The sequence below is a fragment of the Loxodonta africana genome, chromosome 8 (genome assembly GCF_030014295.1).
Source record: "Loxodonta africana isolate mLoxAfr1 chromosome 8, mLoxAfr1.hap2, whole genome shotgun sequence".
Classification (NCBI taxonomy): Eukaryota; Metazoa; Chordata; class Mammalia; order Proboscidea; family Elephantidae; genus Loxodonta; species Loxodonta africana.
In genome coordinates this window covers 4,751,926-5,328,641 of record NC_087349.1, presented here as the reverse complement: position 1 = coordinate 5,328,641, position 576,716 = coordinate 4,751,926, and the positions used below count along the sequence as shown (strand labels likewise).

At 43.5% G+C, this 576,716-nt stretch overlaps 10 protein-coding genes and 1 pseudogene across 23 annotated transcripts; 8 read left to right on the top strand and 3 right to left on the bottom strand.

The window, feature by feature from the left end:
* Positions 1-7,194: 7,194 nt before the first annotated feature.
* On the bottom strand, positions 7,195-8,590 carry LOC100660049 (olfactory receptor 2A14-like). The gene has a single exon (XM_003420566.2). The coding sequence runs from the start codon at positions 8,422-8,424 to the stop codon at positions 7,492-7,494; it is 933 nt and encodes a 310-aa protein (XP_003420614.1). The 5' UTR covers positions 8,425-8,590; the 3' UTR covers positions 7,195-7,491.
* An 8,995-nt stretch (positions 8,591-17,585) lies between these two features.
* LOC100659763 (olfactory receptor 2A2) lies at positions 17,586-19,467 on the top strand. Its single transcript, XM_064290352.1, is given in 3 exon segments — positions 17,586-18,033; positions 18,036-18,425; positions 18,786-19,467. Coding segments are annotated over 3 exon segments (1,014 nt in total). The 5' UTR covers positions 17,586-17,642; the 3' UTR covers positions 19,019-19,467.
* Positions 19,468-35,625: 16,158 nt separating this feature from the next.
* LOC100659477 (olfactory receptor 2A7) lies at positions 35,626-36,700 on the top strand. Its single transcript, XM_003420565.3, has one exon. It carries the CDS (start codon positions 35,768-35,770, stop codon positions 36,698-36,700), a length of 933 nt encoding a protein of 310 aa, XP_003420613.1. The 5' UTR covers positions 35,626-35,767.
* An 11,103-nt stretch (positions 36,701-47,803) lies between these two features.
* Positions 47,804-48,858, top strand: LOC100659196 (olfactory receptor 2A1/2A42-like). Its single transcript, XM_003420564.3, has one exon. The coding sequence runs from the start codon at positions 47,917-47,919 to the stop codon at positions 48,856-48,858; it is 942 nt and encodes a 313-aa protein (XP_003420612.1). The 5' UTR covers positions 47,804-47,916.
* Positions 48,859-80,966: 32,108 nt separating this feature from the next.
* LOC100658906 (olfactory receptor 2A1/2A42-like) lies at positions 80,967-82,294 on the top strand. Its single transcript, XM_003420563.3, has one exon. The coding sequence runs from the start codon at positions 81,305-81,307 to the stop codon at positions 82,292-82,294; it is 990 nt and encodes a 329-aa protein (XP_003420611.3). The 5' UTR covers positions 80,967-81,304.
* An 18,297-nt stretch (positions 82,295-100,591) lies between these two features.
* On the top strand, positions 100,592-101,728 carry LOC100658624 (olfactory receptor 2A1/2A42-like; annotated as a pseudogene).
* A 10,123-nt stretch (positions 101,729-111,851) lies between these two features.
* LOC100658344 (olfactory receptor 2A1/2A42-like) lies at positions 111,852-112,802 on the top strand. Its single transcript, XM_003420562.3, has one exon. The coding sequence runs from the start codon at positions 111,861-111,863 to the stop codon at positions 112,800-112,802; it is 942 nt and encodes a 313-aa protein (XP_003420610.2). The 5' UTR covers positions 111,852-111,860.
* Positions 112,803-129,012: 16,210 nt separating this feature from the next.
* Positions 129,013-129,954, top strand: LOC100658058 (olfactory receptor 2A1/2A42-like). The gene has a single exon (XM_003420561.3). It carries the CDS (start codon positions 129,013-129,015, stop codon positions 129,952-129,954), a length of 942 nt encoding a protein of 313 aa, XP_003420609.1.
* A 37,193-nt stretch (positions 129,955-167,147) lies between these two features.
* Positions 167,148-201,563, top strand: ARHGEF5 (Rho guanine nucleotide exchange factor 5). Its single transcript, XM_023539576.2, has 14 exons — positions 167,148-169,717; positions 170,157-170,214; positions 170,590-170,654; positions 170,998-171,251; positions 174,326-174,486; positions 175,283-175,435; positions 175,863-175,992; positions 176,501-176,575; positions 177,410-177,499; positions 178,522-178,679; positions 179,482-179,643; positions 198,423-198,493; positions 200,346-200,450; positions 200,680-201,563. The coding sequence occupies exons 1-14, from the start codon at positions 167,209-167,211 to the stop codon at positions 200,835-200,837; spliced, it is 4,149 nt and encodes a 1,382-aa protein (XP_023395344.2). The 5' UTR covers positions 167,148-167,208; the 3' UTR covers positions 200,838-201,563.
* Positions 201,564-214,384: 12,821 nt separating this feature from the next.
* Positions 214,385-250,943, bottom strand: NOBOX (NOBOX oogenesis homeobox). The gene is made up of 13 exons (XM_064290351.1): positions 250,819-250,943; positions 250,409-250,606; positions 249,990-250,141; positions 219,817-220,190; positions 219,485-219,548; positions 218,852-218,974; positions 217,436-217,972; positions 216,956-217,101; positions 216,618-216,784; positions 216,309-216,397; positions 215,922-216,153; positions 215,323-215,627; positions 214,385-214,692 (listed from the first exon to the last, which is right to left on the bottom strand). The coding sequence occupies exons 1-13, from the start codon at positions 250,941-250,943 to the stop codon at positions 214,385-214,387; spliced, it is 2,820 nt and encodes a 939-aa protein (XP_064146421.1).
* A 234-nt stretch (positions 250,944-251,177) lies between these two features.
* Positions 251,178-574,077, bottom strand: TPK1 (thiamin pyrophosphokinase 1). Of its 14 annotated transcripts, none has more exons than XM_064289603.1 (11): positions 573,956-574,077; positions 573,305-573,363; positions 560,686-560,740; positions 534,912-535,067; positions 521,500-521,571; positions 465,086-465,155; positions 445,460-445,532; positions 424,067-424,162; positions 411,134-411,280; positions 357,403-357,514; positions 260,490-263,469 (listed from the first exon to the last, which is right to left on the bottom strand). In XM_064289603.1, exons 4-11 carry the CDS (start codon positions 535,054-535,056, stop codon positions 263,351-263,353), a joined length of 834 nt encoding a protein of 277 aa, XP_064145673.1. In that variant the 5' UTR covers positions 535,057-535,067; positions 560,686-560,740; positions 573,305-573,363; positions 573,956-574,077; the 3' UTR covers positions 260,490-263,350. The 14 variants fall into 14 exon arrangements, 13 of the variants coding, with proteins under 13 accessions (XP_064145667.1, XP_064145668.1, XP_023395343.1 ...); XM_064289599.1 differs by lacking the exon at positions 573,956-574,077 and adding an exon at positions 539,557-539,672 and having other exon boundaries at positions 260,493-263,469; positions 573,305-573,418; XR_010322561.1 differs by lacking the exons at positions 260,490-263,469; positions 573,305-573,363; positions 573,956-574,077 and adding exons at positions 342,625-346,679; positions 347,576-347,665; positions 562,287-573,295.
* Between the last annotated feature and the right edge of the window lie 2,639 nt (positions 574,078-576,716).

Sequence of the window (576,716 nt, the reverse complement as noted above, 5' to 3'; positions counted from 1 at the left end):
CCCAGGAAGGTGATTTCTGCTTCCACCCTGTCCTATTTCACCTACCTGTGCTGAGAAATATACCCAGCACAAATAAATCCCTTCTACCTAAGGAGAAGTTAGCACTGGATTTGTTTCACAGGAATCTACTTGACCTGGAATAAGCCCTACAGAGGTGAGACAAGTACCTCCAGGATGGGCATAGAATCTGGCTCCCTTTAGAAGTCTCAGAGGACGAAATCCCAGATTACGGGAGCATTGACTGCGCTTGGTACAGGTTCTTCAAGGAACCCCCAGGAGCAGAGGTTTTATTTTAGAATCAGTGGAATAAACACATTCTTGAGTTTCTACAGAGAATTCCAATTCCCTAAGGATCACGAAACATTAGACCTGTCTACCTTCTCCCTGAGGGGGTATGAAAAAGATCCCTGAATCCTCTCTCTGGAGGAGAGAGAGGGTTGTGTCTGATTGTCCTTTTGGGGAAAACTCCAGGGATTGGGCTGGGCAGATATTAGTGTCGCACCAAACTTACCCAGGTTTCCAAATATCTCTAGAGACGAAAACCTAAGAGAGATTTAACAGTGTCCAAACCATTTAAATTATTACATTTTTATGAATTCATACTTCTCTACAACCCTCATAAGGGTATATGAGAGGCTGTGACTCTTAGGTGGCTGAGGCGGGTTCCCAGGGGACCTGTTATGACAACCCTGAAAAGGAACAAAGTCAAAATAAGCCACTATCTGCTGTGATGGATGCAAATGAGGAAGGGCTGTAATAGATGTAGGCCATAATTACTGGGCCTTAGTATGTTTCAGAAAATATGCTGACTACTTGAACTGTATAGTTTAACCCCATCATTGTTCTAACTTTACAGATGTGGAGACTAAAGTTAAAATACACTAAGTCAGTGGTTCTTTGTGGTCCAGGGACCTCTGGGAACCCCTGAGACCAATTCAAATGTTCAATGAGGTCAAAACTATGTTCATGATAGTGTTAAGACACCCTTTTCACTGTCTTTCCCTTACAAGTGTACAGCGGCATTTTCCAGAGACTACATAACATGTAATACTACAACATACATTTGCAGAAGATGTAAAAACACAGCTGTTTTCTCTTCAGCCGAACATTAAATTATATTGCAAAAAATGTGAAGTAACATAACTTTCACTATGTTTTTTTGTTTTGCTATTTTTTAGAATAGTTTTTTTTTTTTTTTGTAAAAATGTGTTATGTATATTAACTTATGATGGGATTTGTCTTTAAAATGAATAAAAATAAATAATAAATTCTCAGTTTTAATTTCTAATATGGTAAATACAAACAATATAATATTCTTGTGTCCGCATTATTATTATTATTTTTATTGCAGTGAGAATGTTGTTTTCATTGCTGTTAGGTGCCATTGAGTCGGTTCCAACTCACAGAAAACCTATGTACAACAGAAGAAAACACTACCCAGTCCTGTGCCATCCTCACAATCATTGTTATGCTTGACCCCATTGTTGCAGCTACTGTGTCAATCCTTCTCAGTAAGGGTCTTCCTCTTTTTCACTGACCCTCTACCAAACGTAATGTCCTTCTCCTGGGACTGATCCCTCATGATAACACATCCAAAGGATGTGATCCGTAGTAGTCTCGCCATCCTTGCTTCTAAGGAGCATTCTGGTCGTACTTCTGCCAAGACAGATTTGTTCATTCTTTTGGTAGTCCTTGGTGTATTCAATACTTTTCACCAACACCACATTTCAAAGGCATCAATTCTTCTGTGATTTTCCTTATTCATAGTCTACCTTTCACTTGCATATGAGCTGGCTGAAAACACCATGGCTTGGGTCAGGCACATCTTAGTCTTTAAAGTGATATCTTTGTTTTTCAACACTTTAAAGGGGTCTTTTGCAGCAGATTTTCCCAGTGCAGTGCATCTTTTTATTTCTTGACTGTTGCTTCCATGGGTGTTGATTGTGGATCCAAGTAAAATGAAATCCTTGTCAACTTCAATCCTTTCTCTGTTTATCAAGGTGCTGTTTATCAGTCAGTTTTGGGGATTTTTGTTTTCTTTATGTTGAGGTGTAATCCATACTGAAGGCTATGGCCTTTTATCTTTATCAGTAAGTGCTTCATGTCCTCTTAGCTTTCAGCAAGCAACTTTGTGTCATCTGCATATCACCAGTTGCTAACGAATCTGCCTTTGGTCCTGATGCTCCGTTCTCCTTCATATAGTCCAGCTTCTCAGATTATTTTCTCAGCATACAGATTGAGTAAGTATGGTGAAACGATACAACCCTGACTCAGTCATTTTCTGTTTTAAACCACTCAGTATCCCCTTGTTCTGTTCAAACGACCGGCTCTTAATCTATGTACAAGTTCCTCAAGTGCTCTGAAATTCTCATTTTTTGTGATGTTATCCATAATTTGTTACTATCCAAACAGTCAAATGCCTTTGCATAGTCAATAAAACACAAGTAAACATCCATCTGACATCAGCTATGATATCCCTGGTCCCATATCTTCTTCTGAATCTGGCTTAAATTTCTGACAGTTCTCTGTTGATGTACTGCTGCAGCTGCTTTTGAATGATTTTCAGCAAAATTTTACTTGTGTGTGATATTAATGATATTGTTCCATAATTTCCACATTCGGTTGTATAGCCTTTCTTGGGAATAGGCATAAATATGGATCTCTTCCATTCAGTTGACCAGGTAGCTATATTCCAAATTTCTTGGCATAGACAAATGAGCACTTCTAGTGCTGCATCAGCTTGTTGAAACATCTCAACTGGTATTCTATCAATTCCTGGAGCCTTGTTTTTCTCCAATGCCTTCAGTGCAGCTTGGACCTCTTCCTTCAGTACCATCGATTCCTGATCATATGCTACCTCCTAAAATGATTGAACATCGACCAATTCTTTTTGGATGAGTGACTGTATGTATTCCTTCCATTGTCTTTTGATACTTCCTGCATTGTTTAATATTTTCCCCCAAAGAATCCTTCAATATTGCAACTCGAGACTTGAATTTTTTCTTCAATTTTTTAGCTTGAGAAGTGCTGAGTGTGTTCTTGCCTTTTGTTTTTCTATCTCCAGGTCTTTGTATACATCATTATAATACAAACTGACAGATGCATGGAGTGAAAATATACACACCAAAATATTCACCAATACAACTACTTCCACATTTACAACTCAAAAACATTGATTAGGGAAACCCTGGAGGCGTAGTGGTTCAGAGCTACAGTTGCTTACCAAAAGATTGGCAGTTTGAATCCACCAGGCACTCTGTGGAAACTCTATGGGGCAGTTCTACTCTATCCTATAGGGTCGCTATGAGTTGGAATCGACTCGATGGCAATGGGTTTGTTTTCTTGTTTGGAACATTGATTACCGTTTTCTTGTTGTGTCACCATTCTTACTACCCTTTTTTCAAATTATTGCATCACCATAACATAAACTCAGTCCCTCCCAAACAAAAACTCCCCCTTTCCCTCTCCCTTCTATCCCTGGAAACCTTTAATAATCTTTTTTTCTATATATTTGCTTATTATATACATATATATATGAGATTATACATTAGTTGTCCTTTAGTGACTGCCATATTTTGCTCAGCATAGTGGTTTCTAGGTTCATCCATGTTGTGGCACGCATCAGGACTTTATTTCTCTTTATGGCTGCATAATATTCCATTGTATGTATAGACCACATTTGTTTATCCATTCATCAGTTAATGGACATTTCAGTTGTTTCCAATTTTTGGCTATAATGAAAAATTCAACAGTGAACATTGGTGTCCAGGTTTCTGTTCAAGTTACTGCTTTCACTTCTGATGGGTATATACCTAGGATTGGGATTGCTGGGTCATACGATGGTTCTATGTTCAACTTTTTAGGAACCGCCAAACTACTTTCTCCAGTCGCTGCATCATTTTATATTCCCAACAGCAATGGATGAAAGTTCCAGTTTTTCCACAATCTCACCAACACCTGTTGTTTTCCATTTTTTTGTTTGTTTGTTCATTTGCTTTGTATTGTTTTGTTTTATCATTGCCATTCTAACGGGGGTGGATGATCACTCACTGTGACTATAATTTGAATCTCCCTACTTGTCATGTGCTCCTTGGCCATTCAGGTATTTTCTTTGGTGAACTGTCTTTCAAATTCTTTGCCCATTTTTTGATTGGATTGTTTGTCTTTTTTGTTGTTATATTGTACAACTTTTATACATATTTTAGATATTATTCCTTTACTGGGTATATGATTCCCCAAAATTTTCTGCTAATCTGTAGGTTGTCTTTTCACTTTGATAATAAAGTCCTTCAATATACAAAGGAGTTTAATTTTTATGCATCCCCGTTTATCTATTTTATCTTTTGTTGCTCAAGCTTTTGTTGTCATACCTGATAATTTATCAGTAAATGGTAGGTCCCACAGCTTTGCCCCTATATTTTCTTCTAAGAATTGTACAGTTTTATTTTTCACTTTTAGGTCATTGATTCATTTTGAATTGATTTTGTGTATGATGTGAGACATGGATAATTTTTAAGAGTTCAAAGTAGTCTTGAATCCAAAAATTTAGAGAACAGTTGAGTTAAATAAATCACCACCAGTAAGGCAGAACCAGTGCCAGAAACAAATGATGACTATCTGAGAGCAAAAGTGTATTTGTTTTCTGTTGCTGCTGCAATAAATTAACACAAACTCTAAGTGGCCTAGCACAGCACATGTCTATTGTCTCTCTGGAACCTTTAGGTCCATCCTTAGAATTCTGCCCACCACTTAAAGTGGCTTTTTTTAAACCGTTGAGTTGGGTTTTCATTTTTAAGATCTTATACTTCTTGCCTTGGGAAGATGCCATCTTGTTACTGCTGTCTTCTTTATCAGCCACAGACTCTTTCATAACTCCCACCCATAATAACCATAGCTCTGAATCCAAACTCAGAGGGAACAGTTTCCATTTCTGTCTCTGACTCTAAGTAGTAAGATTAGAATTTTTTAAATTTCTTTTAATTTCAAATCTATATGGTTTTAGTCTCACTTTGGACATGCTATCAGGATGAACTAATCCCTGGAGAAAGCCATCATGCTTGGTAAGATAGAGGGTCAGCAAAAATGAGGAAGACCCTGTGGGATTGTCACCTCATAGGCCAATGTGACCAAATTTCTGAAAAACATTACCATATCAAAGAAATAATAACTAACTGGATTGCAGTTAGCCTAATGAAAACATATATACTTGAACAGATGGAGTAAGATTTTTAAATAAGCATAATAAATAGACTAAAAGAGTGAAAGAAATAGAATATGACAAACACGAAACTATAAAAAAGGAGATAAGTGGAAATATTAGGTCAAATATAACATATAAATCTTAAAATGCGGATCACAAAAATTTCATAATTAAAGTGAACGGAGAAAATTAAGGCAATGAAATAGCCAAGGTAAGAAGATTAAATAAAGCGACTTTCTCAAAAGGAAGAAAGAGAAGATACAACATAGAAAACACAAAGTAAAACATGAAAGGTATTGACTGCAGAAGTAGAAGTGTCAATGTCTAAATAATACAAAACCTAGGAAGAGAAAGGAAAGCTTTAAACATGATAAATAACAGTTACAGAAGAAATCATATTGAAAATGAAAAACAACATAGGCTGAATATAAGAAGAAAGTTTTAGTATTGATGAGATAAATGTCCAATTTAAGAATTTGTAAAAGAACAAAAGAATAAACCCTAAGAAAAGAGGATGTAATAAAAATGATAGTGAAACAATAAAATAGATATCAAAGAAACATTAGAGAAGTATGACAATGGTAAGCAGAATATCTTAGAAATTTGCTTTGAAATTTGAAGATATTGACTATTTTATTACCCATGGTTGCAACATCCCATTGACAAGCAAAAATTATAAAATTGAAATATGTGACTTTTTTTTTTGCTTTTATAGATTAGGGATTTATCATATCATGAACTTGGAGCTTACAATTAAAATTAATTTTTCATTTTCAAATTTCTTTATTCTCATTCCTTTTTAATATATGTATTGAGCAAGACAAGTGGTAGCTGGAAATGTCCCTATCATCTTATGAGAAGATGTCAAAAATATATTTCAAATAAAATGTTGTAGGGAAATTTACCAGTGGAATATTTTTCTACCAGGGAACTGGTAGAAATGGAGAGGGAATTACTGTACAAAGTATGAAGTCTATAAATGAGCATGTTCATTTTAAAATTGGCTCAGAAGAACCAGAAAGGTAGAGAAAAACAATAACACACGTTATAATATACCAGACAATCCAGACCGACTTAAAATATGAGATTGTTGAAAGTAAAATAACTTCTGAATTGCAGAGCAATTTTCATCTTTAAAATTCTCCTGAGCTATCTGTCTACATAGCTCCTTTCTTTATACGGCACAGATTCATCTATTATGAGAACACCAACTCATCTCGATATTTAGGTAGTGAGAATGGCTCCTTGGAGATTTATTCTCTTCTATCAGATGGTAGTCAAGAACTGCATTTTCTGTGAGTGCAGGCTAGGTAGAGAGTTTCTCTTTGAATAGATAATTAAAGCTAAGACTATTTCAACTAAAGATATAAAGTGCTTCTAAGGAAGCAGCTGCAAAATTTTAAAAAATACAAGTAAAAACTAAGATCCTGATAAATACCATGTTAATGAAATTAATATGTAACAAGATGTCTCTGTGCTTTTTTCTACTGGATAGGTGATGGTTCAACTCAGAATCTTAGTTGCTATTATTCCCAGGTCTCAGGTTCAAACTAGTGGCGGACAGTATAAGGGGCCTTCTCTGAGTTCCTGATTATGATGAAGCAGCCATGGATATTTATAGTCTATAGGCTATTAAGACATGATCTAGTTTAGGAGTTGTCATTTTGTTGTACATAGGTTGGCTATGAGTTGGAACCGACTTGATGGCACCTAACAACAACAAGGAAGGAAAAGCTCACTCTGGCGTGGCCCCCAAATGCCCTCCAAATCTCTCCCTTTAAACAGATCTAGTCACGTGGTATGGGCTCTGGGGACCACCAAGAGAGGGTCTCTAACTTGGCTTCAGCTGGAACTGGACTAGCTTCCAGGAATAGAAAAAGAATCAGCAAACTACTACCTATGGGCCCAATCTGGCCAGCTCACTTTTTTTTTGTAAATGAAGTTTTATTGGAACACAGCTACGCTCATTCATTTACATATTGTCTATGGCTGCTGTCATCAGAGTGTAGTTGTTACAACAGAGGCCATATGGCCTGCAGAGCCTTGAGTGTTTACCATAAAATATTTCAGATATTATGTATATTGCTTTTTGTTTCTTCTCTAATAAACAGTGCCAATCTCAATGTCATGAAGGTGTTATTTATTTTCCTGGAAACACTACAGTTTCAGTTTTTATGTTTAGGTCTATAATATTGCATTTTAAGTTGGCATTTACTCCAGCATATGGTAACTAATTCCAACTTTCACGTCCCTTGAGAAAATGCCCCCACCATGTGGCTCTGTGATATCGCTCACATTCTCCTCTCCTTGCACAGTGCTCTCCACAAGGCACTCTTCACCTCTGTGTTCCTCAGGCTGTAGATTAGGGGGTTCAGCATGGGGTTGAAAAGGCTGTAAAACAGGGAAAGGACCTTCTGCTGCTCCTCAGGGTGACTGGATTTGGGGACCATGTACATGACGATGGCACTGCCGAAGAAGAGCCCCACCACACAGATGTGGGAGGAGCAGGTGGAGAAGGCCTTTCTTTGTCCCTCCCCAGACTGGATCCTCAGGATGGCAAAGAGGATGCGGATGTAGGAGACCAACACCAGGCAGAAGGGCCCTACCAGGATAAAAACACAGGCTGCAAAAATGACCAGTTGATTGAGCCAGGTGTCTGCACAGGCCAGCCTCAGGACAGACAGGATTTCACAGAAGAAGTGGTTGATCTCATGAGGCCCACAGAAGGGCAGCCTCAGGATGAGAACCACATGGACCAGGGCCAGGAGGAAGCTATATGCCCAGGTAGCAACAGACAGGGTGATGCAGACCCTCCAGTTTATGAAGACAGTGTAATGAAGGGGATGGCAGATGGCCACATATCTATCATAGGACATCACTACCAAAATTAGGCACTCAGTATGAGCAAGAGCCAGACACAAAAATGTCTGCATTATGCAAGGGACAAAGAAGACGGTTCTTTTCTTGCTCAGAAGGTTTACCAGCATCTTGGGGACATTGTTGGAGGCGTAGGACATGTCAACAACGGCCAGGTGTGAGAGGAAGAAATACATGGGGGTGTGAAGTCTGGAGTCCAGACAGATGAGCCCCAGGATGGCCCCGTTCCCCAGCAGGGTGAAGGTGTAGAACAGGAAGAAAAGCCCAAAAAGGAAATATTCCAGTGCTGGGTCCACCTGGAATCCCAGCAGGGTGACCTCTGAGATCCTCGACTGGTTGCCTCCCATGCTCTTGTGGCCAAAACTGATGGAGCCACTTCCACAACAGGAAGGTCAGAGCTGAAGACCAATCAAAGATGCACAATATTTACTGAGTGTTGGAAACAGCATTCAGAAATGAATCGTTCTGGGTGGATTTTCTATATTTTATTCTTAGATATGTTGTTAAGCTAATTCAGTGTGCCAATAAAAAATGAGAAATATCACCCTTGTTCAATGAAATAATAGGGATAATATACATGTTATTATGGTGCTTCCATAATACTCCTACACCACGTATGTGTAAGTCACTCACAACATGAGTTTAGACTTAAGATACAGAAAGAGCCATGATTGTGTAGTGGTTAAGTGTTGTGTCTGCTATCCAAAAGGTTGGCAGTTTGACTCCACTGAAAGCTCCTTGGGAACCCTGTGAGGCAGTTCTACTCTGTCCTGTAGAGTTTCTATGAGTCAGAATTGCCAGAGAGTTTTTTTTTATTTTTATTTTAAGATATGGAAGTTTGGTATAAACAACCTCTCTAAATTAGCCATGCATGAGCATGTTGTGGTAAAAGAAACCGTTAACATATAGTTAAATTTCTGTAAATTGGCCTCTAGCCATAAGTAAGTCAAAAACAACCTCTCCAATCTCTAATGTTGAGTGTAATGTTGAAGAGAAGATGCAACATACAGATAATCTTTAATGGTGATAAAAAGAGGGAACACAGTCGTCTTTGTTAGACGTGACATCACATAGACCTTAGCCGTGATTCCAGATAAGAAAATCACATGTAAACCCTGGACTTCAGGTCCCTGAGTAAGAGAACATATCTTTCTAGACTCTAGATTCTCATGCTCTCTGAAGACTGAGACCCTGCCAGACTGAGACTTTGCCTAGCACATTCAACTTCAAATACCTAAAAGGGACCTCTGCCAAGCACGAGCCGTGGTTCAAGCCTTCCTCCTGAGATCTCTTGCTAAAGGTTCATGGCTGAAGCCTAAAGACTTAGACTCTAACCATTAAATTAACCTTTTGTTGTCCTGATTCTCCGGAAACCGTGGTGGCTTAGTGGTTAAGTGCTATGGCTGCTAACCAAAGGGTTGGCAGTTTGGATCTGCCAGGTGCTCCTTGGAAACTCTATGGGGCAGTTCTTCTCTGTCTTATAGGGTCACCATGAGTTGGAATTGACTCAGCAGCTCTCGGTTTGGTTTTTGGTTTTGCCCTGATTCTCCAGACTTAAATGAATGTCTTGTGATCTTACCTGCATGCCTTGCCATGACTACCTTGTGATAAATTAAAGGAATCTATTTTTTTTATTCATAATAAACTTAAGTCTATCTTTACTTATTTTACACAAAATCCCACGGATATGTGTGTGTGTGTGTGTGTGTGTATGGATACCTGAGTGGTGCAAATGGTTAGTACACGCAGCTGCTGACTTAAAGTTTGGGAGTTTGAGGCCACTCAGAGGAACCTTGGAAGAAAGGCCTGGTGATACTTCTGAAAAATCAGCGTTGAAAACCCTGTGAAGCAAAGTTCTATTCTAACACACATGGGGCCATTATGAGTTGGAGTCAATTAGACAGCAATATGTATTTTATAGATATATATGTGTGTGTGTGTATAATATTTATTATATAATAAAATATGTTGTAATATAACATAACAGGACATATTATATTCTATATATAATAGAATAACATACACACACACACATTATTCTGGAGAATTCAAGCATCCTGGCTTCTGTTTCGAGACACAGTCATGGTTATTAATGTAGGTAGAGGAAAGACGATGCCCACAAAACCCTCACACTAGCGGGTGGTTTCCTTTCCTATGCCTTCTTGCCTCCTTGGCCCAAGACATGGTATGATTGGAGCCTCTGTTCCTATGGCTTGCTCACTTATTCACTCAAGAGGTTGAATGACTGTGGCCTCTGTTCCTATGGCCTGCATACTTATTCACTCGGATTTTCTCATTCTTTTCTACCACTTCATTCATATTTGAAATCCCTTCTAAATAACTTCACTGTTTGCAGTTTCTTTAAAGCTTTCCAGCCCTCTCTTCTCAGCAGCTAATACTCCTAGAAGCATCTTCTGGTACCCTCTTTTCCATCTTTAGTGTCTATGGTTTATTTTAAGAGTTTTATTTACCTCTTAGTCGGCACCTGACCCTGAAACTGGGCATCAGGTGAAAGAATTCTTTGGCTACAAACGATGAGCACATGTGTACATATTATCTTAAATAGAGCTAAACTTGATGACGTTTCTGCAGCCTTGTAAAGTGTGAAACTTAAAAGAGGTAAACCAATGTATGTTAGCAGCGATTACACTCAGACAGTTGTATTGTAATGGTATTTTATTCGGCTCTTGTCTTTTCTCCCTTTTATACCTTAATATGAAGACAAATCTCAGGACTTATCTTACATTCTGCTATGACAGACTCTTCTGTCATCACCATGTCTTTCCAGCTTTGGCAACTCCCTTTGCCATCAGATCCCCTGGGAACCTTCCTCCTCATCACCTGTTGCCAATGTAACATCCTGTCGCTGCTCTGACAGATTCTGAGCAGGTCACTGGGAGGGAGATGAGTTGGCCCAATAGTTGGTTAGTCTTTTCTAGGTCTCTCTTCCAGGGAAAACTGGGTCCTTCCCCCAGCAGATGGGGACTGAGGACCATGAAAGGCAAGATGGCAAGATCCCTGACACTGCAGAACCTGGTGCTGTCCCTGTCCACTTTCCTTTCAGTTTCTCAGAAACAACTTGAGAGCTAGCTTTACTTTTAAGTCAGGTTAATGGTTCAGATCCAACAGAACGTTTTAAAAATATAATTTCCATGCTTTCTTCCTCTTAAAAATTTAGAACTTCAAAACTAATAACTTTAAACTGCTGTATATATTTGTGTGCACACGTGCGCACACACACACATATGTGTAAAAACAAAAAAACCTGCTGCTGTTGAGTCAATTCTGACCCATAGCAACCCTATAGGGCAGAGCAGAGCTGTTGCACAGGATTTCTAAGGAGCCGCTGGTGGATTCTAACTGCTGACTTTTTGGTTAGCGGTTGTAGCTCTTAACCATTACACTACCAGGGTTTTCTCATAATCCCACGGTTTTTTACAATTTCTCATTTTTGGAAAACTTTGGTTACCACTTATTTTTAGTAGGATTGAGATAAATGTTCTTTCAAACTGAACTTTTTTCCTTAATTAACGATTCTTTCTTCAGGATATATTCTAAAAGTCAAATTGCAAATTGCAGATTCTTAAGAGAGAGACATATCAAGGCTCCTGATATCTAATGCCAGCTTCCCTCCTGCTAATGTGAACCAACTTCAGTCCCCACCAGCAGTGTGGGAGAATCAGGCCTCTCTTCGCGAGGCTATGATACTAAGTATTGTCAGTGATAACCTCTACTTATGTGATATATGGGCAGTCAACCCCAACAGAGACTGGGAGGACTGTCCCTTCACAGGGGTCAGTCAGTGCAGAGTCCATGGGAAGGTAGGACCTGCTGAGTTCTGGGACAGGAAGACAGTGTACATCAACTGAGGTGAGCAAGAGGCTGGAAATGCTCATTGTAACCTTGTTTATGGTAGTAAAGACTGGGAATTAACAAAAAACTCCAATTCATCATTGGGTTCAATAAATTTTGCTACTTCCAAAACACAGACTACCATCCACCCTTAAAAAGGATAACCTAGATCTATATTTCCATGTAAAATAAATATATGTGTGGGTATGACTACATTTATATTTTAAAATATAAACACATTTATACATGTATGCCTTTTGTGTCTCTTTATATACAAATCAGAAAATTATGTGAGGTAAATATGAAACTTCTTACACTGTTTATCTCTAGAGAGTGTAAGCTTTAACTTCCAAAATATTAGCCATTGAAAAGCCTATGGGACACAGTTCTACTCTGACAGATATCGTTGGGGGGAGGGGCATGAGTCAAAATCTCCTTGATAACAACTCATTTTTTGTTTTTGTTTTTAGAGTAGAAGTGGACCTTAAATCAGGTTGAAAAGTACTGTGCCATCCACCAAAGTGTGAACGAGAGCACAAGCAAAGCCCCAAAGTTGCACAGGTTGAGGAAGTAAAGTTTGTCATTGAGAGAAGCACATTTCACTGCCCTTTTCATTTCCTTATCAGTAAAGTAGCTTCTGGGGAGCTCAAGTTAAAAGCCAAAAGAATGACAAAAAAAAAAAAAAAGTGTCTTGAAAAACAGAATCAGGACTGGTAGGGAATTTAGCCTCATCTAGCCTTGGTGGTGCAGTGGTTAAGAGATTGGCTGCTAAACAAAGGGTCAGCAGTTCGAATCCACCAGCCACTCCTTGGAAACACTATGGTGCAGTTCTTCTCTGTCTTATATGGTAGCTATGAGTCAGAATGAACTCGCTGGCAATGGGTTTGGTTTTGTTTCAGTACAGGACTGCCAGAAGAATGAACAGGTCTGTCCTGGAAGAAGTACAGCCAGAATGCTCCTTAGAAGGAAGGATGCCCAGAAGAATGAACAGGTCTGTCCTGGGAGAAGTACAGCCAGAATGCTCCTTAGAAGGAAGGATGGCCAGAAGCCGTCTCACATACTATGGACATGTTATCAGGAGGGACCAGTCCCTGGAGAAGGACATTATGCTTGGTAAAGTGGAGGGTCAGTGAAAAAGAAGACCCTCAACAATATTGACACGGCGTCTGCAACAATGGGCTCAAGCATAGCAATTGTGACGATGGGATGGCGCAGGACCCAGCAGTGGTTCATTTTGTTGTACACAGAGTTGCTATGAGTCAGAATTGACTTGCTTACACCTAACAACAACAGTGCAAGAGTGAGGAGACCTGGCGGTGCAGTGGTTAAGCACCCAGCTGCTAACCAAAAGGTTGGTGGCTCAAACCCAACAGCCACTTTATGGGAGAAATGTAAAGGAAACCCTATGGGGCAGTTCTACTCTGTCCTGCAGGGCCGCTATGAGTCGAAGCTGACTTGATGGCAATGGGTTTAGTTTTTGGTGAGCTTAGAATTCTCAGTGCTCCAGGTCATTTCATATACTTTTTAGGGTGTTCTTAAAAAAGCTTGGTCAGTCATCATAAAGAGCAAGGAACAAGAGTGATGATGGAAAACACATTAATGACTTCAGAAGAAGTCTCTTCTGTCTGCCTCTGGAGCTCATCGAGCCGCAGGAAACGAGAGGTTGAACTTATTCCGGAGTCAGTCTCTGCAGAGACTTAAGAGACTCCGGGAGGGAAGAAGGAAGTGGTGGGCAGAGACCCCAGGTGGGGAACGGGGCGAGAGCCTAAGAGGGAGGCACCGAGCTGAGGGCCACCTATAGCAAGAAGGCTGGCTGGACCTGACGTGGGGTCCTGGCAGGCAGCACGGGAATGTCCCTGGGGTCTCCCTATGTGAGTTGTAGGACTGTGTCTTACCACACATAGGCTGGTGACACATGGCAGGTACTTGGGTATTTCAGGAACCAAGAAGGCAGGTCACTAGCTCCCTTTTACCACAGGACTAGAATTCCTTGACTCATCAAAGAGAAGCTCACAATTAAAATAATCTGAGATTAGAGGATTATATGTGAACTTTTTTTTAAAATAAATCTCTTAAACGAGTAGCCTTGAATGACCTATTCCTAAAGGGTAGAAATAAACAAGTTTGGCAAATAGAATCTGTAGTGAAACAATCACTTCACCAAATGTGAACTACGTCCAGGCCACATTAACTGTGTGTGACACTCGATGCCAATCATATCTGTGCCAGTTTCATAGCAAAGGTCGTGAGGAGGCAGCTCTATTGCAGTGGCTGTGACAGACAATAATTGTTGACCAGCTGAGTTGTGAGACTAAGGAAGGTAAGAAATCAGTACACTAACTATGGGCATAGTTGGCATTTGGATTTCACTGTTCAAGGATTCTTTTTTTTCCTCTACGAAAGCCAGGGGCAGAGACAAGAGAGAGGCAGAGACCTGCAGAGGAAGAATTTCTGAAAGTGTCATCTCCAGTTACACCCTAAGAAAGATCTCAGTGGACAGGATGAGGGGAAGAGCTGCATGGATCCACGTCTCTGTCCACGCAGAGTTGATGGAATTAGCCATGCCTGAAGAGGACCTGCCAGGAACCCTGGTGAGGAAGGCCTGACCCCTGAACGGGAACAGAAGTGATGTGATTAGCAGTGTTGGCCAGACCACCATCTGATCTTGATTCTGAAAGGTGGACTACGTGATGTGGTTAGGCTACAGGGTGTCCATGTTCCTGGGGGAAAATGAAGAATTTAAGGGCATCAAATCTACGGTGTACTCTCAAAATCGAAGCCTCATTTTTGTCATCTGTAAAATGGTCTAAATGGCTGATGTGAAGGATAAATACCATTAAATTCATACATATCCAGAGTTCAGTGAATGCTAGTTATTACGAGTAGTATTAAGGAAGACCACGACATTGAGGGAGAATCTAAATCCCTGGAATAAGAAATTCAACAAAGCCATTATAGTATTGCAAATATTTTCAGGACCATCTCACTTTTCTTTTTGCTTACCAGTGGCGGCCACACCATGGGTAATGACTCTGAGATTTCCCAGGGCCCTGGCTGTGACCACAGGCCCAGGGTCAGAAGCTGATAGTTCAGGAAGGGCCTTTTGTTGCTGGTCCTGGAGCTAGTGATGGCTGTCCCTCCCTCTCTCCCATGTCCCACCTGCTATCACCATCTCTGGCAATGAGCTACTTTTACTTACAGTGGTATAGTCTCTGGTCTTTTCTTCAAACATAACCTTGGGCTTAGAATGGACCTCACCAGGAAGAAGAGAGAACCTGTAGACTGGGGTTGATTCTCATTCCTAAGTGGCCTCACTGGAATGAAGCCCAGATACAGAACACTAACTGAACTTTATGATAAATTTGATTTGTCTTCCTAGAGGAAGGGTGTTTTCAATCATCATGTGAATCCAGCCCACTCTCCAGGGACACAAATGATGATTCAGAGGGGCCATGAGGGCTTACATCCACTCACTTTCTCCCTAGAGGGAATGGAACAATATGCTACCGTCCTATCAACAGGTGAACCAATGAAAGCATTTCCACGTTTATTCTCTGTTCTTTCAGTAGTCCCATGAGGTGTGTTTGCCTGTGCTGGTTTGGGAATGGGTGCAGCCAGAATTTCTGTAAATGAGGCAAGACCCTGCAAGAGAAAACAAAACAACAACAACAAAAAAATCAAGGTCATGTCATAAGTTAATTTCTCCAGATATTTGAATTTACTTTATCAATTCTAAAATTGTTCCCCTGGCCAATTCCTCATGTTCGACTCTAGAGGGAAGGTTAAGATTTCTTGATCTCTCAGAGTTAGAGCCCCACAGACTCTGTTAATGGGTCCTCTAAGGAAGGTCATTTTCTCCCAAAACAGAAAATGTTATTGGAAAATAATCATCCCAAGTTTCTCAATGATAAGTATTTTTTGATTTAGCAGTTCTGATAGGCCTCCTCTTCTTTTTAAATGTATTTTGTCAGCTTGTCCTCCATCTCAGGCATCTCCAGATTTTCTAGCTGCAGCTTTTACTTCCTCACCCTTGTTTGGTGCCAATACAGAAAATGAGCATAGTTCTTCCTCTCGCTCTTGGTCTTTTTTTTCACCCTCTATATCGTAATGTTTGATGACTGTAAAGTTCTTCTTCTTCTTCGTTTTCTGTATCTGCACTTAATCTAGTTCTTCATAGAGTCTTGGTTCTTCAAATGTGGTTTGAGAAGCACTTCAAGGTAGCAATAACATATTTAAGCTACTTTAAAGCATAGAAAATTATATATTTAAAATGAAGCAAATTAGAGTTATTTCTCTTTTAAAAGAATCTGTATGGCCACTAGAGCCTCACTCCACTTACATCCTTGCTCTGCAAAACGTTCTCTGCTTCACTCAGGTGCTAGCCCCTGCAGTTCTTACTCTTGAAATTCTTATTTCTAGTTTCAATTTCATTTTAACCTCGTTTTTCCCATTTGACTCCCAACATAGTACCAATCCTTCACAACACCCCTGGACCCTCTTCGATTTTCCTAACCGGCAATTGTAGCTCCCTTCTCTGACAGACTAAAACATTTACTATTACCATGCTTATAGCTGTGCCTAAGTAATGTTTTACTATAGGTTTATGACAAAAAATATAATATGTGAACTTGGACTAGCAGGGCTGGTGAGAGAACACTGTAAATTAGAAGAAGAATTATGTAAATGTTAAATTTCCTGCTTGTGACAACTATACTGTGGTTTGTCGTTGTTGTTAAGTGCCTTCGAATCCATTTCGATTCATAGCAATCCTATGTACAACAGAACAAAACACTGCCCAGCCTTGTGCCATCCACTGTGTCAATTCACCTTGTTGAGAGTCTTCCTCTTTTTTGATGATGCTCTACTTTACCAAGCATGATGTGGTTAGGCTAGAGAATATCCATGTTCCTGGGGGAAAATGAAGAATTTAAGGGTAAACAGGCATCAGGTCTACAGCTTACTCTCAAATGGTTCAGCAAATATGTATATATAAAGAAAATTAAACAAAAATCAAATATATTTTTAAAGGAAAGCATTTTCTGAATCTTGGTGACGGTGTATGGGAATGCTTTGCAAGGTTTTGATACTTTTCTGTAAGTTTGAATTAATTTTAAAATAAAATATTAAAAACAAAAGGGTAAGCAAATCTTGTGGGACAATCTTTTAGTAGGACAAGCATGCAACCTCACTCTTAAGGTAAATTACTACAATTTTCATTGATTCTGTAGCTATGACCTTTCTCTCACAATTCTGTCCTGTATGTTGTTATTGTTGTTGGTGCCATTGAGTCAGTTCTGACTCATAGCGACCCCATGCACAACAGAACAAAACACTGCCCGATCCTGCACCAACCTCAAATCATTGTTATGCTTTAACCCACTGTTGAAGCCGCTTGTCAATCCATCACTTTGAGAGTCTTGCTCTTCTTTGCTGACCGTCTACTTTACCAAGCATGATGTCCTTCTCCAGGGACTGATTTCTCCTGAAAATGTGTCCAAAGTATGTGAAACAAGTCTTGCCATCCTCACTTCCAAGGAACATTCTGGCTGTACTTCCTCCAAGACACATGTGTTCATTCTTTTGGCAGTCCATGGTATAGTCAATATTCTTCTCCAACACAATAATTCATATAGAGGTTATTAAGGAATGGGGGAAGGGCAACAAAACATGGGTCACATCATTTATCTTGTCGGGACTCCAGCTCCATACAGAGATGGAAGTGTTCCTCTTCTGGATTGTCTCCTTGTTTTATGCCTTCAGTCTACTGAGGAATAGGATGATCTTGGGGCTCTTCCGTCTGGACCCCAGACTGCACAACTCCATGTACTTCTTCCTCGCACACTTGGCTGTCATTGACAAGGCCTTTGCTTCCAACAATATCCCCAAGATGCTGGCAAACCCAGGTGAACATGAAAAAACTATTTCCTTTGTCTCATGCATCATGCAGAAGTTTTTGTTTTTTGTTTTTGCTGCTACGGAATGACTTGGTGATGATGTCCTATGATAGTATGTGGCTATCTGCCATGCCCTTCATTCAACTGTCATCATGAGCTAGAGAGTGTGCACTGTCCTGGCCATCACTTCCTGGACATGTGGGTTTATCGTGGCCTCGTAAATGTGATTATTTTCCTAAGACTGCCTTTCTGTGGGGCCCAGGAAGTGAACCGTCTCTTCTGTGAAGTGTTATCTGTCCTCAAGCTGGCCTGTGCTGATACCTGAATCGATGAAGTCATCAACTTTGCTGCCTGCATATTTGTCTTTGTTGGGCCCCTATGCTTGGTGGTAGTCTTCTATACACACATCCTCTGGGCCTTCCCGAGGATCCAGTCCAGGGAGGGCCTCAGAAAAGCTTTCTTCACCTGCTTGTCGCACATTTACATGGGAGGGCTCTTCGTTGGCATAGCCATGGTGGTTTGTTTGGTCCCAGACAGCAGTCAACTACAGGAGCAGCAGAAAATCCTCTCCATATTATGGTCTTGTTACCGCAGTTTCACGAGTTAGAGCCACCTGCCGCAAATAGCCAATTCTTGAGACAGGGTGAGGTGGGTAGCAAGAGCTTTATTAGATATACCGGTATATGGAGACAGAGGGGAATGATCTCCTCCTAAAGTCGTCTGTCTCCCCGTACTACCGATCAGTTCAGGTTTTTAAGGGAAAAGGGGCCATAAGTTTTAGGGACTTGCAGACTGTGTGCTCTCTTTTTTCTGCTCAGTTTTGGTGGTAGTATCTCAAACATGTTGATCTTGTCCTGCCATTATCCCATCAGCTCAGGAGGTAGCTGGCGCTATCCTTCGTCTTAGATCAATATCACTTGTTTTCCACAGTCTTAGAGGAAACATTGGTTAACACTTAACCGTTTGGGGAGCTAACATCAGGATCTTACTTGGAGGCTGGGATGGGCTGGGGGAGGGAAAGGAGAGAAAGAAGAAAGAAGAAGGAAAAAAAATTGGCTCAGGTACTGTTCAAGATATGGCTGAGCAGCCTGTTTGTCTCTTCAACTTAGTGCTGAATCCCTACATCTACAGCCTGAGCGGTGCCCAGAGGAAGGGTGCCTTCTACAGAGCACTGGGGAAGAAGAGTGCCATGTGACTGAGGGTAGAGTTTTAGTGGAGGGAAATGTGGTTGGCTGACGTAATAGAACTCAACACAAATTCACAACAGGAAGTTTATTATAAGAATGGGAATAGTTCCAATCTTGTTCCTGAACATGGGACAAAATTCTGCAGATAAAAAATATCCTCTTAGTTTGAGAAGCCATGACAGAATATGGGTCAGATCAATGATGGGAATATTTAATCTCTTTTTAAAGTGTTGAAAAAAATATTTTTTAAATCATAAATAGGGTTGTTTGGAGAAAAATTTTTGTTTTAATGTCAGAAAGTTACATTTATATGTTATTCTGGCTGATCGAGCTGGACATATGTGACTCCTTACCATCTCGAGGTAGCAAAACTTGACACAGTGGCTGCAACAATGAGCACAAGTATAGCAACAATTGTGAGGATGGCACAGGACCCGGAAGTGTTTCCTTCTGTTGTGCTTAGGGTCACTACGAGTCAGAATCGACTCAACGACACCTAACAACAACAACAACATAGTTCACATTAGGGTACAATAAAAAAAAAAATTTTTTTATAATTATATGGATTTTGACAAATGCATGATGTCATGTATCTGCCATCACAGTATCATACAAAATAAATTCACCACCTTAAAAATGTACTGCGCTCCACATATTTATTCCCCTTCCCCCACCTTCTCACTCCCTGGCCAGTACTGCTATTCTTAATGCCTCTATAGTCTTACCTTTTTGAACATCATATAATTAAAATCGTACACTATATAGTCTTTTCAGTCTGGTTCCTTTCACTTAGAAATATGGATTTAAGCTTTGTCCATGACTTTCTGTGGTGTGATAGCTCATTTCTTATTATCACTGAATAATACTCCATGGTATGGACGTACCACAGTTTGTTTATCCATTCACCTGTTGAAGAACATCTTGGTTGCTTCCAAGTTTTGGCAATTATGAATAATGCTGCTACAAAAATTCATTTCTGGGTTTCATGTGGACATAAGTTTTTAACTCATTTGGGTAAATAGCTAGGACAGCAACTGCTAGATTACATGGTAAGAATACTTTTAGCCTTTCAAAGCTCTGCCCTATTGTTTTGCCATGTGGCTGTATCATTTTTGCATTCTCACCAGCAGTGAATGAGAGTTCCTGCTGCTCCACAACCTCACCAGCATTTGATGTTGTCAGTCTTTTGGATTTTAACCATTTTTTTTAATAGGTGTGTAGTAGTATCTCAGCATTGTTTTAATTTACCCTTCCCAATTGACATATGATGTCAGGTATCGTTTCATATGCCTTTTTTCAATCATCTGTATGTCTTCCTTGGTTAGGAGTCTGGAGAAATATCTTTTGCTCATTTTGTAACTGGGTTTTTAGTTTTCTGATTGTTGAGTATTAAGAGTTTTTGTATATTTTGGATATAAATCCTTTATTAGATAAATGCTTTGGCTTGACTTTTCATTCTCTTAACAATGTCTTTTGCAGAGTAGAAGTTTTAAATTTTAATAAGGTCCAGCTTTCAACGTTCTTCTTTCATAGAATAGTTTTGATGTTGCATCTAAAAAACAATCAACAAACACAAGGTCACATAGATTTTCACCTATGCTATCATTTATAAATTTTATAGTTTGCATTTCACATTTAGGTTATAACCCATTTTGAGTCAATTTTTGTGAAATGTGGAAGGCTTCCATCTAGATTATTATTATAATTATTCTTGCATGTGGGTGTCCAGTTGTTTCAACGCCATTTGTTGAAAAGACTATCCTTCCCCCATTGCTTTGCCTTTGCTCCTTCGTTAAGTATCAGTTGACCATATTTGTGTGAGCCTATTTCTGGGCTCCCTATTCCACTGGTTTATTCATGTTTTTTGATTGTTTGTTTTTTTGCTTTTTACCAATACCATGCTATCTTCATCAGCAGCACTTTTAGTGCCATATTTCTACATCTGAACAATCTAGGAGGCACAGCCTCTCATATATCTTCCTGGGGATTGTAGAGAAATACAATTTCATAAAAATGTAATATTTTAAATGTTTGGATACTGTAGTTTGTGACATCTTTCCAAGGCTTATACCCTTGAGATATTTGCAAATCTGGGTGGATACAGCGTGAGGCCAATATTTGGTCTGTTCATTCCCTAGAAATTTCCTCCAAAGACAATTAGGCACTATTTTTGGACTTCTGCAGAGAGAAAATTCAGAGATTCTTTTTTTCCCTTAGGGAGAAGGTAGGTAGACTTGATGTCTCATCGCTCTTCTGGGAATTTGAGTTCCTAATAGACACTCAGATGAATCTAAAATAAAACCTTTACACTGGAGGCTTAATTAGGACTTTGTCTTCTGTGCAATACTATCAGCAACTGGAATAAATGCTCCTGAATCTATAATTTATTCTTCCAAAGGCTGTGCGAGTATCTTAGAGATGTAAGTCATATGTATAGGGTTTATTCTAGCACAAAGTAGATTCTTGAGAGAAAATCCAGCACCGACACCTTCTTATGTAGAAGAGATTCATTTTCAATGGGAAGTGGTCTTCAACACATGTAATTTATCAGCTTGTCAGCAGAAATTACCATGCCTACATGCAGAGGAATGAAATCCTGGGTGATATTCTCTCCTGACTCAAAGTATATGTTGCAGGTAGATGGAGCAGACACCTACATGTCCTTACCCCCAACCCTAGGAACTTTATACTGCTATGCTATGGCACTGGTCCTCTGACTTCCTCAGCATCTCTCTCATCATCATTCCTCCATTAGGTAGAGTGATAATGGTCCAAGTTAGCACGACTTTACCAATTGATAGGGATTTACAAGAATGAGAGTCTTTATATTCAGGCATTGCCTCCAGGTAAGGATCTGATACAACCAAAAGAATAAAAGTACTGTATATATTGTTGTTGTTGTTGTTAGGTTCTGACTCACAGTGACCCTGTGTCCAACAGAATGAAACACTAATCAGTCCTGCACCATCCTTACAATTGTTGTTACGCTTGAGCCCATTGTTGTAGCCACTGCGTCAAGTCATTTCATTGAAAATCTTCTTTTTTTTGCTGACCTTCTACCAAGAATGACATCCTTATCCAGGGACTGGTCCCTCCTGATAATATGTCCAAAGTATGTGACACAAAGTGTGGCCGTTCTTGCCTCTGAGGAGCATTCTGGTTGTAATTTTTCCAAGACAGATTTGTTCATTCTTTAGACAGTCCACAGTATATTCAATATCCTTTGCCAATTAAAGGATATTGTGATTAAAAGGCATCAATTCCTCTTTGGTCTTCCTTATTTATCGTCCAGCTTTTGCATGCATATGAGGCCATTGAAAACACCATGGCTTGAGTCCGGGTCACCTTAGTCTTTAAGGTGACATCTTTGCTTTTCAGCACTTTGAAGAGGTTTTTTCAGCAGATTTGCCCAATGCAATGCATCTTTTGATTTCTTGACTGCTGCTTCCATGGGTGTTGATGGTGGATTCAAGCAAAATGAAATCCTTGAAAACTTTTGTTTTTTTTTTTTTCCATTTATTATAATGTCGTTTATTGATCTAGTTATTAGGATTTTTGTTTTCTTTATGTTGAGGTGTAATCCATAATGAAAGCTATAGTCTTTGATCTTCATCAGTAAGTGCCTCAAGTCTTCTTCACTTTCAGCAAGCAAGGTTGTGTCATCTACATAAAGTTGTTAATGAGTTTTATTCCAATCCTGTTGCCCCATTCTTCGTATAGTCCAGCTTTTTGGATTATTTGCACAGGATACAAATTGAATAAATGTAGCGAAAGGATACAACTCTGACACACACCTTTTCTGACTTTAAACTATGCAGTATCACCTTGTTCTATTCAAATGACTGACTGTTGGTCTATGTACAGGTTCCTTATGAGCACAATTAAGTGTTCTAGAATTCTCACTCTTTGCAATGCTATCCATAATTTGTTATGATCTACACAGTCACATGCCTTTACATTGTCAATAAAACAGAGGCAAACATCTTTCTGGTATTCTTTGCTTTCAGCCAGGATCCATCTGACATCAGCAATGATATCCTTTGCTCTATGTCCTCTTCTGAATTCAGTTTGAATTTCTGACAGTTTCCTCTTGATGTACTTACTGCTGCGGCCACTTTTGAATGATCTTCAGCAAAATTTTACTAGCGTGTGATATTAATAGTATTTTTTGATAATTTCCGCTTTTGGTTGTATCACCTTTCTTTGGAATAGGCAAAAATATGGATCATTTCCAGTCAGTTGGCCAGGTAGCTGTCTTTCAAATTTCCTGGAATAGACAAGTGAGCACTTCTAGCTTTGCATCTGTTTGTTGAAACATCTCAAATGGTATTCCATCAATTCCTGGGGCCTTATTTTTCACCAATGCCTTCAGCTAAAGCTCTAGAAATTCCATGTCTTAGGAGAGAGGCTATGCTCTGTGAGTAAGGGCTGTGCTCTAGGAGTAAAGAAAAAAAATTAAATAGGTTTATTCTCAAATACCTAAAAGCAAGCCTTGAGAGAAGCAAGGTGAATTTCAAGTAATTAAATTTCCCCCTAAAAATAAATTAGCCTCTTAATTCTCATGGGTTTCTATTGCATATTAACCATAATGTTCAGCATAAAATATTTAAAAAAAAATACTAAACATGCAAAGAAACAGAAAAAACTATGACAATCAAGAAACATATCAGTGATTAGAAACAAACTGGTAAGTCATCCAGATCTTGACACTGACAGACAAGGACTTAAAAATAACCGTGATCAATATTAAGGAAATAAAGGGTGAAATGGCTAAAAAGATGGAGTATTTCAACAAGAAATAAGAATCTGTATAAAATAAAAAATCAAGTGAGCATTTAAATCTGATATAATGCACTATTGGGTGTATTTCACAATAGTAAAATACCCCTGAACTCAGGGTTACAAAATAATTCAAAAACAAATCAACATAAATTATCTAAACTAAAGCACAGAGAAAATAAGAATTGAAAGAACTCAAGAGAGAAAAACGGAGATGTAGGATATGGTCAAAAGGTCTAAAATATATGTAATTGGAGTCCCATAAGGAAAAAAAAAGAATAATGGGACAGAATAAATATTTGATAAAATAATGGCCAGGGACTTCCCAAATATAATAAACAATATTAATACAGATTTTAAAAGCTCAGCAAAACCCAAACAGGATAAATATAAAACACACATACACACGCATTGGAAATATCTTAGTCATACTGCTAAAAACCAGAGATAGTAAAAAAATATTACATTCAGAAACAAAAAAAAAGATGTATTACTTTCAAAGGAACGGTAATTCTAACCACTTTCCAAAAACCTTGGAATTCAAAAGAGAATGGAATAACTTCTTCAAAGTGTTGAAAGAAAGAACTGTCAACATAGAATTCTATACTCGACAAAAACATCCTTCAAAAATGAAGGTACAAAACATTTGTTCTGAGAAAAACACAATGTGCTTGTTCCAAAAGAATTCACTGCCCGAAGATCTACACTAAAAAAATCTGAAGGACATTCTTTTGGCTGAAGAATAAGGTTCCATTTGGAAGAACAAAAGTGCACGAAGAAATGAACATCTATGAAAAGGATAAAAATAGGGCAAATGTAGAGTAAAATAATATGTAAATCATAGAAAAAATAGTTAAGAAAAAAGGAACAATGAGCAGCTGGACAAATAAAAAATAATGAGGAATATGATGGGTACTGGGTTTTCATGATAAATTTGATTCAATCACTCCAACAATTACATTAAATGTAAATGGTCTATAAAGTTCCAAAACAAAAATTGTCAAATTGTACTTTATAAAAAGAAATGCAACTGTATGCTACATACAAAGAAAAAAAAACCCTGTTGCCATCAAGTCAGTTCCAACTTATAGCAACTCTATAGAACAGAGTAGAACTGCCCCATAGAGTTTCCAAGGAGCACCTGGTAGATTATGAACTGTTGACATCTTGGCTAGCAGACATAGCTCTTAACCACTACACACCAGGGTTTCCAAAGAAAGCACACTTTAAAAATAGAGACAGATACACACACTCACACGCACACAATGACTAAAAGAAAGCTGGTATGGCTAAATTAATACCAAAATAAATGTTAAATAAAAAAGTGCAATGCAAGATAAAGAGGGGTATTTAAATCATAAGGAAGGTCAATACAAAAAGTAGATAAAACAATCCTAAATTGGCATGCACCCAATATATAGTTATGAAGTATGTAAAGCATAAATTTGCAAAACTGAAAAGAGTATACAAATCCATGCTTTTGATTTGAGGTTTTTCGTATAACTCAGTAATTGATAGAATGAGTAGATAAGGAATAAAAAATAATAAAAATGTAGAAGAGATCAACAATTTAATTAACCATGCTGATCTGGCATATAAGGAAAACTACACTCAGTAATTGCAGAATACATAGTATTTTTCAAGTGCACCAAAGATATCCACCAAGTAAAATGTTATTGTAGGCCAAAAAGTCAGTCTCAATGAATTTTAAAAGATGGAAATCATTGCACATACATTCTCACAGCACTGTGGAATTAAATTAGAACTCAATAACAGAAAAAATAACTAGATTATATCCACAAGTTTAAAGTTACACATAAAAATAACTAATCAATTATAGAAAATATTACAAGTGACAAGGTAGAATAAAGCTTGGATGAAATAAACATATTAATTGAAAAACACAATTTAATAAACTGACACAAAAATTAAAAAATTTAAATAGTCCTTTATTATTATAAACATAGAAGACATAATTTAAGCTTTCCTACAGTCAAAATGTCAGGATCAGAAGGCTTAATTGGTGAATTCCTCTAAACATGTACTAAATAAATTCTAGTCAACCTCACATGAACTTTTTTGGAGAATAGAGCTTCCCAACTAATTTTTGAGGCCAACATCATCTTGACACCAAATCTGACAAAAATATTACAGGAGAGGAAAATTACAGATTTACATCTCTCGTGAAAATGCAAACATTCTAAACAAAAAGTAGCAAATAGAGCCTAATGACACATAAAAAGGGTAATATGTCACACCCAAGTATAATTTATTCCGTGAATGCAGTATTGGTTTAACATTCAAAAATCAATAACTGCGTTTAGTACATTAACAAAAAGGAAGAATGTATGTTTGCTTAGACAGCTGCAAAATAGGCATCTGATAAAATCTAATTCCCCATTCATGATTTAAAAAAAAAAAAAGACAAAAAAATTCTCTTCAAGTTTGCAAACTAGGAGTAGAGAAGACTTTCTTAGGAAAAGTATATTTACCAAAAAAAAAAACAGAGTTAATGGCATATTCAATGGTGAATTATTGAACATTACCCCCCTTGAACCAGGAGCATAACACAGGTAACCACTAAGATCATTTCTGTTCATATTTGTATAGACATCCTTGCTATTATAAATACAAGAAAAAAATTAGAAGTATAAAGGTTGGAAAGGAAGAAGCAAAACTGTCTATTCAAGGATATGATTGCATATGTGGAAAATACAAAATAATCTACAAATTATTATTACCAATAAGTGAATTTAACAATGTTGTTGGATACAAAGTAAATATACACAATTATGTTTTTATATACAAACAACAAAAATAAAATACAATTTTATATAAATATCAAGCCTCAACAATCAGCCCTAGGATAATGGCAGCTGCTTAATTTTGAATTCCTTCAAAAAAAAAAAAAACCCTCCCCAAACTATGAGATTAGTATGGAACATATACATAAACCACAACTTTAATACTACTAGAAGCCAGAGAATGTCAGAAACTTGAAATTGCCCAAAGATAGAAAAATATACACCAAATTCCTCTCTTATAATGTCACTATGAGTCGAAATTGACTCTATGGCAAAGGGTTTGATTTTCTGTTAAAGCTCTCACTGCCACTTACAAGCCTGTTGGCGTGGAAAGTAGGAAGAGGAGTCTATAGAAGCAAAGTGTAAGAGAGAAGAGGAAATCAGAGATGTTAAACAAACAGACAAAATCTCTACTCAGGAAGAGAAAGTTAATACTAAATTATGAAATAATGAAAACACAGGTCAGAGGATTGATAGTTCGCAGCACCAGCTACAGGGAAAAAACATGAATATAAGTGAGAATAAAGGTGGCAAATTCAGGAAACCTATGTTTCTGGGTGACGACATAGAGAAAAGGAGGTGTCCCTCAGAGACAAGGCAGTGAAAATCTGTAATTAACGTTCTTTCATATATGAAATGTTGTTGTTGTTAGGTGCCGTCTAGTCAGTTCCAACTCACAACGACCCTATGCACAACAGAACGAAACACTACCTGGTCCTGAGCCATCCTTACAATCATTGTTATGCTTGAGCTCATTGTTGCAGCCACTGTGCCAATCCACCTCATTGAGGGTCTTCCTCTTTTCCGCTGACCCTGTACTCTGCCCAGCATGATATCCTTCTCCAGGGACAAATCCCTCCTGACAACATGTCCAAAGTATGTAAGACGCAGTCTCGCCATCCTTGCTTCTAAGGGGCATTCTGGTTGTACTTCTTCTGAGACAGATCTGTTCGTTCTATTGGCGGTCCATTGTATATTCAATAGTCTTCACCAACACCACAATTCAAAGGCGTCAATTCTTCTTCTGTCTTCCTTATTCATTGTCCAGCTTTCACATGCATATGATGCGATTGAAAACACCATGGCTTGGGTCAGGCGCACCTTAGTCTTCAGGGTGACATCTTTGCTCTTCAACACTTTGAAGAGGTCCTTTGCAGCAGGTTTGCCCAATGCAATGCGTCTTTTGATTTCTTGGCTGCTGCTTCCATGGCTGTTGATTGTGGATCCAAGTAAAATGAAATCCTTGACAACTTCAATCTTTTCTCCATTTATCATCATTTTGCTCATTGGTCCAGTTGTGAGGATTTTTGTTTTCTTTGTGTTGAGGTGCAATCCATACTGAAGGCTGTGGTCTCGGATCTTCTTTAGTAAGTGCTTCAAGTTTTCTTCACTTTCAGCAAGCAAGGTTGTGTCATCTGCATAATGCAGGTTGTTAATGAGTCTTCCTCCAATCCTGATGCCCCATTCTTCTTCATATAGTCCAGCTTCTCGGATTATTTGTTCAGCATACAAATTAAATGGATATGGTGAAAGAATACTACCCTGACTAACACCTTTCCTGACTATAAACCAATCAGTATCCCCTTGTTCTGTCTGAACAACTGCCTCTTGATCTATGTAAAGGTTCCTCAGGAGCACAATTAAGTGTTCCGGAATTCCCATTCTTCGCAGTGTTATCCATAGTTTGTTATGATCCACACAGTCGAATGCCTTTGCGTAGTAAATAAAACACAGATAAACACCCTTCTGGTATTCTCTGCTTTCAGCCAGGATACATCTGACATCAGCAATGATATCCCTGGTTCCATGCCCTCTTCTGAAACCAGCCTGAATTTCTGGCAGTTCCCTGTCGACATACTGCTGCAGCCATTTTTGGATGATTTTTGCTTGTGTGTGATATTAACGATATTTTTCTATAATTTCCACATTTGGTTGGATCACTTTCTTGGGAATAGGCATAAATATGGCTCTCTTCCAGTCAGTTGGCCAGGAAGCTGTCTTCCACATTTCTTGGCATAGACAAGTGAGCACCTCCAGCACCGCATCTGTTTGTTGAAACATCTCAATTGATATTCCATCAATTCCTGAAGCCTTGTTTTTCGCCAATGCCTTCAGAGCAGCTGGGACTTTTTCCTTCAGTACCATCAGTTCCTCACCGCATGCCACCTCTTGAAATGGTTAAATATCAACTAATTCTTCTTGGTATAATGGCTCTGTGTATTCTTTCCATCTTCTTTTGATGCTTCCTGGGTCATTTAGTATTTTCCCCAGAGAACCCTTCGCTATTGCAACTTGAGGCTCGAATTTTTTCTTCAGTTCTTTCAGCTTGAGAAATGCTGAGTGTGTTCTTCCCTTTTGGTTTTCCATCTCCAACTCTTTGCACATGTCGTTATAATACTTTGTCTTTTCGAGAGGCCCTTTGAAATCTTCTGTTCAGTTCTTTTACTTCATCAATTCTTCCTTTTGCTTTAGCTGCTCAACGCTCAAGAGCAAGTTTCAGAGTCTCCTCTGACATTCATCTTGGTCTTTTCTTTCTTTCCTGTCATTTCAATGACCTCTTGCTTTCTTCATGAATAATACCCTTGATGTCAGTCCACAACTCGCCTGGTCTGTGGTCACTAGTGTTCAATGGGTTGAATATATTCTTCAGATGGTCTCTAAATTCAGGTAGGATATACTCAAGGTCATATTTTGACTCTCATGGACTTGCTCTGATTTTCTTCAGTTTCAGCTTGAACTTGCATATGAGCAATTGATGGTCTGTTCCACAGTCAGCCCCTGGCCTTGTTCTGACTGATGATATTGAGCTTTTCCATCGTCTCTTTCCACAGATGTAGTCAATTTGATTTCTGTGTTGCCATTTAAGTTGGTGAAAGGAGGTATTTGCAGTGAAGATGTCGTTGGTCTTGCAAAATTCTATCATTCAATCTCTGGCATTGTTTCTATCACCAAGGCCATATTTTCCAACTATTGATCCTTCTTTGTTTCTAACTTTTGCCTTCCAGTCACCAGTAATTATCAGTGCATCTTGACTGCATGTTCGATCAATTTCAGACTGCAGCAGCTGATAAAAATCTTCTATTTCTTCATCTTTGGCCCTAGTGGTTGGTGCATAAATTTGAATAATAGTCTTATTAACTGGTCTTCCTTATAGGCATATGGGTAGTATCCTATCACTGACAGCGTTGTACTTCAGGATAGATCTCGAATCATTCTTTTTGACTATGAATGCAACACCAATCTTCTTCAAGTCGTCATTCCCTGCATAGTAGACTATAGGATTATCTGATTCAAAATGGCCAATAGCAATCCATTTCAGCTCACTAATGCCTAGGATATTGATGTTTATGCATTTCATTTCATTTTTGACGATTTCCAATTTTCCCAGATTCATACTTCATACATTCCAGGTTCTGATTATTAATAGATGTTTGCAGCTGTTTCTTCTTATTTTGAGTTGTGCCACATCAGCGAATGAAGGTCCCAAAAGCTTTACTCCATCCACGTCATTAAGGTCGACTCTACTTTGAGGAGGCAGCTCTTCCCTGGTCATCTTTGAGTGCCTTCCAACCTGGGGGGCTCATCTTCCAGCACTATACGAGACAATGTTCCACTGCTATTCATAAGGTTTGCACTGGCTAATGCTTTTCAGAAGTTGACTGCTGGGTTCTTCTTCCTAGTCTGTCTTAGTCTGGAAACTCAGCTGAAACCTGTCCTCCATGGGTGACCCTGCTGGTATCTGAATACTGGTGGCATATAGCTTCCAGCATCACAGCAACACGCAAGGCCCCACAGTACAACAAACTGACAGACACGTGGGGGATATATGAAATACTGCTATAAAATAGGCCAACTCACTTCCCCACATTCCCTGTCAACATGATTGATAATCAACTATTAAGGAAACTGCATTTTACTGACAGGAAAATGCAACTTATGCTTTTTTTTTCCTAATAACTTTATCGAGATATAATTCACGTAAATAAAATTCACCTACTTAAAATGTATTATTTAATGGTTTTCAGTATATTCACCAGCTTGTGTGTCCATCACCACGATCAGTTTTAAAACATTTTCATTACCTCATGAAGAAACTTGGCACCCTTTGGCAGTAACACGTCGTTCCCTCCATCCCCAGTCCTAGGAAAGCTCAACAACATGGTGGTTAGTTCCCTGGTGGTTATTTTCTTTTTGCATCATATATTCTAGATGCGGAACTTAAGAGGCTGGCAACACAGAAATGCCAATGGAAGCCAAAAAAAAAAAAAGTCTGCTCTCCCAAGGAACCACGAAAGGTGCAGCCTAGCAAGACATAAAACTTTTAGACAATAAGCATTTTACTCCAAGGAAACATCACAGAAAAAAATAAATACGATCCCAGTCCCATTTACGCAGTAGTGCTGAAAGGGAGTCTAGATTCTTCAACACTCATGAGATGGTAAGGAGGCACCCAACACCACCCAAGATAATGTCAGAGGAAGTCAAGGAGCCAGGACATCCTTCCCTGCTATCTGATAAGGAGGCCTGATCCCCCACAAGGTGAATGGAGATGGGGGGTGGGGGTGCAGGGAACCTGATCTCCTACCCCAACAAGCAATTGAAAGAGTAGCTCCTTCCCCTCCTTACTGGTGTGATGTTGAAGAAGCCTGTTGGAGTCACGCCTTTCACCATCACACAGGGGCAACAAGACCACTTCCACTTTAGTGTTTACAGAGACCACACGGAGAGCCAGAACTCCCACCACCACTCAACAAATACTAGAATTCCCTTCCTCATCTTTGGTGTTAATACAAGTCAAATGGGGATCCTGGATACTATCTCCACTTGGTAATAATGAGGTAGCAGCCCTTCCACTTCCCTTGCCAGTCATGTCAGAGAAAGCTAGCTAAAAGAGAAGATTTAAATAAGATACAGAATTATGTCAAGTCCAAGGTTCTATTAAAAAAAAAAAAAATCACTCATCATACCAATAACCAGGAAGATCTCAAACCAAATGAGAAAAAACAATAGACGCCAACACCAATATGGCAGAGATATTAGAATTATCTGACAGATACTTCAAAGAACAACTGTGAACACTCTCGAAACAATGAAAAAATAGGAAGTCTCAGCAAAGAGAAATTCCCAGCAAAGAAATAGAAGATGTAAAGAAGAATGAAATGGCAATTTTAGAACTTAAAAAATACAACTTGAAAAGAACTGAGCCTCAAAAACCTGTGAGACTATAAGAAAGAGCTAACACTGATATCAGTGGGGTACTGGAAGGGGAGGAGAGAGGAGTTGGAGCTGAAAAAGTACTCAAGGAAATAATGGTTGAAATTCCAAAATCTGGTAAGAGACATAGCCCTACAGGTACAAAACTCACAGTGAACCCCAAGCAAGACAAAGCCAAAGAAATCCACGCCACAATATATCATAATTAAACTTCTGAAAACTAAATACAAAGAAAAATCTTGGAAACATCCAGAGAAAAAATTATACCTTACCAAGGAAGGAAAACAATTCTAATGACAGTGGATTTTCCGTTCAAAACTATGTATGCCAGAAGAAAGTGACGCAACAGTTTTCAAGTGCTGAAAGAAAAGAAACGTCAACTGTTGTGGGGAAAGAACATCACAAAGTTTAGTAAAGCAAAACGAAAGTTTTATTCAGCATATATTCAAAAAAGCAAAAGTGGGAAAATGGACAAGCATGCTGCTGGAGTCCTGTCTGCCCAAGTCCAGAGGATACTACAGAATAGACAAAAGTGGGAAAATGGACACGCAGGATGCTAGAGCTATGTCTGCCCAAGTCCAAGGAATGTTACAAGACCGTCAGTATATATTAATGTTACAAAGGGGCGAAACCATTGCAAGCTTCATCTTTTCACAGATTGGCTAGAAACTGTGATCTTACACTGTGAATTGTCCTTTTTAACAATCATTGGTATAGGTTTCAGTAAGGACAGTCAGGAGGGTCTTCACTGGTCCAATAAATTTTCTATTCACAAAATGCAGATAGAAAAAGATAAGAGTGGAAACTCTTTTGTGTTCTGTTTGATTGGCTAATGTGAAAGATTCCCTAAAAGATATTTACCAAGATTATCCTAGCTATTGTCTTTATACCTCAGGGCCCAGTTGATGTGTCCTTGTGAGTCCTTGTGAGTTCTTAAGAGCCCTTGTGAGCCCAGCTCCAGCTGGGTCACATTCTCTATGCCCAAGGACAGAGAATAATGATTCCAATATTATTTTCTAAATCGCAGCGTATAATCGTGTATATGGCAAATACATCCTTCAGAATTGAAGGAGAAATCAAGGCTTTCTCAGATAAAGAAACCTAAGAGAATTTGTCTCCAGCAGATGTGTCTTAAAAAAGTGGCTTCACAGCAAACAAGTGACAATGGGCAGATAGCCAAGGGATCCCCTAGTCCCAACATGTACTCTACCACTCAGAACTTGCAGGTCTGACATAATGGTTGGAATGTCCACTTAAACACACAGAGTTAAGGTACTAGATGGTTGATAACACCGTGCAGGATTGGAACGCTTCCCTCCAAGTAAATACCTTAGTAGTAAAATGTATCTACCCTGATAGGTAGAATACATGGATCCATCCCCATCCATACCAAGGGTTGAAAGGGCCAGAATCTGTCCTCTGCTTCCCAGAGCTTCATTTCCCTGGCGGAAGGACACCGAAATTATCAGAACCAGTCCCAGGGGATGTCTAAAATGAATGCCCACACTATCCATTGCACTGCCGAACAATAAGCAGGTATGCGTATGTGCACCTCCCAAGGTCCTCCAGAATGTTTGGGGACTGTAACAATGAAAATATTTATGAAACTATCACTAATTGGTGTGTTTGGACAGCTGCAATATTCATGTGGTCCCGGGGTTTTATTTTTATATGTGTATCATTTCAGTAAGGGGGACATTCCTAACTAAACTGTCCTTGCCTTAAACAATAAAATATCTTTTTCTCTGACTCCCTCAGAAACAGAAATAGACAGGAACCACCACCCTTCTGCCCTCTCAGGAGAACAATGGTGGTTGGGCTCTTCACATCTCTCCGAGGAGCACGCTGGTGCAGGTGAGACCTGTTATCTCCTGCTCTGCACAGAGACCTCAGGACAATTGGGAAGGCACCCTGTGGAGATAATGAGTTCATAAAACCCTCCCTTCTCAAAGGAGAGTGAAGAGCAAGGCCTTTCCTTGGTAGTACTAGGATGAGCAACAGGCTTTCAGTACGTTAGGAAATTCAGCCACACTGTGGAAATGTTTGGCTCTTCTGCATGAAGCTTCATCGCAGTCCTCATGCAACAATCACCTCTAGCCCCCAGGTTTCCAGTCAAATCTATTTTACCATCATCGATTTTATTGCTTCTGAGTTTTTACTGTCATAGCTCCTGTCATGCTAAGGTACAGTTTTACTCTCTTTTAATGCTCAAAATCTGCTCTTTGATCATTTTAGCTAGAGATAGAAGGATGACTTAGTACAATTTCTCAGTGAGTCCAGAAACCCCTCTGAAGCGTTCCTCCCAGATGTCACCCAGCTGTTACCCATCTGCAGAAATGGTGCCCAGAGCTGTGCGTCTCAGAGTGTCCCTCAAGCTGTGTCAAAACCCAACAAAGTTATTGACCCTGTTTCTCTCTGTTTAGTGATCCTGCTTCGCCATTTTAAATAAATGACACGGTGCAAACCCATTCATTCACTTAAATAATCATCTAAATATTCATTGTGAAAAACTAGGTAAGAAAAAAATGAGATTTGAGGCTGAAAATAAGTCTTTAAACATGAACAAGAAGAGCTTTTGTGAGCTATCTGTTGTGGCAGCGAGGATAAACGCAGGAATGGAAAATTTAGATGGCAGGTCAGAGGTGAACGCCAACGGTATTGAAAGAGTGCTCTCTGATCCTAACCTTAGAGTCTGTTATGGATTGAACTGTGTCCCCCCAATATGTGTGTTGTGAATCCTAACCTTTATGCCTGTGGTTATAATTCCATTTGAGAACAAGTTGTCTGTGTTATGTTAACGAGACAGGATTAGGGTAGGGTGAGTCTTCAGTCAATCCCTTTGAGATATAAAAAAGATTAAATAAGCAAGCTAGTGAGCAGAGATGGGGTAAGATAGATGTCAAGACACATAGACAGCTCCAAGAAACCAGGAAGCAGAAGCAGAAGAGACAAGGACCTTCCTTCAGAGTCAACAAATAGAGAAAGCCTACCCCTAGAGTCAGGGCCCTGAATTTGGACTTCTAGTCTCCTAAACTGTGAGGAAATTAATTTCTGTTTGTTAAAGCCACCTACCTGTGGTATTTCTGTTACAGCAGCATTAGATAACTAAGACAGTATCTGTCCATCATGACACTTTCCAGTTGAGATTGCCCTTCCTGCAGGGTTAAATTATTTGCAGGTATATGAGTTAGGCTTCATTTTTGTTTGTTTGTTTTTATTTTTTTATCCGAGAATAACTCTGATTAACATAAGGGAATAAAAGCAAAATTTATTTGAAGGATGTGGAATAACTCATGGAATCAAAGAAAAGCTACCATGGAACAAAACATCTAATTTGAAAATTTAGTCTTTGAAGAGAACATTAACATCATGGAATATTACGAAGATGTAAAGAGAAAAATGAAGTTCTGATGTGTGCCGCAACACGAATGAACCTTGAAAATATGATGAGCAAATTAATTCAGTCACAAAGGGCAAATACTGTACGGGCTCGCTTTAATGAAACAAGCAAATTTATAGAAACCAAGAATTATTAATGGTTACCAGGAGTCAGAGGGAGGGAATGAGGGAGGTTTTGGGGGGAGGAGGGAGAGCATTGAGTTTATGTTAATGGCGGTGGAATATTTTGGAAAAAGGTATTGACAACAGTGGCAAACATGAAAAATGTAATCAGTGTCATTGAATTGTAAATGTGGAAATTATTGTATTGAAAAAATATGTATGTATATAATATGTGTGTGTATTCACGTGTTTGTATACACACACGTATATTTTAGTTACTTTTAAAGTTACTGAATCAAGTCCTCATTTATGAAAAAATACATCACACTCACTGCAGGTGTTTCTGAATATCTCCCTGCATCACAAAACAAACAAACAAAATATCAAAGAAGTTAACATAAGTTAGTTTTTAAGCACTTAAACCTTGAAAATTAACTCAATTTCCTCTCTCATAGGGATATGGGAGACAATATGACAACTGTCACAGAGTTCATTCTCCTGGGGTTTCCCCTTGGCCTGAGGGTTCAGATGCTCCTATTTGGGCTTTTCTCCCTGTTCTACGCCTTCACCCTGCTGGGAAACGGGGCCATCCTGGGGCTCATCTCACTGGACCCCAGACTGCACACCCCCATGTACTTCTTCCTCTCCCACCTGGCCATCGTCGACATAGCCTACGCCTGCAACACGGTACCTCAGATGCTGGTGAACCTCCTGAGTCCCACCTCACCCATCTCTTTTGCTGGCTGCGTCACACAGACCTTCCTCTTTTTGACTTTCGCTCACACGGAATGTTTTCTCCTGGTGGTGATGTCCTATGATCGCTATGTGGCCATCTGCCACCCCCTCCGGTACTCTGCCATCATGAGCTGGAGGCCCTCCCTTACTCTGGCAGTGACTTCCTGGATTTTAGGAGCACTCCTTGCCCTGGTGCATCTAGTGTTGCTTCTGCCACTGCCCTTCTGTGGACCCCAGAGAGTTAATCACTTTTTCTGTGAAATCATAGCTGTTCTCAAACTTGCCTGTGCAGACACCCACATTAACAAGATCACGGTCTTGGCTGGGGCAGCGTCTGTGCTGGTGGGACCCTTCTCCTCCGTTGTCATATCCTACATTCATATTCTATGTGCCATCCTAAAGATCCAGTCTGGGGAGGGGCGCCAGAAAGCCTTCTCCACCTGCTCTTCCCACCTCTGTGTGGTTGGACTCTTTTATGGCACAGCCATTATCATGTATGTTGGACCCAGATATGGGAATCCCAAGGAGCAGAAGAAATACCTCCTCCTGTTCCACAGTCTTTTCAATCCCATGCTCAACCCCCTGATCTACAGCCTGAGGAACAAAGAAGTGAAGAATGCCTTGAAGAAGGTGCTAGGCAAAGAAAGAGCTTCATGAAAAAACAATAGCAGTACAGTTGAAAGTGACCTATGGAGCTATTATCTTCAGAGGTTCCAAACCCAATCCAGTGTCAGAATTACCTGAGACACTCATTAAAACTAGAGATATCTCTGGCCCCACCAGTGGAACATTGATTCAGTAGATGTGGAATTAATTCTAGAAATCTGTTTTCAAGTACTAAAACAAACAAACAAACAAAAACCAAACCAAGTGCCATCGAGTTGATTCCCACTCATAACAACCCTATAGGACAGAGCAGAACTGCCCCATGGAGTTTCCAAGGAGTGCCTGGCGGATTTGAACTGCTGACCCTTTGGTTAGCAGCCACAGCACTTAACCACTATGCCACCAGGGTTTCCTTTCAAGTACTGTCAATAGCAAATTGTGGTACAGCCGGTCTATGGACCAGGAATTGGGAACCATGGATCTGACACACACCCTTTATAATATTCTTTTCAAGCTATGTCAAATCTCATATCACCCAAAATGTTTTCTTTGAAACACTAGTCCCTCAAGCAACCCTTTTTTAAAAAATAAGTTCCGTGGCCAAATAAGTTAGGGAATTAGCACATACCAGATGCCACACTTTGGGGCTCACAATTCATACTAGCATGATGAAGGCTGTGAAAAGTTCTTTGGAAAAGAAGAATTCCATTCAAATTTTTAAGCCAGTGTTTCCCAAACTTTTTTGACCCTTTTTTTTTTTTTTTTAACACTTAATGAATGGTTTCTAGGGAGAGGAGATTTTGACCTTAACTGACTCTGCGAGCCTTTTGGAGGAAGTGGCTCTGAACACAATATCCCGGATCAGCCTGTGAGAGTCTGTGCTCCGTGTGGGCACAGAGAGTGAAAGTCGACATCTATGCTCCTGAATATTCAATCAATACTCAATACTGGATTATCTGGAGGTGATGGGTCCAATTCTCTCCTTCATCGTCATTCCTGGCTTCATCCAACATCACGATTTTCTAAATTTGAGACAAAAAATATGATTCTGAGCACGTTTATCTCTGTTTGCCCCTGCATGAAATCAACCTAATTTTTCTGTATTGGACTTTTAAAACTGAGTTTCTCACAGAAATCTGGAAAGATTTGCAAAACTCGTCTCCTACACGATGTGTGATCTTTAAAACTGTGCCTAAATCGTTGTGTTTAGAACAGAGAGATGATATGGGAGAAGTTCTGTAAGAGAATGTTCACAGGAAAAGAATCATGACGAATATGAGGGATGGAAAAGGAATAAAAGAATGCCCAAGGGGGGTTAAGGGGGAAACAAGGTGGGAAAATGCATGATTTACTATTCATCGTTTATTCATTCAATGTCCAAATCTCAAAATGATAGCTTCACAAAGAGGAATTTCCTGACACTCTCTCTCTATAGAACACTATGTGCCTGACCATAATCTCAAAAGAAAAAAAGTTAAGTGAGGTATTTACGTAATTGCAAAGATTTCCTCCTGATGAAAGAACATAAATATTCTGACCAAGTTATTTTGTGGCTAAATGCACAGGCAAGGTTTTATTTTTTGGTATTTTTCTTCTGCTTAGAAGAAAATAATACTGGTGTTTGTTTTGTTTTGTTTTTAAAGTGGTTAAAGCAAACCAATATACTTTACAAGTTTTACCTTTGAAATGTTGTTTTGGTATCATCAGGTATCTATTACTTGAAATGCAATAAAACCTGAAGATAAGTAAAGGCCTTAAGCAGTTATAGGAATGTTTTGATTGTAAATTAAACCCTAGAGTAAATTGAAGGAAAAAGTTCTGTTCAAGCCTTGGTTAAGGAGTTAAACACCGCTGCACAGTTTTGATTTTGGGGGCTTAGAAGAAACTACCCAATTGCACTAAAGTGTTTTATATTACTGAACAAATACCACCATCCCTATAAAGGGATAAGCGCTCTTTTTTATTGGGTTAATGTTTAATTCTTAATAAAGGCTGATACTTAATTCGGTCAGTAAATCCGTACTAACCTCTTCAATTTATCATTTCTGTGGAAATCCTGGCTGATCAGACTATGAAATCATAATCTGAGTATCGACGTTTACCTGATGCGGTGCTCCTTTATCAAGTCTGTAAAACTGGTTGCCCTCCAGTCTGACTCATAACGAGTCTATAGGAAAGGGTAAAACTGCCCCGTGGTGTTTCCAAGGCTGTAAATCTTTACAGAAGCAGACTGCCACATCTTTCTCAGGTGGAACAGCTGGTGGGTTCGAACCGTCAACCTTTTGGTTAGTAGTTTTAATAGTACAGAACTCAACCACTTGAGCCACCGTAAACCCGTTGCAGTGGAGTTGATTCCGACTCATAGTGACCATAAAGAACAGAGTAGAACTGCCCCATAGGGTTGCTACCAGGGCTCTCAGGAGTCTATAACCCAATCAACCCATTGCCATAGAGTTGATTCCTACCCATAGCGACCCTATAGGAGCACCTGGTGGATTAGAACTGTCGACCTTTTGGTTAGCAGCCATAGTTTTTAACCACTATGCCACCAGGGTTTCCCAGGAGTCTATAAACCAAAAAGCCTGCTGCCGTCGAGTCGATTCTGACTCATAGAGACCCTATAGGACTGAGTAGAAGTGCCCCATACAGCTTCCAAGAAGCGTCTGGCTGATTCGAGCTGCCGACCTCAGGAGTCTATAGGTGTTAGGAAATAACTGGACGGTTTTCAGTGCTCTATGGATCTCTTATTGTAAGCAAAGTTCTCTGTGCATCGGTGATGTGGGAAGTCCAGAGGGGAGAATGACAAAGAAACCCCTAACATCGGCATATGAGACCTCATAAAATACTAAGAACCACTGATATAAACATAAAAGTTTTTCTTTTTTTAGGCTGGGCATTGCAAAAGTGGTCCCATAAACTTGGTAAAAGAGGAACAAAGAAAAGTCCAAAACAGCAGACCACCAACCCCTTTTGATGAGATCTTTAGGGGCATCAGGACAGCTCATCAGCTCCGTAGGTCCAGAAAGTAACTTCTGTTCACCAGAATTGACCTGGGTGGAGAGAACTGACTGAGCCTCACAGAACTCACAAGATGATCATGGTTAACCCAGATTCCAATTTCAGTCTTTATAACAGAGAGAAAAGAGAACATTTACCGTTATCTAAGCTGCTCCAAGACTCTATAAAAAAAATTGAGGAATGAATAAAAAATAAGAACATGGCTCAAGGACCCCAAAATCAGAGGAAATGGAGTTGAATAATGCTGAAGACTATTTCTTCAAGACTAGAAAAATCCTTCCAAATAGGTCACAACTCCAGCACTCATAACACAGGTGTCTTATCCTGTGAAGTTTCAATGTCTTGGGCTGTGCTGCATAAAAAAGCTCTAACCAAGTCTGCCTTTTTATTTCCCCATTTTTCAAAATTCCAAGTGAAGCATTGACCTTTTAACACATGTCGTTGTTGTTAGGTGCCCTCAAGTCAGTTCCGACTCATAGCAACCGTATAGGACAGAGTAGAACTGTCCCATAGTGTTTCCCAGGAGCGGCTGGTGGATTTGAACTGCTGACCTTTTGGTTAGCAGCCAAGCTCTTAACCACTACTCCACCAGGGCTCAATATTGATCCAATTAACAATGTTTGCAATTGTTATTTTCCATCAGTGAACATGCCTGTGGTGACTTTCTGAAGAAACATTCACTCTTGACTTGGATATTTGTTTCATTGTTAAAAGCCAACATTTTGCAAACCAATTCTGAGAGTGATTTTGTTTGGGAGGTATTTAAATTTATCCTTATGTTAAACTTTACTTACTCTCCTTTCAAATGGAAATCTTGCCCAAACTCTGGTGGAATTTACTGTAACAATAAGAGTTATAAATGCAAGTTGAAATAAGATCAGAGATTACAGAAAATGTTCAATACTGGCAGAAAATGTAAATATTTGAGAATATATTTATTGCAATTAAAAACTGCCTGTGTTGTTCTGTTATTTTTTAAATATATGTATACCCTGTATACATTTATATTTTATTTTGACCTCTTTTAGAAGCTCTCTACAAGTTAAAAGATATGTCAGTTTAATATATAGTAGAAAACAATCTTGAGGTGATGCATTTTTCTAAATTTGTTTGCCATCATAAAATTTTATATTTAATTTCTGATTGTCTTAGTTCATTTTTTTGTGTGTGTGTGTGTACCCTAAAGTGACTATTGATAATTTATGGTCATATAGTGTTGAATATAGAAAACAATGCCCTAAAACTATTGTTGTCATAGCATTTCAATTGGCTGCTAATTTTTTCTCTTCTATGTCTGTTTCCTGATTTCCTCCTTTTCTGCAGATCGGCCAGATCATAAAAAGAAAGGAAAGAAGGAAGGTTTCTGTGTTGATCAGGAGCGGTTTTTTTGTCACTAAATGTGAGTTTCTTCCCACAGTGGATGTGTGTGTCCTCAAAACTGGACAAATGGTCCCAGATTCCCCCAGAATTATGCCTGTGAAAGAAAAAAATAATAAAAGACATCTTACTTTGATTTTAAGCGGTTTTTTACCCATGAAATGAAAAATTAACCATAAAAAGCCTGACCCAAACTGCAAATTATTGACTTGTTTCTTACACCAGAAACTGCTCTACAGCATTGTAAATTTGTCTTTTCCAGCCAGAAAAGGATAGTCAAAACCATTATTTTATGATTTGATGAAAAAGACTGTGGGCTTCCTTAATTTCAATTTCAATAGGTCTCACAGTAACCATTAGGTAAAAGGGCAAAATTTTAGGACCTATTTTTTAATGCTAACTTACTAACCATTAAGTACATGGTCACCATGGAAAATTGCATTCTTTAAGAAAAAAGTATCTAAGCTTCTGGAAAATCTCCAGTCCTCGGGAGTGCTTCTTCTTCAATTTCTTCATGTAAGAAGACCACATGAGCTCTTCCAATTTGCAAATAGTTTAATAAATTATAAAACAACCAAATATTGTATTATTGTTTTGAGCTACTTCAAAGTTTTTTTTTTTTAACCATTGTAACTAGTCAACTTTGAGCCACTTGTTTCTAGAAACAAAATGATCTCCCTACGCAAGTATAGAATTACTACTCAGATTAAAATTTATGTTACAATTTCTTTGAGTTTTGGTTATTTTGTAACACACCACAACCTCAGCAGGTCAGGGATCATGCTGTAAAGAACAAATTAGTTTGTTACTTACACGACTGATTGACTTAAGATTTCTAATAATATTTTTACTCTCCTATGTTTTTTTTTTATGTCTAGTACAGAAATGCAGAGGAATATAAACAAATATGGGAGAATCTTAGGCAGAGAAATTCCTTCTCTTCTCAGAAGATGCAGGAACCTCCTAGAGGAAACCTTGGAGAGGGTCATCTCTCATCCTTTCCTTGAGGGTCTGAACTCAGAGTCTCCCCACTTTAAAACAGAGAGGTTGGAGGACACATCCAGGACAGACCTACATGGGTGGTTTGTGACCTATGCACCCTTTCTCCGGGCAGATCCTACTGAGCTCCACGGAGACACTCTATGGATGACCCTCTTTGCACCTTGCTCCCTAATGCTCCACACAGCATTTACAGACTTCCAAACTATTACTTGGAACTGGGTGATTTTAGGGGTCCTGGGCTCTAACTTGCTTTCTCCCCAACTCTGCTGCTGCCTCAGGGACCCTGGTCACACTGGGGAGTAGCTGAGATTCTGCATGGATGGGGGGGCATGCTCATTGTTCACAAGGGCTGGTCCCTGGCAGATGCCCAGAACCACCGAGATTTGGGGACAGGTTGTGAGGAGCTCATGACAGCCATGATGCCGAGTATTTGGGAAATGTGATAGATGATGCTGCCTTGGGGTGAGTTCTGGGGCTGTCTCCAATTCCTGACTGTGCATCCTGCAGGGACAAGGACAGATGACAAAGCTTCTTCCCTATTCTCAGTGGAAAGGGGCATGCCTGTGTCTCATGACACCCCTCTATGTCCCAAGGAACCAAGTTCAGCCCATCAGAGAATAAAATCTCTTTTGCTGAAGATGCTGACACATTTTCCATCTGGAACAGAAGCAGGGCTCTGCACCTCCTACAGAAACTTCCAGAGAGAACAGGATCCCCGTCTCAGCCTGTAGGTACTTCCAATAAAGGGCTAACCAGTTTTTCACTTTGATGCGACCATAAATGCCTTAGACATGTAGTGTCTGGTCTTGTTGACTGTCACTGTGCTACCTTCATTATTTAAGCATTGGAAAGGAAAATCAATGCTGTGTTAGTACTAAACATATATGCTCGTCATTAGCATCCTATATGATTGGTTCCAGGGAAAAGTGGTGCAAAATTAGATGTATATTTTACAGACAAATTACTAGAATCTGCATTTTGTTTTCATTGATGGAGAAACATCCATGTGACAGAGATTTGTTTGGGAAAGAAGACACTGAAAAGAAGAAATAAAGAAGTTCTATATTATGATTTACATTAGATACATGGAATAATTTTCCTAGCCAAAAGAAATAATAGTAGGGTATATTACGGAGCAATCCTACATCAGGAAAACTAACAGATGGTGGTGATTTATGAATCCTGGACTTAATTCCTGTCAGCACACCCACAAGGGTCTGTTCTCTCACGCCAAGTCCCTGAGAGCAGGTTTCCTGCAGTGGGTGTGAAGCAGAGTGGATACTCAATCTGTCTCCTGTGCCTCTGTCATTAAGCACAGGTTTAAGGGCAGTGTCAGACACCTATGTTCCCATACTCCATAAAGTTGTGCAAATGTGAGTTGCTCTGTAGCCCAGAGGAAAGTGTTTGAGGTGGAGATGGAAAAAGTACACGAAAGTGAGTGAAGTGTTACCTCAAGGTGGGAGAAGGGTGAGATGGTGAATAATACCTTTCATTTTCATGTAGTATTTCTATGTTTATTGTGTGCCCTTTTACTACCACTGCTGTCTCTCCTGCTCTTTTCAAGGTAAAATCTCCACAAAGGTCAGAACAGTCAACCTGCTTCCCTACCTGCTTCTGCTGTGCCTGACCACAGGAAGGACTCCATAGAGGAGATCAGTGATGATCGGCCTGCAAGTGAAGAGCCTGTGATTACACGAGACTGGCACCCAGCTCTTGTCCGTGGTCCACAGGAGTTCCTACACCCAGAACATCACTGATCTTTCAATCCTCACCCCGTAAGTCAACTTTGCCAAATCTGGGTTTACAACTGTGGAGGCAGGAAGATGGACTCGTTTTTAGTTCTCTCTTGTGACTTGCAAGCAAGCCGCCCTACTCTTCAGTTGATTTATGGATGTCATAGTAGGTGACCATTTTAGGAATCCTGCTTTACTCATGCCCACTATTTTAGAAAAGAACTAGTCAGCTCATTAAACTTTTACATTTTCTTTTTAAAATATGGATGCCAAAAAAAACCAAAAACGGGTTCCATTAAGTTCTGAAGCTTTGTTTGCAGATGAAGACATGATTTCCTTCTTATTTATGTTAGAGCTTTATAGATGTCTGATTATATCTTCACCAGATAACATTTTCCCATTTTATAAATTCTGAAATTGTGCATATATAATAAATATAAGTTAATATGTGTGGCTATACCTAAAATTTACCTTTGGAACTGGGCTATGCTTCAAGCTACCCTCTTTAACTCTCCTATCTCCTTAGAAAATATAATCTGTTTAGTTTTTATTTGGTAGTTTTAAACATTACACATGTCATTTAAGTATAAAATGAGGAAAAAAAAAAGCAAAACAGAGAAATATATCCAAAATTTTAAATGCCTTGTTTTAATATAGATTATTGGGGTATGATTCTTCTTAATTGCTAAACTTTTCTTTCCTTTGGGAGGAATGGGCTGAACTTGACATAATTGCAGTATATTTTAAAAGAAATAGTATCTAATATAAGCATATCAATATTTAGGTGTTTGTTCATTTATTTACATTTATTCACTGTCAGCCAACAGATGTTATTAACTCGCAGGGATAGAAAAATGAACAAGCCTATTCCACTGCAGTAGAAGAAATTAAGTTTGAAACAAATAGGGCAACTGTGCTAAAGTTCTCTGATCTTTTTCATTTGCCTATCAGTTTAGTACTAAAAAAAAAAAAAAGGTTGCCCTGTGTTTCTTTTTTTATGTTTTCATCTTGAGCATTACAGAGGGAAACAGAGGAGAATTGAGAAAAGAGGTTTTATAAGTGGGTGGATTCAAATGCATCTTTCACAGTCAAATATTTTCCTATGCTTTATGTGTATAAAAAAAATCAGAAGATTTGTTGGGTGTGGACATTTGTAATATGTATTAACCTGAAAATCAAATAAACCTTGTTGTGTGTGAGAAATTTTGAACATATTGCTTAGATTGCATTTTGCCCAAGTAATGTGAGAGTTCATTGGTAATGCTCTTAGGAAAACAGACATCCCACCTGTGGCTGTCAAGGGTGGTCTGATGTTTTTCCTGAGTCTTACTTCAATGAGGATGCCTCTGTCCAGGGTCTGATCTCCACTTCTTAGATTCAGCTTTAGAACTGTGTATGGCGCCATCCACAATCACGGTAGCATAATGTAATGCTTATTTGTTATTTACAATTCAAAATGCAACTGAAAAACGGGCCAAGAACTTTGCTGATCAGCACATTCCCTTGCAGAAATATCTGCACAAAAATGAACTATTGGCTAATGGTATACTGAGCCCCGATGGTCCAGTGGTTAGGAGCTTGACTACTAATCAAAAAGTCACGGTTCAAATTCACCAGTCACTCCTTGGAAACCCTGTGGGGCAATTCTGCTTTGACCTATAGGGTCGCTACAAGTCAGAATTGACTCAACAGCAACAGGTTTGTTGGTTGGTTGGTTAGTTGGTTGGTTGGTTGGTTGGTTGGTTGGTTGGTTGGTTGGTTGGTTGGTTGGTTGGTTGTAGGTTGGTTGGTTGGTTGGTTGGTTGGTTGGTTGGTTGGTTGGTTGGTTGGTTGGTTTAATGTTATATTGGAGCATGAAATCAGAGCAACGGGAGCTCATCAGAGATCTCACATAGCTAAAGTTATAAATTACTGATCACATAAGCCATCCATCTTGACTGTAGATATAGAACTGCCCAAGGCTCCCCCTACCGCTGGACATCCTTAAAGATGTGCTGAGAAACGCTGTCCCTCTGATCTGGTGTCTACAGTCCACACAGCCACCATCCTTCTCTTTTCCTTTCCTCTCCAGACAGCCCCCCATGCAACTCACCACATCCAGTTCACTGAATCACATGCCCTTGCCCTCTCTCTGCACCAAAGCACTTTGAGTGGAGTTTTGAGGTCTCACCACATTCTCAAGGTACGATTTTCCTGATTTTGTCTTGCTTTCCTCTTCCAGATAACTATTTAATCAGTTGCATGTTGCGGCCACAAGTTTATCTCTAGAATTCATCCTGTCTCTTACATCCAAGTTCCCCGAGGAACATCTTGACATCTGTGTTGATACTGATGACCGTTGAGCCAGGACTGGTCAAAGTCAGTACCTTTCCTTGAGTTAGTATCGGAGAAGCAGCTAAGCCTCAGGTCTATTGCCTTCACAGTGGTCCTGCCAAGTGTCTGCACTAGAAAACATTTTGAACTTCAACAGAACTTACTGAGAAAGCTGTGACCAAAGATCCAAGGTCGCAAAGTCTGATTCATTAATTTGACCTGTCACAAATTCATAGCCTAAATATCTGATCACAAATTCGTTGACACTGCCGTTTGTTAAGTGACAAAGAAACTTTTCAGTTTGTCAGTTATTTCTTTCTATTAGCTACTTATTGAGTATATGGAAATTCTTATTTCCATATACTGAAGTCTTCTGGTGTTTTTTTGCTTAAATAGCAATTTCTTGTGTTTGAGTTTTCAGGTATAATGCATTTTACAAATAACAAGGACTGAATTAACAGAAAGTTGAGTTTATTTCCTTCTTATTTTTATTCCAGATGATAGCATTTCTTATTCTCCCAATTCATGGATTTTTCAGTCCTGAGAACAAATAGAAAAGAGGATTATACAGGTAGTACAAGGGCAATTATGCCTGCAATTGTTTTCACGTGTGTCCATACCAAAACCAAAACCAAACCTGTTGCCATCGAGTCGATTCCAACTCACAGTGACCCTATTGGACACAGTAGAACTGCCCATAGGGTTCCCAAGGAGTGGCTGGTAGATTCAAACTGCTGACTGTTTGGTTAGCAGTCTGAGCTATTAACCATTGCACTACCAGGACTCCTACGTGTCCATATGCAACCACATATCTACCTCGCAAATCCATGGGAGCATATGGGAACATAAGCACAGGTACACTGGGCACACTGGGACCCAGCTTGTAACACTGAGATGCAAGATGAAACAACTTGCTTTAACAATATAGGTTGCATTCAAAAAATTATTAGGGTAAATTAATAACTCTGTAAATCACAGTTGGCCAGTTGTCAAATTGCAGTGTTGGTATATATATGTGTGTGTATAAACAGATAGAGATAGAGATAGAAATGACAGAGATATATCATACTCACTGCTTCCTTCCTACTCCCTAACCAAAAACACTGTCATAAAAGTTGCTGACTCATGATTTGTTTCTTGTGATGTCATGTAAGACATGACTTGATATTCTCTAGTTAAGATGTAGATACTGAAATTGACTCAATCATGAGTTCTACTGAAGTCAAAGTGTTTTCCCTTCTGAGACTATTTTCATTTTTAAAGTACTTTCATTACTGTTTATTTATAAAAAATCAAACCCATTGAGGTCAAGTTGATGCCAACTCGTAGCCCCCTTATAGGACAGAGTAGAACTGCCCCATAGAGTTTTCAAAGAGTGCCTGGTGGATTTGAATTGCTGAGTTTTTGGTTAGCAGCCATAGCACTTAACCACTACCACTAGGGTTTCTGTTTATAGTAACCATAAACCTTTTTTACTGATTTGGACACATGTGGCTGAGAGGCAATCCATAGTTCTTGGTTATTTTCTTTGTACTCTGGTTTTTTTTTTTTTTTTTTTCTGTCTATCACAGCGTCAATGGCTCTAGGCACCGAATTACTCATGACATAAATCGGTTCTGTAAAACTGATGTGAGATTAAGAATTTAAACAAACTGAACCTTAATTTTAATTGAAAAAAAAAACTGTCTTCTTTATAACTGAATGAATTCTTAAAGAGTTTACTAATAATTTTTTCATGCATTAAAAATTCATGAGGTAATAAATAAAGGGGATGTTTTAAATAATTGTGTCACAGAGCTATCCAGTTGTCTCTCTCATGGGAAGATGGGGGGAAATCAGACGTCAGTCACAGAGTTCATCCTACTAGGATTTTGTCTTGGCCCGAGAATGCAGCTGCTCCTCTTTAGGATCTTCTCCTTGTTCTACACCTTCACCCTTCTGGGGAATGGGACCATCCTGGGGCTCATCTTTCTGGACCCCAGACTGCACACCCCCATGTACTTCTTCCTCTCCCACCTGGCCGTTGTCGACATAGCCTACACCTGCAACACGGTACCTCAGATGCTGGTGAACCTCCTGAGTCCCACCACACCCATCTCCTTTGCTGGCTGCATCACACAGACCTTCTTCTTTTTGACTTTCGCTTTGACAGAATGTCTTCTCCTGGTGGTGATGTCCTACGATCGCTACGTGGCCATCTGTCACCCTCTCCGGTACTCTGCCATCATGAGCTGGAAGCTCTGCATCACCCTGGCAGTCACTTCCTGGTCATGTGGTTCCTTCCTGGCTGTGGTCCATGTGAGTCTCATCCTGAGATTGCCCTTCTGTGGACCTCATGAAATAAACCACTTCTTCTGTGAAATTCTGTCTGTCCTCAAGCTGGCATGTGCTGACACCTGGCTCAATCAAGTGGTCATCTTTGTTGCCTCTATTTTCACTTTAGTGGGGCCACTCTGCCTGGTGCTGGTCTCCTACACCTGTATCCTCTTTGCCATCCTGAAGATCCAGTCCAGGAAGGGACGCAGAAAGGCCTTCTCCACCTGTTCCTCCCATCTCTTTGTGGTTGGGCTCTTCTTCGGCAGTGCCATTGTCATGTACATGGCCCCCAAATCCCGCCACCCTGAGGAGCAGCAGAAGGTCCTTTTCCTGTTCTATAGCATTTTCAACCCTATGCTAAATCCCCTGATCTACAGCCTGAGGAATGCAGAGATGAAGAGTGCCTTGTGGAGAGCGCTGTGCAAGGAGAGTCACTTCCGATTCAGGTGACCCCTGAGACACCAGCCCAAGTAGGTCTCTAGTCTTGGTGCCAGAAAAGCTCACTACTGTCTTCTTATGTGCACCCTGCTGACCCAAGAGCAAACCTTCCCTCTGGCTTTGCAGGAATATATTTAGCTTTCTTGCATTCATTGATCTTCTATTAGGTATGATTTTATCAGATACATTTTTTTTCTTTTATTGCTCATCGAGTTGAGGATCTATGAGATTAAAAATTATTTTAATTCACATTTCTGTGCCCTGAAAGTTGAATACAGCCTCTCTACTGCCCCAATCTGGCTATGCAGACTCACTTACAACAGACATTACAGGATTTGGTAGAAAAAAAATGCTGCAGCCAAGGGACATGATCCTCATACACAATGGCATCGTGTCCCTTTTCCCACAATTGTACTTGCCCTGTTAAAGGATAACTTGGGGATACTTAGTTGTGTTGCATGCTGTTGAGAAATTTTGTACAAAAGTTACTGACTCACTTCAGGGCGTCAGTCAGTAGGTTGAGTGAAGGAGCAAAGTAAAAACAAGACATACAGCAGAGATGAAAAGAAAAAATTCCCATATGGTGTTTACAAATTTTTGGGTCAACTGGTTAGATGACAGCAAAGGGGCCATACTGGACATTCTCTCCTTGAGTAGGCCGATCATGGGTATCACAAAGAAAAAAAATTTCGATTGTTTATGGATTCTCCAGAAAATTGAGTGTTGATATATATATATAAACTGAACCAAACCCATTGCTATTGAGTCAATTCCAACTCATAGAGACCACATATATATGTATATATATTTTTTATATAAATATAGTTTGCATAATACATATAAAAAAGTTAACATAATAAATATAATTTTCATAATACAATAATTTGCGTAATGCATATTGTCTTCATAATGCATAAGTTTGCATAATATATTCAAATACATCAATTTATATTATATATCAACTATATTTTATTATATATAAAATATTTTTTTTATAAAATACAGTTGATATATAGTATACATGAAACGATGCATTGCATTGGGCGAATCTGCTGCAAAAGACCTCTTTAAAGTGTTAAAAAGCAAAGATGTCACCTTGAAGACTAAGGTGCACCTGGCCCAAACCATGGTGTTTTCAATCGCCTCGTGCACGGGAAAGCTGGGCAATGAATAAGGAAGACCAAAGAAGAATTGATGCCTTTAAATTACGGTGTTGGTGAAGAATATTGAATATACCATGGACTGACAAAAGAATGAACAAATCTGTCTTGGAAGAAATACAGCCACTATGCTCCTTAGAAGAAAGGATGATGAGACTACGTCTCACATACTTTGGACATGTTGTCAGGAGGGATCAGTCCCTGGAGAAGGACATCATGCTTGTTAAAGTAGAGGGTCAGCAAAAAAAAGGAAGACCCTCAACGAGTTGGATTGACTCAGTGGCTGCAACAACACACTCAATCATAAAAACGATTGTGAGGATGGTGTAGGATCAGGCAGTGTTTCATTCTATTGTGCGTAGGGTCACTATGAGTCAGAACAAACTGGGCAGCACCTAACAACAACAACATATAGCATAAAGCATAGATATTATTATTATATAATATATATACTAAACCAGTTGGTATTGAGTTGGTTCTGGCTCCTGGCGATCCCATGTGTTTCAAAGTAGAACTGTCTTCCATAAGGTTTCCAATGGCCAATTTTTTGGAAGGAGATCAGCAGGCCTTTCTACTGAGGCTAGCTAGCTAGGTTCTGGGTCTGGGTCTTAGATGAATTAAATTGCCAATGTCAATGAGAATAGGTCAACTCTATAAAAAGTTTTCATCAGTACTTCCACCTGGGTCGGACCAGATGTGCATCATTTCCTCATTAAAAAAAAAAAAATTTTTTTTTTTTAATCATTTCCTCATTAGAATTTATTAACTCTTAAATAGGAAATTTTACCAAATAGTGTAAGTCCCTAACTGGCTATTCAGTGTTGGTGGTGAATTGATTTTTTCTGATTAAATCCACTTCACAAATTCAGTGGTTCCAGGTGAATCCCCACACATCCAGGTGTCCACCCAGGGTGTTACCTATAAAGTCCGTTTTCTAACCTGCCCTGCAGTAAACACGACCACTTGCTACCAGAGCCATTTTCAGCTTCACAATAAGACTAGACAAAAGACTTATTCATAGGAATGAATGTGTGCCTTTCATTTGGGGGTTAAGAAGTACTCGACCCAACTCTTTACATTGTCATAGAGGGAGAACCCTAGGAAGAGTTTACACAATGCGAAAACAAAATGGGTTGTTTTTTTTTTAATAATTTTTATTGTGCTTTAAGTGAAAGTTTACAAATCAAGTCAGTCTCTCACACAAAAATCCATATACACCTTGCCACACACTCCCCATTACTTTCCCCCTAATGAGACAGCCCACTCTCTCCCTCCACTTTCTCTTTTCCTGTCCTTTTCACCAGCTTCTAACCCCCTCCACCCTCTCATCTCCCCTCCAGGCAGGAGATGCCAACATAATCTCAAGTGTCCATCTGATCCAAGAAGCTCACTCCTCACCAGCATCCCTCTCCAACCCACTGTCCACTCCAATCCATGTCTGAAGAGTTGACTTTAGGAATGGTTCCTGTCCTGGGCCAACAGAAGGTCTGGGGGCCATGACCACTGGGGTCCTTCCAGTCTCAGTCAGACCATTTAGTCTGGTCTTATGAGAATTTGGGGTCTGCATCCCACTGTTCTCCTTCTCCCTCAGGGGTTCTCTGTTGTGTTCCCTCTCAGGGCAGTCATTGGTGATAGCCGGGCACCATCTAGTTCTTCTGGTCTCAGGGTGATACAGTCTCTGGTTCATGTGGCCCTTTCTGTCTCTTGGGCTTGTAATCACCTTGTGTCCTTGGTGTTCTTCATTCTCCTTTGATCCAGGTGGGTTGAGACCAACTGATGCATCTTAGATGGCCGCTTGCTAACGTTTAAGACCCCAGACACCACTCTTCAAAGTGGGATGCAGAATGTTTTCTTAATAGATTTTATTATGCCAATTGACTTAGATGTCCCCTGAAACCATGGTCCCCTGACCCCTGCCCCTGCTACGCTGGCCTTCGAAGTATTCAGTTTATTCAGGAAACTTCTTTGCTTTTGGTTTAGTCCAATTGTGCTGACCTCCCCTGTATTGTGTGCTGTCTTTCCCTTCACCTAAAGTAGTTCTTATCCACTAATTAGTGAATTCCCCTCTCCCACCCTCCCTCCCTCCCCCATCTCGTAATCACAAAAGAATGTTTTCTTCTCAGTTTAAACTATTTCTCAAGTTCTTATAATAGTGGTCTTAGACAATATGTGTCCTTTTGCAACTGACTAATTTCACTCAGCATAATGCCTTCCAGGTTCCTCCATGTTATGAAATGTTTCACAGATTCCTCACTGTTCTCTATCGACGCATAGTATTCCATTGTGTGAATATACCATAATTTATTTATCCATTCATCTGTTGATGGGCACCTTGGTTGCTTCCATCTTTTTGCTATTGTAAACAGTGCTGCAATAAACATGGGTGTGCATATATCTGTTCGTGTAAAGGCTCTTATTTCTCTAGGATATATTCCAAGGTGTGGGATTGCTGGATCATATGGTAGTTCTATTTCTAACTTTTTAAGGACGTGCCAAATCGATTTCCAAAGTGTTTGTACCATTTGAGATTCCCACCAGCAGTGTAGAAGTGTTCCAATCTCTCCACAGCCTCTCCAACATTTATTATTTTGTGGTTTTTGGATTAATGCCAGCCTTGTTGGAGTGAGATGAAATTTCATTGTAGTTTTGATCTGCATTTCTCTAATGGCTAATGATGGTGAACATTTCCTCATATATCTGTTAGCTACCTGAATGTCTTCTTTAGTGAAATGTCTAATCATACCTTTTGCCCATGTTCTAATTGGGTTATTTGTCCTTTTGCAGTTGAGTTTTTGCAGTATCATGTAGATTTTAGAGATCAGGCGCTGATCAGAAATGTCATAGCTAAAAACTCTTTCCCAGTCTGTAGGTAGTCTTTTTACTCTTTTGGTGAAGTCTTTGGATGAGCATAAGTGTTTGATTTTTAGGAGCTCCCAGTTATCTAGTTTTTCTTCTATGTTCTTTATGATGTTTTCTATACTGTTTATGCCATGTATTAGGGCTCCTAACTTTGTCCCTATTTTTTTCCATGATCTTTATCATTTTAGATTTCATATTTAGGTCTTTAATCCATTTTGAGTTAGTTTTTATGCATGGAGTGAGGTATGGGTCTTGTTTCATTTTTTTGCAGATGGATATCCAGTTATGCCAGCACCATTTGTTACAAAGACTGTCTTTTCCCCATTTAACTCTTCTGGGACCTTTGTCAAATATCAACTGCTCACATGTGGATGGATTTATGTCTGGATTCTCAATTCTGTTCCAGTGGTTCATGTATCAGTTGTTCTACCAGTACCAGGCTGTTTTGACTACTGTGCCGGTATAATAGGTTCTAAAGTCAGGTAAAGTAAGGCCTCCCACTTTGTTCTTTTTCAGTATGCCTTATTTATCCAGGGCCTCTTTCCCTTCCATAAGAAATTGGTGATTTGTTTCTCCGTCTCATTAAAGAATGTCCTTGGCATTTGGATCGGAATTGCGTTAAATGTATAGATCGCTTTTGGTAGAATAGACATTTTTATAATGTTAAGTCTTCCTATCTGTGAGCAAGGTATGTTCTTCTACTTATGTAAGTCTCTTTTGGTTTCTTGCAGAAGTGTACTGTAGTTTTCTTTGTATAAGTCCTTTACATCTCTGGTAAGATTTTATCTTCTTGGGGGCTACTGTAAATGGCATTGATTTGGAGATTTCCTCTTCCATGTTCTTTTTGTTGGTGTAGAGGAATCCTACTGATTTTTATATGTTTATCTTGTATCCCAATACTCTGCTGAACTCTTCTATTAGTTTCAGTAGTTTTCTGGAGGATTCTTCAGGGTTTTTTGTGTATAAGATCATGTCATCTGCAAATAGAGATACTTTGACTTCTTCCTTGCCAATCTGGATGCCCTTTATTTCTTTATCTATCCTAATTGCTCTGGGTAGAACTTCCAGCACAATGTTGAATAAGAGTGATGATAAAGGGCATCCTTGTCTGGTTCCCGATCTCAGTAGGAATGTTTTCAGGCTCTCTCCATTTAGGGTGATGTTAGCTCTTGGCTTTGTATAAATGCCCTTTATTCTGTTGAGGAATTTTCCTTCTATTCCCATTTTGCTGAGAGTTTTTATCATGAATGAGTGTTGAACTTTGTCAAATGCCTTTTCTGCATCAATTGATAAAATCACGTGATTCTTGTCTTGTTTTATTTATGTGGTGGATTACATTAATTGTTTTCCAATGTTGAACCATCCCTGCATACCTGGTATGAATCCCATTTGGTCATGGTGAATTATTCTTTTGATATGTTGTTGAATTTTATTGGGTAAAATTTTGTTGATGATTTTTGCATCTACATTCATGAGGGATAAAATTTTCTTTTCTTGTGGTGTCTTTACCTGGTTTTGGTATCAGGGATATGGTGGCTTCATAGAATGAGTTTGTGAGTATCCCGTCCTTTTCTATGCTCTAAAGTACCTTTAGTAGAAGTGGTGTTAACTCTTCTCTGAAAGTTTGGTAGAACTCTGCAGTGAAGCCGTCCAGACCAGGGCTTTTTTATGTTGGGAGTTTTTTGATTACCTTTTCAATCTCTTCTTTTGTTATGTGTCTATTTAGTTGTTCTACCTCTGTTTGTGTTAGTTTAGGTAGGTAGTGTGTTTTTAGGAATTCATCCTTTTCTTCTAGGTTTTCAAATTTGTTTGAGTATAGTTTTTCATAGTAATCTGATATGACTCTTTTAATTTCAGTTGGTTCTGTTGTAATATTGCCCATCTCATTTCTTATTCGGATTATTTGCTTCCTCTCCTGTTTTTCTTTTGTCAGTTTGGCCAATGGTTTATAAATTTTGTTGAGTTTTTCAAAAAACCAGCTTTGGTCTTGTTAATTCTTTCAATTGTTTTTCTGTTTTCTATTTCATTTAGTTCAGCTCTAATTTTTGTTATTTGTTTTCTTCTGGTGCCTGTGGGTTTCTTTTGTTGCTCTCTTTCTATTTGTTCAAGTTGTAGGGATAGTTCTTTGATTTTGGCCCTTTCTTCTTTTTGGACGTGTGCATTTATTGATATAAATTGGCCCCTGAGCACCGCTTTTGCTGTGTCCCAATGGTTCTGATAGGAAGTGTTTTCGTTCTCATTGGATTCTCTGAATTTCTTTATTCTGTCCTTAATGTCTCCTATAACCCAGTCTTTTCTGAGCAGGTTATTGTTCAGTTTCCAAGTGTTTGATTTCTTTTCCCTACTTTTCCTGTTATTGATTTCCACTTTTATGGCCTTATTGTCAGAGAAGATTCTTTGTGATATTTCAGTGTTTGGATTCTTCTAAGGCTTGCTTTATGACCTAATATGTGGTCTATTCTAGAGAATTTTCCGCGTGCACTAGAGAGGAAAGTGTAGTTGGTTGCTGTTGGGTGGAGTGTCCTGTATATGTGTATAAGGTCAAGTTGGTTGATTGTGGCACTTAGATCTTCCGTGTCTTTATTGAGCTTCCTTCTGGATGTCCTGTGCTTCACCGAAAGTGGTGTGTTCAAGTCTCCTACTATTATCGTGGAGCTGTCTATCTCACTTTTCAATGCTGATAGAGTTTGTTTTATGTATCTTGCAGCCCTGTCACTGGGTGCATAAATATTTAATATGGTTATATCTTCTTGGTGTATTGTCCCTTTAATCATTATATAGCGTCCTTCCTTATCCTTTCCGATGGATTTAACTTTAAAGTCTATTTTGTCAGAAATTAATATTGCCACTCCTGCTCTTTTTTGATTATTGTTTGCTTGATATATTTTTTTCCATCCTTTGAGTTTTAGTTTGTGTCTCTTGTAGGCAGCATATAGACGGATCTTGTTTTTTAATCCATTCTGCCACTCTCTGTGTCTTTATTGGTGCATTTAGTCCATTTACATTCAGGGTAATTATGGGTAGGTATGAATTTAGTGCTGTCACTTTCATGTCTTTTTTTGCGTTTTGACAACTTCTTATTCCTACTTGATTTTAAGTGCTGAGTAGATTTTCTTTATATATTGTCCTTTCCTCATATTTGTTGCTATTGATCTTGTTTCTGCTGAGTCTGTATTTTTCCCTTGTATTTTATTTTGATGAGTAGGATAGTTTGTCTCCTTTGTGGTTACCTTATTATTTATCCCTATTTTTCTAAATTTATAACTAACTTTTATTTCTTTGTATCACCGTATCTTCCTCTCCATATGGAAGGTGTATGATTACATTTCTTAGTCCCTCTTTATTATTTTAATGTTGTCTTCTTTTATATAATAACATTGCCGTTACCCTGTGTTGGGTTTTTCTTTTAATCTTGCTTTTTTTTTTTTTGGATTTCCCTGTCTGGGTTGACTTCTGGTTGCTCTGCCCAGTGTTCTAGTCTTGGGTCAATACCTGATATTATTGATTTTCTAACCAAAGAACTCCCTTTAGTATTTCTTGTAGTTTTGATTTGGTTTTTATGAATGCCCTCAATTTGTGTTTTTCTGGAAATGTCTTAATTTCACCTTCATATTCAAGAGACAGTTTTGATGGATATATGATTCTTGGCAGGCAATTTTTTTCCTTCAATTTTTTAAATACGTCATCCCATTGCCTTCTTGTCTGCATGGTTTCTGCCAAGTAGTCCAAGCTTGTTCTTATTGGCTCTCCGTTGTAAGTGACTTTTCTTTTATCCCTCGCTGCTCTTATAATTGTCTCTTTATCTTTGGTTTTGGCAAGCTTGATTATAATACATCTTGGTGACTTTCTTTTAAGATCTACCTTATGTGGACTTCGATGAGCATCTTGGATAGATATTTTCTCATCTTTCACAATAGCAGGGAAGTTTTCTGCCAGCAAATCCTCAGCAATTTTCTCTGTATTTTCAGTTATCCCTCCCTGTTCTGTTACTCCAATCACTCGTAGGTTATTTCTCTTGATAGAGTCCCACATGATTCTTAAAGTTTCTTCATTTTTTTAAATTCTTTTATCTGATTTTTCCTCACATATGTAAGTGCCAAGTGATTTCTCTTCGAGTTCAGAAATTCTAGCTTCTACTTGCTCAATTCTGCTCCTCTGACTTTCTACTGAGTTGTCTAATTCTCTAATTTTATTGTTAATCTTCTGAATTTCTGATTGCTGTCTGTCTATGGATTTTTCCAGCTTATTAAACTTTTCATTATGTTCCTGAATAATCTTTCTGAGTTCTTCAGTTGCTTTATCTGTGTGTTCCTTGGCTTGTTCTGTGTATTGCCTCATTTTCTTCCTGATGTCTTGAAGTGTTCTGAATATTAAACTTTTGTATTCTGCATCTGGTAATTCTAAGAATGCACTTTCATCTAAAAGATCCCTGGATTCTTTGTTTTGAGAACCTGTTGAGGTGATCATGGCCTGTTTTTTTTTTATGTGACTTGATATTGACTGTTGTCTCCAAGCCATCTATAAGTTATTGTATTAGTTTATGCTTGCTTACTGTATCATAGCTGCTTGCTTTGTTTTGTTTTGGTATATCCCTATGGGTTGCTTGAGTGAGCTAGCTTGATTATTTTCACCTTTGGAGCTCTGGTGTCCTGTCCCCAGCTGGCTAGAGCTGTTATCAGGTATATCAGTCTAGGAGTCCATTCAGTTTTCTTGTATGAATTCAGCTCAGGTTTCCAGTTAGCTGATATCAAGTGTGTGGTACAGGCTCTGTCGTACGGTCTTAGAGGGGCAGGGGTGATTGGTGTATTTACTGGTATCTGATTGCAGCAGGGGGTCATGCTCTGAACAAGGCAGGGGGCTGAGTACTGACCCCCAAGTGTCTCTGAGGAAAACACGTCTCTGTTCCCTACAGCATGCTGGTGGGTGGGCTCTGCAGAGGGACCATTGGCACCCAAAGTTTTTGTTGTAAGGACTGGGAGGTACCAGTTATCCCTGGACCCCTGTCGCGGGTGGCTGGGTGACCAATTGGAGCCAGCAGTCCTTAGGTCCCTGTTGTGGGTAGGTGAGGACCTTGTTTAATATGCAAAGCAATGTCAAACATCAAACACCCACCTCTCCACCGCACCACTGAAATGGTTGGAGTTTGCCAACAAGGGCCTATTTTCCCAAAATTGGCCCACACAGGTCCATGCAGAGGGGAAAGGTGCTCAAGGTCCACAGATGGTTTATGCCTGGACAGGAGTCACTTCTGTTCTGAGCTCCCCCAATTAATGGAGCTAGCAAATTATTTTTCCCCCCAGTTGGAAAATTTTTCCTTCCCCCAAGGCCGGGAGGACTGCTCCAGGTGCTCACCAGGGTCTATCTCAGGCCTAGGGATTCAGCCACTGAAGCCGGCTTGGGGGTGGGGTGGGTGTGGTAAAATATAGGCAAGTACTTAGCTTTTGCCGGGAGCGCCCTTCTCCTCAGGTTCCGGAGGTATGAGCGGGCTGTGTGGCTGCTGCTTCTCCCTGAGGAAACTGCATGCTCCTCAGGCCCTGGAGGTGTGAGTGGGCTGTGTGACTGGCTGATTCTCCCTGAGGAAACTGCGGCCGAACTCTAGGACCAGCGCCGCCACCGCTGCTGCTCCGGGAATGGTGCCTGAGGGCTCCCTGTGATTCAGGTCCGGTAATTCCTCTTCGCTTCTGAACAGTCTCTTCCTTTCCCGCCCCTCAGTCTGTTGTATAAGCTTGCCTTTGATGCTCAGGGCTCCCAACTTGTCACAAATATACTCGTTTCACTTGTTTTTTTGGGGTCATTGTTGTAAAGAGGGCTCGACGGAGGCATCTGTCTATTCCGCCATCTTGGCTCCTCCCAACAAAACGGGTTTTATAATAGTAGCTAGCATTTTATCAGTCACTTCCTCGGTGCCATACGATGCACATTGCTTGTCACATTGCACAGATCTCCTCATACAGCCATCAGAGGAAATCCATAAAAACCCATTGCCACCAAGTTGATTCCAACTCACAGTGACCCTATAGGACAGAGTAGAACTAAATGCCCCATAGGGTTTCCTAGAATGTCTGATGGATTCGAACTGCTGAAATCTATGAAGAAGGTTCAATTATCATTCCATTTTATATATGCACATACCAGGAAGTACCAAACTCCAGACACTTTCCTGGACAACCTTGCTCCTCAGCACTCTATATTTCGCAGACTCATAACAGTGCAGTATACCAATATCGTTATTATTGAATAAAGACAAGGCTAAGCTATTCCTCAGCTTTAGCACAGCCTAATGTGTGCCACAGTGAGCTGACCTGTGCCCTGAGAAGCCGGGAGGACCAGACATCATTTATGGGAGGCTGGTTGTGCTAGATAGCAAGTCTTACAGGCAGAGTCACAAAGGAACAGTGGATCTTTTAGAGGAACACAGAAAGCAGAGAAAGTGAGAATAGAGCCTGTTCTCATTGACATTTTGATTTAGTTTAGCTAACACCCAGGAATTACTCTGAAGACTAAGGTGCACCTGACCCAAGCCCCTGGTCTTTTCAATTGCCTCATATGCATGCAAAAGCAGGACAATAAAAAAAGGAAGACAGAAGAATTGATGCATTCAAACAGTGGCGTTAGTAAATAACATTGCATGTATGGTGAACTGCCAGAAGAAGGAACAAATCAGCCTTAGAAGAAATAAACCCAGAATGCTCCTTAGAACCAAAGATGGTGAGGCTTTGACTCACTTACGTTGAACGTGTCATCACCAAAGACCGGTTGCTAAAAAAGGATATCATGTCTGGTAAAGCAGAGGGCTGACAAAAACAAGGGAAACCCTTCAGGAGATGGATTGACACGATAGCCACAACAACAGATTCAAGCATAAAAAAAAAAGATCATGAGAATGGCACGAGACAGGACAATGTCTTATCCTGTTATACATAAGGTCATAAGGTCATCACAAGTCGGAGGCGATTCAGCAGCAACTAACAAACCTAACAAATCCCAGAGCCTAGAATCCTTAGCCTGTCTGTCTTTCCATCTCACTTTTTCTCTCCCCCTTCCTCCATCCTTCCCTCTCTCTCTAACTGACTGTGGGCCAGAGAGGTTGAGTAACTTGCCCTGTGGCCCCCAGCTAATGAGTGTACAGTCCAGGACGGAACTAGGACGCTCCCACTCCCATCCTGTGGTCATAACCACCGTGTGACAGCCCTCCTTAGGGCATATCTTTGGGCAAAGAGCACAGACCTCATGGCTGACACAAAACAAAGACTATGTCCAAGAGATAGGCATGAGCTTTAGACAGAACAGGACTTACATCTGCTAGAGAACGCAACCTGGCTCTCAAATGGTGTGTGAAAAAAGTGGAAAAGGGAGCAAGAAAGGGTTGTGGCTCCAGGGATTCAGGAGTGAGGAGGTCTCTCAGGTGAGTTGGCCAGTGAAACAAAACAGTAAAAGATTGACAAGGCTGTTGTCCGTGGTGCCTCCTCAGCTGGGGAGATTCAGAATGGATGTTTTCTAGTATTTTATCTATAAAGAGACCTTTCCCAAGGCAAAGGTGCTCAGGTTTCATTTTTGGTTTTCAAAAGTTTCAGTCTTTCATTTGGTATTTACACAACAATGCTCAGCTAGAAATCAAGTTTTACATATAAGACAGTGAGCTCCAGGAGGGAAGAGCCTGGGGTCTGTCCATCATTTTACTGCCAAATTTGCTTAGCACATAGACAGCACTCAACAAGCACCGCTTGGGCTAATTCATGAACGCCTTGCATTTGACTACTTAGAATGTTCAATGTTAAACAACCTTCTGATTTCTGCTTTTTAAAAATCTTTTTTTTTTTTATCTACAGTACATGAGGGTAGAAATAATTGTGTCTAAAATGTATTTAGTGCTTACTGTGTAGCAGATACGATGCTAAATTTTTTAGATGTAATCTTCACATCAAAGCTGTAAAGTAAGTACAAATAATATCCTCATCTATAGAAGGGAAATTGAGGCATAGAGAATTAATTAATGTCAAAAAAAAATCAAGTGGGAGAATCAAAATTCAAGGCCTGGCAGTTTAACTTAACTGTGAACCATTCTTTTGAAATGGGCTTATTGATGCTTACATGCACAATGGCTAGAACGGGTCTATTTCATAGCAGTCACTCAATAAATATTGACTAAATAAATAAACAAATGATCATTTAGCCCTAACTCCTATCCAAATGTATGTAACCCCATAAAATATATAACTGTAATACGGTTAACCATTATTCAATCATGTTAGACATCTTATTGCTCATCAGTCACTTTTTATCCAGATTTTCTCAATTTTTGCAAAAGTTTCTTATGGGGGGGATATTGATAATTAATTGTGTACAATTGGCCAGTGATCACAGATGAATTACAAATATATTAGTGCTTAATATAAAAAAAATGATGGGAGAGATATTGATTTCTGCCATGTAGAGCAGAGGTTATGGGCCTTTAAAAAGGACGTGCTTATTGCTAAGCCCAGTGTCTGTGGTCTTCCAGGATGGGCTGTGCTAGCAGAGTGGCTGTGGCGAGGATGTAAACCCTCCTATCTCTTGTAAGAAAACCAAAAAAACCTAACCCGTTGCCACCGAGTCGATTCCGACTCATAGCGACCATATAGGACAGAGTAGAACTGCCCTACAGAGTTTCCAAGGAGCACCTGGTAGATTCAAACTGCCAATGTTCTTGGTTAGCAGCTGTAGCACTTAACCACTACACTACCAGGGTTTCCTCTCTTGAAAGAGGGTGGAGATATTCAGTGCTGTAACTCCTGAAAATGGTAGGATGGGGCTCTGTGGGTGGGAGCCAGTTCATCTATGCCTGAAATGGCCCTTCAGTGCCCCTGGCATGTGGAGTGGGCACTGCCAGGCATGAATCTGGAAGACTGCTGTTTACTCTGGTAGTGTTGACAAATGTTTCTCAGATGTTCATGTACACACTATTATATATATAAAATAATATTAATATATATGTATAATAATATTAATAGCTTGCATTCATTGAGTACAGATTGACAAAAAATGATTTGCACTGTATACTGTTGGGGAGTATGTGGGGGAAGCACACACTCACACAATGTGGACAGAAGTATACATGGGCATAAATTTTGGATGAGAGAAATATTGGAAATAGCTACTTAACACTTAAAATGTGCATGCTAATTCTAAGAATCTATTCTACAGAAATATATGTATCTGCACAAAGAATTGTATACAATGATTTTACCTTGAGGTACATTTTTTTTACATTAAAAATAGTTAAAAATAATCTAATGTGTATTAATTTTGGAATCACTTTTGTTGTTAGTTGCTGTCATGTCAATTCTGACTCATGGATAAATTATAATACAGTCATTAAAAATAACAAACACGAGCTACAATGGACTGCATTGGGAAATGCTCATCAAATGCAGTTAAGTAAAGAAAGCAAAGGCGTTTGACTGTGGGAATCATAACAATTTATGGATAACATTGCAAAGAATAGGACTTGCAGAACACTTCATTGTGCTCATGCAGAATCTGTACATAGACCAAGGAGCAGTTAGAACAGAACAAGGGTATACTGAGTGATTTCAAATAGAAAAGGCATGTGTTAGGATTGTATCTTTTCACCATACTTAAAATCTGTGGAAACCCTGGTGGCATAGTGATTAAGAGCTACAGCTGCTAACCAAAAGGTGGGCAGCTCGAATCCACCAGGTGCTTCTTGAAAACCATATGGGGCAGTTCTTCCCTGTCCTATAGAGATGCTATGAGTCAGAATTGACTTGACAGCAATGGGTTTGGTTTTGGTTTTTATTCAATCTGTATGCTGAGCAAATAACCCCAGAAGCTGGACTATATGGAGAAGAGTGGGGCATCAGGATTGGAGGAAGATTCAGTAACAGCCTTCATGCGATATGCAGATGACACAACCTTGCTTGTTGAAAGCGAAGAGGATTTGAAACACTTACTGATGAAGATCAAAAACTACAGCCTTTTACACCTCAACATAAAGAAAACAAATATCTTCACAACTGGACTAATAAGCAACATCTTGATAAATGGAGAAAATATTGAAGTAGTCAAGGATTTCATTTTACTTGGATAGGCAATCAATGCCCATGGAAGCAGCAGTCAAGAAATCAGACAATGCATTGCATTGGCCAAATCTGCTGCAAAAGACCTCTTTAAAGTGTTAAAAAGCAAAGATGTCATTGTTTGACTAACCCAAGCATGGTGTTTCAATCACTTCATACGGATGTGAAAGTTGTACAATGCATAAGGAAGACCCAAGAAGAATTGATGCCTTGGAATTACGGTGTTGGCTAAGAATATTAAATATACCTTGGACTCCCAGAAGAATGAACAAATCTGTCTTAGAAGAAGTACAGTCAGAATGTTCATTAGAAGCAAGGATGGTATCTTAGTTATCTAGTGCAACTATAACAGAAATACAATCAAATGGCTTTAACAAGCAGATATAAATTTGAATTCAGGGTGCCAGCTGCAGGGGAAGGCTTTCTCTCTCTGTTGGCTCTGGGGGAAGGTCCTTGTCATCAATCTTCCCCTGATCAAGGAGGTTTTCAGCTCAGGGATTACCGGTCTAAAGGACACGCACTCATGGCTCCTGTTGCTTGGAGGTAATGAGGTCCTCTCGTCTTTCTGCACTTTTCTGTCTTTTGTATCTCCAAAGAGATTGACTTAAGACACAGCCTAATCTTTTAAATTGAGTCCTGCCTCATTAAAATAACGACCTCTAATCCTGGCTCATTAACATCATAGAAGTAGGATTTACAACAACACATAGAAAAATCACATCAGATTACAAAATGGTGGATAATTACACAAAACTGGGAATCATGGCCTAGCCAAGTTGACACATATTTTGGGGAACACAATTCAACCCTTGACAGATGGCGGGACTTCATCTCATATACTCTGGGCAAGTTATCAGGAAGTGCCAGTCCCTGGAGAAGGACATCATGCTCATCATGCTCAGTAAAGCAGAGAGTCAGTGAAAATGAGGAAGACCCTCAACAAGATGGATTGACACAGTGTCGCAACAATTGGCTCAAGTATAATAATGATTGTGAGGATGGCACAGGACCAGGCAGCATTTTGTTCTGTTGTACATAGGGTTGCTATGAGTCGGAACCGAGTCAACAACACCTAACGACAACAATATATGCTTGGGAAAGCTAGGTAATGAGTAAGGGAGACCTAAGATTTGACACACTTGAATCATGGTATTGGCAAAGAGTACTGAATACACTATAGACTGCTAGAAGAACAAGCAAATCTGTCTTGGAAAACATACAGCCAGAATGGTCCTTAGAAGCAGTGATGGCAAGACTTTGTCTCATGTACTTTGGACATGTTATCAGTAGGGACCAGTCTCTGGAGGAGGATATCATGCTTGGTAAAGTAGAAAAAACAAACAAACAAACAAAAACCCATGGCCATCAAGTCAATTACAACTTGTAGAGACCCTAAAGGACAGAGCAGAACTGTCCCATACGGTTTCCAAGGAGTACCTGGTGGATTCCAACTGCTGACCTTTGGGTTAGCAGCTGTAGCACTTTACCACTACACCACCAGGGTTTCCTGGTAAAGTAGAGGGTCAGTATAAAAGAGGAAGCCCTTCGTGAGACAGAGTGACACAGCATGGCTGCAACAATGGGCTCAAACAGCAATGATTGTGAGGATGAAGCGGGACCGGTAGCATTTAGTCCTCTTGTACACAGGGTTGCTATGAGTGGGAAACGACTAGATGGCACCTAACAACAACAACAAAGAAAGCAAGTCTCATTTTACAATATTATCTCCTCTGTGTAGAGAAAACCCCAAGCTTTACGTGAGTTTTTACATGTATATGTGTGTATGAGGGTGTGCATGTATGCACACGTGCGTTCACATGTGTTTGTATGTAATTCTATGTGGAAATGATCTGCAATGATACAAGCTGAATGATTCACAGAATCGCCTTTAGGAAGAGGAACAAACTATGAGAAGTAAATACTTTTGCATTTGAAAATCCTACAGTGAGTGGTGACCAAAAGATTAATTTTTTTTTTTTTACGGAATTTCTGGTCCCTTCGATTCTCCAATATGTATCACCACATGCTGCTCACATATCTTAGTAAAAACCGAAATTAAAGTAAGCCACTTAACCCCCTGCCGCCGAGTCAATTCTAACTTATAGTGACCTTATAGGACAGAATAGAACTGCCCCATAGGGTTTCCAAAGCTGTAAATCTTTACAGAAGCGGATTACCACATCCTCCAAAGGAGCAGCTGGTGGGTTCAAACTGCCGACCTTTTGGTTAGCAGCCGGACACTTTAACCACTCCACCACCAGGGCTACTAAAACTAAAATTTAGAATTAAATTAAGCAATTATTAAAATCAGTTTAGAATTTTGTTGGACTGTGTGAAATTGTACTGGTGATTCTTTCTCTGCAAATATCATTTCGCATCTTTTTATATTAATATTCAATAATTGAATGAGAACCCCAAAACACACAAAATAAACCCTGATTCATCAGACTCTAAGACATTGCAAGACATAAAAAAAAAAAGCCAATGTATTGTGCCATAAATGGATGGTTTTAGCAATGTGAACTGGCCTTGGGGGCCAACAATATTTTAGTTTTAGAACCACTGGCACTTTTTTGTCCTTCTTATCTGCATAACAATGTTAAATAAAATATTAGTGACGCTAAAAAAAAAAAAAAAAAAAAAACAGTAACAGACAAACCTCAAACGACAGTAATTTAACAAAACAAAAGTTTACATTTTTGCCCAAGTAAAGTCGTGCACAGGTGTAGGTGTGGAGGGGCAACATTCTACCTGGAGATTCAGAGACCCAGGGTCTTTCCATCTCCTGGCTCAACTGCCCCAGGCCTTAGAAGACTTCACTGTCAGCCAGTAACGGGAAGAGGATGGGGGAGGAGGGGCGTCCACTTCTTATCCACTGCAGCCCTAGACACAGCAGCACCGTCCCTTCTGTTCCTGCTCCTTTGTGAGAACAGGACCCACCTGAATGTAGGAGGACTGGGTACGCAGGTCCCAGAGGCCACGATGCACGAGGAAGAACGTCTTTATGGAGCCGTGTCTCAGTGAGGGAAACACCAACAGCTGAACAAATAAGTCTAAAATGAACCCTAACAAAAGCTGCCCCTTCCATTCCCTGCTAATATAGATCCCAGGAGAGCTAAAAAATAACTAATAATTACTCAAGAAATACAATCGAGTAGATTCCCCAATTGAATTTCTGCCATGTTGTCCTGAAGATACATTCACCCACGTCTTGGGTGTTCCTCCCATTGTTATTAGCTGCTCTTTTACAAAATATCTCTTCATTTACATTTACATTGAGGTGGATAAATCCATCCACTTTAAGTTGATTGTTATCTGTGAATACCTTGTTCTAGCTTTAAAAGTAACTAAAGGTTGATGAAATCAAACGCCCAGTGCTAGCAGGTTGTTACAGATTGAATTGTGTCCCCCCAAAATACGTATCAACTTGGCTGGTCTATGAGTCCTAGTACTGTGTGATTGTCCCCCATTTTGTCATCTGATGTAATTGCCACAGGTGTTGTAAATCCTAGCTCTACGATCTTAAAGAGGCAGGATCAGAGGCAGTTATGTTAAGGGGGCAGGACTCAATCTATAAAATTAAATTGTATCTCGAGTCAGTTTCTTTTGAGATATAAAAGAGAGAAGCAAGCAAAGAGACAAGGGGACCTCATATCACAAATAAAGTACTGCCAGGAGCAGAGCATGTTCTTTGGACCCGAAAGGGTCCCTGTGCCAGAGAAGCTGCTAGACCAGGGGAAGATTGATGATAAGTACCTTTCCCCAGAATCAACAGAGAAAGAAAGCCTTCCCCTAGAGCTGGTACCCAGTTTTCTAGCCTCTTAAACTGTGAGAGAATAAACTTCCGTGTGTTAAAGCCATCCACTTGTGGCATTTCTGTTACAGCAGCACTAGGTGACTAAGACAAAGGTAATGTCAATGTCTTTATTTCGGTTAACACTCCATGTGCTGTCTATGTGCTGAGGTCTTTGTATTATTTATGTGTCATTTTATTGCCTTCATAAACACTGTCATGATTAAAATTATTGCAGTTTAATTTAAATAGAATATAAATAATTTTGAGTTATAGATATTGATGTTTATGTTCTTAAAGGGTTTTCCCAGTTTTTAATTTGTGTGGCCTTCCCAAATGTTATACTTAATTATTGATTACCTATCTTTGTTCAACTGACTGGAAGAGATTCATATTTATGCTTATTCCCAAGAAAGGTGATCCCACTAAGTGTGGACATTATCGAATAATACCATTACTATCACACAGAAGTGCAATTTTGCTGAAGATCATTCAAAAGAGGCTGCAGGAAAGTGCTATAAATTCAAGCTGGATTCAGAAGAGGACGTGGAACCAGGAATATCATTGCTGATGTCAGATGGATCCTGGCTGAAAGTAGAGAATGCCAGAAAGATGTTTACCTGTGTTGTATTGACTATGCAAAGGCATTCGATTGTGGGGTCATAACAAATAGTGGATAACATTACAAAGAATGGGAATTCCAGAACACTTAATTGTGCTCATGAGGAACCTGTACATAGATCAAGAGGCAGTCATTCAAACAGAACAAGGAGATACTGCATGGTTTAAATTCAGGAAGGGTGTGCATCAGGGTTGTATCCTTTCACTATATCTACCCTATCTGTATGCTGAGCAAATAATCCAAGAAGCTGGACTATAAGAAGAACGAGGCATCAGGATCGGAGGAAGACTTATTAACAACCTGTGTTATGCAGATAACACAACCCTGTTTCCTGAAAGTGAAAAGGACCTGAAGCACTTACTGATGAAGATCAAAGACCACAGCCTTCAGTATGGATTGTGCCTCAACATAAAACAAAAATCCTCACAAATGAACCAACAAGCAGCATCATGATAAACAGGAAAGACTGAAGTTGTCAAGGATTTCATTTCGCTTAGAACTACAATCAATACCCATGGAAGCAGCAGTCAAGAAATCAAAAGATGCATTGCATTGGACAAATCTGCTGCAAAAGAACTCTTTAAAGTTTTGAAAAGTAAAGTTGTCACCTTGAAGACTAAGGTGCACCTTACCCAAGCCATGGTGTTTTCAGTTGCCTCATATGCAGGCAGAAGCTGGATGATAAATAAGGAAGGCTGAAGAAGAACTGACGTCTTTGAATTGTGGTGTTGTCAAACAATATTGAATATACCATGGATTGCCAAAAGAACAAACAAATCTGTCTTGGAAGAAGTACAACCAGAATGTTCCTCGGAAGCAAGAATAGCGAGACTACCTCTCACATACTTTGGACACATTGTCAGGAGAAGGGCATCATGATTCGTAAAGTAGAGGGTCAGCAAAAAAGATGAAGACCCTCAAGGAGATGAACTGACACAGTGGCTGCAACAGTGGGTTCAAGCTTAACAACGATCGTGAAGATGGCGCAGGACCGGGCAGCGTTCCGTTTTTTTTCACACAGGGTTGCTATAAGTTGGAACCGACTTGTGGGCACCTAACAAGAAAGAAAACATCTTTGTTCTGGTTTTTCTCTAATTTACATCCTAAATGTCTGTTTATAACCAGTGCTCCTAAGGTGTCGATTACAGAAGTGTTTTCTCTACAAGCATTCTTAAGCAGGTTTTCAGTTTGCTGCTTGCTTGTGGCAGACAATTTTCTGATTGACACAGCTGATAGACAATGTAAATATTTGCGAGTACGTTCAAGTAAGATCTTACTGTTCTGTGTTTTATTTTCCTTTGTGTGCATTTGTATTTTGTAAATGCTTATGTTTCATTCTGACCACTGTCGAAGCTGTCTACAAGTTAGAAACTGTCAGCTTAATAACAACTACGTAATTTTGAGGGGATGCCTTTTCCTAAGTTTTAACACATTTGACATCATAAACTTTTAATTTCTGATTGTCTTAGTTCAATCTTTCTATACTCACATGGAAAAATGATGTTTATATAGTGTTGAATGTAGAACACCATGTCCTAAAACTAACATTTTTACAGGAATTTTTCTTCTAGGTCAGTTTCCTGACTTCACATTTTCTGCCCTTTGCCTGAAACGTGAAAAGAGAAATAAAGAAGAAAAGGCCCTAATATTCATGGACTGCCTTCTATGCAGAAGATCTCGTGTGATAGAGCCTGTTTCCTCCCACAGTGGATATGAGTGTTCTCAAACTTGGACAACCTGTCCCAGACCCTCAGCTGTACCTAATGACCCCAGAGGTCGGGGGGGTGGTCACAGTGTAGAGAAAGCATTAGTTTGTCACTTGCACAAGTGCCTGATAGGGGATTCCTGGCTCTCCGATAGATTTTAAAGAAAGAAATATAAATAAACCTGAGAGCATCTGCGGCAGCAAATCTCCCCCTCTTGCGTGAGGCAGAAACATACCAAGGGAAGCTGCCTTGGAGAAGGGCCTCCTTCCCTTCCCTGAGAGCACAGACTCTGAACCCAGCACCCTCTCTCACCAGAGCAGAGATTGGAGAGCATTTCCTACTAGACCTGCCTTGGTGGTGTGTGCCCTAGAGCTCCCTCCTTGCAGCCAGGTCCTAATGAGCCCCATGGGATCCCTCTGCCCTCTCTGGACCCTCACTCTGCACCCTGCTTGCTAATGCCCCACTGGGCATCTCCAGACCTCTGAGTTGCTATTGGAGTCAGCTAATTTGGGGGCCCTGGGATCTAACTCATTTTTCCCCCAACTCTGCAGCAACCCCAGGGACCCTGGTCACACTGGGTAGAAGCTGAGTTTCCCTGGGCAGTGGGGAGTATGCCCCTTATCCACAGGGACTGCTCCCTGACAGATGCTCTGACCACTGGTATTGGGGACAGCTCACACTGGGACTCATGACACCCATGATGCAAGCACTTGGGGACTGTGACAGGTGATGCTGCCTCAGGGTGAACTCTGAGGTGCTGCCTGCTTCCTGATGTGCATCCTGCAGGATGAGGGCAGAAGAGGAGGCCTCACCTCTCTGCCCAGTGGAGGGGGGCTCACCAGGTGTCTCATGACCACGTTTATCCCCTAAAGAAGCAAGGAGACCCCATCAGAGAATAAACTCTCCTCTGCCGACGATGCTGATTGATGCTTTTTCATCAGGAACAGTAGCGGGGCACTGCAGCTCCCATGGAAGCTTCCAGAGAGAGTAGGACCCTGTCCCAGCCTGCAGGTGCTTCCAAATAGGTGCTAACCAGGTTCCAGCTTTGACGCAATCTTAGATGCTTTCCAGACATACTGTAGCACCTGGCGTTGTGTCGACTGTCACTCTGGGACCACCATTCTTTATTTAAGCATTGGAAAGGAAAGTAAATACTCTCTATTAATGCTAAATGTATACGTTCATCACTGGGCTCCTATATGAGCAGTTTCAGGGAAAGTGATACAAAATTAGATGCACGTTTTATGGAGAAAATATGTAACAGTGTTTGGAATCTGAATTTTATTTAAATTGGTACAGAAAGAGTCATGTGATAGAGATTTGTTTGGGAAAGATAATACCGAAAAAAAAAGAAATAAGTTCTATATTATGATTTACATTACCCCCCCAGTACCCAGTGCCGTCGAGTCAATTCTGACTCATAGCGACCCTATAGGACAGAGTAGAACTGCCCCATAGAGTTTCCAAGGAGTACCTGGCGTATTCGAACTGCCGACCCTTTGGTTAGCATCCATAGCACTTAACCACTACGCCACCAGGGTTTCCTATGATTTACATTAGATATATGGAATAATTTTCCTAGCCAAAAGAAATAACAGTAGGGTATATTACGGAGCAATCCTACATCAGGAAAACTAACAGATGGTGGTGATTTATGAATCCTGGACTTAATTCCTGTCAGCACACCCACAAGGGTCTGTTCTCTCACGCCAAGTCCCTGAGAGCAGATTTCCTGCAGTGGGTGTGAAGCAGAGTGGATACTCAGTCTGTCTCCTGTGCCTCTGTCGTTAAGCACAGGTTTAAGGGCAGTGTCAGACACTATGTTCTCACACTCCATAAGGTTGTGTAAATGTGAGTTGCTCTGCAGCCCAGAGGAAAGTGTTTGAGGTGGGGATGGAAAGAGTACACGAAAGTGAGTGAAGTGTTACCTCAAGGTGGGAGAAGGGTGAGATGGTGAATAATACCTTTCATTTTCATGTAGGATTTCCATGTTTAGTGTGTACCTTTTTACTTGTCCCTGCTGTATCTCCTGCTCTTTCCCAATAAAGTCTCCACAAAGGTCAGAGCAGTCAACCTGCTTCCTTACCTGCTTCTGCTGTGCCTGACCACAGGAAGGACTCCATAGAGGAGATCAGTGATGATCGGCCTGTAAGCGGAGCACGTGTGATTGCACGAGACTGCCACTCAGCTCTTGTCCGTGGTCCACAGGAGTTCCTACACCCAGAACATCACTCACCTTTCAACCCTCACCCCGTAAGTCAACTTTGCCAAGTCTGGGCTTACAACTGTGGAGGCAGGAAGATGGACTCATTTTCAGTCCTGCCCTTCTGGTGAGTTATGGATGTCACAATAGCCGATCATTTTATTAGAAATTCTCCTTTACCCATGCCCACTATTTTAGAAAAGTACTTGCCAGTTCATCAAACTTTGACATTTCCTTTGAAATACAAGTTGCATCAAGCCCTGAAGCTTTGTTAGTATATGAAGAGATGATTTCCTTCTTACACTTTAGAGCTGCCTGATTATCTGTTAACCGGATACCAATATGCCGTTCTTTAAATTCTGAAATTGTACATCTATGTCGTTGTTGTGTGTCAATTCTGACCCATAGTGATTAAAAAAAAGAAAAAGCCAAACCCGTTGCCATCAAGTTGATTCCGACTTACAGCGACCTTATAGGACAGAGCAGAACTGCCCCACAAGGTTTCCAAGGAGCGGCTGGGTGGATACGAACTGCAGACCTTCTGGTTAGCAGACAAAAGCTTTAACCATTGCACCACATGACCATGTCTGGAAGTTACAATTGGAACTGGGCTATATTTTAAGCTATCTCCTTCACCTCTCATTACCCCCTAGGAAATGGAACCTGTTTGAGTTTTGTGTGTTTTTAACTAACATTAGATATGTCATTTAACTATCAAATAAAATTAGGGAAAAATAAAGAACACAGAGAAGCATATCCAAAATTCAATTCTTCATAAACGCTTTGAAAATTCTTTAGTTGTTCTTATCAAATTTTAATGTTTTAAAAAAGATCATCGGGGTAAAATTTTTCTGTGCTGCTAGACTTCTGTTTTGGAGGAATGGGGTGAAGTAACATAATTATATTTTAAAAGAAATCATATTAAATATAAGAAAATCAACATTTAGGTGTTTGCTTTTTTATTTATGTTTATTCATTTGTTTGTCAGCCAACAAACGTTTATTAACAGCCAGTGGTAGAAAAATGAAAACAAAAAAAATTTTTTAAAGAATCTACAAAAAAATAGGTTGTACAGCCATAGAAGAAATCAAGTATGAAACAAATTGGAGACTGTGCTAAAGGTACCTTAACGTTCTCTGACCTTCTGCATCTCTTCCTCTTTAGCTTTAAAAACCCATGTTTCGCACCGTTCTTTTTCCCTTTATGTTTTAATCTTGAGCATTACAGAAGGAAACACAGGAGATTAGAAAAAGAGGTTTTATAAGTGGGTGGATTTAAATGTATTTTTCACAGTCAAATATTTTCCCATACATTATGTGTTTAAAAAATAAATTTATAGTGGACCACAATTACCGCAACCTCCGCCAGACTAAGACCAGAAGGACTAGATGATGCCTGGTTACCACCACCGACTGCTCTGGCAGGGATCACAATAGAGGGTCCTGGAGAGAGTGGGAGAAAAATGTAGAACAAAATTCAAATTCACACACACACACAAAAAAAAATCAGGCTCGTTGGCCTGACAGAGACTGGAGAAACCCCAACAGTATGGCCCCCAGGCACACTTTTAACTCAGTACTGAAGTCACTTCTGAAGTTCACCGTTCAGCCAAAGATTAGACAGGTCACGAACTCAGCTGCTAACCAAGATTGACAGTTCAAATCCACCAGCCACTCCTTGGAAATGCTATGAGGTGATTCTACTCTGTCCTATTGAGTCACTACTTGTTGGAATTGACAGAAACAGGTTTGATTTTTTTTTTAAATAGCACCAGCAATAACACACATGAGGGATGTGCTTCATAGTTCAACCATGTATAGGAGACTAATGGGGACACCAGCCCATAAACAAAGACAAGAAGGCAGGAAGGGACAGGAAAAATGGGTGAATGGAAACAGGGAACATGGGATGGAGAACTGCAGAGTGTTGACACATCTCAGGGTTGTAAACCAATGCCACAAGATAATTTGTGTATTAACTGTTTAATGAGAAACTAATTTTCTCTGTTGTTGTATTGCCAAGTGTTGGTTTGTTCTCATTTTCCAAAGTAAAGTATTTCACATATACACACACACAGCATCTATGTGAATGTATGTGTGTGTATATGAGTGTGTGTATAAACAGAGATATAGATGAAGATAGAGACAGAGACAGAAATGATAGAGATGGAGGTATATTATATCCACTGTTTCCTTCCTACTCCCTAGCCAAAAACATTGTCATAAAACGTTTTGCTTCTTGTGATGTCATGTAAGGCATGACGTGACATTCTCTAGTACAGATTTAGACACTATGATTGACTCAATCATGTTTTCTACTGAAGTCAGAGTGTTTTCCATTCTGAGACTATTCTCATTTTGAAAGTTCTTCCATTATTGATTCTTTTTACTCTCCAAAAAATTCTCTTACTGATTTGGACATATGCAGCTGAGACACCATCCATACTTCGTGATTATTTTCTTTGAACTCAGATTTGATATTTCTTTTTCTGTCCATCACAGTGTCGATGGCCTTTGGCACCAATTTCCTCATGACACAACTCCCTTCTGTAAAATGGGTGTGAGATTAAGAATTTAGACAAACTGACTCTTCATTTAAAATTTTTAAAAAATAAGCACGTTTTCATTTATTTCTTTATAATCTAAGAAGATCTTAAAGACATTTACTAAATAATTTTTATGCATTAAAAACTCATGTGAAAGAAGATGGCGGACTAGGCAGACGCTACCTCGGATCCCTCTTACAACAAAGACACGGAAAAATAAGTGAATCGATCACATACATAACAATCTACGAACCCTGAACAACAAACACAGATTTAGAGACAGAGAACGAACTAATACGGGGAAGCAGCGATTGTTTCCAGAGCCTGGAGCCAGCGTACCAGTCAGGTACGGCACAAGCACAGAGACCTGCTCCACCCCCCTGAACTAACCCCGGGAGGGGGACCAGCCGGTTCCACGGGCGGCGTGGGACGCAGCCGGTAGGAGAAATCCCCGGGAGGCAGTGACTGATCTTGGAGCAGAAAGAGCAGCATCCGAGCCGGGGAACCGTCCCGCAGGGATTTGGACTGGACGCAGGTACGGCATAAACACGGAGAGTTGCTCCACCCCCCTGAACTAACCCCGGGAAGGGGACCAGCCGGGTTGCGCGGGTGGAGTGGGATGCAGCCGGTAGGAGAAGTCCCTGGGAGGCAGCGACTGGTATTGGAGCGGGGAGAACAGTGTCCCAGCCAGGACACTCGGTCATGGCACAACCACGGGGACCTGCTCCACCCATCTGAACTAACCCCGGGAGGAGGCCCAACTGGTTCTCGGGAGCGGCACGGCCACACGGCTGGAGGGACGAGAAGTCCCCGGGAGGCAGCGACTGATTTTGGAGTCGAGAGTGCACCGTCCCAGTAGGGGAGCCTTGACGCTGGGCGTGGGGCTGGAAGCGGAGGATCTGACCGTGACTCCAGCGGGCCAGACCCCCCGGGGGCAATCTCCACACAGCCAGCACACATAGGCGACGCGCCCTGCGGGAATCTCAGATATAATAGTCATTCCAAGCAAGACAAGCAACTCTGGCTATATTCTGAGGTGCTACTCTCTTATCTCTCTGTTCCCTCCCCCACCCTCCCCAGGCGGCTTCATTAACATCTGAATAGCCTGAGCCAGAGGGAGAACTCTGATAGGGATCTGACTGCATTTTTTTTTAGCGGATTTTCTGGAAAAACTAGTTTCTCAGTGATGGCTCGGAGACAACAATCCATATCAAACCACTTAAAGAAGCAGACCATGACAGCTTCTCCAACTCCCCAAACAAAAGAATCAAAATCTTTCCCAAATGAAGATAAAATCTTGGAATTATCAGATACAGAATATAAAAAACTAATTTACAGAATGCTTAATGATATCACAAATGAAATTAGGATAACTGCAGAAAAAGCCAAGGAACACACCGATAAAACTGTTGAAGAACTCAAAAAGATTATTCAAGAACATACTGGAAAAATTAATAAGTTGCAAGAATCCATAGAGAGACAACATGTAGAAATCCAAAAGATTAACAATAAAATTACAGAATCAGACAACGCACTAGGAAGTCAGAGGAGCAGACTCGAGCAATTAGAATGCAGACTGGGACATCTGGAGGACCAGGGAATCGACACCAACATAGCTGAAAAAAAATCAGATAAAAGAATTTAAAAAAATGAAGAAACCCTAAGAATTATGTGGGACTCTATCAAGTAGGATAACCTGCGGGTGATTGGAGTCCCAGAACAGGGAGGGGGGACAGAAAACACAGAGAAAATAGTTGAAGAACTCCTGACAGAAAACTTCCCTGACATCATGAAAGATGAAAGGATATCTATCCAAGATGCTCATCGAACCCCATTTAAGATTGATACAAAAAGAAAAACACCAAGACATATTATCATCAAACTCACCAAAACCAAAGATAAACAGAAAATTTTAAAAGCAGCCAGGGAGACAAGAAAGGTTTCCTTCAAGGGAGAATCAATAAGAATATGTTCTGACTACTCAGCAGAAACCATGCAGGCAAGAAGGGAATGGGACGACATATACAGAACACTGAAGGAGAAAAACTGCCAGCCAAGGATCATATATCCAGCAAAACTCTCTCTGAAATATGAAGGTGAAATTAAGATATTTACAGACAAACACAAGTTTAGAGAATTTGCAAAAACCAAACCAAAGCTACAAGAAATACTAAAGGATATTGTTTGGTTAGAGAACAAATAATATCAGATATCAGCACAACACAACATGACAAAACAGAACGTCCTGATATCAACTCAAATAGGGAAATCACAAAAACAAACAAATTAAGATTAATTAAAAAAAAATACACATAACAGGGAATCATGGAAGTCAATAGGTAAAAGATCACAATAATCAAAAAGAGGGACTAAATACAGGAGGCATTGAACTGCCATATGGAGAGTGATACAAGGCGATATAGAACAATACAAGTTAGGTTTTTACTTAGAAAAATAGGGGTAAATAATAAGGTAACCACAAAAAGGTATAACAACTCTATAACTCAAGATAAAAACCAAGAAAAACGTAACGACTCAACTAACATAAAGTCAAGCACTATGAAAATGAGGATCTCACAATTTACTAAGAAAAATGCCTCAGCACAAAAAAGTATGTGGAAAAATGAAATTGTCAACAACACACATAAAAAGGCATCAAAATGACAGCACTAAAAACTTATTTATCTATAATTACCCTGAATGTAAATGGACTAAATGCACCAATAAAGAGACAGAGAGTCACAGACTGGATAAAGAAACACGATCCATCTATATGCTGCCTACAAGAGACACACCTTAGACTTAGAGACACAAACAAACTAAAACTCAAAGGATGGAAAAAAGTATATCAAGCAAACAATAAGCAAAAAAGAAGAGGAGTAGCAATATTAATTTCTGACAAAATAGACTTTAGACTTAAATCCACCACAAAGGATAAAGAAGGACACTATATAATGATAAAAGGGACAATTGATCAGGAAGACATAACCATATTAAATATTTATGCACCCAATGACAGGGCTGCAACATACATAAATCAAATTTTAACAGAATTGAAAAGCGAGATAGATACCTCCACAATTATAGTAGGAGACTTCAACACACCACTTTCGGAGAAGGACAGGACATCCAGTAAGAAGCTCAACAGAGACACGGAAGATCTAATTACAACAATCAACCAACTTGACCTCATTGACTTATACAGAACTCTCCACCCAACTGCTGCAAAATATACTTTTTTTTCTAGCGCACATGGAACATTCTCTAGAATAGACCACATATTAGGTCATAAAACAAATCTTTGCAGAGTCCAAAACATCGAAATATTACAAAACATCTTCTCAGACCACAAGGCAATAAAACTAGAGATCAATAACAGAAAAACTAGGGAAAAGAAATCAAATACTTGGAAAATGAACAACACCCTCCTGAAAAAAGACTGGGTTATAGAAGACATCAAGGAGGGAATAAGGAAATTCTTAGAAAGCAACGAGAATGAAAATACTTCCTATCAAAACCTCTGGGACACAGCAAAAGCAGTGCTCAGAGGCCAATTTATATCAATAAATGCACACATACAAACAGAAGAAAGAGCCAAAAGCAGAGAACTGTCCCTACAACTTGAACAAATAGAAAGTGAGCAACAAAAGAATCCATCAGGCACCAGAAGAAAACAAATAATAAAAATTAGAGCTGAACTAAATGAATTAGAGAACAGAAAAACAATTGAAAGAATTAACAAAACCAAAAGCTGGTTCTTTGAAAAAATTAACAAAATTGATAAACCATTGGCTAGACTGACTAAAGAAATACAGGAAAGGAAACAAATAACCCGAATAAGAAATGAGAAGGACCACATCACAACAGAACCAAATGAAATTAAAAGAATCATTTCAGATTATTATGAAAAATTATACTCTAACAAATTTGAAAACCTAGAAGAAATGGATGAATTCCTGGAAAAACACTACCTACCTAAACTAACACATTCAGAAGTAGAACAACTAAATAGACCCATAACAAAAAAAGAGATTGAAACGGTAATCCAAAAACTCCCAACAAAAAAAAGCCCTGGCCCGGACGGCTTCACTGCAGAGTTCTACCAAACTTTCAGAGAAGAGTTAACACCACTACTACTAAAGGTATTCCAAAGCATAGAAAATGACGGAATACTACCCAACTCATTCTATGAAGCCACCATCTCCCTGATACCAAAACCAGGTAAAGACATTACAAAAAAAGAAAATTATAGACCTATATCCCTCATGAACATTGATGCAAAAATCCTCAACAAAATTCTAGCCAATAGAATTCAACAACACATCAAAAAAATAATTCACCCTGATCAAGTGGGATTTATACCAGGTATGCAAGGCTGGTTTAATATCAGAAAAACCATTAATGTAATCCATCACATAAATAAAACAAAAGACAAAAACCACATGATCTTATCAATTGATGCAGAAAAGGCATTTGACAAAGTCCAACACCCATTCATGATAAAAACTCTTACCAAAATAGGAATTGAAGGAAAATTCCTCAACATAATAAAGGGCATCTATGCAAAGCCAACAGCCAATATCACTCTAAATGGAGAGAACCTGAAAGCATTTCCCTTGAGAACGGGAACCAGACAAGGATGCCCTTTATCACCACTCTTATTCAACATCGTGTTGGAAGTCTTAGCCAGGGCAATCAGGCTAGACAAAGAAATAAAAGGTATCCGGATTGGCAAGGAAGAAGTAAAGTTATCACTATTTGCAGATGACATGATTATATACACAGAAAACCCTAAGGAATCCTCCAGAAAACTACTGAAACTAATAGAAGAGTTTGGCAGAGTCTCAGGTTATAAAATAAACATACAAAAATCACTTGGATTCCTCTACATCAACAAAAAGAACACCGAAGAGGAAATAACCAAATCAATACCATTCACAGTAGCCCCCAAGAAGATAAGATACTTAGGAATAAATCTTACCAAGGATGTAAAAACCTATACAAAGAAAACTACAAAACTCTACTACAAGAAATTCAAAAGGACATACTTAAGTGGAAAAACATACCCTGCTCATGGATAGGAAGACTTAACATAGTAAAAATGTCTATTCTACCAAAAGCCATCTATACATTTAACGCACTTCCGATCCAAATTCCAATGTCATATTTTAAGGGGATAGAGAAACAAATCACCAATTTCATATGGAAGGGAAAGAAGCCCCGGATAAGCAAAGCACTACTGAAAAAGAAGAAGAAAGTGGGAGGCCTCACCTTACCTGACTTCAGAACCTATTACACAGCCACAGTAGTCAAAACAGCCTGGTATTGGTACAACAACAGACACATAGACCAATGGAACAGAATTGAGAACCCAGACATAGATCCATCCACGTATGAGCAGCTGATATTTGACAAAGGACCAGTGTCAATTAACTGGGGAAAAGATAGCCTTTTTAACAAATGGTGCTGGCATAACTGGATATCCCTTTGCAAAAAAATGAAACAGGACCCATACCTCACACCATGCACAAAAACTAACTCCAAGTGGATCAAAGACCTAAACATAAAGACTAAAACGATAAAGATCATGGAAGAAAAAATTGGGACAACCCTAGGAGCCCTAATACAAGGCATAAACAGAATACAAAACATTACCAAAAATGATGAAGAGAAACCAGATAACTGGGAGCTCCTAAAAATCAGACACCTATGCTCATCTAAAGACTTCTCCAAAAGAGTAAAAAGACTGGGAAAGAATTTTCAGCTATGACATCTCCGACCAGCGCCTGATCTCTAAAATCTACATGATTCTGTCAAAACTCAACCACAAAAAGACAAACAACCCAATCAAGAAGTGGGCAAAGGATACGAACACACATTTCACTAAAGAAGATATTCAGGCAGCCAACAGATACATGAGAAAATGCTCTCGATCATTAGCCATTAGAGAAATGCAAATTAAAACTACGATGAGATTCCATCTCACACCAGCAAGGCTGGCATTAATCCAAAAAACACAAAATAATAAATGTTGGAGAGGCTGCGGAGAGATTGGAACTCTCATACACTGCCGGTGGGAATGTAAAATGGTACAACCACTTTGGAAATCCATCTGGCGTTATCTTAAACAGTTAGAAATAGAACTACCATACAACCCAGAAATCCCACTCCTCGGAATATACCCTAAAGATACAAGAGCCTTCATACAAACAGATACATGCACACCCATGTTTATTGCAGCTCTGTTTACAATAGCAAAAAGTTGGAAGCAACCAAAGTGTCCATCAACGGATGAATGGGTAAATAAATTGTGGTATATTCACACAATGGAATACTACGCATCGATAAAGAACAGTGACGAATCTCTGAAACATTTCATAACATGGAGGAACCTGGAAGGCATTATGCTGAGCGAAATTAGTCAGAGGCAAAAGGACAAATATTGTATAAGACCACTATTATAAGATCTTGAGAAATAGTAAACCTGAGAAGAACACATACTTTTGTGGTTACGAGGGGGGGAGGGAGGGAGGGTGGGAGAGGGTTTTTTATTGATTAATCAGTAGATAAGAACTGCTTTAGGTGAAGGGAAAGACAACACTCAATACATGGAAGGTCAGCTCAATTGGACTGGACCAAAAGCAAAGAAGTTTCCGGGATAAAATGAATGCTTCAAAGGTCAGCGGAGCAAGTGCGGGGGTCTGGGGAACATGGTTTGCGGGGACTTCTAAGTCAATTGGCAAAATAATTCTATTATGAAATCATTCTGCATCCCACTTTGAAATGTGGCATCTGGGGTCTTAAATGCTAACAAGCGGCCATCTAAGATGCAGCAATTGGTCTCAACCCACCTGGAGCAAAGGAAAATGAAGAACACCAAGGCCACACGACAACTAAGAGCCCAAGAGACAGAAAGGGCCACATGAACCAGAGACCTACATCATCCTGAGACCAGAAGAACTAGCTGGTGCCCAGCCACAATCGATGACTGCCCTGACAGGGAGCACAGCAGAGGACCCCTGAGGGAGCAGGAGATCAGTGGGATGCAGACCCCAAATTCTCATAAAAAGACCAAACTTAATGGTCTGACTGAGACTGGAGGAATCCTGGCGGCCATGCTCTCCAGACCTTCAGTTGACACAGGACAGGAACCATCCCCGAAGACAACTCATCAGAAATGAAAGGGACTGGTCAGCGGGTGGGAGAGAGACGCTGATGAAGAGTGAGCTAATTATATCAGGTGGACACTTGAGATTGTGTTGGCAACTCTTGTCTGGAGGGGGGATGGGAGGATAGAGAGAGAGGGAAGCTGGCAAAATTGTCAAGAAAGGAGAGACTGAAAGGGCTGACTCAAGAGGGGGAGAGCAAGTGGGAGTAGGGAGTGAGATGTATGTAAACTTATATGTGACAGACTGATTGGATTTGTAAATGTTCACTTGAAGCTTAATAAAAGTTATTAAAAAAAAATTCATGTGAAAATAAGTAAAAGAGATGTTTTTAAATAATTGTGTCACAGAGCTATTTGGTTGTCTCTTTCACAGGGAAATGGGGGAAAACCAGACTTCAGTCACAGAGTTCATCCTACTAGGATTTCGTCTTGGCCCAATGATGCAGCTGCTCCAATTTGGGATCTTCTCCATGTTCTACGCCTTCACCCTTCTGGGGAACGGGGCCATCCTAGGGCTCATCTCACTGAACCTCAGACTGCACACCCCCATGTACTTCTTCCTCTCCCACCTGGCCATCGTCGACATAGCCTATGCCTGCAACACGGTGCCCCAGATGCTGGTGAACCTCCTGAGTCCCACCATGCCCATCTCCTTCGCTGGCTGCCTTACACAGACCTTCCTCTTTAAGGCTTTCGCTCACACAGAGTGTCTTCTCTTGGTGGTGATGTCCTATGATCGCTATGTGGCCATCTGCCACCCCCTCCGGTACTCTGCCATCATGAGCTGGAGGCTCTGCATCACCCTGGCTGTCACTTCCTGGGCATATGGCTCCCTCCTGGCCCTGGTCCATGTGGTCCTCCTTCTGCGACTGCCCTTTTGTGGACCTCATGAGATCAACCAATTATTCTGTGAAATCCTATCTGTCCTGAGGCTGGCCTGTGGGGACACCAGGCTCAGCCTCATGGTCATCTTTGCAGACTGTGTGTTTGTCTTAGTGGGGGCTCTCTGCCTGGTGCTGGTCTTCTACACCTGTATCCTCTTTGCCATCCTAAGGATTCAATCTAGGGAGGGACGAAAAAAGGCCTTCTTCACCTTCTCCTCACACCTCTGTGTGGTTGGGCTCTTCTTCGGCAGTGCTATTGTCACATATATGGCTCCCAAATCCAGCCACCCTGAGGAGAAGCAGAAGGTCCTTTTCCTGTTCTACAGCATTTTCAACCCAATGCTGAACCCCCTGCTCTATAGCCTGAGGAACACAGAGGTGAAGTGTGCCTTGCAGAGAGCCCTGTGCAAGGAGAGTCATTCTCAATGAAGGTATCCCCTGAGTCACTAGCCCACGTGGATCCCAAGTCTTGAAGCTGATGACTGCATAAATAAGGACAAGTTCCCATCTCTCTCTTGTCTGTGTCTTAATGGCCCAGAGCTGGCCCAAACTCTTCCTTTGCAGAAAAATTTTAGTTTTCTTGCATTCATTGACTTTCTATCAGATATTATTTTATCGAATATAATTTTTTCTTTAATGGCTCATTGAGCTGACTGTAACATTTAAAGTTATTTTAATTCACATTTCTGGGTCCTGAATGTTGAATACGGTCTCTCTACCTCCCTAATCTGGCTATGCTAACTCATTCACCACAGATGTTACAGGGTTTGGTAGAAAAAAAAAACAATGCTGCAGCCAAGGGGAGTGATCCTCACAGGCAGTAGCATCTTGGCCATTCTCCCACAATTGCACTTGACCTGTTAAAGGATAACTCAGGGATATTTAGTTGTGTTGCATGTTGTTGAGAAATTTTTTATGAAAATTATTGACTCATATGAGGGAGTTAACCAGTAAACTGAGTAAAAGAACAAAGTTAAAACAGGATATATAGGAGAGAGGAGAAAAGCATAATTGCAGATGATGTTTACAAATTTAGAAATCAACTGGTTAGGTGAGGGCAAAGGGGCCAAACTGGGGCATCTGTCCTTGAGTAAGCTGATCGTGGTTGATCAAAGAAAACCATATGGGTTGTTTATGGATTCTCCAGAAAACTGAGTGTTGAGATGTGAAATACAGAGAGAGAGAGACCATGGCTATACAGTGTTTACCAGGTTCTTTTCATCAACGCTTCCACCTTGGTCAAACCAGGTGTGCATCATTTCCCTCATTAGAATGTATTGACCCTTAAATAGGAAATTCTACCGAATAGTGCATGTCCCTATATAGCTATTAATGTTGATGGTGAATTGACTCTTGCTGATTAAATCTAGTTCACAAATTCAGTGATCGGGCTAAGTCCCCACATATTTAGGTGGCTACCCAGAGTGTTACCTATAAAGTCCATTTTATACCCTACCCTGTGATGAACATGGCCACTTGCTGCCAAAAAAATTCTCAGCTTCTCAATAAAACTGGACAAAGTACTTATTCATGGGAATGAATGTGTGCCCTTCACTTGGGGGTTAAGAAGTACTCAGCCTAACTCTGCACACTTTTGTAGGGGAAGGACTCCAGGCAGAGTTTCCTCAACGTAAAAACAAAATAGGTTTTTATAATAACAGCTAGCATTTTATCAATCACTTCCTTGGTCCCATATACCACACATGACTAGTCAAGTTACCTGGATTTCCTCATTTAACCATGAGAAGAAATCCATGAAAAAGGTCCAATTATCACTCCATTTTACATGTGCACATAACAGAAAGTACCCAACTCCAGATTTTTTCCTGGACAACCTGGCTCCTCAGCTCTCTATATTTGGCAGGCTCATAACAGTGTAGTATATTAATACCGTTGTTATTGAATAAAGACAAGGCTAAGCTATTCCTCAGCTTCAGCACAGCCTAATGTGTGTCACAGTGAGCTGACCTGTGCCCTGAGAAGCCGGGAGGACCAGACATCATTTATGGGAGGCTGGTCGTGCTGGGCGGCAAATCCTCTAGGCAGAGTTGCAAAAGGGCAGTGGATCTTCAGAGGAACATAAAAAGCAGAGAGAGTGAGAACAGAGGGTGTGCTCATTAACATTTTGATTTAGTTCACCTGAGGCCCAGGTAGCACTTTGAAGATTAAGGTGCACCTGACCCAAGCCTTGGTCTTTTCAATTGCCTCATATGCATGCAAAAGCTGAACAAAGAAAAAAGAAGATAGAAGCAGAAGTATACCTCTGTATGTGGTGCTGGCAAAGAATATTGAATAAACCATGGGCTGCCACAGAAAGAACATACACTCATTGAAGAAATATAACCAGAACGCTCCTTAGGAGCAAGGATGGCAAAATTTTACACTTTCTTGATCTGATTATTTTCTCCTTAATTTTTTTTTTTAATATCATGTATTTCCCTTAATGGAACCATGCGGAGTCATGGAGTGTTTTTGAATTTTTAGTTGGTAAAACGGATTTTGAGAAATGTTATGTAGGAATACATGGCTACCACAAAACAATTGGGGTTCTTGGGCACAGTGATTAGTGGGCACCTGTGTTTCCCAATGGCCCTTGGTTGCTGGATGTACTGTGTGGCACATTCCATTAGGTAACATGGGAAACCTCTGTTTTTCCAAATATTATGACACAAAAAACAAACAAAAATGCCCACCGGATATTATGACACACACACACACACACACACAAACCGTGCCCACCAGAGCTCCCCAACTATGACACAGGAAACCGTAAACATGCTTACAAGGTTTATCTAGGGGAACAAAAGCAAAAAAATCAAAATTTTTGCCAGTCGCACTTCTTAGACGTACTGTCTCAAATTTAAGGCTCATTACCAAAGCTATTTGCCTTCAGTGAACATTAATTTTGCCTTCACCATTACACACATCCCCACTGGAGGGCAGCAAATACTTTTAGCAGGAAAAGTACACTAGAAAGAAATCTGAGAGCCATAAAAGGCGGACGGGCAGCTGCATATCCCACAGACCAAGAAAGAGTTAACTCACATCGAACATGTCATCATCATATATCAACTTCCGGAAAAGGGCATCCGCTTGGTAAATTAGAGGGCCAACACAAACGAGGGAAGCCCTCCATGAGATGACTGACACAATAGTCACATAAGTGGACTCAAATAATGATCACGAAGGTGGTAAACTTTTCCTTTTAAAAGGATAACACTTTCTTTCAAACTTGAAATTGTTTTGTTCTGATGTATGTAAGGCTCCCAAAAGTCGGAGATGACTCGACAGCGACTAACAACAACAACAAAACCCAGAACCAAGGTGCCCTAGTCTGCCTGTCTGTCTTTCTGTCTCACGTTCCATCTCTCCTTTCTTCCCTTGTTACCTCTCTCTCTAACTGACTGTGGGCCAGTGACAATTTTAAGCACTTTAGGTATACTATCTCATTTAATTCTCATAGCAACCCTTTGAGTCTGAAAACAGTCATGGTCGCACTTTGTATATAGGAAGGCACAGTGAGATGCAGTAACGTGCCCTGTGTCCCACAGCTCGTGAGTTTCCAGTCCAGGATGGAACTAGGACACTCCCATTCCTGACCCTCTGGTCATAATCACCATGTGACAGCCCTCTTTAGAGCATATCTGTGGGTAAAGAGCAGAGAAATCACGAGGTTGACATAAAACAAAGACTGCGTCCAAGGGACGGGCATGGGCTTTAGACAGAACAGGACTTACATCTGCTAAAGAATGCAGCCTGGCTCTGAACTGGTGTGTGAAAAAAGTAGGGGAGGGAGCAAGCACCCCATGTACTACAGAACGAAATACTGCCCGATGCTGTACCACCCTCACAGTCATTGTTATGCTCGGGCCAGTTGTTGCAGCCACTGTGTCAATCCATCTTATTGAGGGTCTTCTTATCCTTCACTGCCTCTCTACTTTAATAAGCATGACTGGTCCCTCTTGATAACATGTTCAAAGTACGTGAGACGTAGTCTCACCATTCTTGCTTCTAAAGAGCATTCTAGTTGTACTTCCAAGATGGATTTGTTCCTTCTTTTGGCAGTCCATGGTATAGTCAATATTCTTCCTCAGCACAATTCAAAGACATCAATTCTTCTTCAGTCTTCCTTACTCATTGTCCAGATTTCACAAGCATATGAAGTGATTGAAAGTACCATGGCACCTTAGTCTTCAAGGTGGCATCTTTGCTTTTCAGCACTTTAAAGAGGTCTTTTGCAGCAGATTTACCCAACGCAATATGTCTTTTGATTTCTTGACTGCTGCTTCCATGGGTGTTGATTGTGGGTCCAAGTAAAATGAAATCCTTGACAACTTCAATCTTTTCTCCGTTTATCATGATGTTGCTTGTTGGTTCAGTTGAGAGGATTTTTGTTTTCTTTATGTAGAGGTGTAATCCATACTGAAGGCTATGCTTTTTGATCTTCATCAGTAAGTACTTCAAGTCCTCTTCACTTTCAGCGAGCAAGGTTGTGTTATCTGCATAATGTGGGTTGTTAATGAGTCTTCCTCCAATCCTGACACCCTGTTCTTCTTCATATAGTCCAGCTTCTTGGGTTATTTGTTCAGCATACAGATTGAATAGGTATGATGAAAGACTACAACTGTGACACATACCTTTCCTGGCTTCAAAACATGCAGTATCCCCTTGTTCTGTTTAAACAACTGCCTCTTAATCTGTGTACAGGTTCCTCATGAGCACAATTAAGTGTTCTGGAATTCCCAAAACCTAACCCATTGCCATTGAGTCAATCCTGACTTATAGTCACCCAATGAATATTCACTAAATAACACAAATGATCATTTAGCCCTAACTCCTATCCAAAGATATGTAACTCCAAACAACATATAACTGAAATATTCTATCAGGTTAGCCATTATTCTATCATCTTAGCTATTTTATTGTCCATCAGCCACTTTTATTTACAAATTTATTCAGTTCTTGCAAGAGTGTCTTATGGGGAGATATTGATAATTAATGACATACAATAAGCCAACGATCACAGATGAATTACAAATATCTTAGTGTTTAATATAAAAAAAATGAGGGGATATATATTGATTTCTCCCATGTAGAGCAGACATTATGGGCCTTTCAAAAAGATGTGTTTGTTACTAAGCCCAATGTCTGTGGTCTTCCAGGATGAGCTGTGCTAGCAAAGTGGCCATGGGTGAGCATGAACCCTCCTATCTCTTGCAAGAGTGAGGAGATATTAGGTGTCATAACTCCTAAAAAAGATAGGATGGGGCTCTGTGGGTGGGAGCCAGTTCACCTGCAACTGGTATGGCCCCGCAGTGTCCCTGGCATTTGGAGTGGAGACTGCCAACCATCGACTTGAAGGACTGCTATTTACTCCTTGCTAGGTAGTGTTGACAGGTGCTCTTTAGATGTTCATGTGGACACTGACCATCTCAGGGTATTGAAAAATACAAATTCTGATTCAGCAGGTTTGGAAATATCTGTTCAACATTTAAAAGTGCTTGCTAATTCTAAATATCTACTCCACAGAAATATTTGCATACGGATCTTCACAAAGATATACGTACAATGATTTTAAACTGAAGTACATTGTAAATTAAAAAAAAAGTTTTAGACTTTAATGCTGAGGTCTTTGTATAATTTTTGTCATTTTACTGCCTTAAATAGTAAACATTGTCAAGATCAAAATTATTATGGTTTAATTTTAACAGAATACAGATAATTTTGAGTTATAGATATTGATGATTATATTCTTAAAGATTTTCCCAGTTTTTAATTGGCATGATGTTCCCAAAAGTTATACTTAATTATAGGTTACCTACCTTGTTTTCATTGTTGTTAGGTGCCCTAGAGTCGATTCTGATTCATAGCGACCCTACACACAACACAAGGAAACACTGCCTGGTCCTTTGCCATCTTCACAATCATCTTTATGCTTGAGCCCATTGTTGCTGCCACTGTGTCAGTCCATTTCATTGAAGGTCTTCCTCTTTTTCGCTGACCCTCTACTTTAACAAGCATGACTGATCCCTCCTGATAACGTGTCCAAATTATGTGAGACGTAGTCTCGCTGTCCTTGCTTCTAAGGAGCTTTCTGGTTGTACTTCTTCCAAGACAGATTTGTTCATTCTTTTGGCAGTCCATGGTATATTCAATGTTCTTCAACACCACAATTCAAAGGCATCAATTCTTCTTCAGTCTTCCTTATTCATTGTCCAGCTTTCACATGCATATGGGGCAATTGAAAACACCATGGCTTGGGTCAGGCACACCTTAGTCCTCAAGGTGACATTTTTGTTTTTCAACCCTTTAAAGAGGTCTTTTTTTAGTAGATTTGCCCAGTGCAATGCATCTTTTGATTTCTTGACTGCTGCTTCCATGGGTGTTGATTATGGATCCAAGTAAAATGAAATCCTCGACAATCTCAATCTTTTCTCCATTTATCATGATGTTGCTTGTTGGTTCAGTTGTGAGGATTTTTGTTTTCTTTATGTTGAGGTGTAATCCTTACTGAAGGCTGTGGTCTTTGATTTTCATCAGTAAGTGCTTCAACTCCCCTTCACTTTCAGCAAAGAAGGTTGTATCATCTGCGTAATGCAAGTCGTAATGAGTCTTCCTCCAGTCTTGATGCCCCATTCTTCTTCATAAAGTCTAGCTTCTCAAATTATTTCCTCAGCATACAGATTGAATAGGTATGGTGAAGGGATATAACCCTGACGCACACCTTTCCTATCTTTGTTCTAGTTCTTCCAATTTACATCCTAAATGTCTGCTTATAACCTATTTTCCTAAAATGTTGATTACATAACTGTATTCTCTACAACCATTCTTTACGCAGGTTTTCAGTTTGCTGCTTGCTCGTGACACTTGATTTCCTGATTTCCACAACCTGGTAGATAATGTAAATATTTGAGAGTATTTTCAAGTAAGATTTTACTGGTTTGTTTGTGTTATTGTCTGTCGTATAAATTTGTGTTTTGTAAATGCTCACGTTTCATTCTTACCATTGTAGAAGCTATCCACGAGTTAGAACGTTTCACCTTGATAACAACTACACACTTTTGAGGTGGTTCATTTTCCTAAGGTTAAGTTTGTTGGACATATGTCCAGGCATGGATAAGGAACTTGAAATTTGCCTCCAAAATTGGAGGGTACCGAGAAAGTGAAGAAAGAGGTGATAAACTCCAGGGTGGCAGCAAAGAAGTTTATTAGGGAGACTTACATATGGGATGAGTCCTAGGTGGCAGCAGGACCAAAACAGATCTCCGTGCCCTGTACTGGGAGGGCACAGGTTTTATCGTGGTGCTGGATAAGAGTGGCTCTCTGCCAGGGTCCTATATAAGAATGCAAACTGTTGGGAACTGGTGGACCACATGAGGGTGCTTCATCTTTGGCCTCATAAAGCTTGTTTCACCTTCAGTCCACCCCCTGATACAGGGTCTTACAATCTGCCATGACCCGCCCTTTATGTTGTAGTATGAGAGACTCCATTTCCTCCCTGCCAGGAACAGATATAGAAGTGGGGTTGGCCAGATGCCATATGGTGCCAACACATGTGCAAGAGACAAAGTTATTGTGTGCCCAGAACAGAGGGAAGGCATCTCTGGTAAGGAGAAGGAACTGGGAGAGAGAAGGCTACCCAGTTCTCAGATTCCTTATCAGAGAATGCTCTGGGTCCAAAGCCTTTACTTAGGCAGTATGGATAGGAGGCGAGGAGGCAGACCATTCCCTCAGCAGTCTACCCCCAACTCGCATTAAGGTCCCAGAAAAATACGTGAAGCAGTACTAAGTCTTGGTAGGCCCCTCACCCATTTTGGACATTGAGGTGCATGTCTGTGGTTTGGTGCTTAACTCTGGTGGATGCCATATCTGTGCATCGTTTGAGGCAGCATTTAATGAGGGTTCCTGGTAGGACTGGCCCCAGCAGATTGACCAGGCCTGCTTAGAGAAAGATTCCAAATGGCCACCCCAGCTGTGGCTTAATCCAAGCCAAATGAGTAGATCAACGGATGGAATTTGCCCAATCTCGTGAATATATACCCACAGTCTAAATTCAATTTATGTAAAAATAGCATATTTCTTCTTAACATGGCACATTATATGAACAGTACACATTTCAATATAAGTAATACAAAAGTGCCCGTTCTCAGCACAATTGAACAAGGTATTACCGTTGCCAGACCAGGTTAAGTCAGACTTGGTGTAGTCAGTCAATGTACATTGGACCACCTGGTCATATTTTGCAAGTTCTCCAAGTCTAGTGTAACAACACACACAGTCTTAAAATTACCTCTCTCAGGGTCAAATCATTCAGTCCTGTGCTGTTTACACTTTTAACACACAGAGAGAAATTTACTTTTAAATTTGGAGCACTTTCAACAGGCAGCTTCCATACTTCAAAAGATGTTTTCTATGACTAGTGGAGTCAACCGTATTCATTTACCACATGGTCTCCTCAGTTCAACAGGTTACATATTTGATTGGTCCACGAGGTGTCCTCTTTGTTGACAGATCAGCAGGAACCATGCAGGGAGATGACTCATCATCTGGGTTTAAATGTTTCAGAGCCAACAGTTGGTCTGATTGGTAGCTCTAGCAAAAGCCTATATCATAGGGGCCTGTGAATGAGGGGCCTGTCCATCATTGTGAGATAATCTGGGAAGAAAAAAAGACATTTACTATCCTCCCCCCATCCCCACCTCCCATGGGATTTGAGGTGAGGGTTGCCCAGGTATAGCCACCCAGGTTGTTTGTCCTAGTCTGGAGACAGTGACCTCTGCAGGAACCCAGATCTTCGGTCAGGAACAGTCGTATACAAAAGAAACACATTTTATAGAATAGACAGTTTGATCAAAAAGATGACACAAATAAGAAATGCCCTTGCTTCATTGAGACTCCAGACTGCTTGCCTAGGATATATAGTTCAGGCTGGAGTTCTCTTGTCCCCTCCCATTAGTCATTTAAGCCTATCCACTGAGGTGCTTTATTGCCCCTATGGCTTGGGGATGACATATGGCGTGAAGATTTTATTCAAGATCAAGTGGATTCCTCAGTATAGGATAAAAGGTTCCGATATAACTTACCTGCCAAGAATGCCCTGGCCTGTTGGCTCGAGAATCTGTCCTGGGCAGGTTTTAGCCTTGAACAATATCTCATAGGCAGGTCAGTTTTTCTATGCTATTTGCCATTTTCTGATGACAGTGGCAGTCCATGCAGGTAGGTCCAGTCTAGGACGGTGTGTGAATGCCCATGGCCTGCCCTCTCTTAAATCCAGGAGGTGGTCGGTTGAACAACTCTGCTCTGGAGCAGAAGATGCCTCATCCTCTGCAGCCAGTTGGCAACAGCACTCTGATTGTTGGCCGTTTTCCCCTCTCACGTAGGGCCTTTCTGGTGAACATCCGCACAAGAACAAAAGCTTAGCAGGAGCAGAACTGATTTTTTTTTTTTTTTGCCCAGGTGTCTCATTCCCATAGGGACTTGCTTTATATGTCAGTCTGAGGGTTGTCCGTGGCCAGATCAAATTAGCTATAGCCCATGTCACATTTTCTGTGTACCTCGCCGCCCCCCCCCCCATAATGGACTTAACTGCAGCAATTCATATCAGGGCTTGGAGGCAAAAGTTTACAGAAGTGTACATTAATACATCAACGTTACCAATACATATCATAGGGGTTTGTAGGGGCTCTGAAAGGACTTATCCATAGTCAGGTTTGGTCAAGGGTCTTAATGATGGTGATCTCAGACCCAAAAATTTTCCTCATTTTGGTGCTAGGTGCTATAGAGATGATAGTCACCTGTACAATTCTATCTGAAAACCCAAGACATACGATTCTTTTCATTTCCTCATTGAACTTTAATTGTAATATAAGGCCTTCGATCCTCCCTAGTGACAGGGGGTCCTAGGCTTAATCCTCATTTTAAATTATTTCTGAAAGTCCGAAGACCTGGGCAAAGTTGGCAGAGACCTCAATCATTTGTGGAGCCATGCCTCCATCATACCAAGTGCAAGCATGGGTTCAGCCCAGTTACCTGGTAATATGGAGGCAAGTCCTCCTATTTTAGTATTCTTTTTATTATTGCACCTGTGACTACCTTGCTGCTCAATTATATTGGTGGGGTCAGTTATCAAAGAACTCCAGAGAAGGCCTGTAAGGTCTCTACAAGGTCACTCAACACAAGATATCTTGAAGGGCTTTTTACTCCTCTCTTTTTCTGTTTCTTAACTCTTGCTTTGCACTTATAGTTAAGAGGGTGTTCTCAACACCAGGGACCTGCTTAGCCCCCAAACTATCTTTGGTCCCATTGTTGGAGGGCTTTGAGCAATGGCTGTGGGGTTGTTCCCCTAGGCCTTCAGTCCTCCATCTTTACAAACCTGCAGGCGAGGATTTCCAGTTGCTCATCCTGTTCTCCTGGCCACACACACCTGTCACACATGTCTTTTCAACTGCAAATCTTTCTGCAAAGCTCTTACGCCCACTTCAGTAGGTAGCTGGGTTTCCACACTTATGAAGGTATACATCTGGCTACAAATAGGATATGCTGCTTTTTTCTGGGGCATTCCTGTACTCTGATTTCCCTCACAGAGAAGGATATGGGTCAGACATCCCCACTTGGATGTCATTGGCTAACCCAGGATTTCCCCCACATAAAAGCATGTGGACAAGACCTCCCCACATGAAGGTCACTGACCAATACGGGATTTCCCCCATGGAAGCGCATCCAGGCCACAACTCTCCACATGGAGGTCCCTGGCCACCCTAGGTTTTCCCTCACAGAGGCCTCACTCCCAATTGCCATTGCCTTGGTCTCCTGGCTGGCTTACCAATTGTCTAGGCATGGATCAGTAACTTGAAATTTGCCCCCAAAATTGGAGTGTGCCAAGAGACCAAAGAACAAGGTGGGCAACTCCAGGGTGGCAGAAAGAAGTTCATAAGGGAAACTGACATACAAGGTGAGTCCTGTGCAGCAGCAGTACCTAAGCAGATCTCCAAGTTCTGCAGTGGAAGGGCAGAGGTTTTATAGTGGTGGTGGACAACAATGGCTCCATGCCAGGGGCTTACATAACAATGCAAACAGTAGTGAACTGGTGGACTGCATGAGGGCACTCATGTTCAGCCTGGCAGAGTTTGTTTCCCCTTCAATGTCACAAAATATTATATTTAATTTTTGATTAAGTTCAACTTTTCCATTCTTACATTCTAAAGTGTTGTTTATATAATGTTAAATGTAGAAAGCCATATCCTAAAACTAATATTTTTACAATATTTTTTCTTCAAGATCGGTTTCCTGATTTCCACATTTTCTACACTTCGCCTGAAAAATGGAAAGAGAAATGAAAAAGAAAATGCCCTCGTATTTATGCATTGTCTTCTATGTATAAGATTTCATACGATTGGGAGCAGTGATGTTTGTCCCGAAACGTGTGTTTCCTCCCAAACTGGATGTATGTGTTCTTGAAACTGTACAAACCATTCCAGTTTTCCCCAGGTGTATGCCATAACCCCAGCAAGTCAGGGGTCACAATGTAGAGAAACATTAGTTTTTCACTTGCATGATTGCCTGATAGGTGATTCCTGACTGCTATGCATAATAGAAGACAGAAACATAAATATATACCAAAGCATCTTAGGCAGAAAATCTTTCCCCCACCCAGGAGAGGCAGAAATATTCCAGAGGAAGATACCTTGGGAAGGGAATTCCTCCTTGCCTCCCCTGAGAGCACATACTCTGAATGAGTACTCTCTCTCATCAGAGGAGAGATTGAAGAGCATCTCCAGCGAGACCTGCCTTGGTGGTTAGTTCCCTTGAGCCCCCTCCTTCCAGCCAGGTTCTAATGAGCCCCATGGGATCCCTCAGCCCTCTTGGGACCCTCACTCTGAGCCCTGCCCACTAATGCTCCACTGGGCATCCCCAGTTCTCTGAGTTGTTCTTGAAGTCAGCTGATTTGGGGGTCCTGGGCCTCGACTAACTTTCTCCCCATCTCTGCAGAAGCCCCAGGGACCCTGGTCACACAGGGGAGAAGTTGAGTTTCCATGGGAAGTGGGGAGCATGCTCCTTGTCCATAGGGGCTGCTCCCTGACAGATGCCCTGAACCACTGAGATTTGGGGACGGGCCACATTGGGACTCATGACACCAATGGTGTGCTGAGTACTTGGGGACTGTGACAGGTGATGTTGCTTAGGGTGAACTCTGTGGTGCTGCCTGCTTCCTGAATGTATGCCCTGCAAGATGAGGACAGAACAGAAGGCCTCATCCCTCTGTCCAGTGAAGGGGGGCACACCACGCATCTCATGACCACCCTTTATCTCCTAAAGAAGCAGGGTGAGCCCATCAGAGAATAAACTCTCCTCTGCTGACGATGCTGACACTTTTCCATGAGGAAAAGAAGGAGGGTGCTGCAGCTACCATGGAAGCTTCCAGAGAGAGTAGGACTCTGTCGAAGCCTGCAAGTTCTTCCAAAAAGGCGCTAACCAGGTTTCAGCTTTGATGCAATCTTAAATGCCTTTAGATATGCTGTAGCACATGCCCTTGTGTCGACTGTCACTCCGGGACCACGACTCTTTATTTAAGCATCGGAAAGGAAAGTAAGTACTCTGTGTTAATGCTAAATGTATATGCTCATCATCGGTATCGTATATGAACCATTCCAAGGAAAGTGGTAAAAAAATCAGATGTACATTTTATGGGCAAAATACATAAGTGTTTAGAATTTGAATTTTATTCTACTGGCGGAGAAAAGCCATGTGATTGAGGTTTGTGTTGAGGAAGATGATACTGAAAAAATTAAATAAAGAAGATCTATATTATGAGTTTACATTAGATATACGGAATAATTTTCCTAGCCAAAAGAAATAACAGTAGGGTATATTACGGAGCAATCCTACATCAGGAAAACTAACAGATGGTGGTGATTTATGAATCCTGGACTTAATTCCTGTCAGCACACCCACAAGGGTCTGTTCTCTCACGCCAAGTCCCTGAGAGCAGGTTTCCTGCAGTGGGTGTGAAGCAGAGTGGATACTCAGTCTCCTATGCCTCTGTCGTTAAGCACAGGTTTAAGGGCAGTGTCAGACACCTATGTTCTCACACTCCATAAAGTTGTGTAAATATGAGTTGCTCTGTAGCCCAGAGGAAAATGTTTGAGGTGGGGATGGAAAGAGTACACAAAAGTGAGTGAAGTGTTACCTCAAATTGGAGGAGGGTAAGATGGTAAAGAATACCTTACAATTTCTTGTAGGATTTCTGTGTTTAATGTGTACCTTTTCACTTATCCTTGCTCTCTCTCCTGCTGTTTCCCAATAAAGTCTCCACAAAGGTCAGAACAGTCAACCTGCTTCCCTACCTGCTTCTCATGCCTGACCACAGAAGGCACTCCATGGAGGTGATCAGTGATGATCAGCCTACAAGCGGAGAGCCTGTGATTACGTGAGACCAGCACTCAGCTCTTGTCCACAGTTCTCAGGGGTTCCTACATCCAGAACATCACTTGCCTTTCAACCTTCACCCTGTAAGTTAACTTTGCCAAACCTGGGTTTATAACTGTGCGTGCAGGAAGATGGACTCATTTTCAGCCCTACCCTTCAGTTGAGGTATGGTTGTCATAATAGGTGACCATTTTATTAGAAATTCTGTTTTACCTATGTGCACTATTTTAGAAAAGAACTTAACAGCTCTTCAACTTTTACATTCACTTTTTGAAAAAACTATCAAATTCCTGAAGCTTTGTTAATATATGAAGAGATGATTTCCTTCTTAGGTATCTACTTTGGAAGTTCAGAGTTGCCTGATTATATACTAACCAGATAACAATATGTCATTCTTTTAATTCTGAAATTGTACATCTATGTCATTGTTGTTGTGTGCCTTCAGTTAATTCTGACTCATAGTGATAAATGTAAATTAACATGCATGAGCGTGCCTGGAAGTTACATTTGGAACTAGGCTATATTTCTAGCTATCCCCTTCGCCTCTCATCATCCCCTGGGAAATGGAACCTGTCTGAGTTTCATTTGGTTGTTTTTAACTATAATCAGATATGTAATTTAAGTATCAATTAAAATGAGGGGGAAATGAGGAAAAAAGAGAAGTATATCCAAAATTCAGTTGTTTAAATGCTTTGAAAATTCTTCATTTGTTCCTACCGAATTTTAAATGTCCTATTTTAATACAAATCATCAGGGGTGAAATTCTTTGGTATTGCTATACTTTTATTTTGTTTGGGAGAAATGGACTGAACTTGACATAAATATATTCTAAAAGAAATCATATTGAATATAAGGAAATCAACACTTAAGTCATTGCACATTTATTTATATTCACTGATTTATTTGTTATCCAACAACTATTTATTAGCTTACAGGGATACAAAAATGAACAAGCCCATTCCACTACCGTAGAAGAAATCTAGTTTGAAACAAACAGGGCTACTGTGCTAGAGAAATCTTAATGTTCTCTGACCTTTTGTGTCTGACTTTCAGTTTAGCTTTAAAAACCCATGTTTTGCACTGTGTGTATGTGTTTTTCTTTGTGTTTTCATCTTGAATATTACAGACGGAAACAAAGAGAATTAGAAAAAGAGGTTTTATAAGTAGGTGGATTTAAATGCATCCTTCACAGTCAAATGTTTTCCCAAGCTTTTTGTGTTTAAAATATAAATTTTGAAAGTTTGTGGGGTGCAGATATTTGTCACAGTAACCTGAAAATCAACTAAGCCTTGGTCATGCGTATGGAACTTTAAATATGTTTCTTAGATTGCGTTTTCTCCAGATGATTTAACAATTTATCAGTAATGTTCATAAGAAAACAGGTATCCTATCTGTAAGGGCTATTAGGGGTTCCAGTTTTATTCCTGAGTCTCACTTCAATGAAAATGCCTCGCTCTGGGGTCAGATCTTTGCTTTGTAGATCCAGCTTTGGGAACTGTGTTCAGGAATGGCATCATGCCATCTACAACCTCAACAGGACAGAAGGTAAGCCGAAGTGTCTGTTTATTTACTATTTAAAATGCATCTGCAAAATGGGCCAAGAACTTTGCTGATAAGCACTTTCCATTACAGAAATATCTGCACAGAAAGATAAACTATTGCCTAATGGTATATATTGCAGCTCTGGAAGAACTCAGTCATCTATGCCAAGAAATCTGGAAGACAGCTACCTGGTCAACAGACTAGAAGAGATCTATATTTATGCCTATTCCCAGAAAGGTGATACCACCGATTACAGAAATTATCAAACAATATCATTAATATCACACACAAGTAAATTTTGCTGAAGATCATTCAAAAGGGGCTGCAGCAGTATACCGACAGGGAACTGCCAGAAATTCAAGCCAGATTAAGAAGAGGACTCAGAACCAGGGATATCATTGCCGATGTCAGATGGATCCTGGCCTAAAGCAGAGAATACCAGAAAGATGTTTATCTGACTTTTATTGACTATGTTAAGACATTCAACTGTGTGGATCATAATAAAGTATGGACAACATTGTGAAGAATGGGAATTCCAGAACACTTAATTGTGCTCATGAGGATCCTGTAGATAGATCAAGAGGTAGTTATTAAAACAAAACAAGAGGATACTGATTGGTTTAAAGTCAGGAAAGGTGTGCGTCAGGGTTGTATTCTTTCATCATACCTATTCAATTTGTATACTGAGCAAATAATCCAAGAAGCTGGACTCTACGAGGAAGAACAGGGCATCAGGATTGGTGGAAGACTTATTAACAACCTGTGTTATGCAGATGACACAACCTTGCTTGCTAAAAGTGAAGATGACTTGAAGCGCTTACTGATGAAGATCAAAGACCACAGCCTTTAGTATGGATTACACCCTAACATAAAGAAAACAAAAATCCTCACAACTGGACCAATAAGCAACATCATGATAAATAGAGAAAAGATTGGAGTTGTCAAGGATTTCACTTTACTTGGATCCACAATCAACACCTGTAGAAGCAGCTGTCAAGAAATTCCATTGGGCATATCTGCTGCAAAAGACCTCTTTAAAGCGTTGAAAAGCAAAGATGTTACCTTAAGACTACGGTGCACCTGACCTAAGCTATGGTGTTTTCAATCACCTTCTATGAATGAAAGCTGGACCATGATAAAGAAGACTGAAGAAGAATGATGTCTTGAATTGTGGCATTGGTGAAGAATATTGAATATACCATGGGCTGCCAGAAGAACGAACAAATCTGTCTTGGAAGAATTACAAGCAGAATGTTCCTGAGAAGCAAGGATGGCAAGACTATGTCTCATATACCTTGGTCATGTCGTCAGGCAGGATCAGTCCTTGGTAAAGTAAGGGGTCAGAGAAAAAGAGGAAAACCCTCATTGAGATGGATTGACACAGTGACTGCAACAATGGGCTTAAGCATAACAACAATTGTAAGGATGGTGCAGGACCAGGCAGTGTTTCGTTCTGTTATACATAAGGTCACTTTGAGTCAGAACCGACTCGATGGCACCTAACAATGACAACAATGGTATATTGCGGAGCAAGAGTTAAGAGCAGGAGGAGTTAATCAAAGATCTCACATGGCTAAGGCTATTGATCACTGATTGCCTAAGTCATCTACGTAGACTATAGACATAGAACTTCCTGGTGGTTAGGGAAAACTGACCAGTCTTCCACTTGCCCGAACATCTTTAAAGATGCACTGAAAAATGCTGTCATTCTGGTCTGTTGTTTACACTCCACATGGACACTGTCCTTCCTTTTCCGAGGTCATTCTCCAGACAGGTTCCCCACGCAACTGACAATAATGGGTTCACTGAATCGCAGTTGCACGCTTAGCCCACTCTCTGCACCAAAGCACCTCGAGTGGGGTTTGGGGGCTCCTCACAATCTCCAGTTACATGTTCCCTGATAGTATGCTGCTCCCCCCCCCCCATAGCTATTTCATAGTTCCATGTTGCTTTCACAAGTTTATTTCTAGAATGCACCTTGTCTCTTATGTTCAAGTTCCTAGGGGAATATTAACTTGACATCTCCATTGACCACTACACCAGGGACTGGCTCAGATCTGCACCTTTCCTTGCATCAGTCCTGGAGAAGATCCCAAGCTTCAGTTCTTTTGTGCTTGCAATGGCACTGACAAGTGTCTGCACTGGAAAATATGCTGGATTTCAACATTGTTCATTGAGGAAGCCATGACCGAAGCTCAAAGGTCACAAAGCCAGGTTTATCAATTTAGCATAAATCATAGACTAAGCATCTGATTGCCAATTCATTGATGCTACCATTTGTCAAGTGACAAAGAAACTGACTTATCAATTTATCAATTATTTGTTTCTGTTATCCACTTCTAAAAAAAAAAAAGTTTTCACTTTTAAAGTATTTCATAATTCTTCTGGCTGAGGTTGTCCACTGTTTTGGATTTCAGGTACAGTGCATGTTACAAATATCAAGGGTTGAATTAACACCAGTATGGGTTTATTCATATTTTCATTCCAGGCTATGGCCTTTTTTATTTTCTTGATTCATAAATTTTCCAGCCTTGAGACAAAATAGGAAAGAGGGCTATACAGGTAGTAAAAGTAGTAAAAGTAGAATTATATGTGCAGTTGTTTTCATATACATGTCCATAGGCACCCACCGTATCTATTATGGAAATTCTGGGGAATATACAGGAACACAAACACATTTCCACCATGCACACAGGCACCCAGCTTGTAACACCAAGATGCAAGATCAAATACAATTGCTCTAAAGAACATGGGTTGCATTATTAAAAATTATTTGGGTATATTAATAGTTTGTGATTGCTCAGTTGCCTAGCTGCCACATTGTCAAATGCTGGTTTGTTGCCATTTCCCAAAGAAAAGATATATATTTCACATACACACACACACACACACACACGGCATATATGTGTGAATGTAAGTGTGTATATATGTGTGTGTATAAACAAATAGAGAAGTTAGAAACAGAAATGAGACAGATAGAGATATATCCTATCTACTGCTTCCTTCGTATGCCCTAACCAAAAACACTGTCATAGAGGTTGCTGATTCATAATTTGCTCCCAGTAGTGTCAAGTTGGCTGCTAACCAAAAGGTCAGAAGTTCAAACCCTCCAGCCGTTCTTCAGGAGAAAGATGTGGCAGTTTGCTTCGGTAAAGATTTACGACACGGAAAACCCTATTGGCAGTTCTATAGGGTCCTATAGGGTCACTATGTATCAGACTCAACTCAACAGCAGTGGGCTTGGTATTTGGTTTAGAGTCATGTAAGGCATGAGATGAGTTTCTTTAGTTAGATCTAGATATTGATTCATGATTTCTACTGAAGTTAATTTTTTTCTTTTCTAAGGCTATTCTCATTTTTAAATTTCTTCCATTACTGATTATTTTTATTCTCCAAAAAATTCTCTTACTGATTTGAACACATGCAGCTGAAAGACCATTCATACTTCGTGATTATTTTCTTTGTACTCTGATGGAATTTTTTTTTTCTGTCCATGACAGTGTCAATGGCCCTAGGCACCAAATTATGCATGACACAAGTCGCTTCTGTAAAACCAATGCCAAATTAAGAATTTAGACAACAGGTCCTTAATTTCTATTTTTTTTAATAAGTAAGTCTTCATTGATTTATTTATAATTGAATGAGCTCTTAAAAGGGTTTACTAATACTTTTTCATGCATTAAAAATTCGTGGCGCAGTAAATAAAGGTTTTTAAATAATTGTGTCACAGAGCTATCTGGTTGTCTCTTTCACAGGGAAATGGGGGAAAACCAGACTTCAGTCACAGAGTTCATTCTACTAGGATTTCGTCTTGGCCCAATGAAGCAGCTGCTCCTTTTTGGGATCTTCTCCGTGTTCTACACCTTCACCTTCTGGGGAACGGGGCCATCCTAGGGCTCATCTTACTGAACCCCAGACTGGACACCCCCATGTATTTCTTCCTCTCCCACCTGGCCGTAGTTGACATGTCCTATGCTTGCAACACGGTGCCCCAGATGCTGGTGAACCTCCTGAGTCCCACCACACCTATATCCTTTGCTGGTTGCATCACACAGACCTTCCTCTTTATGACTTTCGGTCACACGGAATGTCTTCTCTTGGTGGCGATGTCCTATGATCGCTATGTGGCCATCTGTCACCCCCTCCGGTACTCTGCCATCATGAGCCAGAGGTTCTGCATCACCCTGGCTGTCACTTCCTGGGCATGTGGCTCCCTCCTGGCCCTGGTCCATGTGGTCCTCCTCTTGAGACTGCCCTTCTGTGGGCCTCAGGATATCAACCACTTCTTCTGTGAAATCCTGTCTATCCTGAGACTGGCCTGTGCAGATACATCACTCAACCACGTGGTCATATTTGCAGCCTGTGTGTTTATCTTAGTGGGGCCCTTCTGCCTGGTGCTGGTCTCCTACACCCACATTCTCTTTGCCATTCTGAAGATTAAGTCAGGGGGTGGACGAAGAAAGGCCTTCTCTACCTGCTCCTCCCACCTCGGTGTGGTTGGGCTCTTCTTTGGCAGTGCCATTGTCACATATATGACCCCCAAATCCAGCCACCCTGAGGAGCAGCAGAAGGTCCTTTTCCTGTTTTATAGCGTTTTCAACCCAATGCTGAACCCGCTGATCTATAGCCTGAGGAGCACAGAGGTGAAGGGTGCCTTGCAGAGAGCACTGTGCAAGGGGAGTCAGACCCGATTGGGGTGACCCTTGAGTCACCAGTATAAGTAGGTTCCAAGTCTTGGCGCTGATGACTGCCTAAATCAGGACAAGGTCACTCTCTCTTCATGTCTGTGTCATAATTGCCCAGAGCAAGCTCAATTGCTTCCTTTGCAGGAAAATTTTAGCTTTCTTGCATTCATTGACTTTCTATCAGATATGATTTTATCGATTTTTTTTTCTTAGATTGCTTATTGAGTTCAGCATCTTAAAATTAAAAATTATTTTAATTCACATTTCTGTGTCCTAAAAGTTGAATTCTCTCTCTCTACATCCCTAATCTGGCTATGCAAACTCTCATCACAGATGTCACAGGATTTGGGAGAAAAGAATACGCTGCAGTCAAAGGAAGTGATCCTCACACCCAATGGCATTATGTCCCTTTTCCCATATTTGCATCTGCCCTGTTAAAGGATAACTCAGAGATATTTAGTTGTGTTGCATGTTGTTGAAGGAGCCCTGGTGGTACAGTGGTTAAAGCAGTCAGCTGTAGCCAGAAATTTGGCGGTTTGAACCCATCACCTGCTCCGCGAAAGAAAGATGTGGCAATCTGCTTCTGTACAGATTTATAGGCTTGGGAATCATATGGGGAAATTCTATTCTGTAAGATTGTTATGAATCAGAATCGACTCAATGGCAATGGGTTTGGGATTTATAGGCATGCTGTTGTGGTATGTGGCAGTTCTACTCTGTCCTATAGGGTCGCTATGAGTCGGAATCGACGCAACAGCACTGGGCTTGGTTTTTTTATTGTCGTTGTTGAGATATTTTGTATGAAAATTATTGGCTCATATAAGGGAGTTAACCAGTAAACTGCGTGAAAAAAGTTAAAAGAGGATACATAGGCGAGGGGAGAAAAATAAAATTGCAGATGGTATTTACAAATTTGGAGATCAACTGGTTAGGTGATGGCAAAGGGGCCAAACTGGGTATTCCATCATTTAGTAGGCTTATCAGGGGTATCAAAGAAAACAATTTGGGTTGTTTATGGAGTCCCCTGAAAACTGAATGGTGAGCTGTGAAATACACACACATACAGAGACCATTTCTATATAATGTTTTCCAAGGTCTTTCCATCGGCACTTCCACCTTGGTCACCCCAGTTGTGCATTATTTCCCTCGGGATAATTTCTTGACTGTTAAACAAGAAATTTAAGCAGAGTATAAGTCAGTAACTGGCTATTCAGTGTTAGTGGTGGACTGACATTCTCTGATTAAATCTGGGTCACAAATTCAGTGGTCAGAGGTGAGTCCCCTTACACTTAGGTGGTCACCCAGTGTGTTACCTATAAAGTCTGTTTTCTAACCTACTCTGCGATGAACATGTATACTTGCTGCCAGAGCCTTTCTCAGCTTCACAATATGACGGGACAAAAGACTGATTCATAGGAATGAATATGTAACCTTCACTTGGGGGTTAAGAAATACTCAACCCAACTCTTCATACTTTTATAGGTGGAGAACCCCAGGCAGAATTTACTCAATGTAAAAACAGAATGGATTTTTATAATCATACCTACTATTTTATCAGTCATTTCCTCGGTGCCATACACTACATTACATGGATCTCATTTAACCACCAAAAGAAATCCCTAAAAAAAGTCCAATTACCACTCCATTTTATATATGCACATACCAGTAAGTACCAAATTCCAGACTTTTCCTGGACAATTTGGCTCCTCAGCTCTCTAAATTTGTCAGACTCATAACAGTGTAGTAGATCAATATCAGTGTTATTGAATAAAGAAATGGCTAAGCTATTCCTAGAAGCAAGGATGGTGAGACTACATCTCACATATTTCAAACATGTTATGAGAATGGATCTGTCCCTGAAGAAGGACATCGTGCTTGGTAAAGTAGAGGGCCAGTGAAAAGAGGAAGGCCCTCAACAAGATGGATTGACAGTGGCTGCAACAATGGGCTGAAGCATAACAACAATTATAAGGATGGCACAGGATGGGGCAGTGGTTTGTTCTGTTGTACATAGGGTCGCTATGAGTCAGAACCAACTCTATGGCACCTAAGAACAACCAACTGTTCCTCAGCTGCTACACAGCCGAATATATGTCACAGTGAACTGGCCTGTGCTCTAAGAAACTAGTAGGCCCAGATGTCATTTATGGGAGGCAGGTTGTGCTGAAAGGTAGAGTCACAAAGGAGTAAAGGATCTTTACAGGAACTCAGAAAGCAGGGGAAGTGAGACCAGAGACTGTTCTCATTGACATTTTGATTTAGTTCAGCTGAGACCCAGGTATCACTTTGAAGACGAAGATGAACCTGACCCAAGACCTGGTCTTTTCAATCGCCACATATGCATGCAAAAACTGGATGATGCAAAAAGAAAATAGAAGGATTGATGAATTTGAACTGTCATGCTGTCAAAGAATATTGAATAAACCTGGACCACCACAAGAATGAACAAACCTGTCCTAGAATAAATACAACCAGAATACTCCTTATAAGCAAGGATCTCAAGGCTTTGCTGCTTCTTGGTTCAATTATTTTTTTCCATTAATTTTTTTTTTGATACTATGTATTTTCATTAATAGGAGCATGCTGAGTCATAGAGTGAGTTTAAATCTTTGGTTGGCAAAATGGATTTTGAGAAATATTATGTGGGAATGCATGGTTACCACAAAACATTTGGAGTTCTTGGTCACCATGTTTTGTAGACTCTACCCATATGTCAGTTGGTTGCACTGTGAGGGCTTGCATGTTGCTGTCATGCTGGAAGCTATGCCACTGGTACTCATATACCATCAAGGTCACACATGGCGGACAAGTTTCAGATGAGACTCCAGACTAACACAGACTATGAAGAAGGACCTGGCAGTCTACTTCTGAAAAAAGATAGCCAGTGAAAACCTTATGAATAGCAGTGGAACATTATTTGATGTAGTGCTAGAAGATGAGCCCCTCAATTTGAAAAGCACTCATAAGAAGACTAGGGAAGAGCTGCCTCCTCAGAGTCGACCTTAATGACATGGATGGAGCCGAGCTTTTGGAACCTTTATTTGCTGATGTGGCAAATATCCATTAATAATCATAACATGGAATGTATGAAGTGTGAATCTAGGAAAATTGGAAATCATCAAAAAATGAAATGGAACACATAAACATCAACATCCTAGGCATTAGTGAGATGAAATGGGTTGGTATTGGCCATTTTGAATTGGACAGTCATATGGTCTACTGTGTCTGGAATGACAACTTGAAGAGGAATGGTGTTGCATTCATCCTCAAAAAGAACATTTCAAGATCTATCCTGAAGAATAATGCTGTCAGTGATAGGATAATAGCTATACGCCTGCAAGGAAGGCCAGTTAATACGACTATTATGCAGATTTACACACCAACTGCTAAGGCCAAAAATGAAGAATTTGAAGATTTTTACCAACTTCTGCAGTCTGAAATTGATCAAACATGCCATCAGGATGCACTCGTAATTACTAGCGATTGGAATGCAAAAGTTGGAAACACAGAAGAAAGGTCGGTAGTTGAAAACATGGCCTTGATGATAGACACCATGACAGAGATCGAATGATAGAATTTTTCAAGACCTATGACTTCTTCATGGCAAATAGGTTTTTTCAACTACATTGTGACTGTACACTTGGACCTCACTGGATGGAATACACAGGAATCAAATTGACTACAACAGTGGAAAGAGACGAAGGAAAAGCTTAATATCATCAATCAGAATAAGGCCAGGGGCCAACTGCGGAACAGACGATCAATTGCGCATATGCAAGTTCAAGTTTAAACTGAAGAAAATTAGAAAAAGTCTACAAGTGCTAAAGTACAGCCGTTAGTATATCCCACCTGAATTTAGAGACCGTCTCAAGAATAGATTTGACACGTTGAACACGAATGACCGAAGACCAGAGGAGTTGTGGAATGACATCAAAGATATCACACACGAAGAAAGCAAGAGGAAGTTACAAAGGTAGAAAAGAAAAAAGAGACCAAAATGGATATCAGAAGAAACTCTGAAACTTGCTTTTGGGCATACAGTAGCTAAAGCAAGTGGAAGAAATCATGAAGTAAAAGAGTTGAACAGAAAATTTCAAAGGCTGGCTCCAGAAGACAAACAAAAAAAAAAGTATTATAGTGACATGTGCAAAGAACTAGAATTGGAAAGCCAAAAGGGAAGAACATGTTTGACATTTCTCAAGCTGAAAGAACTGAAGAAAACATTCAAGCCCCGAGTGGCGATATGGAAGGGTTCTATGGGGCACTTCTACTCTATCCTATAGGGTCGCTATGAGTCAGAACTGACTCAACAGCAATGTTTTTGTTCTGTTTATTATGGGCAATATAGTGAACAACGCAGAAAGCATCAAAAGAACATGGACGGAATACACAGAGTCATTGTGTCAAAAACAATAGGGCGATGTTTAATCATTTCAGGAGGCAGCATATAATCAAGAACCCATGGTACTGAAGGAAGCAGTCCAAGCTGCACTGAAGATATTGGCAAGAAAACCAGGCTTCAGGAATTGATGGAATACCAATTGAGATATTTCAACAAACAGATACAGTGCTGAAAGCATTCACTTGTCTATGCCAAGAAATTTGGAGGAGAGCTACCTGGCCAACCGACTGGAAGAAATCCATATTTATGCCTATTCCAAAGAAAAGTGATCCAACAGAATGCAGAAATTATCAAACAATATCATTAAAATCACAGGCAAGCAAAACTTTGCGAAAGATCGTTCAAAAGCAGTTGCCGCAGTACATCAACAGAGAAGTGCCAGAAATTCAAGCCAGATCCAAGAGAGGATGTGGAATAAGGGATATCATTGCTGATGTCAGGTGGATCCTGGATGAAAGCAGAGAATACCAGAAAGATGTTTATCTGAGTTTTATTTACTATGCATGGTATTCAACTGTGTGGATAATAACAAATTATGGATAACATTGCAAAGAATAGGAATTCCAGAAGACTTAATTGTGCTCTTCAGGAACCTGTGCATAGATCAAGATGCAGTCTTTTGAACAGAAAAAAAGGGATACTGCATGGTTTAAAGTCAGGAAAGATGAGTGTCAGGGTTATATACTTTCACCACACTTATTCAATCTGTATGCTGAGCAAATAATCTGAGAAGCTGGACTATATGAAAAAGAAAATGGCATCAGGATTGGAGGAAGACTAACAACCTCTGTTATGCAGATGACACAACTTTGCTTGCAGAAAGCAAAGAGCACTTGAAGTCCTTACTGATGAGATCGAAGACTACAGCCTTCAATATGGATTGCACCTCAACATAAAGAAAACAAAAATCCTCACAAGTGAACCAATAAACAACAGCATGATAAATGGGGAAAAGACAGATATACTTGTATTTTCTTTTGGAGGAATGAACTGAACTTAACATAGTTATGATATATTTTAAAAGAAATCATATCTAATACAAGGAAATCAATATTTAGGTATTTGCTCATTTATTTATATTTATTCATGTGTTTGTCAGCCAACAAATGTTTATTAGCTGCCAGGGATACAAAAAAAAGAACACCAAAAACACCAAACGAACCTAAAATTGTCAAAGATTTCATTTTACTTGAATCTACAATCAACACCCACGGAAGCAGCAGTCAAGAAATCAAAAGACACATTGCATTAGGCAAATCTGCTGAAAAAGACCTTTTTAAGGTGTTAAAAAGCAAAGATATCTCTTTAAGGACTGAGGTGCGCCTGACTCCAGCCATGGTGTTTTCAGTGGCTTCATATGCATGTGAAAGTTGGATAACAAATAAGGAAGACCGAAGAATTGTTGCCTTTGAATAGTGGTGTTGTCAAAGAATATTGACTATACCATGGACTGCCAAAAAAACTAACAGATCTGTCTTGCAAGAAGTATAGCCAGAATGCTCCTTAAGAGCAAGGATGATGAGACTATGTGATGGTTAAGGCTGTGTGTCAACTTGGGCCATGATTCTCAGTGTTTATATGCGATCACTCTCATGACAGAATCTATTGTGAATAGCTAATTGGTTGAAAAGGAGTTTCCTTGGGGAGTGTGACCTGCATCCAAATATAAGCAGGTGTTCTGGTTTTTTGCTCACTCTGAATCCTGCAGCCACCTCCTGTTCGTTTGACCTCCCGTTCTTGGGACTTGAGCTATAAGCTTGCCTGCTAGTCTTGGGATTTGTTAACCTCACAGCCTTCGAGCAACAGCCCTGCTCTCCAACCTACCGATCTTGGGTTCGCCAGCCCCTGTGGCTACATGAATCAGAAGCCTCTATTTTGATCCATGAACTTGGGATGTTCCAGCCTCTACAATCACGTGAACTGTTTCCTTGATAGAAATCTATTGTATATATTTACATGCTTTACTGGTTTTGCTTCTCTGGAGAACCCAGCCTAGGCTTTTTTGATATATGAAAAGGTGATCTCCTTCTTAGATATGTACTTTGGAACTTCAGAGTTGCCTGATTATATATCAACCAGATAAGAATACGCCATTTTTTTTAATTCTGAAATTATACGTATATGTTTTTGTTGTTGTCATTGTGTACCTTCGGTTGATTCTGATTCATACTGATAAATACATATAAATTAATATGCGTGAGCATGCCTGAAATTTACATTTGGAACTGGACTGTATTTTAGACTATCCCCTTCACCTCTTATCTCCTCCTAGGAAATGGAACCTGTTCCATTTGATTGTTTTTAACTAACATTTTAACTAACATTTAACTATCATTTAAGTATCAAGTAAAATGAGGAAAAAAAAGTATATCCAAAATTCAATTATTTAAATGCTTTGAAAATTCTTCAGGTGTTATTATCAAATTTTAAATGTCCTGCTTTAATACCGATCATCGGGGGTAAAATTCTCCAGCACAGATATACTTGTATTTTCTTTTGGAGGAATGAACTGAACTTAACATAGTTATGATATATTTTAAAAGAAATCATATCTAATACAAGGAAATCAATATTTAGGTATTTGCTCATTTATTTATATTTATTCATGTGTTTGTCAGCCAACAAATGTTTATTAGCTGCCAGGGATACAAAAAAGAACACCAAAAACACCAAACAAACCTAAAAAAAAGTAGGTTCCACTGCCGTAGAAGAAATCAAGCTTGAAAAAACTGGGCAGCTGTGCTAAAGGGATCTTAATGTGCTCTGACCTTTTTCATCTATATTTCACTTTAGCTTTAAAACCCATGTTTGGCACTGTGTTTCTTTTTTATTTTCGTCTTGAATATTACAGAGGAAACAAGAAGAGTTAGAAAAAGGTTTTATAAGTGGGTGGATTTAAATGGCATCTTTCACAGTCAAATATTTTCCCATACTTTATGTGTTTATAAAAAATAAATTCAGAATGTTTGTGGGGTGCAGACATTTGTAATAGCAACCCAAAAATCGAGTAAGCCTTGGTCATGACTGAGGAAGTTTTAACATATTGCTAAGATTGCATTTTGTCCAGATAACTTGACAATATATGAGTAATGCTCATAAGAAAACAGGCATCGCATCTGCAATGGCCATCAAGGGTTCTGGTGTTCCTCTCGAGTCTCACTTCAGTGATGACACCTCACTCCAGGATCAGATCTTCACTTTTTAGGTCCAGCTTTGGGAACAGTGTTCAGGAATGGCATCATGTCATCTACAAGTTCAACAGGACAGGAAATAAGCCAGAGCGCTTTATTCATTTATTTAAAGTTTAAAATGCAACTGCAAATTGGGCTAAGAACTTTGCTGATGAACACTTTCCCTTGCAGATATATCTGCACAAAATAACAAACTATCGCCTAATGGTATATTAGTGAGCATGAGATCAGAGCAAGGCGGACTAATCAGAGATCTCGCATGGCTAGGGTTATTGATCACCAATCACCCAAGCCATCCAATCTAGACTGCAGACATAAAACATCAGGGTGCTTAGGACTCCGGACCAACTGCTCAGGCTCCCCCTTCCCTGGATGTCCTTCAAGATACATTGACAAATGCCATTCCTCTGGTCTGGCATCTACACTTCAAATGGCCATTGTCCTTTGCTTTACAAAGTCTTTCTCCAGACAGGTTCCCCAAGCAACTAACTATATCTGGTTCACTGAATCACAGTCACTTGCCTAGCCCTCTCTGCACAAAAACACCTTGAGTGGAGTTTGGGGGCTCCCCACACTCCCCAGTTACATGTTCCCAGATATTGTCTTGCTTTCTGCCTTCAGATTGCTATTCTTATAGTTGCATATTGCTTTCACAGGTTTATTTCTAGAATGCATCTTATATTCAAATGCCCTGGGGAGTACTAACTTGACATCACCGTTGACCACTAAACCAGGGACTGACCCAAATTGGCACCTTTCTCTGCATTAATCCTGGAGAAGATTTCCAGCTTCAGTTTTGTCCTTGAAATGGCACTGACAAATGTCTGCACTAGAAAATATGCTGAATTTTAACATTGTTCGTTGAGAAAGCCATGAACCCAGCTCCCAGTTAACAAACCCCAATTCATTAATTTAGCATAATTCATACACTAAGCATCTGACAGCCAATTTGTTGATGCTACCATTTGTCAAGTGACAAAACACCTGACTTATCAATTTGTGTATTGTTTCTATTAGCCGCTTCTAAAGTATATCACGATTCTTGTGGATTTCAAGTACGTTGTTATGGTTAGGTGCCATTCAGTCTGTTGTGACTCATAATGACCCTGTGTACAAAAGAATAAAACATTTGCTGTTTCTGAGCCATCCTCACAATTGTTGCTATGCTTGAGACCATTGTTTCAGTCACTGTGTCAATCCGTCTCATTGAGGGTCTTCCTGTTTTTCTCTGACCCTCTTCTCTACAAAGCATGATTCCTTCTCCAGGGACTGGTCCCTCCTGATAACATGTCCAAAGTACATGAGACAAAGTCTCATCATCCTTCCTTCCAAGGAACGCTCTTGTTGTACTTCTTCCAAGACAGATTTGTTTGTTCTTCTGGCAGTCCACGGTATAGTCAATATTCTTCATGAACACAGGAATTCAAATGCAACAATTTTTCTTCAGTCTTCCTTACTCATTGTCCAGTGGTCGAATGTATATGAGGCCATTAAAAATAGCACGGTTTGGGTCTGGAGCACCTTAGTCCTCAAAGTGACATCTTTGCTTTTCAACACTTTAAAGAGGTCTTCTGCAACAGATTTGTCCAATGCAATGTCATTTTATTTCTTGACAGCTGATTCCATGATCCTTGATTGTGAATTCAAATAAAATGAAATGCTTGACAACTTCAATCTTTTCTCTGTTTATCATGATATTGCTTATTGGTCCAGTTGTGAGGATTTTTATGTTCTTTATGTTGAGGTATAATCCATATTGAAGGCTGTAGTCTTTGATCTTCATCAATAAGTGCTTCTAGTTCTCTTTACTTTCAGCAAGCAAGACTGTGTCATCTGCATAATCTCCGGAGGTTGTTAGTGAGTCTTCCTCCAATCCTGATGCCACATTCTTCTTCATATAGTCCAACTTCTCGGATGATTTGCTCAGCATACAAATATCAAGGGTTGAATGAATAGCAGGGTGGGTTTATTTTCTTCATATTTTCATTCCAGGCTATGGTCTTTCTTATTTCTTGATTCATATGCACACACATACATACACACATATATGTTGTACCTATGTGTCTCTGAAATATACATATTTACCTTGGAAAATAGTAACAAAACATTTGGCAATTAGATGAAGTTTGAGACAGAGATAAAAATGATAGAGATGGAGATATAGCATATCCACTGCTTCCTTCCTACTGCCTAACTAAAAACATTGATTTAAATGTTGATGATTCATGATTTGCTCCTTGTGATCCCATGGAAGGTATGACATGAGATTCTCTAGTTAAGATTTAGATACTGAGATTGACTCAATCATAATTTCTACTGAAGCCAAATTGTTCTCCTTTCTGAGACTGTTCTCATTTTTAAAGTTCTTCCATTATGGATTATTTTTATGCTCCAAAAAATTCTCTTACTGATTTGGACATATGCAGCTGGGGGTCCATCCATAGTTCACAATTATTTGTACTCTGTTTTGATTTTTTTTTTCCGTCACAATGTCAATGGCTTTAGGCACCAATTTACTCAACCAATTTACAACTCCCTTCTGTAAAATTGATGTGGGATTAAGAATTTAGACAAACTGACTCTTCATTTAAAATTTTTAAAAAAATAGGTAATTCTTCATTTGTTTATGATCTAATGAGATATTAAAAACATTTACTAATAATTTTTCACACATTAAAAATTCACATAAAATAAAGGTGTTCTTAAATAATTGTGTTATAGAGCTATCTGATTGTGTCTTTCACAGGGAAATGGGGGAAAGCCAGACTTCAGTCACAGAGTTCATTCTACTAGGATTTCGTCTCGGCCCAATGATGCAGCTGCTCCTATTTGGGATCTTCTTCCTATTCTACACCTTAACCCCGCTGGGGAACAGGGCCATCCTGGGGCTCATCTATCTGGATTCCAGACTGCACACCCCCATGTACTTCTTCCTCTCCCACCCGGCCATAGTCAACATGTCCTGTGCCTGCAACACGGTGCCTCAGATGCTGGTGAACCTCCTGAGTCCTATCACACCCATCTCCTTCGCTGGCTGCCTCACACAGACCTTCGTCTTTATGACTTTTGCTCACAAGGAATGTCTTCTTTTGGTGGCGATGTCCTATGATCACTATGTGGCCATCTGCCACCCCCTCCGGTACTCTGCCATCATGAGCTGGAGGCTCTGCATCACCCTGGCCATCCCTTCCTGGGCATGTGGCTCCCTCCTGGCCCTGGTCCATGTGATCCTCATCCTAAGGCTGCCGTTCTGTGGGCCTCAGGAGATCAACCACTTCTTTTGTGAAATCCTGTCTGTCCTGAGGCTGGCATGTGTGGACACCGGGTTCAACCAAGTGGTCATCTTTGCATCCTGTGTGTTTATCCTAGTGGGGCCTCTCTGCATGGTTCTGGTATCCTACACCTACATTCTCTTTGCCATCCTGAGGATCCAGTCCGGGGAGGGACCCACAAAAGTCTTCACCACCTGCTCCTCCCACCTCTGTGTGGTTGGGCTCTTCTTTGGCTGTGCCATTGTCATGTACATGGCCCCCAAATCCAGCAACCCTGAGGAGCAGCAAAAGATCCTTTTCCTGTTCTACGGCCTTTTCAACCCTATGCTGAACCCCCTGATCTACAGCCTGAGGAATGCAGAGGTGAAGAGTGCCTTGCGGAGAGCGCTGTGCAAAGAGAGTCATTCCCAATCAGGGTGACCCCTGAGTCACCAGCACAAACAGGTCCCAAGTCTTGCTGCTGATGGCTGCCTAAATCGAGACAAGTTCACTACTCTCTTCTTGTCTGTGTCTTAATGGCCCCAAAGCAAGCCCAATCTCTTCCTTTGCAGGAAAATTTTAGCTTTCTTGCATTCATTGACTTTTTATAACATATGAATTTGTTGAATATAATTTTTTTCTTTAATTGTTCATTGAATTGAGTATCTACAAAATTAAAGGTTATTTTAATTCACATTTCTGGACCCTAAAAGTTAAAGTCTCTCTATCTTCCTAATCTGCAATTTTGCTCCCCACAGATGTCACAGGACTGGGTAGAAAAAAAAAAAATCTGCAACCAAGGGAAGTGATCCACACACCCAATGGCATCCTGTCCATTTCCCACAATTGCACTTGTCTTTCTAAAGAATAACTCAGGGATATTTAGTTGTATTACATGCTGTTGAAGGATACCTGGTGGTACAGTGATTAAAGCAGTTAGCTGCTAACTGTAAGGTCAGTGGTTCTAGCCCACCAGCTGTTCCACAAGAGAAAGTTATGGTAGTCAGTTTCTGCACAGATTTACAGCCTTAAAAACCCTACCGGGAAACTCTATCCTATTTGCTATGAGTTGGAATCAACTAGATGGCAATGGTTTTGGGTTTGGTAGGCATGCTGTTGAAAAATTTTGTATGAAAATTATTGGCTCATACAAAGGAGTTAACCAGTAAACTTAGTGATAGAACAAAGTTAAAACAGGATCTGTAGGCCAAAAAAAAAAAAAAAAAAACCCATTGCCATCAAGTCAACTCCGACTCATAGCGATCCTATAGGGTGGAATAGAACTGCACCATAGTGCTTCCAAGGAGCGGCTGGTGGATTCCAATTGCCGACCTTCTGGTTTGCAGCCGTAGCTCCTTGTAGTTCTTATATAGGAGAGAGGAGAAAAATACAACTGTAGATGATGTTGACAAATTTGGAAATCAACTGGTTAGGTGATGGCAAGGGGCCAAACTGGGCATTCTCTCCTTGAGTAGGTTCGTCATGGGTATCAAACAAAACCATTTGAGTTGTTAAGGATTCTGTAGAAAACTGAGTGTTGAGCTATAAGATACACACACATACGCATGCACACACACAGAGAGACCATGTCTACGCAATGTTTTCCAGGGTCTTTTGATCAACACTTCCACCTTGGTCACACCAGATGTGCACCATTTCCCTCATTAGAATTTATTGACCCTTAAATAAGAAATTTTACCAAGCAGTATATGTCCCTACCTGGCTATTCAGTGTTGGTAATGAATTGACTTTTTCTGATTAAATCCAGGTCACAAATTCAGTATTTGGGGTGAGTCCCCACATATTCAAGTGGATACCCACAGTGTTACCTATATGTCCATTTTATACCCTGCCCTGCAGTGACCATGCCCTCTTGCTGCCATAGCCATTCGCAGCTTTACAGTAAGAGTGGACAGAAGACTTATTCATAGGAATGAATGTGTGCCCTTCACTTGTGGGTTTAGAAGTATTCAAACCAACTGCACACATTATTGTAGGGGGAGAACCCCAGGCAGAGTTAACTCAAAGGAAAAAACAAAATGGGTTTTTATAATAATAATAGCTAGCATTGTATCAATCACTTCCTCAGTGCCATACACCACACGTGACTAGTCATGTCACTAGGATCTCCTCACTTAGCCATCAGAAGAAATCCATGAAGAAGGTCCAATTATACCAGAAAGTACCAGACTTTGTCCTGGACAATCTTGCTCCTCAGGTCTCTATACTGGGCAGACTCATAACAGTGTTATTGAATAAAGCAAGGCTAAGCTATTCCTTGGCTTCTGCCCAGCCTAATGCGTGCCACAGTGAGCTGGCCTGTGCCCTGAAAGTCCTGGAGGAGCAGACCTCATTTATGGGAGGCTGATTTTGCTGGACAGTGAATCCTACAGGTAGAATCACAAAGGAGCAACGTATCTTTAGAGGAGCACAGAAGGCAGAGGTGAGAATAGAGGCTGTTCTTATTGAGATTGGTGATTTAGTTTAGCTAACACCCAGATATCACTTTGAAGACTAAGGTGTGCCCGAGTAAAGCCCTGGTCTTTTTAATCACCTCATAGGCATGCAAAAGCTGAACAATGAAAAAGGAAGACAAGATTTGATGCACTCGGACTGTGGTGCTGGCAAAAAATATTGAATATACCATGGAATACCACAAGAATGAACCAATTTGTCCTAGAAGAAACACCGCCAAATGCTCCTTAGAAGCGAGGATGTTGAGACTTTGAGTCACTTACACTGAATATGTCATCAGTAAAGATCAATTGCTAGAAAAGGATATCTGCCTGTTAGAGGGCCAACACAAATGAGGAAAACCCTCCATGAGATAATTAACACGGTAGCCACAACAATGGACTCAAACAAACAATGATCATAAAGGTGGTGAACTTCCACTGTTAAAGGGTAACAGTTCTTGCAGACTTGCAATCCTTTTGTTCTGTTGTACCTAATGGAGATGACATGACAGCAACTAACAAAACCCAGAACCAAGACACCTTAGTCTGCCTCACTTTCTCTCTCTCCATTCTTCCTTAGCTACCTCTCTCTCTAACTGATTGTGGGCCAGTCACTTTTCTAAGTACTTTATGTATACTATCTCATTTAATCCTCATAACAGCTCTTTGAGTCTTAAGGCAATCAAGATCCCCATTTTACATATATGGAAACTAAGGCACAGAGAGTTTGAGTAACTTGCCCTGTGGCCCAGTTAATGAGTGCCCAGTCCAGAATGGAACTAAGGCACTGTCATTGCCTACCCTGTGGTCATAACCACCGAGTAACAGCCCTCCTTAGAGCATATCTGTGGGTAAAGAGCAGAGAAATCACGAGGTTGACACAAAACAAAAACTACGTCCAAGGAAGAACAGGACTTAAATCTGCTAGAGAACACAACCTGGCTCTGAATGGGTATGTGAAAAAAGTAGGTGAGGGAACAAGAAACAGTTGCAGCTCCAGGGGTCCAGGATTGAGGAGGACTCTGAGGTGAGCTGGCCAGTGAGACAGAAAACAGTGAAGGAAAGATTGACATGGCTGTTGTCCTTGATACCTCCTCAGTTGGGAAGACTCAGAATGAATGTTTTCTAGTATTTTATCTATAAAGAGACCTTTCCCAAGTCAAAGGAGCTCAGGTTTCAATTTTGGTTTTCAAAAATGTACAGTCCTTCAGGTGATATTTACAGAACATTGCTCAGGTAGAAATCAAGTTTTACGTATAAGATGGTGAGCTCCAGGAGGGCAAGACCTAGAGACTGTCCATCATTTTATTGCCAACCTTGCTTAGCATGTAGTCAGCACTCCACAAGCTCTGCTTGGGCTAATTCATGGACTCCTAACTATCAGTTAACTACTTAGAATGTTCAATGTTAAACTATCTTCTGACTTCTAATTTTTAAAAATCCTATCATCTGCAGGTCATAGGAGGGCAGCAAATAATTGTATCTAGAATTTATTTAAGGAGCCCTGGTGGCCCAGTGGTTAAAACAATCTTTTGTTGTTAGATTGTTAGGTGCCATCGAGCTGGTTCTGACTCATAGCAACCCTATGTACAAGGGAGCAAAACACTGCCTGGTCCTGCGCCATCCTCACAATCACTGTCACACTTGAGTCCATTGTTGCAGCCACTGTGCCAATCCATCTCGTTGAGGGTCTTCCTCTTTTTCGATGACCCTCTACTTTACCAAGCATGACATCCTTCTCCAGGAACTGATCCCTCCTGATAACATGTCCAAAATATGTGAGACGAAGTCTCTCCATCCTTGTTTCTAAGGAGCATTCTGGCTGTACTTCTTCCAAAACGGATTTATGAGTTCTTCTGGCAGTTCATGGTCTATTCAGTATTCTTTGCCAGCACCATTATTCAAAAGCATCAATTCTTCTCTGGTCTTCCTTATTCATTGTCCAGCTTTCACATGCATATGAGATGTTGAAAACACCTTGGCTTGGGTCAGGCATACCTTAGTCTTCAAGGTGACATCTTTGCATTTTAATACTTTAAAGAAGTCTTTTGCAGCAGATGTACTGCTGACCAAAAGGTCGGTGGTTTGAAGCCACCAGCAGCGCCACAGGAGAAATATGTGGCAGTCTGCTGCCATACAGATTTACAGCCTTGGAAACCCTATGGGGCTGCTATGAGTTGGAATCAACTCAACCGCAGGGAGATTGGTTTGGCTTAGCAGATACTATGCTAAATTCTTTAGATGTAATCTTCATATCAAAGCTGTGAAGTACTAATAATATTCTCATTTACAGAAGTGAATTTGAGGCTTAAAGAATTAATTCACTTAATGCCAAAAAATCTCAAGTGGGAAATCAGAATTCAAGTTCTCCCGATCTAACTTAACTGTAAACCATTCTTTTGAAATGGACTTATCGATATTTAAATCCTCAATGGCTAGAACAGGTCTACTTCATAGTAGACACTCAATAAATGTTGACTAAATAAATAAACAAATAATCATTTAGCCCAAACTCCTATCCAAAAATATGTAACTCCACGTAACACATAACCGTAATATGGTTAGCCATTGCTATGTCATGTTAGACACCCGATTGTCCATCAGTCACTTTTTTTCCCCCAGATTGCTCAATTATTGCAAAAGTTTTTTATAGGGAGAATTTGATAATTAATTACATACAATTAACCAGTGATCACAGAGGAATTACAAATATATCAGTGGCTAATATAAAAATATGAGGGCGATGTATATTGATTTCTATCATATAAAACAGAGGCTATGGGCCTTTCCAAAGGATGTGCTCATTGCCAAGCCCAGTGTCTGTGGTCTTCCAAGATGGGATGTGCTAGCGCAGTGGCCACAGGGAGGGCATGAACCCTTCTACCCCTTGCAAAAGATATTCAGTGCCTTAATTCCTGAAAATGGTAAGATGGGGATCTGTGGGTGGGAGCCAGTTCACCTACACCTGAAATAGCCCTTCAGTGTCCCTGGCATGTGGAGTGGGCACTGCCAAGGACAGACCCGGAGGACTGCTGTTTACTCTTTGCTCAGTAGTGTTGACAGGAGCTTCTCAGATGTTCACGTACACACTAATCACCTGAGGGTCTTGAAAAATACAGATTCTGATTGTCTGAATGGATGGTCCGGGGGCTTTTTATTTCTAACAGGGGCCCAGGTCTTATTGATACTGCTGATTTACTGACCTCACTTATACTATTAATGATATCGGGAACATTTTTTAATTATGGTTCTTAGGGAAGGGGGGAAGGAGAGGAAAGTTCGAATTCAATCTCTTGGGACTTCGTGGCTGTGATGATTTCACAGCCTGAGGGAAAGGGACCACACTCTTTGCCTTCTTCATTAACTTTGAGTAGAGCTCTGGTTCAATTTTATTGGTTTCATTTATTTAATTTTTACTTGTTTCTCTGCTTGTTTGTTCATTTTCAATTTTTGAAAACACATTGGGTCAAGAGAAGAGATGGATCATTGGGCACCATCTAGTTTAGTCCTCAGCATGCTGGCTCAAAGTCAGCACATCTGGGTTCCTGTCCTAATTCTCTTAACTCACAGTGTGACCTTGCAAAAGCCACCTAGCTCCTCTGGACATTGGTTCTCCATCTGTAAAATGAAATGTTGGACTAGAGATCTGTAAGCATCCTCTGGTTCTCCATTTCTATGCCTCTCTGCTAGTCTCCAGAGTCCCTGGGTGACACAAACTTTCAACACATTTGGCTGTTAACTGAAACATTGGCAGTTTGACTCCAACCAGAGGTGCCTCAAAATAAATTGCTGGCAATTTACTTATGGAAGCTCAGCCACTGAAAACCCTATGGATCACATTTTTACTCTGACACACAGGGTTGGAATCAGTTCCACGACAATTGGTTTTTCTACCAGGTTTCTAGTATCTGGAGTTTTTTATTTTCCATAGGAAACAAAAATAAAATGGATTTTTGGGGAAATAATTGAATATTGTTAACTCTTGCACATAGTCAGAATTCAAAAGTAACCACCAAATTAATGGATGACTGAATTTGCTACTGATCTAGGAATTATGAACATCTTGGAGAAAAAGAGATAAGAAGGTGTACATGAAATGTCCCATTAACCCACTGCCACTGAGTGAATTCCAACTCATAGCGACACTATAGGACAGAGTAGAACTTCCCCAATAGGGTTTCTAAGGCTACAAATCTTTACAGAAGCAGACTGCCACATCTTTCTCCTGGGGAGCCACTGGTGGGTTTGAACCACTGACCTTTCAGTTAGCAGCTGTAAAAATGGTATGGGGTGATGTCTGGCCTCCTCTAACTTCATGAGGGGGAAAGGAATCAAGGTCAACAGCCCAAGGCTGATTCCTCTGAGGCGAATGTCAGACATACCTCCTCTCACTGCCATCTTTACCAATTCTGACACAAACCGTCCCTCCCACGGCACTCTCTACATCTCTGTCGGGTTCAATAGTTCATTTGCAATGGCCACACAGAACTCACAGACAATACCCATGATTATGGGGTTTATTAGGGAAGTAACAGTTACAGTTCAGATTGAGGAATGCTCAGGATACAATTGTTCCATCAGGACAGCCTCTTTTCAGCCATGCTCGCAGGCACACCTCTCTCTGGCCCCTCAGCCTCCGCCTTGCTTGGACAAGTGTTACAAAGCTCTTTTAGCTCAACCAATAAGTGCCTAGAGGCACCCTACTCTGCCAGTAAACCTCCACCTGAAGGCACTCAGCTCTTGCTCATGGGTCAGCAAACCTAGCTCCACCAAGTGCCTGAAGACACTTCTCCAGCAAGCCTCCTGCCTAATGACTCAACTTTCTCATTCCATGGGCTGCAAAGGCCACTGCAACAACTCCTGACTGTCTCTCCTGCTGCCATTTCTCTGCCACTGCTTCTTGCCATCTTCAGTGTTACAGCTCTCTCTCTCTCTCCCTCTTTTCTCTGTCTCTCTCAGTCTTGTGGTTCCAGGAGCTTCTCAGCACAGGGATCCTGGGTCCAAAGGACATTCCATTCTTGGCCTTTCTTCCTTGGTGATGGTGAGATTCTCTCTCTCACCTCTGGGATGACTCACCCTAAGCTTAGTGGGATGGCAAAACCGACCAATCCCTTTGGTGGGGCTACCTTATTTGCACAGTCCCGCCCAATCATTGGGTAGGAGTTACAAGACCATGGCAAGAAAGACCACAAGAAACTGATCCATTGCACCACCGCACCAAGTGCCTTAAACACTGTGCCATCATGACTCCTCGTGAAATGTCCACCATGAGGAAAAAAAAAAAAAAGAGTTTCACTCCTGCTTAGAAAAGATTAACTTTCATTGACAAAGAGTCTCACATCTCTAAGTAGGTCCTAGCATTGCATAGTGGTAAATAATAATATTAATAGCTGTTATTTATTGAGTACAGATTGACAAAAACAGATAGGCAGTATTTAGTGTTGGTGAGTATGTGGGTAAAAGCTTACACTCAGTATGGATAGGGTATAAGTTGGCACAAATTCTGGATGAGTAAGAATTTGGAAATAACTACTAATCACTTAGAATGGGGATGCTAATTTTAAGAATCTATTCAGGGCCCCAGAGTCCTCCCATCTCCTGATGCTGCTGTTCCCCCAGGGTCTTGGAAGACTTCACTGTCAGCCAGTAATGGGAAGATGATGGGGGTGGAAGTGCAGCCACTTCTTATCCACTGCAGCCCTAGACACAGCAGCACAGTCCCTTCTGCTCACGCTCCTTTGTAAGAACAGGACCCACCTGAATGTAGGAGGACTGGGCATGCAGTCCTGCTGGGGCAGATCCCAGAGACCACAATGCATGAGGAAGAGGAACGTTTTTATGGAGCCTTGTCTCAGGGAGGAAAACACCAACAGCTGAAACAAATAAACCTAAAATGAGCCCTAACAAAATCTGCCCCTTCCAGTCCCTGTTTATCAGGATTCCAGGGGAACCACTGCTCTTTTGAGTAATAATTACTCAAGAAATACAATTGAGTAGATTCTCCACCAATTGAATTTCTGCCATGTTATCCTGAAGACACTCACCCACATTGGGCATTTCTCCCATTGTTATTAGCTGCACTTTACAAAAGTATCTCTTAAGGTAATTTACACTGAGAAGTGGATAAATTCATCTACTTTATGCTGCATTTTACCTGTGTTACTCTTAAATGACCTCTATGGACAAATCCTAGGAGTGCTTTGCTCTAGCCGTAAAAGTAATTAATGTGTGGTGAAGTCAAATACCCAGTGCTAGCAGGTAATGTCAACATCTTCATTTCAATTAACACTCACTGTGTTGTCTGTGTGCAGAGGTCTTTGTATTATTTATGAGTCATTTTACTGCCTTAAGTAGTAAACACTGTCAAGATCAAAGTTATTACAGTTTAATTTTAATAGAATATAGATAATTTTGAGTTACAGATACTGGTGATCATGCTTTAAAGGGTTTTCCCAATTTTTAATTTGTGTGACCTTCCCAAATGCTACACTTAATTATTGATTACCTATCTTAGTTGCAGTTTTTCCAATTTACCTCCTAAATGTCTGTTTATAACCAATGTTCCTGAAGTGTTTATTATTAAAAAAAAAAAGTATTCTCTAAAAGTATTTTTTCCACAGGTTTTCAGTTTGCTGCTTGCTCATGACAGACAATTTCTTATTTCTTGAGGTTGGAAGAAAATGTCCATATTTGAGAGTATGCTCAATTCAAGTCAGGTTTTACAGTTCTCTGTGCGTCATTTTCCATTGTATACATGTGTACTTTGTAAATACTTATTCTTACCATTGTGGAAGCTGTCCACAAGCAGTGTCAGTTTGTTAAAAACTACATAATTTTGAGGTGATGCATTTTCTGAAACTTTAGTTTGACATTATAACATTTTATGTTTAATTTTTGATTGTCTTAGTTCAACCTTTCCATTCTTACGTCATTAGCTGACTTCTATAATTGATGTTTAATATATAGTGTTGAACGTAGAAAGCCATGTCCTAAACCTAATATTTTCACAAGGTTTTGTCTTTTAGGTCAGTTTCTGCAGTTCACTTGAAACATGGAAAGAGAAATGAAGGAAAGGTCCTAATATTTGTGGATTGGCCTCTATGCACAAGATTTCATATGATCAGTTGCAGTGATTTATGTCTCTAAATGTGTGTTTCCTCTCACTGTGGTTGTGTGTGTTCTCAAAACTGGACAACCGTATCCCAGGTCCCCAGGTGTATGCCATGACCCCAGCAGGCCAGGGGTCACCACCTAGAGAACACGTTAGCTTGACACTTGCACAGTTGCCTGATAAAAGATTCCTGACTCTGTTATGTGTAGTATAGAAAAGAAACAAAAATAAATACGAGAGCATCTGAGCTAGCAAATCCTGCCCCCTCCTGGGAGAGGGAACCTTCTAGGGGAAGCTGCTTCTCCTCCCCTCCGCTGGGGGCACAGGCTCTGAATCTAACACTTCCTACCACCAGAGTAGAGACCAGAGAATTTCTAACTAGACCTGCTTGAGGACTTTGTGCCCTAAGCACCCTCCCTCCAGGTAGGTTCTAATGAGCCACATGGGGACCTCTGGGCCCTCTCTGTCCCCCATCCTCACCCTGCTCCCTAACTCTGTGCATCATCTCCAGGCCTCTGAGTCATTCTTGGAGTCAGCTGACTTGGGGGCCCTGGGTTCTAACTCGCTTTCTCCCCATCTCTGCAGCCGCCCCAGGGACCCTGGTCACACTGGGGAGAAGCTGAGTTTCCATGGGGGTTGGGGAGTGCATTCCTTGTCCATGGGGGCTGCTCCCTGACAGATGCGTTGAACCGCTAGGAATTTAGGGACAGGCTGCGCTGGGACACATGACATCCATAATGCCGCATATTTGGAGAGGTGATGCTGCCTCAGGGTGAACTCTGTGACTGTCCCCGCTTCCTGACAGTGCATCCTCCAGCGACAAGGACAGAAGCAGAGGCTTCATCTCTCCTCCCATTGGAGGGGGGACACACCTGCATCTCATGACACTCCTCCAAGCTCCAACAAACCAGGGTGAGCCCATCAGAGAATAAAGCCTTTGCCAAGGATGCTGACAGATTCTTCATCAGGAACAGAAACGGGTGCTGTGGCTCCCACAGAAGCTTCCAGAGAGCAGGACCCCTGTCCCAGCCTGGAGACGCTTCCAAACACCACCTCCTAACCAGGTTCCCACTTTGATGCAACCTTAAATGCCTCCTAGACACACGGTAGCACCTGGCCTCATGTTGCCCGTCACTCCTTGACCGCCACTCTATGTAGCTGTAGAAAGGGAATTTACTTACTTCTCTCTGAATATGTGCGGATTGTTATTCTGCTGTGGGATGGTTTGAGGGAAGGCTAGGGCTAAATTAGCTGGACATATTATTCACAAATATTCTAAGTATGTATAGAATTGGGATTTTTAAAATAAATATAGTGAAGAAGTAGCTGCGTGAAGGCGACGAACTTGTGAAAGTTGGCATTGGTAAAAATATAAGAAATTTCCATGTGATTAAAAAAAAAGGGGTTTAGGTAAATATACGGAATGATTTTCTTATGCGAAAGAAGGCTGTACTGGACTGTATTATGAAGTGACCTTACATTTCAGGAAAGCTGACATATGTTCAGTCCTTGTGTTTATGCCTTGTCAACAAAACCAAACCACAATCTACGCAGCCCACACTGTCCTTCACTTCTCTCTATTGCCTGCGACACGGAGGACAGTAGCAGCACACCGAGGTGCTCAATGAATACGTTTAAGTATTAGACTTCCCCAAACCTGAAGTGTGTGTGTGAGTCAGTGAGAGTATAAGAATGTGTGTGTGTGTCTGTGTATGCGTGCGTGTCTGTGTGTGAGTGTGGTTGAAGCAGCGAGGGGGGGAGTGCAGAAAGGGAAGTAGTTGCTTGTAAAGGATAATCTTCAGAGTTGTACAGACTTGTCACAGTTTTGAGCTCTCTGTCACCCCTATTACCTCCTTACTGACAGCAGCACACTTCCCCCCAAAAGATGACAAAAGGTCAATAGCCAAAACCTACCTTATTAAACCCTTTAACAGCCCATTGTCCACAAAATCACCTTGTTGGCTTTGTTATAATCAAAGCTTTGCGATCTGCTGTCAGAGGATAGAGGCCAATAGGGCAAGATGCGCCGGGCAGATCTTCACAATAACCTCATGAAACACTTATCACAATTTTCCTGCTACAAAGGAGAAAACTGAGGCTTGGAGAGGTGGAGAAATACACTCAACGTTATTCAACTAGTAACAGCTGGTATCACCTCTAAGGGTTACCTATCTCTGTAATTGTCTGTGGTCGTTTTTTCTTTGCCTGACAATCTGGCTCAAGGCAGAATGTAAGGAGCTCAGGAATGGTTTTTCGGATTTACTCAAACTGATAAACAGTCAGTAAATATTCATTGAACACCTGCCAAGCTGCAGACATTATCACGGTCAAGTACGTGATCCTTTTATCATTGACTGCATAAAAAGATTTCTTCAATCTAAGGGCTTATTTTAAGCACAATTTCTGATTAACTCAATTCTGAAGCACAACTAAAAAGCCCTTATTGGCCACCAAGGTGTCGATGGAGGTTATTTCCATTTCCCAGATAAGTGGGTTGGCAGAATAATACTGCCCCCATGCATTATGAGGTAGGATTTTCCAAGCCTGCTTTTAAGACAGCTAACCTGAATGCAGACTTCCTATGCGATCAAAGTCCTCTAAGAAACAGCTCAGATATTGGAACTATTGACAAGTCTCTGGAATACTATGGGGACACGTATGGGAGAGGTAGGAAAAAGAGATTTTGAGAGTGGGATTGTAGAAGAGACATAAGAAAAATGGGGAATGGGGAGAGAATATTGGCAAAAGGGGAGCCAGGAAAGGAAAAATAGGTGAGGATGGAGATAAAGATACAGTGAGCTACAGAAACAGGGACTTGGGGGACATGCCATCCAGCAAGAAGGAGGTCTAGTGAGGTTATTAGTTGTAACTGAAACATTTCTTACTATTTGGGAAGAACCATCCATCCACCCAGTACTTCAGTGGAACCATGAATTTAAAAATAGCTCTCACTTCAGGAATGCTACGGTGACTCACACCTGGTACTCTAGAGATGAGTTTGTCAGCTCATCAGATCTTAACGTTCCTTTTTGAAATGTAGGCCCCATCTAGTACGGACAGGTCTGTTCATATATGAAGAAATTACTTCCCTCTTGATATTTACTTTGAAACCATAGAGATGCCGGGTAATTCATTAGTCACCAAACGAGCTGCCAACTTTTGAACTGTGAACTTGTATGTACATACAAAATACACCACTTAAAGCTTCCAAAAATGCCCGACAGTTACATGGGAACTGGGATGTATTTAATATTTTTTTAAGTATTTCTTTTCACTTCTCCCTGCCCTTTGGAAAATGGAATCCATTTGAGTTCATTGAGATGCTTTTACCACACATAGTTGTTGTTGGTAGGTGCTATCAAGTCAGTTCTGACTCATAGCAACCCTACAGGACAGAGCAAAACTGTCCCTTCCATAGGGTTTCCAAAAAGCAAATGGTGGATTCGAACTGGGAACTTTTGGTTAGCAGCCAAGCTCTTAACCACTGTGCCACCAGGGCTCCACTATATGTAAGAGTGAAATAAAATTGTTGGGGTTGGGGGGTGGCTAGGGATGAGGGAAAAAGAAAATAGAAGTGTTTTTCTAGTGTTCGATGTCTGGAGATTCTTCAGTCATTTTTATCCAACTTCAGAAAGGCCATTCTTTATTTGCTGTGGGAGGAATGTCCTTAAATGGGTACAATTATAGCAGGCAAGATTTAACTAATCCAGAAATTACAGGTCCTGTCCAAGATGTTAAAAAAAAAATCTATATTTAGGCATTCATCCATTCATTTATACTTTCATTCATTCACTCGTTCACTCAGCAAACACTCCAAAGTTCGAGAGCTACAAAGTGAGCATTCCTAGTCCTTGTTCATAAGGAGCATGTTAGCATTAAACTTGGACCCTGACAGAATCTTAGTATCTCAGTCCTCCTTCTCTCATCTCTGGGTTTAGCGATCGAAGAGATTCTTACAGTGTAAGCACTGTTTCTCTTTCCTTTATGTCATTATTTTGGAAGATACAGAAGAAAATCAAGGAGGACTAACTAAAGAGATTAAGAGACTATTAAGATGTAGATTGCAATTCATTTTCCCAGCCAGATATTTTTATGTGCTTTGTACATTTTCCAAATAAATTTAGAAGGTTGCCCTAACAGAAATTATTCATAAAAACCTGAAAATAAAATAGTCTCTGGTCATGTGTTGTTGTTGTTTTTAGGTGCCATTGAGTCAGTTCCAACTCATAGAAACCCTGTGCACAACCGAACAAAACACTGCTCAGACCTGCGCCATCCTCACAATTGTTGCGATGCTTGAACGTATTGTTGCAGTCATTGTGTCAATGCATCTCATTGAGGGTCTTCCTCTTTTTCGATGACCCTCTACCGTACCAAGCATGATATCTTTCTCCAAGGACTGAGTCCTGACAACATGTTCAAAGTATGTGAGACTTAGTCTCGCCATCCTTGCTTCTAAGGAGCATTCTGGTTGTACTTCTAAGACAGATCTGTTCATTCTTTTGTCAGTTCATGGCATATTCAATGCTCTTCACCAACACAATTCAAAAGTGACAATTCTTCTTCAGTCTTCCTTATTCATTGTCCAGCTTTTGCATGCATATGAGGCGATTGAAAACACCATGGCTTGGGTCAGGCACACCTTAGTACTGAAGGTGACATCCTTGCATTTCAAAACTTTAAAGAGATCTTTTGCAGCTGATTTGCCCAATGCAATACATCTTTTGATTTCTTGACTGCTGCTTCCATGGGTGTTGATTGTGGACTCAAGTAAAATGAAATCCTTGGCAACTTCAAACTCCTCTCCGTTTATCATGATGTTGCTTGTTGGTCCAGTTGTGAGGATTTTTGTTTTCTTTATGTTGAGGTGTAATTCATACGGAAGGCTGTGGTCTTTCATCTTCATCAGTAAGTGCTTCAAGTCCTCTTCACTTTCAGCAAGCAAGACTGTGTCACCTGCATAATGCAGGTTGTTAATGAGTCTTCCTCCAATCTTGATGCCCCGTTCTTCTTCACATAGTGCAGCTTCTCGGGTTATTTGCTCAGCATACAGATTGAATAGGTATGGTGAAAGGATACAACCCTGACACACATCTTTTCTGACTTTAAACCCTGCAGTATCCCCTTGTTCTGTTCAAACAACTGACTCTTGATCCATGTACAGATTCCTCAAGAGCACAATTAAGTGTTCCAGAATTCCAATTCTCCACAATGTTATCCATAATTTGTTATGGTCCACACAGTTGAATGCCTCTGCATAGTCAATAAAACACACGTAAACATCTTTCTGGTATCCTCTGGCTTTCAGTCAGGATCCATCCGACATCAGCAATGTTATCCCTGGTTCCACATTCTCTTCTAAAACCGGCTTGAATTTCTGGCAGTTCCCTGTCAATATACTGCTGCAGCCGCTTTTGAATGATCTTCAGTAAAATTTTGCTTGCATGTGATATTAATGATATTGTTTAATAATTTGGTTGTTTTTAACTAACATTTAACTGTTATTCGGAGATGGATTGACACAGTGGCTGCAACAATGGGCTCAAGCATAATGACGATTGTAAGGATGGTGCAGGACCGGACAGTGTTTTGTTCTGTGGTACATAGGATGGTTATGAGTTGGAACCAACTCGATGGCACCTAACAACAACAACAGCACGGACTGCCAGAAGAATGAACAAATCTATCTTGGAAGAAGTACAGCCAGAATGCTCCTCAGAAGCAAGGATGATGAGACTTCTCATGTACTTTGGGCATGTCATCAGGAGGGACCAGTCTCTGGAGAAGGACATCATACTTGGTAAAGCAGAGGGTCAGCAAAAAAAAAAAAAAAAAAATACCCTTGACGAGACGGATTGACATGGTGGCTGCAACAATGGGCTCAAACGTAGCAAGGATTATGAGGATCCTTGCTATGGCACAGAATCGGACAGTGCTTCGTTATGTTGTACATAGGATCGCTGAGTCAGAACCAGTTTGAAGGCACCTAAGAACAACAACACAGCATTACTGTCACTTGTTGTTACTCTAGGGGTATTCAACGGGAATATCCTTCAAGGTTCAATTTACTGCTCAGAAAAGCTTCCTTTAGTTGCACTTCAATGAGATTGCCTGGTACCCACCTTGTAGATTCAGCTTTCAAAATTTGGTTCAGTATACACATTTCTCAGGAGCCAAACTCAGAATGGTCAAGACCTTTGCTGACCAGCACACTCTTTGTCAAAATACAAGAATTCAAATGAATTCTAAATGGTTGATTGGTGAGCACAGGATTTGAGCAAAGAGGGTAACTGGAGATCTTATTGGCTAGGGTTATTGATCACTGATCACCTAAGCCATCTGGGTTGTAGATTCAGACCTACACACTTGTGCCATCAGGCCAGGCTCCCCTCATCCTGGGACTGGCTCAAGATGGGCTGAAAACACTCCCCCTCATGGGTTCTGAGTCACAGTCACATCTTTCTGCCTCTTTGAGATGACATAGAGGCATCTTGAATGATGTTTTGGGTGCACTCAAGACTCTCTCAACGAGCCAGTTTTCAATGGCTGATTTTTCGGACTATTGGAGCCCACCGGAGCCCATTCATTAATTCCTTCTTAGCAATCTAACCAATTGCATCGTCATACAAGTTGCTTTTTCTCATTTTGTGCCTCTCATTGTAAGCTGCTCTATAGGTAAAAGGTGGATTTCAGAAGCGGAAGGTAACTCTGTTCATATTTCTATCAAAAAAATTGGAATTTACATTTCTTTTCTAGGACTACTCTTGTTCTCATACCTGGAGTTCTTTCATTCCTGATTCTTCCCATTATGCCCCAGGAATTCTCTTAGTTATTTCAACACATTCAACTTTGAGACAATCCCTGTCGTTATTTTATCTCCTCTTTTGGGTTAACCGTCTTTCTTCCCATCACGAGTGATACATCCTCCTCTGAAAAGCTGGGTGTCAGATCAAGCGATTAACTTAGTGCATAATAGATCATCAATGTTAAAAGTTTACCCACTAAATATGACTAAATTCACAAAATAGAGGCTAAAATAGTTTTTTTTTTTTTTTAGACAGTTCTGTTGTCTCTTTCCAGAGAAATGGGGGAAAACCAGACATCTGTCACAGAGTTCATTCTCCTGGGGTTTCCTCTTGGCCTGAGGGTTCAGCTGCTCCTCTTTGGGCTCTTCTCCCTGTTCTACACCTTTACCTTGCTGGTGAATGGGGCCATCCTTGGGGTCATTTCTCTGGACCCCAGATGGCACACTCCCATGTACTTCTTCCTCTCCCACCTGGCCATCGTCGACATAGCCTATGCCTGCAACACGGTGCCCCAGATGCTGGTGAACCTCCTGAGTCCCACCATGCCCATTTCCTTTCCTGGTTGCCTCACACAGACCTTCCTCTTTTTGACTTTCGCTCACACAGAATGTCTTCTCTTGGTGGTGATGTCCTATGATCGCTATGTGGCCATCTGCCACCCCCTCCGGTACTCTGCCATCCTGAGCTGGAGGCTCTGCATCACCCTGGCCATCACTTCCTGGGCATGTGGCTCCCTCGTGGTCCTGGTCCATGTGAGCCTCATCCTGAGATTGCCCTTCTGTGGGCCTCATGAGATCAACCACTTCTTCTGTGAACTCCTCTCTGTCCTCAGGCTAGCCTGTGCAGACACTTGGCTCAACCAAGTGGTCATCTTAGCTGCTTCTCTGTTAGTTTTAGTGGGACCCTTCTGCCTTGTGCTGGTCTCCTACACCCACATTTTTTTTGCTGTCCTGAAGATCCAGTCCAGGGAGGGCCGCAGAAAGGCCTTCTCCACCTGCTTCTCCCACCTCTGTGTGGTCGGGCTCTTCTTTGGCAGTGCTTTAGTCATATATATGACTCCCAAATCCAGCCACCCTGAGGAGCAGCAGAAGGTCCTTTTCCTGTTTCACAGCATTTTCAACCCAATGCTGAACCCCCTGATCTACAGCCTGAGGGGCACAGAGCTGAAGAGTGCCCTGCGGAGAGCACTGTGCAAGGAGAGTCATTGCCAACTGGGGTGACCCTGAGTCATCAGCCCACGTAGGTCCTGGAGTGTTGGGGGCTAAAGACTGCCCATGTTCACTGATCTCTTTCTGTCCAAGACTCAATGATCCAAGAGACACTGTAAGATAGTTCCTTTCCTCCCAAAGCAGAGTTTAGGTTTTGCTGTATTTGTTACATTTAATTTTAGTTTTTTTTTTAATTTAGTTACTAAAGGAGTTGAGAATGTTTGAATAAAAAAAAAAAAAATTCATTTCACGCACTGCTATGGGTCCCAGACGTTTAGAACAGCCCCTCTACCTCTGACTTAGGCACGCTCAGTAATAGCAGAACAGCAGGCATTGTCAGATGTGGCTGCCTCAGCAGCAGTTTGAAAAGCACATTAGGGGTGCTGAGCTTCTGTTAAGTATGATGGGAAAATCTGGAAACGGATAGTGGTGATGGCTGAACAGCATGATAAACATAACTAATGCCACTGACTCGTACATGTGAAGAACATTGACAAGGCAAATGAATTGTTACATATGTATTTACCAAATTAAAAAACAATAACAAATAAAAATATTAAAAAAGAAAAAACCACTGCAACCACAGGCAGAGAGCCCAGCACCCACTTTCACCCATTTTCAGCCCCCTTTTGGGTGTCTCCCCCAAAACTGTACTTCCTCTTACAAGCTGTAAGTATACCTAAATGCCTACTTCAGCTAGGGAGCTAATTGACTTTTACTGAGGAAATCCTGTGATCTGCCTGACCTACAATTGCTATGGTCGGAGAGTGAGACCCCACACATTCTGCCGCCTCCCAGGGACTCACTTCCCAGTCTGCCCTGGGCTTGCGATACCCTTATTTTAGGCCCTTCTCGCCTTCTCCACAAGATTTGCCATGATTCTCTGACTATACACGTGCTCTTCACTGGTGGTGCAGTGGCTGAGGTGCTTGATGGCTAACTGAAAGATCAGTGGTTCAAAACCACCAGCAGCAACAAGGGAGGAAGATGTGGCAGTCTGCTTCCATGCAGATTACAGCCTTGGAAACCCTATGGGGTTGCTATGAGTCAGAATCAACTCAACGGCAGCGGGTTTGGGCTTTTTTTGTTGTTGTTTTTGCCTTCACTTGGGGGAAGTTGCAAGTGCCACAACCCAGCTTTTGGGTATGGATGGAAAGCCAAGGCAGTGGGAACGGAATGGGAAAGATGGGCTTTAATAAGAATAAGTACTTTACTAAGTAGGTACTCAGTGTGACAGGCACTGTATAGAAATCCCCTCACTTACCATAACCCATCCCCCGACCATTACCACCTATTTTATAGATGCAAAGATCAAGTAAGTGGCAAATGCTACACTCATACCCAAACCACCTGGCTCCAAGCCTTTTCTACTTATGTAGACCACACAATGTAGTACATTATTATTAATGGTACCACATCATCAGTAAGGTTGAGTCCCCAGTCGTGTAAGCAGTTAATGCATTCAGCTGCCAATGGAAAGGTTGGAGGCTCGAGTCCACCCAGAAGTGCCTCAGAAGAGAGGCTTAGTGATCTACTTTCAAAAAATCAGCCACTAAAAACCCTAAGGAGTACAGTTCTACTCTGACACACATGGGGTCACCATGAGTCGGATCAACTCAACGGCAAGAGGCTTATCCAAAGTAAGACGTGTTAGGTGACTGTGGGTTTCTTTTTGGTCTAATATGCACCCATGATGAGACCAGGAGAGCCAGAGATTATCTACGGAAGGCTTCTTGTGGGGCAGAATCACGAAGGAGCTTCAAACGTTTAAAGGAACAGATACAAGAGGGTGGGAACAGAGGCTATTCTCATGGAGATTGGAGGTTTGGTTCAGAAGAACTGACCTGGGAGGTAAGACCCAAAACCAACACACCCTAGCTTTACACAGACCACTCACATGCTCGTGTGCACACACCCCACAGACTTACTGAGTGCTTACTGGGGGTGAGAAACCTTTCTAAGCACCTTATAAGCATCACCTCTTCTAATCCTCATTGCAGCCCTATGAGGTAGAGACCATAATTAACCACTTTATAGATGAAAAAACAGAGGCACAGAGAGATTAAGTCACTTACCCAATGTCTCACAGCTAATAAGTACCTAGAAATTTAGGCAAGTTGTTGACCCCATAATCATAACCACTGTATAAAAATCAAAGACATTATGAAGAAGGAGGAGGAAAAGAAGGAAGAGAGAAGAAGAGAAACTTACAACCCCAGCCAAAGGCTGGCCATTGGACTCCAGATAGAAAAAAAATGACTTACATTTGTTCAAATGAAAAAAAAGCGAGTTGACTTCATACCGCTGGACCTGTGATTCTAGAAGGTCAGGAGGATGCTGGTGTCCATGGGAAGCCATGTTAGGGTTGCCTTTAAAAACTTGGCAAGAAGGTGGGGACAATTACAGGCAGTGGCTGCTGAAAGGGCAGGGATGGGACCTGTGGGGCAACCATGCCTTGCCACCTGAAATGGCACCAGCAGCATCATTGGCATGTGGGCTGGGTCAGACTGTTGCTCTGAGTGTGGCCTTTCATTGTTAAGTAGGCATGGCTGGGAGTAGATGAAACAAGAGTCAGAATGTCACCCCACAAGCTTCGTGGCTAGGATCATCTCCCATCCAGCAGGAGGTGTCTCATTCTGCTTGCTTCTTGTCCAACTCTGAATAGTATTGGTCCATTTCGATCTGCTTCTTTTTTTCACCCTGTATTTTTCTTTGGTTGTTGGTGTTATGTTGTTTTGTTTTAATATTTTATTGTATTTTTGGTGAAAATATATACAGCAAAATCTGCTCCCATTCAACTATTTCTACACGGAATTCCAATGACATTGGTTACATTCTTCACATTGTGTCACATTCTCATTATTTCTGTTCTAGTTGTTTTACTCCCATTAACTTAGTCTCACAGTCCCCCACACTTCTTATTTGTGCTTTAGAGTAATTGTTGACCATTTGGTCTCAGGTAATTTTTTAAAATAGCATAGCACTCAAGGGTGACATTCTTTACTTTTTAAGCTAACCTGCTATTTAGCTAAAAGGTGACTTCAGGGGACAGTTTCACTTCAAGGTTTAAAGAGTATCTCAGGGTAATAGTCTCAGGGGTTCCTCTATTTTCAAAGTTTGAAACCACGCTGAGTCAAAAGAAGAAGCGGATTCTTGAGCACAGAGTGATTCCGCCAGGATGTCTGGTTCTCATCCAATTCTACAAAGAACTTGCTGTGTGACCTCAGAGAAGTTACTTAACCTCTCTGAGTTTCAGTTTGCTCTCCTACAACAGGAAAAGTTGGACTGGACAATCTTTAAGCTTCCTTCTTGTTTTCTGACTCTTTGTCTCTCTGCGGTTCCCTCACATTTCGTTGGAATTTGGATTTTCACTTTTCCAAAGGAAGGCAGAGCAAGCTCCAGACGTAAATAATGAAATAGCCTCTTCTGAAGATGACTGAATCTCTTGGGCCTTAAACCTAGAAGGAATCAGACCGACTGCTCAATTAATAAGTGAGTAGACCGTTTTAGTACTCTAGGACATGGGAGTTGCATTAGATCAGCTGAAATACAAGGTGAAATGTCTGCCCTAAGAAGAAGGACTTTTATTGACCCAGTTGGAAAATGTTCAATAAGAGTAACTATCACTGGGAAAAGTCCTAGGACTCAGAACAAAAATTTGCATCTATAAATCTGTGCCTGTATTGCCCACATTGTAAATAATAATTTTAATAGCTAGCAATTATTGAATCTATCATCAGGCATTGTGCCAAGAGGTATGTGCGTTATCACCTTGCTCAACCCTCGCAATAATTCTGTAAGGTTAGCACTATTACACTCATTTTATGAAAGAGGAGATGGAGGCACAGAGATGGTAAGAAACTTTTCTGTGGTAACACAGCAAGAATGTGGCACACGCTGGACTCTAGCCTAGATCTACCCGACTCCAAAGACCATGCCCACAACCACTAAGCTATGCCACTCCTCTATAGCCTGGACTTGTGGGATCTTTCTCTGTCTGTAGTAAGTAAGGCTCAAGGAAATCTGCCTGAATATTCCGAAAACCTGTGTAAAGAAAGGGAAAAAAATATAGCTAACATAGTTTTCAACATAGGTAGCAAGTAAAAGATCATACTCCATCGGCAAGACCTAGAACACAGCCATACCGAAGTGTGGAAGGAGCTGGGAAATGTCATCATCGCAGGAAGGAAGGAGCACACAGACTGGTGAGCTGTGTGTGGGCGAAGGCAGCACCAGCTCTCATCTGAGCTGCCATGGAGCCAGATCTCAGTGGCTGGATCAAAGCAGGTGTTCCGGGGCAGCTGGCGTCTGTCCATCACGTGGCGGCTCGGGACCCAGGGACCCTACACCCGTGGGTCTGCTACCTTCTCCACATGGCTCCCAAGCTGTCATGGGGGTGGGCAGGCGAGAAAACACGGAGGCTGAATGGGCCTGGTCTAAAAGTGGACTGAGCTCTCCTGCACACATCCCTTTGGCTAGAACCTAGTCACATGGCCATGCAAACTGCAAGGAAGCCTGGGAAGAGGGCCTCTGTGTGTACCAGGGGAGTCTCTGGGTAGTGCAAACAGTGAACCCTGCTGACCAGAAGGTTGGAGATTGGAGTCTACCCAGAGGTGCCTCAGAAGAAAGGCCTGCTGATATTCTTCTGAAAACCCAGCCATCGAAAACCCCGCAGAGCACAACTTTGACACACACAGGCTCGCCATGGGTGTGTACCAGGAAGAAGAGGGCATGGTTTGGTAAGTATCAGCAGTATTGAAGACAAGGTTAGAGGTTCTAAGTTTCTAACTCTCCGGCTCCTTGGGACAATAATAAAACTCTGGAGCAGGGCTGGTACCCAGAGGTAAAATGGGGAGACTTGTGCCCCCTCCACAAATTCTCACCAGCACCCGCCTTGAGATAGACAATGGATTTTTCTCAATTTTATTTTAAAATCAACCCAAACACAGCTTTAAGACAAATGCCCGTGTCCCATTTCAGTACAGAAATCCCGACATTGTTGCTGCTCCCCAGAACACCTCCTGATGGACGTAGACGATGCCAGCCCTGAATCATGAAGTCTCAGCCGAGGGGAAGGTCCTGTGAACCTCGGTTCAAGCACGCCCTGAACAGCTTTGCCCTTGCTCTGTTTCCTAGTCTATAAAAGGGTGATGAAGATTCCACTCTACATAGTCCAAGGAATGTTGTCAGCTTCACAAAGGTAATGTACATGTCAGCACTTTGTAAACTGGAAACAACAACTACCAAAGAAAAGAAACTAAAACCTACTGCCATCGAGTCGCTTCCGACTCATAGCAACCCCGTAGGACAGAGTAGAACGGTCCCATAGAGTTTCCGAGGAGCACCTGGGGAGTCTGAACTGCTGACCTCTCGGGTAGCAGCTGTAGCACTTAACCACTAAGCCACCGGGGTTTCCAGCTACTGAAGAGTTATTCTTAATCCTACAGAGTGGAGAGTGATCAGTTATCTCCCCGGCCTTTTCCCTGTTCTCCTGTTCTGCCTTCTCTGTGTGTTATTTATCTGGCTTCTTGTAAAAGAGCTGCTGTTGGCTGCCATCGAGTTGGTTCTCACTCACAGCGACCCCGTGTGACAGGGGAGAACTGCCCCAGAGGATCTTCCTGGCTGTAATCTTTACAGGTACAGATAACTAGGACTTTCGCCTGTGGAACAGCTGGGCGGGTTTGAACCACCAAGCTTTCAGTTAGCAGCCAAGCACTCAACCGCTGCACCACCAGGGATCCTTGTAAAAGAGCTAGAGTCCTTGAAATGTGTGCTCTTTAATACTCACTGCAGCTCAGCTCTGAGAAGATAGCAAGGAGGAGACAAAGAAAAACGTCTGAAAAAAACTTCTCAGCGAAGAGTAACGCTGGGGAAGAGGGTGGATGTGGGGCAGCCAGTTTGGACAGGCGCAGAACCCTTTCTTCCCAGGAAGTAGGCTGTGATAGGGGCTAGCACAGCTGATATGTTGAAAGGGTGGGGAGGACGAAAAGGCTGAGTTCCCAGCTATCCAAGACGCAATTCCCAAGGCATTGGCATTGACCTGGTGAAGGAAGTGATCACTGAAGTGGACAAAGAGTGAAGAGGCTGAGGGGCTGACCACTCTAGGTTGCAAAGGGGCCCCAGCACTCCTTGCCTAGTCTCCATCCTCCCCCGCAGGACCAAAGTGTGTGCCTGCAAACGGTGGGTGTTGTCTGTGGGCTGTAGCAACGCTTCTAAGAGAGTAATATGACCTCAAGGGCTACTTGCCCTATTTTGGAGCCCACACTTACCTAGGATGGCACACAAAGGCTTATAATTATCCTCCCTCTCCTGCCCTAGGAAGCCTGGAATTTCTTCAGCAAGACATTCTTTCATTTCACAACCACAGATACATGTAAGATGCAGATGTGCACATAATAAGACAATGCTGCGAGTAGCGGGTGTTGGGAGAAGGCTGGTAGGAGTTCGGAGTCCAAGATACCTGAGGAGGGTGGAGAGGGAGGCAGGCTTGGGCTCTCCCGCCAGTTCCGCCTACTTGGATCCTCACCTTTTCTGGACCTGTGGCCACACCAGGTATTTAACTACCATCTCAGTCTCTGGAACCTGCCTAGGAGGCTTGAGGAAACAGCAAAAACAAAACAAAACAAAACAAATATGCACAAGCCATGCAATCAGCAAAACAAAACTAAACGCACGTACACAGATTCCACCACAAGGAGACGGATGAAGGAATGAGTGGAGCATCACACAGTGAAATGTCACGCAATTACACAAACAGATAAGCAAGCAAACAACAACAACAAAGCAATATGGACATTCTCCATATCTTATATGGAGCCCTTGGGTGGTGAAAATGGTTAACACACTTAGCTGCTAACCCAAAGGTTGGAGGTTTGAGTCTACCCAGAAGTGCCTCAGAAGAAAAGCCTGGTGATCTCCTTCCAAAAAATCAGTCACTGAGAATGTACTGGATCACAGTTCTACTCTGACACACGTGGGATCGCCGTGAGCCAGAATCGACTCAGTGGCAGCTGGTTTCTACACCTTATACAGAAAAATCTCCAAGATACATTGATAACAGCAAGTGCAAGGTGGAGAAGTTGATAATGCATATTTGTATGTGCTGATGTATGGATGGAAACCCTCGTGGCGTAGTGGTTAAGTGCTACGGCTGCAAACCAAAGGGTCAGCAGTTCGAATCCGCCAGGTGCTCCTTGGAAACTCTATGGGGCAGTTCTACTCTGTCCTATAGGGTCGCCGTGAGTTGGTATCGACTCGACGGCACTGGGTTTGGTTTTTTTTTTTTTAAGGTATGCACAAAATAATTCTGGAAGGATGTGTAAGAAACAGAGAGGCTGGAGCCTGGGAAGATGGAGGCGGGCAGGGGCATCTCTCTGGGGCAGCTTCTTTATGAAAATGAGGTCAGGGCCTAGTGAAGCTCAGACTCTGCCAGCTACATGGCAAATCCACCACTGGCCAAAGGCAAGGGAAGGAAGACCTCAGGGTATACTTTTGAAAACCATTTGAATGTTGAACCCTGTGAATATTTTATCTATTCAAGAAAAATTACATTAAAAAAAATCAATACACTTGCCAAAGTAGCTTTGCTTCTCCAGGAACTGACTGGGTAGTTAGTTAGGCCTTGTGGAAAAAAAAAAAAAAATTGAGTTCACAGAAGCAAATTCGTAGTAAGACAAGTGTAAAAACTGCAACTATAACTACTCTGGAATGTCACTTTTCACCTATCCGATTGGCAAAGGTAAAAGAGTCTTAAAAGCATACAGTATGGGCCAGCATGGCTGTGGTCTGGCACGACCTCTATGAAGAACTGGCCAATGTCCCTGTAATTGCAAATGCCCGTAGTGTGCGACCCAGAAATCCAACTTCCGGGAACATGTAGGCACCAATGTCACGGTGATTCGTAGCAGCACTGTCTGCAATGTCGAAGTATTGGAGGTAATCTCTACAGGAGACTAGGTAAATAAATCATGTAACGTCCATCCAATAGAATATTGCACAGCTGAAAAATATACAAGGAGGTCCTTAATGTACTGATGTGGAACAACCCTGAATCCTTACTTTTACGTGAAAAGAGCAAGTTTCAGAATATTTTGTATGGGAGCTGCCATTAATGTAACATGCTTCCCACGGGCACAGCATAGTTTTGGAACATTACCTGAGAGACTGTATGCACTGTCTCCGGGGAAGACAACCAGATAGCTGGGCAACATGTATGAGAGGAAAAATGTACACTTTGGTACTTTTTAATTTTGAAACATGTCAATGGGTGACGTTTTCCAAATATGATTTTTGGGCAAACTTAAAACAGATAAAGAAAACAATTTTGCAAAGTTCATGTTGCCCTTAAATTAAAAAAACAAAACAAAACAAAACAAAAACCTGAGACTACTCAGGGGGCAGCCTACTGCAGTCCTAACCTTCTCAGAGAGGTCAGTTCCATATTCCAAATAGGGTAAGCCAGGGTTCGGGACAGGCTGAGGAGATTGGGCACTTTTCCCCGCCACTGGAGGGTGGAGGAAACCCTGGTGGCCTAGTGGTTAAGCGCTATGGCTACTAACCAAAAGGTGGACAGTTTGAATCCACCAGGCACTCCTTGGAAACTCTACAGGGCACTTCTACTCTGCCCTATATGGTCGCTAAGAGTCCGAATCCACTTGATGGCCGTGGGTTTGGTTTGATTTTTTTTGGAGAGTGGAGTACTCACACTTAAAGGCCTTATTTGTTATTCAATGATTCAATTAATTTATCATTCTTTTTTTCTCTTTTTTTCAAAATTTTTATTGTGCTTTAAGTGAAAGTTTACAAATCAAGGCAGTTTCTCATACAAAAATTTATACACACCTTGCTATATACTCCCAGTCTCTCGTCCATAATGAGACAGCACACTCCTTCTCTCCACCCTATATTTCCATGTCTATTCAGCCAGCTTCCTTCCCCCTCAGCCTTCTCATCTCCCCTCCAGACAGGAGCTGCCCGTATACTCGCAGGTGTCTACTTGAGCCAAGAAGCTCACTCCTCACTGGTGTTATTTTCTATCTTATATTCTAGTCCAACCCCTGTCTGAAGAGTTGGCTTTGGGAATGGTTCCTGTCTTGGGCTAACAGAAGGTCTGGGGACCATGACCTCCAGGGTCCTTCTAGTCTCAGTCAGACCATTAAGTCTGGCCTTTTAATGAGAATTTGAGGTCTGCATCCCACTACTCTCCTGCTCCTTCAGGGGTTTTCTGACAAGGAAGTCAGGGCAGTCCTCGGTTGTAGCTGGGTACCATCTACTTCTGGTCTCAGGCTGATGTAGTCTCTGATTTATGTGGCCCTTTCTGGCTCTTGGGCTCATAATTACCTTGTGCCTTTGGTGTTCTCCATTCTCCTTTGCTCTGGGTGGGTTGAGACCAATTGTTGCATCTTAAATGGCAGCTTACTGGCGTTTAAGACCCCAGACATCACTCTCCAAAGTGGGATGCAGAACGTTTTCTTAATAAAATTTATGATGCCAATTAACCTAGATGTCCCCTGAAACCATGGTCCCCAAACCCATGTACTTGCTACTCTGGCCTTAGAAGCATTGGGTTTATTGAGAAGACGTCTTTGCTTTTGGTTTAGTCCAATTGTGCTGACCTTTCCTTTATTGTCTTCCCCTTCACCTAAAACAGTTCTTGTCTCCTACCTAATTAGTGGATACCCCTCTCTCTCCCTCCCTCCCCACTCTTGTAATCATCAAAGAATATTTTCTTCTCTGATTACACTATTTCTTGAGTTTTTATAGTAGTGGTCTCATACAAAATTTGTCCTTTTGCAACTGACTAATTTCACTCAGCATAATGCCTTCCAGATTCCTCCATGTTATGAAATGTTTCACGGATTCATCATTCTTCTTTATCGATGTATAGTATTCCATTATGTGAATGTACCATAATTTATTTACCCATTCTCTCTTGATGGGCACCTTTGTTGCTTCCATCTTTTTGCTATTGTGAACAGTGCTGCAATGAACATGGGTGTGCATGTATCTGTTTGTGTGATGGCTCTTAATTCTCTAGGATATATTCCAAGACGTGGGATTGTGGATCGTAGTTCTTTCTATTTCTAGTTTTAAGGAAGAGCCAAATTGATTTCCAAAGTGGTTGTACCATTTTACACTCCCACCAGTGTTTTGGATTAATGCCAGGCTTGTCAGAGTGAGATGGAATCTCACTGTACTTTTGATTTGCATTTCTCTAATGGCTAATGATCGTGAGCATTTCCTCATGCATCTGTTAACTACCTGAATGTCTTTTTTACTGAAGTGCCTATTCATATCCTTTGCCCGTTTTTTTAAATTGGGTTATTTATCTTTTTGTTGTTGAGTTTTTGCAGTGTCATGTATATTTAGAGATCAGGCACTGATCAGAAATGTCATAGCTAAAAACTTTTTGCCGATCTGTAGGTAATCTTTTTACTCTTTTGGTGAAGTCTTTGGATGAGCATGTTGTTGTTGTTAGGTGCTGTCAAGTCGGTTCCGACTCATAGTGACCCTATGCACAACAGAACGAAACACTGCCCAGTCCTGTGCCATCCTTACAATCATTGTTATGCTTGAGCTCATTGTTGCAGCCACTGTGTCAATCCACCTCGTTGAGGGTCTTCCTCTTTTCCGCTGACCCTGTACCCTCCCAAGCATGGTGTCCTTCTCCAGGGACTCATCCCTCCTGATAACATGTCCAAAGTATGTAAGACGCAGTCTCGCCATCCTTGCTTCTAAGGAGCATTCTGGCCACACTTCTTCCAAGACAGATTGTTCATTCTTTTGGCAGTCCATGGTATATTCAATATTCTTCGCCAACACCACAATTCAAAGGCGTCATCTCTTCTTCAGTCTTCCTTATTCATCGTCCAGCTTTCACATGCATATGATGCAATTGAAAATACCATGGCTTGGGTTAGGCGCACCTTCGTCTTCAGGGTGACATCTTTGCTCTTCAACACTTTGAAGAGGTCCTTTGCAGCAGATTTGCCCAAGGCAATGTGTTTTTTGATTTCTTGACTGCTGCTTCCATGGCTGTTGATTGTGGACCCAAGTAAAATGAAATCCTTGACAACTTCAATCTTTTCTCCGTTTATGATGACGTTGCTCATTGGTCCAGTTGTGAGGATTTTTTCTTTATGTTCAGGTGTAATCCATACTGAAGGCTGTGGTCTTTGATCTTCATTAGTAAGTGCTTCAAGTCCTCTTCACTTTCAGCAAGCAAGGTTGTGTCATCTGCATAACAGAGGTTGTTAGTGAGTCTCCCTCCAATCCTGATGCCCCATTCTTCTTCATATAGTCCAGTTTCTTGGATTATTTGTTAAGCATACAGATTAAATAGGTATGCTGAAAGAATACAACCCTGACGCACACCTTTCCTGACTTTAAACCAATCAGTATCCCCTTGTTCTGTCTGAACAACTGCCTCTTGATCTATGTAAAGGTTCCTCATGAGCACAATTAAGTGTTCTGGAATTCCCATTCTTCACAATGTTATCCATAGTTTGGTATGATCCACACAGTCGAACGCCTTTCCATAGTCAATAAAACACAGCTTAACATCCTTCTGGTATTCTCTGCTTTCAGCCAGGATCCATCTGACATCAGCAATGATATCCCTGGTTCCATGTCCTCTTCTGAAACCGGCCTGAATTTCTGGCAGTTCTTTGTCAATATACTGCTGCAGGCATTTTTGAACGATCTTCAGCAAAATTTTGCTTGCGTGTGATATTAATGATATCGTTCTATAATTTCCACATTTGGTTGGATCACCTTTCTTGGGAATAGGCATAAATATGGATCTCTTCCAGTCAGTTGGCCAGGAAGATGTTTTCCATATTTCTTGACATAGACGAGTGAGCACCTCCAGCGCTGCATCTGTTTGTTGAAACATCTCAACTGATATTCCAGCAATTCCTGGAGCCTTGTTTTTCTCCAGTGCCTTCAGAGGAGCTTGGACTTCTTGCTTCAGTACCATCGGTTCCTGATCATATGCCACCTCTTGAAATGGTTGAATATCAACTCATTCTTTTTGGTATAATGACTCCGTGTATTCTTTCCATCTTCTTTTGATGCTTCCTGCTTCATTCAATATTTTTCCCATGGAATCCTCCACTATTGCAACTCGAGCCTTGAATTTTTTCTTCAGTTCTTTCAGCTTGAGAAACTCCAAGGGTGTTCTTCCATTTTGGTTTTCCGTCTCCATCTCTTTGCACATGTCATTATAATACTTTACTTTGTCTTCTCGAGAGACCTTTTGAAATCTTCTGTTCAGTTCTTTTACTTCATCAATTCTTCCTTTTGCTTTAGCTGCTTGATGCTCAAGAGCAAGTTTCAGAGTCCCCTCTGACAGCCATCTTGGTCTTTTCTTTCTTTCCTGTCTTTTCAGTGACCTCTTGCTTTCTTCATGGATGATGTCCTTGATGTCATTCCACAACTCGTCTGGTCTTTGGTCACTAGTGTTCAATGTGTCAAATCTATTCTTGAGATGGTCTCTAAATTCAGGTGGGGTATACTCAAGGTCATATTTTGACTCTTGTGGGCTTGTTCTGATTTTCTTCAGTTTCAGCTTTAACTTGCATATGAGCAATTGATGGTCTGTTCCACAGTCGGCCCCTGGCTTTGTTCTGACTGATGAGATTGAGCTTTTCCATCGTCTCTTTCCACAGATGTAGTCAATTTGATTTCTGTTTGTTCCATCTGGCGAGGTCCATGTGTATAGTCGCCATTTATGTTGGTGAAAGAAGGTATTTGCGATGAAAAAGTTGTTGGTCTTGCAAAATTCTATCATTGGTTCTCCGGCATTGTTTCTATCACCAAGGCCATATTTTCCAATTACTGATCCTTCTTCTTTGTTTCCAACTTTTGCCTTCCAATCGCCAGTAATTATCAATGCATCTTGATTGCATGTTCGATCAATTTCAGACTGTAGCAGCTGATAAAAATCTTCTATTTCTTCATATTTGACCCTAGTGGTTGGTGCGTAAATTTGAATAATAGTCATATTAACTGGTCTTCCTTGTACGCGTATGGATATTATCCTATCACTGACAGCACTGTACTTCAGGATAGATCTTGAAACGTTCTTTTTCACGATGAATGCAACATCATTCCTCTTCAAGTTGTCATTCCCAGCATAGTAGACTATATGATTGTCTGATTCAAAATGGCCAATACCAGTCCCTTTCAGCTCATTAATGCCTAGGATATCGATGTTTATGCATTCCATTTCATTTTTGATGATTTTTAATTTTCCTAGATTCATACTTCATACATTCCAGGTTCTGGTTATTAATGGATGTTTGCAGCTGTTTCTTCTTGTTTTGAGTTGTGCCACATCAGCAAATGTAGGTCCCGGAAGCTTTACTCCACCCACATCATTAAGGTCGACTCTATTTTGAGGAGGCAGCTCTTCCTCAGTCATCTTTTGAGTGCCTTCCAACCTGGGGGACTCATCTTCCAGCACTATATTAGACAACGTTCCGCTGCTATTCATAAGATTTTCACTGGCTAATGCTTTTCAGAAGTAGACTGCCGGGTCCTTCTTCCTAGTCTGTCTTAGTCTGGAAGCTCAGCTGAAACCTGTTCTCCACGGGTGACCCTGCTGGTGTGTGAGTACTGGTGGCATAGCTTCCAGCATCACAGCAGCACACAAGCCCCCACATTACGACAAAGTAACAGACACGTGGGGGTTGGATGAGCATAGGTGTTTGATTTTTAGGAGCTCCCAGTTATCTAGTTTCTCTTCTGCATTGTTAGTAATGTTTTGTATGCTGTTTATGCCATGTATTAGGGCTCCTAACATTGTGCCTATTTTTTCTTCCATGATCTTTATCATTTTAGATTTTACGTTTAGGTCTTTTACCATTTTGAGTTTGTTTTGTGCATGGTGTAAGGTATGGGTCTTGTTTTATTTTTTTGCACATGGATATCCAGCTATGTCAGGACCGTTTGTTAAACAGACTATCTTTTCCCCATTTAACTGACTTTGGGCCTTTGGCAAATATCAGCTGCTCATATTTTTTTTTTTTTTCATATGTGGATGGATTTATGTCTGCATTTTCAATTCTGTTCCATTGGTCTATGTAACTGTTGTTGTACCAGTACCAGGCTGTTTTGACTACTGTGGTGGTATAGTAGGTTCTAAAAGCGGATAGTGTGAGACCTCCCACTTTGCCTTTTTTTTTCAGTAATGGTTTACTTATCTGGGGCATCTTTCCCTTCCATATGAAGTTGGTGATTTATTTCTCCGTCTCATTAAAAAAATGCCTTTAGAATTTGGATCAGAACTGCATTGAATCTACAGATCGCTTTTGGTAGAATAGATATTTTTACAACATTGAATCTTTTATCCATAAGCAAGGTATGGTTTTCCACTTATGTAGTTCTCTTTTGGTTTCTTGCAGTAGTACCTTGCAGTTTTCTTTGTATAGGTCTTTTAAGTCTCTGTTAAGATCTGTTCCTAAGTATTTTATCTTCTTGGGAGTACTGTAAATGGTACTGATTTGCTGATTTCCTCTTCAATGTTCTTTTTGTTGGTATAGAGGAATCCAACTGATTTTTGTATATTTATCTTGTATCATGATACTCTGCTGAACTCTTCTACTACTTTCAGTAGTTTTCTTGAGGATTCTTTAGCGTTATCTGTGTATAAGATCATGTTATCTGCAAATAGAGATACTCTTACTTCTTCCTTACCAATCTGGATGCCCTTTATTTCTTTATCTAGCCTAATTGCTATGGCAGTAGATTTGCCCAATGCAATGCATCTTTTGATTTCTTGACTGCTGCTTCCGTGGCGAGACTGCATCTTACATACTTTGGACATGTTGTCAGGAGGGATCAGTCCCTGGAGGAGGACATCATGCTTGGCAGAGTACAGGGTCAGCGGAAAAGAGGAAGACTCTCAACAAGGTGGATTGACACAGTGGCTGCAACAATGAGCTCAAGCATAACAACGAGTGTAAGGATGGCGCAGGACCGGTCACTATGAGTCAGAACTGACTCGAGGGCACCTAACAACAACAACAATTGCTCTGGCTAGGACCTCCAGCACAATGTTGATAAGAGTGGTGATAATGGGCATCCTTGCCTGATTCTGGTTTTCAAGGGGAATGCTTTCAGAATCTCTCCATTTAGGATGATGTTGCCTGTTGGCTTTCTATAAATGCCCTTTATTATGCTGAGGAATCTTCCTTCTATTCCAATTTACTGAGAGTTTTTATTATGAATGGGTGTCGAACTTTGTCAAATGCCTTTTCTGCATCAATTGACAAGATCACGTGGTTTTTATCTTTGGTTTTATTTATATAATGGGTTACATTAATTGTTTTCCTAACGTTGAACCCTCCCTGCATACCTGGTATGAATCCCGCTTGGTTATGGTGAATTTTTTTTTTTCTTTTCTTTTTTGATATGTTGTTGAATTCTATTGGCTAGAATTTGGTTGAGGATTTTTGCATCTAAGTTCATGATGTTTGTAATTTTCTTTTTTTTGTGGTGTCTTTCCTGGTTTTGGTATCAGGGATATGCTGGCTTCATAAAATGAGTTTAGGAGAATTCCATTCTTTTCTATGCTCTGAAATAACCTTAACTTGTAATAGTGTTAACTCTTCTCTGAAAGTTTGGTAGAACTCTCCAGTGAAGCTGTCCAGGCCAGGGCTTTTTTGTTGTTGTTGTTGTAAGATTTTTGATTATCTTTCAATCTCTTGTTTTGTTATGGGTTTATTTAGTTGCTCTCCCTCTGTTTGTGTTAGTTTAGGTAGGTAGGGTGTTTCTACAAATTTATCCATGTCTTCCAGGTTTTCAAATTTATTAGAATACAATTTTTCATAGTAATCTGAGATGATTCTTTTAATTTCAGTTGGGTCTGTTGTGATATCGCCCATCTCATTTCTTTTTCAGGTGATTTGCTTCCTCTCCTGTTTTTCTTTTGTCAGTTTGGCCAATGGTTTATCAATTTTGTTCATTTTTTCAAAGAACCAGATTTCGGTCTTGTTAACACTTTCAATTGTTTTTCCTTTCTCTTTTTCACTTAATTCTGCTCTAGTTTTTATTATTTGCTTTCTTCTGGTGCCTGAAAGTTTCTTTTGTTGCTCTCTTTCTATTTGTTCAAATTGAAGGGATAATTCTTTGATTTGGGCCCTTTTTTCTTTTTGTATGTGTGTACTGCTTTAGCTGTTTCCCAATGGTTCCAATAGGAAGTATTTTCATTCTCATTGGATTCTATCAATTTCTTTATTCCATCCTTAATGTCTTCAATAACCCAGTTGTTTTTGAGCAGGGTATTGTTCAGTTTCCAAGTGTTTGATTTCTTTTCCCTGCTTTTTCTGTTATTGATTTTTACTTTTATGGCCTTATGGTCAGAGAAGATGCTTTGTAATATTTCGATGTTTTGGATTCTCTTAAGGCTTGCTTTATGACATAATATGTGGTCTATTCTAGAGAATGTTCCATGTGCACTGGAAAAGAAAGTATACTTTGCTGCTGTTGGGTGGAGTGTTCTGTATATGTCTATGAGGTCAAGTTGGTTGATTGTGGCATTTAGATTTTCAGTGTCTTTACTGAGTTTCTTTCTGGATGTTCTGTCCTTCACCAAAAAGTGGTACGTTGAAGCCTCCTACTATTATTGTGGAGCTGTCTATCTCACTTTTCAATGCTGTTAGAGTTTGTTTTATGTATCTTCAAGCCCTGTCATTGTGTGCATAAATATTTAATACGGTTATATCCTGGTATATTGTCCTTTTAAACATTATATTGTGTCCTTCCTTATTCTTTATGGTTGATTTAACTTTATTAAAGTTTTTAAATTTAACTTTATTTATTTTGTCAGAAATTAATATTGCCACTCCAGCTCTTTTTTGACTGTTGTTTGCTTGCTATATTTTTTCCATCCTTTGAGCCTTAGTTTCTTTGTGTCTCTAAATCTAAGGTATGTCTCTTGTTAGCAGCATATAGACGGATCATGTTTTTTTATCCATTCTGCCACTCTCTGTGTCTTTATTGATGCGTTTAGTCCATTTACATTCAGCGTAATTATGGATAGGTAGGAATGTAGTGCTGTCATTTTGATGTCTTTTGTTCTGTTGACAGTTTTTTATTCACACTTAATTTTTTGTGCTGAATAGTTTATATATTGTCTTTTCCTCTTATTTGTTGTTGTTGATTTTGTTTTTGCTGAGTCTTTATTTTTTTTCTTGTATTTTATTTTGATGAATAGGGTTGTTAGTCTCCTTTGTGGTTACCTTAATATTTACCCCTATTTTTCTAAGTTTAAACCTAACTTTTATTTCTTTATATCATCTTGACTTCCTCTCCATATGAAAGATCTATGACTACATTTCTTAGTCCCTCTTTATTGTTTTAATGTTGTCTTCTTTTACATAATGACATCACTGTCACCCTGTTTTGAGCATTTTTTTATCTTGATTTATTTTTGTGATTTCCCTATCTGGGTTGACATCTGGTTGCTCTGTCCTATGTTCTAGTCTTGGGTTGATATCTGATATTACTGATTTTCTAACCAGAGAACTCCCTTTAGTATTTCTTGTAGTTTTGGTTTGGTTTTTATGAAGTCTCTAAACTATTCATCTGGAAATGTCCTAATTTTACCTTCATATTTGAGAGACAGTTTTGCTGGATATACAATCCTTGGCTGGCAATTTTTTTTTCCTTCAGTGATTTATGTAAGTCATCCCAATGCCTTCTATCCTGCATGGTTTCTGCCGAGTACTCTGAGCTTATTCTTATTGACTCTCCTTTGTAGGTGACTTTTTGATTACCCCAGCCACTCTTAAAATTCTCTTTATCTTTGGCTTTGACAATTTTGATTATAATATGTCTTGGTGAGTTTCTTTTGAGATCTACTTTATGTGGAGTTCGATGAGCATCTTGGATGGATATCTTCTCATCTTTCACGATATCTGGGAAATTTTCTGTCAACAAATGTTCAGCAATTCTCTGTATTTTCTGTCATCCTTCTCTGTTCTGATACTCCAACCACTCGTAGGTTATTTCTCTTGACAGACTCCCACATGATTCTTAGGGTTTCTTCATTTTTTTATAATTTTTTTATCTGATTTTTCTTCAAATATTTTGGTGCTAAGTGTTTTATCTTCAATCTCACTAATTTTGGCTTCCACTTCCTCAATTCTGGTGCTCTGACTTTCTATTGAGTTGTCTAATTCTGTAATTTTATTGTTAATTTGAATTTCTGATTGCTGTCTCTCTATGGGTTCTTGCAGCTTATTAATTTTTTCATTATGTTCTTGAATAATCTTTTTAATTTTTTCAACTGCTTTATCTGTGTGTTCCTTGCTCTGTTCTGCATTTTGCCTGATATCTTTCCTGATGTCTTGAAGACTCGAACCAAACCCATTGCCGTTGAGTCGATTCTGACTCATAGGAACCCCATAGGACAGGGTAGAATGGCCCCATAGAGTTTCCAAGGAGTTCCTGGTGGATCTGAACTGCCAACCTTTTGGTTACCAGATGTAGCTCTTAACCGCTACACCACCAGAGTTTCCAATGTCTTGAAGAGTTCTGTATATTAATCTTTTGTATTCTGCAACTGGTAATTCCGGGAAGACACCCTATTCTGGAAGACTCCTTGATTCTTTGTTTTGAGAGCTTCTTGAAGCAATCATGGTCTGCTTCTTTATGTGATTTGATATTGACTATTGTCTCTGAGCCATCTATAAGTTATTGTATTAGTTTATTTTATGTTTGGTTACTGAATCCTAGCTTCTTGTTTTGTTTTGTTTTGATATGCCCACATAGGCTGCCTGAGTGAGCTAGCTTGATTATTTTCACCCTTGAAGCTCTAACATTTTGTCACCAGATGGCTAGAGCTGTTACCAGGTATATGAGCCTAAGAGTCCATTCTCTTTTCTTGAATGGCTTCACCTCAGGTGTCCAGGTAGCTGGTCATCAAGTGTGTGGTACAGGCTCCATCCTACAGTCATATAGGGGCAAGGGTGATTAGTGTAGGTACATGTATCTGGTTGCAGCAGGGAGTCACTCTGAACAAGGCAGGGGCTGACACCCATCCCCCGAGTGTTTGTGAGAAAAGTGTCCCTGTTCTCTAGAGTGCACAGGTGGGTGGGTTCTTCAGCCAGACCCTGGGCACCCAATGCTTTTGGTTATAAGGACTGGGAGGTACCACTTGTCCTTGGACCCCTGTCATGGGTGGCTAGGTGACATAGGTGGAGCCACCAGTCCTTAGGCCCCTGATGTGGGTAGGTGAGGACTGTTTAACAGGCAAATCCGTGTCAAACATCAAACACCCACCTCTTCACCGCACAGCTGAAACAGTTGCAGTCTGCCAACAAGGGCTTATTCTCCTGAAATGGGCCAACACAGATCCATGCAGGGGTGAAAGATACTCAATGTCCATGGACTATTTGTGCCTGGACAGGAGCCACTTCTGTCCTGAGCTCCCCAGCTTAGTGGAGGTGGTAGATTATCTTTTTCCCCAGTTGTGCATTTATTCCTTCTTCAAGGCTGGGAGAATGGCTCAGGATGCGCAGCAGGACCTATCTTAGGCTCAGGGAAATCGACAGTCACTGAAGCTGGCTTGGGGGCTGGGGGCACAGTAAAACAAATGCAAGTAATTAGCTTTCACCGAGAGCGCCATTCTTCTCTGTTTCTGGAGGTGCGAGTAGGCTGTGTGGCTCACTGTCTCTTTCTGGGGCAACTGCATCTGGAATGCTATCGCCAGCTCCGCCACGGCTGCTCCAGGGAATGTTGGTTAAGGGTTCCCAGCAATTCAGGTCTGGCAACTCTTCACAACTTCTGAACTGTCTCTCTCTTCCCCTGCCGCTCAGTTTTCTAACTTTGCCTTTGATGTTTAGGGGTCCTTTCTTGTCATTTATATAATCATTTCACTGTGTTTTCGGGTCTTTGTTGTAAGAGGGATCACCAGAAGCATCTGACTACTCCACCATCTTGGCCTTGCCTAATTAATTATGATTCTTAATGGAATTATTTTTTAGTAGACCCAATAAAATTTATAGGAAACAATGTGTAAGCCACTAAAAAAAAAATTTTTTTTTTTTTTTTTTTGCAGTGACAAATTCTTCCTTGGGCTCACATTACACTGTGTTAGCTCCTGAGACATTAAAGGGTTCCCGTTTCCGAGTCTTGGGTCAAAGAACTCAATCACTTGCAGATGAGAGAGGAGCTGCCAGGTACCCCAGAGGAGGCAGAAGAGAGAAATGGAGTCCAGTGCTTCTTTTGCTCTGGAGATTTACAGTCACTTCGCTAAATTCAACCAAGACGGTATCCCCTGGGACATGGTACAAACCCATGCAAGAGGATACAGCCTGAAAGAATTGAGTTGGGGCTGGGGAGAGAATACTGGGTCCTCAGCATGTATGATTACTCTTCCAATAAGAAAGCAGCCTCTGGCCAAGCACTAACTGCAAACCTAGACGCCAAAGATGTAGAATGTACAGGAGACCTTCTGTTACTCATCAATGACCTCCCCAGGAGTGCATTTCAGGATTGATGTTTTAACAGACGACTAGAATTTTCAGAACAAAAAGGCTTGTGAGATCTGAAAGCATTTGTTTCCACAAGATGGTGCTATAGCTTCTGCCAGGTCGAAACCTCAATTTCCTCAGGAACTAGATATCCGGAATGTAGGCGCAGCACAGAGGCCAAGTACCCTGGGCATGTGTCCCTAAACCTCACCCACACCCCCACCAGGGGCAGCTCAAAGCTCCCTCCATGGTAAAGCCTTTCCTGTCCATGCAGCCCCCACAAATCTTCCTCCCCTTTGAATTTACCCCCATGTATAGGAGTCCCTGAGTGGTGCAAATGGTTAGCGCACTCGGCTGCTAACCCAAAGGTTGGCAGTTTGAGTCTACTCAGAGGTGCCTCAAAAGAAAGGTCTGGCAATTAACTTCAGAAAAATCAGCCACTGAAAACCTTATGGAGCACAATTCTATTCCAACACACAGGAGGTCAACATGAGTCAAAATCAACTTGACGGTAATTGGTTTGTTTTGATTTGGTTTTATATATATATTTGGCTTAAATATATATATTTATATTCCATTGCCATTGAGTTGATTCTGACTCATAGCAACCCTATAGGACAGAGTAGAACTGTCCCATAGGGTTTCCAAGGAGCAACTGGTGGATTCCAACTGCCAACCATTTGGTTAGCAGCCTAAGCTCTTACCCACTGTGCCACCAGGGCTCTCTCTCTATATACACATATATACATATATTCTGGAAGAAGAGTGGGATAGTAACGGTTAGAGTGGGGGAGGGGCACTCGTACCAAGCTGCGGACACTGATAGCTGGACAGGACACCTCCAGACACTGACGTCAAAAACTTGAGATGAGGGCTGAGGTTGATGACTTCCAATCAGCAATAGGAAAAGATGGTGTCAGAGCCTTCAGGGCAGCATTAAGGTCCTGTCTGGGTTTAAAACAAACACCATGCTATCAGTTTCCACTTTTTATTATGTGCATCTGGAGAGGCAATACACAAAGACCCAACTCATACTTTCAATACCATGAGAAAGCAATGCATGCTTTCCTGCTTCACCCAAATAAGAGAACAATAAAAGGTGGATGAGTAAAAATGGAAGCAAAAATATTTCGCATTCAGATCCCGGCAAAGGAATTCTTGGAACCCTAACTGCCTCTTCCTACCAGTGTAAGAGCTAGTATTGCTTGCATTCAGGTCTGTATTTAGGCATGCACGCACGTGTATATGTGTATTTCTTCTCTTATACCAAAGAGAATATAGTATCACTCATCAGTAAGTATACATATACACAAGCAGTAAGATAAAATTAAATTAAAGAATGTTGAAAGAGGAAAATAGGACAAAAGGAAAATAAATGACTAAAAGGGATAAGAGTTCACAATATACACTCTAATTTCCAAAACATTGGTGAAAGGAAGGTTATAACTTGCTATTGAGTTCTACTCTTCAATTAAAAGGGAAACTGAGTGGTATAAAATTACCCCAGACTGGCTTTTCTCTCTGTTTCTTCGAGCACCTCCATTAGTAACATTTGTTATTAAGATGCAATTTTTGTAACCCTTTCTCCGGAAAATGGAAGCACCATTCCCAAGGACAGATGTCAGTTGAGATTCACAGTTTCCCATCCAAATACTCACTCATTGTGAGAATTTTGGTTCTCTTCTATCTCAGGGTGAGTTGGAGGCCACCCTGAGCTCTCTGGGAGGTTAAAGGAAAATCATCATCTATATTTATTCAATAATCTTAATTTGTATGTCCTGGGGGTTCAATGGAGCCCTGGGGGCACAGTGCTTTAGAGCTCAGCCGCTAACCAAAAGGTTGGCAGTTCAAATCCACCAGCTACTCCTTGGAAGCCCTATACGACAGTTCTACTCTGTCCTGTAGGGTCACTATGAGTCCATAAAATCAACTGAATGGCAATAGGTCTGGCCTGGGGGTTCATTTGTTTGGCATGAAAATTCAAACCCTGGTACCTATCCAGTGAGTAGTGGAACTAGTGAACCCCACCCTTTGCACAATGAATAAAAACCAACCAAACAAAAAAACCCGTTGCTGTTGAGTCAACCCCAACTCATGACAATGACCCCATGCTGGCAAAGTAGAACTGTGCTCCGTGGGGTTTTCGGTGGCTGATTTTTTGGAAGCAGATAGCCAGGCTGCACCCTGTCAAAGGCAGAACACTTGCAAGATCCTGAAAAACAAGGCAGTCCCATAGAGTTCTGGCTCTCACAGGTTTCACTGTAATTAGAGAAGATGCAGAAGGGTGAGCAGGGTGTTGGAGAATCTCTCTCTGTCCTTGTTCATCACTTCAGGGCAGGGTTCATCGTTCACTCACCTGGTCTTCATAGTTGGGATGTTCTTTTGAAAAATCTTTAACCAGATTCATAGCTTTTTTGTAATATGCATTGTCATAGCATCTCCATAATTAAGAAAATACAGGCAGAAATTTCTTTATTTTACTGATGAATAGAAAGTCAGTTTCATGTCTAGAACCACATGATCAGTGTAGACTAAAATCACATACTTCCACCGTGAGTGTACTCAATCACTTTTTCAAAACTGATTACCTACAGTATGTCATAAGCTATGCTGAACTTAGAAGTCACAGGAGAGAGAGTACATGGTCCCAATCTTAGCAAGCCTACAATTTATCAGGGGAGAAGGACAATAAAAAATTAGTTACAACTTCATAGCATTATAAATATAATAATAGAAGTCTATATTGGGTATGTTGTGGTAGCACAAAATAAAAGATGACTTACTCCATTTGTGGAGTCATGGTGGCACAGTGGTTAAGAACTTAGCTGCTAACCAAAAGGATGGCAGTTCAAATCCACTAGCCACTCCTTGGAAACCCTATGGGGCAGTTCTACTCTGTCCTAAAAGGTTGCTATGAGCCGGAATCGACTTGAGGGCAATGGGTAACTCCATTTGCTGACACTAGGAAAGGTTTCAGAGTTGACAATACGTATGACTTGTGCATTGAAAAAAATCACTAGGAGTTTGATAAACAGGCAGAGAAAGGAGAAAGAGCATTTGAGATAGAGAATACAGTCTACCAAGATCACGGAGTAAATAATAATAATTATAACAGGTACGTTATCGGTATCAATGAAAAAAGCAAAATCGGTGTCAAGAGAAGTGGCTCACTGTGTGGATAAAAATAAGATTGAACATCTACCTACTATCTATATAAGAAGATGGACTCAGAGTGGAAAATTAAACCAGAAAAGTAATAAAATAAACAAGAACCAGTGTATAGCATAAGAGCGGGCAAGGGCTTTTTAATAAAAAAACAAAAGCAGAAATCACATGACAAAAAATAAATTTTATTACATAAAAATTATACATTTCTGTTCAGATCACTAGGAGATGCTGTTTTCAATGTCGAAAACTTCCAGTAGACTAACTGAGAATATACAACACGGTCCCACAAATCAGCAAGAAAAGGGCAGAGACCCAGTGGAACAATGGGCAGAAGACATGAACAGCCAATGATCACAAGTGGAAACACAAAATGCTAACAAGTATATAAGAGATGCTCAAACCCAGCTGTGATCAGAGAAATGAAAATTAAACAGCAATAAAATACCACTTTGCAGCCATGAGATGAGTCCAAATTGTCATTGTTGTTGGGTGCCATCGAGCTGGCTCCAACTCGTGGTAACCCCATATACAAGAGAATGAAACGTTCCCTGGTCCTGTGCCATCTTCATGACCCTTGGTATGTTTGAATCCATTGTTTCCGCAACTGTGTCAATCCATCTCATTGAGGGTTTCCTGCATTTTCACTGCTCCTCTACTTTACCAAACATGATGTCCTTTTCTAGCTGAGTCAGAATTCGGGAACCTGATAATGCCAAGTGTTTGGTGGGACGTGGGGCTGTTGGGATTCTCCTGCACCATGGTCGGCACCCAACCAGCACAGCCATTCTAGAGAGCAACCCAACAGAACTTAAATAAACATGTCATTACTTTCCAACCCCAGGATTCTGATCCCCATTCCTGCCCTTCTCTTCCAAGAATTTTGGAGGATTTCCAAAACAACCCAAAGAACTCCCAAATCCAGACAACCTGAGTTATGGCACCCCCAGAGCCTGACTACTGCAATGCAGGAAACGACTCTACTACGTCTTCACTATTCCTGGCACTTTAACATAGCTCTCTCCATGCTGGAGTCCTTGCGTGGTTCCAACAGTGAACATGCTGTTTGCAGGTTCAGGTTGGAGATTCAGGTCCACCCAGAGGCACCTCGGAAGAAAGGCCTGATGTTCTACTTCTGAAAAATCGCCACCGAAAGCCTTATGGAGCACAGTTCTATTCTGACACACATGGGGTCACCATGAGTTGGAGTTGGCTGGACAGCAACGGGTTTACTGGTTATGCTCATCCTGTGGAAAGACCTAGTCATTCTCAGACATCATTGACCAGACACTTGGGGGATGCTCAATAGAATAATAACATGCAGCCAAGTTAAGAACAGTCCTACAGGAGATATTTGGGGAGCCTCTCAAACTTGGGGACAGTGTACCTTTTGATGTAATTGCTGCCCATCACCATCATTTCTGTGTTGATTTATAAACTTAACAAAAGGATATTAAGATCTATCCTTCTTTCAAACTCCTACCACTCTATGCTAAGAGGTACTTCCTAAGAGGTACTACACCGCAGCATTAGCTGTCCCCACTTGACTGGGAGACCTGTAACACCAGAGACTACAGCCTGCTTATTTCTGAAAACCCAGGAAAGCTACTAAAGGACTTTGTTTTGTTTTTTTTAAGGCAATGGCACCCTTTCTGTCTCCATAGCCCACTCCCCAAGCCCTCCACCAACAATGTGGGTGTAGTTATTAACCTTTTCAATCTTGGCTAATCTGATAGGTAAGCTTGGCAGCCCACTTTTTAAAAAAATTTAATATTTATTGTACCACTTATTGATGCCAATCTAGCTTTTGTTTGTTTGTTTTTAAACCCCAAGACTCTTGGCAACCTTTGCTGGCACTAAAATCGCACCTCCTGATCCAGCTATAAGGGGTGTGAACAGATGGCATCCTGAGGCCAGGCCATGTAGCAAGTGTCTTCTTGGCTGCACCAGGTACAGCACCCCAGGAGTCCTGAACCAAGGCTGTTTATTCTTCCACAGCCTGTAAAACCACTCCAGGTGCATATCCAGGGTGACCCTGCAACAAGCCATCGCACATACAGTCCCAGGAAGTCATCCTTACTGCCTACGGAATTGTTCTGCTCTCCCCTGGGCCTCCCAGTCCTTTCTTCTAAAATCCAGCCTTTATCAGGCCACAGAACATCGCAGCCAGTGGCCTAGCACAGAAGTCTCTCTTGGCCTTACCCCCAAAAAACCCACTGCTGTTGAATCGATTCTGATTCACAGCGATCCCATAGGGTTTTCAAGGCTGTAAATCTTTAAGGAAGCAGAGTGCCACATCTTTCCCCCAAGGAGTGGCTGGTAGTGTCAAACTACCCACCTTTTGGTTAGCAGTCAAGTGCTTTAAGCAATGTGCAACCAGGGCTCTTTCTTTCCCCCTTAACGCCCTAGTATTCTGAAACCAGGATAGGCAGCCCTCTCTGCCCCACATAACTCCTGGGGCCTCCCAGTGAATCCTAAGTGACCTAACCATAAAGTGACCCAGAAAGACTCAACAAGCACATCAGGGGGACCCAATGCAGGAACCCCACAAGTCGGGGTGGCCTTTGTACTTCTTAAGCCTCCGTCTTCCTCCAGCACAAGGCTTGTTAATCTCTGAGAAGCCCTCAATTTTAAAACTTTTGAGCTAGTATCAACATTCCTTTCAGAAGTAAATCACCACCCATCCGACCCAACCCATTGCCTTAGAGTCAATTCTGACTCTTACTGGCCCATCTGACCAGGGAGAGTAAAACACAGGGGTCCTAACTCAGCCCAGCAAATTGAAGCCCACAGGACACAAATGGGTGAGCGCCACCCGACTCTGTCCCCTCTGTTCTGCTCGACCTTCCTTCACACTCCATTATTTGACTTCCTCTCTCCCTCCTCTGTACTACTTTTGTAACCCCCCCCACCTCTGTCTTACCTTCCCCCTCTGTTGCCTTTCCAGCTCTGCCCCCACCCCCGTCTGTCCTCTCATTCCCCTAGGTCCCCTGCCCCCGGCCGTGCCCCCGACCCCTGCTCTGCACCTGTCCTGCCCCTGCCCGCTCTGTTCCCCCCGTCCCCCGTTCTGCCTCTCTTCTCCCCCCCTGCCTCCCACTCTGGCCCCTTGTCCCCCCACTCTGCCCCCTTCTCCCCTCTGCCCTCTATTCTGCGCCCCTGCCCCGGATCTGTCCCCCTGGCCCCCTCGGTCCCCTGCCCCCTCGGTCTCCGGGCCCCGGGCGCGCCGCTGGCCTGCCTGGCCTGCCCGGCTCTGACGCACCGCCGCCTTCACACCAATGAGGCCGCGATCGACCGCCCCTCCCCCGGGAAGGTGTGCCCAGGTTTCCTCACCTGAAACTTCCAGGAGGCTGGGCCCTCCTCCCGTCTGCAGGCGCCGGGCCTGCGCGGGGACACGGCGGGCCGCGGACCCTCGCGGACAGCATGTGACCGGCCGGGTGGGCGCAGGTCCCCGGCCCAAAGAGGTAAGGGGCTCAGACGAGGGGGCGCGGCCAAGGCGACCTGCCTGGCGGCCCGGAAACGGGGGCGGGCGGGCCACCTGGTGTGCGCCGCGAGCACCCCCAGGCCGGGCAGGAAGGGGAGGGGAGCCGCCGGGACCTTCTTCCCGAAAAGTACGCTTCCGGCCGGCCGGCCGCGGAAGTGGGCGCCGGCCCAGGTGCGCCCGTCGGCCAGGTGCGCCGTCGCCGGGTGGGGCCCGCCGAGGCCAGGAGGGAGCGGCCCCCACGGGGGATGATCGAGACCCTCTTCTAGGAAAGCCTACAGGACGTGCGTTCTTCTGTCTTTCGCCGTGGCCAGGCCTGCATTTACCTTCCTCCGTACGTGTTTGCGAACTTGTGTGTGTCTATGTGCGCACCCCTCTCCACCAGCAAGGCTTCCCATCTTAGGAGTGAGGGCCCCACCCTAGAAGTGAGGTCCCCACCCCATGGGCAGGTGCGGGGAGCGCCTCCCGAAGCTCCTTGTTAACACCACACTGCATTCTTCACTGGGAAAGGAGGAGGGCCCAGGGCCGGGGGCCAGGACTCCAGACTGGGCCCGGGCCTGAGCATCATTTACAATTCCCTCAGCCAGCCTGTCCTGAATCCTGGCCTCAGCCCCATCTCTCCTGATCCCCACATTCACCGCTGCCTGTCTCCCCACAAGTGACCTCTGGTCAGGACTGATGTCAGATCCAGGGAGGGTGTGTCAGCAGGCGGGCTGGGAGCTAGGCTGACTTGTCCTTGCTGGCTTCCTCCTTCCTCAGCTCCAGGCTCACCACCCTACTCTATGGCTTCCATCCTCAGCTACACTGGAAGCTCCCTGCTCCACTTAACCACCTCCCCATGTTTAATCTGTGGATATGGCCTCCTTCTCCAATGTCCTGTGTTATTCACACCTGGAGTGTGGAGAGGCCCCACAGTGGGGCTCATTTATTAACTCACCTGAGGGTCACCTGAAAGGGAAGTCCATGTGGGGCTCTTGGGGTGAGGTGGAGGATGGGGAAACGGGGTGCCAGGAGGAAGAAATGACACTCTGCTAGCGGGGAAGGGGACAGCCAAGAGGTGGATTAGGAAGGCTCCTACCACAGGATGCAGTATTTCCAAGCAGAGCCCGGTGTCTTCCTGTGTGCAGGGGCCCAGAGTGTGTGCTGCCAGTCATGGCCTGTCAGAGGCTGTCTGGGGCTATACTGAGCGTGATGTCTTTGGGGCAGACACAACACATTATCCACGGTGTCTGGAGGGGTCAAGCTCTCTGGGGCGTGTGCAGGCAGCAACAGGCTGCTCATGGGGTGAACAGGAGCCACTGTGTTGTTCAGGTGTCTGTGGCGTACGCACCTACAGGAGACATGCAGCATCTGGTGTAGACAGGGGCTGGGCCACACACGGTGTCTGTGGAGTGAACAGACAGGAGCAGGTCAGGTAGAGTGTCTGCAGTGAGCCAGAACAGGGCGACTCTCAGGTCTGAACAGGTGGCTCACATGATAACTGTGTAGGCAGCATCAGGACCACAGGTGTGCTGGGGGGTACGTGTTAGCACTGTGGCTGCTTCTGATGTTCTGGGGAGACCCCAGGGTCTGCGGGGCAGTGATGATGTGATATGTCCAGATATCCAGACATTCCCCCCCAAAAATAAGCAAACCCATCGCCTTCTAGTCAATTCCAACTCATAACAACCCTATAGGAAAAATGTTGATTGCAGTCTCCTCTGGGAGGGCAGGGCTTCCCTAAAGTGGGTGGGACATAGGTCTTAGAGGTCAGGGGTCCAGAAAGCTGCTCTTATTTTGTCATTTTTGTAGTGTGTGGTCCCTGGGTGATACAGTCGGTTAAGTGCTCAACAAAAAAAATAAACATTGCCACTGAGTCGATTCCAACTCTTAGAGACCCTATAGGACAGAGCAGAACTGCCCCATAGGATTTCCAAGGAGCTGCTGGTGGATTTGAACTGCCAGTGAGCTGTTAACCACTGCACCACCAGGGCTCCAAGTGCTCCACTAGCAGCTGAAAAGTTGGCCATTCGAACCCACTTGGTGGCACTGGAAGGAAGTCCTAGTAATCTGCTCCTGAAAGGTCACAGCCAAGAAAACCCTACAGAGCAGTCTCTGCCCTGTAACACACAGTCGGCTCAGTAGCAGCAGGTTTGGGTTTTTGGTGTGGTCACACACGGGGCAGTCCCGTGAACACAGTGAAAAAGGTCGACATCTGATGGTCATCTTACTTTCTAAATCAGATGAGGCATTTCCCTACTGCGAGCCGCAGTCTGAAAGACAGAGTTTAAATGAGAAAGAAGTATTGTCATCTCAAGAGAACTCCAGGGATTGGTGGGGAAGTCAGAATATTTGAAATGGACATTGCCAGAAAATCAAGGAGACCTGGTCCCAAGGCACACACGTGGCCCCAATGTCAGCCCAAAGAGTGTGTGACAGGGGTATCTTTGAAATGTAAGTTTACCCTGGGGGCCAGACATGGACAAGAGCTGGTACTGGGGTTGGATGGGACCAGAGCTCTGTCTGTCACACTGTGTCAGTGGGGGACTTGAGCTTGTCTCTGACAGAGTTGCATGTGGACCAGTCAGGCGGATGCAAATGCCCTTAGTCTGCAGGAGGGCCAGGTTGCCACAGTGCCCTGCCTTCTCTCTACCCGTGCACAGGGAACAGGGATCACTCACCCCCAGTGCAGAGGGGGTGAGGAGGTGGTGCAGAAACGACCTTGGTGCCCTGACATGAGTAAGGCACCTGCAGGTCTTCTGTGCTGGTCGTGCTTGGCAGTGCCCTACCTGGGTGCAGTGGGGAGTGATACAGAAACAGCCTTGGTGCCTTATGTGGGTAAGGCACCTGCAGGTCTTCTGTGGTGGTCGTGCTCAGCTGTGCCCCACCTGGGTGCAGTGGGGAGTGATGCAGAAACGGCCTTGGTGCCCTTACATGGGTAAGGCCACCTGTAGGTCTTCTGTGGTGGTCATGCTCGGCAGTGCCCTGCCTGGGTGCAGTGGGGAGTGACGCAGAAATGGCCTTGGTGCTCTTACATGGGTAAGGCCACCTGTAGGTCTTCTGTGGTGGTCGTGCTCAGCTGTGCCCCACCTGGGTGCGATGGGATTACTATGACAGGAGCAGGCAGGGACATGGGGTGTGTTCTTTCTCCAGTTGGGTAAATGGCTATGCCATGACCCCCAAAATTTCCAGCTGGGCAAAGACGGCAGGAGGCACCGCTGTATCACTAACGAGGCTCCGAAGGTGTCCGTGTGGCACGTGGTACGTACAGATAGAGCCTGGGTATGCCAGAAACATATATTTGGGGGCCATTTATTTTGAGGACAAAGCACAGGATGGTGTGTGGAGGGCAGAGGGCTGGGGTCACACCGAGGTGGATGAAGGGAAACTGCAGGTTTAGCCACACGTGTCTCCTTGGGCAGGTAGGAGCTGAGCTTCAGAGTGTCTGCAGGGTGCATACTATTTAGTGTGTGGTCACCCCCAGTGTCCCCTGTAGAGTTTGGATAGAGGAAGCAAGTCAGACAGTGAGTCAGCTCACTGGGAAAGAACATGAGTCCTTCCACTCAGGCCTGCTCACGTGAGACAGGCTCTTTGACCCACATAGATGGTATCTGTGTCATAGACGGCAGGGCCCTGTCACATACTCCACCTGCGGGGAGGCTGGAGCTCTGCCTGTTTGGCTATGCCACTGCAGAAGTTTCCCATGGTGGCCATAACAAAATACCACAGACTGGGTGGCTTATAAGAACAGAAAGTTATTCTCTTACAGCTCTGGTAGCCGCAAGTCTGAAATCAAGGTGTCAGCTGGGCCGTGCTCTCTGAAGGCTCTCAGGGAGGACACTTCCTTGCCTCTCCCAGCTCTGGTGGCCCCAGGACTTCCTTGGCTTGTAGATGCATTGTCACACGGCCTCCTTCCTCTGTCTCTCTGTGACCTTTCTCCTCTTTTTGTAAGGACACCACTCACATGGATTAGAACTGTGGTGTGACCTCTTAGTAACAGATGATATCTGCAAAGACACTGTCTAAGCAGGGTCACGTTCTCAGGTACAGGGGATAGGACTTCGTCGTGAGTTTGGGAGACACAGTTCAGTCCGTGACAGTCAGGTTCCATCGTATAGCGCCTCTAAGGGTGGCTCACTGTGTATGAGTGTGTGTCGTGTGTGTTTCTGTGTGTGTGTGTGTGCGTGCATATATATATGTCTATATGTGTGGTGTGTGTGTGGGGGGTGTGTGTGTATACAGGTGTGTGTGTGTGCATGTGCACATGTGTATGTGTGTGTCTCTGTGTCTATCTGTGTGTTGTGTGTGGGTCGAGTGTATGTTGTGTGGTATGTGTATGTAGGGGCACATGCATGTGTGTATGTACACACGTGTGCATCTGTGTGTGCATGTGTGTATGTGTGGTGCTGGTGTATGTGTGGGGATGTGCGCGCATGTATGTATGTACCTGAATGTGTGTGCACTTATGTATGTGAACATATATGTGTACATGTGTGTGTCTCTGTGTGTGCTATGTAGGGGGCACGTGTGTGTGTGCATGTGTGCATCTGTGTGCGTGCATGTGTGATGTTGGTATGTGTTGGGTGTGTGTGTGTGTAGTGTGTGCACATATGTGTATGTGTGTATGGGTCGGTGGCTCAGCAGGGGGGCAGGCATTCTGGCCCATGGGCCCCCACTTTCAGCCCTGGCCAGCCAAGGAAGGTGCATGTACAGGTGTGGCCGTGGGGTCAGTTAATTCCGGGGTCTTCCCTAGGCTTTTGCTCAGCCAGCTTTCTTACTGCAGTGTCTAAGGGTATACGTAGACCTAGGTTAAGAGACCTGGGTTCACCTGCACCTTTTGCTTAGGGAATTTGAGCAAGTGTCCAGGTTACCTGATCCTCAGTTTCCTCCTCTGTAAATGGAGCAAAGTTTTCTGTGTGTCTCTGAAGGTCCTCCCAGCTCATAAATTCAATTTCTCTCTGTCTTACACTTTTTCTGTCCCATGTCAACAAAAATAACAGTGTCTAACACCTATGTAAGGAACTCTGGTGACCCACTGCAGGAGAAAGATGTGGCAGTCTGCTCTCTAAAGATTACACCCTTGGAAACCCAATGAACCAGTCCTACTCTGTCCTATAGGGTTGCTATGAGTGTGGCGCAGTAGTTAAGCACTTGGCTGCTAACCAAAATGCTGGCGGTTTGAACCCACCAGCCACTCCACGGGAGAAAGGCCTGGCAACGTAATTCTGTAAAGGTTTACAGCCTAGGAGACCCTATAGGGCAGTTCTACTCTATCCTACAGGGTTGCTATGAATCAGAATTGACTTGACAGCACCAGGTTTAACACCTATGTGGCCCTTTCCATTTAACAGTGCACTTTTTATGTTATCTTATTCAATCTTCATCAGAACTCTGTGGAGGAAGCATTTTATCACTTTTTTAAAGATACAAAATGAGTATTCAAATAAATTAGTTCTACAGTAGTCTTAAAACTAGCAAGATATCAAAAAAAAAAAAAAAGAAAAACGCAGAACTAGAAATTGAACCTTTTAGCTCCGTGTTCTCCTTTCATCCACGCATGCAATAAATCTTGATTGGGCGACAACATGGTTTCCCACTCAGCGATTGGGCAGTTTGTGCTCTTGTGAAGTTCAAGGCTGAACCAGGAAAACAGACGTAGAATATGAAATTACAAGTGTCTGCGGAGAAGGAGAGGGTTCTCTGGGCTTGGGCAGGACAGGAAAAAAGGGTTCCAGGCTGAGGTGCAGCTCATGGGGAGACCTGGATAGGGGGCACAGAAGGAACTGAACACGGGGCAGGAAGGGGACAGATGGGGTGCTGGTGGGTGATGGGAATCCTGAAGAGTGCAGCAGAGCCAAGGCTGTAGCAGGCATATAACCCATAGGAAGTACCTGGGCTCTGTCCCAGGTGCAGTCAGAAGCCGTTGAAGAGTTTGAAGCTACAGGTGGTGCGTTGGAAGCTCCCTCAGTTGCTGTGGGGAATTGGACTAGAGCAGGAGGAGATGTGAGGAGGCCAGTGCATAGGTGTGCACAGGTGTGCCCAGGAGCAGTGCCTGGGTCAGGGGGTGCAGCACGGACCAGGGGCTCACAGCGGTTATGGAGAGAAGCAGACAGATTTGAGGGACAGTTAGCGGGTGGGGTCATCGGACTTGGTGGTTGACTAGATATGAGGGGTGTGGGCAAGGAGGAAAACGGGGATTTCAATCTTGGTTTGAAAACTACTTACTAAGCACGTAGTATGGGCCAGGTATTATGCTAGGTATGGAGTGGTGAGCAAGACAGGTGGAGTTCTTGAGCTCATGAAGCTCACCATCTTTTGGATGGGATGGATGATGTCTTGGTGTCCTGGGGCTGCCAAATACCACAAAGTGGGTGGCTAAGGGCAGACATTTATTGTCTCACAGTTCCAGAGGCTGGGAGTCCAGATTCAGGGTGTCGGGAGGGCTGTGCTCTTTCTCTTTCAGCCCTAAGGGAAGATCCTTACTTGTCTCTTTCAGCTTCTGGTGGTCCCAGACATTCCTTGATTTATAGGTGGATCCTCTCCCTATGTGTGACTCCATGTCATCCCATTTATAAGACCCCACTCAGAAAGGATTACTGCTAGGACCCACCCCACTCCAGAATGACTTTACTGACAATATCTTAAAAAATAGACCTCACTTCCAAACAAGGTCACATTCACAAGTAGAGGGGCTAAGACTTCAACATCTTTTGGGGGAGACACAACTCATTCCATGAGCCCGTTACTGTCAAGTTGATTCTGACTCATGGCGATCCAATTTGTGACAGAATAAAACCACTCCATAGGGTTTTCTTGGCTGTAATCTTTACGGAAGCAAATCGCCAGGTCTTTCTCCCATGGAGCTGCTGGATGGGTTCATATTGCCAATCTTTAGGTCAGTGGACAACCACAAATGAGTTGCGCCACGCAGCTCACCTTCATTCAATCCATAACAGATGCTAAGTAAAAAAATGTGCATAGTTACATAATTATAATTGTATAAGTGCAACAAAGAAGAAGTACAGTTTAACCTAGAGAGTTGGGGAGAGCTGAAGGGGGCTACACCAGGAAGATATAGTCTTACCAAAAAAAAAAGAAGGAAGAAAAAGTATATCTATCATCAATAGTGGGAAATACTGCCAAGAATCATCCAAAACTAGGGTCATAGAGCCTCCTTTGGAATTAACATGATGAGCATTCTAGGGGATGTTGACAAATCGGTACTTCCTGAAGCTAGGTTGGAGGTAGTTGGGATGTGAGGACATGAAGACAACAGATATGAAGAACTCCTTTTAGAAGTTTGAAAGATGAGAAGGACATGAGCATGCCGAAATACTAGTGGGGCGGTTCCAGCAGAGAGAGAACGGCGAAGGTGTAAGGCATAAGACAAAAAAAAAACCAAAAAAAACCCATTGCCATCGACTCAATTCCGACTCGTAGCAACCCTTTAGGACAGAATAGAACTGTCGCATAGAGTTTCCAAGGAGCCCCTGGTAGATCTGAACTACTGACCTTTTGGTTAGCAGCTGTAACACTTAACCACTACACCACCAGCGAAGCCATGAGAGAACCAGATAATCCATTGCATGAGGTCCCTGAGAGGGCAGTGATACGAGACGGTGCTTAGAGAGGAGGGACACGTTTTGCACTGTCAGGGGAAGGGAGTTGGAAACAATGGAAATCCATGCCGGCAGCTCTACAGACCTGGTTACAAGACATGGAGACAGTCCCTCTCTGTTAGCTTCCAAATCTTCGTGACGTGGGAGAAGAGGAGATCCGCTGGAAGTGAGAAAAGAGGTGGGAAGTTCGGAAAACTGAGAAGTACAGTCCACAAGGTTGTTGGAGAAAAGAGAGGGGAAGTCATGGGGTGAGACAGCTGTGTAGGCTAGTTGGAGCTGGTGAAGATCGTGACTTGTATTGCTGTTGGGTGCCGTCAAGTCAGTATCAACTTACAGAGACCCCACATGGCAGAGTAGAACTGCCCCATGGGGTTTTCTAGGCTGCAGTTTTTACAGGAGCAGATCACCGGCTCTTTTTCTCACAGAGCTTCTGGGTGGGTTCGAACCACCACCAGCCTTTCAGTTAGCAGCCAAGTGCTTAACCATTGCACCACCAGGGCTCCTTAAAGAGGATAAGAATTGAGAGTATTGTTGGGTACCATTGAGTGGATTCTGTCTCACAGAGACCCCATGTGACAGAGTAGAACTGCCTTATAGGCTTTCCTAAGCTGAGATCTTTTTTTTTTCCTAAATTTTATTTATTTTGTTGTTGTCGTTGAGAACATACATAGCAAAATATACACCAATTAAGAAGTTTCTACGTGTCCAATTAGTGACATTCATTACATTCTTTGAGTTGTGCAACTATTCTCACCCTCCTTTTCTGAGTTGTTCCTCCCCTATTAACATAAACTCACTGCCCCGTAAGGTTCCTATCTAATCTTTCCAATTGTTGTCAATTCGATCAAGACTGTAATCTTTATGGGAGCAGAATGCCAGGTGTTTTCTCCTGAGGAGCTGCTGGGTGAGTTCCAACTGACCTTTTGGTTAGCAACCAAGTGCTTAACCATTGTACCACCGGGGTTCCTTACAATCGTTTCTACTGCGGTGCTAATTCAGTAAGTTGAATTATCATTTCACCTTATAGCGGCTGCCTCTAAAACAGAAACAAGATTGTTAATTGATTGCTAGATGCTATGGGAAGTAGAAAGATGAGTAAAATCCAGACCGCGTAAACAGGAGGTTGGGAATAGTAATGATCCCAACCTGGCTGATTTTAACCCCATGCTGCAGCTCCAAAGGGAAGCCCCCTCCTGACACTACCTCTCTGGGTGTTAGGTCCAGGGCGGGCCGCCGTGCAGCGTCTGGGGGTGATGGGGCTGAGTCACCCTTGATGTCGGAGACTGGCTGGGAGAGACAGAATAAGACAGCCTACAATTAGAGGGAAATGACCAGGGGGAGCCTGCGGCCCTCTCAACAACAGATTTATCGTCTGATTTTATTATTTAATGTCTGTCACTCCCATAAGACTGGAAGCCCCTTGAGTGTCAGGCCTTTGTCATGTTGTTCATTTCACTAACTGCTGAATGCCCAGCATGGGGTAAATAGTTGTGAAATAATAAGTTTTATGGAGGTTACTGCTGACAATGTGGACTGCCTTTTGTCTCAAAGAATGGCCCTGAATGGAACCAAGCAAGTGTCCTCACTACAGTTCTCAATGGCCTCTCTGATAGGTAAAAGCGGAAGGGGATAGAGGCCTTTGTCTTCTCTTCCTGCTCAGGATCCAGCCCTGATGGAGACTGCGGAGCCCCCGCAGGAAGACTTGACCCCCACTCCCACCATCTCAGGGTTCATGAGGGACAGCCAGGCCCCTGGCCCAGGGCCCGAAGCTCCAGAGAGCCTGTCCCATGAGGAGGTGGAGGGCCACAGACACTCGGAGACCCCTCGGGGAGAGTTGAGGAATACAAGCGGCTGCTTAGCTGAGATCGTGCCCCTGTTCCCTGAGGATGGCTCTATAGACAAGGAGACCCACCAGGAGACCCCCGCTTCCAACCAGGAGACCCCCGCTTCCAACCAGGAGTCCCCTGCGGCCAACCAGGAGACCCCCGCGGCCAACCAGGAGACCCCCGCTTCCAACCAGGAGACCCCCGCTTCCAACCAGGAGACCCCCGCTTCCAACCAGGAGACCCCCGCGGCCAACCAGGAGACCCCCGAGGCCAACCAGGAGACCCCCGCTTCCAACCAGGAGACCCCCGCTTCCAACCAGGAGACCCCCGCGGCCAACCAGGAGACCCCCGCTTCCAACCAGGAGACCCCCGCTTCCAACCAGGAGACCCCCGCTTCCAACCAGGAGACCCCCGCGGCCAACCAGGAGACCCCCGCGGCCAACCAGGAGACCCCCGCTTCCAACCCGGAGACCCCCGCTTCCAACCAGGAGACCCCCGCGGCCAACCAGGAGACCCCCGCGGCCAACCAGGAGACCCCCGAGGCCAACCAGGAGATCCCTGCAACCGAGCTTGGGGCAGCCAACAGCCAGGCCAAGATGCCCACGTGCCCAGAGCTCTGGGGCCACCCAGCCACTGGGCATAGGCTGGACCCGGTGCTGGTTCCCAGTGAACAGGACAGCAGGCAGGAAGCAGAACTTCTGGCCTGGGGAGCTGGGCACATGGAGGAGTGGGAGGAAGCTTCTCCAGACAATCCTGCTCCTACTAGCCCTGGGCCACCCTGGAGAGAGTGCACTGCAGGGACCCCCCAGGCCCAGGAGAAGCCACAGCAAAGGCGTGGGCAAGCTGGGTGCATGTATCCCCAGGGGTCCCCCAGGTGGGAGGGGCAGGAGCAGCAGGGAGTGGGGTTCCAGGGGGTGCAGGAGCCAGCAGAGAAGCAGGTTAATGGGAGGAAGGGGGAGCAGAGGCAGGACCCTGAGCAGGGGCAGGAAGGTGTGGAGACTGGGGGGCTGGGAGGCCTGACTCATGGCCAGTGGGGTCAAGAGGAGAGTGGGGGGAGGCCCCAGCCGCCAGAGGAGAATGGGGTGGACGCTCAGCCTGAAGAGAAGCCGGAGGAGGTGCCTGGGAAGCAGGAAGACCAGGGTCTGGACCTGGCGCTGATTCCAGTAGAGAAGTGTGGGGAAGAGGCAGGTGAGGGGGACCCAGGAGACCATGCTGGGAGCGGGCCAGGGGCCAGGGGAGAGCAGGCAGAGCACAATGACCCCTCCACTCTGGTTCCCCTGTCCCCAGGCATCCCTCCTCCCTGTGACCTGTTCCCAGAGGCCTCTTGTCCCATAACTGGGGTTCCCCAGGCTCAGGTAGGCCCCCAGGCTGGGGAAGTGTCCCCACCTGCTCTGACCCCTGGCACAGAGCCAGGACAGTCCCACTTGCCCATGTCCCCACCTAGCCCCTTCCCTACCTGGGCATCCCCTGACAAAGAGGCATCTCAGGAAGGCCACCAAGAGGGGCCCAAGCAGGGGTTGGGGTCCAGGACAGTCTCCACCAGCACCTTGGGGACACCGCCATGGACACTGGACTTGGCTCCTGGCAGTTCTGCTCAGGCCTCCCCCTGTTCAGTCGCCTCATTGCCCACCAGCCCCGCAGTGGAGACCTGTCCTGCTGTGGGATCTCCAGAAGTTTCCAGGACCTCTCTCTCCAGAAACAGTCCCATTCTCTGTGTGACTCCTGAGACCCCCACGGCTACCCCCCATGACTCCTCCTCCACAGAGGCCGCCTGGGACCTGTGCCCCAGCCCCACGGGGCCCCCCCCACAGAGCCCCCCAGCCGGCCCCACAGGGTCCCCCCTGCAGAGCCCCTTGGTCAGCTCCACAGGGCCCCCTCTTCAAAGCCTCCCGGTCAGCCCCACGGGGTCCCCCCCGCAGAGCCCCCCAGCCAGCCCCTCAGGGACTGGCCTACACCTGAGGAGCAGCTCCTTTACAAGCCCCCATCGGACCAGGCTCCTGCCAGACCTGGCAACCAGGTCGCTTTCTTTCTCCCACTCGGAGCCACCCCCGAGGCCCCCCAAACCTGCCATCTACGGCTCTGTAACCCCAAGGAGGGACAGGAGGAGCAGAAGGGACAGCAGCATCACCGTGGAACCCCAGATGGCATCACCCACTCTGTGGCAGGGCCTGGAGGTGCCCTACTCTGAGCCTGAGGGGGCGGGTGGTGCCCACCCTTGGGCTTGCCAGCATAGCTCAGCCCCAGCCCCACCCCTGGTCTCTGTAGATAGGAGGATCCCTGAGCCCCCACTCCCCCTCGAGAAGAGGCACGTTCTGTCCCCCACAGGGGAGAGGGACTCCTGTCTTCAGGCAGTGGCCCCCAGACCGCAGCAGCACAGCCATCCGGCCCCCCTTGCCCTCGGCTCAGGGCCCCACTGCCCCCCCAAGTGCCCATCTGACCCACTTGTGGCAAGACAGCTTCGGCCCCTGCCTGCCACCCCGGACTTCCCTGACTCTGCTCAGACCTTTCTGCCCCCTAAGCCCAGATACAACAAGCCTTTGCCCCCCACGCCCGATGGTCCCCAGCCCCTGCCTTCCTCCAGCTCCTTGTCCAGGAGCCCCAGGACCTATAAGCCACTGCCTCCCCTCCCCACTATGGACCCTTCCATTGAGCCGCCCCCTCTGCCTCCGAAGGCCAGGGCCAGGAGCAGAAGCACTCAGGGGGGGCTCATGAGCGCAGGGGGCCAGGCCAGGCCAAGGCCTGGGGGACAGGACTGGTCAACACCCTTGTCCCCCTCAGCTGGCCGCACCTCCTGGCCCCCTGCTGCTGGCCTGTCCACCGACCCCTTGGCACATGCCAGCAGGGGTAGGAGTGACAGGGCCTCCGGCATGGCTTTCAGCAACGCAACAAACTTTCTGAGCCTCTCGTCCCCCACCACTGGTTGGCCCCCAGAGGATGGGTCCTGGCTCACAGAGGAGCTGAGGGGCCCCACCCGAGGACCCTCAAGAAGAGCAGTCCCTCAGGAGGGGGCCAGCAGCTCTCGGGGATCAGAGCTCGGCTGGACGAGGCCTCCAGAGAGACCTGACCACCAATCCCTAGAGAAGTCTTCCAGCTGGCCCCATCAGAGAGACCCAGGCAGACCCCTGCCTGGTGGCAGCGGACCAACCCCCGGGGAGGGGCATAGCAACAGCAAGGGCTGGAACCGGCAGGGCCTGCGCAGGCCCTCCATTCTGTCCGAGGACACCTCAGGTGAGCAGAGCTGGACGCTCACCCCCACCCATCCTGTCCCTAGGTCCCATGAGGCCCTTTCTGGCTCCACCCCACCCCCACTGGGCACCTCTGAGCTCACGTTCACCCCTGCCCGCCAGCCAGCCCTGGCTCCCTTCGTTCCCCTTGTTTCTCTTTCCCCCGGTTGTTCTGGATGCCCTCCTGTGTCCCAGGTACAAGACCTGCTGATTCCCTCCAGGACAGTGCTTGCCAGTGCACATCCCACCATGAGGACTGGGCACCCTAGCTGCCCCCATGGCACTGCCCCTGCTGCTCCAGCCCAGCCCGGCCCTCCCTGCCCATCACACCTGCCTCCCCCACAACACCTGCCACCCCCACTGATGCCCACCTCCCCCTCTGATGCCTGCCTCCCCCCCAGACCCCTTCCTTGAGTCTCTGAATGACCCATTTCTGTTTTCAGATACAAGAAGTCCAGCCATGGAACGGGCCTCCGGCTCCTCAGACACCATCATTTTCCGGTGAGTTGCCATCTCTCCCATTGGACACACTGAGACTCTTCACTTAGTTGACGAGGGGTGCAAGACCTCAGCTGGCACATGCCTGTCTCTTCCGGGGATAAGGAGGGCTGGGCACCCACACCAAACTCCAGGGCAGAGAGGCCTCAGGCCCTGGCTCTGCAGCTGAGTCTAGGCTCCTGCTCTCTAAGTCCTTTGGCCTTGATCTCAGTCCCAGTACAGTTCCATGTGGCCTCCAGAGCAGCCAAGGGTGCCCCCAAGGTGGGTGACCCTGATGCCCAACAACATTCCAGAGCTCAGACTTTGTCCCTGGTGACCCCTGGAGGTCCTTGGTGTCAAGTGGCCAGGCAGCACCCAGAACCCCTCTTCCTGCCACAGGGAGAAAAAGCCAAAGGAGGCAATGGGAGGCTTCTCCAGACGCTGCTCAAAGCTCATCAACTCCTGTGAGTACCTTGAACCAGAGCCGCAGCCCCTGGACTCTACCAGCTGGAGGGGGGCTGGGCAGTACATGGGACAAGGGATCCACTGGCTCCATGTCTCTCTGTGCCCCCCTCATTGCCACCCTCGCCCCTGCACCCAGCCCAGCTGCTCTACCAGGAGTGCAGTGAGACCCTCCCCTTCCTCACCCTCACCCCTGCACCCCAGCACAGCTGCTCTACCAGGAGTGCAGTGAGACCCTCCCCTCCCTCACCCTCACCCCTGCACCCCAGCCCAGCTGCTCTACCAGGAGTACAGTGATGACCCTCCCCTGCCCTCCCCTCTCTCGTCCTCACCCCTGCTCCCCAGCCCAGCTGCTCTACCAGGAGTACAGTGACGTGTTCCTCAACAAGGAGATCCAGAGTCAGCAGCGGTTGGACAGCCTGGCTGAGGCCCCTGGGCTTGCGTCACCCCGGCAGCCCCGCAAAGCCCTGGTCCCCTCTGAGTCCTACCTGCAGCGCCTCTCCTCGGCCTCCAGCAGCTCGCTGTGGCAGGAAATCCCTGTGGTGCGCAACAGCACCGTGCTGCTCTCCATGACCCATGAGGACCAGAAGCTCCAGGAGGTACCACCAGCCAGGGCAGGGTCACCCCACCCTCACCGCACTCGGGCGGGCACACCGCGACTAAGTTGTCTCCACACTGACAAGCCTGAACTCTTGTTGGGATGTCCCCTGTCCCTCCTCATTGCCCGTCCTGCTGTTAGTTAGTCTCCTAGAGCTGCCCGAACAAGATGCCATCAACGGGGTGGTTTGTAAGAATAGAAGTTCAGCGTTACGCAGTTCTGGAGCCCAGTCAGACCAGTCATTAGTCAACTACTCTGACTCATGGTGATCCCCTGAGTGTCAGAGTGGAACTGTGCTCTGTAGGGTTTCCAATGGCTGATTTCCCAGAAGTAGGTCACCAGGCCTTTCTTCTAAGGCACTCCAACCTTTCGGCTAGTAGCTGAGTACTTAACCATTTGTACCACCGGAGGACTCCTTCTGAACTCTAGAAGTCCAAATTCGGGGTCCCAGCAGGGCCATGGTCTCTCCAAAGTTTCTAGGGGAGGATTCTTCCTTGCTTCTCCCAGCTTCTGGTGGCCCGGAGTGTTCTTGGCTTGTAGATGCTTCTTCACATGGCTGGCTCCCTTCTGTGTTTCTTTCTGTGCTTTTTCTCCTCTTTTGTAGGGACACCACTCAGTTGGGATCCACCCTACTCCAGTGTGACCTCACACTGACCCTATTTCCAGGTACCAGGGGTTAGGACATACACAACTTGCTCCATCACAGCTGGGAATCATGCAGAGTGACCGTGCCTCTGAATTCTGTCAGAGGAGTGTGGGATCCACCCATCCTGGCTGCTCAGGGTAGATTAGAATGGCCTTCTTCAACTAGAGCTTCAGGCTCGCTAAGGTTTCCTCTTCAGCCATCCAGGGCTTTCTGTGGGGTACACTGCAGAGCACCCCTGCAGCTTTCCTGCGGTCTGTTGGTCTCCTGGAGACCCCAGAACACCCACCAATCCTTGCCCCCACCTCACTCCCAGTAGCAAGACTGCAGTAGGAGCTGTTTGTCTGGTTGTAAGTTATGACCTTGATGGGCTTTGTGTGGAGAGCTTCTCTTTGCAATCAGCCTGAAGCATGGGGTAGAGCCTCTCCCCAGAAAGACAATATGGTGCAATGGAAAGGAATGAGAGTAATTTTTATGCATCTGGGTTCTGGGGTAAATCCCCTGGGTATGAATCTTACTTGGCTGCTAACCAAGAGGTCAGCAGTTCGAATCCACCAGCCACTCCTTGGAAACCCTATGGGGAAGTTCTACTCTGTCCTATAGGGTCACTATGAGTCGGAATCGACTTGACGGCAATGGATTTTTGTTTTGTTTTCAGTATACAGCTTTGGACAAATTATTTGATCTTTCTAAGCCTCCAGGTCCTCCTCTATAAAATTGGGATGCAAACTGTTACTGGAAGAATCAAAAAAGATAAGTTCCCCCCAAAAAGCCATTTACTATGTTAATTTGAAGGTAGGTGGACCTGGGTTCAAATTCTGGCCTCACCCCTTACTGGTTGTGTAGCCTTAGACAAGTTCTATAATTTCATCACCTCTCAGTTTCCTTGTCTACAAACTGGGGGTATCCATGCCTACATTTCAAGATTGTGGTTTAAATGAAATAGCACACACCTCACTTTTAGCATTTGGTCTGGTATGTAGTCTGATAGTTATGTAGTGCCGTACCTCCCTTCCAGAGCCTGGGAAGATGAACATTTTGACCAGAAGGACTTAGGGATAAATAGTGCTTTTGCCAAGTCAGATAAGACAATCATCAATTTTTAGAGTTCTTAAAGCTCAGACCTACACTTTTAAAGAATGTGAAAAAAAAAAAAAATGTGAAAGATACTAGGAAATCACCAACCTGCCCCTTGTCTGTGGTCCCAACAAGGAGATGAGAAGAGCCCAGACTCCGTGCCAGCCCCGTCCGAGTTCCTGGGGAGGTGGCCTCTACAGCTCTCCCTCTCACACACATTCCTTCAATAAAATAGCACTTCTGGGCTTCAATGTGCTTTCACAGACTGCGTTTCCTGTGACCGTCACAGTACCTTGGAGAGGTGGGGTTACTATGCCTCCATAAAAGGATGAGACACCAGAGTCATGTAGCCTGAGAGTGTGAGAACAATGACCAGACAGACCTGCGCTGCCCTGTTCCATGTTGTGGCGGGAGGGGGGGATCTGGCCATGACCATGGGTATCTGTGCCATTGCCAAGGTGTGTGTCCTCATCCTCCTGTCCATCCACACACCTGCCTTGGGGCAGCAATTCTGGATGGCCAGCAGGACCATCTCAGCTAGAGCAGGTGAGGCCGTGAGCCGTTGTGTCCATGCTGGGGCCTCCAGCCAACTTCTCCCGTGCTATGTTCTTCCTATCCAACCAGAACTGCACCATCTTATTTCTCGAATATCCTTCCTTTCATGTCTTCTCAGACCCCAGAATGAACCCACTACATTCACCCCTGAGCCCGCCCCTCAGCATCCTCTGCGCTGTCAATGACTCCACCATCCCAGTTTTCCAACTCAGAAACCGAGGCCCCAGTGCTCACTCTTTCCCCCCTCAGCCCGTTTCTAGCCGATGACCAAGTCCTTCCAGATCCACCTCCTATGTGATGATGGCACCATCCCCTCTCCTCCTTGGATGGTCCCAGCCTTCCTCTCTCATCTGGAATCACTACTGTAATTTCATAATGGGCTCTCGCCCCATCTAACCTTTCCTCCACACTGCACTCAGAAATATTTCACAAGAACAAATCTGTTCAGGCTGTCCCGTATGTAAAGGCCTTTTGTGGTTTTTCCATTGCCACACTGTTTTCCATGCATGCCTCGTCTCTCTACCTCTCTACCTTCTCTTGCCACCTGTCACAGGGCACATCTCCGTTTTCTGCCCACATCCCCTTCTCTTGCATCTTTGGGGGCAGGTGCTTGCTCTTCACCCTGCCTCCAGGGCTCTCTCCCTCTCCCCTTATATCAGGTGAACTGCCTCAGGTGTGACTGATCTGTATGAGGGTCTGCTTGCTTCTCCATTCTCCCCTAGACATCACACCACGTCTGGCCTATTCCAGAGGTTCAACGAAGGTTTCTAACATCTTTCTCCTCTCCACCGACCTCCTAGGCCAAGTTTGAGCTGATTGTCTCAGAGGCTTCGTACCTGCGCAGCCTGAATGTGGCTGTGGACCACTTCCAGCTGTCCACCGCACTCCGGGCCACCCTGTCCAACCAGGAACACCAGTGGCTCTTCTCCCGTCTGCAGGACGTGCGTGACGTCAGCACCACGTGAGACACCCCCATCTTAGTCTCTAGGACTGTGACTTTTTAAAGAACAGAAATTTATTTTCTCACAGTTCAGGAGGCTAGATGTCCAAACCAGGGCACTGGGTCTAGAGGAAGGTGATCTTTGCATAGCATCTATCTTCCCCTATTGGCGCTTGCTTCTCTGCATCAAATCTGCTCCTTTTATATGTCAAAAGTCATTAAATTGAGGACACATCCTATGCTGAGATGGCCTCATTAATGTAACAACGAAAACCTTATTCCCAAATGGGATCACACCTGCAGGTACAGGGTTACGATTCCAACACGTATTTCTGGGGACATAATTCAATCCGTAAGTCCCTCTTCGCCTGAATTTTACTTACTTAACCTCCCTCACTTCATCTGCAAATCCTGCCACAGTCAGGGCGATACTGAGCCTGCTCCCTACGGACCCCAACTCCTGTGCAGTAGGAAGAGCAGAGGGGAGGGCCTGGGGTGGACAGGTGCGTTAATGGGGCTGTGAGGAAGCCTCCAGGCTAAGGTTCTGGATCTGCCACGGGCACGCACGGCATCAGGATGAGGAGTGGGAAGCAGTGAAGATCAGAAAACCAGGGAGGGTCAAAGGGAGTGGATTATGAGGAACAGCAAGGTGGATCGGGGCCACTTTGGGATGAGCTCCAGGGAACAGCTGGATGCGGAGCTGAGGATGGTCCCAGAGTTCACCAACAGTGAGGAGAAGCAGCCACAGCCTCAAGGCAGCAAAGGCAGCACGCCCAGCCCGCCGCGTGCCTCATGAGACCTGCTTGGTCCCGTGCAGGTTCCTCTCCGACCTGGAAGAGAACTTCGAGAACAACATCTTCACCTTCCACGTGTGTGATGTGGTCCTGAACCATGCCCCCCACTTCCGCCGGGTCTACTTGCCCTACGTCACCAACCAGACCTACCAGGAGCGCACCTTCCAGAGCCTGCTGTGAGGCCTGCCCTGTCCAGCCACCTGGGCCCTCCTCTACCTCCCACCAAGCCCCTAGCCCCAGCCCAGAGGGTGGTCCCAGAGCACATTGTCTTGTGCCTTCCCTGGGATCTCAGGCCCACCTCCAGATCAGATCAGATCACCAGGGTCTCCTGAAACCTGCTCCTCCCATTCTCTTCTACCCAAACATCCACGGGCCCTCACAGATTCCACTCCCCCCCAGGCCATACAGATCCTTCCTCCCCAGGCCTTACAGAGCCCCCCAAAGCCTTACAGATCTCCCTTCCCCTGGCCTTACAGAGCCCCCCACCAGGCCTTACAGAGCCCCCCTCCACAGGCCTTACAAAACCCCCTGTCAGGCCTTACAGAGCCCCCTCCCCATGGTGCCCCCACCCTCCACCCCTCACCCCGGCTGGTGCCCCTGCAGGAGCAGCAACAGCCACTTCCGGGAGGTCCTGGAGAGGCTGGAGAGCGACCCCGTCTGCCAGCGCCTCTCCCTCAAGTCCTTCCTGATCCTGCCCTTCCAGCGCATCACCCGCCTCAAGCTGCTGCTCCAGGTGCTGCCCCACAGCCCCACTCACACAGCCCTGTCGCCACAGCCACATGCTTCCTTATTCCCCTGACACAGCCCCAGGACTTCCCCACTTCCCCCACCACAACCGTCTCCCCATGGCCCCCACACACAGCCTCATAGCCACCCATGGTGCTCTACCCTCTCCCCTCAGTCCCATGGCCACCCATGGCCCTCTCCCCTTAGCCCCATGCCCCCCGACGGCCCTCTCTCCACAGCTTCATGGCCCCATAGCCTGCTCCCCATGACCCTCTCCCTACAGCCTCTCATCTCCCTACCCAAAGGGGGACTTCAAGAAGCCCATCTTTGGCATCCTACAGCTGAGCAGAGGACTTCCATTCCTGCACCCCTCCTCCACACCCATGTGGATGGGATGTTCACAGGCCCTTCTGCCCACACCCTGCTGGCCTTCCTTTAACACACCCCTGCCCCAATCACGCCTCCTGTTTTCCTTCCCCTTCCCATCTGGCTCCTTTCCACTGTCTGTCATATAGAACATTCTGAAGAGAACACAGCCCGGCTCCTCGGAGGAGGCAGAGGCCACGAAGGCTCACCACGCCCTGGAAGAGGTAGGCATCCACAACCCACTCTGACCCCAGGATCATCCTCTATGGGGAGCCCCTCCCCTACCCAGGCCCTGATTCCAGAGAGCGCAGGAATGGGACCCTACTAAACAGGAGGCTCAGCCTCCCCCTGCATCTGCCGAACCTCCAATGGGCACACCCACAGCCTCCCCCGTATCTGCCAAGCCTCCAGTGTGCACACCCAAAGTCTCCCCCATATCCTCCAAACCGCCAGTGTGCATTCCCAGTCTCCCCCGCATCTTCCAGACCTCCAGCATGTACACCCATAGCCTCCCCCTGCATCCTCCTAACCTCCAGCGTGTATACCCACAGCCTCTCCCTGCATCCTGCAAACCTCCAGTGTGCACACCCCAACCTCCCCCTACATTCTCCTAACCTCCAGCGTGCACACCACAGCTTCCCCCTGCATCCTCCACACCTCCAGCGTGCACACCCACAGCCTCGTCCTATATCCTGCAAACTTCCAGCATGCATACCCACAGCCTCGCCCCGCATCTTCCTAACCTCTAGCGTGTACACCCACAGCCTCCCCCTACATCCTCCACACCTCCAGCGTGTACCCCCACAGTCTCCCTGTCCACATCAAGGGACTGTACTCTTACAACAGCAGCCCCCAGATTTACTCTCATTTCCACTCACCCCGGAGCATTCCATTAGGTCATGCTGAGCACGCCAGAGCACTGACTTCATCTTGGCGCTAATCCACTCTCTCCCAGCCTGGTAGAGCAGAGTGTGCTGTCACACTCTATTTCCCGGGGTCAGGAGCAGGGCCAAAGTCCCTAACTCAGTGCCTCCCTCTGTCCTCTCTGGCGCCCCCAGCTGATCAGAGACTGCAACAGCAACGTCCAGAGGATGCGGCGGACCGAGGAGCTCATCTACCTGAGCCAGAAGATAGAGTTTGAGTGCAGAGTGAGTGGTCCCCACCAATCCCAAGACCACCCCCATCCCGAGACCACCCCATCCCGTGAACACCCCCATCCCGTGAACACCCCCCCATCCTGTGACAACCCCCATGGCTCCACGAACACTGACCTGTCAGCTCAAACTTCCCACCTCTTTCCGGGGCTCTGTCTATCCCTGGGGTACCCAAATTCCCTCATCCGTCTCCATGGTATATTGTTAAGTGTACACCTCTGGTATAAAGTGGGAGGAAACAGACCTGAAGAGGCATTTGCTTGTGTTCATCAAGAAACTCAGGGCAGGTGTGTGAGAAAAGACTGAACAGGGTTGACCCAGAGGACAGGTTCATCCGGGAAGTGAGTAGATGAAGGAGAACTTTTCAGTGGAAGTCTTTTCAAAAATGTATTTTTGGCTTTTGAACAATTCCCTCTTTCTCAAGTCTCTGTCTCATCAAACAAAGCAACATAAAATTGAATCCAAACCTACCATCCAAACACAAATCTAGGGTAGACATTCCACATTCCAATTCCAACTCTGGGCAGATAGTGAAAATCCTGTATCCACACACGAATTGCATTCCAATAGCTCATCTTTACCCACACTCCAGCTCCCCACAGACTCTACCTGGTTCTCCATGTTCTCACCCCACATCTAATTCCATCTGCCCCCCTCATTGAACAGGCGCCAGGATGGCCCGTAATCTTTGAACTTCTAAGATACTCATCACACTGTTCCATTCTTGTCCCCTCACTCTTCTGTCAGGCTCCTGGGCTGAGCTTGCTCATGTAACCACTGTCCCGGGAGGAACCACAGGCACCTCCCATATGCCTGACATGTGGACATGGGGCCACACACAGTGGACAGTGGGGGAGAGAGGGTTAGAGAGGAGCAGAGTCTGGGGGCTTTCTGACCAGAAGGGAAGTGTGGAAGGCAGCATGATCAGGGTGGGATTTAATTTATGAGGTCAGGTTTGGGCATGGTAAGGAAGGAGGGGCCATCTGTGACAAGCCCTCTCTCACCCCCACCTACAGATATTCCCACTGATCTCGCAGTCCCGCTGGCTGGTCAAGAGTGGGGAGTTGACAGCCTTGGAGTTCAGTGTGTCCCCAGGGCTGCGGAGGAAGCTGAACACGCGCCCTATCCACCTGCATCTCTTCAACGACTGCCTGCTGCTATCCCGGCCTCGAGAGTCAGTGAGGGGAGGGCACTGGCCCAGAAGGGGTAGGGTGGGGCAGGAGAGGAGGACCAGAGGATCCCTCCCAATGGCTCCACCCATGGGTCCAGTCATGGCCTAGAGGAGGGAAAGCCCAACAGGAGATGGAGTACCCCAGGTTATGTCATGGGGTCCCACAGCAGGACTGGCTCTGTGTTGTAGACACAGGGCAAGATGCAGCAAATTAGTGTATCACATCCCAGATGGATATTTTTGAGACTTCTTTGGGCTCAGTCCACTAGCCTGGAGGTACTTACCCAACTCTAGGTTCTGCCCCTCACATCCTAAACCAAAAACCAAACCAAGTGTTATCAAGACGACTCAGACTTAGGACAACCCATGTGTCAGAGGAGAACTATGCTCCACAGAGTTTTCAACAACTGGTTTTTCAGAAATAGATCACTGGACTTTTCTTCCAAGTCCATCTCTGGGTGGACTCAAGCTGTAACCTCTTGATTAGCAGCCGAATATGTTAACTGTTTACACAATGCAGGGACTCCTGGGCTCTAAGGGCCTTAAAAAGTATATAGTGGTTCTGTCCCTTGAGCTCTTTGAGGTGTGAAGTATCCATTGCACTGGACATATAGTTTGCCAAACTGTTGGTAAGCTATCTGGGGTTCTGGAGCCACTACATTAGGACCAAGGTCAGAACCAGCTGTGGTTTGCATGGGAATTTGTAGGCTGCAGATGCTAAGACCAAGGATTTTGGATCTAAGTTTTTGAGAGCTGATGGAGAACGGGGACCCAGGGACCTGGTTAAAAAGCCCTGTATTTGCAGGGGCAGCCGATTCATGGTGTTTGACCACGCCCCCTTCTCTGCTGTCCGTGGGGAGAAGTGTGAGATGAAGCTGCACGGTGCTCACAAGAACCTCTTCCGGCTCTTCCTGAGGCACAACACCCAGGGCACCCAGGCCGAGTTCCTCTTCCGCACGGAGACTCAGTGAGATGGGGCTGGGCATGGGAGTCAGGGCAGAGGGTCCAGAGACCAGCTGTGGCATGGCTGGTCCACCCCACTGGGGCACCATAGAAAAACTAGACCCAAGACCAGGCATGGCATGGCTGGCCCATCCTCACTAGGGGCATCATAGAAAGACGAGACCCAACCCCAAGCATAGTACTAGCTAGCCCACCCTGCTAGAGGCACCTTAGAAGAACTAGACCCAAGATCAGGCACAGCATGGCTGGCCACCCTCAAGGGGGAGTACTGTAGAGGGATCAGACCCAAAACCAGGCATAGCATGGCTGGCCACCCCCACAGGGAGCACTGTAGAGGGACCAGACCCAAGCTCCTAGAGCTAATAGACAGCTTGCAGGAGGCTAGGGGTAGAGAGGATACAAAGAAGTCTCTACCAACAAGGCTTAGCATCCATTCACTGAAGAGGGGCATGACCTGTGAGATCGGGCAAGGAGACAGAGCTGTAGGGAGTGAGCAGAGGACTGGAGTGTGTGGATGGTTGTGAGCAGTACCCCCATGTACAGCCTGAGACCCCTCAGAGCCAAGGCTGGTGGGCCTAGGTGTGAATGAGGTGGGCGCTTGGGGCTTTAGTGTTCCCTGTGCCCACCTCCCAACGCAGCTGGCTTTCAAGCACAAGTTCTTAATGGTGAGAACTTTGAGAACTATGATTTGCTCATCTTTCTGTAGTAATAAAAAATATCACATGGGGTTGTCATGAGTTGAAATTGACTCAACAACAACTAACAACAATCTATAAAATCTAGTGTACACTAAACACTGCCCACAATGAAGAACATCAGCTATGATTGTTGATAAGAAAGATATAAGAGTTTCTTCTTTAGAAAGTTTGATGTAATATCTAAGAGTCTGAGGATCCTCATGTTGCAACCCTGTTCAATTCTGTCCTTCAGAAGATGCTACAGGGTGGGCTTGATGGCACCTGTACTCACTAAGGGAACAGGGGGGCTTGGCAGGTGTTTGTTTACAAATTACATGTTACGTCAGGCAGTCAGACAGACTCATGCCCCTGGTGTGGACTCTGAGCAGCGTCTTTCTGGGACAGTATAAGTGTAAGCTATCAATTACCCAGGTGGGTTTGGAAGCAGAGGCCAAGAAAATGTGAAAGCCTTCAGAAAATTGCAAGATTAGGCTGGGGATTACATTACGTGACTTTAAAAAGACAAATAGTAGACCTCTCTCCCCGATCTAATTAAGATTGCAGAGTAATTTTCTTCTCTGGGATATTTGATTGGAGATGGGCAGTGGGGTGTAATCAAGAATTATGCAAAGTAATTATTGTTAGGTGCTGTCGAGTCAGTTCCAACTCATAGCGACCCATGTACAACAGAACAAAACACTGCCCAGTCCTGCATCATGCTCACAATCATTATACCTGAGTCCATTGTGGCAGGCACTGTGTCAATCCATCTCAATGAGGGTCTTCCTCTTTTTTGCTGACCCTCTACTTTACCAAGCATGATGCAAAGTAATGGAATCTAAGTGGAGATGAACTTTTTTGGTCACACAGTTTCCCCTAATGGAAAAGCTACTTGTATGTACTTGGCAGTTAATTCCATGCCCCCATCTGAAAGTCAGCGCGAGGAACCATTAGGAGGAGAAGGCTGGGAAGAAAAAGAAGGGAGAGAACACGGTACCTCAGAGTCCAAGTGACTGAAGGGGCACTGAGCTTTTGTTTAAACTAGTAAACCAGTTGCTGTTGAGTCGACTTTGACTCACGGTGACCTTGTGTGTGTGTCAGAGGAGAACTGAGCTCCATAGGGTTTTCAGTGGCTGATTTTTCAGAAGCAGATTGCCAGTCTTTTTTTCCATGATGCCTCAGGGTAGGCTCAAACCTCCAACCTTTTGGTTAACAGTTGAACACATTAACCATCTGCACCACCCCGGGACTCTGAGTTTCTGTTTAGGGTGACTGAAGACATTTGGAAATGGATACTGGTGATGGTTGTACAGCACAGTGATTGTAATTAACGTCACTGAATTGTACTTCTTTTTTAAATGCAAGTGCAAAATTATGCTTAAAAAAAAAATAGGGACTTGCAGCCAATATGGCACCATAAACAGAAGCACCATGCCGTCCCTCCATAGCAAAGACCTGAAAAATTAAGCAAAACAGACAAACGTCATTCCTGGAACCCAAGGTGTCAAATGAAGAGATAAAGAACTCAGCCAAACACCGAATGGAATAAGAATCTGACAGGGCTGAGAGCGAAGAGAGATACTTGCCAAGGTTCCTTATCAGCTAACGCAGCCCGGATTGGCCATCTTGGACTCCTGTCGGAGGTCAGCTGACAAGGAGTACGAGAAAGCAGCTTCATGGAGCGCCCAGCAGGAGATAGAGCAACTGGTAACCAGCGATACATGCTTTCCCACCCCCCGTCCTCTCCCTGCTGCCCTACCTCCGAGCTTCCTGACTGGCTATGGTGGCTCAGCTGACCAGGAAGTGTAGTGTCCGTACCACTTGGATTCGCCCCACCCACAGTGCAGATTGGTGGACAGTGGGTATGGGAAAGCAACGTCACGAAGTTCCCAGTGGGAGACAGAGCACCCAGTAATGAGCAATATACGCTTTCCTAACCCCCACCCTTCTTACCCTCTCCCTTAGGCCTCCTGTGCATCCTGCTGGCCACAGTCTCTTGGCCAGGAGGCAACTGCTTCCACCCCGGGCATCTTGGATTTGCCCCATCCGCACCGGCTGGCTTCCTGAGCTGGTGTAGCTTCTTTCCGTCTCTTTTGGTTTCTTCCACGCCTCCCCCCGCCTCCACCTCCTTTCTCTCAAACACTTGGCTCTGAGTGCCATCTTTGCTTCTTTTTGAAAGGCTGTGAGGCCCTGCTCAACTGGAAATCCACTTCCCCAGCCCGCAATACCACTCTGGTGGAATCCCTGGGGCTTTTCATTTTGCTTGTTTTGTTTTGTTTAGCTTTGTTTGTTTTCTTTCTCTTTTTGCACTTGGGAGCCCCTTCTAGCCAGGCCACACTGCATGCCCTAGGAGCCATTACCCCAATCTGCGCAGCCATGTAGGTGGGATCCCTGGGGGCATTTCTTTTTTTTCTTCTTTCTCTCTTTTTCTCTTCCTGTCTTTCTTCATTTCTCTGCTCTCATCTGTCTGTACTTGCCTTCTTTTCCAGTCTTCTGAGTACCTGGTGCTGTGTGACATCTATACCTCCTGTAGCCAGGCTATACTGTGCAACCTGGAAGACTTCCCAGGTCTTTGCGGCTGCACTGATGGGATCCCGGGGAGCTTTTCTTTTCTACTTTTTTTTTTCTTTTCCAAATTTTTACCTAGTTTTTCTCTCTCTCTTTTTTCCTTTTTGCTTCTTTCCATTTCTCAGATTCTCATCTCTCCACTCCAACGGCAAGCTCCTTTTGCACTCTATTATTTATTTATTTTTGGGTGTGTGTATGTGTGTGTGTGTTTGGCTTTTGTTTCTTTCTCCTCTTTCTCATACCCATACTAGCTCCATACATCACAATCTCCCCCCTCTTTCCTGCCTACCTGCACTGTGTGCTGAACATCACACCTCTGAGTAGGACAGGCATGTCCTACCAGAACCTGCGCAGCACTGATTCCTAGTCCACCCTGTCAGCCGTAGTTCGTGCCGCAAACAACCCATCCCACCCCCTCCCATTCAGCTGGACCTGCTCTGCTGCACCATAGCTGTGACTGGCACCGCCCATTGGACAAGGAGGTGAAAAGTATCACGATTACAGACAAGCAAACAACAAAGAACGCATAGCCCACCTGCTCAGACATAACCAAATGAAACAAAAAGCCAGGAAGAAACAAACAAATCTACAATCAAGAAATGAAGAAAATAAGTACTGAATGTCCCAAAGACAGCAGACGGTATAAAAACAAACAAACAAAAAAAAAAAAAAGAAGAGAATGGTTCCAGTAGGCATCCAAAATAAAACACCAGATGACTTTCCAGTAGAAGAAAAGGCAGCAGAGCTACATAACAGGGAATTCAAATCTGTAATATTCAGAGCCATCCAAGAGTTGAAGCAAAAAGCAGACAAAAATAAGGAAAAATAGACAAATTTATGGAAAAGGCAGACAAATTCATGGAAAATACAGACAAAAAAAGGAAGAATTCAGGAAAATAATACAGGAACAAAATGCCAAAATAAATTCACAACTAGAAATCATACAAAAACAATAATTAGAAATCCAAAAGATAACAAAATTTCAGAAATGGACAGTGTCATAGAAGGACTGAGGAGCAGGTTTGAAATGATAGAAGACAGGGTTAGTGAAATTGAAGACAAACACTTGGATATAATTCTATTTGAGGAAAAATCAGAAAAAAAGGATGAAGAAAAATGAGGAAACCCTGAGAATAATGTGTGATGCAATCAAAAGCAAAAATTTATGAGTGATTGGAGTTCCAGAACAGAGAGAGAAAACAGAAACACAGAGAGGATCATTGAAGAATTGCTGACAGAAACTTCCCTAATACAGATGATGTAAAACTCCCATCCAAGAAGCTCAATGAACTGCATATAGGATATACCCCAAAAGAAAACACCGAGGCATATCATAATCACACTTGCTAAAACCAAAGAAAAAATCCTGTGAGCAGCTCGAGAAAAACAAAAAGTCACATAAACAGTAGCAACATAAGACTAAGCTCTGATTATTCAGCAGAAGCCATGCAGGCAAGAAGACAGTGGGATGATATAGACAAAACCTTGAAGAAAGACATTGCCAGCCACGAATAATATATCCTGCAAAACGTTCTTTTAAATATGATGGTGCAATTAGGACATTTTCAGATAAACAGAAATGAAGGGAATATGTAAAAACTAAACCAAATCTACAAGAATTATTAAAGGGAATCCTTCAGTCTGAGAACAAACGTCAGACTACAGCCTGAATCTAGGATGGGAGATTGTACCAGCCAGATACCAAAGTAGGAAATGAACTCTCAAGGACTACCCAAAACCAAAAGAATTGCAACAGGGAACCAGAGAGGCTTATCTGCAAATGACAACAACGTGAGAACAATAAAAGAGGGAATAAACAGTAGAGGTATAGAAGTTTCTAATGAAGAGGAAGGCAAGGTGATACCAAGTAATAATAGACCGGTTCAAAACTGGGAAGATAAGGGTAAATTTCAAGGTAACCACAAAGAAAGTTAACAAACCTACTCATCAAAAAAGAAAAAGAAAACATGAAGTCTCAATAAAAACAAAATCTACAAAAACAAAAGAAATGAAAAAGAAATCCACAAACAAATGGAACTCAGCACAGTACAGTAAGAGGAACAAAGAAAACATTAACACCACAAAAAAAGCACTACAAAATGACAACAAAAAACAGACCTATCAATAATTACACTGGATGTAAATGGCCTAAATGCACCCATAAAGAGACATAGAGTGACAAAATGGATAAAAAAACGGGATCCATCAATATGCTGTCTACAAGAGACACACCTTTGAAACAAAGATGTAAATTTATTAAAAATCTAAGGATGGGAAAAAATATATATATCAAGCAAATAACTACCAAAAAAAGAGCAGGAGTGGCAATACTAATCTCAGAGAAAATAGACTTTAAAACAAAATGCACTATAAAAGACAAAGAAGGGTGCTATATAATGATTAAAGGGACAATCCGTCAGAAGACTGAATCATAATAAACATCTACGCACCCAATGACAGGGCTCTAAAATGCATAAACTCTAACAGCACTGAAAAGAGAAATTGACAGTTCCACAATAATAGTAGGAGACTTCAACACACCACTCTTAGTAAAGGACAGAACACCTAGAAAGAAACTCAGCAAAGATATAAAAAACCAAAAAAACAAACCCACTCCGTTGAGTCGATTGCCGACTCATAGCGACCCTATAGGACAGAGTAGAACTGCCCCATAGAGTTTCCAAGGCACACCTCGTGGATTTGAGCTGCTGACCTCTTGGTTAGCAGCTGTAGCACTAAACCGCTTCGCCACCAGGGTTTCCCAGTGAAGATACAGAAGAGCTAAAGTGCACAATGGCCAACTTGACCGCGTAGACGTATATAGAACACTCCACCCAATAGCTGCAAAGTACACCTTCTTTTCCAATGCACGTGGAACGTTCTCCAGAATAGACCACATCTTAGGCCACAGAGCAACCCTCAACAAAATCCAAAACACTGAGATAATACGAAGTACCATCTCTGACCACAATGCCACCAAAGCAGAAATTAACAGCAGGAAAAGTAAGAAAAAAAAAAATCAGCTACATGGAATCTGAATAAACACCCTGCTTAAAAACTCCTGGGTAATAGAAGAAATTAGATATGGAATCAAAAATTCCTACAATCAAATGAGAATGAAAACACATCACACCAAAACCTTTGGGACACAGCAAAGGCAATCCTCAGAGGTCAATTTTTTTTTTTTTAATTTTTGTTGTACTTTAAGTGAAAGTTCATGAATCAAGTCAGTCTCTCATACAAAACCTTATGTACACTTCGCTACATACTCCTGGTTGCTCTCCCCCTAACGAGACAGCACATTCCTTCTCTCTACCCTGTATTTCCATATCCACTCAGCCAGCTTCTGTCCCACTTGGCCTTCACATCTCCCCTCCAGACAGAAGCTGCCCACATAGTCTCATGTGTCTACTTGATCCGAGAAGCTCACTCCTCACTAGTATCATTTTCTGTCTTATAATCCTGTCCCATCCCTATCTGAAGAGTTGGCTTTGGGAATGGTTCCTGTCTTGGGCTAACAGAAGGCCTGGGGGCCATGACCTCTGGGGTCCTACTAGTCTCAGTCAGACCACTAAGTCTGGTCTTTTTACGAGAATTTAAGGTCTGCATTCCACTGCTCTCCTGCTCCTTCAGGGATTCTCCGTTGTGTTCCCTGTCAGGGCAGTCATCGGTTGTAGCCAGGCACCACATAGTTCTTCTGATCTCAGGCTAATGTAGTCTCTGATTTATGTGGCCCATTCTGACTCTTGGGCTCATACTTACTTACCTTGTGTCTTTGGTGTTCTTCATTCTCCTTTGCTCCATGTGGGTTGAGACCAATTGATGCATCTTAGATGGCTGCTTGCTAGCGTTTAAGATCCCAGATGCCACTCTCCAAAATGGGATGCAGAATGTTTTCTTCATACACTTTATTATGCCAATTGACCTAAACGTCCCCTGAAACCATGGTCCCCAAACCCCTGTCACAGCTACACTGGCCTTTGAAACATTCGGCTTATTCAGGAAACTTTTTTGTTGTTGGTTTAGTCCAGTTGTGCTGACCTCTCTTGTATTGTGTTCTCCTTCCCTTCACCTAAATTTGTTCTTTTCTTCTATCTAATTAGTTAATTAGTGAATCCCCCTCTCTCTCCCTCCATCCCTCCCCTCTCTTAATCATCAAAGAATACTTTCTCCTCTGTTTAAACTATTTCTCGAGTTCTTGTAATAGAGGTGTCATACAATATTTGTCCTTTTGCAACTGACTAATTTCACTCAGCATAATGTCTTCCAGATTCCCCCATGTTATGAAATGTTTCACAGATTCATCGCTGTTCTTTATCAATGCATGGTATTCCATTGTGTGAATATACCATAATTTATCCATTCATCTGTTGATGGGCATCTTGGTTACTTCCATCTTTTTGCTATTAGAAACAGTGCTGCAGGGAACATGGGTGTGCATATATCTGTTCATGTGACACCTCTTACTTCTCTAGGATATATTCCAAGGAGTGGGATTGTGAATCGTATGGTAAAACCACCAAAAAACCCACTGCTGTAGAGTGGATTCCGACTCATAGCAACCCTACAGGACAGAGTAGAACTGCCCCATAGAGTTTCCAAGGAGCGCCTGGCAGATTTGAACTGCTGACCTCTTGGTTAGCAGCCACAGCACTTAACCACTATGCCATCAGGGTTTCCGATTGTATCATATGGTAGTTCTTTCTATAAATAGATTGTATGATAGTTCTTTCTATTTCTAGCTTTTTAAGGAAGCGCCAAATTGATTTCCAAAGTGGTTATACCATTTAACATTCCCGCCAGAGTTCCAGTCTCTCCACAACCTCTCCAACATTTATTATTTTGTATTTTTTGGATTGATACCAACATTGTTGAATTGAGATGCAATGTCCTTGTAGTTTTGATTCACATTTCTCTAATGGCTAATGATCATTAGAATTTCCTCATGTACCTGTTAGCTACCTGAATGTCTGCTTTAGTGAAGTACCTGATCATATCCTTTGCCCATTTTTTAATTGGGTTATTTATCTTTTTGTAGTTGAGTTTTTGCAGTATCATGTGGACTGTAGAGATCAGACGCTGATCGGAAATGCCATAGCTAAAAACTTTTTCCCAGTCCGTAGGTAATCTTTTTACTCTTCTGGTGAAGTCTTCGGATGAGCATAGATGTTTGATTTTAGGAGCTCCCAGTTATCTAGTTTCTCTTCTGCTGTTTGTGCATTGTTAGTAATGTTTTATATACTGTCTATGCCATGTATTAGGGCTTCTAGCATTGTCCCTATATTTCTTCCAAGATCTTTATTGTTTTAATTTTTATATTTAGCTCTTTGACCCATTTTGAGTTTGTTTTTGTGCATGGTGTGAGGTCTTGTTTCATTTTTTTGCAAATGTATATCCAGTTCTGCCAGCACCTTTTGTTAAAGAAACTGTCTTTTTCCCATTTAAATGTCTTTGGGCCATTGTCAAATATCAGCTGCTCAAATGTGGATGGATTTATGTCTGGATTCTCAATTCTGCTCCACTGGTCTATGTATCTGTTGTTGTACCAGTACCAGGTTCCTTTGACTACTGTGGCAGTATAATACATTCTAAAATCAGGTAGAGTGAGGCCTCCCACTTTGTTCTTCTTTTTCAGTAATGCTTTACTTATCCAGGGCCTCTTTTCCTTCCATATGAAGTTGGTGATTTGTTTCTCCATCTCATTAAAAAATGTCCTTGGAATTTGAATTGGAATTGCATTAAGTCTATAGATCGCTTTTGGAAGAATAGATATTTTTACAGTGTTAAATCTCCCTATGCACGAGCAAGGTATGTTTTTCCACTTATGTAGGTCTCTTTTAGTTTCTTATAGTAGTGTCTTGTAGTTTTCTTTGTATAGGTCTTTTAAGTCTCTGGTAAGATTTATTCCTAAGTATCTTATCTTCAGGAAACCCTGGTGGCGTACTGGTTAGCATAATGGCTGCTGACCTAAAAGTTGGCAGTTCAAATCCACCAGGCACTCCTTGGAAACTCTATGGTGCAGTTCTACCCTGTCTTATAGGGTCGCTATGAGTCAGAATCGACTCGATGGCAATGGGTTTGGTTTTTGGTTATCTTATCCTCGTGGGGACTACTGTAAATGGTATTGATTTGGTGATTTCCTCTTTGATGTTTTTTTTGTTGGTGTAGAGGAATCAAACTGATTTTTGTATGTTTATCTTTTATCCCGATACTCTGCTGAACTCTTCCCTTAGTTTCAGTAGTTTTCTTGAGGATTCTTTAGGGTTTTCTGTGTATGAGACCATGTCATCTACAAATAGAGATACTTTTACTTCTTCCTTACCAATCTGGATGCACTTTATTTCTTTATCTAGCCTAATTGCTCTGGCTAGGACCCCCAGCACAATGTTGAATAAGAGTGGTGATAAAAGGCATCCTTATCTTGTTCCCAGTCTCAAGGGGAATGCTTTCAGACTCTGTCTATTTAGGATGATGTTGGCTGTTGGCTTGTATAAATGTCCTTTATGCTGTTGAGGAATTTTCCTTCTATTCCTATTTTGCTGAGAGTTTTTATCATAAATGGGTGTTGAACTTTCTCAAATGCTTTTTCTGCATCAATTGATAAGATCCTGTGGTTCTTGTCTTTTGTTTTATTTATACGATAAAAGATTACATTAATTGTTTTTCTAATGTTAAACCATCCATGCATACCTAGCATGAATCCCACTTGTTCATGGTGAATTATTTTTTTGATATGTTGTTGAATTCTATTGGCCAGAATTTTGTTGAGGATTTTTGCGTCTAAGCTCATGAGGGATATAGGTCTCTAATTTTCTTTTTTTGTGTTGTCTTTACCTGGTTTTCATATCAGGGGTTATGCTGGCTTCATAGAATGAGTTTGGGAGTATTCTGACCTTTTCTATGCTCTGAAATACCTTCAGTAGTGGTGGTGTTAACTATTCTCTGAAAGTTTGGTACAACTCTCCAGTGAAGCCATGTCGGCCAGGGTTTTTTGTTGTTGTTGTTGTTGGCAGTTTTTAAATTACCTTTTCAATCTCTTCCTTTGTTATAGGTTTATTTAGTTGATCTACTTCTGTTTGTGTTAGTTTAGGTAGGGAATGTGTTTCTAGGAAATCATCCATTTCTTCTAGGTTTTCAAATTTGTTAGAGTATAATTTTTCATAGTAATCTGATATGATTCTTTTAATTTCAGTTGTATCTGTTGTAAGATTGCCCATCTCATTTCTTATTTGCGTTATTTGCTTCCTCTCCTGTATTTCTTTTGTATGTTTGGCCAATGGTTTATACATTTTGTTAATTTTTTCAAAGAACCAGCTTTTGGTCTTGTTAATTCTTTCAATTGTTTTTCTGTTCTCTCTTTTAATTCTGCTCTAATTTTTATTATTTTTTTCTTCTAGTGCCTGAGGGTTTCTTTTGATGCTCTCTTCCTATTTGTTCAAGTTGTAGGGATAATTCTTAGATTTTGGCCATGTTTTCTTTTTGTATGTGTGCATTTATTGATGTAAATTGACCTCTGAGCACTGCTTTAGCTGTGTCCCAAAGGTTCTGATAGGAAGTGTTTTCATTCTCATTGGATTCTATGAATTTCTTTATTCCATCCTTAATGTCTCCTATAACCCACGTTTTTTGGGGCAGGGTATTGTTCAGTTTCCAAGTGTTTGATTTCTTTTCCCTGCTTTTTCTGGTTTTGATTCCTACTTTTTTGGCCTTATGGTTAGAGAAGATGCTTTGTAATATTTTGATGTTTTGGATTCTTCTAAGGCTGGCTTTATGACCTAATATGTTGTCTATTCTAGAGAATGTTCCAGGTGCACTAGAAAAGAAAGTATACTTGGCTGCTGTTGGGTGGAGCTTTCTTATGTGTCTATGAGGTCAAGTTGTTTGATTGTGGCATTTAGATCTTCTGTGTCTTTATTGAGCTTCTTTCTGGATATCCTGTCCTTCACCGAAAGTGGTGTGTTGAAGTCTCCCAGTGTAATTGTGGCGTTGTCTATCTCACTTTTCAATGCTGTTAGAGTTTGTTTTATGTATCTTGCAGCCCTGTCACTGGGTGCATAAATATTTAATATAGTTATATCCTCCTGGTATATTGTCCGTTTACTCATTATATAGTGTCCTTCCTTATCCTTTGTGGTGGATTTTACTTAAAAGTCTATTTTGTCAGAAATTAATATTGCCACTCCTGCTCTTTTTTGATTGTTGTTTGCTTGATATATTTTTTTTTTCCATCCTTTGAGTTTTAGTTTGTTTGTGTCTCTAATTCTAAGGTGTGTCTCTTGTAGGCAGCATATAGACAGATCTTTTTTTTATTCAATCTGCAACTCTCTGTCTCTTTATTGGTGCATATAGTCCATTTACATTTAGCATAATTATGGATACGTTTGTGTTTAGTGCTGTCATTTTGATGTCTTTTTTTGTGTGTTGTTGACAGTTTCTTTTTCCCGCTTAATTTTTTGTGCTGAGTAGTTTATCTTTACATATTGCCTTTTCCTCTTATTCATTGTTGATTTTGTTTCTGCTAAGTCTCTATTTTTTTCTTGTATTTTATTTTGATGAGTAGGATTGTTAGTCTCCTTTGTGGTTACCTTAATATTTACCCCTATTTTTCTAATTTTAAACCTAACATTTATTTCTTTATATCGCTTTGTCTTCCTCTCCATATGATAGATCTATGACTACATTTATTAGACCGTCTTTATTGTTTTAATGTTGTCTTTAAAATAATGACATTGGTGTTTCCCTGTTTTGAGCTTTTTTATGATTTATTTTTGTGTATTTCCCTATCTGGGTTGACATCTGGTTGCTGCGTCCTATGTTCCAGCCTTGGGTTGATATCTGATATTATTGATTTTCTAACCAGAGAATGCCCTTTAGTATTTCTTGTAGTTTTGGTTTGGTGTTTACAAAGTTCCTGAACTTCTGTTTATCTGGAAATGTCCTAATTTCGCCTTCATATTTGAGAGACAGTTTGCTGGGTATGTGATTCTTGGCTGGCAATTGTTTTCCTTCAATGCTTTACATAAGTCATCCCATTGCCTTCTTGGCTGCATGGTTCCTGTGGAGTAGTCCAAGACTATTCCTGTTGTCTCTCTTTGTAGGTGACTTTTTGATTACTCCTAGCCACTCTTAAAATTCTCTCTTTATCTTTGGTTTTGGCAAGTGTAATTACAATATGTCTTTGTGACTTCTTTTAAGATCTACCTTATGTGGAGTTTGATGGACATCTCGATTACATATCTTCTCATCTTTCACGATATCAGGGAAGTTTTCTGCCAACAAATCTTCAACACTTCTCTCTGTATTTTCTGTTATCCCTCCCCGTTCTGATACTCCAGTCACTCATAGGTTATTTCTCTTGATAGAGTCCCACATGATTCTTAGGGTTTGTTCATTTTTTTAGTTCTTTTATCTGATTTTCTTCAAATATATTGGTGTCAAGTGCTTTATCTTCAACTTGTTCAATTCTGTTCCTCTGACTTTCTATAAGTTGTCTAATTTTGTAATTTTATTGTTAATCTTCTGCATTTTTTATTGCTTTCTCTCTATGGATTCTTGCAACTTATTAAATTTTTCATTGTGTTCTTGAATAACTTTTTTAATGTCTTCAACTGCTTTATCTGTGTGTTCTTTGGCTTGTAGTGCATATTGCCTGATCTCCTTCCTGACATTTTGAAGAATTCTGTATATTCTGCTTCTGGTAATTCCAGGATGGCACCTTCATCCAGAAGATCCCTTGGTTCTTTGTTTTGAGAACTTGTTGAAGCAATCATGATCTGTGTCTTTATGTGATTTTATATTGACTGTGTCTCCGAGCCACCTAGAAGTTATTGTATTAGATTACTTTATGTATGTTTACTGTATCCTAGCTTCTTGCTTTGTTTTGTTTTGACATGCCCAAATAGGCTGCTTGCATGAGCTAGCTTGATTATTTTCACCTTTGAAGGTCTAATGTCCTGTGACCAGATGGCTAGAACTGTTATCAGGTATATGAGCTTATGAGTCTATTTGCTTTTCTTGTATGGATTCAGCTCAGGTGTCCAGGTAGTTGGTCATCAAGTGTGTGGTACAGTCTTTGTCTTACCGTCTTAGAGGGACGGGGTGATTGGTGTAGGTACCGGTATCTGGTTGCAGCAGGGGGTCATGCTCTGAACAAGGCAGGGGCTGACAACCATCCCCCAAGTGTCTGTGAGGAAAGCATGTCCCTGTTCCCTAGAGCACACAAGTGGATGGGTTCTGTAGCTGGCACCCAATGCTTTTGGTTATAAGGACTGGAAGGTACCAGTTATCCTTGGGCCCCTGTCACAGGTTGCTGGGTGACCTGAGTGGAGCCACCAGTTATTAGGCCCCTGATGTGAGTAGGTGAGGACCCTGTTTAACAGGCAAAGTGGTGTCAAACGTCAAACAGCCACCTCTCCACCACACAGCTGAAACAGCTGCAGTCTGCCAACAAGGGCCTCTTCTCCTGAAATAGGGCCACACATGTCCATGCAGGGGGGAAAGGTATTCAACGTCCACAGACCATTTATGTCTTGACAAGAGCCACTTCTGTCCGGAGTTTCCCAGGTGAGTGGAGCTGGCAGATTATCTTTTCCATGTTTGTGAATTTATTCCTTCTGCAAGGCCTAGAGAGTGGCTCAGGATGCTCAGTAGGACCTATCTGAGGGCCAGGGAAATCGACAGCCACTGAAGCCACCTTGTGGGCTGGGGGCGTGGCAAAATATACACAAGTACTTAGCTTTTCCCACGAGTGCCGTTCTTCTCTGGTTCCGGAGGTGTGAGTAGGCTGTGCAGCTGGCTGTTTCTCACTGAGGAAACTGCAGCCAAATGCTACCACCAGCCCGCAGCAATTGCTTCCTGGAATGGTGCCTGAGGGTTCCCAGTGATTCAGGTCCAGCAACTTCTCTCTGCTTCTGAACTGTCTCTCCTGCCACCTGCCACTCAGTCTCTTTTCTAACTTTGCCTTTGATGTTCAGGGCTCCTAGCTTCTCATAAATATAATTGTTTTACTTGTTTTGGGGGGGTCTTTGTTGTAAGAGGGATCACCAGAAGCAACCGACTACTCCATTTTCTTGGCCCTGCCTCCCTCAGAGGTCAATTTATGGCACTAGAAGTGCACATCAAAAAAGAAGAAAGGGACAAAATCAAAACATTAGCTCCACAACTTGAACAAATAGAAAGAGAACAACAAAAGATGCCCACAGCCACCAGAAGAATGGAAATAATAAATATCAAAGCAGAAATAAATGAAATAGAGACTAGAAAAACAGTAGAAAGAATCAACAAACCACTTGTCAAATACAAAAGAAAAACAGGAAAGGATGCAAATAATCCAAATAAGAAATAAAATGGAGGACATTACAACAGACCCAACTGAAATAAAAAGGATCATAATAGAGTAGTATGAAAAACTATACTCCAACAAATTGAAAAACCTAGAGGAAATGGACAAATTTCTAGAAACACACTACATACGCAAACTAACACAATATGTTGAAAATCTGAACAGACATGTAACCAGAGAAGAGTTTGAAAAGGTAAAAAAAAAAAAAAAAAGCCCTGGCGCAGATGGCGTTATGGAGAATCCTACCAAACATTCAGAGAAGAACTTACACCAGTACTATGCAAACTGTTTCAGAACATAGAAAAGGAAGCAATACATCTGAATTCATTCTATGAAGCCAGCATAACCCTGATACCAAAACCAGGCAAAGACACCAAAAAAAGAGAAATTGCAGACCAATATCTCTTATGAATATAGATGCAAAAATGCTCAACAAAATTCTAGCCAATAGAATTCAGCATCATATAAAAAATAATACACTAGGATTCATACCAGCGATGCAAGGATGGTTCAACATTGGAGAATCAATCAACATAATCCACCACATAAATAAAAAGAAAGAAAAGAATCAGATGATCATCTCAATTGATGCAGAAAAGACATTTGACAAAGTCCATTGCACATTCCTGATAAAAACTCTCAATAAAATAGATATAGAAGGAAAATTTTGCAACATAATAAAGGACATCTATGCAAAACCAACAGCCAACATCATTCTTAATGGAGAGAGGCTGAAAACATTCCCCTTGAAAACAGGAACAAGACAAAGATGCCCTTTATCACCACTCCTATTTACCATTGTGTTGGAAGTCCTAGCTAGAGCAGTAAGGCAAGAAACAGAAATAAAGGGCATCAAAATTAGTAATGAAGAAGTTAAACTGTGCCTGTTTGTGGATGATATGATACTATATACAGAAAACCCAAAAGACTCTCTGAGAAACTACTGGAACTAATAGAAAGAGTCAGCAGAATAGCAGGATACAAGATAAACATACAAAAATCAGTTGGATTCCTATACACAAATAAAGAAAATGACAAAAAGGAAATCAGGAAAACAATACCATTTATAGTAGCCCCTAAAAAGATAAAATACTTGGGAATAAATCTAACCAGGGATGTAAAAGGTCTATACAAACAAAACTACAAAACTTTACAGCAGGAAACCAAAAGAGATCTACATAAATGGAAAAACATACCATGCTCATGGATAGGTAGACTCAGCATTGTGAAAATGACAATTCTACTCGAAGTTATTTACAAATACAATGCAATACCAATCGAAATACCAACAACATTTTTTAAAGAGATGGACAAACTTATCATTAACTTTATATAGAAAAGGAAGAAGCACTATGGAAAAAGAATAAAGTAGGAGGACTCGTGCTACCTGACCTCAGAACCTCATATATAGCTATGGTAGTCATAAAAAAAAAACAAAAAAAAAAAAACAGCCTGGTATTGGTATAATGACAGGTACACTTACCAATGGAACAGAATTGAGAACCCAGATGGAAATCTATCACTGGGGGTGGGGGGGGGGTATGGTCACCTGACCTTTGACAAGGGCCCAAAGTCCATCAACTGGGGAAAAGACAGTCTTTTTAACAAATTGTGCTGGCAAAAATGGATGTCAATCTGGAAAAAAGTGAAACAGGACACATACCTCACACCATATACAAAAACTAACTCAAAATGGATCAAAGACCTATATATAAAGGCAAAAACCATGAAGTTCATGGAAGAAAAAATAGGATAAATGATAGAGGCCCTAAAACATGGCATTAACAGAACACAAACCACAGCAAGCAACACACAAGCTCCAGAGGATAAGTTAGATAACTGGAATCTTCTAAATTTTAAACACTTATGTTCATCAAAAGACTTCATCAAAAGAGTAAACAGGGAACCTACAGACTGGGAAAAAATTTTTTGGCTATTACAAATCAGACAGAGTTCTAATCTCTAAAATCTATAAGAAAATCCAACACTTCTACAACAAAAAGACAATCCATTTAAAAAATGGGCAAAGGAAATGAACAGACACTTCACCAAAGAAGACATTCAGGTAGCCAACAGATGTATGAGGAAATGCTCAGATCTCTAGCCATTAGAGAAATGCAAACAAAACCACAATAAGATACTATCTCACCCCACCATTACTGGCATGAATCAATAAAACAGGAAGTAACAGATGTTGGAGAGGCTGCGGGGAGATCAGAACTCTTATGCAGTGCTGGTGGAAATGGGTACACCATTTTGGAAAACAATATGGCGCTTCCTTAGAAAGCTAGAAATAGAAATACCGTATGATCCAGGAATCCCACTCCTAGGAATATATCCTAGAGAAATAAGAGTTGTCACATGGACAGACTTATGCACACCCATGTTCATTGCAGCATTGTTCACAATAGGAAAAAGATGGAAACAACCTAGATGCCCATCAACAGATTAATGGATAAAAAAACTGTGGTACATACAAACAATGGAGTATTACACAATGTTAAAGAACAGCAGTGAATCTGTGAAGCATCTCATAACATGGATGAATCTGGAAGACATTATGCTGAGTGAAATAAGTCAATCACAAAAGGACACAGTATGAAACCACTACCGTAAATACTTATAAAAAGGTTTACATGCAAAAAGAGACAATCTTTGATGGTTATGAGGGAGGGAAGTGATGGGGATGGAAAAACACTTAATAGACAATAGAAAAGTGGAAACTTTGGTGAAGGGTAATACAGCATACAATACTGGGGAAGCCAAAACAACCTGTACAAGGCAAGGTCTTGGTAGCTCCATAGACACATCCAAACTCCCTGAGGGACCAAATTGCTTGGCTGAGGGCTGTGGGAACCATGATCTTGGGGAATATCTAGCTCAACTGGCATAACCTAGTTTATAAAGAATATGTTCTACATCCTACTTTGGTAAGTAGCGTCTGGCGTCTTAAAAGCCTGTGAGCAGCCATCTAGGGTACTCCACTGGTCTCACTCCTTCAGGAGCAAGGAAGAATGAAGAAAACTGAAGATACAAGGGAAAGATTAGTCCAAAGGACTAATGGACCACATCTACCACGGCCTTCACCAGACTGAGTCCAGAATAACAATATGGTGCCTGGCTACCACCACTGACTGCTCTGACAGGGATTACAATAGAGGTTCCAGACAGAGCTGGAAAAATGTAGAACAAATTTCTAACTCAAAAAGAAAGACCAGACTTGCTGGCCTGGCAGAGACTTGAGAAACGCTGAGAATATGGCCCCCAGACACCCTTTCTGCTCAGTAATGAGTTCACTCCTGGGGTTCACCCTTCAGCCAAAATCGAACAGGCCTGTGGAACAAAACAAGACTAAAGGGGTGCACCAGCCCTGGGGCGGGACTGGAAGGCAGGAGGGAACAGGAAAGCTGGTAATTATGGAGCCCAGGGTTGAGAAGGGAGAGTGTTGACATGTCGTGGGGCTGTTAACCAATGTCATAGAACAATGTTTGTACTAACTGATGAGAAACTAGTTTGTTCTGTAAATCTTTATCTAAAGTAAACCAAAACAAACCCCGTGCCGTCAAGTCGATTCCGACTCATAGCGACCTTTTAGGACAGAGTAGAACTGCCCCATAGGGTTTCCAAGGAGTGCCTGGTGGATTCAAACTGCCAACCCTTTGGTTAGCAGCCATAGCACTTAACCACTACGCCACCAGGGTTAAAAAAAAAAATACAATTCAGTGACATTAATTAAAATCACTGTACTGTACAACAATCACCACTATCCATTTCCAATTTTTTTTTTTAAGTGCAAGTGCAAAGTGCTTGGTAAAGTACAGGATAAGTGGAAAAGAGGAAGACCCTCGACAAGATGGATTAAACAGTGGCTGCAACAATGGGCTCAAGCATAACAAAGATTGTGAGTCTGGCACAGGACTGGGCAGTGTTTTGTTCTGTGGTACATAGGGTCGCTGTGAGTCGGAACCAACCCTAGGGCACCTAACAACAAATGCAAAGTAGCAATGACAATGCAATTTAATTATCTTTTAAAAAAAAAAAGAGTTCAAGGTCTTGTCATACTTCCAAGCGAGCAGCATCCCAGTGCCTTTACTCCCAGCAGTCACTGACCTGGACGAGACACCCCCAGCCAGTGCCTCCCCCTCAGCCCTCACCCTCACCAGGGCTGCGGTGCAACGTCTGCCCCTTGTCTTCCAGAAGCGAGAAGCTCAGGTGGATCTCTGCGCTGACCTTGCCCAGAGAGGAGATGGACCTCCTGGAGTGTTATGGTGAGTGAGGGCCTGAGGGGGAGGGGAAAATGGGCGGGGCCAGGGGTCACCTTCCATATAGGGGCTTCGGCGGCCAGTGAGAACTCTGAGAGGCAACCTTTTACTGCTTGTTCTCAGGATTTCAGGGTGAGATACTAGCCACAGAGCTCAAAGACCTAAGACCCATCTGCTGAAAACTGCTTATCGTCATGGCAACAACCCCTTACACTCCCTGTCTGGGGCAATCACTTGCTCTTTTTATATCTATGTCCCCTGGAGTCTGCTGCTATTTTGCCCAGACTTAGCCGGGGTGGCTCAAGTCGTTTGTTTTTGTGCTCGACTACTAACCTAAAGGTTGGAGGTCTGAGTCCAGCTGGTGGCACCATGGAAGAAAGCCTTAGCGATCTGCTTCCATAAAGATTACAGCCAAGAAAGCCCTGTGGAGCAGTTCTGTTCTGTAACACGTGGGTCACCATCAGGCAGAAACAACTTGATGGCAACAGGTTTGATTTTGGGGTTTTGATCTGTGTGAAGGTCTTGGTGGGATGTGGGGAACAAGGGTGTTGCAGGAGTTGTGTCTCACTCACCCTCCTGGACAGGAGACCCTGAGGCACTGCTTCTCCCCAGGCAGCCATGGCACAGGCCTTTGTGTCTGTGTTCACGGAGTGCTTCTGGCGCAGCCTCAGCTCACAGCCGTCCCCCAGCTAGAAGGACATAGAGGAGCAGTGACTCAGAAGTGGATGTAGGTAGTAGGCTCTGACTGAGTTCCCATGAATCTGCGGGTCGGTGAGGAGGACGGGATGAACTGCCCACTTCCCTGTGACCTGTGAATGGCAGGTGGGACGAGCTGTGGTGTCCCGTTGTGTTCCGGGACAGCTGTGCAGTGCAGTAAAGGAGGAAGGAAAAAAACCCATGCAAGAAGGAATGCTCTAAGTCTGCATCCGCTGAGGCTTGTTACCATGAGCTTCAAAAACTGTCGAACTTGGAGAAGGATAATGGTTATGGTTGAACAGCACGATGAACATAATGCCACTGAATTGTACATTCGAAGAATGTTGACATGGCAAATATTTTGTTACATATTTACCACAATAAAAAAATGAATTTGGTGGCAGGGGGGATAAACAATGGGACTTCCCCCTCGTTCATAAAAATACAGAAATGTAGAAGATCCAGAATTTGCTCAGGAGTCATCTTGACCAGCCCAGTGACTGAGAGTTGAGGTTGCTGATGTTACAGGAAGTCAGCACCTCGGGTCACACCTGGAGTCGGGCGTTATGGCTCTCTGGTCCCACAGCTGGTGCTGGGAAAGAGAGGGAGAACCAGGCACAGACTGAGATTCGACAGCCCAGTCAGAGAGGCACACAGACAGGTAACGAGTGGAGAGGTGCCAGATGGCCAGGTACAGACCATTGGTGGGCCAGAGCCGAGTCACCCAGCACTAAAGACAGGGTCTTCAAAGGGAAGAAGGGTCTGTGGTGGATCTTGAGGGTCTGTAATCACTGACAACGGTGGTCACACGTATTTCTTGGTTCATCTTCCCTAGGAACGTAGGATGTTTAACCTTTTGCAATTCTGGTATTTGTCTTCCTCTAACAGCCAGGTTCTCCTTGGAAACTCTATGGGGCAGTTCTCTCTACTCTGTCCTATAGGGTCGCTATGAGTCGGAATCGACTCGTCGGCACTGGGTTTGTTTGTTTTTTGTTTTTTTTTTTTTGGTAACAGCCATTTTGGTCCCTGGTAGAAGGTGAAAGTTTTTCCAGTTTCCTGTTTGTACCTTTGACAGCCCAGATCCATCTCTGCCCAGGCTTCCCCAGCTCCCCCACAGCAATTGCCCCAGGCACCTGACTATCTTCCATCTTCTCCACCCCAGATTCCCAACAGGTACGATGCCTTCGTGCCTACAAGCCCCGCGAGAATGACGAGCTGGCGCTGGAGAAGGCTGATGTGGTGATGGTCATGCAGCAGAGCAGTGACGGTGAAAGGGGTCTCAGGGGAGGGGCCGGGCAGTAGGGTGCAGTTGGGGACGGTGAGGAGCCGTGGACTTGCCCACCCCCAGGAGGCCTTGGTCAGTGGTTGGAAGCAGGACTCCTCATGCGGGGGACTCTCTAGGGGCACCCAGGTGTGTTCAGCCATAGGATTCAGAAATGTTCCAGGAAGGGGCCTAGAGGAAGAGTCTCCCCAAGTAACTGGCTCTTTACATGCAGGCTGGCTGGAGGGCGTGAGGCTCTCAGATGGGGAGCGAGGCTGGTTCCCAGTGCAGCAGGTGGAGTTCATCTTGAACCCAGATGTCTGTGCACGGAATCTGCAGGAAGCACAGCGTGTGAAGACTGCCAGGTTGCAGCTGGTGGAGCATCAGGCCTAGCTGTCCTGGGGGGCCCCTGGGCATACAGACACGAAATCCCTGGGGAGGACTGGCCCCAGCACCCTGCAACGAGGCCGAAGTGCCCAGGACCAAGCCCCGCCTCCCCTCTGTGCTCTGGACCCTGGGTGTCTTTTCTCGCAGGAAACAGGAGCAAGGGGGCCTGAGCTGGGGAATGTGACTTCTCCTGCCCTACAATAGTTAAACAATCTCTGCTTCAGGGCATAGGTGCGGAGCTGGCTGGAGTTCCCATGACAGTGGCCATATGTCAAGCAGGGTCTGGTCTCAGGCCCCTGAGGGGAGATGTGTGGGTGGGGGGGGCGGTGAACATACCAGACGGGAGGACCAACCTGGTGGCCTCGAAGATATGTCCTGGCCCTGGAGCCTCTCTGTAACTGTATGTGTGGTCGGGTGTTTCCATTGGGCTCTTCTCTGCTGGTGGTGATGTGAGGTTAGGACTCCCTCACGCTAATAAACATGGCGCTTCTCTGAGTGGTTTCTTCTGACTCCTCAGCACTGAGTGAGGTTCAGAACACGGGGTTCCCTGAGGCTCCCAGCCTGTGTGATATAGGTTACCGTGTCTGTCGACCCCTGCCTGTGACCCCTGACTTTGGGCTATTTTTCTGCTTGCTACGGCCTCAGAGGCTGTAGGTCTTTCATATCTGAGTTCGGACCAAGTAACCTCCAAAGCTCCATCCAACTCTAACAACACACAGTCTATTCTCGTGATTCATGGTAGTTTTTTCTATAAAGTCCCTACAAACACTGAATTAGTAAATATCAATTGTCGTCAAATCGACTCTGACTCAGGGCAACCCCATGTGTGTCAGAGTAGAACTGCGATCCATAGGGTTTCCAATGACTCATTTTTTGGAAGTAGATCACCAGGCCTTCTGAGGTGCCTCTGGGTGGACTCAAACTTCCAACATTTCGGTTAGCAGCGGAGGGTTAACCTTTTGCACCAGCCAGGGTCTCCTAGCAAATACTAAACCAGCCTTATTCAACCCTAATTTATCATGGCTCTGAAGGAAAAAAAAAAAAAATTTTTTTTTTTTTCTGAAGGTAGGCATGTTCACAAATGCCCACAAAAGCACCGTGAGTGTTTTTAGCAAATAGGCAGCTTTAAGAATACAGAATCCATGACAAATGAGTATGTATTAGTATGTCTTTATGTAATATATATACATAATAGACATGTATGTGTATGTATGTAATACACAAGTTATTATTCTGTCCTCACATTGTCTTTCTCATTTACAGCCCCCATGCAATAGTAACACAGTCATCTTTTAAGCTGGATCATTATATTTCTGCCCTGGACATCCTCCTACTCAATTTCATCTTTGTTGTTGTTGTCAGGGAAACCGTGGTGGCGTAGTGGTTAAGTGCTACAGCTGCTAACCAAGAGGTTGGCAGTTTGAATCCGCCAGGTGCTCCTTGGAAACTCTGTGGTGCAGTTCTACTCTGTCCTATAGGGTCGCTATGAGTCGGAATCGACTCAATGGCAGTGCGTTTGGTTTGGTTTGGTTGTTGTTAGGGGCCATCGAGTTGGTTCTGACTCAGCAACCCCATTTACAACAGAACAAAACACTGCTTGGTCTTGTGCCATCTCAGAATCATTGCTATGTTTGAGCCCACTGCTACAGCCACTGTGTCAATCCATCTCATTGAGGGTCTCATGAGCCTCTTTCACTGACCCTCCACCTTACCAAGCATGATGTCCTCCACCAACTGGTCCCTCCTGATAACATGCTCAGAGTACGTAGGACAAAGTCTTGCCATCCTGGCGTCATAGAAGCATTCTGGCTGTACTTCTTCCAGGACAGATTTGTTCGTCCTTCTGGCAGTTCACGGTATGTTCAGTATTCTTCGCCAACACCATAATTCAAAGGCATCAATTCTTCTTCAGTCTTCCTTGTTCATTGTCCAGCTTTTGCATGCATATGAGGCAGTTGAAAATACCATGGCTTGGGTCAGGTGCACCTTAGTCCTCAAAGTGATGTCTTTGCATTTTAACACTTTAGAGAGGTCTTTTGCAGCATTTTTGCCCAAAAGTGGAACTGCATTGCAACATTGTACAAAAGGGAGACTAACACTATAAACTTTGTTTAATGCCCAATTAAGGACGATGCTGACATGATAGTCTGATTCTGTTTTCCACCCACCCTAAAATATAAGTTAGCTTGTGTGATTTTTTAAAAATATTATCTCTATGGTAATTAAGATGAGCTAATACTCTTTAGCAAGTTGATACTGCTACAATTTCTAAAATAGGGATGGTTTTAAAAACCAAAAAACCCATTGCCGTCAAGTCGATTGCAACTCATAGTGACCCTATAAGACAGGGTAGAACTGCCCCATAGGGTTTCCAAGGAGTACCTTAGCTCCTTGGTTAGCAGCCATAGCTCTTAACCACTACCCTACCAGGGTTCCCAGGGATGGTTTTAGAGGAGGTTAATTAGGGTTATCACTACATCCATGAAGCTAGCTTTTTATTATTAATGTACAAATGATGTATTAATATTATGCTTACGTGTATTAATATTTATTGTTAGGTTCCATCGAGTTGGTTACGACTCATAGCAACCCGTGTGCAACAGAATGAAACACTGCCTGGCCCTGCACCATCCTCACAATGGTTGCCATGCTTGAGCCCATTGTTGCAGCCACTGTGTCAATCCACCTAGTCAAGGGTTTTCCTCTTTTTAGCTGATCCTCTATTTTACCAAGCGTATTAGTATATAAACTAATAATTGGCTCTCGTTAATAGCAATAACAATAATTGTAATCTGAACTATCTGTCCAAACCAGTATTTGAATACTGGCCAAGTGATTCAAACAGAGGCATCTCCAACTTTATATTTTCTAGGCAAATTCTCCATTATTTTCCCAGAGAGGTAAAACGTTACCTTCAGAATGACACTCATGCAAATAGTTCTCTGAGTTGGGCCTACTTCTTTGCTTGAAGTTCCTGAGGCTTTCTGATCACCTTTGAAGCTATGTTCTATAAAACTTCTAGCTAAAATTAATCCTTAGACATTTAATATATGTTTATTCAATTGAGTTACTTTCAACTAATCTGAGAAATTACAAAGGCATTTGGCTTCTATCTTTCTTTAGGTTCTCAGTCAAAAAAAAAAAAAAAAAACAGAAAAAGAGGAGGGAGAGACATAGCCGATCACTCCTTTTTTGAAAAATGAAGAAATATTCTCTACTTGTGAGTTTCGGGCACAGGTCTACACATTGCCTCCTTCTTCAGGCTACCGGAATTTAACTGAGCTTCACTTTTTAACCTGATTGGTAATGTTGGCTTAGAAACACAGAATTTCTTACGAGACGTTATGAAAATAACCGTAAAATAATGTCTTTGGGACAAAAATGCATTTGAGGCGTGTGATGATTAAGGTTGTGTGTCAACTTGGCTGGGCCATGGTTCTCAGTGGTTTGACAGTTGTGATATGGTTTGGCAGTCGTATAATGATCTAATCACTTCCATGATGAGATCTGATATAATGTGATCATGTCCATGACGGAGTTTCCTTGGGTGCGTGGCCTGCATCCTACATAGGTGGACTTTCTGGCAAGGCTCGGGGGCTTTTGTTCCCTCTAGATCCTGCAGCTGGTTCCTGTTCCTCTGACCTCCAGTTCTTGGGAATTGAGCTAACAGCTTAAGTGCCATCCTGCTGTCTGATCTTGGGATTCATTGGTCTTTGTAGCCTGTAAGCAAGAAACCTGCTCTCTGACCTGCCGATCTTGGGTTCACCAGCCCCTGTGGCTGTGTGAATCAGGAGAAGCTCTCTCCTGACCCACAGGCTGGGGACATTCCAGCCTCTACAACTACGTGAGCCATTTCCTTGATATAAATCTCTCTCTCTCTCTATATATATACTTCACTGGTTTTGCTTCTCTAGAGAACCCAGCCTAAGACAAGGTATATCTGAACACATAGTATTTTGTTGGAGTTTTTTTTTTTTTTTTTTTAGAAAAAACATGCAAAGGGTTGCTGTCTTTAGGAGACAGGTAACAACAGTCCCTGTTATAGACCCTTTTCTGAAGTTGTAACATATTTGGAGCTCAAAATTATATAGCTACATGCTGAATAATTTCCCTTGGGCACTGGCCACATGGAATTCCATCAGTCACTTTCATCTACTCCCACGGCCTAGAGAGTTTTTCGTTAAAGCTTATTCTCACCACCTGCTTTTCACTTAGTGTTAACTGACTTAGCATTTTTTGGGGCACTCTTTGCCCCGTCTCCATCATTTCTGATGATTTTAATAAGGTAAGTCCACACATTAACACTTAAGTGTGCACTTAATTGTGCTCATGCGGAACGTGTACTTAGACCAAGAGGCAGTTGTTCGAACGGAGCAAGGGGATACAGCATGGTTTAAAATCAAGAAAGGTGTGCATAGGGGTTGCATCCTTTCATCGTACTTATTCAATCTGTATGCTGAGCAAATAATCCAGGAAGCTGGACTATAAAGAACAATGCAACATCAGAATTGGAGGAAGATCTATTAGCAACCTGCAATATTGAGATGACAACCTTGCTTCCTGAAAGTGAAGAGGACTTGAAGCACTTGCTGATGCAGATCAAAGACCACAGCCTTCAGTACGGATTACACCTCAGCATAAAGAAAACAAAAATCCTCACAACTGGACCAATGAGCAACATCATGATAAATGGAGAGAAGACTGAAGTTGTCAAGGATTTCATTTTACTTGGATCCATAATCAACACCCATACATGCAGCAGTCAGGAAATCAAACAACCTGTTGCACCGGGCAAATCTGCTGCAAAAGACCTCTTTAAAGTGTTAAAAAGCAAAGATGTCACTTTGAGGACTAAGGTGCACCTGACCCAAGCCATGATATTTGCAATCACCTCGTATGCATGCAAAAGCTGGACGATGAATGAAGACCAAAGAAGAATCAATGCTTTGAACTATGGTGTTGGCAAAGAATATTGAATATACTGTGAAATGCCAGAAGAACAAACAAATCTGTCTTGGAAGAAATACAAGTAGCAAGGATGGCGGCGAGGCTTTGTCTCACCTACTGTGGACATGTTATCAGAAGGAACCAGTCCCTGGAGAAGGACATCATGCTTGGTAAAAAGTAGAGGGTCAGTGAAAAAGAGGAAGACCCTCAGTGAGATGGACTGACACAGTAGCTGCAACAATGGGCTCAAACATAGTGACAACTGTGAGGATGGCACAGTACCAGGCAGTGTTTCGTTCTTTTGTACACAAGGTCACGATAAGTTGGAATAAATTCAATGGCACCTAACAACAACTGTCTATCCCATTAGTATCTGGAAGGCCCCTAGTCTGAGATGTGTTTATCTTCTTGTCTTAGTTATCTAGTGCTGCTATAACAAAAACACCACAATATGTGGCTTTAACAAACAAATTTATTTTCTCACAGTTTGGGAGGCTAGAAGTCCGAATTCATGGTGCTGGCTCAAGGGGGAGGATTTCTCTGTAGGCTCTGGAGGAAGGCCCTTGTCTCTTTTGAGCTTCTGCTCCTGGAAGATCTCCATGTGGCTTCGCATCTCTCTTCCCCCATCTCTGCTTGCTCACTTGCTTGTTTAATCTCTTTTATATCTCAGAAGATTGATTCAAGATACACCCTACACTAAAAAAAAAAAAAAAAATACTATCTAATTAACATAACAAAAAAAAAAAACTCCTTGCCAAATGGGATTATAACCACAGGTATAAAACCAAACCAAACCCATTGCAGTTAGGTCTATTCCAGCTCTTAGTGACCCTGTAGGACAGAGTAGAAGTGCCCCACAGGGTTTCCAAGGCTGTAATCCTTACAGAAGCAGACTGTCACATCTTTCTCTCGCGGTGGGTTCAAACCACTGACCTTTCAGTTAGCAACAAAGCGCTTAACCACTGTGCCACCAGGGTTTCTTGCTATAGGTATTATTGTTGTTAGGTGCCATTTCATAGTTGACCCCGCGTACAACAGAGGAAGCACCGCCCAGTCCAGTCCTGCACCATCCTCACAATCCTTACTATGTTTGTGCCAATTGTTGCAGCCACTGTGTCAGTCCATCTCATTCAGGGCCTTCCTTTTTTTTTTTGCTGACCCTCTACTTTACCAAGTATGATGTCCTGGTAACTTGTCCAAAGTACATCAGACAAAGTCTCACCATCCTCAATTCTAAGGAGCATTCTGGCCGTGCTTCTAAGACAGACTTGTTCATTCTTCTGCCAGTCCACAGTATATTCAATATTCCTGGTCAACACCGTAATTCAAATGCATCAATTATTCTTCAGTTTTCCTATTCATCGTCCAGCTTTCGCAGGCATATGTGACAATTGAAAATACCATGGCATGTTTCAGGCACACCTCAGTCCTCAAAGTGACATCTTTGCTTTTTAACACTTTAAAGAGCTCTTTTGCAGCAGATTTGCCCAATGCAATACATCTTTGGATTTCTCGACTGCTGCTTCTATAGGCATTTATTGTGGATATACGTAAAATGAAATCCTTGACAACTTCAATATTTTCTCCATTTATCATGATTTTGCTTATTGGTCCAGTTGTGAGCATTTTTGTTTTCTTTATGTTAAAATGTAATCTATATTGAAGGCTGTAATCTTTGATCTTCATCAGTAAGTGCTTCAAGCCCTCTTCACTTGCAGCAAGCAAGGCTGTGTCATCTGCATGTTGCAGGTTATTAATGAGTCTTCTTCCAATCCTGATGCCCTGTTCTTCTTCATATAGTCCAGCTTCATGGATTACTTGCTTAGCAACAGATTGAATACGTATGGTGAAAGGATTCAACCCTGATGCACACCTTTCCTGATTTTAAAACCTGCAGAGTCCCCTTGCTTAAAGCTACTGCCTTTTGGTCTATGTACAGGTTCCTCATAAGCATAGTCAAGTGTTCTGGAATCCCCATTCTTTGCAATGATTTCCATAATTTGTTATGATCCACACTGTTGAGTGCCTTTGCATAGAGTCAATAAAATGCAGGATCTTTGCTTTCAGCCAACATCTACCTGACATCGCAATGATATCCCTCATTCCATGTCCTCTTCTGAATCCAGCCTGGGTTTCTGGCAGTTCCCTGTCCATGTACTGCTGCAGCTGCCTTTGAATGATCTTCAGCAAAAGTTCACTTGTGTGTGATGTTAATGATATTGCCTGATAATTTCTGTATTCTGTGGGATCACCTTTCTTTGGAATAGGCATAAATATTGATCTCTTTCAGTCAGAAGAGATATAAGGATATAACCCACAGGTATAGGAGTTAGGATTTTCAACACATATTTTAGAGGGACACAATTCAGTCCATAAGCACTTTCCTAATTTTGTCTGTGTCTCAAAAAATTTCCATATCCATGTTACAGGATAAAATGGATTTGGTTCTTATGGTGACTGATTTTTTTTAAGTAGCCTTTAGGAGAAAAGTTGTTTAAAGGCCTTTGAAGTCTGAATAAACTACCCTCCCTAGTTTCCGTTCTCTCACACGTATATTTATTTATCTCCAGGAATAAATCCAATGTCTTTTTCAGCTCTGTATTGCTTCTCCCCACAGTAGTCTTTGCTTTTGAGTCTTTAGTGACGTGGCCCTTATTATAAGACTTGGTAATGTGGTCAAATTAGAAACCCAGCATTTTGTTACATTAGTAGACGTGATTATTACCCTTCTCCCTAGATACACGTCACTGGATTTTTTTGTAGTTTTCAGACCTTGTCCACAAACATACTCAGGTGGTGGTGGTTTGGCTGAATCATGAACAAGGCCCGTGACCCCAGAGCCATGGCATTACAGACATGACTCAGGAGCTACCTGACCACACCTGCTTCCAGCCTGAGGTTGAGCGTAATCTTCCAGCCCTGAAATCAGGTGCACGCAAGGGCCAAAGGTCACCAGCCAATGAGCCTCAGAGGGCAATGCCAAGTGAAGTCTCAACTCCAATGTACTTCTTGCCTAGATGCGAAATACCCAGTGTCTTTGGCCCATTTCTCCTGACGTGCCCGCTTTAAGTAGTAGTCTTGGGGTGGAAATGTTCCGAGTCTGTTCCTAGGAAGCAGATAAGTCAGCGCCCATGCAGTCAGCAGAATTCCCAGGGGCAAGATTCCCAGGAATGAGCGCCGGGGACAGATTCACCTGGTAGTGGAGGAGAGGCAAGGCCTTCTCACTGGGTGGCCATGCGTGGGGTGGTAGAGGAAGGTGCTAGGCTGGGGTGTGTTGTAGGCTGTTTTCTGAGCTGGGAGGGTGGGGGTGGCTGCCGCTCAGCTGCCTGGTGTGTGAGTCATGGACCTGAGGGCAGAGCTGGCCACAGGGCGGGGCCTGACCTCCACGTTCCAGGAGCACCTATGGGCAGTGAAGTCTTTCCTGGCAGGTACCAATGTTTCAGGGAGGCAATTATCTCTGAACAACATGATGGAGACCAGGGCCCAGGGGGAGCTGGTCATTCTGTTGCCCAGGGTAAGACCAGGTCCTAAATCCTTTCACAGCCCATTGGCTCTGGACCAGGGAACTTGCTCAGATCCTTCTGGAATTGAGCCTGCCCAGGCAGCAGGCTGGAAGCAAGGACTGAGTTGTGGTTTTTCTCAGACTTCATTATCGTGTGTGTGGGGAGGGGTGGGGGAGTATTCTGTGTGTGTCTATGTGTATGTGGTATGTGTGGTATATATCAATGTGTGGGTATGTATGTGTTTGTGGTGTATATACGTGTGTGTATGTGTACATGTGTGGTCTGTGTATGTATGCGTATAGTGTGGTGTATGTGTGCAGTATGGTGTGTGTATACATGTGTGTTTTGTGTATGTGTGTATATGAGTATGTGTATGCATATGTATGTTTGGTGTGTTTGCGTGTGTTGTGTGTGTGGTGTGTGTATATGTGTGCCTATATGTGGTATTTGTGTCTCTGTATATGTGTGCATGTGTATGTCTATCTATGTGTATGTGTGGTGTGCATGTATGTGTGTTGTGTATGTGTGTATATGTGTTGTGTATGTGTGTATATGTGTCTGTCTCTGTATGTATGTGTCTATGTGTGGTGTGTTTCTGTCTTTGTGTGTGGTGTGTCTGTGTGTCTCTGTGTGTAGTGTGTCTGTGTGTGGTATGTGTCTATATGTGGTGTGTTTCTGGGTTTTTTTGTGTGGAGTGTCTGTGTGTGGTACGTGTCTGTGTGTGGTGTCTTTCTGTGTGATGTCTGTGCATGTGTGGTGTGTGTATGTGTGTGTACGTGTGTGGTGTGTTTCTGTGTGTCTTTGTAGTGAGTGTGTGTGTGTGGTGTCTGTGTGTGTGTGGTGAGTGTGTCTGTGTGGGTGGTGTCTGTGTGTGTCTCTGTGTGTGATGTGTCTGGGTAGACCTGGGGAGAAGGGTACAAGAGGATCTTTAGGAGCAGAGGGAATTTATGCAGAAAAACTGGGCTTCCTCCTTGAAATAAAACAATATTGACATTAACAAATAAAAGGGGAAAAAGGACGAAAGAACTGTTTTCCAGTTGAGGAATCAAAGACAATGATCGTGTAAAATATTTCTCGAAACATTTGACAGTAAATACCATCCAGAGAACATGTTTGAGCTAATTGGGTCTGAAACAACTCACAGTTATGGGGAGTGACAGAGAAGTGACACAAAGGAATAGTGAGTCTGGCGAGGGCAAGAAGGAGGAATACTGAAGTGGGCTCGCTGGGAAGCTCGCAAATGCCAAAAGGGCATGTGGTGGATGGTAAGAAAGGGCTTCTCAACCACAGGATCTCAGCCCTGCAGGCCCCCAGCCTGCGGACTGGGGAGGGCGCAGGGTAGGAGGGCCAGGGAGGGAGGGCGCGGGATGCGGAAAGGAGCAGAGGTGGAGGGGGCGCGGGGCGGGAGGAGATGGAGCAGACAACCTGAGCCACCTAAGCAGCAATCGGAGAAACTGCTCCAAGGGGACCAGGGCATCTCGTGGGTGGAAATTCCACTCTCAGGTAATACAGCTGCGGCAACAGGACTGTACGCAGGCAAAGTGGCCGAGGCAATGCCACTAAAACAAAAGTGGAGGTGACTCAGCTAAGACACAAGGAGGCAGAAGCCAGCTCACCTTGACCTCTGCGGTTTGTAAGTGGTTCTACTGGGCGCCTGCCTGGGTGCCAACCTTCCCTCCTCCCCAGCCGCAGATCAGATTCTGCCCCTTTCTCCATCGCATTGCCCCTGCCTTCTTCCCCACCACCGCGTTGGTCTCAGCACCTGCCTCCTGCACGCTGGAACACCTTCCCCAGCCTTTTCATCCAGAATCTCTCTGGAAGAGTGTGCTGCTTGACTTTACACCCTTTATGCCTCTCGTTATCTTCCGCGTCTTAGAGTTCTCTAGAGAGATAGAACTAGGGAGATATATACACACACGACAGCCAGTGATATACGCACACACCTAATATACAGAGCCCGTGATACACACACATGTATACAACACAAGTCGCTGTCTAGTCCACTTGTGTTTTATGTGTGTCAGGGTAGAAGTGTGCTCCATAGGGTTTTCAATATCTGATTTTTCAGAAGTGGATCGCCAGGCCTTTCTTTGCGGTGCATCTGGGTGGACTTGAACTGCCAACCTTTTTGTTACTAGCAGAGCTCTCAAACATTTGTACCACCCCGGACTCCTTTCTTACTGCAAACACCCACAGTATTTACAGCTGTTTTATTCACAATCAAACTGGTGTTAGAATGCCATCTAGTGGAACTCTTTTTGTAGTTTTTCTGGAGTCTAGAATTCCGCCTGAGGCCATGGTGGTTCAGTGGTAGAATTCTCATCTTTCATGTGGGAGACCCCGATTTGATTCCCGGCCAGTTGACTTCATGCACACCCACCACCCGTCTGTCGGCGGGGACTTCTGTGTTGCTATGATGCCGAACAGGTTTCAGCGGAGCTTTCAGACTAAGACAGACTAGGAAGATAGGCCTGGCGATCTACTTCTGAAAATCAGCCAGCGAAAACCATACAGATCACAAGGGTCCAGTCTGGAACCAGTCAGAGAAATGGGGCAGGACTGGGCAGCATTTTGTTCTGTTGTGCATGTGGCCACCATGAGCCAGGGGCTGGCTTGATGGCAGCTAACAACCAAGACAGGCGTTTGAGGAGCCTCCTGCCCTTGGCAGGAGGTTGGACTTGAAAGCCTGTGGGGCTTCCTCTGTCTCTAGGATGTTATGTTTCTAAGAAGTTTCCACCACTTTCTCCTTGTTTGGTCCCTTGTTCATTTTTGTCAGCTAACTCATGCTATTTTTAGTATACCATTAGATTATTTGCACCTAAGCACAGATCTTGAGGTTGATCACCCTTGGATCCTTGGCTGAAGATACCTAAAGCTACATTTGTTCCATATGGAGGTGCTACAAACCACTGAGTGGTAGGCACCTGAAGCCACCAAGACCTGGAGAGAAAATCCCCGGGCCTCCCTTCAGGCTGGGAGGCAGCAGGACTCTGTGAGGACCAGGGGAGGGAAGACAGCACATGGCTGAAGACTTGCCTTCTGCCTCTTTCCTTACGTCTGTTTTTAGACTGCCCTCTTGGTGGGCCTCGTGAGACAGTGAAAGCGAGGGGTGTGTGAGGTTTATACTTGAAAAGATTCAGCCGTGTGTCAGAGCACAAGACAGTTAACGTTTTCATGTATACATCTTGATCCCCAAGGTAAGCCTGTTGGAATCCTTGAGTGGCAATAAAATGACACAGTACTGAAGCAGAGACATGAAACACTGTTGGTCCGTGAAACCCCACCCTGGCACGTGGCGTGTGTTTGTGGCGCTCAAGAAGTTTCTTCTCTGTCTCTGAATATTCTTTTCAGTTCTTATGAACTATGACCTTTCAACTAGTATCTGAATGCAAATTGTAATACATGTTTTTGAAAAAAAAAGTTCAGTGTATTTGCCAATAACCATAGCATTCAGAGGTCCAGAGTGACACCTCCCACACACACCAAAGGTACAATGAAGTGGCTATTTGGCTATTGCCAAATCATAATACAGGACACCGTAGAGCCATCAAATGTGGGGCATTACACACCCCCCCAAATACTGAAGCCAAATCACAGCCACGGACACTGGGAGGAAGGAAAGGAAAAGCTCTAATGTTTGTCACGTGCTTTCTGTGTGTCGGATTCTTCAACATGCAATTTCCACGCATCAAGTCATTTAATCAGACAGTATTGTGATCCCAGGGAAATATCAGTTACACGTTAACAAAACAAACCAAAAACACTGCAGTTTTTTACACACATAATTGCAGGCCTGTCACTGAAGCCGACAATGCCATGGCCGTGCGCCCGTACCCCACGCCACCCCACCTTTTCTCTTTAAACAAACTGGTTGCTCCTCCTTGGCATTCCCCCTTCAGCCCTTAAGCACAGAAGCAGCCTCTCAGCACCGTCCCAATGGGTCCAATTGAAGTGTCCTTCCTCGGCTCCTAATTGTCAGCTACCTCCCAGAGGAGGAGGAAGCTGGCCACATTCACTGTGGACACAAAGACCCTCTGTCCTGTGGCACAGGAGGGATGGCACTGGCCGTAGCTTCACTCGTGACCCTTTCCTCCTGAGTACCAGACCTTCCCCCAGACGTCAAGGAACATCCTTGCTCTTTGCTGGACTCTCCCTCCTCTTCGTGCCCCTCGGACCCTCCACCTCAGCCCCTCAGAGCAGCCCCAAGCACAAGGTGATCACAGGTCAGTGGAGGGGGGAAAATGGAAGTGCAGGCGAGGGGTGATTGGGACACGGGAGCGGTCATTTGGGGTGTGTCTTCAGGTGCCCCTGCTGGGGTGGGGGGTGGGGTAGTAAGAAAAGGCCCGGCTCCTTTGTCTGTCCAGAAGGGCTGTGACACAGCGACCAGGGGTGACACAGAGACCAGAGAAGAAGTACCGCCAGCTTGGCCTCTTCACAGTCTCCCCCACTCCTCATCCCCCAAAAAGAAGAGCTTAGGGAAAATAAACCACAGTTCCCAGTTCCAGACACTGCGCAAAAACATCCCCAGACTTCAACTGTGATCCTGTCCCGAGGGGGGCGGGAGGGGTCAATTCCAGGAAAGGCCCAGGCCCAGGCATGCAGGAGGCTCAGCCCTGGGTCAGAGGAGAACGTGGTTTAATGGCGGCTCCACAGCGAGGCCCCACGGGTCCGGTGCTCTGCTCCTGGGGGGAGGAGGGATGGGCCCAGGACCGCAGGGCACGCTGGATGGGGATCTCACTGGATGCCCAGGACGACGTCCACCAGCTGGCCTGCTGAGTGGGTGGAAGGACACAGGCTCTCCGGGGTACGAGGGGGGATGCACGGTCACAAGATGAACCCCCACAGTGGACAGTTTACTGCTTAGGATGGACACTTGGCTGTCCATCCGTCAGGAAAGAAAACAACATAATGGGGTACAACATTCAGATGCAATGCAGGCCGCCCTCTTTCTTCAGGATCACCCTGTAGTGGTGTGGAGAAAGCAGTCGGCCAGCCCTCTTCCTTCTCAAACCAATGGCCAGCAACACGAGCCCACCCCTGGGGTATCTGACTTCTAGCCCGTGAAGAGTCCAGGGTCTCGTCCGACTTTTTGGTCATGTCCCACTAGGAAACAAGGTTGCTCCTGTCTTCACCTCTGGCCTCGTCTCGAGTGGCTGGCTGGTTCTGGGGGGCAGCCAGTGGCCCCTCAGGAGCCTTGCTGAGTAGGGGCCCTGTTCCCGATGGCCTGGCCACTGCGTTTGGCATGGAGGCACCTGGGGAAGGCTGCCCACTCTTGGCCTGGACATAAGGATCCGGGAAGAGGTCATCGGGGAAGTAGCCCTCTGCCTCTGCAGGATGGCCCAGAGCCTGTGTGCAGAAGGGACCAGGGAAGGGCAGCTCCGGTAGGCAGGGGTCACTCCAGGGCACTGGACCTGTGGGCAGGGGTGGGAAGGGGTGAGATAGGGCTGAGAGAATAAAGCACCACTAACATCTTTTCCTCCCACCTCCAGACACCAGCCAGGATCCCTGGGATCTCCCCTCTGGAAGAAATAGTACCAGGAGCTGCCTGGGGCAGACATGACCCTGGACTGAGGCTCTGAGGCTGAGCATAGGCCTAGAGCACACCATGCATCAGGCCGGGAACCAGCTCTCAGGGAGTCAACGGGACAGAATGCAGAACAAACTTTTCTCTCCTGCTAGCTTTAGTCTCAAGAGCACAAACGCTTCTCAGGTCCAGGGTCCGAGGCCCCAGTGAGGATAATGTTTGCTGCCTCTGCTCTGCTCTGCACACTCCACACTGCACAAGCTGTTCCTGACCCTCACCCAGCCCTCTGCACTTTGGGAATGCTGTTTTCATTCCTGAATACAGGAAATCATGGCTGGGAATGGCCGAGCTGGACTGCAAACTCCATTTTTCTAAATCCAAAGCACTTCTGCTGTTTTTCACCCAGCTATGCAGGTCCAGGGAACTCCAGGAGGAAGTGCTCAACAAGAGCTGTGACTCACTATCCACCCCATGCCCACTCCTCACCCCCAGCCCCCTCCTCTTCCAGCCAACTCACCCATGTTCCCAGTTGGTGGCTGCAGCAGGACCTGCCCTGATGGGGGGCCTGGGAAGCAGCCCTGGGAGGAGCCCCCATGGGGGCCATAGAGCCCAGGGAAGAGGGTATCCTCCATTGGGGGTGGTGTCAGTGAGCTGGGTGTGGGGAAGGGGAAGGGATGCAGGTAGGACAACATGGGCTTTGGGGGCTGGGCAAGCAGCGGCTGGGGCCCTGGGGGGAATGGGAAGGACCCCTTCTGGTGGCCTGGCTGGTGGTCCTGAGGTTCCAGCTCCTCCAGATATGGGCAGGTAGGGGGTGAGGTGATGCTGTGAGGCAGAGGGGATGCAATGAGCTGCAGGTTCACATCCTTTCTCTGGCCCTAGGTGAGTCCTTCCTTCCACTGCCTCCCATAGCCATAGCAACCTCAGGCTGTGCCTCCTCCTCTCTGCCTCTAGCTTCTGCCCCTTCCCTGGCTATGGCCAGGATGGCCAGGACACCCTAGACCCTCCTAATCTCTGCTCCCCTCTGTTAACCCTTTCCCTCCCAGGGCCCATTCTCCTGTTCTCCTATCCGCCCCCCCCAATTAATAACTCTAGAGGCTGCCCCATCCAGCTCCATACCTTGTGCCCCAAGATCCACAGGGCCCCTCCCTGAGGCTGCCGTCACTGCCTGGGGCGTCCAGCAGCAGAGGCATCAGCTGTGGGGTGGGGACAGGGCCAAGGGGAAAAGGAAGACTAGCTCTGCGAACTGGTGGGGGGCTGAAGAGTGGGGGCATCATGGCCACCCTGTGAGCACCTTCATTCTGCCGGGCGGGGTCTGGGGGCCGGTCAGGTGCCAGCTGCACGGAAGGTTCTGGAAACAGAAGGCTGAGGGTGAGGAGGGGAAGACAGGGGAGGCTGGCTAGGGATTGGATGGCAGGCCGTGCGGCATCCAGCAGCCTGGATAGGGCTTGGGACCTGTCTCCTGGCTGCCTCCCACAGTTAACCCTCTGAAGGTGGTCTGCTCACCTGGAAGAGCATCAGGAGGGGGCTCCTGGGAGGTGGCACCAGGCCCTGGGCCCAGAGACACTGCAGGCGGGGGCTCAGCAGCCACAGAGCTGGAGGCAGAGAGGTAAGGGGCATGAATCCAGTGGGCCCTAGCTTTTGACTGGCCGGACCTCATGCAGGGAATGGACCGTGGGCTCCTAACTCCACCTCTACAGGCCTTGGCCACTTCCCAGCCCCATCCAAGCCCAAGCCCCTGGACTCCTACCAACACTGCCTCCTTCTAGATCCAGGGTGGACCGCACGCCTGATCTACAGAGGGGGAGGTCTTACCTGCCACACCCATCAGTGGGGGCAGGGGCCACAGGACTCCCCTTGTCCCCTTTCCCGTTCACCTTCTCAGCCCTCCGCCACTTGGCCCGGCGATTCTGGAACCACACCTGTTGGGGGGAGCACCTGAAGAGACTGAGAAGGGCCGAGCTCAGGCCGGGGGTCAGTAGCTGCACAGTGAACCCCATGACCCAGGTGGCCACTGCAGGGCCTGGAAAGTGCGCCTCAGCCAGAAGGCCTTCACAAGGAGGCTCTGAGGCACCTCGGAGGGCCCCCACCTTTCCCAGCTGCAGCAGGGGAAACATGACTGGGGCTCAGGAAGAGGCTGAGCACACCCGGACCCCCAGATTCCACCCAGCTGCTCCCCTCCCCTCCAATACCATGATGCGTTGTGGGGCAACCCCCACCGTCTGGGCAATCTCCTGGCGCTTGTCGCTGTCGGGGTAGTGGTCTTCTTGGAATGCCCTCTCCAGCTCCTCCAGCTGGTCTGGAAGGACAGGAACCTGTGACATGAGGGACGGGGCAGCAGGGGGCCCACAGATGGGGCCTCCATCCCCACCAGGGCCCCAAGCAGCAGCTGAGGCCTCTTGGACTGGGCCACCTTCTCCTGGGTTCGTGGCAGGGGCCATCTACCTGTGTCCCCGAGGAGGCAGCCAGCCAGACCTTCACCTCTGAGGTCAGAGGTCATGCCCTGCCTCTGGCCCAGCCAGCCAGAGGACAAACAGGCTGTGCCCTCCCATCCCTGGGGCCAGTCTGTGCACAGCCCCCTTCCCAGGGTGGACACCTAGTCACATGGCTTCTTCTCACCTTTAGGGACATACCTGAGCGATATAGGGTCCGAGTCTTCTTCCGAACATGGCAGGGCACCTCAGGGGGCCCCTTCCTCTGGCCTTTGTCTGGGCTGTCCTGGGCCAGGGTGCTGAGGAGGTTGGCCAGGTGGCAGGGGCCCCGGCCCAACCCACAGGGCACTGGGTGGCGGGGGGTTGGGCCTGAGAGAGGGCTGCAAGGAGACGGTGCTTTGGCCAGATCCCCGGCCTTCAGCCGCTTTTGCTGTCCAGGGTCAGGGGATAAGGGCCTCTTGCTGGGCTTAGCTTCTCTTGCCTGGAGGGAGCGCCCTTTCCCCCGAGATTGGGGTCCGGAAGAGTCTAGAGTCCTGTCCCTGCTGGGAGGGGGGCACCGCCCAGTTCCTGAGCTAGAGGGCTGGGACCCTGGCCCCGTATCAGCCCCCGGTAGTCCTCCAGATGCCTCGGTGGGTGGCAGCCCCTCGCCTGGAGCATCCTGTGCCTGGGATGCTGGTCCCTGTAGCAGCCCTTCCACCTCTGGGCCAGCAGCCAGGGGCCCAGTTCCTGCGTCCCGGCCTGTGAGAGCAAGCGACCACTGACCTTAGCCGGGGGAAGGAGCGCATCCCCCTGTTTGGCTCAGCTTAAGCTTTCATTTTCCCACCTACCAAATGGGCCCTAAGTCCAGACTCACCTTCCTAGCTGGGCTGTTGTGAGGATCATATTAAATGAAGCAAGTATTTGAAAAATGGAAACAGATACTTGAGTATGAGATTTTTCAGACACAGAGCACAGGAGAAAAAGACAGTGCCGTCACACTGACACTGACCCATGACGACCCCACGAGTGTCATGAGTAGAACTATGCTCCACAGGGTTCTCCATGGCTGATGTTTCAGAAATAGATCAGCAGGCCTTTCTTCTGAGGCACCTCTTGGTGGACTTAACCCCCAGCCTCTCAATTAGCAGCCAAGCACGTTAACCTTTGCACCACCCAGGGACTCCAGAGCTTAGGAGAGTCATTGTAATTTAGGGTACTCATCCCTGTGAGCTCCCTGTTTTTTTCCAGACCCCAAGGGTGGGAAAGTGAGGGGTCGGCATCTTTGCAGGTGCTTTTTGGGGATGGATGCAGGATGGATGCCAGGGAGGGGGTGGGTCGGGGGGAGAGATTCTGCTCCTTCTGTGATGGCTTCTGGGCCCACAGCAGACACAGGGACAGGGCAGTAGAGGGGGTCTCCAGGAGCCCATGCCAGCTGTCCTCACCTGTTACAGGACTCTGTCACTGGTCGCTTCCACATTTACCCCCCTTGATCTACCACCCACACACAACAGGGCCTCACTCAGGGCCTGGGCAGGCAGAGAAGGGGAAGGTGGCCCTGCCAGGACTGGACCTCATCACTCTCCCTCCCAGCCTTTCCTTCTCTCCTGGAGCTGGGCCTGACCCTCAGATCTGTCTTACCACCTTCCTGGCCAGGTGCTGACGGCTTTCTCAGAGCTAGCACCATGTGCAGTAATCCCGGGAGGGGGGCACTGCTGACACCCCTCCAGCAGAGGAAGAACGAGGGGCAGACAGGTGAGTAACCTGCCAGGACCACACAGCTGTGGGCTGAGGCCAGAGCTCTCCATGGGAACCCTGAGCTCTTATCCCTATACCAAACCAAACCCATTGTGGTTGAGTTGATTCCAACTCATAGCGACCTTATAGGACGGAGTAGAACTGCCCCATAGGGTTTCCGAGGAGCACCTGATAGATTCGAACTGCCAACCTTTTGGTTAGCGGCCACAACTCTAAACCACTACACCACCAGGGTTTCCTATCCCTATACAGCCAAGCCCTCCTTACTCCCTCAGCAGAGCCTGGGGGTGAAGGGTGGGGGTGTGTGTGTTATCATTTCAAGTCAAGTCAGAATATCTGAAAATGGACCCTAACTAGTGCCTGAGCCTCTGGCATTGAAAAAAAATGGTATGAGGTATGTCTTAAGGAATGACTTCCCATCAGTGTGGATTTCAGACCCTTGGGTGAAAGTCAAGAAAGGCCAGAGGTGATACACACACTACTGTGCTTCTGAAAGGCCCTCCTGGGCACACAGACCTCCCTGGGGTAGGGCACTGCGGCGGGCCGTGGTGTGGGAGGGGGACAAACAAGTCATACAGCACTGCACCGGGGAAGGGGAGGGACAGCAAGAGCTCAATGAACACATCCTGAAGGGAGTGGTTTGCCCTGTTGGGTAGGTGGACAAAAGGGGTCCAGGACTCCAGGCCCAGTGTACCTCAGGGATGGGAAATCTTAACTCCAGAGAGGAGGTGCCTGCGGCCAGCCTTCCCGCCCCCGACTACTCCCTGTGCCGCAGCTCCCGCAACTCCAGCCCCTGAAGCTCCTCGTGCCCCCCTAGCCCGGCGCCCCAGCTCCGGTCCTGCGCTCACCCCGCAGCTCCTTGCACACGCGCCCCGCGGGCTCCATGGCCTGGACTGCTGTGCCTGGCGGGCGCACAGGCGCGGCCTAATGAAGGCGCGGGCAGGCGGGCAGGTGGGCAGGGGGCAGGGGCAGGGGCAGGTGTGCGCCGCCGGCCGCTCGGGGGCCCGCGCCCAGCCCACGCCCTGAGGCCCGCCCGGCGTGCGCGTGGGGCTGGGGCCGGCCGGGAAGGCGTAGGCCAGCCCCCACCGGCCGGAGCCCGGGAGCCCGGGGCCAGGTGCGGGCTCATCAAGGTGCGGGCTCCACCAGGCCGCTCCGCCCCTGGTCGGGGCTCGAGGGCAGGAGGTGATGCGAGGGGGCTGCCAGGACTGCTGGGGCCTGGGGCCTGGGGGGTGGTGCAGGGGGCTGGTCGGGGCGCACCCCCACCCTAGGCCGGCCCTGGTAGTGGGCCCAGGGCCCTCCTGAGCCCGCGACTGAACCGTGGAGGGCGCCTCTGTAGGCACGGGTCAGGGTCGCCCCCAGCACAGGCTGTCGGCGAAACCCGGGATTAAAGAGCCCCAGTGCGGCCTCGCTGCCTCAAGGGCCGGCGCGGAGCTGCCCAGGTGATGGACAACAAGCGGAGGAACCCGGGATCCAAGGTAAACGCGATGCCACATGCACATGGGTAGAGCAGGCGCTGGGCTAACGGGGAAAGGACTGCTGCTCCGGGCTTGCCACTGCCTCCCCCCGCCGCCCCATTTAATACCGCAGCCTGTTCTCTGAGAAAGGGAGGGCAGGCTCTTGGTGTAGTGGGGGGGGGGGGGGGCGTGCTCTCAGAGGGCTGAATCTTTGCTCCCTAGCTCATGGACGGTTTCTTGCCTTCTTATAAAAAAAAATTAGAATTTTAAAATTCTCATCACCCCTTGAGTAGGTGGGGAGTGAAGGGTGGGGGTGCTGCCCAGACTGAGACAGGTGTTTGGAGCTGGGGGAGGGTTAAGCAGAGCCCAGGTGTCTTGCTTTAGAACTTCAGTGGATGTGGACACCACGTGCTTTTATGCTGTAATCAGGCCTTTTCTCCGAGGGATCGTAGGCTCACGTGGACTTTGGGGGTTGTGAGAGCTTGGGTACTTTTACAAACTTAAAGAGGGAGCAAATTAGATTCACGGGCCTATGATCGCAACTTGGGGCATCTGACGTTTCCTTCTGACTCCTTCTGTGAGGTTAATACCCTCTGGTTAATGAGTGGTTTAGAAAAAGGGCTGGGCTTCTCAGCTAGAAATGGAATATTCTGGGCCATGAGAACAAGGTGTGAGGGAGCAGTGGGGTTGCTTCCAACATGGAAAAGCAGGACCTTGGGAGGTGAGGGGGTGAATGGAGCAGGAGAGGTCAGGGGTGGGCCCTGAAAGGCACGTTGTCCCGGCCAGGGGAGCCCAGGTAGTGCCAAGGTGGTTCTGGTTCCGTGTGTACATGGGCCCCTGGGATGCACATTCAGGTGGACCACTTCAGCCCGCTGTGGCTGGGGTGTCAGAAGGATGTGCAGGCTAGCATGGGCACAGGGTAGCGGCACCTTCTTCTGGATTAAGATGGGGGCGGGGCAGAGACAGCCCAGCTAAGAGGCCTGCTAAATGCCAGGCTCACCTGTGCCACACCCTTGCTGGCTTCTGCTGGGAGAAGACCAAGCCCCTCACCTGGCACGAGAGCCCTCTGAGGCCTGGCCCTTCCCTCTGAAACCTCCTCTCCCCTGAGCCCACCCCCATGCCCACCACATTCAGGCATGAGGCTTTGTTACTTGGAGAGCTTTGCTCCAACTGCCCAGATCAGAACGTCTTAGGATTTAATTGCTAGGTCCAGGGAACCAGTTGCCGTGAGTTGATGCCAACTCATGGTGACCCCATGTGTGTCAGAGTTGGACTGTGCTCCAGAGGGCTTTCAGTGGCTGGTTTTTCAGAAGCAGATCGGCAAGCCTTCTTCCGAGGCACTTTTGGGTGGATTTGAACCTCTAGCCTTTCAGTTAGCAGCTGAGAGCTTAACCCTTTGCACCACCCAGAGCCTCTAGGGCCAAGGAAGAACCCAGAAATACCCATTTTAACAAACCGTTCAGGTGATTGTTACACACGCTGCAGTCTGAGACACAGAGATCTTTGAAAAACAAAGTTGATGACAGGAGCCCTGGGCATGGGAGAAGGGAATGGTAGGGGCCGTGTGGGGAAAGGAAGTTTCCTTTTGTCTATTACTGAGGTCTTCCGCAGTGAAAAATAGGGCACGATGCATTTCTTAATAGATGATCCCATGGCATTAAATGAAGAATACAGGTCCCCTCTGTCATCATTGATGAGGTGCTACCCGGTACCCTCTGCAGGGTGCAGGTTAGAAGAGCAAAGACTCAAATCGCCCACAGGCTGGCCCACGCTCCCACATGGAATTCTGAGAAACGCAGGGTCTGATTGTATCCTGATTTATTCTGGGACTTGAGGAATTGAAGATGTTGACATTTTCTAAACATCGCTGGTGCTGGGCTCAGGCTAGGACACTGGGAACATCTGAGTTTGTTTTTCTTTCTCAGTTGTTTTTGATTTTCTTGGTTTACTGTTAAGTGAATCTTTTTTTTTTTACAAATGATACAGTTGAGGCTTTTTGTTTGTTTATTTACATGAAGAATCTGATTTAGTGGCTGCAAGTGAATTCGATTTACGATGCACATGGGGTGGATGTCTTGATTTGTTTTGTGGGGGAGGTCGTGCTGGCATTCTATTCTGTAAAAGTCTGTCTTCCACTAATCAAGTTCAAGTGGAAGAAGGCTGTTGTGGAAGTTACTACACCAGGTAAGCGAGAGAGGCTGCTCAGTTATCCGGATGGAGGACAAGGTGTGTTTTAGGGGTGCTTGGGGATATTTATTTCTAAGTCTTGTCTGGTTACATTTCATCTTCCCGACCCTCATCGGACCAGTTCATATAATCAGCCTTGTTTGGAGAGAAGGAGGAAGGGTTTTTTTTTGTGTGTGTGTTTGAAAGTGTACACGTATTTCAACAATTTTTATATGCATAATTCGGTGACATTGGTTACATCCTTCAAGTTGTGCTACTGTTCTCAACATTCTTTTCCACGTTATTCTACTGCTGTTATATCAAACTCACTGCTCCCTAAGCTTGAAAGGGGGGAGCTTTTTTTTTTTTAGTATTAGTTTCTTATTTTTCACAGCCAAGCTGTAAAACACCATCATTACCCCTTTACGAGAGCCATTTATTCTGTTGTCTTTTTCTGCTTATTGGTTAGAATGGCAGAACAAAAAGAAACATGTCTGAAGCTCTTAAGAAATACACTTGTTTTTTTCAGTCACTGTCATTAACTATATAATCTGGTTAGACAACCGAAATAAGCCTTTTTCGTCCTTCCGCCCCGCCGCCCCCCACCTGCAAGAGAAAAATAATCAGAACACGAAGGCCGATTCAGACAGCTTCTCAAAGCAGGATCACAGGTCGTTTGTTCCTGCTCTAGTGTTCTTGGCGTGGGCAGCAACAGGGCTTCAGAAGCTCTGGGACCAGACAGGCAAGAAGACGTGTTACCCACAGGCAGAAATCTGACCGGCTCCTGGATGGAGTGTGCACAGCCACAGCAAACACAGGGAGGAGGGGGCCGGGGGACAGCCTGGAGGAGACACTCCCTCCAGGGCAGGGCGACGGGCAGGATGTGGGCCTGGGAAGGCCAATGGCAGAAAGGTCAGATAAACACATGGACCCCCATGGGACGCCCCAAGTAGACAGAGCCAGTGATGGGGAGAGACCCCCAAACAGACACAGCCAGTGTTGGGGAGAGACCCCCAAACAGACACAGCCAGTGACGGGGAGAGACGTTGAAGATCGTCAAGGGCTCCGCCCAGTTGAAGCCCCAAGAAAGGCAGCTGAAGGTTGCTGGGGAAGGGAATTGCCAACACCTGGCTAAGGTGAAGGCTGTTTCTGCGCTATTCAGGGTGATCACTCCAATTGTGCTCACTACAAACCCCCAAGATTTTGTGCTTCTTACAGGAATGGGACCGTCTTGGAAGCATGCTGTTACCGCTGCTGTTGTTTTCCGTCAGACTGTGATCGTAATAGGTCCTCCTTGCATTGCTCTGTGATTTAGAAAGTGCCTTCCTGCCTGTCCTAACATCCTCTGGGTGTGTCTGGGGTATAGGTTGGCTGGACTCTCTGTTCTATTCTGGTCTTGTCCAGGATTGCAAATTATATTCTCTTATTGCTTATGTATTATTATATTATTTTTTCAGTTGGAGGCAGTCTTTCTATTCTGACCTGGTCTTGTCTGGGATTGCAAATTATATTATTGTTTATAGATTATTATATTTTTTTCACTTGGAAGCAGTCTTTCTGTCCTATGCTGGTCTTGCCTGGAATATCAAATTATATTATTACTTATGTTTTCCTATTGGGTTGTCTGACTTTTTCTTACTGATTTATAGGTGAGCTCATGAACTTTTGAGAAATATATTTCCTAGCTGTGTCCACAGAAAGGGCCTAGAAGCAGTGACACTCAGTAGCAATGAGCACCCAGCACCCAGATCTTGGTCTCTATATACCATTCCCTATTTTTTTAATGAAAGGAAGGAGGACTGAAGGGATGGATTTCACAGGCAGGGCAAGAACAGTTCAAGGAAGTACAGAAAAATGGATTATTGCTTTTATTATATCGCTAATTATAGCAAGGCCCTCAGGACCCCTCAACTTTGTCTGTAGCTATACCCCCTCTTCCTCTTCTGCCCTAATCTTTCAGTTCTGTCTCAGAATGGCTGTGTCTTCCCATGCCTAAGGGCCACAAATCATCTTTTATCTGCACAAAACACCTTCCCTTTCGTTTCTGTCAGAGTCTTACTCATAATTCAAAGCCCAACCCAGATGTTCTCCCGGAAGCCTGTCTCAGCCAGGCAATGCCAGAATTAACTGCACCCTCCCCTGCCTGCCCCAGCAGGTGTTGGCAGTGATACAGCACCACTTAACGCCATCTGACCTGATAGAGTGTGCGTCCCCATTGGACTGTGGGTTCACACAGGCACTTTCTACTTGCTTTACAAATACAAGCCCGTTTAATCTTCATAACAACCCCATGAGGTTCTTCTATTAACCCTGTTTTATAGAAGAAGGGCTTAAGTAGGTGCCAAAGGTCACATGGCTGACAAGTGGCACACCCAGGATTTGAACCCAGTCAGTGTGGTTCTAGCCTGAACATTTTTTTTTTAATTTTATTTAAAAAGATAAAAGAAAATTTGCCGTTTTGCCTATTTTAAATGTGCAATTCAGTGATGTTAATTACATTCACCATGTTGTACAACATCACCACTATCTAGTTTTAAAACATTTTCATCTCCCCAGACAAAACTCAGTGCCCCTTGGACTAGGCTGGCCTGACCTTGTCTTTGTTGTGGTGTTAGTTGAGGATCAAGTCAACACCAACTCACGGTGACCCCCATGTATAATACAATGAAATGTTGCCTGGTCCTGTGCCATTTTCATGATCGTTGCTGTGTTTGAGTCCATGGTTTTGGCCACTGTGTATTTTGAGTACCTTCCAACCCAGGGGGCTCATTTTCCAGGACTATAAGACAGTATTCTGTTGTGATCCATAGGGTTTTCTTGTTTAATGTTCAGAAGTAGAGCATGAGGCCTTTCTTCCTAGTCTGTCTTAGTCTGAAAGCTCCTCTGAAACCTATCCACCATGAGTGACCCTTCTGGTGTTTGAAATACTGGTGGCCTAGCTTCTAGCAGCATCATAGCAACACGCAAACCACCACAGTACACCAAATTGACAGACAGGTGGTGGGATGTTGTCATTAAATATCTCCTTTTCTATGATTTCAATCAGGGGCAAGGTCTCCAGTGTGAGTGAAATGCTGGGAGCAACTTCCTTTGCACGGAGGAGGGAAAGGTGAAAAACAAGGTTTGCCTTCAGCAAGGTAGAGAGATTAAACGATAGCAAACCAGGCTGATCACCTGAGAAATAGTCCTGCAGAGCCTGTCACTTGGCGCATTGGGATGACAGGAAGCCATAGAACCGGATAGGCTACCAGACCCAGTCTTTGTTCTGCAAGCTGCTCTGGTTGTCCTGTCCTGCTGTGGTGCTGCATGCGCAAGGGGTGTGGGTTGGGTCTGGGCGATCTGGAGCCAGGAAGGTGCCTTCAGAGCCATCCCAAGGAGGGGAGAAGAGAGTTACAGGGAGGGGAAGGGCCATATTTGGGATTAAGTTTCTGGCCAGCACAGTCTGTGCTCAACTACTAACCTAAATATTGATGGTTCAAACCCACCCAGCGGCACTGCAGAAGAAAGACTTGGTGGCCTGCTTCTGTTATGGTCACAGCCAAGAAAACCCTATGGAGCAGCTCTAATGTGTAATGCATGGGGTCACTATGAGTTGGAATCGGCTCAACGGCAAAGGGTTTTTTTTTTTGTTGTTGTTGTTGTTTTTGTTGTACTGGACATTATGAAGTAAGTATTCTTTCTTCAGGAGTTGGGAGATCTAATTTCTTGTTCTTTGGCCCTTCTGCTGGTCTGGGTGTACGGACCAGGGCAAGCACTGGTGTCCCTGAAACCTTTCAGACTTCACCTGCCCCAGACTGAACTCTTAATTCCCACCCCCGGCTTGTGACTCTCCAGGCTTCCCTGTGTCTGCCTCACCCATCTGTGGGAATCACGCCAGTTCCCCTCTCTCTGGCACAGCTCACAGATGAATGGCTGTACCTTCCCACCAGGGCTGCATCCAAAGCACACCCAGACACCTGACTTCTCCTAGAGGTCACCAATGTCCTCCTGGCTGCTCTGCTCTCCGCTGCTTCTCCAGTGATGGCTTCCTGAGTCCGGCTTCCTGAGCTCACCTCCCTAGCTCCACTCCTCATAGTATAATGCATTTTCCCAAGGCTTGCGAGAGAAATGGTCTTAACTCGTAAATTAAGTCACATAGGGTGCTCTTCTGTTTATACCCTTCGAATGACTTTCCACTATCCTCAGAGAAGAATGCAGGTGTGTCACTGTGGCCCTGCCTGACCGGGCCCGGCTTACCTGTCCACCTGTATCTCAAGTGGCTCATCCTTCTACTCTGCTCTAGGCTCCTTTAAGAGCCTTAAACGTGTCAAGTTTTTCCTCTCTCGGGGCCTTCACAGATGCTGTTCCCTGTGCTTGCACACCATTCCCTTGGTTCTTCTTGTGGCTGGTTCATATTCAGGGCTTAGTTTAAACGTCACCCATCAACTAAGACTCCGTTGGCTGCAGGATCTAAGTAACACCTACCTGCATCCTAATCTGTTCTCTGTTCCTATGTTAACTTTTTTTTTTTTTTTAAATAATCTTTGATTGTACTTTTGGTAAAGATTTACATAGCAGTTTAGATCCCCATTCAACAGTTTCTACACAAGTTGTTCAGTGCCATTGGTTACATTCTTCACAATGTGTGAGCATTCTCATTATCTCCATTCTGGTTGTTCCATCGCCATTAATCTTGTTTCCCTGCTTCATTACATTCTCATCTTTGTTTTTTTAAAGTAATTGTTGACAGTTTGGTATCATAGAGGTGCTTTTTTAAAGGAGCACAGTACTTATGAGTGATAGTCTATTTTTTCAGCCAATTTTTTATTTAACTACAAGGTGACCTCAGGGGTTAGTTTCAGTTCGAGGTTTGAAAGTATCTCAAGGCAATAGTCCTGGGGAGTCCTCCAGTCTCAACCAGTCCAGTAAGTCTGGATTTTTTTTTTTTTTTTAGGAATTTGAGGTTCTGTTCCATATTTTTCTCCCATTCTATTAGGGTCCATCTATTGTGGCCCTAGTTAGAACAGTCCATAGTGGTAGCCCCAGGTACCATCTAGTTCTTCTGGTCTCATTGTAGAAGCCATGGTTTGTGTAGACTATTTGTCCTGTAGACTAGTTTCTTCTTTGATCCATGATAACTCTTAGCACAACATGCAATCTATTCTTCTTTGTTTGACTACATCTGTCTCCCCAACAATATTTTCAGCTCCATGGGTACAGCATCAGTTGGTTTCACCAGTGTGTACCCATATATTCCAAGCATTGTAGAGTCCCTTGGTAGCACAAACAGCTATGCACTTGTTTGTTGGTTGATGATTCGAACCCACTCAGAGGTACCTTGGAAGAAAGGGCGGGTGATCTGCTTCTGAAAGGTTACAGCCTTGAAAACCCTACTCTGTGCATACGGGGTCACCATGAGTTAGAATGGACTCCACGACAGCTAACAACAACAACAACAACAACATTTCAAGCATTTAGCATAGTGTCTAGTGGGTAATGTTAACTATTTATCAGATGAGTGAAGAACTAGACTACTAACACAGCCACCTCCCCCCGCTGCCCAGTTTCAGTGACTCCAAATAGTTTGCCAAATTGTAGCCACATCCACACTTTTCCATAACTGGAGCATCACATTCTGTTTCTCTATTTAGGGTAACCGTTTTCCCCTCAACCCTTGTCTGGTTCTTTACAACCCAACTCAACTACCAATTTCTCTGTTGAACTCTGCAAAGCCAGCGTGCCTCCCACACCCTGGATATGCTCTCACTCGTTATGCACTGGAGACATGTTCATGGAGATTCTTAGTTTGACCTCTGCCGCTGATGGAGCTCTCCTTGAGGGCAGGGGCCTGGATGTCCACTTCACACTTACATCCCTTCCCCTGGGCCAGGGTCTGACTTGCAGAAGGTTCTTGGCAAATGCGTGCTTTGTAAGTGGACACCTGGGAAAGTGTGTAACCTTGCTCCTGGAGACCACAGTGGCTGGCTCATTTGAGGGACTTGGGAGTGACAAATAAGAAAAACGAAATGAAACTCAGCCAAGACCTGCCCTCGTCCAGCAGGTGCTCCCCCCTGGGCTGGGCTGGTCTGGTCAGAGAGGGTGCAGAGCAGGTGCCGGCCCTCGGATGTGGCCCAGCATGTCTGCATTTCCTGGTGCTGCTGCAACAAGGACACCACATGTGGTGGCTTAAAAATACAGAGATTTATTCTCACAGCTCCGGAGGCTGAAAGCCCTGATCGGATCTTGGCTGTGTGGATTCCTTCCTTGTTGGTAGCCCTAGGTGTTCCTTGGTTCCTTGGCTTCTCGGGAGCTTATGTGGTACCTGCCTGCCCTCGTTTGTGTGTGCATCTCTCTGTGTCAAATCTGCTCTTTTTATAAGTCAGAAGTGATCAGGTTTAGGACACACGCTATACCCATATGGGCTCATTAACATAACAAAGAAAACCCTATTCCCAAACAGGACTACATCCACAGGGACAGGGAATAGGATTCCAACACATATTTTGGGGGAGGAGAGGCACAGTTCCGTCTATACACGTCATTTTGTTTTGTTTTAATCTATCACATGTAGTGGGGTTCAGTGACTGATTCCTGTGAGGTAAGCACAGGAGAAGTTATCACTTGGGAGTTCCCTAGAATCAGTATCCTATCATCCCTGTCAAAGCAGCAGCCTCAACTTGAAGAGAGTTGGGCCAGGACAGCTCTGTCTGGGTGGAGGCCAGTGTATGGGAGGCTGGGCTTCAGATGTCCCCTGAACTGCCTGGGGCTCATGCACTTAGGGCCGTTTATATTACAGATCCAAGATTCCTTTTTTTCCTAAATGTTGAGAATGTAACACACAGCAAAACACACCAATTCAATAGTTTCTACTTGTACAGTTCAGTGACGTTGATTACTTTCTTTGAGTTGTGCACCTCTAACCCTGCTTTTCTACGCTGTTCCTCGTTCATTAATATAAACTCACTGCCCCTCTGAGTTTCCTATCTGATCTTCCAGGTTGTGTTGTCAATTTGATCCCATATAGATAGTTCTTAAAACAGCATAATGCTCCAGGTAGATATTTTTTACTAGTTAAGCTAGACTATTGTTTGGTTTTAAGAAGAGTTCAGAATATATTTTTTGTTTAGGATTGAAAGATAATTTCAGGGCAATAGTTTCAGGGGCTCATCTACCCTCCACGGTTCCAGGAAGTCTAGAGTCCATGAGAACTCCTGTTCTGCATTTCTTCCCTTTTGATCAGGATTTTTCTATGGAATCTTTGATCAAAACATGCAGTAATGGTAGAGGGGCACCATCCAGTTCTTCTGGTCTCATGGCGAGGAAGGCAGTTGTTCGTGGAGGTAATTGGCCACACATTCCATATCAGCCTTCTGTTCTTGACTCTCCTCCTTCCTCTGTTGCTCCAGGCGAATAAAGACCAATTGTTGCGCCTTGAGTGACCACTTGCAAGCTCCTAAGACCCCAGGCACTACACAATGAAGTAGGAGGTAGAACAGGAGCACCAAACATGTTATTAGGCCAATTAACTGGGATGTCCCATGAAACAATGAACCTAAACCTCCAAACCAAGGAACCAAATCCCATGAGCTATTTGATTGTACACAAGCAGCTCCAGCAGCTATTTTTTTTTTTTGTCATTGTTAAGTATATCTATCACACAACTATTTGCCAGTTCAATTTTTTACAGGTATGCAACTTATTGGTAGCAATTACAACAATCGGCTGTGCAACCCTGCAACCCTGCCCTTAATCAATGCGATTTTCTCATCACTGTTAACCCCACTTTTATCCCTCCCTCCTGCTCCTGTAACCAGTAATAAATTTTGTTCTCTATACATTTGCCTTTTCTTGTCTTTTTATATTAGTGAGGTCATACAATATTTGTCCTTTTGTGATTGGCTTATTTTGCTCAGCATAATGTCTTCAAGCTCCATCCATATTTAGCATGTGTCAAGACTTCATTTCTCCTACTGTCTGAGTAGTATTCCGTCGTATGTATATACCACGTTTTGTTTATCCGTTAATCTGTTGATGGGCATTTAGGTAGTTTCTACCTATTGGCTATTGTGAATAGAGCTGCAATGAACATTGGTATGCAAATTTCTGTTATAGTCTTTGTTTTCAAGTTTTTTGGGTATATACCTTGGAGTGGAATTGCTGGATCATATGGTAGTTCTAGTTTTAGTTATTTGAGGAACTGCCACACTGGCTTCCACAACAGCTATGTATAAGTGTTCCAATTTCCCCACATCCTTGCCAATATTCATTCTTTTTTTGATATCTTAGCCATCCTGTTGTTGTTAGGTGCCTAGGAGTTGATTCTGACTCATAGAAACCCCACGTACAACAGAATGAAACACTGCCCCATCCTGCACCATCCTTACAATTGTTGCTATGTTTTGAGCCCGTCGTTGCAGCCATTATATTAATCCATTTCATTGAGAGTCTTCTTCTTTGATGACCTCCTACTTTGCCAAGCATGATGTCCTTCTCCAGGACTGATCCCCGCTGATAACATGTACAAAGTAAGCAAGATGATGTCTCTCTATCCTCACTTCTAAGGAGCATTCTGGCTGTACTTTTTAAATAATTTTTATTGTGCTTTAAGTGAAAGTTTACAAATCAAGTCAGTCTCTCACACAAAAACCCATATACACCTTGCTACACACTCCCAGTTACTCTCCCTCTAATGAGACAGCCCGCTCTCTCTCTCCACTCTCTCTTTTCGGGTCCATTTTGCCAGCTTCTAACCCCCTCCACCCTCTCATCTCCCCTCCAGGCAGGAGATGCCAACATAGTCTCAAGTGTCCATCTGATCCAAGAAGCTCACTCTTCACCAGCATCCCTCTCCAACCCATTGTCCACTCCAATCCATGTCTGAAGAGTTGGCTTCAGGAATGGCTCCTGTTCTGGGCCAACAGAAGGTCTGGGGGCCATGACCACCAGGGTCCTTCCAGTCTCAGTCAGACCATTAAGTCTGGTCTTATGAGAATTTGGGGTCTGCATCCCACTGCTCTCCTGCTCCCTCAGGGGTTCTCTGTTGTGTTCCCTGTCAGGGCAGTCATCGGTTGTAGCTGGGCACTGTCTAGTTCTTCTGGTCTCAGGATGATGTAGTCTCTGGTTCATGTGGCCCTTTCTGTCTCTTGGGCTCGTAATCACCTTGTGTCCTTGGTGTTCTTCATTCTCCTTTGATCCAGGTGGGTTGAGACCAATAGATGCATCTTAGATGGCTGCTTGCTAGCGTTTAAGACCCCAGACGCCACTCTTCAAAGTGGGATGCAGAATGTTTTCTTAATCGATTTTATTATGCCAATTGACTTAGATGTCCCCTGAAACCATGCTCCCCAGACCCCTACCCCTGCTACGCTGGCCTTCAAAGTGTTCAGTTTATTCAGGAAACTTCTTTGCTTTTGGTTTAGTCCAATTGTGCTGACTTCCCCTGTATTGTGTGCTGTCTTTGCCTTCACCTAAAGTAGTTCTTACCTACTATCTAATTAGTGAATGACCCTCTTCCACCCTCCCTCCCTCCCCCTCTCGTAGCCACAAAAGAATATTTTCTTCTCAGTTTAAACTATTTCTCAAGTTCTTATAAGAGTGGCCTTATACAATATTTGTCCTTTTGCAACTGACTAATTTCACTCAGCATAATGCCTTCCAGGTTCCTCCATGTTATGAAATGTTTCACAGATTCCTCACTGTTCTTTACCGATGCGAAGTATTCCATTGTGTGAATATAGCATAATTTATTTATCCATTCATCCATTGATGGGCACCTTGCTTGCTTCCATTTTCTTGTTATTGTAAACAGTGCTGCAATAAACATGGGTGTGCATATATCTGTTCGTGTAAAGGCTCTTATTTCTCTAGGATATATTCCAAGGAGCGGGATTGCTGGATCATATGGTAGTTCTATTTCTAGCTTTTTCAGGAAGTGCAAATCGATTTCCAAAGTGTTTGTACCATTTTTCATTCCCACCAGCAGTGTGTAAGTGTTCCAATCTCACCACAGCCTCTCCAACATTTACTATTTTGTGTTTTTTGGATTAATGCCAGCCTTGTTGGAGTGAGATGAAATCTCATTGTAGTTTTGATCTGCATTTCTCTAATGGCTAATGATGGTGAACATTTCCTCATGTATCTGTTAGCTACCTCAATGAAGTGTCTATTCATATCTTTTGCCCATCTTTTAACTGGGTTGTCTTTTTGCAGTATCATGTAGATTTTAGAGATCAGGCGTCGATCAGAAATGTCATAGCTCAAAACTTTTTCCCAGTCTGTAGGTAGTCTTTTTACTCTTTTGGTGAAGTCTTTGGATGAGCATAGGTGTTTGATTTTTAGGAGCTCCCAGTTATCTAGTTTTTCTTCTACATTCTTTATCATGTTTTGTAGACTGTTTATGCTGTGTATTAGGGCTCCTAATGTTGTCCCTATTTTTTCTTCCATGATCTTTATTGTTTTAGATTTTATATTTAGGTCTTTGATCCATTTTGAGTTAGTTTTTGTGCATGGAGTGAGATATAGGTCTTGTTTCATTTTTTTGCAGATGGATATCCAGTTATGCCAGCACCTTTTGTTAAAAAGACTGTCTTTTTCCCATTTAAGTGTTTTGGGGCCTTTGTCAAATATCAGCTGCTCATATGTGGATGGATTTATGTCTGGATTCTCAATTCTGTTCCATTGGTCCATGTATCTGGTGTTGTACCAGTACCAGGCTGTTTTGACTACTGTGGCAGTATAATAGGTTCTAAAATCAGGTAAAGTAAGGCCTCCGACATTGTTCTTCTTTTTCAGTAATGCCGTGTTTATCCAGGGCCTCTTTCCCTTCCATATGAAGTTGGTGATTTGTTTCTCCATCTCTTTAAAGAATGTCGTTGGGATTTGGATCAGAATTGCATTACCTATATAGATCGCTTTTGGTAGAATAGACATTTTTATAATGTTGAGCCTTCCTGTCCAAGAGCAAGGTATGATTTTCCATTTATGTAGATCTCTTTTGGTTTCTTGCAGCAGTGTCTTGTAGTTTTCTTTGTATAGGTCTTTTTCGCCTTTGGTAAGATTTATTCCTAAGTTTTTATCTTCTTGGGGGCTACTGTAAATGGCATTGATTTGGTGATCTCCTCTTCAATGTCCTTTTTGTTGGTGTAGAGGAATCCAACTGATTTTTGTATGTTTGTCTTGTATCCCGATACTCTGCTGAACTCTTCTATTAGTTTCAGTAGTTTTCTGGAGGATTCCTTAGGGTTTTCTGTGTATAAGATCATGTCATCTGCAAATAGAGATAATTTTACTTCTTCCTTGCCAATCTGGATGCCCTTTATTTCTTTATCTATCCTAATTGCTCTGGGTAGAACTTCCAGCACAATGTTGAATAAGAGTGATGATAAAGGGCATCCTTGTCTGGTTCCCGATCTCAGTGGGAATGTTTTCAGGCTCTCTCCATTTAGGGTGATGTTGGCTCTTGGCTTTTTATCAATGCCCTTTATCCTGTTGAAGAATTTTCCTTCTATTCCTATTTTGCTGAGAGTTTTTATCATGAATGAGTGTTGAACTTTGTCAAATGCCTTTTCTGCATCAATTGATAAAATCATGTGATTCTTTTATTTATGTGGTGGATTACATTAATTGTTTTTCTAATGTTGAACCATCCCTGCATACCTGGCATGAATCCCACTTGGTCATGGTGAATTATTTTTTTGATATGTTGTTGAATTCTATTGGGTAAAATTTTGTTGAGAATTTTTGCATCTCCATTCATGAGGGATATAGGTCTATAATTTTCTTGTGGTGTCTTTAGCTGGTTTTGGTATCAGGGATATGGTGGCTTCATAGAATGAGTTTGGTAGTATTCCGTCCTTTTCTATGCTCTGAAATACCTTTAGTAGTAGTGGTGTTAACTCTTCTCTGAAAGTTTGGTAGAACTCTGCAGAAGCCATCCCGACTATGGCTTTTTTATGTTGGGAGTTTTTTGATTACCTTTTCAATCTCTTCTTTTGTTATGGGTCTATTAAGTTGTTCTACCTCTGTGTTAGTTTAGGTAGGTAGTGTGTTTCTAGGAATTCATCCATTTCTTCTAAGTTTTCAAATTTGTTTGAGTATAGTTTTTCATAGTAATCTGATATGATTCTTTTAATTTCAGTTGGGTCTGTTGTAGTATCACCCATCTCATTTCTTACTCGGGTTATTTGCTTCCTCTTCTGTTTTCCTTTTGTCAGTTTGGCCAGTGGTTTATCAATTTTGTTGATTTTTTCCAAATACCAGCTTTTGGTCTTGTTAATTCTTTCAATTGTTTTTCTGTTTTCTATTTCATTTAGTTCAGCTCTAATTTTTATTATTTGTTTTCTTCTGGTGCCTGTGAATTTCTTTTGTTGCTCTCTTTCTATTTGTTCAAGTTGTAGGGATAATTCTTTGATTTTGGCCCTTTCTTCTTTTTGGATATGTGCATTTATTGATATAAATTGGCCTCTGAGCACTGCTTTTGCTGTGTCCCAAAGGTTCTGATAGGAAGTGTTTTCATTCTCATTGGATTCTATGAATTTCTTTATTCCATCCTTAATGTCTTCTATAATCTAGTCCTTTTTGAGCAGGGTATTGTTCAGTTTCCAAGTGTTTGATTTCTTTTCCCTGCTTTTTCTGGTTTTGATTTCTACTTCTTTGGCCTTATGGTCAGAGAAGATTCTTTGTAATATTTCAGTGTTTTGGATTCTGCTAAGACTTGCTTTATGACCTAATATGTGGTCTATTCTAGAGAATGTTCCTTGTGTACTAGAAAAGAAAGTATAGTTGGTTGCTGTTGGGTGGAGTGTTCTGTATACGTCTATGAGGTCATCTAGCTGTACTTTTTCTGAGGTAGATTTGTTTGTTCTTCTGGCAGTCCGTGGTATATTTAATATTTTCCACCAACACCAAAATTCAAAGGTGTCAATTCTGCTTTGGTCTTCCTTATTTATTGTTCAGCTTTGGCATGCATATGAAGTAATTGAAAATATCATGGCTTGGGTCAGAGGTGCACTTTAGTCCTCAAAGTGACATCTTTCCTTTTTAACACTTTAAAGTGGTCTTTTGCAGCAGATTTGCCCAGTGTAGTACGTTGCTGGATTTCTTGGCTGTTGCTTCCATGGGTGTTAATTGTGGATCCAAGTAAAACAAAATCCTTGACGTCAATCTTTTCTCCATTTATCATGATGTTGCTTCTTGGTGCAGTTGTGAGGATTTTGTTTTAAGTTAAGGTGTGATCCATAGCAAAGGGTGTAGTCTTTGATATTCATCATTAAGTGCTTCAAGTCTTCTTCACTTCGCACAAGCAAGGTTGTGTGATCTGCATATCGCAGGTTTTTAATGAGTCTTCCTCCAATCCTGATGTGATGTACTTCATATAGTCCAGCTTCTCATGTTATTTGCTCAGCGTACAGATTGAATAAGTATGGTGAAAAGATACAACTCTGACACATACCTTTCTTGACTTTAAACCATGCAGTATCCCCTTGTTCTTCACAATGTTATCTATAATTTGTTATGATCCACACAGTCAAATGCCTTTGCATAGTCAATACAACATAGATAAACTTCTTTCTGGTATTCTCTGCTTTCAGCCAAGATCTGTCTGACATTTGCAATGATACTCCTCATTCCTCGACCTCTTCTTAATCTGGTTTGAATTTCTGGCAGTTCCCTGTTGATTTACCACTGCAGTTGTTTTTGAATTATCTTGAGCATAATTTTACTTGTTTGTGATATTAATGATATTGTTCAATAATTTCCACATTTTGTTAGATCACCTTTCTTTGGAATGGTTGGCCAGGTAGCTTTCTTCCAAATTTCTTGGCATAGACGAGTGAGTTCTTCCAGCATTGCACCTGTTTGTTGAAACATCTCAATTGGTATTCGGTCAATTCCTGAAGCCTTGTTTCTCGCCAGTATCTTCAGTGCAGCTTAGACTCCTTCCTTCATGAAATGGTTGAATATGGACCAATTCTTTTTGGTACAGTGACTCTGTGTATTCCTTCCATCTTCTTTTGCCTCTTCCTGCATCATTCAATTTTTTGCTAATAGAATCCTTCAAAATTGCAACTTGAATTTTTTTCTTCAGTTCTTTCAGTTTGAGAAATACCAAGGGTGTTCTTCCCTTTTTGTTTTCTAACTCCAGGTCTTTGCACATTTCATTGTTCTGGTGGTAATGAAATGGTATCTCACTATGGTTTTGATTTGTATCTCTCTGATAGCTAATGACACTGAGCATATTTTCATGTGTCTGGTGGCCATTTGAATGTCCTCTTTGGTGAAATGTCTGTTGAGGTCCTTTGCCCATTTTATTATTGGGTTATTTATCTTTTTGTTGTTGTCAAAATTTTTTTTTTTTAACATATATTTTGGTTATTAAATTCTTACTGGATATGTTTTCCAAAGATATTCTCCCAGTTGGTCTCTTGTCTTTTAACTGTTGGTAAAGTCTTTTTTTTTAATCTTTAAAAAAATTTTATTGTGCTCTAAGTAGAGGTTTATAAATCAAGTCATTCTCTCATACAAAAATTTATATATACCTTGCTATATACTGCTAGTTGTTCTCCCCCTAATGAGACGGCACACTCCTTCTCTCCACCCTGTATTTCCATGTCCATTCAACCAGCTTCTCTCCCCCTCTGCTTTCTCATCTCCCCTCCAGACAAGAGCTGCCCACATACTCTCATGTGTCTACTTGAGCCAATAAAGCTCACTCCTCACCAGTATCATTTTCTATCTTATAGTCCAGTCCAATCCCTGTGTGAAGAGTTAGCTTTGGGAATGGTTCCTGTCTTGGGCTAACAGAAGGTCTGGGGACCATGACCTCCGGGATTCTTCTAGTCTCAGTCAGACCATTAAGTCTGGTCTTTTTAGAATTTGAAGTCTGCATCCCACTGCTCTCCTGCTTCATTGATGATTCTCTGTTGTGTTCCCTATCAGGGCAGTCATCGGATGTAGTTGGGCACCATTTAGTTCTTCCGGTCTCAGGGTGATGTAGTCTCTGATTTATGTGGCCCTTTCTGTCTCTTGGGCTCATAATTACCTGGTGTCTTTGGAGTACTTCATTCTCCTTTGTTCCTGGTGGGTTGAGACCAATTGATGCATCTTAGATGGCCACTTGCTAGCGTTTCAGACCCCAGATGCCACTCTCCAAAATGGGATGCAGAATGTTTTCTTAGTAGATTTTATTATGCCAGTTGACCTTGATGTCCCCTGAAACCATGGTCCTCAAACCCATGTACTTGCTACTCTGGCCTTAGAAGCATTGGGTTTATTCAGAAGACTGCTTTTGGTTTAGTCCAATTGCGCTGACCTCTATTGTGTGTTGTCTTTCCCTTCATGTAAAACAGTTCTTGTCTACTACCTAATTAGTGAATACCCCTCTCCCTCCTTCTCTCCCCACTCTCATTACCATCAAAGAATATTTTCTTCTCTGTTTAAACTATTTCTTGAATTTTTATAGTAGTGGTCTCATACAATATTTATCCTTTTGCAACTGACTATTTTCACTCAGCATAATGCCTCCCAGATTCCTCCATGTTATGAAAGGTTTCACGGATTCATCATTGTTCTTTATTGATGAGCAGTATTCCGTTGTGTGAATATACCATAATTTATTAATCCATTCTTCCATTGATGGGCACCTTGGTTGCTTCCATCTTTTTGCTATTGTAAACAGTGCTGCAATGAACATGGGCGTGCATATATCTGTTCTTGTAAAGGCTCTTGTTTCTCTAGGATATATTCCAAGGAGTGGGATTGCTAGATCCTATGGTAGTTCTATTTCTAGCTTTTTAAGGAAGTGCCAAATCAATTTCCAAAGCTGTTGTACCATATGACATTCCCACCAGCAGTGTATAAGTGTTCCAGAGTCTCCACATCCTCTCCATTTATTATTTTGCATTTTTTGGATTAATGCCAGCCTTGTTGGAGTGAGATGGAATCTCATTGTAGTTTTGATCTGCATTTCTCTAGTGGCTAATGATCGTGAGCATTTCCTCATGTATCTGTTAGCCACCTGAATGTCTTCTTTGGTGAAGTGTCTGTTCATATCCTTCACATATTTTTTAATTGGGTCATTTGTCTTTTTGTTGTTGAGTTTTTGCAGTATTGTGTAGATTTTAGAGATCAGATGCTGAGCGGGAATGTCATAGCTAAAAACTTTTTCCCAGTCTGTAGGTACTCTTTTTACTCTTTTGGTGAAGTTTTTGGATGAGCATAGGTGTTTGATTTTTAGGAGCTCCAACTCATCTAGCTTCTCTTCTGGTGTTTGTGCCTTGTTAGTAATGTTTTGTATACTGTTTATGCTGTGTATTAGGGCTTTTAGCATTCTCCCTATTTTTTTCTTCCACAGTCTTTATCATTTTAGATTTTATATTTAGGTCTTTGATCCATCTTGAGTTAGATTTTGTGCATGGTGTGAAGTATGGGTCTTGTTTCATTTTTTTGCAGATGGATATCCAGTTATGCCAGCACTATTTGTTAAAGAGACTCTCTTTTCCCCATTTAACTGACTTTGGGCCTTTGTCAAATATCAACTGCTCATATGTGGATGGAATTTTGTCTGGATTCTCAATTCTGTTCCTTTGGTCTATGTATCTGTTGTTGTACCAGTACCAGACTGTTTTGACTACTGTGGTGGTATAATAGGTTCTAAAATCAGGTAGTGTGAGGCCTCCCACTTTGTTCTTCTTTTTCAGTAATGCTTTACCTATCTGGGGCCTCTTTCCCTTCCATATGAATTTAGTGATTTGTTTCTCCATCTCATTAAAAAATGTCACTGGAGTTTGGATCGGAATTGCATTGTATCTATAGATCGCTTTTGGTAGAATAGACATTTTTATAATGTTGAGCCTTCCTGTCCAAAAGCAAGGTATGATTTTCCGTTTATGTAGACCTCTTTTGGTTTCTTGCAGCAGTGTCTTGTAGTTTTCTTTGTATAGGTCTTTTTCGACTTTGGTAAGATTTATTCCTAAGTTTTTATCTTCTTGAGGGCTACTGTAAATGGCATTGATTTGGTGATCTCCTCTTCGATGTCCTTTTTGTTGGTGTAGAGGAATCCAACTGATTTTTGTATGTTTGTCTTGTATCCCGATACTCTGCTGAACTCTTCTATTAGTTTCAGTAGTTTTCTGGAGGATTCCTTAGGGTTTTCTGTGTATAAGATCATGTCATCTGCAAATGGAGATAATTTTACTTCTTCCTTGCCAATCTGGATGCCCTTTATTTCTTTATCTATCCTAATTGCTCTGGCTAGGACCTCCAGCAAAATGCTGAATAAGAGTGGTAATAAAGGGCATCCTTGTCTGGTTCCCGATCTCAGTGGGAATGTTTTCAGGCTCTCTCCATTTAGGATGATGGTGGCTGTTGGCTTTGTATCAATGCCCTTTATTCTGTTGAGGAATTTTCCTTCTATTCCTGTTTTGCTGAGGGTTTTTATCATGAATGGGTGTTGAACTTTGTCAAATGCCTTTTCTGCATCAATTGATAAGATCATGTGGTTCTCGTCTTTTATTTATATGATGGATTACCTTAACTGTTTTTCTACTGTTGAATCATTCCTGCATACTGGGTACGAATCCCACTTGGTCATGGTGAATTATTTTTTTGATATGTTGTTGAATTCTGTTGGCTAGAATTTTGTTGAGGATTTTTGCATCTAAGTTCATGAGGGATGTAGGTGTGTAATTTTCTTTCTTTCTTTTTTTTTTGTGGTGTCTTTACCTGGTTTTGGTATCAGAGATATGCTGGCTTCATAGAAGGAGTTTGAGAGTATTCTGTCATTTTCTATCCTCTGAAATACCTTTAGTAGTAGTGGTGTTAACTCTTCTCTGCAAGTTTGGTAGAACTCTCCAGTGAAGCCATCTAGTCCCAGGCTTTTTTTATTGGGAGTTTTTAAATTACCTTTTCAATCTCTTCTTTTGTTATGTGTTTATTTAGTTGTTTTACCTCTGTTTCTGTTAGTTTTGGTAGGTTGTGTGTTTCTAGAAATTCATCCATGTTTTCTACATTTTCAAATTTGTTAGAGTATAATTTTTCATAGGAATCTGATATGATTCTTTTAATTTCAGTTGGGTCTGTTTTGATATCACTCATCTCCTTTCTTATATGGGTTATTTGCTTCCTCTCCTGTTTTTCTTTTGTCACTTTGGCCAATGATTTATCTATTTTGTTGATTTTTTCCAAGTACCAGCTTTTGTTCTTGTTAAATCTTTCAATTGTTTTCCTGTTTTCTATTTCATTTAATTCTGCTCTAGTTTTCATAATTTGTTTTCTTCTGGTGCCTGTGAATTTCTTTTGTTGCTCTCTTTCCATTTGTTCAAGTTGTAGGGATAATTCTTCGATTTTGGCCCTTCTTTTTTATATGTGTGCATTTATTGCTACAAAGTGACCTCTGAGCGCTGGTTTTGCTGTATCCCAAAGGTTCTGATAGGAAGTGTTTTCATTCTCATTGTATTCTATGAATTCCTTTTTTCCATCCTTGATGTCTTCTATAACCCAGTCGTTTTTGAGCAGAGTATTATTCAGTTTCCAAGTGTTTGATTTCTTTTCCCTGCTTTTTCTGTTACTGATTTCTACTTTTATGGCCTTATTGTCAGAGAAGATGCTTTGTGATATTTCAGTGTTTTGGATTCTGCTACGTCTTGCTTTATGACCTAATATGTGGTCTAGTCTAGAGAATGTTCCACGTGCATTAGAAAGGAAGCATACTTGGCTGGTGTTGGGTGGAATGTTCTGTATATGTCTATGAGGTCAAGTTGGTTGATTGTGGCATTTAGATCTTCTGTGTCTTTGTTGAGCTTCTTTCTGGATGTTTTGTCCTTCACCAAAAGTGGTGTGTTGAAGCCTTCTACTACTATTGCGGAGCTGACTATCTCACATTTCAGTGCAGTTAGGGTTTGTTTTACGTATCTCGAAGCCCTGTCATTGTATGCATAATACGTGATAGGGTTATATCCTCCTGGTATAAAAAATATAGTGTCACTTTAATCATCATATAGTGTCCTTGCTTATTCTTTGTGGTGGATTTAACTTTAAAGTCTATTTTGTCAGAAATTAATATTGCCACTCTTTTTTGATTGTTGTTTGCTTGTATATTTTTTTCCCATCCTTTGAGTTTTAGTTTGTTTATGTCTCTACGTCTAAGGTTTGTCTCTTGTAAGCAGCGTATAGATGGATCTTGTTCTTTTAATCCATTCTGCCACTCTGTCTCTTTCTTGGTGCCTTTAGTCCATTTTCGCTCAGCATAATTATGGGTAGGTATGAGTTTAATGCTGTAATTTTGATATCTTTTTTTTTTGTGTGTGTTGACAGTTTGTTTTTCCCTCTTAATTTTTTTGTGCTGAGTAGTTTATCTTTTTATAGTGTCTTTTCCGCTTATTTGTTTTTGTTGATTTTATTTTTGCTGTGTCTTTTTTTTTTTCCTGTATTTAATTTTGGTGAGTAGGATGGTTATCTCCTTTGTGGTTACCTTAATATTTACCCGTATTTTTCTAAGTTTAACTGTTATTTCTTTATATAGCCTTGACTTCCTCTCTATATGGAAGATCTATGACTACCTTTTTTAGTCCCTCTTTATTGTTTTAATGTTGCCGTCTTTTATATAATGACATCACTGTTTCCCTGTTTTGAGCATTTTTTTTATCTTGATTTATTTTTGTGATTTCCCTATCTGGGTTGACATCTGGTTGCTGTGTCCTATGTTGTTGTCTTGGGTTGATATCTGATATTATTGGTTTTCTAACCAGTGAATTTCCTTTAATATTTCTTGTAATTTTGGTTTGGTTTTTACTAATTCCCTAAACTTCTGTTTATCTGGAAATGTTCTAATTTCGCCTTCATATTTGAGAGACAGTTTTGCTGGATATATGACTCTTGGCAGCATTTTTTTTCCTTCAGTAAGTCATCCCTTTGTCTTCTTGCCTGCATGGTTTCTGCCGAGTAGTCCGAGCTTATTCTTATTGACTCTCCTTTGTAAGTGGTTCATTTACCCCTAGCAGTGCTCAAAATTCTCTATCTTTGGTTTTGGCAAGTTTAATTATGTCTTGGTGACTTTCTTTTGAAATCTACCCTATGTGGAGTTTGATGAGCATCTTGGATAGGTATCTTCTCATCTTTCATGATATCAGGGAAGTTTTCTGCCAACAAATCTTCAACAATTCTCTCTGTGTTTTCTGTTATCCCTCCCTGTTCTGGTTCTCCAATGACTTGTAGGTTATTTCTCTTGATAGTGTCCCACATAATTCTTAAGGTTTCTTCATTTTATTAAATTCTTTTATCTGATTTGTCTTTGAATATATTGGTGCCAAGTGTTTTATCTTCAGTCTCACTAATTCTGCCTTCCACTTTTGATTCTGCTTCTCTGACCTTCTGTTGAGTTGTCTAATTCTGTAATTTTATTGTTAATCTTCTGAGTTTCTAATTGCTGTCTCTCTATGGATTCTTGAAGCTGATTAAATTTTTCATTATATTCTTGAATAACCTTTTTAATTTCTTCAACTGCTTTATCTGTGTGTTCCCTGGCTTGTTCTGCATTTTGCCTGATCTTGTTCCTGGTGTATTGAAGAGTTCTGTATATTAATCTTTTGTATTCTGCATCTGGTAATTCCAGGAGGGCACCTTCTTTTGGAAGATTCTTTCACTCTTTATTTTGAGAGCTTGTTGATGCACACAGTCTGCTTCTTTATGTGATTTGTTATTGGCTGTTTTCTCTGAGCCATCTATAAGTTATTGTATTAATTTTTTTAAAATTTTGCTCACCATATCCTAGCTTCTTGTTTTGATATGTCCAAATAGACTAATTGAATGAGCTAGCTTGATTATTTTCACCTTTGAAGATCTAACATTTTGTCACCAGATGGCTAGAGTTGTTACCAGGTATATGAGCCTAGGAGTCCATTCACTTTTCTTGTATGGTTTCAGCTTAGGTGTCTAGGTAGTTGGTCATCAAGTGTGTGTTATAGGCTCTGTCCTACAGTCTGAGAGGGACAGGGTGATTTGTGTAGGGACAGGGTGATTTGTGTAGGTACAGGTATCTCGTTGCAGCAGGGGGTCACACTCTGAACAAGGCAGGGGCTCACAAGCATCCCCCAAGTGTCTGTAAGGAAAGCGCCTCCCTGTTCCCTAGAGCAAACAGGTGGATGGGTTCTGCAGCTGGACCCTGGGCACCCAACGATTTTGGTTGTAAGGACTGGAAGGTACCGCTTATCCTTGGACCTCTGTCACAGGTGGCTAGGTGACATGAGTGAAGCCACTAGTCCTTAGGCTCCTGATGTGGGTAGTTGAGGACCCTGCTTAATAGGCAAAGCAGTGTCAAACATCAAAAACCTACCTCTCCACTGCACAGCTGAAACAGTTGCAGTCTGCCAACAAGAGCCTACTCTCTTGAAATGGGCCCTCACAGGTCCATGCAGGGGTGAAAGGTAGTCAGAGTCCATGGATCATTTGTGCCTGGACAAGAGCCACTACTATCCTGAGCTCCCCATCTTAGTGGAGTTGGCAGATTATCTTTTCCCCAATTGTTAATTTATTCCTTTTCCGAGGCCAGGAGAATGGGTCAGGACGTGCAGCAGGACCTATCTCAGGCCCAGGGAAATTGACAACCACTGAAGCTGGCTTGGGGTCTAGGGCACAGTGACATAAACACCAAGTACTTAGCTTTTGCTGAGACCACTGTTCTGTGGTTCCAGAGGTGTGAGTAGGTTGTGCAGCTCGCTGTCTCTCCCTGAGGAAACTGTTTCCGGAATGCTACCGCCAGCCCCACCACAGTAGCTCCAGGGGTTCATGCCTGAGGGTTCCTGCTGAATCAGGTCTGGCAACCCTTGCTGCTTCTGAACCATCTCTCCCTACCCCTGCCACTCAGTCTGTTTTCTAACTTTGCCTTTGATGTTCAGGGCTCCTGGCTTGTCATATATATAATCATTTCAGTTGTTTTTTCAGGTCTTTGTTGTAAGAGGGATCCTTGGTAAAGTCTTTTGATGAATAAAAGTTTTTAATTTTTATGAGGTCCCAGTTATTTAGTCTTTTGCTATTTGTACTTTTGTTATTATATTAGAGAATCCATTGTTAAAAGCCAGGCCTGACAGAACTGGCCCTGCATTTTCTTCTAAGGATTTTATGGTTTTAGTTTGCACATTTAGGTCCTTAATCCATTTGGAATTTGTTTTTGTGTATGGTGTGAAGCATGGGTCGTATTTAATTTTTCTGTGTATGGAAACCCAATTTTCCCAACACCATTTATTGTAGAGATTCTTCTCTCCCCGTGGAATGGACTTAGCACCCTTGTCAAAAATCAGTTGACCATAGATATATGGGTTTATTTCTGGACTCTGAGTTATATTCCATTGGTCTATATGTCTGTTGTTATACCAGTACCAGGCTGTTCTGATTACTGTAGCTGTATGGCTCCAAGATTCTTGATTGTCCTTGAAAGGTGACAATTAAGGGCACAGCAAGCATTTTGGATGCCCACCTCCATACTCAAGATGGGGAGGGAACTCAGATGTCTTACAGAATAAAACAAAGTCCATCAAAAACTAAAAAGATAAACAAACAAACCTGAGTGCATTTACTTGCTTGCCAGGCAAGAGTACACACACAGCTGGGGAAATCCATGGAACCATCCACTGGGGGTGGGCACAGGGCTGGGGGCTGGATCTGCTAGAAAGGGGTCTTCCAGGCGGTCATGGTAAATAGTGATTAAAACCTGCTTCTGGGTAGAACAGAACGAGTCCATGGATGGACATGTGGATGCTAAGGCCAGTCCCCTTCGTCGGGAAGAGTCTTTAGTTTGGTCTAGCAGAGGGTTAAAGGTCAAGTTACTCATAATTCTGAGTCCTGTATCAGACCTGGATGAAGTCATTTAATGGCTCTACCTGGTCAGAGACAGCCTGGATAAAACACAGCTTTCCATTGTGACCTCCCCTCGCACCCTAAACCTGATCTGAGTATGGCTGTAAGTGGACAGTTTTCCTTTTGTGGGCATGGTCATGTGATCTGACCCACATATATTTTGGGAGGACACACCTCAGTGAGCTTGGAGTTGGGGACATCCTGGGTTCTATTTTGGTAGAGGGAAATTAATGACTTACAAATCTAGGACTCTCAACAGGTTAAACTTATCAAATGTTGAAGAAAAGAAACTGGCTTTGGGATGGAGTAGGAAAGACATGGGTTTGCATGGCAATTTAACAACTTATTAGCTGGGCAAATTTATCCTAGTCTCAGTTTTTTCATGTAAAATAGGGATAGCAATACCAGTCTCATATCAGTTGGTGGGGGGATTAAAAGAGTGATGTCTGTAAACCACCTCCCACTGTGACTCCTGCTCTTGCATGAGGGGCAGTGAAAAGCTGAGAGCTTCCCTCCCTGGCAGGCTCCTACCCAGTGTCTCCATTTATGGATCCCTCAACTGTCTCTCCCATACCCCAATGTCTTAGGCTGGGCTTTCTAGAGAAGCAAAACCAGTAAAGCATATAAATATATAGAGAGAGAAAGATTTATATCAAGGAAATGGCCCACGCAGTTGCTGAGGCTGGACTGTCCCAAGTCTATGGGTCAGGATAGAGGCTTCTCCTGATTCACACAGCTGCAGGGGCTGGCGAACCCAAGATTGGCAGGTCGGAGAGCAGGGCTCTTGCTTACAGGTTGTGAAAATCCATGAATCCCAAGATCAGCAGGCAAAACCGCAGGGTAAGCTGCTAGCTGAAATCCCAAGAATCGGAGGTCAGATGAACAGGAGCCAGCTGCAGGATCCAGAATGAGCAAAAGCCCTGCTCTCTGACCTGCCAACTTGGGTGCACCATCCCCTGCAGCTGTGTGAATCAGGAGAAGCCTCTATCCTGACCCACGGACTTGGGACGTTCCAGCCTTTGCAACCATTTCGTTGATATGAATCGCTCTCTCTCTCTCTCTCTATGCTTTACTGGTTTTGCTTCCAAAGCCAAGGGATCAGAGTTGTCGTTCCAGTGGGCCTGGAAGGTGGAGCTGAAGCCCAGGGCCGAGGGACCTCCACCCAGAATCTGGAGAGTGTTGCCAATGCCTAGAGACTGCAGGGCAGTGCCATTGTGTAAATGGTCTCAGAGAATGATTATTTTCAAAGTCTTGAGGGCTAATGTAATGTGTTCTGCTGACTTGTTTGGTGCCTGTTATACCTTCTTTCTCTCCAATTTCTTCCATTTATAATGGAAATGCCTAGCTTTTGCCTGTTCCACCATTGTACTTTGGAAGCAGATAACTTGTATTCTAGATTTCACAGATGAGGAAGAATTTTTCGATTTGGGACTTGGAGTTGATTTAAGACTTTTGCTATGATATGATGGGGTGAATGTGTTTTACATGTGGCAAGGACATGAATTTTGGGGGGCCAAAGGGTGGAATGTTATGGGTTGAATCGTGTCCCCCCAAAATATGTGTATCAATTTGGCTAGGCCATGATTCCCAGTGTTGTGTGATTGTCCACCATTTTGTCATCTGTTGTGATTTTCCTACGTGTTGTAAATCCTACCTCTGTGATGTTATTGAGGGTGGGATAGGCGGCAGTTATATTAATGAGGCAGGACTCAATTTACAAGATTGGATTGTGTCTTGAGCCAATCTCCTTTGAGATATAAAAGAGAGAAGCAAGCAGAGAGACAGGAGGGGCTCATACCACCAAGAACGCAGCATTGGGAGTGGAGTGCGTCCTTTGGACCCAGGGTTCCTGCACAGAGAAGCTCCTAGTCCAGGGGAAGATTGATGAGAAGGACCTTTCTCCAGAGCCAACAGAGGAAACCTTCCCTTGGAGCCAATGCTTTGAATTTGGAGTTGTAGCCTACTAGACTGCAAGACAGTAAACTTCTGTTTGTTAAAGCCATCTACTTGTGGTATTTCTGTTACAGCAGTACTAGATAACTAACAAAGTAAGGGTCAGTGAAAATGAGAAAGACTCTCAATGAGATGACAAGATGAATTGACACAGTGGCTGCAACAGTGGGTTCAAACATAGCAATGATTGTGAGGATGGCACAGGACTGAGCAGTGTTTCTTTCTGTCGTACTATCAGCTGTGGCTATCAGTCTGAACCGACACAACCGCACCTAACAACAAGAACAATGACAACCCCTGCACCTGTTAACATGATCTTGCTTGGAACTAGGGTCTTTGAAGATGTTGTTTGTTAAGTTACCGTGAGGTCGTACTGGAGTAGGGTGGGTCCTACCCTACTTTTAGTGGTTTCTTTATGAAAGAGGAGAAAAGACAAAGAGAGAAGGCATGGAGGGAAGAGACCATGTGAAATGGACGGAGGCAGAGATTGGAATGATGTGTTAGAAATTAGGGAACTCCCAGGGGCACCATCTGTCACTAGAAGCGAAGAGAGAGGCATGGGTTAGTTTCTTAGAGCTCTTAGAAGGAATCAACTCTGTAGATAACCTGATTTTAGACTCCCAGCCCGTAGAACTGTGAGACATTAAATTTCTGTTGTTTAAAGCCACTCAGTTTGTGATCCTTTGTTACAGCGCCCTAGGATGCTATTATAAGTACCATGGAGCTGTGCCTATAAAACTCTTCTGAGGATCCTTCCATTTTTCACTGACCGGCACAAACAACCGCTTTCCTTTCTCTCCCCAGTGAGCAGGTCAGAGGGCAGGCATTCATAAGGAGGCTGCCTTCCTCTATATGGAGGTTCGTTTTTTTTGCTTTTTTTAAAGAGTGTTATAATTTATAATTTATACCCTATAAAGGGTTGCACTTTATAGATTGATATGGTGTTATATGCCTTTTCTCACCTTGAGATTTTCTTTGTCGAGTTGAATTTTAAGAGTGAAGAGGGAGGTCATGATTTCCTCGATCCTTGGCCTTGGAGTTGGAAGACGGTTCTTAGAAATCATCAGAGGCAAAGAGGGAGGAAGGCCATCCGCCTGGGAGGGTTCCGCGTGGTAAACTACCCCTAGACTTTCTGAGAATGTTCAATGCCAAAGGAGCAGCTTCATGGTCTCTCCCGTGACCTTGAGCAAGGAGAACACAAAATCACTGCCCTCGATTCCACAGAGCAAGTTCTGCTCTTCCAGATGGAACCAAGAGACCAGCAGCTCGGGGCAGAAGCTGACCGACATGGGTGCTTACCCTGAGTGCTTCCACTTTTAGTTATCAAGGATGGCAGCGATGGTTCAGCAGTAGAATTCTCGCCTTCCGTGCGGGAGGCCCTGGTTCTGTTGCAGCTGGAAGGCTACCCCAGAGCAGCGGATGAGCCCGTGTACTGATCCCCCGTTTTCTCAGGCCCCTGGAGTTAGGGTGCTCTGCATAGGATTGCAGATACTGAGCTGAAATACGGGTGTAACTTCTACTGGGCCGAGATGAAAGTGGAATGGTGTACACACTGCATGTCAGTGAGGCTTGGCTGCCACCTGGTGGGGAAATTCTCCAGTATGTGTATTTCCATAGAACACAGGAGTCTTATTGATTTGTTCAATATTGAAAAACATGTGGGGTCACCATGTGTCAGAATCGACTCAACAACAACGGGTTTAATGGAGTTTTTTTTGGCCCTTAGGAGTCCCTGGGTGCTGCAAATGGTTAATACACTTGGCTGCTAACTGAAAGGTCGGAGGTTTGAGTTTACCCAGAGGCACCTCAGAAGAAAGGCCTGGCAATCTACTTCTGAAAGATCACCCACTGAAAACCCGATGGAGCACAGCCCTACTCTGGCACACGTCGGGTGGCCATGAGTCAAGGTCAGCTTGATAGCACCTGGCTGTTTTGGTCCCTTGTGAGCTGTGGGTTTGGATGCCTGAGGAATACGCTGAGGGCGTGGAGGACTTAGGCTCTGTGCACGTGGCAGGGCACGCCAAGTCCGTCTCTGCAGACGTGACTGACCACGCATTGACCACACAAGCCTCTACCACCAGATTCCATGTCGTCTGGGGTCCTATCTGGGTCTGAGGCTGTTCCACTCTCAGTCTGGCCTGGAGACAATCCGGAACCCAGAACTATAGGGTCCTTACTGCCAGCCGTAGCCGGAAGAGAATCCTACTCACCCTGGCCCAGGTGGGAGGCCTCTTAGACAAAAACCCCTCACTCTGAGAGCAGGTCCCGAGCAAATTCGACAAGCAGGAATCCCCATTTGCCTGTCAGAAAACAGCCCTGTGAGTGGACTAGTAAGTTTCCAGTGTTGGCGCCTGGTGGATTTCCCTTAAGTCGATTTCTTCTTTCCAGTGTCTGAGGGAACACCCAAGCCATCGGGGAAGGTCTGCTTGCCTTTGAGTTCAGAAGCATTTAAGGCTTTAGAAAAACACCCTGATACGGTAGGACGGGCCTTATAAAAACACAGTGGACCAAGCTCACATACATCCCAGGTTCATGGCCCCTTCCCTACCTCACTGTTTCCTCATGTAACACCACCAGCCACCGCGTTTTCCCCCGGCTGAAGGCTGGGTCCCTGGGCCCACCGTGCCCTGCAGTGAAGGTGCCCTGGAGCCTAGCCTTCACCCTGGGGGTTATGGCAAACTCCAGCTTGCACCCGGATTCACTTTCTCTGGGGCTGCCCGGGGGCCGCAGAGGGGTGGCTGGTGAGCAGCCTGAATGGAAGCTGCATGAAGGCCTTGAGGGGCAAGGGCTGCAGAGCTGGGAGGGCCAGTGTGGCTGGTGGGCATGGGCAGGGGATGGATGACTCACGGCTGTGGGGTGGCTGGGCATGGAATCAAGTGCAGTGGCCAGCCTCTTGTCACAAGGGTGACTGAAGAGGGTGGCATGTTAGGACACATGCTCTGTGGCAGTGCAGAGAAGGGTGGGGGGTGGGGACAGCTAGGAGGTGGTGGCTGCATGGGGCACAGTGGACCCCCAGGAGGTGGTGGGTACATGGGGGTACAGTGGACCCCCAGGAGGTGGTGGCTGCATGGGGGCACAGTGGACCCCCAGAAGGGCAGCTAGGGGCACAGTGGACCTCCAGGAGGGCAGCTGGGGGGTGCGGTGGACCTCCAGGAGGGCGGCTGGGGGCACAGTGGACCTCCAGGAAAGTGGCTGGGGGCACAGTGGACCCCCAGGAGGTGGTGGCTGCACGGGGGCACTGTGGACCCCCAGGAGGGTGGCCGGGGGCACAGTGGACCTCCAGGACGGTGGCTGGTGGACCTCTCTGGCTCTGTCACTAACCCTGGGAGAGTCCTCTGAGCCTTTGGTGCTCCATGTTTTCATCTCTGAGCTAGAGCTAAACCCAACTCCTAGTCTTGTTCCGGGAGACACAGGAGTGCTCAAGCACACATACTGAAGGGGAGACACTACACAAACATGTTTTGGGGCAAAGGGGGCACAGGGAAGGCATGGCGTCCTGTGTATTTACACAGGCTGTCACGCCAGTAGGTTATGGCCACTTCCTGGCCCTGGAGGACCAGGCCAGCCTTCCACATGTTGAGTGACATGGATTATTCTCCTGGACACCAGTAGGTGTTGTGTGGGTACCATCTCCCCCAGGTTCAGATGGGGCGCCTGTGGTTCCCTGTAATAGAACATCAGCGCCCAGTGGCAGCACCATGGAGACGCGCCAGCTGGTACCTGCAACACGTGGGTGAAACACAGCAGAGAATGGAGAGGTGAACACTCCGGAGTGATGGTGTGCTCAGTTAGGAGATGCAGGGTTGGGGGTGAGGTGTAGTTAGAACTTAATCACTTGGGTGAGGTTATTTCACAGTTGACTAATTTAGCAAACCATCTTTAAAGGTGCTAATTAAAAATGGCCCGAGGTTATTAATTTGCTGCCAGAACTTCATAAAAATGGGCCTAGGAGGGTTTCAGTCCAGCTAATTATTGAAAGGGCACAAGACTTGATCACCCTGTGTGTGTGGGTTGGGGGGAGTGGTATTTTCAATGCGGATGTGTTCACTTGGAAGCATGTACTTGTTTAGAGGGGAGTTATTGAAAGATTGGAGTGATGAAGTATATCAACTGGCTTATTTTATTCACCATTAATTATGCCTCGTGTCATTGGGGCAAATCATGTTTGCATATGAGATTGAAGAAATTATGGTCCTGGTTTGCAGACTGAATTATCTGAGGCAGCACTGGAGGCTGGAGCCCTGTGCCCCTGGTGACGGTTTGTGTTGTCCTCAACAGTCTGAAGGGTGGCTTTGAGCATTAATACACTGGGAGCCTGTGGTGACAGTATGTTGTCCTCAGCAGTCTGACAGGTGGGTGTGAGCAGTCACACACTGGGAGCCCCTGGTGACAGTGTGTTGTCCTCAACAGTTTGACAGGTGGGTGTGAGCATTCGCGCACTGGGAGCCCATGATGACAGTATGTTGTCCTCAACAATCTGAAGGGTGGCTTTGAACATTCATACACTGGGAGCCCGTGGTGACAGTGTGTTGTCCTCAGCAGCCTGACAGGTGGGTGTGAGCATTCAGTCACTGGGAGCCCGTGGTGACAGTGTGTTGTCCTCAGCAGCCTGACAGGTGGGTGTGAGCATTCACTCACTGGGAGTCCGTGGTGGTAATGGTGTGTGTCGTCGGTAGGTTCCGACAGGTAGGTTTGAGCATTCACACACTGGGAAGACGACTGATGCAGCTCTTTGTTGAAGCCTCTCTGCTTTCTTTTTCCATATACTACAAGTTGGTGGTCTCCAGGAAATACGAGTCAGAATGACCAGATGCCATGCTGGTCCTACCACTGCACAGTCCCTGGGCCAGGCACAGGACACATTCTCATAAGTGCTGGTTGAAAGGCGGGATCTTCTACTGGCCAGGTGTTGTTCTAGGGGCTTGGGATACGTCAGTGAGGCGTGGAGACTGCATTTGTGTAGGGAGAAGAGAGAGAACATAATAAGTCAGCTATGTGCTAAGCTAGAAGGGGTGAGTGCTTTGGAAAAAATAAACACTAAGCAGAGTAAGAGGACTGGCAGTGCCAAGGGCAGGGTGGGGTGCAGTTAAGGTAGAGAGCGTGCTTTCTGATCAAATAGGATGTTCCAGGCAGCCCTCCTTGAGGAGGTGAGATTTTTTTTAAAAATGTGTTCTAAGTGAAAATTTACAGTTCAAGCTAGTTTCTCATACAAAAACATACACACATTGTTATGTGACCCTAGTTGCTATCCCTATAATGTGACAGCACACTCCTCCTTTCCACCCCAGATTTCCTGTGTCCATTTAACGAGCTCTTATCCCTTTCTGGCTTCTCTTCTTGCTTCCAGACAGGAGCTGCCCATTTAGTCTCACGTATCTACTTGAGCTAAGAAGCACACTCTTCACAAGTATCATCTTATGTCCTATAGTCCGGTCTAATCTTTGTCTGAAGAGTTGGCTTCGGGAATGGTTTCAGTTCTGGGCTAACAGAGTCTGGGGGCCATGTCTTCCAGGGTCCCTCCAGTCCCAGACCATTAAGCCTGGTCTTTTTACTAGAATTTGATTTTCCGTACCCCATTTTTCTCCTCCATCAGGGACGCTCGGTTGTGTTCCCTGTCAGGGTGGTCACTGGTGGTAGCCAGGCACCATCTAGTTCTTTCAGTCTCAGGCTGATGAAGTTTCTGGTTTCTGCGGCCCTTTCTGTGTCTTTCGTGTTCTTTGTTCTCCTTCGCTCCACGTGGGTTGAGACCAATTGGTGCATCTTAGATGGCCGCTTGCTAGCCTTTAAGATCCCAGATGCCACTCACCAAAATGGGATGCAGAACATTTTCTTAATAAACTTTGTTACACCATTTGACCTAGAAATCCCCTGAAACCACGATCCCCAGACCCCCACCCCTGCTACTCTGTCCCTTGAAGTGTTTGATTGTGTTCAGGAAACAAGAAGGTGAGATTTGAAAAAAATACGAAAATGGCAAGGGAGCTGCTGCTGCTGTTATTTATCAGCTCCGCCTCATGGTGACCCCGTACACAACGGAATGAAACCCTGCCCGGTCCTATGCCGTCTTCACAATCGCTGGTATGCTTGAGTTCACTGTTGCCGCCACTGAGTATTTTGAGTGCCCTTTGATTTTTTTTTTTTTTGACCTAGGGAGCTCATCTTACACCCCATGTCAGTCAATATTCTCTTGGGATCCATAGGCTTTTCACGGGCTGATTTTTGGAAGTAGGCTGTCAGCCCTTTCTTCCTAGTCTTTCTTGGTCTGGGAGTCTACTGAAACCTGTCCACCATGGGTGACCCTGCTAGTATTTGAAATACTGGTGGCATAGCTTCCAGCATCACAGCAACACCCAAGGGAGCTATCCAGGTCGGTATCTGGGAGCGCCCCAGGCAGAGAAAACAGCAGGAGCCAAGGCCCTGGAGCAGGAGTGCTGGTGGTATGTTTGAGGAATAGCAAGGAGGCCCAGAAAGCACAAACAGAATGAGCTGGGGGGTCTAGAATGAGGGGGGAGAGGCTGGGAGGAGGCCCACCTCATGGAAGGACTCTGGATTTTTCCCTGAGCCACTGTAGGGCTGTGGGTGGAGGAATGACATGGTTGGACACCAGAGTGGCCAGGGTTGGATCAGGGAGAAGCAGAAAGAGGCTGTTGCAGTAACTTGGATGACAGAGGCTGGGACCAGGGTGGAAATGGTGAGGAGAGGTCACAGTCTAAGTAGATTTGGGAAGCCGAGCTACTGAGTGTGAGAGAAAGAGCAGACAAGAAGTACTCCAGGGTTAGGGCACACTAGCATTGGCTGGAAGGGGGGAGGTGGTGGCCAGGGCAGGTTTTAGGAGAGCGTGGGTCCAGTGATGGGCATGTGAATGTGAAGGGTCTGTTGGATGCCAGAGTGCACACGTCAGGGGTCGAGTGGGCATGTGAGCGCCCCTGCAGGTGCTGTCTGAGGCTAGGGGCCCTGGGTGAGGGCAGCTGGAGAGTGAGCAGAGGTGAGGAACAAGGCAGAATAAGGCTGTTTCAGAGCTGGCCTGCACTAAGCCTGGAGGAGACGGGGAGGCTGAGAAGGCCACACAGAAGCAGTGGCAGTGAGGAGGAAGCAGAGGCAGGAGCTGTGTGTCCAGGGGTAAAAGAAGAGTGCATCACATGTCCCCTGTTCCCAGTGGGTCAAGTGGTGAGGACTGGGGTTCACCCAGTGGCTTCAGCAGTACTGATGTCCCTGGTGGCCTCAAAGCCAGGAGGGGGTAAAGGTGTGGCTGGCTGGAGTGGGTTTGAGGAAGAGACGGGAGGAGGGGACTTGGACAACTCTCTCCAGGAGTTCCCTGCAGCAGGATGTAAGGAAATGAGGTGGAAGCTGGAGGAAGTGGAAGACTTTTTGTTAAGATCATTTTTTTATGTCAGCGAGAATGGCCCCAAGGAAGGGACACAGCATGGTGTGAGAAAGAGAGGGGGGGATGGCACGTGGCCCTGACTGGACAGAAATGGGGCCAGTGATGGGGTAGGGGACCAGCCGTGGACAGTAAGAGGTGACGGGCGGGTAGCATCCTGTGTGGGCAGTATGGTGGGTAAGGAGAGACGAAGGGAGTCTGCCGGGTCTTTCCCACTTGGGGTTTGCTCAGAAGTGGGGCCAAGGCCACCCACATATGGAGGGCAGGGAGAGTGGGAGCTGGGCAGGTGGGGTGTGCAGCAGGGTGCTTGGGGAAGGGCTCCTGGGAGGAAGTCATTCACACATTCACCCAGTTAATTCATGTTGGTGAGACCAGCCGCCATGGGTGCATTTTTCTGCAGCCCTTTCCAGGTGCGGAGGAGGCTGAGCTGGATTGAAACAGGGCCTGGTAATGCTAAGTGAGCGTGACAAGGGAGTCGAGGGCAAAGTAAGGGTGTGATTATGCTGACAGACGCGGGATTTAATATTTGCCGAATGAATGAATGAATAAATGGAAAGCAGAAATTTTGTTTATAGAAAAGAACAAAATACATGTTTTAGAATAAAATAAACGCTGTCTCTCAATGCCTGAGAACTTGCAGAATGTGGCAGACATGAGAGTCTCCGTGCAGTTCAGTGTCCTGTGGGTGCCTGTCTGTCTGGGCCCGTCTCTCTACGTACTTCATCTGTTGGGACCGTGGAGATTCTGGCTGTGCCACCCCCTGGGTATCTCTCTGGGCCTGTCGTGGGAATGTCTTGTAATGCTAGGGAATATTCTCATTTACATGAGATTTATCTTTTCTTACTTACATGAAGGGATTCAAAATATTTTAAATCGAATAGTATAATTGTGCTTTAAAATATAAAATGTGGTTTATAATCATATATACTTATCATTATTATTGAAAATACAGAAAATAGAAGTAGAAGAAAAAACTACCTATAATTTCATTATTCAAAGTTAGCTGTGGTAAAAATTTAAATACATTCTCTTCTGGCGTTGCCTAATATTTACATAATTGTGATCAAAATGTTCATATGCCACTATAGCCTTCTTTTCCTCTTGACATTAACCCGTTATTATAAACTCCTTTTTACTGGATGTATACCATCTTCTACATATGACGCTGTTGTTGTCAGGTGCTACTGAGTCAGCTCCAACTCATGGCGACCCCGTGTACAACAGAACAAAATGTTGCCCAGTCCTGCACCGTCGTCATGATTGTTGGCATGGTCACGTCCATCGTCAGGGCCTTCCAACCTAGACGGCTCATCTTCCGGCACTGTGTCACCGTCTTCCGTTGTGACCCATACAGTTTTCATTGGCTAATATTCAGAAATAGATCACCAGGCCTTTCTTCCTAGTCTGTCTTAGTCTGGAAGCTCTACATATCCATAGATTAACTTTCGTATTAATAGTTTAAAGTAATGCTAACTAGTTTTCTGAAAGGTTTGAAAGGGGGAGGTTTCTGTCTTCTTCGTCCTGTCTCTTCCTTCCCCACCTCCTTCACCCAGGTGAGTGTCCTAGTCCCCCTCTTTGCACTCTTCCTTGTCTCTGCCCCCACATGTCTTTCCTTTTTCCTTCCCTCTCTTTCCCACCCCTCTATTTCCCTGCCCCCTTCTCTCTCCTGGTCTCCCATGCATTTGACTATAAGTCCTGTGAAGGGCACTACTGTATCTCTGGTGCTGGCTTTGCTTGCAGTAGGCCTTCAGATTTGTGTTTACTGACAGCGGTATATCAATTTGGAATACCCCAGGTAACTGGTGGTGTGCTTTACTGAACATTGCATCCTTGTCACAATGAAAGGGCACAGGATAAGGACTCTCCTGCCCGGGACCATGGACACTCCTCCACCCAGGGAAGCCCATTACCATCTACTTCCTTTCCTAGGTCAAACTTTTGATTTATGTGCTGTGATGGTTAATCTTACGTGTCCACTTGTCTAGGCTATGGTTCCCGGTTGTTTGGCCAAACACTAGTCTAGTTGCTGTCATGGAGTAGTTAAAAAAAAAACAAAAGGAGTAGTTACCCGTGATTAAATCATCTGGGCTTGGGTAGAGCCAATCACTTTCCTGGGTGTGATGTGATCTGACAGGATGTAATGTGATGCCTCCCATAATGCACTATAGGAGTCCCTGGGTGGCCCAGATAATTAAGCACTCAGCTGCTAACCAAAACGTTGATAGTTTAAACTCACCCAGAAGTGCCTCAGAAGAAAGGCCTGGCAATCTGTTCCTGAAAGGTCAAAGCCAAGAAAAGCCTGTGGATCAGTTCTACTCTGACACGCCTAGGGTCGCCAGGAGTCAGAATCCACTCAGTGGCCACTGGTTTACTAGTAATGTGACGTACTCGCTTTCCATGATGCAGTGTAATGTAACGTAATCAGTCAGTCAGTTGAGGTCATACCAATGCACAGTGGATCCTAAACCTAATCACTTCTGAGTTATAAAAGACCAGAGTAGGCCCAGACACACAGGGGAAGACAGATGACATGTGTGGACCATCGAAAAGCAAAGGGACAACGAGCATTGCTGGCGGTCACCAGAGAGAGACTCAGGGCAGGAATTGACATTGCTGAGACCCTGATTTGGACTTTTAGCCTCCAGGACTGTGAGACATAAATTCCCGTTCTTTAAGGCCGCTCACTTGTGGTCTTTCTGTTATGGCAGCATGAGGAAAAGTGGACATACGCTTTTAGAATTACAGTGCTTCACCAGCCGTAAATCTTTCGTCGAGAGCCCTGACCAGCCGCTGCAGTGTGAGTGTGTTTGCAGTGAGCCGTAAGAACACCCTCGTGAAAAACCCACTTAGATCGTTTCTGGTGATTTCAGCTAAGCGGCGCACATCTAGATGTCAGAGTAGAACTGCTCCGTAGGGTTTTCATAGCTTCGACCTTTCGGAGACATATAGCCAGGCCTTTCTTCTGGGGCAGCTCTGGGTGAGTCTGAACAATCTTTCCCTCTGACTTCATATAGGTATAAAATCTTTGATTCCTAAGGAGTTACTCAAACAGGATCTTGGAGATTAATTTAGAGGCCAAAACAAAACCAGGTGCCATTGAGCTGATTCCTACTCATGGCAACCTCACGTGTTGAAAAGTAGAACTGAGCTCCATAGGGTTTTCCAGAATATAATCTTTGTGGAAACAGATCGCCAGGTCTTTCTTGGATGTAGCTGCTGGGTGGGTTTGAACTGCCAACCTTTAGATTGGTAGTTAAGCACAAACCGTTTGCACCCCTCAGGGACCTTATTCAGAGGCCAGATCCCACAAATGTTTGTCCAGCATTTATTGAACACCTCCAGCATTGGGCGCTTATCATCTCTAGAGGGTGAGTCCATTCTGTGCTTGTCGGATGGCAAAGTTTTAGAAGATTCCTTTTTTTGGCAGTAAGATGAAATGTATGCCTCCCCATAAAGTCTACATAAGGGGCTGGTATATAGAACTTTTGAGGCATCTAGAATGTGAATAATTGGAAACTCTGTACCTCATTCTTTGTAGTGAACCCATTTATCCTGTCCCCTTTAGCTCTGAAGCTATTTACCTGATTTTAGTGCAATGAAGCTTCAGCTATAAATTACACTTCTATCTGAGAGAAAGGTTAGCCTTAGAGCGATTTGTGGAAAGCTATTCGTTCTGGAAGGTAAGGAATGACTAGCAACAGTATTGATGTGATTAATGTCATTTATATATTTATAGACACAAAATTACTAGCAATATCTAATCTAGAGAAAAAAAGGAAGCAAATGATTTGTGTATCCATGTTTTAAAACTTAGGACAAATTTTATTCCTGAAAAACTTGCTTAGCAAACTATTTTTAGCTAGCTATCTCTGTTTGGAAACCCTGGTGGCATAGTGGTTAAGTGCTACGGCTGCTAACCAATGGGTTGGCAGTTCAAATCCACCAGGTGCTTCTTGGAAACTCGATGGGGCAGTTCTACTCTGTCCTATAGGGTCGCTATGAGTCGGAACCGACTCGATGGCACTGGGTTTGGTTTGGTTTATCTCTGTTTAGCCTTAAAAAGAATATATTGGCTTCCTTGGGATTTAACCGGTGACTTTCTCCTCATGAAAATCATTTCTCAATGCCACTGGCATACCAATATCCAAACTGACTGTGCAGCTCAGCTCTTTGCAGTGGAATTGAATAAAATCTTGGACTAAAAGGTCAGCTTTAAAATATGCATAATAAATTCACTGGCTACAAGTTATCCCAACAAGTTTCTGCACCATTTCTCCTCATCTCATTGTTCACGTAGGCGTCCCTGAATTTTAAGCAGTGCAAATAAAAGAGGGAAATGCGTGGACGGTTGGGGCCTAGGAAATTTTTTCATGATAGTGAACTAAAGGTTGAGTCAATGGCATTTCTTAAATTAATGAAATTCATGTAGGAGCCATAGACTCGATGGACACTTGAGTATTTCCTATAGTATGAAAAAGTGAGACCTCACTTTATTCTAAGAAATCCCTCATGTGTTTGGTCCCGTAGCTATAGTAGTAGAAAGGCTCATTATTTTCTAAGTTATTATTTAGGGAATTTCTTAGCCAATAATACTGAAATGATTGGGGTTGTCCAGCAGCATGTGGTGGGACAAGGTGTGAGAGTTCCTTTAAGGGTCAGCTGGGTGAAGAGTGTCTTAGGGTAGCCTAGAAAGCTTCTTCCTTCTTTCTACAAATATTTGTGGAGTAACTACTTGTGTCTTAATAAAGATAATGTGAAGATAAATTTGAAAAGATGGCTTATTAGATAACAAACTAGGTCTTTTGTGGCAAAAGTGCCTTCCGGTCTCTTTCGGTGCACACAGGCTTTGGGGCAGGATTTGGAGGCCCTGGTGCCCTGAGTTAACAGAGATGCTTGGCTTTCCCCAGCTGCCCAACAAATGTTTCTGCAGTGAATGGGGGGTAGGTATAGAAGGGCGGGCTCTGCATTTGTGCTGAGAAGGCAGAGCAGGACAGGTCCCCCTGCAGCCTGACCCCTTCCTCTGTGCCCCGCAACACCACTGAGCCTGATCCCTCCTTCTGCATCCCCCATGCCCACTGAGCCCCACCCCTCCCTCCACAGCCCCCATGCCCACTGAACCCCACCCCTCCCTCCACAGCCCCCATGCCCACTGAGCCCCACCCCTCCCTCCACAGCCCCCATGCCCACTGAGCCCCACCCCTCCCTCCACAGCCCCCATGCCCACTGAGCCCCACCCCTCCCTCCACAGCCCCCATGCCCGCTGAGCCCCACCCCTCCCTCCACAGCCCCCATGCCCGCTGAGCCCCACCCCTCCCTCTGCAGCCCCCATGCCCGCTGAGCCCCACCTCTCCCTCTGCAGCCCCCATGCCCGCTGAGCCCCACCCACCTCTGCAGCCCCCACGCCCATCAAGCCTGACACCTTGTTCCACACGTTACCCCCTCCCGCCTGCAGCCTGACTGCTCGTTTCCCCCGCCCCCAGTGCACTGCCCACCTCCTCTCAGGCCCTGGGCCCATCCTCCACTGGTTTCCTTCACTTTTGCTATCAGGCAGCTACCTCTGTCTCCCTATTGGCCCTGCCCTGTCCACCATGTACAGGTCTTCGAAGGCAATCCATCTTCCTTCCCAAATCCTACACCCTATACAGGCACGATTGAGATCCTATTTATAGATGGGGAAATGGGCCCAGAAGATTCTGGGGCATGCCTGGTGCCTGAGATCCGGGGGACTTCCACCGACCGAGGCCAGAGGAGGTGCTGCTTACTGGATTGCTCTCCGCAGTCAGTGAGCAAGCTCCACTCTGCTGGTCTCCCAGCAGTAGCCCTGATGGTGACAGACAGACCATGAGGAGGACAGCAGAATATGGGCTGTTTCCTTAAGAACTGACCACAGACTTGTACATCGATAAGTAAATATCTTTATTGCACATTCAGGTTTCAATCTCACATGTCTTTGCATAAAATAATTCATTAAAACATATCTGTAATGATTAGCTGTTCAGAATGGCTGGCGGGCCAGCTCATGGGGCCCCTTCATTCAGTGAGCGCTCCCTGCCTGTCAAACCACAGTAGATAGCACCAGGAAGAAAACAGCCACCAGTCCCTCTCCTTAGAGCCACGTGAGGGCTGGAAGTACCCCAAACCACTGTGTGTGTGGCGACATGTGTTCAGTCAGTAGGATAGTAAGGGGTAGGGGTAACAGAGAGGGTTTCGTTCTCATACAAACACGGGTACGTCTAGCACACCAGGTCCCACCTGGAGGTCAGGAGCCATGTGCATTGTCTGCCTTCCACCTGGGTGCTCGGGCCCTGAGCCGGGAAGGAACCCAGGTGCAGTCGGTCTGGCCCTTTCCAGTTCACAGGCTGGCCGGGTCGGGGGTCCGATGAGGGGTGTGCCTGGGGCAAGCAGGCTAGGAGGCCTCTCTTCTGTTATACCGGGTCCCTTTATCCTGAGACCCCACCCTGTTTCCGCCAATGTGAGTGACCTGTGGTCTGTGAACCACTATGTTTGGGTCCAAGGTGAGCCTGAAGCAATTCCATCTCTATGCTTAAGTGTCCTCGGCACAACTTTCCAGGCTGGCTGTAACTACAGCGGGTGGTGTTGCTCTGTCGCTGTGCTAAGGCTGAGTGCGCTCGCTTCCGACTGTGTCAGCCGAGTGCAGCCGTGTCAGCCACTGTGGTCGTGGCAGCCGAGTGCGACCACGTCAGCCAGTGCACTCCATGCCTGCCGAATGCGACCGTGTTGACCAATGTGACCGTGTCAGCCAGTGTGACCGTGCTGGCCAGTGGACTCCGCGTCCGCTGAATGCGACCGTGTCAGCTGAGTGTGCTCGCCAGTGTGACTGTGTCAGCCAGTGCGCTCCGTGAACTATCGTGTTTCCTGTCATTTCTCTCCACCTGTAACTCACGTAACCACCTGGCCTCAAATGGAGTGCTCAGCCAAAGAATCTTCACTTTTTTTTTTTATTGTACTTGAGATGAAGGTTTACAGAACAAACTAGTTTCTCATTAAACAGTACACATATTGTTTTATGGCCTTGATTAACAACACTGCGACATGTCAGTACTCTCCCTTCTTGAACTTGGGTTCCCTATTACCAGCTTTCCTGTTCCCTCATGACTTCTCGTCCTTGCCCCTGGGCTGGTGTGCCCCTTTAGTCTCATCTTGTTTTATAAGTCTGTCTAATCTTTGAATGAAGGGCGAACCTCGGGAGGGGCTTCATTACTGAGCTAAAAGGGTGTCTGGGGGCCACACTCTCGAGATTTCTCCAGTCTCTGTCAGACCAGTAAGTCAGGTCGTTTTTTTGTGAGTTAGAATTTTGTTCTACGTTTTTCTCCACCTCCGTCCTGGACTGTCTATTGTGATCTCTTTCAGAGCGGTCAGTGGTGGTGGCCAGGCGCCCCATAGTTGTACAGGACTCAGTCTGGTGGAGGCCGCGGTAGATACGGTCCATTAGTCCTCTGGGCTAATCTTCCCCTCCTATCTTTAGTTTTGTTCATTCTCCCTTGCTCTCAAAGGGGTGAGTCCAGTGTTATATCTTAGATGGCCGCTCATAGGCTTTTAAGACCCCAGACGCTACTCACCAAAGTAGGATGTAGAACATTTTGTTTATAAACTATGTTATGCCAGTTGAGCTAGATGTTCCCTGAGACCACGGTTCCACAGCCCTCAGCGAACATGGATGTATCTATGGGGCTTCCATGACCTTGCCTTGTACAGGTTTTGCTGGCTTCCCCATTATCGTGTACTGTTTTACCCTGCACCAAAGTTACCACTTATCTATTGTCTATTTAGTGTTCTTCCATCCTACCTGTCCCCTCCCTTGTAACCATCAGATTGTTTCTGTTTGTGTGTAAACCTGTTCATGAGTTTTGACAGTAGTGGTCTCATATAATATTTGCCCTTTTGTGATTGACTTATTTTACCCAGCAGAATGCCCACCAGATTCATCCATGTTATGAGATGCTTTGCAGATTCATTGTTGTTTTTTATTGTTGCGAAATACTCCATTGTGTGTATGTACCACAGTTTATCCATTCATCTGTTGATGGGCATCTAGGTTGTTTCCACCATTTTGCTATTATCTTCGCTTATTTTTAAAAAGACAACACCAAAGATGGCATAAGCCAGAGTGAAGTGGTGCAGTTCTATCTCCCAGTGTGGAAGGGATTTCTCTTTTCTTCAGTAAAGCTGGTAGATGTTATTTAGAAGAGTCCAGTGTTGGAGGACACTTGGAAGTAGCCCTTGTTGGGCGTTACAGGTGAGCAGGAAGAGGCTGACGGGCTAGACTCCAGGAGGAGCCTCAGCAGGGTTTCTCAGCTTCAAAATTAAAATAATTTTTTGACAAATGGAATGAAGAACAATCAGCATTGACTTTTATGATAGAATGATCCATATTAGTTTCCAGTGGGAAGTAATTACGCTTAGTTACTGTCTTAGCCAATGATGAACCCCCTGTCCCCGTGAAATCTAGACCGGTCCTTTATAACGTTCCCTGGATTATCTAACGTGAGCGTCTTTAGAACTAGCAGCTCTCATGGCGGGTCTTCTGCTGGGTAGCCACATGGTTCTGAGGTAGGATGAGGTGCACAGGGTGCTGGAGAGCTAGTGTCTGATGGCCATCGTCCAGAGGAGCGGCTGGTCCGTGTCCACGGTCACCACCCCGGACCCATCGTAGGTGTTGGATGTGCTGACCAGGGTCCCAAAACCAAGCAGATCGTTTGCTGTAAGCAAATAAGAAAACAATTAGTGCGAGCTGCACCTGGCCCAGGGACGGCAGGCTGTGTCAACAGTTACCTCAAAGCAGGTGTGCCCAGGCTGCAAGAGCAGAGAGGTATGAGGGGGACTGGACAACTTGAAGTCTCCAAGACTTGCCATGACCGCTCTGTCCCAATGTCGCCCGCATTCAAGAAGCAGGCCTTTTCTCTCTTAGAAGGCTTTTGGGAGCTCTCAGGGCTGGGCTGGGCTAAACCTTTCAAAATACTCTGTGTGCACACACAGTCACATGTTATGATCATTAGTCTGGAATGTTCTGTTGCTTTTTTTTTTGTTTTCTAAGCATCATGGTTGGTAAAGTAGAGGGTCAGCGAAAAAGGGGAAGACCCTAAACAAGATAGACTGACACAGTGGCTGCAACAATGGGCTCAAGCATAACAATGATTGTGAGGATGGGGCAGGACCAAGCAGTGTTTCCTTCTGTTGTATATGGGGTCACTACGAGTCAGAACCGACTCAACAGAACCTAACAACAACAACAAGCACCACTACTATAAGGTTCTTGACTATGGACCCCAGTGCTTAATAAATGTGAAATGAAAGCATATTTTGATAGTTAAATAGGATACAGTAGGGGAGCTAAAGATAAAATTTGGTTCTGCGTAAGAGTGATAACATTCTGTGAAATACTCTGGTTTCCCAATTAACTAGTGACTTGCTGGTAGTAAAGGGAGAAGGAATGTCCCCTCTAGCAGTTAGTTTTAAGCTGCTAAAATTCAGGGATAATTTTTGACCCCGTAAGTATGGAATAAAACTTCAGCTATTTTTAAAAATCAGATTTCTAAAAAAGATTTTAAAAGACTAGTTGTGGTCATTTGCCTTAGGAAAAGACAGAAATGGGAAACTATTTAGAGGTTTTTGGTTAGCTCTTAGGACAGGTGAAAAAACACAGATGAAAGAAATATGCCTGCTTTTGGGTTTTAATGCCGCTGCACCATATTACAGCATTAGGAACTGATTTTAAGGCAAATATTTATTTAACCAAGTAAACGAAATTCCTTGTTTTATTCATTTAACAAATCTTTATTTAGCCTTACTATCTGCCTGAAAAAGTCCTGTGGCTAAAGAAAAGTTCAAAAAGGAAATCAAATTCCTGCTTAATCAAATACAAAGTTATCAAACAGAACTTAACGAGAAATTTATACTATAGCACCTGAGCCTGGGCCGAGACCTTTGGGTGGGCAGGTCTCTGAGTGCTGGTTTCCTGTGTCTACCACCAGCCTCGTAAAGTGTGAAAACTAAATGAGATAATGTTCAAAAAGGCTTAATATAGAATTGGCAAAGGACCAGCCCTCAGAAAAGCGCCACCCGCCAGGATGAGGCCATTCAGGGTGGATTTATTAGGAAGGGGCTTGTCTTTATCAGAGAGTTTCTTTTTTTTTTCTTTTCCCAGTTTCTATTACATGTTATCACACTAGGACACCATTAAGCTATTAAATAGGGATGGTAGAATGAGACCATTTGAATCTCACAATGGTAGATTTTTTTGTTATTATAAAAACATAGATAACACATTTGCCAATTCAACATTTTTTGCGTGTATAGTTCAGTGAGATCAATGACATCAGTCACACTGTGCTACTATCACCGATACCCTTTGCCACATTTTCCATCCACGTAAACAAAAAACGCAGTGCTCCCTACACAATTCCGCCATTCTCTCTCCTGCCCGCTCGACCCTGGTAACCGCTGTTGAGCTTTGATCTCTGTCTGCTTATGCTAGGTACTTCATCTCAGTGGGATCATATAATACCTGTCCTTTGTGGCTGACTTTTCCACTTAGCATCCTGTTTTCAAGGTTCATCCATGTGGTACCATGTATCAAAACTTCATTTCTCTTCATGGCTTGGTAATATTTCTTCCTGCATATGCACCACGTTTTGTTTATCCATTCACCTTTGATGGACACTTTGGGGTTGTTTCCACCTTTTGGCTATTGTGAATAGTGCCGCAATGAATACTGGCATACACGTATCTGTTCACATCGCTGCTTTCAAGTCCAGAGAGTGGATTTTGATATCAGCTAGTACACAGTCCTGGTTTCTCCACTCGCTCCTGGTACCTGGGTAGGGCACTTAACCTGGAAAACAGTGGCTGCTTATGGCTGGCATTCAGGACACCTGGAGGCAGAGCAGGAAAAGGGGAGGAGGCTCCAGGTCTTAAAGGAGAATTTGCCCAGGGGAAATTCTGATCTACTTGTCAGGTTGGATTCTGGAATAAAGGCTGTCTCTTCATGCAGTCATCAGGGGCCTGGAGGAAGCCCCAATGCCGACTTTCCGAGTTCTGTGTTTCCCAAGCTGCAAACATTGTCTGCTGTAAACTGCTCTCTGTGTCTCCTTTTGAAATAACTGTGTCTCCTTATGAAATAATGCACGTGAGCTTTTTGTGTAAATAGAACCTGGAATTGGATATTGGTTAATTAACATTTGGGGATATCTGGCATTCTTAATACTGTTGTTGTTAGGTGCCATTGAGTCGGTTCTGACTCACAGGGACCCTGTGTACAACAGAACGGAACACTGCCCAGTCCTGCGCCATCCTCACAATCGTTGTTATGCTTGAGCCCGTTGTTGTAGCCACTGTGCCGATCCACCTCATTGAAGGTCTTCCTTTTTTCCGCTGACCCTGTACTTTACCAAGCATGATGTCCTTCTCCAGGGTCTGGTTCCTCCTGACAACATGTCCAAAGTACATGAGACGAAGTCTCCTCATCCTCATTTCTAAGGAGCATTCTGGCTGTACTTCTTCCAAGGCAGATTTGTTCGTTCTTCTGGCAGTCCATGGTACGTATATTCAATATTCTTCGCCACCACCACAATTCAAAGGTAGTAATTCTTCTTTGGTCTTCCTTATTCATTGTCCAGCTTTCGCACGCATATGAGGTGACTGAAAACACCGTGGCTTGGGTCAGGCGCACCTTAGTCCCCAAAGTGACATCTTTGTTTTTTAGCACTTTAAAGTGATTTTTTTGCAGCAGATGCGTCTTTTGATTTCTTGACTGCTGCTTGAATGGGTGTTCATTGTGGATAAAAGTAAATGAAATCCTTGACAACTTCAGTCTTTTCTCTGTTTATCATGATGTTGCTTATTGGCCCAGTTGTGAAGATCTTGTTTTCTTTATGTTGAGGTGTAATCCATGCTGAAGGCTGTGGTCTTTGATCTTCACCAGTAAGTGCTTCAAGTCCTCTTCACTTTCAGCAAGCAAGCTTGTGTCATCTGCATAACGCAGGTTGTTAATGAGTCTTCCTCCAATCCTGATGCCCCGTTCTTCTTCATATAGTCCAGCTTCTCATATTATTCGCTCAGCATACAGATTGAATAAGTATGGTGAAAGGATACAACCTGACACACACCTTTCTTGACTTTAAACCACATACAGTATCCCCTTGTTCTGTTAGAACAACTGCCTCTTGGTCTAGGTACAGGTTCTTCATGAGCACAATTAAGTGTTCTCGAATTCCCATTCTTCACAATGTTATCCATAATTTGTTATGGTTCACATAGTCGAAGGCCTTTGCATAGTCAATAAAACACAGGTAAACATCCTTCTGGGATGCTCTGCTTTCAGCGAGGATCCATCTGACATCAGCAACGACATCCCTGGTCCCACAGCCTCTTCTGAATCTGGCCGGGACTTCTGGTAGTTCCCTGTCAGTGTACTGCTACAACCACTTTTAAGTGATCTTCAGTAAAATTTTACTTGCTTGTTCGATAATTTCCACATTCCATTGGATCACCTTTCTTTCTCAATACTACAATTAATTTTTTTTCTTTATCAACTGCAAAACCAAAAACCATATCAGTAACGTGTACTTACTTCCTTGCTTTCATACTGGGTACAATTTTAATTTTTTTATGATTTGGAATTAGCAATTTAGATAGCAGTTACTAAACTCTACAAAGGTGCAGTTCAAGTATAAATGATTTGGGGCAGAAAGCTTGTTACTTCAGGAAAGCATAAGAACCTTCTTTCTTGAAAAAGTTTGATGTCAGCTTGACTTTGGTCATTTTTCTCGTAAAAGGGGAATGACCATCTGAATGTGGCTTGCTGTTTGTAAATTTAATAGGAAATCAAAGGCCAAAAGTGTGTCATCTTGACCCAGCCACTTAATTAAACTCAGCTGTAAGTGAGAACACGAGATGAGATGACCCTTTAAACTCAATTATAAAAATAAAAGCTTAAGAGTAAAAATTAAAACTTACAAATTTGTAAAATGTATAAGCATGTATTTATAGGTAAATTTAGACATATGAATATGTATTTGTTTTTGAACAAGCTGGCTGGAGTTTATTCTGGGGCACAGGAGGGTACCCCATGTCTCTCAGACCATACGAGGGCTTTCCTTACATTGCATGACTTTGAACCCATGGTTGTCCTATAAACATTCCTTGATACTCATAGTATTCTCTTTATTAAATTCTGAAGAGAAGTGTATAAACAAGTCTTGTGGTTAGAGTTGAAGGGGGCACCATTTCCTTGAAGAGAAGAATAACTCTGGGTCCACGCTTTTTTTTTTTAATCCCATTATTATAATCCTCTCTCCCCACTAGAGGGCGCCTGCTGTCTTCCTGCGGGGACGTGGTAAAGGCCGCTTCAACGTTTAGAAATGGGGGCACTGGAATGTACACTCAGCATTACCAGCTCACACAGCTTCCTCTAAAAGCTCAGATTATCTTTCATGGGAGTGATCTGAGCACCCTCACTAATGCAAGCATAACGTTATAAAGTAAAACATGCAGGAATGCCAGCGAACCTCCGTAAACACTTCCCTAACGTGTAATTCAGTGTAAGAAGCTCTTGCCTGTTAAGCAGTCCGGGACTTTGTGCCATGAGGTTGCTAAAAAATGGCAATGTGCACATAAACTAAATGAACAAACCCGGACGCTATTTCCTGTGTGCAGCAAGGGTGAGGGGGGTGGTCGTGGATGGATGCACAGCAGAGTCAACTTGGGGTCTCCACTGGAGAAAGAAGCCAGGGACCCCTGAAGGTGGCTGCCTTGTATCAGGGTGCACATCTGTGGGCTTCCTGAGAGCCAACCGAGGCCTGGGGTGTCAAAGTTTTCTCCTCTCCATTCAAGCCACAGATTCTGGAAACTAATTAGATTAAAATCGTAGGTTTTACCTGGGCTGAAGGAAAAGCATAAAACTGCTTGTCTAGTTTGTAGTTGCATGTCAATTCCTTTCCGATCTTCTGGAGCAGGCTGTGGGTTTTAGGTGATCAAGATAGGTGCAGAGGCAAATACCCACATTAAATGTGTTGGTTTTTCTTAGATACTGTTGTATTCTAATTACTTGTCAAACTGGAAAACAGCTGAGACGGTTTTATTAGGGCAGGTGGTTGTTAGTTGTCACTGAGTTGGCTCTGACTTATAGTGTGGCGACCTTACGTATAACAGAAGGAAAGGTTCCCAGGTCCTGCGCCATCTTCATGATTGCTGGTACGTTTAAGTACATTGTTTTGGCCACTGTGTCAGTCCCTCTTACCGAGGGCCACCCTCACCTCTGCTGACCCTGGACTTTACCAAACAGAATGTCTTTTTCTAATGATTGTTCTTTCCTGATGGTGTGTCCAAAGTGAGGGAGCCAAAGTCTTGCCATCTTCACTTCTAACGAACATTCTGGTTGTATTTCTTCTAAGACTGACTTGTTTGTTCTCCTAGTATCCCATGGTATATACGGTATTCTTCGCCAACATTGCAGTTTGAATGCATCAACTCTTCTTCCGCCTTCCTTTCTCATTGTCCAGGTATCACATGCCTCTGAGGCAACTGAAAAGACCATGGTATTTCTTTTCCATTTATCACGATGTTGCTTATTCATACAGTCGTAAGGACTTTCACTTTATGTTCAGGTGTAATCCATGCTGAAGGTTGCAGTCTTTGATCTTCATCAGTAAGTGCTTCAAGTTGTCTTCGTTTTCAGCAAGCAAGGTTGTGTCATCTGCATAACGCAGGTCGTTAGTGAGTTTTCCTCCAATCCTGATGTTCCGTTCTTCACATAGTCTGACTTCTCTGATTATTTGTTCAGCATATGGACTGACTGAATAAATGAGATGAAAGAATACAACGGCCACGCTCCTTTTCTCATTCTGAACCACGCACTATCCCCTTCTTCTGGTCAAACGACCACCTCCTGACCCATGTGTTAGGGAGTAAGAAGATGCAATATTTTCTTTGCAGGAACCATTTGAGTTAAGCGAGGTCATTATTATCCATACTCGTAAATTGTGTTTTGATTATATTTTGCAGTAATATAATCAAAACATAATTTACAATTTTGAAAGTTCGTACTTTCATATAGCACACACATACGAAAACCAAACCCACTGCCGTCAAGTCGATTTAGACTCACAGCCACCTTGTGTGTTCGAGAGTGGAACTGACCTCCATCGGGCTTTCTGGGCTGTGATATTTATGGAACTGGATTGCCAGGTCTTTCTTCCATGGCACCACTCGGTAAGTTTGAGCCACCAACCTTTTGGTTAGTAGCCAAGTACAAACCATTGGTGCTACCCAGGGACCTTTACATAGCATAAAAAAAACACGGCAAATCCCAAGACCAGTTATTACACAGTTACAACTAAAGGTAACGTTTATAGCCATTTGATTATGTTCAACTTTATAAAAGGTACAATAAAGTGACAGAAAACTAAGATGAAGGTGCTGAAACGAGATGAAATCATGAATTTTAATTTATGTAATTACAATTGTTTTGGAGTATATTTTGTGCAACTCAAAGACTCACGCTTTTGGACAAAACCATAAAGTTCTTCCTTGAAGACAACCCTTTTTTTTTTGAGTAAAAGATTTCGATGACTGAGCCCTCATTCCCCAACACACAAGACTAAGAGAGAGCTTTCCACAGACAAAAAAAAAGATGATTTCTTCATTTTTACCCCTGAGCACTCATCCCAACTTTGGCTGGCTGAATGACAAGAAACTTTTCCCTCTTTGTTTGCAGAGTGAAGTACAAGTAACCCGAGTTTTTTTGGTTTATCTGAATACAGGAGTCCCTGGGTGGTGCAAAGAGTTAACACACTTGGTTACTGACCAAAAGGTTGGAGGTTCAAATATACCCAGGGGTGCCTTGGAAGAAAGACCTGGCAATCTAGTTCTGAAAAATTAACTGCTGAAAATCCTGTGGAGGACAGTTCTACTCTGACACTCGTGGGGTTATCATGAGTTGGAGTTGACTCAGGGGCAACTGGGTTTTGTTGTTGTTGTTTTAAAATCTATCTAGAAAGCAAAAATGTTAACAATTAAATCTGGTTGAAAGGTATACATTTTGATGCATCATTTCCTCAATTTTTCTCCAGGGTTGAAATTTTTCAATATTACAATTGAGTATTAAAATTGGGGGGAAAACAGCGATGAACTTGTGAAGGGAAGCGTTCCCTTGCTCACCTTCGTTTGCCCAGAGGCTGCACTAATATCACTACAACTTCACAGATTTGAAATGGGTTTGGAGTGCCTTAAAATACATCCGAATTGAAGGAACTCTGTGCCTGAGGTAGGAGGCAGCCACCAGCCTGTGTGACTGGCTCCATGCCTTCCTGGGCAAGGTTACAGGGAGGGGGAGCTCACTGCCTGGCACAGGGGAGGGAGAGCTGGGCCCTTCTTCCTCCTCAGCCTCCTGAGGCTCACCAAGGGCAGCCACACATTCCCTGAGTGGGGGCCTGGATGCAAACCCCATTAACCAGCAGGAAAACCATCTGATCAAGCATATCTGCAGGCCTCTGACAGCCTGCCCTGGGCTCCTTCTCCTTCCAGACCTCATCTCTCCATCCCTGACCTGCTGAGATTCCTCCAAGGTGAGCGCCATCCTCTCCTGAACTCAGGAACTCAAGTGTCTACGGGAAGGCTGTTATAACTCCCCTGGAAAAGCGGATGCATTTATCTTTACCCTTCTCAGAAGTCACTTGCCCTTGGGTTGGGCCCAGGAGTCATTAGAAGACGTGGCTGTTCAATAATGAGTCCTTCCGCAGTTCCCTTGTCCAAAAAACAATGAGACCAGCAAATGCTGCTGCTAGAGAAATCAAAACTAATTATGCTGTTCAGCTAATGTCTCCCAAGATTAGCACTTTCAAATGCTCAATCTTTTCTAAAATAAGCAAAAAAGCGTATTATTTTTCTTTGTTAGATGAATTCTCTAATACTTGGTGTCATCAGGCTCTGCACAGGTCCCATGGTGCCATTAAAGAGCCAATTACAACTGCTTTAAGAGAAAAGAAAATGCTTACTGGGTTTAAGAAATAAAAAGATGGTCCAAACTCCTGAAATTGACCTAATTATAGATGGTCCCTGACTTACTACTGCGTTTCATTCCAAAGACTCCTTCATAAGTCAGTTCTAACATAAGGCAAATACCTCTGTGGTTTTTTTTAGTTTTCATTATTATTGCCTTTTATTAATAGTCTTTATAGATCAGATCTTTAAACATCTGCAAGTGAACATCTGAGAATGATAACATCAGCCAATTATACACACAACACTGTAGTGTTACTGAAAAAACAAAAAACCGACGACCGTTAGTATGATTCATTGCAATGTGAACGTGCTGTAAGTCGGGGACCACCTGAACATTCCCTATCAGCGGTAAAGCAAGTGACCTGGCAAAGGTGGCCTGAGACCTCGGGAGCAAGTCTGGGCCGGATTTCCACATGTGCCCCGTGAGGGAGTGTGAACAGACTGTCATGGGCTGCTCTGGGTGGGTTTTCTCTGCTCTGCAGCCCTGATTCTTGGGCCCTGCTTACAAATGTCCCATGTGTGCAGAACAGAACTGCTTCTGAGGGTCTTTAAGATTCTGACCTTTCAGAAGCAGATCACCAGGCCTGTCTCCCCAGGTGCCTCTGGGTGGGTTCCAACCATAAACCTTTCGGCTAGTTGTCAAGCAACCCAGGGACGCCTGCTTACAGCCAAATACATAAGGCAAAATGACCAAGCCCCAAACCCAGACTCTCACCCCACCCTGTGGCTGGCTGTGGAACATCGGGCAAGCCATTTTGAGCAGCTGGGCCTTAGTGTTGTCCCTGGGGTGAGGGGCTGAGCTCTCGGCTCCTAATATTCTAGGACTTTCGCTAAAGTCCCTCAGGTGATCTCAGATCCATCTGCAAAATTCCAACCAAACCTATCCCCCGTTATGTCTAATGGAGCTCCTGTGAAGATGAAGCTGCTCCTGTCTGGGAAGGGCTTTGCTGCTGCAGCAAGGTGTTGGTAATCTATTGGATAATCATTTCCTCTGCACCCAGGACGCTCTGAAGTGGCATTCGCTTCCATCCGTCAAATGTCAACAGAGATTATTATAAGCACATCAGACAAACGGAAGCGGCAAATGGGGGAAGAGATGAGAGTATGTGTGGTGGCGTGGTATAATTACCTGGTGTCCACCTGAGACCTGCAGGTGACGGCTGACACAACGGAAGCTAAAGGGACATGCCCCATGCCGTTTTAGGATTTACCAGTCTAAGCAGGTAGCCCCAAACAACAGGCAAATGAATAACATGCAAGCGTCATGCTCAAGCAAAGCCATACATGTATTGGGAGAAATCCGGAACAATGAGGAACGTTACAGAAAATTAAAGAAGAGCAGAAGCCATACCCCTTTCCTTAGACCTTGAAAAAGACAGAAGAGATAAAATGAAAAAAGTGGGGTTGAAAAAAGTTGATGGCACCCACAAAAAACTGTTTTGAAGGACACAGCGCTTGGCTGCTGACTCAAAGGTCAGTGGTTTGAACCCACCTAGTGACTCCACAGGAGAAAGACCTGGTGACCTGCTCCTGTAAAGAGGACAGCCCAGGAAACCCTGTGAGGCGGTTCTACCCTGTCCTACAGGGTCACTGTCAGTTGAAATTGACTCAGTGGCAATAGGCGTTTGGTTTTAATCATTTTAATGTGTAAGATTTGATTAGACCAGCCTATTAACCAGTCTATAAAACCAGGTGATATTCTCAATTGGTGAAGGTACCTATTAATCTCATCATTAACCAGATGTGTTACGGCAGCTGGTTACATAGGTGTTATGGATTGAATTGTGTCCCCCCAAAATGTGTGTCAACTTGACTAGGCCATGATTCCCAGTATTGTGTGGTTGTCCTCCATTTTGTGATCTGATGTGCCTTTCCTATGTGTTGTAAATCCTACTTCTGGGGTGTTAATGAGGCAGGATTAGAGGCAGTTATGTTGATGGCATAGGATGCAATCTGCAGGACTAGGTTGTATCTTGAGTCAATCTCTTTTGAGATATAAAAGGGAAAAGCAAGCAGAGAGGAGAGGGATCTCATACCACCAAGGAAGAAGCACTGGGAGCAGAGCATGTCCTTTGGACCTGGGGTCTCTGTGCTGCTAAGCTCCTAGACCCAGGGGAAAATTGATGATGAGGACCTTCCCCCAGAGCCTACGGAGACAGAAAGCCTTCCCTGGGAGCTGGCACTCTGAAGTTGGACTTCTAGCCTTCTAGACTGTGAAAGAATGAATTTCTGTTCCTGAAAGCCATCCACTTGTGGTATTTCATGTGATAACTAAGACAACAGGTGTCACCCAGGTACACAGGTGTTTATAATTATATCAGGAGACTTGCATTCAGCCCCTGTACTAACAGGCGGCCTCCCTGATACCTCTCAGCCAGAAACACTGAGGCTTTTGAAAATGAAATGCTAGTGGCCACTGTGGCTTTTGCTGCCTTGCTGGAAAATCCTTACAAAATAGAAATAGTAGCTGGATGTTTACCATTTGTCCCTTTTTACAAGAGTTTCATTTCCTGAGAGTCCGAGCACTGTCTTTGAGGGAAAAATATTTTAATTTAAATGTATTAAAGTGGACAGATATGTTTTGTGATTTCTGAGGTCATAAAGCAGTGGCCCAGGCCGTCTGTAAATCCATAAACGTATATGGCCGCTCCTCGTATTTCATCATGACCTATTTTTGTTTTAATTTCCCGTGCTGATATACAAGGATAATATTTCATATGAGGAATAGCTGGCACCTCACTACATGAATATTCTAATAAGTCTGAAAATATTAGCCATCCTTAAAAAACAAGCCACTTTAGTTCACAATTAATGTATTTTTCCTCCCCCTCCAGTTATAACAATCAATCCGCTTTTCCATATGCATGCGTATACCCTTGCCTGAACTTACTTCTTGTTTCCTGATAACTTTCCTTGCATTAACTATTTGCATATTGTACTATCCCAGCCTTAAATGCATATCCTCCTCACCGTGGAGCGGTGGCCTCTGTGACGCCATCCCTCTCCTCACCGCGGAGCGGTGGCCTCTGTGACGCCATCCCTCTCCTCACCGCGGAGCGGTGGCCTCTGTGACGCCATCCCTCTCCTCACCGCGGAGCGGTGGCCTCTGTGACGCCATCCCTCTCGTCACCGCGGAGCGGTGGCCTCAGTGACGCCATCCCTCTCCTCACCGCGGAGCGGTGGCCTCTGTGACGCCATCCCTCTCCTCACCGCGGAGCGGTGGCCTCTGTGACGCCATCCCTCTCGTCACCGCGGAGCGGTGGCCTCTGTGACGCCATCCCTCTCCTCACCGCGGAGCGGTGGCCTCTGTGACGCCATCCCTCTCCTCACCGCGGAGCGGTGGCCTCTGTGACGCCATCCCTCTCCTCACCGCGGAGCGGTGGCCTCTGTGACGCCATCCCTCTCCTCACCGCGGAGCGGTGGCCTCTGTGACGCCATCCCTCTCCTCACCGCGGAGCGGTGGCCTCTGTGACGCCATCCCTCTCCTCACCGCGGAGCGGTGGCCTCTCTGACGCCATCCCTCTCCTCACCGCGGAGCGGTGGCCTCTCTGACGCCATCCCTCTCCTCACCGCGGAGCGGTGGCCTCTCTGACGCCATCCCTCTCCTCACCGCGGAGCGGTGGCCTCTCTGACGCCATCCCTCTCCTCACCGCGGAGCGGTGGCCTCTCTGACGCCATCCCTCTCCTCACCGCGGAGCGGTGGCCTCTCTGACGCCATCCCTCTCCTCACCGCGGAGCGGTGGCCTCTCTGACGCCATCCCTCTCCTCACCGCGGAGCGGTGGCCTCTCTGACGCCATCCCTCTCCTCACCGCGGAGCGGTGGCCTCTCTGACGCCATCCCTCTCCTCACCGCGGAGCGGTGGCCTCTCTGACGCCATCCCTCTCCTCACCGCGGAGCGGTGGCCTCCGTGACGCCATCCCTCTCCTCACCGCGGAGCGGTGGCCTCCGTGACGCCATCCCTCTCCTCACCGCGGAGCGGTGGCCTCCGTGACGCCATCCCTCTCCTCACCGCGGAGCGGTGGCCTCCGTGACGCCATCCCTCTCCTCACCGCGGAGCGGTGGCCTCCGTGACGCCATCCCTCTCCTCACCGTGGAGCGGTGGCCTCCGTGACGCCATCCCTCTCCTCACCGCGGAGCGGTGGACTCAGTGACGCCATCCCTCTCCTCACCGTGGAGCGGTGGCCTCTGTAACACTATCTTCTATGTTTACTGCTCAGTGTCTTCCTCCCAATTAGATATAAGCTCCATGTGTGCAGGGCTGTAGCTTGGTTCAACTTTTATCATAGTGTTTCTACACTGGAAGGGCTGAGTGAAACCAGCTGCCGTAGAGTTGACTCTTACTCGTGGCGGCCCCATGAGTGTCAGCACTGTGCTCCGTATGGTTTTCAGTGACTGATTTTTCAGCAGCAGATTGCCAGGCCTTTCTTCAAAGATGCCTCTGGGTGGACTTGCACCTTCAGCCTTTCCTTTAGCAGCTGAGCACATCAATCGTTTACACCACCTGGGTATCCTACCTGCATCAAGTTTCTCTAATTTACCCAGTTAGGAGTGCTTGGCCCTTTACCCCATTCCCAAACCAAGTGACCTTTGGGAACCAATGCAATAGAGCTTATTGGCCCAAAAATGCACAGCTAAGGAATCTAGTGAGCGTTCTACTAGACACAGTCAGGCCGTGGGACTTGGTCGGCTCTGCAAAACTGGTTTTGGATTAGCCGATCAAAGTTAAATGATTTGAGCTGCATGCGGAAATGTTTAATTGCTTGAAAATGTGTTTGTGTTACTTCAGTGTTCCTAAGGCTTAGTCACAGAAGAGAAGAAAGCCATTCCTGTAGACTTCCCAATGTCCTAGACCTCAGGCCAGGAGCCAAACTGACTCCAGGGGCTCCTTCCCCCGAGCTCCAAGGCAGCTTCAAAGGATGTAGACAGGAGGCACTTAGCTGAAGCACTTTTCTTATTTAGAGAAAACACCAATTCCATTTTCAAACCCCATCCACAGAGGTGTCTGCTCTCGCTGACCGTGGAGTCCCTAGTTAAGTGTGGTACAGACAGTTGAAGCACTCAGCTGCTAACCAAAAGGTTGGAGGTTCCAGTCCACCTAGAGGTGCCTCAGAAGAAAGGCTGGGTGTTCCACTTCTGAAAACCCTGTGGAGCAGGGTTCTACTCTGACACACATGCCCTAGTATTTAAAACTCTGGATCAAAGAGGGACAGGTTTTATTTATGGATGTGTGTGTGTATATATACATATACATGTATGTGTTGTATCCACAAATGGAGACTGATTATTAACAATAGTTGGTTCTCTATGGGTCTTATAATGTGTAATGAAAGAAAGGTGGTGTGTTTTAGGATCAGTTACTGTGGCATAATTAGTAAGTGATTGTATATGTCTGTAAAATCACAGTAAAAAGGTACCTCCGCTCACGTGTGAATCATACTGAACCTTATTAGATACCTCCCAGGCTCAGTAATGTAAGCTCACCACCCTCAAATGAGGGTGGAACGCACGGCTAAATTAACACACTGGGACACTCTGCAGGCAGAGACAGTAAATTTTAACAGCACAACTGACTGCATGTAGTTCAACCTGCAAACACGCTGCTTGTAAAAATCTGCAGAAGACACACCCTGGTATGGGATGTGTTATAGCTTCTCACACGCGAAGACAGAAGGATCTACTTTCTCTACTTTGATTTAGCCACAAGCCCGGTGAAGCAAGGGCTCAGAAGCAGTTGAGGGACCATGGTGGGTAGCAGGGAACACAAAGGTAACAGACTCACCTCAGCCTGGATTCCCCCAGCACAGCCCATTTATGGTATCAGGGGTCTACGAGATGGTGGTAATTAGAATGGGAAAGGAAAAACGGCACCCCAAGGCCCGTCTCTTTTTTTAAGACTACAGTAAATTTCTTTTGGGCCCATTTAGTTGCAGTTTTAGGATGCTGGAAATCTCTTTTCTACCCCCTTGGCAATGGTTTTGCATTTTGTAAAAATGATGAAAAAGGCCACGCTACTGTTATCTGCACAGACCTTTTTTTGTATGCTTTACTGTGTTCAAGAGTAATTCTCGGGTAGCTTGGGGAGAGGTATAGTTTAAAAAATCACACAGTTTTTCAGTTGCGTATTTATATTACGATTAATTAAATTGCAGTTGCTTCAATCTCTTTTTAATTAGAAACTTTACTGTGAGAATTCAGACATTAAATGTGATCTCTGTATGTTTATCAAAAAAGGCCCCGGGGTTAAAAAAGGAAAGCTGCACTGGGATAAGCAGGCATTAGTTGCGGACGTTGACAGGGGCCGCCCCGAGCCCTGTGCACTGTGGTGGTGGGCTGGCTGGCTCTGTGGTCGTAGTCCCTATGGCCGGGCTCCTAGTTGGGCTTAAGGGTCTAGCGTGCGCCTAAGTTTAGGGACGTCGTGTTACTGGCAGAGAACTTTACTTTTGCTAATAAGCAAGGCTGTTTTACCGTTTTACAGTTATGCCTAGGGCTGCTCTGGATTCCTGCTGTTGGCTGCCGTCCTGTCAGCCCCTGGCTCACGGTGGCCCTCCGTGCACAACAGGATCGGACCGTTGTGATTCACAGAGTTTTCACTGGCAGATTTTCAGAAGGAGGTCACCAGGCCTTTCTTCCCAGCCTGCCTTCATTGGGAAGGTCTGCTGAAACCTTTTCAGCGTCCTAGCAACACACAAGCTTCCACTGACAGGCGGGTGGTGGCTGTGAATAAGGTGCACTGGGTGGGAATGGAATCTGGGTCTCCCGCGTGGAAGAGAATTCTACCACCGAGCTAGCACTGCCCTCCTGTGTTTTGAATTAGAAGATAATCTGCCAACTGGGGAAGTCCATTGAAAACACAGCACTTCTAAAGGCACCTCGCAGATTTGTACACTGAACACAAGTATTTTACTATTAGGAGGGAGCCCTGGTAGCGCAGTGGTTAAGTGCTCCACTGCTAACTGAAAGGCTGGCAATTTGAACCCGCCAGCAGCTCCATGGAAGGAAGATGTGGCCGTCTGCTTCTGTAAAGATTTACGGCCTTGTAAACCCTGTGGGGCAGTTCTACCCTGTCCTATAGTGTCACTATGAGTCTGAATCGACTTGCCAGCAGTGGGTTTATTTGGGTTTATTACGATTAGGATTATTACTTCCTCAGGTGACTGACCGCTCAGTCATGTAAACCAGACAGAGACCAGGTGTGCTTTGCCCTCTCTCACACCTGTGTACTTAGCAGTCTCTAGCACATACTGGGGGAACAATAAACATTTGCTGAATGATGAAATGAATGAGTAAAACGACTGACACACCTTTGGTACCTATGAAAAAACATAGGGCCTGACATCAGGGGTTTGCTCTGCAAGCAGCCCCCAGCTCCTGGCACCCCGGGACGTCCCGAGTCTATCCTCTGGTAATTTTCCCAGGGAAACAGAACACACCCGCAGTCTTTGGTGCTCACTTTCCCTATGTTCCCTGGTCAAAGGTCTTCTGACTGACTTGAAAGAGACTCCTTTCCCAGAGTCCTGCATTTTGTTTACTCGTTATTGTGACTGGAGCGCTCCGACACAGGATTTCCAGACACAGGTGTGTCAGGAAACACCTAGGGAGAGGAGACACTGGCCTCTAGGTCTAGACCCCCACTCCACCCTCTCCCTCTCTCCCATGTGCTGTGGAGCACTGGCAGCTTCAGACTATCTCTGTTTGACTGTCAAGGTTCCAGACACACAGAGGGAACCTTGCTATAGGCCCTGGGGGGAACAGACATTTTGCATTCAGTTGCTGACTGAAAGGTTGGTGGTTCAAATCCACTCAGTCGCAGCAGGGAAGGAAGGCCTGGCGATCTGCTTCCATGAGATCGCAGCCACTGAAGACCCTGTGGCCACAGTTCTACTCTAACACACACGGGCACCGTGAGTCAGAAGCAACTCAACGGCAACGGGTTTTTTTGGTTATTTCCCCAGGAATCCCTGGGTGGAGCAAACGGTTAACATGGTCAGCTGCCAACTGAAAGGCTGGAGGTTCGAGTCTACCCAGAGACACCTCAGAAGAAAGGCCTGGCGACCTGCTTCTGAAAAACCAGCCACCGAAGGCTTCGTGGGGAGCAGCTCTGCCCTGACACGCGTGGGGTCGCTACGAGCCGGAGCTGACTCTACAGCAGGGGGCTCAAGGTACTATTTCTGAAAACCCGTTTAATCAGCTTTTCACTTCAGAACAACATTAACGTCGGGTCAGGCCCCTCCCTCACTGACAGCAGGGTGCTGCCTCTACGAGCTGTAAAAAGCACGCTGTGTATGGCTCGCTGGTTTCACTGCTGCTGGAAAAAACATCCATCAACTGTTCTCGTCCGGCGGTCGGAGAGGAGAAATCCACCATGTGAAGAGAGGCAGCGGGAAGGTCGACTGCGGAATCGATCAACAGCGATACAACGTGACGCACCCCGGTTTATCTCATCAGCTAAACTGTCCCGCAGGCATCTTAGAGGACAGAGAATTTCCGGAACAGTAGCAACAGTCCCCAAACTGTGCACACCCTGACAAACCATGAATCCTGCCATTTATCTTGGCTTTCTGGTTATTCAAGCTTAGGTTCTCTGTAAACGATCTCACGCCAAAACAGCGAGTATGAATAGGCAGACCTACTATGGTTTCAGAGGAAAATTTGGGTTGATGTTTGACGTTATTTGAGTTTTGTGAAAAGAAATGTGTAGCATGCCTGACAGAAAGTCTAGTTCTTAGATCAAAGAAATGAGAGGGCACGGAGTTGGAGGTCCAGTACCAGCTGAGTGAGGGGACACGGGGTTGGAGGTCCAGTCCCAGGTGAGTGAGGGGACACAGGGTTGGAGGTCCAGTCCCAGGTGAGTGAGGGGACACGGGGTTGAAGGTCCAGTACCAGCTGAGTGAGGGGACACAGGGTTGGAGGTCCAGTCCCAGCTGAGTGAGGGGACACAGGGTTGGAGGTCCAGTCCCAGCTGAGTGAGGGGACACAGGGTTGGAGGTCCAGTCCCAGGTGAGTGAGGGGACACAGGGTTGGAGGTCCAGTCCCAGCTGAGTGAGGGGACACGGGGTTGGAGGTCCAGTACCAGCTGAGTGAGGGGACACGGGGTTGAAGGTCCAGTCCCAGGTGAGTGAGGGGACACGGGGTTGGAGGTCCAGTACCAGCTGAGTGAGGGGACACGGGGTTGGAGGTCCAGTACCAGCTGAGTGAGGGGACACGGGGTTGAAGGTCCAGTCCCAGCTGAGTGAGGGGACACGGGGTTGGAGGTCCAGTCCCAGGTGAGTGAGGGGACACGGGGTTGGAGGTCCAGTCCCAGGTGAGTGAGGGGACACGGGGTTGAAGGTCCAGTCCCAGCTGAGTGAGGGGACACAGGGTTGGAGGTCCAGTCCCAGGTGAGTGAGGGGACACGGGGTTGGAGGTCCAGTCCCAGCTGAGTGAGGGGACACAGGGTTGGAGGTCCAGTCCCAGGTGAGTGAGGGGACACGGGGTTGAAGGTCCAGTCCCAGCTGAGTGAGGGGACACAGGGTTGGAGGTCCAGTCCCAGCTGAGTGAGGGGACACAGGGTTGGAGGTCCAGTCCCAGGTGAGTGAGGGGACACGGGGTTGAAGGTCCAGTACCAGCTGAGTGAGGGGACACGGGGTTGGAGGTCCAGTCCCAGGTGAGTGAGGGGACACAGGGTTGGAGGTCCAGTCCCAGCTGAGTGAGGGGACACGGGGTTGAAGGTCCAGTCCCAGGTGAGTGAGGGGACACGGGGTTGGAGGTCCAGTCCCAGCTGAGTGAGGGGACACAGGGTTGGAGGTCCAGTCCCAGCTGAGTGAGGGGACACGGGGTTGGAGGTCCAGTCCCAGGTGAGTGAGGGGACACGGGGTTGAAGGTTCAGTCCCAGGTGAGTGAGGGGACACGGGGTTGAAGGTCCAGTCCCAGGTGAGTGAGGGGACATGGGGTTGGAGGTCCAGTCCCAGCTGAGTGAGGGGACACGGGGTTGGAGGTCCAGTCCCAGCTGAGTGAGGGGACATGGGGTTGGAGGTCCAGTCCCAGCTGAGTGAGGGGACACAGGGTTGGAGGTCCAGGCCCAGGTAATCGAGGGGACAGAAGGTTAGAGGTCCAGTCCCAGGAGGCCAGGAGAGTGTGGACCAGTCACTCATCCTGTCTGGGCCCAGCTCTAAGTGGGTAAAGTAAGAATTTGGTACCAGGTGATTTCTTTGGTCTCTGTATGCTAATCTATTCACCTGAGAGCTGGTGGTCCGCTCACTGCTGACCCCCAGCCTGGATTCACCTCATGCAGGGTTTGAAATGATGTAGGCAGTGTTTCAGTACTCCCCTGACTGTACAGCTTAAACTTCCGTTTACGCTCCTTAACTGTTGTTTCTGTAAGTTCCTTCATCTCCATCCCAGTATCGACTGTTCCCTGGGTCTCTTCTCTCATCTCTCAGGTTCTGTATTGTTTTAACTAAAGGAATGGTAGATTGTAAATAGATGGTCACTTTGGAAATATAAAAGAATCCAGAGAAAGCACTTAACTTCAACTAGACCCTCTTTTGAGGCAGTATTTCTTTGTTTTCCTGGTCAGCTGCTATTATTATTTTTGAATTTTTGGTAGCTACTATTTCAAAACTTCCACATACCTAATACCTCCCTACTCTGGGCATATGACTGTACCCCAGCTTCTCAGGGAAAGCAGAAGCCTGAGCAGACCCCCTCAGCATCTTGTCAACATCCACTCCATTCCACAATAAATTCCCTTCTATCCTTCCTCCAGCCCCCCTAGAACTCTTAAAAACAAGAAGAGGAAGATAGGGCGAAGTCTGGGATATCAATTTAAAAAAAAAAACTTGTTACAAACATTATACTTAATGGAATGATAAAATCGTTCCCTCCAAAATCAGGACTATGACAAAATTGCTGGTCATCACCATTTCTAGTCAATGTTGTACTAGAAGCCTTGAGAGCGTAAGACACAGGAAAAGTGGCAAACGTATAAAGATGGAAAGGAAAGAAAATACCTCATCATTTGGAGCTGACCTGATTGCCTGATAGAAAACCCAAGTGATTCTGTACACTTCTAGAACAAGGAAGAGCGTGCACGAGAGTACAAGATCAACATCTAAGACGCAGCAGCAACATTTAAACATTGTATTTTATATCTAAGCAATACAACACTAGAAGAAAAAAATTAGGAAAAATATGTATAACAACCTAGGAATAAATCTCATAGAACAGTGTGCAAGATCTAGAATTTTAAAATTTAAAAATGAAACCTTTTCAAAAAATGCTAAAGATGACATAAAAATAATAGAGAAATATACTGTGTTTATGGACAGAAAAAAATCAATATCAAAGATATTGATTCTCAAACTGATTCTACAGATTTAAAGTACTCCTAATCAAAATACTAGCAGGGCTTATCTTTGGGGAAAGTTTGCCAACATGATCCTAAAATTTATACAGAAAAGTAAAAGACTAAGGTGCCCCTCACAAAGAAGAACGAAGTGAGAGTACTTGGAATACCGGATTAAAATTGACTCTAAAGCTATAATAATTAAGACAGTGTCCCTGGGAGGTACAAATGGTTAACAGAGCTGCTAACAGAAAGGTCGAAGGCTTGATCCATCCAGGGGTGTCTTGGAAGAAAGTCCGGATAAACCAATTCAGAAAAATCGTCAATGAAAACCCTACAGAGCATAGCTCTGCTCTAAAACATGAGGGGTTGACTGGTTTTTTGTTTTTTGTGCCAGTCCAGGGAGAGACAATAGAGCAGTGGAACAGAGAGAAAGCCAAGGAATACGTACAACATATGCAGGAACTTTGCAACACTGATGACATTACACATCAGATTTTTCAATTCTTGTTGAGTGCTGTAGGGTCCATTCCGGCTCAGAGTGACCCCACGTGTTGCAGAGTAGAGCTGCCCCACAGGATCTCCTTGGTTGTAGTCTTTAGGGAAGCAGATTACCAGGTCTTTGTCCCACAGAGCTGCTGGGTAGGTTTGAACCACCAACCTTTTGGTTAGCAACTAACTGATTAACTGTTGTACCACCAGCAAAATTGGTCATCCATATGGGAAAAGGAGCCTTGATGGTACAATGGTTAAGGAGCGTGGCTGTTAACTGAAATGTCTGCAGTTCAAACCCACCAGCCACTCTGAGGGAGAAAGATACGGCAATCTGCTTCCGTAAAGATTACAGCCTTGGAAACTCTATGGGGCAGTTCTACTTTGTCCTGCAGGGTCGCTACAAGTCAGAATCGACTCAAGAGCAACATTTTTTTTTTTTTTTAAATGGGAAAAAGTAAAGGAATTAGTTTACTATCTCACATATATGTAAAGATAAATTTCTAGGTTGACTAAGGATTTAAATGTGAAAAGCAACGTTTTAAAACATCTATCTTTATGACAGATCCTGTTATGGGTTGAATTGTGTCCCCCAAAAATGTACGTCAATATGTCTAGGCCGTGATTCCCAGTATTGTGTGATTGTCCACCATTTTGTTATCTGATGTGACTTTCCTATGTGTTGTAAATCCTACCTTTTAATGAAGCAAGATTAGAGGCAGTTATCTTAATGAGGTAGGACCCAATCTACAAGATTAGGTTGTATCTTGAGTCAATCTCTTTTGAGATATAAAAGAAAAGTGAGTGGAGAGATGGGAGGACCTCATACCAACAAGAAAGTAGAGCCTGGAGTAGGGCATGTCCTTTGGACCTGGGGTCCCTGCACTGAGAAACTCCTAGACCAGGGGAAGATTGATGACAAGGACCTTCCTCCAGAGCCAACAGAGAGAAACCTTCCCCTGGAGCTGACGCCCTGAATTTGGACTTGTGGCCTACTAGACTGTGAGAGGATAAATCTGTTTGTTAAAGCCATCCACTTGTGGTAATTCTGTTATAGCAGCTCTAGATAACTATAAGATAGGTCCCTAGGTGATGCAAGTGGTTTGTGCTTGACTGCTAACCTAAAGGTTGGTGGTTTGAATCCACCCAGTGGTACTGTGGAAGATAGGCCTGGCTATCTGCTTTTGTAGAGGTAATAGCCAAGAAATTCCTATGGCGTATAGTTATACTCTGTAGCACATGGGGTTGCAATCAACTCAATGGCAACTAACATCTTTATGACTAGGAGTAGAAAGGAATTTCTAAATATAAAGGATGAAACCATAAATGCCATATTTTTAACACAAATAACACCTGCCGTCTGTTTGTTATGAGTTGGAATCGACTCTATGGCACTGGGTTTGGTTTGGTTTTGGTTTTCTGTTTGCCAACCGTATGCCCTCTCCCAGTGAGATCTTTTTGTAAGCATGCTCAGCTAATTTTTTTGGAACAACATGTAAAACAAATTGGCATAGAGCCACTTATGAAAATACCTCATGAGGGGAGACGGTGAGGTTGGCAAACAAAAGTAGAAGGTGTGCATTATTTGGGTAAAATAACGTGCAATTGATCGATTTAACCATAAAAAGGTTAAGAAATCTGTTCATTAAAAGTATCGAAAAGAAAAGATAAAGGATATTTTCAGACCACATAAGCAACAAAGGATCAGTGTAAACCACGTATAAAGAACTGGTAAAATTCAGTAGGAACGAGACGCAGCATGTTACCGTTAGGGTAAAATGGGAGAAGAGGATACAGGGCCTCCCTGTACTTTTTGTTTTGTTTTCCAGCAACTTTCTGTGAATCTATCATTATTTCAAAGTGTAGAAGTTCTTTTAAAAAGTCAATAGATATGAATGTTTCACAGAAATAGTCTTAATTTAAATAACTTTTTTTATAATTTCTGACCACAGAGCACAAAGCAGTAGGAACCAGAGTGAACGACAAGGAAACAGCATGATTCGTGTTCATCCTGCTCTTTGAAAAATGCCCCGGTCCAACAGCTGGACTTACATATTATGTATTCAGAAAATGAAACGTAAAGGCCCTCACAAATCATGAACTGATTTAAATGTCTTCAAACTTTGCTAGAAAAACTGAACAACCAGTTTATTTTCCCATTTTGGCTTTCTGCTAGGCATGTGAAATAATGGGGAAATGCTGCTCAAGTCACTGTTTATGCAGGGTTAACGTGAGTAAACCTGGCTCAGTGTCTCCCGTGTGGCCTTTCTAAGGAAAAGGCAAGAAGCAAATCTCTGAACAAAAGTTTGAAACACTTTTGAAAACAGGACACAGACTTTATAGCAGACGTTTAGGGCAGAGCTGAAAATGTTAACTTCCTTAGACTGACTGCACTATTACCATCTTTCTGGTTTCTGGGGTCTACAGTGGTGGTCCCTACTACATGCTTCAAGTGGGTTGGCCAGCACACGTAACAACCAAGAGTAGCCTTTTTGTTAACTGCTGTCAGTTCAGCTCCGACTTACAGCGGCCTCACGTGTAATGGAACAAGTTGCTGCCCAGTCCTGCACCCTCTTCATGACCCTTGGCATGTCTGAGTCCATTGCTGTGGCTACTGTGTCAATCCATCTCATTTTCACTGACCCTCTACTTCACCAACCATGACGTCCTCTTCTAGAGCTTGGTTTTCCCTGATGGAGTGTCTGTAGTAAGGAGCTGAAGTCTTGTCATGCTCACTTCTAAGGAGCGTTCTGGTTGTACTTCTTCTAAGACTGATTTTTTCATTCTTCTGGCAGTCCACAGTATATACAAAGTTTTTTGCCAACACCACAGTTTGAACACACCAATTCTTCTTCTGTCTTCCTTTTTCATTGCTTATGAGGCAAATGAAAAGACCATGGCTTGGGTCAGATACACCTTATTCATCAAAGTGACTGAAGGACAGCCTTAGGAGTCTGAATGCTTCTGAGAACTCCTTCTCCCTCTTACATGGCAAGAAACCTTGTAGTGCAGTTATTAAGGACATGGATTTTGCAGTCAGGTGGGACCAAGTCTGAATTTTGTTTTTACCATTTACTAGCTGTGTGATCTTGCTCAACTGCCTTAATAACAGTGCTAGGTAGGAACATTTCTGCCACCTAAAACAATGCTTGACACAAGTGAGACACTCAGTAAATACTGACTGACTGTAAGTCACAGCACTCACACCCAAATAATTGTTTTTGGTGGGCAAGGGGGCCTTTGGAGCATTCTTCTGGCACCTGAAAGCTTCCATGGCTCTACCTGGCACAGGGACTTTTTTTTCTTCCTGCCAGCATTCATTCAGGAGCCCTAGTGACACAGTGGTTAAGAGCTCAGCTGCTAATCAAAAGGTTGGCTGATTAAATCCACCAGCCACTCCTTGGAGACCCTATGGGGCAGTTCTGCTCTGTCTATAGGGTCACTAGGAGTTGGAATAGACTCAACTGCAATGGGTTTTTTTTTTTTTTTAAAGATTCATTCACTAATTTCTAAAAAGGCAAAATTATAAGTGGTATTACTTAGTAGTCACATATTTCTAAAGGCAAAATTGTAAACAATGTTATTTAGTAATGGCATATTTCTAAAAAGGCAAAATTATAAGTGATGTTATTTGGTAATTAACACTTTTCCAAAAACATCCTTTATCAGAAAAGGATTCTCCTTTCTCTCCTTAAGGCAAATATTAGTTTCTAGGTGAGAGCTGAGGGGGAGAGCTGTTCAGGCTTCTTTCCTATTATGTTCGTGGATAAATATTGAAATACATGAGCTTTAACTGTGAAAATCTGCTACTCTAGGAAAATGAGGTGTAATTACATAGTGGAACAAAACAAAAAGGGAAATAGGAGCACAGATTTGCTGATTTACTATCTCGCCTTCCCTCCCACTGGAATCAATTTATGGTGGGTAGAGAGGATGAAGACAGCTGGAGAAACAATACTTTGTTGACACAAATTATAAAGAAAGGAACTCCCTTCAAATTTGAGGAACTGAGCCAAGGGAGAAAATTACAGTGAGGTACTGTATTTATTCTGCACGGTAACAGTGCTGATGTAATTGTCTGAGTTTTCAAAAGTTCCTACTAAAATAGGAGCATTAAGAGCTGCCTTTATGCCTAAATATTGTTAAATGCTTAGGAAAAGTCCCCAAAGGCAGCTGCCCGTTTTGCCTAGAAGTCCCGTAAAGAACTGCTGAGCAGCTGGGAGATGCCTTTCCTTACTGTGAGAGCAAGGAAGGACTCATGCTGTTACAGATACTGGATACTTGAATGATGGTATGCTCAAGAAAATTATGCTTGAATCCAGGAAAAAAAAAAAAGGCTACGGGAAGCAAACTGTTCATTACTTAAAACAAAAAGAATGTGTTTCTGGCTAGAAATGGAATACTGGCAAGGTATTTGGTAGAAAATATGAAAACTAGATAAAATCTTAAAATCAAATTTGGGGGTGTGGGCTTAACTTTATCCAAAGAACTTCATTTTTGTCCTTGGTTCCTAAGTTCCAGGTTATGCTAACGAGGTGACTCAGGCGGGAAAGATCCTCTCGATATCAGCTGACCTCAGGGGAGTGGGTTGATTCAGTCAATGAAGCTACATAACGAAGCTCCAACAAAGGTTTTGGACGTGGAGGCTCCAGGGGCTTCCTGGTTGGTGACAGACATCAATGCAAAGGAGGGAGGGATAGTGCGTCCCTTTCTGGGACATGGAGGTTCCACGTTAAGAGCCCTCCCAGTCCTTGCCTTATATGCCTATTCATCTAGCCTTTTCCTATAATAAAACTGTAATTGTAGGTACAATGCTTTCCGGAATTCTGCGAGTTGTTCTAGTGAATTACCGAACCTGAGGAAGTGGTGGGAGACGGCAGGTCAGAAGTGAGGGACTAGGGGCCCTGAGCTTATGGCTGTTATCCTGAGGGGGTAGAATTTGTAGCCAGCAGGTGAGAAGTGAGGGGGGCCATGGGGACTCCCACACTTATGGCTGGTGTCTGAAGAACTGTGCCCTTTAACCTGTGAGGAGAGCCCTCGCTTCAGGTGGTTGGGTCAGAGTGCTGTATGTGCAGCTGGTGTCAGAACAGAATGGAACTGATTTGACTGATCCTTACAGTTTTCTGTGAGAAGTACAATTAGATTTTCCCAGAAGAGGCTGGGGGAGGAGAAACCACCCAGAGAGACGTTGGGGGAGGAGAAACCACCCAGATGGATGTGCCATCTTTCTGGGAGCCATACTGAGATGATGAGGATATTGGGATATTCCCCTGGGAGCTAGTTGAGAAGACTTTCTCAGGATTAGGACCTGTATACCAATGCACAAACAGCATGTTAAAAAAGCAAAAAGCAAACAAGGGTTTTTATCGTGACAGGCTACATATTACTACTTTATAACCGTAACTCTGAGGATGGAAAATATTTTCCACTGGAAAGTAGACATGGAAATGCTTCGTTTAATCAAGAGAACCTTTAAAAGGTGACAGAAGAGAAAAGCTAGAGATCTGGAAGATGGGAGACACACATAAAACCAGTGGGGCTGAATCCAATAACAAGTAGGAGATTTCAAAGCCGTTTAGAGCAAAGAAAAGCCTGTGGATTCCTGCCTGGAAAATTGAATGTAGCGTCAGGTTCCTGACTCTTACTTGGCTTTTCATCCGCCATCAAGGAAAAGTGTCTTGGGTGTTGTGTATGGGAAACTGAGCTCAAGACACGGGAGGGACTGGAGTTCTGTTGGCTGGATGCGGATCACTGAAAGAACTTCCGGCGATTACTCTTCAGCAGTGGTTTGCTTTTCAGAGACAACAGTTTTATTGTCAAGAATAAAATGGTGAAATGGGGGCTAAATGATTATACAGACAGATGGATTTAGGGAAGTTGAATCATCTTTCCCAAAGAGTATCCATCGGTGGCTCTTTACAAAGGCCTAAAACTGAGTGTCGTATGATCCTGTCCTTGGGGTTGCCCTGTTCAGCTTGTATCACCGTGTTGGAATGAAACCAGCAGGGTTAATCAGATTTGTGGAGGAAGGAGGTAAACTGGTAGAGGATCACATTTCACAAAAATCCTTCACAAAGATCCTGAAGGGTTAAAGTTTCAAGCCAAAAGCAATAAGAGGATTGTATACTGTAAAAGGATGAATTTTCTGGCATGTGGATTATCTTAATAAAGCTGCCATATAAAACAAAACAAAGGAGAAAAAAGCAATGGGAAAAAAGTTTAACTTGAAAAAAGGTAAACCCTCATAAAACCAAAAAACCAAACCCATTGCATCGAGTCAATCCTGACTCATAGCGACCCCATAGGACAGAGCAGAACTGCCCCATAGGGCTTCCAAGGAGCGCCTGGTGGATTTGAACTGCTGACCTTTTGGTTAGCAGCTGTAGCAATTAACCACTGTGCCACCAGGGCTTCCGTAAAGCCTCATATTTGGGATAAGAAACACTGGATGGGGAACACATGGTTAAGTTTGCAGCTGCTAGCCAGAAGGCTGGCATTCGAACCCACCAGCTGCTCTTCAGGAGAAAGATGTGGTGACCTGCTTCTGTAAAGATGACAGCCTAGGAAACCCTATGGGGCAGTTCTACTCTGTGCTGTAGGGTCGCTGTGAGTCGGAATCGACTTGATGGCACAACAGCTACTTGGTTTGAGTAGAATATGAGCCTCGGTATTGGCCAGCAGCATGGTCTATTGGAGTCTTAGATTCCTTGAGGGGCTCACTCACCCCTGGGTCCCCAACACCTAACACAATGCCAGACACAGAGTCGATGCCTAATAAACATTCATTAAATAAATATGCTGCTTAAAACAAGACAAGAAGACCAACAAAAAACCCGAACACCTAACACCACCTAAACCTACAAGAGCTTAAGCAATACTAATTTCTTTGGAAATTCAGGAATTTAACGTATATATAGAAAAAAAGAATGGAATAAACAACAGAATGCTAAAAGTGCTTTTCTTTAGGTGCGAGGATAATGGGAGAATTGTGATGTTATTTATATTTTTGTCTATTTTTCTTGTGTTCTGTCATTGTACTGGGTCTGCTGAGTTGACCCCAACTCATGGTGCCCCCATGAGTACCCGAGTAGAACTGTGCTCATAGGGTGTGCAGTGGCTGATTTCTCAGTACTAGATTGCCAGGCCTTTCTTCCAAGGCACCTCTGGGTGGCCTTGAACCTCTAACCTTTTGGCTAGCAGCCAAGTGTATTAACTGCACCACCCAGGGACTTCTCTGCCATTGCAGGATAGGAAACACAATTTCTCTGTTCTCCCATAGAGAAGTTGTTCGAACGATACCCAATATAGTGAAACACTGAGCTGCTTGAAAAAAAATTTGTATCATTTCTATTTTTTCAGGTACATGTCTTTTCTCTCGGTCTAAGCTGTAGGACCCTTGATTGCAGAGAAAAAAGTGTTCGATGCTAATGACAATGACAAGTTCAACCACCCTCTCTTGAAAACTGAAGTAGGGAAAACGGGACAACTTTATTCCCAGGCCCGACTCTTAGCGACACTGCAGGACAGACTAGCCTGCCCCGTCCCTAATTTGATATACTATCTCTAAGAAAAGATGCTTGACTCGAAATAAAAAACAAGAAAAGAGTGAACACCGTGACTCAGTTTGGGTTGTATGCTCATTCTGTAGGTCTCCTCTTTTCTAGTTCTTGGTGGTGGCGAGGAAAAGCACTTTCCCTGAGTGCTCACGTTTCTCTCAGTGCCTCTGACGGGTCATTTAGCTGATGTTAGCCAGGGCCCGTGGGGAGACCATCACCCTGACTGAAGTTCTGCCTCACAGCAGGGTTTCATCTCTGATTCTAGCAGTTAACAGGAATCACTGAGCAATAAACAGATGAAAAACAAAGGCCACCCATTTAGCAAGGCACCTGCCACAAGAAAGTGGAAAAATCTACTAAGGTCTTATGTCTGGACAGACAGCCTTCGAAGGAGTTGGCTGTTTATCTTCCATAGTTGCTGCAGCTTCTGGGCCACAGAATGCCCATTGTTTTTAGCTGCCCTCGAGTCAGCCCCAAACTCATGTGACCTCATGCATAACAGAACAAAATACTGCCTGGTCCTGCGCCATCCCCATCACTGGCTGCAGATTGGAACACTGTGAGCCACTGGGTTTACACTGGCTGATTTTTTGGAATTAGATCGCCAGGCCTTTCTTCCTAGTCTTAGTCTGGAAGTGTTGCTAAAAACTGTTCAGCATGATAACAACATGCAGGCTTCTACTGACAAATGGGTGGTGGCTGAGCTCGAGGGGCACTGGCTGGAAATCGAAACCCAGTCTCCCACATGGGAGGTGAGAATCCTACCCCCGAGCCACCAGTGTCTTCAGAGGCTGCCTGGACAAAACATATTCCCTGGGCCCCAGGAATTAGTAATAGAGCTTGTATTTCTACCACAGCCATGAAAAAGACCCAGAAGTTAGCAATCACCATCTCTAACCTTGGAGGACCTCCCTGTGTAGGTTGTAAGCTTGTCTAGGAGGACATGGGAAATAACCATAAAATAAGGTAAACCCACAGCCAGCCAACCAATCCTAGGTCATCTTCTGAAACAGTTTCATTCCTCTGATTTGCGTCATTTTTTAAGACCCGGCTCTTCTCAGCCCTAGGCAAGGGTTTGGCCAGGGGACTGCCTTTGGCCGATGGCATTTGGGTGGAAAGAACCGTCAGGTAGGTCAGAGCCAGCCCAGCTAGCAGGCTGAGTGTTCACTGCCTCAGAGAACATGCCAGTATAAGGCCCACAGATCCTGCAGGAGGGAAGGACAGCCTCGCGCAGCTGCTGAGGAAACAAGCCCGGCTCTGGATTAGCCAAATGATAGCAGATCTGCAGCTGTGTGTTATTGAACCACCGAGCTTTGAGGGCCTGTGAAACACAGCATTGTTGTGGCAATAGCTGACTGATGGTGCAAAACAGGGATTCCAGTCCCAGCTTGCAGGCTGTAAGTGAACGCAGATCCTATCTAGGCTGTTTTCTGCTTACAGGCACGCCCACAGGTGGAACTCCACCTGTGCTTTTAGGTACCCCCTCCATTGCCTTTGGAGTCCTGGTGGTATAGTGGTTATGTGCTCCTCTGCTAACCAAAAGGTCGGCGGTTCAAACCCACAGCCGCTCTGTGGTAGAAAGACATGGCAGTCCGCTTCTGTAAAGATTACAGCCTTGGTGGCTACTACTGATGACTGCCTGGACAGGGAACATAACAGAATCCCTGACGGAGCAGAACAGTGGGGTGCAGACCTCAAATCCTCATAAAAAGACCAGACTTAATGGTCTGACTGAAACCAGAAGGACCTCGGAGGTCATGGTCCCCTGCCCTCCGTTAGCCCAAGACTGGAACCATTCCTGCAGCCAACTCTTCAGACAGGGATTGGACTGGAATATGGGATGGAAAATGTTACTGATGAGGAGTGAGCTTCTTGGCTCAAAGAGACACACGAGACTATGTGGGCAGCTCCTGTCTGGAGGTGAGATCAGAAGGCAGAGGGGGACAGGAACAGGCTGAATGGACACAGGGAACACAGAGTGGAGAGAAGTGTGGTGTCTCGTTAGGGGGAAAGCATCTAGGAGTACACAGCAAGGTGTGTATAGGTTTTTGGCTGAGAAACTGACGATTTGTAAACTTTCACTTAAAGCGCGCTCGCGCACGCACACACACACACACACACACACAGATTACAGCCTTGGAAACCCTATGGGGCAGTTCTGCTCTGTCCTATAGGCTTGGTCTGTGTCAGAATTGACAGCAACGGATGCGCAGAGGGTCCACTGCGTGCTCAGCAACATGCAGTTCTTGGTTTAATCACCTTGGCTTCCCGCTGTCGTTCATACTTCTTGTTGGTATATACCCATTCTCCTATGCTTTGGAATCAACGTTTCCATTTTTCTTACATTTTGTTTTCTTTTCTTGGAAAACTAAACTCTTTCAAATTATGTTCTCATTTCTTTCCACTGTAGAATCCTCAGACTTTTGCTGGGGGGGTGGGGGGGATGAAACACTAATAATAATCTATTATTGTCACTCTTGCCTTTCTTTAAGCCAACCCAAACTAGGTTGTGACAATTTAAGGAATACCTTCAGAAATTTGCTGTGCTTTGTATTTTTTTTTTTTAATGCAAGTTTATACATCCGGACACACGGACAGGAAACGCAGAGTTAGGGAGACATCCGTGAAGTGCTTTGGACGCTCCGACGACTGCAATTCATCAACATAAATTACCGCGATGGCTGCAGCGCCGTGGTCACGGGGAGTCGGGGCACTTCTGAAACTGCCTGCTGCCTTCTTTAATAATCTTCTAGGCCTCACAGACTTGCTATCCCAGAACAGAAGACACCTCAGTGCACACAGAAATGGAAGAATTTGTATTTTATGTACATCTCTGGAAGGTTCCACAGGCCACTCTATTTATTAATCTTTAGATCAGAGCCATTCCCCCTGCCTAGATGTGGCAGTAGATTACTTAGGCGAGAGAATGTGGCCGGGTGGCCAGCACAGGACTCTCAGCCGTAAACATGGCAGCCTGTCTGCTGGCTCACTTTCCTTTTAATCAAAGGGAAGCCCTTCTAACAGGATGCTCAGGCAGCCTCTCAGTGGCTCACACCCCAGCATTAGTGGAGGAGGCTCCTTTCATCACCAGTATCACGGGACACTTTGATTTGCGTGCATTTAATGTGTTCCTAAAGGCAGTAGCATTTGGTAAACGGTATGGCAAAGTGTTTTTGGACTTTGTAAGCTCCAGTTTTTTCTCATTTTTTTTTAAGTATCAATTTTGCTTTTAGAGATACTTGAGATAGGCTACCACGGAAATGCAAATTATTGTACATATTCACAAACTCTATTTTGAGATATTGTTGAATTTTAGTGAATATTCTAATAAAATGGATGATTGAAAACTGGTCCTAAAACCATTTAGCCACTCCAAAGCCCAGGCTCTCTCTACTGTACCACCCTGCCCTTAAAGGAAGTACTGTCCACATACCCTGTTTTTAGAAAGCCAGTTTTAAGGTTGTTATTCGTTTTACTTGGATCCACAATCAACGCCCACCGAAGCAGCAGTAAAGAAATCAAAAGATGAATTGCACTGGGCAAATTGCCTGCAAAAGACCTCTTTAAAGTGTTGAAAAGCAAAGACATCACCTTAGGACTAAGGTGCTCCTGACCCAACCCATGGTGTTTTCAGTTGCCTTACATGCTTTTTTTTTATATGCATGCGAAATCTGAAGCAAAGAATAAGGAAGACGGAAGAAGAATTGATGCCTTTGAATTGTGATGTTGGTGAAGAATATTGAATATATCATGGACTGCCAAAAAAACGCACAAATCTGTCTTGGAGGAAGCACAACCAGAATGCTCCGTAGAAGCAAGGATGGCGAGGCTGCGTCTCACATACTTTGGACTTGTCAGGAGGGATCAGTCCCTGGAGAAGGACCTCATGCGTGGTAAAGCAGAGGGTCAGTGAAAAAGAAGTTAGTAATGAGGCTATCTAAATTATGGATAACCAAGAAACAAGAAGAATTTAAAATATTAAATAGTATCCTATTCCAGTACAAATAAATTTATAAATGAATAGAACGACACAAACAGTGAAAGAAAAAATATAGATATAAATTGAAATTTATGAAAATGCAAAACTTTAGTGCATGAAAGGACACTATCAAGAAAGTGCAAAGACAACTCACAGAATGGGAGAAAGTATCTGTAGATCACATACATGATAAGGGCCTAGTATCTAGAATAAATAATTCTTGCAACTCGACAAATTACATGATATTAAAGATGGGCAAAGAATTTCAATAGAGATTTCTCCAAAGACATGCAAATGGCCAGTAAGCAAGTAAAAAGATGCTCAACATCATTAGTCACTAGGGGGTTGCAAATCAAAACCACAAACAGATACCACTTCACACCCAGTAGGATAGCAATAAAATAAGAAAAACCTGGAAAATAAGTGCTGGTGAAGATGTGAAGACAATGGAACCCTCATCCATTGCTGGTGGGAAAGTAAAATGGTGCAGCCATTGTGGAAAACAGTTTGTGGCAGTTTCCCAAAAAACAAAACCCCAAAACTTAAATATGGAATGACCGTATAACCAAGTAATTCCACTCCTAGGTAATATGCCCAAGAGAAATCAAAACGTGCGTTCACACAAAAACTTGTATGCAAATGTTTGTAGCAACATTATTCGTGATAGCCAAAAAGTAGAAACAATCCAAATGTCCACCAACAGATGGACAAACAGAATGTGTTCTATCCACACAGTGGACTACTACTCAGCCACAGAAAATTACATTCTCACACACGCTATGAAACGGATGAACCTTGAAAGCACCGTGCTGAGTGAAAAAGCCAGACACAAAAGCACATGTGTGATTCCACTTATATGAAATTTCAGGAAGAGGTAAATCCGCAGTGACAGAAAGTAGATTAGCGGGTGCCAGGGGGCTGGGGGGAGGGTGGCATCGACTGCTAATAGGTGCTGCGTTTTAAGTAAACCATTCAACTGTTGTTGCCTGTCGTTGAGTCGATTCCGACTCATAGCAAATCTGTAGGACAGGGCAGAGCTGCCCCATAGGGTTTCCTAGGCTGTAATCTTTAGGTTGTGAGGATAAGGCAGGACTGGGCAGTGTTTCATTCTGTTATATACGGGGTTGCTGTGAGTAGGAACTGACTTGATGGCACCTAACAACAATTTTACAGGAGCAGATTGGCACATCCTTCTCCTTGGGAATGGTTGGTGGGTTCAAACCACCAACCTTTTGGTTAGCAGCTGAGCGCTTAACCACTGCACCACCAGTCCTTAAATTCAATGAAAGAAAAGGTTTGTCATGTTTGCTTCACAGATAATTCCATTAGCAGTAATTTCAATTCTCCAATACATTATGATAAAAACTACTATTAAATTATTTTAATTTTATCTTTATTAAAAGGAATGTAGAGGGATGAAGGCCTTCAGATTCTCTGTCAAAAGATTAAAAAGATCAAACAATACACTGATAAGCGTGTAACATTTTATTACACCTGCTAGTAGATCTGACAGCTCTGAAGAGAAAAATCTGATTAATATATTTATCACATTTTATGCGTCTTTCTTCTAATCAAAAGAGGATTCATGTTTCTCTTTCACAGAGAGACATTTAACTTCCTCATCTGGTCATTCTCAGTCATCTTTAAAACTTAACAGCTGCTTTTTCCTTTTAACCACAGAAAAATCAAGTATACGTAGTAGAATACAGAGGAAGCTAAAGCCAGCTGAGTACTAAGCTACGTGCCTTCTCTTCTCTCCCCGGGGATACAGAGATCAAACGCTAAGCTGGATAAGCGTGTGCAAATATTTGAAATGCAGGCAAGGACGTACAGGCAACGAACAAAACCTAATTTTCTTCACTGCCCCCACGTCAGCATTGTTTTGAGCACATGTATATAAAAGTGTCAGAGATATCAAGGGAAGCCGTTTTTACTGGGAATAAAATAATGACCCTCGATGTTCTGATTAATATTTTCTCTGCTGTCCATCTATATTTTCTTCATTCCTTGAGAACTGGTAGTCTTTTTTAAAAAATTGTGTGTTATTCACATAAATTAAATGAGCAACATTACTCACCCTGCCTCATAAGGAGACTTCTTGTCCCTCAGGACACATGGCAGCCTTAATTGTATTTACTGGAAGGTTCTTTGCTATTCAACATTTACTTGTGTTTATCACATGATCTTATACGTGTTGTCATCAGGTGCTGTCGAGTCGGCTCCAACCTGTAGTGACCTTTATTATGTATAACAAACAGAACAAAATGCTGCCTGGCCCTGCGCCATCTTCGTGATCATTGCTATGCTCAAGCTGATTGTTGTAGCTACTATATCAGTCCATCTCCTGAGGTTCCCCTTGCCTTTGCCAACCCTCCACTTTACCAAACACAATGTCCTTCTCTAGCGATTGGTCTTTCCTGATGACGTGTCCAAAGTAAGAAAGCTGAAATCTCACCATCCTTGTTTCTAAGGAACATTCTGGTTGTGCTTTGTGTGGGACTGATTTGTTGTTCTTCTGATAGTCCACAATACATTTAATATTCTTTGCCAACACCACAATTCAAATGCATCAGTTCTTCTGTCTTCCTGTTTCAAGGTCCAGCTTTTGCATGTATATGAGGTCTTATATACAGTATGTGCTAAAAAAAATCACAACTAGTTTCAGCTGACTTGGTCTTCTTGCTAGATTCTATGTGCCTAGGAGGCAGGATGGACAGAGTGGCTGTAACAATGTGCTCAAACATAGCAAGGATTGTGAGGATGGAACAGGACTGGGCAGCCTTTTGGTCTGTTGTACATGGGGTCTCTATGAGTCAGAACTAACATTATGACACTTAACAATAACAACAAGGAGGAGGCAGGGGTTATGTGGTATAGTCTAGATTTTTAGAATGTCATACAACCCTTAGTTAGGCCTTGGGTTCACTGGAGGTGCCCATCAGCCAAGCCAACACGGAGTCTTTTCTCCATTCTCATTAAGAGAAGATGTGAAACACACCAGGAGCCCATCTGCATTTACACACACACACACACACACACACACACTATGTATTTCAAGTGGGGCAGGCACTTTAATGAAGTAGACACACTTGCACATGGGGAAAACTTCTTTTGAATGCTGTATAATCAACAGTTTTTGCACACTGGCCCTAGAACAGTTTCAGAAAAGATAAACCATTAAACAGAATTCTAACTCTCTTTGAAACAAAAAGCACTTGGGGATACTGAGCCTCCGATGGGGCTTTCTCCACTTTCCTGCATCTCCACTGTAGATCAGAATTAGAGCCATTCACAAAGTACATCTTGTGCAAATCATATTTCTAGTGATGTTGGAAGGTTTACTGTATAGTATCTAACAAAGACTATAATATGTAAAAGTTACTACTACTAAGAGCACCTTAATTGAATAAAAAACCAAAACGAACAAACAAAATTTAATTGAATACCTGTTGCAATTGAGTTGATTCCGACTCATAGTGATCCCATGTGGTACAGACTAGAACTGCCCCATTGGGTTTTTTTTTTTTTGACTGCAATCTTTATGAAAAAGAGCCCTGGTGGCCCAGTGGTAAGCTCTAGGCTGCAAATTGAAAGGTCGGTGGTTCTAACCCACCAGCCGCTCCACAGGAGGAAGATGTGGCGGTTTGCCTCTGCAAAGATTTACAGCCTTTGAAACTCTATGGGGCAGCTCTACTCTGTCCTACAAGGTTGCTATAAATAGGAATCGACTCGATGGCAATGAGTTTTGTTTCTTGGTTTGGTTAATCCTTATGCAAGCAGATTGCTAAAGCTTTCTTCTTTGGTGTCACCGGATGGATTCAAACCACCAATGTTTAGTTAGTACCTGAGCACAAATCAATCAATTTGGGTAGATTTTCCAGAGTGGCACTGCCATTAAGGCCTCATTTCTCTTTCACAGCAACTATAGGGGGTGAGAAGAAAAGGTATTACCAGTCAGTGGCAGATGAAGAAAGAGAGGCAAGGAGAGTCAGAGTGATGTACTATTGATTGGGAGCTGGTAGTAGAGCTGTGACCAGAACTCAGGACTCCTGACTGTAACCAACCAATCAAATATTGATTACTGAGCATCTATCACCTGTAAAACATAATAGAACTTAATCTCTGTCCTTGAGGTGAACACAATAGAAGTAAAAAGACAATACATAAATGTGTGGAAAGGTATGATAGAAGGATTAAAAATTTAGATTCCCAAAGTAAATGAGATTTATACAAAAAAAAAAAAAGCACTTGGGGAAGATGATCTCTTTGGGGCTGGGCTGCCTCCTGGGTAGTATATTCCCTCCCACTCTATTTTTTTTTCCTCCTTCCATATTTACTACTGCCAGTGGGAGAGGAACACATTCTGACCTGCCCTTCACTATCTTGTCCAAACATCTATCTTGTCATCTTTCTCTCAGGTCTGAGGGGAGGACTTCCCTTTCTGACATGGCATTAGACCCTCTTCCTCTATTCCAGGGATCCCTTTGCTACTCTATGTGTGGGCTGTGAAACGGCAACATCTCCAGAGCTTGTCAGAAATGCAGATTCCCAGGCCCAGCCCCAGGGAGCCAGAATCGCATTTTATCAAGACACTGAAGTATAAGAAGAGCTGATCTAGGCCATTCTTTCTAGCACCATTAGCCTCCTCCTCTTCACCATCTCCTTCCTTGCCTTCAGGAAACAACCCAGGGTCCATTATGTTGACAAAAAGAAAATTTCTCTCCTCACCCTTTGGTTAGTAGTTGAGTGTAAACCGTTAAATGTGGATAGGGTTTTCCAAAGTGGCATTGTTGTTAAGGACATCCCTAAGCACTGACTGATATCCCTTCTAGCCATCGGACCATCTCCTTGTTTCTCTGGTCCCCTCGTTCCCTGAATGAATCTTGTACTCTCGGCTACCTCTATTTTTAACTCACTTATTTCCTTCTTAAAACGCTGACACTCAACTTTCACTCTGGCATAGTTTGAGCACATAGAAAGCACTAAAGGATAAGAAAATTGAAGTAGGTAGCTATCTTCAGTGAGTTCACACAAACTTAAAACTTCTATCATCCCTATGCTGATTGGAAATGAATTATCTTGGCAGCATTTGGTTCCTGATGATTTCTGCTTGCCCATTCTTATGCATCTATTCAAGACCATCTACCAGGTCTAATTTACTACATTTATTGAAAATTTCCTGTAGCCCTGCCCCACACCTGAAAAACAGCAATTTTATATCTCTGCAGAAATAGCCCAGGCTATACACAGACAGAGAATTCACAAAAACTAAAGAAAACGGGACTAGCACAAATTTAGACTTTTTTCCAGCAGCCTCCAGTTGGCCAAAAAGAATCGGAGGCCCTTTCATAGCTTCACGTTAGGAATGAAGAAAGGGGAAAAGCTCTCAGCAGAAGTCATGGAATCTCTCAGCGTCAATGTCATTAAAAAAAAAAAAAAAAGCTTACTCAATTAAGAGAAGCCAAAATTCAAACCAAAATCCAATCTTCCTCTCAATCCCCGTGACTTTCTGGAGGCATTTTCACACAGCACAGGTTTGGAGGTCGAGATGTTCTGAAACATTCTGGGTTGCAGGATGTTGTGCTATTCATCAGGCTTGCCTTTTATGAAGAAAAATGAGGAGTATAAAAGAGAAGAGGCCCAGTGAGAATGGGGGTGGGCCGGAAGGATAATGGGCTCCTTTGCACCCATTGGATAGACGGCTGAGCAGACACAGGCTCTGTTTACCTGACTGCCACGCCTCACCTCTGGAAATGGACCATCAGTCCTGGTGACAGGATTATGAATGGTGGGAGGTAGCCGGCACCTGGCCAGACAGGAACGAGTCCATAAATCAGAATCAAGGCAGAAACACCTGACTAGGATTCCTGAGTTGTTGGAGGGCTGAAGGTTATTCAGAGAGTAAACTGAGAAAACCTGTGTGTGTGTGCAGATTTTTTTTTTTTTTTCAGGGGCTTTTTTCAAAGTTCAAGGAGTCCTGGTGACACAGTGGTTAAAACACTTGACTGCTAACTGAAAGGTCTGTGGCTCCAGCCCATCAGCTGCTCCACAGGAGAAAGATGTGGCAGTCTCCTTCAGTAAAGATTTAGTCTTGGAAACCCTACAGGGCGGTTCGTTCTTTATCCTATAGCATCGCTACCAGTTGAAATCGACTGATGGCCATGGGTTTTCGGTTTGTTAAGGTTCTACGAAGAATTTTTGTTGACAGAAGAGAAGTACTTCGCTATGGAATGGGGTGGGAGGGAGATGGTCTCGAGCAGGAAATTGGCTTGGGCCTTTCAAAGAAAGAGATAAACGATCAGTTCTCTGGGAAAAAAGGAACGATAGTCGATTCTCAGGGATCTGTTTTTTTAATAAATAATCAGGAAAACAAACCATGACTTGGTAGATAATACTAGGAAAAATGCTAAATGGATGTGAATAAACCAAGAGTTTGTGAGTACATGAAGACAGCCAGGAAAATGTCAACTAAAGTAAAATATCGACACACAGATGTCCTTGGAGAAAAATCATCTGAATTACTTGTGGGATGATGGGCTCAGAATTTTTGTTTTGTGATTTAAGAATAAAACCCCAAACTAATTTTTAAGGCTATTATTTGAAAATACTGCTCCAACATGCCCCCACAGGCCAGCAAATGTTGGCAGCCCTCTCGAAGGGTACTGGTAAACACACACGAGAGGTAGTGTTCTACCGTGAAGTCATCTCTCCACAGTCCATCCTACATCGATGAAGCACTAGGAAGCATGAAGAGGAAGCCTTGGACTGGGAGAATATACTTACAAACATGCATGCATATCCAACAAAGAATTTGTGCATAAATAACTCTTACGACTCACTAATAATCTAATAAAAACTGGGCAAAAGACTTGAACCACAGTTTTTCAACCTTTGTAATGTAAACATTTTGGGCTGGATAAATTTTTTGTTGTGGGGGCCTATCCTGTGCACTGTAGTACGTATAGCAGCCTCCCTGACCTCTACCCACTAAATGCCAATAGCAACCCCTCAGTTGTGACAACCAAAAATGTCTCTCAGTATTACCATATGTCCCATCAGGGACAAAATTGCCCCATTGAGAACCACTGATTTGAATAACACACCTCACCAAAGAGATATACAGATGGTAAATAAACCTATATAGGCTATGATAATCAACGAAAAAAAACTAAAAATAGGAGGTTTGATAAAGTTGTGTAACACACAGATAAAGATATACGAGATAGAAAACACAAAAATGTAAGAGTTCATTTTCAATTGCAACAAAAATATTTTAGGCATGAACTTTCTTGTTAGGTGCCATCTACTCAGTTCCAACTCATAGTGATCCTATGTACAACATAACAAAACACTGCCATCCCCACAGTCATTGTTATGCTTGAGCCCATTGTTGCAGCCACTGTGTCAATCCATCTTGTTGGGGATCTTCCTCTTTTTCAATAACCTTCCACATTACCAAGCATGATGTCCTTCTCCAGGAACTGATCCCTCTTGATAGCATGTTGAAAGTATGTGAGACCTAGTCTTGCCATCATTGCTTCCAGGGAGTATTCAGCATGAATTTTACAGAGCTTTTTTTTTTTTTTTATATTAAAAGAAGCTATGAAATTTTACTGAGTGGACATGAAAAAAAAAAAAAAAGCCATTGTCATTGAGTTGATTCTGATTCATAATGATATGAAAGAAGATGAGAACAAATATATATGTCTGCAGAAAATATTAAAATAAAAATTCTCCTTAATTTCACAAATTCAGATTACAACAAAAATAGGATTTTCTTTTGAGGAAAGTGATAAAATGATTCTAAATCTTATTGAAAGAAAAAACAGAAGAATGCTAACAAATATATGGTAAACTTTAGGTAAATTTATTAAAAGAGTGGTTTTATACGTACAGTATTAAAAAAATGAATAGGAAAAAGTCACAGAAATTGACCATATATACCTAAGATATTTTATGTTTGATAAAGGCAAAGTTTTCAATCAATAAGCACATGACGAATTAGTGACTGGGCTATAAACAAACCAGTGAGCAATCTGGGGGAAAAATAGTATTTATTTCCTACCTAAATTATTCCTCCTTCTCAAATTTTAAATAACCCATAGCAAAATTTTACATGTGAACCAACAAAAAACAGAAGAGGAAATAATAGTTGGATAATTTTATACTTTTGATGTTAGGAAGTTCTAAGCATCTCACAAGAGAAGAGACATTAAAAACTATAAGATTTGACTACATAAAAATTAAACACCTTGAGCTAAATTCATACACATCTACATGGATAAATCTCAAGGACATAATGTTCAATAATCAAAGGAAGTCTAAACATTACAGAAAATTGCTATTATTATAAAAACTTTAAAAATACAGAAAAATATATTGCTTATGGAAACAAACAGGCATTCAAAAATATGCAAAAGGTTTTAGAAGACGACAAAGCAAGCTCTGTTATTAGAAAGAGTAAATAAGAAATGGGTGTGGTAGTCTAGGGAGACTAGCTTTTCTTATAATGTACTAAATGTTTCATTTTTTAGAGTTAAAAAAAGACTGGAAAAAATTAATTTTGGATGGTGGAAATGAGAACACAAATTTTTTTTCCTATATTTATGAATGTTAAAAAAATCCTTAAAAGAATTTAAAATTTCTGTACAGCAAAATCCCCCATGCATCTGTCAGTTTGTCGTACTGTGGGGGCTTGCATGTTGCTGTGATGCTGGGAGCTGTGCCACCAGTATCCAAATACAAGAAGGGTAACTCAGGGCAGACAGGTTTCAGCTGGGCTTCCAGAATAAGACAGACTAGGAAGAAGGACCTGGCAGTCTACTTCTGAAAAGAATTAGCCAGTGAAAACCTTATGAATGGCAGCGGAACATTGTCTGATATAGTGCTGGAAGATGAGCCCCCCAGGTTGGAAGGCACTCAAAAGACGACTGGGGAAGAGCTGCCTCCTCAAAGTAGAGTCAACCTTAATGACGTGGATGGAGTAAAGCTTTCGGGACCTTCATTTGCTGATGCGGCACGACTCAAAATGAGAAGAAACAGCTGCAAACATCCATTAATAATCGGAACGTAGATGGGAATGGAATTATCAAAAATGAAATCAATATGTAAGCATTAATATCCAAGGCATTAGTGAGCTGAAATGGACTGGTACTGGGAATGACAAATTGAAGAGGAATGGTGTTGCATTCATCGTCAAAAAAGAACATTTCAAGGTCTATTCTCAAGTAAAATGCTGTCAATATCCATACGCCTACAAGGAAGACCAGTTAATAAAATTTTTCAAATTTACACAACAACCACTAAGGCCAATGATGAAGAAATTGAAGATTTTTACCAACTTCTGCAGTCTGAAATTGATCAAACATGCAATCAGGATGCATTGATAATTACTGGAGATTGTAACAAAAGTTGGAAACAAAGAAGGACGGGTAGTTGGAAAATACAGCCTTGGTGATGGAAACAGTGCTGGAGATGGCATGATAGAATTTTGCAAGACCAACGGCTTCTTCATTGTAAATACATTTTTTTCACCAACATAAACGGTGACTATACACGTGGACCTCGTCAGATGGAACACAGAGAAATCAAATTGACTACATCTGTGGAAAGAGATGATGGGAAAACTCAATATCATCAGTCAGAACAAGGCCAGGGACCAACTATGGAACAGACCATTAATTGCTCATATGCCAGTTCAAGTTGAAACTGAAGAAAATTAGAACAAGTCCATGAGAGGCAAAGTACGACCTTGAGTATACGCCACCTGAATTTAGAGACCATCTCAAGAATAGATTTGATGCCTTGAACACCAATGACCAAAGGCCAGATGAATTGTGGAATGACATCAAGGACATCCTACATGAAGAAAGCAAGGGGTCATTAAAAAGCAGGAAAGAAAGAAGAGACCAAAATGGATGTCAGAAGAAGCTCTGAAACTTGCTATTGAATATTGAGTAGCTAAATCGAAATGAAGAAATGATGAACTAAAAGAGCTGAATAGAAGATTTCAAAGGGTAGCTCAAGAAGACAAAGTAAAGTGTTATAATGACATGGGCAAAAACCTGGAGGTAGAAAACAAAGAGAACATGCCTGGCATTTCTCAAACTGAAAGAACTGAAGAAAAAATTCAAGACTCGAGTTGCAATGTTGAAGGACTCTATGGGGAAAATACTAATTGACGCAGGAAGCATTAAAAGAAGATGGAAGGAATAAACGGAATCACTGTACCATAAAGCATTAGTAGATGTTCAATCATTTCAGGAGGTAGCATGTGATCAGGAACCATCAGTACTGAAGGAAGAAGTTGAAGCTACATTGAAGACATTGGCAAAAAATAAGGCTCCAGGAATTGACGGAATACTAATTGAGATGTTTCAACAAACAGATGCAGCACCGGAAGTGTTTGCCCATCTCTTCCATGAAATTTGGAAGACAGCTATCTGGCCAACTGACTGGAAGAGATCCCTATTTATGCCTAGTCCCAAGAAAGGTGATCCAACTGAACGTTGAAATTATCCAACAATATCATTAATATCATACGCAGGTAAGATTTTGCTAAAGATCATTCACAAGCAGTTGTAGCAGTATATCAACAGGGAACTGCCAAATATTCAGGCTGGATTCAGAAGAGGATACGGAATGAGGGATATCACTGCTGGTGTTAGATGAATTTTGGCTGAAAGCAGAGAATTCCAGAAAGATATTTCCCTGTGTATTTTTGACTATGCCAAGGCATTTGACCGTGTGGATCACAACAAATTATAGATAACATTGTGAAGAATGGTAATTCTAGAACAATCAACTGAGCTCATGAAGAATCTTACATAGACCAAGACATATTCATTCAAACAGAACAAGGGGATACTGTGCACTTAAAATTATGAAAGGTATGTGTCAGGGTTGTATCTTTTCACCGTACTTATTCAACCTGTATGTTGAGCAAATAATCAAAGAAGCTGGACTATATGAAGAATGAGGCATCAGGATTAGAGCAAGAGTCATTAACAACCTGCGATATGCAGATGACACAACCTTGCTTGCTGAAAGTAAAGAGGACTTGAAGCACTTACTGATGAAGATCAAAGACCACAGCCTTCAGTATGGATTATACCTCAACATAAACAAAAATTCTCACAGCTAGACCAATAAGCAACATCATGCTAGATGGAGAAAAGACTGAAGTCAAGGATTTCGTTTTACTCAAATCCACAATCAATGCCTGTGGGAGCAGCAGTGAAGAAATCAAATGGCATATTGCATTGGGCAAATCTGCTGCAAAAGACCTCTTTAAAGAGTTAAAAAGTAAATATGTCACTTTAAGGACTCAGGTGTACCTGATCCAAGCCATGGTGTTTTCAGTTGCCTCACATGCATGCAAAAGCTGGACAGTGAATAAGAAGACCTGTCTTTGATTGAACTATGTCCCCCCAAAAATGTGTGTATCAGTTGGGCTGGGTCATGATTCCTGGCAGTGTGTGATTTTCCTATTTGTGGTAAACCCTGCCTCTATGATGTTAAAGAGAGAGGATGAGCGGCAGTTGTGTTAGTGAGGCAGGAGTCAACCTACAAGACTGGATTGTGTCTTGAGGCAATCTCTTGAGATATAAAATATAGAAGCGAGCAGAGAGACAGGGGCATCTCATACCATCAAGAAAGCAGGGCCAGGAGCAAAGCACGTTCATTGGACCTGGGGTCCCTGTGCAGGTAAGCTCCTAGTCTGGGGGAAGATTGATGAGAAAGCCAACAGAGAGAGAAAGCCTTCCCCTGGAGCTGACACCCTGAATTTGGACTTTTAGCCTACTTTATTGTGAGAAAATAAACTCTTTGTTAAAGCCATCCACTTGTAATATTTCTGTTACAGCATCACTAGATAACTAAAACTAGACTGAAGAAGAATTAATGCTTTTGAATTATGGTATTGGAGGAGAACTTTGAATATATCATGGACTGCCAGAAGAAGGAACAAATCTGTCTTGGAAGAAGTACAGCCAGAATGCTCCTTAGAAGCAAGGATGAGGAGACTTCATCTCACAAACTTTGGACATATTATCAGTAGGGACCAGTCGCTGTAGAAGGACATCATGCTTGGTGAAGTAGAGGGCCAGCGAAAAAGGGGAAGACGTCAATGAGATGGATTGACACAGTGGCTGCAACAATGGGCTCAAACATAACAATGACTGTGAGGTTGGCGCTGAACAGGGGAGTGTTTCGTTCTGTTGTGCATAGCATTGCTGAGTTGGAACCGACTCGACGGTACCTAACAACAACATTCTTGATAGTATTTGTAACTTTGTGTATATTTAACCTTTTTGTGTCACTTTGCTTTAGATGTTTCTCTTATAGTCAGTGTATAAAGGGGTTTTTACCCAAATCTTAATTTTTTTAATTAGGTTTGTTTACCTAAGTATTTGGTTTTAGTTCTCATTTTATTTTCTGTTTGAAGTAAGAAAACGCACAAATGTGAGCCACCCTGCTAGACTCAAAATTCCTGGAAGGGTCCTTGTTGATTAATTTTTTAGTCCTGTACAATACCCAGAACTGTGTTGAAGGACTGGGGTTTCAAATGTGTTAATGTGTTTGAGCTTAAGTGTCAGAGTGAGTAAATATCTTCACGGTAGTTTGGAAGATTATCAATAATCTGGTTGGGATAAAATTGGGGCAAGGGTCATCCTGGCCTCCGTGGAAGCACAAGCCCTCAGGGGCTGCAGCCCTCGCCATGTTCACCCGCTCTCTCTGACTTGGCACATGGCCTGGCAGACACACCTCTGGTTGAGGAGAAACGCAGTAGAGTTTCTCCCTCCTCGGCCACCTTACCATTACTACCACTCAATCTAGAGGTAGCTCCAATCTGAAATGAGACCTTAACTGCCCGACTTGCTTCTCCTAGATCAGTGTGGTGGCTGGAAGCACAATAAAAGAATAATTCAAGCACATTCAGAACTCAAAGGCATGCAAACAATGGATAAGCCTGAAGAAGAACTGCACCCAAGGCAGACTTTTCCTTCGTCTTCTTGATTCTCTTGAACCACTTGTTATCTCTGCATTCTTCCCAAAGTCATTCTTCATTTACACTGAGTTATTATTGTTGGTGTTCTTAGCTGCCAAAGAGTTGGCCCCTGACTCATGGTGACCCCGTGTGTTACAGAGTAGAACTGAGCTCGATGGGGTTTTCCTGGCTGTAAGCTCTATGGAAGCAGATTGCCAGGCTTTTGTTCCACAGAGCTGCTGGTAGGTTTGAACTGCTGACCTTTAGAGAAGCAGAGGGTGCTCCTCTTTGAATTATTAGTCTTCCTAACTACCTTTGATAGGCGTATTTCTGAATTACTTACACAGACTTGAAAGAAGCAGGGTGCGCTCACTGCACTATTATCCCTAGGCCAAGCTCAAGTACAGGGAAACCAAGTAAGAAGGGACTACTGGTCTACCTGTCCTACCTACAGTAAAAAGAGATTTACCTTGAGAATCCACAAAGCAGTGGGAGGAGAGGTGAAGGAATATGGGTGAGCTAGTTTCATTTTTTTTTAGTTTTATAGAATAAGGATTATATTTTTAAAAAACAAGCCTAAACCATTGGCCAGACTGACAAAAGAAAAACAGGATAGGAAGCAAATAACCCGAATAAGAAACGAGATGGGCGATATCTCAAAAGGCTCAGCTGAAATTAAAAGCATCATATCAGGTTACTTACAAAAAATTGTACTCTAACAAATTTGAAAAACTAGAAGAAATGGATGAATTCCTAGAAACACACTACCTACCCAAACTAACACAAACAGAGGTAGAAGAACTAAGTAGATCCATAACAAAAGAAGAGATTGAAAAGGTAGTCAAAAAGCTCCCAACAAAAAAGAGCCCTGGCCCTGACAGCTTCACTGCAGAGTTCTACCAAACTCTGAGAGAAGAGTTAACACCAGTATTACTAAAAGTATTTCAGAGCATAGAAAAGGACGGAATACTCTCAAATTCGTTCTATGAAGCCAGCATATCCCTAATACCAAAACCAGGTAAAGATACCACAAAAAAAGAAAATTACAGAACTACATCCGTCATGAACCTAGATGCAAAAATCCTTAACAAAATTCTACCCAATAGAATTAAACAACATCCCCCAAAAATAATTCACCATGACCAAGTAGGATTCATACCAGGTATGCAGGGATGGTTCAACATTACAAAAATGATTAATGTAATCCATCATATAAATAAAACAAAAGAACCACATGATCTTATCAATTGATGCAGAAAAGGCATTTGACAAAGTTCAACATTCATTCATGAGAAAAACTCTCAGCAAAATAGGAATAGAAAGAAAATTCCGCAACATTATAAAGGATATTTATACAAAGCCAAAAGCCAACATCATCCTAAATGGAGAGAGCCTGAAAGCATTCCCCTTGAGATCGGGAACCAGACAAGGATGCTCTTTATCACCGCTCTTATTCCACATTGTGCGGGAAGTTCTAGCCAGAGCAATTAGGCTAGACAAAGAAATAAAGGGCATCCAGATTGGCAAGGAAGAAGTAAAATTATCTCTATTTGCAGACAACATGATCTTATACACAGAAAACGCTAAAGAATCCTCAGGGAAGCTACTGAAACCAATAGAAGAGTTTAGCAGAGTATCAGGATACAAAATAAAAATACAAAAATTAGCTGGATTCCTCTACACCAAAAAAAAAGAACATCGAACAGGAAATCACCAAACCAATACCATTTACAGTAGCCCCCAAGAAGACAAAATAAGCTTAGGAATAAATCTTACCAGAGATGTAAAAGAGCTATACAAAGAAAACTACAAGACACTACTGCAAGAAACCAAAAGAAACCTACATAAGTGGAAAAACATACCTTTCTCATGGATAGGAAGACTCGACATTGTAAAAATGTCTATTCTACTAAAAGCCATCTATAGATATGATGCAATTCTGATCCAAATTGCAATGATATTTTGTAATGAGATGGAGAAACAAATCACCAACTTCATATGGACGGGCAAGAGACCCTGGATAAATAAAGCATTACTGAAAAAGAAGAACAAAGTGGGAGGCCTCACTCTACCTGATTTTAGAGTTTACTATACTGCCAGAGTAGTCAAAACAGCCTGGCACTGGTACAACAACAGGCACATAGACCAATGGAACCAGTGGAACAGAACTGAGAATCCAGATATAAGTCCAACCACATATAAACAGCTGATATTTGACAAAGGCCCAAAATCAGTTAATTGGGGAAAAGACAGTCTCTTTAACAAATGGTGCTGACATAACTGGATGTCCATCAGCAAAAAAATGAAACAAGACCCATACCTCACACCATGCACAAAAACTAACTCAAAATGGGTCAAAGACCTAAATATAAAATCTAAAATGATAAAGATCATAGAAGAAAAAATAGGGACAATGCTAGGAGCCCTAATACATGGCATAAACAGTCTACAAAACATTACTAAAAATGCAGAAGAGAAACTCGATAACTGGGAGCTCCTAAAAATCAAACACCTATGCTCATCCAAAGACTTCACCAAAAGAGTAAAAAGACTACCTACAGACTGGGAAAAGAAGTTTTTAGCTATGACATTTCCAATCAGTGCCTGAACTCTAAAATCTACATGATACTGCAAAAACTCAACTACAAAAAGACAACCCAGTTAAAAAATGGGCAAAGGATATGAACTGGCACTTCACTAAAGAAGGCATTCAGGCTAATAAATACATGGGGAAATAAATGCTCACCATCATTAGCCATTAGAGAAATGCAACTCAAAGCTACAATGAGATTCCATCTCACTCCAACAAGGCTGGCATTAATCCAGAAAACACAATAAATGTTGGAGAGGTTGTGGAGAGACTGGAACACATACACTGCTGGTGGGAATGTAAAATGGTACAACTACTTTGGAAATCGATTTGGCACTTCCTTAAAAGACTAGAAATAGTACTACCATACGATCCGGTAAACACATTCCTTGGAATATACCCTAGAGAAATAACAGCCTTTACACAAGCAGGTATATGCACACCCATGCTTATTGCAGCACTGTTTACAATAGCAAAAAGATGGAAGCAACCAAGGTGCCCATCAATGGATGAATGGATAAATATATTATGGTATATTCACACAGGGGAATACTATGCATCAATAAAGAACAATGATGAATCTATGATACATTTCATAACATGGAGAAATCTGGAAGACTTTATGGTGAGTGAAATTAGTTGCAAAAGGACAAATATTGTATAAGACCAGTATTATAAGAACTGGAGAAACAGTTTAAACAGAGAAGAAAATATTCTTTGATGGTTACGAGAGCAGGGAGGGAGGGAGAGGAGTTTTCACTAATTATGTAGTAGATAAGAACTCTTTCAGGTGAAGGGAAAGACAACACATAATACAGGAGAAATCAACACAACTGGACAAAACCAAAAGCAAAGAAGTTTCCTGAACAAACTGAATGCTTCGAAGGCCAGCGAAGCAGGGGTGGGGGTTTGGGGACCATGGTTTCAGGGGACATCTAAGTCAATTGGCATAATAAAATCTATTTAGAAAACATCCTACATCCTACTTTGGAGAGTCGTATCTGGGGTCTTAAACAATAGCAGGGAGCCATCTAAGATCCATCAATTGGTCTCAACACACCTGGACCAAAGGAGAATGAAGACCACCAATGACACAAGGTAACTATAAGACTAAGAGACAGAAAGGCCCATATAAACCGGAGACTCCATCAGCCTGACACCAGAAGAACTAGATGGTGCCAGCTACAACCAATGACTGCCCTGACAAGGAACACAACAGAGAACCCTTGAGGGAACAGGAGAGCAGTGGGATGCAGACACCAAATTCTCATAAAAAGACTAGACTTAATGGTTTGACTGAGACTAGAAGGACCCAGATCTTCTGTTAGCCCAAGACAGGAACCATTCCTGGGGCCAACTCTTCAGACAGGGATTGGACTGGAATATGGGATGGGAAATGTTACTGGTGAAGAATGGGCTTCTTGGATCAAGTAGACACATGTGACTGTGTTAGCATCTCCTATCTGGAGGGGAGATGAGATGGCAGAGGGGGACAGAAGCTGTCCAAATGGACACGAGGAAGGAGTGTGCTGTCTCATTGAGGGGAGAGCAATTAGGAGTGTATAGCAAGGTTTGTATAAATTTTTATATGAGAGACTGACTTGATTTATAAACTTTCACTTAAAGCACAATAAAAATTAATTAAAAAAAACAAGCCTGCATGCATACCCATTATCGTCGAGTAGATTCCGACTCAGCAACCTTATAAGACAGAGTGGAACTGCCCCATAGGGTTTCAAAGGAGCGGCTGGGGGATTTGAACTGCCAACCTTTTGGTTAGCAGCTGAGCTCTTAACTACTGTGCCAGCAGGGCGCCCCTGCATGCACAGAAGCTATTTTATTAAGAGATGTATTTATTATGCTTCTGGGTACAAGTCGAAACAGCAATCACAGCTAGATGCAGGTCCAAATGCTAGGCTTGGGGAAGCCTGTGCTGTGGGGGCTGACTGAGTTACCAGTGGGGACTACAGGCATGGAAACACGGTCCCGGTGTTTGGAAACTCCAACCCAGCTCAGGAGGAGAGACCATGGCTCCATTCTTCTTGCCCCTTCTAGTGTGGAAGAGGACTACCTGTAAAGGGTTGGGAAACACGGTCTCTGTGGCCACTCGCCACCATCTTAACTAGTTTTCTAGCCCCTTTATGAAAATTTCTTCACAATAGACTGAACTAACCAAATTGTTTTCTGAAATAGTTACCAAATCAATCAAGTTTACATACTGTTGTATAAAGACATTACGATAGTGAGTTAAAGCTAAAATGAAAATTAAGGAAAAGGGTGGTAGGGGAGAAAATTTATACATAGCTTGGCTGGAAAAGTAGGGACAATTATAGATTAATTCTTAAGTTTATGTTTTAAATGGTTTTATTGGTGACAAAGTAGAGCAGAAGATGGAAATGCTTTTATTCCTAGAACCTAATTAGGGCCATGTGGTTAAGAGCTACGGCTGCTAACCAAAAGGTGGGCAGTTTGAATCCACCAGCTTTTCCCTGGAAACCCTGTAGGGCAGTAGTAGTGTGTCCTATAGGGTTGCAATGAGTCGGAATTGACTTGACGGCACTGGGTTTGGTTTTTGGAGCCTTGCTGATGCAGTACTTAGGTGTTCAGCTGCTAAACAAAAGGCAGGCAGTTTGAATCCCTGGGCCGCTCCGTGGAAACCCTATGGGGCAGTTTTACTCTGTCCTATAGGGTTGATATGAGTGGGAATCAACTTGAAAGCAATGGGTTTGGTTTGGTTTTTTTTTTTTTGGTATTTTGCTCTAAGAGTCCCTGGGTGGCACAAACATTTAAGCACTCAACTGCTAGTCAAAAAGGTTGGTGGTTTGAACACACCCAAAGGCGCCTTAGAAGACAGACCTGGCAGTTCTACTCAGCATAGATGGGGTCACCATGAGTTGGAATTGACTCGATGGTAACAACAACAACAACTTTTTTCTCTGACAGCTGTGAATCAAGGGTTGGGAGGAAGCTGAGCTGTGAGCAACTGTGGCATGATGTTTATATGTGATAGAAATGAAACAAGTTCGGATCCAGGCAAGTGGACGTCTTAGTAAGTGTCCAAACAAAACAGCATTTGGGTTCTAATTCGTTTACATGCTTTGGGCTTCTGAATTCTCCATCTTTTTTCCAGAGTTAAAGTGCCAGACTCAGAAAGCTAATTGTCAGGTCTTTTGTGCAGATGACTGCGTAGGTTAGCAGCACCTCGGTGGCCAGAGGGACAAGGGTTGAAGCTGCCACCTGTGGTACACTCTCCTCTCAGAGTTTTTGCATTCTGATAGAACTGACATTTTGATTTAAAGCACAAAGAGAAACCTGCCCCTGTCTTTTCTCCATATTTCAATTAAGGGGTGAAAAAGGAAATAAGCTAAAAATAAGAGTAGAATTCTGACAGAGATTGGTGTCTGTGAGCAATAAATGGGGGACTTAAAAGCCCCTCGGAACATTCGGTTCTTTATGTCAAAGGGCTCCTTTCCTCCCGTCTCTTTCCTTTCTGGGCACAGAACCCAGTGAGAACCATGACTCTAATTCAAGTCCGTGCGGCTGCCACTGGCTGTCATGGAGAATAATCACTTTTCCACCTTTGTGCTACATATACAGTAAGTCTGTGTGAATGTTTTTATTATTATTCACAAGACTTTCTAAGCAAATGTCCTCACATTCTATGGTGGTAGCTCACATACGCAACAGAATACAAACCCCAAGGTTTATAGATTTGGGCAATAGCAAGTTTGGCCAAAAATAGGTGAGTGGATGTTAGTTATGAGGAGATTGATTTAGGAATAAATGGCTTAAGTGGCGCAATGAAAGTTGTGGCTGGTAGCAAAATATACTTAACAAATTTATGAATTCAACTTAATATTCTACCATCTTCCACTTTTTTTTTTTTTTCTTTCTGATCTAGGCCCTTGGGTGCAGGATTTTAAGCTAACTAACCAAAACAGATAACATGCTTCCTTCAACCAGAATAAGAGAGGTTCTGAGTATCACCTGGGCACAGGGCTCCCAAGAATAGAGAGCATTTACCAGCCTCCCTTGCAGCTAGATGAGTCCATGTGATGAAGTTCTGGCTAACTTTCTAATCTAACTGTTTCTCTCGGCTGGTTAGATTGCTTTGACTATAATACTGTAATAGACATCTTCACCTATGAAGTTCTATGTGCGTTTACAATTTTTCCTTTTCTCCCATCTCTTTTCTTTCCCAGCATAAAACACACTGAGAACCATGAATGTAGATACATGTAGATGTTTTGCAGAAACGTAGACAATTTTCCCTGAAAAGACAGGATGCTTTGGCTCCTTTCCTCTAAGTTGCCACTGGACCACTAATGGGACAGAGCCGTAGCTGCTGCCTACAACCATGAGGATCAAAGCCCCACCCAGGAGTGGTGGTGAGACAGGTAGAAGGACCTGCCAGGTCAACCCGAGAGTCCCACAGACTCTCACATTTAAACCACTGTCCTTTGGGCCCCTGTTCTTTCAGCTGAACTGAATCCTAGTGGATACACTCTCAGGAAGACATATATAGAACATGTAGTTACACATGTGATGGATATAACGCAAGGGAAAAGTAAAGGATGTTATGGGGCCAAGGATACCGCCAATCCACTGTCTATCTCTGAATTTATCTACTAGTTAAATGGTAGAAATGAAAATTGTTAAAGTCATTGTCTTTGATGTGATAATTCCTGAGAATTTATCCTAAGAGGAAAAAATTGGAAACACAGATAAAACTTCATACATGAAGATGTCTGTTACAGTATTATTTATCATAGTAAAATCAATCTAACTAGCCAAGGGAAACGGATTAGAAAGTTAGAAAGTAAATATTTACATTCTATGGAATATTATGTTGGTGATAAACGTATACCCATGAGGACTGTATACCAGCATATGGTACACCTACCCATTATTTTTTACACAACATGTAAAAGCTGGATATACGGTGTAGTTAGTATGGATATGGGAGCAATGAGAGGAAATACATCAAAACTGATACTATAAGTTATGTTTGGATTACACGATTACTGGTGATTAGGTTTAATTTTGAATACAGATGATTTTTAATTTTCTGATATCCAAGATTTTCTTTAATGAGCATGTACCAATGAACAGGAAACCCTGGTGGTGTAGTGGTTAAGTGCTACGGCTGCTAACCAAAAGGTTGGCAGTTCAAATCCACCAGGTGCTCCTTGGAAACTCTATGGGGCGGTTCTACTCTGTCCTATAGGGTCGCTATGAGTCAGAATTGACACGATGGCAACGGGTTTGGTTTTTTTGGTACCAGCGAACATGAAGACTGACCAAAGCAAAAACAAACCTTCAATTTTCCTGACTTTAAAGATAAAATGGAGGAGGGATAGTAATAAGGTCCTGCAATTATGTCTAAAACATCAGTAACACAAGTTCAGGCTGGCCTTTGTTGTTAGGTGCAGTCAAGTCGATTCTGACTCATAGCAACCCCATGTACGACAGAACGGAACGCCGCCTGGTCCTGTGCCGTGCTCATAATCGTTGTTACGCTTGAGCCCATGGTTGCAGCCACCATGTCAATCCACGCTGGCCTGGGCCTGACATACATTTTCTTATATGAAGGAAACACATGAGTTTTAGTTAAGTAGAAGCTCAGTGAATTGACAGTATTATGTGACCATTAAAGCAGCCGATGTAATCTTTAACTTTAGTACAACTGTGGGGTTCCAACGGTAAAGGTCAGCAGTTCGAACCCACCTAGCAGTGCCACCGAAGACAGTCCTAGCCATCTGCTTCTGTGAAGATTACAGCCAAGAAAACCCTATGGAGCAGTTCTACTCTGTAATACATGGGGCCACCGTGAGTCGGAATCAACTCGATGGCAACATGTTTGATTTTTTTTTTTGCGGGGGTGGGTGTGGGGATAGGGTTTCAAAAAGGATAGTAACAATCAACAGCCTAGTTTTAGAGTATTAGGTTCTGTTCTCGGCAAAGCTTTTTGAGGGTGATGCTGACAAACTGTAATGCGTGCAGGAGAGCGTGGTGAAGGTATCTGGAGAAAATGTTATATGAAGAATCATTAAGGGCCTTAGGGATATTTAGCCTGGAAACTTGACATTAGAAGCCTGCTAACTGACTTCCAGCATGCGGCCAACAAATATCTAGAGAGGTGAGACTTAGACGCCACTGTCTCTGGGGTGGAAAGAGACCCAACATGAAGCAAATACTATGGAGACAGTATGGGGCCTTATGAAAGTAAGAGTATTCTAAAAGTTAGCTATACTGAAAAGGAAATGGGCTTTCTTTTGAGGTAATAAGCTATCATCAGAGGAAGCATTCATCCTGTGTTAGAAAATGCGTATCAAGGGTTTCACAGGAGGGATTCCTGTGTTAGCAGGAGTGTGTTATTCCTTTTATGGTCAGTAAGAGTTGTTGGACAGCACAAATGGCTAAGCATTGAACTACTAACTGGAGGGCTGGCAGTTTAAACTTACCCAGAGGCGCCTTGGAAGACAGGCCTGGCTATATTCTTCCCAAAGGTCACAGCCTTGAAAACCTTATGAAGCAGTTCTACTCTGCAATGCGTGGCGGCGGGGTGGGGGGTGGGGGGTGGTCCACCATGAGTCGGAATTGACTCGATAGCAACTTAGGACAACCAACGACAATCGGCCTTAAGGTTATTTTATATTACGAATGACATTTAAAAATTAATAAGTTTGCTACTGACCTCCTCAACTGTTGGATGATTTATTTTCATCTTAAAGAAAGGTAGGGCATAGAATTAAATCCCGAGTTTTTCAGGGTCATATCCACCTGGGGACGCTTGTGTTCCCAGTGAGTTAGACTCTTTCCAAGATTCCCTCGATCCCAACAAAAGATGTCCTGACTACCCTCCTACTACACAGCATCTCGTAACTCCGCGAGTCCCTCATATCTCAGGTGAGTAAGCTGTGGTTTGTAAGAACAGTATTTTTTTTCAGTTATTCAACAAGTCTAGGTCCAGCAGATACCCAACACACTGGCAGGTGAAGAAGAGTTGTAGTCTTTTTACAATTCGGCAGCCAGTTATTCTTCCAAAACATAATCCAGAGATGTGATTCCTTTGCTTAAAGACCTCTGATTCTTTCCATCATACTGGAACAAAGCTTAAGTCTTTAGAATCACCTATAAGGTCATAAAGGAGCCCTAGTGGTGCAGTGGTTAAAGTGCTCAGAAGCTAACTGGAAGGTTGGTGGTTCGAACTCACTAGCCGCTCCATGGAAGAAAGATGTGGCAGTCTGCTTCCATAAAGATAACAGCCTTGGAAACACTATGGGGCAGTTTTACTCTGTCCTATAGGGTCACTTATAGGGTCACTATGAGTCAGAATTGACTTGATGGCAGCAGGTTTGTCTTTTTGGTTTATAAGGCCATAGAGGGACCAGCTGGGCAGATAAGTGTCTACCTACTTTTAGATGGTATTAGAAATCACATATGTCCTTATAGTTCTTTGGGAACTCTTCCTATCCACATAAAAGAGAAATCTCAGGTTTAAGAAATTATAACTAAGGTGTTTAGGAGACAAGGGCAATTTAGTTCAAACATTACTTATGGTCTTGTTATTCTCTCTTCCTTCACTGACCCTTTACTGGGACACATCTAGTCTAGTTCCCTGCATGTCTATTAGTGAGGGTTTAGACTTTCACTCAAATTAAAATCCTATCTTAACAAGGAGGTATTGGTCAAAAACTAAAAAAAAAAAAAACGCCTCACTTAATTCAGCTCCAAGTTTTTGTCCCTGAATCTCACGACTATCTGAAATCCTACCTAGTCAATACCTTATTGTTGCAAAGTACCTCTCATATATTACCCTTTTTGAATTTTGCAACAATCATGCATTACCAAAATTATAAACTTTTTGGTCTATATATTTGTCTTCCTTCATCATGGTATTGACTTCTTCTATTCTCGCATTTTATTTTAGATATGTATTGCCAGTTCCTTTATGGGCTGGTATTGGACAATTGGAATCAGGAATCATATGTTCCACTATCCCGGGAATGAAACATTGATGAGGAATGATGTTGCATTCATTGTCAAAAAGAACACTTCAAGATTTTCCTGAAGTACAGTGCTGTCAGTGATAGGATGATATCCATACGCCTACAAGGGAGACCAATCAATACGACTGTGATTGAAATCTACACACCAACCAGTATGGCCAAAGATAAGAAATTAAAGATTTTTACCAACAACTGCAGTCTGAAACTGATCAAACATGCAATTAGGAGGCACTGATAATTACTGGTGATTGGAATGCGAAAGTTGGAAACTAAGAAGAAGGAATAGCAGTGGCAAAATATGGCACGGGTGTCAAAAATGACACCAGAGATAGTTTGATGGAATTTGCAAGACCAAAGACTTCATTGCAAATACCTTTGTCAGCAACATAAACAGCCACTATACATGTGAACCTCACCAGATGGAATACACAGGAATCACATCGACTGTATCTGTAAAATTTTGCTGAAGACCATTTAAAAGTGGTTGCGGCAGTACATCGCCATTGAACTGCCGGAGATTCAAGACAGGTTCAGACACGGACATGGAATGAAGGACATCACTGCTGATGTCAGATGGATCTTGGCTGAAAAGCAGAGAATACCAGAAAGATGTTTATCTGTGTTTTATTGACTATGCAAAGGCATTCAACTGTGTGTATCATAACAAATTATGGATAACACTGTGAAGAATAGGAATTCCAAAACACTTAATTGTGCTAATGAGGAACGTGTACATAGACCAAGAGGCAGTCTTTCAAACAGAACGAAGGGATACCGCGTGGTATAAAATCATGAAAGGTGTGTGTCAGGGTTCTATCCTTTCACCATACTAATTCAACCTGTATTCTGAGCAAATAATCTGAGAAGCTGGACTATATGAAGAAAAACTGGGCATCAGGATTGGAGGAAGACTCATTAAAAACCTGCGATATGCAGATGACACAACCTTGCTTGCTGGAAGTGAAGAGGACTTGAAGCACTTATTGAGGAAGATCAAAGACCCCAGCCTTCAGTATGGATTACACCTCAACATAAAGAAAACAAAAATCCTCACAACTGGACAAATAAGCAACATCATGATAATGGAGAAAAGATTGAATTTGTCAAGGATTTCATTTTACTCAGATCCACAATCAATCAACACCCATGGAAGCAGCACTCAAGAAATCAAAACACACAGTGCATTGGGCAAATCTGCTGCAAAATACCTCTTTAAAGTGTTAAAAAGAAAGATGTTGCTTTAAGGACTAAGGTACACCTGAGCCAAGCCAAGGTGTTTTCAATGGCTTCACATGCATATGAAAGCAGGACAATGAATAAGGAAGACTGAAGAAGAACTGACGCCTTAGAATTACAGTGTTGTTGAAGAATGTTGAATATAGTATGGACTGCCACAAAAATGAACAAATCTGTCTTGGAAGAAGTAGAGCCAGAATAAGCCTTAGAGGTGAGGATGGCGAGATCAGGAGGGACCAGTCCCTAGAGAAGCACATCATGCTTGGTAGGGCATCAGTGAAAAAGAGGAAGACGGTCAACGAGATGGATTGACACAGTGGCTGCAACAGTGGGCTCAAGCATAATGATTGTGAGGATGACATAGGACAGGGCAGTGTTTTGTTCTCTTGTACATAGGGTCACTATGAGTCAGAGCTAACTTGAGGGCACCTAACAATAACAACATGGCCAGCTCCTTTAAGTCCTTTGTGGAACAGAGTGAGTGATAAAGAGGTTTCTTTGAGGTCACTGGAATCCAGTCCTAAGGTCCCAGGCCTCTTGCTGCTATCTGGTGCTGCCCCCACCGGGAACGACCAACCCGAAGAGGCCAGGAGCCAGCATAGAGCACAGTGTGTCCTCGGGACCCTTGTCTCACAGGCCAGGGTGTTGGCTTCCTACATTCATCATGTTCATAAGGAGCCCTAGTGGTGCAGTGGTTAAGCACTCAGCTGCTAACCCAAAGGTCGGAGGTTGGAACACACCCAGCAGTTGCGCTGGAGAAAAGACCTGGAGAACTGCTCCCATAAAGATTACAGCCTAGAAAACCCTACGTGGCAGTTCTGCTCTGTCACACGGGGTCACTATGAGTTGGGATCAACTCAACAGCACCCAACAACATCATGTGCGTGCTTATGTTTCTGACAACCTCTCTTCAGCTGGAGTCTTCAGGGCAGGACTAAAGTTTAAGAAGATGAGCCAGTAGATGTTAAGCTCTTTGGACTCATAGAGAAGAAATCGCGCCCTGCTGATGGATCTTCTGATGTGTGCAGGCCGCATGCCAGAGGCCTGATTCATCTTCTGTGTGCTCCGCCCTGGTACCTGCCACTTGCATCTTTTATGCAGGGAGTCAAACATGGTTAAAGCTGGCCAAAGTGTCTGCCGTCCCCCCACCACATACTTTGGAGAGATGTCACAAACCCTGAACATCATTAGACAATCCATGCCATCTACTGCACACCTACTTTGAGAAATGCAGCCCTGAGGCATGTTTTTGTAAACATGGCAGGTCAGGAGGTCCATGACCCATGACACTAAGGACTTTGGCTCCATACCCAGCCCTGGCTTCCTGGGGCTGGGAGCTCTAAAAGGAGAAATCAGCAAGGCAGTCCTGGCCTTGGGTGTCCACATTCCCAGGCACAGCCCTAGGATTGCTGTTCTGGCCCTCTCTAACCAGCACTAGTGGGACACAGGCTGGAAAGGACTGCCCTTAGACATGCTGTATCCCCCTCCCAAATCCCCCCCCCCAGAAGACACACAAGAGCCCACATTCAGATGGTCACCCTCCCCTGATCATAGGCTGTTTCCAGGGGTGCAGGCCTGCGTGCAATGCCACCATCAATCAGTCACTCATCAGTTACAGTCACCATTCACATCCATTTATCTCATCGCAGCCTGCAGCAGCTACCACCCCTAATCGCCCCAAATCAGCCCAACACGGTGAGTGGAACAGGATCGCCCACAGACTCCCTAAGACAGTTGAGTGGGAGTGCCAGCCCTCCATCCCCATGGCAGGGGTGGGATACAGAACCACATGAGAATGGACAGTGATCAAATGCCACATTTCTCAGAGCGCAGCTCCTCTGGGCTGCTGATTCCCGGGACTGTGGCTGTAAGCACGTCCTCTTTTTACCTATACGGCTATAGCATCCATATTTACGCAAAGCTGCTTTTTTCTTCCACTCAGGTTTCCCCAGTGGCCTTTCTTTAGTTGTTGCTGTTTCCCTGCCAAGCATCAGCCTAGTGGTTTCTGCATCGGGTTCTTATTGCACTGACCCTTGGCGTGGCTCCCAGTACCCTGTCCAGTGGGTGAGCGCACTTGTACATTCTACACATTTGCTTTGGATGTGGATGACACAGGGTGGTCAGTGACAGGAGCTAATGATCTCCCTGTTTTTCCCTATTTGGGAATGTCACCACACCTCTCCTTTCGTGATAGTGTGTGCATGTGTACACACGTGTACACGCATGTACATGTGTGCCTGCATGTGTGAATCCACGTGTCTCAACCCAGAGACATACACACAGACATACACTGAATTGATTTCCATTCAGTTCTCATTATGTCATTATTGTGCTTATATACTTTCTACTTTACATAACATAGTTTAAGGAAGTTAAACTCTCTAAGCCTGCATTGTCGGATTTCTTACGAGGAGTAAATAGTGCCTAGGATTCTGCAAGGCATTTACTATGTGCTCAATAAATATTAGCTGCTTCTTCCTCCACTTTTCCGTGAGCTCAAAAATAGAATGTCAAATCTTTATCTGAGTATTTATGTACAACGCACTTTCAGTGTGAGAGGAAATACGTAAATAAGATAACACCCAGGTGATAGCAAAACGATTTTGCCCCTAAAAGATAAAATCCTAGCCAGGCGTAAGCAGCACGCTTCGCTGTGATGGGGAACGCAGGCTTAGAGGCACACAGACCAGCTCAGGCTCAAAGCAGCAGGGCGCCCACAGGGCTGTCAACACTCCTGGGAATTTAGCATCATGTTTCAACTGAGCCCTGGTGCACTGTTATAATCTTAACTAAACCCACCAAACTGAGGAATGGGGGCGGGGGGAGCGTGTGCCAGGAGATGGTGCACACACACAAAAATTATTTAACGGCCAAGCTATCCCAACTGGATTTAACTGAATTTCTTTTTTCTTTGGGTGAAAGATTAGTTGCCCTTGCATCCTGATTGAAAACAGGCTCAAGGAAGTTGAAAACTTGGTCAAGACAGAAAAGAGCTCTTTTGGGGCTACTATCTCCTCCCTGTACACTGAAATCTGACCTACAAAGCAGAAGGTTGAGGCCTTGGGTGTCTTAGTGTTCAGTGGTAGGATTCTCCCCTTCCATGTGAGAGCCCGGGGTTCAGTTCCCAGCCAACGCACCCCCTGTGCAGCCACCCCACCTGCCAGTGGAGGCGTGCATGTTGCTGTGATGCCGAACAGGTTTTAGTGGATCCTCCAGACTAAGACGGACTAGGGAGAAAGGCCTGGTGACCTACTTCCAAAAGTCAGCCAATGAAGACTTTACGGGTCACAGTGGTCTAATCCTGACTTACAGGGTTGGAGAATGTTTAATCAGCTCTTTGTTAGAACTTGGATTTTTTTTAATTACCTATGTAGGGAGAAAAGACAATTTCGTGTGGGTTGAATGTTTAGAAGTGGGCTATGTTTAGGTGGCTGGGAAGCTAAATGATACATGGGTAATGCTATGGGGGCACACCGAACCTATCAGTAGATCTAACTACACACATGTCATTTCTAGGAGCAGCTGGTATAGCGAGGCACGCGGAAAAACAGGAAAACGCACCCTCTGTTCACATATTGTGAGAAGTGACACTGGAGTTACTTATTCATGAGAATTTCGTAATGTATTAGTAAGTTTGCTGCAGGATATTTCAGAAAAGTAATGAAGGCTTAGTAAATGTGGGTTTTTTTTTTCCTTCGGCCTTCTTTCCTAAGAAATAAATGAGGTGAAACTTTCTTTTCAGCTCAAGATGTCAGCTCTTCCTATGCCAAATCTCATTTATCACCTGATCCTGAGCCTGCAAGCCGCTGCCTTGGAGACAATGAGTCAGCTCTTGCTGAGGCCTGTACTCCTCGCCCTCTGGAGGCAGGGCCCCGACTGGCCCCTCAGTGTCCTGTTGCAGGGAACCTGCAGAGGGGAGGGGAGGGATGAGGGAGGAGAAGACTGGAGCGGAGGGAGAAGAAATGCAAGTTCAGACCAGCTATTGCTGTCGTGTGCTCACAAGTCCATTCTGACTCCTACCGACCCCACATGACAGAGCAGCACCGCCCACAGGGTTGTCTAGGCTGTAATCTTCACAGGCGCAGATCGCAGCCATTCTCCTTGGAGCAGCTGGTGGGTTTGAGCTGCTGACCTTTGGTTCGCAGGGCTCCTTACTATATTATACGAAATATATATATTCCCTCCATAGTGCTTATTTATTTATTTTTTAATTTTTATTAAGCTTCAAGTGAACATTTACCATTCCAGTCTGTCACATGTAGGTTTACATACATCTCACTCCCTTCTCCCACTTGCTCTCCCCCTATTGAGTCAGCCCTTACAGTCTCTCGTTTCGTGCCAATTTTGCCATCTTCCCTCTCTCTCTATCTTCCCATCCCCCCTCCAGTCAAGAGTTGCCAACACACTCTCCCGTGTCCACCTGATTTAATTAGCTCACTCTTCATCAGCATCTCTCTCCCCCCACTGACCAGTCCTTTTCATGCCTGATGATTTGTCTTCGGGGATGGTTCCTGTCCTGTGCCATCAGAAGTTCTGGGGAGCATTGTCTCTGGGATTCCTCTAGTCGCAATCATACCATTAGGTGTGGTCTTTTAGTGAGAATTTGGGGCCTGTATCCCATTGGTCTCCTGCTCCCTCAGGAGTTGTCTGTTGTGCTCCCTGACAGGACAGACATCGATTGTGGCCGGACACCAACTAGTTCTTCTGGTCTCAGGATAATGTAGGTCTCTGGTTCATGTGGCCCTTTCTGTCTCTTGGGTTCTTAGTTGTCGTGTGACCTTGGTGTTCTTCCTTTGCCTTTGCTCCAGGTGGGTTGAGACCAATTAGTGTATTTTAGATGGCCGCTTGTTGGCATTTAGGACCCCAGGCGCCACAATTCAAAGTGGGATGCAGAGTGTTTTCATAATAGAATTGTTTTGCCCATTGACTTAGAAGTCCCCTCAAACCAAGTTCCCCAGACCCCAGCCCCTGCTTCGCTGACCTTTGAAGCTTTCCTTTTATCCCGGAAACCTCTTTACTTTTAATCCAGTCCAATTAGGCTGACCTTCCTTGTTTTGAGTGTTGTCTTTCCTTTCACCCAAAGCAGTTCTTATCTACAGATTGATCAATAAAAAGCCCTCTCCCTCCCTCCTTCCCCCCTTTGTAACCACATAAGTATGTGTTCTTCTCCGTTTTTTCTATTTCTCAAGATCTTATAATAGTGGTCTTATACAATATTTGTCCTTTTGCAACTGACTCATTTCGCTCAGCATAATGCCTTCCAGATTCCTCCATGTTATGAAATGTTTCAGAGATTCGTCACTGTTCTTTATCGATGCGTAGTATTCCATTTTTTTTTTTAGTATTCCATTGTGTGAATATACCACAATTTATTTACCCATTCGTCCGTTGATGGACATCTTGGTTGCTTCCAGCTTTTTGCTATTGTAAACAGAGCTGCAATAAACATGGGTGTGCATATATCTGTTTGTGTGAAGGCTCCTGTATCTTTAGGATATATTCCGAGGAGTGGGATTTCTGGGTTCTATGGTAGTTCTATTTCTAACTGTTTAAGATAACGCCAGATGGATTTCCAAAGTGGTTGTACCATTTTACAATCCCACCAGCAGTGTATGAGAGTTCCGATCTCTCCGCAGCCTCTCCAACATTTATTATTTTGTGTTTTTTGAATTAATGCCAGTCTAGTTGGTGTGAGATGGAATCTCATCATAGTTTTAATTTGCATTTCTCTAATGGCTAATGATCGAGAGCATTTTCTCATGTATCTGTTGGCTGCCTGAATATCTTCCTTAGTGAAATGTGTGTTCATATCCTTTGCCCACTTCTTGATTGGGTTGTTTGTCTTTTTGTGGTTGAGTTTTGACAGAATCATGTAGATTTTAGAGATCAGGCGCTGGTCTGAGATGTCATAGCTGAATATTCTTTCCCAGTCTGTAGGTGGTCTTTTTACTCTTTTGGTGAAGTCTTTAGATAAGCATAGGTGTTTGATTTTTAGGAGCTCCCAGTTACCTGGTTTCTCTTCATCATTTTTGGTAATGTTTTGCATTCTGTTTATGCCCTGTATTAGGGCTCCTAGGGTAGATCCTATTTTTTCTTCCATGATTTTTATAGTTTTAGTCTTTATGTTTAGGTCTTTGATCCACTTGGAGTTAGTTTTTGTGCATGGTGTGAGGTATGGGTCCTGTTTCATTCTTTTGCAAATGGATATCCAGTTATGCCAGCACCATTTGTTAAAAAGACTATTATTTCCCCAATTGACTGACACTGGTCCTTTGTCAAATATCAGCTGCTCATACGTGGATGGATTTATATCTGGATTCTCAATTCTGTTCCAATGGTCTATGTGCCTGTTGTTGTACCAGTACCAGGCTGTTTTGACTACTGTAGCTATATAATAGGTTCTGAAATCAGGTAGGGTGAGGCCTCCCACTTTCTTCTTCTTTTTCAGTAATGTTTTGCTTATCCGGGGGTTCTTTCCTTTCCATATGAAATTAGTGATTTGTTTCTCTATCCCCTTAAAGTATGACATTGGTATTTGGATTGGAAGTGCGTTATATGTATAAATGGCTTTTGGTAGAATAGACATTTTTACTATGTTAAGTCTTCCTATCCATGAGCAGGGTATGTTTTTCCACTTAAGTATGTCCTTTTGAATTTCTTGTAGTAGAGCTTTGTAGTTTTCTTTGTATAGGTCTTTTACATCCTTGGTAAGATTTATTCCTAAGTATCTTATCTTCTTGGGGGCTACTGTGAATGGTATTGATTTGGTTATTTCCTCTTTGGTGTTCTTTTTGTTGATGTAGAGGAATCCAAGTGATTTTTGTATGTTTATTTTATATCCTGAGACTCTTCCAAACTCTTCTATTAGTTTCAGTAGTTTTCTGGAGGATTCCTTAGGGTTTTCCATGTATATGATCATGTCATCTGCAAATAGTGATAGCTTTACTTCCTCCTTACCAATCTGGATACCCTTTATTTCTTTGTCTAGCCTAATTGCCCTGGCTAGGACTTCAAGTACAATGTTGAATAAGAGCGGTGATAAAGGGCATCCTTGTCTGGTTCCCGTTCTCAAGGGAAATGCTTTCAGGTTCTCTCCATTTAGAGTGATATTGGCCGTTGGCTTTGCATATATGCCCTTTATTATGTTGAGGAATTTTCCTTCAATTCCTATTTTGGTTAGAGTTTTTATCATAAATGGGTGTTGAACTTTGTCAAATGCCTTTTCTGCATCTATTGATAAGATCATGTGGTTTTTATCTTTTGTTTTATTTATGTGATGGATTACATTAATGGTTTTTCTGATATTAAACCAGCCTTGCATACCTGGTATAAATCCCACTTGATCAGGGTGTATTATTTTTTTGATGTGTTGTTGGATTCTATTGGCTAGAATTTTGTTGAGGATTTTTGCATCAATGTTCATGAGGGATATAGGTCTAAAATTTTCTTTTTTTGTAATGTCTTTACCTGGTTTTGGTATCAGGGAGATGGTAGCTTCATAGAATGAGTTGGGTAGTATTCCGTCTTTTTCTATACTTTGAAATACCTTCAATAGTAATGGTGTTATGTCTTCTCTGAAGGTTTGGTAGAACTCTGCAGTGAAGCCATCCGGGCCAGGACTTTTTTTTGTTGGAAGTTTTTTGATTACCGTTTCAATCTCTTTTTTTGTTATGGGTCTATTTAGTTGTTCTACTTCTGAATGTGTTAGTTTAGGTAGGTAGTATTGTTCCAAGAATTTATCCATTTCTTCTAGGTTTTCAAATTTGTTAGAGTACAATTTTATGTAGTAATCTGATATGATTCTTTTGATTTCATTTGGTTCTGTTGTGATGTGGTCCTTCTCGTTTCTTATTTGGGTTATTTGTTTCCTTTCCTGTTTTTCTTTAGTCAGTCTAGCCAGTGGTTTATCAATTTTGTTAATTTTTTCAAAGAACCAGCTTTTGGCTTTGTTAATTCTTTCAATTGTTTTCCTGTTCTCTAATTCATTTAGTTCAGCTCTAATTTTTATTATTTGTTTTCTTCTGGTGCCTGATGGGTTCTTTTGTTGCTCACTTTCTATTTGTTCAAGTTGTCGGGACAGTTCTCTGATTTTGGCTCTTTCTTCTTTTTGCATGTGTGCATTTATCGATATAAATTGGCCTCTGAGCACTGCTTTTGCTGTGTCCCAGAGGTTTTGATAGGAAGTATTTTCATTCTCGTTGCTTTCTAAGAATTTCCTTATTCCCTCCTTGATGTCTTCTATAACCCAGTCTTTTTTCAGGAGGGTTTTGTTCATTTTCCAAGTATTTGATTTCTTTTCCCTAGTTTTTCTGTTATTGGTTTCTAGCTTCATTGCTTTGTGGTCTGAGAAGATGCTTTGTAATATTTCGATGTTTTGGATTCTGGAAAGATTTGTTTTATGACCTAATATGTGGTCTATTCTAGAGAATGTTCCATGTGCACTAGAAAAAAAAGTATATTTTGCAGCAGTTGGGTGGAGAGTTCTGTATAAGTCAATGAGGTCAAGTTGGTTGATTGTTGTAATTAGGTCTTCCGTGTCTCTATTGAGCTTCTTACTGGATGTCCTGTCCTTCTCCGAAAGTGGTGTGTTGAAGTCTCCTACTATATATGTGGAGGTGTCTATCTCACTTTTCAATTCTGTTAAAATTTGATTTATGTATCTTGCAGCCCTGTCATTAGGTGTGTAAATATTTAATATGGTTATGTTTTCCTGATCAATTGTCCCTTTTATCATTATATAGTGTCCTTCTTTATCCTTTGTGGCGGATTTAAGTCTAAAGTCTATTTTGTCAGAAATTAATATTGCTACTCCTCTTCTTTTTTGCTTATTGTTTGCTTGATATATTTTTTTCCACCCTTTGAGTTTTAGTTTGTTTGTGTCTCTAAGTCTAAGGTGTGTCTCTTGTAGGCAGCATATAGATGGATCGTGTTTCTTTATCCAGTCTGTGACTCTCTGTCTCTTTCTTAAATAAAACTAAAAGAACCACTTAGTCTTACAGAAGCTTACAGTTTTCCTTTGGTTCCTTTTAATTCAAGAAATAGACATGCCCTGGTAGCGCAGTGGTTAAGGGCTTGGCTGCTAATGAGAAGATTGGCAGTTTGAATCCACCAGCTGCTCCTTGGAAACCCTATGGGGCAGTTCTACTGTCCCGTAGGGTTGCTATGAGTTGGAATTGACTTGACGGCAACAGGTTTGGTTTTTGGTGTGTGTGAGATATATAAAATTCTCTAAAATTAAGTAATTTGGATGTATTAAGGGGATCTTAATTTACATGTCTAGATCATTCTATTTTGCATTTTGTAAAAGTCTGGGAGCGTTCTTCCTTATACTCTAAACAGTAATAAATCAATTATAACTTTCTGTATTTCCCGTATGACAGAGTTGTTAGGTACTGTCGAGTCAGTTCTGACTCACAGCGACCCCATGTGACAGAGTAGAGCTGCCCATAGGGTTGCTCAGGCTGTGATGTTTACAGAAGCAGATTGCCAAGTCTCATCCCGTGGAGCTGCTCGTGGGTTCGAACCTCTGACCTTTCGGTTAGGAGCTGAACACTTTACTGTTGCACCATCAGGGCTTAAAAGCTGTATTTGCACCCCCGTTTTAAAAAAACAAGACCATGTGACTCAGGGAGGCTGGCTGGCTGTCTTTCCACATTTGGTCCTCTGATTAGCAAAGGGGAATGCTGTTTACTCATTCATATCACAGGTATCTGAATGCCTACTTTTATGCCAGGCATTGTTCCAGGTACTTGGGATAAATCAGTGGGGTGGGGCGAGGGGGCACAATAAGCGGTAAACATAATGCGAATCATGACACTGATGTTAATTCCAATACAGTCTATTCGAAGTGACCAGAAAGTCAGTGACTACGTCTTCAAAGATTGTCAAATGGACCTTTGAAACAGATGGGCTCTCCAGTGAATCGACTGAATAGAAAATAAAATGAAGTTAACATTTCACTCCCTTAACCCTCTAACTGTGGATATTTAAGTACAACAGCATTTTGCAAATATGCCTTTTTTTTTTTTTTTAAGTATAGCAACAAAGTCTTACTGTGTACAGCAAACCAACCACAGCCATTGCCGTGGAGTGCATTCCGACTGAGACCCTGAGCGCATACACAGCTTCTCTGAGCTGCTGAATGGTGCCTGCAGTGCTCAGTCTGCCCTGTAGATGGCGCTGCACGTCCACAGTGATCCCCGTGCTCTGGCTTCCAGCAGCTAAGCCTCACATGGGAGCTGAGAAACCTCATTCACTCTAAAAGCAGAAACCACTTTACATGGCAACCTTCTCATGTGACTGCAAGGCAGAGCATCTGCCCCACAAAGGCAGAGACGCTGCAGTGATTGCTTGTCCTGTGGAATTCCTTTCAGTTAGTTGCTAGGTGTAGTGGGGGTCTGTTCCTGAAGTGCAAAAACGGCTCATTGGTAAACTGATACGTAATCAATAGTCCCTGTGGGAGGTTTTTAACGGCACTTGGATTTCACTTCCTCACCCAGGGAGTTACCTCACACTGTGCAGGGAGGTAGATAAAAAGTCCGATGAAGGGTTAAAGACAGAGGAGGGTGACTGCTGCCCTGAGCAGAAGGAAGAACTGCTGGAAGTCAGCCAACACACTCAAGAAAAAGAAAGGCCTGGACTTCGGTTCTGAAACTCAGGCTTGGATTGATTGACTGATTGACTAACAGGTTGACAGGCCTTTCTGCACAGGTCACAAAGGGCTAATGAGTAAGCTAAGGCGTAGAAAACCAAAGCCAAACCCATTGCCATTGAGTCGATTCCAATTCATAGCGACTTTATAGGACAGAGTAGAATTGCCCCATAGGGTTTCCAAGAAGTACCTGGTGGATTTGAACTGCTGACCTTTTGGTTAGCAGACGTAACTCTTAACCACTACGCCACCAAGGTTTCCAAAGTGTAGAAGGAGGGGCTAAATAGCTCAAACTATGCCATAGGATGTTTACCTGTGTTTTATTGACTATGCAAAGGCACTCGACTGCATGGATCATAACAAATTATAGATAACACTGAGAAGAATGGGAATTCCAGAACACTTGATTGTGCTCATGAGGAACCTGTACATAGATCAAGAGGCAGTTGTTCGGACAGAACAAGGGGATATTGACTGGTTTAAAGTCAGGAAAGGTGTGTGTCAGGGTTGTATTCTTCCACCATCCCTATTCAATCTACGCTGAGCAAATAATCTAAGAAGCTGGACTATATGAAGAATAACGGGACATCAGGATTGGAGGAAGACTCATGAACAACCTGCGTTTTGCAGATGACGCAACCTTGCTTGCTGAAAGTGAAGAGGACTTGAAGCACTTACTAATGAAGATCAAAGACCACAGCCTTCAGTATGGATTACACCTGAACATAAAGAAAACAAAAATCCTCACAACTGGACCAATGAGCAACATCATGATAAACGGAGAAAAGATTGAAGTTGGCAAGGATTTCATTCTACTTGGATCCACAACAGCCATGGAAGTAGCAGTCAAGAAATCAAAAGACACATTGCATTGGGCAAATCTGCTGCAAAAGACCTCTTTAAAGAGTTGAAGAGCAAAAGATGTCACCTTGAAGACTAAGGTGCACCTGACCCAAGCCATGGTATTTTCAGTCGTATCATATATGCATGTGAAAGCTGGACAACGAATAAGAGAGACCGAAGGAGAATTAATGTCTTTGAATTGTGGTGTTAGCAAAGAATGTTAAATATACCACGGACTGCCAAAAGAACGAATAAACCTGTCTTGGAAGAAGTAGAGCCAGAGTGCTCCTTAGAAGCAAGGATGGCGAGACCGCATCTTACATACTTTGGACATGTTGTCGGGAGGCATCAGTCCCTGGAGAAGGACATCATGCTTGGCAGAGTACAGGGTCAGCGGAAAAGAGGAAGACCCTCAACGAGGTGGACTGACACAGTGGCTGCAACAATGAGCTCAAGCATAACAATGATTGTAAGGATGGCTCAGGACCGGGCAGTGTTTCGTTCTGTTGTGCGTAGGGTCGCTATAAGTTGGAACCAACTCGACGGCACCTAACAACAACAATGTGCCATAGGATCAGACTACACTTTTCCCATACACCTGAACTAGACTCCTGTGCTTTCTGGCTCAAGGACAAGCCCAGAGCAAAAAAGGCCCAGGGGATCACCATTCAACTTCATGAGGCATTAGACTGGCCTACTCTACAGGTGAGTCCTGGGACAGGTGAGTCCTGGGACAGGTGAGCGGGTGGGTCTGGCAGCTTATCATCACGACCAAGATAGAGCTTCCCCATGAAAGGGTGTTATGGACTGGATTGCGTCCCACGCAAAATATGTATCAACTTGGTTGGGTCAGTATTGTGTGGTTGTCCTCCATTTTGTGAGACGGCATAATTGTCCTATGTGTTGTAAATCCTAATCTCTGCGTACGGTTAATGAGCCAAGATTAGGTTACGTTAAAGAGAATCAGGATGGGATATAACACCCTTACTCAGGTCACAGCCCTGATCTGATGTAAGGGGAGTTTCCCTGCGTTATTGCCTGTATAGATAGGGACATCCCAACACCAAGAAGGAACAGCCAGGAGCGAAGAGCATCCATTGGACCCAGAGTCCCTGCACTGAGAAGCTCCTAGACTAGGGGGAGATACATGAGAAAGATCTTCCCCAGAGCTGACAGAGACAGAAAGCCTTCCCCTGGAGCTGGCACCCTGAATTCGGACTTCTAGCCTCCTAGACGGTGAGAGAATAAATTTCTCCTTGTTAAAGCCATCCACTTACGGTGCTTCTGTTAGAGCAGCAAAGGCTTACTGAGACAAAGAGATTCCTTTCTTACATCAGAATGGGAAATCAGGAGAGAGCCCCCTGCTCAGACACAGCTGCCCACAGCCCCGCTGATGAGGCTCTGGGCCGAGGAGGCGCTCACGGGCCAGGTCACCCACACCACCACAGACGCTCATCTGTTGCTCCTGGTCTGAGCCAGTTGTTTTAAGGAGCTGACTGGAGAGGGATGAGCTGTTTATTTTTTCTTCCTTTACCTCTTTTTATCCCTTCCTTGGAGCATGCTGCCCTAAGCAGCCACTCATTCTTCCCATCTCCCCTGGACTTGTGTTCCCCCAAAATATTGGAGTCTTAACTCCTATACCTGTGGATGTAATGTAATCACTTTCCATAATGCAACCTAATGTTATATTAAGGAGGCCACAGACGTGTAGGGTGTGTCCGAAGCCAAATCACTTCTGGGTTATAAAAAAGAGAAGATTAGACACAGATGCTCTCACACGTTCGGGAGGTGGGAGAAGACAGACTCACGGCGGGGCTGCCAAGGAATCGAGGAACACTGGGCCTATGGAGGCCGAAAGAGACAAGGATCTTCCCCCAGAGCCAACACGCTGAAATCAGACTTCCGGCCTCCCAGCTGTGAGAAGATAGATGTTGAGAGTACTTTAAAGCCGCCCACGTGTGGTTTTCTCATACAGCAGCACTAGGAGACTAAGGTCCATGGGGCCAATGGAAACTTAAGGGCAGAAAGAAAACGTGTGGGATGGTTCTGAGACAGGTTTCAGGTCCCAAGCAGGAGGGCGCTGGGACGTTAAGAAAGCAAAGTGACCACACGGACAGAGAGGAAGGAGGGAATCCTGCCCACAGTGCCTCAGGGAACACAAGGACATCGTGTTTCAGTTACCTAGGAGCCAAGGGACTGGACAGATCCAACAGGGACCCCAGGGCTCCCCAGGCCCGGATAGGCACAGCATCGATCAGAAAAGCTACAAGCCACCTGCCAGCAGGGACAGGGCTCCACCTCCTGGGGTCTGGGGACACAGCACGGGTCTGCGTAAGAATTCCCAAGGTCTGCTCTAAGGTCTGATTTTAGTGACTGGAAGATGGAAGGTGACATATTCTGAGACATTTCAACAAGTACAACTTTTCAGGGAGTCTCTGATTCAAATCCAGTGTTCAAAGCCAGGGTCAGCAGTTTCTAAGGAGAGAGAACTCTGCTCTGTGCCTCCCAGCTGAAAGGACGGGGAGGCTGGTAGACCCGAAGCTCACCACAGCATTCTCTTCCCTAGGCAGGTCTTTCCTGGGCAATTACTTGTCTTCATGCGTCCAAGGATTGTGTTGGTAATCTACATGGTAGCAAAGTCCTCAGGGAACAAGAAGGCTCGCTTACAGGATATACGAAGTAATAGTGGGGCGGGGTGGGGGCAGGCATCAGTGTTTTCATAGCACCCTTCATGGAGCCCTGGTGGCAGTGGTTAAGAGCATGGCCGGTAACCAAAAGGTCAGCAGTTCAAATCCAACAGTGGCTCTTTGTGACCATATGGGACAGTTCTGCTCCATCCTATAAGGTTGCTATGAGTTGGAATCGACTCTATGGCACACCACCACCACCACCTCTCCAGGTGATCCCAGGGCGCAGCCAGCTGAGCACACACTTGCTTCAGCGATAGTTCTAGAAGGAACAAAGACGGCCAAAGACAACCCCCTGGCCTGTGGCTAATTTATCAGAAAGCCCAAACAAAAAAAAAAAAAAATTACAGTGGAGTCAATTCTGACTCATAGTGACCCTATGTCAGAAAGCCATCAGGCAACAAATTCTCTGTAAATTTCTCTCAAGCTGGCCTGTCAGAAATCTCTACAACAGCCACTGTTGGGATTCTGAGCTCTGGCAAGTTTCTCCTTACTCTGAAAGGAGGTGGTGAGTCTCCAGCTTTGCAGCATCTCCCAGGGAAAGCGCCCAGCTCTGTATCTCACAGTCCCTGGGCCCCCAGGCAGCAATGCAGATACTTCTGAACCTCAGTTTCCCTACCTGACACCGCTAGATCCCACAAAACAATTCATAGAAGGAACTTGGGTTTCTGGCCTGTAAGTAACTTGTTATGGACTGAATTATGTCCCCTAAAAATGTGTGTTGTAAACCCTAACCTCTATGCCTGTGGTTATAATCCCATGTGGGAATGGATTGTCTCTGTTAAGTTAATGAGGCAGGATTAGTGTTGGGAGTTCTTGAGTCAATCTCTTTTGAGATATAAAAAGAGATTACGCAAGGGAGCAGAGTAGAGGTGAGAGAAGAGGGACCACAAGGCACATGGAGATCTCCAAGGAACCGGGAAGCAGAAGCTGAAGAGACAAGGACCTTCCCTCCAAAGCCAACAGAGAAAGAAAACCTTCCCCTAGAGTACAAAACCCACTGCTGTCGAGTCGATTCCGACTCATAGCGACCCTATAGGACAGAGTAGAACTGCCCCGTAGAGTTTCCAAGGAGCGCCTGGCGGATTCAAACTGCTGACCTCTTGGTTAACAGCCGTAGCACTTAACCACTATACCACCAGGGTTTCCTCTCCTAGAGTAGGTGGTCTGAATTCAGACTTTAACCCTCTCAAACTGTGAGAATATACATTTCTGTTTATTAAAGCCACCTACCTGTGGTATTTCTGTTATAGCAGCACTAGATAACTAATACATAGCCATTCTTTCTTACAGGAAAAAAAAAAAAAAAAAAAGAGGAAGCAGAGGCCATAAATAAGGTTAGAAACTAATCTATGATATTGTACTATGAACTTAATTCAGTGATTAGAATAAAACTGTATAAGTCACTATGTGACTGCATTTATAATTACACCTACTTTAAACACAGCTGCTGTTTACCCTTGTGGTGTAAGCTTCTAGGTCAAGTTTTGTTTGAGCAAAGGTTTCTGCAACTTAAAAAAATGTTGAAGAGTCTTTATATGAACATAATTGATTTACCCTTATTTCATAGACTTAAAATGCATCATTGGGAGTATCCTTGGGCCGTGGAGTTGCAATTTTCTTTTCTGAAGCCTGTCTGATTATGTTAATTAGATGTATGCCTCTTATGTTGTTTTAGTCACCATGGAGTCAGCTCCATGTCACGGTGACTTTATGTACAATCGAATAAATCGCTGCCTGTTCCTCCGCCATCTTCATGGTCTTTAGTAGGTCTGAGTCCACTGTTTCGGCCACCACGTCAATCCATCTCACGGAGGAACGCCCTGGCCTTCGCTGATCCTCTGCTTTACCATGATGTCATTTTCTAGTGATCGCTCTTTCCTGACGATGTGTCCAAAGTAAATGAGCCAAAGTCTCGCCATCCTCACTTCTAAGGAGCGTTCTGGCTGTACTTCTTCCCAGACAGATTTGTTCTTTCTTCCAGCAGTCCATGGTATATTCAGCATTCTTCACCAACATCAAAATTCAAAGGCATCAACTCATCTTCTGTCTTCATTTTCCATTGTCCAGCCGTCCCATGAATATGAGAATCGAAAAGACCATGGCTTGGGTCAGGTGCACCTTAGTCATAAAAGTGACATCTTTTTTTTTTTTTTTTTGCCATCACCTGTCTGTCAGTTTGTTGCACTGTGGTGGCTTGCATGTTGCCAGGATGCTGGAGGCCATAACCACTGGTATTTCAAATACCAGCAAGCTCACCCATGGTGGACAGGTTTCAGCAGAACTTCCAAACTAAGACAGACTTGGAAAAAAGGCCTGGTGATGTCATTCTGAAAATTGGCCAATGAACACCTTAGAGATAGCCACAGAACAGGCCTGCTCTTGGAGCAGTCTACAAGGCACGTCTGCTTGGTACGATACATAGGAAACTTTACTGACAGCAATAAGGACGCTGATAAGACCGGACTCAGTCTCACTCTTTATCTGAATTCAAGCCACTGAGGGCGTGGCAAGGCTTAAATGGCACAGTGCTAAATATGGCCTTCGATCTTCAGAAATTTCCCAGGTCTTCAATATTCAGGAAAAAGGGTTGATATTCAGTTCATATCCAATTTCAGCTGTCCATCATGATCTCGATGAAGACAGGAATATCATTTATTATTGTTATTGGCTGGTGATTGGAAACACATTGCCAATGTACAAATTAGAGCATCTAATTCTAACGTAATTATCAGCCAATTTCAGAGTAGTTAACACAATTAAAATTATGAATATATTAGCTGATTCACCCTTTGATTAGATAATACTACATGCGAATATGTATACTGCTCCAATTCCTTAAAGGCTTCTCAGTGTCAAAACGTTGATAGGATTTCTCAATAATGTGTGCAGAGCTAGGGAGAGAAGCTGGGTGATTGATGGGTTTGCCTTGTAAGCCTTACTGAAGACCTTGATTTTGGCTGGTCTCCAACTGTTTTGGCTCAGAATTAGGAATTCCAGTTTTGATGGCTTCTCATGTGCACTGATTAGAAAAACATCTCACTGAGCTATTAAAATGGCAAGTTAATCACCAGAAACGTAGTAGTGATGGAACAATGTTTTAGACTGAAATTTTATTTCTTAAAGTTTAGTTTTGGAGATTCTGCTTTTCAATTTTTTATAGGATACATGCTCTTCAAGAAGAATTGGTCAACAGCTGTTGCCTGCGTAAGTACATACTGAAATATGTTCGTTATAACTAGTTGCTGTCGAGTTGACTCCAACTCATCGTGACCCATGTGTTATCAGAGTAGAACTGTCCTCCACAGGGCTCCCAATGGCTGGTTTTTCATAAGTAGATCATCACGCCTTTCTTTCAAAGAGCTTCTGGGTGGACTTGAACCTCCGACCTTTCAGTTAGAAGCCAAGCATGTGAACCATCTGGCCTCCTGAGGGACTCCACATTCATTATGTGTAGGTAATATCCGGATTCTACCTATAGATGCCGTTCTGGCAGCAGCAGCAGCAGGCCATGTGAAACGCAGTGGAGCGTGTGCATAGTTGTGGGAACGGAGTTCTGACTTTCTAATAACGTCTAAAGAACTTCATCTGTAGTGCATCTGGTCCTTTAAATGTATCACTTGTGTTAGACGAAAGACTATCACGTCACCAGGTTTGTTAAGAACAACAGGACAGATAAATTACAGAAACAGGGGCTTGCCAAACTTGCACAAGGAGAAGAGTCACTCCTCATTTTGTGTTGGGGAGAACCAAGTGGTGCCCAAAATCAAAACTCTGAAAGAGATGATCCTCCTTCCTAAGCAGGCACGGAAGGGGTGAGTTTGGAATTTAAAAGGCTGTTATTGTGGGGTGCCGTTGAGTCGATTCTGCCTCTTAGCAACCCTACAGAACAGAGTAGAACTGTCCCATAGGATTTCCTTGGCTGTAATCTTGAGGGGAGCAGACTGCCATGTCTTTTCTTCCATGGAGCAGCTGGGTGGGTCCAATCGCCGACCTTTTGGCTAGCAGCCGAGCACTTAACTGTCACACCACTAGGTCTTCTTATTTAACTTGTCCATCGTCTATTTGGAAACCCTGGTGGCACAGTGGGTAAGTGCTAGTGCCGCTAACCAAAAGGTCGGCAGTTTGAATCCACCAGGTGCTCTTTGGAAACTCTATGGGGCAGTTCTACTCTGTCCTCTAGGGTCACTATGAGTCAGAACCAACTCAACAGCAGGTTTGGTTTGGTTTTGGTTTATTGTCTATTTAGTGTTTTTTCATCCCCACCGCTCCTCTTTTTGCTGTTATGAACAATGCTGCAATGAACATGGGTGTGCATGTGTCTATTCATGTGACAATTTATTTCTCTAGAATATACTTAGGAGTGGAATTGCTGGATCATATGGTATTTCTATTTCTAGCTTTCTAAGGAAGGGCTATAAAATGGTTATATCATTTTGCATTCCCACCAGCAGTACATAAGAGTTCTGGATCTCCCTGCAGCCTCTCCAACATTTGTTATTGTCTTTTTTTTTTTTTGATACGTGCCAGTAATGCCGGGGTGATATGGCATCTCATTGTGGTTTTGATTTGCATTTCTCTAATGGCTAATGAACTGGAGCATTTCCTCATGTGTCTGTTAGCTGCCTGAATGTCTTCTCTGGTGAAGTGTCTGTTCATTTCCTTTGTCCATTTTTTAATTGGATTATTTGTCTTTTTGTTGTAGAAGCATTGGGTTTTCCTATAGATTTTAGAGATTAGATCTTTGTCTGATTTGTCATAGCCAATTTTTTTTTGCCTAGTCTGTAGGTTCTCTTTTTACTCTTTTGGTAAAGTTTTTTGATGAGCTTAAGTGTTTAATTTTCAGAAGATTCCAGTTATCTAGCTTATCCTCTGGAGCTGCTGTGTTGTTGGTTGTGGTTTGTATCGTGTTAATGCCGTGTATTAGGGCCTCTAGCGTTGATCCTATTTTTCTTTCTACGATCTTTATAGTTTTTGGTTTTATATTTAGGTCTTTGATCCATTTTGAATTAGTTTTTGTGTATGGTGTGAGGTATGGGTCCAGTTTCATTTTTTTGCAGATGGAATCCAGTTTTACCAGCACCATTTTTTTTAAAAGACTGTCTTTTCCCCATTTGATGGACTTTGGAGCCTTGTCAAAGATCAGGTGACTGCAGGTGGATAGATTTACATCTGGGTTCTCAATTCTGTCCCATTGGTCAATGTATCTGTTGTACCAGTACTAGGCTGTTTTGACTACTGTAGCTGTATAGCAGGTTCTCAGGTCAGGTAGTGCGAGTCCTCCTACTTTATTCTTCTTCAATTAGTTATCTGGGGCCTCTTCCCTTTCCATATAAAGTTAATGATTAGTTTTTCCATCTTTTTAAAGAATGCTGTTGGTATTTGGATTGGCATTGCATTGTCTTTGTAGATTGCTTCGGGTAGAATCGACATTTTCACAATGTTGAGTCTACCTATCCATGAGCATGGTATATTTTTCCATTTATGTAGATCTCTTTTGGTTTCTTGCAGTATTGTAGTTTTCTTTGTATAGGGGTCTTTTACTTCCCTGGTTAGATTTATTCCTAAGTATTTTATTTTTTTAAAGGCTATCATAAATGGCTGGGTATCATAAATGGTATTGTTTTCCTGATTTCCTTTTTGTTGTTCTCTTTATCGGTCTAGAATCCAACTGATTTTTGTATGTTTATTTTGTATTCTGCTACTCTGCTGAATCTTTCTATTAATTCCAGTAGTTTTCTCATGGAATCTTTTGGGTTTTCTACGTATAGTATCATTTCATCCACAAATGGGGACAGTTTTACTTCTTCCTTACCAATTCGGATGCCCTTTATTTCAGCTTATTGCTCTAGCTAGGACTTCCAGCACAAGGTTAAATACTAGTGTTGATAAAGGGCATTCTTGTCTTGTTCCCATTCTCAGAGGGAATGTTTTCAGTTTCTCTCCATTAAGAATGATGTTGGTTGTTAGGTTTTGTATAACCCAGTGTTTTGTATACATGCCTTTTATTATGTTGAGAAATTTCCCTTCTATACCTATTTTATTGAAAATTTTTATCAGGAATGGGTGTTGGACTTTGTCAAATGCCTTTTCTGTGTCAATTGAGATGATCATGTGATTCTTTTATTTATATGGTGGATTATGTTCATTGATTTTCTACTGTTGAACCATCCTTGCATATCTGGTATGAATCCCACTTGGTAGTGGTATATATATATTTTTGATGTGATGCTGAATTCCATTGGGTGTAATTTTATTGAGAATTTTTGCATCTATATTCACGAGAGATACTGGTCTATAATTTTTGTGTGTGTGTTTGTGTGTGGTGTCTTTGCCTGGTTTTGGTATCAGGGTTACGCTAGCTTCATAGAATGAATTTGGAAGTATCCCTTCCATTTCTATGTTCTGAAATAGTTTGAGTAGTACCGGTACAAGCACTTCTCTGAATGTTTGGTTGAATTCTCCAGCGAAGCCATCTGGGCCAGGAGGTCTTCTTATTTAGAAGGTAAATTGTACATATTAGAAAAGATGATAATGTATTTAACATAGTCACCATTTACAAAAATGTTCAGTAGCTGTATCCCTTCAGAACCAGTGAGCAATCCTTTAGTTGAGGATCTACTCAGGTAATGGGCATAGAGTTCTAGTACCCGCTGTGCTCTAACTTAAAAAAGAATAAAATTTCCGTTTACAGCATTTTTCTCTAATTCAATCTGTACAATGATTCTACAGTCATCTTAGCCCCCCACTGCTTACAGAGTGAATCTAAACTTCCTCTCACAGTGCACAAATCCTCACGATTTGATCCCACTGAAATTTCTAGCAGGAGCCCTACTCTGTCCTATAGGGTTGCTTTGAGTTGTAATCAACTTGACAGCATACAACATCAACAGATTACTGGCATCATCTCCCACTTTTACACCACCTCACCACGTGCTTTAGCTACATAAATACCTCCTGACGGATCATGAAATACTATGGCAAACATATAGAAGGTGTACTCCTGAAATGTCTACTGTCTCTTTGTATAACCAACCAGTTACCATGGAGCTGATTCTGACTCATGGCGACCCCATGTGTGTCAGAGTAGAACTGTACTCCATTGGGTTTTCAATGGCTGATTTTTCAGAAGTAGATTGCCAGGCCTCTGGGTGGACTCAAACTACCAACTTTTGGTTAGCAGCAGAGTGTATTCATGGTTTGCACTACCGAAGGACTCTGCTTCTTTTTATAGTTGTTCCAAAAGATTTCTCTCCAAGGAATAACTGTAATTGTGACATATCATAGGTTCAGAAAAGAACACATTAGCCTACAAGTAATGAGCCTTTTGCATCAAAGGAAATATTCAACTATATACACTTACATGTAAATTACAAATTATTCAAACCCTCTGTGAACAAGTATGTATTTTTCCGAATCTCAAACACAAATACCACCCCCACCAAAAAAAAAAAATCTGACTTGGTCTTCTCTTTAGCCCTAAGGAAAAATAGAAATTACCGTAATAACAAACTCACAGAAATACATGGGCATCATAACAGACTTAAAAAAGACTTAGAATAGATTTAATATTTTTTCATGTTCAGGAAAATCAAGTTGATGTATTTCATATCCTCTACCCTCCTGGTTTTATGGTTCTTGGCAATTCCATTGATTATTTTTGTCCGCAGCCATGGCTCCCAAATCCTTCTCAAAGTTTCCTCCATTCCAAAGTCTCCTCAGTTCAAGTCCTCACTGGCTGCCAGGCTCCCCTTCTCCGTCTTGGCATCAGGAATGCAAGGCTGCCACACAAGAAAGCTACCCAAGCAATCAGCATATGCAGACAAAGGCAATTTCCCTAAATCCTTCTCCTTTAAAAAAATCACATGGAACACAGCCTCGAATGTTATGTTCCTTTAGTTGATAGCTTGCCTCTGCTTTTGGTATCTCTGCCTCCTCCCCCTGGCCCTTTTACTTTATTCAATTATGTAACCATAAAAGTTGTTTTTGAGTATGCAAGGACATAAACACAGGGCTTCAGTGTCTATGGTTCCCATAGTGAAAATTAAAGGACCTGACGAGAGCAGGAAATAATTGAGTAATGACTCTGATAAATATTCTAAATACACCCTCTAGTCTGCAGTGGAGTATATCGATTCTTAGAGCTGAAACTGCTGCCCCAGATAGCATCAGAGGGGTTGAGAAAATCTTCACCCGTATTTAGGGGAACGCCTGCCAGTTTACAACTTCCAGGAAGTTTCTGCAGAGTTAGGCCAGCCTCTCGGAAGCCCTTTCCTGGTGATTCAATCAGAGCCACTTCCTGATCCCCCAGGGCTCTGCTGATCCTGTGATAAACTCACTACCCACTTTTCCAAATCAGTGAGACCAATCTGGCTTTTGAATTGAATTTTTGGTTTTGTATCTAAATTACTTTTAATACAATTTTAAAAAGCAAGAGATTCTGGGATTCGTTCTAACCAGAAGTACAAGGCACAAAAAAAAAAAAAAAAAAAGTGAGGCATTATTAATACTTCAGAAAGCACAACACGGGGGAAACGTCCCCTACTCGGGAGCCTCATGCATATTTAAGTGAATTAATTTATTTTCTGCAATTTGCTCTTTAAGAGCTAAAGTGGCCATTTGCTGTTGCTTATTTCAGGGCTCCTTGCCCGTGTTCTCTGCGTCGCCAACTTACAGCTTGAGTGCTGCCAGTGTATTTATGTTCCCAAAGTATTTAAAATTGCCCATTGGGAAATCCAATTTCCTATTTATAAGATTCAGAAGTGATTTTACACCATTAACTTTTTCTTAATTAAGGAGGTAGGCTTGGGTTCATAGCTGAATTGGGGGTACCGTGTTCATTCACTGGCCCCACGGCCGTCCGTATTTAGGAATGTCATCGTTATTAGAATCCCTGACAGGCTCTTGAGGTGGGCCAAGCTTCGACTCTCTTGGGAGCTGATACTTTGGGTACTCATAAAAATCATCACCATGATGATATCCAAGCGTTGTGTATACACCATCTGATTTAATGCTTCCAAGAGTCCTAGAACGTGGTTGTAGCTATTATCTTCTCTATTATTATTTTCAGTTTTTGAGACGAGAAAATGTAGGCTCAGAGAAACGAATCACCTTTTCTGGGATCACATGCCTAGTAGACAGCAGAGGTGACATATAGGACTGTTGCCCTCTTCCTTCCAAGCTTCACCAGAGTACACTCATGCATTAATGTCTAGGACGTGTGACAGTGTTTTAGGGCACAGAGGAATAATTAAGGATCAGAGTCTGCCACTGAGGAGTTTATGATCTGGTTAGGGAAAGGGGATAAGATAATAAACAAAGTCTTACACTTCAAGGGCACAAGTGCTTTAAAGAAGCACAACCTGCTATGAAGATCCTGTCTACCTGAGAGTACAGGGAACCTCCCAGAAGCAACGGTTGTTTTGAAGGAGCCTAGAAAATGAGGTGGGGTTCAGAGCAGTGAGTATGGGTTTCAAGGTACCAGATACATGTCCCATTCTAGTCCCTGGCCTTGAACTCCAGGGCCCAGTCTGACAGTGTCAGCCCTATGGACATGAGGATTTGGTTTTATGGTGGATGCAAGTTCAGAACCTGTTGTCCACTGGTGGGCTCCACAGAAAGGGACATTCCTGGATTCAAGGAGAAGCCCTTGTGAATAGAACAGAACTGGACGTCAGTGGGAACTGGCCCTTCAAGGCTTTTGTTTTGAGGGACCCTTCCAAGGAGCTCTTAGCTAACCGTGCTTTGAAATAGAGGAGACCTCCCCTGGTATAAATTATCACTACAGAATTGTCTCAGGCGTTCTCTCTGATCCCACCCTACAAGTCACCACTTAACCATCAAGTCAGCTTCGACTCGCAGCAGCTCCACGTGTATCAGAGCGGAGCTGTGCTCCACAGGGCTTTCAGTGGCTGATCTTTCAGACGTAGATCACCAGGCCTTTCTTCGGAAGTACTTCTGGGTGGACTTGAACTGCCAACCTTCCAGTTAGCAGCCGAGTGCGGAACTGTTTCTGCTGCCCAGGAACTCCACAGCATAATTTACAACTGACTGCGTCTCCATGGCACTGGAGGACTGCTGCCTCGTCCACACCACCCACACTCACAACCTCCTTGGGTACCTCTAGGGAGAAGCTCAGAAAAGGAAACCTGCTGTTCAACAGCTGGTCCTTGATGCTGTTCAAAATGTACTCCCATGGTATTTCTCACAAGCTGTCCATGATATGTATATCATGGAGTCATCCATGCCATGGACCTCTTAGTGGTAAAGACTGGGGCTGGTTATCGTTAGTTCTCACACCTCTAAGTGTCTTCACCGTAATGCCTACCTCAGCACCTCTCATTTGAGAGGACGTAGGCACCCATCTCTCCGACCCCCACCCCCCAGGCTCCATCTTCAGTCTCCTCAGGGTGTCACATCAACACACCACCTGTCCTCTCCCCACATTGTCCATCTCTCCCTGAATCTCTGGGGTTTCCCAGCTCCTTCTGGCCCTTCACCATGAGTGAACGTCCTGTGTCTTGGACTTAAAGGCCTCCTGGACATGAGCCCTCCACACCTGCAGTTCTTCCTGTGGTTCTGACAAGCTTCAGTCTGCACAGCTGTTCTGTCAACATCTACTCAACTCCTTGTTAACCATCTTAAAGAGCAGAAAGCTGGCTTCTGTCCCTAACATGCTGATAAGCCTTTTTTGCATTTTTCAAGAGTGACCAATATATTCCTTCAGTAACACCCAGTAATTCTGCTCTCCTTTGCATATGGCCCTACTCACTAATCTCTTTAGATGGCAGCTTCCTTCTTGAGGAGCCTACGCAATCCTTCCACTTCCGGCTTTGCTCACTGTTCCTGCCTTTTTTGCAGGATCCACTATTTTTTTTTTTTTTTTACCATCCAGTCACTATGACCATTTCCTAAGGCTAAGTAGCCACTTCCTTAGTTATTTCTTGTAGTTTGTAATGCTATAGGAATACGTAAGGTCTGAATATGAAAAAGGAGATTTGATAAAGAATCCTATTATTGGTTAATGCCAATTAAGTGTCTGGTATAAAGGATTTTACCAAGTAGGGCAGGACTATTACCTAAAGGACCACAAACCAAAGAAGTACAAAATCTAATTAAGTGGGTAAAATAAACATACAAAATACACCTCCTTACTTATCGACTATCTCGTTATCTGACATTTTCCATCTATGACAACAGTAAAAAATCTAAGATCTAGCTATTTTGCACATTAACGATGTACATCGGCAGTAACAAATGCTGAGGTGAGAGGAACGCTGGCTTTGATGGTTTAAGGTTATGTGTCAACTTGGCGGGGCCACGATTCTCAGTGGTTTGGCAGTTAGGTAATGATGTAACTTGACAGTTATGTAATGCTATAACTTGGTGGTTGTGTAATGATATAGTCATCCTCCGTTGTGTGATCTGATGTAGTCGTCTTCCATTTTCACATAACACTGATTTCACACACACACACATTCACCACAACACATGCACACACACACTATACTTAAACCTCTTTTGTAATATTCACAGTCTAGGGTCGCTATGAGTCGGAATCGACTCGACGGCACTGGGTTTGTTTTTTTTTTTTTGTAGGTAACATAATTTTAAAACATATCAACTTCTGGATGGACTTATAACTATTTTCACCCTTAAAATTTGATGTTTTCTTTACTATTGTCTTAGGGGACTGGGAAAAAGAGCTCTTGCCTCAACATCTTTTACCATCACTTGTGCAATGTATGCCGCCTGACTACAGAACTCCTGTGGGTAAAATGCATTAACTCATTTAAAAAGGCGCTGTCTGGATGAGGAGCCATGGATGAAGACCGGAAGGACCAAAGCCTTGAGGCGCTGCCTTCTAATAAAGGCCGTAAGAAGCGCACAGACACAGAGAGCCCCAGGCGCACTGTGCACGTCACAGGAAAGAGAGACCACGTTCCCTGGGTCTGAGGAAAGCGTCACAGAGGACAGGACTTGAAATGGCCCTTGAAAATGATGAGAAGAATGTTGGCAGGGAGACATGTTAAAGAGACGGCACTTCCAGGAGTGCCGGGGGTGTGAGGGGAGGTCACATCTTACGGGGAAAGTAGGCTGTGTGCAGGACCCTCAGATGCTCTCAGCAGGGCTCAGGAGGAGAGAACAAATGGCATAGAAGGTCTGGTGCTAAGGTGAGAGGGTGTCAGGATCATTTAGCTCAAAGCCACTCACGTTACAGGAAGCTGGGGGAGGGCTGTGCTCCTGTTCACATCAGTGTTGCTGTAGCAATGATTCTGCACGATGGGGAGGCCACCATGTCTGTCCTGCACTTTGTCCTACAAGCACAAGCCAGATTCCCTTCCCCCACGCCCCCCATAGTGTATCTACAGAGCATTATCCATTTTAGCCACAAGGTAAATACCAAGTAGCACACAAGACAGTTGGAAATAAAACTTCTTTACCCTTATCTATAGAAAATCAGCTTTGGTTTCAACTTGCATTTTTTAATTGTATGTCACATGTAAATTGCCCACACCTGTTTCTCTCTCCTGGCAGGCTTGCCACTGGAATACTGCAATTAAAAAAAAAAAAAAGGTTACAAATGAAAGTAGTAGCCCTGGTGGCACAATGATTAAGCACTCGGCTGCTAACTAAAAGGTCAGTGGTTCAAATCCACCAGCTGCTCCGTGGGACAAACAACCTGGTGATCTGCTCCCATAAAGATGACAGCCTAGAAAACCCTATGGGCAGTTCTACTCTGTCACATGGGGTCGCTATGGATTGGGATCAACTGGACAGCCCCCCAACGACAACAACAAATAAAAGTTGGCTCTTTTTTTTTCTTAGCTGCAGCTGTTTAATCGGAAAGCCTTCTTGCTTTGCTAGTTTCTAAGTGTATCTGCGTGCTCAGATACATCATTTGTGAAAACACATATACACACTCACAGAATAGAAATCGAATGTAGGGATGGTAGTTGAAAGAGATTGCTAATTTGTGCTCAAACATGGTCCAGAAAACAGCTGAGTGCAAAAGGATGATGTGATTCCCCAAGTGTGAAGCCTTGCACTAAGTGGCGAGGACGGCCGGCATATAAGGTTGCCCTAGGACTGCTGGGGGACCAACTCTGCTGGTGAATCCTTATCACAGAGCGCTGCACTGGCGGCAGTCGGGGCTGGAGCTCCATCTCTGTGTCAGGAGGAACAGGATGGGTTGCAGTCTGCGCCTCACCATGAGCTTCTAAAAAGATTATAAATTGCGGCGAGAGAAGGGTATGCACAAAGCAGCAACAACCCCTGACAGCCCGCAAATAGAAACTCCCAATTCTGGCCCTACGACTGCTTCTCCTGGAACTTCTGATTGCCCCCGCAGAGGGATGTAAGAAGGAGAGGGAGGTCTTCTTGAAAACCCACACTTCTGGAATTTATCTGGACTCATCCATTTCTCTGGGGCATCAGCAGCAAACTTACAGTAACGCAGTTTTCAGCGCTTGCCGAAAAGACCACTTGAAGCACTTACTGGTGAGGGTCAAAGCTTAAAGCCTTCAACATGGGTTGTGCCTGAAGGTGAAGAAAATGGAAATCCTCACTACCAGACTGATAAACATCATGACAAATGAGTAAAAATTAAAGTTGCCAATGACTTAACTCTCCTTGGACCAAAAATCAACATCCATGGAAACAGCAATCAAGAAATCAAAGTACTGTATACACTGGGCATATCTGCTGCAAAAGATCTCTTTAAAGTTTGAAAAAGCAAAGATACCACTTCAATGCCTAAGGCATGCCTGACTCAAGCCATGGTCTGTTCGACTGCCTTATACGTATGCAAGCGCCGGACAGTGAAAAAGGCAGACAGAGGAAGAATCGATACATTTGAGTTGTGGTATTGGTGAAGAATAATGAATACACTGTGGAATGCCAGAAGACCGGACAAGTCAGTCTTAGGAGAAATACAACCAGTATGTTCTTTAGACGCAAGGATGGTGAGACTTCAGCTCGCTTACTTTGAATGGGTCATCAGGAAAGACAAATCTCTAGAACAGGACATCATATTTGGTGAAGTAGAGGGTCAGAGAAAACGAAGAAACCCTCAACAAGATGGATTAAAACAATAGCCACAGCAATAGACTCGAACATACAAGATCATGAAGATGCTGTGGGACCAAGCAACGTTTCTTTCTTTTACACATAAGGTCACCATGAGTTGGAGTGGACTCAAAGGCAATTAACAACAGAAGAGTTTTCAAACTGAAGGGAACCTCAGACGTCATGGACCCATCCTTTTTGATTAGATGAACTGATAGGCCCAATACCACACAATCCCTTCCTTATTGAGTCAGAACTTGAACCCTATTGGCTTTCTTTCCTCCACACTGTTAAATGAAGTAAGTACTGGCATACATTTTTCTGCCACCGTTCATGGGAACTCAAGGTACACGTCCCATACAGAGAAGGGAACGGCGCAGACATTTTCTTTCCTCTTCCAGATGGCTAGAGAGAGCAGAAGGGAACTAGCAAAAGAGGGTGAGGATTCTCTGGCCTGAGATTACACACTTATGTAAGGATTATGCCCCTGTGGGGCAGTTTACTGTGTCACACGGGGTCAGTATGAGGCAGAATCAACAATGGCACCCAACAACAACACTTACTCTACAACATTAGCGATCAATGTTATACGTGAGTGAAGATGAGTGTAGAGAAGGACAAGTGGGACGTGTGAAGGTGCTATTCCAAAAAGAAAGAGTATTGTTCGGGCCCAAGGGACATTATCCCCAGTGCACATGCCCTTGAGGAGTTTGTCCACATCTGCCCTTGATTGTCTCCTCCACCATTCATGTAATCACCACAAGTCACCGCTTTCCTGCCTCACTCTTAGTTGCATGGCTGAAGGCACACAGCTCATGTCTGAATCAGCACAAAATGAAACCTGGAGGAGGGGAAATGGAAGGGGACTCCAGAGCCTGCCCAGAAGCCATTCTCATCCATCAACCTGCCCACATAAATACTGGTAAATCAACTCATTTCAACAACTTGGGAGGGAGCCTAAGCTATAGCCCTGTTCTTGAATGCGGGTCAGTGAAAAATAGGTCCCCTGGCAAATTCCCATTTGTCACATCCCCTACAAATGCATGCTAATTGTTTTCGTATTTAAATGTCTAGAGCCAGCCCTAACAAATGTGTGTTAAGGGGTGCTGGGAGACAGGGCCTGCAGTAAATTATCTCTGGCTCTCAGAGCTTACAGCAGAATCACAAAAGGGCAAAGACCAAAGAGAAGAAAAATGAGTCATGCCTGCTTCGGCTTCTACAACTCACGAAACAGATTTTGAGCTGAGTTAATGAAATATATATTTAATACAAGTTTGTGGTAGGCTGTAAGCCATTAATCTTACATGCCTGAAAAGTTAGTATTTACTTACAAACAGAATGTTTAAAAATCCTTTAGAATAGCATAATCTAAAAACAATCTTGCTCCTCTTTGTATTTTTCTTACCAGAGAGATAATATTTACTGTTTATCATGCCGCCGCCCCCTGCACCCTCCCCTGAAAGTTGAATCCTGGAATTTCCCGTGGTGTCAATTCCTGGTTTTCCCTCAACAATCCCTCACTGCTGGTATTCAGACCTTACCAAAAGTGGTGGTCCTGTGGCCTGCGTACATCCTCAGACTGGCCAAATCTGTGTGTATAGCAGGTGTCTCCTGCACTGGGCCCTCCCCAATTCTGCACCCTGCCTGCTAGATTGACATTCCTAGGTTTGCTTTCGCTGCCTGGGCTGACTTCCCTCTTGAGCTCCTGGACTTAGGCGTGGGTGTTGGTGCCTTCGAGCTCCGGCCAGCAGGAGAGTTAGAATCCTCTCTTGACTCTAGAAGTGGTATGGCCATGACCCCTCTCAGACGGAGAGCTGTATGACTCTCGGTGAGACCTAACCCCAGCACACAAGTGACATCGCCTTCTTCTCCCAGGTCTGTCTCTGACCTACTTCCTACAGAGAGAAGTTAAATAGTATTTTGCAATAACATGTTACAAATTTTATTCAAAGACCGCAGCAGCTTGTGACCCTTTAAATATCCTTTAAATGCTTTCAGTGTGGTTTGTTAAAGGATAGCTTTTTTAAAGGGTGACATAATGACCACACAAATACAAAATACAAATACGAAAGGAACATGTGCCAAAGATAAATTTTAAAAAGTTATAAATCAGTGAGAAAAATAGTAAGCTGGAGAAAACTGGTTCAAAAGAGACCAGGATGGACAGACACAATCCAGCCCATCAGGAATGGTGAAATGATAATAGATGGGAAACTGGCCGTTCCCCAAAAGTGGTTATCCATTGCATCTTCACAGAATAAAAGTTAATCTGACTTAAACAGGAATAGGACTCATTTGCATCATGATCAGCCCTCTACACACCACCCATACCCATTCTGACTCAGAGTGACACTATTGGACAGAGTAGAACTGTCCCACCAGGTTTCCAAGGCTGTAATCTTTTAGGGAAGCAGGTTGCCACATCTTTCTCCTGAGGAGCAGCTTGTAGGTTCGAACCACTGACCTTTCGGTTAGCAGCTGAGTGCTTCCAACTGTGCTACCAGGACTCCTACAATGTCATAGAGTTGCAAAAGTAGTCAAAGTCAAGGCCATGTCCTCCATAGAGTTATACAGCCTGGGAGGGTCCTCTAGACCACACCCTATCATCCACTGGGAAGAGATCCAGGAATCTGTTTGTCCATTTCAAAGACTTTTGCAATTTTTCCTTCCAGATTTAGAAGTGGTCTGTCTATGCTATTTGATCTACCATATTTCTTCATCTATCGTGCACGTTTTTCTCACACCTCTGCAATTAAAATTGGTAGCATGTTTTTTCTTCGTGTACATAAAATAGCAATGCATCTCACAATCAATGGCGTCTTAGATATGAGGAAATGAAGTCATATCATCAACTGGCTAACTTGAGAAAATGGTTTTGGGGTGGAAAATTCTTAGCTAGCATCTTCCTTGGGAAAGAAAAGGATCCAAATAAAGGGGGGAAAAATACCAAGCTTATTATCAGCCTTGATCGCTAATGCGTGTTTTTTTATTTAAACGTTTTTATTCAATTCAGAGCAGGTCACTGATCATGAAAACTTAAGATGCAAAAGCCATTGTCTTGAGTCAGACAGAAAAGACCAAGCCACAGGCTAAGGTGCCTTCATGACCACTAGGCTGGAGAAGCAATAATTAAAACGATACAGAAAACCAACTAACCAGTGAGACATCTCACATGTTGGCACCAGCTCAGAAGTTATAAGCTAAGTGGGCAGAACCCTAGCTGAACCCTGGCAACTGACTACCATCGCTTTGTGGGTTATGCTGCTGTTGTTGGGTGCTGTTGAGTTGGTTTTCAACTATAGTGACCCCATGTGACAGAGGAGAACTGCCCCATAGGGTTTTCCTGGCTATCATCTTTACGGGAACAGATCCCTAGGTCTTTCTCCCGTGGAGCTGCTGGGAGGGTTTGAACTGCCAACCTTTCGGTCGCACTTAGCCATTTTCACCACCAGGGCTCCTCTGTTAGTTATACAGACTGAGAATTGAGAGTATTTCTCACAGAAACAGCACTAACAGCAAGGACAATGCCTTATGGGTACACAACCTGTTCCCTCGTACAAAAGTCCTGCAGAAAACCCTGACTCCTCCACCCGCTCCTTACAACAGAGAGTTCCCTGTTGAGATCAACAATCTTTTCGAATAGGTTTTCATGACTTTTTTTCCACTCAAAATTTTCTCACCTAGGTTAGAAGATTTGAGTCTCTCTTAGTTAATGCTAAGAAGTAATTTCCTTCTCTCATTTATTTCTTTAAAGAAACAGAACACGAGGAACATGATTACATGATTTCAGTCTCAATCCGAGTGTTATAAACAAGACGGCGACTCCATTTAATATTCATCTTAGGCAAAAGTGTAGAAAAATTAAAAGTTCTATCCCTCAGAACTTTGACTTTTCTTCCTAACTACTTTCCACTTCCTACCATTGGCTCACCTTTCCTATCCTCTTTCTTCCCCCACTCTACAGCTACCCACCACCTGCTTAGTTATAAAAGTGCACGCTCCAGCCTCTCTTGCAGCTAGGGTGGCCATGTGATACTGTTCTGGCCACTGAGGCCAAAGAAGAGATGCAGGAAGAATTTCTGGGAATGTTGGGAGTGTCATTATGGTGTATTTCCTGATTGCATGCACTGCCCTTTCTCCCGTTCTTCTCCTTCCTCCCTCCAATGCTGGATGGTGGCACAATGGCTGGAGTTGCAACAGCAATCTTGTGATTTTGAGGCAAAGGCTGAGAAAGTCACAGAAATCTTGCTCAGAGTCACTGAATAAATGCCAGCGGCTGCCGATCTCTGCACTTGTGACATGAGGAAAAGCTATCCCTTTTTAAAGCTTCTGTCTCAGTTAGTCATAATGGAACACAACCCTATTTATTATAGACCAAAGACTAAAGAGGAAAGGAAGAAGAAAGAAAGCTTGACTATTCACAGAAACAAGATTATCTACAGAAAACCCACTGCTACTCATAAGGCCAAAGATGAAGAAATAGAAGATTTTTATCAGCTGCTGCAGTCTGAAATTGATCGAACATGCAATCAAAATGCATTGATAATTATTGGTGATTGGAACACAAAAGTTGGAAACAAAGAAGAAGGATCAGTAGTTGGAAAATATGTCCTTGGTGACAGAAACAATGCCAGAGATCAAATGATAGAATTTTGCAAGACCAGCGACTTCTTCATTGCAAATACCTTCTTTCACCAACATAAACGGCAACTATACACATGGACCTCTCCAGATGGAACACACAGAAATCAAATTAACTACATCTGCGGAAAGAGACGATGGAACAAGGCCAGGGGCTGACTGTGGAACAGACCATCAATTGCTCATATGCAAGTTCAAGCTGAAACTGAAGAAAATCAGACCAAGTCCACAAGAGCCAAAATATGACCTTGAGTACATCCCACCTGAATTTAGAGACCACCTGAAGAACAGATTTGACACAGTGAACACTAGTGACCAAAGACCAGACAAGCTGTGGAATGACATCAAGGACATCGTCCATGAAGAAAGCAAGAGGTCACTGAAAAGACAGGAAAGAAAGAAAAGACCAAGATGGATGTCAGAGGAGACTCTGAAACTTGCTCTCGAACATTGAGCAGCTAAAGCAAAAGGAAGAATTGATGAAGTAAAAGAACTGAACAGAAGATTTCAAGGCCGTCTCGAGAAGACAAAGTATTATAATGACATGCAAAAAGCTAGAGATGGAAAATCAAAAGGGAAGAACATGCTCAGTGTTTCTCAAGCTGAAAGAACTGAAGCAAAAATTCAAGCCTCGAGTTGCAACAGTGAAGGATTCTATGGGGAAAATATTAAACGATATAGGAAGCATTAAAAAAAGATGGAAGGAATACACACAGTCATTATACCAAAAAGAATTAGTCGATATTCAACCATTTCAAGAGGTGGCATATGATCAGGAACCGATGGTACTGAAAGAAGTCCAAGCTGCTCTGAAGGCACTGGCGAAAAACAAGGCTCCAGGAATTGATGGATTACCAATTGAGATGCTTCAACAAACAGATGCAGTGCTGGAGGTGCTCACTCGTCTATGCCAAGAAATATGGAAGACAGCTCCCTGGCCAACTGACTGGAAGAGATCCATATTTGTGCCTATTCCCAGAAAGGTGATCCAATTGAATATGGAAATTATAGAACAATATCATTAATATCACACACAAGCAAAATTTTGCTGAAGATCATTCAAAAATGGCTGTAGCAGTATATCGACAGGGAACTGCCAGAAATTCAGGCTGGTTTCAGAAGACGACATGGAACCAGGGATATCATTGCTGATGTCAGATGGATCTTGGCTGAAAGCAGAGAATACCAGAAGGATGTTTACCTGTGTTTTACTGATTATGCAAAAGGATTTGGCTGTGTGGATCATAACAAATTATGGATACCACTGCGAAGAACGGGAATTCCAGAACACTTAATTGTGCTCATGAGGAACCTTTACATAAATCAAGAGGCAGTTGTTCGGACAGAACAAGGGGATACTGATTCGTTTAAAGCCAGGAAAGGTGTGTGTCAGGGTTGTATTCTTTCACCATACCTATTCAATCTGTATGCTGAGCAAATAATATGAGAAGTTAGACTATATGAAGAAGAAAGGGGCATTAGGATTGGAGGAAGACTCATTAACAACCTGCGTTATGCAGATGACACACCTTGCTTGCTGAAAGTGAAGAGGACATGAAGCACTTACTAATGAAGATCAAAGACCACAGCCTTCAGCATAGATTGCACCTCAACGTAAAGAAAACAAAAATCCTCACAACTGTACCAATGAGCAACATCATCATGAAAAGATTGAAGTTGTCAAGGGTTTCATTTTACTTGAATCCACAATCAACAGCCATGGAAGCAGCAGTCAAGAAATCAAAAGATGCATTGCACTGGGCAAATCTGCTGCAAAGGACCTCTTTAAAGTGTTGAAGAGCAAAGATGTCACCCTGAAGACAAAGGTGCGCCTCACCCAAGCCATGGTATTTTCAGTCGCATCATGTGCATGTGAAAGCTGGACAATGAATAAGGAAGAGTGAAGAAGAATTGAGGCCTTTGAATTGTGGTGTTGGCAAAGACTGTTGAATATACCATGGACGGGCTGGGGTGCCAAAAGAACAAACAAATCTGTCTTAGAAAAAGTATAACCAGAATGCTCCTTAGAAGCAAGGATGGCGAGACTGCATCTTACATACTTTGGACATGTTGTCAGGAGGGATCAGTCCCTGAAGAAGGACATCATGCTTGGCAGAGTACAGGGTCAGCGGAAAAGAGGAAGACCCTCAACGAGGTGGATTGACACAGTGGCTGCAACAATGAGCTCAAGCATAACAACGATTGTGAGGATGGCTCAGGACTGGGCAGTGTTTCTTTCTGTCATGCATAGGGTTGCTATGAGTTGGAACCAACTCGACGGCACCTAACAACAACAACGCAACATAGAAAACCCAAGTGACTACACAGTCACATTTTAAAAAATTATAACAGGACTCAGCCACATATGAATCCAATATACCCACTGCCTTCGAGTTGATTACGACCCATAGCAACCCTCTAGACAGAGCACAGCTGACCCATACGGTTTCCTAGGCTGTAATCTTGGAGCAGACTGCCACATCTTTCTCCCACAGAGCAGTTGATGGGTTCAAACTGCTGACCTTTGAGTTAGCAGCTGAGCGCTTAACTACTGCGCCACCAGGGCTCTTGAATATAATGTAATGAAATCAATAGCATGTCTATATACCAGCAATGGAGTTACCAAAAGCAAACAAATAAAAAAAAAACATTGCCTTTGAGTCGATTCCGACTAATAGTGACCCTATAGGACAGAGTAGAACTGCCCCATAGGGCTTCCAAGGACCGCCTGGTGGACTCAAATTGCCAGCCTTTTGGTTAGCAGCCATAGCTGGTAAACAGTATGCCACCAGGGTTTTCACTGAAATCCACTGCATGTCTGTATACCAGCAACGGAGTTAGAACATGTACATTTTTTAAAAAGGTATAATTTATAATAGTAATGTAAAATATAGGGTCTCCAGAAATAAATCCTATAAAAGATATGCATGATCTTTATGGAGAAAATTATACAATTATCGAAAGCAAAAAAAAATTTCTAAACAAATGGAGAGGTAAGTTATGTTTATGGGTGGGAAGACCCAATTCCAAACAAATGTATTCTTCGAAAGTTATTCTATTTTCCCCAAATGAATCTATAAATTGAATGCATTCCAATTAAAATTCCAATGGAATTGTGTGTGTGAGAGAGAGAAACCTGTCAAGATAATTCTAATATTTATGAAGAAGAGCAAACAGTCAGGAACAGTCATGAAAATTTTGAAGAACACATTTGGCGGACTTCTCACTCTTCCATACTTATTACACAGCTTTGGTAAATAAGTACAGGAAGAAGCATGTAAGCCCTGGGAAGAGAAGAGACCGTCAAGAAACACAGGCTCGCTACAAAACTCTGACTGTGGTATAATGTACATCACAGAGAACGAACGATCAGGGATGCTGGGGGATTGGTTATCAATGAGGAAAAAAATGTAAACTTGAATCCGTATCTCATCTCATACATAATTTCAGGTGACCCAAATTTGAAACTTACAACTTTATGGCCATGGAAAAGGGAAAGGTTTTTTAAAATATATATATATATATATATATATATTTTTATCCTCAAACGGTTTCTTGAAATCGACTTCTGTCTCTGTGGGAATCGGACAGTTACATGTATTATAAAAGAACGGCGTGGTTTCATGTTTTACTTTTTACAATCTCAGGTGTTGGCCAACCGGGATGATCGCCTTGAAGTTCAATCAAAGCTGTGGGGTTAAACTACTGTCATTTTCTGAGAGACTAGAGCCGAGTGCCTCACAAAGCCTGGCAGTTTCTTTTATCAGCATTCCTCACGTCGACTGCCCACCCCAGTTTTCGTCCTTTTCAAATCAGACCATTTTAGTATAATCAGGATCTAACGTGGTTCATGAGGGCTGAAAACCATTTTAAAATTTAAAAAGAGCTAATATTACAAAATCTCAGAGGTTGAACTATAAAAAGAACTTGAACAGCTCCTGCTCAGGAAGGATAAAGTAGATTTTCAACAGGCAAAATCACGAAGAAGGGTGAGCAAAGAGTTCTCAGAAATGACACAAAAAGCACGATCCATGAAAGAAAAATAAAGATAAACTGGACTTCATCAAATTAAATCAATTAATTAAATTTCAGAAAAATGGAAAGACAAGCCAATGGTTGTGAGAATATATTTGCAAGCCACATATCTGATAAAGGACTTGTAGCTAAAATATATACTCTTACAACTCAATAATAAAAAATGACCAAGTGACATATGGACCAAGGATATGAAGAGATATTCTCTAAAGAAGATACGCAAATGACCAATACACACATAAAAAGATGCTCAACATCAGGGCAGTGCTGGTCAAAACCACAATGGGACCCACTACCACGGCTACAATCAAAAAGGCCCAGATGGCATGTGATGTGGAGAAATCAGAACCCTCATTTATTGCTGGTGAGGATGAAAAACAGTATGGCTGCTGCAGAAAATGGGCTGGCAGTTCCTCAGAAGGTTAAACACAGAGCCACCAACTGACCCAGCAATTCCGCTCCTTGGTATATACCCAAATGAAATTTGACAAACAAGAAAAGCAAAGCCCTCCTTTGGGAAGGGCTGTACTTACTGAGGTTCCACTTGAGGCCCTCTGTGGTCACCTGGCTGCATGGCTGCCCGACAGGAATGAGGCCACACCAGTCACCCTCCATGCCAGTGTCCACGTGCAGTCTGTGCTTGCCCTGTGGGAGAGAGGGCTGACCATTAGGAAGAGAGGGAGGGAGGCAGGGTCACTAGTACCACTGACCACGTGACTGTGTGGGCCAGGCATCATTCTAGGACCTTCCATGGTGTTGTCTGTCATACTTAATCCTAACGACCAGCTTACAAGGCAGCTTACTGCCAATTATTATTTCCACAGAAGGAGCCCTTGTGGCACAAACGTCTAAGCACTTAGCTAACTGAAAGGTCCATGGTTCAAACCCACCCCGTGGCTCTGAGGGAGAAACACCTGGTGATCTGCTCCTGTAACACAGACTACAGCCTAGGAAATCGTATGGGCAGTTCTGTTCTGTCCCTTGGGGTCACGAGAAGCTGGCATTGACTCGATGTCACACGAGATTGTATCCGTATCTATGGATCTCTCTCTCCACGACAAGGGGTGCTCTACCTGGAAACAGAGTATCTCCCTGAAGAACTACCACGCTTCTTCCCTTCGGACTTCAGAACCACATTTTTAAAGGAAATATAAACTACAGTTTGAACTTGGTGCCCATCGTTGGGAGAGAGGATGGGCAACACGTGGAGGATACGCACCAAGCAACGGATTCGATGCACACAGAGACACAGGGGCTGAAGACGATGCTTAGCGAGCAGGTGGGAAACAGGAGGGGGCAAATTACAGCACCCCCTGATGTAAGTGAAAACACATGCAAACACAGTAAGATGCTTTTTCTAATGAAAAATGTTTCATACACACCAAAATGTTTGCTCACGGAAAGGGTGGGGAGAAGGAGAACGTGGGACGGGGATACGGGGAAGCATCAGTCAGCCAGTCAACCATCAGTCAGTCGTCTGATCAATGAGGACTCTCGCCTGGACCAGAGACGCTAATGTGCTGTGAACCAAGGTGCTGACTGACTCAACCCTGAGGGCCAGCAAAGCGGATCTGCAGGACATGTCACGGTGGACGTCTGACTTTATGCGTTTGTCAGAACCCATAGGGCTGGCCAACATGGAGAGCGACCCCACTGTAAACTGTGGGCTTTAGTTACTAATAACGTATAGATAGGGGTTCATCAGTTGTAACAATGTACCACAGGAATGCAAGATGTTAATAATAGGAGAGACTACGTGCAGGGGGAGGAGGGAATATTTGGGGCCTCTGTTTTCTGTAAACCTAACACTGTAAAAATTAAAGTATATTAATTTAAAGAAATGTCTCTCAAGGACCTTTCAGTTTCTCAGTCCTTAAATGTGGTGGGGGGTTTGACACAATGCCAGATGAAAAGTACCACAGGAGGTAAGCAGGGAGCTGCTAGTTACAGCCTTATTCAGCTCCCCCTCCCCACAAAAAAAACATTCAATTAAATTTTGTTTAAGCCATGAGCTGCCTTTATTTTTTTGTACAGAAATCTTCCCTAAATTCATTTACATTGCACAGCTCGCCACATAGGTTCTTCCTTCCATGCTCCCTTATAAAGATCACTTTCTCAGAAGACAGAGATGTCAGACATAATGCAAATTAACATCCACAGCCGCCAAACAGAACCCTAATGAGCAAATCCTGGAGGAGGCAGCAAAAGCACCTTTAATGAAAGGAGCCGACGAGGGGGCTGTGGAGCAGCTCCCTTCCTGAGGATTGCTTTGGTTTCAGCCCAGAGGACGGGGAGGCATGCAGATTTCCCACGTAAGGGGACCCGAGTCCATGTGTCCTGCCGAAAGGGCTGTACTCCTGGGGTCCCCTGTCATAAGGACGGCACGCCTGCACAGACCTCCCCATGTCTTTCTCTGCAACCAGTGTTTCTGCCAATGAGTTTTTGGGGTGTGGATTCATCACTTATCAAAGCAGGGCTGTGAGGTTATTGGGTTGTCTGATTTTCAGTGGGTTACAATTAATTCCTAAGGAACCCTGGTGGCACAGTGCTTAAGTGCTCAGCCGAAAGGATGGCAGTTTGAACTCACCCAGTGGCTCTGTGGGAAAAAGGCCTGGCGATCTGCTTTCATTGAGATCACTGCCAAGAAGGCCCAATGGAGCAGCTCTACTCTGGCACGCCTGGGGTTGCCAGGAGTCAGAATCGGCTCGACAGCACACAACAACACCGTGCTTCATTCCTACCTTTTAATTGAAGACTTTCTTCTTTGCTGGCTTTTGATCAGCTTAGTGGCTTGGCAGTGGCCAGCCGAATGCGTTAAGATGTTTAATGTATTTAATGTATTCGACCAGTACGTTAAAATACCAAGGAAGGGTGATGAAGGAAATGAGGAATGATTTTTGAACTTATGGATATTAATTCCTCCCGAGAAGACCCTTCAGTTCGTACCTTACGGTAATGTAAAGGAAACCGCACGTACACGTTAAGTTTACTGTCCCAGGGAGAGAACAGCCGCCATAAAATCCACTGATTTAAACGACACGACAGTCCGCTTTCGGTTCCAGCCCTGCTATATATTCATTGCCTTCCTCATTAGTTTAAGAATCAACAGACCTTGAAATTTTCAATATGGGAATAAACTAGTTTGTGGACTTGAGAAGTCAGTGATAGGTCTTAGCCTACAATCAATCAACTCTTTTTTTTCCTCTCATTCCAAAAAGGAGTTTAGCCAAATGTGAATGGTTTTTGTGCTCAGAAGTATGCAAATCTAGCTTTGTGCAGTGAAAGGAGAGTGATATCACGCTTACATCCTGTATATCAAGACTAGGTGATATCTTACAAATGAACAACTGTACAAAAAGATTTTTGTTCGTTCCCCAGATTTCTCAGTTTGTAATATGCATGAGTGAGTGTACATGAGATCTGACCCAGGCAGACGCACAGCCTCCCTGAGGATGTATGTCATTACCGGAAGCCTGAGGCCCGGGACTGGTCATTTACTTCCATCCAGCCTCGGTTCCTGCTCCACCCCGTCTTTCAAGTCAAAGGCAGTTGTACAGGGCAAAGAAGGGAACAAAACCAATCACGGTTTGCCTTCCCAACAGTGGTTATTTAGCAAATCTAACAACCTTGATAAGGTGTGAAGCTGTCGCTAAGTGAAGGGAAGCCACGATGTGATGTAAAATCTCAGATAACATTTAAAAGAAATCATACCCACAGCCATGCAAGGCCAGACAGCACACAGGGTCACAGCTAGACTGCAGAGCCAAGCTGGACAAACAGCACACCGAAACAGGACCTTAGCTGGGACCAGAACTCACTGCCTCACGTATGATGCCTGCTCTTGGCAAATGGCTATGAAATGGCTAAGACCACGCCCACCCAAGATTGTGCTTTTGCCAAAATAACAAACATGGCTGCAATGTGAAACGTGGCATTTGAATTTAATTTACATCACTGTCTCAGTTATCTCGTGCTGCTATAACAGAAATACCACAAGTGGGTGGCTTTAACTAACAGAATTTTATTTCCTCTCAGTTTAGGAGCCTAGAGTCCGAATTCAGAGTGCGGCTCTAGGGGAAGGCTATCTCTCTGTCAGCTCTGGAGGAAGGCCTTGTCTCTTTGAGCTTCTGCTCCTGGGTGACTGTCCTGTGGTTTGGCATCTTTCTTCCCATCTCTGCTCTGCTCGTTCACTTGTTTAGCCTCTTTTCTATCTCAAAAAAGATTGACTCAAAATGTAGCCTACACTATTAACATAACAAAAACGATCCATTCCCAAATAGGATTATAACTACAGTCATACAGGTTAGGAATTACAACATGTATATATATATATATTTTTTATTAACTTTTATTGAGCTTCAAGTGAACGTTTACAAATCAAGTCAGTCTGTCACATATAAGTTAATATACATCTTACTCCTTACTCCCACTTGCTCTCCCCCTAATGAGTCAGCCCTTCCAGTCTCTCCTTTCGTGAAAACTTTGGCAGCCTCCAACTCTCTCTATCCTCCCATCCCCCCTCCAGACAGGAGATGCCAACACAGTCTCAAGTGTCCACCTGATATAATTAGCTCACTCTTCATCAGCATCTCTCTCCCACCCACTGTCCAGTCCCTTTCATGTCTGATGAATTGTCTTCGGGGATGGTTCCCGTCCTGTGCCAACAGAAGGTTTGGGGACCATGACCGCCGGGATTCCTCTAGTCACATCCACACCATTAAGTATGGTCTTTTTATGAGAATTTGGGGTCTGCATCCCACTGATCTCCTGCTCCCTCAGGGGTTCTCTATTCTGCTCCCTGTGAGGGCAGTCATCGATTGTGGCCGGGCACCAACTAGTTCTTCTGGTCTCAGGATGATGCAGGTCTCTGGTTCATGTGGCCCTTTCTGTCTCTTGGGCTCTTAGCTGTCGTGTGACCTTGGTGTTCTTCATTCTCCTTTGATCCAGGTGGGTTGAGACCAATTGATGCATCTTAGATTGCCGCTTGTTAGCTTTTAAGACCCCAGACGCCACATTTCAAAGTGGGATGCAGAATGATTTCATAATAGAATTATTTTGCCAATTGACTTAGAAGTCCCCTTACACCATGGTTCCCAAACCCCCGCCCTTGCTCCGCTGACCTTTGAAGTATTCCGTTTATCCTGGAACTTCTTTGCTTTTGGTCCAGTCCAGTCCAGTTGAGCTGACCTTCCATGTATTGAGTGTTGTCTTTCCCTTCACCTAAAGCAGTTCTTATCAGCTAATTAATCAGTAAAAAACCCTCTCCCTCCCTCCCTCCCTCCCCGCCTCGTAACCACAAAAGTATGTGTTCTTCTCGGTTTATACTATTTCTCAAGATCGTATAATAGTGGTCTTATACAATATTTGTCCTTTTGCCTCTGACTGATTTCGCTCAGCATAATGCCTTCCAGGTTCCTCCATGTTATGAAATGTTTCAAAGATTCGTCACTGTTCTTTATTGATGCGTAGTATTCCATTGTGTGAATATACCACAATTTATTTACCCATTCTTCCGTAGATGGACACCTTGGTTGCTTCCAGCTTTTTGCTATTGTAAACAGAGCTGCAATAAACATGGGTGTGCATATATCTGTTTGTGTGAAGGCTCTTGTTTCTCTAGGGTATATTCCGAGGAGTGGGATTTCTGGGTTGTATGGTAGTTCTATTTCTAACTGTTTAAGATAACGCCAGATAGATTTCCAAAGTGGTTGTACCATTTTACATTCCCACCAGCAGTGTATAAGAGTTCCAATCTCTCCGCAGCCTCTCCAACATTTATTATTTTGTGTTTTTTGGATTAATGCCAGCCTTGTTGGAGTGAGATGGAATCTCATTGTAGTTTTAATCCGCATTTCTCTAATGGCTAGTGATCGAGAGCATTTTCTCATGTATCTGTTAGCTGCCTGAATATCTTCTTTAGTGAAGTGTGTGTTCATATCCTTTGCCCACTTCTTGATTGGGTTGTTTGTCTTTTTGTGGTTGAGTTTTGACAGAATCATATAGATTTTAGAGATCAGGTGCTGGTCGGAGATGTCATAGCTGAAAATTCTTTCCCAGTCTGTAGGTGGTCTTTTTACTCTCTTGGTGAAGTCTTTAGATGAGCATAGGTGTTTGATTTTTAGGAGCTCCCAGTTATCGGGTTTCTCTTCGTCATTTTTGGTAATGTTTTGTATTCTGTTTATGCCTTGTATTAGGGCTCCTAGGACAACATGTATTTTGGGGGGATACAATTCCATCCATAACCATCACTAAATCCTTAAATTCAGTAACTGTGCCGAGACTTATACTGACACAGTGTTACAAACGGAATTGTGTCTCCCAAAGTATGTGCTGGAATCCTAACCTCTGGGTGTTGCAAAGGGTTAGGCGCTCAACTACTAACCCAAAGGTTGGTGGTTCAAACCCACCCAGAGGTACCTTGGAAGAAGGGCCTGGTGATCTGTTTCTGAAAGGTCACGGCCTTGAAAACCCTGTGGAGCCGTTTCTACTCTGCCAGAAGTCAGAATCAACTCTTAAGGCAACTAGTGAAAAAATGAAAAAGAAAAACCTGTGGATGTAATTCCATTTGGGAATAGGGTCATATCAGGATAGGGTGTGTCCTAAACCTAACCACTTGTGAGATATAAAAAGAGATTAGACACAGAGGCAAGGAAGCACAGACTGGGGAAGGGAGATGCCATGTGAGACAGCAAGGAAAGGAGGAACAGAAACAAAGAGACAAGGACCTTCCCCCAGAGCCATCAGAGAGAGCCTCCCCTAGAGCTGGTGACCTCAGTTAGGACTGCTGGCCTCCTGAACTGTGAGAAAATACATTTATCTTCTTTAAAGCCACCCACTTGTGGTATGTCTGTTGTAGCAGCACTAGGAAACTAAGACAGAAAGCTTAGTGTGGATCCCACAAAACACACAGCAAGTTAGCAAGATCATTCACGATGCAGCTAAACGTAGGAAGGACGCAAACACACTTTCTACTTAGTGTAAAAGAGTCCAGGAGCAGGTGTGTGAGGTGGACATCACTCATGCAATCCCGGTTAGTGCTGCTTGTACACCTCATGGCTACATGCTGCTGGCCCTACTGCGTGCCTATGGCTGCCCCTACTGCGTGCCTGTGGCTACACTTACTGCACACCTGTACTTACTGCACACCTGCAGCTGCACTTACTGCATACCTGCACCTACTGCACACCTGCGCCTACTGCACACCTGCGCCTACTGCACACCTGCAGCTGCACTTACTGCACACCTGCGCCTACTGCACACCTGCGCCTACTGCACACCTGCGCCTACTGCACACCTGCGCCTACTGCACACCTGCAGCTGCACTTAACTTGCTGCACACAGCGTGGGCTGGTATGACAGGGGCATCCCTGTGTGCTGATCAGACACATGCTAACCTCTGCGGGCTCATTTTTGTCCTTTCTCCAGATACTTTAGAGATTTATCTACAAGCACCACAGGAAATTAAATCGCCTGCAGGAAAGAAGAGTGGACGGAATAGATGGAAGGAGACGACACTCCAGCCCCCTCTCCCACCCAAAGCCCAATTCCGATGCTGGCGTTTTCAGACTAGGACCACACGCAGTGCTAAAGTGGCTGCAAAAGAAACGGTCCCCTGGACGGCCTTGTCGCTGTGAAACCTCCAAGGTACGAGACTTGTATGTTTTCTTCTACTCTGTCCCACAAATGTGGAATTCACATCAAGTGTACTGGGGTTACTGTACACATCTGTATTAAATGGGTTTTCATTGGCCAATTTTTTTGAAGTAGATTGTGGGACACTGTCAGTGCTCCTGGACAATGGGAATGATGACAACTTTACACTTACTAATTTCAAAAACCAGCATGACTACTAACCCTCAGAAACCAGAAGAGGCCACGAGAAAGCCCCAGTTAAAGAAAAAGAGGAAGGGGTGTTGGAATGAATACACCTTTCATGCCAGAAAAGCATACCCTTAACCGTCATGGTCATCTCATTTTGATCGTTGGAAAACATATGGGCTATGTAGGAGTCCTGGTGGCATCAGCAGTTCGAACCCACCAGTCGCTCCTCAGAGAAAGATGTGGCAGTTTGCTTCCATAAAGATTATAGCCTTGTAAACCCTATGGGGCAGTTCTGCTCTGTCTTAAAGTGTCCCCTATGAGTCAAAATTGACTTCATGGTAATGGGTTTGTATTTTTGTTTTGTTTTCTTTAAGAGCCTTTGATATCAGAAAAGTAAAAGAATGGTTTTTTGGGGGGGAAGGTAAAGTTTTGGATTCACGGAAGTAAAATTACAATGAGATTTCTGGTGGTAATCTCCTGCAACTTAGCTTTGTTTCTGTGCTGTAACAGAGATTGTCTTGTGAAGACACAACAAGACAGTGATGGGCACTAGGTGTGAGGAACAATGAGTAACAGAGACGGTCTCATGAAGGCATGACAAAACAGTGATGGGCACTAGGTGTGAGGAACAATGAGTAACAGAGATGGTCTCATGAAGGCCTGACAAAACAAAGATGGACAGTAGGTATGCAGAACAATGGGTAAAGAGACGGTCTCATGAAGGCATGACAAAACAACGATCAACACTGGGTGTGAGGAACAAGGGGTAACAAAGGCTGTCTCACAAAGGCATGACAAAACAGTGATGGACCCTAGGTGTGAGGAACAATGGGTAACAGAGACTGTCTCATGAAGACATGACAAAACAATGATGGACATTCGGTGTGAGGAACAATAGGTAAAGAGATGGTCTCATGAAGGCATGACAAAACAGTGATGGACACTAGGTTAGGTGTGAGGAACAATGGGTAACAGAGACGGTTTCGTGAAGGTACAGCAAAACAATGATGGACACTAGGTGTGAGGAACAATGGGTAAAGAGATGGTCTCATGAAGGCATGACAAAACAATAATGAACACTGGGTGTGAGGAACAACAGGCACCCGAGCAGCCTGCACTTCTGTCACAATCAGGTCCTCTGCAGGCCAGCATGCTCACTCTCACTTCACACTCAAGTGAACTGCTTCATCTTTCACCCTCTCCTGTTCATATATGTATAAGGTTTGTGTCCACCCCTCTATTGTTGGCCATACTGTGGTGGCTTGCATGTTGCCGGGAGGCTGAAAGCTATGCCACCAGTATTCCAAATGCCAGGGTCATCCAGGGTGCACAGACTTCAGCAGGGCTTCCAGGCTAAGACAGACGAGGAAGAAAGGCTTGGTGATCTACTCCCAAAAATTAGGCAGTGAAAACCCGTGGATCACAACAAAGCGTTGTCCAACTAGCTTGCTTTGGACATATCACCAGGAGGGATCAATCATTGGAGGAGGACACCGTGTTTGGTGAAGAAGAGGGCCAGTGAGGGTGAAGGAGGCCCTTGGTGAGATGGATTGGCATAAGAGCTACAACAACGGACTCAAACATGCTGGTGGTTGTGAGGATGACGCAGGACCAGGCAACATTTCATTCTCTTGTGCGTGGGGTTGCCATGAATCAGACTTGACTTGACAGCAGCTATCTATGTGACTGTGTGCTTGCCTATCATATGTCCCTATGGTGGACAGTCTCCAAAAGGCACCCAATGGACCTGCCTCCTAGGACCTAGGCCTCACACTGAGCGGGTCCAAGCTGGGTGACGGCAAGGGCACTGAAGAGGAGTGGGTGTGACTTCTGAGGCTGAACCATGGGAAACACTGGCGCTGCTTTGGGTAACTTGCTCTGGGGGAAGCCAAATACTCTGTCATGTGGGTACCCAAGCAGCCCAGTGGAGGGGCCAAATGGAGTGGAACAGAGGCCCCCACAGCCAGCCTGCCAGCATGTAAGGGGGAACCATAGTCTGTGGCCAGATGGCTCAACTTTACACCAAGCCCATCTCCTGGCTCAGAAACTTTGAGACATAATCAATGTCTGTTGTTCTTTCCAGCCATCAGGTTTGGGGGTCATTTGTTATACAGCAATAGATGGCTGACATGCTCTCCATCTCTCCCGTCCCTTCCCAGGCACCTCTGTCCAGATGGCTTTATCTCTGTACATACTGCCATTCCCTCCTCATCCTGGAACACTTTTGCTGCCTTAAGTGTCTATAAAACAGAACAACAGGGCAACTCCTGTTCAAAGGAGGGCATGGGTCCCTTTTAAAAAAGAGGAGAATGATAAGTTTTATTTTTCTCTGTTTCTAAAGAAAACTACTTGTTTTTTTCCCACCCTTTTTCTGGAGGTTCTCTGCACTGAGTTTTCCCTCCTTATTTTTATTCTTGGGAAAGGGAAGAGGGAAGTGAGAAAATGTTCCCCAATGGTTATCAAATCAAGCAGATAACAAGGTCATGAAGACGGAGCTTGCTATGCCCTCTGAAGAGGGGGTCGCTAAAGCCAGGACGAACCTTTGTCCTTAATGAATTTGGCGTCTCGGGAAGGAAGCATTAAGTTACTCATACTCTTTCCACTTAAATGAGTGACAAAATGTAGCCAAGGCGTTGGTCTAGATTTGATTGGTCATTGCAAAGCTTCCACCTCTGGACGTACTTCAGAAACAACACACGATGGGGCTGCAGCCCTGTGCTTTGTGCTTTGTGTTTTCTGCTCTTCAATTTTTTTTCATATGATAAAATTTTGTTTTAGTTTTGCTGGCCCTGATTTATGGCATCCCAGAAACTCTGCAATGATGGAAAAGAACAGGTACTCACGCAATGCAGAATTACCAACATATTTATGGCCTTATCACCTGACAGGGAAGGTCACACCGGCTCAGACTTTATTCATAACCCCACGCCACTTTCAATTCTGTGGAAATTGCTCCTTGATACCCGGCTTCCTTAGAATCACAGAGAGTGGCAGCCTGTCTCTCAAGGCATAAATCAGATTCTAAATAACTGACAGCACCTCTCTCCTCGACCTGCACAAGAAGAGCACCGCCTTCTCACTGTTGAATGCCGGCACTTAGAATAACCAGCACGCCGAGGGCGTTTTAGGGTTTAATTTCTAAAGCCATCTATAAGAAAACAGTCTTTGGGATTATAAAAAATCAGGTCCTGCCGTTTAATGTCCCTGGAATGTTAGTATCTTCTTTCATTCAGCAGATCCAATTTTAATACTATCATTTGACCTCGTGCCTGCTTATCACGATTAACCCTGCCATATCCTTGTCTCTCCACCCTTAGCACAAGCACCATGTGAATGATTTTGACACCCTGTAATACAAGCCAATGACATAACAGCAGGTGAAACTGATGGATATACGTATAGATGGCTATTTAGAATACAAGCACAATTAAATAGAATCAAATAATAAAAAAGATAGGAGCAAATCTTTTAAATTTTCTCCTATGAGAGATGCCAGTAAGTCTTTGTTTTAAGGCAATTTGAGTAGTAGGTCATAGGAAGCTTTCGTTCCGATAATTCGGAAGACTACTTTGAAAGGCCGGCATTTAGCAGCTCTGTCAGCGGGGCGGGCATTTTTCTGAGGTGTACTGAGGCTCCCGTGAAGAGTCTGAAGACCGTAATGTATGAAGGACTGTTGGAAGGGCGGGATCTTCCTTCTGCAGCTGCGGTTTTAATCCAGGGATTATTTATCAACTTATCCATAGAAATTGTTAATTACATTATTTAATGTGGCTTTTCCATTTTTAGTTGTTTGTCTTAAAAATAATAAGACCATCAACAGTCTACGTGGTCCACGGCCTCATCTACCCTGAGACCAGAACTAGACAGTGCCTGGCTACTACTAACGACCGTGCTGATCAGGGCTACAACTGATGGATCCGATAGAAGGGGAGAAAAATGTAGGACAGGACCTCAAATTCTTAAAAAGTCCAGACTTACTGGACCAGTTGAGGCTAGAGGACTCCTTAAGACTATCACCCTGAGGTATTCCATAAACCTTGAAACGAAACTACCCCTTGAGGTCACCTTTTAGATAAGGAACAGCTTGGCTCATAAAATAGAGAATATTACCAGTGAGGACGGTGCACCTTTAAAACATCATCTTTATGAGACCAAATGGCCAACACTTGCTCTAAAGCAAAGACGAAAGGGCCAGGGGACAGGAAAACCAGATGACTGGGAGGGAAACATCCAGAAGGGGATTAATCAGGATGTGAACACACTGTAAAAAATATAACCAGTGTCTCTGAACAATGTGTGCAGTAATTGTTAAGTAGGGACTTAATGTGCTGTGTAAACTTTCACTGAAAACACAATAAAATATTATTTAAAAAAAAATCATATGACCATAACACGGGTCATTTTATAGTAGAATGCTGGCACTCCATTTCAGTTATTTCCATAACTCTGTTGGCTTCCAATGGTACTGAGAGTCAGCAAGATCGTGGTGAGAATCAGCACTGACTCTAGATTTGGCCTCCCTTCGATCAAATGTCCTAGGGCTTCTCAGCTGTGTGGCTTTGGGCACTTAAGTTAGCCTCTCTATGTCTGAAACCCCTCATCTGCAAAACAGGTATTACCTAACATCACAGAGTTGTACATAGAGTGCTTGACGTGTAGTTTTTAATAAATATTAGCTATTTCATTATTATTTTGTTTAGCTAAAAAAATAAAACATGAGGCAGTAGTGGTTCAGGGGTAGAATTCTCACCTTGCGTGTAGAAGACCCGACTTTGATTCCTGGCCAGTGCACCTCAGGTGTAGCTACCACCCATCTGTCAGTGGCAGCATGTGTGGTACCATGATGCTGAACAGGTTTTAGCAGAGCCTCCTGACAAAGGCAGACTAGGAAGAAAGGCCTGGTGATCTATAGTGAGAGGCAGAACTCGACAGGACTGCCTTGTTTCTCTGAGTCTCAAAAGTTTTCTGCCTTTGACAGGGTGCAGTCTTACCACTTTTCTAATGCTCATTTTAGTGGAAAATATTTGAGTTTTCCTTCTCTGACGGATTTCTACCTTACACACATTCTGGCTTTCTCAAGTTTTACTGTAGTTCCAAAAGTCAGCCAATAAATTCTGTCAATCACAATGGTCCGATTGCAACTGATCATGCAGATGGCACAGGACTGGGCGGTATCTCCTTCTGTTATGCATGGGGTCACCGTGAGTCAGGCCGACTCAATGGCAGCTAGCAAAGACAAAAAAACTGAGGGGGGTGTAACACATGAACGATGCACTTGCGTCCAATGAAAAGACAAAGTCACGCCAGGCCACGTGAATGGCACTGACTGTACAGGCACATCCTGGGGAACACCAAAGCCCGAATGTGAACAGAACGGCACTAATGCCGTGAGCATTGCCCGGCGCTCAGCGTGAGCACCGTGAGCATCGCCCGATACTCAGTGTTAGTGCTGTGAGCATCGCCCCACGCTCAGTGTTAGTGATGTAAGCATCGCCCGACGCTCAGTGTTAGTGATGTGAGCATCACCCGAGGCTCAGTGTGAGTGCTGTGAGCATCACCTGATGCTCATTGAGTGATGTGAGCATCGCCTGATCCTCAGCGTGAGAGCCGTGAGCATCACCCGACACTCAGTGTGAACCCAACGCTCAGTGTTAGTGCTGTGAGCATCGCCCGACGCTCAGTGTTACTGATGTGAGAATCGCCCTATGCTCAGTGAGTGCTGTGAGCATCGCCCGACGCTCAGTGTTAGTGATGTGAGCATCGCCCAACGCTCAGTGTTAGTGCCATGAGAATCGCCCTATGCTCAGTGAGTGCTGTGAGCATCGCCCGACACTCAGTGAGTGCTGTGAGCATCGCCCGACACTCGGTGTGAGCGCTGTGAGCACTGCCTGACGCTCAGTGTGAGTGCTGTGAGCATCGCCCAACACTTGGTGTGAGCGCTGTGAGCACTGCCTGACGCTCAGTGTGAGTGCTGTGAGCATCGCCTGACACTCAGTGTGAGTGCTGTGAGCATCGCCCGACACTCGGTGTGAGCGTTGTCAGCATTGCCTGACGCTCAGTGTGAGTGCTGTGAGCATCACCCAATGCTCAGCGTGAACCCGACGCTCAGTGTTAGTGCTGTGAGCATCGCCTGACGCTCGGTGTGAGCGCTGTGAGCATTGCCTGACGCTCAGTGTGAGCGCTGTGAGCATCGCCCGACACTCGGTGTGAGCACTGTCAGCATTGCCTGACGCTCAGTGTGAGTGCTGTGAGCATCACCCAATGCTCAGCGTGAACCCGACGCTCAGTGTTAGTGCTGTGAGCATCACCTGACGCTCAGTGTTAGTGATGTGAGCATCGCCTGACGCTCAGTGTGAGCGCTGTGAGCATTGCCTGACGCTCAGTGTGAGTGCTGTGAGCATCACCCAATGCTCAGCGTGAACCCGACGCTCAGTGTTAGTGCTGTGAGCATTGCCTGACGCTCAGTGTGAGTGCTGTGAGCATTGCCTGACGCTCAGTGTGAGTGCTGTGAGCATCGCCCGACACTCGGTGTGAGCGTTGTCAGCAATGCCTGATGCTCAGTGTGAGTGCTGTGAGCACCGCCCAATGCTCAGCGTGAACCCAACGCTCAGTGTTAGTGCTGTGAGCATCACCTGACGCTCAGTGTTAGTGATGTGAGCATCACCTGACGCTCGGTGTGAGCGCTGTGAGCATTGCCTGACGCTCAGTGTGAGTGCTGTGAGCATCGCCTGACGCTCAGTGTGAGTGCTGTGAGCATCGCCCAATGCTCAGCGTGAACCCGACACTCAGTGTTAGTGCTGTGAGCATCACCTGACGCTCAGTGTTAGTGATGTGAGCATCACCTGACGCTCAGTGTTAGTGATGTGAGCATCACCCGACGCTCAGTGTGAGTGCTGTGAGCATCACCTGATGCTCATTGAGTGATGTGAGCATCGCCTGATCCTCAGCGTGAGAGCCGTGAGCATCGCCCGACACTCAGCGTGAACCTAACGCTCAGTGTTAGTGCTGTGAGCATCGCCCGACGCTCAGTGTTAGTGATGTGAGCATCGCCCAACGCTCAGTGTTAGTGCCATGAGAATCGCCCTATGCTCAGTGAGTGCTGTGAGCATCGCCCGACGCTCAGTGTTAGTGCTGTGAGCATCGCCCGACACTCAGTGAGTGCTGTGAGCATCGCCCGACACTCGGTGTGAGCGCTGTGAGCACTGCCTGACGCTCAGTGTGAGTGCTGTGAGCATCACCCAACACTTGGTGTGAGCGCTGTGAGCATTGCCTGACGCTCAGTGTGAGCGCTGTGAGCATCGCCCGACACTCGGTGTGAGCGCTGTCAGCATTGCCTGACGCTCAGTGTGAGTGCTGTGAGCATCACCCAATGCTCAGCGTGAACCCAACGCTCAGTGTTAGTGCTGTGAGCATCACCTGACGCTCAGTGTTAGTGATGTGAGCATCGCCTGACGCTCGGTGTGAGCGCTGTGAGCATTGCCTGACGATCAGTGTGAGTGCTGTGAGCATCGCCTGACGCTCAGTGTGAGTGCTGTGAGCATCGCCCGACACTCGGTGTGAGCGTTGTCAGCAATGCCTGATGCTCAGTGTGAGTGCTGTGAGCACTGCCCAATGCTCAGCGTGAACCCGACGCTCAGTGTTAGTGCTGTGAGCATCACCTGACGCTCAGTGTTAGTGATGTGAGCATCACCTGACGCTCGGTGTGAGTGCTGTGAGCATTGCCTGACGCTCAGTGTGAGTGCTGTGAGCATCGCCTGACGCTCAGTGTGAGTGCTGTGAGCATCGCCCGACACTCGGTGTGAGCGTTGTCAGCAATGCCTGATGCTCAGTGTGAGTGCTGTGAGCATCGCCCAATGCTCAGCGTGAACCCGACGCTCAGTGTTAGTGCTGTGAGCATCACCTGACGCTCAGTGTTAGTGATGTGAGCATCACCTGACGCTTGGTGTGAGCGCTGTGAGCATTGCCTGACGCTCAGTGTGAGTGCTGTGAGCAAGCCCGATGCTCAGTGCAAGTACACTGTCAATCACGTCAAACATGACCTGGGGCCAGGCAAGGCACTACTGCCTTACCATGATTCTGATATTCCAAAGCTGCCTTTATTGAGATACCAGAGCTGCTCATTTATACAGTGTTAATTTCCTAAGAAGCCCTGGTAAATTAGGAAAAAATGCATTTAGAACAGAGGGATAGATATCACTCCTTCAAAAGAGGAATGTTAGTATCCAAACGTTATCATAAATAATTCACTTTTGCAAAGGAAAGAATAGTATATACGCTTTTAAAGATAAGTAGCACATTTTAACTTACCGCTACTCAGATACATTAAAAACAAAGCAAAACAAAACACCACTGCCTTTGAGTCACTTCCGACTCAGAGCAACCCTATAGGACAGAGTAGAACTGTCCCATAGGCTAATGGGTTTGAAATGCCGACCTTTTGATCAGCAGCTGAGCTCTTAACCGTGAGTCAGAGAAAATACATCCTCAGTATTTTCTCTCCTACCTCAAACTTTTAATTGTTGTTGGTAGGTGCTGTCGAGTCAGTACCGACTCACAGCGACCCTATGTACAACAGAACGGAACACTGCCCAGTCCTGCGCCATCCTCACAATTGTGATGCTCGAGTCCATTGTTGCACCCGCTGTGTCAATCTACCTCACTGAGAGTTTTCCTCTTTTCCGCTGACCCTCTACCCCAAACTTCAATAGTTATATAAATAGATGGAAAAACAAAAACAATCAGAATAATTCCTGCTATAGGAAAAGCCAGCAGAGAGTGGCAGAGAGCAGGGTAGCTTGGGCGCAGAATCAGGGCGCATTTATGATGCTTTCTGACCTCACAGAAATCTGTTTACCCAGGTGCATCCGCATGGGGCAAAGCACTCTTCATTCGCCCACCGTGATTAACCGTGTTCATGCATTGTACCACGCTCGATATTTTCCCTTGGCGTTTCTTATTAAAAAGGAAGCTTTTAGACTAAGCCGGGTTTAGAACAGCAGAAGGTGTAAAAGCTAGCAGCACTGTAAGTCAGGACTGAGGGGTGTAAAATGGGAGGGAACAGAGGCAGAATGAAAGGCCTGGCTCCCGACCTGGGGGGACTCAGAGCCGAGGTGAGCTGCCAGAATGGAGACGTGTCAAGATTTACCATTTCAAAGCTGAAGTCCAGGTTATGACAAGTCTTCTAAGCCCTTAAAACTTAAATGAATATGGAGTGGACAATGAGATTTTCCCCTCTAAGATGTGAGCCTGACGAATGGCGCCTGAAAGCAGCACCAGTCATTTTTATGAGCGTTGCCCAAAGCGACGTGAGCTTTTGTTTTCTGTGCCCGAAAGGGAAATTTTCTCTCTCTGCTGTCCCAGGACGGTCACGTGCCCTGTTTGAAGAAATGTCACCTCCATAAACTTAGGTAGCTAAGATAATATGCTTTCCTCCTCAATAATAAAGCTCCACTGAATCTATCATGAGATATAAAACCACAGACTTGTGTTAATGATTTTAAATCCTAATTAGGCTTTCAGTGCTATTCACAACCATCAAAAGGGTTCGTTCTACTTAAGGTACGTGTACATGCAAGAATGAATTAGTTGTGTTTACAAAAAGGCAGACTGCACATGGACATACAACTGTGTGTAGTGGGAACAACCCTTTTATTTGTACAAAAATAGAGAATAAAATAAATCTTCTAAAAATTACAGCTTAGAAAGAATCTAGAATTATCTTTATGAGCTTTTTGTAAACGCTGGTGGCATAGTGGTTAAGCGCTACAGCTGCTAACCAAGAGGTTAGCAGTTCAAATCCACCAAGTGCTCCTTGGAAACTCTATGGGGGCAGTTCTACTCTGTCCTATAGGGTTGCTATGAGTCAAAATTGACTCAACGGCAGTGGGTTTGGTTTTTTTGGGGGTTTTTATGAGCTTTTTAAAAAAAGATAAAATTTGGGGGCTGTTGAGATATTTCTGAATTTTTTTTTTTTTTTATACAAAGGAAAAAAATAAACAGAAGGTGAGTCAAGGACTGAAAATATGGTGGCGCAAGAGTAAAGTGCTTGGCTGTTAACTGCAAGGTCGGTGGTTTGAACCCACCAGCGGTTCTGTGGGAGAAAGGCCTGGCAATCTGCTCTGTAAAGATTATAGCCTAGGAAACCCTATGGAGCAGTTCTACTCTGTCACACGGGGTCTCTATGAGTCAGAATCGACTCGATGACGGCACCCAACACCACCACCAACAGGTATTTTACATCTGTAGTAGCTGAAGATCTAAGAGCATCCATAGTAATAAAGAATTCTAGGGCTAGGTCTATGAAGTAGGAGAGTTACATCCTATGATATTAGAGGACTATTATCACTTGGCCCAAATATTTTATTTCTGTTGTTTGCAAACACAGACCCAGAAAGAAGTTGTTAAAAATAAACTTCACAAAACTGATAAGAATGTATATATCTTATTTCTATGAAAAAAAAAGAAAAATCTGCATTCAGTAATCAAAAGTTTTCCTTTTTTTCAAAATAATCCTGAAGTAAAAATTGTTTCTAGGGGTCCCTGGGTGGTGCAAATGGTTAAGCTCTGGACCACTAGCCGAGAGGTTGGTGGTTCAAACCCACCCAGAAGCACCTTGGAAGACAGTCCTGGTGATATGCTTTCTAAAGGTCACAGCCTTGAAAACCCTATGGAGACGTTGTACCCTGACATTCGTGGGGACACCATGAGTCAGAATAGACTCGATGGCAACTAACAATAACAAAAAATTGTTTCCATACTAAAGAAGATGTTCATGGGTATTTTCCTCTCAAGTAAGATGGCATGAAACTGAAATGTTCAACATTTGATAACTTAACCCAGGGAACACATGAGAGATTTACATCAGAACTATTTCCATGTTTATAAATAAATCACGGTACATTTATATAATGGAATACTACACAACGATTAAGAGCAACGATGAATCCGTGAAACATCTCGTAACATGGAGGAATCTGGAAGGCATTATGCTGGGTGAAATTAGTTGCAAAAGGACAAGTATTGTATAAGATCACTATTATAAGAACTCAAGAAAAAGTTTAAACACAGAAGAAAATATTCTTTGATGGTTACGAGGATCGGGAGGGAGGGAGAGAGGTATTTCCTAATCAGATAGTAGACAAGAACTATTTCAGGTAAAGGGAAAGACAACAGGCAATACAGGGGAGGTCAGCACAACTGGATTAAACCAAAAGCAAAAATGTTTCTTGGATAAACCAAACACTCCAAAGGCCAGAGTAGCTGGGACGGGGGTATGGGGATCATGGTTTCAGGGGACATCTCGGTCAACTGGCATAATGAAATGTATTAAGAAAACGTTCTGCATCCAACTTTGGCAAGTGGTGTCTGTGGTCTTAAACTCTAGCAAGCAGTCATCTAAGATGCATCAATTGGTCTCAACCCACACGGAGCAAGGGAGAATGAAGAACACCAAAGACACAAGGTAAATATGAGCCCAGGAGAAAGAAAGGGCCACATAAACCAGAGACTACATCAGCCTGAGACCAGAAGAACTAGGTGTGCCCAGCTACCACTGATGACCGCCCTGACAGGGAACACAACAGAGAATCCCTGATGCAGCAGGAAAGCGGTGGGATGCAGACCTCAGATTCTTGTAAAAAGACCAGATTTAATGATCTGACTGAGACTGGAGGGACCCTGGAGGTCATGATCCCTGGACCCTCTGTTAGCCCAAGACCAGAACCATTCCTGAAGCCAACTCTTCAAGGAGGAATTGGACTGGACTATAAGACAGAAAATGATACTGATGAGGAGTGAGCTTCTTGGCTCAAGTAGACACATGAGACTATGTGGGCAGCTCCTGTCTGGAGGCGAGATGAGAAGGCAGAGGGGGACAGGAGCTGGTTGAATGGACATGGGGCATACAGGGTAGAGAGAAAGAGCGTTACGGGGCGAGCAGCTAGGAATACATAGCAAAGTGTGTATAAGTTTTTGTATGGGAGATTAACTTGATTTGTAAACTTCCACTTAAAGCACAATTAAAAGAAAAAAACAAAAACTATCTCCGTGTTTAAAGATGAGCGTCGCCTTGAGTTGTTTCTGGAGAAACGTCATCTACAAGGTGAACCATAAATGTTGCTTAAAATATACCCTGAAAGCCACTGAAAGAGGCCGGGGAAGCTGAAAGGAAAAGGGTGGGTGGGGTTAGAATTGCACATTCCCTTGAGTAGCCATAGCTCCACAAAGGTTAAATATATGGGATAAGGAAAAAAAAATAAGATCAAATTTGTAAATATTGCAAAAAATGCCACTAAAATACAAATCAAAATACCATCAACTCCAATTTATTAAAAATGTTTTCAGTGACTTTAAACAAAAAGCCCTGAGTTGTTAAAAAAAAAAAAAAAAAAAGAGCAAAGAAGAAAACTTTCCAAAGAACACCAATCACCATGTCAGCGGTAGATTCCTACATCCGACCGCCTACTGCAAGGTTGGATTGGCATCTCTAACTTAACACAACCCACAGGAAGCTCCTAATTCCCCCCCAGGTCCCCTATTCCCCTCCCAGTTTTTAGCATGTCAGTCAGTGGTGGCACCATCCACCAAGCCTAAGGCTATATCGCTGCCGTGAAGACCAGCTGCACGTGCACGCCCTAACGGACCTGCGGGAGAGCCTCTCTGCAGAGTATTCTAGGGAACGAAATGGTTGATCATAGCGTGGGTGTTTACTTTGACTGTTTTTTTTTTGACTGGCCTACACGTTCCCCCCCAAAAAAAACCCAAACCCATTGCCATTGAGTGGATTACGACTCATAGCGACCCTACAGGACAGAGTAGAACTGCCCCATAGGGTTTTCAAGGACCTACTGGTGGATTCAAACTGCCAACCTTTTGGTTAGCAGCCAAGCTCTTAACCACTGTGCTGACAAATTAGAGGTGGGAAATATCTCATTATCCCTTCCATAGTCACTTAATTTTCTACTCTAGGCTGATTTCACCACCCTACCATCAAACCAGCAGTGTGTTAGGAGTTTTCTGCTTTGGTTTTATTATCTCCATTTTCTTACCAATACCTCACACTGCCCAACTTTCTGGGTATAAGGTACGTGGGGATCAAGTGGCATTTCATTGTGCTGCTTCTAATTTCTCTATTTACTAATAACTCTGAACATCTCTTTTTCTGCTTGTTATATTTTTGGGTTCCTTTTTTAAAAACTACCAGCATATATGCTTTACCCATTTGTCCACTGGCATGCTGCCATTTTTCTTTCTTTTTTGGTCAATTTGTGACTGGTTCCTTATGTATTTTCAGATATTCATCTTGTAATTTGGAACATTATAAATCTATTTTCTCATTCCATCATTTATTAACTTGGTTCATGTGCATGGCTTCTAAACATATAAAAATCTCACTTATACTAAGACAAATGCAACTTAAAACTACTCCAGGACCCAAGTGAGATGAAAACATACATCCACATAAAAACAAATGATTATAATAGCTTTGTTCATAATTGCCAAAACTTGGAAGCAAATAAGATGTCCTTTGACAGGTGAATGGATAAACTGTGGTACATCCAGGCAATGGAGGATCATACCACAAGGAGAAGAAATGAGCTGCCCAACTAGGAGGAGACACAGAGGAACCCTAACTGCACATTACTAAGTGAAAAAAGCCAGTCTGAAAAGGTGACATACTGCTGACGCCAACTATATGACATTCTGGAAAAGGCAAAGCTATACAGAGACAGAGAAAAGATCAGTGTTGCCAGGCTTTTTGTCCCGGAGTGGGGGGATGGGGCAGAGGAATGAAGAGTACAGAGGACTTTTAGGGCAGAGAAACTATTCTGTGTGATCCCGTAATGGCGGACACGCGACAGGAAGCATTTATCACAGACAGTGAACCCTAACGTGAACTATGAACTTGAGCTAATCATAATGTATCAGTACTGGCTCATCAATTTAACAAATGTACCGCAAGCATGCAAGATGTTAACAACAGGAGAAGCTGTGCAGGGGGAGGGCGAGATGGGAACTCTGCCCTCGGGGGAGGGCGGGATGGGGACTCTGCCCTTGGGGGAGGGTGGGATGGGGACTCTGCCCTTTAGGCACAATTTGTCTATAAGCCTAAAACTGCTCTTAAAACAGTGTCTCACCCCCACACCCACCCCTCTAAAAAAAAAAAAAAAAAAAAAAGGAAAGAAAGAAAACTACTCTGATTATTTATCACCTATTAGATGTATGTATAAGGATATGGGGCAGCAGGCACTGTTAAATACTTCGTAGATGATACATTGTAGCTGCAGTAATCACATGACTGTTCCACTGAGAAAACACAAAAAGACACATGCAGAAGACTTTCCATGGTGGCTGAAGGAGTTACCTCACTGCAGCACTGGTTTAAAGTTAGGCTAAAAGGTCAGTGGATTTCCTAAAGAGTCCAGAAACACACCTGCACATATAACTGACTTTCAACAAAGGTGCAAAGACAATTCAGTGAACTGGATATCCATATTCAAATAAAGGAACTTCAATCCTTATGGCATACCATACACAAAAATCAAGTCACTGACCTGCATGTAAAACTCATTGTTGTTATTGTTGTTGGGTGTCACCGAGTCAGTTCTGATTCATAGCAACCTTACGGACGACAGAACCAAACACTGCCCGATCCCGCACTTTCTCACAATCGTTGCTATGCCTGAGCCCATCGTTGCAGCCGCTGTCCCAATCCATCTTGTTGAGGGTCTTCCTTTCCTTCATTGATTATCTACCAAGCACGATGTCCTTCTCCTGGGACTGGTCTCTCCTGATAACATATCCAAAGTGAGACGAAGTCTTCGCCCTCCTCACGTCTAAGGAGCATTCTGGCTGTACTTCTTCCAAGACAGATTTAATCATTCTTCTGGCAGTCCATGGTATATTCAGTATTCTTCACAACACCACAATTCAAGGGTATCGATTCTTCTTCGGTCTTCCTCATTCATTGTCCAGCTTTCCCACACATATGAGGGAACTGAAAATACCATGGCTTGGTTCAGATGAACCTCAGTCCTCAAAGTGACATCTTTGCTTTTTAACACTTTAAAGAGGGCTTTTGCAGCAAATTTTTCCAATGCAATACATCACTTGATTTCTTGACTGCTGCTTCCATGGGCGTTGATTGCGGACCCAAGCAAAATGAAATCCTTGACAACGTCAATATTTTCTCCATTTATCATGATGTTGCTTATTGGTCCAGTTGTGAGGATTTTTGTTTTCTTTATGTTGAGGTGTAATCTATACTGAAGGCTGTAGTCTTTGATTTTCATCAGTAAGTGCTTCAAGTCCTCTTCACTTTCAGCAAGCAAGGTTGCTTTATCTGCATATCGCAGGTTGTTAATGAGTCTTCCTCCAATCCTGATGCCCGGTTCTTCTTCATATAGTCCAGCTTCTTGGATTATTTGCTCAGCATACAGACTGAATAAGTATGGTGAAAAGATACAACCCTGACACACACCTTTCCTGGTTTTAAACCACACAGTATCCCCTTGTTCTATTCGAACAACTGCTTCTTGGTCTGTGTACAGGTTCCTCATAGCACAAGTAAGTGTTCTGGAATTTCCAATTCTTCACAATGTTATCCATAATTTGTTAAGATCCACACAGTCAAATGCCTTTGCATGGCCAATAAACCACAGGTAAGCATCTTTCTGGTATTCTCTGCGTTCAGCCAAGACTCACCTAACATCAGCAATGATATCCCTCATTCCACGTCCTCTTCTGATTCAGGCTTGAATTTCTGCCAGTTCCCTGTTGATGTACTGCTGCAGCCACTTTTGAATGATCTTCAGCAAAATTTTACTTGCATGTGATATAATGATATTGTGTGATAATTTCCACATTCTGTTAGATCACCTTTCTTTGGAATGGGCACAAATATGGGCATCTTCCAGTCAGGTAGCTGTCTTCCAAATTTCTTGGCATAGCAAGTTAGCACTTCCAGTGCTGCATGTGATTCTTGAAACATCTCAGTTGGTATTCTGTCAATTTCTGGAGCCTTGTGTTTTGCCAATGTCTTCAGTGTAGCTTGGAATTCTTCCTTTAATACCATTGGTTCTTTATCATATGATACCTCCTGAAATAGATGAATCTCAATCAATTCTTTTTGGTACAGTGACTCTGTGTATCCCTTCCATCTTCTTTTGATGCTTCCTGCATCATTCAGTATTTTGCTCATACAGCCCTTAAATATTGCAGCTTGAGGCTTGAATGTTTTCTTTAGTGTTTTCAGCTTCAGAAAGGCTGAGCGCGTATTCTTCCCTTTTGGTTTTCTAACTCCAGGTCTTTGCATATTTCATTATAATGCTTTGTTGTCTCCAGCCGCCCTTTGAAACCTTCTCTTCAGCTCTTTTACTTCATCATTTCTTCCATTTGCTTTAGCTACTCTATGTTTAAGAACAAGTTTCAGAGTCTCTTCTGACATCTATTTTGGTCTTTTCTTTCCTGAACTTTTAATGACCTTTTGCTTTCTTCGTGTATGATCTTCTTGATGTTATTCCACAACTCATCTGGTCATTAGTGTTCAATGTGTCAAATCTAGTCTGGAGATTGTCCCTAAATTCAGGTAGGATATACTCAAGGTTGTATCTTGGATCTCATGAACTTTTTCTAATTAAAATTAAAGCTATACAATTTCTAGAAGATAAAACTTTTGCAATTTTGGGTTAAAGATTTCAGACACAACACCAAAAGCATGACTTGAACTAAAAAACTGCTCATCAAAAGACATTGTGGAGAGAGTGGGAGAAGACCTTGATATTTCTAAAAATTCATATCTCTTACATAGGAAATTTTCAGAATATATAAAGAACTCAAAACTCAACCCAAGTAGAAAAAAGGGGGATGGTAAATTTGAACAGACACTTGAGCAAAGATACACAGATGGCAATATTTGTGGTTAATAAGCACATGAAAAGATATTCAACATTAGCAGTCATTATGGAAATGCAAATGAAAAACCACAATGAGATACCAGTGAGCTCCCAGTAGGATGGCCCTTATTGGAGAAAATGGAAGGCAACAGTAGGATGGCCCTTATTGGAGAAAACGGAAGGCAACAGTAGGATGGCCCTTATTGGAGAAAAAGGAAGGCAACAGTAGGATGGCCCTTACTGGAGAAAACGGAAGGCAACAGTAGGATGGCCCTTATTGGAGAAAACGGAAGGCAACAGTAGGATGGCCCTTATTGGAGAAAAAGGAAGGCAACAGTAGGATGGCCCTTATTGGAGAAAACAGAAGGCAAGAGTAGGATGGCCCTTATTGGAGAAAACGGAAGGCAACAGTAGGATGGCCCTTATTGGAGAAAACGGAAGGCAAGAGTAGGATGGCCCTTATTGGAGAAAACGGAAGGCAACAGTAGGATGGCCCTTATTGGAGAAAACGGAAGGCAACAGTAGGATGGCCCTTATTGGAGAAAACGGAAGGCAACAGTAGGATGGCCCTTATTGGAGAAAACGGAAGGCAAGAGTAGGATGGCCCTTATTGGAGAAAACGGAAGGCAAGAGTAGGATGGCCCTTATTGGAGAAAACGGAAGGCAACAGTAGGATGGCCCTTATTGGAGAAAACGGAAGGCAACAGTAGGATGGCCCTTATTGGAGAAAACGGAAGGCAACAGTAGGATGGCCCTTATTGGAGAAAACGGAAGGCAACAGTAGGATGGCCCTTATTGGAGAAAACGGAAGGCAACAAGTATTAATGGGGATGTAGAGCAACCGGAACCCTCCTGCACTGCTGGTGGGCAGGTGAAACAGTGTCATCACCTGGAAAACCGTCTGGCAGTGCGTTAAAAAGTTAAACGCACACCTACCGTACGCCCCAGTCGTTCCGCTTGTAGATATTTACTCAAGAGGAAAAGAGCATATACGGCCACACAGACGTGTACAGGGCTGTTCATGGCAGCTCTGTCTGTAACAGCCCCAAACTGGAAACCACCCACACGTCGACAGGTGACTGGATACCACACGCTGAGCATTTGCACAACAGTAACTTTAAAAGAAAAACAAGCCGTCCTAGTCACCTAGTGCTGCCATAACAGAAATAGCACAAGTGGATGGTTTTAACAGAGAGAAATTAATTTTCTCACAGTCCAGTAGGCGAGAAGTCCTAGTTCAGGGTGCTGACTCCAGGGAAAGGGCTTCTCTCTCTGTTGGCTCTGGAAGAAGGTCCTGGTCATCAGTCTTCCCTTGGTCTGGGAGCATCTCAGCGCAGGAAACTCAGGTTCAAAGGATGCGCTCTGCTCCCAGCACTGCTTTCTTGGTAGTTTGAGGTCCCCCTGTCTCTCTGCTCGCTTCCCTTTCATCTCTTCCCATTGGATCAGGGATGTGACCTGGTAACGGTGGTGTTACAATCCCATCCTAACCTTCTTATAACGTAGGATTACAATCACAAAATGTAGGACAACCACACAATACTGGGAATCATGGCCTAACCAAGTTGATACACACATTCTGGGGGGTACATAATTCAATTCATGACAGAAGCCAACCTGTTGTCGGCAATCCCAGTACTGGAGGTAGCGCTGGCAGTGTTTTCTGAGACGCGTCTGTGTGTTCTCAAACTATCGGCACAGTTTACAGCAAGTAAGCGATAATCTCAGTACAGTGGGAAATGCAGTTTTCAATGTGGAGGAAGAGAATTCAAACACAGGATTGACAAGGTGAATAAAGCCCTTAACGTCCTGAGTTTGGAAAGAATAAGTATGACCTCGTGTTCTTTACAAAAACAAAAACAAAATGCTTTATCTTCTGAACCAATTTAGCAACAACAAGCATCCCCTAGTTCCCAGGTTATGATCCTAAATACTGGTTTTTGTTTTTGTTTTTTTTTTCTTTGACTAAAAAGGGACCCTTGGAGAAACTCCAGACCAGGGCCAGGCCGTGTGTAAGATGAGCCTGCAACATCTTATGCGGAGAAAGCAAGGAGACTATCAAAGATTACTGGATTCATGTCAAAAGATACAGGATTCAGGCAATTTGAATATATTCCCACTGGCCAGAGAGGGGGCACTCTGAGCAGCAGCAGAGGTAATGATTACAGTGGGTTTATATACGTACAAGGGTTTAACACCCTGAGCCTAAAACTGATCAGTGTTGAAGAACGCTAGGGAACCCAATAGCAAACAAAGGACCCAGAATTCATTGTGCATCCTGCCTCCATATAAACTGCGCCTCGGGGTCACCTCAGAGCCGCTACAAAGGTAGCTTCTCTCTACAAAAGAACTAAGATGGTTGAACTTGAATATTTCCATTTAGCAACCACCTTTAAATTCACGGAATGGGCAGCCAAGTATTATGTGTAAAAGCACTTATTTCAGCTGTTTGACACCCTCCCCCACAATTTAATTTTAATCTGATCATGGCTTCAGAAATAATTACAAATTTACAATAGGCACCGGGATCGATGGAAAGAATTAAATGACACCGTGGGTGTGCAATGAGCCCAAACTGTGGGGAATTCCACAGAACAAATGAAAATGTTTCAACAAAAATCTTGAGGAGGACAGTTAGGGAAATTGGAGGGGGAGATAGTAAGAGGAAAGAGAGAAATAAAGACAGAGACAGACAGACAGACAGACAGGGAGGGGCTTATACATTCCAACCAACTGCTGTGAGTGAACCCTGTTTGGATCCTGTTATGGATTGCACTGTGTCCCCCAAAATATGTGCTGTAAATCCCAACCCCTCTACCTGTGGTTTAAGGAGCCCTGATGGCTCAGTGGTTAAGTGCTCAGCTGCTAACTTACAGGTCAGCAGTCCAAACCCACCAGCCACTCTTTGGGAGAAAGACGTGGTGGTCTGCTTCCGTAAAGATTACAGCCTAGGAAACCCTATGGGCAGTTCTGCTTCACCCTACAGTCTCAATGTGTTGGAATCCACTGGATGGCAATGGGTTTGGTTATTTTTGGTTTTACAGCTGTGGTTATAATCTCGTTTGGGAACAGGTTGTCTTTGTTAACAAGACAGGATTAGTATAGGGTATGTCTTGAGTCGATCTTTTTTGAGGTATAAAAGAGCAGATGAAGCAGAGATGGGGAACACAGATGCTATGCCACATGACAATGACCATGATCCCCAAGGACCAGAAGCTGAAGAGCAAGGACATTCCTCCAGAGCGGACAGAGAGAGAAAGCCTTTCCCTGGAGATGGTACCCTGAATTCAGATTTCTAGCCTCCTGAGCTGTGAGAGAATAAACTTCTGTTTGTTAAAGCCACCCACTTGTGGCATTTCTGTTACAGCAGCACTAAGTGACTAAGGGAAACCCTGATGGTGTAGTGGTTAAGAGCCACGGCTGCTAACCAAAAGGTCAGCAGTTCAAATCCACCAGCACTCCCTGGAAACACTATGGGGCAGTTCTACTCTGTCCTTTAGGGTCTCTATGAGTCGCAATTGACTCGATGGCAATAGTTTTTTTTTTTTTTTAAAATAACTAAGACAGATCCCTATTGACATAAATGAACTAAAAACATTTTACACAAATGGAGAAAATTTAAATACTGCATATTTTATCATACTGAGTAATTATTTTTAACCTTATTTCCTTGTGATAATGGTACTGTGACTAAGGAATTTAGAGTCCCTTTCTTTTGAAGGTATATGTCAAAAGATTAAAAAAAAAAGATGCATGTATACATAAAATAAAACTACATACAAAGAACAGATAAAATGAAATAAATTACAACGGTGGCTGGTGCGGTGGAAAGAGAATCGATCCCGAGGGAACAAACAGACCAATGATGATAACGTGATAATGTGGTAAAGTGCCATGAAAGAATTACAGTGAACTCAACCCTTCCCATTTGAAGTCCAAAGGAAATTAACCAAACAAAAAGGTATTTTATACACATGGCCTCAAACATTTTCTCTTAGTTTTCAGGAAAGCCATGTGCGCTGTTGTTCCCCCGTTACAGTTGAAGAAACTGAGGCTCAGGGAGCACCGTGGCAAGCCTCACGCACCCCAGGATGGGACGCTGACACCTCCCAACTCTGTGTCTCACTAGTTGTAAGACAGACCTTGGGCTTCAGTTTTCCAATCTGAAAAATGGGAATAATAATATCTGCACCTCACTGTTTCTGTTGTGCGTAGGGTGGCTATGAGTTGGAACTGACTCGACAGCGCCTAACAACAACAACAACAAACACCTCACTGAGTTGTTGTGAGAATTAAACGGGTTAACAAATCTCCACTAGGTACCAGAAGCTCCTATGCCCAGCCTTGGAATGGGTTGATTAATTTAAAATGTTCAGACGTAAACCATAGGACTGTAGACACCAGTTTGTTTCTTTTCGCACTCACTCATTAAATATCTATGCTGTAACTAACTACGGTGTCCCTGGATGGCGCAAATGGTGAAGCACTTGACTAATTAGCTGAAAGGCTGAGGTTCGAACCCACCCAGAGGAGCCTGAGAAGAAAGACTTGGCATTCTGCTTCCAAAAGGTCACGGCCTTGAAAGCCCTTCAGAGCACAGTCCTGCTCTGCCTACGCGGAGTCACCGTGAGTTGGCACGGACTCTAAGGCAACGAACTGCAATAACAATTACCTGTGACACACGGTCTCCTCCTGGCTCCCAGCTGGCTGGTTCTGAACATCTCCCTTTCTTTGGCTGTAACTCCCCCCCCAAAAAAGGGCCTTGCTACAGTAAGTTACTTCTCGGATATAAACGCAAGCTTCCATTGCAGACGAAAGGAACAGAGAAATGAGATTTGTGGCAGTAATTTTTTTTTAATGTTCCACGTCAACATTTTTGTGCTAAGTGCTAAGTTGGAATCTGGTTCATAAAAGTGTTTTAAATGAAGTGTGTGTTGGGGATAAGATAATTTTCAGGAATTATTCACTACTTGGCTTTAGAAATGAGGTTCTTCACGGCAGCCCACTGTGCGACACGCAGTATTCAGCGTAGCTGTTAATAATTGCGTGGCCACATTTAAGGCTCCTCAAAGCAGCGTTGTGAATGTGGCCGCAGTGAAGTGGTGCTTGCGAGGGCAGAGGTGTGTATACCTGAGGCACACGTTCAACAAACAGGACACACGGTCTCCACACCGACTTGTGTCTACTGCCAGTCAGGCTAGGCTCCTGTCGTTGCAGGCACCTCCGTGTGTTTCCCTCGTGGGGACCATAAAGTTAATTAGGAGCGCAGCAGCTGGAGGCAGAAGCCTGGGTACACCCCTTCTCTGCATCTCACTAGCTGTAAGACCTCGGGCTTCAGTTTTCTTATCTGAGAAATGGGGATAATAAAAATATCTAGCGCAGAGGGTTACTGGATTAAAAAGTTAACAACAAAAAACAAAACACCATGTGATCAAGTTAATGACAAGCGCAGAGCCTGGTACGGGGAGCCTTGGTAGTTATTAGCAAGGGAGTGACAGTCACATTTTCATTGTTGCTAAAGGAGTCGGCTGCCCCCTGTTGGATAATTTCTATTAATAATTCACCTCAAAACTCCTAGCTGTGAACCTCACTAAACCCTTCTCAAGTTTTCCTCCCCTCCTCTCCCCTGCCCTGTGCTGACTGGTAGGATGACAAGGTCCACAGAATTTCTCTAAAACAAGCAGTTCCTGAGTGGAGGTCCATAGATCAGCTCAACGGATCTTAGAATTATACTTAAAAATTTTAAGAGCATGTATTTTTATTTTTTCTTTCCCACTGTTCTCAAGTCGATTCCAACTCATGGCAACCCCACGTATGTCAGAGCAGAACTGTGCTCTCTACAGTTTTCAGTGGCTGATTTTTTTAAAGTAGATTGCCAGGCTGTTCTTCTGAGGTACCCCTGGGTGGGCTCAAACCGCCAATCTTTTGGTTAGTAGCCAAGTGCAAACCATCTGCATCCCCAGGGACCTAGTGTGTACATAAGTGTGCTTTTCTGGAAGAAGGCTCATAGTCACCATCAGATTCTCCAAAGGGTTCAGGACCCGAAAAGAGTTAAGAATCACTTGTCTGAACTCTAAAGGGTGGCTCTTTAGTGCAGGCCTGCTTAACTTCTCAGCCTCCCTTGTCATCATCATACCCTCCTTCTCTTCACTTCAGGGACACCAGGCTTTCCACACATCTCCTAAATAAACTGCACACCTTTGCTGTGTGTTCCTTGTAGAGGTCTGTGAGCCTGCAGTCTTAGGAACCCCTGTTGCCTGCTGTCTTAGTCACCTAGTGCTGCTATAACAGAAATGCCACAAGAGGATGGCTTTAACAATGAGGAATACATTCTCTCATGGTCTAGCAGGCTACAAGTCCAAATTCAGGGAGTCGGCTCCAGGGGAAGGCTTTCTGTCAGCTCTGGAGGAAGGCCCTTCTCATCAATCTTCCCTTGGTCTAGGAGCTTCTCTGAGCAGGAACCCTGGGTCCAAAGGATGCGCTCTGCTCCCAGCGCTGCTTTCCTGGTAGTGTGAGGTCCCCATGTCTCTCTGCTTGTTTCTTTTTTTATATCTCAAAAGAGATGGGCTTAAGACACTATCTAATCTTGCAGATCTCATCAACATAACTTCTGCTAATCCCATCTCATTAGCATCATAGAGACAGGGTTTACAACACAGGAAAATCATATCAGATGACAAAGTGCTGGACAGTCATACAATACTGGGAATCACGGACTAGCTAAATTGACACACATATTTTTGGAGGACACAATTGAATCCATGACAGCTGCCCGCTGTCCAGGCCTGCTCAGGTGTGATGACTTTGCCAGGAACTTGTTCTACACCTCTCCGTGGAGGCTGTGCGCTGCTTCCGTGGGCCTGTAACATTCTGCATGTATGTGTAATGCTGCACTTATATTTGTAGTGTTGAGTTTATTTTATTATCTACTTAGTAAAGAGACAGTTGTCCCTTTGAGAGTAACGTATTCATCCTCAACCTAGCAAAATGCCTGGTACAAACAAGCACTTAAAACTATGTTTGTTGAATGAATATATTAAAAAATTGTCCAAGTTCCTTTATTTTTCATAAATCTTGCCGGGGTCTGAGAAGTATTTTCTAGTGTGAAGTATGCTTGGGGAAAAAAAAAAAGTATTAAGCTCTATTCATACCATTTCAATTACTATTATCAAAATTTCAAGAGCTCCCACTTCTTAATAGACCAGCATCGCCCAGGAGAAAATCAATCTTTCCCCATTGTCTCCTGGCAACATTTCCGTACGTGGAATGTGCCTGATAAAATAAGACGGAAGCGCCACACTCGATGCCTTTTAACTTCAGGGCTCCTGGTGGGGGTGGAATTAGCTTTCTCACATAAGACAATTGGCAAGGCCAATATGTAGGCAGCGAATCAATTCTGGGGCTCCTCTGTCAACGTAACTTTTGCCAAAAAGGAAAGATTCTGCTTTATTATCACTGCAATCACAGACATAATAGAATATTCTTCTTCCTTGATAGGAAACAGATTATACTCATTCATTTCTGTCTATTTAACACTCCTCCACAGTGAAGCCTAATTCTCCGTTACAGAAGAATCGTGTGGTCTTTGTAGGTTGTCCTTGTTAAGCGTAGTGATTTAGCCCTTTTTAATTGCTTCTGCTGCTCCGTTGTGGGCTACATTGTGTCCTCCCAAAAATAAGTGTTCTAAATCCTAACTCCTATGCTCCTGCATATAATTCCATTTGGAGATAATGTTTTCTTTGTTACATTAATGAAGCCATACGATGTGTCTTCAACCAAGCAGTTTTCAGATACCAAAAGAGCAGATCAGGTGCAAAAGCAAGCAAGCACAGACGGAAGAAGAGAGATGCCAGGCCACATGAAGATCGCCAAGGAACCAAGGAACAGAAGATGAAAAAAGACAAGGACCTTCCCACAGAGCCCAGAGAGACAGCCAGCCTTCCCCTAGAGCCAGTGCCTTGAATTCGGACTTCTAGCCTCCCAAACTGTGCAAAAATAAATGTCTGTTTGTAAAGCAACCCACTGGTGGTATTTTTGTTATAGCGGCATGAAGACACTGAATTTATTACAAAAGACACTGAATGGCATCGTACTAAGCTGCTGAGTCAAGTCGTTGGAGACAGGACCCTGGAGTGATAGAAGGAAGGGCTGGTCTGCGTGCACATGTGTGTGCACGCATGTGTAGTATGTGCTGGGTGTGTGGTGGGTGGTTGAAACGTGGCGTTAACATTGATTGGTGCCGTGCCCCTGTGCCAGATTGCTCATCTTTAAAACCGGGTCACAACCTCTCTACCTCATAGGGCTGTTTCAAGGGTATGACAGCTGTCAAATAGGAATGTGCGCAGACCCAGCGAGGAGCTTCTTCAAAATAAACAAACATCTTGCAGTCCTGTGGGACATTTCTTACAACTCAAAAACCAACGGTGACACATTATTATCCCCCAAACTCCACAGTCTACATTAGATTTCACTCTCTGTGTTGGCCCCCACACATCTGTCAGTTTGTCGTACTGTGGGGGCTTGTGTGTCGCTGTGATGCTAGAAGCTATGCCACCGATATTCGGATACCAGTAGGGTCACCCATGGAGGACAGGTTTCAGCTGAGCTTCCAGACTAAGACAGAATAGGAAGAAGCACCTGACAGTCTACTTCTGAAAAGCATTAGCCAGTGAAAACCTTATGAATAGCAGCGGAACATTGTCTGATATAGTGCTGGAAGATGAGCCCCCCAGGTTAGAAGGCACTAAAAATATGACTGGGGAAGGGCTAGCTGCCTCCTCAAAGTACAGTCGACCTTAATGATGTGGACGGAGTAAAGCTTTTGGGACCTTCCTTTGCCGATGTGGCACGACTCAAAATGAGAAGAAAGAGCCGCAAACATCCATTAATAATCGGAACCTGGAATGTACAAAGTACGAATCTAGGAAAATTGGAAATCATCAAAAAAGAAATGGAATGCATAAACATTGATATCCTAGGCATTAGTGAGCTGAAATGGACTGGTATTGGCCATTTTGAACCAGACAATCATATAGTCTACTATGCTGGGAATGACAACTCGAAGTGGAATGGTGTTACAGTCATTGTCAAAACGAACATTTCAAGATCTATCCTGAAGTACAGTGCTGTCAGTGATAGGATGATATCCATACACCCACAAGGAAGACCAGTTGATACAACCATTATTAAAATTTATGCACCAACCACTAGGGCCAAAGATGAAGAAATAGAAGGTTTTTATCAGCTGCTGCAGTCTGAATTTCACTGAACGCACAATCAGGATGCATTGATAATCACAGGTGATTGGAATACGAAAGTTGGAAACAAAGAAGAAAGATCAGTAGTTAAAAATATGGCCTTGGTGATAGAAACAATGCTGGAGATTGAATGATAGAATTTTGCAAGACCAGTGACTTCCTCATTGCAAATACCTTCTTTGACCAACATAAACGGCGACTATACACATGGGCCTCTCCTGGTGGAACACGCAGGAATCAAACTGACTACATCTGTGGAAACAGACGATGGAAAAGCTCAATATCGTCAGTCAGAACAAGGCCAGGGGCCGACTGTGGAACAGACCATCAATTGCTCATACACAAGTTCAAGCTGAAACTGAAGAAAATCAGAGCAAGTCCACGAGAGCCAAAATATGACCTTAGGTATATCCCACCTGAATTTAGAGATCATCTCAAGAACAGATTTGACACACTGAACACTAGTGACCGAAGACCAGACGAGTCGTGGAATGACATCAAGGACATCATCCATGAAGAAAGCAGGAGGTCACTGAAAAGACAGGAAAGAAAGAAAAGACCAAGATGGATGTCAGAGGAAACTCTGAAACTTGCTCACGAACATCAAGTAGCTAAAGCAAAAGGAAGAAATGATGAAGTAAAAGAACTGAACAGAAGATTTCAAAGGGCAGCTCGAGAAGACAAAGTAAAGTATTATAATGATATGTGCAAAGAGCTGGAGATAGAAAACCAAAAGGGAAAAACATGCTCGGTGTTTCTCAAGCTGAAAGAACTGAGGAAAAAATTTAAGCCTTGAGTTGCAATAGTGAAGGATTCTATGGGGAAAATATTAAACAACACAGAAAGCATCAAAAGAAGATGGAAGGAATACACAGAGTCATCATACCAAAAAAATTAGCTGATGTTCAACCATTTCAAGAGGTGGCATATGATCAGGAACCAACGGTACAGAAGGAAGAAGTCCACGCTCCTCTGAAGGCATTGGCGAAAAACAAAGTTCCTGGAATTGATGGAATATCAATCGAGATGTTTCAACAAACAGATGCGGCACTGGAGGTGCTCACTCGTCTATGCCAAGAAATATGGAAGACAGCTTCCTGGCCAACTGACTGGAAGAAATCCATATTTGTGCCTATTCCCAAGAAAGGTGGTCCAACCAAATGTGGAAATTATAGAACAATATCACTAATACCACATGCAAGCAAAATTTTGCTGAAGATCATTCAAAAACGGCTACAGCAGTGTATTGACAGGGAACTGCCAGAAATTCAGGCTGGTTTCAGAAGAGGACATGGAACCAGGGATATCATTGCTGATGTCAGATGGATCCTGGCTGAAAGCAGAGAACACCAGAAGGATGTTTACCTCTGTTTTATTGACTATGCTGAAGCATTCGACTGTGTGGATCATGACAAACTATGGATAACACTGCGAAGAATGGGAATTCCAGAACACTTAATTGTGCTCACAAGGAACCCTTACATGGATCAAGAGGCAGTTGTTTGGGCAGAATGAGGGGATACTGATTGGTTTAAAGTCAGGAAACCTGTGCATCAGAGTTGTATCCTATCACTATACATATTCAATCTGTATTCTGAGCAAATAATCCGAGAATCTGGACCATATGAAAAAGATGGGGGCATCAGGATTGGAGGAAGACTCATTAACAACCTGCGTTATGCAGATTACATAATCTTCCTTGCTGAAAGTGAAGAGGACTTGAAGTACTTCAATATGGATTGCACCTCAAGATAAAGAAAACAAAAATCCTCACAACTAGACCAATAAGCAACATCATGGTAAACAGAACAAAAGGCTGAAGTTGTCAAGGATTTCATTTTACTTGGATCCTCAATCATCGGCCATGGAAGCAGAAGTCAAGAAACCAAAGGACGCATTGCACTGGGTAAACCTGCTGCAAAGGACCTCTTTAAAGCGTTAAAAAGCAAAGATGTCACCTTGAAGACTAAGCTGCGCCTGACCCAAGCCATGGTATTTTCAATCACATCATATACATGTAAAAGGTGGACAATGAATAAGGAAGACCGAAGAAGAATTGAAGCCTTTGAATTGTGGTGTTGGTGAAGAATATTGACTATACCATGGACTGCCAAAAGAACAAAAAATCTGTCTCGGAGGAAGTGCACCCAGCGTGCTCCTTAGAAGCAAGGATGGCGAGACTGTGTCTTACGTACTTTGGACGTGTTATCAGGAGGGATCAGTCCCTGGAGAAGGACATCACTCTTGGTAAAGTACAGGGTCAGTGGAAAAGAGGAAGACCCACAATGAGGTGGATTGACACAGTGGCTGCGACAATGGGCTCAGGCATGGCAAGGATGGTGCAGGACTGGGTAGTATTTCATTCTGTGGTACGTAGGGTCGCTGTGAATTGGAACTGACTTGACAGCACCTAACCAGAACAACAACAATGGGCTCAAGCATAACAACGACTGTAGGGATGGCGCAGGACCGGGCATGGTTTCGTTCTGATGTGCATAGGGCTGCTCTGAGTCTGAGTCAGAGCTGACTAGATGGCACCGAACAACAACAACTCTGTGTTGGACAGTCCTACGGGTTTCGACAAGGTATAACGTCGTGCATCCACTATTACTGTGTCCTGCAGAACAGCTTCACTGCTCTAAAAACGCCCTGCGCAAGATGTTAATAGGAGATATAGGTGCAGGGAGATGGGGTGGGTGCTAACTTTGTGTACTTTCTAGATAACTGTACTTTCGATACAGTGCTCTAAAAGATAAAATTTATAAAATCAAAGAAAAAAAAATATAAAGAAGAGAGAGTTAAGTATTTACTCTCCATTTTTAGGAGAAACTATACTCTGTCCCTGGTGGGTTAGGGAAATTCTCCATCACAGAAGAATGCTAGCTAACACATGCAAAAGAAACGACAATTAGAAAACCACTTTACAGTTCCTATGAAATAATTTATGCAAGATTTATCAATGGATGCCAAAGCCATTTAGGTGGAAAGTTTTGGGAATTGGGATATTCAGACAGTACCAAAGGGTTTGTCCACAGATAACTTGAAAATGAGAAAAAGAAAGAAAAAGGGTAGGGAGACTTTTCTAGATTAAAATATATTAAATGGATATACTAACCAAATGCTGTTAAATTTGGGGTGGAAAATAGTAGATATAAAAGACCATTTTGGAACAATTGGGGAAGTTGACAGGGACTGGATATTAGGCGATGTTAGCAATGTTTGTCTTTGCTGCGCTCGTGGCGTTGTGGTATTTGGGCCAGTTATTAGGCGACATAGCAACGGTTGTCTTTGCTGCGCTCGTGGCATTGTGGTATTTAGGCCAGTTATTAGGCGACGTAGCAACGTTTGTCTTTGCTGCACCTGTGGCGTTGTGGTATTTGGGCCAGCTATTAGGCGACGTAGCAACGTTTGTCTTTGCTGCTGCACCTGTGGCGTTGTGGTATTTAGGCCAGCTATTAGGCGACGTAGCAACGGTTGTCTTTGCTGCGCTCGTGGCGTTGTGGTATTTAGGCCAGCTATTAGGCGACGTCGCAACGGTTGTCTTTGCTGCGCTCGTGGCGTTGTGGTATTTGGGCCAGCTATTAGGCGACGTAGCAACGTTTGTCTTTGCTGCGCTCGTGGCGTTGTGGTATTTGGGCCAGCTATTAGGCGACGTAGCAACGGTTGTCTTTGCTGCGCTCGTGGCGTTGTGGTATTTGGGCCAGCTATTAGGCGACGTCGCAACGGTTGTCTTTGCTGCGCTCGTGGCGTTGTGGTATTTGGGCCAGCTATTAGGCGACGTCGCAACGGTTGTCTTTGCTGCGCTCGTGGCGTTGTGGTATTTGGGCCAGCTATTAGGCGACGTCGCAACGGTTGTCTTTGCTGCGCTCGTGGCGTTGTGGTATTTGGGCCAGCTATTAGGCGACGTCGCAACGTTTGTCTTTGCTGCGCTCGTGGCGTTGTGGTATTTAGGCCAGCTATTAGGCGACGTAGCAACGGTTGTCTTTGCTGCGCTCGTGGCGTTGTGGTATTTGGGCCAGCTATTAGGCGATGTAGCAACGTTTGTCTTTGCTGCACCTGTGGCGTTGTGGTATTTAGGCCAGCTATTAGGCGACGTAGCAACGTTTGTCTTTGCTGCGCTCGTGGCGTTGTGGTATTTGGGCCAGCTATTAGGCGACGTAGCAACGGTTGTCTTTGCTGCGCTCATGGCGTTGTGGTATTTGGGCCAGCTATTAGGCGACGTAGCAACGGTTGTCTTTGCTGCGCTCGTGGCGTTGTGGTATTTGGGCCAGCTATTAGGCGACGTCGCAACGGTTGTCTTTGCTGCGCTCGTGGCGTTGTGGTATTTGGGCCAGCTATTAGGCGACGTCGCAACGGTTGTCTTTGCTGCGCTCGTGGCGTTGTGGTATTTGGGCCAGCTATTAGGCGACGTCGCAACGGTTGTCTTTGCTGCGCTCGTGGCGTTGTGGTATTTAGGCCAGCTATTAGGCGACGTAGCAACGTTTGTCTTTGCTGCACCTGTGGCGTTGTGGTATTTGGGCCAGCTATTAGGCGACGTAGCAACGGTTGTCTTTGCTGCGCTCGTGGCGTTGTGGTATTTGGGCCAGCTATTAGGCGACGTAGCAACGGTTGTCTTTGCTGCGCTCGTGGCGTTGTGGTATTTGGGCCAGCTATTAGGCGACGTAGCAACGGTTGTCTTTGCTGCGCTCGTGGCGTTGTGGTATTTGGGCCAGCTATTAGGCGACGTAGCAACGGTTGTCTTTGCTGCGCTCGTGGCGTTGTGGTATTTGGGCCAGCTATTAGGCGACGTAGCAACGGTTGTCTTTGCTGCGCTCGTGGCGTTGTGGTATTTGGGCCAGCTATTAGGCGACGTCGCAACGGTTGTCTTTGCTGCGCTCGTGGCGTTGTGGTATTTAGGCCAGCTATTAGGCGACGTAGCAACGTTTGTCTTTGCTGCACCTGTGGCGTTGTGGTATTTGGGCCAGCTATTAGGCGACGTAGCAACGGTTGTCTTTGCTGCGCTCGTGGCGTTGTGGTATTTGGGCCAGCTATTAGGCGACGTAGCAACGGTTGTCTTTGCTGCGCTCGTGGCGTTGTGGTATTTGGGCCAGCTATTAGGCGACGTAGCAACGGTTGTCTTTGCTGCGCTCGTGGCGTTGTGGTATTTGGGCCAGCTATTAGGCGACGTAGCAACGGTTGTCTTTGCTGCGCTCGTGGCGTTGTGGTATTTGGGCCAGCTATTAGGCGACGTAGCAACGGTTGTCTTTGCTGCGCTCGTGGCGTTGTGGTATTTGGGCCAGCTATTAGGCGACGTCGCAACGGTTGTCTTTGCTGCGCTCGTGGCGTTGTGGTATTTAGGCCAGCAGCTGTATCCTCAGGAGATGCATGCTGATGTGATGTAACACGAGGTCTGCTGCTCACTTTCCAAATAGTTGCAAAACAACCAAATCTATACATAGACAGATACAGATAGGACATATGTGATACAATGTAAAGTGTACACGTTCACTACAAATTTTCCATATACACGACAATTTTCGTAATACAAAAGTAGACTGCGGACAAAGTAAGCTATGCAGAGGATTTCAATGCGTACTTCTGGTCGACCACTTTCTCGCTGCCTAGAAGACACTTGAAACTGGTCACTTCTTCATTTCTTTGGAGTTCTCCGTTGGGATCCAGCCTAAGCAGGGATTCTAATGGACAGCTATAAAGCAAAGGGTGTAGGCCTTCGTTTTTGTTACTTGCTGGAGAGTCAGCTCTGACTCACGGTGACCCCATGCGTGCAGAGGAGAACTGTGTTCCACACGGTTTTTAAGGCTGTGAGCTTTTGGAAGCGGATCACCAGGCCTGTCTTCCAAGGTGCCTCTTGGTGGGTTTGAACTGCCAACCTTTTGGCAAGTAATCAGTCAAGTGTGAGTATGTGCAACCAAGGGACTCCCGGACATAGGACAAGGATTCTAACCTTCCTGGACTCTTACTGGACGTACCATACACTCACAACACTGTCCAAGGCAGAGTGTCCTCATCTAAGAAAGAGGGAAACATAGCTAGTGAGCTTGCTGTCCAGGCTGCTGGAGAACCAACGGAGACAAAGATGAAGGCACTTTCTAAGCTGCACAAGAGCTGTATGAGCCCACGCTACTGTTATTTCAGTAATTTTCCAGGCTTGCAGGTCCAAGGCTGTTTGTAAGTCACGCGTGGCTGTCAAGAGATTGCTGCGGTATGTTAACACTCAGCCTGTCTTCAGCATTTAGGCCATCCTGTTTGCTCAGTTACACCATCAAGTGCCTTGGCCAGCTTCAGAGGACAGCATGGGCCGGGGAGGCCCTATTCTCCATCCAGGCTTCACACTCTCTCAGCCCATCAGTTGTGTGGGGTCACAGCCTGCTTTGCTAACCTGCTTCCTGCCTTTGATGCCTTGTTAAACTTTCAGTATTGTACTGCTATATGCACGTCTCAGCACACGTTATAATCCTGATAATGACAAAGTTATGACGGATTGAGTGGAACTTTTACATAGAAGACTATACAGGTCAGTGGTTTTCAGGAAAGCTTCCTCCCCAGTCAACCTGAGAGAGTACCTCCTCTCAATAAGAGAAGAAGAGCTGAGATGCTAGGGGTGTTTACGTGCTCGGCATGGTGTGTGCGGGGTGTGTATTCATGTGTGTGTATGTGATGGGGTCTGTGTGTGGTGTGTACGCATGTATGTATATGCAAGTATGGTGTGATGTATATGTGTTTCTGCGTGTTGTGTGGTGTGTGTGTGTGTGGTGTGTGTATGTGGTGTGTTCTGTATTTCTGTGTGTGTGTGGTGTGTATGTGGCATATGTGTGTGTATGGTGTGTATGTGTGTCTGTATGTGTGTAGTGTATGGATGGGTGGGTGGTGCGTGGTTGTGGGGGTAGGGAGAAGGGGGTAGAGGCACCTGGCAGCCCCCTCAAAGAGGTGTCAGTGTGAATGCACAATTTGAATTCACACCCTCACTCCCCGCCCCTCCCAGCTTAACTTTATTTGTATAAATTTTCCACTCTTTCTCACTTTCAGCTTTGATTACTTTTGGAGCAAGTATGATCAAATGATCCCAGTTGTGGGAAAGAGCTTGGAATTGGCCGCAGAGGCGCACAGTCCAGGAGGCGCTGTGCCAGCTCTCCACACAGAGCGCCCGCTGAGCAGTCCTCCCTGAGGCCTCCCGAGCGGTCCTCCCCGCGGCCCCTGCTCCTTCCTGCTGGCACTCAGCTCCTCACAGCCCACGGGCACTGCACTGGTGTCTCGTTTTCAATCAGAGGAAGATGCTGAAGCAATGGTAACTGAACTAAGTTCCGGGACGTGAGGCATCTGCGTCCTTGCCTCAGATGGCAGAGGGAGGGGCGTGGGGAGGAGGACACCCAGCACCCCATGAGCCATCAGTTCACCCGGTATCGGATTCTGATGAGTAATGACGGCTGGGCCCATGTCTTCTCTGTGTCCTGCCTGTACAGCCCCTCTCACCTATTGCATCAAGTCCCCCAAACTGATGCTCTGTCACTCAGTCGAAAGTGAAAGAAAGACATTTCCATGGAGACAGAGTGTGAAGTTCCTCTTCCACTGCTTTGGAACTGCTGAGGGGTCACTGTAGGTCTCTGCTGATGGACATCTTCCTACAAATCTCCTTTAGAAGGACGCCTTGAAGGCCAAAGCCTTGGATGCCTGCGTCTGACCTCTCCCTGAGACTCTGTCCATCCAGTCAGGTGCCAGCCTGTGTCTTACCCTGTCCCTGAGACTCTGTCCATCCAGGTGGGTACCAGCCTGTGTCTGACCCTGTCCCTGAGATTCTGTCCACCCAGGCAGGTGCCAGCCTGTGTCTGGCCCTGTCCCTGAGACTCTGTCCATCCAGGCGGGTGCCAGCCTGTGTCTGACCCTGTCCCTGAGACTCTGTCCAGCCAGGGAGGTGCCAGCCTGTGTCTGGCCCTGTCCCTGAGACTCTGTCCATCCAGTCAGGTGCCAGCCTGTGTCTTACCCTGTCCCTGAGACTCTGTCCATCCAGGTGGGTACCAGCCTGTGTCTGACCCTGTCCCTGAGACTCTGTCCACCCAGGCGGGTGCCAGCCTGTGTCTGGCCCTGTCCCTGAGACTCTGTCCATCCAGGCGGGTGCCAGCCTGTGTCTGACCCTGTCCCTGAGACTCTGTCCAGCCAGGCAGGTGCCAGCCTGTGTCTGGCCCTGTCCCTGAGACTCTGTCCATCCAGGCGGGTGCCAGCCTGTGTCTGACCCTGTCCCTGAGACTCTGTCCACCCAGGCAGGTGCCAGCCTGTGTCTGGCCCTGTCCCTGAGACTCTGTCCATCCAGGCGGGTGCCAGCCTGTGTCTGACCCTGTCCCTGAGACTCTGTCCATCCAGGCGGGTACCAGCCTGTGTCTGACCTCTCCCTTACACTCTGTCCATCCAGGCAGGTGCCAGCCTGACCTCTCCCTGAGGCTCTGTCCATCCAGGTGGCTTTACATCCAATTACCATCACCACCACCATCATCATCTCCTTTCTAGCAGGAATCACACATCAGCCACTAAAAAACAATCTCTCCCCAGATGAGCTTCACACACACCAGGAAGACAACACATGCCAAATGGGAAATGCGTGGGACAGTCACAGCCCCTGACCTGGCATTTTATGGAGGACCCCACAGTGAATAGTCTGGATAACAGGGTCACACACGTGGGCTGTCTAAACCTCCAGTGTACTTGAGTTTGGCTAGCATCAGGCGAACTAGGCAATTATATGTTTCTGAAGGTTTGGAAAATTAGAAAACTCATAACTTAAATGTTAATTTACAGATAGACTATTTCAAAAACCTAAGAGGAGGAGGGAAGCACATTTAAAAAGTGATGAAAATGATCCAGAAGAAGAAACTGCCCCCTATGTTTAGGAGGTTTGTTAGGAGTGTTGTGTGGAAGACAGAACTGAGTAGGGCTTTAAAAGGAGAGAGTGCCTTAGAAGTGTTTTTGGCAGAGACCAGTGGGATAAAATAGGGGGAAATAAGAGTGGCTGAGGGTGAGACACAGGCTGTGATCAGTTTGGAAAAGGACAGATAGGCCAGTTTCCCAAGGCCAGGTATCCTTGAGAAGACGGCCAGGGAGAGGGTTTAGAAGTCTGCTCAGAGGTTTACACCCAATCACCAGCCAGACGACAGGGAGCACCTGTCAGAATCACAGAGCAGAGCTGGCGGGAGGCCAGGAGAGTCGTCTGAGTGTTTTGTTTGTTTGCTTTCTTTTGGGAAGAGAATGTGAATTAAAAAGAGGGTGAAGTACCTCCGCAGGGCTGTTGTTGTTGTTGTTCTTAGGTGCTGTCAAGTCGGTTCTTGAACCATCCTCACAATCGTTATGCTTGAGCCCATTTACGCAGCCACTGTGTCAATCCGTCTTGTTGAGGGTCTTCCTCTTTTTTGCTGACCCTCTACTTCAGCAAGGTGTACCGACAAAATCAGTGTCTATAAATATGCAAGCATCTTACGAAACTGTGGCAAGGAGCTCAATAGCAACAAGGTAAGTGCAGCCTCCTTGTCATAGGGGAAAGGCAAGTGTGAGCCCAGACCTATGGGTCATGATTTTGTTTGTTTGTTTTTAACACGGAAAATGTTCCCACCAAAATAATTTTAGTTCCCAGGCTACTCAAAACAATCCAAGAGCTATGACTGCATAATAAAAGAGTAAACAATAATATAAGAAAAGTATATTCCTACCTCCCATCCTGCTTACCACTCCACTCTCAGCAACCTGGTTTCTACCCATATAGTCTCTAGTTGCCATCAAGTTGACTCCGACTCATGGCGACCTGTGTGTGTCAGCGCAGAACTGGGCTCTGCGGGGTTTTCAATGGCTGAGTTTTCAGAAGTAGATCACCAGGCCTTTCTTCCAAGGCACCTATGGGTGGATTTGAGCCTCCAACCTTTCAGTTAGCAGCTGAGCATGTTAACCATCTGTACCACCCAGGGGCTTCTTCTACCCATAAAGTGCCATGAAAACTGTACTTTACCACGTTTCTTCCCAGCTGCCAAATCCATGGTATCCTTTCTGTCCCTGCTGCCCAAGTTGACCACACCCTTGCCTCTTGAAACCTTCAGTAACATCATTCTTTTTCAAGTTGTCCTATTTCTTCTCCCTTAAGGTATTTCCAGGAAACCCTGGTGGCGTAGAAGGTGTTTCCTAGGGTCTTACCCTCTGCCATTACTCTTTTCACTGCATACCTCCTTCCTGGGCTGTAAGAGCCCCCTCGTAAGTTTTAGTTACTTGATTAATTGTTGATGATTTTCAAGGTTGTACCTCCAGGCCAGGTCCCTCTGGAGTCCAACACCGCACAACCTCTTAGACAATTCTACTTGGCGCCAAGGGCAGCTCGATCTCTGTGTACCCCAAAGTCAACAGCCATCTTCACACTTGAATCTGTTGTTCTCAGGCTCTCTCCCCAGGCAGGGCAGCGTGCAGCTGTGGAGTCCAGAGTTCTCGGCATGGTGTTGACTCTTCCCTCTGCATTTTCTCTTGTGAAGACTTTGAGAATACACCCCATCACCCTTCTTCTTGCCCATGTCCACTTTTTCAGTTCAGCCACTCTTCATGTCTTGCCTGGGTGTCTAAAAAAGCCAGCTGGCCTCCCAAGCTTCCATCTCTTCCCTGACCAATGTGTCTTCCATCTTGCTACCAAACCAACCATTCCAAAGTGTTCATCGCTCGATAAAAATGCTTAAGAACTGCTCTCTGCTCTCAATAAAAGGCTGTCTTTCCAAGGACAGCCGAGCCCCCAACCTCTTTAGAGCCCATCTGCCCTCCGCATACCCCATGGTGTCCTGACCCAGCAGTGTGATGTCCCAAACGTGCCCTTGCAGGGGACACTCCTCCCACATTAAACATCTCTGCTCCTTTGTCTGAGGATAGCTCTTCATTGCTCTTTCCTTAGATGCCACCTCCCCAAGCAGGTCCACCTCGCACCACCAGCCCTGCACCCAGTCTGGGTTCCATGCTTTTCCTGTGGTATCCCCATGGTGCCCAGCGCTCCCTTGTATTTCTGAATCTTTTCTTTCTTCCCTCTTTCCCCATTAAATGATGAGCAGTAGACAGAGGCAGGGTCTTATGTCTGCACTGCTAGAGCCCACCAACTGTCTGCCAGGGCACAGCCTCCGTGGATGAGTGCCCTCCGTTTTGCAGATCCACAAAACAGAAAACGGCAGTGTGGGTTAACTTCTTAGTTAAAGAAAATTAATTTAATTAAATGGATGAAACCATGGAGGGCAGATTTCTGTGGAAATCTAAAGGGGATGTTAGGACAACATGAGATCTATATATAGCTCTGGAGTTTTATTATGTCTTATTTCAGATTCAAATGGAAAGTTTTCTTCCTCACATGCATACAACTGATGCTTCAGCCTACAATAGGATAGGTTTTTGTTTTCTATTTTACAAGTCCCATGTGGAGGAGGAGGAGGATAAAAACATAGAAGAGGGGAAAAAAGAGAAGAAAGGTGAGTAGCAGAGAAAACTTTTCTCTAGAAAGCCTGGTGCCATTGGAAGGAAGGGGAAGAGGATGCCGGGGGGAGATGTGTGGCTGCGCATAAACCACGGGAAAGGCTCGCTGCCTGGAAAAGAGGGAGCAAGGCAAGGGCCGCCCTGCAGGCGAGACACCGAGGGCAGGCTGAGTGGGGTGGGCAGAGGAAGCGGGAGGGAGGAGGGAGGCTCAGCGTGGCAGGCCACCTCGAGGAGAGAAAGACTGGCCTTGCCCACAGTCTCCAGACTGCCCTGGGGTTCTTCTATAGAACCTCACTGCAGGAGAGCTACTGCATTTCAGCACCAATTTCCTTCAGAGAAACACGGTGTGACCTTGGGCAAATCCCTCCCTTTCACATCCCTGTGGTTGCTCATCTGTCAAGGATCTCTCAGGCCTCACACTGCACACGGATGCTTCAGGGCTCTGTGATGCGCTATGGTTTATACCAGAGACTGAAAGGCCAGGAAACAACGCGATCATATCAGGCGGACATTCAGGCGAAGAGTAAAAAATAGCGACTACTCCAAAGACAGGAATTGTCACTGGGTAATAAAACAGCAAGAAGATGATCAAAGCTATCTAGAACTGAGGCCTTCTCTGAGAATCGCTGATGTGATCACTGGGGGTCGTGTGGGCCTGGGTGTGCGTGGGCAGACGGACCCACCCCCGCAGGCTCAGCAGAGACCACCACGCACACGGCATTTACATCTCAGGTATTATCAGACTAGTAACATATCTCTGGGGTAGCACTAACCAAAAGGTTGGCAGTTTGAACCCACCCGAAGGCACCTCGGAAATAAGCACTGGTAATCTACTTCCAAAAGGACACAGCCTAGAAACCCCCATGAAACACTTCTACCCTGACACACGTGGGGTTGCCAAGAGTTAGAATCAACCTGACAGCAACTAACAACAACATCATATCATCAAGGACCCTGTGCGATACAAATGGTTTGTGCTCAACTGCTAACCTAAAGCAGAGTCCTGGTGCACAATGGTTAACAGCTCCGCTGCCAACAGAAAGGTTGGCGGTTCGAAGAATCCACCAGCCGCTCCTTGGAAACTCTGTGGAGCAGTTCTTCTCTGTTCTAGAGGGTCGTTATGAGTCAGAATCCACTTGACAACAATGGGTTTGATTTTGGGTTTGGACTAACCTAAAGTTGGCGTCAAATCCACCCAGGGGCACCAGGGAATAAAGGCCTGGTGATGTACTTCTGTGAAGACCACAGTCAAGAAAACCTGTGGAGAGCAGTTTTACTTTGTAACACACAGGGCCGCCGTGAGTCGGAATCGACGCGACGGCAATAAGTTTTCGTTTGTTTTTTATCACATTCATCACCCACATCACAAGTGTATAATGTAAAAATGCCTGGACATTACACAATAAGTAACTGATCTAGTGAGAGAGAATAAAACAAGCAACAGAACAATGCGATGAAAACCACGAGGAAGAAATACCTACAACATATTTAGAAGTTTGTTCAAGCGAGAAAACAACTGACAGATGTCAGCTCTATAACACCGTTCTCCGACGTCAAATCCTGAAATCTAGAACAGGAATCTGTGAACGAGGTTTAGGATAATGTAAAAGGGTGCCTTGTTAATTCTGGGACATCTCATTTCTTGGCCATAAATCCTATTAACTTGCATTACAAGCTGCCATAAAACTTGGAGATAAACAATAATTTATACTCAGTGTACAGAAGCTAAGATTTCTGCACTTCTGTGAGGCACAGCACCAGAAAATGAGCAAGAGTATATGGGGGACTGGAGCCAGGCGCACTGGCCACAGGGAGCAAGGGAGGACACGTGGTCCCGGAGGTCTCGGTGGCAGGGCAGCCTGGCTAGTACCCATACCAGAGAAGGTCCCTGTCTAAGCTGCCTCTCACCTGCTTCAGAAAAGTTGCTCAGAAAAGGTGAAGATATCTTAAGTATACATTTTAGAAGTAAAAGAGGGATGCTTACTTTAAGGGAGCAGCTACTATGCATCCTATTTTTTTTTTTTTTTGGCTGCATCATTTTATTTATAATTTTTATTGTGCTTGAAGTGAAAGTTTACAAATCAAGTCGGTCTCTCACACAAAAACTTATATACGCCTTGCTACATACTCCCAATTACTCTCCCCCTAATGAGACCACCCGCTCTCTCCCTCCACCCTCTCTTTTCATGTCCATTTCACCAATTTCTAACCCCCTCTACCCTCCCATCTCCCCTCCAGGCAGGAGATGCCAACATAGTCTCAAGTGATCCAAGAAGCTCACTCCTCACCAGCATCCCTCTCCAACCCATTGACCAGTCCAATCCATGTCTGAAGAGTTGGCTTTGGGAATGGTTCCTGTCCTGGAAGCAACAGAAAGTCTGGGGGCTATGACCACCGGGGTCCTTCTAGTCTCGGTCAGACCATTAAGTCTGGTCTTTTTATGAGAATTTGGGGTTGGCATCCTACTGCTCTCCTGCTCCCTCAGGGGTTCTCTGTTTTGTTTCCTGTCAGGGCAGTCATCGGTTATAGCCAGGTACCATCTAGTTCTTCTGGTCTCAGGATGATGTAGTCTCTGGTTCATGTGGCCCTTTCTGTCTCTTGGGCTTGTATTTACCTTGTGTCCTTGGTGTTCTTCATTCTTTTTTGATCCAGGTGGGTTGAGACCAATTGTATGCATCCTATTTTTACTTTTCTGTTTAAAAATGGCAAATTGACCATTGCTTCAAAGTAAATGCTACCTACTGAGGTGTTTACTCATAATGACACTCTGACCCACAGTAAGTTAAATATGCCAAAATACAATATAAAAACCTTATCGGCTAACAATCAACTGCTATAGAATCCCAGGTATTTTTCCATCTTTAAACAGACCTTGAACTATGTTACTGTATGCTGTTGTTGTGTGCCATTGATTCCAACTCATAGCGACCCTACAGAACAGAGTAGAACTGCCCCGACAGGGCTTCCAAGGCTGTCGTCTTTACGGAAGCAGACTGCCACATCCTCCTCCTGCAGAGTAGCTGGTGGGTTCGAACCGCTGACCTTTCAGTTAGCAAGTGCTTAACGACTGTGCAACCAGGTTCCTTCAGTGAAGGAGTACCCAAACCTTTTGCTGTCAAGTTGATTCCGACTCACAGCGACCCTACAGAAGAGGGTAGAACTGCCCCATAGGGTTTCCTAGGCTGTCGTCTTTATGGGAGCGGATTACCAAGCCTTTCTCCCAAGGAGCCACTGGGTGGGTTCAAACCGCCACCTTTTGGTTAGCAGCTGGGCACTCGAACCATTGCACCACCAGGGGCTCTGTACGCTTGTTAAATCTCCTTTGTCCTTAACAAAACTAAGTCACAGGAAGGGGACTGGAAAGTGAACACAGGTGAAAGGCGAGGGCTGGGCATGTAAACAACTGAAAGAGGGACGTGAGCTACTGCCGGGTAGGCACCTCATTCTCACACGGTGGAAATGAAGCGGGCAAGGTGAGTGCTTAATGGTGGAACACAGTCTCCCAGTCCACGTGCCAACCCACAGGAAGGGCCACAGCACATCACAGGCCACGAAGATCGAGGGTCTAGACGAGCACACTTCCGTTCCAGGATCCAGGACCAGCCTAACCACTGAGCAGCAGCGCAGCACCCACAGGGCTAGTTCCTCACCAACTATGACACTGAAAACATCACCCAACCCAGACAGCTCCCGTAAGGTGTCTCATTCCTCTTCCTGCCACTTTCTTCAGTTTCAGACAACCCATCGCAGAGCGTATTCCAGAAGACACTGCTCTCAAAACTAACACAGAAATGAAGATTTAGCTGAATGTTACCACTTTTCAAGTACTTTAGCATAGCTCAGTTGTAATCTCATTTAACCTGATTATATGATAAAGATTATTTATAAGTAGATTTTGTTATAATTAAAAATAATAATTTAAATTTAGGTTTACAGCAAGAAGGTAGGATATACAAGATTTGTGTTATTTGAAAGTAATTATGTATATTTATATATTAAAATATATGATTAATTATATACATGTAAGGAGGAATAAGAGACAAGGCAGCACAGTGATTAAGCACTCGACTGCTAACTGAGAGACCAGTGGTTCCAACCCGCCGGCCACTCCGTGGGGGAAAGACCTAGCAATCTGCTCCTGTAAAGATTACAGCCTAGAAAGCCCTATGGGACGGTCCTGCTTTGTCACATGGGGTCATTACAAGTCAGAATCGACCTGATGGCAAACAACATGGAGGGATACAAATAACACCCACACTGGCCTGTGAAGACGCCTCCCTGGACAAACCTTGGCACTCCGCAGTAGCGAGGAGGGAAAAAAGGCTCCTGCGAGCATTTGTAACCATGAGTTCAAGCCCCAGCAGGATTATATCCAGAATCCACATGGCACAAGTGGTTAAGCACTTGCCTACTAGCCAGAAGTTCGGCAGTTCAAACCCACCCAGAGGCGCCTGGGAAGACAGGCCTGGAGATCTGCTTCTGGAGGGTCACAGCCTTGACAACCCTCTGGAGCAGTTCTGCTCTGCACACGTGGGGCCTCCGTGTGTCAGAATCAACTCTACGGCAACTCACAACAACAACAACAGATGGCCCCAAATATTCTCCGACAAACGTCCTGAGTTCCTAGTGTCCCCGAGGAATGGGGCTGGTCACCCCTCAGGGGCCTGACAGGAGCAAACATCCGTTCTAGACAAAGGTCCTGAGTTCCTAGCGTCCCCGAGGAATGGGGCTGGTCACCCCTCAGCGGCCTGACAGGAGCAAACATCCGTTCTCTTCAGACTCAGTGTAACCCAAGTCTCAAATAATTCCTCAAGTTCCCAGAAATACGAGGTCTTGGCCAAAAACCACAAAACATAAAGGAACCAAGGTTACGATACGCAAACGCAGAAGCCAGCAGAAAAGGGGGCTGACGCGTAAAGACGTCAGGTACTAGAATTACTCCGGAACATAAAAAGGCTCCAGTAATAGTAATGGCATTATATTTACATATTGTTACAATTATATACTGTTACAATGACTAAGGTTATGGTAAAACATACTGACAGTCTTTCTGCTTTCAGAAGGAAGAGACTTGGAAGTAGGCATGAAGGTCAAGCGTGTGAGGAAAAGAACCAGGGCAGGAACTGAAAGCTGGAGAAGGGCTGGGCAGCAGAGCAGACAGCCCCCGGGAGACTGCCATGGGATGCAGAGCTAAGGGACAACTCCAGAACCCAACGGAGACAGAAAGACCTAGAAAATACCAAAAAGCCGTTCTGAGATCTATAGGGCACAGGTGGAGGACACTGCGTCCACTCAACTGGAGTGCATAAAAAGGGAAAATATGAATAGGGCAGAGACAGTATTTGGGAAAATAATGGTTAAGAGGCCTCCAGAACTGGGAACAGCCAGCATGCCCCCATCAACAGAAAAGACACAATGAACTCGAGCTGATACGTTTTAGAAAGTCCACACTTACATCAGAACGAGACTGTAGAACACCACAACGATGGAAAGATCTTGAGGCAGAGCCATTTTCTCGATGTGGCTTTCCTGTCAGTGAATCTTTCAAAAATATTTTTAAAATTATTGTTCTGTAGCTTTAACTAACTAGTAATCTGTTAACCAACCCGTCTGTATACAGAGAGAAGTTGCAGCTGACCACCTCAGCTATCACACATACCATCAGCACCATACAATACACAGTCACGCACTGCTTAATGTTCGCAATACGTCCTGTGAAGTAGGACATTACGTGATTTGGACGTTGTGCGAACACCGTATCTTACATAGGAAGATACCCGGTTACGAGTTCCATTCCTACATCTGTCTTTAAGTGGAATTTATACATAAGTTGGAACAGTTAGGTACGGTTTGTATCTAACATCAGTCGTCAAATGTTTGTCTTACTGTATAGTATATAGTGTACATTTTGATGCATAAAAAACATTAAAAAAACACTTCCAAATACACTAAAACACCTTTAACATAATAACACAGTAATTATAATAACGTTTTGATGCATGTCGCAAAGCAGTGCCAGTTTATTCTTACGAACCATTGTACGTACCTTGAATTTTTAATATAATAGGCTTTGTGGGGGTTGGTTCATAACTACGGGTTGTACGTAAGTCAGATGTTCATAAGCAGGGGACTGCCTGTATAGCCTTACGGGATCACGTACGTACATATGGTTGGGAGGACCCTACGTGGTGCACGCCTGTATAATTAGGCTCAATGATTCACTTCAGAAAGTGTCGTGAAACTATGGGTATTCAGTTCGATAAGAAGCTTAAGAAACCAAGGACACGTGGCCTGTGCCCGCCACACTGCTAACTGGAATCTCTTGCTGACCCCCCTAACCCACAGAGAAAGTTTACATTCCACTGTATGGGATTCAAGGCTGCTCACGATGTGGAATTTCACACTTCTCCACATGGCTCCCACACTCCAGCTGTACATGGTTCTCTGCAGATCCTACGACATGCCCTACACTTCTTCCTCTGTGGATCCTACAACATGACCCCCACCTCCTCCTCTATGGATCCTACAAGACACCTCAAACCTCATCCTCCTCTATGGATCCTACAAGACACCCCAACCTCCTTCTCTATGGACCCTACAACACACCCCGCACCTCCTCCTCTATGGATGCTATAACACGTCCCCCACCTTCTCCTCTATGGATCTTACAACATGCCCTGCACCTCCTCCTCTCATAGATCCTACAACACACCCCACAACTCCTCCTCTACGGATCCTATAACACACCCCACAGCTCCTCCTCTATGGATCCTACAACACACCCCCCACCTCCTCCTCTATGGATCCTACAACACACCCCGCACCTCCTCCTCTATGGATCCTACAACACACCCTGCACCTCCTCCTTTATAAAAAATCTTACAAAATGCCCTGCACCTCCTCCTCCTCTGTGGATCCTATAACATGCCCCACAACTCCTCCTCTATGGATCCTACAATGTGCCCCACCACTCCACCTCTGTGGAGCCTATAACAGACTGTGCACATGAACTTCTCGTTCGTGACCCCCTCTGGTGCTGAATGACTTCTCTGTCGTCTCCTGTAGAACACATTTACTTGTTCTGGAGGACTCTGTGGAAATGTAAGCTCACTAGCATGAATGTTTCATGAATGCACCGGTTTTGTCTGTTCTGTTGAAAGCTAAATCCCTAGAACAGAGCCTGGGACACAGCAGGTGCTCAATAAGTCTCCAATGAATCGACTGAGTGACTAAAACGTGAGGGCCTCTGGGAGCCCTTCCTGCCACACCCACAACCGGGTTATATACTCCTTCTTCACCTGGATGTCTTGGTGGTGCAGTGGTTAAGCACTCAGCTGCTATCCAAAAGACTGGTGGTTTGAACCCACCAGCCTCTCTGCAGGAGAAAGATGTAGCAGTTGGCTTCCATAAAGATTACAGCCTTGGAAACCCTACGGGGCAGCTCCACTCTGTCCTACAGGATTGCTATAACTGAGACTTGATTCGATGGCAATCGGTTGGTGATTTTTTGGTTTATCATGATGTGCCAGCCTTTTTAACTATTGTAATTCACTGCCTCCCTTCTTGGGGCATCAACTGGAGAGCAAAGATCACATCTTGCTGTTGTTTCTGTCCACGCCTGCCCAGCAGTGCAGCACGTAATACACACTCCATAGCTGCTTGTTGACCAGATGAACGAATGCAGAGACAGAATAAGGAGCAAACGTTCCTCAGAGAAGCACGCAGCTTGACGTCTGCATTCTCCTGCCCTTCCACATCGCACAGGATGGTTCAGAAGTAGCAAGGTAAGGCAAGGCAGAAAACCCAACAAAAATGCACAACTGGCTGAACAATGGGAGTGGTAAACTCACTTTACTCACCAAACAGTGATTTTTTGTTAATAGCATGACACAGACAGTGGATAGCAGATGGTTGTTGTTACCATGTGCCATGGAGTCGCTTCCAACTCACAGCGATCCCATGTGACACAGGAGAACTGCCCCGTTGTGTTTTCTAGGCCGTGATCTTTATGGAAGCCATTCATCATGTCTTTCTCTCGCAGAGCCATTAGGTGGGTTCAAGCCGCTTTCTGGTCAGCAGCTGAGAGTTAACTGTTGTGCCACCCGGACTCCTTTTACAGCACATGGAGTAGAATCAGAACTAAAGTCGTACGTCACAGCGAGAGGCAAAGGAGAGAGTTGCCCATTGCCCTTTAAAATGTGCTACCAGATGGTAACTCGAAACTCATCAGTCAACTTCCAGATTTTGATCATTTGGTAAAAACCCTGTTCTAAGCATTGCATTGATAGAAAATATCCTTGGTGGTTATCTCTGGAAATGAATGACATCATCATTAAAAATTTATTCAGAGGCAGAGAAATTAATAAGTAGGCAACTTCTGCAGAGTAACAGCTAAAGTTTTAAGTGCTCAACAAAATCAGATCCTGTTTCCAATTATAATGACAACACTCAAAATGTATGAGTATTCCATCTGAATAATTTTTGCCAAGCCTGTGTTTCCTCTGTTGAATTTTTTTTTTTCCTCAAGTGTCATTCACATACAACTGCTCAGAATGCAATACTGTTAACTAATTTAATTCTTAGCCAACTTAATTAAAAGCTACAAGATTTTTTTTCCCCTGGGCTCAATAAAATGAACTGAGAAGAAGGGAAGTCTTTGGGGCTTCTCGGGCCTAAGGGCTATCAAGTCAAGTAACCCCGAAGGAGCGAACGTGGTCAGCGTAACTGCGTTCACACAGACACCAGCAGGCCCCACGTTTTCTCCCAGCTGACTCGACAGCTGGGAGGGTTGTGGAAGCCAAGTGCTTGTGACATACTTCTTCACTTACCGGCTGGAGCAGGTAGACGAGAGACTCCTCTTGGATGATTATGACTGGCAGAGGAGTGATCCTGGTGGCTTGAAACAGCGTGCTCACAGACGCCATGATCTGGTCGAAACGTCCCGCGAGCCCACCCAGAGTCACAATCACATCAACCTGAGCAAGAGAGCAAAACTGTGAGTCACGCACATGAAGCAGCTCAGGTTAATAGAGATTACCAAGCCCCTGAATAGCGCTGTCAGTACAGCAGTTTATCTGATAAACAAACAGGCATGGTTCCTGGGGCTCAGATGAAGAAATTGAGCTGTCTGCCCAAGGTCACGAGGCGAGCAGCAGAGCTCACTGTCAAGATCAACCCCTTTGACAAAGATTAGACAGGCCCATAAAACAAAACGAGACTAAAGGGGCACACCAGCCCAGGAGCAAGGACTAGAAGGCAGAAGGGGACAGGAAAGCTGGTAATAGGGGACCCAAGGTCGAGAAGGGAGAGCGTTGACATGTCGTAGGGTTGGTAAAAGCAATGTCATAAAACTATACATGTACTAATTGTTTAATGAGAAGCTAGTTTGTTCTATAAACCTTCATCTAAGTACAATAATAGATAAATAAAAAAAAAAAAGACCAACCCATTTGAGTACAAACGTGAGGTTTTTCCCATCTGCCTGTTCACCTAGAAAACCAGCCAACTTCCTTAAGACTCGGGATGTCTGTTCCTTCCCCTGGGGGGTCTCGGTGGTTTCGTGCCTCTGTCTGCGTGGCAGCCCCGTGCACAGGGCCCTGTTTCACAGGCTGGTTCCCCACTACAAGCTCCCCGAGGTCCAGCACCGTCTCTGCGCTGGACACACAGCAAGCTGCCTCAACGCTCTGCCCCTGACTTTTAGTTTCAGATGCGAAGGCTGGGTGATAACGGCCAGCTGAGGGGCTCTTGCGGGGATTAAACGAGTGAAGCATGAGGCACCTAGAAAACCAGCTGTAACACAGCAACTGCTTCAAAAATGTTAGCTACTCTAATGGGCTCTTATTATCATTACTATTTTTGTTATTATTACATTTAGTTTTGTGTGTTACTTTTGCCACTGGACACTTTAAAGAAAGCACTTTCTATGATGATAGAAGCCAAAACCCGCTGCTGTCGAGTCAGTTCTGATTCACAGGGACCCTCCAGGACAGAAAAGAACTGCCCCACAGGGTTTCCATGGATCTGCTGGTGGATTTGAACCACCAACCTTTTTGGTTAGCAGCCAAGCTCTTAACCACAGTGCCATCAGGGCTCCTGCTATGATGATAGTATGGTTTATTTAAACCCTCCCCTTTTGTTGAATACATACCTCTAGGGTATTAATGCATAAAACACTATAATGTGTTCCTTATAAAGGAGGGCTGTGGGAAAGGAGACGGGGGTGACCTCACGGTCCCCTCCTACAAAAGGAACATCTGCAGGTCTTAAGCGGAATGGAAGAGGGACACTGGGTCCTCCCTGACCTGGGTCTCCTCCCACCGGGCCACCATAATCCTATAAGCTATCGGCACAGTTGGTGCTGGGGCTCTGCTCATGAAAGAGGAAGGACTGAAAAGCTTAATTAAACTACTGTAAAAAAATAAAAAACTCTTACAAGATAAAACCTGACAGGGATAATCATGGATCTGGTGTGTATAAAAATGCAAAGTGGTATAAGAAGCCAGGCACATTTTGGTTTATAGGTTTTAGAGAAGGGAACAGAAAACGCTTAGACGATGCGTAGTCCATGCAGATAGCATGCCTTTAGGACGATGGCATGTTGCCCAAGCTCTGGTCCGGGCTGTTCACCTGCTGGGGGAACAGGAAGAGGTGGAAGCTCCATGAAGCCAAAGCCTGTGCCCCTTGGCTCCCCGGTTCCAGGCCTGGCATGCTGCCCAGTACCCGACACGTCCAAGACACGCACACATCTGGCGAGGGATAAAGGTAAATGACCAGGCAGCTTAAGAAAGAAATGCGTTAACTACCAGGATGGGATTCCACAAAAACACAAAAAGTAAATTACTACGAGGACCAAGGAGATTAGAACATGGTCCCTGTGTCTGACTTTATCAGAGTGTAGGGAAAATAGAATTTTTTATTTTGGGTAACATGCTTCACATAAAGCCTAGAGTATTCTAAGACAGGCAAACCACACATCCACAGGACCCAGTGCTGTCTTTGGGGATCTTTCTAGAACACTAAGAATTACTCTTGGGGCCTGGGAAGACCACCCACCCTAGCAGGTATCACTTGGAATGTACAGGCAAAGATGGGGACATCTGTTCATCTTCAGAGGAAAGGGGTCACTGTGAGCAACCAGGCTTAGAGGTGGCCAAGGCACAGCTCGCTGTGGGTATCCAGTGACAGAAATGGCTTCTAATTGTGCCTGGAAGGCCTGATTAGGAAGGCCGTTGGAGACTCATGGGGAAGGGCTCGGAGATTCTCCATGGACCTCAAGGAATCTGGAGGGAATATGCTTTAAACTGGAGAGAAACACATCAGAGAAAGGTCCATATGAAATACAGAGACAGTACTGAGGCTCCAGTGAGAAGCACATACCCCGTTCATGCTCACAGGACCCCAGCATCTCCCCAAAAGCAAGGCCTGACAGAGTTTATTCGCTGTGCAAGCTGGGACCCCTCTTTCAGATTCTTAGTTTCCCGTCACTATGCCCTGAGCCTCAAAGGGTCCTACACCCTTAAGGCTCATGTGATTCCCGTCTTCTGCAATGGGAGACCACGATGAAGGAGAAACAACTGTAAATCAGTCACTGGGGCTCTGAGGAGAAAGGAGCAGCGAGATTACTGGTTATCACCACTCCTTCCCTCCAGAAGGTGCTTAGCAGGACTGAATAACAACAGCAGAGGATGGATGTCAGCCGCAGGTGGGGCAGGAGCAGGTCCACGGTCCTCTACTTCCTGCTGTAAGTAGGACCCCGGGTATTCAGAGGTAGAAGGCAGAGGACAGACAGACACTGCACATCGGCATGGACTTCATACCTCACGGCAATGGTGCCACTGGGAAGCAGTGTATCTATGATCAGGCACTTGTTTCTGATGCCCCAGGCACGCTGTGTTACAGCTGCTGCGACACTTCCAGAGGAGCCCCGCTCATCAGGGGCTAGCACAGGGCTTGCAACATAGCAAATGACACATATTCACTGAAAGGAGCCCTGGTGGTGCAGTGGTTAAGCGCTCAGCTGCTAAGCAAAAGGTTGGTGGTTCGAACCCACCCAGTGGCTCCGTGGGAGAAAGACCTGACAATCTGCTCCCGATTGCCGCCTAGGAAATGGGGGGTAGTTGTCACATGGGTCCCTATGAGTAGGAATCGACTCAACGGCATACGACAACAGCAACCATCAATAATAACAGAAAAAGAAAAACTCCAATCAAGAAGTATTGACTCAGCTTCCCGAGTGTGGAGAAATCCAGGGAAGAAGTATTGACTCAGCTTCCCGAGTGTGGAGAAATCCAGGGAAGAAGTATTGATTCAGCTTCCCGAATGCGGAGAAATCCAGGGAAGAAGTATTGACTCAGCTTCCCGAGTGTGGAGAAATCCAGGGAAGAAGTATTGACTCAGCTTCCCGAGTGTGGAGAAATCCAGGGAAGACGGAATAAACAGCCACTGAGACACTAATTCCTACAAAAGCAGCACTTCCCCCTGTGGTTGGGTTCCCACAGCGAGCGGCTTGTGAAGAGAGTCACTTACTTCACACTCACGACCTCGGACACTCATTTGATATCTTCATAAGCTTCGTTTACACACTAATGACAAATTAAGAAAAACCCACATATACATAACATTTATCAATCATCTGCCACATGCTAGGTATTATAGACACTGAGGCTGTCTCTGTGAAGACAGCCAAGACGCCCACCGCCATGGGTCTACATTCAATAGAGAAGGTGGCTAGGGATACAGGACAATGATTAAGCAGGGAAGGGCAAGCAGAAACGCGGCCGAGAGGGTGTTTCCACCATGAAGAAGATAGCCACAGGGCAACCCCATGCGTGCCAGAGCAGAGCTGTGCTCCACAGGGCTGATTTTTCGGAAATAGATCCCCAGGCCTTTCTTTCAAGGCACCTCTGGGTAGACCCAAATCTCCAACATTTCAGTTTGCAGCTGAGCACTTAACTGTGCCAGGTGGCCAGCTCATGTGTGTCATTGTTGTTAGGTGCAGTCGAGTCAATTCCAACTCACGGCAACCCTACGTACAACAGAACGAAACACTGCTCAGCCCTGCGCCATCCTCACAGTCGTTGTTATGCTTGAGCCTACTGTTGCAGCCACCATGTCAATCCATTTTGTTGAGGGTCTTCTTCTTTTTTGATGACCCTCTACTTCACCAAGCATGATGTCCTTCTCCAGGGGCCGGTCCCTCCTGATAACATGTCCAAAGTATATGAGACACAGTCACCCCATCCTTGCTTCTAAGGAGCATTCTGGTTGTACTTCTTCCAAGACAGATTTGTTCGTTCCTTTGGCAGTCCGTGGTATATTCAGTATTCTTTGCCAACACCACAGTTCAAAGGCATCAGTTCTTCTTCTGTAATGTACCTTAAACAATATGCTTGTGCACACATGCAGAAAAGCCCCCAGAGCACATACCTGCTGTGCCCATGGTCTTTAACACATAAAATTCAAAAAATCAATTTGACTCGTTTACATGCACTTCCTACCCTGGAGTCCAGACATTTTACACAGACCTTGGTTGTCAGCAAGGAGACACACAGGGTAAGGGTTGCCTTTTCATAATTAATGGATTAATTACAATTAATTATAATTGTATTAATGCATGGGTGATGTGGCCACAGTGTGGGATCCTACCTAAACAGCTGCGTGACCACACACAGGTCACACAGCCTCCCAGAGACAAGGTGACTCGTCTGGAAAAGTAAGGGGCGTGCTAAATTCTCTAACCTATGTTTCAAGATCCCTTTCAGCTCCTAGGCGACGGGAGGCTCTCTGGCTTCCATCATAACAAGTTAAGTAATAGTCGTATCTATTTGTTTAGAAATGAAAAACTTGGCTTTGTACTATCTGCTTTAATAGAATCGTGACAAGACTGGTAGAGAGACACCTAACACGAATAAAACACGAATAAACAGGAATAGGAGAGGCAATTTCCTTTTTCTATTACAGCAATAAAAATCTTTTCAGTAAACAAATGACAGGTTTTTCCGCCATTTGTCCTCAAAAAAACTTCACTGCAGCACGCACCAAGCAGACCACAGGGACAGTGGCCGTTACCGTATTTTAATTACATTTACTTTCCATAAATTGTATTCTGGGGATACAGGAAGGGTCAACATCTATGGGTCTCCCTGATGGATGGGGTGACCCTACAACTTAACAGACAATTTTGAAAGTAAAAGGGGACGTTATTAATAGTGACACCAAGAATATAGGCATAACCCAGAGCTGTCCCATGTAAACCAAGACATGTGTCCAACCTACAGAGCCAGCTCAACAAAAGTAAACACTAGGGTTTGGAAAATTTTAAGTATCACGATAAATAAGCTTCCTTTTAGCTTTCAAAAATCTGCTCTGTACTACCAAAACCAGAAACCCACTGAGGAGTCGACTCCAACTCACAGGGACTCTGTAGGACAGAGATGAGCCGCCCCGCAGGGTTTCCAAGGCTGCGATCTTTATGGAAGCAGACTGCCACATCTTCTTCCCGCAGAGCGGCTGGTGGGTTTGAACTGTCAACCTTTTGGTTAGCAGCCGCAGTAGCACTTAACCCCTATGCCACCAGGGTTTCCTGGTGTGTACTACAGTGAGGCTAAAAACAGACGAGGACATTGTTTTGATGCTCCAATCTAAAGACAGAAGATGCAGAGGAGGATGGGGGAAAGGGCTGGATCAAGACAGAGCAAAATCAAAGGAACTGTCAAAATCCCCAAAATATCAAAACACTTTTTAATAAGCCTATTAACTGACGTAAAGTACAATGAGAAACCACCAGAAAGTGCTGTACCGTTTTGGTATGGATGTATTTTTCTTTGCTTACCTGTAGGTCATCCTTCAGAATCCCTGAAAATACTTCCATTTCAGGAAACCTGGATGTGCTAGAGCACAGGGCAATGACTGAAGTCACTTCCAGAATAAGCGCGCGCCTTCCCGACTTCCCCTCAGCTTTGATCTGTTAGCTCAACATGTCGAGTTTGGGTAGAAGGGCAGAGAGTCTTTCCTCACACAGCTGTCTTGGGCACCAGGAGTGACGCGGTTAACTGGACTGTAGGTTCCTGAAACCATCTCAAAGAAACCCCGGAGGCAGAACATCCCTTCCACATAAACAACAGCAACAGTGGGATATATACAAAAATGTGTAAATGTGTTATTTTTTCCTCCCCATGTAAATACACCAAGGGATGCCAAGAGCAAGTTTGCAAGTATTTAAATTTCTATCGGAAACCCTGGTGGCGTAGTGGTTAAGTGCTACAGCTGCTAACCAAGAGGTTGGCAGTTCAAATCCACCAGGCGCTCCTTGGAAACTCTATGGGGCAGTTCTACTCTGTCCTATAGGGTCGCTATGAGTCAGAATCAACTTGATGGCAGTGGGTTTGGTTTTGGTTTTTTATATTTCTTTCGGGAAGAGTGTGCCAAGGAAAGTTGAATGAGATAAATAAAATACAAATGCATGGGTTTTTTGTTTGTTTTGCATGATTTTATTTAATTTATCTTCTTTGAGGGGAAGAGCCAGGAATATATATATATATATACAAGTGAGTAAACTAAAATCAGGGTCTGTAGAATTAAACTACGTAGATATTATAAAATGTACCAGGGGTAATCAGGATTTCCAACCCTTTCACGCTGTCAGGATGTGAAGGTATTTCCAAGGAAAAGGCATTTAAAAGGGATTTCTTTTGCATTACGAGGGTCCTGAGACGTGGAAGGATGAATTATTCATGATTTGGAATTCCCCTAATACCTAGCATAGCACCTTCAACACAGTAGGTAGTAGGTGTAAAGCGAAAAGCAGAATTACGATTCATACAATATTCTGAAACGATTAGCTATTCGGAACCAGAGTTTAGGAGGATATTTGTATTATGTTGTTCATAGAAGTACTATCGCTTGGTAAACTATTGCCAAACCCCGTGCTGTCTCGTTGGTTCTGACTCATAGTGACCCTATAGGACAGGGTTGAACTGCCCCACAGGGCTTCCACGGCTGTAATCTCTAAGGCAGCAGATTGCCACATCTTTCTCCTGTGGAGCAGCTGGTGAGTTTGAACCGTCAATCTTTCAGGTGGTGGCTGAGTACTTTAACCACTGTGCCACCAGGGCTTCTTCACTCCTTGGTAGATGAATGGAAAAGATTCAAATTTGCATTAGTGACCATCCTATCAAAAAGTGCCTGCTCCCTTGAACTTTGGCTACAAATACCCTTACAGGACGCTCCTTTAAAGACGAATGTCGAACAGAGCACTGGATTTCATTTCTTCCCATTCTGAAGAAACTAGGATTTGAGGTCCCAGGATCCGGACCCCTCACCTGTGTGACTTTCCAAACCCTTTGCAAACAGAGCTGCTTTGTGTCCAGATGATCACTTCTGCCCTTGTGATGGCTTTTAATAGCAATTACCCTAGCTTGGGCCATCATAATGCATTTTCGCCCAGCGATGTTTCCTGTTTTGCTTCAGCCATAAACTCCATTAAGCCTGAGCTGTATATTCTTGTCTACAGTGATAAATGAAATGCTTGGTTTCCATGTCTGGATGGATTAAACTATTTATAGTTCTGCTTTAGTTTTTTTGGTGCATTATTTTCCCAAAGTTTAGTGCTATAAAGCTATCTTCGTTTTTATCGACCAGTTTATAATAGCCGGCCATCAGACGCGCCATGGTGCGGTCCTTAGGTTCTGCAATCTGGTGCAATATAAATAGTTCATGCTAATTATCCCCTTTCCACCTTCTGGGAGAAGAGAAAGCATTTGGATTGCAAATTTTGAACTTAGTCATTAATACTTTGATTTCTAGATATGCAGTAGACCATTTTATAATGCTAAATGAGAGTGCTAAAACCGTTACTGTGGTCACATTCATTACTTGGAGCTTAATTCCTGCAATGTAGCAAGTTTCCTTCAGCTAATGCATATGTACGAAGTAGCCGATGACCTCAGCACCCTCGGTTCACCCTGAACTTATAACCGCGGCCATTTACTAGTGTGCTGAATGTACTCCATGTCCCTGAGCACCACGGCAAACTGGCAAACCGAGTGCGGCTGGGATAACAATCACTGTCCAACAGTACTTCCTCCTCTTTGAAGTAATTTCCTTTATTTATATACATTACTTTTTTAAAAAAGGAGTAACTTTAGGGTCAATTTTACGGCATATAAAATCTCTAGTAGGAAAAAAGACTAGGCTTACCGGTCTGACAGAGGCTGGAGAAACCCCAAGAGTTTGGTCCCCAGATACCCTTTTAACTCAGTACCGAAGTCACTCCTGAGGTTCACCCATCAGGCAAAGATTAGACAGGCTTATAAAACAATAACACATGTAGTTCAGCCATTTATATGAGACTAACTGGGCACACCAGCCCAGGGGCAAGGACAAGAAGGCAGGAGGGGACGGGAAGGCTGACCGAATGGAAATGGGGAACCCAAGGTTGAGAAGGGGAGAGTGATGACATACCGCGGGGTTGGCAGCCAATGTCACAAAACCCTGTGTGTGTCAATTGTTTAATGAGAAACTAATCTGCTCTGTAAACCTTCACCTAAAGCACAACTAAAAGTAAAAATAAGAAATAAATAAAATCTCTAGTAGAAATGGATGGGAAAGAGAATTAAAATGTAATCAGTGTAATTTGAATTCAGATATTCTGATTTTCTGATGTGTTTCAAAATATTTTGATCCAGCTGTTGATACTGGGAATTACACGCACTCACATGTATGATCACAGATGCTGGTGAGAAGCTGGCATCATCTCAGGTCTCCTCCATGGAGTGGAACAGCATGCTGAGCACGGGATGCTAGGAGGAGCTGCTCCTGGGAAAGCAGAGGGTCGTGGAAGCTGGAAGGCATCTTCACCTTCCAGCTGCTAAGGGAGGAGAAGATGGAGAATGGAGTCTATGGATTCCGCCTTGTCCTTTGACTTAAGGGGGACCTGCTGAGATACCCAGCCCATCAACTAAGGCAAAGAGGAACGCAATTCTATGAGTGCATTCAGTACTCCTTTTCCAATTGTCTAACTAATGACCACTGAAAATATACTGATCTGATAGGCACGTCCTTGTGGTGAACAGCAATGTCATTCCAGTTCCTCAGTCAACACTCTTAAAACACAGGTGCCCCATCATCGTGGACAATTGCCACATCTATGGATGTAGGTACAATCCCATGCAGTATGCCCTGCTGAGGGATATGCAGAATAAAAGGGAGAAGCTATCTAATCTACTGAGCAGTTCCACGAGGTTCTACTACAGGTGCAGTCTCCAGGATGCAGCTTCCCCCACCAACTGTGCTGTCTGCATCTCCACAGGGCTACAGTTCAGAAATAAAGGGCCTTTCACATGAGGGCAGCATGTCTTCCACAGATAGGGCACCACACTGCGACCAGGTCTGTAATTCTCTGCATTCATACGAAGTTTCATCTGGCAAGGGCATCATCAAACTGAGGCTCCAGGTAAGCAGACCTATGGAACCCTTGTCCTGGGGCTCTGCAGAGATGGGCCAGGCTGCCACAGCCTCCCAGGTAGTAAGCGTTTGTATTTGCAGGGCTCATCTCCTTCCTCTTGTTGCACAGTGTTTTAAAAAAGATCCTGGTCTCCGAGGAGGAGGAGAAACAGATGTGAATTCTTCTTTAGAGGGAGTCTCCAAAATGACCTAGGAAACTGCCAGCCCACTCAAGTGACACCCCAGAATGTCTGCCTTCTGCTGGCTTCCTCTCTGAGACCGATCAGCACAGCGTTTGTTCTAGAACGTGAGTGTATACAAGCAGTTACTCAGGCACTCTGCAGAGACAGCGGTGTTCGCGCGAGAGTAAAAAGCAAGGTTTTGTGTGTGTGTGTGAATAGATGTGCCTGCATCATGCCGCTTTCTAGAACTTGATGAAAATTATCAATTTATATGTACGACCTCGCTTTGAGGCAGACAGGCACAGGACAGAAAGAAGAGAAACTTGCCGTAAAACTCTTACAATGCCTCAGTTACACGGCTGATGTTGGAACTGCACGGTACTGGTTCATTATGAGTTCAGGAAATCTTTAAGATTTACAGGATTTATTCTTGCCAAGTTCACAACGGCAACGGCTTATGAGACATTCTCTACATCGTCTCATTTTTCCTCTCTCAACTTGTCCAAGTAACTCAGAACCTGGGATGAGAAAAATGGCCTAGAAGCTATAAAATATGAATTAATGAAATGAAAAACATGTGCATGGTACATCAAGTCAACAGAAAAAGGTATCATAGGCTGTGTAATACGATTGCCAACCCACGCAGTTCTTAATTACACACAACACTCACCTCCCCACCTTCTCTGCAAAATGAAGAGACAAGAAGGTATATGTGATTCAATAATAATAATAGTGGAGACTCCTATGTATTGTCCAAATCAATAAAGTTTAAAAATTTTTCTCCATCATGTTATTGATGCATTTTCCACTAACAGAAATTTCCTAAAATAAATCTATATGACTTTTAATACTATACATCAGCAATGATGATCACTGTGATAAATTTAGTTTAAAAGGCACATCCCAGCTTTTGACGGGGAGGGCTGGGGAGATCAGAAAGGGGCTCTCGGGGTCTTCACAGGTGATGGTGATAGTCTCTCTCTTGTATTTTATAAATGAATTCTTGTGTTCACTTGATAGTTAATAAAAGCAATTTCTACAAAAGAGCCCATGAACTTGACTTCCCTAGTTTTTTTTTTTCTTTTTTTCTTTTTTGAGACCTAGGTTCATCCTTTCCATCACATCCCTGCCCTCAGCCCAACCTTGAGTCTCTTCTTCCATTCCAAAATGTTACCGGAACAGGCTCTAAATGTCCTTTTCCAGTAGGTTTAAACTGACTTCAAGACCACGACATAAACGGTGGAGGGAAATGAGTCTTACACAGTAAAAGCCTCTATTGTTTGTAACACAGTAGGCTGTGTGCCGCCCAAACCAGTAAAGCTCAGTCACAAGGAGACACGGCATGGGCGATGCACTAAACCTTGTAAAGGTCAAGCAGGTCCTTAATAACGTTCACTGACATTTGATAAAACAGGGCTTGCTACAACAGGCAGCTCACACACCCCAGCCCCCCTCCCCATGCTCTCAGGCTCTTTCTGCATTTTGGTCTTGTTGACTTGAGTGTGATTATTGGTTGAGAGTTCAGTGGCTGAAGACTACATGGCAGATACTGTCAATTAGACACGGCAAATGAGACCCACATAACTGTACTCCCACCTTTTAACAACTTCAGTGGAGGAGTTGGAAAAATTGAAACACAGTTGTGAAGGTTTACGATTTTTAACTGAGAAACTCCAAACAAGCTAGTAGATAACTCTCAATTGGTCGATTTACGTTTTCATTTAAAAAAACATTTAATTATAACAATGTATTACTGGAGATGGCACCATGCATTTGGTATAGTTCAGCAAAGCCAACACGGAGATGAGAAATGATTTTCTCAATTATATCTGTTGAGTCTGCAGACTGAGTTATTTGCCAATTATGATAGCTAACAAGGCTTTTCTTCAAAGGGAGAAAAGGATTTACTACCTCAATGCGGTAAATATGGACTAGAATGTACCTCTGAGGAGCCCCATGGGCGGACTCATTCCCAGCCAGAGTCTAAGGCCATTAGGACACTCTGTCTTCTTTGCCAAAACCAGGAGTGGCCTGATGGAGAGAGGAGGATGATGGGACAAGCTGCCCCCTTGGTTCCCCGAATGTGGATGGGGGTGCTGCAGGACAATCAGGGGAGCCAGTCTGAAGACAGGACCACCAGACATGGAACATGAGATCTGATGGCACTAAGTCTGAAGCCCACTCCCTCGCACGTCATTCCTGAGGCCAGGCTAGAGGATGTTTCCTGGTACTTGTACCATCCGGACCATTCGAATGCACATTTTCCTCGTCCCTTAGTTTAAAACTACACATTTGATCATGCATCTCAGCTGAACTTACTGCCCCACCCAGAAAAAAATGGACAACTGTCATTCTATGCTGCAGGATTAATTCGGTAGATATCAAAACATAGTAAAATGTGAACTTGTGCATTCCCGAACTGGAGTCCCTGGATAGTGTAAATGGTTAACACACTTGGCTGCGAACCCAAAGGCTAGAGGTTCAAGTCCACCCAGAGGCACCTCCGAAGAAAGGCCTGCTGGTCTACTTCTGGAAACTCAGCCCCTGAGAACGCCATGGAGCACAGTTCTGCTCTGACACACGGGCGTCGCCATGAATTGGAATAGGCTCAACGGCAGCTGGTACTTTTTATATTAAATAATTAATGTGACCAGACATCTGAACGCAGATTATTCTCTGCCTTTATAAAACAAACAAAAAAACTTGATGTTTGCTTACAAAAGTGTTCTCAGCGATGTCCCAAGGGCCAACTGTAGGCCACCTTTGTGTGTCCGTGTTCTGCTCACGCGATATTTAAACACGTACATACACACGCACACACAGCTCCGCACAGCCCGAAGCAGCAGGGAAAGGAGCCGCTCACTAAGGCCGAGAGCGAGCGCCCAGCGTGGGTTATCTTCCACACGCACAGCTGGGTCCCCTCATCTCATGGCCTTCCACTGTAAGGTGTGTGGGTTTCGGCTCTGATACCAGTGCACAGGATAATGTCTTGGCATGCGAGTACAGACTGACTCGATAAGCAGAAAAAGAGACCCAAAACCCAGCACAAAAGTAAGTAACTCAGACGAGAATGCTAGCCAGGACTGTCCACGTCCTCGGTGCTGAAACCCTTGACCACCGCGTGCGTGCCCAGCTCACCTGCAGGCTGTTTTCTTCTATCCTCCTTTGGAGCAATTGGAGGCACTTGGTAAAGTCAGTGTAGTCCTGATCAGGAGTTGAAATGAGCTCACACCCCTGTGTATTGAAGCAAAAGAAAGGGCGAGAATAAGGAATGATTTCAGCCACAGGAAGAGGATGAAGGGCTCTAAAGTAAAGATAAGCTGTGGACAGACACTTCCTTCTATGCCCGTGTTATTCCCGCGATCAGAGTCCCTACCACTTTCTTCTCTATTTCCGGTAAAAGGGTATCTTGGGAATGGCGTTAGGATGTTGCAGTAATGGGCTGACTATGGCAATCATTTCACCCAAGGAAAGTACAGGCTATCCCAGATTAACAGTCTTTAAACATCACCAATGTGATGATATTCGAGATTAATGTAAGAACGGCGGTACGAGTGTTATAAATTGCATTCACAGTGAAACTACCTGAAATTAAAATGAAGCTATTTCTAAAAAAACTTTGAAGCTCTTTAAGCAGACCTCATAAGTGTACTTACAAGGATGGAAAAGCTAATATTAACACTGAGCTAATGACAAAAGCTTAAAGTAAAACCAAGTTACCCATCTATAAAATTCCTTTACAGCACTCCCCCACCTTGTTAAAAGAAGGATGTGGAGCTACACCTCCGTAAATATGACTCTGCGATCATCTCTGGACATAATGAAGTGAATCTATAATATATTCCTGGCCTCCTCTACAACAGTGAAAAATACTGGAATATATTTATAAGTATAAAGCTACAAAAGTGCCAGTTTGTTGGCACTAGTGAACGTAGATGGCTAAAATCTTGTATTTTTGAAATGACACCTTGTCCTTCAGTGTCTTCCAGAGGCTAAGGCATGTAAAAATGGAGTCCAGACTTCTTAATTCAGGAATAAAACAATTCTTGGTCTCTGACAAACAGCTGAGTAAGGGGAAGTTAAATATAATCTCCTACATAAAGGTGCCATTCAAAGAGTGTTCAAGGACACAAAGCACCCATGCTGCCTCTTAAATTATCCTAAGGACCATTCTCAGTAGATTTAAAGGTTCTCCTCCCATTCAAGGTGTCTCTAAAGGTGCTGAGCTCAAGCTGTGCTTTGTTCATTCATGATTGTCTTACAATGTGGCAACCAATGAAGAAATTAACTCTCAGCATTTGGAAATACATCATGCTTTACAAGGTGTACGTGCCAGCTTGGCAAGATCGTCTATGACACTGACCTTCCTGGCCCTAAAAGAACTTCGAAGTTTCCTGCAACCACCAACAAGGGCATAAAGACATGGACTCGGCCCAGGCTAATGCTCCCAGAAAGAAAGGCAGATGCGGCACGTACGAGAGCACACAGGACTAAGGAGATGACCCTGATACCTGACCAAAGGCACTGGGCCAAGGCTCCCTGAGAGAGGAGAGATGTTTCCTTCACCTTGCCCAGGTGCCTGTCACCAGCCTGTTATATGCCATTGTTAGCGGTTGTCAAATTGCCCCCGACTCATGGCGACCCCAAGCACAACGGAAGGAAACGTGTCCCAGTCCTGTGCCATTCCCATGGTCAGATGAGAATCAGACCGTTGTGATCCACACGGTTTTCACTGGCTGATTTTTGGAAGTAGATTGCCAGGCCTTTCTTCCTAGTCCACTTTAGCCTGGAAGCTCTGCTGAAACCTGCTCAGCATCCCAGCCACACTCAAGCCTTCACTGAGGGACAGGTGGGGGCTGCGCACGAGGTGCACTGGACAAGAGTAGGACCCAGGACTCCTACCTGGAAGGTGAGAATTTGGCCATCGAACCCCCACTGCCCCCAAAATCTCTGAACACCCACCCCCGCAAAAAACTATACTCTTCCCGTATAGAAATTCCAGGACTCTGTCTCCTGGGATCACTCTCAAACATGGCGTGCATCACCAGCACACCCTGAATGGAAGCTTTAGCGCTTATGTATTTGTCCAGTGAGGAACATCAAATAACTATCTTTTAATTGTTCTGAAATTCGTGTATAATGCCTAAACTAACTAGGTAACCAAAAACTCTCTGATGTTTTTGCTGGACCAGCCTCTTATGATTCTCCGTGAACTATGGAGAGAATGCTGGATTCTACCACAGTTGTTTTTAGACTTCAGATACATGCACAGAAGTTCTTCACAGCTTCCTTCCCTCAGGGAGTCCGCTCCCGTTTCACCTTCTTACTGAGGCGTGGCATGACTGCCCTGTTCAATACTATTTAATACCACACGCTGCACTTCCTCTGCCTGGCCCACACGCCTGATCCTGCACTTCAGGCTGCCCTTGCCCTCCTCCAATTCTTCTGTTTGCCTCACAGCACGTAACACCTTCTAACATATTATAATTTACTGTGTTATCATTTAACTCCAAACTAGGATGCCAGTTCTATGGAGACAGGGGTATTTGTCCAAGGTTTTGTTCACTGTCTTATCCAGAGCTCCTTGAACAGCACACCATAAGCACTCAGTAAATTATTTGCTGAATGAATAAACGAATGACCATTTGCATAAACTCGTTAAACCAAACACCTTGATTCCTACTCACACAGTAGAACTGCCCCATATGGTTTCCAAGGAGCCCCTGGTGGATTCGAACTGCCAACCTTTTGATTAGCAGCCTACTGCACCACCAGGGTTTCCACAATTTGCATAGTGCTGGGCAGATACCAGATGTGGACCTGAATAGAACTAATACCTTTGACTATCCAGGTATATGTAGTACCATTTTCTTGGGGTAATTCACGTCTATCTCACACATTCCAGTAAATCAACCATCTTCTTTTTTTATGTAGAGTCCTCTTCTAAAGCCAACCAGCTGTGGGGGAAAACGGATCGTGGTAACATCCTACTTACTGACTGTCTCGGAGAGTGATTCTGACTCTTCAGCAACTGGTGAAAAGGTAAGATAACCATGAGTTTGACAAGGGAGAGCTAATTTTACTTCACTGTTTTCTAGCTGACTTCTCCTAAGACATGCACAATTTGGGGGATAAAAAAAAATTCTGATAACAAGGCAAACACGAGGCAGGAGAAAGTTAAGCTGCCTGCTGATGAGCCATCCACGTGGCATCTCCTGCCTCATGGTTGGGCGGCGGCGGGGCAGGTTTCACATCTCGCACCTGGGTTGAAAAATGTCACTGACGAAGACATGAGGAACATTCACCCATGTCTGATATGACGTGATGGTGCTGACGGTCTCAAGTTTTCGTGGGGAAAGCCTGCAGACACCTAACAGTTCATGCTTTCAGCCACATGGATGCCTCGGTCTCTTGGGAGGCTCAATCCGTGGAGAGAAGGGCTTTCCCCCGTTCAAAGGGAAGTTACACAAGCTGCTTAGTTTACGATTCTTGTCATGGACTAATGCTAAACAGCAAAATTAAACATTTTGATTTTAATGAGTATTAATAAATACTTTGGTTAAAAGCTCAGTTGCTGACCAAAAGGTTGGTGGTTCAAATCCACGAGCTGCTCCTTGGAAACTCTATGAGGGAGTTCTGCTCTGTCCTGTAGGGTTGCTATGAGTCAGAATAGGCTTGACAGCAACGATTTTTTCGCCTTTCATACCCGAGTAGACCGCTGGCAGTGTCAGGACCCTGACCTACGGGTACAAGCCATTACTCACAGCGGAGCAAACAACCAGCCAGAACACCGTCCCAGCTGAAGCAGAACCTGAAAATGGGTAATGTGTCCAGTTTCTTCTTTCCGAGTTCATCAGAACATGAGCAGGGAAACAGCACACTGCACCCCAGCACCCACACCCCATCTGCTAGCGAGGAGAGCAGACTCCTGCGAGCACGCTGCATTCGCAGAGCATACTGCTAGGCACGTACCAGGCAGCGGTCAACAGATGTGTGACTGACAGGTGGACAGATGGATGGACTGTAACCATTCTCACTCATGGGCCTGATGGTATGTTTCTCTAAAATAAAAACACGGATAAACCAGAAAGTGGGTCTGACACAAAAACCAATACTGATGTTACTACTTCTGGCTTGATGAAAACAAACACACACACACAACCAGTTGCGGTCCAGTGAAATCCAACTCACTGGGACCTGATGTGTGGAGAGCAGAACTGTGCTCCAGAGAGTTCTCATGGCTGTGACCTTTCAGAAGATCTCCAGCCCTTTCTTCTGAGGCACCTCAGGATGGATTCAACCCACAAACCTTTTGGTTAGTAGTCAAGTGCTTAGTAATAAGGAGGACCAAAGAAGAACTGACGCCCTTGAATTGTGGTAGAGTTGAATAATATTGAATATGCCATGGACTACCAGAAGAACAAACAAATCTGTCTTGGAAAAAGTACAACCAGAATGCTCCTTAGAAGCAAGCAATATTCTTCGCCAACTAAATAATTCAAAGCATCAATTCTTCTTCAGTCTTCCTTATTCCTTGTCCAGCTTTTGCATGCATATGATCCAATTGAAATATACCATGGCTTGGGCCAGAAGCACCTTAGTCTTCAGGGTGACATCTTTGCTTTTCAACACTTTAAAGAGGTCTTTTGCACCAGATATGCCCAATGCAATGCGTCTTTTGTTTCTCGACTGCTGCTTCCATGGCTGTTGATTGAGGATCCAAGTAAAATGAAATCCTTGACAACTTCAATCTTTTCTCCGTTTATCATGATGTTGCTTATTGGTCCAGTTGTGAGGATTTTTGTTTTAAGTTGAGGTGCAAACCATACTGAAGGTTGTGGTCTTTGATTTTCATCAGTAAGTGCCTTCAAGTCCTCTTCACTTTCAGCAAGCAAGGTTGTGTCATCTGCATAATGCAGGTTGTTAATGAGTATTCCCCCAATCCTGATGCCATGTTCTTCTTCACATAGTCCAGCTTCTTGGATTATCTGCTCACCATACAGATTGAATAAATATAGTGAAAGCATACAACCCTGATGCATGCCTTTTTTTTTTTTTTGTGGCTACTAGAAGATTTTTTTTTATTATTAACTTTTATTGAGCTTCAAGTGAACGTTTACAAATCAAGTCAGAGTGTCACATATAAGTTTATATACACCTTACTCCATACTCCCACTTCCTCTCCCCCTAATGAGTCAGCCCTTCCAGTCTCTCCTTTTGTGACAATTTTGCCAGCTTCCAACTCTCTCTATCCTCCCATTCCCCCTCCAGATAGCAGATGCCAACACAGTCTCAAGTGTCCACCTGATATAAATAGCTCACTCTTCATCAGCATCTCTCTCCTACCCACTGTCCAGTCCCTTTCATGTCTGATGAGTTGTCTTCAGGAATGGTTCCTGTCCTGTGCCAACAGAAGGTTTGGGGACCATGACCGCCGGGATTCCTCTAGTCTCGGTCAGACCATTAAGTATGGTCTTTTTGTGAGAATTTGGGGTCTGCATCCCACTGATCTCCTGCTCCCTGGGGTTCTCTGTTGTCCTCCCTGTCAGGGCAGTCATCGGTTGTGGCCAGGCACCAACTAGTTCTTCTGGTCTCAGGATGATGTAGGTCTCTGGTTCATGTGGCCCTTTCTGTCTCTTGGGCTCTTAGTTATCGTGTGACCTTGGTGTTCTTCATTCTCCTTTGATCCAGGTGGGTTGAGACCAATTGAGATGCATGCCTTTTGTGGTTTTAAACCATGCATTATCCCCTTGTTCTGTGCAAACAACTGCTCTTAGCTTATGTACAGGTTCCTTATGAGCACAATTAAGTGTTCTGGAATTCCATTCGTTGTAAGGTTATCCAAAACTTGTTATGATCCACACAGTCAAATGCCTTTGCATAGTCAATAAAACACAGGTAAACATCTTTCTGATATGCTCTGCTTTCAGCCAGGATCCATCTGATATCAGCAGTGATGTCCCTTGTTCCACGTCTTTTCCGAATCTGGCTTGAATCTCTGGCAGTTTCCTGTCGATGTACTGGTGTAACTGCTTTAGAATGATGTTCAGCAAAATTTTACTTATGTGTGATAGTACCAATATTTTTCAATAGTTTCTGCTCTCTTTTGGATCACCTTTCTTTGCAATGGGTACAAATATGGATCTCTTCTAGCTGGTTGGCCAGAAAGCTGTCTTCCAAATTTCTTGGCATAGGTGAGTGAGCACTTCTAGGGCTGCATCCCTTTGCTGAAACATCTCAGTTGGTATTCCATCAGTTCCCAGAGCCTTGTTTTCACCAATGCTTTCAGTGTAGCTTGGGTTTCTTCCTTCAATACCATCAGCTCTTAATCATATGCTACCTCCTGAAATGGCTGAATGTCCACCAACCCTTTTGGTACAGTTACTGCATATTCCTTCCGTCTTCTTTTGATGCTTCCAACATCAGTCAATGTTTTGCCCATAGAATACTTCAATAGTGCAACTCGAGGCTTTAATGTTTTCTTTAGTTCTTTTACCTTGAGAAATGCCAAGTGTGTTCTTCCCTTTTGGTTTCCTAACTGCAGGTCTTTGCACATGTCATCATAATACTTTGTCTTCTCGAGCCACCCCCGCTGATATCTTATGTTCAGCTCTTTTACTTCCTCATTCCTTCCTTTTGCTTTAGCTACTCTATGTTCAAGAGCAAGTTTCAGAGTCTCTTCTAACATCCGTTTTCGTCTCTTCTTTCTTTCCTGTCTTTTTAATGATCTTTTGCTTTCTTTATGTATGGTGTCCTTGATGTCATTCCACAACTCATCTGGTCTTTGGTCATTAGTGTTCAACAAGTCAAGTCTATTCTTAGATGGTCTCTAAATTCAGGTGGGATATAGTCAAGGTTGTACTTTGGCTCTCCGATGAGTTGTTTTAATTTTCTTCAGCCTCACCTTGAACTTGTACGTGAGCAATTGATGATCTGTTCTGCAGTCAGCCCCTGGACTTGTTCTGACTGATGATACTGAGCTTCTCATTTAGTACATAAATTATTTAGTTTTTCTTAGGAGAAAGAAAAATGACAAGGAAGCAAATTGATACCACGAACTTTGCAAACATGTAAGAATAAATAATTTTCAAAACATGCCCTTGAATGCTAATAGTTCAGATCAATTTCCCACACTGACACCATCTATAGCTAATAGCACATGTAAACACAGCAGCTCGTAATTTTGATCCTAACCACAATGAGATCAGAAATCATCAAAAGCGGACAGGTTTATGCTTAGTTTGGTATACGTAATACTTTGTTAAAAAAGACGAAAGGTCAAACAGCAAGGGTTATTATGGTAAATGCTTAGATTCACCAGATAATTTTATTCTCCAAAACATATAGCTCAGCTAAGGTGTTAAAATTACTTGGATGCTTTAGACAAATCATGTTTCTCTCTCTTCCAAGTAAGTCTCTCCCGTTTTTTTTCTTTTTAAATACAGGTAGTCCCTGACTTACAACGGGATTCTGACAACTCTGTCATAAGTACGCTCTGACGTAAGTTGAATACCTCCTTTTTTGTTTGTTTTCATTATTATTGCTCTTTCTTATCAGTATCTATAAATCCGATCTTTGTCTTCTGTGGCTGAAAACATCACATATAAACTTACAGATAATAGTTTAATACACATACATGTATATAACTATTAAGATAAAAATGTAAAAAAGAAAAAGATGATCATAATTGCAGTTCATTGTAACTCAAATACGTCGTTGTCGGGAACTACGTATAGTGGTTTTAAAACATCTTCAAAAGAAAAAAAAAGTTTTTTTTTTTTTTTTTAAACATCTTCAGGTAATGGAAAATATAATTGTTTCATAAAAACCCACTGGGATTTTTTCGTCTATCTTCCACATCAGCTGAACTGGGAAATTATTTTGGAAACTACATTATGGAAAGCAGGCCTGATGGTACAGTGGGTAGGCACTTGGCTGCTAACCAAAAGGTCAACGGTTCAAACCCACCAGCCACTCTGTGGAAGAAAGACCTGGTGATCTGCTTCCATAAAGATCGCAGCCTAGTAAACCCCAAAGGGGCAGTTCTACTCTGTCCTCTAGGTTCCTGTGAGTCAGAATCAGCTCAACAGCAATGGGTTTACATTATGGAATACTCCATAATGCCTCCCTCGATTATCAATTGGTATCATCACCCTTCTACATATAGCTACTTAAGGACATGTTGCATTGAGTGGGTGAGTAAAGCAAGAAAGAGAAAGCTATGGCATAGAATAAATACATGCAACAATCAAAAGGTCTCCCCAGTTTGCTGGGCAGGGGAGACCTTAGGGTGACCCTGGCAGGCCAACTAAGATGGAGAGGGCTGGTTCCCTCGTGATGGGGATACTTGGTGAGTCTGAACGTTCAGTGGATTCTGGCAATGATCTGAATGAAAAGCAACCGAACAGAGTTGACAATTATCATCTACAAGGAAATCACAGGGCTGTGTAGGAAATACAATGTCCTAGTTATATTCCATGGAGCCCTGGTGGTGCAGTGGTTAAGAGCTCAGGCTGCTAACGGAAAGGTCAGCAGTTCAAATCTACCAGCTGCTCCTTGGAAATCCTCTGGGGCAGTTCTACTCTGTCCTACAGGGTCGCTAAAGAGTCAGAGCTGACTTGACGGCAATGGTTTTTTTTTTTTTTTTAATTATATACCACAGTGCTGAAAAGCGGGGATTAGGGAGGTGTTCTTTAGCAGCTTTCTATGAAAGAGTAAGGTGATCTACCAATAGTTACTAGAGTTGTTGTGATGGCCCATCATGAATGTACCACGGCTTAACTCTCCAACTTGTTCAAATTCTGGCTCTGCAACTTGCTAGGTTTGACACCTGAGGCAAAATTACTTAATTCTTCTCACTTCAGTTTTCTATTCTGTAAAATGGGGACATCACAGTACCTACTTTTTGTGCTGCTGTTGGATTAAATGAGTTTATAGGAGGTAATCAGAATTTTGCTTTATATATACCTGTTGCCATCAAGTCGATTCTGACTCATAGAGACCCTACATACCAAAAAGAAACCAAACCCTGTGCCATTGAATTGATTCTAACTCATAGTAACCCTACAGGACAGAGCAGAACTGCCCCATAGAGTTTCCAAGGAGCACCTGGTGGATTTGAACTGCCAACCCTTTGGTTAAGCAGCCGTAGCACTTAACCACTATGCCACCAGGGTTTGGCAACCTTATATAGTAAGTATTATATACGTATTAGCTATAGTATTCTACATGGCTCTGTAGAAACCAAATAAAAACAGGTGAAACACTGACTACTGATCCAACAAAAATGATGACATAATTGGAAGAACTGTGCACACGTGTGTGTGCAGACAGGTATGGGTGGAAGGCAGCAGGTCAGACATAAACTCTCATCTTGCACAGCAGGAAGTGAACAGGTCATGCCTAAAATTGAAAAAAAAAAAAATCAATAGACAGTGATGTTTGAATGGACATGGAGGTAAATTCCAGAAGAATCACGGCTGAATGAGCTTCCCTTTGGGGAAAGAGACGTGGCACTGGAAAAGAGGGAAATGCTATTATACTCAGGAAGGCTTTTTGATTTATTTGGATCTTTAAATGGTCAATAAAAAAAGACTCAGCAGCTAGCTACAAAAGCTAATGATGGATATGACAGAAATACAACACGAAATCTAGGACCCAAGTTTCCACCTGTCTCACATACTACGTATTTGATGCAAGCAAACTTTGTTTTCCCATTTACAAAACAAGAGAAGATACATGCTACATAAATCCATGTCTCTCGAAAGATTAAATAAGAAAATACAGGGAGATGTTGCTGATGTTAGGTGTCATTGAGTCGGTTCCAATTCATACCATAGACTGCCAAAAGAACTAACAAATCTGTCTTGGAAGAAGTACAACCAGAATGCTCCTTAGAAGCAAGGATGGCGAGACTGCGTCTTACAGGGAGATAGACCAACTTAAAGTTATTAAATATTAACTGAAAAGTAACTGTCAGCTGCAGGCTCCGTGGAGGCACTCGCTGCTGTCCCCTCGCGTAGGCACAAGCAGTCCTGAGCCCTCAGGGACCGATGCAGTCACTTGTGAAGGCACAGCGCAGGGAGGACACCCCTCCAGGCCAGGGGTCAGCAAACTCTTTCTGGGGAGAGTCAGAGAGTAATCATTTTAGATTCCACAAAGTGCCAGCCCCATTACTCAACTCTGCCGTTGCATCGTGAATGCAGCCACAGACAATAAATGAATAAGAATGGGAATAAAGCTGCAATTTGAATTTCACAGGATTTTCATGTGTCATTAAATATTATTCTTTTTTAAATTTCTTTTATAACCACTTAAGAAACAAACCATTCTTAGTTCACCAGCCATTCAAACACAGGCACGGGGCCATATCTGGCCCATGGGCTGTAGTTTACAATCAATCCCTGCTGTGCTCTGGGCCCACAGTTACCGCGGCTGTGCAAATAAATACCTTATACATGCAAGGAATTTCAGAGGAGAAGAAAGGTTCAGACCTCTTCACAACCTTTCTGAGCCTCCTTTCCTCCCTGGTAATGGACCTAGCAGGAGAGCTAAGACTGCTGCAGAGAGTGTATGAGAAAACGGGCATAAAGCCCTGAGCACAGCCACAAACGCATAATAAATGCTCACCTCAGAGCTTTGGAACATTCCAGAACATCACATCCGCATTGTTCATATTCTCCAAAGAACTTTGTGTGCGTATTTACAAAACTGTTTTTGAATACACTGGCAACTAAAAGGAGTTATTACAAGGCAATGAGTGTCAATAATCAACCTGATTTCAAAATGCCAATGCAAAAGTCATTATAAGGCCATTCTCTATTACTTAGTTACTGCCTGCCAATAATTTAACTAATAAAGGTTAATGAGTTTCTACTTTCAACACGCACAAAACCTGTCAGGTTATACCATACTATGAACCCTTTGGAAAATATTATAGTAACATATCAACCGTCACTCGTACGCTATATGTTGTTGTAGTGACCCCATGTACAACAGAACGAAATGTTGCTGGGTCCTGCACCATCCTCACAGTAGCAGGCACGTTTGAGCCCGTTGTTGCAGCCACTGTGCCACTCCATCTCATTGAAGGTCTTCCTCTCTTTACTGACCCTCTACTTTACCAAGCGTGATGTCGTCCATCTCCAGGGATTGGTCCCTTCTGACAGCACATCCAAAGTAAGCAAGATGAAGTCTCACCATCCTTGCTTCTAAGGAGCATTTTAGCTGCATTTCTTCCAAGACAGATTTGTTTGTTCTTCTGACAGTTCATGCTATGTTCCATATTCTTCACCAGCTAAGTAATTCAAAGGTATCAATAATTCTTAGATCTTTTTTATTTGCTGTTCAGCTTTCGCACTCATGTGAGGCAACTGAAAATACCCATGGCTTGGGTCAGGCACACCTTAGTCCTCAAAGTGACATCTTTGCTTTTTAACACTTTAAAGAGGTCCTTTGCAGCAGATTTGCCCAATGCAATATGCCATTTGATTTCTTGACTGCCATTCCCACGGGTGTTGATTGTGGGTTCAAGTAAAATGAAATCCTTGACAACTTCAGTCTTTTCTCTATTTATCACGATGTTGCTTATTGGTCCAGTTGTGAGGGGTCTTGTTCTCTTTATGTTGAGGTGTAATCCATACTGAAGGCTGTGGTCTTTGATCTTCATCAGTAAATGCCTTCAAGTCCTCTTCACTTTCAGCAAGCAAGATTGTGTCATCTGCATAACGCAGGTTGTTAATGAGTCTTCCTCCAATCCTGATGCCCAGTTCTTCTTCACAGTCCAGCTTCTCGGATTATTTGCTCACCATACAGATTGAATAGGTATGGTGAAAAGATACAACCTGGATGCCACCTCTTCCAACTCAGACAGAGAAACATGGCCCCCTAAAACAAGAGGGAGCTAGTCTGGTGAAAGCAATCCCAAATATGCTATTGTCGTTTTGTTGTCGAATTGATTCCAACTCATAGCAACCCCATCTGACCAGAACTGCCCCATAGGGTTGCTGTAAGCTTATTCATTTTAGGTTAAGTCATTTCATACCCATGGACCTACCAAGGACAAAAAGTACTCACAGAAATTATCCTGCAAAGACTTTACAGGAGTTTGGGGCTTCAACTGTAACTTTATGAACTACATTTATGAAGTTAAAAATCCAGAAGTGGTATTTCCTCCTAGGTATCATGCACACCAAAGAGCCACGGTGGCACAATGGTCAAGTGTTCAGCTGCTAACTGAAAGGTTGGTGTTTTGAGCCCACCCAGCAGTTCTTGGGGAGAAGGACCTGGTGGTCTGCTCCTGCAAAGATTACATCCTAGAGAATCCTATGGGACAGTCCCATTCTGTCACGTGGGGTTACTACGAGTTGAAATGGACTTGACGGTACCAAACAACAACAACCACGCACACCGCTGCTAAAACTTTATTTCAAATGACATACATGTAGCCTCTCACCTAACATGGTTCAATACAGTGAGGGACCCTTTATGTGTACGTAACTAATATAATCTAAGAAGGTTTTCTTTATAGTAAAGTAAGATTTTTCTAACAAAATACAGCCCAATTATCTAAGAGACCAGATAATCTTAAAAGTATTTAGTCTTAAAATTATGACATTTTGATAGAGTTAACCATCTTCCTCATTAAATTATTAATACCATTAACAATAGGAGCTAACATTTGAGTATACTTTGAGTTATATGAGGTATGAATCACTTTATGTGAATTATGTTCTTGAATTCCCATAATAACTTTGTCACTGTTGTTAGGTTCCATTGAGTCCATTCTAACTCATAGCTGTCCCATGTGACACAGTAGAACTACTCTAAGGTTTTCTAGGCTGTAATCCTTACTGGAGCAGATCAATGAGGTCTTTCTCCTGGGGAACTGCTGTGTGGGTCTGAACCAGAAACCAAGTGCCTAACCATTGCACCACCAGGGCCCCTTACCAACCAAACCAAACCCATTGCCATCAAGTCAGCTCCGACTCACAGCAACCCTCTAGGACAGAGCAGAACTGCCCCACAAGGTTTCTAAGGAGCGCCTGGTGGATTCAAACTGCCGACCTTTCGATTGGCAGCCGAATGCGTAACCACTCCGCCACCGGAGTTTCCAGCTCCTCCCCAGGTAGGGATAATTGCTGCATTTTGAGATACACAGACCGGAGCTTAGACATTCAATGGCCAGCCCCAGGTCCCGCAGCTGGTAACAGCTGTCCACTGTGTGGCCTGAAGCCTGCGTTTAAATTTAACCCACTTACAACTTGGTACTCAACTCCGCTTACAACTTTGGTCAGGTTTAAGCAGATAATGCCTTTGTAATTTGCATTGAATTGTTATTTCGTTGGTTTTCTCCAGTTTCAAGTACCTGACAATACTTTAGCTCTTACACTTGACTGCTGAGTGATGCACAGCCATCTAAAAACGGGCCATGAACGCTAAGTCATCCTTCTCTCCTTTTTTTCTGCATTCCCAACTAGTTACATCATTATGTTTCCGACATAGTTCACTTTTTCTTTTACTCTTAAAATTACCATTTGTTCAACAGCTTTGTGCAAAAATCTGTTTATTTCTGATTATTGTCTTAGAATAGAATTCTAGAAATGAAATCCTTGGGAAAATTATAAGCACATCTCTTTTTAAGATCCTGAATATATGTTGCTGGAGTGCTTTGTAGGAAAGCTGTAAAAGTGTATGTTTCCAACAACGGTAGTGTGAAGGAGAAAGGTTTATTCTTTTAAAATACAAAAACAGTGGGAAAGACAAATAAGAAGTTGGTTTTATTACGGAAAATAGGACAGCTGATGGACAGAAAGGGAAGAGAAAGTTAAGATAATTTTAAAGTATGAAGCAGGGATGGAACTGGAACAGAGTGGCTGATAGAATGGAAAAAAAAACGGACATCTCGGGAGAGGAAATAGGTGTCAATCAACAGGGTAGAGAAAAGGATGTAAGAAGGTGTCAAAGATCATCGTTCAGGTTGTCTCTGAAAACACAGAATACAATTTATTATCCGTTCATATTAGAATACTGATTTTTTTTTTTGTAAATTCTAGCTCCTACATAATTTAAAATATTTATTTCCCCTATTCATTGCTGAAGTTGCTTTTCTTTTTATATGTATGCAAAGGCATATGCGTAAAAATATTGTTGGGGATATATTCAAGATCCCTGGGCAACTTTAAAAAATGATGTTTCATAAAAAAAAAATTAGCATTCATTAAATAGAATTGATCAGAACTCTAATTATAAAATGTCTTCAGATTAAGAGCACAGCCGGCATGCAGCCAAGTGATATACACTGAGTGATCAAAGATACAGAACTAAAATTAACTCAAAGATGCTCTCAAATTTGCTAAGAAGGGGTGTAGGCAGATGAAGCCAACTGCAATAGTCTAAATGATCTATGTTCCCTGACAGCGGCATGAAAATCATCTTTTTACCCTGCAGAGAGGTAACCACAAAGTACCCATTGCCCATTTTCCTCTGTACCGATTGAGGCATACGGTGAGAAATTGCTCCTTCAATTCTGTTTACTAGCCTCCAACAAACATTTCTACTTCCAAACTTTTTTTCATCATCAAATGACGGGCTACAGTAACGAATTCTTCGAGAAGAACGTCGGATGATTAGACTCTAAGTAACAGGTAGCCCAATATAACCCTGCATTTGTTATCTTTTCTGTTTTTTAAATTGTGCATAAAGAAAGGAAGAGACACGTTGTCCCTCGCAGCATTCTCCATTCAGCTCCAAGCACAGACACTCCACGCCAGTATAACCCTCCATGCCCCAAGTATGGTCACATAACCTTCCTTTCACGAAGACCTTGAATGAAGTCTACAGTGTTTCAAACAAGAAAAGTCACCACTTCTGTTAATGGAAGTCAAACATCTTTATGGAACAGCGTAGGGTTTAAATGTTGGCTTTCTGTCGAAGAGCAGAGCCAAGTTTCTAGGTGGGAGAGGGTAATGCACAGAGGCCCGAGTCTACTTCCTTCACCTTAGAAAGGCTGGCTTCGTGGCCAGTCCTCAGCTGGCGTCTGGGGCTTGAATGGTAGACGCTGAGCCTAGACTGTCTGTACAAACAGTGGGGTTTATCTGGGACACCTGCTTTCCTTCTGAGGTCTGTGATTTTGCCATGTACAGGCAGAGTGGCCAGCCCCCGACAAAACCCTGGGTGCTGAGTCTCTGAGGAGCTCCCCTGGTAGATGACATTTCACACGACTTATTGCTGGAGGCAGTAAGGCAACCTGTGTGACTGCCCTAGGAGGGGACTCTGGAAGTCTGCCCTGGTTTTCTCTGACCTCCACCCCTGATGCCTTTTCCCTTTGCTGACTCCGTTTTGCCTCCTTTTGCTGTAATAAATCACAGCTATGAGGGTGACCATGTGCTGACTTCTCTGAGTGAGTCACCAAACCTGGGGTGGTCTGGGGACTCCAACACAAGGAGGCAGAGAGGTCCCTCTCCAGTCAGGAGGCCTGGATAAGGTCCCCCAAATCCTACAATTTTCCTGTGAGCATCAGGACCCGGGAGCTGCCCTCGGCCCAGGTGTGGCTCTTTTATACACACATGCTGAGGAGAGACCCAGAGAGCTGCTCTCCGTCCAGGTGTTGCTCCTTCACACCATGAGCATGTCAAGAAGAGACCCAGAGAGCTGCTCTTGGTCCAGTGTGGCTCCGTCACACCACGAGCATGTCAAGAAGAGACCCAGAGAGCTGCTCTTGGCCCAGTGTGGCTCCGTCACACCACGAGCATGTCAAGAAGAGACCCAGAGAGCCGCTCCTGGCCCAGTGTGGCTCCATCACACCACGAGCATGTCAAGAAGAGACCCAGAGAGCTGCTCTTGGCCCAGTGTGGCTCCGTCACACCACGAGCATGTCAAGAAGAGACCCAGAGAGCTGCTCTTGGCCCAGTGTGGCTCTGTCACACCACGAGCACGTCAAGAAGAGACCCAGCCCTGTCAGGTTGCTCTACAAAGTCTCTTGCCGTTATGTGCTGTCAAGTCAACTCAGACTCACAGCAGCCCACGTGCAGACCAGAACGGCTCCGTTGGGCGTTCAGGGCTGTGACTCTTCGGAAGCCTGTCACCAGGGCTATCTTCTAAAGCCCCTCTGGGTGGGTGCACACCACCAGCCTTTTAGCCAGTAGCTGAGTGTTCTAACCAGTCTGCGCCACCCAACGACAGCAACCAAGTCTCTACAGGAAGATGAGGACGTGGATGCGATGGGGGGCGTTGGACTACTGAGGGTAGCCTCAACAGGTACTGCTGATCAACTCTGGAACTAAGGAGAAATAGAAAAGGAAATCCACAGAGAAAACAGGAAGCCGCAGAGTCTCTCCAGCGTGCGAGCCTGACCCTCCCTCTGAGAAACTCCCTTCGTTTTACTAGAGGATTACGGCCTAAACCAAAACCAGACCAGCTGCCGTGGAGTCAGCTCCAACTCATGGCAGCCCGTGTATGCCCGAGTAGAACTGTGTTCCACAAGGTTTTCAATAGCTAAATTTTCAGAACTATATCACCAGACCTTTAAAGTCACAGATATCTGCTCCATATAAATTTAATAAAAACTTACCAACTCCTAGGGATGTTGGAATGAACAGTCAGACTTCAAATTCAAGAAGATCACATATTAACAGGAAGAAGGCAAAGAACCATAAAAATGTGCAGTGGTGTGAATTATGTTAGAATTATTTCTACCAAGTTCTGCAATAAGACCACAAAGATAGAACTCCCCCCGCCCAGCACCTTCAGATGGGGGACAAAGAAGAGGAGGAGTGATGAGTAGAGGTTCCATGAGCAAGAAAAATGAGGGAGGAGGGCCAGTCACAGGGGCCAAAGAAAACAATACGGCGGAGAACAATGTGGCAGAGACATGCGTGGGGTGTGAGATGAAAGAGTGGAGGCAGGCAGGTGCCTTGCAGGCTATATCAGCAGCCTGGGAAGTTCTTAAAAATATAAAGGACATAGGCATTCTTGTTTTAAATACCTTAAGAAAAAAAAAAAAAACAACCCAGGGCCATCGATCGATTCCGATTCATACCTTATGTATGTTAAATATATTCAAACAATACATACCTTAAGTATGTTAAATATATTCAAACAAAACAGACTTTGGAAAATGTTAGGCAGCAATAAACTTCATTTGAAAGGAATATGATTGAAGCAATCATAAGAAGGTATAGTCAAGAGGGAGCTTCCCCTGGCTGTCTCATCAATCCTTTGGCAAGATGCTAATGAGGGTTAGACAACCAGTTTTAAGAATGTGAAGTGGAGGAGAGCCTGTCACTCAGTTGTCACTGGAAACTGCCTGTCCACAATTCCCTTAACAAAGCCCTTACATCCTCCTGTACGTTAACGTCTTACCACATAAACCTAAGAACTTACTGTATGTCAGGGTTTGTCTTATTTTTTAAAGAAATATACTAATAACTGGAGCTGAGCTTTATGAATTTTGAATAGCTTCCTCTATTTTTCAAGTTTACAAATTTTTATAATTTCTAACAGTTCAGTTTGCCATTAATTAATTTTACCTTATTTAAAAGTTTTCAGCATGTGGCTGAGCAGAAATGGAAAAGAGACCCGGCTGAAAGTAGAAAATAATGAAGATCCCAAAGACTAGAGAGATCAGTGCATATGTTTTCAATCGCAGAGAATTCTGTGAAATGGAAATATAATTGAACCTGAGGCATTATCAAATTCAAACTGATGTTCTAAGTGATTTTGGTTATGAATTATATCTAGGTTTCATTATGGAAATGATTAGAAATATTTTAGAAAGCGATATGTTCCCAAGAAATAGTCATTAACAAGCTTTTACGTAAACAATTTTAGAAAGTAAAACAAAATGTGACCACTGATATTAAAATAGCTGCCCCTCACCAAAAAAAAAAAAAAAGGCCATTGAGTTAATTTCAACTCATAGTGACCCTAAAGGACAGAATAGAACTGACTGCCCCATGGGATTTCCAAGGAGCAGCAGGTAGATTCGAACTGTCGACCTTCTGGTTAGCAGTTGTGGCTCGCCATAGCTCTTACCCACTGTGCCACCACACATGGAAGTCCTCCAGAAATACTAAAGCACTATATTAAAGCTTTAGAGGACTTTTAGAGGAATTCCACATGTGTAACATTATCTGATCAATACTACAAACATTTTAAAGCCAAAGCTATAGAACATGATTTAATGTCACCTGACTTGATAACATCTCCATATATGCAAGTAACAATTCAAAAAATGTTATCATAGTTCAAGATTACTTAATCACTTTATCACTTCCAGAAACCTAGAAATTGTTTAATCAAAATGTGAACTGCTCATAGCCAAGATTTGCTTTTGACATCTCTGCACTTACTGACCACATCCCCATCCCACCCCTCACTTTCTTTTATTCAACACACCAACCTTTATGGAAAAACCTTGGTATTCTGTGACTTTAAAGACATTAACTAAATAGTACGACTAGTTCCTCCAACTCCCAAATATTAAGAAAGCATACTTTAACTGCCTTAATTCCTACATCCCATGAAGAGCCCCAGGCCACACAACCATGGGAGATTGTTTTAGTTATCTCACAGGTTCCCGGGAAACCAAAGCTCCTGACAACACAATCAATGGAATAATTTAGAAAACTGACACACCTGATATTAGACTTGAATCAAGGAAGCACTGACTCACCCAGAGTAAGAAGAAATAAAAAACAAGGTGAAAATCTACAAAAGAGTTTCCTCACTCTGAGCTGACATCAGTGAACCAGGCAGGGAAAAGGGGACTTCGTCTCACATACTTTGAACATGTTATCAGAAGGGACCAGTGGGTGGAGAAGGATATCATGCTTGGTAAGGTAGAGGGTCAGTGAAAGAGAGGAAGACCCTCATTGAGATAGACTGACACAGTGGCTGCAAAAATGGGCTAAAATATAGCAATGATTGTGAGGATGGTACAGGACAGGGCAGTGTTTCGTTCTGTTGTACACAGGGTCGCCATGAGTGGGAACCAACTCGGCAGCACCTAACAACAACAACAGATACTTCATGTAAGTTGAATCACACAATATTTGTTCTTTTATGTCAACTTCTTTCATTCAGGATCATGTTAAGGTCCATCTACGTCACAGCGTGTATCAGAACTTCATTTTCTTTACGGCTGAATACTATTCCCTTGTATGGACGAAACACATTTTGTTTGTCCACTCCTCTGTCGATGGACACTGGGGTTGGTTCCACCTTTGACCATCATGAATGGTGCTACAATGAATGTTGGTGTGCAAGGAAGTGTCTGTTTGAATTCCTCCTCTGAAGTTTCTGAATCTACATTTTTAATATTGGAAGAGGTTAAACGTAGCTATACCCACAGCGGGCCAGTTGAAAGCTCTGTACAGTTATACAAGCCAGAGAGATGTGCGTTAAAACCCAAAACAAGAAAAAACCTTTCTATGTGAGTAAATGTTGGCTACCAATCCACTACATGATTTTACTATTTTAACAAATCTTCAACATTTTAAATTTCTTCTTTATTTCACTTTCTACACCAGAGCCCCATTTTAGTTGCATTGAACACCCAGATGGGGGGAAATAAGTATATTTGAAAGTGGAGTTAACCTCCTTTCATTTGTAAAAGAGCAGCTTAAAAGACTGCTGAAGTTGGAGACAATGGCTTAAAGGAATTGTGGATAACGTTGCATTAACTTGTTGTCACGACTGTCATTACGAAACTTGCAGCTAAACCTCGCACGTGCAGTGCAGGGCAGATTAGCCGTTATTAGAAAAGACGCCACCTGGGCCCTATTCTCGTGGATACGTGAAAAAAGCTGGTCACACTACATTCCATCTCAGAACCACCAATTTAGGAGCTAGGCGATTCAGCTCAATCTTACTTAAAAATCTTGCTTAACAAATATAAAGGTGCTTTGGAGGTAAAAAAAAAAAAAAAAAGTGAAGCAGGAAATGTAAAAAAACTCATCAAAGTTTCGCTCGCCTGCCACCTGTGTGGAGTCCTGGGCAGGGGCTTCGGTGGGCTCTGCAGTTTGGGCAGCCAGCACACCCAGAGGAGGGGGGATACGTCACATCTGCTCTGAGTCCCTGCCTTCCCACTGTTTCTTCTGCCCACAAAATATGACTGATATCCACGCGTCTGTACAACTCTGCAGTGTAAGCTAGGCAGGGTCTTCCCATCCCTGCGAGGGGGAGGCTTGGCGTTAACGAGAAGTGAGGCCATGGGGGTGAGTGGGAGCAGGCCAATGTGAAAGTGCGGGGGCCTGAATATCAAACCCCAGCTGGGAAACACTCTTCATTTGTGATGGAAGTCCATCAGCTGGAGGGAGATAGCTGGGCAGGTGCCCAGGTGCGCAGCCACCACCAGCCCAGAACCCCCACACCATCACGTCCAACCCTCTACAACCAGGCTACCTGGCTCCCACCTGGATCACACTTTCTGTTGTTGCTCTTCCCTTCTTTTAAAGAAAGCCTTCTTCTTTCAACTTTGTAAATTTATCTCATCTCTTCTTGAGTCTTAGAAAGAGTTTAAGGTTTCATAATTTCAATAACTGCTGTTTCTTTTTTTAGAAAGTTGTACCATTTGCTAATGTCATGTTTGAATAACACAGATGACGGGTTGTGGCTAAGGGAATCAGAGATGCTATCGTTGTTTTAAAATCTCTCGGTGGTCCTCTAAAGCCAGCGAAACCTTGAACACTAAGGACCCCGTACGTTCCCACGCGCTGCTTTCATTCCCAACGAGACCATTTACATGCTCCACTTAATGGCAAAATTCTCTGGGAGATCTGCACAGCAATGGAAACAAAGTGAACCCCTTAACAAGCCGTAAACCCAAAACACCAAACCCACTGCGACTGAGTCAATTCAGACTCACAGCCACCCTGAAAGTCAGAGTAGAGCTGCCCCAAAGGGTTTCCAAGGAGCAGCTGGTGGATTCAAACTGCCAACCTTTTGGTTAGCAGCTGAGCTCTTAACCACTGTGCCACGATGAATAGTTTTATTCAGAACAGATAATAATAATAGTTTCAAGAAAACTAAATATTAAAGAAAAGGACTAAAACTTCTAGGAGCAGAAAACCATGCATTTTTAATAAAAATTCATTTACAGAGATCTTTTAGTAGTTTATAAATGCCAAAAAAAAAAGGGGGGGGATACCTTACACATAAATCAATTAGGAATTCGTTAGGTCACATATAGCACATTCATTAAATGAAATGAAAATTTATTTGTGAAAAAGCATACAATAACAAGTCAGGATACAGGCAATACACTATTAAATATAAGCTTACTTAAAATATACATGCTTAGAAAGGGACTGAATAATGCTTATCTGACGGTGACTGAATTTCTAAGATTGTGTTTTGTCTGCCATTTTCTGAATTCCCATTGTGAATGTATATTATAATTACTATTAAAAAAAAAACTATAAAAAATTAGCAATAAGCTCCTCAATCCTCTGCTATCCACCAAAACCAGAGAGAACACAGGAAAAGCAATCCTTTGGGAAAGGTCTTGAGTCTAAAATTATTTTGACTTACCTTAGCTCTGTAGAAGTCTCTAACTTCAGGCCTGATAGAGTCAAAGTCTCCGCTGATGAATTCTGGCAAAAAGCTGAAAGACAGGGTTCCCAGTAAGCCAGCTAATTAAAACTACATATCTGTTAAACTTACGATTATAAGGACTAGAGAGAGAACTAATGTACCAAAAGGCCAAAAGTAGGCCAATTTTTAGAGTGAGTGGGATGTCGTATCATTTTTTCATGGTATCAACGGAGTATGATTGAGAGGAACTCCACATGCCCAACCAAGCCATCAGATAAACTGTCAGTACCTACCTTGTTCAAGGAAAAATAAAGATGAAAGATTAGCACTTCAAAAGCCTCCCAGTCCAAAGACACGGACACAGCTCATCATCTTTTGCTTATCACCTTCCACATATACACAAACGTTTACACTATTGTATGTACCCTCACACAAATTCGGAACCTTCAACAGATTTGAACAGAACAAATGACCATGAGGATTTGGAATCCTGCGTACAGCAGGAGTCAGTTCAAAGGCCTTTTTCAAAATTCTATTGACATATTTCCAGAAACAGAAGTCTTCTAGATAAGCGTGAAACACTATAAGGGTCATAGTTACTAAATACACAGTATATATAAGTAGAGGCCCCAGGCCCGAATGTGATCTTCCTAATAACATCACAGTGATCTTACTTCTCTTCCTTCTTGTATTTTTCTTCTTAGAACTTGTTTAGAAAGCTCACCCTACGTCCTCTACATAAGCCACCATTTATCATCTTCGATGTGTGAGCCACTAACACCACTAAACAGCAACCCTGTACAAAAAGACCAGTTTATTTCAGGCTAAGGCCTCAATATCTTCCTACAGAATTTCCTCCTCGAAATGTCTCTGCCACCGTAACTGTTACCGTTGGGTGCCATCAGGTCAATTCTGACTCACAGGACCCCGTATGACAGAGCAGAGCTGCCCCACAGGGTTTTCCAATCTATACTCTTCACAGAAGCAGAGCACCAGGTCTCTCCCATGGAGCCACTGGGTAGGTCTGAACTGCCAAGCCTGCGTTAGCAGCTGAGCGTGTAACTACCGTGCCACCAGGGATCCTTACTGCCACACCCACTACTCTCAATTTTTGTTTTATACTTACTTTGATAGAGGCCTTATACTCCCCTCTTAGGACTGAAAATAGACTATCAGTAACTTTTTTTTTTCTTGTCTACTATATAAATTCACTCATTTTGAAAGTATCTTTAAAATTCCCCCAACAACCGCATCAATGAACGCTCGTGTAAAACCCAGAATAGTGGTGGAAAGGACAAAGGAATTATCCCCCCAACACTACCCTGATCCATGTGAGGAACCACAATCCCAGAAGTCAAGCAACTTCTGCTCCTACGGCTAGCGTCTGCACCAACCCGCCACACAAAGCAGCCCTTTAAACCCCAGCGCCTGCCTCTCTGGTGTCTGGTTCATGCAACTTCCTAACAAGACTGACATTACAATGCTCTCAAAATCCTGTAGGAATCCCTCAAATATCCAGCATCAATTTGGCAGTCTCCACATATCATATCAATTTTGGCAATAAAAATAAGAGCTGATGTTCAGACGCAGCTGAGTGTCCACTCCCCTTAGGGTGCAGCATCTTGAAGGGAATCTGTTGTCATTGTTGTGGGCTGTTGACTTGATTCTCTGACTCACAGCGACCCCACATGACAGAGTAGAACTGCCCCTTAGGGTTTCCTAGGCTGTAATCTTTACGGGAGAAGGCTGCCAGGTGTTTTCACCTGTGGAGCTACTGGGTGGGTTCAAACCACCGACCTCACTGTTAGCAGCTTAACCGTGTCTCCTTTTATCTTACACTGCAAATAATGAAGGAAAGCAAGCATCTAAACTCATTTATATTTTCATATTAAGGAGCCCGGTGGCATAATGATTAAAGCACTCAGCTGCTAACTGAAAGGTCAGTGGCTCAAACCCACCAGTTGCTCCACAGGAGAAAGATGTGGCCGTCTGCTTCTGTATGAGTTGGAATCGACTGGAGGGCAATGAGTTTTATAAAACAATAACAGGAAAATAAAATTATATAGATAAAAGATAACTTCTGGAAGCTGTTAATATAATTTTCCCCAATGTTACATATATAGTTTTAAATTAAACCAGGATGCTCATTTTTAAAAAGTCTTGTGCCAAAAATATGCCTGGAGTAAGTGCTGAGATGACTAAAATAATTATAACTTTTCATCATACGATACACTAGTTTTTGAAACTCCCTGAGATATACTTTTGACGCTGCAATTACAAGCCTGTCTCACTTTCTCTGGGGCGCCTGTTGCTATGGCACTGGGACATTCTGAAGACATATTTACTGGGGAGACACTTCACCACCAATATAGAGGAGCCATGGTATAGGTGACAGTTTACACGTGAAGAGTATTTTCAGAACTCTCTGGAGACTGATTACACAAGCGACTCGGGTATGTGGATTTGAGAAGCCGCAGCTCACACTGCTGCCTATTGTTGACAGGATCACATCAGCCACCTGTTCTCACTGTCCTTGATCTGCAGGCACTGGTACACAGAGATTTTCCAAACTCCCCACCAATAGTGTGCACGCTTCTGATACTTCCACTTCAGTCTTACTGTACTAGTCACCCACCAGTGACAACATGAGAGCCCACCAAGGGCTGAGGTCACTGAGTGAGCTAAACCTCTATCAATGGGACAACTGATAAAGGATGCCTGAACTCAATGTGGTAGAATGAAGCTATCGCCTTCCTCTTCACATCCCTGGGCACCAATGAGGACGGACAGCCCTCTACACTATGTCTTCTTCAAGTTCCCATGGAAAACGTCAACCCTCCCTGAAACATCTACAGCCCTAAGTGTCTCACGTCCCACTTCACCTTCAGCCATTTCTGTAAATGTCTTCTAGCTTCCATTAGGTTGTACATTCTTTGAAACAGCTCTGCCTCTGGTTGATGCTGGTACTCTGCAAAGCACCAGGGACATAGATGCTGATGGTAATACAACAAAATGAAGAGGTAAAGGAGAACAAGGAGGGGACGAGGAGGGAGACACAGAGGGAATAAAAGATAGAGAAGGTGGTAGGAAGAAGAAGGGGAGAAGGAGAAAGGAGGAGGAGTTGAGAATTGGTGAGGAGGAAAGAGAAGGGTGAGGAGAGGGCAGAAAGGGGAAAGGGAGTGGAAAGAAAAAGACCAAGGAAAAAAAAAATTGAGTGCTTATTGTTATGCCTGCCCCAGCACCTCTTACTTGAAGCACTTACTGATGAAGACCAAATACCACAGCCTTCAGTATGGATTACACCTCAACACAAATAAAACAAAAATCCTCACAACTGGGCCAATAAGCAACATCATGGTAAACGGAGAAAAGATTCAAGTTGTCAAGGATTTCATTTTACTTGAATCCACAATCAACAGCCATGGAAGCAGCAGTCAAGAAATCAAAAGACGCATTGCATTGGGCAAATCAGCTGCAAAGGACCTCTCCAAAGTGTTGAAGAGCAAAGATGTCACCCTGAAGACGAAGGTGCGCCTGACCCAAGCCATGGTATTTTCAATTGCATCATATGCATGTGAAAGCTGGACGATGAATAAGGAAGACTGAAGAAGAGTTGACGCCTTTGAATTGTGGTGTTGGCGAAGAATATTGAATATACCATGAACTGCCAGAAGAGCAAACAAATCTGTCTTGGAGGAAGTGCAGCCAGAATGCTCCTCAGAAGCGAGGATGGAGATCCTGCATCTTTCCTGCTTTGGGCTTGCTGTCAGGAGGCATCAGTCCCTGGAGAAGCACATCATGCTTGGTAAAGTACAGGGTCAGAGGAAATGAGGAAGACCCTCAATGAGATGGACTGACACAGTGGCTGCAACAATGGGCTCAAGCAGAACAATGATTGTAAGGATGGCACAGGACTGGGCAGGGTTTCATTCTGTGGTACATAGGGTCGCTATGAATCAGAACTGACTCGACGGCACCTAATACCACCACCGCCACAACTTCCTAGGAGCCGTGGTGGCTCAACAGTTAAGGACTCAGCTGCTAATCAAAAGGTTGGTAGTGGCTTGAACTCACCAGTGGCTCTGAGGGAGAAAAACCTGGCAATCTCCTCCCACAAGGAATACAGCCTAGAAAACCCTATAGGGCAGTTCTACTCTGTCACGTGGGGTCAGAAGCGACTTGACAGCATCTAACAAGAACATTTCCTAACTTGTAGGGTGATACCAAATCTTGACTGCGTTTACAGATAAAATCAGCTCAATGGTTTTCATAAATAAGTCTCTATTAATAATGGTGTCAATGGGGTAAGAGAGACATTCTTTAGAAATACAGAAAAACATGCAATGGTAGATGGATAGACATATTTGATAATATAATGTAAAGCTATTTTATGAAAAAAGATATAGAAAGCAATGCTATATACTTTTAATACGTGCAACATACATAATTCATAAAATAAAGATAACTGTTCCTAATATACTAAGAGTACTCCAAGATGGTAAAGACAATACAAAGATCCAATAGAAAAATTGGCTAAGGCTATTCACACAAGGCAATTCACATAAGAAATGCAAAGACCAAGTAAGCATACGTTGTTTGTTAGGTACCGTCAAGTCAACTCCCACAACAGTGACCCTATGTACAACAAAAAGGAGACACTGCCTGGTCCTGCGCCATCCTCACAATCGTTGTTATGCCTGAGCCCATTTTTCTAGCCACTCTGTCAATCTGTTTCATTGCAGGTCTTCCTCTTTTTCGCTGACCCTCTACTTTACCAAGCATGGTGTCCTTCTCCAGGGACTGGTCCCTGCTGGCAAGTATATGAAGCATAGTAAGCCTAAAGAATCATCAAGAGAACAAATGTTAAAGCAACACTAAGATACTATCTTTACACAAATGTTGGGAAGCCTGAGCAAAATGGGTAGGCTCTGGGGCTCAGGGGTGGTAAATGGGAGATAGTCTATAAGCCAGCCACCCCACTTTGGGAATCTGTCCTATAAAAAATAGCACATGGGGTATCTGCACAGTCATGACAATGGATAAAAAGTCAATGCTTATTAACACCGGAATGATTGAATGAAATGTAACACAGCCTGACAGGGAAATTAGGCAGCTGTGAAGAAGATGAGTTGGTCTAGGTCTACCAGCCTAGAGGGAATGCCCGTCACATGCTATTAAGTCAAAAAAGAAAGTTCCAGAAAAATGTATAAAATATTATCCTGATTTTGTTTTAAAGCAGATTAAAATAAAAGCAAGCAAAATATCTAATTGCACATACGTACATTTTTGCATGAAGTATGCAGGTGAGTGAGCCAAGCTGTTTACACTGATTACCTCAGGGATGGGATGAATTTCCCTTCAATTACTTCACTGTTTATAAAGCATGTATTAGTTTTATAATGAAAAAGAAAATTAATAATAAACTTTCAAAAGAAAACAAAAAGTGAAGGGAAAAATAAAGAATTAACTAAACTCTGATTATAAGAATGTTAGTGAGCACTTAGCAGCCTGTGAGGTTGCTGTAAGCTGTGCCCAGTCAAGTCGCCTGAGTGACACAATGCTTAATCTCTCAGGATATCTGATCTCATCTTCTCAAACTGAGCAGTCAAGAATCGTACCATAAGCCAGAACAGAATTGTATCTCACAAAGTAAGTATTTAAGAATTTTTTTTGTAGGTTAATGAGCATCCAGAGAAAACAACACTAACAAAAACAGTAATAAAATATGGACAGATTCTTCACAGCACCCAGTTAAAATGATTTGCAATCGAGTGAGAAGAAGAAGGGTAATGGCAGGGAAAAACAACACACAACTTCTCAAAGACCTGTGGACTCAGAAGTAGAGGGAAAGACAAAAAAAACTGCCAAAAGGAGAAAGGCCTGTTGACCCTGACCCAAAGGAGGCCTCCCTGTAAAGACTGAACACTTGTTATATGCAAGCCTCTGTTTGATTCATGCATTCATTAATTAATATAAGAGTTCAATGGTGTTGATTTTTACCATCCTAATATTTGTTAATATAGGTGTCTGGCGCCCTGCTGGCAGAGTGGTTAAGAGCTCGGCTGCTAACTAAAAAGTTAGCAGGTCGAATCCACCAGCCACTCCTTGGAAATCCTATGGGGCAGTTCTACTCTGTTCTATAGGGTTGCTATGAGTCGGAGCTGACTTGACAGCACATTACAACTACAACAGCAATATATGTGTGAGGAGTCCTGGGCTGCTGAGAGGTTGGTGGTTCAGGCTCATCCAGCAGCTCTGTAGGAGAAAGACCTAGCCATCTGCTCCCGTAAAGATTACAGCCCAGAAAACGCTATGGGGCAGTTCTACTCTGTCACATGGGATCACTAAGAGTTGAAGTCTACTTGAGGGCACTTAACAACAACATAGGTGTTACCGGGACTCAAAACTCTCTCTCCTCTCCCCCACCTCCCCCCGCAACTTTCTGCAGTGAAAAGCATCGTCACCGGGCATAGGGAAAGTTTCTTGCTAACCCTCCCTGACAGGATGTAATTTCACTTCTTCCAAAACCTCTGCCCTTATTTGCAATCGGCTCCAGTTTTGTTCAAGCCGAGGTGGACGGTAATCAACGAATAACGTGAGTGCAATAAAAACTATTCCACACTAGAAGCTCTCGGTCCCCGGGTGTGTTCTACACCACGCTTAAGGGGTGATGGCTCGCTTTAACAACAGAAAAGTGGAGAAGACAGGCCGTCACAAAGCAACCTGAGACTGGTCACAGGCATAGTTCATTCTAGGTAGTAAGCAAACAAATGAATACTCAATTCTATAAGTGAGCAATCTATTTCAATATCAGCAATGTAAATTAATAATTCAATAGGACTGAAAAAATGTACAGCCACCACTTGTCTGAGGTCCATATATGAGCCCATATCGTGTGAAATATTAGCATATAATTTTGTGATGACCACTACTTAAGGGAACAAACAAGCTAAGACTTTAAAAGCTCCAATTATATACACAACGATATCGATGTTAATTAAATCCATCTTACACGTTACTCAAGTAAGTTAATTAAGAATCTCAATTTTCCTACACATTTTATCCTACTTTTTACTCCCACTTAAATTGTCCCAGATTATATATTTAATTATATTTATATATAATTTATAACATATATAAGAGACTAACCTTAAATATAATTAAGTGCAGATATAACTTATAAATTAGAATAAATTTAATGATATACTTATTTTTATAGTGTATTTAATGAACATATGAAATATTTTATAGTTCAGGTATACCGTAAATTTTTTAAAAGATACTTTTTAGAAAAACACTTTCTCATTGTCTTACATTTGGGATTTTAAAGTTGAACCAGTACCCAACATGTTACAAAGTGGAAATTATTCTTTAAAAGAATATTAAACAACAATCTTTTAAATCACATACTAAATTTTTAAAAGTGTTATGGCTGCTAACCAAAGGGTCGACAGTTCGAATCCGCCAGGCGCTCCTTGGAAACTCTGTGGGGCAGTCCTACTCTGTCCTATGGGGTCGCTACGAGTCGGAATCAACTCGATGGCACTGGGTTTGGTTTTTTTTTTTTTTTGGTTTTAACAGTTACTGAAACAACACCGTACCATGGATACACTGCATGCTCCGTGAGAAATCTCTGTACTTCCTTCCCAATGCTGGCAGCTTAGGAGCCATGCAGGTGGTGGAATGTGTGGCCCTGTGACTGCCGCCACAGGAGAGCAGGTTTTCTCTATGCGGAAGAGATAACTGGGTCTGGCCTCTTGCTTTGCTAGGATTTCCCTGCTCAGGAGGCTTCCAGCTACTGACCGGCCTGTTCTGGAAGGAGATAATCGCCTTTCCAGGGAACCAATTCACATTTAATTAACGACCTGTCCAGTCAGAGCAAAGAAGGACAAGAGGTAAAGAAGACAGAAAAATCAATTCAGTAGCAAAACTCGAGGTTAAAAAAAAAAAAAAAAGGTTCTGGAAGAGAAGCAGTTTTAAAATTTACTATCCACCTCTTGCCCAGAAAGGACTGCTTCCTTTGCTCCAGAAAGAGAAGAATGATGAAAACACAGAGAAATGAGGACCACAGACATGATATTCATAGAATATTTACATCACAGACATGGAGACCAAGGACTGCATCACATTTACACAACAGGTTTCTGGAAAACAAAATACAACCCGTAATACAATGTAAATTACACGTAAGCACAGAGCACACAGTCATTTTATCCTCTTCCGTTATTCCTGAAAGGTACTATTCTTAAAAGACCTATCATCAGCTCTTTGGACGGGAATGCGTTTTGTTGAAAAATCTAGGTAAAGAGCTGTACCTTCTTTCCGACTCCTAGAGACCCCAGGTGACAGAGCGGCACTGCCCCACAGGGTTTCCTTGGCTGTGATCTTCACAGAAGCCGATCGCCAGCCTGGTCTTTCTCTCGCAGAGCCCCTGGGTGGGTTTGAACTGCCTACCTTTCGATTAACAACCAGGCACTTAACTGTCTGCCACCAGGGCTCCAAAGTAAAGACAGTGGGTTGCTTACTGCAATAGATGGTTTAGTGTAAAACTCTGTTAATAAGACACAGCATATAAAAAACAAAGATTTCACACCATTTTCTTTTTCCATTACTTCCTCTAGCTAATCATAGGTAACCAGGTAATAAATAACCATATTATATGTGAATATCAAATATAACTAAAGAGCTGGTCAATCATGGCTTAAAAAATTATATGTCATTGTACTATCATATGTAGACCCTCCTGTGAGCTAACTTGGCTCCCACAAATAGCAGACGTGACCCTGGCCCCCCACCTCCTGTTCAACGTCTCTCGGTGTTTGTTCATTCCTGTGAGACAGGCTGGTCACCAAGTAGTCAGTGAGCTGCCTCAACTGGCCTTTCTAATCATCTACCTCAATGTTGTCCACCAACAGTAAACAATCTTAACTTTAAAAGACTAAAATATATGAAATCTATATAAACTTGATTTAATCTTAACACCACTGGTTTAAAAAAAAGAATACACACTAAATTTCAGACACTTGAAATCTGAGATTAGTTCAACTGAAAGTTGTAGATGCAGAAAAAGAGCTCAGCAGGGGAGGCCAGGGCTAAAATCACGTACGCTCAGATCCTCGAAGTGCAGGATATTGAATTCATTGATCAAATACTTACTACATACACACTGTGTATGCCAGACTGCGGATACAGCAGTCATCACAGACAACCACGTGGTCTCACAGACCCGAATCCCTGAGTGGTGGGTGTGGACAGGGAACACCCTTCACACAGGCCCGGGCGCTGGAGAGCAAGAGAAGGGAATACAGCATAAAGAGCTAAAATGAATAAATGAGATCCTGGTGAGAGACAGGCAATGGAAAAAAGGAAAGTAGAAGAGAGATGATAGAAGTGGTATGGCCAGAAGGCAGAGAACAAGAGGCTCTAGGCAGCCCTGAGGACCACACCCTCATTTCCTAGATCACAGCTGGTTATCACCCAGTCACTCACATCTGTACCTGCTGGCCAGGTTTTTTGGTAGATTTCTTGCCCTTCACGCAGGAGGCCCAAGTTCAAGGCTCAGCCAACGCACCCCCTGTGGGCCACCCCACCTGTCAGTGGAGGTGCGCGTGTTGCTCTGATGCTGAACAGGTTTCGGTGGAGCTTCCAGACTAAGACAGACTAGGAAGAAAGGGCTGGTGATCTACTTCTAAGAATCAGTTCGTGAAAACCCTATGGATCACAGCAGCCCCATCCACAGCCAGTCATGGGGATGGTGCAGGCCCAGGCAGGGTTTCCAGGTGTTGCGCACGGAGTCACCCAGAGTCGGGGCCCAACCTGACAGCAGCTCACAACAATTCACCATCTAATAACTTGGTGAATTCCTGGTGACTGTGCCCAAGCCACCATCATCTGATTGCATCTTTAGGGTTCCCGTAATACAGAGATCTGGTGCCCAAGCTTACAGCTGCCCGGGCTCTACTGCTGTGTTTAAGGATCGGGGAGTTCACCTCACGCTTCCACATCTAACGGACAGAAGCAGCATGATACAACAGAAATTAGCAAGGATGGAAAATATTTATTTTTCAGTCATTTCAATCATTTTTGTAAGCAAGGCTCCTGCCACCAAAAACTGTGGGTAGGATTAAAGAAAGAATGAGATAACAAGACATCAGCAGAAGTGTTGCCAGGAAGCATGTTGTGCTTGGCTTTGGAAACCCTGGGAGGAGCTGACAACCTACCAGTGACCTCCTGGCGCTGGTCACTGGGTGCATTTGTGAACGCTGTGTATTGTGTCTCACCTGGATCCCGGATGAGAAGCACACAGCGCATAAATCACACAAAGCATCCGCTATCAAGAAGCAAGGCTTTTGTACTCGTGACGGTGAAGAACTGGCGCTCACCTGTAGATGAGCCTTGGTGGCGTTCTCACCTTTGTAAACAGGGAAAGATGACACCTTCTGCGCTGCACTGCGTCCCCCTGAGCAGGACCCTCCTGAGCGCACTAGCCTACTCTGCCCACCCCCGCTCTCCCACACACGCGCCTACTCTGCCCACCCCCGCTCTCCCACACACGCGCCTACTCTGCCCACCCCCGCTCTCCCACACACGCGCCTACTCTGCCCACCCCCGCTCTCCCACACACGCCTACTCTGCCCACCCCCGCTCTCCCACACACGCCTACTCTGCCCACCCCCGCTCTCCCACACACACGCCTACTCTGCCCACCCCCGCTCTCCCACACACGCCTACTCTGCCCACCCCCGCTCTCCCACACACGCGCCTACTCTGCCCACCCCCGCTCTCCCACACACACGCCTACTCTGCCCACCCCCGCTCTCCCACACACGCCTACTCTGCCCACCCCCGCTCTCCCACACACGCCTACTCTGCCCACCCCCGCTCTCCCACACACGCGCCTACTCTGCCCACCCCCGCTCTCCCACACACGCCTACTCTGCCCACCCCCGCTCTCCCACACACGCGCCTACTCTGCCCACCCCCGCTCTCCCACACACGCCTACTCTGCCCACCCCCGCTCTCCCACACACGCGCCTACTCTGCCCACCCCCGCTCTCCCACACACGCCTACTCTGCCCACCCCCGCTCTCCCACACACGCCTACTCTGCCCACCCCCGCTCTCCCACACACGCGCCTACTCTGCCCACCCCCGCTCTCCCACACACGCCTACTCTGCCCACCCCCGCTCTCCCACACACGCGCCTACTCTGCCCACCCCCGCTCTCCCACACACGCGCCTACTCTGCCCACCCCCGCTCTCCCACACACGCCTACTCTGCCCACCCCCGCTCTCCCACACACGCCTACTCTGCCCACCCCCGCTCTCCCACACACGCGCCTACTCTGCCCACCCCCGCTCTCCCACACACGCCTACTCTGCCCACCCCCGCTCTCCCACACACGCCTACTCTGCCCACCCCCGCTCTCCCACACACGCGCCTACTCTGCCCACCCCCGCTCTCCCACACACGCCTACTCTGCCCACCCCCGCTCTCCCACACACGCGCCTACTCTGCCCACCCCCGCTCTCCCACACACGCCTACTCTGCCCACCCCCGCTCTCCCACACACGCCTACTCTGCCCACCCCCGCTCTCCCACACACACGCCTACTCTGCCCACCCCCGCTCTCCCACACACACGTTTCCTTCTAGGGAAACGACACCATCGCTTGCTTTCCATTCAGATAGCCTTGCTCATCCCTTCCCATCTAGCCTCCTGTCAGAAAACAAAGAATTGCAGTAAAAGGCAGGGAGGAAAAGTGAGTTTTGATGTTAAGAGCCACAGGAAATATTCATTTGCAAAACATTTATTTAGTATGCAAAGCACCTTCTTGCAGCTAAAGATTGTACTCTGGCCCGTTGTGAACCGTTGTGACCCACAGGGTTTTCACTGGCTGGGTTTCAGAAGTCAGTCATCAGGGCCTTCTTCCTAGTCCACCCCAGTCTGGCAGCGCTGCTGAAGCCTGTTCGGCACCATGGCAACACACACGCCTCCGCTGACAGGTGGGCGGTGGGTGGTGGGTGCTGGGTGGTGGGTGCTGGGTGGTGGGTGCTGGGTGCTGGGTGGTGGCTGCGCATGAGGCGTGTTGGCCAGGAATCGAACCCGGGTCCCCATGTGGAGGGTGAGAATGTTGCCACTGAACCACCTCTGCCCCCTTCAGTGAGGACTATCATTCACAAATTGAAAGACATATTTAGGAAAACTTTTAAAAGAAACACAAAAACAAAGGGTTATTATCCTTGTTCAACAATTTATACATAAAATCAAATAGGAAAAATAAAATAGGCAAGACATGAGAGAATGTAAATAGCTTAAAATACAAACGTAATGATTACATATTATGAATTATTATTAATATAAGGGGATATATATCTTTAAAAATACATTAAGTTTTTAATTAATTATTAATTTTATTAATAATCTAAATTTGGTTCTGGTTTAAACTAATTTTTTATTTCTTACATTTTGGCCTTATCTATAATTACAATCCCACTAAAAATTTCTGAATTCAGTTTGTTTAAAATTGAACGAATAAGGGCAGTTTGTTCAGATTTTTGTCAACCGATTTGGCTAAAATAAAATCTCTGGTGTGGTCCTCTTTGCCACATCAGTGCCCACTTGATCCCAGTCTGTTAGCAGCATCAGAGCCCAGGTACCACGTAAGCACTAACCCTCTCTCCTGCCAGCTGCAGAGGAAGCTGCTCTGGAGAAAAGCGCCACAGGAGGCAATTACTGGGCCCATTACTGGTAACAGGAGTCATGAGACAGCACTATTACGCAAAAATATTCTTTTCACTGACTGGTAAAAGGCTAAGATGGCAGAAACTGTAGTTGTTTTTCCTGTTGCTAACACATTGAACTGCTCTCCCGTTACTAATAACCTACTAATGTGCAGCCTAGAAGGAAAAATCGAGCACACGCTCGAGGCCGCTTGTGATGGGTAAGTAGATTGGACGGCAGCTGTACAAGGAAGGCTGCGGTCCGAGCTTCCAAGCTTCAGCTGCCTTTCTAAAAGTATTACGCTTTAAGTCAGGATTTTTTTTTTTTTCCCCTATCTATAAAACTGCCTTTTTTCAAAATGAACAAACCTAAATCTGGGAAAATTTATCTTAAAAAGGCAAACCAAGAAAAAAATTAAAGGTATTATATTTTTAAAACAAAGATATGCCTTTATACATATATACACGCACACACACGTATATATATATATATATATATATATTTTCTAATTTCCCTTACCCAATTGTCTCAAAGATCCAACTCAAGAGAAGGAAGCCCTGTGTTGGGTAAATAAGGTTATTTTGATGACATTTCATTATGATAGGAAAAATAAAACGGTAAATGATAACCAAAAATAAATTTCTGAACCTCCCAGAAAACTTAAGAGTTTACTTAGAAAAAATATATATAACAACATGAAGTCAGAGAAAATCCAGCCTGTTCGGATCAACCATAAGCTTTTATGAAATTAAGATAGAATTATACTTAAAAAATGTACCAATTTTTTTTTTTTTTTTGGCAGGAATGTTATTAAATAGAGAAATCGCTGTTCAAGTCCTCTGCCCATCCTTCAGTTGGGTTGTCTTTTTATTGTTTCATTTTAAGAGTCCTTTATATATTATGGAAACACTGCCGGCATAGTGGTTAAGAGCTATGGCTGCTAACTAATAGGTCAGCAGTTCAAATCCACCAGCCGCTCCTTGGAAACCCTACGGGGCAGTTCTACTCTGTCCTATAGGGTTGCTATGAGTCAGGATCGACTCAATGGCAATGGATTTGGTTTTTATATTCTGGAGCTCTGGTGGCTCAGTGACTGAGCTTCGCTGCTAACCAAAAGGTCAGCAGTTCGAATCCACCAGCCAATTCTTGGAAACCCTATGGGCAGTTCTACTCTGTCCTATGGGGTCACTATGAGTCTGAATCAACTCAATAGCAACGGGTTTGGTTTTTTGGTTTATATATTCTGGATACAAATACTCTATCAGACATGTAATTTGCAAAAATGTTCTCCCACTCTTTTGACTTTGTAGTAATAATTATAATTTTTAATATATATTTTAGTACATATTCTATGCCAAGCCCTGTGTTAAGAGCATGACATTAAACTCATTTATCCATCAAAACAAGTAACGACAGAATCTTGGAGAGATTAAATGGCTTGGGTAGAGTAGCCAAACTTCACGACAGTCATGGCACTCAACTCCAGGCAGCCTGCTCTCAGAGCCTCTCAGTATCGTCTCCTCAAAGGTGTGTGCCGCCCCTACCCACCACCCATCCACCTGTCCAGCATTCGTGTGCCTATCCTTCCTCACTTTCCGCGGCAGCAGGGCTTTTAAACATTAGCATGTATCAGCATCACCTGGAGAGCTCTCTGAAACAGGGACTGCTGGGTTGACCCCAGAGTATAAAAGTCAGTAGGTCTTGGGACGGCCTGAGAGTCTGTATTTCTAACTAGTTCTCAGGTGATGCTGACGTTGTTGGTATACCAGGAGAAACACAACTCTTCGGCACTCGGCAGAGTGTTTTTATGTAGTCGTCTCTCTGTGGTTGACTAATGAACTAGCTAAAGCCTATCGCTGCATATGAAAATCTTAAAGATTTGTGATTTTATATAAAACCAAAGAAAACCAGTTGCCATGGAGTCGATTCCGACTCACGGTGACCCCATGTGTGTAGAGAACTGCCCGTAGGGTTTCCAAGGCTGCGACATTGCAAAAGCAGATCACCAGGCTTGTCTTCTGAGGCATCTCTGTGTAGGTTCAAACCACCACCATTCGGTTAGCAGCTGAGCGCTTAACCATCTGTGCCACCCAGGGACTCCTCAAGGAAGATACTATCTAGTCTCAGATCCCAAACTCTGCCTTGATAGTCCAGGACTCATCAGGGTGGAACTGCCATTTGGATATTTTCTCACAAAATTTACTAACAGCATTTGCTTAAATTGACTCCAGCTGTCACTTTTCCGTCCCCTAACAACAGAAAGACCACGGCTGGCTCTGCTGCGATTCCATCATCAATTCCAAGTCCACGTCCTATAGTGATGTGTCAACAAATAAGTGCCGCTTGCCAGTGTGGGGCTCCTCTGCTGACTCTGGGTCTGGCAAGACAAGGTCAACACTTTATTGACAAGAAGCACACAGTAAGGGCCTCAGGGCTAGGTGCATGCATATGGCATGTGTACTCACCATACGCATGTTAAGGGACCACTGCACAACTTTGAAAAAATAAACATATGTGTCGCATCCTGTGATTTCTCTCAACTATCACTTCTTATTTCAGTGGTCTAAAAATACACTGGGAATAAGCCAAATAAAAAAAAAGGTGGAGCAAAAACACATGAGCTAGTATACTATACAGAGCCCTGGTGGCTCAGTGGTTAAGAGATGGGCTGCTAACCAAAAGGTCGGCAGTTGGAATCCACTAGCTAGCTGCTCCTTGGAAGCCCTACGGGGCAGTTCTACTCTGTCCTATAGGGTTTGCTCTGAGTCGGAATTAACTGGCAGCAACGGGTTTATTAACAAGTACTAAAACAATTCAAAAAAAATTTTTTTAAGTAAAATTAAAAGAGCCACATATTACTCAAAAGTCTTGATAAATGATCTGGGTTTCTCTGAAAAATCACCTGAAGGTAATTTATTTCAGGCGGCTCCATCCTCTAAGCAGGAAGGGAAAAGGGGTTTTGTCAGAAGCATACTTTATGAAATAGAATCGCCATAAACAACAATGCCCCTGATTAAATTTACCTGTAAACTGACTTCCTGCAGCTGCTTAAAACCATCTCCCTCTGAGAATTTATTCTGACGGCATGCATGATCTGACAACCAGCACCTACGCAAACACGCTTTCTCCCCCAAGTCACTCCAATCAAAATTATTGAGAGCTGGGCATGGGTAAGTTTGAGACCTCTGATCTGTGGCACTTGATAACCAACAGACTAAAATATACCCTTGAACTAATCCAAACAAGACTCCAGATAAACACGCCCTCCCACTTCGCTGGGCAGAGTTCTTTAGTGCTGAGCTTCATGCTGTGAATTCTTTTAAATTTTACCTTCCATCATTTTGATTCAAAGGCCCAATAATATTGATATGCTTACAAACTTAGTAATTTGATTGCATAAATACTGTTTAAGGGAAACTTATAAAGCCATGACTAATCACTGCTTCATCTTAGACTTTTCTTGTAAGTCTAAAACTGAAGGTCATTAGTATTCCTTAAAGTTCACACAAATTTCCTTTCCGTGGATGATAGAAAACAAACTGGTTCCGACCCATGGTGACCCCAACTGGTACAGAGTAGAACTGCTCCAAAGGGCTTTGTTGACCGTATCTTTATGGAGGCAGGTCACCAGGCTTTTCTTCTTGGGTTCAAAACACCAACTTTTAGGTTAGGAGTCGAGCACAGCCACCCAGCAACCTTCTGCATATGTGAAAGCATATTGACCAGACCATGAAATTCTTGAACAGTTAAAATAAATCCCAACTAGTGAGAAAACTCCAGCCACAGAGGGAACCAAAGCAGTTATCACACAGATTGGAGGTGCTCAGCCCATTAATAAGAATGTAGAAATCTGCATTTTTCAATAAGCATTCTAGATGGCTGTTAGGATCAAGAACACTTGATCACAAGAAGAATACATTTGGGTATCCTTCCAACGCTCTTGTTCCTACAGGGATGTCTACGAGCTACAGCTATCATTAGAGAAATGCCCGGGGCCAGGTGCTCGCCAACAAGCAGGCTACAGGTATGGGGCAAGCAGTGCTGGATTCATGACCTTGGGCTCACCTGAATGGCTGACCTGACCCTCTTTACAACAAGCATTTCAGTGTTTATCACACACAGTTCATGTCAGGGTTTAGAGAAGACAGTTGGAGGAATGCTAAGAATTTAAGTTGTCTCCCAGGCTGAGATCTGTTCTTGGACAACATACCCAGTCCCCAAGATATCAGCATCCCTCCTCTAGGCAACATCTCCGCCAGCAACCGAAACACCCGCTTTCTAAAAGCAGCTCCAAGGTTACAAGTCTGAAGTTAAAAATTCTGATGCCACAGAGAAAAATGCATCATTTCAAAAATACATATATTTAATCCACACCTAGTGTATACGCCATCATATTATTATTTTATTTTTAGTATCAAGGAAGGGACTTCTCAAACTATAAACATTTCAATACATTTAACGACACATACGATAGGCATAGAACTCATTCCATAGCCAGTCTCCTTAAATTGACACTACAAATTCTTATGTTTGCCAAGGGGTTGGACTACAAACATCTTAGCAATGAGCTGGATTTTCAATCTCTGTTTTCATCAAACATATTCTCTTATCTAAAAATACCTCGACATGCAAAGATCAGAAAAACCAGACAACACAGATACCAAATTATTAGGAAATAAATGAGATAAAATAGAGAGAGACATATGTGAGCATAACTCAGAAGTAATTACGTCAGAGTAAATTACAACACTAATATAAAGATAGAGGAAATTACACCAGGCTTTACTCAACACTAATATAAAGATAGAGTAAATTACACCGGGCTTTACTCAACACTAATATAAAGATAGAGGAAATTACACTGGGCTTTACTCAACACTAATATAGAGGAAATTACACCGGGCTTTACTCAACACTAATATAAAGATAGAGGAAATTACACCGGGCTTTACTCAACACTAATATAAAGATAGAGGAAATTACACCGGGCTTTACTCAACACTAATATAAAGATAAAGGAAATTACACCGGGCTTTACTCAGCACTAATATAAAGATAGAGTAAATTACACCGGGCTTTACTCAGCACTAATATAAAGATAGAGGAAGTTACACCGGGCTTTACTCAGCACTAATATAAAGATAGAGGAAGTTACACCAGGCTTTACTCAACACTAATATAAAGATAGAGTAAATTACACCGGGCTTTACTCAACACTAATATAAAGATAGAGGAAATTACACCGGGCTTTACTCAGCACTAATATAAAGATAGAGGAAATTACACCGGGCTTTACTCAACACTAATATAGAGTAAATTACACCGGGCTTTACTCAACACTAATATAAAGATAGAGGAAATTACACCGGGCTTTACTCAGCACTAATATAAAGATAGAGGAAATTACACCGGGCTTTACTCAGCACTAATATAAAGATAGAGGAAATTACACCGGGCTTTACTCAGCACTAATATAAAGATAGAGTAAGTTACACCGGGCTTTACTCAGCACTAATATAAAGATAGAGTAAGTTACACCGGGCTTTACTCAGCACTAATATAAAGATAGAGGAAATTACACCGGGCTTTACTCAACACTAATATAGAGTAAATTACACCAGGCTTTACTCAACACTAATATAAAGATAGAGGAAATTACACCGGGCTTTACTCAGCACTAATATAAAGATAGAGTAAGTTACACCGGGCTTTACTCAACACTAATCTAAAGATAGAGGAAATTACACCGGGCTTTACTCAGCACTAATATAAAGATAGAGTAAATTACACCGGGCTTTACTCAACACTAATATAAAGATAGAGTAAATTACACCGGGCTTTACTCAGCACTAATATAAAGATAGAGTAAATTACACCGGGCTTTACTCAGCACTAATATAAAGATAGAGTAAGTTACACCGGGCTTTACTCAACACTAATCTAAAGATAGAGGAAATTACACCGGGCTTTACTCAGCACTAATATAAAGATAGAGTAAATTACACCGGGCTTTACTCAACACTAATATAAAGATAGAGGAAATTACACCGGGCTTTACTCAGCACTAATATAAAGATAGAGTAAGTTACACCGGGCTTTACTCAACACTAATCTAAAGATAGAGGAAATTACACCGGGCTTTACTCAGCACTAATATAAAGATAGAGTAAATTACACCGGGCTTTACTCAACACTAATATAAAGATAGAGGAAATTACACCGGGCTTTACTCAGCACTAATATAAAGATAGAGTAAGTTACACCGGGCTTTACTCAACACTAATCTAAAGATAGAGGAAATTACACCGGGCTTTACTCAGCACTAATATAAAGATAGAGTAAATTACACCGGGCTTTACTCAACACTAATATAAAGATAGAGTAAATTACACCGGGCTTTACTCAGCACTAATATAAAGATAGAGTAAATTACACCGGGCTTTACTCAACACTAATATAAAGATGTCGCGTGTTCTAAAACAGAATTTACATTGTTTCAGTCGTTATTCATTTAAGCTGTTGGAATAACAACTCAAACTGCCACCTGGTTTTATTTTAGCCAACGTTCAAAGCCCTCTCCAATGTTGATGTTTGATAACTCTCCTTAATGAGGCTTCGGAAGCAGTAGAATAAGACTTCTAAAAATAAGAATATGATCAGCCTCCTCCTGCTAAGAGACCTCATTCCACACGGAGAAACACTACAGCACAGCCAAGCAGCCCTCTCTTCAAGGTGGCTTTCTGTGAAGGCCACAGTAGCCCTTCACTAAGCCACTTAACTGGTTGGGTTGCTGTGCTCGAGGGCACAGGACAGCAGCAGCAGCCCACTCACCAGGAAGAGGAGTCAAGCAGAGGCAAAGGCAGGACGTGTGGTGTGATGGACTCTCTAAAAGAAACATACCTTTCCCGCTCGCCTTGGGTGACATCATATAAGCGGTTGGCACCTCCATCAGCACAGGCTTTTAACACAGCTTCAAATAGAAAAAAACAGAGTGTTTCAATACTGGAATCTTACAGCACTATTTTTCAAGTGAAAAAAAAAATTTTTTTCTTTTTAAACATTAAAGATCAGGCACGCACACACTCACGCTCACCTCCCTGGGACCACAGTGACGTACAGAGCGCACCACCATCCCACAGGACAGCCCACTCTGAGAAGGTGTGTTTGTTTTTACAACTTTCTGCCCCTCTGCTTAACTAACAGAGCGGCTGTGGGGGCCGGCATGGCGTTTTTCTTCCTTTCTAACAGGACTTAGTTCTTACGCTCAGTGACCGGCAACAGGACACAGTTATAGTAAAAATTTTTTTCCTTCATTTTATTAATTATTACAGGTACCTTCTATATATGGCAGGTATTGCAGGTTTCAATGATTTAAACTGATGAAATATTTGTAGGGACCTTTCCCGGATTTACCCCACCCACCATGAGATGTCTTATCAAAGTCTGTGAAGAAGTGTGGTTCCCCCATTAGGGAACCTAAAACACCTCCTGAAAACCTCACCTCCACCCACTACCCAGCTTTAGAATGTCTTTAGTGAGCCTCTCTGGTAATAAACATCTGAAGACAGGTATATTAAACCAAAAAACCAAACCCATCACCATCAAGTCAATTTTGACTCACAGCGACCCTATAGGACAGAGTAGAAGTGCCCCACAGGGTTTCCAAGGAGCAGCTAGTGGATTCAAACTGCCGACCTTGTGTTTAACAACCAAATGCTTAACCACTGCACCACCAGGGCTCTGATGTGCCTATTAGCTGTGTGTAATATTGTAAACTGTCAGTAACTTTGACTGTGCCAGTCCATTGGCTGATGGCTTCCACCATGACATTGTTACAGTGGCTTATAGCTTCTACTGTTACAGTGATACCTTTAAGAAGGCTGTTGTCACTTATTGTTTTACATAGCAAGTCTGTCTTCACTACATACTTTTTTTTTTAAACAATATATTTTATTGTGTTTTTGGTGAAAGTTTACACAGCAGTTTAGGTTCCCATTCAACAATTTCTATACAAATTGTTCAGTGACAATAGATTGCTTTCTTCACAACATGTGAACATTCTCATTATTTCCTTTCTGGTTGTTCATTACCTACTTTTAAGATCTTCCCTTCTTTAGTGTTCGGATTTCACCATCACTTAACTTACTTGGAATTAACTGTGTTTTCTGAATCTGAGGACACCTCTCTTTCTTCAGTTCAGAGTTAATTCTTTAAAAAAATTAATAAATAAAACCATATGCTGCTGAGTTGATCCCAGTTCATAGCATCCTTGTGTGTGTAGTGTAGAACTGTGCTCCATGGGGTTTTCAATGGCTACCTTTTCAAAAGTAGAGTGCCAGTCCTTTCTTCTGAGTCACCTCCGGGTGGACTCAAACTTCTAACCTTTCAATTATCAGTTGAGCACATTAATAATTTGCATCACCCAAGCGCTCTAGAAAATTCTTAGCCATCATAAACCAATCACATCCTGTCTTCCATTCTCTCTATGCTTCTTTTGAAGCATGCTTTTAGACAGACTCATTCTGTCTCTCTGAAACCATATTTCATTACCATCATCTCTTCTTTCCATATATGTGTCTGATTTCTTCACATCTCTTTTTCGGTGTGTAAAGTCTCTCTCTTAATTATCCCATGTCGTTTAAAACATCCACATTTATAGCTTCATTGATGAATTTTAAAAGAAACTGTATTCGCTTCTTTTGCCAATCTCCAGGATTTTTCTGTAATCTACTTCAGCTAAAATCAATGTTAACTCTCGCCAATCCAAATTTTTTCTAATGCCTATTATTCCTATCGATTTTGGTCTTTTCCTTCTTTCCTGTCTTCTTAATAATCTTTTCCTTTTCTTCCTGTATGATGTGCTTGATGTCATCCCACAACTTGTCCGTGTTCAGTCAATAGTGTTCAATGTATCAAATTTTTTCTTGAGATTGTCTCTAAATTCAGGTGAGACATACTCAAGGTCATATTTTGGCTCTTGTGGACTTGTTTTAATTTTCTTCAGCTTCAATTTGAACTTGCATATGAGCAATTAATGGTCTGTTCTGCAGTCAAGCCCTGGCCTTGTTTTCACTGATGATATTGAGCTCCTCTATCATCTCTTTCCACAGATGTAGTTGACTTGATTCCTCTGTATTCCATCTGGCAAGGTCCACGTGTATAGTTTCTGTTTGTGTTGTGAAAAAAAGGTGTCTACAAGGAATAAGTCACTGGTCTTGCAAAATTCTCTCCTTCGATCTCTGGCATTGTTTCTATCACCAAGGCCGTATTTTCCAACTACTAATCCTTCCTCTGTTTCCAGCTTTCACATTCCAATCACCAGTAATTATCAATGAATCTTGATTGCATGTTTGAACAATTTCAGACTGCAGAAGTTGGTAAATCTTCAAGTTCTTCTTTTGCCCTAGAGGTTGGTGTGTAAATTTGAATAATATTTGTATTAACTGGTCTTCCTTATGGATATGGATATTTTCCTATCACTGACAGCGCGTTGTACCTCAGGATAGATCTTGAAATAATCTTTTCGATGATGAATGTGATGCCATTCCTCTTCAATTTGTAATTCCTGGCATAGTAGACCATGTGACTGTTCGATTCAAAATGGCCAATATCAGTCCACTTTAGCCCATTAATTTCTAGGATATCAATCTGCATGCATTTTACTTCATTTTTGACAGCTTCCAATTTTCCTAGGTTAATACTCCCAACATTTCATATTCCAATTATGAAGGATACTCACAGCTGTTTCTTCTCATTTTGAGTTATGCCACATCACCAAATGAAGATCCCAAAACATTGCTACACCCATATCATTAAGGTCAACTCTGGGGAGCCAGCTCTTCCCTAGTTGTATTTTGAGTGCCTTCCAACCTGAGGGGTTGATCTTCCAAGCACTATATCAGACAGTGTTCCACTGTTTTTCATACGGTTTTCACTAGCCAATTTTTTTTTACAACTTGACCACCGGGTCCTTCTACCTTGCCTGTCTTACTGTGGAAGCTCCGCTGAAACCTGTCTACCATGGGTGACCCTGCTGGTATTTAAATGTAGAGCAGCTAAAGCGAATGGAAGAAATGATGAACTAAAAGAGCTAAACAGAAGATTTCAAAGGGCAGCTCAGGAACACATTTCTAAGAGCTGCTCCAGAAGACAAGAAGTATTATAATGAACTGTGAAAAGACCTGGAGTTAGAAAATCAAAAAGCAAGAAAATGCTCAGCATTACTCAAGCTAAAAGAACTGAAGAAAAAGCAAGTCTTCAGTTGCAATACTGAAGGAATTCTATGGGCAAAATACTGAATGAAGCAGGAAACATCAAAAGAAGATGGAAATACACAGATTCACTGTAACAAAAATAACTGGTCAACGTTCCGCCATTTTAGGAGGCAGCATATAACAAGAATTATGGTACTGAAGGAAGAAGTCCAAGATGCACTGAAGACATTGGGGAAAACAAGGCTCCAGGAATTGATGGAATATCAACTGAGATATTTCAACAAACGGATGCAGTGCTGGGAGTGCTCACTCATTTATGCCAAGAAATCTGGAAGAGAGCTACCTGGCCAACCAACTGGAAGAGATCCATATTTGTACCCACTCCAAGGAAAGGTGATCCACCAGAATGTGGAAATATTCAGACAATATCAACAATATCACACACAAGTAAAATTTTGATGAAGATAATTGAAAAGCAGTTGCAACAGTACATCAAAAAGGAGCTGCCAGAAATTCAAGCCAGCTTCAGGAGAGGACATGGAATGAGGGATACAAAAGCTGATGTCAGATGGATCTTGGCTGAAACCAGGACTATCGGTAAGATGTTTACCTGTATTTTATTGACTATGTGAAGGCATTCAACTGTGTGGATCATAACAAATTATGAATAACATTGTGAAGAATGGGAATGCCAGAACACTTACTTATGATTATGAGGAACCTATACATAGACCAAGAGGCAGTCATTGGAATGGAACAAGGGAATACTGCACAGTTCACAATCAGGAAAGGTGTGCGTCAGGATTGGATCCTTTCACCACACTCATCCAATTGGTACCCTGACTATATGAAGAAGAACAGGACATCAGGATTGGGGGAAGACTCATTAACAACCTGCAGTATGCAGGACACACTAACTTTGCTTCCTGAAAGTGAAGAGGACTTGAAATACTGATAAAGATCAAAGACTACAGCCTTCAGTATGGACTGTACCTCAACATAAAGGAAAAAAAAAATCCTCGTAACTGGCCAATAAGTGGCATCACGATAAGGAGTGAAGTTGTCAAGGACTTCATTTTATGTGGATCCACAATCAACGTCCATGGAAGCAACAGTCAAGAAATCAAATGATGTCAGTAGATGAATGGTAACTTTGGTGAAGGATAAGACAGTACACAACACTGGAGAACCCAGTATAACTTGAATAAGGCAAGGCTATGGAAGCTTCATAGATAACATCTAAACTCCCTAAGGGACCAGATAACTGGGCTGAGGGCTGGAAACCATGGTCTCAGGGGACATCTAGCCCAATTGGCATAACATAGTTTATAAAGAAAACGTTCTACATCCTACTTTGGTGAGTAGCACCTGGGATCTTAAAAACTTCTGAGAGGCCATCTAAGATACACCACTGGTCCCACCACATGTGGAGAAAGGGAGAATGAAGAAAAACAAAGACACAGGGGAAGATTGGTCCAAAGGACTAATGGACCACAAGTACCACAGCCTCCACCAGTCCAGCATAACTAGATGGTGCCCAGCAGCCACCTGCTGACAGGGATCACAACAGAGGATCCCGGACAGAGATGGAGAACAAAATTCTAACTCACAAAAAAGACCAGACTTACTGGTCTAACACAGACTGGAGAAACCCTTTTAACTCAGTACTGAAGTCACCCCGGAGGTTCACCCTCCGGCCAAAGGTTAGACAGACCCATAAAATAAAACAAGACTAAATGGGCACACCAGCTAAGGGCCAAAGATGAGAAGGCTGGAGGGAATACAGGAAAGCTGGTAACAGGAAACCCAATGTCCAGAATAGGAGAGTGTTGACTTGTCATGGAGTTGGCAACCAATGTCACAAAGCAGTATGTGAATTGTTTAATGAGAAACTAACTGGCTCTGTAAACCTTCATTGAAAGTACAATAAAAAATAAATAAAATAAAATCAGGAAAAAAAATAAAAAGGAAAGCAAACAACATATTGCCTTGGGCAAATCTGCTGCAAAAGACCTCTTTAAAGTGTTAAAAAAAAGCAAAAATGTCACCGAGGACTCAGGTGTACCTGACCCAAGCCATGGTATTTTCAATCGCCTCATATGCACGTGAAAGCTGGACACTGAATAAGAAAGACCAAAGAAGAATTGAGGCTTTTGAATTATGGTATTAGAGAAGAATATTGAATATACCACAGACTGCCAGAAGAATGAACAAAACTGTCTTGGAAGAAGTACACCCAGGATGATGCTTAGAAGCAAAGATGGTGAGACTTTGTCTCACATACTCTGGACATATTGTCAGGAGGGACCTGTCTCTAGAGAAGGACTTCATGCTTGGTAAAGCAAAGGGTCAGCAAAAAAGAGGAACACCCTCAAGAAGATGGACTGACACAGTGGCTGCAACAATGGGCTCGGCATAGCAACCATTATGGGGATGGCACAAGACCGGGCAGGGTTTAGTTCTGTTGTACACAGGGTTGCTGTGAGTTGGAGCCAACCCAAAGGCACCTAACGACAATGTTACTCCTAACATCTAAATTTAAATTAATATAATTTTAAAGCCATTTATGAAAAGAGAAATACCTTGATCGCTGCATGTGAATTTTATCCGCATCTATTCCTGTTTTAAATGGCAAAGGGAACGTAAACAAACATAGTGAAATCTATAGAATAATCTCTCCTTGGACGTAAATTGGCAGTGAGGATGTAATCCATTCAAAAAGATAAACAAGTTCCAGTCTCTTCAAAAAGCTATGTTGTATTCAACACAGCAGGACAAAAAACATTTTAAAAATAACGCTTTTACTCATTTCAGATATTTCTGACTTACAGAAATAAAAGTGCACTGGAAAAGTAAAATCTTGCAAGCCTATAGTGCTTAAAATCTCACAGACGTGTTTTATTTTAAATGACCACTACCCGTGCTAATGAATACTCTGCATATTGGATAAATTCACCGATAGCAACTGGAAAAATAAATGAATAAATATCACGAGAACCAGAAGTAGAGGTCACTCTGAAGTAAGGTATTTTTTGATATATTACAATGAATCAGCCTCAAAAATATGTTCACTCCATCATCATTTAAATTGTCCCTAGTTTTAATGAATAGCAGTTACTGCATGAGTAATTTTTTAATGTAAAAATTCCACTGGCTTAACCAGCAAAATTTTTGCAGGCTTGTCAAACACTGTGATTTCAAAGGTTGAGAAAGTTCTTACTGTGCACGAGGCCGGTAAACAGCTGAAGGCTAAAACACATGAAGATCTCTAGATCAATTTCATGTTTTGGTACAAGCATTAAGTACATTAAATATGTCTTTAACTTTTTAAGAAGCCTTCCAGAGTGTGCATGAATGTTACAGACAATTAACGAAAAGCCCCACTCACAACCAGAGGGGAAGTGGCTATTTCGTTCACCCTGTTGAATAGAGTTGGAACAGGAACAATTTGACTTTCCGTGAAGCAGGCTATTAACCTAGTTCCAAGTATTAAGATGGAAGGAAAAATAAATCAAAGTAACAGTTTTGCAATCTTGGTAAGCTGAAAGAACACCAGCAATAGATCTATACTAGACAGATGTAGTACAGTTTGGTCACTTATAAGCCCTATGAATTTGAGCCAATCCCGATGCAAAATAAAGATATCATCTGTATTCTGCAAAATTCACAAAATTTGTCAGGAACTACAAAGAGTTGTTGTTGTTGCTGTTGTTATTGTTGTGTGCTGTCAAGTTGGTTCTGACTCATAGCAACCCAACGAACAACAGAAGGAAACACTGCCCGGCCCTGTGTCATCCTCACAGTTATTGTTATGCTTATGTCCACTGATGCAGCCGCTGTGTCGATCCATCTCATTGGAGGGCTTCCTTTCTTTCGCTGACCCACTACATTACCAAGCATGATGTCTCTCTCCAGGAGCCGGCCCCTCCTGATAACATGCCCAAAGCACATGAAACAAAGTCTCACCATCCTACCTTCTAAGGGGCATTCTGGCTGTACTTCTTCCAAGACAGATTTGTTTGTTCTTCTGGCAGGCGATGGTATATTCAACGTTCTATGCCAACACCATAATTGAAAGGCATCAATCGTTCTTCAGTCTTCCTTATTCACTGTCCAGCTTTCACATGCACATAAGGTGATTGAAAACACCAAGGCTTTGGGACAGGCACACCGTAGTCTTCAAGTTAACACCTTTGCTTTTCAACACTTTAATGAGGTCTTTTGCAGCAGATTTGCCCAATGCAATGTGTCTTTTGATTTCTTGACTGCTGCTTCCATGGGTGTCGACTGTGGATTCAAGTAAAATGAAATCTTTGACCACCTCAATCTTTTCTCCATTTATCATGATGTTGCTTATTGGTCCAGTTGTGAGGATTTTTGTTTTCTTTATGTTGAGGCGTAATTCATACCGAAGGAGGCTATGGTCTTTGATCTTCATCAGTGAGTGTTTCAAGTCCTCTTTGCTTTCTACAAGCAAGCTTGTGTCTTCTGCATATGGAAGACTGTTGAGTCTTCCTCCTCCAATTGTGATGCCGCGTTCTTCTTCATATAGTCCAGCTACCGGTAAAGACACAGTAGATACGGTGTGTAGTGAAAACAGAAAATTCTAAGACTAGGCTGATTACTATGACACTATGCTCAGCAGACACAAAAGAAAACCAAAGGAGAAAATGAAGAATCACTCAAGCGTACCACTGGTTTTCTAAGGATTTCTGTCATGTACGTCAATAAATTTGATTTTAATGTTTTTTAATTTAATTTGTTTAACTTTTACAAGGTCAGAGAAACCAATAAAAATCTGAGGACAGTCATGGAAACTCTCCCAGACTGGGATGGGAGGGCTGATGCTCAAACTTACACAAAACGTGAAGCTCCATTATAAATCTACATCCTTAAAAAGAGCATGCTGCTGAGGCAGGAAAAGGTGATCCATCAAGAGAGCAGAGTGGTACACTCTGACACAGGCCCAGACACATGCTTACGTTTACATTGTGTTAACAATGACATGTCAGGTCAATACAAAAAAAGTCTTTATGCTGTTGGCCATCCTGTACCAAACGTCGTAACAAATATATTCAAAACAGTAAAATAAAGGATGCTTTTATAATCATGAGATGGGACAGCTTTCTGAACATTACCCAAAATGCACAAACCATAGGTAAAAAGATCGACAAATCTGACTACGCAAAAATTAAAAATGATTGCACCTTAGTAGACTTATATAGATGGATTTTATGGAAGGATTTATGGAAATTCTCCTTTAATGAACTATTATGCTTAAGTACGTTTTAAAGTTTAATTTGTGTGTTTCCTTTTGGTATTGCTTAAATACTTTATTAAAGAAAAAAACAACAGAATCTATTTAGGATATTTCTCTATTTACATGAGAAGTTTGAGGTCTTCCTTAATGAATTTGGTATTAAATATATTTTGTTGTATATAGTACATCTATTGATACATACAAAAAAACCAAGTGCCATGGATTCGATTCTGACTCATAGTGACTCTATAGGACAGAGTAAAACAGTCCCATAGGGTTCCCAAGGAGCAGCTGGTGGATGCAAACTGCTGACCTTTTGGTTAGTAGCCAAGCTCTTAACCACTGTGCCACCAGGGCTCCATATATATATATGTATATATATACACACACACCCATATACATACGTGTGTGTGTTAGTAAATATATATTGGTATTAAATATATTATACATTTTACAGTAAAACCTGCAAAAGTTAGAACCAGTGGAAGGCGGAAATCTGTCACAGAAGGAAAACTCAAATATTTCCCACTAAGGTCGAAAACTTTCGAGACCTGGAAAAACAAGGCAGTCCCATGAAGTTCCAACTCTCACAGGTATCACTGTATATAAACATATAAACAATCACACGTGTATGAAATACACTGTTGTTGCTGCATGCCCTCGAGTAGAGTACCACTCATGGTGACCCCACGTGACAAAGAACTAGCCCATAGCATTTTCTAGGCTGTAATCTTTACGGGAAAGGACTGCCACATCTTTCTCCCTCGGAGCAGCTGGTGGGTTTGAACCACCAACCTTCAGTTAGCAGCAGAGCACTTAACCATTGCACCATGTCAGCCAATAATAAAAGCAAGGCGCAAAAACACTTCTAAGATACCACACATATGTTGGTATATGTCAACATATGTAACCCACACAACAAAATATGTATGCATAATGTGAAAAGGAGTTTTACACACGTACAACCGCATGTGCAGGAGCTGGTACCATGGTGCTTCTGGAGAAGGGGGCAGGTTAGGAGAAGGGCTGGCTCTTTAAGGGAGCCATATTCTTGCGCTGTCAGCATTAAATCCACACCCAAGCCCAGGTGTGGACAAGCAGAACATCACAGTCCCAGCCCAGAGGGGCTGATCCAGACAGGACTGTGAGTCAGCAAAGACATTGGGCACAGACTTTGCAGGTTCCCTCTTTTGGCAGGAACCCAAGGGACTGGAGCCTCGATACCACAACCCACTATCCCAGGGACCCTGGGAAGGAAGCTGGTGCACAGAAGGTAAAGCTAAGAGACTACAGAAGACATCGTTTGAGACAGGGCTCAGGTAAAGCTAGCTACTGTTATTATGTGGTATTTATTATTATCATAGGAGCTAACAAATTCCCCCTATGGGCTTATGCCAGTTTGAGTTGGGTTCCCTGTCACTTGAAATAGAAGAGCCCTAACAACCGCCATGGAAGCAGCAGTCAAGAGATCAAAAGACGCATTGCATTGGGTAAATCTGCTGCAAAGGACCTCTTTAAAGTGTTGAAGAGCAAAGATGTCACCCTGAAGACTAACGTGCGCCTGACCCAAGCCATGGTTTTTTCGATCGCAACATATGCATGTGAAAGTTGGACAATGAATAAGGAAGACCAAAGAAGAACTGACACCTTTGAATTGTGGTGTTGGCAAAGAATATTGAATATACGATGGACTGCCAGAAGAACGAACAAATCTGTCTTAGAAGAGGTACAACCAGAATGCTCCTTAGAGGCAAGGATGGCTAGACTGTGTCTTACATACTTTGACGTGCTGTCAGGAGGGATCAGTCCCTGGAAAAGGACATCATGCGTGGCAGAGTACAGGGTCAGCAGAAAAGAGGAAGACCCTCAGTGAGGTGGATTGATACAGTGGCTGTAACAATGGGCTCGAGCATAACAACGACTGTAAGGATGGCGCAGTGTTTCGTTCTGTTGTGCACGAGGTCGCTATGAATCGGAACTGACTCAACGGCACTTAACAACAAACTATCTAATGTTGTTGTTAGCTGTTGTCAAGTCGGCCCCCAACTCATGACGACCCCATGCACAACAGAAGGGATCGCTTCCAGGTCTGGTGCCCTCCCATGACCCCTGGGTGGTGTAGATGGTTAATGAGCTCGGCGGCTAACCTTAAGGCTGGTGGTTCGAGTCCACCTAGACATGCCTCAGAAGAAAGGCCTGGCAATCTACATCTGAAGAATCAGCTATTGAGAACTCTGTGGAGCACACTTCTGCTCTGACACACGTGGGGTCACCATGAGTAGGAGTCAAGGTGATGGCAACTGGACAACTAACTAATTTCTACTTCAAAGACATCAACTCCTCCTTTCATCGGTTAGGGAATATAACCGCCTGAAATCTAAGTTGGACCAAGCGATTAACAACCTAGTTTCCCTATTATTTTTGCCCATTTTGCCTATCACTTGTATATGAGGGTAAGTCAAACGGTATTGCTACTGGAGTTTCAGTTCACACATATGTGGGTTTATTCCAAGCAAAATGTGTTTAAACATGTCTCTGGGATCAGCGGATGACAACAGGCAAGTTTTCTCGGTAATAGACTTGTCTCAGCATCATTAGGGTGCCTGCAAAAAAGGGATACTTTTTTTGCCATGGAAAAAAACAATTCTTAGGTCAGGGTTAATATCAAATTTTTAACAAAACTCAAGTGGACATCTTCCCAAATCATTGAAGCTTTGCAACAAGTTTATGGGAAGGCTGCCCCACATAACACAGCAGTTTTCAGATGGATCGAGTATTTTAAGGAAGGTCGGAAAGACATCAAAGATGAGGCAAGAGAGGGAAGACCGCTCAGAAGTTACGGCAACTATTTTCTGGGATTCCCAAGGAGTAATCTTGATAGATTTTCTCGAAAGACACAGGATGATCATGAAGGCTTATTATGAAGAAGTTGTAAGAAAACTGAAAACTGCATTGAAGAAAAAAAGGCCAGGAAATTTGCACCGAGGAATTTTTTTCCAATATGACAAGGCACTTGTTCATTCTTTTAGAAAGGGCTGTCCTAGGAGAATTTTCTTGGGAAACCTTACCCCATTCACCCTATAACCCTGATCTTACCCCTTTGGACTTCATTTTGTCCCCAAAACTCAAAGAAAATTTAAAAGTTACACGATTTGCATCCCTTGAGCATGTGAAAACTGCCGTCTTGATGTGGTGCAAGCAGAAGAGCACAGAGTTCTTCAGGGCAGGGTTACAGAGAGGGAAACACGGCCTTCAGAATTGTGCAGACATCGAGAAACAATAGTTCACATTTTGATATTTTTGTTTAATAAAGTTTTCTATGATTTTGTAGCAATGTTTTTTGACTTACCCTCTGTCATGGATTGAATTATGTCCCCCAAAAAATGTGTGTATCGACTTGGTTAGGCCATGATTCCCAGGATTTTTGTGCTTGTCCTCCACTTTGTGATTGTGATTTTATGGTGAGAGGATTAGGGTGGGTGGGATTGTAACTCCACTCTTATTCAGGTCACCTCCCTGGTCCAATGTAAATGGAGTTTCCCTGGGGTGTGGCCTGCACTACCTTTTATCCCTCAAAAGACAGAAGGAAAGGGAAGGAAGCAGAGAGTTGGGGACCTCATACCAACAAGAAAGCAGTGCCGAGAGCAGAGCGTGTCCTTTGGACCTGAGGTTCCCGCACTGAGAAACTCCCAGACCAAGGGAAGGCTGATGTCAAGGACCTTCCTCCACAGCCAACAGTGAGAAAGCCTTCCCCTGAGCCGGCGCCTAAATTCAGACTTCTAGCCTACTGGACCATGAGAGGATAACCTTCTCTTTGTTAAAGCCACCCATGTGTGGTATTTCTGTTGTAGCAGCAGCAGCAGATAACTAAGACACCCGGTACACCATCACCAAATCGGTTCACGGACAGAGCCAGAGATGAATTATCACTACTTTTCCTACCAAGACCTTACTTCATGTGGAAAAGCTCCAAAGCCTTCCGTGTAAATACATGCTCTTCAAGAGAGACAGCAATGATTCGCTCTGCTCAGAGAAGTAGTGAAATACATAATTAATTGCTGCTTAGATAACTCAAAGTTTAGACGAAAGGTTTTATTTACAGTATACTTATGTGCAATTATTTAAGAAGCTCACCCACGTTATTTGTAATATCCCAGAAATGATGAGGAGACTACAAATCTCAGTCAACTCAGTGGCTCAGAACACCAAGGGTGTTCATGTTTATTTTATGTTGATTTAATTCACACTGCGCGTCTGCAGGCACAGGGCCCTGCTCGTCTTGATGACCCGGTTCATGACTGTGGTGGAGAAGGTCGTTACCTTGAGCTCTGTAAATCCCATTACCCTTCTTCTCTGCCATTTTCTATTCTCCTCCTTCCCTAATTATGCACTATGGAGACAAACCTGACATTTGATCATTCTTGATGCTGTTTAAAAAGTCTGCAACCAGATACCTTCTCAACCCCAAGTGACACCAAATACCTAATTAAGGAAACAGCCAAACAACCACCTGTCTCTTCATTCTGAAGTGGCATAGGGATATTTTTCTAAAAAAATGCGTGTCATGGATTGAATTGTGTCCCCCAAAAATATGTGTATCCATTTGGCTAGGCCATGATTCCCAGTATTATGTGTCTCTCCACCATTTTGTCATCTGATGTGATTTTCCTGTGTATTGTAAATCCTATATCTACGATGTCACTGAGATGGGATTAGTGGCAGTTATGTTAATGAGACAGGACTCAATTTACAAGATTAGACTGTATCTTGCCAATCTCTTTTGAGATATAAAAGCGAGAATCAAGCAGAGAGACATGGGGACCTCATACCACCAAGAAATTAAGAGCCAGGAGAATAGCTTGCCCTTTGGACCCAGGGTCCCTGTGCTGACAAGCTCCTTGACCAGGGAAGATTGAGGACAAGGGTCTTCCCCCATAGCCAACAAAGAGAGAAAGCCTTCCCCTGGAGCTGGCACCCTGAATTCAGGCTTCTAGCCTACTAGACTGCGAGAGAATAAATTTCTCTTTGTTAAAGCCATCCACTTGTGGTATTTCTGTTATAGCAGCACTAGGTGAATAAAACAATGGAAAAAGCTCATTAACTTCTGCACAAATTAAGCAGCACAGGAAAGATGGTCTTCCCTGTGTGAAGCCAGTATCTGTTTGTCTAGATATGAGTTGAGAACACCCAGTGGGGGCTGCAGGCTTCCCAATCATTCACTTTTTACTAAGGATTGTTCACTCCTTAGGGGCAAGGCGGTGAACACGCTGGCTCAATCAAGAGTGACAAAGATGTGTAGAGTAGACCTGTGTTGAGGGTTGCCAGGTGCACTGTACAATAATTAGCAGCGGGCCTCAGGCTCTACCTAAAAGGTGCAGTAGCACACACCCTCAAGTCCTGACAACCAACAATAGCTACAGACTTTGCCCCATGGTGTGCAAAATCACCTCAGTTGAGAACCACTGCTCGAACCATAGGAACCACTTATATCTCAGCAGGTGGCCAAAAAACCAAAACCAAACCCGTTGTCGTCGAGTCAAATCCAACTCATAGCAGGTGGCCAGAGTCCAGAACACATAGCTCATAAGGCAGATTGCTCAGTGCTACTTCTTAAATTATCAATTCTAAAAGCAGGATTATCACCCAGAAACTACATTCTAGCTAGCTACCAAAGTGGATTGAAGTAACTTAGGTTTGGTACTGGGAGGTCTCAGATAAATTGCCTCCGTGTTCATTCCAGATGCGGACCTGCCATCTTATCATCTGTTTTAGACTTATAACACTTTTTGCATCTTTGGTAAGATCTGTGATACAACCTTTATATGTATTTGGCATTTGTGATATTCTAGGTAATCTTCTAGCATGATCCTTGCCGTCTCTAATTGCGCCTAATGCTACTGTAACACAAAAACGATACGTGTGAGGCTTTAAAGATCAGGAATCTACTGTCTCACAGTTCAGGAGGTTAGAAGTAAAAATTCAGGCCATTAGCTCTAGGGGAAGGTGCTTCCTTGTCTAGTGTCTGCCAGCAATCCTTGTAGAGGCATATGTCTTCCTCTTCCCCTGTGGGTGTCTGTGTCTAAGCTGCTCTTTTTATAACTCAGAAGTGATTAGATTTAGAACCCATCCTACCTGGATATGACATAAGTAACATAACAAAGAAAACCCTATTTCCAAGCAGGATCACATCCACAGATACAGGAGTCAGGATTCAATATATATTTTGGGGAAGGGAGGACAGCATGATTCAATTGCTAACTAGAGCCTATTGCAAAATGAACACCACTCGCCATGACAGGTCCCCTTGACTGCCCTGCAGGGCCTGCTGGCTGGTTCCCATCATCTCCCAAGTCAGGTGCAAAGCAACCATTCCAGAGGTATCACCACAAATCGTGAGATGAAGAGTGATGTCATCTACCGCAGCTCACCTCATGGGGTAAAAACATCAGTAAAGTAGCAAAAAATAATAAAGTACCTACAACTCCCGGGGAAAGTCAGAATAAAAGAGTAATAATGGTGGTTGGTCCAGTCGGCAAAATTGAAAGCTTTTAAACAAAAATCACATTGTTGATACAAATATGTTGCATAACCAAAAACCATATCTGTTGCCATTGAGTCAATTCCAACTCACAGTGACCCTATAAGACAGAGTAGAATTGCCCCCAAAGCTGTAAGGCCAGTGGGCCCAGAGCCTAGTCAGATCAGAGGCTAGCTGTAAGAGATGAAGGTGAGAGGCAGACAGACCAGACCATGCAGGCCATGGTGTAGGAGAGAGGTCAGCACCAAGGACACCACTGAGGGCACAGGCTAGAAGGGGACAGAGGTGGCAGGAACGAAATTACCAGGAGGCAGGTGCAGACAGTACACCGGGCAGGGACCCACTTGGTCCTAAAAAAAAAAAAATTTTTTTTTTTTTTTTTTTGGTCCTACAACACAGTAATCCAGGGAAGGTGGCAGCTTAGACTAGGGTGTTAACATTCAAGCATGAGAAACGGATGCATTTCAAGATGGAAGGTGGAATGACTGGACTGGCTGAGAGAGTGGATGAGGAAAGTAGGCGAAAAGGGATCAAGGATGACCTTGAGGTCACCTCCAACTCATGGCAACCCCATATATGTCAGAGTAGAACCATACTCCACAGGGTTTTGAATGGCGATTTTTTAGAAGCAGATCACCGAGCCTTTCTCCAAAGTGCTCTGGGTACACTCACATCTCTGACCTTTCCTTTAGCAGCTGAGAGCTTGAAATGAGAATTTGGATCACTTCCCCTGGTGAATGACACAGCCAGTTACAGAAAAGCAGGAATGCCTCTCATTCCTTCTAATCCTTTCTCAAACCCCAAGTGCCACTGAAAAACACTGCTGTTCATGAATGAAAATAAAAACAAGGGAAAGTGTCCACGGAAAAGTAAAAGAGCAAAACGAGGGTTGCTGAGATTTGTCGTTCGATGACCATTTTTAACAGGACTTTACAAGCAGAAATAATTTCAACAGCAGGAAATTGCATCTGGCTCACGGTAAAGAAACGTCGCTGCCACTGTTTGCGAACGCGATGGATGGCGAGCAGCCAGCGAGCACGACGGATGAAAACAAATGTCCCACTCTGCAAAACGTGCCCGTCTCTGTAAATCTGAAACACTGAGAAGCCCCTCCTGAGAGCTCATGCTGTTAGGGATTTTAACTGACTTGGACATCAGGGGCTATTCCTTTTCTTTTTCAGCGGCAGAGTATTTGCGGTAATTTTTGGGATCTGATGGCACAGACTAACCCAGCTGTCCTCTCCCCCGCCGAAGTACAGAACTATGAACTTTTCCCACATATTTGATCCTTGGAACATAAAAGCAACAGTGAGTAGGATTCAATAATAAAAGGAAACCGTGCTTCCAGAAGAGACTGCAGGCACTCTTGTTCTTTTAAAAAGATAAATTCTCGCTGGATTTCATAACTCATAGAATATACAACCTCAAAAATGCACAGAGCAGTAAACTATGGCCCAGAGAAATGAACTGAGATGGGAATAGTCAAACCTAAAATGTTCTTAATAAATGTAGTTTCGTGGGGTCCCCTGAAAACAAGCCAGCCCCAACCAGCACAGCCACATGGCTTTTCCAGAGTCAACTCATCTGGGAAACCAAATCATATACAGAGAAGGACAGTCTTCAAGGAAAACAAGTCACAACCCAAAGAAAAGCCACCAAGCAATGAAATTGGGATGATGGAAAGAGCCAAGAAGTCAAATATCTAAATGTTACTCTGAACAAGGCTCTTGTTAGCTGAAAAGCATTTACTCAAAGATGTGAAGAAAAAAAAATTTTTTTTAAGTCAGCAGAAGTTTGTCCTTCCTACTCTCAGAAACCATTCTAAAACAACAGCTGAACGAAAAAAAAAAGAAACAGAAATTCCATTTAGACAAAACCTGGCAGAATCCATCACCCCCAAACACAGCCCGAGTGAGAGAAGCTGCCAAGGACAGTGAGACTGCGTGGGGGGGTGGGAAGACCATCGGAGGTGTCTGCACTGCAGATTCTGACATAATCGACGCTGGGCACTCCCTGTCACCGAGGCAAAGTGAACAGCGCCCGTGGATTGTGAGCAGCGTCTGGCCCAACTGCACCGGCAGGAACTGCTACAGCTTAAACCACTCTCCATCAAGCCATCAATCCTGTCTCAAGCCAATGACCCGCTTTAGAACACGCTTTCCTGCGAAAGAAGAAGTCCTGCCAGCCTGCTGTTCAGCCCCACGTGAGCCTGTGTGGAATCGGTGATCCAGGGAGGAGCCGATGTGTTCCAAGATAAATCAGGAGGAATAAGCAGAGACTCTGGGAGCCCCTGGGTACCGTGCAGCGTAGAACTGCACTCCAGTGTCTTCAAGGCTGTGACTTTTCAGAAGAAGAACACCAGGCCTGTCTTTCAAGGCACATCTGGGTTGGTTACAACCACCAATCTTTCAGCTAACTGAGCACTTAACTTTTTGTGCCACCCAGAGATGGCTTCCCCTCCCTCCCTCCCTCCCTGTCTATATATACATATTCATCTACATATATATACACACACCCCACACATCTGTCAGTTTGTCATACTGTAGACACTTGTGTGTTGCTGTGGTGCTGGAAGCTATGCCACCTATATTCGAATACCAGCAGGGTCACCCATGGCAGACAGGTTTCAGCTGAGCTTCCAGACTGAGACAGAAAAGGATGGTCTTGTCTGTGAAGCCAGTATCTATTCATCTAGGTCTGGGATGGGAACATGTGAAGGGAGGCAGGGGCTGCACTCTTCCCAATCATTCATTTTTTACAAAGGATTGCTCACTTTATGACGTCAACCTTAATGACGTGGATGGAGTCGAGTCAAGCTTTTGGGACCTTCATGTGCTGATGTGGCATGACTAAAATGAGAAGAAATAGCTGCAAACATCCATTAACAATCAGAACCTCGAATGTATGAAGTATGAATCTAGGAAAATTGGAAATCGTCAAAAATGAAATGGAATGCATAAACATTGATATCCTAGGCATCAGTGAGCTGAAATGGCTTGGTATTGACCATTTTCAATCAGACAATCATATAGCCTACTACACTGGGAATGACAAATTGAAGAGGAATGGTGTTACAGTCATCATCAAAAAGAACATTTCAAGATCTATCCTGAAGTACAACACTGTCAGTGATAGGATAATATCCATATGCCTACAAGGAATACCAGTTAATATGACAACTATTCAAATTTACACACCAACTACTAAGGCCAAAGATGAAAAAATTGATGATTTTTACCAACTTTGGCAGCCTGAAATTAATCTAACATGCAATCAGGATGCACTGATAATTACTGGTGATTGGAATGTGAAAGTTGGAAACATAGAAGAAGGATTGGTAGTTGGAAAATATGGCCTTGGTGATAGAAACAATGCTGAAGATCACATGATTGAATTTCCCAAGACCAATGACTTCTTCATTGCAAATACCTTTTTTCACCAACATAAATGAAAACTATACACATGGACCTCACCAGATGGAATACACAGGAATCAAATCGACTACATCTTTGGAAAGAGATGATGTAAAAGCTCAATATCATCAGTCAGAACAAGGCCGAGGGCTGACTACGGGTCAGACCATCTATTACCCATATGCAAGTTCAAGTTGAAACTGAAGAAAATTAGAGCAAGTTGATGAGAGCCAAAGGACGACCTTGAGTATATCCCACCTGAATTTAGAGACTATCTTAAGAATAGATTTGATGTGTTGAATACTAATGCCTGAAGACCAGGCAAGTTGTGGAATGATATCAAAGACATCATACTTGAAGACAGCAAGAGGTCATGAAAAAGACAGGAGAGAAAGAAAAGATGGATGTCAGAAGAGACTCTAAAAATCTGCTCTTGAAGCGGAGCCAAAATGGTGGAATACACAGACGCTTCCGTTGAGCCCTCTTTACAACTAAGACCCAAAAAAACAAGTGACACGAGTATATCTGTGACAAGCTGGGAGCCCTGAGCATCAAAGGCAAGCTTAGACAACGAACTGAGAGGCAGGGGGAAGAAGAGGCCGTTCAGAAGTGGAGAGGAGTTACTGGACCTTAATCGCGGGGAGCCCTCAGGCACCATTCCCAGAGCAGCGGCGGTGGTGGCGGGCTGGTACTAGCATTTGGCCGCAGTTTCCTCAGCGGGAAGCAGCCAGCCACATAGCCCACTGACACCTCTGGAACCTGAGGAGAATGGTGCTCTCGACAAAAGCTAAGTGCTTGTGTAAATTTTACTGTGCCCCCCCCACTCCCAAGCCGGCTTCACCGGTTGAATCCCTGGGCCTGAGATAAACCCTGGTGAGCACGAAGAGCTATCCTCCCGGCCTTGGGGATGGAAAAAATTTGCAACTGGGGGAAAAGATAATTTGCTAGCTCCATTAACCGGGGGAGCACAGGACAGAAGTGGTCCTGTCCAGCCATAAACCTTGCAGGGACCTTGAGCACCCTTCCCTTCTGCATGGACCTGTGTGGGCCAATTTCAGGAGAATAGGCCCTAGTTGGGAAATTCCAACCATTTCAGCTATATGGTGGAGAGGCGGTGTTTGACATTTGACATCGCTTTGCCTATTAAACAAGGTCCTCACCTACCCATAACAGGGGCCTAAGGACTGGTAGCTCAACTCAGGTCACCCAGCCACCCATGACAGGGGTCCAAAGATAACTGGTACCTCACAGTCCTTACTATCAAAAACTTTGGGTGCCCGCAGTCCCTCTGCAGAACCCACCCAACAGCACGCTCTAGGGAACAGAGATCAGTTTTCCTCAGAGACACTTGGAGGTCGGTTCTCAGCCCCCTGCCTTGTTCAGAGCATGACCCCTCCTGCAATCAGATACCGGTATATACGCCAATCACCCCTGCCCGTCTAAGACAGTAGGACACAGCCTGTATCACACACTTGATGATCAGCTACCTGGAAACCTGAGCTCAATTCACAGAAGAAAACTGAATGGACTCCTAGACTGATATACCTGATAACAGCTCTAGCCAGCTGTGGGCAGGACATCAGAGCTCCAAAGGTGAAAATAATCAAGGTAGCTCACTCAAGCAACCCATAGGGGTATAACAAAACAAAGCAAGCAGCTATGACACAGTCAGGAAGCATAAACTAATACAGTAACTTCTAGATGGCTCGGAGACAACAGTCAATATCAAGTCACATAAAGAAATAGACCACGATCACCTCAACAGGCTTGCAAAAGAAAGAATCCAGGGATCTTCCAGATTTAAGTGCATTCCTGGAATTACCAGATGCAAAATACAAAAGTTTAATATACAGAACCCTTCAAGGAATCAGAAAGGAAATGAGGCAATATGCAGAACAAGCCAAGGAACACAAGATAAAGCAAATGAAGAAATTAGAAAGATTATTCAGGAACATAATGAAAAGTTTAATAAGCTGGAAAAATCCAGACAGTAATCAGAAATTCAGAACATTAACAATAAAATTACAGAATTAGATACCTCAGTAGAAAGTCAGAGGAGTAGAATTGAGCAAGTAGAAGCTAGAATTTCTGAACTTGAAGATAAATCACTTGGCACTAATATATTTGAAGAAAAATCAGATAAAAGAATTTAAAAAAATGAAGAAACCTTAAGAATCGTGTGGGACTCTATCAAGAGAAATAACCTACGAGTGATTGGAGTACCAAACAGGGAGGGATAACAGAAAATACAGATAAAACTGTTGAAGATTTGCTGGCAGAAAACTTCCCTGATATTGTGAAAGATGAGAAGATATCTATCCAAAATGCTCCTCGAACTCCACATAAGGTAGATCTTAAAAGAAAGTCACCAAGACACATTATAATGAAGCTTGCCAAAACCAAAGATAAGGAGACAATAATAAGAGCACCAAGGGATAAAGGCAAAGTCACCTACAAGGGAGAGTCAGTAAGAATAAACTAGGACTACTCGGCAGAAACCATACAGGCAAGAAGGCAATGCAATGACATATTTAAAAAACTGAAGGAAAAAAATTGCACCCCAAGAATCATATAGCCATCAAAACTGTCTCCTAAATATGAAGGTGAAATTAAGACATTTCCAGATAAATACAAGTTTAGGGAATTCGTAAAAACCAAACCAAAACTATAAGAAATACTACAGGGAGTTCTTTGGTTAGAAAATCAATAATATCAGGTATTGACCCAAGACTAGAACACTGGGCAGGGTAAACAGAAGACAACCCAGATAGGGAAATCCAAAAAACACAAAGCAGGATTAAAAAAAAAAAAAAAAAGCCCAACACAGGGTGACAACGATGTTATTATATAAAAGAAGACAACATTAAAATAATAAAGAGGGAATAAGAAATATAATCATACACCTTCCACACAGAGAAGAAGATACGGCAATACAAAGAAACAAAAGTTAGTTTTAAATTTAGAAAAATGGGGTAAATACTAAGGTAACAACATAGGAGACAAACTAACCTACTCATCAAAATAAAATACAAAGGAAAAACACAGACTCAGCAGAAAGAAAATCAACAACAACAAATATGAGGAAAGGACAATATACAAAGAAAATCTACTCAGCACATAAAATCAAGTGCGAAAAAGAAACTGTCAACAACTCACAAAAAGACATCAAAATGATAGCACTAAATTCAGACCTACCCATAATTACCCTGAATGTAAATGAAATAAATGCACCAATAAAAAGAGAGTGGCAGAATGGATTAAAAACCAAGATCCATCTATATGCTGCCTACAAGAGACACAACTTAGACTTAGAGACAAAAACAAATAAAACTCAAAGGATGGAAAAAAACATATCAAGCAAACAACGATCAAAAAAGAGCACGAGTGGCAATATTAATTTCTGACAAAATAGACTTTAAAGTTAAATCCATCAGAAAGGATAAGGAAGGACACTATATAATGATTAAAGGGACAATACACCAAGAAGATATAACCATATTAAATCTTTATGCACCCAGTGACAGGGCTGCAAGATACATGAAACAAACTCTATCAGAATTGAGAAGTGAGATAGGCAGCTCCACAATAATAATAGGAAACTTCAACACACCACTTTCGGTGAAGGACAGGACATCCAGAAAGAAGCTCAAAAAAGACACGGAAGATCTAAATGCCACAATCAACCAACTTGACTTGTACACATATACAGGACACCCCACCCAACAGCAAGCAACTATACTTTCTTTTCTAGTACACATGGAACATTCTCTAGAATATACCACATAGTAGGTCATATAGCAAGCCTTAGCAGAATCCAAAACACTGAAATATTACAAAGCATCTTCTCTGACCATGAGGCCATAAAAGTGGAAATTAATAACAGGAAAAGCAGGGGAAAGAAATCAAACATTTGGAAACTGAACAATATCCTCCTCAAAAAAGACTGGATTATAGAAGACATTAAGGATGGAATAAAGAAATTCAGAGAATCCAATGAGAATGAAAACACTTCCTATCAGAACCTTTGGGACAGAGCAAAAGCAGTGCTCAGAGGCCAATTTATATCAATAAATGCACACATCCGAAAAGAAGAAAGGGCCAAAATCAAAGAATTATCCCTACACCTTGAACAAATGGAAAGAGAGCAACAAAAGAAACCCACAGGCACCAGAAGAAAACAAATAATAAAAATTAGACCTGAACAAAATGAAATAGAAAGCAGAAAAACAATTGAAAAAATTAACAAGACCAAAAGGTGGTTATTTGAAAAAAACCAACAAAATTGATAAACCAATGGCCAAACTGACAAAAGAAAAACAGGAGAGGAAGCAAATAACCCAAATTAGAAATGAGAATGGGCGATATTACAACAGAACCAACTGAAATTAAATCAGATTACTATGAAAAACTATACTCAAACAAATTTGAAAACCTAGGAGAAATGGATGAACTCCTAGAAACACACTACCTACCTAAACTAACACATTCAGAGGTAGAACAACTAAATAGACACATAGACCCATAATGAAAGAGATTTAAAGGTAATCAAAAAATCCCCCCCCCCCCCCCCCAAAAAAAGCCCTGGTCCAGATGGCTTCATTGCAGAGTTCTACCAAACTTTCAGAGAAGGGTTAGCATGACTACTACTAAAGGTATTTCAGAGCATAGAAAAGGATGGACTACTACACCAAACTCATTCTATGAAGCCACCATATCCCTGATACCAAAACCAGGTAAAGACACCACAAGAAAAGAAAATTATAGACCTATGTCCCTCATGAATGTAGATGCAAAAATCATCAACAAAATTCTAGCCAACAGAATTCAACAACATATCAAAAAAATAATCCCCCGTGACCAAGTGGGATTCATGCCAGGTATGCAGGGATGGTACAACATTAGAAAAACAATTAATGTAATCCACCACATAAATAAAACAAAAGACAAGAATCACATGATTTTATCAATTCATGCAGAACAGGCATTTGACAAAGTTCAACACTCATTCATGAGAAAAACTCTCAGCAAAATAAGAATAGAAGGAAAATTTCTCAACATAATAAAGGGCATTTATGCAAAGCCAACAGCCAACATCACCCTGGATGCAGAGCCTGCAAACATTCCCATTGAGATCGGGAACCAGAGAAGGATGCCCTTTGACACCACTCTTATTCAACATTGTGCTGGATGTCCTAGGCAGAACAATTAGGCTAGATAAAGAAATAAAGGGCATCCAGATTGGCAAGGAAGAAGTAAAAGTATCTCTATTTGCAGACGACATGATCTTATACACAGAAAATCCTAAGAAATCCTCCAGAAAACCCTGAAACTAATGAAGGAGTTCAGCAGAGTATCGGGATACAAGATAAACATACAAAAATCAGTTGGATTCCTCTACACCAACAAAAAGAACATCAACGAGAAAATCACCAAATCCATGCCATTTACAGTAGACACCAAGAAGATAAAATACTTAGGAATAAATCTTACCAGAGATGTAAAAGACTTATACAAAGAAAACTACACTACACTTATGCAAGAAACCAAAACAGACTTACATAAGTGGAAGAACATACCTTGCTCATGGATAGGAAGACTTAACATTATAAAAATGTCTATTCTACCAAAAGCAATCTATACATTTAATGCAATTCTGATCCAAATTCCAAGGACATTCTTTAATGCGATGGAGAAAAAAATCACCAACTTCGTACGGAAGAAAAAGAGGCCCCGGATAAATGAGGCATTACTGAAAAAGAACAAGGTGGGAGGCCTTGCTTTACCTGATTTTAGAACCTATTATACCGCCGCAGCAGTCAAAACAGCCTGGTGCTGCTCCGACAACAGATACATGGACCAATGGAACAGAATTGACAATCCAGACATAAATACATCCATGAATGAGCAGGTGATATTTGACAAAGGCCCCAAAAGACTTAAATGGGGAAAAGACAGTCTTTTTAACAAATGGTGCTGGCATAACTGGATATCTGTCTGCAAAAATATGAAACAACACCCATACCTCACTCCATGCACAAAACTAACTCAAAATGGATCAAAGACCTAAATAAAAAAACTAAAACGATAAAGATCATGGAAGAAAAAATAGGGACAATGTTAGGAGCCCTAATACATGGCATAAACAGTGTACAAAACATTATAAAGAATGCAGATGAAAAACTAGATAACTGGGAGCTCCTAAAAATCAAACACCTATGCTCATCCAAAGACTTCACCAAAAGAGTAAAAAGACTACCTACAGACTGGGAAAAAGTTTCTAGCTATGACATTTCTGATCAGCACCTGATCCCTAAAATATACACGATACGGCAAAAACTCAACTGCAAACAGAAAAGTAACCCAATTAAAAAATGGGCAAAAGATATGAATAGACGCTTCACTAAAGAAGACATTCAGGTAGCTAACAGATATATGAGGAAATGTTCATGATCATTACCCATCAGAGAAATGCAGATCAAAACTACAAAGAGATTTTATCTCACTCCAACAAGGCTGGCATTAATCCAAAAACCACAAAATAATAAATGTTGGAGAGGCTGTGGAGAGATTGGAATACTTATACGCTGCTGGTGGGAACGTCAAATGGTACAACCACTTTGGAAATCGATTTGGGGCTTCCTTTAAAAAGCTAGAAATAGAACTACTAAACGATCCAGCAATCCCACTCCTTGGAACATATCCTAGAGAAATAAGAGCCTTTACAGGAACAGATATATGCACACCCATGTTTATTGCAGCACTGCTTACAATAGCAAAAAGATGGAAGCAACCAAGGTGCCCATCAACGGATGAATGGATAAATAAATCATGGTATAGTCACACAATGGAATACTACGCATTGATAAAGAACAGTGAGGAATCTGTGAAACATTTCATAACATGGAGGAACCTGGAAGGCATTATGCTGAGCGAAATTAGTCAGTTGCAAAAGGGCAAATATTTTATAAGACCACTATTATAAGAACTTGAGAAACAGTTTAAACTGAGAAGAAAACATTCTTTTGTGGTTAAGAGATGGGGGAGGGAGGGAGGGTGGGAGAGATGCATTCACTAATTAGTAGGTAAGAACTACTTTACGTGAAGGAAAAGACAGCATGCAGTACAGGGGAGGTCAGCACAGTTGGACAAAGCATCTTCTCTGACCATAAGGCCATAAAAGTGGAAATCAATAACAAGAAAAGCAGGGAAAAGAAATCAAACACTTGGAAACTGAACAATACCCTCCTCAAAAAATACCAGCTTATAGGAGACATTAAGGATGGAACAAAGAAATTCATAGAATCCAGTAAGAATGAAAACACTTCCTATCACAACCTTTGAGACACAGCAAAAGCGATGCTCAGAGGCCAATTTATATCAATAAATGCACACATCCAAAAGGAAGAAAGGGCCAAAACAAAAAAATTATCCCCACAACTTGAACAAATAGAAAGAGAGCAACAAAAGAAACGCACAGACACCAGAAGAAAACAAATAATAAAAATTAGAGCCGAACTAAATGAAATAGAAAACAGAAAAACAATTGAAAGAATCAACAAGACCAAAAGCTGCTTTTTGGAAAAAAATCAACAAAATTGAAAAACCATTGGCCAAACTGACAAAAGAAAAACTGGAGAGGAAGCAAATAACCCAAATAAGAAATGAGATGGGTGATATTACAACAGACCCAGGTGAAATTAAAGAATCGTATCAGATTACCCTGAAAAACTATACTCAAACAAATTTGAAAACCTAGAAGAAATGGATGAACTCCTAGAAACACACTACCTACCTAAACTAACACAAACAGAGGTAGAACAACTAAATAGACCCATAACAAAAGAAGAGGTTGAAAAGGTAATCAAAAAACTCGTAACCTAAAAAAGCACTGGTCTGGATGGCTTTACTGCAGAGTTCTACCAAACTTTCAAAGAGTTAGCACCACTACTACTAAAGATATTTCAGAGCACAGAAAAGGACGGAATACTACCAAACTCATTCTATGAAGCCACGATATCCCTGATACCAAAACCAGGTAAAGACACCACAAGAAAAGAAAATTATAGGCCTATATCCCTTCAAAAATCATCAACAAAATTCTAGCCAATAGAATTCAACAACATATCAAAAAAATAATTCACCATGACCAAGAGGGATTCATGCCAGGTATGCAGGGATAGTTCAACATTAGAAAAACAGTTAATGTAATCCACCACATAAATAAAACAAAAGACAAGAATCACATGATTTTATCCATTGATGCAGAAAAGGCATTTGACAAGTTCAACACTCATTCATGAGAAAAACTCTCAGCAAAATAGGAATAGAAGGAAAATTCCTCAACAGAATAAAGGGCATTTAAACAAAGCCAACAGCCGACATCACCCTAAATGGAGAGAGCCTGAAAACATTGCCACTGAGATCGGGAACCAGACAAGGATCCCCTTTATTACCACTCTTATTCAACATTGTGCTGGAAGTCCTAGCCAGAGCAATTAGGCTAGATAAAGAAATAAAGGGCATCCAGATTGGCAAGGAAGAAGTAAAAGTATCTCTATTTGCAGACGACATGATCTTATACACAGAAAACACTAAGGAATCCTCAAGAAAACTACTGAAACTAATAGAAGAGTTCAGCAATCAGTTGGATTCTTCTACACCAACAAAAAGAACATCAAAGAGAAAATCACCAAATCCATGCCATTTACAGTGGTCCCCAAGAAGATAAAATACTTAGGAATAAATCTTACCAGAGATGTAAAAGACTTATACAAAGAAAACTACAGTACACTTCTACAAGGAACCAAAAGAGACTTACATAAGTGGAAGGACATACCTTGCTCGTGGATAGGAAGACTTAACATTATAAAAATATCTATTCTACCAAAAGCGTTCTATACATTTAATGCAATTCCGATCCAAATGCCAACGACATTCTTTACTGAGATAGAGGAACAAATCATCAAGTTCATATGGAAGGGAAAGAGGCCCTGGATAAATAAGGCATTACTGAAAAAGAAAAACAAAGTGGGAGGCCTTACTTTACCTGATTTTAGAACCTATTACACCGCCACAGCAGTCAAAACAGCCTGGTACTGGTACAAGAACAGATACATGGACCAATGGAACAGAATTGAGAATCCAGACATAAATCCACCCACATATGAGCAGTTGATATTTGACAAAGGCCCAAAACAGTTAAATGGGGAAAAGACAGTCTTTTTAATAAATGGTGCTGTTATAGCTGGATATCCATCTGCAAAAAAATGAAACAAGACCCATACCTCACTCCATGCACAAAAACTAATTCAAAATGGATCAAAGACCTAAATATAAAATCTTAAACAATAAAGATCACGGAAGTAAAAATAGGGACAATGCTAGGAGCCCTAACACATGGCATAAACAGTATACAAAACATTATAAAGAATGCAGAAGAAAAACTAGATAACTGGGAGCTCCTAAGACTCAAATACCTAGGCTCATCCAAAGACTTCACCAAAAGAGTAAAAAGACTACCTACAGACTGGGAAAAAGTTTCTAGCTATGACATTTCTGATCAGCACCTGATCTCTAAAATATACACGATACGGCAAAAACTCAACTGCAAAAAGAAAAGTAACCCAATTAAAAAATGGGCAAAAGATATGAATAGACACTTCACTAAAGAAGACATTCAGGTAGCTAACAGACATATGAGGAAATGTTCACCATCATTAGCCATTAGAGAAATGCAGATCAAAACTACAATGAGATTTCATCTCACTCCAACAAGGTTGGCATTAATCCAAAAACCACAAAATAATAAATGTTGGAGAGGCTGTGGAGAGACTGGAACACTTCTACACTGCTGGTGGGAATGTCAAATGGTACAACCACTTTGGAAATCGATTTGGCACTTCCTTAAAAAGCTAGAAATAGAACTACCATACGATCCAGCAACCCCACTCCTTGGAATATATCCTAGAGAAATAAGAGCCTTTACATGAACAGATGTATGCACACCCATGTTTACTGCAGCACTGCTTACAATAGCAAAAAGATAGAAGCAACCAAGGTGCCCATCAACAGATGAATGGATAGATAAATTATGGTATATTCACACAATGGAATACTACGCATCAATAAAGAACAGTGAGGAATCTGTGAAAAATTTCATAACATGGAGGAACCTGGAAGGCCTTATGCTGAGCAAAATTAGTCAGTTGCAAAAGGACAAATATTGTATAAGACCACTATTATAAGAACTTGAGAAATAGTTTAAACTGAGAAGAAAACATTCTTTTGTGGTTAGGAGATGGGGGAGGGAGGGAGAGTGGGAGAGGGGCATTCACTAATTAGATAGTAGATAAGAACTACTCTAGGTGAAGGGAAAGACAGCACACAATACAGGGGAGGTCAGGACAACTGGAGTAAACCAAAAGCAGTTTCCTGAATAAACTGAATACTTCGAAGGCCAGCATAGCAGGGGCAGGGGTAGGAGTCTGGGAACCATGGTTTCAGGGGGCATCTAAGTCAACTGGCATAATAAAGCTATTAAGAAAAGATTCTGCATCCCACTTTGAAGAGTGGCATCTGGGTTCTTAAACGCTAGCAAGCAGCCATCTAAGATGCATCAATTGGTCTCAACCCACCTGGATGAAAGGAGAATGAAGAACACCAATGACACAAGGCAATTACGAGACCAAGAGACAGAAAGGGCCACATGAACCAGTGGCTACATCATTCTGAGTCCAGAACTAGATGGTGCCTGGCTACAACCAATGACTGCCCTGACAGGGAACACAACAGAGAACCCCTGAGGGAGCAGGAGAGCAGTGGGATGCAGACCCCAAGTTCTCATAAGACCAGACTTAATGGTCTGACTGAGACTAGAAGGACCCTGGTGGTCATGGCCCCCAGACCTTCTGTTGGCCCAGGACAGGAACCATTCCTGAAGCCAACTCTTCAGACAGGGATTGGAGTGGACAGTGGGTTGGAGAGGGATGCTGGTGAAGAGTGAGCTTCTTGGATCAGGTGGACAGTTGAGACTATGTTGGCATCTCCTGCCTGGAGCAGAGCTGAGAGGGGGAGGGGGTTATTGGGAGTGTGTACCAAGGTTTTTTTTTTTTTTTTTTTTTTTTAACCAATGTGTATATGGGTTTTTGTGTGAGAGACTGACTGGATTTGTAAACTTTCACTTAAAGCACAATAGAAATTATTTTTAAAAATTTGCTCTTGAACATCAAGTAGCTAAAGCAAAAGGAAGAAATGATAAAGTAAAAGAACTGAACAGAAGATTTCAAAGGGTGGCTCGAGAAGACAAAGTAAAGTATTATGCTGACATGCGCAAAGAGCTGGAGATGGAAAAGCAAAAGGGAAGAACAGGCTCAGCATTTCTCAGACTGAAAGAACTGAAGGAAAAACTCGAGCTTCAAGTTACAATACTGAAGGATTCTATAGGGGAAATATTAAACAAGCATCAAAAGAAGATGGAGGGAACATACAGAGTCACTGTCCCAAAAAGAATTGGTCAACGTTGAACCATTTCAGGAGGTGACACATGATAAGGAACTGATGGTGCTGAAGGAAGTAGTCCGAGCTGCACTGAAGGCACTGGCGAAAAACAAGGCTCAGGGAACTGACAGATGTTTCAACAATCGGATGCAGTGCTCAAGTGCTCACTCGTCTATGCCAAAAAATTTGGAAGACAGCTACCTGGCCAAACATCTGAAGAGATCCATATTTATGACTACTCCCAAGAAAGGTGATCCAACCAAATGCTAAAATTATAGAACAATATCATTAATATCACATGCCAGCAAAATTTTGCTGAAGATCATTCAAAAGTGGCTGCAAAGTATATTGACAGGGAATTGCCAGAAATGCAATCTGGATGCAGAAGAGGACGTGGAACCATGGATATCATTGCCGACGTCAGATGGATCCTGGCTGAAAGCAGAGAACAGCAGAAAGATGTTTACCTGTGTTTTATTGGCTGTACTAAGGTATTTGATTGTGTGGATCCTAGCAAATTACGGATAACATTGCAAAGAATGGGAATTCCAGATCACTTAATTGTGCTCATGAGGAATCTTTACATGGATCAAGAGGCAGTCATTTGAACAGAACAAGGGGATAATGCATGGTTTAAAGTCAGGAAAGGTGTGCATCAGGTTTGTTTCCTCTCACCATACCTATTTAATCTTTATGCTGAGCAAGTAATAAGAGAAGTTGGACTATACAAAGAAGAACAGGGCATCAGGATTGGGGGAAGACTTATTAACAACCTGCGTTATGCAGATGACACAACCTTGCTTGCCGAAAATGAAGAAGACTTGAAGCACTTACTGATGAAAATCAAAGATCACAGCCTTTGGTATGGATTATACCTCAACATAAAGAAAACAAAAATCCTCACAGCTGTACCAATAAGCAACATCCTGATGAATGGAGAAAAGATTGAGGTTGTCAAGGATTTCATTTTACTTGGATCCATGGAACAACATGGAAGCAGCAGTCAAGAAATCAAAAGATGCATTGCACTGGGCAAATCGGCTACAAAAGACCTCTTAGAAATGTCAAAAAGCAAAGATGTCACCTTGAGAACTATGGTGCCTGACCCAACCCAAGGTATTTTCAATCGCTTCATATGCATGTGAAAGCTGAACAACACTCGCTTTAGTGGGAAATATTTGAGTCTTCCTTCTCTGACAGGTTTCTTCCTTACGCAGGTTCCAGCTTTCAAAGGTTTTACTGTATTTAAGTTTTCCTTCTCTGACAGGTTTCTGCCTTACACAAGTTCTGGCTTTCACAGGTTTTACTGTATATACCACTGGCTCTGTTTCTCTAGAGAACCCTAAGGTAGGCACCCATGATGGACAGTCATGAAGTGTGTACCAAGAGTCCTATGTTGTTTAGATGGATAAGTTCTGGTACACAAGAAGTTATTTACTGAGTTTAGAAACAAAGACACATAAAACAGTTGGAAGATAATATAGGAAATAAATACAGGTAGTCTCAGATTTACGATGGAGTTGTCTTCCCAAGACTCCACGGTAAGTCACTTCTGAGGTAATCTAAGCTGAATACCTCTTTGTTTTTTTAGTTTTCATTATAATTGCCTTTTATTATTATTATATTTATAAATCCAATCTTTGCACATTTGCAATATCTGAGAATGATAATACCAGCAAATTATGTACAATGCTGTAAGCAGTACATATTACTAATAGTAAGATGTATTAAAAAAACCCAGACGGTCGTTAACTACAGTTTGTCATAGCTCGAATACATCGTAAGTTGGGGACCACCTGTACAATCAAAAACTCCACTCCATAGCATCAGGTATCTCACTTTTGGAAATTCTGAAAAGGGAAAGACCCATGTGAGCTTGGAGTCATCAATAAGAACGTCATGGAAAGGGAGAAAATAGGCTAGGATTCGCTGGAAAGATGGACTGGTCCAAGTGGAACAAGTAAGTGTGGAGAAGGAAGAGGATGTGGCATCGCGTGTGGAAGATAGAGCCGGAATGGCTAGGATGGGGACACAACGAAAGAAAGGCTTTAGGAGGATGATACGAGATGCTCTGGAGTGGAGGACCCATGTCAGATCAGCACGGTGAGGGCAGCTGTGGAAACACAGAATTAAAGGTGAGTTAGAGCCATTTAGGGGAGAAGAGAAATCAAAGTGTTTGAAGACGTATCAGAGAAGGAAGCAAAGGAAGCAAAGACGATTCAACATTTCTATCTAGAAGAGTAGAATGAAAGGTCAGTGGCGTGTTTGATCAGGAAATCCAAAACACGTAAAAATTCCATACGTCTTCACATCTTTCCTGGGCATCTGGCTTAATCCACGTGTGCCAAATGAGGCTGCGGCATTTTTCAACGCAGACAGCTTAAGTGTGTTATGCTAACGTCGGGTGCAACCACATAAAACGAAGGCTAGGAATAAATTTTTAAAACGATTTTCTTATCTTTGGGTGAAAATGATATCTGGTATTTGCTTTAAAATAATCCAGTGGGGAAGAGAACATATGAAGAGACTGGCTATGAGTCAGTAATTGCTGAAGATGGATGACAGGTATGTGAGGATTCCCTCAACTCTTCTCTCCACTTTTATATAAGTAGGAGTTATTCATAAGCACCGAGGAAAAAACCTCCTAACCACCTGTATCTATTTACATGGACTTGCTCATTCACTGAAGGAGCCCTGGTGGTGCAGTGGTTAAGCATTTGGCTACCAACCAAAAGGTCAGCTGTTCGAATCCACCAGCCACTCCTTGGAAACCCTATGGGGCAGTTCTACTCTGTCCTACAGGGTCACTATGAGTCAGAATCGACTCAATGGCAACAGGTTTGTTTTTCTGGTTTTCTAATGGAGACCTTATGTATAACAGAACAAATGTTGCCAGGTGCCATCGTTACGACCCTTAGTATGCTGGAGCCCATTGCTGCAGCTGTTGCGTGAACTGTCTCCTAGAGGGTTTCCCTTGTTTTCGCTGACCTTCTACTGTATCGCACAGGATGTCCTTTTCTAACAATTGGTCTTTCCTGATGGCATGTCCGACTGACTGAGGTAGCCACAGCTACAATCCACTTCAATCAAACGAGCTCCATTTTTTTTCTGTTTTCTGTCCTGGAACTTGAGATTTCTCATATACAAATTCACTTGAAGAAAGGAGTTTGCCAGTTAACACAAAATTAAAGCACCCCAAGATAACACGGATTTATAAATATATAGTCCTATGTATTCACCTTTCTAACCCTTAAAATGCTCATTTGGATGAAGCAGGACAGAGCTCCAACAAACAGGCAGAGGAATGAGCCTTCCAGGCCAAGGTCTGACCAGCTAGAGCTGTCACTATCTCTAACCCCAGCTCTCCATTAAAACCATGGAACGCAGTCCCTGGACAGCACCAGGCAGCATCCTCTCACTCTCGTCAAGCCCTTAAGTGACAGGGCCACGGAAGGAGGAAACAAACAACCCTTCCCAATCCTATTCATCAAGGCTGAATAATAAGACATCATTACTGAATCATCATTATCCGGCAGTAAATGTGATATAACCATAAAATACAACATGGAAAGCATAAAACCGCACATTTTCCCCCTAAACTTGTTACACCCCACTTTCCTCTGACAACTGTGATTTAGATGGTGACCGACCAACTTTGCATGTAAATAAAGTGTTCTATCTTGCCCTTCTCTTCATGCTTGCTTTATTTATGGTGGCTGTAACCCTGCAGCCCATAAAGGCTCGTGGTGAGCACCCTGTGAAGGCAGAGAAGTCAGAGTTAATGAACAAAGGCAGGGCTCATCGGGGAAGAACAAAGTTACTGGCAGGCAACATAAATCCACTATAAGACTTCAGAGGCACTGGATGTAAATCTGTGTGCTGACGACCAAACGTACCTAATTTATATTTTTAAAACACTATTGAATGAGTAAAATCAATATTTATAATCCATTTTAAATGCCATTAACTGGATGTTCAAATCATTACGTTTAATATGAGTGCCTATTTAAAAGGAGACACGTGGAATGATTTTAGAGACAAGGATGATCAAACATAATCAACAAATTTAGTCTAAAAAAATGGAGACAGATAGGAATTAAACTGAACAACAGTTGTCTGTTCTGCACGTGATACTGTAATATGTATTCCAGAATCATTACTATCATCGATCATGTCCTTGGAAGATTATTTTCTCTGGATGAATACAATCATTGTTGCCAAAACATACTCCAAAATGAAAATCATATTTAAAATGATTTATATGATGCGAATGAACACTGTATTAAAAAAAAAAAAAAAAAAAAAAACCTGAGGACTTTGCCTAAGTAACAAGAAAAGCGTTTTGGTGGTTCATCACTTCCTCTAGGAAGAAATGGTATCACTTTTCAAACCAGGGTCTCTTCATCTCCACACAAAAATCAATCGCTTTTCCAACTTCAGGTAGTTCCCGACTTACCATGGGGTTCTGTTCCCACAACTGCTTCATAAGTTGGTCCTGACATAAGCCTTTTTTATTATCAGCATCTTTATAAATCTGGTCGTTATTTGTCTTTATGGGCTGGAAACATTAATATGAACTTATGGCTTCAACATCAGTGCTTCTTGCTTCTCCAGTTACATGCACGCTTTTTAAGCCAAAAAGAAAAAGAAGCAGATGGTCCTAAGTGTGGTTTGTAGTGACTCGAATGCGTCATAACTCGGAGACTACCTGCCCTAAAAACGAACGCGTGGTTTACAAGCATTCCTAAGAAATGAGATGCTCCAGTGTAAATGTCAAGTTATGTCCAGGATCTGTATGCTGAAAATTACAAAATGCTGGTGAAAGAAGCTAAAGAAAAGGCAATTTACACTTTTGTAAATTCTGTGTGAAAAGTAGATAGTGGTTAAGTGCTCAACTGCTAACCAAAAAGATGGCAGTTCAAATTCACCAGCCACTCTTTGGAACCCCTATGGGGGGCAGTTCTACGCTGTGCTACAGGGTGGCTAGGAGTTAGAACAGACTCGATGGCAATGGATTTGGTTTTATGACTACCAAATTCACACCTAACATGACTATTCGTTTTCCTGAGCAGTTATCTGCAGTGGCTTGAAGCCTGCTGTAAATTGGAGTGTTCAGAACTCACCCTTTCTGGGATTCCTAAGATTTCAATTTTTCTTATTCCAAAATGACACTTCCTCCTCATCCAAAAAGTTTGGTCAAAGTCAAATATAAGCTATGTCAACACCCACTAAGCAGACCTTAATTTTAAGGACTCATTATGTTCTTGAAGAAAATTTCAGATATGTAACCATTCTATGTACATTTTCCCCTCTTGTTAGCTATAAATCAAAATTCGGTAGAGCTAAATCATATATCATTGACGCAAGGTTATTTCTTCCCAAACTACGAAAGTAACATCCTTGAAAACTAGGCTAGTGTAAGAATCTTCAGGCACAGAACTCAAAAGCTAATGAGAAAAATAGGGTTGGTTATAGTCACAGTATGAAGTCCCTGGTGATGTAAACTATTAATATGCTTGGCTGCTGATTGAAAGGTTAGAGGTTCAAGTCTCCCCAGAGGCACCTCGGAAGAAAGGACTGTCCATCTACTTCCAAAGATCAACAGCCATTGAAAATCCTACTGAGCAGAGTTCTACTCTGACACAACATGGGGTCACCATGAGTTGGAGTTGACTGGACAGCAACTGGTTAGGTTTATAATCAAAGTCACATCAGCCTTTGTGGGTGGTGTGACTTTTATATTTCACCAGAATAATACCGAATCCACCAGGCCCTCCTTGGAAACCCTATGGGGCAGTTCTACTCTGTCCTATAGGGTCACTATGAGTCGGAATTGACTAGAAGGCAATTTTTTTCTTTTCTTTAGAACAAATCTGTAAAGGCTGAACATGAAAGAGAAAACCAAAAACCAAACCCACCGCTGTCCAGTCGATTTCAATTCATAGCGACCCTGTAGGACGGAGTGAAAGAGAGATAATGAAATTATACTTCAAACATCTTAATGTTTGTGTTGTCCAGGTTCAGAATCACAATTTGAACTACCTTAAGCAAAACAAGGGAGTTTATTTACTAAAATCCTTACTAGCTCCTGGCTTTCTGCTGCAAATAGATCTTGTCCCCTCCCCAGCCCCAAGGCAGAAAATGTGGCTGCAGGGCAAACTGAATCTCTGCCATCCTTCCCATCCTGAACCAACGGAGCAAAAGGCAGTTGACATGGCTAGCTCCAGTTTAAGACTATGACCCAAAAGAACTTTCACAGAACTGAGGTGCGTGTCCGTCCCAGAACTCGGACAGATCTGAGGTGTGTGTCTGTCCTAGAACTCAGACAGAACTGAGGTTTGTGTCCGTCCTAAAACTCTCCAGAACTGAGGTGTGTGTCCGTCCTAGAACTCGGACAGAACTGAGGTGCGTGTCCGTCCCAGAACTCTGACAGAACTGAGGTATGTGTCCGTCCTAGAACTCGGACAGAACTGAGGTGTGTGTCCGTCCTAGAACTCGGACAGAACTGAGGTTTGTGTCCGTCCTAGAACTCTCCAGAACTGAGGTGTGTGTCCGTCCTAGAACTCTCCAGAACTGAGGTGTGTGTCCATCCTAGAACTCGGACAGAACTGAGATGCGTGTCCGTCCCAGAACTCTGACAGAACTGAGGTGTGTGTCCGTCCTAGAACTCTGACAGAACTGAGGTGTGTGTCCGTCCTAGAACTCTCCAGAACTGAGGTGTGTGTCCGTCCTAGAACTCTGACAGAACTGAGGTGTGTGTCCATCCTTGAACCAACCACAGGGGCAGGGGTCGGGGCTACAGCTCAGGCACCCACCACCGCAGCCTCTACAACTAAATGGTTAGCGCAACGGTGAAGCAGTTTCCCAAAAGTGGGGATTGTTGACAAAAAATGGAAGGAACTGTAGCCAAAAGAGGAGGAGGTGTGCTGAACCAACAACAACAACAACAAAAAAAAAAGCTCTCCACATCACTGAGGAATAACAGGCATGCTCTGTACTCTTTAGCCTTTTGAAATTAGGGTACATCTTAACAATCATCCATACACACTGGTGACATTGTGACATGCCGTTGTCGTTAGGTGCCATCGAGTCAGTTCTGACTCATAGTAACACTACGTACAACAGAACAAAACACTGCCTAGTCCTGCACCACGCTCACAATTGTTGCTATGCTTGAGCCTATCACTGCAGCCACCGTGTCAATCCATCTTGTTGAGGGTCTTCCTCTTTCTTGCTGGCCCTCTACTTTGCCAAGCATGATGTCCTTCTCCAGGGACTGATCCCTCCTGATACATGTCCAAAGTATGTAAGATGATGTCTCGACATCCTTGCTTCCAAGGAGCATGCACAAACGTGGTGGCTACTCCTGGTGACACATCTGAATGAAAACTCTTCAGCATTTCAATCAAGTCATCTGAGAACCATTTAAGGAAGGAAAATGGATCCTGTTCACTGAGTACTTTCCATGGTCACACTCTGGTAAGAGCGAGAAAAATCAGCATTAAAACACGCAGTGTGGGGTGGCAGCAGGGGCTTGAAAAACAATAGCAAAATATCCAGTAATGGGTCATCTCTTAAACCAAAGCTTCATATCAATATTCACAATGGCAGAGACGACACCATGCTGAAAAACATGAATGTCAACATGCAAGCTGGTTCAGGAGAGTTCCTCGTGTTGTTCTTAACTTTTTCTTTAATCTTATTTTTAAACGCATGTATACCACTTATATAAATGTCTCCCATGACACATATAAATTTGATTATATCATAAATGCTTTTGTTTTTTCATGGTCTTTTTTTTTTTTTTTTGGTTGGTTGGTTTGCTGTCGCCCTTTCTTTTCTCTATGCTCATAAATAAATACCACTGTATACCCTTCCCCTCAGGAGCCCTGGTGGTACAGTGTTCAAGAGCTCAGCTGCTAACCGAAAGGTTGGTGGTTTGAACCCGGCTCTCTGCTCTGGGAGAAAAAAGACCAGGCTCTCATAAAGACTACGGCCTTGGAAACCTTATGGGGCAGTCCTACTCTGTCACATGGCGCAGGTCAGCGGCAATAGGTTTGGGTTTTTTGTTTTACCTCTCCCCTAAGCCCCGTCCCAGAAACATGCTCGGATGTCTACTTCCATGTTCACCCTCTTCCTCATAAACAAGGCTATAAATTTTCACACACACACCCTAAAGTGCACACGTATGGACATCTGTTGACTTAGCTTATTTTTTAAAAAATAGGATATTATCGCAAGTTTCCTGTATCTTGTTTTTCTCTACCAAGGATAGCTCACTATCATTTCCAAGGTATCGTTCTAAATCTTTTTTTTTTCCAAAATGGCATAATGTGCTGACACAGATATGCCATAACGTATTATACAAGACAACTAAGAACAGGCATGCACTTTGTTTCCCTGTTTCCTGCCTCTGAGCAATGCTGCAATAAATATCCACGTGTGAGTGTATACACATACATACGCATAGGCTTTATATACTAGCTCTCACATTTCTGTGGGATAGAGTCACACTCCTGAAAATGTAAAACTGAAGAGACCTGTGTTTAACGGTAATAGAGGCTGCCAGGTTACTTTCCAATAAAGGACATAAAACTGCCCAACCCCACTGACAACATCAGATTATCCCTTCCCCTACATCTCCAACAGCAGCAGCTATTACCCAAGTCTTTGTCAGTCTGACAGGTGTAAAATGACATCTTGTTATTTTAACATACATTTCCCCAACTACCACAAATCTGAGCATCTTTTCATATATTTGGGTTCATTTGAATGAGTTTTTCTCTAAAATGTCTATTTTTATCCTCAGTTAATTTCGAGGTGGATGGATTGCCTTCTTCTTATCTATTCCTGAGAGTTCTCTTTATATTACAGAAAATAACCATTTGTCTATCATCTGTTTTATACTTTATTCCAAATCTGTTGTTTTCTATTAATATTGTTTATGATATTCAGTGTCACAAAAAAGTACCAATTTTTATATAGTCAAAGATATCTCTCTTTTAAATGCCTGAGTTTCTAATTCTGGTCAAGAAAGTCTTTCTTTAATCCTTGTTGTTGGTAGGTGCCGTCCAATTGGTTCTGACTCATAGGGACCCTTCATACAACAGAATGAAACACTGCCCAGTCCTGCGCCATCCTCACAGTCATTGCTATGTTTGAGTCCACTGTTGCAGCCACTGTGTCAATCCATCTGATTAAGGGTCTTCCTCCTTTTGCCAACCCTCAGCTTTACCAAGTATGATGTCCTTCTCCATGGACTGCTCCCTCCTGATAACATGGCCAACGTATGTAAGACGCAGTCTCGCCATCCTTGCCTCTAAGGAGCATTCTGGTTGCACTTCTTCCAGGACAGATTTGTTTGTTCTTCTGGCAGTCCATGGTATATATTCAATACTCTCTGCCAGCACCATAATTCAAAGGTGTCAATTTTTCTTCAGCCTTCCTTATTCATCATGCAGCTTTTGCATGTATAGGAGGTAACTGAAAACACCATGGCTTGGGTCAGCCACATCTCAGTCTTGAAGGTGACACCTTTGCTTTTCAACACTTTAAAAAGGTCCTTTGCAGCAGATTTGTCTAATGCAATGTGTCAGTTGATTTCTTGACTGCTGCTTCCATGGGCGTTGATTGTAGATCCAAGTAAAATGAAATCTTTGACAACTTCAATCTTTTCTCCATTTATCACGATATTGCTTATCGGTCCAGTTGTGAAATTTTTGTTTTATGTTAAGGTGTAATACATACTGAATGCTGTGGTCTTTTTGCTTTTCTTGTTTTTTTTTTTCTTTTTAATAATTTGCTATTGTTGTTGTTGAGACTATACACAACAAAACACACACCAATTCAACAGTTTCTACATGTACAATTCAGTGACATTTATGACATTCTTCAAGTTGTGCAAGCATCCTCACCCTCTTTTTCTGAGTTGTTCTTCCTCCATGAGCATAAACTGACTGGCCCCTAAGTTTCCCATCTAATTTTTCAAGTTGCTGTTGTCAATTTGATCCCATAGATCTTAAAAGAGCATAATGTTCAAGGCAGGCTTTCTTTACTAGTTAAGCTAAACTATTGTTTGGTTTTAAGACTTCAGGGAATACTTTTGGTTTAAGGCTTAAAGATTATCTCATGGCAATAGTTTCAGGGGTTTGTCCAGGCCCTATGGCTTCAGAAAATCTTGACTCCATAAGAATTTGAAATTCTGTTCTGCATTTTCCCCCTTCCAATCATGATTCTTCTACACAATCTTTTTTTTTTGTACTTTAGATGAAGGTTCACAGAGCAATTAAGTTTCTCATTAAATAACTAATTCACATGTTGCTTTGTGACACCGGTTGCCAACCACACAACATGTCAACACTCTCCACTTCTCAGCCTCGGGTTCCTCGTTCCCACCTTTCCTGTCTCCTCCTGCCTTCTCATCCTTGCCCCTGGGTTGGTATGCCCATTTAGTCTCGTTTTGTTTTATGGGCCTGTCTAATCTTTGGCTGAAGGCTGAACCTCAGCAGTGACTTTAGTACTCAGCAAAAGGGTGTCCAGGAGCCAAACTCTCGGTGTTTCTCCAGTCTCTGTCAGACCAGTAAATCTGGTCTTTTTTTGTGAGTCAGAATTTTTTTCTACATTTTTCTGCAGCCCTGTCTGGGACCTTCTATTGTGACCCCTGTGAGAGCAGTCAGTGGTGGTAGCCAGGCACCATCTAGTTGTGCTGGACTCAGTCTGGTAGAGGCTGTGGTAGTTGTGGTCCATTAGTCCTTTGGACCAATCTTTCCTTTGTGTCGTTGGTTTTCTTCATTCTCCCTTGCTCCAGATGGGGTGGGACCACTGCAGTATCTTAGATGGTCGCTCACAAGCTTTTAAGACCCCAGACACTACTCACCAAAATATAGAACATTTTCTTTATAGACTATGTGATGCCAACTAAGCTAGATGTCCCCTGAGACCATGATCCCCAGCCCTCTGCCCAGTAATTCTGTCCCTCAAGGAGTTTGGATGTATCTATGAAGCTTTCATGACCTTGCCTTGGTCAAGCTGTACTGACTTCCCCAGTATTGTGTATTATCTTACCCTTCACCAAAGTTACCACTTATCTATCGTCTAGTTAGTGTTTTTCCATCCCCACCACTCCCCTCCATATGAAGGCTGTAGTCTTTAATCTTCACCATTAAGTGCTTCAAGTCCTCCTTACTTTCAGCAAGCAAGGTTGTGTCATCTGCATATTGCAGGTTGTTAATGAGTCTTCCATCAATCCTGATGCCACGTTCTTCTTCATAGTGTCCAGCTTTGGCACAGTGGTTAAAAGCTCGGCTGCTAAGAAAAAGGTAGGTAGCTTGAATCCACCAGCCACTCCTTGGAAACCCTATGGGGCAGTTCTTCTCCATCCTATAGGGTCATTATGAGTCGCAGTCAACTCAACAGCACTGGATTTGGTCCCTAACTCCAGATTTACATATATTCCTATTTTTATTTACTTTTCAGTCTTTTATAAGTTTGGAAATATTTCCTCTTGTAGTATAAAATAAGTGTCCCATATTATTATCCAGTATTTATGCATAAGGAAAGGAAAATATTTTACATATCTTTTAAATCTGCAGTGTTGGAAAGTTAATTGAGTTAATTAATTCAAGTTTCCTTATTAAATCATTTTTGGATGATTTTAAGGTTAAAAAAGTAATTATATATTATGTATGTATCCATCGTACAGAAAAATTGGTTGACTAATTCACTTTAATGAACATCTCTCCACAACTTAAAAATCGTGATGAATCAAGCAATCCTGTTCATGAACTAAGAGTCACAGGGCCCGAGCACACAGAACCTCTACAATTAAGCTTGTAAACCAAAGACTTGTAATGTGTAAGGGAACCATGTAACACTCTTAGGAGAAAGGGTTCTAAGCAGCTAATGCCCAGCTGTGGTACCCAAGATTCCCCATGTGTGTCTTTCAAAGCACTGTTACCGCTCTATGAAGGACAGACAACCCAGTTCTTGGACTAAGAATAAATATTTGAAATAACATTTCCCAAGGTCATTATGAGCCCAGGTTGTTCTGAGATGCAAAAGTGGCAGATGGTAAGTTGCTTCTATATTCTCTATGCTGTTGTTGTTGGGTACTGTCCAGTCACTTTCAACTCAAAGCAACCCTATGTCCAACAGAAGGAGATATTGCCCGGTCCTTTGCCATCCTCACAATTGTTATGCTCGAGCCCATCGTTTTAGCCACTGTGTCAGTGGTATTTTCGGTTCCTCCAACCTGAGGGGCTCATCTTCCAGCACTATATCAGACAATGTTCCACTGATATTCATGAGGTTTTCACTGGCTAATTTTTTCAGAAGTAGACCTCCAGGTCCCTTCTTCCTAGTCTGTCTTAGTCTGGAAGCTCCACTGAATACTGTCCAACTCGGGTAGTCCTGCTGGTATTTGAAATACTGGTGGCGTAGCTTGCAGCATCAAAACAACACACAAGCCACCACAGTAGGACAAACTGACAGACGCAAAGTGGGTATCCTCCGTACTACCATATTTTTCATTATACTTCTGCCTCTGTTCATAAAGTTGAATTCTTAATCCTGGTGCCATACTTATTTCAACACTGTAAACTATTCTAAGAAAAAGCTGGCTACTTTTTGGCTTCTGTGTTTCCCTGCTTTTTCAGAAGCCTCCTCCCCTCCGCACCCCACCATGGTGCCCCAAAAGTCCAATATAAGATGAGTTCTCACAATACCGTGGGCCGGAGGGGGCATGCAGCTGGCCAGAGTCCACCAGGCTGCCTCTCTCCAACACCAGCATCATAAAAAATTCTATGCCCTACAGTTTTTGTTTTTGTATTTTCTTTCTGAAATATCACCTTTGATCTCTTAGAATTTGTTATCAGAGGTGGCATTTTTCGGGCAGTGCTTTTTTCCCGTTGACTCCTGATGTATGTACATGTGCACGGATCTCAAGCTCCATCCCCAGCGTCCCTTTCTGAATCCCAATAGCAGGCACAGTCACCACCACACACGTAATGCTTGTATGTTGTTGCTGTTGGTTGTTATCGAGTCGTTTTGACTCGTAGCGACCCCATGTGACAGAAGAGAACTGCCCCATAGGGTTTCCAAGGCTATAATCTTTACGCGAGCAGATCACCAGGTCTTTCTCCCACGGAGCCGCTAGGTGAGTTCGAACCACCGACCTTTCAGTTAGCAGCCAAGCACTAACAACTGCACCACTGGGGATTCTTCTGATGCTTTTGCACAGGTGGTGCTGTCTTGTGCTGGGCCTCATCTTCAGCACAGGTTAAAGATGCTCACGAGCAGTGCCTTCCCCCAGGTGTGCCTTCACCCCAGGTGTGCCTTCCCCCCAGATGTGCCTTCCCCCCAGGTGTGCCTTCCCCCCAGGTGTGCCTTTCTCCCATATATGCCTCTCAGACTCCCATGAGCACCCTGCATGGTGCTAAATCAACCCTCCTGGACGGATGTATGACACATACTAAAAAAAAAAAAAAAACTAGCAGGCTGAAAATCCCCCCCGGGAAAGGACTCCTTGGACTGTCTCTGTAATCCCCTCAACTGCCAGGTGCCCAGCAAAGGGCTTATTCATTTATCAATTCAATCAGCACTTTGAACCATCTCTAATTTTCAATGCTGGACAAGACTTCAGAGTTTTATGGTGACAGGATCCTAAGAGTATTTCCTTCCCAGAAAATGTTTGTTTGCTTGTTTAAAATTGAGAAGGTAAATTCCCTCTAAAAGCTGCTTCCCTCATTAAGAATTTAATGCAAACAATGAATGCTTGTCACAGTCTTCCACACCAGTAAAGCTTACCCTAGGTAAAAACGCTGTAAACAAGACTGTGCTAAATTAAAACAAACCAAAGCCAGTCTTTGATCTGAGAATGGAAATAAGTACAAGAACAGTGAAATGCACCAGAAAAGGGTAACAGTGACACACAGGCCTAGCTTCCTAAGTTACCACTTTCTATAAAGTGATCGGCTTTTCTTTTTTTCACCTGTTCAAAAATATTTTATTTTGTGTAGCAGTACAAAGTTTCTAACCCTTCTAAGGTAAATTTGCAAAGAAAGTGTTTGCCACAGCTGTAAAAGAAAGTCAAGGTCAAAAAGTTGGACAGTAAATAAGAACATCAAACCCATTTGCAGAAAAGAGGAGGTGAGTGTTAATAAAAGGAGATGAAAAGAAATACTAAGGCTACACTCTCTGAGGCTATGCTCTAGGAGAACGGCAGAATGAGAAAGCCTTAAAAAGAGCGAAACTCAAAAGCCACCAAGGCTAATTATCTCAGAAGCAAAAGCTGGGCCTCTGTACCTGCCCCCCCCCCCCAAAAAAGATGTCCTAAGGCCTAAACCAAGGAGCCATGGTGGCACAGTTAAAGCATTCGGCTGCTAACCGAACGGACAGTGGTCTGAACCCACCAGCCACTCCTTGGTAGAAAGAATGGCAGTCTGTTGCCATAAAAATTACACCCTTGGAAGCCCTGTGGGGCAGTTCTACTCTGTCCTATAGGGTTGCTAGGAGTCAGAATTGCCTTGATGGCAATGCATGGGTTTTTAAGGCCTAAACCAATGGTTCTGAAACTTCATCTACTTCCCACTGATTCTTTAAAAATACTGCACAGTCTACAAGGATAATTTTCACTGGGGTGCAATATGCAGGATACCCATGTTGCCAGGGACTCAATGTGAAGCTCTGTGAGAAAACAGGCTGTGGGAAGCTGGGAAGTTTAAAAGGAAGAGCAGAAACTAAAGAATGATTAAGCTCATGTGTCCACAAAAAAAGGGTGGGCTGAAGTAGCCAGCAGAGACCAGAGTAATTTTCCTCAAATGGAAAGTACAGGGTGTGAGTAACAATAGAAAGGTGGGCTGACAGACAGAGGGAAAGTGGACAGGCAGGAGGACAGAGAGGTAAGGAGGAAATGAGGGTTTCTTTGTCACACCATGGGACAGACCACTCCATTAAGAGACAGAGCTGGTGCTCTAAAAGCTCAGCATCTACAGTGAAGAGAGCTCACAGGGGCATTGAGATGGAAGGAAGATTGAAGGTAAACTGTAGAGCACCTGAGCCTTCAGCCTGAGGAATCTGGACCAGTAGGTGACAGTGATACCTTCAAAGCTCCTGAAGAGAGACAGTGAGAACCTATACAGGTGACTGTAAAGATGGCGAACAGGATGGCTGGAGAGAAAAGCGACCAGAGATGGGCCGACAATTCAGGGAGCCACTACAAAAGACAGAGAGAGCATCAGGACCTGGAGGAGGTGAGGGAGGGTGCAAATATCTGGAACACTGTTAAAAGATAGACAGTAGGTGACGCCTGGCCATAAGGCTGAAAAAAAAAGGGGGGGGGCCGTCGAAAATGGCTCATAATGTGAGCCTGAGTGAGCCACCATGAGGTAAGTCTAGAGAAGACCTGATTTTAAGAGAAGCTGGAGGAGTTTTCAAGTGTGCTGAACAAGAGACTTATTTAGGAATACCCAATGGAGAGCATATTTCAGGCCAAGAATAATGCGGCTGGCATCGTTTAGCAATCTGAAAACAAATAAAATCTAAATCCAACATTGAAAGTTAACCACTCAAACAATTCTGTTAAATGCAGTCCTCCTTGACAAACCCCTGGGCTGGCCCGTTTATAAATCAAAGCCCCTGTGGGTTAAGGGGGTTGGGGGCACACCGTCAAAACACACTGTATGCAGTCAGTATAGATAGCAAAGGGGGCTGGACCCACTGGAAAAAGCCATAGGGAGAAATAAACAGCCTCCATTTCTGACATTCACAGGTCCACTTATAACTGATGGTTCTTGCTTAAGACCTGTCTGTGCTGCGTTGATGAATTTAAATCACGTGGACGTTTCTCATACTTTATTTGCTGCTATCTGATGCTTATCTCCAGAAGCTCAAAGGAACAACTTCACTTCATTCATCCCTGTAACCTCTGTACAGGGAGGATTCCACCGGCCCTGAACAAACAACGTGTGAAAAATGCTCGCCGACACACCCCGGTCTAGAACGTGCTATCGCTGTTCTGGCGTACTGAACCATACTTGTTCTTGTCCCTACGTAATACTGGTGACGTACAGACTTATATTCTGTAGACACATGGATAAAAATATATTTATTTTCTAATCCTTTAATTTCCTTTGGTACTATAAAATAAGGTTATTGGCTTATTTTTTTTTTTTTTAAGAAAGGCTTGCATTGTTTCTTTGAAAAGTAAAAACACAGTCATCATCTAGTTACATCACCTAAGGTGCCAAAATGAGATGCTAATCCTTCCAAATAACAAGGGTAGTAGAGAAAAGTGGGTATGATTCATTCAAAATTTCAAGGATCAGAAAAACAACCAACTCTGAGAGTTGAAAAACAAATCCCCTGTGTCCCTGTGTTGTGCTTAGATGAAAACAAGTTGGAAACATGCATTCGCTTATGGTGAAGGAGCGTCTCCTCTCACTTTTTGTTTTGGTGCCAACGCAGAAAAGAAAATGCCCTTCTTGGAAGGGTCAAGTGAAATAAAGACAATGGTACCACGCAGTTAATCAATCACATACAATAACCACCTGGTCTGATGACACGGCCCATCGATCAGATGCATCTCAAGGCCGTCTCGACGAAATCTGCGGAACTGCTAGTCGGACGGAGGCATCTATTTGATGACGGGAAGGCAGGCGCACTGCCGGTGGGGGAAGAAATGAGTAGGGCTTGGAGGGATAAGGAAAGAGAACTGGACAAGCATTTTGCAGCATGTCGCTCAATTTTCCACCGCTTTCCTGTCATTTTTGAAGAAACAAAAACTACGAGGCACACAATATCACTCCCAGTCAGCACTCTTTCAGAGAGTAAATGTTTGGTCTGATCAGAATTTAGGAGTTTGCAGTCAATCACAGAATCAATGAGGGCACTCAAACCCCTCAGAGATCAGTACAACCTAACGAATCCCTGGGTGGTACGAACTCTGAACATGCTCAGCTGCTAACCAAAAGGTTGAAGGTTCAAGTCCACCCAGAGGCACCTCAGAAGAAAGGCCTGGTGATCTGCTTGTGAAAAATCAGCCACTGCAAACCCTGTGGAGCACAGTTCCACTCTGACACACATGGGGTCACCATGTGTCAGAAAACCTGAGGACAACCGGTTGGTATGACGAAAGCTAAGGGTGACTTCCTGGGGAAATCTCTGGAAACAACACAATACAGGGAGGCAAGTCCCACCAGAGCCTGGCAAGAGTTACGATGGCCAAATCGCAAATCATACAGCCCCTAGACCCAATTGGTTCAACCATTTCGCATCTCCATTCCATTAATTTGTTCTAGTACCATGTGTAGAATTCACAGACGAGCCTGAGAGTGGGTGGGAGGAGGGCAGACACAAGGGCTGTGTAATGACACGAGAAGTACAGGGAAGGAAAAGAACGACTTCAAAATGCCACCAAGGGGAAAAAAGAGAAAGACAAAAGAAGTGGGAGGCGGAAGAACCCAGTGTGATCCCTATGGAATAAGCCCCTGGGGAAAAATTTACCTCCAGGGAAATATCAAAGACTTTCACAACATCTTGGGGAAATATCCATCTTTGTCCACTACAGGGAATTCTCAGAACAAGGTCCCCTTCACTCCTATTAATATAGGAGACTTTTCTAAACATAAGGCCTAAGAATATAGCTGCAAAAGCTCTAAAAATTAGGGCTCCAAAGAGAAAAAGAGCACAGCCAATTATAAAAAGTCCAGTGATAAACTGTCTTCTATATCCATGTTTTAAGTTCACCAAAAATTTTTTCGTTCAATAGATGTAAAAGCCTTTTTATTTATCTCTGTAATTTTTCCTCATTTACTTTGATGATATATTTACTAAGGGTTTATATTAAAAATTAGAGAAGTGAGCTGGTATCATTACTTAAGCTGAAAGAACACAGAAGTTTAATTTACTGCTAACAATTCTGGCATGTATTTCAGATACTCCTTAAATATACCGAAATGACACTATCCATGAGCCACAATTAATTTTTTTTTGGATGGGAAACTGAAAATAAAGCAATTGGATGTTCTAACAGAAAAAGAAAAGAAATCATCAATACTGCTATGATAAAATAAAACTGTTCAAAAGGGGTACAAGATGCTCACTGGTAAAATGAAGTCTATTTTATATAAATTCTGAAGTTGTTAGTGGTACTATACTGAAATAGAAATATTCATTAACTAATACATAAGCACTTTTTCTTTGTCCAAACAAGTGTTTAACAAGCATGCAAAATCTTCATTAAAATAATTAATAACAAGGTCAATACTCGGAATATCAGGTCTCATTAGAGCAGGAAAAAAAAAAATCAATGGAAGAGAACAGACTGAATCTCTACCAAGTTTTTCTTTTTTTTCCATACTGAGTGGGAAGTTGATGTTTACAATTTATGACTTCTAAAAGTATGGTTAGCAGAAAAAAATTTCCTGTTTGCTCAGATAAGCAGTTAATCACGACTCCACATAACTAGAATTTTTTTTATGAGTAATATAGGTATTGTATAATCTAATCTTCCTTCAACTGGGAGCCAGATATTTAAACGCCCATTGAACCCAATAAAGAATGAAATGCAAAGGTTCATACCACAACCTCAAATTTTTTTGTTTAAATTGGATGAATGAGAAAGAAAGGAAATGTGAAATCACTCCAAATGCCGTGAAAGGCCTGGAGATTCTACTTCCTACAGTAGCTAGCCGCGTACACATGGAAATGCAACGCATGTTACAGACAAGATATAAAAGCCATTTCTACAAGTAGAACCTCCAAATCATGAACTCCTGACACCCAATTAACTAAACATGTATAATAACAAATCCCCACCCTTTAATGTTAAGTATGGAGGCATAGCTTTCTCTTAAAAAAAGGGGGGGAGTTGTCTTTCTAAAAGCAGAAAGCAGATGTATCTAGACGTGTCTTTATACTCTGTGAAGGTCATCTCCCAGAAAAGGTTAAGAAGTTATTACAGCAGGCATACAATTCTGTTCTCATTGGGGAAAACAAAACAAAACAAAATATGTTTAGACTATCTGTGGCAGTGAGGGGAGGTATTTTTGCTCTGCTATGCGAGACAAGATATAAAAAGGTGCAAACGGGGGTTATTATGGAAGCCTCTACGAAAAAGGCCCCACAAAACCAGAAACACAGTGCCATTCTTAACATCAGGACAATGTTCCCACCTAACTTCCATTTCCAGCAATGAAAGAATTCCCCCTTTGTCAGCAAGCGTTTTGGAACAGAGTACTCAATAACCTACTGAATGTAAAAATGAACTCTGTTTTCACGGCAGGTCTCTGATTTAGAAATATTCGAGCTGCTTTTAAAAAGGATACATTAAACCTGGAAGAACCTCTGAATTTATTCCCTGGAAACAACTTTTAAGCCTTGAACCGAAACTAGCCCACGCATCTTTAAATTGAACAGCAAATTAGCTCATTTAGTCAAGAATGTTCGCCTTGAGCACTGCACACTTTTAAAGTATCTATATGAGATTAAAATGACAACAGTACCTCTAAAGCACAGAGGAGACCTTTCAGGGGCAGAGACAGTGAGACGGTGACACGAGGGGAAGTGTGCCATCGTCAACGGAATGCATGCGTAAGAACTGCTGAACGGGTGTGTGTTCTGTTATGCATATTTTCACCAAGAATAAAAAATAAATTAAAAAAAAAAGAAAACACAAAACTACATCATCAAGCAAAGGACAATCTGGTACGTCTCAGCATATGGACGTGGATAAGCCACATGGGTAACTGAAGCCATCAGATTCTGCCAGGGTAAATAGATATCTGGTTGGTTAAGCTGGCACGGCCATATTTCTCAGGCTCCCTAAATCTTCTCTGGACGAACACTCGTATCCATGGTCCCCTAAACTTCCTGCTACATCGATCTTTTTCCTCTAAGATGGCAAATCCCACCTTTTCCCAACCAGTCAAAAAGGATGCCGTCATTAGGTATTCCTGCAAAGTTCTATGTACTGTGGAATATGAAGAAAGCGCAACAAAGTGCATTGTGATTAATTTCCAGACACCCTGGGAAAAGGGCTGAAATTACTAAATGCATCATTATAAAAAAGATATATAAAGGCATCAAGAAGGCTGGCTTGGTAGTACTTGTTATGCGTTAATATGTTCAATACTCGTCTAATGAATGAACCACGCTTGGAATAATAAGTACACATTGTCGTCGTTGCTGTGCAGTTGAGTCGATTCCAGCTCATAGTGACCCTGTGACAGAGGAAACCTGCCCCATAGGTTTCCAAGGCTGGAATCTTTACGGGACAGAAGGCCAGGCCTTTCTCCCATGGAGCTGCTGGTGGGTTTGAATCAGCGACCTGTAGGTAAGCAGCCACCAGGGCTCCTGTATATATAAAGCTGTCAGTGGGGTCTGTGTGTATTTATACGTAATTAACCAAAGGTTGTTGGCGATAGAGAAAAATTCTCTGTACCCTACTCATCCCTCTACTGTCTCCTCTTCTGAACTCCCAAGAACATCTCAAACACACACGCCATTTGTAAATAAATAAAAAAAACACTCTTGCGTTCTTAGGATGCATTTTTTTGAAACTGTGATCTTTAAACTAAAAACAACAATTTTATGTCAGTGACAGAATCACGATTTCAAAAAACTAGAACAATTCTGGATGAATCTGTTATTTTCTATCACCTTCTACTATTACTCTGGAATGTGTCTTACACATTGACAACTTATATATAAAAAATAGCATGGATGAATTTAACTTCAAGGTGAGAAAGTTTAAAATAAAATATTTTATAATGTTAAATTCTCTTCCATGCCTTAACTTGTGATATCTTGAGCGGCAGGGGCAGGGAGGGGAGTGATATAAGTCACCTCGCGTTTTTACTCTTTCACTATGTTGCACAGAAAAAAAGAGAGAGAGGAGAGAGCGGTCCTTTCAAACGCTGTCAGGTTTGGTGAGTCTCTCTTGGCTGACGTCACGGACCCAGTTCATTCAGCGCCCTCTAACAACCTGGTGAATATTTTTCCATCAAGGATAAACCAATGAGTCTTCTCAGTTCATAAAGCACACCCTGCGTTTATTCATGCTTGTATTAACACGACAGGAGTTTAAAAAGTGAGCTATTATTTTTTTTTTATTAAAGAATTGTACGTATGTTCTGAAGCCAAAACAAAACGGTATACATTCGATATTGACATAGGAACAACCTTCCTTTCTTTATAAACACACATAAGTCTTCGTCTAATATATCCTCCTATCCCGGCTGAACTAACCCAGCACACCAAGTAGCTTTGCCAAGATTTGTGATCTCTATGAACACTCAGGAGCCTTGGTGGCCCCGTAGTTAAGTTCTCGACTGCTAACTGAAAGGTCAACAGTTCAAACTCTCCAGCTGCTCTTCGGGAAAAAGATGTGGCAATCTGCTCCCATAAATATTATTTCTAGGTTGAGTGGGCTCCAACTCATAGCGACCCTGTGAACAACAGAACAAAACACTGCCTGGTCCTGCTCCCTCCTCACAATCACTGCTATATTTGAGCCCACTGTTGCAGCCACTGTGACAATCCATCTCCTTGAAAGACTTCCTCTTTTTTGCTGACCCTAAAGACTACAGCCTCGGAAGCCCTACAGAGCAGTTGTGCTCTGTCTTATAAGGTTGCTAGGAGTCAGGACTGACACGATGGCACCCAGCAACATGCACACTGTATGAACAAGTCTAGTCCAAAAGGGCCACATCCCATTAAGGAGCAGGGAGAATTCCACCTGAAGCTGGCTTTACCATACCATCACCCATATAGGTAACACCCAGGGTAAGGTTTATGAAGTCAACAAAGAAATTCAATGCATGCCCCTAGTTAATGGTTTTACAAGAAAAGCAAATTCTTCTCATCTATGTAAGTGGCAATGCGCTGATTCCCAAAGTAAGCGAGGTAAGTTACTTAAATGTGTGCTTTATCTACTTCATCTACAATTTGTGCTGTATCTGTCTAGACTGTCCAAAACCAATTTTTCTAAACTCTAACTCTATCCATCAAATTAGTATCTGAGGTGTCTGCACTGCTTTTCTGGACTCAATGAAGTGTCTTCTGTAAGCAAAGCGGTTACCAATACCAGTCCAGGTCACAGCAGAGATTCCACAGGAAGGCTCGCTGTCTACTCACCGAATGGGGCTACAAAGTTCTAAGGCAAGATCAAGGCCACCTATGAGCATACCTGGCACCAGGCCAGTAAACGAGGAGGCCCCTTGAGAGCCATGCCTTCTATAGGGAAGAGACGGTTGAGCAATTCCCAACTTGCCATGAAGCCTTCTACTGAAGGCGCTCTGACTGGAGAAGGCACCCGGAAGTCAGGCCTGGGCTTTCTCACTGCGATACCCCAGATCCTATACCTTCCTTGATACTGAAGATGCTCAAAAACACTGTCTAATAAAATAATGGAAACTTTTTTTTTCTTTGCCTTGCAGCAAACATATTTTTAAAATGTAATAATGTGAAACTTAGTATTTTCAAAAGGCCTTTTTTTTTGGACTAGCCAGTTAAATACCAAGCGGAACAGTTTATGCTAAGGACTACGGCATCAGGAAGTATCGCAGAAGACTTTGAAATTCATTCCAAATCGGAAATTCTTGAGATTTTGGCATCAGTTCCTTAAATGTCCCATGAAATTGTAATTACTAAAACCAAAAACAGAAGGTGTAAGATTATAAATTTCATAAGGCTACATATACACAACATGCCATTATGGAAAAACCAACGGCTCAACGCTACCTGGACAAGCTTGAGATTTATTCATTATATTCTAAAATAAAAAGTTACAACTATTTCCATTCCAATGTGTTTCACTACTTTCAAACACTTACTTGATATTTTTTAGGACAAAACAAGACAGGCACAGAAATAAGCGGTATCTGGGCGGTACTGAGGACCCTGGGGCCACAGTCCTTTCCAGAACTTCTCACAGGTGCGTCCACCCGCAGCCTGCTCCTGACCCCCAAGTGCCCACTAACAGAGAGAGAACAGCAACACCAGGCTGTTCTTCATTGTGAGGGTGCATATGGAAGTCATTTAAAGAGGGTCTTTTGGCCCTTCGGTCTACTTCTGAAGCACGTGTGAACTTAATCTCTAAGAAGCAAGTGAGAGGCGTGACAATTAGAGCATTACAGTTATAAATAAACCCCCATGCCGCAGCCTTTCTGCTCCTGCCCCAGGATCGGGGCATCCAAGGGTCTACAAGACATCCAAAACTAAAACCAAAGCGGTTGTCCTCAACTCCTGGCGATCCCACGTGTGCCGCGTTAGAACTGTGCCCCACAGGGTTTTCAGTGGCTGATTTTTCAGAAATAGATCATCAGGCCCTTCTCCCTCTCTTCCGAGGTGCCTCTGGGTGGGTTCGAACCTCCAACTTTTCAATTAGTAGCCAAGTTTAAGCTTAGTTTTAGATAAGGAACCCTGGTGTGCAATGGCTAAGTGCTCAGTTGCTAACCAAAAGTTGGCGGTTTGAACCCACCTGCTTCACGGGAGAAAAGACCTAGTGAACTCCTCCTGTAAAGATTACAGCCTAGGAAACCCCATGGGGCAGTCCCACTCTGTCCTTTAAGGTCACAATGAGTCAGAATCGACTCAATGGCATACGACAACAAGGGCCTATAAGACATCCAACATCAGGAAAAGACAGCGGGGCAGAGGCTTGACAGCACAGTGGCAAATCAGACAAGGAGATAAGAGACATACCCAGGGGTACAGTGTTTGTGGGGGTGCACCCATATACGTCTACCAACAGCCAACAAAATACAACTAAAGCCTTTTTAAAACACCAGGGCTTTGAGACACGGATGTGGGAAGCACCTTGAAATTATGGCCAGCTTACAAGCATTCATCCAGCAAATATTTCCTGTGTGTGTGTCCCCACCTACATGAAGTGCGAGGTGCTGGGTATGGTGAACACGAAACACACAGTCTAGAACACTATACAGGAGAAACCAACAGATAACAAGACAAAGGTCAAGGGAGAAGGGAAGTCAGATGAACAAATGAACCCAATGGACAAATGGATGGGTGGGCGGGGTGAGGAGATGGACAATGAAAGCCCAAAAAGACAGAAAAATTTCTAAGATGGTACAAGTGGGAGAAAAGGAAACAAAAACATTAGCATGAAAGGAGGAGGAAGGAAGAAGCAGGCTCTCGGTATCAGTAGACACAAACATGTCTGTGCACTCTGGCAATCTTGTTGTTCCCAGCTGTTTCTGCACATCAGGGAACAGACCTTCTCTGCCAGCCTTATTTACAGAGACCACAGCTTGCTTACGCTGCTGTGCCCAATGGACCTGAACCAAGTATGCAAATCGCTCATCAGGTCTTGGGTTCACTCAAAATGTGCTCAACGTAAGTTTTGTAAAGCTATAACCATAGAAAATGACACAAATAGAGTCAATTTGGTAGTTCAATAAAACTGTGAGGAGCCAAACTATGACCGAATTCTGGAGTCTAATGACTAAAGTACCCATTACTAGAAAAGATGCCTCCAACAAGATCACACTAACATGCTCTAGAAAGCCATTCCCAGCTGAAGGGACCCGCTTTGTCTGGGCGAACTGAAATGAACAGACACATGTGATATTCTATCTACCCGTGTAGTCCTAACCAGCGAGTCCCTGGAAGCTACGTCCAGGACTAGTACTTATTCACATCAGTCAATTACCAAGGCAACACAGGAAGAGCACTGGTGTTAGAAAACCAAGGACCTCAGATTCAGCACCTGGGCCTCCCTCACCCACGAGCCCCGCCTGATGGTCAGCCTCATCCCAGATGGCCCAAGGTGGCTGTGCATCCCCTGGGGGACCTTAACCCTGGATGACAGAGAACTGAAGGAGAAAGACATCAGTGGGGGAAAATAATTCCTGAGCGGACGCAAACAGTCTCACGATGCAGATACACACAGGGCATCGACAGTCTAATCAGCATGGTCACGACTGTCTGTGGCTCATACAGAAACGCCAGTGAAAGGCTGTGAACGGTGTGAAAATGGGGAGACATTTTAAGAAGCAGCCAAAAACCTGACATGCAGTCGATCTACATAACCTTGCCCCAAGGAAAGTTCTTTCTGTTAGCTTTTTTAGTTTAATTAAGTTGATGCAATTCGGAGATCTTCACTATGACCTCGGAGGACCCTGGTGGCCTGGATCCCCAAGCCAAAGGGCAGCTGACCTGCAAAAAGAAGCAAGCAGAGCCCTTCAAAAACTAGGATCCCTGTGTTTTTACTCATCACATCATTCAGCCTGAGAAAAACATCTACTAGAGTGGGAACACCGGCCTCAAAAACGAAAACAAACAAAGAAAAGGCTAAGAAATCTGGGGACAATATCCATTGACAAGCACCAATAACCTCTGAGAGTCACAGAAAACTAGGTAGGTAGGAAAAATGCACCCAACTACTTAGATTCCAGATTAAACTGAATATGTAAAGAAAGACTTACAAGCAAGAAAATCTCCTCACGTTGATGTATATAGAAGGGAAAACACATTAAATACTTGCATCACTTCAATCCCCAGCCCCTCCGAGATGTCCCGAGACGGGAGTGAGCCTGTTAACACATAGGTCTACATTCTGGGACACAGAACCACTTAACTAGTTCTGCAACAGGAACAACGGCGGGAACGTGTGTCAGCACAGAAAGGACCAAGTTCTCCTGCCTCTCTGGTTTGCCCTAGAACTTACATGATGACTTAGCAGAAGCATCCCTTTTAGAAAAATAATAGTAATAATAATAATAAGGGGTCCCATGGTATCTCGAGATTTCACAAAAGAGTGGAGGCTAAAAACAATTATATTTAATATTATTTTCTAACCAAGTGGTAAAAATCCTATCAGATCAAAGAATGTAAATAAATAGCTAATAAAACCTGTGTCTTATAGGAGCCGTGCCAGAAGTATTAACTCTCTGAAATGATCCCATTTTTAGCTATATTTTTCAGCATTCCTGGAGAGGCTGGGATGTTGCCATGGAGACATGTACTGGCCACATGTTTCCTTTTTCCATTTTGCCAATGTGGTCACCCTGCAGATATCTCACTAACGGATACTGTGAGGGGTGAGGCGTGTTGATGCTTTTTGCTGTCACTTGTGCCAAATATATTTACACTTGAACACACGCTTACTGTGTAGTCAGGCTTGAGAGCCACACATCGGTTCTGAAATATGGGAGAGAAGGCCAGATTATAATTCCGCCCGGGGCTCCATGCTGTGGAAATTGAATATATAAAACAGGTTAATAGAGAAGCAATAATGAATTCTTTTGATAATTCAATAACTGAATCACCTTATACGAATCCCACTTTTTTGTGTTGCACTTAGGTTCTGGGGTACTTAGCGTTAGCCAGTCCCAACGAAAGAAAGAATGTGAAGTGTAAAATCTGCTTAAGGTTACCTTTGCTCCAAAGACGACGAAAACAGCTGTCCAAAGGCTGGTTGAGAATCAAAAGACAATACTTCAAATTCCCTAGAGAAATAAAAAAAAGTAAAATAAATGAGTGAACTGGGTCTCTGTTGCCCTAATTTGGTTCTGGAATCATAACCTACTGGCACAGGATTTCAATCTACACAGCCAAATTTCAACCACAGCTAATTTCCTATCAGATGCCATAGATTAACTGAACCTACCTTACTGTCCATATGTAGACAATAGGCACTGTCAACATGTCATACGTCTGTATGTCACGTACATTGTCAACGTCTATCCCATTACTATATCGCAGAGGTATCGGGTAAGCTGCTCCTTGCAGGGGTAGAGCGGGGACTTGTTTCTCTGCTGTATTTTAACAGCAGCACTATGGATGTGCATCGTCACCCTTATGGATGTGTCCACCACCTTGATAGAGCTCCTCGGTGAACCAGCGCATCTTACCTCAGCCTTTGTTATTTACCATGTGGTGTGGGGCTGAATGGAAACCCTGGTGGCGTAGTGGTTTAGTGCTACGGCTGCTAACCAAAGGGTGGGCAGTTCAAATCCACCAGGCGCTCCTTGGAAACTCTATGGGGCAGTTCTACTCTATCCTACAGGGTCACTATGAGTCGGAATCACTCGACAGCACTGGATTTTTTTTTTTTTTTTTTTTATGGGGCTGAGTGGATGTGTAGTTCCCTACCGCTCCCCTCCCCCCCATCACTTCTTGAACTTTCCAGTGCAAAACTCTGCATGTGGTTTCAGAAAATCCTACCAGCTCATGACTCGTAGCCCAGGTTTTCGGGTGACACTCAAAACACAGAAGGTTAAGAGAGATGAGAAAAGATGCTTTTCCAGACATCACTCCACCCCTGTGATAATGTACTTTAAACAGTACAAAGTTAAGTGCAACCAGGCTGTTGAAAATCTCTCAGTCGGCTCCATCCAAGCACTCGCCTTGGCAATTATGGAAAAGAAATATTTGTTTACTGATAAGAGAAATTGTTCCTATGCAATCTCACTGCTACCAGTGAAACAAGAGAGTGAAATGAAAAGGGGATGTCAGCATCGACAACAAACGTTATTAGGCGCCGATCTCACACCAGGCCCTGGGAGTAGGTAGAGAGGACTGAGACCACAGGCTAGCTGCAGATAAGACATGTATAATAAGGACGATTTTCTCAGCAATACCAACAAATACATGAAGACTGCCAGACAGACTGATAGATGGGGATGGCAGAGTTCAGGCCGGCGAGTCAACAAGGTCTATGTTATCCTGGAAGCAGCTGTGAAATGTACACTTTTGAGCTTGATCTTCAAAAAGGAAAAGTTGGATAGAATAAAGGAAAAGGCTTTCCAGCTGCCATCCTTTCCCATTAGGGTTACTGTGATAAGAAGCAACGCTCTAGTAGCTGGAACCTAAGACAGCAATACTAACATGGGGAATGTTGGACAAAATGTTCCAATGGCAGGGTGCTCATCAGTGATCCGACAGAACGTGGAATTTACTGACCGATGTCATTAGTATCACGCACAAGTAAAATATGACTGAAGATCATTTAAAAATGGCTGCAGCAGTCCATCGACAGGGGACTGCCAGAAATTCAAGCCAGATTCAGAAGAGGACGTGGAGTGAGGGATATCATTGCTGATGTCAGATAGATCTTGGCTGAAAGTAAAGAATACCAGAAAGATGTTTACCTGTGTTTTATTGGCTATCCAAAGGCATTCGACTGTGTAGACCGTAAAAAATTATGGATAACATTTTGAAGAATGGGAATTCCAGAACACTTAATTGTGCTCATGTGGACCCTGTACATAGACCAAGAGGCAGTTGTTCGAACAGAACAAAAGGATACTATGTGGTTTAAAGTCAGGAAAGGTATGCATCGGGGTTGTATCCTTTCATCATACTTATTCAATCTGTTGCTGAGCAAATAATCTGAGAAACTGGACTATATGAAGAAGAACAGGGCATCAGGATTGGAAGAAGACTCATTAACAACCTGCAATAAGCAGATGATACAACCTTGCTTGCTGAAAGTGAAAAGGACTTGAAGTACTTACTGACGAAGATCAAAGCCTATAGCCTTCAATATGGATTACATCTAAACATAAAGAAAACAAAAATCCTCACAACTGAACCAATAAGCAACATCTTGATAAATCGAGAAAAGACTGAATTCGTCAATGATTTCATTTTACTTGGATCCACAATCAACAGCCATGGAAGCAGCAAAGAAATCAAGCGACATATTGCATTGGGCAAATCTGCTGCGAAAGACCCTCTTAAAGTGTTAAAAAGCAAACACATTCATTACAGATGCGCCCGGCCCAGGCCACGGTGTTCTCAATAGCTTCATACGCATATGGAAGCTGGAGGATGGATAAAGAAGACTGAAGAATTGTCGTCTTTGAATTATGGTTTTGGCGAAGAATACTGAACATACCACGGACTGCCAGAAGAATAAAGAAATGTCTTGGAAGAAGTACAGCCAGATTTACATAAATGTAAATCTGGGAATCATCCATAGAGAGGTAGGAGCTGAAGGTAAAAGGGTAGGATAGCAGCTGAGATACAGCAAAGAAAGAGCAGAGAGAGAAAAGAACAGGACAGGGGAACAATCCCAGTGTCTGCTCACCACTGCAGAGCTGGAGGGGCCACAAAGGACGTGCAGAAGGAAACAAGAGAAGAACTAAGAGGGCACTTCCAAGACACCTTGGTCAACAGGTCAACAGCCCCACATGCCACAGAACTCAAAGGCAAGGAACCATGAGAAAAGGTCAATGGAGGGGAAAAATTCTCAAAGGGAAATTTGGAAATTCAAGATAGTAAAGTGAGCAAGGAATTAGTATGCTGTGAGGTAATTAAGAAGGAGGCATAGACATCTCTTCTTAAAAAGCAAAATGTGGAAATAAAAAATAAGGTAACAAAGTATTTTACATAAAGAACATTCTTAATATATTCTAAGTAGGGCAAGAGAAGTAAAAGAAACAAGGGGAATAGATATTCATGGACCATCACCCTACCACCTGCCACCCGACTCACGCAACCCCACGTATGTCAGAGAACAGAGCTCTGTAGGGTTTTCAAGGCTGTGACCTTTTGGAAGCAGATTATGAGGTCTTTCTTCCGAAGCACCTCTGGGTGGTTTCGAACCTCCAACCTTTGGTTAGCAGCAGAGCGCTTAACCATTTGCACTACCAGGGACTCCTTTACAGAGCAGAGTGTCCTTTTCTCAGGCTCTGCTGCAGACAGCAGTGAACAGAAGGATAAAGTCCTCCTTCATCAGGCTTCCTTCCATTGATAGAAACAGGTTCTGAGACTGACGTGCATGAAGAATCATCGTAGATACCCACAAAGTGTGGAAACTGATGCAGAGGGAGCCCTGTGGCACAGTGGTTATTAGCTTGGCTGCTAACCAAGATATTTATTTATTTTTGGTATGGTTCCTTACCATATAAGAAAGTGAGAAGGCAAAATATGGAATCAGGGACCCTAATGAATACAGAAATAATTCTGCTGTAAGGAATGGATTCCAGGAGCTGACAATCCAGAATTTAAAAACAGAAAATCAGTGCGGTTGGCTAACAAGTGTAGGACATCAGCTCCATCGGTAATTTAGGACTTTCTCAGCAGTTCTGGGGAGAAGCAGGAGTAGGCCCAGGAGCCGGAACAAACACGGAGGATGAGGAAGAATGCTGGTTTGGGAACGGCAAAATAATGTGTCCAAAGGGAAAGAGAATCCAGGATATTTCTTTGGGCAACATCGGAATGAAGGATTGCTCCGGAGACCACTAACTGCCTCCCGATACTCCCTCTCCTCCACTGTAGAACAGAACCCCGAGGGGTCTCTTTTCCCTTGCTTTGTTTTGTCTTCATTTTATTGGGCATGTTACACCGCCCAGAGTGCCTTGCAGCACAACAGCATCCTAGGATGAATTCTGCCCAAGAAGATGTGCATAGCGTCACATGTTACTTCCAGAGCCTCCTTAACATGGAAGGACACTGTCCCTGTTCCTTGCCTCCTCCATCCTACCACCCGGAGCAAGGATGGATGGATTCGGTAAACCCAACTGTAGCCGCCAGCGTGTCCAAAGACAAGGGCAGCAGCCTCCAGGAGCCCAGGAAGCCCCCTCTCCAGCACTGCATTGACTGTCTCCAATCTTCTTGTATGTGAGAAAACGATAAACTTCTATCTTGTTTAAGTCCTGTTATTTTGGTTTTCCCGTTCTACAGAGGGAAAGCTCATTTTAGCTAAGGCAGTAATCACGGTCTAGGCTGACTAAGGTAAGGATGAGCCAGGCAGGAATGGGAGATGGCTTTAAGGGAGAGGGGCAAGAGCAGAAATGCAGAAAAGAGAACAGTAACTCGTTCATCCCTCCCACAAGGATGGAGCATTAGTCCAAGGGGTTTGGAAACTGCATGTAGCCAGTGCTCAGGAAGGTGCTAAGGGCAAGCAGCTAACAGTGTGGGTAGGCCAGTGGTCCCTTTCTTTGATGAGGTCTGCACAGCCAAAGGAGGCATTCCACGATGCTGTGTGCATGTCTGAATGGATGAACAGAAATGTCCGGATCCTTTGATGGGTGAACTAGGTGTTTTGTGACTCAAAGAGCAAGCTGATAAGAGAGAAAGGCACTATGATTCATATCACTGCTCCTCCAAACCAACACTTCCATTAAGGAATCTCCGCAAAAGACATCTTTTTAAAAGATAATATGCAAATAAGGCACAGTTATGATTTATTAATGATGCTATAAATAATAAAGATTTAACTACCCCAGCCCCAGCTCTGTGGAACATTTATGCTAACCTGCTTCTCTATATAAAGTTATTGAGTTAGCAGGATCTGATGTTTCTTTTCTTATCTACTTTAGTTTGGGCCTGGGTCTCCTGTGGAGTCATATCTAGTTAGCACGGCATTTATTTTATTCTCAAAGCCCTCACAAGTACTAATCCGCAGCACATCTGCAGAAAAAGCAGCATCAAGAGTTGCCTATTTTTCCTAAATGGCTCTGGGAATATCTCAGCCCGAACATTCCCTCATACTCCAAAACCTACTGCCGTTGAGTCAATTCCGACTCATAGTGACCCTAAAGGACAGAGTAGAAGTGCCCCATAGGGTTTCCAAAGAGTGACTGATGGATTCGAACTGCCGATCATTTGGTTTGCAGCCATTGTTCTTAACCACTGTGCAACCAGGGCTCCTCCCTCACAGGAGGGCCACATACCAGCTGGAATCTTGGGATGATGCCTCTGGGGGGTGATGCCTCTGGCTCTTACTGACCAGGAATTTAGAGAGAGTCATGAACCACAGAAATAAGGAAATTAATAGTCTTATTTCAAGTGTTTCTGAAGCTATCAGGTTGATGTCATTCCCAGGATATGCAAAAGGATTTAAGTAAAAAAAAAAAAAAAAAAACTATGAAGAACTTCATTATATTACAAGCAACTACAACTTTTTAATCAAGTGTCCTAAGGCAATCTAATTCAAAGAGAAATGTAGGGACAGATGGATAATATCTCTTTCCATAATTCAACATGGAAAAGACAGAATCTAAAACAGATTTTTTTTTCATTACTTATAAAATGTCTAATGCACTCCATCTTAAAGAACAAAGAAAAATACAGGCTGGTCTCAAGCCTTCAGATGTTAGGTCAAAGGTCCTTCCTGGAATTGCTTTCTCAAAGGGGTTTCAATTACAGAAGATGAAAAATCCCTGGTCAGGGGATATATCCAAACCAAGGTGTCCCAAAGAGCAGGGAAATCCTGAATTAAGTACAAAGGCCCAAGGTCATGGCATGAAAAGAGAAATGAAGGTGAATCACTCATCTTGGGCTAAAAAATAAGAGGCCTACTGAAGGTTAAGGACGAGTTAATACCAGCAAGTTCAGGTGTTAGGAAAGGTGGGAGGGATATCCACCTCTCCTTTACTTACTGTATGTAGCTATCTCTCTTCTATTATAAAGACACAGCCCTGACTCCTTGGAGAAATGGCGATTCTAGGATTGGAGCAGGAAATACACAAATGAGCCTGCCAGGGAGTAAGGAAGCACTCAAACAGAAACACACGGATGGAAGTACATCAAAGTGGCTAGAATAATTTGAGTAACTAAATAAAGTAGTGCTGGATTATAATCCAAAGTAGAAAAACAGGTATCCATGAGTCCATATGGCCATAAATAAATGGGGAGCTAACAGGTAAATCCTCCTGTGGAAGAATTTCCCAAAATTTATGTGGATGCTCTTCTCTCAAGGAGGTGGGCTATAAATCCCCACACTTTAGTGACTTCCTTCCTTCCAGTATGGAAGCGGGAAAAAGAGTAACTTTACAGTAGTGACACCTACCACCTCAGTCAGGTGATCGAGGTTAGCATCAACAGTGATAAATCATATTGATTCCATGTACTCTAATATAATGTGTCTTCCTCCCAAAAACCCATAACCCCAGTCTAATCATGAGAAAACATCAGATAAGTTCCAACAATAGGGCATCCTACAAAATACCTGACCAGGACTCCTCAAAACAGCCAATGAGAGTCTGAGAAACTGTCACAGCCAAGAGGAGCCTAAGGAGACGTGAATAAGCATAACGTGGTTTGTTGGATGGGATCCTGGGACCGAAAAAGGACATCTGGTAAGAACTAAGGAATCTTTATAAAGTGTGGATACTGGTTCAGGGATTGTAAGAAAAGTTCCCACTAATATTGTTGTTGCTGGGTACTGTTGATTCCTGCTCACAGCAACCCCATGTGATAGAGTAGAGCTGCCCCACAGGGTCTCCTAGCCTGTAATCTTTACAGGAGCAGATTGCCAGGCCTTTCTCCCACGGAGCTGCTGGGCGGGTCTGAGGCACCAACCTCTGATTACAGCCAAGAGCTTAACTGTTGTACCACCAGGCGGTTGGGGGGAAAACTGGGTGTGGGGCCAATGAGCATCCTCTGTACTATCTTCTCAATTTTCCTATAAATCTAAAACTCTTCTTAAAAATAAAGTGTATTAGAAAATGATACTGGTGGGAGTGAACTTCCTGGCTCAAGTAGACACATGAGACTACGTGGGCAGCTCCTGTCTGGAGGTGAGATGAGAAGGCAGAGGGGGACAGGAGCTGGTTGAACAGACACGGGAAATACGGGGTGGAGAGGAGGAGTGTGCTGTCTCATTTGGGGGAGAGCAGCTAGGAGTACATAGCAAGGTGTGCATAAGTTTTTGTAGGAGAGACTGACTAGATTTGTAAACTTTCACTTAAAGCACAATAAATTTTTTAAAAAAGTATTAATTTTTAAAAAGCTCTGAGGCAATGGAAGAACAACAGAACTGAAAATTATTTCATAAAGGATTCGTTCAGTGATTAAACTAGGGACAAATTTGTTTACCCCAATGACAGCCCAGGTATGAAGTCAAGAAAAGCCCACTACACCAGACGGCAAGGATAAATCTATTCCATCTTTGGAAAAATAAAATTGCATCAAGATTTTCTTTTAATTCAGAACATAAAACAAGGACAACAGGATAGCAAACTAAAACAAAACAAAAACCAGGTGCTTTTTATTTCAGATCTCGGAGAATGAAAACTACCTATGTGAACCCTGTCACACAAGGAGACCCCATCCACGCCTCAACAATCTCGAAAACACAGTCATGCAACTCCGAGTGAAGGGTTTAAGTTGTTTTTTTTGTTGTTGTTTTCTTTTTTTTAAGGGAGAAATTAGGACTTAAAGATGTTGAAGACAGAGGTGAGACCTGGCACCTGCTTGTCCACAGAGTAGATGGTCACAGGTCACCTCCCATAAATGCAGGCCCCCAGAACAAGGTGTCTGCCCACCCACAAGGCCTGGCAGGCCTCCGCCCTCACCCCTTTGGCACTTCAGGATAGTGCGGCGTTAACTCCGCCCAGCAAAGGAATAGCATGCATGAATGACCATGGTTCACACTTATATCAACAACTTACATCAACATCAAAGTGGCTACATAGTTTATAAACATGCTCAACAAGAAAACAAAACCATAACCGCATAAGAAAATGGCAGACCTGACCACTTCTCCCACCTCCTATGACCAACTCTTAACAAGGCGAAAATACAATCTAACAGTTCTGACAACAACTTAGCCAAGAAACAGATGGGAGAGCGAGCAATATATTTTAAAATCCGGGAGGGTGCTGGGTAATTTATTTTAAAATACTGTTGATTTCATACTTATCTCACCCTTTTTTAATTGCTATTTTGTGAATAAATTACATATAAAATCATATGATAATCAATTTTGTGTAAATTTTCCTAAATAAACACGTGAGTTGCTTTTCTTTAACTGAGGTGGTATGAGATCAGAAAAAAGATTGAAGACCAGTACTCTAAATGATAATATTTTAAAATAAAACACAATTTACAATAGAAGAAAATATCGCTGACATTCATTGACAACTGATCAAAGATTTATGCTGTCTCAAAAGAAAGTACTGGAACCCAAATAAAATCAATATTAGCTGAAACACATTAACTGTCATTATATATAATAGCTCTTTTGTCAGAGAATCAAAAATTATTACTATCAACCCCTCATTCCTAAACAGTATGCCAATGAAACAATGGAAGCTCTAGGGCATTGCATTCATTTTTGTATTACACAAACTTCTGTATTTAAGGGAATTTTTTTAAAGCGTGCACAGGGAAATCAAAACTGTCAAATCAATTCGTTCTTGGAGGAAACAAATTGCATGTGGACAAAGCAGAAGCATTAAAAGGCTCTGAACAAACATTTCATACCAAAGCCTATTAAAATAATTGAATTACCAGTGGACTAAGTGGACCAGGGAAATCATATAAGAAATTGCTTCAGGGGAAGTAAACAAAGAACGTTAATAAACAGGCACTTCCCTGAGAAACCCCTTGCGCTCCTAGACAGTCCAAGTGCCATGCCCGGCTGCCCGGCATGGTAACAGTGGTACCCGGCTTTGGACAACAATGAGGTGGTCACCCCCTGTGCTGTGATCAATTACTTTTGTGTGTGGTCTTTCCAGCCATGGTCTTATAATTTCCAACCAGGTGATTTTGTGATAGGGTAATTGTGGCCTACCAAGGAGACTGGTCAGTTTTGCCTTAAAAGAGAGCCAATTCCAAAGCAGAGAGAAAGAGCCCGTCACCAAGGAAGGACAGACAAGAAGCAGAGACCGAGCAGCAGGAGAGGGTGTGGTGAGCTTCCCAGCCCAGAGACAGAGAAAGCTGAGTGTCTTTGGACAGAGACTGAGGGCCAGAGAGAAGCATACGTTCGAGCACGGCTGGGAGGAGGCTATCCTGATGGAAGAACTGTATCCTGAGTGTTCCCCAACCTGAAATTGTAACTGTTACTTCCCTTATAATAAACCCCATAATCGTGAGTATGGTCTATGAGTTCTGTGTGGTCACTGCAATGAACTGCTGAACCCAGCAGAGAAGGAGAGTGCTGTGTGAAGGACGGTTGGTGTCAGAATTGGCAAAGATGGTGGAGAGAGGAGGCTTGTCTGGCTCCCACCTCTTAGGAATCAGTCTCCGGCTGTTGGTCTTGATTCTCCTTCCCCCTCGTGAAGTTAGAGGAGGTCAGACACTGCCCCCCACCACCATTTTCACACTCCCCCTATATCATCTTCAGCAAAACTCCCTTCAGTGAGGATTCCGAGGTCTCGTCTTGCCCAATGCCTCTCCCAACAGGATGGAGGAGACGGCTTCTCAGAGCTCTCTCTTCCCTCGACTTCTAGGAAACCACTTGTTAGAGGATGAATTGTGTCCCCCAAAGCACGTGCTGGAATTCTAACCCCTATACCTGTGGACGTAATCCCACCTGGAGATAGGGATTTCCTTGTTATGTTAATGACGCCATTTTGGTGTAAGGCGTTCTAAAGCCAAAATTTTATTTTGAGATATAAAAGGAGCAGCTTAGGCATAGAAGCAAGGACAGATTGGGTGGGGGGGGGGGGGGAGATGTGGCCAGGGAACCCAAGGAGAGAAGCTGACAAAAGACAAAGGTCTCCCCCAGAGCCCACAGGGAGAGCCTTCCTCTGAGAGTCAGTGCCCTCAGTTTGGACGTCTAGCCTCCTGAACTGTAAGAAAATAAATTTCTGTTCATTAAAGCCACCCATGTCTTTTCTTTTTTATGTGTGATGTTTCTGTTACAGCAGCACTAGGAGACTAAGACATCTCTATATATAAGTTCTTCTCAAAGCTACTGGGCACTCCTGAGTCCCCTCAGCTGGCTCCTCCCTCTCTGCACAGAAAGTGCTCAGCAAGTATCTGTTGGATGAATGCTGAGTGTCCCCAGGATCTGTATGTCAGAGCTCCAGGGGCCAGTCCTTGGGCCATCTCTCTCCTCAACCCCTAAGGAACCCCTTCCAGTCTCAGGGCTTCAAGTACCATCTGTAATGATGACTCCCGTATTCCTAGGCCTCTCCCCCAAACTCCACATTCACATGTCTAGCTGCCTGGGCAGCAACTCCAGTCGGACATCAACCCAACATCTCAAACTCCACACGTCCAAAATCACACTCCTGAAACCCCTCTCTGTGCAAACCTGCTCATCCCAGTACCACCGCCACCAGGAAGGTCCCGTCCACACAACCATTCTCCATTTCTAGATTTCCAGCAGGGCCCTCTGAATGGCCTCCCTGCTCCCACTCCTGCCTCCCCTACACTCTGGTCCCACACACTGCCAGGCTGATCCCATTAAAATACAATCAGATCAAGGCACTTCTCTGCTCCAAACCCTCCACTGGCTACCCTCCTCACTGTAAAAGCCAAGTTCCTAACAATGACTGACAAGGACAAGGCCCTATACAATCTGGCTACTGTTTCCTGCCTTATCTCCTACCACCTTCCCTCCTGCACTTTCTCCTTCTCCCTGATACAGTGATACTGGCCTCCTAGTTGTTCCTCAAACACACCAAGCACAAAGCCCCCTGGGGACCTCTGCACTTTTACTGCAGCTAACCACATAGCGAGTGGGTACCTCACGCTCTCAGGTGTCCTTGAGGTCTCTCTGCTCAATGTAAGTTACCTCAGAACTTCCTTGAGTGCCCTATAAAAACAGTAACACCTCCTCCCCATGCTAGAGGCTCACTCTTGACCTGGTTTGTTTCTTTCTAATGACTTTATCACCAGTTCATTCATGCGTTCAATTATTTTATCCAATGTCCATCTCCCCATACTAGAGCTAGCTCCTTGAGGGTAGGGTATCTTCCATTTTGTCTCCACATTCTGTCACCATACCTATAACAGTGCCACATACATCGTAAGCACTCAAGAATCAGTTGAGTAGCTCATCCAACTATGACATTATGTTCACTTACAAAAGCTAAAACAGGAATGCTTTTCACAGCTACTCTCAGTCTGTTGTGATCCAAAGGGTTTTCAGTCTTAGGAGATACACAACCCGAAAGCTCCTTCAAAGTGAGAATGCTGAGACTTTGGCTAACCTACTTTTGGACACGTCATTAGAAAAGGCCATCATGTTTGGTAGAGGATGACAGAAAATGATGGAAACGCTCAAAGAGATGGACTAACACGATAAGTATAACATGGGCTCAAACATACCAACTATCACAAAAGACGCAGGATCAATGTTTTCTGTTAAACATAAGGTTACCATGAGTCGAGTCAGAGTCAGCTTGATGGCAACTAACAACTTTAATAATCAAGTGACTCCCTCGGTTTGTGGGGGCCCACACCTTGATTCCTGGCCAAGAACAATTCCTCCAGAATGAAATCACTCCTTTTAAAACCCAACGGCCCTTTCTAGGTCCTGGAAGCCTGATGACTACTCTTCAATGAATACTATACAAAATGTCCTGGGAAAGACACTACAAAAGACAACAGCGACAGCAACAAAATCCAGTCCCAGTGCTGTCAGACAAGTCAACGGTGCTTTGATCATTACAGCTAAGAAAAATCTCATGAGACTGAAGATGGTCCACAAAAGTGCAACTACATAATTTAATGAGCTTGGAAAGATTTTCCCGGAGAATGGATTATGCTTTTTTAGGCTAAATAGCTGTTTACATTTCCTACCTATGTAAGGAAAAAAGAAATCCATGCAACATATGCCAATGAGTCCTACAAACCTACGCATCTATCTAGTTATACTCATGTACCTTTCAGGTGGGAAATATAGAGTCTGGGAGGTTTAAGTCAATTTCCATCTAACAGCACACCTTCCAAGATGCAACTGTAAAAGCACAATATGATCACGGGTCTGTGCAAGTTTGGTAATCCTACTATTATAAAATCTATACCGCCAAAAACTAAATGCCCCAATAAATTCTCACAAGAATCCATATGTGCTAGAAAGGCATGTGAGTTGAGAAAAAGAGCGCTTTGTCCTTATAACTATAGCAAGCAGTAAGCTTTACTGGGTAAAAATCAGGGGGAAGGGAGAAGAGAGTGTATGCCTTATGACATTTTGAGTCTTGTCATAAAAGTAAAAGGCTCTACCAGTGATGCTCTCCTTCTGCGCCATGTTATGTTCCCAGTAAGCACACCCTCACTACAACCCAAGTTCAGGAGCCCTTCATCTGGGCACCTCCAGAGTCACAGGCAGAGCTCAACACGGCCCAGCTGACCTGGGCCACAGTAAACTGTGCTGCTCCTCAGTCCACATTACCAGTCACTGCAAGCACACCACAGAGGGAATGGCGTGGCCCCGAGGGTCACCATCAAGGACTGAAGGACATCAGTGCTGATGGCTGACGGCCAGGCCCACACTGTCCTCACACCTGAAGTCTGTTCAAAAGACTTCCTGAAGGCAGAAGCCCTACGCTGGGCACCTGCTACTAAACCAGACGAAGGGCCTGGCTTTTATCCTAAGGCCACATATGCCCGTGTCCCACACCTCAGCCTTAACAGCCTCAAGAAGCACAGAACCCATTTCAGCTGCAGGAGGGGTAAAGGGACCTCATTTTTTTTTTTTTTTTAAACATTTTATTGTGCTTTCGGTGAAAGTTTACAGAGCAAATCTGTTTCCCATTCAATTTATACACAAATTGTTTCATGACATTGATTGCAATCCTGACAACGTGTCAGCACTCTCCCCCTTTCCACCTCAGTTTCCCCACTTCCATTTCTTCGGTTTTCCTGCACCCTCCTGCCTTCTCTTCTTTGCTTTTGGGCAGGTGTTACCATTTGGTCTCGTATACTTGATTGTTCTAAGAGGCAGGTTCTTCACGGGTGTTATTGTTTGTTGCATAGATCTACATAATATTTGCCTGAAAGATAAACTTCAGGAGTGGCTTCAGTTCCGAGTTAAAAGGGTGTCCAGGGCCCATAGTCTCGCGGGTTCCACCAGTCTCTGTCAGACCAGTAAGCCTGGTCTTTTTTCTGAATTTGAATTTTATTCTACATTTTTCTCCCACTTTTTTTTCTGTCTAGGAACCTCTATTGCGATCCCTGCCAGAGCAGTCAGTGGTGGTAGCTGGGCACCATCTAGTTCTTCTGGGCTCAGGCTGGCAGAGCTGTGGCTCACGTGGTCCATTAGCCCTTTGGACTAATTGTTCCCTTGTGTCTTTGGTTTTCTTCATTCTTCTCTGCTCTGGATGGGATGAGACCAAAAGGTGTATCTTAGATGGCCGCTTGCAAGCTTTTAAGACCCCAGATCCTACTCACCAAAGTTGGATGTAGAACATATTCTTTATGAACTGTGTTATGCCAATTGAGCTAGATGTCCCCCAAGACCACAGTTCCCAGCCCTCAGCCCTAGCAACTTGGCCCCGCAAGGTGTTTGGTTGTGTCCAGGAGGCTTCTATGATTGTGCCCCCTGTATGCTCTATTGTATATATGAACGTACATAATGTATATACAAATATGTAAAAACATCCACAGCCAAACCTATATACGTACGTGGGTATACTCCTATACTCCCTCCTTCCCCTATTCAGCATACACATCTACCAATGTATCTGCTTGTAAAGCATTGTTTACGTATTTACTGTGGTTACCCTTTTTTTTTGGAAAACCCTGGTGGCATAGTGGTTAAGTGCTATGGCTGCTAATCATAAAGGTCGGCAGTTCAAATCCGCCAGGCGCTCCTTGGAAACTCTATGGGGCAGCTCTACTCTGTTCTATAGGGTTGCTGAGTCGGAATCAACTCGACAGCAGTGGGTTTACCCTTTTTTTCCCCCTGCGTTCCTCTCAGCGTCTTCCTTTGCCTTGGTCAAGCTGTGCTGCCTTCCCCTATATTGCGTATTGCCTTTCCCTTCATCAAAGTTAACACATGTCTACTATCTAGTTTGTGATATTCCCTACCTCCCTCCCCCACTGATTACCAAAGATTATTTCTTTCTGTATGTAAACCTTTCTTGACTTTATGATACCGGTCTCAGACAGTATTCGTCTTTTTGTGATTGATGTTTTGCTCAGCATAATGTCCTACAGATTCATCCAGGCCATAAGATGTTTCAAGGATTCATCATTGCTCTTTTCCTTGCATAGTATTCTACTGTGTATATGTACCATTATTACCCGTTGCCATAGAGTCAGTTCCGACTCAGAGGAACCCTACAAGACAGAGTCGAACTGCCCCATAGGGTTTCCAAGGAGCAACTGGTGGATTTGAACTGCTGATCTTTTGGTTAGCTAGCAGCTGAGCTGTTAAACCACTACACCACCAGGACCCCACATGTACCATAGTTTGTTTATCCATTCATCTGTTGATGGGCACTTGTTTTCATCTTTTTGCTATTGTGAATAATGCTGCAATGAACATGGGTGTGCATACATCTGTTCATGTCAGGGCTCTTATTCTTCAGGGGATATGCCTAGGAATGGGATTGCTGGGTAGTATGATATTTCTATTTCTAGCTTTTTAAGGAAGCACCCTAAAGTTTTCCATAGTGGTTGTACCATTTTGCGTTCCCACCAGCAGTGAATTAAGAGTTCTAACCTCCCCACAATCTCTCCAACATTTGTTATTTTCTGTTTTTTTGACTCATGCAGGGTGAGATGGCATCTCATTGTGGTTTTGATTTACATTTCTCTAATGGACAGTGATCACAAGCATTTTGTGTGTCTGTTAGCCTCCTCAACGTCTTCTTTGGAGAAGTGTCTGTTCATATCCTTTGCCCATTTTTTAACTGGACTATTTGTCTTTTTGTTGTTTAAGTTTTGCAGTATCTTGTAGATTTTAGAGATTAGACCCTGATCAGATGCGTCTTAGCCATATGTCCTAGGAATGGAATTGCTGGATTGTATGGTATTTCTATCTCTAGCTTTTTAGTTTTTATAAAGTGCCATATCATTTTCCACAGTGGTTGTACCATTTACATTCCAACTTTTCCAGCATTTGTTTTTTGTTGGCCCTAGCTTTCTAAGGTCTCACCGTGACCTACTACATGGTCGTGGTTAGGTGTAGTAAGAACTGTTTTGGGATAGGTGGGCCTCAAGTTCATACATAACAATACTATGAATGACCAAATGATGACTGTAAAGAGATTTCCTTTTCTTCCTCAAAAGTCATAATGAAAGCAAGTCCAGATTAAGGTAAATTGGGAGATATTCAAAGAACACACTCATGTTCTCTGAGACCTTTAGAGTTTGAGAGGAGAAGACAATTGATATTTACCTGGAGTTTCAGAGTTTACTAAGCACTTCCAACTGCCTTATTTTCTTGATGTTAGTTACAGAGAATACCAAAGCATCAGTTGCCATCAAGTAGGCTCTGACTCCTGGCGACCCCGTGTGTGTCAGAGTAGAACTGTGCTCCACGGGGTTTTCAATGGCTGATTTTTCAGAAGTAGGTCACCAGTCCTTTCTTCCAAGGCGCCTCTGGGTGGATGTGAACCTCCAGCCTTTCAGCTAGCAGCCTAGGTGTTCACCATCTGCACCACCCAGGGATCTGGGACCAAAGTACTTCCAGATAAAATAGAAGTCTTTGTTCGCTCATTTTTAAAAAGAGGTAATATGAAGATTTAAATCAAAAGATTTGACAGTATGCTGAGTGAAAGGTCAATCGTGAACTAAGTGATTACACAGATGCAGTCCACCATACCAGGAGCTAAACCCACGCTGGGGGAAATCTTACTAAACCCAGGGTAGGTGGACATCTTTATCTCAAGGCACTGCAGGCATCTAGAGGAACCTCCACTATGACAGGTGGAACTTTGGCACCAACAGACGACATAACGTACATTAGGCCTGAGGTAAGGAGCCCTGGCAGCTAAACGGTTAAGTGTTCAGCTGCCAACCGAAAGGTTGGCAGTTAGAACCCACTCAGCAGCTAGGTGGGAGAAAGACCTGGCAATCTGCTCCTGTAAAGATCACAGCCTAGGAACCCAGCAGGGAAGTTCTGCTCCGTCACAGTGGACGGCTATGAGTCACAGAGTCGACTTGACAGCTCACAACAAGAGCCCCCAGGTAAGCTTTCTGGCACATAACACCTTACCCACTGCCGCTGAGTCAATTCCTACTCGTAGGGAACCTAAAGGACAGAGCAGACCTGCCTCATGGGGTTTCCAAGGTGCAGCTGGTAGGTTCAAACTGCCAACCTTTTGGTTAGCAGCTGAGCGATTAACCACTGCGCTACCAGGGGTCCATCATAAGACCTTGGTGGCCCTTAGTCACACCCAGGTCCAGGTGAAGTAAACAGGTCAGGTTTCTCCGCTACTGCTCATTTCGTTTTGTTTTTTTCATCTAAATAATACATATAATTGATACACGATATTAATATAAAGGACATATATACATATAAACTAGTTAAGCAAATTCAAAGCTGTTTTTAATATAAAAAGCCTATGGACAGGACAATGCTATGTGACACACAGTGGAGCAGTTCTATATTACCCAGTATTGAACAATCTCCAAGGTAAAAGTAGAAAAAGCAAGGTGCAAAAGAACAGATATGTTACAGTACCATTTGCGTAAAATTTTTAAAACATATACATATGTTTTTGCAAGTTGTTGTTGGGCAACATGGAGTCAATTCTGACTCAGTGAACCCCAAGTGACAGGCTGTAATCTTTATGGGCGCAGATTGCCAGGTCTCTCTCCTGTGGAGCCATAGGGTGGGTTCGAACCACCAACCTTTGAATTAGCAGCTGGGTGCTTAACCACTGCACCACCATGGCTCCTTTGTTTTTCCCACAGGCCAAGAACATCTCCCTAGGAGGAAAACCGTTAAGTGGAGCACAGAACTGGAGGGGAGCAAGGCTTTTTACCACCTACTCTTTTGTATCCTATGAATCTGGTACCCTGTGCTGGTATAATCAAAGATATGATCGATTAACAATAAGTAAAATAAAAGAGTTTCTACTGATAAAAAGGGAAAAGAAATAGTCCCACTTTGGGATATAACACAGACCGCTAAAAGAACACACAGGTTATCTGGATTTCGGATTAAAAGCTAACAGCAGGTAACCTGTGTATCACTAGCATTCCTTCCTTCCCAAAATTATAGAGCCTTTTACGCTAACTGGACTGGGTAGACTTAAAAGTTATAGGAGACTAACCTAAAAAAAAGAAACCCTACTATACCCCTCAAAAAAAGGAGTCCTGGTGGCACAGTGGTTAAGCACTCAGGTGCTAACCAAAAGGGCAGTAGTTTGAACCCACCAGCCATTCTATAAAGATTACAGCATTGGAAACCCTCTAGGGCAGTTCTACCTTGTCCTGTAGGGTCATTATAGGATCAGAATCGACAACAGCAATGGGTTATACCCAAAGAAGCAAGGGAAAGTGACTTATAATAGAATTCTCCTCTAGAAAACAGGATGAAGGGTTTTTTCTTCACTGAAATGGGTTAGAGTGCTGAGAGAACATTTGTTCTTAAGAGCATGGGCTAAGACTATTATAAAACAGTGTCACAATTGAAGAAGTTACTCATGTTGCAATTTCTAATTCTATCAGTATTTTTACACTTCTCACATATAGAACATTTCTCTTCATCAACAGCTAACAGAATGTTGTAAAACATTGAAAACGGTGTAAAACATTAAAACTGATTAACTTGGTATCCAATTCCTCCCACTAATAACAGCTATGGACCTGTCCCACTAAGATAGCTACTCCCCAAATTAAACAAAACTCACATGCACACAATCATCACAATTTCAGAGTGCTGTATGTCTGGACACCCTGGTGGTGCAGTGGTTAAGAATTCCAATTAATCTCTAAGACTTCAATTTGTTTCTAATGGCATCACATCCTATAGGAACAGAACACAATCTTCATTAGGTTTCATATTTATAAAAAAATAACCACGAGAGATTCAACATAAATGCCCCTCACTTAAATTAAGTGTAAGGTCCAGATCTAAATAGCTAGAAACGGAATTCCATTTCTTTCCATGACATTCATTATAAAGTCAGATATTGATTCTCAAAGGAAAACCCAACTAAACAAAGAACAGTCCAAAGACTTACCAGGGCTAGTTAATAAGCAAAAATGCTGTAAATGCCTGGAAGGCTTCCATCCGAACTCCCCACTTTCTACCCCAGCCAAAAATCAAAAACCAAACCCATTGTCATCGAGTCAATTACAGCTCATAGTGACCATACAGGGCACAGAGCACTACCCCACAGGGTTTCAAAGGAGTGGCTGGCAGATTTGAATTGCCGACCTCTTGGTTAGCAGCGGAAACCCTGGTGGCATAGTGGTTAAGTGCTACAGCTGCTAACCAAAGGGTCGGCAGTTCGAATCCACCAGGCGCTCCTTGGAAACTCTATGGGGCAGTTCTACTCTGTCCTGTGGGGTCGCTATGAGTCGGAATCGACTCGACGGCACTGGGTTTGGTTTGGTTTTTTTGGTGGTTAGCAACCATAGCTCTTAACCACTGCACCACCAGAGCTCCACCCCTACACACACCTGGAAATGTTCTGGGCCAACAGGCAGGAGGAGCACACGAATGTGGGAAAACACTGAGCAGTGTCTGTTGAACGGCAGTGGCTGCCCATCATGCATTGAATTGTGACCCCCCAAAATATGTGTCAATTTGGCTAGGCCGTGATTCCTCGTGTTGTGTGATTGTCCACCATTTTGTCATCTGATGTGATTTTCCTATGTGTTGTAAATCCTACCTCTATGATGTTAATGAGGTGGGATAGGCAGCAGTTACATTAACGAGGCAGCACTCAATCTACAAGGTTGGATTGTGTCTTGAGCCAATCTTCTATGAGATAAAAGAGAGACGTGAGAAGACAGGACCTCATACGACCAAGAGAGAAGCGCCAGGAGCAGAGCTTGTCTTTTGGACCTGGGGTTCCTGTGTTGAGAAGCTCCTAGTCCAGGGGAAGGTTGGTGACGAGGACATTCCTCCAGAGCCAACAGAGAGTAAAAGCCTTCCTCTGGAGCTGACGCCCTCAATTTAGACTTCTAGCCTACTAGACTGTGAGATGGAAACCCTGGTGGCGTAGAGGTTAAGTGCTACGGCTACTAACCAAGAGGTAGGCAGTTCAAATCCGCCAGGCACTCCTTAGAAACTCTATGGGGCAGGCCTACTCTGTCCTATCGGGTCACTATGAGTTGGAATCGACTCGTTGGCAGTGGGTTTTTTAGACTGTGAGAGAATAAACTTCTGATTGTTGAAGCCATCCATTTGTGGCATTTCCGTTATAGCAGCACTAGATGACTAAGACACTGCCCCTCTCTTTTTTCATGGTATGACACATTGAACAGAGGGTACTGACATCCTGGACACACGTCCACGGGCCTCGCTATAACGTCACCTCTTCGTACGCCTTTAAAGAAAGCAGACCGGAATGCTAGGGAGTACCGTGAACAGGCAAGCTGACAGGCACTGGCAAACTTCCACTGTGAACCACTGGCCCAAAGAGCCAATTCCAAGCTAGCAACTGGCTGGCAATTCCCTTGAGGACCAAGCAATCAGTGGGAGGGCACAGCCTCTCTTACACACCACGGACCTTGAAAGAGAATGATGATAACGCTCCGAAATCCACTGCTGTCGAGCTGATTCTGACTCAGCGACGCTGTAGGACCTCCATGGGGTTTCCAAGACTGTAATCTTTACAGAATCAGACTGCCGCACCTTTTTCCTACGGAGTGGCTGGTGGGTTTGAACCATTGACCTTTCGGTTAGCAGTTGAGTGCTTAACCACTGCACCAACAGGACTCCTTGATAAGCCTGGAGATCCCTATAAGTCTGGTAACCTTAGTAGAGAAGTACAGTTCTCTAGTTCTTGACTTTATGTAAACGAAGTTTTGATAATCATTATACTTTTTAAATTCTCATAGAACAACAACAAAATTTAGGAGAGCTACTTGGACTTTGCAATATTTGACCTGAAACAGATTTCGGTGTCTCGTGATGTAATCAATTCCCGTATTGTACAGAGACACAGAATGAAATGATCCAATAGAAAGAAAGAGGGCTGCACCAAGGGGTAAAAAAAATGAATATATCCAAACTTTCTTTTGCTTGCTTGGGAGGAAAAACTCTGCTGACTACGTCAGTTGTGATGCTTAATCCCAGAAACTAACTTCTGTAATATACCTGGAAGCTAGTATAGCTTTGCCACTTATTTGTTTTATCCAATCAAAGATTTAAATTTTAAAGTAGAACTGTTCTGGCTCTGTAGGGAAAGCCAACATTACCACGTATACAATGCTTCATAACTCGACTTCTGCTCAAGTGTCTTTCCAGGTTAATTAAGTCACCAAGATTTACTGAGGGCCGTCTATGCGCCTGGAACTGTTCTAGGCATTGGGGATACAGCAATGTGTCTGAGAAGAAAACATTGAAGATAAATGAAATTTATAGTAACACAGACAACAGTAAGTGCAAAGGGAAAAAACAAAGCAGGGAAATAGAAAAGCAGGGAGTTACAGGACAGACAGGCAGACAGACTCTCTGAGGAGGTGACACTGAGTAGGAAGTGAGGCTCCAAGCCCTGGGCCTTCTGCAGGAAGAGGAACGGCAAGTGCCAAGGCCCTGAGGCCAGAGCCAGTCTCACAGGTTCAAGGACAGAAAAAGAGGCGAATTTGGCTGCGGCTGCATGGGTCCAAGGGTAGTAGTAATGGGAATAGGCCAGAGATCTGAGATAACTGTGGGATTGGAAACAGCATTCCTGATCTCAGCATTTACTAATTTTAAAATAATTTTTTAAGCAGTTAAGTTAAATTATCTGCAGCAGAACTTTCACCTCAGCTACTGATGCAGTTACTTCTCATTACAAAGACAGTATCCTCGACAAGAGGCAGGAAGTGATATCCCTTTGTTTCACAATGTGTGTGCGCGCATGCGTTTGTGTTTATGCGTGCAGTCGGGGAGGGGAGGGTGGATGGATATTCTCTCTCTCTCCAGTTCTAGAGAATTGTACACCCCTTTCTTTAAACAATTTTTAAAATTCAGAAGTCAAGTTGTTGGTTTAAGAGCATCACACTAACTCACAGAAGCCAGGAGGAGGGAGGGCCTTGATATCTATTTCAAACGGCATCGTCAAAAGAACCCAAGGCCCAGAGAGATGGCAGCCAGGGGCCGAGGGGACACCAGACCGTGGGGCTCTAGCCCACAAGGCCACTGCTTGCTCCACGAAAGTCACAGGCCTTCAGTTCCGTCCAGACGGCCCTTTACGACCTCAGTGTTACTACAAATTGACTACAGAAGCTGCCACATCAGAGCAGGTAAAAAGCAAGTAAAGGTCACCAGGGCTTTCTTATCTCCGCCAACAGGTGGACGGCAGTGAGCTAGCTGAAGCCCTCACAGCTAACCCTGCCCCTGGGAATCGCAGGCTCTGCAGCAGCACGAGCTGGTTCCAGACGCGCTCTGTTGGCTTCAGCTCCCAGGCCCTATGCCGGCGGCCTGTAGTATTTCCCACAAAATGTCCTCAATACAAAGTTTTCCAAACACGATGAGACCCACGACTATTACGAATAAATAACAGGTGAGTGATCAGCTCTCCACTTAACACTTCCGATACTTGCCTGTGGGTTATTCTTAGGACCACACGGCAGCCTATGTGGCCCGTCAGCCCAGATCCTGTGTCCAGGGCTGCATCTCCCAGTTAGTTCTCCAGCATTTGATGACATCACTGCTCATCAGACATCCACCGAAAGGTAGATGAAGAAACGGGGAGCGACTGCAAACCAGGCTTTCACGCTGTTCCTTGGGGACTGCTCAAATCTCCTTTGGAAGATGCAGTCTTTAATACTTCACTGACTTAAAAAGGAAGACTTGTGCACACTTCAGCTTCTCTAAAATACACGTTAGGACGCATTCACACGTGTTTTAGAAGTGATGGTACCTTAGTACCGTGTCAGATTAACTGGCAGTGTTTTTTCTCTCTTCGTGGTCCATAAAATAACAGTAAAAAAAAAAAAAAATTTTTTTTTTTTTTTTTAAATAACAGAGCAGGTTATAATTATCAGCAACATGGACACCATGAAAATCAGTATTCAAGCCACCCCCTGCTGTTACTTCACACCAACACCATGAGCATTTGTGAGTTGTCAAGAGGTTTATCAATAAATCCATGAAAGCCTGTGGAATTAAACGCCCAGGAAGAAAGATCCTAGGCCTTAACAGAGAGGGATCATACGTCCTCTGCTTTTCTAACAGAAATGAATGTTTATAGATATTTAAATGCCACTGTGTTCCTGGGAGTTCATTAAAAGGCTGATGACATTAGTGCTACGGATCCATTTAAGAACATAGGAGACAAACCCACTGCCGTCTAGTCAATTCCGACTCATAGCGACCCTATAGGACAGAGTAGAGCTGGAGACAAGGCCCCTCAAATATGGCGTGAAGAACAACAGATCAAGCAAAACACCAGGGTCTCAGTCTCTTAGTGCTGCTGTAACAGAAATACCACAGGTGGGTGGCTTTCACAAGCAGAAATTTATTTTCTTACAGTTTAGGAGGCTAGAAGCTGACTGCAGGGCACCGGCCTAGGGGAAGGTGCTCTCTGCCCACTCCAGGGGAAAATCCTTGTCTAGGCTTCGCTAGGGTTCTTGGGGTTCCTTTGGGATCTCCAGGTGGCACTTATCCCGCCCCCCCCCCATTTGTACTTGCTTTCTTCTATGCCTAATCTGCTGGTTTGAATCTCAAAAGCGACTAGCTTAAAACACACCCTACACTGATATAGCCTCATTAACATAACAAAGGGAATCCTATTCCCAAATAAGGTCACATCCACAGGTACAGGAGTTAGGATTCCAACACATATTTTGGGCGGGGGACACAACTCAATCCATAACAATACCTGTTGTGCCAAATACAATGAGGATACACTGAGGGGGAGGGACCATAAATCTCCCCAAGGTGTCCCAGCAGTCATTCTAGCAGCGTCTGAAGGGTAGGAGGCAGGGCCTTGCTATAGCAGAGAAACACTAGACAACACGGCCAATACCGGGGCCTGGGAAAGGTGCGGAGAGGCCAAGGTGTCCACAGGGAGAGTGGGAAAAAGAGGTCATGGCAGAAGAGAGAGGCGGCAGCCACAGAGTGAAACCCAGTTCAGGCCATTTTAAATAATGACCACCAGCTTCCTCGCCCTGGTGTTTTCCGCTGGAGATTTTAAAACACTCAGATAACTGATCCTTTCTGAATCTCAATTTTGATGTGTCTGCGTTTAGCCATGTTGCTCACTGCCGTGTCAAAGTGTTCTGGGTAAAAGTGTTCAAGTCTCTGAATGTCTGCTTGAGACTTGACACAGTAAATTAACATGGAATCATTCTCCACATTATTGTTTAAATCACTCGTGCTCTTCAAGTTACGAGCCAGCAGTCAGGGCTCCTAAAGTTACAGATTCCTCAGAGAAGCTAGAAAGTACTGGAGAATAAGATTATGAGCGAAATCTAATGAAGACAGGTTACATCTGCTCCCCGGTATAAAAGCCAGAGACCTCATCCGTTGGCATCTGAATACTAAGTGGCAGCACAGCAAGCTGTCAGGGACTCGGAGGAGGATGAAGGCAGCACCGCAGCTGGAAGTGCGAAGAGATACTAGATCCCTCCCGTCTCGGGTACTGTCAGTCCGGAGAGAGCAATAAAGTATGTTATCAGTATAATACGATCAGGAATACTGGTACTCAAGCTACATGTTACATAGTAACTTCTTACACAGTAGGATGATGTTTACTGAGTGCTCACTATGTATCAAGCACTTAGATTCTCCCCACTAGAAAAGCAGCTCAATGGGGACATGAATTTCCACCTTCTCATTCATAGAGGTAGCCCTAGTGTGAGATACCATGGGGATGCTCCGTATTCATGGAAGAATTTTTTTTTAATTTTAATTAAAAATCAAACTATTTTACATGCACTACTTTATTTAATTCCTAGAAACTATGGAGCAAATCCTATTACTTTTTCCATTTTGCTGAAGGAAAGACTAAGATGTGAGAAGCAGTGTCTTTCCTGGGGCCCATTACGGTCGTCTCCTCTTACCCGAAGGATATGCCTTCCAAGACCTCTGTGGATGCCTGAAACCTCGGATAGTACCGAACCCTGTGTATACCATGCTTTGTCCCATACATACACACCTAGGATAAAGTTTAATTTATAAATAGGAAAAGTAAGAGATCAGCAAGAAAACAGAACGCTTACAACAATATACTATAATAAAATTTATGTGGATGACGGAGCAGGGCGGTGTGAGATTTCATCATACTACGTACCCATTTAACATTTCAAACCGCAGTTGACCTGGGTAACTGAAACTGTAAAATAGAAACCGCAGATAAGGCGGGGGGATTACTGTACCAAGTGGCAGAACAAAGACCCATAAGATCCAGGGCAAGACTTGCTCACACCCCAGCTTCAGGGTGTCGTAGCCTCTAGGTGTCCCCCACCCCCATCCTATGCTGTCTCCTCCTTAGGACTGTGCCTAATGCAAACCACCAAAGGTCTATGTGTTTGGTTTAGAAAAAAACTATAACTCCAGAAAAGATAGGCAGAAGATTCCCAGTAACCCACTAGCAACCCCTGAGTTTCCAGCAGAATAAAAGGAAGCCTGCATACCTTCTGTGAAGCAGAGAATACATGGGGAATTAAAGCATCCTGGGAAAAAGGCAATTTTGGTGGAGATTTTAGTATTTAGAAGACCTGTTACCCGAATGTCTTAAATTTTCCTGATTACTAATTTGCTTTTTTTAACTGTTATCTTTCCCTCCTACCAGGTATTTGGAGCTCAGCTGGCACACTGGTTAAGAACTAAGCTGCTAACCAAAAGGTCAGCAGTTCAAACTCACCAACCACTCCTTGGAAACCCTATCAGGCACTTCTACTCTGTCCCGTAGGGTCACTATGAGTCGGAACCAATTTGACAGCAATTAGTTTTGGTACCAACCTTCTAGAACATATACTGAGGAGATTATTTTGATTTTTTTTTTAAAGGAATGCTATGTTTTTTTTTTTATGTTTTATCAAATCTAAGCCAGAAATTACCAGAATGCTTTTGCACATGACTAGGTTGCTACAGGGTTGCTATGAGTCGGAATTGATTTGACGGCAACAGGTTTTAGGGTTAGGTCATGACTGGCACCTGGCAGACAGCAACTGCAGGGTCCTTTACAGGACATGTGGTCCCTGGTGGTGCAAACAGCTTGCACCCAGCTACCAAAAAAAAAACCCAAACCCACTGCTGTCAAGTCGATTCCGACTCATAGCGACCCTATAGGACAGAGTAGAACTGCCCCATAGAGTTTCCAAGGAGCGCCTGGTGGATTTGAACTGCCGACCCTTTGGTTGGCAGCCGTAGCACTTAACCACTATGCCACTAGGGTTCCCCCTAAAGATTACAGCCAAGAAAACCCTACGGGGCAGTTCTACTCTCCCACATGTGGGGTCACAGGAGTCATAACTGACTCCACAGCAACAAGCATGGCTTTTGATTGTAGGACTCACTCTATTTTAGGAAGGCTGAAATTTGAAAGAAAAATATGCCCTAAGAATCCACAGAAAAAGAGAAAGCTCCTCAAGAACAAGTATCCAGGGTTTCTTTTGTGTCCACAAAGAGGCTTGCACAAAATGGGACAAAGTAGAAGCGCAATAAAATCTACTAGAAACAAGCTAAAAGCAACAGTAGAAACAAACGTCACCTCACACAAAGGCACCTTGCTTCGTACAAGGGGCCCTTATGAACGCTAAAACTTTTCCAAAAAAACCCATAAAATAATTTTACTTGCATCAACTACTGAGCAGACACTCGCCGTAGGTAACTGTGGATTTTCATATTATATACTATTTTACGCCACATACACGGCAAAATAATCTTAATCACATTTTCAATTTAAAATCAGCAGTGAACACACCACATCAGCTAATACAAAGCTCAGCGTCAAACTTGATTTTACTCAAATGCAAAAAATGTACATATTGCATGAAACCATGAGAGTATGACTATAAAAACTTCAAGTCAACAACACAAATAAGGAAGTAAAACTAGTTTCCAGATGCAAACAGTGGACTGCCTATCAGTGAGAAGGTGAAAATAAAAACACGATGGATTGGCATGGTCGCATGTCCAAGGACTCCTTTCTTTTCCCATAAAATTTTTATAGATGGAGAAACAAAAAGAATCCTAGAGAAAGAAAAAAGTTATGAGGAAAAGGAAATTTGTAGTCAGGAATTTCAGCAAGGTGATTTTGACTGAATAAATGGGGAACACTTAAAAAAGATCATGATAAAAGTACATATAACAGAAGCTCAAATGAGTCTGAATAATTATGGAGGAATACATACATACATACGGGGAGGGCGTTAAGAGAGGCGTGACAAAGCTTAATGGCAATTATAGAACAGAAAGGCACTGCTCACAAACCCATAGATATTGAATTCGCAAATCTGCTGCAAAAGACCTCTTTAATATGCTAAACAGCAAAGATGTCACTTTAAGGACTAAGGTACACCTGACCCAAGCCATGGTATTTTCAGCTCCCTCACATGCATGTGAAAGCTGGACTAGGAATAAGGAAGACCGAAGAAGAATTGACACCTTTGAACTGTGGTGTTGGCGAGGAATACTGAATATACCATGGACTGCCAAAAGAACTAATCTGTCTTGGAAGAAGTACAACCAGAATGCTCCTTAGAAGAGAGGATGGTGAGACTACGTCTCACATACTTTGGACATGTTATCAGGAGGGACCAGCCCCTGGAGAAGGGCATCATGCTTGGTAAAGAAGAGGGTCAGCAAAAAAGAGGAGGACCCTCAATGAGATGGATTGACACAGTGACTGCAACAATGGGCTCAAGCATAACAACAATTGTAAGGATGGCACAGGACTGGGCAGTGTTTCGTTCTGTTGTACACAGGGCTGCTGTAAGTCAGAACTGACATGATGGCGCCTAACAACAAGCCCATCCCTAGATTAAGTATATTACTCAACACAACAATAATGGATTCTTGGGTACCATTGGGTAGGGAGGGGGGAGAAGGGGAGAAACAAAGGAAGTAGTAACACCTGTGTTAGGAACTAATAGTAAAAAAGAAAATCACACACCTGGTCCTTATTTTTGACTGCCAGGGGGAAAGTTTCACAAGGTCAAAAAACCTAAATAACCGCAAAATAACAATGGATGACACCTCTCCTAAAATCACACTTTCTCACTGATTGTGTGTATAGCAAGGAGCAGACCCAGATATGGAGCTGGGCTTGAGTTCCATTTCGGCTGGAAGACGGTGCTATCTGCAGCACTCAACAAATAAAAAAAATACACGCACTCAAAAGCCATCTGCAGCTCTCCAAAGTCAGCTTCTGAGTCTCCATTCCCTCATCTGTTGTTTATCCAATAAATATATCATTCTTTTATGTGCTTGGCCTGATGACATGAGAGAGAGAAACATCATACCTGCCCTGGAAGAGTCCAGAGCCCAGTGGGAGGCAGGTGATTAACAAAAGGTTGTGTAAGAGAAATAAAGAGGCGTATGTCTGGGCTGGCACGTATGCCCTCAGGACTAAATTAACTCATGTAGTCTATCCCGAAAGTGTCACCAAAACTGGTATAAACCTACTGAGTTAAGTTCCCACCCAATTCTCCATGTATGACTACTAACAGCTGTCTTGGATAAATTAGAAATTAAATCTGAATAAAATTATAAAATTGATTGAAATTTAAAACTAAGTTATTTAGAAGAATTGGAGAATGGGGAAATTCCATGTACTGGCATCCTATCCAGGGCTTCTATTTAACAGGAATCTCCTCACACACCCTGCTCTTAGCAGTAATAACTCAGTGTCCTGCAAAGCGTCTTAACTTCTAACCATAAGGATGGCATTTGAAAAGATTCCACCCCCAGAGTCAAGTCCTTATTTGCAAATGTATGTGGTCTGGAGCCTGACCATCTATTCTCTGAACATTCTACTTGTCTGCTCGCTCATGGAAGAACTCATGGAAGGATCCCTATGGATACTTAAGCCCACACAGCAGTGGGACCAGACCAGACCACTCAGGGATGCCTTCCACTGCTAAATATAAACAGTCATCAGGGTCCATAGATACTTGAAGATAACTAAGAAACAGATCAATGAATTACAAAAACACCACCTCATGAAGATATGTGGGGATCAAAGGAGAATTACATTAATGAGTATCCTGAGAAATCTGAGGATATTACAAGCGGAAGGGAGGGAAGCAGGGAGGGGAGAACAAACATATAAATAAAAAGTAAACTAACTAAACACTGATAAAAGGCTAAATTATAAAGATATATTTAGGATATCTCCTAAAAAGAAAAAAAGGAGGCGGGGGGGAAGGACAAAGAAATAGGGAAGAAAAATTCAAATAGGAAAGTTAAGAGAGATGGGTGTTCAAGCCAGAAGAGCCAGTATCTATCTGTAGAGATGGAGCTATGGACTAAGTGAAGAACAGTTGGGTCTGTGGCTCAGGTGTTGGAATTAACACGTTTTTAAACCCTCAGTCCATCTTGATTCCATATGACTCTGATGTTCCAAGCATCTCACAACTCTAAATGTAATACTAAGGTTCTTGAGACAAGCCGACTTTCACTTCGTCTGGAGTGTGACTACCACCAGCTGTCCTGAATAAATTAGAAATGAAATCTGAATAAAATTATAAAACTGACTCAAGTTTAAAACTAAGTAATTTAAAAGAATTGGAGAATGGGGAAATTCCATGTACTGGCATCAATCCAGGGCTCCTATTTAACAGGAATCTCCTCACACACCCCACTGTTAGCAATAACACCAAGTGACCTGCAAAATGTTTTAACTTCTAATCACGAGGATGGCACAGCTCAAGGGCACAGCAATCTGCTCCATGCCTGGGGGAGACCACAATGAGGACAATGGGCCCGACCCATAAATATGGCCATAACAAATCCAAGAGTGTTTCTCTCACATGCAATTTACATCGTCGTTGCACATTTTTCACATGTCCTATTATTCTGCTACTAACCAAAGGTCAGCAGTTTGAATCCACCAGCCGCTCCTTGGAAACCCTATGAGACTGTTCTACTTTGTCCTATTGGGTTGCTGTGAGTCAGAATTCATGGCACAGGGCTTGGCTTTTTTATTTTCTCTATTAATAGATACATAGCTGCATATAACTATAATTTTACTTTTCTGAGGGTAGTTGTTTAAAACTATTAAATATGTCCTTTAATTTAGAGATACAACTCAAGGTTTTTCCTCTTAGGAAAAATATTTTTAAAATACATATTTAAATCCTTAAGGCAGAAATGAAGATGTAATTTTTGTGAGAACCTAGTAACAGGCTTCTAATACTTTTGAAAGCAAGTGTATTATCTAAGCTATTATGTTCAGAATTGGGCCGCAGTCAGCCAGCTGTGAGATGTCTGATTTTCTTTTCTAGTCCGTTCACCCTTGTCCAAAATTCATTAAGCAGTTGGCATTGGATACTTAATCCTAAACTAAAGCGCTCACATTACTTTTGGTGAAGATCTTAGGACCAAGATTTGTTTTTTTGTTTTTTCTATGAAGACAGATCTGCAGTGGGAATTCATGAAATATCTGTTAGCTGGCTCTATGAAGATTTCTGGTACAAATTTTTTTCTTTCGTTTGTTAAATATTTTGTCTGCTATGCCTTTGGTGGGGCCAAACTTTCGAGAATCTAGAATAAGAAAATTTAACTAGAATATTCCAAGAAAAATACATGGTTTGCAGTGTAGTAAACTACTTAGAATTTTACGTTCAATTTTGTGACAAATTCACTCTATATAAGCCTTGTGTGGGGGGGGGGTGGGTACGTGTGCACATGCTTCCTTAGAACACAAATAAGTAATCAGTTCTTAGAGCTGGAAAGGCTCTTGGAGGTAACCCAGAATTGTTTCCAATTGATTAAAATTCTAAGGACTTGTTCCTAAATAATTTTATTTATTGACTAGATAATGCAAGTTATTGGTATTAACATTAAAGGGTACAAGATGATACAGAGTAGAAAGCTAAGTCTCTCTCTCATCCCTGGCCCCCTACCAACCAGTTCCCCTCTGGGGACACTTTCACTAGTTTCCAAGAACTCCTTTTTTAGTATTAACAATGTTTATCTTTAGTGCCTGTTCACTGAGGGTCCTCATATAAAAGCTGCCAAACAGTGATATCATTTAAAGGAACTGGCCTTCTCTGCATCTCAACAGTGGGAATGCCCACTTACTCCATTCACTGCCGTCGGCACCCGAGTGGACTTGTCACTTGTCCCTCAAGAACAACGCAAGCTTCCTGTTGTGTGGCTCCTAGAAGATGGCCACACCGTGGCTTAAATGAAGACCTCAATAAACGAGAAGGAAACATTCTCTTTTGCACTCAGTGAAGTGCCTCACCATGCCTTTATTGTGTCTGTGTCTGTGTATCTGTGTATTACCCACTTCCTTTTCCCTTCATGAACAACTCAGTCCTAAAGATGAGGTGGGCAGGAGCAACGCAGGCATGTCCATGTGTGTCTCTCTGTGTGTGTGGGCATATGGCAGGTGTACGTGTGTGTGTGTGCCTGTTGTGGGGCACAATGGCCCACAGTGAGGTGTCAGAGCCAGGGAAGGGTGAAGTGGTTACCCAACACAGGATGTCAGAGCTGGAGTGCGGAGGGGGTGTTATCTCGTGAAGATTAAGTAGGTCATGCTCAGCACGACATCTGGCCCAGAGTACAGCAATCCCCACCTGCTGTGTTCACTACCGTGGCCTCGATGCCATATAATAGATGCTCAGTGCTATCTGACAAACGAATGCCAACATGAGGCCCTCATGAGTAACCAGAATTACCACAAGAGAACTTTAAAGGAGTTAGACAAGACCACGAAAGCACCATGAGTAAAGGGAAACCCAGAACACAGGAAGGTCCTCAATGCCAAGGAGGGAGAACTTTCCAGATGGATCCATCAGTCAGGTACACAGAATAGACTTGCTTCCTCCTTAGGGTCACTCTGAGGTATCAATCCTGGCATACGAAAATTTAAAAGAAAACAACATCAGTGACTCAAAACTCTGGAAACTTCCAGAAGACAGAACACAGGTGGGGTCATATGGACAGTAGAACAGAGGAAGTCACAAGCCAGGCAAAAGCACAGGGGTGCTGACCAGTGCACGTGCTGCAACCTCATTGCCTCTTCCCAGTACTGCTGTCAGTACCTTTTCATCTGAACATACAGGAGGGATCGCAGGCTACATGCTGTACTTCCCTGTTCCAGGAGGGCCAGTGCAGGTGATCTTGAACTTCCCTGTTCCAGGAGGGCCAGTGCAGGTTCCTGTGATTCCCTGTCCCAGTAGGGCCAGTGCAGATGATCCAGCCAGGAAGCCACAGACCAGCTGCCTGGGCATGTGGTAGTGGACATCTGGGACAGCTTCCTCCCTATCCCACAAGTACCCAACTAGTTTATAGTCTTGTGCAAAGCCCTCAGGCACTCCCCCAGGGGATGCTAAACTCTTCGGCTATCTGCAAGGGAGGGGGGTGGTGTCAGGATTCAGTGCCTCGACACCCGATGTTTTCCCTCTGTGGCCGATATACTGCAGGTTAGCAAGTCAGAGCCTCACTCTCCAGCCCTGACTGCCATCTGCCCCTGTCCCCTGAGAAGCCCTGACAGTACACACGGGCCTTCTCAGGTAAACTTTCTGGGCAGTGTGGCAGACCTATGCTCAATCACTCTGGCAGTAAAGCTCATGTTTCTTCAGCCCCTGTCACCAAAAAGGAGGCGTAGAGCCTTACTGGACTCTGGGTGGTGGAGATGGGATGGGCCTCACGTGGGCATTTTCCCTGGGTCTTGGTATCACCTCATCTACAAACCAGCAATCTCAGAGTGCAGCCTAGACAGGCCCTACTAGAAACCATCTGCTCACCACCCTTGGGGGCCGCAGCCCTAATGACCTCTTGGAGTTACACATCCCTGTGACTGGGATTTTAGCAACTGGAGCAGCCTCCAACCAGGGATGTCCCATGGAGTTTGGATGCACCGCCTCCAGGACACAGGGGTTGGGGCGGGGCTATCCCTTTAAAAGCAGCCATGAGCTTGTGCTGGGCTCTTATTGGAGCTAAATGCCTGACCATGGAGACCTATGACTCTGGCCAAATATTCCCGGTAGGGGAGGATCAACCCATAAACTCAACGGTGGTCAAGACAGGAAGGGCCAACAAGTCTTGCTCATCAAGTAGAGATGATACGTTCAAGGGCCAGCTAGCCTGCTCCAGTGGCACCACAGCTTTACATAGGGAAGTATGCTTCCCTCCGGGGAAACTCGCACTCCACTCTGCCACCTGAGGAGTTGCCAGCCCATGCGGCTCTCAGTTTACACAGCTGGACCCAGTTCATTGACCCCCAGGGGGCAGACACAGCTGTTCAGACTCAGCATCCCCACGCAGAGGTGGAAAGAACACAGAACAGATGCCTCTGCTCCAGGAGAAAGTTCAAGACCATTCACACAGCCCTGGCCAGTGTTCGCCTCAATGAACCTTGTTGTGTTTCTGACTCCTGGGCTGTTACTAACGGCCTGGCTCACGCTGGCCTCATCCTGCCCCTGCAGTATTGTCAGTAGCCACTTCCATAACATTCTGTGAGACAAACTGAGTAGACGGTCTGAACTTCTGTCAATCTGATTAACCAGGGTGGCTGACAGCGTGGACGGCTCATGTGAAAACTCACCAGGAGCCTAGAGAGAACAGAGGAGAGTAGATGCTGTGGGAGGCCCTTCTCCATGGTGTCTCAGGTGTCTGCCTGTCTTGTGAGCTCCAGACTCTCTCTCCAAGGTGGTTTGGAAGACAGAGATAGCGTCACCTCTGGAGCAAAGGCAAGGCACACTTACTCCCCAGTGTAATAAAGATAATCTCCCCTCTTCCCAGGGCACTGATGTCTCATCATTTAAAAAAAAAAAAAAAGAACCAAAAGGTCCTTGTCTGTCACGCAGCCCACTGCGTGTGCAAGTGTCACACGACTGCCCTAACAGTATCCTGTGGAAGCTGAGGCCCAAGGAGACGCAAACATGCGGATCCTCCAGCTACTGCCACTGCTGGGAGCAACAGGCTGTCCTTCATCTCTGACCCAGAAGTCTCGTGTCTTCTACCAGCATCCATGAAACTGTGGCAGCTAGCCTGGCTTGCAAGCAGTCAAATCTGAAGCCCTCCACAGCTGTTGACATTTCAGCATTTAAAAAAGAGAGGTAATTTAACATAATTTGAGGTACGAGAACAGGGATATAAATATCTACTAAAGCATCAAAAATAGCTGAGAGAAATGTTAACATATTTAAAAGAATGCCCTCAGCCCTCTCTACTCATCCCTTCCCCCACACACAATTTATCAGCAATACTTGTAAATGGGCCAAATTTTATTACCTTATTACACTACTTGAGCTTTATAAATTTCTAATATTTCACTTTTAGGTCATGAAATGAACAAAAGTAAAACCATGGAGAGCTGAGGAATACTGAAAAAACCGGCCAAAAGACTTTCCTACGAAAAATTCCAGGAATTAATAAAAGCACTGATTGACATACCAAATATTGTCTCCTGGGAATACACAGTTGCTTTAATATGAAGTTTTCTCAGAATCTACAACTCTAGTGTATGCTATCAATAATATACCAGCAGAGGAGACATATTACAGAAGTCACGTTTCTGAAATGTTAAAGGATATCGCGGTTTACGGAAAACAGTAAACATGTCGGAAGAATACATATTCAGGCTTGTGGGTAGAAAACGTGTATCTGTGTCCACAATGCTGCTGAAAATGATAGCTGACTTTCTTTCTTCCACAGAGAGTATCAACTATCCCATAAAGCACGTGACACTTCTGTTCACAACCTAAACTACTGAGGCAATATGTGCACACCAGGGTAGCCCTGGAATATGTCTCAGTAAATGCCACTTGTCTGCATCATAAATATCTAACAGCTCGTTATAAACAAAATCCAGGAACAGGATTCAAAATTACATTGTTTTAAAGGCAATTCATAGTTCATGACTGATAACTTCCATACACAGCCAGGGGAGGGGGCTATTGCAACAAATAATAGTGTGCGTGTGTGTATACATATATACACACACACTAAGAGGAAGAAAAAATGACGTTCACTTTTTTTCTTTTTTTTTAACACAATGACAACAAAAACTCTACTAAGTAAACCCCGGATATCATATCATTTCATCAGTAAATATTTCGGAATGTGTCTCCAAAAGATAAGAACTCTTTTAAAAATATATAACTAAAATACCATTATCACACCCCAGAAAACGGTTGCTTAAAACATCCAATGTGTTGAAATTTCCCTGATTGTCTTTTAAAAAAAAAATCTTTTTATACTTGCTTCCTTCGAATGAGAGTTCAAAGATCCATACATGTCTCTGAAGCCTCTTTAATCCAGGTTTTCCTTCCGTTTATTTTTATTGTTTTCCTTGCAACTTATTTGTTGAAGGAACCAGGTTGTTTAGCCGAACTCTGAATTTTGCTGGTTGTAATTAACAGTATCATTTACTATACAGATATATATATGTATGTATACACATATAGTATATAAGCCTTTTTTTTAAATATATATAGATACAGATAGATCTATTACCTGAATGTCTTGTGAGCTGGTAGTTTGAGTCACTTATTATCAGCTTTCTGCCTCTTCCTTGCTCCATGATTATGGAGCTGAACTCTGTGGCTCTTTCTCCCTTGCCAGTTTCACCCACAGAGGCAGTGGAAGGACACTAGGGCAGGAAGGGGTTTCCCTCCTTGGTGCTGGTGCACAGGACTCCCTTAGGCTCCTGCAGAGGCCAGCCCTGGTCTCCTCAAGGATCCTGTTAGAAGCCAGCACTGCCTCCCCGAGGCTCCTGTTGGAGGCCAGCGCTGCGTCCCTGAGGCTCCTGTGGAGGCCAGCGCTGCCTCCCTGAGGCTCCTGTGGAGGCCAGCGCTGCCTCCCTGAGGCTCCTGTGGAGGCCAGCGCTGCCTCCCTGAGGCTCCTGTGGAGGCAAGCCCTGGTCTCCCTGAGGCTTCTGCAGACAAAAGAGTGCAGCAGTGGGCCCCAGTGCAACTTCCAGGTGGTTCCAAGCAGCTTGGATGGCATCCTCAGGACCCTGGCATGCCTTCTCTGGTGGCTTCACAGCAGAGCGGCAGTGCGTGGGGCAGACTGTGTGTCAGGGGTCTCTGAAGCACAGCGCACCAGCTGGGTACCTCCCCTGGACCAGCTTCAGTCACTCCCTCGGGTAACTGGCCGTAAGGTCCCAGGCACAGACACCTCCCCCAGCACAGACCCCAGCAACCTTCCCCGCCCAGAGAGCCAGGACCACAAGCTCTCCAACAATATCTCACTGTCAGCCCTGGGAGCAAGTGACTTCTTCCTTGGGCACTCTGCCACTGACCTTTCTGAATCAGAATCAACTCAATGGGAATGGGTTTGGTTTTTGTTTTGCAATGTTTACTTTGTACAGGAATGGCAGGACAATCACTTGACTTATGTTTCCCCTTATTTACCAGTTTTTGTTAACAGATCATAGAGAAAAGACCTCGCAATAAGGAGTGGCGATCACACTGACAGCTGACAGCACCAACAACACTAGAAGTCAGGTGACAATGTAATTCTACAAAGTGCCCTTAACTCAGTACCCACCCAAACGAACGATCATGAACGGCAGTGAAGCAAGGTCTTCTCAAACAAACCCTGACAGTGGTTAATACCAACACACCCTCAACAAAGGATACTTCTGAGAAATGCACTTGGTGGATAAGAAAACGATCCTACGAAGGCAGGCCTGAAATGCAAGCTCACGTAGTGAGCGAAAACAACGGTAAACCCGGGCAAATCCAAAGAAAAATTGTGTAAAACGATGCCACCAGTTGCCACCGAGTCGATTCCGACCCCCGGCAGCCCCGTGTGTGAGAGGAGAACTGAGCTCCGCGGGGTTTTCGAGTCCGTGACCTTTTGGCAGCAGATCATCAGGGCTTTCTTCCGACAAGCCTGAGTGGGTTCACACTGCCAGCCTTTGGGTTAGTAATCAAGCGTTTAACTGTCTGCACCGCCTGAAACAATTGTACAGATGTTGAATTTGTGGGGTTAAAGAGATAAGCAAAATAGTGACCAACAGTAATTCTAAAATAACAGCTATAATAGTTAAAAGTATTCTTAGATTGCAGAATTTTCTTAGAATATATAACATACTCTGACTCACGGTGACCCTATGTACAGGAGAACACAACACTGCCCAGCCCTGCGCCATCCTCACAGTCATTGCTATGGTTGAGCCTATTGTCGCAGCCACTGTGTCAATCCATCTCGTTGAGGGTCTTCGCCTTTTTCACCGACTGTCTACTTTACCAAGCATGATGTTTTACATATAACGTAATTAATTGATCTGTTGAGGGTCTCTAGAGCAAAAAGGGAGTTTCCCTAGGGCGTGTTCTGCCTCCAGACTATAAGCAGATACTTTGGCTGGACTCATTCACTAAAGAGCGTGCAATGCAAGCCAGCAAGACTCTCCAACCTGCTGCCCGACCTACAGATTTAGGACTTGCCCTTGCCCTATTCACAGAGCGGATTCCTACTCATAGCGACGGTATAGGACAGAGCAGAATTGCCCCTCAGGGTCTGCAAGGCTGTAATGTTTATGGAAGCAGACTGACACATCTTTCTCCAGAGCAGCAGTCAGTGGGTTTGAGCTACCCACCTTTCGGTTAGCAGTGAGTGCTTTAACCACTGTGGTACCAGGGCTCCTCTGGACTTGACAGTCCCCCACAATCACATGACTGGTTCCTTGCAGCGAATCGATCTCTCTCTCACCCCCTCGCTCTGTGTGTATGTACATATATATAAATACACATGGATATAACTATATATATAAAGTCTCACTGGTTGTGTTTCTCTAGAGAACCTGAGGATGTGGAGAAACTGGTAAGAGTGTTAAATGCTACCACCATGGCAGTTTTTTAAATACCAAACATACAACTTCCACTGTTGTTGTGTGGCCTCGGGTTGACTGAGACTTACAGTGACCTACAGGACAGAGTAGAACTGCCCCATAGGGTTCCCTCGGCTGAAATCTTTACAGGAGCAGGTCGCCAGGTCTCTTCTCCCACAGAGCAGCTGGTGGATTTGAACCACTGACCTTAACCACTGCACCACAGGACAACCCAGCAATTGCACTTCTGGGCACTCATTCCGAAGAAATGAAGACTGTTCACACAAAAACCAATGCATGAAATGTTTGTAGCAGCTTTATTTATAGCCCCAAACCGGAAACAACCCAAAAGCCCTTCAGTGAGTGAATGTGGTACACCCATACCATGGAATGCTACTCAGCGATAAAAATAAACTATGGATACCTGCACCAACATGCATGGATGTCAAGGGAATCAGGCTGAGTAAAAAAAGACAATCACAAAAGGTCCCATCCATACCATCCTGGGCTTGGTTCAGCTATTCAACTTCGAATGACTCTAAGAACCGTACACCAGCCCCCTTCTCTGCTGAAGGCCAATAGCCTCTGTGGTCCCTGGGCCAGTACCCTCAGCATCACCCTGGAATTTGTTAGACCCCATCGACCCAAATCTACTGAATGTGGGCCCAGACCTCCAGATGATTCTTATGCTCGTTAAAGGCAGACCACCACTCGTTCACATCAATGACTCTTAACTCTGGCCACCATTAAAATCACGTGGGAAGCTCCTAAAACTACCCACCCCCAGATGCTCACCGAATGCAGCAGATTCCATTGGTCTGGGATGAAGCCCAGTATACTATTCTCCAAGGAAATTCAACTGTGCCCCAGGGTACTCTCTGCCAGTCCTAACAATCCCCAGTTCTGGCCAAGAAGATACAAAAGACAAAAGCTGGCTTGCCTTGTGTCCCACCATGAAAAGGCCAGCCTAGAAACTGCAGGGCAGGGGTCCAGCTGTCGCCCCTTGCTGTGCTCCTACAAGTCTATCACTCACATCCATCATTAAAAATTGTTAATCCATCATGAATGATATTTATGTCTTCAACAGGTAATATATATGCTTAGAAAGTATGAAAAAGTATAGAAAAGCATAAAAGGTAAAGTCTTGTTAGTTGCCATCCAGTCAGTTCTGGATCACGGTGACCCTACATGTACAGACCAGAACTGCTCCATAGGGTGTTCAAGGCCATTGGAAGCAGACCACCAGGCCTGTCTTCTGAGGCACCTCTGGGTGGCTTCAACCACTAACCTTTTGGCTAACAGTGAAGCAATTAACCATCTGCATGACAAACCAAAAAAAAACTAAAACCATCTGCATGACAAACCAAATTAAACCCATTGCCCTCAAGTGGATTCCAACTCATAGGGACCCTATAAATGGTGTAAGGAAGTATAAAGGGTTCACAGTATGGTGGAAAGTCTCCCTCCTACCTGTCCCCAGCACAGAGGTCTACTTCCCAGTGAGAACCCCCACAGTGCTGTACTTCTTACCTGGATCCACCCCCCCCACCACCACAGTGCTGTATTGCAAAATCATTTCCTCCTTTGCTGCCCCCCACCCCCACCCCTCAGCTTTACATTTGAATCCTTCTTTTGCTTGGAGGGGAAACCCTGGTGGCGCACTGGTTAAGTGCTACAGCTGCAAACCAAAGGGTTGGCAGTTCGAATCTGCCAGGCATTCCTTGGAAACTCTATGGGGCAGTTCTACTCTATCCTCTAGGGTCACTGAGTCAGAATCCACTCGACGGCACTGGGTTTGGTTTTTTGGTTTTTGCTTGGAGGTTGTATGTAAACCCCCCTGCTCCTGTGTAGTATGATTAAGAATGCTGCTGAGGTAACTTGTATGAACTCCCTACCTGTAAAGCTCCTTTAAAAGTGACTTACCTGCCCCCCCTTGGCGAGCAGTCTTGGCAGTAGTATCTCCGCTTGACTCGATTTCCTTGCACAAGGAAACAAAGATGTTTTTATTGTTCTCCCACCTCGGTCTCTCGTTTATTAGCCAATACAAGTCATGCCAAGTAAGAACCTGAGGTTTCCCACCCAGTAACATTTCTGGGGAGCCAGCCAGGAGCCATCTGCTCAGTTCCCGGGGTGAATCGGCAAACAGAACAGCCCGGACGTCAGGCGCCACCAGGAAATTTCTCCTAGAGACCTTGGAGCAGCTCTGAAACCTGATTCCACACCACCCCCACCCCCCACCCCCCACCCCCCAAAAAAAGATGGCTCTGTGAGACATGTTACACACCTGGTTTGTTTGGTAAGTGCCTAGGTAAGGCCTTAGAAGAGTCCCAAGAAGCGGGACAAATTGACCATTGAGGGCATTAGGAATCTGAGGTTATTTGGGAAGTAATTCCCAGGTAAGGCCTTGGAAGAGTCCCTTGAAGTGGGAGGTGTGCTGGTTAATCCTCACACACCAAGCACCTGGCAGGGGCGCTTACTCTGTCCTGATTTTAGGGTGAGAAGGCTGCAGGTCAGTTATCACAGGACTAATGGGGCGGGGGGAAGCACTGCCCCAGCAGCCACTCGTACGTACCGCTCTGAAGTCTACATTTTTGGACTGGATACTTGGGAGGATTCTGACTGAAAGATCTTTTTACTAACTTTCAAAAGAGCAAAGTTACAGAGCTTGGGGGCAATATAAATACCCTTGAACTATACACGAGATTACATTGCATGCAGAGAACGATGGGAATAACCAACATCAAACCAAATGAAAGACGCATATAGATTAAAAAGCTGCTGATGTACCTTTCAGGGACAGAGACTTCAGACTAAATGAGACACGGGGGCCGACAGAAGAAGGCCTTGCTCTCCTAAGCTCTTTTAAGCTATTTACTTCTCATCTTCTCCCTTCCCAACTTTCTTGTCCACCCTCACCCTCACCCGATGAGCTTATACCCTTCTTCAGTGATAAAATAACTTCAACGCTTCACCAATTCTGCTTGGGCAGAGAAAAGCCCTTGCTTTCCATCCCTGTGCCAGATACCTGGCCACACTGCTACTATCACAGTGACCATGGTGATGGTGACTGAACCTGGCACAATGCAAGTGCTAGGACAAGTGCTTGTTCAGTTGCTAATGTATGGAGCATGGGGAAGGAGCAGACACAAGCACAGGGAAGTGACAGCAGCACCCCACTATCACTGTAAAGGAACCATTAGTACGCTATTTCAAAGCAACCCTGATTCCCCAAGAGCTTACATTTTCACCAAGTACCTTCGGAAACTTAAGTGACTTTTAGTATTTTGGTAATGGTATGAGTTTTTTTATGCAATATCAGAAAAGTCACCCTCACTGAACAACACACTGGATGGTAGTCTCCACAGTCCCACCACAAAGAAACAAGGAGATACTGAGACAGGGACAGAACGCTAGACAGCCTCAAGACCAGAATAATCTGGGACCCTATCCCGTGGGCGATATTACTAGACTATGTTTTTTTTTTATCCACACAGGCAGCCTTTGACGCACAAAGCCTTACAGACCTGTCTCGAGTTGTTTTTCAGCACCCCACCACAGGAGTGGCTTCCTGCATCTCCCTCTTGTAAGTTGTTTTTCAGGACCCCACAATAGGAGTGGCTTCCTGCATCTTCCTTTTGTAAGTTGTTTTTCAGGACCCCACCATAGAGGGTGGTGTTACAAGATAACTCACATCCTGGACTCTGACACATGAAGTTCCACATATCTTCCCTACGAGCTGTTTTCCAAAGATAAACAGAATCAGCGGGTTCCCGGGGCACATGCAGTGAGAATGGGTGCGACCTTACAGTCTTGTTAAGTGCCCACCAGGACCGCGCAGTGGTGACGTGACACTGTCCAAACTGACCCCACCTTGGATTCCAGATGCCCATGCACCTAATTTCTTAGCCCCTCTATTTCCCAGAAAGCCCCGCCTTTTTACCCCAAAAGCAATGAATAAAACATGAGATCCTTCCCACCTAAAACCCTTTATAAATTCCAGGAAAACCCCTGCTCAAGGGGAGACTGGAGGCTAGTGGAGGCAGAAGCCCCTCTCCATCCCTTGCGAGCCTCTGCTTTCTTTCTGTCACTAATAAACCTTTGTTTGTGTTGTGTGGAACCTCTGAGCCTCTCTTGGTCAGTAAAAGGCAAGAACAGAGGCAGGACTTGGTCCCGAGCTGGGAAGCCTTGCCCGGCAACACATGGTGTGAGTGCGGGTTACAGGGGAGCCTGTGATACGCGAAGGCTGATCAAGCGAAACATGTTTCCAGTTATGACAACTCAATCAGAAAAACGTTTTTAAAAGAATGGCTACAAACTCAAAAACAAATTAAGGTACACTTAAAAAATGCAAGAGGTTCATTTGGCCTATTTTTTAAAATTGGCAGGCTTTCTTCAGTTTTGAGCTGACAGTAGGAGGCTGAACAGGTCAGTGACAGGCAGCCACAGTAACCAAGTGCACTTTGAAACGCAGGTGGTTTGCTCCTGCCAATGAATTAGGCGGCTGCCCTGAGCTACCTTCATACTGTTTTCCCACACCCAGCGACCAGAACCGAAGCTACCTGGAGCTTCAGCACCTTTTCTGTCAACAGAGGTATCAAAATAATTGCTTACAGTTAGTTTGAACATATCTAAATACCCCCCCCCCCAAAAAAAATACTACAGAAAAAAATAAAGACTTGTAGATACGGGTGGCACTGGCTAGTGTATTATTAGCCTCACTACATTTATTACAAAACTACAAAATTATACTTTTTTTAAAATGTTATTTTCCCTTAATTTGCAAGTTTCTGTAGACTGATGTGTTCTTCATTTCCCATGTTTTTACATAATCTACTCCTAAATTTCAGGGAAAAAAAATCTCCAAGTTGTACCACTCTTGATTGCAAAATCTAATTTACATTTTTACCTCCAACCCCTACCAATCAGCATTATGCAAATTGTAACATAACTGAATGCAACATAAAACTTCAATCCTTTCACCTAAAATTTGGAGGAAAAAGACTTTAATCTCAAAGTCTATTTTTAAAAAATACTCTTATTCCATTATAACTTAAGAGTAATATTTCTGAAGTACATTTGTGCACACTGAACAATCAGTATAGTAGTCCCAAGTTAACATAATCAAATGCAAGCAACACGTAACCACACAGATCCTCTTTCCTCAGTAAGTTCACCAAGTCCATGCTTCTACAATTGTTAATAAACAACCAATCAAATTTACATAAGGCTCTTTTTTTAAGTGACATTTTATAGTAATGAAAATTCTGACTGTAAAAGAAAGCCAGTAAGCTAGTATTTACTCCTGCATGATGGAATCCCATTAAAATAATCTGCCCTCCTGCAATTTGGTGTGCGACTCAATTCAAAGCAGATTCCACACAAACAAATATACTCACTGGAGGCTCCAAATAAAAATATTTACATAGCAAACGGTGCTCACTGCTCTACATAGGCCCTGCAGCAGTTCTAGAAAAGTAGTTTCTTTTTTTTAATTTCTGTATATTATAAAAGTTTCACATTATACAAAAAGACTTTCTTTCGAAACCTGAAATCGCTGAAAATCTCCAGCCCTACATGCGACTTCCATGAAGCCTCTTCCTTTAAGAACGCAGCACTGCATACAATCCCAGACACTGCTGGGCCTTGTTTTAGCATTACACTTCAAAGTTTGTCGCTGCTCACGTTCTCACTGCTCCTCAAGGGGCTTACTCGAGGGTACAGAGATAAACACCAAGATATTCTGCTGTACCTGTAATGATCCTAAATGAAGAGCCCACCACTTTTTCATATGAACTACTCCTACCCCGTCACAGCAGCTCTGAGGGACCTCTGTCCATGCAGACCATGGAGCCCGAAACCCTGGTCAACCAGCATCTCTGAGACTTTGGCATATTTCACCCCTCCTTTGCTCGTTTACCAAATGAAACATTGTTGTGGCCAAATCAGAGGTCTTTGTCACCACGGCAGCTTGCTGTGACCACAGACCTCATCTGCCCCACTGACCAGTGCCCACTGCCGCTCTGAAGAGGCAAGCTGGGCCATAGGGCCCTGGTTCCACATGAACACAGCCTAATCCAACCACCCATACAGTAGATCTCTGGGTTCTTGCAAGAAGAGGCCATGAAGACCATGCTTGAACACCTCAATAATAGTACGGAAACTTGAAGAACTGAGGGAGAATAACAACAGAGGGGCATCCATCCTACAAGGCCACATTCAGGATGTGCAGGGCAAACCTAAAGAGTGGAAAAGTCAAACGGGAATTTAGAAGACCACTTCAATCTCAAACTGATGACGCAACATCCAGGGCCCAGCAGAGACTTGCAGATAGAATAAACCAGATTCCAATGGTTGCCTTCTGGTCACTGGCCACCAGCCAAAGCTTGCTTCTGAGCACCAATACCCCTAGACCGCTGTTTCCGCTACAGCGAAGAAATCATGTACTCTTAGGGGGTGACCAGTGTTATCAACGTAGGCAAGTTTGGGGACAGAAGAAGAAGAGACTGTAAAAGTTACAGCGTTTGGAAGAAACTCCATACCACCATTCCACTGGAGAGCAGAAAACTCCATGGATGGGAAACCCTGAGTGCTTTTACTTGGAGCCCAGCTCACTGTGTTATCACTCCTGTAAAGGGTAAAGGCACTCACAGGCATAGAATTTAACTCTGGAGGAACTCACATTTTAAAGCTTCACATTTTAAAACCAACTGTATACACAGGAACTTTCGATAAAAATAAACTTCAAAACCTTGGCTTGTGCAAACTATCAAACCAGCTGCCTACATTTCAGGATTGCATAAAGATTGAATACACCTGAAATTGCATGTGTAGGATAGTAATGGTTACAGCCCACAAGATTTGCATCATTCTACCCACCTAGTTTGACAGAGTTGCCATTAAAACAGGAGAAGAATTACTTTTCAACCTTTAGTGAAAATTTCACCTGCTATCACCATGCGGCATTCTGACATTATGGGAAAGAACAGCGCTTCTGAAAATTAGTTCTTATTTAAAAAGCTTAAGATTCTGAACAAAGATAAAAAGAAATTAAAGTAATTTTCACCAAAGAAAAAGCTGCCAACATGTTTCAGGCATCTTTGAGAACATTCGCTCAGCTTCACATTAAAATTAGCTTTTCAAAACTGAAAGTTACAATTGCTCGTGCACAATGAACACGTGAAGAAGAAAAATAAAAAACTAAAATACTACAAAGCAGCCTACGAGTTACTGGGCAAGCAGAGCTTTATACATAAAACTAGGCCCAGAGAGGATAAAATGGTTAGAACACACAGCATAAAAATATCTACTCATCAGCACTGGACTCAGGGCCCATGCCTACAGAAGGCCACCCCGTTTAGTGCCACGCCTCAAATACTGCCTTCAAGCCTGCTACTACTGCCCCTTCTGGAGCCCTCATTTCACACTTCCTGCCAGGGTCTCAAAAGCCAAGAACAATCTATGATACCAGAAGCCTTACAATTCTGCTAGGTTATGCATTAAATGGGCTTGAACGGGCTAGTCTGAGACCTTCACCAGCATTATAACTTTGTTCCATGAGAAAATACATTTTCAGTTCAAAACTACAAACTTAAAAAACACACTTTGGGTAGACTGGTCTACACAAACGCAAAGTATTGGAAATTAGCAATAATGCCTGTCTGGCAAACACATTGCTTTACAACAGGGAGTCTGACACTCTCCAGACTCCGCCATTCACCAAGCAAGGATCCTACCCTCCACTACTCACAAAGGCCAAAGCTGACTTAAAATCCACGCTAGCTACGTCCCATTGATAAAATGCCCATGACCCACAGCCCTTGCCCTTATACCCTTCTATGACAGAGAAAGCACTTACCAAGCAATTACCACACAACCCTACATCAATGAGCATTTGGTAACTAGTTTTTGATTGGGTTTCTATGTTGTTTAGTTTTGTCAAAAAAAAAAGCATGAACATATCTGAATAAGTAACTTATTGACAGAGTTGCACATAAAAAACCTGTCTATCCTTAGAAGGTTCTGTGATGAGGCAGGGCTAAAACAGAGTAGTGGTTTAGTCAAAGGAACAAATGATTCTGAGAAACTTGAGAACTTGTAGTAGGTCTCTTCAGTCCATTTAAAAATCTGTTTCCAGAACCCATGTTTCTCAATAGACAGATTCATTGGAGATCCACAGAAAGGAAAGGGGCTGGAAGAAAAGAAGGGGTGAAATAAAAGCTTTAAAAAGAGGCTGAGAGGAAAGACAGCGGGAAGGGGAGAGAGTGAGAACAGTCCATAAGGAGTCATTTTTACTTTAATCCTACTCTTTTGTGGTTAGGTGCCGTTGAGTCAGTCCTGACTCACAGTGAACCCATATACAAGAGAACGACGCGCTGCCCGGTCCTGCGCCATCCTCACAATCATTGTTAGGCTTGAGCCCATTGTAGCCAGTGTCAATCCATCTCGTTGAGGGTCTTGCTCCTTTTCAGTGAACCTCTACTTCACCAATCATGATATCCTTCTCCAGACACTGATTTCTCCTGGTAACAAGTCCGCAATATGCAAGACACAGTCTCACCATCCTTGCTTTTCAAGAGCATCCTGGATATACCTCCTCCAAGACAGAGTTGTTCATTCTTCTGGCAGTCCATGGTATATTCCACATTCTTCACCAACACCGTAGCTCAGAGGCGTCAATTCTTCAGTCCTCCTTATTCAATGTCCAGCTTTTCCACACGTATGAGGCAACTGAAAACACCATGGCTTGCGTCAGGCGTGCTTTAAAGATGACATCTTTATTTTTAAAGTTTAAAGAGGTCTTTTGCAGCAGATTTGCCCAATGCAACGCGTCTTTTGATTTCTTGACTGCTGCTCCCGTGGGTGTTGACTGTGGATCCAAGTAAAATGAAATCCTTGACAACTTCAATCTTTTCCCCGATTATCATGATGTTGCTTATTGGTCCAGTTGTGAGAGTTTCTGTTTTCTTTATGTTGAGGTATAATCCATACTGAAGGCTGTGGTCTTTGATCTTCATCAGTAAGTGCTTCAAGTCCTCTTCACTTTCAGTGAGCAAGGCTGTATCATCTGCATAACGCAGGTTGTTAATGAGTCTTCCTCCAATTATCAATGCCCAGTTCTTCATATAGTCCAGGTTCTCAGGTTATTTGCCCAGCCAACAGACTGAATAAATACGGTGAAAGGATACAACCATGACAATCATTCTCTAGCTTTCTTTAACTTGGCTGCAGGTGGCTGGTCTACTTCCAGTTTTCAGGGCCCTCACGAAACCAATGAATAACGTTTACAGCTTTGCTGAGACCCCATTTTGTAGTCTGCATTTTAAGTGAACTCTTCATTAGGCATGTCTTTGATGAACTCAAAAAAGTAATTACTCCTTACACGACCCACTGAACAGTGTTACCTGGCAAATCCTCCGAGATGTACATTAAAAGCTGAATGTTTTTGGCTGTCAACAGAGTAATGAATATATTTACATTTTTATTACACTTTGACAGCATTTGTTTTCTTTAATAGGCTATTTAACATATTATAAACTATAATCTGTGTTGAATTTTGTCAATAGGCTATTTCTATGCCATTTATCCAGATGCTAGTGGAGTTTAAGACGACTAGAATGACATTGTGTACATTCTTCAATGAGTTTTAACTCACATAAGAAATGTAACTGCTTTTGTTTTTAAAACCCTTTCAAATATGCAATCACGAACGCCCTCCTTACAACCATTTTTTAGTTCAAACATCCTTCTATTAAGTCCAGAATCCTATCCCAGTCTTATCTTCGCTCAACCATTTCCAAGTTATTCCATGGTAATCTGAATTCATTCAACAATCCAGCGACTACCACGTGCTATCTCCGGTAGGTGCTCCACTGAATAAATCTCACGGGCTCCAAGAGCTTCTCTCCTAGCCTGCATTTCTTTCAGTATGGCTTTCCGCAACCAGTACGCAATGTTTCTCAAACTCAGTCTCTTCTAGAAAAGTGAAAAACAGAACAGTAATTTGGCTACTTCAGGGAAAAGATTTTAATGTATTACACTGTTGACACTCTACAAGAATACTAAAGAATTCTACCAAAACAAGCTTCAAAGAAGATCAAGTTATCAGCACCAGTTTCCACGTAGTCGAGCCCGACTCACGGCGACCTCGTGTGTCAGAGTAGAACCAGGCTCCATAGGATCTTCAATGGCTTCCCAGCCTTCTGGAAGCAGATCACTAGGCCTTTCTCCTGAGGCGGCTCTGGGTAGACTTGACCTTTCAGTTAGCAAGCCAGCGCATTCAACCATTCACACCACCCAGGGACTCCTAAGAACAAGTTGTCGTTGCTAGGGCCCCTCAGGTCGGTTCTGACTCATAGCAATCCTATAGGACAGAGTAGAACTGCTCCATAGGGTTTCCAAGGAGCAGCTGGTGGATTTGAACTGCCAACCTTTTCATTAGCAGCCGAGCTCTTAACCACTACGCCACCAGGCCTCCAAGAACAAGTAGGAAATCTATTTTAAAACAATTGGTGAAAGGGAAATGGCTGAAAATACACCATGCCCATTCTCATACATACTATTACCTTATCTTTACGTGCAACTCAAACAGAATTTTTTAAGTTTCAGCATAGCTTTAAGTGTTCAACATTACATGGGTTAAAATATGCAAGTTAAAGAATTCAAATATTGTTATTACCCTATATTACCTTGCCTTAACTGGCAAACTGAGAAGCAAAATTATTTAAAATACCTCTGAGCAATCCACACAGGAGTTAAAGGTCTGTTAGGTACAGATCAAAGTAGCCTGACAAGCAGCTCGGGCAAGGGAATAAAAAATCTCACAGGTAGACTAAACTTTGAGGCAAAAGGCAGCATCAGAGAGACCTGGCAACAAGCAGCAGCAAGGCCTCCATCACTGGACTGGGATTCAGGGACAGGACTCTCGTATTTGCACAGCTTTGGAGTGTCCCAAAAGCAAAAGCAAGGCACACTCCCAGATCCAGAGAAACTACACAACTGGGAGGACTGCAAGGAGGTCTTCATGAAACAGCAGGACTGCGCCATTTCATCCGAGACGTGAGATGGCAGGCATATGTTGGGTACTTCCACCAGGATTAGAGTGCTCAGGTTCTGTCTAGAAGGTTACAACTGACATCACCCTGTGGCCAATTTCATCCACTGTCTTCCCAACAACCATCCCATCCACCCTTTCTCCTCTGCCAACAAGTCTTCAATTTTATTTAGTGGCAGGATATCCCAATCCCAAGTTCCAGGAGATAAACTGAAACCGGTCTCAGCCAGCTATGGTATCATTCCACGGGACTGGTCTCTAGAAAGGCCACGTGACCTGCTTGTGTCTAAGGCTAGTGCCCAAGATTCGTTATCCAGGGCACATATCAGGCTATCTAGAAGACAAACTGGTGAATTTTAGAGTTTGAAGGGTTATAATCAACTCTTCCATCTAATCGTGAGTTCATCCCAGGTAGTCATCAACCTCCTTGAACGTTTCTGAAAAACTTACTGCTTTAGTAAAAAACTTTATTCACACTTTCTTTGGTGTATCAGAATTCTTCCTTTTTATTCCCTTCAATTTATTTCTAGCTTAAGATTTGCTGCCATAACTACACTTTGGCATGTTTGATAGGGTTTAACTTTTTCCTGTTATTTTAATGTTTATATCTGCCTTAATTTTTGTTGTACTTTTAATTAGTTTTACTCTATTTGATGACAAAATGGTTTGGCTTATTCATTGTTAATGGCCAAATTGTTTCTCTTGCCTAAAGTAATATCTCACCAGCTTTATGAGCCAGCCATCTTTGTCACATCATCTAGAGAGCCAATGTCCTGTGCTCTAGTGGTCTCAGCATCTCCCCTCCATCTTTCCATGTAAGTGCTGTAATAGCTGCATGCTTCTAGAAACCAAAGCTTCTACAAGGAGTCTAAAAATATCTCATAAACTGATATTTTCTGACATTATCGGGAAGAATGTTGGTCTTTCTGATTAGACAGCTGAAAATATTAAAGGAACCTGTAGGGCAATTTTGATATTTACAATGCTAAACACATGGGGTCGCCATGAGTTGGGATCAATTCCACAGCAACTAACAACACAAATCTGTTCCAGCTTCACCTCTCGCTCTTGCTCTTTCACACACACTCTCACACACACAGTTTTCTTCGAGTTTTGATGCATTTGCACCAGATGTCTCTAGAGGTTTTCTAGGGAAAATGAGGTGTTTGTGCATTACCTTCCCATCAAATGAACTTCACTATCTTTTTTTTTTTTTTGGTTAAATCTATCAGGATTATTCTTTGCAGGTGGCAGGCAGATGCTCCAACAAGTGGATTTCTTTGTAGAGTATTCTTGTATCTTTACCACACTATTGTCTTTGCAGGTACTCACTTAGCACATGAACAGTTCCTTTGCTTACATGATTTTCAGAGAATTTAAACGTTTGATTTACTCTTAGGTCATGGGCAAGGTTCTTGGGGGAGGGGGGGAGACTGCTGCTGTTTATGTTGAGGTAACTTTGTTTCTTTTCCAAAGTAAGAAAATTACAGGTCTCTGATGCTACCTTTTGTTTTCCAGTCTCCAGGGCATCCGGAATCAATGAAAATGTCAACATGAATGTGCCGGAGGCCTTGTCTCCAGGCCAAGGTTTGAGACAGGGAGGAGTTTCTCCACTTTTACCTTTAGGAACAACTGGAAGAGCTGTGAGAACCACTAAATTGCAGTGAACCACCCAGGCGAACACGGCTGGATCCCACCTCCATGCTCTGTACCTCACACAGGTTATCACAGTTCTCACCACCTCTGATATGTCCTGCTCATGTGGCACTCAGGGGCCTGACTGAAGAACTCAGGCCTGTTCCACTAGAACAAAACCAAAAAACCAAGCTGTCTATTCGATTCGAACTCATAGCAATTCCACAGGACAGAGGAGAACTGCCCCATAAAGGCTCCAAGGCGGTAATCTTTATGGAAGCTGACTACCTACATCTTTCTTCCACAGAGAGGCTGGTGGGTTTGAATCAACAATCTTTTGATTAGCAGCCAAGCACTTAACCACTCTGCACCACCAAGCCACTCACAAAAACAGAGGGAGCACAGTGCTAGGCTTTCCTACAGTCTGTTACTCTAGAACTCCATCTCAGCACTGACTTTAAGACCCAAGTGCCTTTTGTTTCCCCCTCAGATTTACTGTGGAAAAATAACACGATGGTCAACAATACAACAGCTAATAGCTACTGAAGCTATGGGCGTTACATTACATTCATTTATACTCACAAAAACTCTGTGAGCTATCTGTTTTACACATCAACTGAAATGTAAGGTCAGGTTAACCACTAAGTGGCAAAACCAGGATATAAACCCAGGAATTTTCATCCCTGGGTCCAATCTTTACTGTGCAGCACTATCTCTATGACATAGTTCTTTTAACCTAGAAAACGCTAGAAACCTTCAACCAGTAAAGCACTTAGGTTTTAGTAACAAATCTAAATGACAACAAACCACGAGCCAGATGTTTAATTTTGAAAATGATGTCGATCCTGCTACTGGATGACTGAGAATTATGAAACTTAATTTGCAAAAGTTTGTTTGCCAGGGCTCCTCTTAACTTTTGAAAGTCTGTTTACTGAAACGGTTAAGAATCCGAGCTCTTAACCAAGGCAAAAATATCTGGGTTCAGATTTTAGTTCTGTCACTTGACACCTGCCTTTCTTCACTCTGTAAACTGTATTTACACATCACTTAGTAATGATGAAGGCATACCTAAAAAACAGCATAGTCAGTGGGTGGAACACAAAGAGTATTCAAGGTCACCACCTACTGTTATGCTTCCATTGTTTTACCATCAATACTCTCAGGATGAATGCTAACAAGTTCAAACACTCTAAACAAGAACGATGAATTCATGTGTATACAGAAAACAAGTGTAAACGTTAAAAAATGGATTATCTGTAAAAGTTCACAAAACTGAAACTCCAAGTTCTACGGAGTGGAAACAAAGGCTAATTTGAGAGTGCAAAGTGTATTTACGTTTAACGTTAAAAATTATTGCACAGAAAGTGAGATGAATGGCTTATAAAAACATTCATTCTATCCATTTTCATGTGAAGTACAATAATCCGTAAGTTTAAAAGAGGGAAAACCGTAAATGACTGCTATAGCCCTTTGGGACATTTTATGGAGCCCCTTGCTGGTGATGGGTCATCCCGGACACTTCAACGGATTAAGCGCAAGGGGTCAGACAAGTGTCCCTTCGGCCCAGGGTCTAGGTTCTGCGTTTACCCTGCTGCAGACAGAAGACGCACAATACACCAAATCGTTTAGTCCTCGCAACAACTCGTGTGGCAAGGGCTAACACTTATCCTCCACAACCCGTGTGCGAAAGGGTAACAGACATTCTCATTTCCAGGCGGGGAAACCGAGGCACAGGGCGACTGTGGCACACGCCTAGGAGCGCAGGGCCGGGCAGTCTGACGCAGCCTCCAACTCGGGGACCCTGCGCTGGGGAGGGGTGCGCCGGCGACCCCACAAACCCCGGGAGAGATACAGTACCGGTGGGCAGCAGGGGCTCCAGCGGGGTAAAGACACGCTCCATAGCGGACTACGGGCCTCTGCATTAAAGAAGTGCGGAGTTAGAATCTCTCAAACCCGCTACACCGACGCGCGAAACCCTGTAACCCTTCTACCCCCAAGACAGGAAAACGCCCAACCCAGCCCAGCCCGGCCCAACCCAGCCCAGCCCGGCCCAGCCCAGCGCGTCTCGGAGGGACCCGAGACGTCAGAAAGGGGCGCGCGGGGACGCTGGGAAGGGGCAGCCGGGGGCCTGCGGGGAACACCGAATATGTGGGACCCCCGCGGGAGACGGCGGGGAAGCTGCTGGATATACCCGGGGACGCCGGCAGGACGGGGGGGACGCGCGGGGGACGCCGGGAGCGCGTGGGGGACACGGGGGACACGTGGGGGACGCCGGGAGCGCGTGGGGGGCACGTGGGGGGCGCCGGGAGCGCGTGGGGGACACGGGGGAGGCGCGGGGGACGCCGGAGACGGAGCACGAGGGGGAACACGTGGGGACATGCTGGGCTCCAGGCGGAGAACGCAGACCCCCCTTCCACCCCTCCTCGCGCCCGCCTCCATCCGGGGACTGGCGAGACAGAAGCTCCCGCGTTCCCCGCCCTCCCCCCCTCCGCCGGCAGGCGCACTTACGATGGCGGGCGGAGCCACAGAGGAGGGCCCCGATGGCAATCGAGCGCTCGGCACTCGGCTGAGGAGCCTCAGGGGCGCCCGCGCCGCGGGTTAAGTACCGGGGCCGGAGGCCACGCCCCGGAAGCCCCGCCCTGCGCACCTGCTCCTTCTCTAGAGCGGCTCCGCGGGGCCCGAGTCCCGGCCGCGGCTCCTTGAGCTCTCGCGAGAGCCGACGGGCTCGGAGGGCAAGGCCCGCCCTTCCCGGCAGCCCTGGCGGGGACGGCGTCAGGTTGCGCAGTGCCTAAGCGCTCGGATGCCAACCTGGAGGTTGGCGTCTGGAATCCACTACCTGCTCCTTGGGGGACAGATCACAGCCGTGGAAACCCTGTGGGGCAGGTCTTCTCTGTACTATAAACCCGTTGCCCCCCAGTCGGTTCCGACTCAGGACCTTACAGAACAGAGGAGACCTGCCCCATAGAGGGTTTCTGAGGAGCGGCTGGTGGATTCAAACTGCCGACCCTTTGGTTAGCAGCTGAGCTCTTAACCGCCGTGCAACCAGGGCTCCACTGTGTCATCCAGTGGGTTCGGTTTCGGCTTTCACTCTGTGATCCAGTGCTTTCGGTTTCGGCTTTTGGTGCTTGCGTTACAGCCCTTGCCACAGGCTCGTGTAGTAGGGCTCCTGTTACATGTGGGAGCCCTTGGGTCCCGCAAACGATTAAGGGCTCCACTATTAACCAAAAGGTTGCAGGTTTGAACCCACCCAGAGGCACTTCAGAAGAAAGGCTTGGCAACCTGCTTCCAAAAGGTCACAGCCTTGAAAACCCTATGGAGCAGTTCTACTTTGCCGGGGGGGGGGGGGGGGGCGGTGGAGGGGGGGTTGGTTACCATGCGTTAGAATCTGTATGGCAACCAACAACGCTTTAAATGTGTGCCACCTGATGGCCCAAGAAGGCTGCTTCAGCTCCAGCCTTCACACATACATTTTAAGCATTGGGAAGGAAGAAGAAGCAAAGGAAGGCGCACCCCTCCCTAATAAAAAGACAATGTACAGGACAACTAAGGAGATGGTTTCATTCACACTGCTGCTAAAGGAAAGCACCCCAGAGCTGAAGATGAGGTGTTCCTGCAGAAGGGTTTTGCCTTAGCCTTTCACTAGGAGTAGACAAGTCACAGGTGGGGTGATTTACAGTGGGCGTTGTTTGCAATCAGGGCAAGTCTCAGTCACCTAAACAGAAAATGTTTCTTTGTTTAGTCTCAGGGGGACAATATTTTATGAGACAAAGAACAAGGAGTCGAAGGGTCTATGTGGGGCTATCCACGACTCTTATGAGAGTCACGAGAAAGAGTGGTCAGAAAGCCATCTCTAAAATCAGAAGTACACTAGATAGAGAGAAATGCATAAGAAGAATGAATAAATTTTTGGAAAAAGATGATCAATAAGAGACTTCCTACACTATATAGAAAAATACACTACACAATAGTGATTAAAACTAGTGTCATTGGCATAGAAATAGTGTGCAAGAACAATAGAGCACACAAACAGGCTCAAATATGTATGAGAATTTAGTTTATGGTAAAGACAGCCTAGCAGTGTGTTAATTAAGTATTCCTGACATAATTGCCTCTATGTTGAAATGATCAATTACTACTGCACATCACACAAAGTTCAATTTTAAATGGATGCAAAAGCTAAAAAAAAAAAAAATAGAAAAGTTAAATCCATTCGTTGAATATGGGTTTTTCAAAATAACATTGGGGTGGGATGGGAAGATCTTCATTAGCAATTTTCCAAAACCTAAGAGTCAGTTCAGATTTGACAAAAAAAAAACCTTAAACTTCTGTAGAGTGAAACACAACATAAAGAGACGAACCACATACTAAAGAAATACATGTAACATAAACATCACACAAAATCTACTATCCAAAAGATTAAAAAAAAAAAAACTCTTGATAATAAGAAAAAGAGCAGTTCAACAAAGGAAAAAATACAAAATCCCAATGATGTATCAAAGATGCAGAACATGCCATGATGCAAATACAAATCAAAACAATCAAATGTTTTTATTAAAGAACTAAAGAGATTAAGAATATCTAACATTTAAGAGAACTTGGGGAAATGGGCGTTTTAATAGGCATTGAAGTACAACCAGGATGCTCCTTAGAAGCAAGGATGGTGAGACAATGTCTCAGATACTTTGGACATGTTATCAGGAAGGATCAGTCCCCAGAGAAAGACATCATGCTTGGTAGAGGGTCAGCAAAAAAGAGGAAGACCTTCAACAAGATGGATTGACACAGTGGCTGCAACAATGGGCTCAAGCATAGCAACAATTGTGAGGATGGCACAGGACCCGGCAGTGTTTCGTTTTGTTGTGCATAGGGTGTGCACATTTACAGTACACCAAAACAATAGGTTTTGGTGTACTGTAAATGGATAAAGCATTTTCTGGTAGCTGAATTTGATAATATCTATCATTATTTTTGAGCCCTGGTGGTGCAGCGGTTAAGAGCTCAACTGGTAACCAAAGGTCAACAGTTTGAATCCACCAGCCATTCCTTGAAAACCCTGTATGGCAGTTCTACTCTGTCCTTCAGGGTCACTAGGAGTCAGAATTGACTTGACAGCAATGAGTTGTTTGTTTGTTTTTTTAATTCTTTAGTTACTATTGGTTTGATGATATACCAGCCATTTTTTATGCTTCTGGACCGTGTAGGTAGTAAGTTATTCCAGTTCTAATGCATTTACTGTCAGGGTGAGTCCCTTTTGAAATGCTTGAAGCTC

Coding starts and splice junctions, on each gene's coding strand:
- LOC100660049 (XM_003420566.2), bottom strand. CDS start 8,424: ATGGGAGGCAACCAGTCGAGGATCTCAGAGGTCACCCTGCTGGGATTC.
- LOC100659477 (XM_003420565.3), top strand. CDS start 35,768: ATGGGAGACAATATGACAACTGTCACAGAGTTCATTCTCCTGGGGTTT.
- LOC100659196 (XM_003420564.3), top strand. CDS start 47,917: ATGGGGGGAAATCAGACGTCAGTCACAGAGTTCATCCTACTAGGATTT.
- LOC100658906 (XM_003420563.3), top strand. CDS start 81,305: ATGTTTTTAAATAATTGTGTCACAGAGCTATTTGGTTGTCTCTTTCAC.
- LOC100658344 (XM_003420562.3), top strand. CDS start 111,861: ATGGGGGAAAGCCAGACTTCAGTCACAGAGTTCATTCTACTAGGATTT.
- LOC100658058 (XM_003420561.3), top strand. CDS start 129,013: ATGGGGGAAAACCAGACATCTGTCACAGAGTTCATTCTCCTGGGGTTT.
- ARHGEF5 (XM_023539576.2), top strand. CDS start 167,209: ATGGAGGAGTGGGAGGAAGCTTCTCCAGACAATCCTGCTCCTACTAGC. Junction 175,993..176,500: donor GCCTCAAGCTGCTGCTCCAG/GTGCTGCCCCAC, acceptor TCTGTCATATAG/AACATTCTGAAGAGAACACA. Junction 198,494..200,345: donor GGACCTCCTGGAGTGTTATG/GTGAGTGAGGGC, acceptor TCTCCACCCCAG/ATTCCCAACAGGTACGATGC.
- NOBOX (XM_064290351.1), bottom strand. CDS start 250,943: ATGTGGAAGGCTGGCCTGGTCCTCCAGGGCCAGGAAGTGGCCATAACC. Junction 250,142..250,408: donor CCACCTCCTGGGGGTCCACT/GTACCCCCATGT, acceptor TTGCCCCTCAAG/GCCTTCATGCAGCTTCCATT. Junction 216,154..216,308: donor CCCTCCTGATGCTCTTCCAG/GTGAGCAGACCA, acceptor TTCTGTTTCCAG/AACCTTCCGTGCAGCTGGCA.
- TPK1 (XM_064289593.1), bottom strand. CDS start 562,652: ATGGGCATCTGGAATCCAAGGTGGGGTCAGTTTGGACAGTGTCACGTC. Junction 465,156..521,499: donor TCGTCGTCTTTGGAGCAAAG/GTAACCTTAAGC, acceptor TTCTATTTGAAG/CTGTGTTAAAAGCCTGTGCT. Junction 424,163..445,459: donor GAGACTTCTACAGAGCTAAG/GTAAGTCAAAAT, acceptor TTCAATACACAG/GGGTGTGAGCTCATTTCAAC.